A 576,716-nucleotide genomic window follows, 5' to 3' on the forward strand; every position below is an offset into this window, starting at 1 on the left:
CACTTTTATTTTCTCCTACTGTTTTGGTGTCTCTCTAGCCCTGCTGTTCCTCATTGTTTTGGTAGGTGGTATAGGGACGCAATGGTCAAACAAGACACAGTATCATGCTTTCCCCGTTGTCAAATACCTTTTGCTTCAGGGACTACTTAAGCATAAGCTCTACTGTTGCTTCTTATGATGCAACATGGGAGTTTGTTGGGGGCCAAGGAACTTCCTCCTGGCTTGGTTGTTAAGCATTACATAATTTCATCGCCTATATAAACTGTTTTTTTTCAAATTTGATCTTTGATCAAACAGAGCTACTACTTACCTAACGCATACAAATGTTTTGTTCTTTGCAGTGGTTTTCCCTAGGATATCACTTTAAGAGATTAGTGTTATTTTCAAATGCTTGATGTTCTGGGCTTGCATCTGATCCTCTGAAATGAATTTTCCAGGAGGCAGGGGCTGATATAAAAGGAACAATTTCTCACTCCAAGTGCATGGCACACTCACTCCCTTAAATCAATGCTTGTATTTTAAAAAAAAGTCAAACCCATTTAGAGCAATTGCCTGTGCTATTTGTCCTACAGAGAGAGGAGGAGGGTAATTCTCTCAAATGAATGGAATATGACAAATATTAGTCAGGAGCTTATTGCTTATCTCAGAGATGCTTGGATACTACAGTGTTGAGGGGAAATACTATACAAAATAGAAGAGGTTACTCAGAACGTGCAAGGCAGCACTGAAGTATCTGAATTAACTCTTCCAGAGAAGAATGTTTTCCTAGGATCAGGCCTTGGTGCATTAGATTCTGTAACACACAAAGCTAAGGTATTTAGCCCTGTGCCTACTGTTATTAAGTGCAACCACATGACAATACTGAAACGTTGCTTTCCATTGGCACTGATGCATAAGAATGTAAGAACAAGGTGCAAACATGAGGTCTTACAATGGTTTCTTCAAAGTGGTTTCTTACAATGATTTTCTTGTTACAAGACATTTTTTCCCTCTCTGGCAAATCAAAGAATGAGAGAACATGATGGCTGACATCAAGAGGATTTACTGTTTATATTCCAGCCCATGGATATAATTTAGAAACTTGAATAGCTGAAACAGCAAAGCATAACTTACCATGAAAACCATGGTATGAACCCATGGAACACAAACCTCTTCTTTGTGTGGTTTTCTTAGAAGTTTTGTTTGTATTTCTGCAAAACAGTATAATAGAAAGGGTGATATCTCTCTGTGCTCTAAGAAAAATCAAAGATAGAATATAAACAGCAAATGGGCGTAAGATGACAGTTCTCCAGATTTGGAGATGGCAGTTTGCTCCAGATAAAATAATAATTATAGTGGAAGGTGTTGCTATCTTATTATAGGGAGACATATACCATTGGGGCCTCTCAGGAGACATTTATTATACCAGAATTATGCTGTAATGGTATAACAGGGATGTGCCTGATCTTGCTCAGAGCTATTGCTCCCCACTGGATATGGATGTGGTGGTGTACAAACCCAGGGATCGGTACTTTCCTGATATATGTTTCTAGATGTTGTGCTGATGTCTCTTTCCTATAACAAGGAAAACATTTCTCTCTCACTCCTCTACTTTAATTATATAATTTTCTTTCTCTAAAACATTGCTAGATAAATGAGAGATGTGTAGCTGGCCCAGGTTGACTTGCTACCCATGGTGATATCAGGAAACATCAGATGTCTGGACAGCAAGTTTTCTACAAACTGTTCAGGGTCAAGGGAAAAAACCCAGTTTGGATCAGAAAGGAAATCTTCACTTCCTCTCACCTACGCAGGGCCTGATTGGCAAGGAGATGGGGATTTTTACTTTTTTACTGTTCTTGAAAGTCTGAGGTGCATCTCACTTTCTTCAGTCCTGTGAGCAATTTCATTAGTAAACTCTTGCTTTTTTAAAGAAGTAATGCATTGCTGATATCCTCTTGGTCTCTTGGTCTTCCCCCCATCACAGTGCAACGTCCGAAATTCTCATCTTGTACTTAGTCTTGTTTGTTATAATGGGCTTAAGTATGTATACGCAACAGTGTTCTCATGGATGCTCCTGTACTATCGCCTTTATAGCATTCAGTGACAATGGCTTCTGTTACAGGCCTGTGCATCTATATACTTCCAACTTACACTCAATGTGTAATTAAATTACCTGTAACTTAATTTTGCACTCTGAGCCCACTGTATGTTTGGGATGGTATACAAAAATAAATCCCAGGCCATGCTGGGTATCCAGGGCCAGTATCACCGTCCCTGTCACTGTAGCTAGGAGCTCTGTGAAAGCACTGTTGCAGGAACTTCTTGCTGCTACAGTGTGCAGCCCCTGAAACACAGACCTGGCAGATGCGGTGCTACCTGTGGGTAGCTGTTACATTGCCTTTTTGCTAGTTGCCTTGCTTTTCTTTTCCCAGTCATGCACTGAGTTTTGTTTCATTTTAGAAATGGGCAGCAAGCATATGAAGAAGTATTTTTTACTACTAACGTCACCACAGATGGGAGCACAGTCTTCCTTGGGAAATGTACTTGGATGTATTCCACTAAACGTAGTGAGATAGGGCTTTTTCAGGAGTATGTAGTTTGTGTGATTCATATTCTGGTCAAAAAGATGGGATTCATATTTATATATATTTTTTGAAGAAAAATTACTTGTCTATTCTAGACACATGCTCAGTGAGGTCACCCAGTTGCTGGGCCATGGTCTGTGCACATGAATCGATCCTCATATATTCTGTCAGTTGCATAGGAGTCAAAAAATTGTCCACAAATCTTTTGGTTTGTCACATTACAAAAGTCTCACTTTTGCAGCCTTATCATAACAAAGAATAAGAGTTGTAGGAGCAGGCCCTTTGTATGAAAACAAAATTCTAATAAGTATTCTGCAAAATCTTTAGCAATAATATCCTGAATTATGCATGCTTAAAAGAAATTTTGTTTAGCATACTAAGATCTAATAGCAAGAAATTAATAAAGCAAAATCACTGCAGTTTGATAATCAGTTAAAAATTTGCAAGACACATAGTTCTGTGTCATGAAGTAATCTCCTGAAGGAAGCTGATGGATACAAATAAATCTCAGCAAAATAGTAAGGAAGACTGCAACTGGTAATTATACTGGGGTGACTGAAAATCTTTATTATCTCTAGATCTAATCTTTAATGTGTCAAGATTCTGCAGGATCAAGAACAAATCAAGGGTAAATCCAGTTGGACTTTAAACTAGTGCTTTTGTATGCTACAGGGCAACCTGATAATCTAAGAAAACTGAGAAAAATAGACTTTTGTACTTTGAAAAATGCAGTTACTGACTGTTGCAAGGTTTAAGGAAATGACATGGTTATCTCTGCTTGTGCTGAAATCTTTCCTCTAGTACAATGCCAATGATCTGCTTGCTTTTGCCGTGGCTAAGACTGACGTTTTTTCTTTTTAATAATGAAGAAGCAGAATATGTAAACATACTCATTGTGTAAAACAAACCAAAATCTGTGACGATAATTTGATCTTTCTAAAATAATTAAAAACTGGTGAGGTAAATCCATTGTCTTTCCCTTGTTCATTGGTCTTTGGGCCTACAAATGTTGAAATGAAGGGAAGGCACAGATAAGCTCAATATGGAACCTTGCTGTGTGCACTTGCAGCCCAGAAAGTCAACTGTATCCTAGGCTGCATCAAAAGAGGTGTGACCATTGGGTTGACGGAGGTGATTCTCGCCCTCTACTCCGCTCTCATGTGACCCCACCTGGAGTACTGCATCCAGGTCTGGGGTGACCAGTACAAGAAAGACATGGAGCTGTTGGAGAGAGTCCAGAGGAGGGCCATGAAGCCGATCGGAGGGCTGGAGCACCTCTCCTATGAGGACAGGCTGAGAGAGTTGGGGCTGTTCAGCCTGGAGAAAAGAAGGCTCCGGGGAGATCTAATTGTGGCCTTACCAGTACCTGAAGGGGCCTACAGGAAAGATGGGGAGGGACTGTTTGTCAGGGAGTGTAGTGACAAGGGTAATGGCTTTAAGCTGAAGGAGGGTCGATTTAGATTAGATATTCAGAAGAAATTCTTCCCTGTTAGAGTGGTGAGGCACTGGAACGGGTTGCCCAGAGAAGCTGTGGCTGCCCCCTCCCTGGAAGTGTTTAAGGCCAGGTTGGATGAGGCTTTGGGCAACCTGGTCTAGTGGAGGGTGTCCCTGCCCGCAGCAGGGGCGTTGGAACTAGAGGATCTTTAAGGTCCCTTCCAACCCAAACCATGCAATGATTCTGTGAGACTGAGGGACAGTTACCATCTCATCCCAACAGCTGTCCTGTCCAACCCCCACATGGGAGAGACTGACGGGTATTATCATTCCCTGAGTTAAGCTAAATCCATGACACCAAATGAAATGTATATAATGCACAACAGTTGGGTTTCACCATCACCTCCTATCTCATGTGTCCCATTTTCTTTCCTATCCTCCTCTTAGAGGTCTTTTTTTGACCTTTGTGTGTGTGTGTTTTCCTAGGAGGTGTGACTTGGCTGATTAAGGCTGCGGCATGTCCTTGTTTCACTGCTATGAACCCATGACTAAAAGGGCAGCTAAAAGCAGCATTGTAATCATCAGATGCTGCTAGGAGTTTGCCAGGTTTTGGAGGTGGTTGATAAGACCACGTGCTGGGTCTGTCTTTTTCCAGGTGCAAGTGAGCTGAAAGTAAGAGATGCACCAGAATAGAAGATCTTTTTCTTTCTCATTTCTGTTATCTTTTCTCCCCTTTGCTGGTGTGGGCTTGGTTTGCTTTAAAGTAGCAGTATTGATTTCGACTAACTAGCTTTTTTGTTCCTAAAGGGACACTTACTGCCCTCTTTAACACAAAGTAGAAGGGGCTTTCCCTTAAGAAAACTTTCTCTAGAGACTGTAGGTAAAGGCAATGGAAAATGAAAATAGTTTACTGTTCTGCTTAATGTGTTTTATTTTTTCCCCTTTTCTCCTAGTTATGTAAGAAAATAACATTTTGAAACTCTAAATCCAGGTGCTATACACTGTCATACTGAAATAAAACACTTTTGACTCACTTTCTGTACCAAAATTAATACACTTCCCTGGTCATTTGACAAGAAAAAAACATTCTCTTGACTGTTCAGGGAATCACCCAAACACTTGGACCTCTGTCTGATTGGTGTCCTACCCTGGATTCTTCATAAAACTTCCTATGAAGAGCAGCAGTTAACATTGCACCTCTGATTGGCAAGAAGAACTTTCTTGAATACCAGCGAATGTTTACATAATCTCAGACAGAAGTCAAATGTGCTTTTAAGAACTTTCTCCCAGCCCTAACCAAAAGACCAAGATGTCCTCCATCTGCAGCAAGTTCCTCTAATAAGCCTTCTTTAAATGGAGCAAGACATAAAAGCATGATCGAAGACTTTGCTCTCCACTACGTGGTATATGGGCATAAGCATGCTACATAAATTTGAGGGATTCTGCTTTTAGTTTGGCAAAAATTAAAGCTGTACTTCATGGCTCATAGGATGAAACATGATAAGCCTCAGCTCTGTGGATAAAGCTAGTTTTATGTGTCACTTCAAGTGGACGAAATAGTACTTTCCAGCTGCCCTTACACTTAAAATGGGCAGAGCTCAGAGGGGGTGGTTATGCAAGCACCGCAAGGGAAAACAAATGCATGGAAATATCAGTACAAATAGATGCCATCCTTGAAATTCAGTATATATTTAGTTCCTAGGTTGTTTGTTTCTTTCACCAGTAGTGAAGGATAATGAGCTTCAAGGACTGTGGGACCTGCAATTGAAGCAGTACTGAGATATCTTGCAAAAAACAACATTAAAGGGACAATGGGGGATTCACACTTGAGGGGAGAGGAAGTGCAGAACTACCAATGTGACTACTTGAATGACAAAGCTTCATGTCAAGACTCATTAAATGTCCTCCTCTGTGCTTCTTTTCCTTGGCTAGGACTAATGTGTCATTTGAATGTTTTATCTTGCCTGTGAACAATAATATTTATGAATTCTGAGAGCAGATCCAAAGTGCAGGAGCCACTGCATGCAGAAGTCACAGTTGTTTCCCCTGTAACCGAATGACACTGAAATACAGCTGAAAAGCCCAACAACCAACCATTGCTCATACAAGCTAGGGTCGGGGAAGGATAAGGAAACAGCAATATCACTGCAGTGAACGTTATCCTAGAGCTACTATTACCTGATGTGGGCAAAAATTCTTAAACAGTTCACTCCCTCAGTAAACTCAGCTGTCAGTAGAAAAGATCTGCTACGTGGCCTAAACGGGAGCTTGTCTTCTTGACCAGTAATAAAACACATTTCTGCAACAGGAGGAAAAGCAGCCTTAGTTCTGTCATTCTTAAAGTCTAATTCAGAGCGGATATTGCAGTTGGTGCTTCCGTATTTGCACTGACAGTTCCATCCTCAGTTAATGCTAGTATACGTGTAGCTCATCTATGTATATATGCATAGTCTCATTATACCTATTCTGTGTGGTAAGACAGGTTGAAGAATGTTAACATTATGCTTTAGGATCACTAGGCAGGGACTGAAATGGATTAGAAAATTATGTATTCTTGTTAGCAGGATAAGCAATGAAATCACAAACAAATTGTTGCCTTCCTGCTAAATCAGCACAACCCGAATATCCCATTGTTAATTGTTTATGAGCTCCTATTAGTAGTTTCCTGTAGCAGTCAGCTCAAAATCTACTAATATTGTTCCAAAACATAAAATCCTCTTCTCTGCTGCTTTGTAGTGATATACATCTGCGTAATGTGGGTGTAAAATGTTAATTGTTCTGTGGTGGGGGAGCTTTACACCCACTTTTTGCTGGTGTCAATGACTACACATGCTAAGAGGCAAGCATGGAATCAAGCCTTTAAATAAAGTTCAATAAGCAGATTAGGCAGAGTCGTTCAGAGAACATCTGAGCTGTAGAGCTGCTGTTAATGCCAGAAATCATGATGTATTGTTAAAAAAGCAAATGTTAATTGGACAATTAAAATCCCCATTTATGATATGCAGAAAAGCCTGGGGGGTTCTGCTTTAATGTAAAGCTGAGTGTTTCAACTGAAACCATGCCTGCCTTGAAATGGAATGCGGGAATTTGCGTATATACAGTTTGTAAATATACGGATATTTACAAACCTCTGAGTTCTAAGTGACACTGTGGTGACACAGCAGTGCAGTTTCCTTTCCTTCCTTAGGCATATGTTGGCCTGTTAGAAATGTTGAAGCTGGCTAGTCCTTCGGTCTTCCCATAGTTTTAGAACAATTGCTCTACTCAGACTGAAACATCTTTTCACGCTGTGATTACTAGGAGGTTAGCCCTACCGAATCAGAGTAATAAAATCGCCAAAGCTATTGAAATGACCTTGGTAACCTCAAAGAGAAGATGGTCTTCAGTGGCGTAGGTGTGATTCTCTTGCTTTTAATGGAATAAAACCATTCTGCTCAGAGTGACTCACTGACAACACTTTTTCAATAGTTACTCCATATGATACGGTTTTTATGTGCTTATTTTGCCTGTGTCATAAGGCATAAAATGCCGTGTCATAAACACAGTTAACAGGCTGCACAGTGTTTATTCATTAGAGAAAGAGCTGTGCACTCAAAGGAATGAAAAGAAAGACACTGCATATTATGATTGATTTTAAAGATCAAATAAAGAAAAGTAAAATAAAGATGGGAAAATACCTGATATATTAAACTGATATTCACTTACTGTTTCAGTGACTATGAAATTAGTCTCTGCTGTCAGATGAGCCTGGAAAGCAGGAGCACTTTAGTTAAGAATCTTGGATGATGCAAAGAGAAAACAGTTCAGCTTGTCTGCACTGACCACTCGGTGAAATGCCCCTGCATATGAGAAGAATGGATCAGAATGTTAGAACTGGTTTTTTTTTTTTAAATCCCATATTCTGGGAACCCTAAAGGAACTTTGCTGTGGAATCAGTCTGAGCTATGGGAACTAAAGCAGAATCCAGGAACTGAGAGGGAGAACTGAACGGGAAGAATAAGGTCTGGAGGGAACTAGTACTCCTGAAAATTATGTGAACAGTTCTACAAAATACTGAATAGACACATCTAAGATCTTAGTGATGGCACAAACAATCCAATTAAGGCGTAGAAAATATTTTTTGAAACAATGAGTGTATTGTGAATGTAACAAGTGTCATTGGGTTAAGCAAGATTAAAATAGAATTTTGTACATAATAGGAATACCCATTGTTATTACAAATCAACTATAACAAAGATTTTTGAAACAGATATTCAACCAAGATCAAATATTATGACTGGAAAGGAGGGGACAACTAGATAGTTCCTGTTTACATCAGTTCTTTGCTTGCCACAGAAGGTGACCAGAAACTTAGGTCCAGAAATTTAGGTCCAACCTTTAGGTCCAGTTTAGCATAGCAACTGTATGTGTCTCTAAAATAACACAGAACTCCCCCAAACCTTTCTTTGCAGTAAGCAGGTCATAAAAAGATGCAGTTTCCGGTTTCTAGAGGTGAGGTGTTTTATTAGTGTTACAGGATGAGCTACTAAGTGCCGAAACAAAATATTTATGTAATGTAGTTTCCTCATAGAGCTTCAGAAAACAGTTTTTCTTTGTAATTATAGAAGTTAACGGAACCACAGTAAATATAAGCCTTGTACTCAAGCAAGAATATCTTAAGTACTTTAATGTCTTGCTTAATTCTTAGTGGGTGATACAAGACTCCAATTAAAGGAATCTGCTACTCCTTTATATTGTTTTTCACTAAATGAATCTATTTGTTTCTGGTTTACAACTGTGTTAATATTTTCTTAAAATCATATTAGTGACCCGGACAATTGAACGTTGGGTTATTTACTATATATATCATTGTCCAGCTACTGTATCTATAACAGTTAAGTGCTTGTTGTGACTGGAATGTGATCTCAGTGGTTTTGGTTCTGTTACCTCCATGGAGCTTTCGCTTCTTAATGGCTACAGAGACTAATCTTGAGTTAAGAGCCAAACATTTTTTCCTCTGCATTACGCAGTGGTGTTTAGATTTGTGGCTTTTAATGTCAAAGGAAATTATAGCTCATGCATGCCTTTCCAGGCAGAGTAGCTCATGTAGAGGACATTAGAATGACTTAGAGGAAGTCTGGAATCAACTCTTCATAATTACAAAGGAAAACAAATCCTTTACCCTGTGTAATTATCCTATATTTAAGAAATTAATAATTAACTGTGAAATCAGTCTGGGGGCCTGTGTTTTGCTTGTCTGTGAGATAATGGTGGGAAAAAGTAGCTTCATTACAGATTTCTCCTATGAGGGAATGTGTGTTCCCCCCCCCCAGTTATCTGCACTGGCATGTGCACAAGTTTATTTGTGCTTACGTACAGTATTTAGTGCTCATCCTTCTGACTTTTTGTCACCCAGTGAGGAAGCAGAAACAATACTCTGTCACTTACATGACACCACAGACATCACAAAAGCTAGTAAGAAGTATTCTAAGGTAAAAGCCAAGTGTATAACTCTCAAAACTATGGCCTGATTTTTTTTAACAATTATGAATAACAAATTATATTAGTACACACACACAATTTTTGACTCAAAAAAGCTAAATTAATCATTTGTTCAGAGTGAACATTTTGCCTAGTAACAGTTGTAATCTTGCACTTGTGGTGTCATAGCCACAATTCAAATGAGATTTTTGCATTATGACTAGCTATGGATCCACATTCTAAGTTTCAGTTCCTGATGTGTTTTGTGTCTTGTGTGAGTATTGAAGTCGTGGGCTTTATCTTATGATACACTTGAAAAAGTGAACTAGAAGTGGCAAATGAAAGGTAAAATTTAGGATATTAATCTAATGATATTGTGGTTCACAGGTTTAATATTTACAATTGAAAGACCTTAAAGGTTTCCTCCTTCCTTTCCTCCACTTCCTTCTTTTTCTTTCCTTTTATTCTGGCAGCTTTCAGTTTTCCTGGTTTTATGTGTTGTGTAGGGTCTTTACTGGAAAAGTATCCAGCACATTGCTGGATATTAATAATAATAATAAGGGATTTCCCCTTCTTTGTCCCAGGGAGTTATTTAGGTACTAAGGATATTAACTCATTCACAATAAATCAGGAACACTGAATATTTAGATGCTTACTTGAAAAGATTTTGAAACACCTTGAAAACCCGATTGTCTCCAACTATTTGCAACTGCATTGATTTTTGAGATTGACACATGGTTGACAAATTATTAATGCAATTAGAATTACCTTCCTATTGTTTTCATTATCATTGGTTAAACACAGATGGAATTTCAGTTTCAAGGACACAAGCTGAAGAAAGCACCAACACATCTCCATTTGTCAATAAAGCAAGAGAGTTGGATATATCCTTGTATACATCATAACCATATAGTACTAGTATGTAGCTACATAATGACATAACCTGTTACAAGACCTAGGAAACCAGAAAATTCTGGTTTGAGGATGATATTTCATGTGCTCTTTTAACGTATAATCAACAATATTTAGAAACATAATATATTATTGCCCCCTAAACAGACAAGGAAAGGGAAAGGGAAAGGGAAAGGGAAAGGGAAAGGGAAAGGGAAAGGGAAAGGGAAAGAATCCCTTCAGGAACTATTCCTTCTGGGTTTGTGCTTTCCAACAGCTTCCAGTGAATTTATCAGAATGTACATTAGAAAAAGATTAAAAGAGCAATAAAAACTCCAAGACAGGAACAAGAAAATCCAAGCAAACTATTATTCCCCAAAATCTAAACCACAAGATCCGTAGCTCCTTATTAATGTTAATAATCCCACACACAATAATGCAAAGAGAAATTAAAAGCTTTGAGCTTTGCCAGGCAGGGTGCTTCAGACAGTGACAGTTTCTTGGTCTAGGGTGAGAAGTGTAGATTTCCAGACTTTGCCACAGCCACACTCCAAACTACAGCTAGGCATGAGCTCACTGCTGCAGCTGACGACACAAGGCAAAGTAACAGAAAAGGTCTTAGAAAATGACTGCACATGTCCAAATGCAAAATGCAATTTTTTGAAGACTTTTCCTGTAATTAAGCAAGATGTAATGGGTTTGCCTTTGCTTTTGCTTAAAACCAAAGTTCTCATAAAAGAGGAAAAGCTTCAGTGTCTGAATTTCATTGTAACACTGTATTCCAATGTAAATTCTTGCATACATGTTATATAACGAGTACAGAACATATATTTAATTACAGACATGCAATTAACATTTATACCGTATTTTATGTGGTCAGCATAAGCACTAACTAAAGGAAATGCGGTATATTACTGAACTCTGGGGTGATCATGATAAGCATAACTATGTGGTCTTAGGTGTAATCGTGCTTCCTTAAACTCTGCTAATCGGCAATAAAAATCTCATTTAAATTCTATGTGGAATTGGGTCTAACTAATTTTATTCTTGTTTCCATGTCACAGTTGGGACCTAAACTGGCATAGATTTTACACTGCTTCCATTTCATTGACCACAGTGGTGTTGATTTATGACATGTGATGGGAGATCCAATCTCTAGTTTTACACCATTTGAAATAACATGTTTTCGAGACTGGTATCTGGCTGACACGCTGGAAAATAGAACAGTGTGAGGAAGAAAGGACAGTATCTGTCCCATTTCATTCCTATTGGAAATTATCTTATTCTGTGCTTCTAAGAAGAAAAAACCGGTGTGGTTGTATATTCTGCTAGATGAAAACAAAGAAACACCTGGGAGTTCCCTTCATGTTACTGAATGCTGAATGTTCACAATAGTTGTTATTATTATTTTAGACAGCAGACATTGTTTTACGTAGATTATTACTTTGAGTGTGTGCATACAAACATATCTATACATCTTCTCCTAACATCATAATGTTCCTAATTGAGGTGGTTAAAATTTATGAAATTAAAGTGCTAAAATTCTTATAATAGTGTCAATTTATGTTCGGTTCAGAATCTTGCTGGGGTACCTCAGAGGAGCACTGTCGCACTGGTGCTGTACTGTCTCTGCATCACACCAAGAAACCTGTTTTTGGTGAATATCGCTTAGGGCATATTGTGGATCCTCACAGTGCTGCTGCCTTGATAAACTCGGGTTGCCGGAGCAAGAAGCCCTTGCTGTCCACAGGCAAAATGCAGTAAGTAAGGAATCTGTCATAGTGACAATTACAAATGTGCATGGAGACGGGCAGATTTCGAATGGGATTTTAAGAAGAACAGAGCAAGAACAAGGCAACAAAAGGAACTTCAGCCTTGTCCCTAAGATGAAAATCTTTGCTATGAAGTCCAGTTGTGTGATATAAAACAAGAGGAATGGTACACGGTAAGCAGCAGGTCACATAATGTGGGAGAACTTCTGGACTGAAAATTTGACAGGCTGCTGCTAGGTTGGTTGAAAAAGGAGCAGACATGCTACATCTCATAAGACAACTAGTTAGCTAACAAAACATAAATTAGAGCTGCAAGGGAACAATAATTTTCTTAGTAAAACTTTTTGTTAATCTTCAGAGGCTGTGTTAAAAACTCTAATTTCCCAAATCAGTATGGGATAATTTTGGCAGAATGCTGTTTTTTCTGCATTTTTCCGTGGAAAGCACAGTTGTCAGTCGGTGATAAAAGTCTTCAGGCTTCTGGAAAACAGGGGGTGTAATCAGATGTATATGTAGATTGAAAATGAGCAAATAAGAGTGGGGAACACAAAGTTAACTGCTATGAGGTTGAGTGACATCTTGAACTTTGGGACTGTCAGTCCTGTAGCAAAGTGTGCTATTCTTCCATACCCACACAAAAAAATGCAATTCCACTGAATTCCGCCTCCAAATACCAGACATGGAGGATGTTTATTCCTTTAGTTTTCCCACTAGTTCATCTAAGCAACAATTCTGCAAACTTGACATAACTTTCTGTTTTGATAGAAGCTATTATGTTATTCCCACTTAAAAACAATCAGTTGGTTTTAAGTATTCAATGCAATTAAGCGTAACTGCTGATTAAAACCTCACATCAGCCAAAGTGCATTCCTTTTTAAACACAACACCAGTCCAATATTCTGAACATTTTGAAAACGGTCCTGATCTTTTCACATGGATAGACTAAGCCTGCATGTTTTGAGTGGAAAGGGGAGAGGCACATACACAGCAGCTGGTTGGTGTGGGCAGGTGATGTAGAGGAAGTCAAAGCTATGTCCATGGGTCAGGAATTTACTTACCTTGTTCAGGGGTTTTTGTGCATGCGCTAATTTTCTCTTCTAAGTATATTTTATAACTGTATTTACTATGCATTTTGCACATGTGTGCATATAAATTCTATGTGTATGGTGTATGTACATATGAATATTTGTCCTTGATGAATAGCTTAACAAGAAGCTGTGCTTCAGACTGCATTTGATTTTTATCACCCTGTTCAGAAAGTTTCCAGAAGAATCTTTCATCTTTACTACTCTTAACTTTGCTTCCTAAGCAAATTAAATTATGTAAACATGTGTGGGGTGTGTGTGTCTGTTACCACATAGTATCTTTTGAACTAACTGGGAAATTCCAACAATTTAACAGAGGGCTAAAAGTATCATACATGCTCCTAGCCATTTCATGAAGATGGATGCATGGGTAAAGAAGACACCACAGAGTATTATCTGTTGCCTGAAAAACTGCAGTGTACATTTCACTCATATTAGACATGAACAAATCTGCATGTTAGAGAAATATTACTGCCCTAGCATAGAGAAGCTTCAGCTGGAATTTGCATCTTGCTAAACACCAAGGAGTCTAATTATGAGCTCCAAATCTATAGGAAACCAGGTATCATCAGTTCCACAGTTCTTGGAATGACTTTCATTACATCCTAAGGTTGTACCGAAAACTGTACAAAATGTTTCAGCCACTGACGTTATGGTGGACTGTTTATAGTTTTTTTCTTCTTCTTTCTTTTCTTTATAATGTCGCTGCCTCACATGCAGCAATAAAAGCAGGCATCTAATCTACTACTCACCTTCAAAGCGTGATGGAAAGTATCTATCTTGGATGTTCTTTGGTCCTGTAAACCCATGTGACCTGAGCTTTACATCCATATGAAATACATTTGCAAAGTGCTGTGTTGAAACTGACTTGTTTTGTACATGGGATGAAGTGTAATTATATTTGTTCAGTGCGCCTTCATGAAACCTAATTTTTTAAAGTTATCCAAACTCAGGACTTTTCCTCATAATAGGGGTCTGTTTCAAGAAATATCTCTCAATTTAAATAATTTGGAGGAAAGGATATTTAAGAGGTTTGAATATTGCAACAATATGAAAAAATCTCTTTCACTATTTTATCATACTTAGGAAAAATATTTTCAGTCAGGAGTAAGTTTGAGAGGTAAAAAATCTCTTTAAGTCAGTAGTAACTTAAAACTGAAAAAAAAAAAAGGAAATTATAAAGGAAATGCTTAAGCTGTCATAACTCTGGAGTTCATCTATAGAACCTTTGTATTAAATACTCATACATTACTTGTTCTAGAGACCTTATGGGTCTCGGCTGCTCTTTCAATTTCCAATCTGTCAGAAGAACAGGTTTTCTACTGCTGGAAGTAATGATAAAATCTCGGAAGAAGTGTTTAATGTTATTTTTTCACAATGTCCTTGAACAGTGTGAAGTTACAGATTATGGATATGGCTTCTCAAGAAACAGTTACCACGCCTTCTGTTACGCTAGCCATACACTCTGTTTACCAAACTAATTGCAATTTCATTATGGTTCGGTCCTTCAAAAGCCTTCTGCAGTCACACATCCCTCACCCATTTTACTCTGTCAATGATGCAACGACCATTTTAGTATTTTAAAAATATTCTACCGTCTTCACCTGATGACCATTGCATCACATTAGCAGAGCCTCTCGGCTATGTATTTATTGCAGAGTGCTGTTGATGTTAGAAGTCCTGCAGCTCGTGTGGGTTACCAAACCTCTTTCTGTTGGAGGCCTGGCTTCCTCACTGCTAGAGCTAATGCGTCCTTCATAAGGTACAGACTGCAGGCATGCTCACGAAAGATGACCTCATGAAAGATGGTAACCCTCTGCTTTACCCCACGGTAGCTATCCTTCAAGTAAATTAAATCTTAAAGCCTTTCATTCACCCTGGATTAAGCTCACTCACATGATGCTTAGAGGCCAACACCCGGCAACGCCACGTTCTCCCACCTCATCCCCCCAAAAGTACTGTCGGCTGGCAAAAAACTCGTGCAAAGCTGTTTAAATTCTCCTTCTCCGGAGGTATCTCAATGCAGGACATCACGCGTAACTCCGGAGGGACAGACTTGCCCAGGCGGCCCACCCGGTAACGCCCGAAGCAGCTGAGGCAGACCCAGGCCCCGGGCCGTGCGAGGCACGCGTGACACGGCCGCCCCGCCTCGGGCCGGTGCGTCGGGCAGCAGCCGCCTGAGGAGAGCGAGCCCCTGGGGAGAGCCAGCCCCTGAGGACAGAGAGCCCCGGCAGCGGCGGGCGGACGAGCCGTCAGCCGCCTCTCCGCGGAGCAGCCAGTAAGGGGCGCTGGGCGGCGGGTTTGGTGTGCGGCGGGAGCGGGCTGCGGATCACCTGCAGCAGTGGGGGGGCCGAGGAGCTCCGCCTCCCCCTCCTCCCCCGGTTAATCGCATCCCCCTCCCCCTGTGGCAGGCACTGGCAGCGAGGCGGCTGGGCAGAGCTGTCAACCTGCTGCAGGCGCTCGGGCACCCGCACCCCGCTCGCAGCAAGGGCCGGGCTGGGGCTGCCGGCTCCGCCGCCCTCGTACTTGCCCCAGCCCAGCAGAACCCGGTGCGGTGCGGCCGTGAGCCTCCTGCCGCCGCCTCCTCGCGGGGAGCGACCGCCGCCGCCCGCCCGGGCATCGGGAGCAGCGCCCGGGAGAAGGAGAGAGAGGGGGAGCAATGGCCGAGGGGGGCGAGGGCGAGGACGAGATCCAGTTCCTGCGAACTGTAAGCGCCGGGCTTGCCTCCCCCACCTCCGCGCTGGCGCGGGGCAGGGGGCCGGGGCCGTGCGGGCGAAGGGCTGCAGGGGGGCGACGCCCGGACCTTGCCCTGAGGAGAGCGGTGGGGCGGGGGGCGCCCAGACTCCGTGTGCAGGGGAGGGGGGGGGGGGGGCTCCTGCCCGTGCGTGGGTGCGAGACGGGAGGGGGCAGCGGGAGGCGGGTGCGCTCTGCCCCCGCCGCCCCGGGGGAGTCCTGTCAGGCAGGGCTCTGGAGCCCCAGCCGCTGTCCTCTCCGCCTGGCAGCGTGTGGCCCCCTTACCCGCGGGCGGAGGGGCGATATCGCCAGCAGAGCGAGCGCTTAGTTGCCGGGATGAGCGGGAGAAGGGGAGGCGGCGGTGCCTGCCCCGGGCGCGGCGGGGGGACCCCGGGCAGGGTGAGGTGCGGGCAGCCGGCCGGAAGGCGAGCGGCGCGGGCAGGGCGCCCCCGCCGCCTCCCCACAAGTACCTCCCTGCGCTGCCTTCCCACCCGCCGATGTGTTCGCGTACTGCAGATACTAACCGAGCAGCCCTCCCCAGCTTAAAAGCTGCAATCACACTCCTTTTGCAAAAATAGAATTGAAAAAAAAAGATCACCTCTCCCACCCCACCCCCTCCCCACCAAGGTTCCCACTAACTTGCAGACCTTCTCCTCGCTGAGCGCCGACTAATACGTTTTTTGGGTTTTTTTTTTGGTGTGAGCATCATTTCTTTACTTCTGTTTTCTTCAGTCCAAAGCATGTTAAGGTGCTAGTGCATTTCTTCCCTCAGTTTAATTAAGACATCAGGACTGCTGCATTGTATGCTTATGTGGATTATTTTTTCTTCTTTTACTTACCTTCTGGGCCATCTCCCAAGTGCTGTTTATATGCACAATCCTGGCAAGTTTTGCAGATGGGCATATTTGAATGGTGGTGTACACAAACCCCGTCACAGTTTGAGGAAAAATTGCTGAGGTGTTTGATAAGTAGAGCTAAGAACACTGAGACTGTAGGGTAAAGCTTAGCTTCCTCTTTATTTAGTACAGTCTGATTTAGAAAATGTTCATCATTAGTGTCTTGTAAGAAATTACATTTAAAAAAGGAGGGGAAAGCAAGCCATATAATGCATGTGAAGCATATTCATAAGCTGTTTGCAGCATTGTAAATCCTGGATCTCAGTCATCCTATGTTTATTTCAATCAGAAACCGTAAAATAATAGATATACGTGCTATTATTTTTTCTTTTGTTTGTTTGGGAATTCTTAGAAAATCTGTTTTCCCGGGGAATACAGCTGTTATGCAACACTGGCACGAAGATTGTCAACTTTTTTTTCCTCTCCGTGTTATGTGACTTCTTTTGTAGTGTTGTCTAACACCTAAAGACAAACCAGAAAATTACTTCCTTGAAAGATAATTTGTCATGTCAATTTATGAGGGTTTTATTAGCAGTACTTCTCACTGGTAAACATTTTTTGAAGACTTGGGCAATGACGGTCTTACTGCAGGTTTGAACGTTAAGCTTAGCTCATGGAAGGGCTGTTATCTGAATACTTAATAGGGAAAGAGAAGCGGTGAGCATGCTAATACCGCTCTGCACATATACAGTAATGTTAAAGTACAGCACCTGACAGCAGCAGCACGTTACGTAAAACAGTGATCCTGATAACGTGCGTCAGGCTTAATACAGATTTGGCAAACCCAGCCTTAGGCAATACTTAAAAAATTTTTAGAATGTTGTGTGGTAAAATGACCTTGAATATGGTAAACTGAGGCACAGGGGAGGCTTTTTGTGTAGTGAAGTAAAAAAGGCCTGAGAAATATCCTTTTCATGTGAAGTTTTGAATCTCTAATCTGTAGTTGTATGTAAGTAGTGATTTTTAACTCCTCTTTTCCTTCCACTGTGTCAAAGTTATGAACATTACTTGGAAAAGTCAGTTGCTTAAGACATATTCCTGATGTAGTCTTTCTTCCATCTATTCTTAGAAAGTTTGGATTAGTATTCTGTAAAGCTATTAGATGTGTGTAATTTTCTGAATGGCATTGATAGAAATTGGATATTACCTGGTAATTGCTGCACTTTCTCTTTTTAGTAATTTATTTTCAAAACAGTAATTAGGGACAGACAGATTCCTAAGTGGTTTGGTGGGCAAAATAGTACTTTTCAAACAAGACCTTATGCAAGCAAAAAAAGCTTTCTGTGCTTTGAATACATTGATGATGATGTCTGTGGGCCTACCACATGTGAACAGTACTCTTCATACTTTCTTCTTTTGATAGGACTTGATAAACTTTCTAAAATCTTGGGTTCTCTTTCTGATATCTCAAAATTACTGTAGCAACTTTAGAGTTTATCCTAGAATTTAAACACATTATTTTTAATTTTTAAAGAGAAATATGAGATTTTATTCAATAAAAAATATCCTTTCTTTGCATTAAGCTACTAAACTGAATTTGTGTTTGCCATCTACATGTTGATTTGTAATTTCTTTTTCCTTTCCTCTTCACATATTCCTATTAGTCTAATGATTAGTCTTCTTTGTTTGCTGCTTTTATTTTATTCTTATTTTTTGATAAGGAGGCATCATGCATTTCCTCCTGCAAATTTGCTGTTAGGGTGGATTTCTGTTTCTTTTGGAAACAATTTGAGTTTGAGATGTTGCTTCTGAGAAGTGAATGTAACCTGTTAGTGCCCTGGATTTCTGGAAGCATCAGTCATTACGTCGTTTGAGATGATAACTTCGGACAGACTGGAATTCAGCCCTGTGCTGTTCAGTTCTCCTCAAGGAAATCTTCTGTAGTCCTATGAATTACGTGCTTCTCCACAGACAGGGGTCTCCCTCATTACTTTGCTGAATACTCCAGGTGGAGATGACCTTGTATTATGTGTAGCCTTTTTTAGGCTTGGATGTACATTCTCCTGACTTTTCCCACTGAATGCACACATGCTGTGTGAGAGGAGTGAAGAGGAGCAACTATTCTGCTCTTGCTTTTATTAGTTGTGTGTATGAGGAGCACTTCATCCCTGTAGAGGATTTTTTTTTTTTAAGTATTACAAAGGAGAAAGATGTGTACAAAATAGACTTTCATTGTTTAGTCTTTACATTGAAGAATCTAAAACATTTATAGTTAATACAGAAATGACCTGGGTTTTTGTTTTGTGGTTTGGTGTTTTATTTAGGATGTGTAATTGACCAGAGTGAAAATAATTCAGAGTTCCAGGAGAGAACAGAAAATGAAATGTTTATGCCTAAATGTATAGGCTCCTTCCATAATGCAAGCATGCAAGGACTGTTTTTTGTGGTGCAGAACCCCCATAAGGGAAGGCCTTCGTGTGGAATGGGGTGGTAAACTGATGATAAGATTAAAAAAATTGCAGTATTTCAACAATAGCCCTTGAGCATCCCTTACATTGGTGAAAGGTGTCCTGAATTTTGGGAGCAATATGTACCTAAGAGTGATGAGAAATGTGTAATTTACCTATTTGATCTTGGGATGTTCCTGATGCCAGTACCTACGGTTTTTTTGGAGCTGTGGAGTTTCTTAAATTAGAGGCAGGTCTTCTTTTAGATGTTTATGTAGGAGACACCACCAGGACACACTAAAGTAAGGCCGACAGGGTTATGGTCTTTCTCACTGTCCTCAGAGACAGTGAAGACTACCATGCCTGTCAGAAATCAGAAGCATAATCAGTGTGAGCAGCACATTTTCCCCAGGTCTCTTGTAGTTGTGGTCTCCTTTTCATCTCTTCCTTTTTTTTTTTTTAAGGATTGGAATGCTGATGCTCTGCTGTGTGCTCTCTTTTAATGCTTTTTTCATTTGTTTAATTAGCAACTTGCAGTAAAATAGCATCTTTTGCCTGTGTGAACATATATTGTGCTACTGTGCTTTATTTTGTACGTGAACTTAATTTTTCTGACTGTGACTGTCAGAGAAAAGTGTAAGGGTACTTTCCAACACTGGAAAAGTACTTGTAAATAATGTTTAACTTCACTTAAGATTCATGTTTGACATGCAAAAGATCTTATTCACTCAGTGCTGGGATTTAATACTTCAGATAATAAAAGAATGGAATTTATGGCAGAGAATTTGTCTTCATTCTGAAATGAAGACTGTAATGTGGTCACATTTCAAGGACAGGAATTCTGTGATTCTGGAGTCACTTCTGTTTCAGATATTCCTCATTATGGCAGCATTTAAACAATGAATGTCACTTTAAATCTGACGAAAAATCGTATGCTTAGATGCCATCCTGAATTAAGATTCTCTGTAATTAGAGAACACTAAAGGAACCTGGAAAAAGAAGATCTGAAGATTATTGTAAAATAAGTTACTAAACATGAGAAGTTGTTCTATGTGAATCTCTCAGTGAAATAGAATAGACAAAAATTCCCCCCTTTTAAAAAAAAAACACAAACAAACACAAAACCCCCCCAAAACCAAACAAGACAAATGATGCTTTTCATACACTGCTTATCTTTAAAGGGATTTATCAAAATATGTTAGGTTCTGGTAGCTGCAATCATCAAACATGGAAACAGCTGCCAGAATGCACTGAAGAAAATGCTCAAAAGCAATCTTGGATATTAGGAGCAATTTTAGAAGGAAAGAACACTGAAAAACACTTTGGCTAGCCTTCGTTTATTTTAAAACATATTTCTTGTACCTGTCAGTGTGTGACTTCTGAAGATTCACCAGGGACTGGCACAAGAGACCACTGTTTAACAGCTCATGTGAGGGATGGCGTGGCTGAGATTGCAGCATTTGTACCTTCCTCTCTAAGGCACTGCACTGCAGTACAGATACTGAATATGATCTCAAAGTCTATTTTGGAATTGAGCTGGACAGGCTGTTTGTAGTCAACGGGTTTTAGCTAGGACACGTAGTCCATTTCTTATTTGGGAATTATGTGTGAACATTTTATATATAAATTTTTTTTATTCTAAAATTGTTTGACAAACATTTTATACTACCATTAAAATGATATTACTGGATAAAATCAGTTGTCTGATCTGTGTACTATCTTGTCCGGTGTTCTACATCTGGAAGTTGTCTTTATCGGATGTGTGAGAAAGAGGCTGAGTAAGCTCTGTAGCAAATAGTTCAGGGAAGTTTCTTGCTATCCCTGTGAGTTGGTTGACTAATGTTCTGAGAGACGGAGAGCTGCTCTTCCTTTCTGAAGATGTTTTGATGTGTGGTGCTCTTTAGCATCGTGAAGGCCTGAAGAAAATCTATTGCAGCTGTGGACAGACTGTAACGAGAGAATTTCAGTTAATTTCTGACCCAAGATTTACCATGGTCTCAAGAGCTATGTCTGTCTTTGACTTCTCTATTTGAATGCTATATTATTACAGGCATACTGTAAAGGTGGTTTTCCTCTTGTATAGCTGTACAGAAAGTGCATGGGATGATTCTAACTCAAGAAAGTAAATCAGTTTTTCTTGTGCAGGGATAGGGATGTGTTGAAGTATTTCTCTGAATCAAGGTAAAAGACTGGAAACTGACTGTGTGGGGAAATACTGACAGTGGGCTGCATCCAGGAAGTACATGAATTAAACTGAAAATATAAAGTTTTTTTTTTCTCCCTGATTTTTATACTTATGGATGCTTCATGTTAAAACTCTTGAGTTACTTTTGTTTTTGTTTTCTTAATTACACTTAGGCTTTTGCTTAAATTTCCTGAATTAACTGAACGAGTAGACTTGGCTTTATGTGGATGACGAAAAAGTCAGAAACTGCATATGTATTCCTATACTTCCTAATAAAACTTAAGTGACATAAATTTGGTTTTTTTTAGTGTCATGGTGCGAGTACATAAATAACTTTTGTTGAACTGTGAAATGAATGCATTTTATCAGGGTGAATTAAATAATTTTAACTTTCTCTTACTGTGGTTGTTGTGATTTTAATTGTGATTTATTGAAGAAGTTGGCAATGTATTTTCTATATTATGGCTATCTAAACCTTTTTTCTTAATTTGTGCACAAAAGAAGTAATAACTCCTTACTTATTAGCAAATACTTGCAAATGCTATACAGAAGTCTCGTAGAATGGAGCGCTACTTAATTGTCATAAATATATACCATACATTTACTGCTATATAATGTGTTGATAAGAATAACCAAAATAAATAGATTAGTCAAATGAACAAAATATTTCTTTTAACATAACTTTAAAAAAAAATTGTTTTTTGCATATGTCAATTTTAATGGGTCTCATGGTCATTGCCGTGAAGTGCTGTTCTAAGTCTAAAGAGTGAAACTGATCCCTATGAAGGCAGAACTATTGATTTCAGTGTAACCAGGGTTTGATATTGTGATTTAACCCCAGCTGGCAGCTGAGCACCAGTCAGCTGCTTGCTCACTCCTTCCCCCTTAAGGGGATGGGGAGGAGAATGAAAAAAAACCTCATGGGTTGAGATAAAGACAGTCTAATAGGATAACAGAGGAAGACAATAATAATAGTAACAACGGCAATAATATATAACAAATAAGTGATGCACAAATGCAATTGGTCACCACATGCAGAAGGAGAAAAAAACCTGATGCCCAGTCTGTTTCCGAGCAGCGATTCCACCTCCTGGCTAGCTTCCCCAGCTATGTCCGGAGCATGACGTTCTATGGCAGGGAATGTCCCTTTGGCCAGTCTGGACCAGTTGTCCTGGCTGTGCTCTCCCAGCATCTTGTGCACCTGGCAGGGTGTGAGAACCTGAAAAGTCCTCCACTTAGTGTAGGTGATACAGCTACCTAGCAACAACTAAAACCATCAGTGTGTTATCAACATTATTGTCATCCACAGCACTCTACCAGCTACTAGAAAGAAAATTAACTTTATCTCAGCTGAAACCAGGAGCCATATCCAGACTTTGTTTGCAGGCAGAATGGCTAGAAATGTGTGCATAATAGTAATTCCTGTGTAAATGCAGGTTTGTTTCCAAAAAACTCAGTCTTCTGGTTGGAATTGCTCATAGCTGTGATGCTGTTAGGAGATTTTCTTTATGGCTTATGTGATGAATTCTTTAATGTATCACTTCTGGGAAATTAAGCTCTATGAATTTCTGGAGATGGCTATCCCTTTCATGGTACTAATATACAATAAAACTACAACAATTTTATGTTTATATCTTATATTGGTGAAGTGTTTGCTCTTGTATCCATCATCAATAAAAATTTTGCTATTCATTGCAAGTCAATGGTTCCTCAAAAGAATAAATTATCAAGACAAGTAATTCCTAAGGTTACATGAGTAATGTTTTCCTGTTAACAACATTCTAGACTTCATCTCTGAACAAAAGTGGTCTTCTCTTTTGTGAGGAAATTTCTGTATCTTTGAAGTGGGAACTTATTATTGACGTATAAAACTACCAGAAGCTGAGTTCTGCCTTGATTGAGCTACTTGATTTGAATCATCTGCTAGACCATTGAGCGTATGGGAATAGAGGCAGTAGCTAATGAAGTGCATAATTTGAGCACTCTAATTTTTTTATATGTTGTCCAAATTCATGCATATGCATTATACAGATAGCTGTTTCATTTGGTCTAACTTTTCCTTTGTTGGTATGTACTTGCATTCACGACGTGAATTCTTGAAGTAACACTACTGTTGTTAAGAAGTAGGAGGAAGAGGGTATGGATTTCCTGAAAAGAAGCTGTAAAAGACCCCCGGCAAACTAGTAAAATGACTGGAAAATTAAAAGTCAGGGCAGACTTTTAGTCCTAGTATGTTGCCAGTGCTATTTCTTATTTAGGTTAAAAAGCTTTAATAGATGCTTTTATAAAATGTGGCAAATAAAATTATAAAAACTTAAGAGCAATGCATTTTCTTTTAATGAAAGCTGAAATGTGAATCCTGTTACTTTGTCCTTCAGACAGCTTGAAAACACTGATTTTAAACCTTAACTGTGGTCAGGTGGAAGTGAGAACAGAGTATCTTAATTATTGACACAGTTATACCCTGGAATTTCTCCCGATAGCGAAGTAAGAATAGCCTGGCATAATTTTCTGTCTCTAGTCTGTGTTCTGCTAAAGACCTGTACTATGTTTTGCAAGTGAATGGCACTTAAGCCATGTCTCGCTGTGTTGTCTGTGCTGCTCTGGGAATGGAAGGCCTCTTGAAGAGGCTGCCTGTTGCCTGATGCATCTCAGTAAAGGAGAAAAGGCATAAAGGAACTAGTTTAGGTAACAGTTTAAGCCTTTTAAAGGCAACCACAGCGATGCGGAGCTTACTGCAATATTCTGTGCCCATCAGGGGCACAGCAGTGGCATTTCTTTGTTCTTGTTGTAACAAATAGAGCAACTTAAGGGCAGCCGCTGCCTGCAACATCATCTCAGAAAAGGTCACCCCAATTTCCTAACAAAGACTAGCAGGAACTCCCAAGTGCTTTTACTGCAGTGTAGTTTTATGCTGTGCTCCCTTACTAATAAGCGTGAGATTCATCAACTAATTGTGTATTCACATATGAAAGAACTCTTGCTTTTCTTTGTCATTTTTTTATATAATAATGGTAGTGTAACTTGTCAGGTGGAGGGTTTAAACTCTTCAAATATGTTGCTGCGTCTAGAGCCCAGTGATATGTTACTCAGCTATAGATTTGAAGAGATGTATATTTGAGACATGTACTGTAATTTAGTAGCAGCTTTGTTTAGCTTCTCAGAATTGCTTAATAAAAACAAACTAGTATCTATGTGCCTTCTGTTTGGAAAGTGAAACATATGACAGGTAAGGTGTCATAACATGAGCTGTATGAACTTATTTGACATTTGCAATTTCTGTTTAAAAGTAATGCTATAATGGTCAGTTTTACAGTAATATCAATGTGTTTATAGAAGCACTCCTACTAGCAGCTACATTAAATTTTAAATAAAAAGATGGGCTCACTCTTTCAGTGTTGTGGCATACTTTGATGTTTATCATAGTCAGGAATGACTTCCTTATAATTACCATGTACTTGAAGAAAGTTGGAAATATAATGGGTTACTTAGTAATGGAGTAGACTTCCCAGAGGAACTTTGGCAAAAGTTGACAAGGTATCATTCCGTAAGATGCACGAATCAGTTAACTTTTAACATGCAAGACATTTTAGTGCAGGACAGGTTTTTTATTTTGTTTGATTTGGTTTTGTTCATATTCTGAACATCACAGAGAAGGAGTAACAAGATCATTACGTTTTTGTGAGGCAGCTTCCCAGAGGATTTCAGAATGATTAGTGCTGTATAACAACATACTTCTATTTATTACCTGATTGTTTTTTACTTGACTGGGGGAAATAATATCTGATGGGTATTAGCTGGCAGAGCCAAATGCTGAACACTGGCAGGTCCTGTCTGTCTACCTCTGTGAAAACTTCTCTGGAATCCCACTGTGAAAACTGAGTGCACCGAATTTGAAGAATGTCCCTGCTTAAATCCTTTTTTTTCAAAGGAATGATGGAAGGGAGGAACACAAAATTTGCATTGGCTGTCTGTGAGTTTTCCTGAGGATTGCCAGAAAGTGGAGTTGTATTAGTGGAGTCAAGCCAGAAATGACTGCCTCTTACAGCTACATTTCTTCCTTCCAAACCAGGCAAAGCTGAAAAAAAAGACTGCCCGAACTTTGTGTGGGATGCATTCTTTGGTTTCATAAAAAGGGGAAAGAGGAAAGTATCTTCCTTTGCTAAAGATGCCAGATAATTTCCCGTGGTGTATAAGCATCTTCCATTCCTGTGAGGGCCAAGTAGAACTCCTTATATAGGAATTTAGGTGGAGGGATGAAAGGAATTTGAAGAGAGTTCAAAGTAAGCCTAGGTAATTGGATAGATCTGCTTAAGACTCAGTAAACTATTGGATAGATTAATTCATTCACTGATAACTGATTCTCGTACATCAGGAATTTAGCCATGCTGATAAACATTCGAAAATCACGCATGGTGTGTTTATTTTCTAGTTGCAAAGTGGAATAATTGAATTAGAGCTAGCAGAGGCATGCTAAGCACAAGCTAGATGATTAAACCTCTCTGTACGGACACGTGACCTTCATCCTGAAGCAGTCTTTGATAAAGGATTTGGTTCCAATAGGGATAGCAGCCACCTAAATACCTATTCAGATGGATAAGAATCCTTTAGCCCTACAGTGGTCATGAGAAGGCTGTGCGTGGCTCTAACACTGAGGTTTAGACTGAAAATAAGTATCAATCGTGGCTTCATATTTTTGACTATTTTCTGCACATTTATGAATTAGATTTTGCAATACTAATGCATAGACAGTTATGTGCATTTGTGCAGTCTTGTGAGTACCAGGGAGGTGGAATGCATATCTCCTTTTCCATGCAGCAGAAAAGTACATAAATAATTAAAAAAACTCACAATATGTGGTGGAGGGAAATACTCAGTAAGAATGAAATGGAGATGGAGAGGACCTTTCTTCTGGTGCTGCAGGTAATTTAATAGCCCTTCATTGCTTAAGAGTTGGTTTAATCTTCTTTTAAAAGCTTGTATTAAATAAACATGGGGTTTTGGGTTTTTTCTGCCCCAATTGACATTTATGGAAAACAAAGATTTGTCTCTTGATTTGACATGTACTTACCAGTCCAGCAGAAGGAATCGCAGTATTGCATTCATGCAGACATTAAGTGATTAATTCGTGAGAACTATCATAGCAAGTGTGGCTGAAGAGATCTAACTCTTCTAATGAAGGAACCGATAGAGATCAAAGTCTGTGCAAATAACACCATATGAATTTTCAGGGCCAAAAATGTTAGATAACATTGATGAAGTGTGATTTTTTTTTTTTTTTTAAATTTATTTTTTTTTAGGCAAAGAATCCACGAGGCAGTACCATCACAGATCTAAACACGATGCTGGAATAGTAAGGATAACATGGATAAGAGCTGTATGTATTGATGCGTACATAAGAAATCTGCCTAATTTCTTGTAGTCTTGGAATTGTGTAGCAAGTCCTTTAGAAAAGCTTGTGAGCAAAAAAGCACTAGTCTAGTATTTAGTAGTTGCAGGAGGGTGGTAGCTACATAGGTAAATCCAGAAAACTCAAATGCTATAGATGTTCCATCGCTGTTGACAGAGTTTCTCCAGGGTAAGCTTGTGAATTAACAATTCACATACTAAGGTGATTTTTAGTAGATTTTAGCATGATAGTCTGACTGCTTGGTCAGGCATGTCAGCCGTTATTTACTCTTTAATCACTTTTAATATATCTAATGTAGTGAATATGCATTTTAAAAGTTACTACTTTTGATAGTGGTATTTTGATGGAAGAAGAATTTTAAAGCTTACAAAAAGAAAGGATTGCAAACCAACTCATCAGTAAAGGCCTGATCTCCATTTTGAGCTGACCAGGGTTCTTGTAGAAACGTAAAATTTTGTTTTGATATGAGAAGGTTCCTGAAGTCCTGCAAAAGAAATGCTGTTGCACTTTGGATAGTTTCAGAATATTGGTTGCAATGTTATGCCTCCGAGTCCATTTCTGAAATCTGTTAGCAGTATCTCATACAAGAAGAGTACTGGATCTGTTCTGCACGCTATCTGCTGGTTCATTTGAAGTTGCTTTTCTTTTCACTTTCAACCTCCAAGTTCAAAACTTTTTGTTTAATCTCTGTCACTCTTCCTTTTTAGTCTCACAGCCACTGGGATCGCAGTCTTTTGGGATTGGGTTTGATTGCTGTTTCTGATTTCAAGTTTGACAGAGCTTCAACCTAAGTCTGTGGCAGAACTTGCTCTTGTCTTTAATTATGAATTTAAGCACTCATTCAAATTGGTAGAAGGATATTTTCCTGAAGGGGACTCTTAAATTTGGAATGTCTTTCTTTTTATTTTTTTAATTTCTCTGTTCATCTGACAAAGGGCAACATCAAGTTTTTTTTTTTTTTCCTCTCTCAGAACAAAAAAAATAAGTGTATTAAAAATGTCACACCAAGTTTACTAAGTGGGATAAAGGTTATCATAAGAACTTGAGTGATACGTGTTTCTCCACATAGTTTGTACTGATGTATGATTAGTCTGCATTTTCTTTCTCTTTTTCTTTTGCCTGCTTGACCTCTGGAAAGCTTCTGTTGCTCATTGAGCTGAAGGACTCCAAAATCCTTGATTTCAAATGAACAGAATTTGTCTAGAAAGGGAGAGGGGTGGAATGTGAGAGGGAGGGATGCCAAATCTTATAGGTGAGCTTTGTCATCCTCTTGAGAGCTTGTTGCCTGGCTTTTCTCCAAAATAAAATAGATACTTTTGCATAGAAAGTATAATAGAACTCTGAGTTTAGACACGAAAAGAAACACTTTCATTTTCCCTGGAGTGGAAAGAGAAAAATGAGGAATTAGGTAGTGAGAAATAGATTTTCATGTTCCTAAAGGTGAATGGAGGTATCTTTTCCTAGGTGAAATGTGTGCCTTAATTCAATAAAAACTGTACACCTGCATTTTTAAATATTTACACCTATTTATTGACTACAGCCAACTGAGAATGTGTAGCTTTTCCTTCTTTTTACTGATTTAGGAATTTTCATACCTGTTTTAATCTACTGAAAATTAAAGTAAGGTGATTTAAAGGTATAGCAAGCTGCAATGTTGATATATTTTATCGATAATGTTACAGGCATCACTTTATTCTGATTATGTCAGAAATAATCACAGAATCATAGAATGGTAGGGGTTGGAAGGGACCTCTGGCGATATTGCTCTTTTTTATTTTGAGATTTCTAGTTGAAATCTAGTTTATAATTTATGTGTCAGCTGCAATTACAGCTGAAGTCTCTGAACTTCTTCTTTCCTTATTCTGTGAAGCAGAATTAGATACTTTCTGCTTTGTCCCCATTTTTTTTTTCTGCTTTCTGTTCTACAGTGTATTTTTTACTTGACAGCTGCAAAGTTAAAAGAGCATCAGTGACAATATTCTGCCCTTCCAAACAAATTTGTTTTGGGGGTTGCCCGTCAGGCTTGGTAAATCACCTCTCTGCAGAAAGTCCTGTGCCTGGCTTAAGGAATTGTTTACTCTGGCCCTTTGCACAGAGGTACGTTCTGCTGACTCTGAGAAAACCTCTAGGTGAGAGTTACCGTATCAGTTTTCTGAAGCTGTAATCCTGTAAAGTAATCCAATTAATATAGCGTATGAGAAATGCTCAACCTTCCGAACTTGATGGGGGGAGATTTGTTTCCATGCATGGCATTTGCATTTCTGTTTACATAGGAGGGCCTTGCTGCACTTTTTGATCTACTAACAGAATAAACTAATATGGGTTAGAACGCACATTCAATAAAGGAATGAGTTTAAGTAGTGAATTGTGTGGGAGCATTGAATGCTAACAAAATTACTTCTTTATGTACCTATGTGACTTCCTGTTGATGAGTGAGGTTTTTTATGATGATTTATGTCTGTTACAGAATTACAGTTTGGCAATTGGAACCACATCTAGAGCGTGGGAAGCGCACTTTGTTGTAGTAAGTTCTTATTCAAAAGTTACGGTTTTCTATTAGTAGTTGTACCCTGGTAATTTGTTTTATTGGGAGGGGCAGATAAATGAGGAGTTCCGTGGGTGAAATGGGTTTGTAGCCTTGCTGTATACCTTTAAACAGAGTAATCAGCTGAAGAAAATCCTTATATTCCTTTCAAAATTTCTAGCTGGATCTAATTTTCCCTGCCTGAGAAATAAATTGTTTAAATGAAAGAAATAGAATAGAAAAGGCAGGTTGGTATAACAGGTTGTTAAGGGTTATTTTACTAGCAAAAGGCTAGAAGAAAACATTTACAGTAAATTTTTTTTTTTTTTTTTTTGGCCAGAAGCCTAAAAACAAATCCTGTGTTACAAAGGCTGCTTCAAGTAAAAACCCGGCTCCCGTACCTTTTGCTTAAATTGTATTGCAGTCCAAATGTAAATTAATTGATCTTAGTATAATATCTAGCAGAATAATCTACTCTGCATCCGTTAAACATTTTGGGAATCGATTTGCTGGCTATGTATGTTTTTTTATAAGTCTGATTCTGTTCTTACTCGCGTTAATGTCAGACCTCCTCTAGGAAGATTTTAACCAGAGCTGCATCCTACACTAATAGCATTGTGCGCCATTGCATATAACGGCCTAAATGTGTCGAATGCATATCCTTTTCTGTCTGCCATTTTAAGCACAATTAATATATCTTGCTCATCCACCAAAAGTGTGTGACCTGGCTTTTACACAATTAGTTTAAAATGTGTACGCATTGCTAACTGTCCTTCAAAATATTTACATCTGATTATTGGTAAACCGTTCCAGCTTTGTCACACAAATGTACTGTCTTGTCTAATTTGGCAAAGGTAATAATCTATCACATGTTCCTCTTTTCTGAGAAGAAAGCTAAATTTTTTCTTTTTCTACAAGTCTCCTTGAAGTCTTTGTTAAGAAGCTAAATGTCATTCTTGCAGAATAACATTTGTAATTTGTTTGCTGTGTCCAGCATAAATTTTATTATGTCAACCATGGAACTCAAATTCAGCTCTAATTTGGATTTGAGATTACGTATGCTGTTTAATTTGCTCAAGAAGTCATGTATGCTGTGGGGGAGTACTGCTTTTTAGGTGTTTGATACATCCAAACCACTTATTTTTGCTATTTATTTCTTTTACTCTTTTAGCATCGTATTTTTATTTATATCTTTTTAAAAAAAAAAAAAAAAACCCACCCTTTTCTCGTGGTTTATATTACAAGATTGGAGATCTATCTGGTCTTGAAACTTTTAGGTGAGTACGATTGCTTTTGTTTAGCTATTGAAGAAAGTTTCAATTAAACTGCAAGGTAAGAAACTAACTTGTCATAAGGTTTCTGAAACATTTTAAACTCTTCTGTGATTTTTATTTGGTGTCTGCAAGCCTAAGTAAAGCCTATTTTAGGAATATCAGCACTTCATGGAACTGAGCTCTCACTATGCAGTGTTGCTCTTTCAGACTCCTGTATTGACTATGGCAATGATGAAACTGAAAATTATACACACTTTCAGATTCATTGTAGAGAGCAGGTAAATAGTAAAATAGGTCTGCTAGTTTTCTGAGTTTATCAGAACAATTTACCTTGCACTTGGAATGCAGCAGAATATACAATAAGGAAATATATAGGCATAGGAATATTCAGGTCTTCACCTTCTACTCACATTTTCCTAGTCTGCCTAGTCTAGCACTTACAACTCCTGCCCTACAGTAAAACTAAAAGGCTTAAATGGAAAGATCTTCAACCAGTTTTTGGTTACACGAGATTTGCATGACAGTATCTGATAACAGTGCTTTTCCACCTTATTTCCTGCTGAAATAGTCTGCAAGTTTCTCTCCATACTTACTGAATTTTCCATACACAGAACCAAACCTTCTGTGCACCCTTGCATATGTTTTATTCTACAGTAGTCATTGTTTTCCAGTTGTCTTGTCCAGAGATTTGTCTGTTATTGAAAATGAATTATTTCAAATGATGGCACGGTCTCATAACTGTGTTTACTTAAAATGTTGTATAGCACTTTCTTTTTTCCCTTAAACACAGGAGTTAATTTGGATCAGAGTGAAGAAAGAAAATCACAGATATTGATTGATACTTGCTTGAAAATATACATTATTTCCTTTTCTCTCTATTTTTCTTGTTGCTGATTCATGGTTGTTCTTGACCTGGTAGAGATTTATGGGGTGGGGTTTTTTTTTTTTTTTGGTGTGTCTAAACTAACTCATATCTAGAATTGAAACAAATTTTCAAACTTTAAATTCTTTCCAAAACACATCTCTCTCTCCTTATGAAAAGCTGGAGGGGTGAGTCCTAAATGGTAGTCCTTTGTCTTGAAGAAGATGATGTTGAGATAAATGAAAAAATGTATAAACAACTTCTTACCCTCTTTTAAAACTGACTGCTGGTATACATTGTTTTGTTCTCTTGGTCCAACTCTTGCTGATGTACAGGTTAATATATTTCTTGATTTGAATTTAGTATTCTTTCAAAGTGGAATATATTTTCATATTAAAGATTTTATACCTTAAAGAGATAGAGCCTTGTAAAAATCTTAAACTCATTGTAGTTTTATGATTTTCAAAAATATAGATTATCACACTTTTTTCTTTGGCTACAGATAAAGAATTATTTTGAAATATTTTAACATTGTAGTATTTATTATAGGGGAGATGGAAACTGCTTTTATGTATTACTTAATGCTTTCTGTTTTCTAAGATTCTTGTGAGTTTTTGATTTGGTTTTTTTTGCAGTCAACCTTTGCTTTTTTTGATTCAGGCAAGAAGGAGCCATACCTTTTCTTTGTCCTGTGAAATTCTGTTTTGTTTTCTTTTTTTTTTCTCAGGTGGAAAGCAAGCACCAGTCTGTAATTTGTGTTCCTCAGTAAGGACGTACAGTATAGCAAAATCATAAATAAGTACATTTTTTAAGAGTGGACATGTGTTGCTGAAAGCTGTAGTAATGTTTGGGTCAGAGAATAGAAAAGAATTTGGTTGGACTTGGATACATCTGATCTGGAAGGCAGTGCAAAACACCTATTTCTTTTACTCCTTATGAGGTGAGGGAAACCATGTTGCTGAAGAGATTTCCGTCGCTCCACTCAATCTTGCAAGATAGATAGAAAACAGATCAGAATCAGGCTACCCAGGTTTGGTGCTGACTTCCAGGAGAAATTAATTCCCCGTTGACTTTTCATTGCACTGGCTTCAAATTTCTCAGCAGCAAGAGAAAACTTTTCTGGAATGGATTGTTTTTCTCCCATCAAACCTTCTGGTCTATGGAAAGCAGTTCTCTCATTGTACCTGACAATTTCTTGGCAGGTTCAGCTGGAAACATGAACGTTTTACTTCAGTGCTGCCAGAAGACTCTGAGTTCATGCCTCCTGGTGACCAGGGACTATTTCTTCCATTGTATGTGCAAGAGAATTCAAATGAGAAGTGCGGTTAGTCGGCAACCTTAGATTTCACTAGGTTTTGGTTGTGTAACTTATGTTATTTCAACAGTGTTCTTTTAATATCCTAGCTGGAGATGATAGCTAGCTCTCTTAGCTGTTGTTTGCATGTTATATTTTCAGATTCAGTCATTTGTGCCAAGGATTTTTACATGCTGTGTGTTCAGACGGTATTTAACAAGTAGGAGAGGCAAACAGAATACAAAAACCAGCACATCACAATTAGCCCAATGCTGCAGAACATTAACAATTGCTGAGAAGAAGTCTTTGTAGCCAAAATGTGCACAAAGTCCATCATGATCTTTTGAACTTCTGGGATGTGTCAACTGAAACTATTGTAATTGATGCATCACAATGTGATGCTCATGAACTGACTCTGGAGCTTGAGAGAAGCTGCTGTTATGAGATTTGGAGATGATCCAGGGGGCAAAGGGAGTATTATTAAAGATTAGCTGATAGAAGTATTGTTCCCACCTGATTAGTCAACATGACATCCATGGAGCTGTAGTACAGCTTGCAATGTGGATCCCTGCTCTCCAGTATTGTTTTAAACTGAAGACTTTTCTTATGGAGAAGGATTATATTTAGATTGTGTGCGGATTTTTTTGTTTGTTTTGGGAATTTGGGGTTCTTTGGTTTGTTTTTTCTAGCAGCATGTTAGGCTACTAAGATTGCTTAAGGGAACTATCAAACCACTGAGTCTCTTGAAAGGTTTTCATGAACTCTTTTTTTTTTTTTTTTTTTTTTTAAAATTATTTTTTTTCCCCCTCTCCTTTTTTATTTTCTTTTTTTCCATTCTTCAGACTTTGGGCATTAGAAATTCTGTTGCATTGTTCTGGTACATTTCAGTGCATTAGCTGCACAGCTCAGCTGGCATGGTTTTGTTGGCAAACCAGGCTAAACAGAGGAGATGAATCATTCTGGTATTGATTTTTTTCTCTGGTTTAGTTTTTTCTTTGGATTAGGTGGAGGGAAATCTAATGGGAGGGCTTCCAAGATAGTGGACACCAGGCAATTGTAAAAAAATAAATGCCACTTTGTTTAGCTAAACAGAGGTTGTAAAGATCAAGCATAGAACAAGTATTATGGATTCGGGCTACTTGTTACGTAAGGTATTTGGGATCTTTGAAATAGTTAATCAGTTTAATCTTTGATTAACTCTTGCCTCTCTAACTTAACACTCGGTTAAGAATCTCTGTAGAAAGGACCTCCATGAGTATCGGTGATCATGAGTGAAGATAACGAGGGTCGTATCACAAAATATGTTTTTATTACTCGGGAGAGAGTGTTGTCTCGTTGACAGCACATTGGCTAAGGAGATGTGGCTTCTGATTTCTAGAAGTTCATCCTCTGAAGAGGAAGCTTAAGTACAATGTTGTTGGAAAATAAAACAACCTTCAGATCCCTCTTTAGGTATAAAAAGACCTCAGCTAAACTGAAGACACGTAATCACTGTATCTTCTACCTCTGCTGCTAAAACTGGACTTGTTAAAATGTGAATCAGTATGTGTATTCATACTCAGATTTCCATCTATAATTTGAAGATGAAGTTATATTCCTCTTGCTGTAAATTGCCTGGAGACTGATGGATCAAAAATGTAAAGTCCAAATTAATTATAACCATCGTTGTTTTCCTGCTGATTTTGGCTACTCCTGGGCACTGAGCAGGTGTTTTAATTGAACCAGGGTTTTCTTGGTGATTAATGCAGTCTGAATAGTTAAAATTATTATTAATGCAACACTTGGCACATTTTTGGATTTCTCACAGAATCATGGAGATTGGAAGGGACCTTATCTAGTCCATCTAGTGTTTGAACGTGTCCACAGATGCAGAGTCCACAACATCTCAGAGCAATTTATTCCAGTGTTTGTCCACCTAGAGAGGAAAAAAAATAGTGATTTCTTGAGTTCAGCCTGTCTCACCTTAGGGTTTGTCAATAGTTTTAGAACCTATATTGATCCAGGCAAGACAGCATGAGCCGTCTGTGACAGTACGAACTGAACTATATACCATGACTGCAGGATTTTTCCATAATGAATAAAAGTACCCTTTTAGAAGAACTTCATGAAGAAAATTTGTTCACTTTCAGATTTAAAATGGTCAGTGATTAGAGTACTCTTGCAGGATCTGAATTCAAATTCAGTCAGTCAAAGTCTCCCTTACTGCAACTCTGGACATTGGACAGTGAATTACCAGATGTTTTGACACGTGCTTTTTTTATTTCCAGAAACAACATGAGAAAGAAATACAAAAATTTATTTCTCAATAGGAAGCTACCTTCAAATCTCTTTGGGAATTCTAATGTTAAAGGACACTTTTTTCATTAATGTTTCTCTGCCCTTTTTTTTTTTTTTTTTTTGTCTCTTCTAGTTTGGTTGTGCTCGTTCTTCATAGAGAATGTAAAGCTGTATTACGCTCTTTTAAATTTAAAGAAAATAATTTTTTAAGAACAGTACCTAACTGCTATATAAATCACTTCAGAGGAGAGTTCAATGTGAAAGGGAAAATATTACATGAAAGATCCTTTAGATTGTATTGTCTGTAAAATCTTTTATCACTATCAGAGTGATTAAAAAGCACAATTAATCTGATGGCCACAATGAGCAAGCAGAAGAATTTCTGCAGATCTCTGTAAATAAGAAGATATAAAACTTGAAATGTTAGTCAGCTTTGATTTGAGATAAATGTTGAAGAGCTTTTTGCAAAGAAATGTTTGGAGTCTTTAGATAGTTGCACAGAAATATTACATCACTTTGTATTTGCAAAGCTGAACTTTCTTCCACTATGTGAATGATGTAAGTCCAGCTCATGAGCTGTCACAGTCTGACTTTTAACCTGCAGGCAGGAAAGTTTTGCAGTTTGTTCTCTAAACCAAAGCAAATTTCCTACTCAATTCTATCATCAGTGTTTCCTGGTAAAGGATGGGGTCCCTAAACTGTCAGACAAGTTCTGACAAATCTGGCTGTATTTGGCACTGTTTCAGTGCTAGACATGATACTAAGACATTAACATCTTGATGTTTTAATGTTTCTTATGTGGTGCTGCCTTGGTGACAGCAACTAAGTGATAGTGATGTGATGTGCTAGTGTAGATAACCTGTCTGTGGTTTAACCCAAATTTTACTTAGTTTTGCTTGAAGTGTAGTGTCTGCACTTGCTTAAGATGGCACAAGTTGCCTGTGATTTCTCCATGTTCCATAATGGGAGCTCTTAAAAAGTCATGTTAGAGATGGTTACACGGTAAAGACTCGTATTTTCTGTGTAGCAATAGGTGCTGCAGTATTTAAGTGACTGACACAAAGAAACTGTTGATGACTAGCGCTGGCAGAAAACAGTGATTTTGATTTGAGGTCTATCTTGCCAAAAGAGCTCTGGCTTTGTTGGACTCTTGAGTTGTGTGGGGGTGTGTGTGTACGAGTATGGATGAAAGTACATGAATGTTTTTTCTGAGCATTTTGCCGTGTTTAATGTCAATAGGAATCTATTGGAATAATTTAAACTGTTGTCAGAGGCTCCAGTCTGTAGTGAAGGATCTGCACTGTGTACAGCCTGGTACTCCTTGTCACCCTTTCGCTTGATAAGAGATAATATATACATATGGAAAATACAATTCTCCATGTAACGCTTGTATTTTAATTCTGAAACGCTTGTATTTACCTCTTACTTCCTTAACTTATAGGTTTGAAATAGCATAACGTGCCTTTGGTTAGTAATTGAAATATAGCTAAGGAAACAGACTACAAAGGGCTACAAAGATGATTGGGGACTGGAGCATGTCTCTTGTGAGGAAAGGCTGAGAGAGCTGGGGCTGTTTAGTCGGGAGAAGAGAAGTCTGAGAGGGGATCTCATCAACACTTACAAATATCTACAGGGTGGGTATCAAGAAGATGGGGCCAGACTGTTTTCAGTGGTGCCCAGTGACAGTACAAGGGGCAATGGGCACAAATTGGAACACAGGAAGTTCCATCTCAGTATGAGGAAAAACTTCTTCACTTTGAGGGTGACCGAGCCCTGGAACAGGCTGCCCAGAGAGGCTGTGGAGTCTTCTTCTCTGGAGATATTCAAAACCTACCTTGACGCAATCCTGTGCAACCTGCTCTAGGTGATCCTGCTTTAGCAGGGGGATTGGACTAGATGATCTCCAGATCCCCTACCATTCTGTAATTCTGTGTGATTCTGTGAAATAAGTTTTGGGATATAATTTGAAGAAAGAGAACCAATTACTATGTCTTTACTGAAGAACCGTGTAAGATATTCTAGGTAAGCCTGAGGAGAGGGGAAGAATGGATATCTGCTAGTGAGAAAAAACCTGAGGAGCTACAATGTGTATTCATTTATCAGAGGAAAGATCACAGCTGTTGGATACAAGAGGAAACAGGGGACAAAATTAATTATTATTATTGATTGTATTGCATAGTGCCCAGAGGGCTCAGCTGAGGCGAGGGTGCCACTATGCTTCTGTACAAAAGCACAGTGAGTCACAATTCCTGCCTGAAAGAGCATGGCTCCACATAGGTAAGATGGAGAAACACTGAGATGAGATGAAGGGACAGAGAAATGAAGTAGTGTGCCCAGGGACACAGAGGATGGCTTGGGGTCCATTCTGGGCTCATCTGGACTCATGATGGCTTAGGATGTGGAGCCTTGGAGAGCTATGACATTGAAGATGAGGACATATAATACGGACATTATGTGGGAGGATACTGGAAGTCAGTGCATAGATTCAAGGCCTAACGGACAGAAGACTAGACAAAAAAAGGTGACTTTATTTGGAACTTATTTGGTGGTCGTTATCAGAAATATGTGAAAAAGTCTCTGTACAAAATTTGTAGTACTGCTAATAATAGCATAGTTGGAAAAAAACATTGCACTTACTGAATTGGAAGTTATAAATTATGTTGCCTGGTTGATTTGAAATAGTACCTGGTCTGTACTGGTAGTATTTAATTTAAAGTAGTATACATTATAGTTCCCTTGTTGATGGCATATCAGAATAAAAAGACTGAGGAAGAAGTTCTTTTTGGGAAGCCATTCTTAAAGGAGAAAATGGCAGGGGTAGGGGGCTGGGGCACAATTATCTTGAGTAATTGTATAGCCAAGTAACAACTATAAAACATATATCCTGGAGACTTCAAAGTGTTGAATCTTTTAATAAGTGGTGTGGGAGCATACACATCCTCACACAAAACAGTATTTGAGTAGAATGTTTTGTTAAAAGTGAGCACAAACAGCAACTAATTTGTCCATGGAACTGTCCCAAACTTCAAGTGTTAATGAATAAGCCGTAAGTGTGCTCCAGCCATATACTGCAAAACCTGAAGGAAAGTTTGGCATCTGTATAATCTTTATGGATGTATGTGCCATACATTATTTGTTTTGATACCAAATGGTTCTCATTATCAATTAGAAGAAGGAAGCTAGGCTAATAAGGTGTGTGTAGGGTGTGGTGTTTTTTTTTTTTTTTGGTTGATTGCTTTTTTCCCCAGTCTGCTCTGATTAAGGTACTGGTTGGCCTAAGTTAGAATTTCCTGAAGGGCCTAAAAAGAAGTGGAATTACAATTGAATAAATATAGGAATTCTCAGAGAATGGTTCCAAGGAGATACAAGTTGACTTTGGAGGTAATTTTTAACTCTTATATAAGTTTGTTTCTTCTGAGCACCTACAAAATGTGTTTTCTTTCATGTACATTGATTCGTTTTGTCATTCTGTGTTGCATATGTACTAATATTATAGGTGGTCAGTGAGGCTTTTGTTTGTGCTTAAAAGTGGGCTTTTTAAAAATGTTATTTCTTTGCAGCTGTGTTATGTAAATATAAGATACTTTCTGGATGAGGAGTCAAAGCATACTGCAATTTGCTATGTCAGAGTATGACCATCCTTAGTCATGAAGATGTGTGCAATGAGAAAGAAAAGTCCTTAATGCTAGCATAATTTGCACTCTTAATTTGCACTCTAGAATTCTAAATTGTAGTTAGCTATTGGATTCCCTCTCTGAACTTCGGTATATTATCATTATTGTAGGAAATTTTGGATTAAATATTTTGAGTGAGGGTATTCATTCTTAGAATCTGTTTATTCTCTTAGAATCTGTTTATTCTGTTAGAAATGTCTATTCTGTGGAAACAGTGAGAATTCAGGTTTTTTTTTTCTGTGTTTTTTTGTTTTTTATTACATATTGTGATTTTTTTTTGTACAGGCAAAAGTAATGAAAGAACAATGCATTAATAAGACCTTACAAGTTTTTTCTTTGTGTTCTGGTAAAGCAGTGAATTTGTAGTTGGAAACTTGAGTAGCAAAAACATTTGATGGTTTAACACAGTGGCATTTTTTTCTTTGTGAAAGTTAGCTTTGCATAGGTAAGATTTTTCTGGTTTTGTTTCAGTACATTGAAAGAATACTTGTCTAGCTACATCTTCTGTCTTTCTTTTGCTAGTCAAGTTAGTACACAGATGGCTTGTTTCAGGTATTTCTAAGGCTGGAAGAAGAATGAAAGATTATTTTATAGTTGTGGTGAAGTCCCAGTGAGAAACAAGACTGGCATTTTCCCTGGATTTAATGACTCACCTGAAATTTGAATGCTGATCTGTACTGATGAATAAAAAAGGCAAATAAGCAAAGATATGCAACCTATAATACACTGTTTCTAAAACGAGCGGAAATACCATGCGAAGATGGAATCTGAAGATTTAAACAAAACAGGGATGTCACTCAGCATGAAGTACCAACTGTTTTCAGCTTATTTAGTATGCAAGAGCGTACTTACAGATGACTCATGGTTAAAATGCCTTACATAAGATTGCCCAAGTATTTAGTTCACTTCAGGTGATGGAAGGACACTGTAAATATAGTAATAAAAACTGTATCCAGCTGCTCTTACTGATTTATAGATTTATTTTTTTTTGTCAGGCCCTGTATTACATTTGTGGATGTATGCTTTTTTTTTTTCCCCTCTGTGGTCTTAAAATAGGCAAATAATGCCTTAAAAGGAATACCTAAAAGAAACTATGGGAGACTACACTTGAAATTTATGATTTAATGTCAGAGGTTTACCTTACTCAGGAAATGCAAATTCCAGGCTAAAGCTGTGCTTGCTGCCTCAAAAGAAAGGCTATTCTAAGACTTCAGTTCTTGCTAACATGATGTGTTTTAAAAATCTGTATATCTTCTGCTGTGCATCAGTGCCTCCAGTGAAGAAAGCTAGGCTGCTTTTATCCTTAATTGCAATGCTTTTATGTGTTGTGTTTATTTATTTACTGTATATTACATAAGAACACAAAAATAACTGAAGAAATAACTGAAGACCCAGGGGTCCATTTAGCTCAGTATTAGATCTCCAGTAGTGGTCAATAACAGCAAGGGAAGAGGACAAGAATATACCTTCTCTGTCTCTGTGTGCTGTCAGCCTGTAGTGATTTGTGACTTGGGGGAATTAGACTCAGGCCTGGTGACACTGAATCTCGTAGCAAATTGAGTTCCACAGCTGAAGTGGATGTTGCATGGGAAAGTGTCACTTTCTGGTTGTTTAGAAGCCGCTGTGTGCAACTTTTATTTGATGATCCCCAGTTCTGCTACTGCAAAGGCAGTGAATCATAACTGAAAATATTACTGCATGTATTTGCAGCTATTATAATAATTTTTGTTTTGTAGGCTTATACAAAAGGTTCAGTATTTAAAAAAAACCTGAAGTGTTTTTGATTAAAAAACCCCCCAACTTTGCTTTTTTTTTTTTTTTTAAAATCTGTTACCCAGCTTTACAACAGAGACAACTTTTGAAAAAAAGGTTTAAAAGTTTTTTGAGAAGTAACTGGGGTTCTTTGTGTATTTTTTCTACAATTTCACATCCCCCATCCACTTTTCCCTTTTTGTAGTTCTTTGCACTTTTGTGGAAGGATTTGCAATTGCAAGATTTCCTGACTTTTATAATCGTGGGTCTGAACAGTTGTATCTGCATGTAGCCTGCATTCTGGAGGCTTCCTGACCCTTAGTAGCAGCACCAGCAGTCTGTTTACCTCTAGTTGTGACTATTGGGGAAGGCGTTTAGGGAATTAGAAATATTGTCAAACATGCTTATGATTTTCACCTGAAAGGTAATGATTACTACTTGCTTAAAGTGTTTTCATCACTATGTAGAAATCTTTTTCCTCATGGATGTGGTGCTACACAGTTGCATCTCTGCATCCTGACTGGGGTTTGTGTGGCTGGGCTCAGTGTTGGGAAGCCCACAGAAGCGTTTCTGGGGGGTGCACAGAGAGGGTGACGATGGTGCTGCCCAGCTGCCTGCTGCTGTCTGGGCAGAGGAATCCAGAGTCTGCAGTAATGGGATGCACCGGATCCTTCTCAGCTGGAGGGAGCTGACAGGGTGGGGGGTGAGGGTCAGTGTGCCTTAAGGAAAATGACATGGACTAAACACTAACGTGTTTTGTTGGGGCTCTAGTTTCTGACCCTCTCCTTTGCCTCTTCATAATGTTGCCGCTCTCATGTATTTGACAGTTAGGTGTGGTTGAGTTATAGCTGAAGAAACCTTCTGGAGCTGTGGTGTACAACTCTTTTTGGCAGGACAGCCAAAGAATTCAACAGCACCTGTGATCAGATAGTCACAGGCAACACTAGCCTGATGGACGTACAAGGTATGATCTTCTGTGGTTGCACAGGCTGCCAGTTTTTCCAGTGCAGCAGAAGAGATCCATCCCCTGGCATACTTGTGGTGTGAGGACTGGCAGGATGAGAAGTGATTCAAACCTTGTCCTTCATGCACGTGTAGGTGAGCAGAGTAAATACAGGGAACAGCCGGTGGTGGATTGTGCAGTGCTGTGAGGGCACAGGCAGTCTGTGGTGCACCCTTTAATCAGAGTGGAGGACAAACTTACTTACACTCTGAATGTTTTATTGGTAAGGCAGTAAAATCTCTCATACATCCTGTCTGGATTCATTTTGCAGTAATGGTGCTTAGCAATTACAGGCGCCTTGTCTTTGAGAGCTGGAAAGTATTAACAAGTGCCAGTGTTCAAACAGTAAATCTTAAAGGTGGAAAACATTTTTTTTTTTAATTCAGTAGTTGCAATTCGCTTTAAAAACATAAAGGCAGTATGTATATAGATATTTTTAATTTGATTTTTATTGTAGAAAATAAGTTGAACTGTAAAGTGGATTTTTTTAAATATGAAAGGCTGCTGACTTGATTAATATTAAGTGGGCTGCTGTCTTGAATTTAACAATAATAAGAAATAAGAATTGTATTAAAACGAAAAATTAATAGTTGTTGCCACTCCATATGCTTAAAATTAATTATGATAATAAACTAACTGCTTTCCAGTCAAACACTGAAATGCAGGCTCTTCTTGAAGTTCCCAATCTGAGGTTAGAAGGACAATGAGATGAAGGGAATTTCCTCAGGCAGCAGAGAAACCAGTGCTGCACCTGCTACTGCTAACTTTCCAACCAGGCAGCAGACATGGTTTGTAACACCCCCTGTAAAGATTTAGGGAAGAGAGAAAACAACAGCTGCTTTTATTATATTGCTGTGCACTGCAAATGACAATGTCTGGAAGTACGAGGATGCACCATGTGGCAACCAAGCGGTGAGCATCTATGGGCTTCTGGCGTTCCGAAATGGAGGTCGCTAATTCCCACCTTTCAGTGATGGCACTTAATGCTTGGAGATCTTGAGGGAGAGAATTGAAAAATGCAAGGTTGGCTGAAAGTACTGTTAATTTCAGGAAGAAAAATTGTAAGCTTTTAGGTTTCCTTTTAGTTGTGACTTTAAGAAAGGCATATTTTCAAAGTTTGGTAGTAGATCCTTTTTCTTACATAAGATTTAAGATTAAAATTCTTCAGAGCACCTCCATTCCATTTTCAAAAGCAGTATATACTGAAAAGAATATAATATTTCATTGACATTTAGGGGCAAGGAAAAGCATACATTATTTTTAATTAAAATAAAGTATGTGAGCAGAAAAGTCTTCAACTTTGGTCTTGAGAGTGATATTGTCATTTTGAGCTTCTGGGTTAAAAAAAAAGGGGGGGGTAAATACTTCTTCCTGCCTTGACAACAAAATTTGTCATTATTATATGTGGAAGTTCACACTATGAATAGGTCTAGTAAGAACATTTATACACACACATCTGAGAGTCCCCCACTTTTTTTTTTTTTTTTTTTTTTTTTTTTGGCAGTGTATTTGTTTTAAATGGGTTGCATGTGTCCCTGGGGGATCATGAGTGCTCCCCTCGCTAGAATACTTCTCACATCCTTAGGCTAATAGGGAGAATGATGCATTTCCATTACTGCTCCATTTAAACGATAACTGTTGATAAGAAAGAAATACTTCATTCCAAATGGTGTCTGCAGGATTTAAAGGTTTGGCAAGTTTTCAAGAGTATAGGCATGAATTCAACACTAAATTGCTGCTGCTTCTATGGAAAATAACGAGCGATGTCATTTGATCAGGGACAAAGTGACTATTGAGCAGGGGTTATTTTGAGAAAGTAGCTTTTAATAATAAAGAAAAAAAAACACCATTTCTCATGTGAAACCATCCCCATAGCTTGTTTGTAAAGTAAATAATGTAGTTGACATAGTAGGGTGAACCTGTAGAAATATAGGTTGTGACAAACTCAGTCACTGTCTGTTTCCCTAGAAATCCGTTAGTTGGTTTTTTTTGCTCGCTGCTGCTGGTATCCTTGCCTACAGCATCTTGTGGAAACACCTCTCTGTGTTCCCTGGCAGTGCCCCTTGTGTAAGAAGCAGAGAAACAATCTTTCTGATAGGTTCACTGGCTCTTTTCTCTTTTTTTTTTTTTTTTTTTTTTCTTTTTCCTCCTTGAAGAAGCCACAAGTATTCAATGCATTTTGCATATTGGACTGATGGGAAGATTGTACAGAGTAGCAACTGACCCCCATTCATCCATGCAACAAAGTTACAATCTTTAATGATCTGTTTTCCTGAACAGGCTTGTACTATTCAGCACAGTTCAGGTTTACTTTATGCTAGCACAATATAATAGCTCAGGCAGATTTTGATGTACTACTCTGAACTGAGCTAAGTATCTCCAGATTGCTCAACCAGAAGCCTGTGAGACTTGCATTTTGTACCTTTGACAAAAACAGTTTTGCACTGAGAAGGCTTTTGCTGTGGTATCTGCTCCGAGAAGAAGATATTCTCAGAACTGCCTGATAGTTAAGGCTCTCACTGATTTTTACTCGCAGCTGTACCTACCATTTTTTTAAAGTCAAATCCTGAATATGTAAGAGCTGTCTAAAAGTGGTGATGGTAGACACAGTTTGCCATTTCTGCACTCCCTAAGCTGCACATATTGTCTCTTGACGTGAGTATTTCCCATCTTATTTGTCGCTCTTTCTGAAAGTGTCATAGCACCTGACTTTGAACTGAGACACATCAGATTTAGCTGTGGTTGCTGAGGCTCAAAGATTCCACTGCTGCTCTTTGGTCTTACTTCCCATGTTACCACAAATCAAAGTTTTGCCTAGTAATTCCACTCTTCCGTGAGTGATCATCTTACGTGTCTAAAGTCAAATATTCAGTGACTACACAAAGTCCACTAACGTACAGTTAAGCTAAGCCATGACTCTCTGAAAGCAAAGTCAACCCCCCTAAGCAGCTAATATTCTGTTATGAATTAGTTTCTTCCTTTGACAATATATTCCAGTGGCTATTTACCCTCACAGTTAAAACCCATACTTTATTTCCTGTGACTTTTTTCCCTAATTTGTCCTCTAGTGATGTCTAATTACCTAAAGATAAATTTAGAATGCGCTCATAACCTACAGCAGTATACGTGCTTACAGTTCTTCTGTGAGATAGAACTGCACACACCTTTCTCAGGTTTAATTTTGTCTCTGTGTGCAGGTGATTTTTCCTATGCAGTGGCTTCACCATAGATTACATTCAAATAGACACAGTCATTTCCCATATCCTTTATTGTACGTATATCTCAGCTGCTTTCAGTAAATATTTTCTACCTCAGCATTTTATTGTAGAGGTAGTTTCTGCTTTATAACCATCTCTGGTTTTGATCTAGTTATAAATCATGTTTTGAGTTTGGGACATGTTTTTTTTCTGTAATTTCTTATCATAGAATCATAGAATGGTTTGGGTTGGAAGGGACCCCTTAAAGATCATCTAGTTCTAATCCCCTGGCCATGAGCAGGGACACCCTCCACTAGACCATGTTGCCCAAAGCCTCATCTTCTTCTTTTATTGTGTCAGCTAACTTTTTAGTTTCCTCAGATAATTCAGTAATGATTTATTTCTGATTTTACTGTATTTTTCCAATTTCTTTCCTCAAATAAGGATCACTGATGTATTCTTATAATTTTAGATGTTTAATTACTGACAAGTGATTAAATACGAAATCTATTTCAACTAGTAGTCAGTGGGAATACTGTTGTGTTTCTTTTTTTTCCCCGATTTACGTCTCTCAGGTGGCTTACATTTTCTGTTTACCTGGAATGAGTAAGTTATTGTTTCTGTATTTCAGAAGAAATCCAGTATGTGCTTTTATCTTAATAAAGTCATGTGATCTTTAGTGTAGAGTGAGTATTTTTCCAGGTGTCTGAAAGTTTAAAGTTTAACACAGCAGCTTGGGTTATGTAGCATGAATAAAAACCCGCAAACTGTAGATTTTTTAATGATTATTATTTTTGATTGTATGACTAAACAAATTTTATTTCATTCACATGATTTTGCAGTGTACTGGCACAAACAAGTCAACAAGTATTTGTCCTACAAATCAGTGCAACCATAGATATCTACTGTAAAAGCCTGTGGTATTGATCTGGATTTGTAATATCACAAGCAAGCCTGAATGCAGTCTGGTTGTTATGCGATGTGCAGAATGTCCCACAGCAGAGCGTGCTAATGGGGGAAAGCACAGAGGAAGAGTGGAAACTAATTCAATTTTTAGGGGAGCAAATAGAAAGTGAGCGTGCTTATCAGAGTCTGTCTTGCACTGTATATTTGGACTGTTAATAAGTCTTAAGACTTACATGAATGATTTCATAAATTCATTTACATTGGAGATTTGTCTTCTGCTGTTGCTTATTGTAATGGTGATCTCACATATTTCAACTCAATGTGAAGATGCCTGGAGTGCATGAGTAATTCTTGCTTGTGTTAGTTGGGAAGAAAAATATATAGTGTATAGTGGGGTGGGGTGTATATGCAATCTTTCTTTATGGACCAACTTAAAATAAGGTGCCTGCATACGCATTTGTGATTTAAAATATGCACATCGGTACAATCTTTGGGTTTTCATGGGTCAATTAAGCTAAGCTAGGGCTCGAGAAGTGGATGGAAATGACAGTAATGTAAAAGCATCTCTTCTCAGAAATTGTACCCATTGCTGTGGTCATCTTCCTAGGTGTACTATGCTTGATTTATCCTTAGTTTTTCAATTTCTTTCATTTTTCTGTTTTGATCAGAACACACAGCGGGGCTTGAGAGCATAGTGCCAACTGTGTTCCGTAGTTGTAGATAGCACCAATAATGCAGTGATTTATGCTTTGTAAAACCCTAAAAAAGAGAGATTGAAGTAGAGAAATTATTAGTCTGATAGTTATATTTTAAAACCAGCAATACACTCGTAAACAAGCTCAAATTTTAAAAAGTGTTGGTGTTGTCATAGCACCCCTTTGCTGTTTTCCAAGATGCTGTCTTCACCGCACTTGAAGCGATTTGTATCTTTGCTGCCCGTGTTGTCAAAAACAGTTGTACTGAGGCTTCTTGGTTAAACTTAAATCTGCTTCTTCTGTCTGAGGAAACAAAGACATGTCTCTTCATTGAAAGGAGTTTTTTTCTTGCTTAAATGACAAGCCAGTGCTGTCTAGCACTGTTTGCAGAGGGTTTTAGCAAAGGATGTGCTTGGTATGGTGGCTTCTCACCCAGGCTGGATAAAAATCTAGATCTATTTATCTTCTGAATTCAGGCCTTTGTTTTCAGTGCAGTTAGCCATATTATGGTTTGCCAGGCAGTGACATGAGGATGGTGGTTTTTCTCCCCCTGTCAATAAATATTAAACCCAGAACACTGAGATTATTTTTCAAGGGTATGTGTGTGCACCTTGGCCTGCCTTTGCTTTGGTTCCAGGTATTATTGTTGGGTATAATGTTGAAATATACCTTGTTCTGAGACTGAATTTTTCACTGTTGAGTCTCTTAATGACAAGAACGGAGGAGGCAGATAAACCACAGCAAGGGCTGATATTGTTCAGATTTGATTCCAAAGTTGGAGTCATTCTCAGATCTACCGAGTTTCTCAGAAAACCACTTGAGAATATCAAACTGTCAATGTCATTATGGCCCCAAACTGCTAAAATATTCTCTGAAATACTCTGTATGAATTACCATGGGTGCCACTGATAATTTGAGTGGCACTTTAAGAGATTTGTTCTTCTCTTCAGAATGAAAACCATTATCTGTTTAAATAGATGTTAGGCGTTTATTATGGTTTGTCTTGTTAATACCTGAAGAAATTTTTATTAATTCCTGACCAACCATGATTAAAGGTCTTTAGTTGAGCACTTTTAATTGTCTGCCTTCAGTTTGATTTAAAGTCTGACTGATTAATTGAAAAGGAAGATTTTCAAATATTTAATTTCAGGACCCTGAATCTATTTGGAAAGTTTATTGATGCTCTCGGTTGTGACTGCTGTGGGAGCAGTACCAACATGTAGGCTATGTTGTCTGGACTTGGCCTCTTTAATATTTGAGCATGCTGTGTTTGCTAAGACACCACAGAATTCAAAAGCAGCAATATTGATTAGAGTTTTCTCTGCCTTTAAGCTCACAACTTCCAAAGTTGTAAATTTCTATTTATCAGCCTTCAGCTGTCCTAAATCCACAGTGTAAACAAGAAAAATTCAGTGTTCCCATCCTGCACAAAGTTCATGCACAGTGATTTTTTTTCAGTTTAAAAACCATCAGTCAATTCATGAAAAAGGACACTGATAAACTTGGCTTTCTGTATGCATGTCTATGAAGCTTGCCTGGGAGCTCTTATAACTTCTATTTTAAGTCCTGTCAGTGTTAGAATAGATTGATCCATAATTCAGATTTATTTTAAAAATCAAGTAAGTGTGTGTAAAAAAACCAACCAAACAAACCCCACCAAAACAAACAAACAAAAAACCCACCAAAAAATCCCAACCCCCCAAACCTAAAAACTCCAAAAAAAAGATTAAAAAACCCCCACAAAAACCCCAAACAAAACACAAAAACAAACCCCACCAAAACCCCAATGAATTGTAGAAGTCAATGATTTTTAAATTTTTTTTTTCCATCATATATCCAAAATGAAAAGGTGTAGATTTATAACTTAAACTTCACATCCGTGGTAGCAGAAGCTACATTTGCATATGCTCAAAAAATAAAATTACTTACATAGCAAAATCCCATAGTTTGCTTTGCCGTGAGACCGACTTGTGGCTTGCTTGGCAAATTAAATTTATTGTTAGCCTTCTCAAAACCAAAAATTTAGACTAAATCTTTTCAGCTTGGAATTTTAGGTTTTATTATTTGCTTTTAAAAATCAGATTGTACCAGATTGTGTCTTAGATAAGCACTTGGATGTCCTAGAGACAGCTGACTGTTTGCCCTCATTGGAGGGCTGGCCTGGATAGTGGGAATGTCAAAACCGTGCACCCTCAGGGCTTGGTGTCTGTAGCTGCCACTCTTCCACCACTTCTGTGTAACACTGGGCAACTTTGGTCCAACTTTTCATAGATGGTCCTGTTTTCTTGCCTCTCCAATATGGAAGATCTGGACTTGATTTGGAGAAGTGCCGAGTGCTCACAGGTGCAACAGAATCCGGTATTGGATGTGTTTTGAACATGTAAATTGTTATTTAATTGTAAGCATTCCAAAAGTGCTGCTCCCAAGCAATGTGTATTGGGCACTCAAAATTAGTTGGTCCTTTTTTACCTTCAGTTGGTCTTAAGTACTTTTTCCTATTTGTAAATTAAGATGATGATATTTTACCTCGGAGGGCTTCTGCATGGGATTCTTCAATGCCTGTGAAGCTGTGAGGTGGTGGAGTTCTGTGTCCTACAGAGGGAGCACCTGGCAGGGTACGAAATCTGCTGGTGGATGGAATGAAGTGGTGTGCAATAAGCATGACAAGACATCGGGGCATGTACTGAACACCAGAGGTGAAACAAACCATTGAACATCTTTCGTTCTGTGCACTGTTACCAGGCTTCATTCTGGGGGTGGGATGGGGTGTGGAAATAGTTGCTCATAAAATTATTAACAGCTGCTTTGTAATCCATGTCCATATGAGTCAAAGGATGCAGTGACACTAATTGGGGAAAACCCAGAGGGAATAATCTCATGCTATGCTAATTGTGCACATATAGAGAGGTCCGTTGGAGCAATTACAGCTATTATGCACAGCTTGGCCCTCTGAGAAGTCTGTCTCCTGAATAAGATCAGAAGCTATTTGCCCTTTCTCTTTTCCTTCAGTTAATTCAGTGTTAATGCATTCGTCTGCTGCTTTCCTTCTTGCTGTTTTATCTGCAGTCTTTTTCTTCATGCCTTTTTAAGTTGTGTGAAGGTAGGTTCTACATCTTCTTTACAATGGCTAAAATATAAAGTGTACAATAGCTCAATTTAACTTTGAGAAATAACCTTACCGCAATTGCATCTCCTTGCTGCAGGCATTAGCACATGTGTAAAGTGAAGTAAGTGAAGCAAGTAAGTGTAGAATAAGTGTAGTGTATAGTTTCTGCTTATTTTGCACAAGTGTAAAATACATAATACAAGGTGCAAGATATTAGAGATTCAAGATGAATATCTCTTTTTATACAAATAGCCATGCTTTCTTACATCTGGTCAGTAAAGTGTGCCTTGTATTTCATGTTCCCTGTACTAGAAACTCATGGAGTAACTTGTCCAGTATTTTCTGATATTATCAGGTATGCATCCAGCAGCTGGGTTTGTAGCCCACACAGACAGAAAAAAATTCCAATAGGTTATACCTACGCATTCTTAAATTCTGGTGGGTTTTGTACTAACTAAGGCAATTTGTATGTTTGTTGCAAGTAAGTATGCAAACCCTCTGCCATTTTTCGGAAGCAGACTTTGGTCTAATGTTTTCTAAGAAATGGTATAATGGATGAATAAAATGAACATTTCAAAACTTTTTATTAGTTGGCATTACCAACATACATAAAGAAAATGATCAATTTTATTTCTAACATAAATTGGGATTAAAAAGCTACATAAAGGATGTAGAAGAGTATAATACATTTGCTGGTATATGAGGCAACAGAACTCCAGAGATGGATGCAAATCTGTAATATGTGCCAAGTGAGATTTTAAATGTGAAAAAAATAGAACATTAGGTGAACTCTTCAAGCCTTTGGGTAGGGCCCCTCTGCATTGTCTTTTGTAACATTGCTTACTGTCTTTATCTTCAGGATATCCCCAGGTTTGTGTAAGGGAAAGCTGAAAAAACGAGATGGAATTGAAGGCTTTACCTCTTGGATCCATGGTGTACATTTTTCTCTTCTAGGTGACTGCCTAAGAAACAGGTTTTTTTGTTTGTTTGGTTTTGTTTGTTTTTTTTTTTAAAGAATAGTTTCTCTGTTTCCTATTCCCAACATTCTAGCACAGGCAAGTATATTTTTATATTGTAGCAACATTTATGCTGAATGGCAGATCACTAGGTTAAACAGTAAGTCTTGGAGACATTCTTTCGATACAATTACCTTAAGTCTTCCTCCTAGGTGTGTAAAATAAAACTCTAAAATTTAAAAGCTGTTGTTCTATTTACCCTGTAACAGTGGCGGGGGGGAGGGGGTGGAGCGAAAGCCAGGACAATGTAGGAAATCTAAAGGCAGCCTACAAGAAGGCTGGAGAGGGACTTTTTGCAAGGGCATGTAGTGACAGGACAAGGGGTAATGGCTTTAAGCTGGAGGAGGGTAGATTTAGATTAGGTATTAGGAAGAAATTCTTCCCTGTGAGGTGGTGAGACACTGGCACAGGTTGCCTAGAGAGGTTGTGGAGGCCCCCTCCCTGGCAGTGTTCAAGGCCAGGTTGGATGGGGCTGTGGGCAACCTGGTCTAGTGGAGGGTGTCCTTGCCCACGGCAGGGGGGTTGGAACTAGAGGATCTTTAAGGTCCTTTCCAACCCAAACCATTCTGTGATTCTATGATTGTATAGATTCGATTAATATTTTTCCACAGACTCCTGGCTCCTTTCACTGTCTCTTGGAAGAGGTCTTTAGAAATTTTCTGCCTCCAGAGAGCCTGCTTTCATAGCAGCTATAATTCTTCCAAACTGACCCATGGCAAAAAGTTAGTCTTAAAATTTTCTGTCCCATCTGTCAACTTCTCAACATTTATAGGAAATGCTTCCCAAGAGTGTCACTATATTCACCCTCATGTGCTGGTTAAAAGGACTCTGGCTGTCATTGGGACAGTAGCCATCTGGAATGTGGAGACAATTACTGTCTCTAATATGGTAACTGCTGGGAACCCCAGTGGAAGATGTGGACCCCCTTCGTACTAGGTGATTCATTTAAAAGAAAAGAAAAAAAACCCAGCATAGTTATTGGTCTTTAGAGCATGCATTTCACATTTTAGAGTAAAATTGATTAAAAATATTAAAGGTAAGGATGAGATAATAATAAAGCAGAACTACAGTTTACCACAGAGTAAGCTGGTGTTGAGTAGTGAAATGATTTGTGAGATTGACAGCTGAGGTACATGTCTTTGTTCTAGAAATAATGAGAGACCCCTCTAAATTAAGTCGCTTTTGATTTAAGTGTTATTTTACTTGTTCAGATGGTGTTTTTACACTGTAAAAAAATCTCTCAGTTTCTGATCAACCCTGGAGCAATTGTAAAAGAAAAACTCCCTTCCTGTGATGTCTGATAGTGTTTTATGGGGAGAACTGGAACTTTCCACCTGTTCTTTAGCACTGTCAGCTACTAGACAGTAACTCATCCTCCTCTTAAGAGTAGCAAGTCCCTTTATTTACTGCCCATTTCTGTCCTGGGTTTGAGTCCAGCTGGCTACCCAGGCTGCAAGAGAGGACTGAAGGAGAAAAGCGGCTGCTGCTGCTAGCAGTGGAAAGATCTGCAGGACATCTTGTTAGAATGAGTTCTTAAACAAGCTGAGGTTATTTTTCTGGGCAGAGTTTTCAGATAGCTTCTGTTTCACCTTATTTCTGTGCTGCCAATCTCATTAAACTAGAATTTGAATTCTGTCCTATATGTAGCATAGTTAGGATTAATATCAATTCAGATACCATCCCTATCAGAAATTTTTCAGAATATGTAGGAGATTGTTATTTTAGCATGTTTTTCCTAGACAGTATTATATTTGCAGGTTTGGAATGATCGAGCAGATGAACAGACCACTGGGACAATAAGAGAGTCTTCTCATTGTTACTGAACTTCTGTGTTGCCTGGATACTGATTTCAACTAAATACATTTGGTTTGGACTTAAGATTTTTAAAGAGATTTAATCAAAGACACTTGCATAACATTCCTTAGCATTGCATCCAAAAATGGTCACAAACTTTAAATGATAAACTGGATGTTGAATATTTACTGCTTGTTAAAAATAATTATGAGATTTTCACAGGAGAAGGAATTACCTTTTTGCTCTAGGAACAAATATTTTGACAAAATGTAACAAACTTTGAAAATTGTTTCAGAGTGAGAAAGCTGATGTAGCTTGTGTCTGCGGCCCTCTGAAATTATTGTACTTACCATTATTTTGTTTTTGATGTAGAAACATGAGTATGTTTTTCTTCCAGCCATCTGGTGACCTCTCAAAGTATTTATACCATAAATGACGAAATACAGCTGAGTTTATATTTTGATTGCATGACTGGATTGGGACAAATCTTACCATGTATCCATGATACATGGTTTTGTCAGGAGTTTGTTCACTGATACAGCTATTTGGTGGAAAGAATTATCATATGATACCTCTTCCTTTCCATATTTCATTTTCTAGGCCTTGTAGCAAACCAATGTAATCTGTTGTTGGTAAAAATTCTGAAGGATAATACTCCTTACAAAACTTGAGTAACCTCATCATTTGCTTGTATTGATTTCCACCCTTTTTAAAAAGGACAGAAAGGAAGAGAAATGCTGCTGGTTTCAGTACTATGGACAAAATATATAATGTAGCAGGTGATAAATGTGTTTTGACAGCAGAAGCACAGATGTATATTGTAGTGGGTGCTGAGAGGGAAACTGAAGCAGCCCTTATATTCTGGCAGTCAGGTAAGTATATTACTTGCCTGCATTTTATTTCACCTTAAGGACATAAGTTTTCATCCCCACTCCTTCCATATCTTTTCCAAATCTGTGCAGCAAGATTGAATAAAATCATTATCCAGAAAGAGGACTCCATATGAGAACAAGTACAGGGTGGAAACAAGCAAATACTCCTTTGTATTTAAAATCATTTGGAAAGTATAGACGAGAACAAGTACAGATTTAAAATCTGCAAAATGTCAAAATATCAGAATTTCTTAGATGATACTGTTATTATGGGGGTGGGTTAAAGTATTTATTTGCAAAGTGATGTGAAAGGCAATCTTACAACTAGTCATTTACTTTTTAAAAAAATTTATCTTACCCATTGCATCACAGTATTTTTGAAGTATGCTAGTCTAAAATTGCATACCACTTGAAAATAAATAGCAGGAACACGCACAGACTTGAAAACTGGGAATGGAAGCCTAGTATTAATACTGATCATTCTACTATCTGCTATGTCTCCAGAATGAATTGAATAAAAACATACTTTTGCCCCCCACCTTGCTAACTGGTGGGATGATAATTTTGTACAATGTTGCCATTTTTTCCATGCTTTATTTGTCTGATGTCACAGATGAGGTATATAATTAATTACTTTCTCCCTGGTATGTTCCCAAAGAAATGTAACATCACAGGCTCATCAGTAAGTTATATCTGGAATGTGCAGTATTTTGAATTGATGTTTATAACAAGTAACAGTTTATTGGAGAATACTATTAGCAAAAAAAAAATTGTTTTCTTAATGTTTGTTTAATAATGGCAAATGACTTATGAAGACGTGAGGGACAAATGGAATGCCATACCAATTAAATAATTTGGCTGTAATAACTTCAATGTGTCTTTATACATGGAAAGTAAAGCATGCCTTCTAATTTACTAACCCTCTTTATTTAGTAACTTAGATTATGTTGTGCAAAGTAGTGTTCTTGTGAAATACGTATTTCATGAGAAAAATGTAATTAATAAAGTGACACAGTGCATTTATATAGCTTCTGTAGACTGCAGTAATGGACATGAAGACTATACATCATCTCTTCTTAGGGGGCTTTGTGAAAAAGTTTTCCCCATTGTAAGAGTGCATTTCCAATAATGTCACTAACATTCTGAAAGTTACCTGCAAAATAGCATTAGAGACAGTATACACCAACTCATATAAGACTATCTTTAGAGTGATGAACCTGCCCAGGATGAATAAACAGACAATGTATACGTGTGCTCACATGAGAATTTCGTCAGAGGGTTATGTCAAGATGACTGCGGACCAACTAATGCTGTTTCTTAATCACCTGGAAGAATTCATTCCACTATTCAAGGTATTAAGAAAGGCTGTTCTAGCATTTTATTATGCCATACATGCAGCCTCTTGCTTAAAGTACATTTAAATTCTGATAACTGATTTTTTTTTAATAAGCATATATTAAATGAAGAGAATCAAGTGGTTTTTACATTTTAATTGTGTTAATGAATAGAAATCTAATGCATTATTTATTAAGAAATGAGGAGGTGTATTTTATCTAACTCTTCATCCTCTAACTCTTCTAACTGCTCTTCCTTTGTCTAAAGAGCAAATTACTGGTCAGTGTGTTACACTGATAGTATTAAAAGAAATGAGACAGTGTGGCCACAGGTGCATTTCTTTCCAAAGTGCCCTACAAGAAAATGTAGAGAAAAAAAAAATTAAAAAAAGCTCTGGCAGAGCTTTGCTGAAAGCCTATAAAACCAGATAGTCATGAGGCAGACCTGCAGGTAAGACCTTTATCTGGCTTTGGAAGCTTTGCTTTACTGAATATTTGATGAAACAGACTGCAGATCTCTGCAGCACAACCCTGGTGACAGTTAAGAGTTAGTTGTCCTTTCTGGGATTTGCTATGATTGAATCTGCCAGACATCTCTGCTTGATAGAGGGGAGAGAGGGGGAAGCAGAGACAGCAGTGAACATAATGAACAATTAACTTAAGCAGCACTGTTTGGACTTTGCGTGCTTTCAGAATGCTGGTACTCCACCAGCAAAGTAACCCAAGACAAAGTTCTGCCAGTAAACCAAGATATTTTAATCAACCTTCATTCAGGAAGAGTAGCACAGTATATGACAATATGACTCAAACTTTGCATGCAACAAACCCCCCTTTTAAACTACTACTGGAACATAAGGGATTAAGGTCTGAAGTCTAACATCATTACGTCTGTGCCCTTGTTGTTTGGAGGAACTTAATGCCATAATAGATTTGACAATGTCAGCCTCCTCACAGTTCTTACAAGGGATGCAGTTAACCTGTAGATGAGATTTTAACTACCACTGTTATGTGCAGAGAAGAAAATACAAGCATGTATGGCCTAGATTTTGGTAACAATAGAAAACGCTAAGAACTTAAAGGCCACTTGAAAATCTAGAATGTTTACATATTGCTTATAACAGCCAGCTGAGATAGGTGGGAAAAAAGCATGGAAGAAGAATCCACAGTTCCATTTACACACCAAGGATTTTGTACAGGGCTGATGGGTACAGGGTTGGAAGAAATGGAACGGATGGAAGAATAGTGACCAAGAAAGCAGATGGGTGCTGGGGCAGGAAGCGGAATGAGAAATAGTGTAGAGGGGAATAACAGAGTTAAGAGATAGGAGAGGGCAAAAGGAATGAAGAGAGAACTACTGTGTGAAAGGAGCAGGGAAGAGCTAAAGCAACTTTTGGAAAGAAAAATAAAAGAAGATGTGGAGGACAAAGATGTAAGCAGAGACAGGAAAAATAAGAAGGGATGGAGAGGGAAGAACAAAAAGAATAACTATAAAGAGGAAGGTTGAATAAAATCCCTTTTGCCAAAATCAGCAAAATCTAATACTAATTTGTGCTCTTAATTTTTAGTGTGAAGTTTTCAAGTGTTATAGCATACCTTCCAATCCAAACCATTCTGTGATTCTGTGATCTCTAGGTAAAATCAACATATTATCTTGATGACATCATGAGAAATATTGCTGCTATTTTTTCTTTGGTGGTTTTAGAATGTCCACTTTGTATAAGTGCATGAAGAGACCACATGCATGTAAATAATTATTTGCAGTAGAGATGCAAAGATTTCTCTGTTTTGAGAAGTGAATATAGAAACTGGGAAATTCTGTAGCCAATCTTTAGTTGAGAATAAGAGAGGCTGAATATAAAGCATAAATTTTATATAAAATATAAACTTCCAGGAACTTTACAGGATTATCTTTAAGTTCATAGGAATATAGATACATACAAGTTGCCATAATTCTCCTAATTACTTTATTTCAAGCTGCAAATAATCTTTTAAAACATATATATGAGCATACACTTGTGCAAAGTATTAATGTCAATTAATGTCAGAGTTATTAGGCTAATGATAATGATTGGAACAAAAACATGATTTGGTTTGCCTTTTCTGCTTGGTATGTTTCCACTGTACTGGAAAAATTGATACTAAACAGATCTGCACTTCTGCATGGGGATCTGTCCAACAAAAAAAGAAATTATTAGAAGGTTTCTTAATTCTTAATCGTATGTATTTTGATCTTTCAAAGTATTATGCAAGAAGATACATTTGAACTGAAAAAAAGTTTGTTTTTTGTTTTTTTTTAAATACCCTGGGTGTTAAACTGAAAGGCTTAAATATGAAGATTTCCTTCATTCTTTACAAATGTGACAGTATGGGCTGGAAAAGAACTCAAGGGTTTTCTAATACAAATACCTTGAGCAAGAACAAGACCATAGCAAACAGCTGTTACTTCTGGGCATTCTAGCACATATACAAAATATTTCAGATCCTGTATGTTTCTGAGACAAGAAAAATACCTGTGGTTTATCTCCTCTTTCTCTTCTGTTTTGAAAATTTAAGAAAACTAGGTAGCCTTCCATTGATACAATACAATTTAGGTGTTCCTTCAAATATAAAGGTTAGTTACGGGTTGGTGGTGTTTGTGGTTGGGTTTTTTTTGTTTGTGTGTGTGTGGTGTGGTGGGCTTTTTTTTTTTTTTTCCATTTAAAAAAATTGTCCTAGCAGCTGGTCAAATTGACAGAAAAATATGAAAATTATTATACAACATAGCGAGTTCATTTATTTAGATACCTAGTCCCAGGGCATGAGCTTGATTTTTTTTTTTTTAATTTTTTTTAGTAATAATTGATAAGTTGCTATCTAGTACACTGAAAACAATATCAAACAATTGTTGAAATGTTCTTCAAATTAATATGTAATTGTGATATCTAAAAAAAAAGTAAAAATATCTGAATTCATTTATTGTGCAAGGGTATTTTTAGAATCTGAAGCACTCTCTGTTCACTGTTGATATTGATGCACCTTATAATTTAAAACTGTCAACCAAAACTTTTCAAAATGGGGCGGTATTTAGATAAAATTCCTAACTTTGTACTTTGATGTCTGATTTTCAAAAAAACTTGAGTAAGCCAATGGTTTGCTGAAGGATCTACAGAAGATACTATGCTTTTTCTGTCATTCAAATCTGGTGGTTTTTTTTTTTTTACTGTTGTGGGGGTTTTTTTGTTTGTTTGTTTTGTTTTTTTTTTTTAACTGATGCTTTATGAACCTTGGTTCTTGATTCAGAAAAATGCTTAGAATCTTACTCAAGGCCCAGTAGGTTTAAGGTACATGCTTGAAGCCAGGCCGCACTTCAGTGCTTTCCTGAATTGAGGTATCAAGAAAGTGGTGTTTTCCCCTGAAAAACGCCTTTGTAATAGCAAAAGAACATCTTTGTAGAGACTAAAAGACAGCTCTATTCTGAGAGAAAGCTGCTTGCTGATTTGCAAAAGGCAAATGTTAATGGTTTTACACCCTTAATGACTGAAGTACAATAGGGATAAAAAATTGAGAAGAGAAATGCTGAAGTGATTCCAGTGTGATTACATCCAAATTATACTGCTCGTTTCTTTCAGAACAGAAAACAATGGCAGGCTAATGAGAGCTCTACTTTTTCTTAATACAATAAAGCTATTAACCAACTGGATCTGCAAACTTTTGTTTCTGCAGTTTCCATCTGTTCATATGGCATTATAGAGATAAAACAGTTAATTTCTATTAGCTCCTGAAGTCACATAAAAGCCTAGAAAACTACTGTGGATGCAGTTATATTTTCAGTGATGCATTACTTCATCCAGCCTTAAGTCTAAAATAATAGCATAAAGTCACTATCTGGCCATTATCTCCTTTCAGTAATGTGCTGCTTTTTCAAATCCCATCGTAAAATTATTTATGGATTATTTGCAGAATTCATTCCCTTCTTTATATCAGGTTTCAATAAAGATAATGGCAGTCAGGGACAAGACAACACTAAATGTCTTCATGCAACACTGCATTTGTGCAGTAAAATAATCTTATCACTTCTGGGAATGACACTGAGCAGGTTAAATTATGGGCAGGCAAGCAAGCTTGAAGGGTTTTACGTGTGTAAACTTGGTGATTAAAGTATTGCAGTCAGCCAGGGCTGTAATCTGAGACTGGTGTTTTCTGATTAATATTTACTAGGGTTGGGAGTGGGGGGAGGGACAGGGACCAAGAGGTACCTTTTCCCCAAGTTGGAAAATGCCAGCATCTCATTTTGAAATGTTTAATTTTTGTGTTTCTTCTTTTCTATAATAAACTATTTCAAAATTAGAAGATAGCTTTTGACAAAGGCGAAGACTGCATCTTCAGGTGTTTTCCTTTAAATACAGCTCTGCCTGTATGTAGTGCTGTCCTGCAAATCCCAGTGAAACCCAATGCATTACCTCGCTGCTACCGTCCTGCTCTGGTTATCATAAGTGTGGGGGAAAGTAATGGAAATCTTCTGTCAATCTTTATGTATTCATACTGTCCACTTCTAATGTGTCTGTGTCCTGTGTTGATGAGAGATTTAGGAAGCAGACGCAATGCAGTGCTCATGACACTGTTGTGGTGTAGCCAGATCAGTCGGTAAAATTGCTGTGTGTTGGATGAGACTGGCATGCAGATGAGAGCAAATTGGATCAAAGCTCAGGAATTCAGAGAAGACGTTAGTTGGCAGAGGGAACCAACCAAGATCTGTTAGGCGTAGTATCAGATGCTGTGGCCAAGTACTGAGTGTCCTCTGACAACTGTGTTCTGAATCCTGGCTTGTGGTGAGTCCTACCTGCTACTGGATTGCAGCAGTAGGAGCCACCACTGTTTTTATTTCTGTTTGGCTGGCTGGCTTGTGTTCCTGTACTTTGTCAGAGCTGCATCTTTCCAACAGGGTAGAAGGTCTTGCAGTTATTTTTTTATGATGTGGTTTGCTTTTCCATGAGTTTATTTGGTTTAATCTACAATGTCATTACTCTTCTTCAAATGGGCAGGATCTGCAACCTGAGTACTGATGCTATGGGAGCTAAAAGAATATGAATCACTCATTGTTATCTAAATACCTATGAAGTAGCTATAGGTGAGAACAAATGCTGGTTGTTTTTGAATCTCTTCAGGAATTTGATGTTCAAGTTCTCATTAGTTTTTTCTCCTAAGTATACACTGCGTTGGATTTGTTCAGTCATTCTCCCTAGCCTCTAACCAAGAGCTGTATATAACATAGCAATATATGCACTATATTCCACGACCGCGTTGTCACAAAGGAACAATTCACATGTGTTCATGACAGTCAGAATGTGTTAGATAGTGCCTTTCATTAGGGAAAAAATTACAGCATGCCAGTACTTTCCATCTAAAGAATGCGTTTAAAAATAGAAAGTGGTTCCAGAGAATTTCCAGGCTCACAAATAGCAGACATGCTGCAGTTTATCTCCATTTCCTAAAGGAATACCATCTGAGTGGTGAACTGAACTTTGGTCACGATAGTAAGGTGTTAGGATTCAGAATAGCTAATCACGAGCCATGAGAAACACCAGGAAAGGTTATGATTATTTTGTGTTAAGGGTCCTCCCGAATATGTTGGTGGATTTGTTTTGTTTGTTTTTAAAGACCATCATTGCCATCACAGTAAGTTCAAAAGCAGTATTCAAGTATTCCAGAATTTACTCTAAGCCATAAAATATCTCTTAGTGATACAAGCATTGTAAAATAGGAGTAGTTTGTTTTCCAGACTTAGTTACTATTTCAGACCTTGATTATACTTATTTTAGTCTCTATGCAAAAAATTGAGAAGAGGTATATAGATTAAGAATATAATTTTTATCAGTCAATTTTAAACTGTTAGGTAATATTTTGATTTCAAAATTTCACTTATTTCTTCCATTTTTATGGATTATGCAGACTGAAAATGTTAGGTCCTCACAATAAATATTCTGAGTCAATACACATATTAGTACATGTGATATGTCAGAATTTATTGGTTTAGTGATATAAAGGCACTGCATATTTTCTTTTGAATTCCATCCACTGCAATCATGGTGATGACAGATTGATATATTATTAGCTGTTTGGTGGTGGGAAGCACAAGATAATAGAAAAGTGGAAGAAAACGTCAGTCTTCAGAAAGGTATTGGCTGAATAGTTCAGACTCTTGTGCATTGTACTCCCACTGTCTTTTCCAGTCTGGTATAACAGTTTGTTCTCTGGCAGCAGCTAAGACCTGATGCATCTGGTAACACATATGAGAACAGGTATGTGTGATCAGGAGGTCACGTGGTTTGAAGCACTGGGCTACATTGTTAGGCTAGGAAATATATGTTACATGCCTTGGCTTCTGTAAATTCAAGTTCCCTAGCAGCCAGCATACTCTTAGCTGCAGTGCAGCAGCCATTCCATTGCTTTACAATACTCTTGATTGATCTGTATTCCACTTTAACTAGATAAATATAAATTGAACTTAAGGGTAGGACTTATCTGACATTTGTGTCAGCATGCTGCTGTGGCAGTGTCATGTTTTCTGGCCAGACAGGCAGTAGAAATGGAAAGCAGGGCCTATGTGAAACCAGGGGAAGAATAACAATGGCTAGTGGTGACAGAAAGGGAGGTATGTGGCCGTGGTGCAGCTGTGGGACATGCTCAGCCATCGGGATGTTTTGTGAAGCTTTTTGTCATAAAGCTGCACAGCCCCCTAGTAGGTACCTCAAAAAGGAAAAGCTGCCGTGAAGTAACCACTCACTCCTTTTCTGGGCATGGGGAAACTTAAACTATTTCTTCTTTTATCTGTTTCTGTGAATTCAACAATTGTACAAGAGGTTTCTTCTGTGCATATTTCTGTTTATATGGATTATTCTACTATTATTCAAAATTTCCTGAAGCTGGGGTTTTTTTTCCTGTCACTTTTGTGTAAAAATTTTGTATTGCATTAAAAACTTGCTGATGGAAGTGCACAATTGCATATATTAATAATTGTATCTGTTAGCTGTTGTATATAGTCTTAATTTCATCTGCCAGAGTGCCTTGTTCTTTTTTCTTGTTCTCAGATTGAATTTGCATTCAGCTGACTACAGTCAAAGATTTCTAATGGAAAGGAAAGTCCCACAACAGAATCTTCTGTCCTGTTACTTAAACATGAAACTAGTTGTTTCTGCTCCCTCTATGTTGACTTCAGATATACAGGCAAGAAATTGTAACTTGAAGGCCTCACAAGGAACATTTTACTGTGACATTCAGTATACACTGGGTCTCTGAAGCCTAAGAATGTCCAAGAACCAAAATGCTGCTTTTGAAAATGGTAAAGAAATCTCTTGGAGTTAGGTATATGATATTTCTGGGATGAGAAATCTTGACAGAGATGTTTATACTTAGTAGTCAGAGTGTTTGTTCAGTTTAACGTTTTCATATTCTGCACAGTAGGTTCACATATATCTGCCACATAAATATGGCATATATTTACATATTAAATTTCTTAGGCTTAGTTGTTTTAAGTATCTTAATTTGGTGGAGGAATCATTGTTTTGGCCCTCTCCTTTTCTTCACTTCCTGTTTAAAACTTGCCTTCTAGCATGGGTTTTACTTCTTGGTGCTATTGTACCACAGGCACTGTTCTCCTGAGCAGGGAGAATGACTCATTGGTGAAACAGAGATGAGAAGCAGGCATAAGGTTGAGAAGAGCAGGAAAATGTTGAGGAGATTGGAGAAAAAGAAAATTCTTTGGATGAGGTGCAGGTGAAAAAAAGGAAGCAATAGAAGGATAAAGAAAGTGAATATGGACTGGAAAATAAAACTTAGAGGAAGCCCTTCCAGGACAAGAAGTGAGGAAAGCTTTTGAGCATGAAGAGCAGAGCATAGTAGAAAGTAGATAAGGTGGAAGGACTTTCTCTCCTGTGAAGAAATGGATGAAAAGGATAGAGAAACCCCACCCTAAGAAAGAGTGAATGATCATTCAGTGATTTCACAGCCAGTGTTGTGTAGGAGCCACGTGAATGGGAAACTGCATCACCAAATTAGAGGGAAAGCAAGAAGAGAGCCTTATGAAGAAGAGAAGATTGGGAAGAGTTTAGGTTCATGGAAAAAACCCCGAAACACCACAAATCATTTCTTTCATCCCTATCCACACTATAAGGACCCTGAGGGTGCTTGTAGACATTACTGTCCCTGCACAGCCCCTCCAAGGGCTCCCTCCAACCTTCCCATGGCCTAGGACCCATTTCAGCTGCCTAGAGCCATGAGCCCCTGCCCCAGCAACACTGGAGCGGGACTGGTCCCCAGGTCTCCACAGCTCTGCCCAGCCACAGACCATGCTGACCCAGGACCACCTGGTGACCCAGTGACCAACCTACCTTTGTCTTGTCCCCAGAGAGGTGCCTAGTGCCTGGGGGTGGGACGGGCCCTGGATCCCCTTGGGGAGCTCCTGTTGCTCCTGGTGCCTGGCCCCCACAGAGCTGTGCCTTGACACGCACGTGGCTGGCTCTTGATTGCCTAATAATTTTCTCTCCTGCTTTAAAACACTGCGGGGGTCAAGCAATGCTGATGTCAGCTTTCATTGATTATCGGCAAAATGCTGACTGAGTTGCACAGAGCGTGCAAGTTAGGCAAAGTTTGTAGAGCATTGGAACTGCACTTTTATTAGACTAACTAAAATTCCTAAATGTTTGGATATACAGTAGCTTTCCTGGGTCTGACCTTGTCTCTCAATGTCATTAAAACTTTTCTTGTGGTCCCAAACCTGCTGCATATCCTAAAGGAGAATACAGTCTACTAAAGAGCTGAAAGTTTGGTTTTTTTTCCTGGAGGGAGGTTACTGGAAGCATTTTGCTTAGGCCTTTGCTGGTGAATTGGAGGGAGAAAGTAGATTTGCTGATCATGTTGAGTTGCTTTAGTTTGTAGATTAGAAGTGTGAAATTTAAATGCGTGACTGAAATCAGTGGAAAATTGCATAAGAAATATATTTTGGATGAATGTGATGTTATCCAAAACAGCTTAATAATCTTTTCTCAGATTGCAAGCTTTGAAAAAATGAGAGAGGAATATTTATCGTATTAGCGAAAAGCAGGTAGGCTAGTATAGATGCTTGACTAGGGCACAGTGGATGTGCCCTAGAATGTGAAGCCTATTTGTTTAATAGTGGTCTCATTGTGACTGTGTACTCTTTGCTACCTTGCCTTCAGAAGCATAAATCAAAACTTGAAACTGGCTGGAGAAGAACAGTAAAAATAATGAAAAGTAGGAGTGTCAATACCACACTAACAGATACAGATTTTCTTTTTATAGACTTGAAGGAGTCAAAATTCTAAAGATAACAAAGAAAACTGGTTGTTATCTTCTAGTTTGTACAATAATGTGAGAAAAAAGGAATGCTCTTAGAACTGAAGTGCACAAAAAAGACAGTAATGCTTCAGTGAAGTTCCTAGTTTCATTAATACTGATTTCAAGGAGCTGGGTTTGAAATCACTGCACAGATCCTACAAGGGAATTCTCAAGAGTGGCCTGTTCCCCAGGGTCCCATTTGCCTCGCCAAGCATTATAGTTGAGGTAATGATAAAAACAATAATTAAAAAGTCATTTGTTCAATAGGATTGGGAGGATTGAGTTGATCCCTTGCGGGGTCAGGAGGATTGTTTTTCCTCAATATGCAATGTTGCACAATTGATTTAAGCCCATAGTTGTTACTACTTTTTGGTTACATATCATTCTAAAGCTGTTAATCAGAGTGGTTGCTCTAAGGCAATAAAAATCATCTTACATGATAGATGTTAGCTTTCATTTAATTGCTGTTTGTTTTGGTTTTTTTTTTTTTTCCTTTCTACCCTTTTTTCTTTTTTTCCCCTCCAAATAGTTCATTTGTTTGAAACTTTTAGTCTTGAAGTTACTACTTGCTAGTTGATCTGGCAATTTCTTAACTGCACTTCCAGTAATATTCAATTTATCAGTGTATTCAAGATAAGTTCAATTATTTTCCTTTTGCTCCGGATCAGATTGTAAATGGTTTTGCACAGTTAAAAGTTTCATAGTTGGAGAAAACAGAAGTTCTTGTACGAAGTGGGGAAAAATACAATGCTGCATATACAGAGAAAATTGCATCTCTTTTTTAGTAATGATAAAAATAACAAGAATGAATCTTGAACTACATCCACACACTTGCACATGCAGTGTAGATACAGAAGAAATATTTCAAATTGGGTGATATATTTTTTGCAAAACCAGCACAAGGCATCTCGATCACCTATTTAGTAGGGATCAGTATGAACCAGCAATGGGATGTAGCTATGAAGATGGGAAAAGAAAATGTAGGATATATCAGGCAAAGTATTTCCAGTGGACATAAAATTATGAATACCGTTGTATTAAGTCACTGGTGAGAACTGTTCTGTAATTTTGCCTGTAGTTCTTGCCCCTATTGTTCAAGAAGTGTGAATTTAAACTGGCACAGGTAAAAGCAAAGGCTGTGGGAATATTATAGCAAAGGAGAGGCTGTTTTATGAGAGATTTGGAATAGCCTGGCTTGTTTAGTCTAGGACAACGAAAACTTAGATTGTGGCCTTTAAAAATGTCGAGGGGGTAAACATCAGGGAAGGATAAGAATTAGTTAAGCTTAAGGACAATGCTGGTACTAAAACAAAAGGATATAAGCTGACCCTGAATAAACTTAGCCTCGAATTTAGGAGAGGGTTTCTAGTTCTCAGAGGAGTAGGACTTCAGGCTGCTACTGCATACAAAGATGAGGGACAGAAGAGAACTATGGTAAAAGTGGACCTTAGTAGGTTGGTGGATACTCTCAGATGATGTCTGTGATGATAGAAGCAGAGGTGGAAGCAAAGGCCCCAGAGCTTTCCTGCAGTTTTGTTTTTGTTCCTATGCACGTATTCAGATCGTTACTTCACTGGAGACAACCAAAAGAGTTATCTGGAGTACTTTAATTATCATCGTGGAGACAGTTTTCATATAAGATCCCTATTTGTTCTATTTCTATTCCAAGCCATTGAGTAAATAATGAGTTGATAGTTCCTTTTCTGAAACTACTGTGATCAGTATTTTTTCAATTGGTGAGGTATGCCACATTGGTGTGCCAACATTTGAAGTGAATTTTAGCAAGCTGAAATACTCAAGCTAGTGCAGGCTCTTCCAGACAAGTGACTTGTGACTCTGCTCTGGCATTGCCATCAACAGTGGTGACAGTAAAGAGGTAGGGGAAGATGTAAGAAGCAGTAGCAGCCTAGGAGGAGAGGCAAGGACGCAGCCCTAAGAAGGTGATGATGGAGAGGTGAGGAGGCATCCCTAGCCATTCTGTGCAAGGACAGGTGAGGTGGGCAGCATCAGCAGGCAAAGATGCAACTTTATGTGGCCAGGAGGGACAACAGGGAAGGTCAAGGGTGGGAGGTGAGAACAAAGGGAAGAGAAAAGCTGAGAACCCAGGGCTGGTAGGACAGTCCTCTGAGAGGTATAAAGAAGTACACAGGAAGAGGAGAAAGTAATAAAGTGAGTCACACTCCAAAGAGCAAGGTGAATGGTAAAATGCATTTGAAGTTAACTCTGCAGAGAAGCATTTTTGAGAGGATGATATTGCAGATAACAGAAAAGTTGCTCTATGCTGGTGTAGGGATTCGTTCCATCTTTGCTGAAAAGGTGGGAAGTCCATGTGGATTCCTGACTCTTAAAGTATCTTTCTGCAACACTTTCTTCTCTAGATATTTTTTTTTCTAAAGTTTTTTTTCTTACTGGGTTCTACCTCATGTCTTGGTTAGGCTCTCTCATTTAGTAGGGGAATAGTTGACTTAACATGTAAACTTTATAATGAGAAACTCTTTGGTATGAGCCCTGTAGTGGAGGCAGGAAGTTCCCTCTCTGATCTTGGTGTTCTTTAGGAAATCCCTATTTAATCTGTATTTTGTTCTTCTTAGGTTGTATCTCTGTGCCATGGACACAGTGGTCATGCATTCATACTTATTTGAGATGGTTGTGCTGTGGGCAATAAAAACTTCACACGGGTACATGCAGGCCCAGAATAACACAAGTTGCCCCTGGGCAGTTTGGGGCATTCCCCAGCTGCCATGGGCTCCCAACCCTCTATAAAAACTACCAGATATGGCTGGCTCTCACCAGGAAAAAACCAAACCAGACTGACTGGTATATGCAGTCCAAAACAAATCCACAGTTTTAAGTAGTATAGTCGCATCTTTCCTTTTTTTCTGTTCTTGAATGCCTTGCCTGATTTGCCTTAGTATCTCTAGGAAAAAAAAACACTTTTGTGTAAGATAGTGATGGCCACTGAGCAAACAAGAACCATTTAAACCTTTCCTTTTCTTTGGGCTCCCCAGTTGTGTTCTTCCCCTCTCACCCCAATGTGGAGATTTTGAGAAACCAAAAAATAATGCAGAATTCACAGCAACTCTATTTCTTGTCAGGGAATAGTGCAGGAAAAACAACACATTGTGTCATGGCTCCTTATGGATGCTGTAAACTCCTTGAATTTCTCATGTAGATTATAAGGATGTATATGTACAGATATCTATGTATATGGAAAACTTCTGAAAGGGATCTACTGAAAAAGAATGTTGATTTTTTTTAAATTTTTTTTTTCTTTTCAATCTGCCCTTCACTTTTAGCTGTAAGGTCCTGTGCACCTTTAATATAATTTGCTGAATTAATTTTTGGAGGTTCCTGTGTATTAATCGTTCTGCCTCTCACTAATGAGTAATGATCTTCTTTTTAATAATTATAAAAACGTGACAATAGTTGGCAAAAGATTTGCTGTATTTATGAAAGTACTATGCTAGTCATAGTACTTTCCATGACACTGATACATAAACTAGGTTGTGTGCTGATAATTTATTATTGACAAAATGCTGTAAAGATTCAACTGCTTTTAAATGTACAAAAATGAAGAGGAAAGGAGAAAGAGAAACAAAGTGATAGTAAGTACAAATTTCTTTTGAATATATGAGGTTAAATTGAGAGTAAATATTATGTTCTCTGTTCTTTTACAGATCAGCTGAGCAATGTGATGCTTTGTCTGTGGATCTACACAGATTGTATTGTCAGCGTTATGTGTGTGAGCTTTTTATAAGGTTATCTAAGGTTATTACCTCGCATTGTGTGTGTGAGATTTTTATAAGGATGAGGTTATCTAAGGTTATTATTGAAACAGCTAAACTGCCAAGTTTGAAGATAGAAGTATTTTTAATTTTTTTTTTAATTCTATCACACTTTCAAATCACTTTGATAAACTAGTTACTTAAGCTTATATAAGAATGTGAATGAAGTATATAATATGATGTTTTTCCACCTTTACAATGCAGAGGTTATTATTCTTCCTACCAGAACTATTCCTCTGCCATACTGCTCTTCGGGAGTGCCAAAAAATGCTGTATAACTATCTATTGCAGGGTGTACAGTTATGTAACTTGGCACTTAAGGGCTGTGATAGAGGAAAGTGGTGATAACCTAAGGAATTTGTGAAAGGGGAGTTTAGCGTTACCCGAATGTCATTTAAGACTGACACTTCTTCTCTGATGAAGGGTAACATATGATGCCTATCAAGAGTAGATGGAACTCTTTTTTTTTTTTTTTTTTTTTAAATGTTTCATTAAAAAATGACACTGCTAATAAGAACTCGGAAAGTTTATTCTGGGGCATTATGTCAGTGTTGATTCAGGGGGCAAAGTGCCATTTGCAGAATCCTTAGTCTTGCCTATTACAACAGCTCCCTCATTTCTGTCATGCCAGCAGTGCTCAGACGTTGGTCGCAGGCTTTGCTCTTAGCTTGTAAGATTTGATGTGCTCGGCCTTTTCTAAGGAAATCGCCTAAAACCTGCTTCAAAGCAGACTGCTTTTCCATTGTGGTGCTAAGCAAACTTCATCTGTGAGCTCCTTTCCCCAATATTGTCCAGAAAAATTAAGATGCACAACCTTGTCTTTACGTTGCTTTTATAATCTTCTCTAGATTAACTATAAGGGAGTGGGGGAAAAGAGAATAAAAAGGATGTAGCATGGAGATGAGTATTAGGTCAAGCGTTGTAGAGGGAATCGAAAGGCCAGCTGCTGCAAAGCAAAAAAAGCACATGCTTCCACCGAAACAACCAACCAACCAACCAAAAAAATCTCACCAAAAAAAAGGCTGAAGGCTTTTATGTCTTTATGGTTTGGTTTTTGTGTGTGTGTGTGTGGTTTTTTTTTCCCCTGGAGACTGAACTCAGTTACTCTACACTCTGTATACTGACTGCAGCTCTCATCACTGTTTCTTAGGCAGGGAGGGAGATGTTCTTTTTGCTTCCATGAATAATGGATATGGAAAGTCTCCTTTTGAAGATGGTTCGTTTAGCATGCTTTCCTCCATGTGGGACAATCATCTAGATGTGTGGGCAGGTTCTAACAAATTTCTGTAGGCTGGTATTTAATGTCTAAGCTTCAACTGATGAGCTGTGTTTCCAGAATGCAATTAAAAAAAGTTAAATGAATGAATGAAAGAGGTGTTAAATGAAATAGAAGTAGACAACTTTGAACTAGTAAAGCAAAACAGATGCACTGTTTTTCACTAGAAAAACAGACAGAATCAAGATACAGCAAAGGAGAAGGATCAGGGATGCCAGGAAACAAGATTATTTCTGACCACAGTGGCCAGTGACGTAATACAAGATAGCTCTTCATCTAGCATAAGGTCACATTGGCAAGATGCAGAGACCCTGTGCATCTTGCCAATGCTCACATGATGCTCACAGGCACACTGTAGACTGGCAGACAGCAGTGACTATCAGTGGCAGATGCCTGGAACCTGAGGATTAGAGCTCTAGTTCTGTATTTATATACAGAACACTTCTCCTCCAGTGTTTCTGAAGTATGTAAGAAAGAAAAAATGTCTGAACATTGTCTTTGCTTCGTATCTCAGCAAGGGAGACAGAGCCATGTAGGAACTGGGATTTTCCTTCATGAGGAAAAGAGATATTGCTGAAATTTTGTAGCTTTCATTAGGACTTGAAATTTGAGTTCTAGTTGGATTTTGAGGAATCGATGACAGAATCCCAGAGAGTCTGCCTGCCTTGCTGTAAAGCCAGAACAAGGTAGAACAAGCTCACATGGCACCACACTTGGTTGGTGGTCTGGCAAATCTGGCAGCCCAGTAGACAGAAAAAGGCAGAGAATGCCAGGAAGTGGGAAGGCTGCCAGCCTGGCAGCTTAACCAGTAAAGTGGGAGCAGAGGGCTTGGAAAGTTTGGAAGTCCATTAGGTCTGGTGAAGGAGTGGGTCAGTTTGGCTGGCTTGCAGTTGGGAACCAAGTCCCCTGAGTGTCTCTAGGCAGAAAGTGTGGGAAGCATCTTCACCTTTCCCATGGGAAATGGAGAGTTTTTCAAGTAAAATCAAAGTTTTATGTGCTGTGATTATTTTCTTCTTCTGTTGTTGTTATTATTAGGGGACCCCATTTTCCCCAAAACAAAAATAAAATTGGATTTTAGTGGAAAAATCCTGACTGTAGTTGCATGTTTTGATAGTTTGAAAAAGAGTTGTGTGTGTTTATTCTTAAGCTTTGGGAGGGGGTGGATGTGCAATGAAAGTGTTTTTCTTTTATGCCTCCCTTTGATCTGTTCATCTTTCCGGCCCACCTCACCTCCATCTGTATGTTTGTTCCATCTGATATGCAGATTTGAGCCTTCTGGGATTGAGTTGCTTCTCCACTGTGCTTAGCGCAGTGAGATTTTGAGCCTGAATCCCTAATTATTGAACAATATCATCTTTGACAGTATTTCAGGTAATGTCTGAAAAGTAAATATGTGAGAGGATTTTTAATTTTTTAGGGAACATCTCAGAACTTGATCACAGGATGAAATATATTGAGGCTTTTCTTTTTCACCATAGGAAAAACTTGTCAATGATTTCAGGAGATTTCAGTGGTCACGAAAAAAAAACCCTCAAAAGGCAGTTTTCTGAGCTGACCTTTGCTGCTTTATCAGAAGTAGTTTCAGTAGTTCCAGTGATGTATTGGTGAGAACGTGGGGGAGGCAGAAGAGTAATGATGGGACAGGAATTTTTCAGAATATTATTAGAACTATATATGAATTCTGCAGCAAAATCATTTAGGAAAATGATAAGTGAAATCTGCGTGTATAAAGAGATTCTTACTAAAGCATAGAAGATCCAGTTTATATGCTCAGGTATGCATTTGACTTGTGTCAATTTTGTGCCTTTTAAATTCACAATTAAAATAAGGAATACCTTAGGAGGCATGATTCTCCAACAAATAGCTGCCAAATCTTGAGCCTGGAGATTTTTAGTACCTTAGCTCACTTGGATGAGAAGTCTATATCCTTTAGATATTTTGTGTGCTGCACATTGTTCATTAATGATTTTCTTTATGCATCTCTTTTTTAAGTTGGATATACAACACAGTGAATGCATGTGTGTGAGAAGTAGGGCATGTATAAATAAGAATGCGTCTGGTCTAATTGGCAAGACTCTGCCTAATGAGTTTCAATGGTACAAGAGATATTTCCAAATGGTGAAATTAACCTCTAACGATTTTTGAAATAAGGATTGATGGATTCCTGGAAAGAACTTAGTTGCTAGATTATTTTTTAACATAGCTTTTCTTACAGTTATGCAACTTAATTCAGCCATTAGAAGAAGATTTTTCAGTTATTTCTTCCTAAGTGTAATTTTATTTTCTGTGAAAGTATAATTGGAAATGTATGTTTTTTCCAAAGCTGTCGACAAAGTAAATGATGCTTTAGAAAAGTATGCAGAAGATGTACCTGTTCTCACTATTGGGATGCCATTATCTGATAGTGACTTCTTCCAGTATGTGAATCTGGTTCTGTGGCATGAAATTATATTAGTATTACATAATCACAGAACCATAGAATGGTTTGGGTTGGAAGGGACCTCAAAGATCATCTAGTTCCAACCCCCCTGCCATGGGCAGGGACACCCTCCACTAGACCACGTTGCCCAAAGCCCCATCCAACCTGGCCTTAAAGACTTCCAGGGATGGGGCCTCCACAACCTCTCTGGTTCCAGTGCCTCACCACTCTAACAGTAAAGAATTTCTTTCTAATATCTCCTTCAGCGTGAACACATACTTCTCTTATTTTTCTCCCCTTTCCTTTTCTTCTTCCTTTAAATAGACTGCCAACATCGAATTCCTGTTCTAAAATTTGTTGCAGTTCATGGGAAATCTTTCAACTGACTTCTAAGCAAAAAGGTCTTTGGCAAGTAGTATTTGACAGGATCAGGCATCTGTAATATTTAGTAATATTTCCTGGAATAATTTTTAATTGTTCGGAGGAAAAATAATGTCACACAACAGTAATCTGAATGCAAATACAGTGGAAAAACTAGTAATCTTAAATTCTTTATATGTACCAAGTTACTAATTGCATTATTGCTTTTATTTGCTGCTTGCGTCCAGTTTAATTCGTAGAAATTCCTTTTCTTGTCCAAATCTGCAGATAAGCAGCAGAGCTAGTAAGGGTAATGCTTAAATGTTTTTCCTAACTATATCTAATTGCAATAAGGCTGCACTGACATAATTCTTCTGTTCATCAATATTCAGTTATAACATTTTGCAATGAGTATATGAATGTTTTTATCACTGGAAGCTGTCTACCTTTCCTTTATTCTTAAAGTGAACATCTAAGGAAAGCTTGTGTTTTGTCTTGTTTTCTTCCCGTTTTGCCTTGTGGAGGGCATATGAGCGTATCCAAAGCCTGCAGTGAGTGCTCAGCATCTGAATATATTTGTGTCAAACGGCTGCAGTGATAATAGGCTGCGGATGATGCAGTCTGCATTGTTAAGTCTTCAGGGAGCCTTGCTCTGATAAACCAGGCTTCATTCCACTGCCGCATTTCAAAGAATAAAGACTGCAGAAATGAACAATGTTTTAAGTCCCAGATTAAGTTAGAAAGATGCACAATGCATAAAAGAGCTTTTTGGTCCGTGACTAAATACACAGTTTTTCACGTGTCTTGTCTGTGTAAGAAAATAAATGTCAGTATTTTGGAAAGTCTCTTACCTCCCCCAACTCCTTGCAACTTTAATCTGGGTTCAGTAGCAAGGCTGCCAACCAAACTTCTTGCATTTTCACTGTGCTTCCCACCTTTACAAAATATTTGTCGCCATGAAATAATTAACGTTTCTACACTCTTACACTGATCTGGAAAGATGTACCAGGAAGAAATCCAATTAACTAGATTCTTATGTGATGGTTTTCAGCAATGTTTTAATAGCCCAATTATTATTACAAGGCTTGACAAATAGTTTTAACAGTAATTATTTATGAAAACTTAAAAGATAGCCTGCAATCTTTCAAATATGTAAGTGATCTCATACAATTTCAACTTGCACAATATGATACTTAACTCTTTCTTTGCTGCTCTGGAATCAACAATGTTACTGGCATGAGTGTCAGGGCTGAGGGCATTAAAGATATCGTGTTGCTATGGAATTACTTTATTTGTTTATGAAACTGAAATAAGTGAAGCCTTTACCCTGCTTTCCTTTTCGTCTTGTGTTTTGAATGTACTATGAATTCCCATTGCTTTTCTTCATTTTCTACCAAAAAGCTGATATAACTTGTATAATAAAGAAACATAATGAAAATCTCTCTCACTTTAAATAAATAGCTACTAGAAAATGGATAGCATTGGATCTGAAGTTAATTGGTTTGTCTGTTCCTTTGCTTCTCTGCTGAGTAATTGTCTAGAATTTCCTGCAGCAAGGCTTTGGCTTAGCTTCCGGCTGTAGCTGTGTAGGATAGGTAGTCTGTTAGACTACAAGTACAGTTGGTGTGTTAAGCGTTAAGAGATTTTGACCTTTTCTGAATGCTCTGTATTTCAATAAAGTTTGATGGTGTGCAGACAGAGAGATATTTTCTTTCTGCAGTCTTGTTTATAAAAACTGAGTCTCGCTTTCTGAATGAGGATGGGTAACACAAAGTACTGATTTGCACTGCTGCAAACTGTGCCTCAGCACTTCTATCCTTCTCCAAGGAAGTATCTCTTCATTCCTCTTCTAGCTCTCCCAAAAGATGCAGGCAGGATTAGAGCCTCAAACTGCCTCCTTGCAACTTAGTGTAACACATAGCTTGTCGGCAGGAGCTGGGTGCGGGTAGCTTAGTTTGTGCCTTTAACAAATACTGTCTTGCTTCAGCTTTAACTCCTTGACTGAGTGGTTTGTCTCAGAGTACGGAGACATCAGCGTTCTTTTTATGTGGTTCTTGGCAGCATGAAGAAGCTTGGAACTGCATAAGAACTTTTGTAGATTTAACTGGTTATTAGCAGGGTGTTTTGTTGTGTCAGCAGAAAATATGAATTTAAAAGACTTCATTTCTAAACAAGTATTAAGAAAATACAATTTTTCAAAACCTTGCCCCTAGGGCTTTTGTTGAAATAAGGAGAGATGTGAAACTTAGCAAAAAAGAATTTATTTATTTTTTTTTAACCTTCTTCTTCGTCTCATTGTGTTGTAAACATTTGTATTTTGCTAGCAGAATCTGATCAAGCAAACTGTACCTGTGGTAAAAGCTGTAGCAACCACAGACTTTCAGAGCTGTGTTTCAGTTTCAAGAAATAAATCTTGAAACAGTAGCTATTGAACTCCTTGCTGAACATTTGGGTTTTTTACGGTTGCCCTTCAACATTGTCCAATCGCTGTTTTGTTATAAGTCTGAATTTTTTTGCTTGTGATGTTCTTTATATGGAGACTATGAAAATTATGAATAGAATTTATATAAATTAAAAGAGGCTTTTTTTGTGTGTATAATATGCAGAAATTGATTTTGTTTGACGTTATTATGTCCACCAGCTTTTTATCTTGATTTTGCCCAGACTGGTATATCAACTCAGCAAACTAGCAAACTTAGCAAAATCTACTTTTGGGTTGGTTTATATTGTTACAACTAATTGAAATTTATCCCACTGTTACTTAGCAAAAATGTTACACAAGCACATGATGCTATAAAACCGATAGAGGTGCAGAATTCCATTAAATATTTGATAAAGTTCTGCTGTATGATCAAAAATGTAGTACAGATAATGAACAGAGATGACTATTTTGATAGAAATCTCTCAATAACTTCAATAGCTTATGAGATGAAATTTTGTTGCAAACTTCACTCTGTCATCTAATGACAATTCCAAGTGTCAACACGACCAACTATATGCTTATATCACGATCCTTGCATAAGAAACAAGTGAGTTCTGTTCTTGTACTGTTTTTGTGAAATTGCTGAGATGATATAATGGAAATGGAAAGGAGCAGTGGAATCCAAACACGTTTGTATACATATGTATTGGGAAAAAGGAGTATGTATGTGGGCTGTTGGTCATCCAGAGTCTGTGAATACATGTTCGCAATAATCAACACAGCACAGTAACAGTGAGTTAGCTTGAGATCCTGGATGGTCGTTCGCATTGCTAACAGATCACATTTGTTTCATCTAGGTCTATGTTTCTTGAAGAAATAAAGAATGTAGCCTGTAAACTAAAGAAGATTGTGCAAGTTACCTTTAATTTGGACTGTAGTTTTCTACATGGTGTTCTACTTGTTTTGTTTAGTGTGCCAGTGGATGGAGTATGCAAAGTCTATAGGGTTACATTCATTTAGATGAAACTTCAGAAAAATGATAATTAGAACTGGGTAGCTTTCAAAAAAAAAAAAAAAAATCAAGCTTTGAAGGATGTAAGACGCTAAGGATCAGTGCAGAGGGGGAAGAGCTGAGATCTGAATTCCCTGTGGATTGTTGAGTCCTGCCTGTTATGTAGCATGTTTTTCCTGCTGCTTTGTGCTGCCAAATGCTTTTTGCCTTCTCTTTCTAATCCAGAATTCTCTGAAGTAAAGGTCAGGCTTTTTATCAGTGGTGTGTATTCTGCATGTCACTTTTACCCAAACTTTATATTTTTAATTTAATTCATATTTCATATCTAAATGTATCCTATACATCAAGTGAAGAAGAGAGAATTGTATGATGCCTTTCAAATTAGAAGTGGTAGAATCCATATTAGGAACATTTCATTAATAAGCTTTAATAAAAATAAATTCGCTGTCATATGGCTACCACTTCAAAATAAAGGATAAACGCAATCTAAATATAACATTTCTGTTGCTATGAAGTACAAAGATTATTGTCTTATGGCCATCTTCATTTTCTTTTTTCTCATTTTTTTTTTTTCCCTTACCCTTGGAATGAGGTAAATGCATAAACTCTATGGGAAGACAAACTGAATAAGATGCTGTGTATCATGTAAGAATGGCCACATATTCCAGATTTCAGTTTAATTTAGATGAATCAAAACAGAGCTTGTTAAACCAGCCCAAGGGACTTAGTGGTATGATGGCGGATGAAAATTAACATAGACACAAGTGAGAGGCTGTTTAGGATTCAGAGCGTGTACTTTTATCTGTAAGAACTCCTAATTGGGGAGGTTTCATCAGGAAACATTCTTCAGATTTTCCTAGTTTTGTTTAGTAAAGGCAATTATCTAGTACACAGAAACCAATAAAAGAAGAAATAAGAAATATTAGAAAAGGAGTCAAAAACCATACAGAAAACTAGTTATTGTAGTAAGACCAATTTGTTGTTATTACTGCTTTGGTATGGTGTTAATGAAAGAAGTTCATGTAAGGATACAAAACAACTATTGTAATGACAGAACTTCAAATGCAGACAGAGTGCCTGATATACAAAAGGCAATTTGGCAAGGTTTTAAGGACCTTTCTCTCTTGATAACTATAATATTGAAGTTAAAACGATTTGCGTGAACATCCCTCAGCAAGATTGCATTCTAGAAAAGGGCTTGGATGAATTATGCAAAGTAATGAAACATATGGTGAAGGCTGGTCAGATACTACCCTTGATATGTTGCTTAATGTAAGGTGAAGATGCGTGGAATGTTACTGCACTGTAATTTTAAAAATAGTAATCCTTGCTGCAGATGCAATAGAGCTGGAGCTGTCTGGAATGTAAAGAAAAATCAGACAGTTTCACGAACCCTGGGTCTCACTGTGGTGGCTTAGTTGCTGGCCCGCACCACCCCAGTCACTTGCTTGCTCCCTGCCCTGAATGGGATGGGGGAGAGAACTGGAAAAGCAAAACCAAGAAAAACTTGTCAGTTCAAATAAAGCCAGTTTATTGAAATAAAGAGGCCACACCCCCCACCCCCCACCCCCCCATGCCCCAAATGATGCAAAGGCAATCGCACCACCTCACAGAAGCAGACTTATGCCCAGCCAGTCTCCAAGCAATGGCTACTTTGGAAAGACTGTCCCTCGGTTTTTATTGCTGAGCATGGTGTTACGTGCTATGGAATATTCCTTTGGGCAGTTCAGTTCAGCTGTGCCCCCTCCCAACCTCTTGGCCACCCCTAGCCTGCTCGCTGGGGTGTCAGAGTGAGAAAGAGAGACACCTTGATGCTGTGCAAGTGCTGTTCAGCGATAGGTAAACCACCGGTGTGTTGTCCACACAGTTTTAGTCGTAAGTCCAGAACACAGCACCTTATGGGCTACTGTGAAGAGAAGTAACTCTATCCCAGTGAGACCTGCTGTACCCACTGATCCATCTTAGACGTTTCTGAAGCACGCTCTCTGTGGTACATATATGCTGCTGGTGGTGTGTATAGACTTGTTAACTAAAGTCTCAGTTCTTTATCGGTGTTCATGAGGAGTAGCACATTCCTCTCACTTGTGCAGGTTCTGCATAGGTTGGGACTGCTTATAGGAAAAGTGTCAGAATCAGCTTTACACTATAAAATTGGTGATAATCAATATCTCTTGTTTCCTTTTCTGCTTCACTGCTGTCTACAAGATGGTGTAACTGGACAGATGACATTGTTATATAAACTTCGAAGCACTTATTTTACTAAGTATTTTGAAATGGAATTGATTATAGGATGAAAAAAATTTTACAATTAATTTGAGAAACTGTGACTCTTAAGTAAACTATCTGAAATTTTATTTCATATCTGCTCATGTTCTGTTGTGTTTTTAAAATCTACAAGAAGCTGAATTATCTGGGGGAGTAAAATTTTATAGTGAAACCATTACAGTCCAACCTACTGTGAATCTCTGTTAGGAGCTAATTGTCCATTGTTTCGAATTCCATTTCTCAAATGTTTTGATCTTATTCAGAAAAGACATTGTGGAATAATGTCTTGTCTCTTAATACTATTTTCCAATATTTTTACCCTCTTAGGATGGCATTTTTAGCTATCGCATTTTCACCTTCTGAAACTTTGAATAGGTACCTGTAAAATGAACTTGATTTTCCTTTGCATCAAACTAGTTCCAAATGAACATACCTCCAACTGGAGTAACATGATGGTAAATCAAAGTGGATGTCTGCAATGTTCAGGCTAATAAAAGAGCAATTTGGAGTCCTTCCGCTAAATCTGAAATTGCCATTTGATTTCCTCCATAATTCTGCTCCAGAATTAGTGATATCTAATTAAGTTGGGGTTTGTGCTAGAAGAGGATAAAATGAGAATTTTTTAAAAGGTTGCCATTCCTTGCACACTTCAGTTTTACTTTTGAGATGCTTGAGGTTAACTTATACCTAGACGTAAACCTTCCAATGATAAGACTTTCAGAAGTGAAATATTAGTTTGGGTTCAATGTCTTGATTAAGCAAAGCTTCAGACAGGAACTGAGTAACTGAGGCCTGAGTGAGCCTTTGGTTCCGGTGCCGTAAGAAGGTTGCCAGGTGAAGAAACACACTGTGGGGCACAATCTGTGTGCGAGTTTCCTCCTGAGCCTGAGAAAGATCCTCTAGCTAGATAGCATGTCCTGCTAAAGACTTTTTTGACTTTTTAGCAGACATGGCTGTTGAGAGAGGTACTTGCTGACTGTGGAAGGGACATGACCTTGCACAATGAGCAGTTATGCATGCCCAACTGCTTGGAGTAAAATTTAGCTTCCTCTTATTGGACTGTGACTTATCTAGAAATGACTAGAGCAAAGAAAAGAAGCGCTTTTTTTTTTTTTTTAACTGTTTGAGAAGATAGGGTAAATATAGCATAGTAAAATGATACATAGCAGTTGTAACATCACAGAAAATCTCCTTTGGTTAATGGTGTTATCTCTGGAGTTTAAAGGAGTTACAGTCAAGAATGAACTTTAAACCTTTATTTTTCTTTTCCCTCTTTTTTTAAAAAAAACCCCAAACACATTGTTAGACTTTCTTGAACTTCTCTTTCTCATTTTTGTTTGTGGCTTCCAAGCCTGGCTTGGAACCAACATTTTATGCTAGGTTACCCTAGCGTGATGATCTGTGTTTTTAATATCTTTTCTTTATTACCTATTTCTCAAGTAACTATGAGATAAAGTAATCTTTGCAGAAAGACATACTAGTCTGTATTTGAAAAGCTATTATGAGTAGCTGCTAACATAAACATTGACAATGTTTAGGAGAAAAAATTGCTTCCCATATCCTGAATTCTGGCTGCTACCCCCATATCTCTTGTCAGGAGATGTGGTGTCTAATTAAAATAAAAGAGGTTTTCTCTTCTCTTTGGAGATTTACTAAGAGGCACGGATGACATATCCAAAAGAATTTTCCAGAGATAAATTGCTTATTCATGGTTTAAACTTAGTTGTATTAAACTTTAATACTAAAACATTATTATTAAATATGGTTTGATATGCTAAGAATACTTAGATATACTTAGAATATCTGTTAGATATATCCTAAAGGACATCAGAAACAATTTAGTTTGAGAGTGAAATGAGTATGTGGAAGAAATACTGTTTTTTCATTAGCCAGCATATCAGTTTCTAGGCTTGTTCATAATTGTAATAGCTTCCACTTGGAGACTATGATTTGTGGAATTATGCAAATGTGCTGAACACGACCCTCTTAAAAGTCACATTGTTTGTCAAATGATGAGAAATAAAGCATCTGATGTAATTCATACATTAATTTTACAAAGTTTTCACTGAAACAGATTCTTGATTACCCCATTTTCATCCCAGAACTGAAGAGCTAGGAGGCTCTCCAATAACAGCTGAGGATATAGTGTGCGTTTGGCATGCATGGGTATGATTTGATACAGCTACCTAAATAGAAAATATATAATTTTATGAGGGGGAGGACAGGAGGAAACAAAGGATTTTTCCAAAATGATTGGTGGACTTAGGAGCACAAAATCAAGTCATTTAGGTGCTTATGAAAATCCTATTCCTCAGCGCCAATGCCAGACTTTGGTTGAGATTTAGAAAAGGCTGGGAGGATGGGGAGTGGGTAATGCTTTCAACCTTCTGTTCTTGGAAATAATCATCTATTGCAATCATCATAGGGGAAGGGAGAGGCAAGAAGCTGTAAATCCCTTATAACTGTCAATCCTATAATTGTTAAATTTATATTAAATGCCTGTGGGCTCTTAACACAGAGTTCTACTGTGTGCCATTTAGAAGACCAAATGTTAATTCCGATCAGTATTTTTTAGGGAGAGACATATAGATTAATGTTAAGGCAAATGACATTAAATGCATAGCCACTTCTGTTTAGTCAAAATGCTTTGGCATAGTCAGCCTGAGGTCCTAATTGTCTTTGTGCTAGTAAAGAAAAATTGCTTTTGTGGTCTCTTGTATAGATAGGCTCTTGTGCCTGTTTGTGCTGGAGAAAGGAGGCTAAAAGTAAGGGATAGCGAAGATCAATCATCTGCACATATTCTTATTTATTTTAGAGACAAGAAAGATACTCAACAAAATGTATGTTACTGTTATTCCAATATTTACACCAGATAGTACACTAATTCAGCTTTAATTACAGTTGATTAGTTTGTTCAGTTTTGAGCACATGGAATATTAGGAAAATTGTTTGCCTGAAGCACCTTTGTGCTTCAAGCAGAGACATATATCTTGACCATAACCTTGACCTTAACTGAAGGTAATAGCATTTTTCCCTGCTTTGGGGCCAGTTTGTTGTAGCGTTGGAGGATGCAGGCTACAAAGGAATTAAAGATTGTATTTTCCAGGTATTACTCACTTTAATGAGTAATCAAAATTCTTCTTGGCCTGCTAACTACTTCTTAGCTATTTTTATTAAGATTTTCCTTATGCACATGTCAATAGTACCATTAAGTCTTCTAGCTCCCAAAGAGCTTTACAGATTTCTGTTTCTAACATGAGTTACAAATGACAAATGGATTGCTTAAAATTTTAAGAAGTGCACACTATTCTTTAGGGAGAATTTACATGCTAAAATGAAATTTTGTGGTCTATGCACTAAATGTTGGTCTCATTTCCCTGAAAAATTGCCAATCACCCTGGGTGGAATTAATCTTATCTTGATGTAGGCATTGAAAATGGATCAGATAAATTGCATCCTACAAAGGTTTGTTTTTCTTGTTCTGATCAGATGAGCTGCATGTAACTAACTCAGATGTCAGTATCTACATCATGGTTATCTGCAAGATGAATTTCATCCATCGAAGGATGTGATTGTGATTACATTGGGGTAGGGGAGATATCTTTCACAGTTCTTATCCCAATCTTCATTATTTTTTTTTAATTTAAAGCCCTCAGTCTTCTTTTTAGAGGGGACCATTTATGGAAAGCTTTACTGCAAGACTTGTGCCTGCTCTTGTCCTGCCACTTCTTGTATTAAGTCTTTTTTCCTAGCTGCTTTTGATATGAGCCAGGACTATAATGTTTCAAGAGTAATGCATATAGAGAATGTGAAGATGGTCCCTGCTCCAAAAAGTTCTGAGTTTAAAAATAGGAAAAGAAACAATGAAGAAATAAAGATGGAGAAGATCTTATTGAACAATGTTAGCATGATAATGATCTTATTGCTCCAACAGCCTAATATTGTTAAATTTTGTTACAGACTTTTACGTTTTGTGTAGAAAAGAGATTTTGCTGAAAGTTGGGCTGAATGCCTAATTGTAACACAGCAGTTATTATCAAGTGATAAACGAGTTAATTCAGGTCAAAAAACTGTAGCCTTTTTTGGAGTGGAAAGCCTGGGGGTTGAGTGGGTAGTGGTGATGTTGAGCCTTGCTGCAAAGGGCCAGTTTTGGGTGATCTGATGGGTGCCTTGATGAATACGTGCCTGAATGCTGTCTTGTTGCAAGTCAAGCCAAAGGATGTGCTGTTTGATGTGCTGGTTTTTTTTCAGTAATTGTCATGAAGGGGCATGGATAGTAAAGCAAACATGTTACAGATTAGATGATTTTGTAAGGTCATAACATGCTTTCAGGGCTAGTTCAGAGGTCTGTCAAAAGGCTGGTGATAGTCTAATGAAGCAAAAAGTTTTGTTGGAAGATACTTACACCTTTTCAGCATGCTATTTCTTTTTCTTCTTGAGCTTTCACCAGCATTCCTTTATTTCAAGCTGCCATTGCATGAGGAAGTGGATAAGAGTGTGTTTTACAGAAGCCTCTGTATTTCAGAAACAACTGCTTGCCTACAACTTCCACTGACATTAGTTGAACCTGTAGGTGACCAGTACTTCTGAAAACCAGGCCTGATATCTTCCCCCCCACCCCCCCCCAGTTTTTCTTAATCCAATTTAAAAAGTAACCATGTGCCATGAATCTGACTTTCTGTGTTGCTGAAAACAAACATAACTTGAGAGAAAAATACAAAGTTTCTTTTAGGCTGAGGGGGCGAAGTGTTGGTGGACAGTGTTTTTTATGCTGATTTTGTATCTCTGTGGTAGCAGACACTAGAAACTCTGCCTGAAGTGGGGAGACTTGGAAATATGCGTGTGAGTGTCTTGAGGTTCAATGGACTAGCATAAAAAACCCCAGAGAAAACCTGCCACCTGCCTGCAGTAGCGTCCCCTGAATACATGCTTCACTGATGTTGGAGGGCATTAATAGACATTTGTCATTCTGATGTAGGGCAGAAAAGGTGTTCCCTTTGTCTCGCACTCCCTACCTGAATAGAGCACAGCTCAAAAGCCAGCGCAGGCCCTGAAGGCGACTGTCCTGCTGTCCCTTCTGCCTTCCTTCCAGGTGCTGCTGCAAGGATTCAAGTGCCCACACTGATAAGCAGATTAAAGTAACTGCTGTCCCTTAAAACTGTTATTTTCCTTTTGTCATGGGGTTATTTCCACCCTGATGCTCTGCTGCCCCGTGGCTGTGCTGCTTGGAGGGGCAGCATGGGTGGGTGTGAGGAGGAGTGGCTGGGGAGCTGGAGATGCCAAGGGGTGGGATGAAGAGGAGGGAGAACCCAAGGGGAGGAATGGGGCTGCTGGAGGAATTGGTGCCCCTCCTTCTTTTAGTGGCATGAATTTAAGGTGAAATCATGTCTTTTCACGCCTGTTCTAACAGACAGATCTGCTTCTGATATGACCTCTTAATCCTCAATCATACCATCAGTGCTTGAAGAATCACATGAAAGATATTCTGTTATGTTCCAGTAGTTTATTTAGCTATTAAAATTAAGGGGCAAAAGTCAGAGTGTGGCTATGGCCCTGTGCTGCCAGAGAGGCTGGTTACCCTCTGGTGCTAGCATGCTCCCGCAGGTATAGAAGCACTCAGGTCATTGAATGTTGCAGCATTCACTTCCTGAATGTGATTAACTAGATTACAATCTAATTATTTCATTATTTGTTAGTATGATCTGTGCTATTCTATTGCATGATAGCTAGTTTTCATATTAAAAACAGCAACGTCAGCCACAAAATCTTAGAACACTTGTGTAGTTGATAGTTTAGCTAGATAAAAGCCATTTCTTTAATATTTGAAAATTAAAGTTATCTCATGTGTAACCCTATCAAAGTCAATGCAGGATATATTTCAGATAACTTTATCTCAGTTTTGCAACATCCCTATTCCTGGTAGTTTGCAAATGTATAATAATAAAATATTACTACAGCTCAACCTATTGGTAAGTCTATGTGAGGACTCTGATTTCAAGCTTTCAAATTTATTTTTAATTTTTCATCAATTATGAAACATATGAAAATGGAATTCTTGGAATTCAGTAAAACTGTTGGTCTCTTTATTTTTGTATCAGCTACTTCACTTTTATTTTTCTGCTGAGTGTGGCCATGTATTTGCAAAGTAATATACATTTTGCTGTGTCATCCTGTTTTGAAGAGCAAGACTGGCAATATAAAAAGAGGAGATTTTCTGTCTGCCTTAGTGTTTAAAAGAGGAAAAAATCCCAATTCTTGTCCTTCCTGTGCTAGTATGATAAGTTCAAAGAACCGAAGTGTGTACTTGCTGGCACGAGGTGAGTTTAAAATGCACAGCACTGCATATTAGTATCAGAATTTTATAATATATTTTCAGTAGCTCTTCAGTCATGCCCTTTTATGAAAGGTATTTAGGTTTTTTAATTGCATAACTTACATTTCAGCAGTTTGTTGTGGGACCACTGCCGTTTTCAGTTGCATACCAGACTTCTGGCAATTCTAGCAATTTTGTACATGAGAAATTTATATGCAATATATATATTCTTTAATAAGCTTTTAACTCCTTTGAAAGGAGTCCTTGCAGAGACATAAAGTGATTTTCAGGGGTACTAGCTGAGGTTCTCCAGTGGTCCCTTTGTGGTCCCTAGGAACATCTGCTAAGGCTGTTAGTTGGTAAGTATGGAGTGAGAGATTAATAATGCAGTGGTTACGATGCTTGGCAAAAGATCGTGGATTGATTACTGAGTATTTCTAATTTTCTGCTAAACCTGGGCCATTTCTCAGAACGTGGACAATTGACCTTCTTTCTCGGTTTCTCTGTTTTGTAGCTGTACGTAGTGGTATTTCCTTGAACTCTAAAGCCACTTCTAGAATTATATTTTCTTTTTAAAGTGTATGGCAAGTTAGAAAATTTATGCAAGTGCTAGTTATTTAATATTAGAACATTAATTTTAGATAGTTTTTAATGGAGAACACTATGCATATAAATTATCAGTGCCGTTCTTCACTCTACTGTTTGGGGTGAACAGCAAAAAGACAAATTTTAGGTTGGGATGGTGAAATGTATTTGATATAGATGGAGACGTGATGCATTTCTATCCATCATGGCTTTTTCTCTTTTAGTATCTGAATGATATTGAATTTGACTTGATGCTTGTTCACTACCTCTGTCTATTAGCTTCATTGTTTGAGGTCTTGGCACTACTTTTATGCAGGTCTTCGACAGAGGAGAATAGTGACATCCGTCTGTTTTGTTGTTAAAAGAAGTAATTTTGAACAGATATTTTTTCCTGGAATAAACTGCAGCGCATGAATGTTAGGTACTATGGATGGAAAATGTAATAGCTAGTAGTTAATATTTCTGGATCAGTATTCTCTTTTGTCACTATACCCTACAAGCTAGTCTGTCATGCATTTATTGGTACAGATAGAATTTCCATGATCATCTACCTGTTTTGCATTTAAAGTGAATTTAGATTTTATGAAAGGCTTGAGGAAATTATTATCCTCATTGAGAGAAGTCTGTCTGAGTACAGTGTACATGGGGTTTCTTTTTTGTCTGTTTTACGTGCCATAGCTCTTCCACTGAGGAACCATGTGTAAGAATGAGAAATAATTTTCATGGTGGCTGGTGGGTTTTTTTGTTGTTGTAACTTGTTATTTGTTGATTTGGAGTTTGTTTGTTTGCTTTTTTGAGGGGGTTATGGTTTGTGATTATTTTTCCTTCCCTCCCCCCCCTTTTTGTTTGGGTGTTTTTTTGTCTGCTTGAAGATATTGGCATCACAGCTAAGGTTAGGATCAGGACTACTAATTGAATTTAACTATAGTAGTTATTTTTAGGTTGTCCCCAGCATTGAGAAGGAATAAAGGCAAGATTTCATTAGAGTTCTTCCTTGGATGGCAGCCTCCAGAAGGGAGCGGAGGGAGGCAGCAGTGCTGCCCACTGACTGAAGAGCATCTGCCGTCGTCTCTGGGGATGTTGCGTGGCTGTTCCATCAAAGCCTTCCTTGGGGTAGCCAAATGTAGCTGTCACATGTGGAGGTGCTTTTCCTTTACATTTAGTGGCATACACTTAATCTAGTGAGGTAAGTACTATATAAACTGATTCAGTCAATCAGTAACCTAGGGTGAGGCCTATTTAAGATGCCCTGAAGGTAAAAGCTATAGAGACATTTGGATGTTTAGGATTACATTCTCAAAAGTGTGTATTCACCTAGCTCCTCTACATCTCAGGTAGCTGGGTTTGCTCTCCTGTGGAAGCAACCCTAAAGGTTTCCTAGGGAACGAAATGAATTAATGCTTTTCAGCCCACATCAGAGGTCTAATCACCCATTTTGCTACTAAGCAAAAAGGGAATATTTTTAAATTGTACTCTCAAATTTTGCACTCTATTTTGTGTGCTTGATTGCTCTTTACGCTTATCTTCAAAAGTACTGAATGTATGCACCGCCAGTGGGTGTCACTTTGTACCTGGTATCTTGGAAAGCCACCCTCTCTGAAGTTGTTGTTGTGCTCTTCTACCTCCCCACATGGTGTAATAATACATCCATAACTCTACTGGAGTTAGCAATTCGAAAATGCTTTATAAAATACTAGCTTTCATTTCTGACAGATGTTCGCCACATGAAAATAGCTATAATACCTCACCATAGAAATTGAACAACTTCTTACATTTTTATTTGCATGTAACTTTATGCAACAACGTACACTGTTACTTTTTAAAATATCATCTGTTTAAAGTTATTTTATTAATGGCAGTTTTCTAGGTATCTGTTGGAATCTTAGTTATCCCTGTTGTTGTGTTTGCCTTTTTACAAAAAGACGGGAACTTTAATAACTGTGGCTGAGGATATAACGACGTTCATTCATTTTAAAAACAAAACAGCCCTGCCCCCTCTCAGCCCCAACCTGCTGAAACTTATTACAGCATATTTTTATGTGCTGTTGTATGCTACTAGTTATTGTTGGTGTCTATGGAGTTAAATATTTACTATAAACCTTCTTGGAAGACACTGTGAGTTCGTTGCAGTCAACACACATCTTTACCAAATACAGGATCGTGTTTTGATTTGCTAAGTAGAGCCTGGACAGTGTTAGTTTTCTTTGTAAAGTCTAGTGAAAGGAAAGCTTTGCACACTCTCTCACAGTTCAGCGCTGAAATGAAATACATAATTTATGAACTGAGAAACAAGCTTATAATGTCTAATAGAATTTTACTTCTTATTTGTATGCCTTATGCATGTCTGTAGCTATAGAAGATGTAGTATTTGTTGGCATTTTTTGTAGTTGCTGCTTTACCATGAGACTAATAATAATTTTGTACTTCAGTATTCTAGTGTCATCTTTCAAATCTTTTTTTGCATATTAATTAAGTAAAGATTCCTGTGTAGAGTCACAATATTTAGAAAGAAATGGGATATTTTGAATCTAGCTTTTACCCTGCATTTCTTTTTTCAGTGATTTGGTTTTGTTTCTATAGAACCATAACATATGTCATATTTACTGATATTATCTGTTCCCTCCACCGTTTAAAAAAACAACTGTGGGGAACATTAAGCAAATGCTGTTTTGCAGTCACTGCTTTATTTAGATTGGATGTGCAGGATTTATGCATTATGCTCTCAAGGTTTATTTGTATATAATACTGTATGGCTGTCTCTTATGTGGCCTTTGAAAACATGTAATAATATTAGACCCGGGTAGGGAGCCAAAAACTTTAACAATAAGGGTTCATGGAGCCTTTCATGCCAGACAGAAGAGATTCAGGATTTTTCTCCCTAGATAAGGTAAAAAATATCCCTATAATATAGTCAAGTCTGGTTTCCTCTAAAAGCTCATACATCAGTATCATGTTATGTGAGATAACCTTTAGTATAAACTGAGATGATGCCAGGAGACCATTTATTGAAAAATTTACTGCTCAGCGTTGTAACTGATGTTAGAAACTAGAACTTTTTTTTCCCCAGAAATACTGGGAAGAAGGAATTGAAGCAATGAAGCATCCTGTGAACTAAGCTTCTGGATTTTTTTTTTTTTTTTAGATGTGGCAAAGAAATAGACAAAACTAAAATGTTCAAGCTAGTACTCAGGCAGCTTGAAGAAAAGGTTTGATGTGCTGAAAAGTGTTGTTCTTGGGATTTTGATATTCTTAAAAAAAAGTTTTCTCATGTTACTGATATGTGAATAGTGCTGAAAGAACTTTTCCCGATTGCAGTTTGTAGCAGAGGAAAAGCAGCATTTGAAGTTATCCAGTAAACAAATTCAGGTATTCATGAAGAGAAGGAAAAAATGCTATGCTAAATACTTCTACCTCAAAACAGTGGGTGTATTGTTTTGTCACCAATCTTGCCACTGAAGTGCATCTCTTACTTCAGGTTTGCAAACCTGATTACAGATTCAGCCAAGTATCCCAAAGCAGCAAAGTGTTAATTGTGACATTAAAGTTATTCATGCAGCTTTTTAATTGTAGAATATTATTAAATATTAAGACACGGATTTAATTTCTGCATGAAATTAAGAGAGAGAAATCTCAAAGATCATTTGCAATTAAAATTGATTTATTTTGCAGTTTTTAAGTTGTAAATCATGTGTTGTTTATGTTCCATTCAGAGTATTAATCTCCCAATAGAGGAATATTAATGCTGTTGTGCAAATTGCTAGCAAAACTCAATCTGTTCAGGGAAACTGAAAGCAAAATGAAGCAGAGGCAGAGGAAAGTATGATAGAGGGCTAACTTATTTTTTGAGGTAAATGAGAAGATAGTGGCTTCTTAGTGTAGGAAAGTGTAAGGCTAAAAGGAAATTTAATTGCTCTGAGAGGAATAATACATCATGGAGGGGAAAAGTAGATTTATAGAAGCTCAGGAAGTTTTTATCATGTGAACATATACATTGGATAAGAATAAAATGTAGGGTGGAAATCAAAATAAATTTCCTGAACATTGTAATGGCTAGCCTTCCTGTTCAGATCTGTGTAAGAGAAAGCAAGTACGTTTAGGATGGAGGGAATTTAGGGGAATAATATGATGTGGTATCTGTAATAGCAGGGGATGTATTCATTGACCCAGGAAATCCCTTGCAGCATCTCTTCCTATATCATAAACTTCTGCATTTTTATTTTTTTTTTTTAATGTTGCATGGTAGAAAGTATAGTTTAGGCACTAGACATGACTTCTGAAAACCTTTTATTAGATTATTTGCTTTGTTATAGATTTTTCAATGTTTCATGCAGGTCTTTTGATTCCCCATAGTCAATACTACTACTAAGAATAGTTTTGCTTCACAACTGTGTTCTAAAGGTGGTATTTCAAGGTAGTTGTGAGGCACTTGGGTAATTAATCATTTAGGAACTTAATGTCACGCAAGATTTTGCTACCCAGCTGTCTCTTCGAGGCAATGACTTTTGCTTTGACAAAAAGCAGATGAGCGACTTCTGAGCAGCGCTGACCAATGCTTCTCTGCAGGTTCATGAGAAGAAGGGGTTGAGGACTCTATAAAACCCAAGAGGGACGTCTTGGTTCCTCTGCTGTCAGGTGGGCAATCCACGTGGGGACTTTTACAAATCTAGGGCAACTCTACTCTGCACTAGATTGTCACTGAAAGCTTCCGGAATAGCCAAAAAGCCTCTGATAAAAGCATAAAATAACACTAATAAAAACAATGGAACCTGTTAAGAGTTGGCTTGCCAGGTCTGAGCCAAGCAGGGTGCTATGGACAGTCTTAATTCCCAGAATTCACAAATAGACCCAGCATTGATTGGTGACCGAAACCTGAGAGATTTAGATGCTTCTAAACAGACTTAGTAATAGATCTGCAATCAAGTGTCATTATTTTAATGTAATTCCCTGTACAGAATGATTGAGAGCCTTTATTAGCTTGGTATCACAAAGTCTCAAAGCTAAGGATTGTCAGAATGAAGGAAAATAATGAGTTTAATTGTGCGATATCCTTTGTATACCTTATTGTGGTTTCTTCTGTTACTAAGTTGTTGAAGTAAGTTGAGAGATGCAAAACATAATCCTGACTTCTGAGGTTTTGGTAAGTTATGGATAGACTTGTTGGCCCCATTATGGCCTTGTTTACAGTAGTGTCATCTTTTGAAAATGTTTTATGAATTTACACAGACAGCAGTGTTACAGTGTGTGGAAGTACCATATTCTTATCCCCATGTTAGGGATAAGGAACCAAGACAAGAGTATTCGCTGTCATCAGAAAGGAGAAAATATTTAGTCTGTTGCCTTAGACCTAAAGCCATCGCTTCTTTATACGTAATTTCCTGTTTCAGCTAATTGTAGTATTTGAAGAATTGATGGGCATTCACTCCCTTTTCCTGAAACAGCATTTATAAAATAGAACAAATCCCATTTTTCCTGTTACTTTATCTCAGTAGTGAATGAAAACAGCACCAAGCTGATTAAGGATAGCTGTTGCTTCCATATGGATGGCAGCTGTGCTTTTTTGCTGGAGAAGTTGGTTGTTGCTTGGTCAGGACTGAAAGGCAGCTTTTAGCTTGTCCTGGGGCCTTGTGCAGCCAAGGGGCAAGTTCTTGTTCTTCCTTTTGGCTGAAAGATAAGTTTATACTGTGAGCTTATACGGCATGCTTCATTTTGAGGAGTAGAGGGAGTGGAATTGCTATTCTGATTTTCCACTGATTTGCTCACAGAGGGAAGAAAAGTTTGAGTGGCAAAATAGGAAAACCTAGGCTGAATCTCTCTACTGCTTATTTTTGGGTGAATTTAGTCCTAAAAATAAAACTCTTTTTTCTCCATTATCATGAGACATTTCAATTACTATCAGTGCTACAAAAGTTCTTAATGTACATGCATGTGCATTTATATACAGTGGTATAGAGTGGTAGCCCTTAGAGACATTTGTCATACCTCGGATCGCCATTATGTTACACACTGCACTGATGCCTAACAAAAATCCAGCTTCTGCTATGTGTTTATGTCCCAGGCATAAGTCAAGATGGATTCTAGCGACAGATGAGATGTAGATAAGCACACAGCAAAGGGAGACACACATGCACACAAAATTATCTTTGTGATCCTCTCGCTGATTGCTCTGGCTGTCCAAAGAAGGAGCAAACACTACAGTGGGAGATTAATTTTTTTCGTCATGAGTGTCTGTCACCTTTCAAGAGCAGTATGATCAAAGCTGATTTTGAAGCAATGCAGCACTTACAGGAGTCTGTTTTAGTTTAACTGGGCCATCTGATTTTGCATTTGTTACATAAGGATAACATTAACTTTATGCAAATAATTCTAATGCTTGTCACTGAAATAGTTACTTGCTCTCTGAGAGAACTACTTTATGTCTGGGAACACCACTGCCCTTCGAAGAGAAACTGACAATTTTGAAATCTTATATAATACAAGAAAACAAATGTCATTAGTTTTATTACTAATGATGACTTAGCCTTCAAATATGTTCCTAGTGTCAGATCAGTCTTTATTTAGAAGTTGCCTCAAGGACTACTTTTCTTTCCCCAAACACAATTGCATAGCAAATGTCTAGCAAGGACAATTGCTTACTTACAAAAAAAAAAAAAAAAAAAGTTAAGTAATGCATATATTAATTTCTAGTTGTATATAATGTTTTTGAAAATGTAAATTGTATTGCTTTTATTTTTCATGATATCATTTCCCTGTTCAGCCTATTCTGTTCTTCAAATTAAATTTGAGCTGACAGTGATCTCCCACAGTTTGTCTACCACCTTAGAGTAGAAAAGCACGTGCAGCTGATTTTTCTCTTCATTCAGTCATCTAGCCCAAAAAATGCTGGAGTTGAAAAAGGACTCTTGCTGGAGCCATTTCCAAAAGCTAGGTGATAAGGGAAGCCCTTTATACCAGGGATTGGCTTCTGGTTTACATACATCATACTCTGGTTAACATTATACTCTGAAGGTAGTAACTATGTCCTCTTAACTTTCACTCTTCTGTTTTTATAATTTGCTTAGGTTTTTTTGCTTTTTTTTTAATGTGTTCATAGGACTATAATAAGGTCAGAAATGCCCTACTGGATCAGGCCACTGGTCCACCTAGCTCTGTATTCTGACAGTGGCAGTAGAAGGTGCTGTTTTAGGATGATACGTGAGCCTGGACTCCCCCAGCATCCACAGTTGTTGCACTGGGGCTGTTAGAGGGGACATCAGTGGGTGTTTTCTTCAGTTCCTGTCCATGGACAAATTATTGACCACCAGTTTTTCTAATCCTTTTTTGTTCCTGCTGATACTATCTACTTATACAACCTGTGAGAAATTCCAGAAGTTAACTGTAGACTCTGTGTTTAAAAACAAACAATCCCCCCAACAAAAACAATGGAAAAGCTCCACAAACCAAGCAAAACCCCAAAATGGGTGGAGGTGGGAGAATTTCCTTCTGTCTGTTGTAAACTTTGCAAGGATTTCTTCAAATTCTTCCTCCTCTTCCCCTTATTTCCAGTACATTTGATCTGTCATGGTTTATGTGCTTTCCTCTCCCTTTTTTTTTGTTTGTTTGTTTGTTTTTTTGGTTTTTTTAACTGTTGACCTTTCATCTGAGATTTTTCTTCTTTTCTGTTGAGCTAGGAGGGTCTCTATCTGCTTCTTTTGTTTTCATTTAGAACTGTGGTAGGCAGTTTTATTTGGTCATCTACTGCAGTGGATTTTGAACAGCCTGGGGGCTGTTTGCAATCTTACTTGCTTTTTGGACCACTCCTTTTGGGTTTTGTTAATTTATTTTGACTACTTGTACCATTTCTACATCATATCCTTATGTGAAATTGAGTATCATTATGCTGGATTTATTGGCATTCTGCATCTTTCTTTCCCAGTGTTAATTCAAGTTGTGTTGTGATTAAAGACCAGTCCTTCCACTTAAAATTTGATCCAAGTCCTCTGCTCCAGTAAAAGCCTGAAGACCATCTCTTCTTGGAGCTTCTAAGACTAGTTTATTAGGAACCAGTCACTGCATCCAAAAATTGTATTTCTTCATCTTGTCCTGATGTGACATTAGTCCAGACAGCATGTAGGTAGTTTAAATTTGCTGCTTCTGCATGTCTTGAGTTTTTTGTGTCTCAAATAACATCTCCAGTCCCAGTACCGTGTTTTCATTACTTGCGTACAGAATTGACAAGGTTTTGGTTCTCCCCCAGCCCTCCCAAATGGATATTTTTAACCATTTACATTATTGTTATCCTTTATGTACAATCTCATTCCTCACCTGCAGATAGTGTTCTGTCATCCCTGAAAGGTTGGTAGATTGCCAATCTCATATCCCACTTGATTATGTGCCTTTCACCATGTTTCTTTGGCACCTGCTATGTTGGGGTTGTCATTTGATGCTTGGCATCCTATCTAACATATTTTTAGGTTTCTAATAGTGTTGTAGAAGCATTTATAAGTTCTGCCCATGCTTTTGTTGTTCACTATTGCATGCGCTAGTCAGCTGGTATTGCAGGTGTTCCAACTTGCCTTTCCTGTTTATTCCTTATTTCCCCAGATCCTCATCAACATTGTCTCATGGTTGCATTGAGAGTCAGCCCATTTCTTGTGCCTCAGACATAGATTTGGAGGCATTTCAGCTTCCTACCTAAGAAACTGAATGCAGCCTTCAGAACATCTCTCCTACACTCCTCTTCCTAGAGTACCAACAGGGATGGTGACCATGAACACCTCCCCTTCATGTCCAATTATAACTCATCTAACTTTCTGGCAAGTTTTGAAGTCTTTGGATTTGGTGAATGAGTTATGGGCCAGACCCCTTGAACTTTGCAAACTCTTTAACTGAATCTCCCATTGCCACCACTGGCTTTTGCCTATTATGGCAGGTTCCCACAGCTCCAAGAGCCTCCTCAGTACAAGAGGATGCTGCAATACTGGCTTTCAGTCCAGCACGAGCACCGCTACTGCTGCATCATTCTGCTACATCTCATATATGGGCTTCTTTCTGAAGGGTGCTAAAGGATGCTAAAGTAAAATAGACAAGAGACAGGACAGGTATCACTTACTAGTTCAAAATGTGATCGATGTTCCTTTCAATGAACCTATATGAACGCAATTTTTCTGTTTAGCAGCAAACTAAATTGGAACAATGACAAATGAAAGTGATCATGGTGTAAAAGTTGCCTGTGCTTTGAGAATGTTTCTTGCATCATTCTTTTGCATTAACTATTCATACAAAAGATGAGGCAGCTCTGTGATTGTGCTGAAGGATAGGTTTGGCCTAATACTAACCGTTTCTCATAAATCAGAACTTCTGAATATATAAAACTTATTCTTTTTTAATAATTCTTGAAACTTTGATGAATTCAAGTAGTATCTTTTAACCTATGCCAACATAACTTGTTCTGATTCAATATATTTGCATTTTTTAAAAACCCACGTAATTGCTTCTATTTATTGCTGCCATATGCTGGTATCTTTTGATATTGAAATAGCAATTGTTTCTTTTCCGTATCACTAATTCCAGCATTTAATTAATGCTTTGTATTATTAGTGGAAATAGCAAGAGAATATAATTTTTTGGGGGTTTATTCTAAGTTGTATAATGAAATAGGGATGCCATCCAGAGGGACCTTGACAGGCTGGAGAGGTGGGCCCGTGCAAACTGCATGAAGTTTAACAAGGCCAAGTGCAAGGTCCTGCACATAGGTCAGCACAATCCCAAGCACGAATATAGGCTGGGCAGGGAATGGATTGAGAGCAGCCCTGAGGAGAAGGACTTGGGGGTGTTGGTGGATGAGAAGCTCAACATGAGCTGGCAGTGTGCGCTTGCAGCCCAGAAAGCCAGCCATGTCCTGGGCTACATCGAAAGAAGTGTGACCAGCAGGTCGAGGAAGGCGATTCTGCCACTCCGCTCTTGTGAGACCCCACCTGGAGTACTGAGTCCAGCTCTGGGGGCCCCAGTACAGGAGAGACATGGAGCTGTTGGAGAGAGTCCAGAGGAGGGCCACGAAGCTGATCTGAGGGCTGGAGCACCTCTCCTGTGAGGACAGGCTGAGAGAGTTGGGATTGTTCAGCCTGGAGAAGAGAAGGGTCTGGGGAGATCTAATTGCAGTCTTCCAGTACCTGAAGGGGGCTTACAGGAAAGCTGGAGAGGGACTGTTTACAAGGGCATGGAGTGATAGGACAAGGGGTAACAGCTTTAAACTAAAATAGGGTAGGTTTAGATTAGATGTTAGGAAGAAATTCTTCAGTGTGAGGGTGGTGAGGCACTGGAACAGGTTGCCCAGAGCAGCTGTGTCTGCCCCCTCCCTGGCAGTGTTCAAGGCCAGGTTGGATGGGGCTTTGGGCAACTTGGTCTAATGGAGGGTGTCCCTGCCCATGGCAGGGGGGTTGGAACTAGAGGATCTTTAAGGTCCCTTCCAACCCAAATCGTTCTGTGATTCTATGATTCTTGTTCATAAGCAGAAAAATCAGCCAGAAGATGAAGGAAGTATCCTCAGAAAGTACTATTCATTCTGAGCATGCATTAGCATTAAATCTAAAAACCTGAAGTGTGCATATGTAGTAATATAAGTATTAAAATATTTGTCCTTTTTGGATTAGGTAAGGGGTGAGGGAGTTAAATATGTCTTCTATATAGTTATCATTTTACCTCATAATGGTTATGAGATGGTTATGGTTTCTTGAGGAGAATAAAGAAAAAAATAATTTGGGTTGTTATAGGAAAAATAGATTGCTTTTTTTCCCTTCATGTACCTAAAAAAAATAATCTTGTATAATATCAGATATTTGTTTTGTCTGTAGCCAATATTAAAGATAATTGAATCAAGCAGTGTCCTGTTTTACAAGTGAGCTTTAACTGTATTTCAATATATCTGTGTTTCACAGTATTTAAGATACAGCTTTAAATTTTAGTTCAGTGTGTTTATTACTTGGAAATTATACTTAATATAGAGGACTTACAACTGGGCTGTCTTGAAGAGTGAAAATTTTATTTCCAGTATAATAGTGCCTTGGAAATTACATTACGAATCAGAGCATTTTATTATGATGGTTTTGCCAGCTTAAGTAAGAGATTTGTTTTTGCTATGCTTTGTCTGAAATCGCATATGGAAACCACTTAAGGCCTAGATTAACTCTGTTCATAGAACACTCTCATAATAAATCTTTCTTATTTATTCTTTGATCTCCAATTGCTTCACGCAAGAGAGGAAGAACCCTTGTAATGTGAATGGGAAAACAGACATGCAGAGAAGTGGCATGATGTTGTGAGGATATAGTGCATATTTTAATAGAGTTCAAGTTTATGTATTGACTTGTCTATTCATTGCCTCCCATCGGACCTGTTCTGTTTCCATCTGTGGCTAGGCACAGCTCAGACTCAGCAAAACTTTTTGGCTAACTTCCCATTTATTTGAAGTAACGTAAACACTGAAGAGCTAAATGCTTTTTTAAATCCAGGCCTCTGGAGGTAGCTTCTTTTCTTTATTTCAGAGTCCTTCAAAAGAACCCTGTATATTACAAGCAGATTACTCTCTGGTGTGATCGGTTGAATTGCTGAAGACAAATCAGCTGTCTGGGCTACTGGCTGGGCTATTTGGTTGGCATATTGAACTCCTGCAGATTGTTACACATGTATTAAAAGAGAGAAAGTCTTTTTGTATTGTTATTATTGCTCAGTTTGTTGCTTAACTAACACAGATGTTTGCCTAAATGATTATTTTTAATAGATTTTAACTGTGTCCAGTTATTCAAGCATAGTCTATATAATTCCACAGACAGAGCACTGTATTGTAAGGAGCAGGGACCAGGTAAAAGAGTGATTTTAGTCTCCTAACAACTCTTAAATTAAGGAATCTGCTAATTTAATCAAGAGAAAAGAGCTTCCCTCATTTTAATGTTGAAGTCCAGGACCCAACCATCAGCTGTATTCCACCCAGGTGACACATTATGACTTTCTTGTAAGTTGGTATGCTGGATGTCAGGGCTTTCCCCCTTGGACCTGTAGATGAGGAACCACTGTTGTACTGTCTTCTGAAGAACCAGAATTATTTCCTCACCAAGTCTGCCTCAGCTCTTTCATCTGTACTGTTTTAAAAGTCGTGTTTATAACATGCTTCGTTTTTCAGAGATGCTTGCAGTTTTAATCCATACTTGGCCTCTGTGTTTAAATGTTCTCATTTCTCTTTGCCAGTTTTTTGGCTTATGAATACTGTTTTGATTTCTAAGGGTTGTCTGTTGTTTGGCAGTTAAGTATTAACAGTTTAATGTTAAATTTGCATAATAGCAAGAATGACTTAAGCACTTTCATTTCAAGCAGGAGGAGATCTGATTTCTTCTGTGAGTGGAGGGATGGAAAAGAAAATGGTTTATCATGCTTATATTGGTTCAGTGTCTTTTTTTTTTTTTGCCATCAATAGAAGTATATGTATAATTGTGCATTTTCTATAATAGAAAACAGTTTTCCATTAAAATATAACCATGCTTAAAAGCCTGGAGGCATTTCTCTAATCTTCTTTTTGCTGCAAGACTGCAATGATTAAAAAAAAGGAGGGGAAAAAACCCTTTCAAAATTAAAATTTTATCTTATTAACTTGAGGTTTTTTGGCCCTAACAAATCAATAAGCCTTTTCTTGAGTCTCAGCAATTCTCAAGTGCTAAATTTATCAAAAGACTGTTCAGATAATTTCCTGCTTTTGTGGCTTTCTGCTAAGAATGTATAAATTATTTCTGAATAATCTTTTATTATGCTGAGCCTTAGAAGTTGTTACTAAGTACGCTTGAAAGTCTTCCATAACTTGCTTAATTCTGTGTATCCCCTATTTTGTGACTGGATTGGACAAGACAAGAGAGCAAACACAAAAATATTTTCTCCTTTCTGTATTTTCTTGTTCTGCTGCCCTCAATTCAAGTATTCTTAGTATTTCAGTATTTTCCTTCCTTCCTTGCTTTAAAAAGCCTCTTGATAGTGCTATCTTGGATTGTAGGTGGGTCTTAGAGCATCCTTCAGTTATGGGGCTGGGATACATGATGCCCTGAGTTTGCTAATCTGCATTTGTGCCTGATTGCTGTAGTTGTGGGATAGCTGTCACGTGCCCATGTATTGCAAAGTTTCCAGCTATTGTGGTTTTTTTGTGCCACTTGATTATACTATACTTCTGTTTCTTTCTGCTGTACCCTTTGTTTTATAGTCCTCTAGTTTGAAGAATATTTTTCTCAGTTACATCCTCTTTAATCAGCAAGTAGTTTGTTAATCTTGCGTCACTGTTTCCCACGTTACTGAGTGAACAAGGGAAGTTTTTTTGATTTTTCTTTAAACATTTTTTCCTCGTGGACTACTTTATTTTGGTTAAAATATAAAAGGAATTCTTTGAACTAGGGCAGTCTGAAATGTAAGGAAGTCCAAGGAAAGTACTGGGACTGATGAATTGCTGTCATTTTTGTGACCTTTTTGTCTTTCATCTAAGTGGCCGTAGATGCAGATTTGTAAAGGGGTAGTTTTGGAACTTGCAGATACTTTATGAGCTTTAAATAGCACATTCTGTGGGACGCAAGCTGGAAGGATGTGGGAACAATATTTTCTGTATGTCTGGATGTTAGTTACTTTGATCTTAAAAGTCCATCCATTATTCTAGCAGTATACAGCAAAAAAGGAGAATTGGAAAATTAATGTGGAGGAATTGTTCTCAATGTACGTTATTTATTACAGTAATATAGTCGATGTTTGTATTAGAACTAATGTTTAAAATTCTAGAGAGAGACAATTGACTTACCCACAGAACCAGGACTGGAAAACTGGAGATGTTTGAGCCAGCTTTGCCACAGCATTCCTGCCTACCTAGAGCCTCAGCCCTGACTGACAATGCCTGTTCCACAGATACCAGAGGAATTGACTGTCAGTGTGAATACGGTCACTGGCCTCTCTGAGGGACGGTAGGGCCTTGCCAATAACGTAGACAGCTGTAGTGCTGTTGTTTTGAAATGTGAACATTATCTCTGTGGAGAGCAGTTGCCTTGAGTCCATTTTTTTTTGTGGCCCACAAGACAGCTATCAGAAGACAGGTATCAATTACTGTGCCTAATGACTTGTTTAGATAGGACTGAACATCTATGGGTTTTTTCCCCCAAACACTCTGTATTCTTAATGCCTTCTCTTTTAGTCAGGAAGACAGGAGACTTGTCATTGAAGAGTTATTCCCACAAAGCTGGCTGCAAGAATGATTGTTGCCAGGGTGCTCTCTGATGGAAGAGGCATTTGTATCTTAATGGAATGGAAATGAGAATTTGGCTTTGTGCTCTTTGTAAAGAGTGTCTTTGGGATGCGTAGAGATTTTGTTAAAAGAGAGAGGAAGATATATCAGTAGATTAAGCGACCCTTTGGAAGTTGTATCTCACCACTCTTCATTCAGTGTGGAAGGGTCTCCCTGCCTCTGACTTTATCTTAGTTGGTCCATGTGTTTTTTTGAAAAAAAACCAAAAAACACCCCAAAACCAAAAAAACCCAAAACCAAAAGAACCCAACAAGCTCATCTCTACTTGCCTTTCAATGTTTACACCAGTTTATAACACAACATGAAGAACATTTGTAAAGCTGGATTTTGAAGTCCAATGGTATCCATAAGCTTCAAGTTTTTGAAGTAAACACAGGAAGAGGCAGGCAACTGTAAGTTGGGATGTTTGAAGGTGAATAGTGCAAGCATGCTGTGGTACTTGCCCAGAAGATTCTTTCAGCCTCCAGCGGTTTGCAGCTTGTGGAGTCAGAGGTGATGTCCTGCTGTTTAACACAGCATGTATAACAACATAAGCTGTGCAGCTGTCTGCTGGAAGTAGTTGTCAGTGTGTGGAAGGACAAGCCCATTAGCATTTTGCAGTTGGAGCTGCTGATAGCGTTGAAGTCCAATGTCTGTTTGTAGAATTGGCTTGCCACTCACCTAAGTACTACACACAGCAACAGTGAGATTCAATGTCTACCCCTTCTGAAAAAGCTGCACTTCCACTTTTGAAGTGGTCATATGAAGATCATGGTCCACCTTTATCTTACTAATGGACTATTGCTGTGAAAAGTAGTCCATTATTTTTACTAATATCAGCTCAAGTCTTTTTCTTCGGCTTTTTTAATATGTGGTTTCATTACATCCCTGTATAGTTAGAGCACATTGCCAACTCAGATGTAGGATTCTTGGATGGGTTTCCTAACAGTTAGTAAAGTCAGTTCTAGTAATTACCTGATCTCTTTCTATAAAGACTTTTGAAAAGGCACGAGCTATATAACTGCTCATTTATATTATTTCCTCCGTTTATGTACAAGCTTAAAGTATAAACAATTTGCTTCAAACTCATGGACAGACCCAACACAACACTGAGGATCTTGTTACTGTGCAATGATTTAAGAGATTTAATTATAGTTTGCCACATTCTTTATTACTGATGGAAGCAAATTTCTCAGGGGCTGAACTTTGAGAGCTGCATGGTTATGGATCAATAATATTTTTATTTTCTTGAGAGTCTGTGCATCTTTCTTGTTCACCTCATTAATTCCTTTATTCCAGTAATTTTACTAATTGTTTATGTACTGCTTCCGATTTCAGCTGTTGTATTAAAGCATTAACTTCATTAGTATGATAAAGTGCTCTCTTTTATGTCATAGCTCACCACTGATGCGGCTTTTCTCTATATTCTCTGTATTGGGCACATTAGGAAGAGCGTGGCCAGCAGGTCGAGGGAGGCTATCCTCCTCCTCTGCCTCTGCCCTGGTGAGGCCACATCTGGAGTTCTGTGTCCAGGTCTGGGCTACCCAGTACAAGACAGACAGGAAACTACTGGAGAGAGTCCAGCGGAGGGCTATGAGAATGATCAGGGGACTGGAGCATGTCTCGTATGGGGAAAGGCTGAGAGAGCTGGGGCTGTTTAGCCTGGAGAAGAGAAGACTTGAGAGGGGATCTCATCAACACTTATAAATATCTGAAGGGTGAGTGTCAAGAGGAGGGGCCAGACTGTTTTCAGTGGTGCCCAGTGACAGGACAAGGGGCAATGGGCACAAACTGGAACACAGGAAGTTCCATCTCAATATGAGAAAAAGCTTCTTCACTGTGAGGGTGACCGAGCACTGGAACAGGCTGCCCAGAGAGGCTGTGGAGTCTCCTCTGGAGATATTCAAACCTGCCTGGACGCGATCCTGTGCAACCTGCTCTAGGTGATCCTGCTTTAGCAGGGGGGTTGGGCTAGATGATCCCTTCCAACCCCTACCATTCTGTGATTCCCATTTTTTGACTTTGCTAATCTAGAGTAAGCTTATTTGCTTTTATTCAATGTAAGAAATCTGAGATCTCGGCAAATCCTCAATGCCAGTAAGAAAGGACTTTACCCTAAGCTTTACACTTAAACCATTTTATGACATAAAAGTTTGTAGTTGTTTTAGTTAGAGATTCAAATACAAATAGAAGTAGCTATTTGATGTATATGATCATAACATATAGGCCATATTGCCGTTAACATCATCTAGTATGTAGTTTAATTAAGGTGGGGTTTGGTTTTTTTTTTTTGATACACAGTTAAGGGACAAGGTGATTGGCTTGCATTCACCTTCCTGTAGCTCTGCGCAGAGATGCCCACTGCAGCTCCTTGAATTCAGTGTGGTTGTTTCTCCAAGATCTGTCAGGTGCATTTATCTGTGTGCTTGCCATCAGCGCTACTCTGAACTGAAGCGCCCTCGCTGGGCTGGAGAAAGACCTCAGTTTGAATAACTGCTGGCAGAGCTGTCTGTTGTATGCATGGGTATTCATGTGCTCCATCCATGAAGGTTGCAGGAGAGAGGCATTGAATGTACTTGTGTTTACACTTAACCTGGCATGAACTCAAACTGAAGTGGTTTCTTTACAGATTTAACTGTGAATACAGGAAACCTGGTACTCTCTCCAATTATGGTTTGATAATGCTAATATGTAATAGCATGTAGTCTACTAAGGGTGTTTGAATGGGCTGCCTGGTCCTCAGCAAGGAAGAGGTTCCTCCATCCTGGTTCACAGTGTGAATGGTGTGGGATATAGATCTTGAATTTAAACCTGTCCTCATATGGCAATGTGATGGATTCAGTGTCCCCATATGAGTAGAAACATGGAGAACGGAGGTAGAACTGTAGCAGCTTGTCTGACTTCTCTGGTATGTGATGGTTCTTCACTCTGTCACGAATTGCAATAGTTAATAGAGTGCACAGAAATATTTGGGGGAAAAAAAAAAGAAGAAGGAAAAAACAAAGAAAAAGCAACATCTAAAAGGTATATTTGCAGGACAGTCAGCCAACAGACCACAGCAATGGTAAAAATGATGTTCTAGTGTTGTTCATAGCTGTGAATTAAACATTCCAATTCATTATAGACACTTGTACTAAATGGCTGCATTCTACAAGTTAAAAAAACTGAAGCAGGTAAAAATTTGGCAAACCCTGAACACCTAAATGCAATCAGAGTAATTTTCTCTAGCTAGAGATCAGAGAGATTTGCTAAATTTGGCACGTGTATAGGAAAATATGCCAAAAGATAGCAGCAGTGGTGAGGCAAAAATGAGTCATCTCCAGTTCTTGAGAACCAGATGGAAAATTATTTTTTTTTTCCCTTTTAGCTGGAGGTCAATTTTATAGCTGTAATACTATCAGAACTCATTGAAAATATCCGTGAAGATATTTTTTACCAAAAAATGGTTTCTACTAAAAAGATTTTTCTTTTTGTATCAAATGCTTCTATTTTCATTAAACAGTATAACTTTTATGCAAGACAGAAAATGATGTATAGGTTTCTGAAAAGCAATTGTTTTTGTTAATAGATGCAGATTGCAAAAACAAGGAATGATAGAGCATATTTTAGTATCTAGTTTTCTTAATGACCTTCAGGAAATGTTACCCCCAATTAATTCACTTCCATGGAAATTTTAAAAATTTGTTTTAGGGAACTCAAGGATTAAAAATAAGTAAAATAAGCACAACAATGCAGTTACAGAAAAGAACAGAAGGAGAACACTCTCCTTACCCTACAAGGAAGAAATTTGTGGGTTTATGGTTTCTTTTATGTACTTTATAGAGACGATTTTGTGGTAATTACGCTATTGAGAGCTTCTGGCTGTGGGATTCAGCAGTATATAAGACAAGGCTGTCTTCTTTTCAGAATAAAGAGTGAGTCCTGCTTATGTGTATCATTTAAAAAAATAATTATTATTTATAGATGACTAAAGGAATTTTGCATAACAATAGGTGAATCATCTGTGATTTATCCTGGGAAGGTCAACTTGTTAAAAAGGGAAAATATGAGCCTAAGTAAATTCTGTGAAACCAGAGATAGCATTTAGCCAGTTGTCTTAAGAACAAACAAACAAAAAGCCATACAAAACAAACATCCCTTCCCCTCCAAAATATCTTAAGAAAGGGAAAGTAACAAACAATGTTTAAATTCAAATTAAATCTGCTCTTTATCTGTCTGTTTATTTGTCTCCCATTCCAGGAGTACCTGGCTAAAGTGGTTAGTTTGTTTTTTGGCTGAGAAACATTTTGCATTCATAAATCGTAACAAGATTTCAATATCACACTATATTCATTACACTGGGAAAAATTAATGCAGTTCGTTAGCTGGTCTTCCAGCTGACCTTCTCTCACACTCGGTACGGAAGCCAGAAGGCTCTTCCTAAGCTCTGTTGCTGGCGCTTTGCAGTGCAGCACGTCTTCCTTGCTCCTTGTGTACTTGCATATGCTCGCTGCCTTAAAGAGATGAGAGAAGCAACCTGAGACGAAAGGAGGATTTGAAGCAAGAGATGTCTCTGAAGCTGAGAGCTGCAGGCATAGTGCTTGTGTAGCTTCTTCATGCGTCCTTTAGAAATATCTGAAGGCCTGCCCGGGTTTAAATACTAGTAGCACATACTCTTTTATTGGCCCAAGATCTTTAATGACTGTTCAGGAATCATCTTCCAGTTCTGAATACATGTTGCTAAGTTGTGTGCAGGAAGGTGATGACTATGTTCATGTGGAAAGGACTACCAAAATACCTCAGCAAATTAGTTTTAGGTTTTTTCTCCATTTTTGGATGTGTTTCTCCATGTTTGGTTAGAGGTTTATTAAGAATTTCACGTCAGCACAAACCACCCTCTTTTATGTAAATATTTACTTTCACATTCAAATCTCTATTTAAAACTTGCTTGATTCTTAAGGATCTGAATCCCCCAGAAAGGCATCTCACTTCTGTGTGTAATGGTTCTTGGAGAAATAGCTTGTTTTCTGGCTTTGCCAAGGAGGTTGCTTAACTGTTCTTAGAAAATTAATATAAAAGTTCTAAACTGTAAAAGCTTCTTAGGCAGCAGCTAGCAATAACATCAAATAAAATGCTTGTGCTACACGTGCACACAAACTCTTCTTTTTACATAGGAATTAGGCATTTATGTTTGCATTTTAATACAAATGTTCCAATAAATGCTAAGGATGCAAGTAGCAGATAAAGCTTTGCTGCAAGGGATTTTTGAACTGTATGGAGTTTTCCTAAAAATTATATGAAGGCAGTAAAGTGTGAAATTACATAAACTTCCCTTGAATGCGAAAGTGATGTTCTTGTCATTTGCTATTCAGCTGTTCTTAGACACCCCTCTCCCCCAATAATTTTAATTTTTAACCAGATACTACATTTCTTGACCGTCATGAAGTAATAACAGAATTAGGGTATACATACAAATTAGCATTATGTGGAGTCTCCCTCTGGTCCCTCTGTTCCTAAGGTTTCCTGTTGACTGTGGCTGACCACTTTGGGTCACTTGCTCATGTATGGAACAAACAGCTAGACAGTCTGTCTGTCTCTGCTCCAGAGACAAATATCACTTATAATTAAGTGATATTTGCAATGTCCGGGGAAGTATGAGGAAAAGCAAGAAGGCAACGAGGAAGGTGACGGTAGGTTCAAAGCAAAAGTTTAGGGAAATTGTTCTTACACTTGCATTTTAACAAGATAGGAGTTGGAGGAGAATGTATTGGTTAAGGCCAGAGAAGTGAGTGGTTTGGTAATTTAAGATGCAAAGGATGCTTGGAGAAACTGGTGCAGGAAAAAATGCAGTGGCAGAGAGATGTTAGTTAGATGTTAGAGTCAGAACTGAATGTCAGTCAGGATGTCTGAGAAGCAAGTGAGAGATCCAACCCTGACACACAAGTTAGAAGCCCAAGAGAATCATGGCATTGCCTGCTCTGACTGTGCTGGACACATCAAGATTTTGGCATTTTCTTGCATGGATTGTACACATGAGCAGATGTCTTATTTTGGAGAGAGGAACACATCTGATGCAGTGAGATCAATCCAGGTGTTATCTGCCTGAAATGACAATTGAATTGATGCTTATAGATGGTTTTCTAACAATTACAAAAGTGTATCAATGAAATAAAGAGGATGAAACAAAAGCTGGTATGTTCAGCATCATTAAGCTTTACAGCAAGCGCTGTACAGCGCCCGTCCGTTTCAGACAAGGGTGTTCAGCACTAGTTTATTGTGTTATTTCTTAGCATATGCTTTATAGGAACCTTTATTCTGATTGCCCTTCTGCTTCCGAGTGGGTTTGTAAGATCTATTTTCTTTTAGATCAACATACTACAGTTAAATACCCCTCTAATTAAAATTGCAGCTACTTGGCTCTGTTTCTGGGAAATGTTGCTGATCTGGTTATATTTTCCTCTGTCCTAGACTCTAGACCTAGTATATGTCCCATATTGTTTCATGACTTGGGAATAAAAGAGGGAGAAACACGAGAGAGGGGGTTGAAAAAAATTGGTTTAGATCTTTGGAGATAAGGCCAAGAATATTGAATTACACTACTGAATAGCACTATGAAGCCTAAAAAATGTTTTTTGGGTTTTTTTTTCAAAAAAATATTTTGCTTATGGTGAAGCCATATAGGTATACACTTCAGGATTTTTGAAAGCACTCTGTATTTGTGTAAATATTATTAGAAGAATAATATTTTATGAAGCTGCATTCCTATAACAAAGGTCTAGATAGGATATCTAATTGCAAAAATTAAAGGGAGTTGAATGTTGAAGGACAGTCCTCCCCACTAACCCCAGCTTAATTGGAACGTGTCAAAACTCAACCTAGTGAAATCAAAACTCCATCTCCTTTGTAGTAATTAAAAAAGCTGTGTTATTTGTGCATGAGTTTATTTTGTTTTGACAGAACTAGCTTTTAGCTACAAGTAACAAACAGTTCTACATGCACAAACCCCCAACCAATTCCTGCTTCAGATTTGATACCTCCAATGTACATCATCATTTCTTTCAAATGTGCTTGTGTTTCATGTGGCAAACCAAAGTCTACCACTGAAAACCATATTAAATCAGTTTGGCTGTGTACAGGCCATGAGTCACGGAGAGACCCCAGAAACTCTTCAGATTTTGCTTTTATTGTTGACTTTGGTCCCTTTTTTTCAAGCTGCTAAATGGAACTGAACAGATGTGTACGCCCATTTGAGTAAATGAAATAGATGCAGTCGCCAGAAGAGATTTTCTAGGCTGCTAAAATAAACGTATTATTGTAACAGCTTTTTTTGAGTAAGACACACCTTGATTACTTTCAATTTGGTATTGCCTATTTTAGTAATGATTTAAATCTGTTTGGTTTTTTTGTTTGGTTGGTTGGTTTTTTCCCTAGGTTCTGCCTAGCATTACAAATACGGTATAGTGTTATGTGTTTCTGTCAAAATCAACACCTTCCAGAATGTCGTAAAGTGGATATAATCAGTCTTACAATGATACAGAATCATAGAATCACAGAATGATTTGGGTTGGAAGTGACCTTAAAGCTCACCTAGTTCCAACCCCCCTGCCATGGGCAGAGACACCCTTCACTAGACCAGGCTGCCCAAAGCCCCATCCAACCTGGCCTTGAACGCTGCCAGGGAGGGGGCAGCCACAGCTTCACCTTCAGTTTAAAGCCATTACCCTTTGTCCTGTCACTAGCAGCCCTTGTAAACCGTCCCTCTCCAGCTTTCCTGTAGGCCCCTTCAGGTACTGGAAGGCTGCTAGAAGGTCTCCCCAACTCTCTCAGCCTGTCTCCATAACAGAGGTGCTCCAGCCCTCTGATCAGCTTTGTGGCCCTCCTCTGGACTCGCTCCAACAGCTCCATGTCTTTCTTGTACTGGAGACCCCAGAGCTGGATGCAGTACTCCAGGTGGGGTCTTAAAAGAGCGGAGTAGAGGGGCAGGATCACCTCCCTGGACCTGCTAGTCACACCTCTTTTGATGCAGCCCAGGACACGGTTGGCTTTCTGGGCTGCAAGCGCACACTGCCGGCTCATGTTGAGCTTCTCATCAATCAATACCCCCCAAGTCCTTCTCCTCAGGGCTGCTTTCAATCCATTCCTCACCCAGCCTATAGTCATGCTTGGGATTGCGCCGACCGACGTGCAGGACCTTGCACTTGGCCTTGTTGAACTTCATGCAGTTCACACGGGCCCACTTCTCATACCTATAAAGGTCCATCTGGATGGCATATTATTAATGTAAATATTTCATGAGAAAGCCAAAAACGAGAGCTGGAACATCTGTGCACTTTTTATTTTTGCAGCTTGCGATTCTGCCTGTGTTCTTATCACTGCATCTATATTTGCTTTAATTTCCTAGTTAAGTGTGCGTGAAAGATTTCAGGCTTTGGGGTTTTAAAGTCATCTTAAAAACATCCTAACAAATGTGTCTTTGAGCAAAGACTGAGTCTGGAGCATTTCAGCTCAAAATGGACTAATTTCAGAATAATTCAAATGCAAATACTGCAGGTTTGCATCCTCAGCCACAATAATCAATGTGAAAAGCTATACGGATTTTTAATTCAGCTTATTATTGTCGAAATAGTGAAGTGACCAACTAGGAATCTATGATGATATCAGGGAGACAGGTACAGAAGGATTTGCTCTTTCAAATATGGGGAAGTGGAAATAGAGTGGACAACAGCACAATAGGTGTTCAAGTGTTGTGGATCCCTTTTTGTTTAATTTGGTAGTTATTGCTTAGGGACTCCCTCAGGATTGTGTAAGAGACTGTTCTTAGTGGGTAATCTGGTCCTCTGCTGTATACTTCACTGAGAAAGTCTTAAGTGTCTGCTGTGCTGGACACTCTAGTAACGTTTTTACTACCAGGCATTCATACTGATGACAGTGGCTAAACTTCTTTTGACTTCTATAGTGGTGCCCTGGACATAAGTCTTATTGCTTTTCTTTGCTTATTTTAGCAGAGATTTTTATAACAGATAAATGTTTATCTTGTAAGGAAAAAAAAAAAGTGATTCTTGTTAGGTGATGTCAAATTTTCCGTCCATATTTCATGTATTTGTGTTATCCATAGCAGACAAGTATCTTGTCAATTAACTTGTAGTTTCTCGCACAACCATTGCAGCATTTCCTTTCTGAAGTTCTAAAGCCAGTGATTGTTCATTATGGTTGTCTATACTATGATAGTGACCTTCTGCTTTAAAGTGGTTTAATTCCTGCGTGCTTTAGTTTCAAGTGGTGAGGCACAGAGAGGCCTATATCATTTCATTCTGTAGGTTTCGTTCTTTAATTTTCACCATCTTTCTAGTTCAGTAGTAAATACAGGCTTTAGGGTGAACCTAAAATGACATCAGTATTGAAGTAGAGAATATGCTATGTTCATGTAAGCAAAGTTCATGGTTAAAGTTATCTGCCCTTATCTATATATCTTGCTTTCCAAAGAGATTGTTTTCTATTTGGTTTACATCTGCATTATTGAGATCAATGGCCTGCTCAACAAGGGTCATGAAAATCTCTACCTAGCCATAAATATTCTTAAAACTTACGACAGCATGTGAGGAAAAGACAGAATTTTTTTGTCTAATTGCTACTTAAGATGGATTATTGGGGGTGGGAGGCCAAGTAAAACCAGAAACCTTGAATTTTAACTACCAGTAATACTGATTTGATGCTGATACATGTTTATGTCTGTATGTGTGTATGTATGTATGCATAAACCTTGTTCAATAGTCTGTATGCTATAATGCTAACAGTATGCTCTGTCATGCCTCAGGCTTACCAGCTTTTATTATATTACCAGTTTCTTTTATTAAATATCCTCTTCTGCTGTGGTGGTTACTGTAAGAATTACCTGTACTTTGGTTCCTTTATCTCAGGTCTATTGTCTTGTGCCTGCCCGCAAACATTGGACATGAAGACAACTGATAATGCTGACCTAAAATGAGAAGTATAGCATGATTGATGTCAGCTATTATGTCAGTCTGGTTGGTTTTTTTTGTTTGGTTTGGGGTTTGTTTTTTTTTTTTGCTTCTTGGTATTAGTCTGTTGCTTAGGATATGATTCATTTAATTTAGAAGTCTACATCTGAGGTACTCATCTAGTTTTCCTTTTTAGTCAAGAGAGTACCTGAAAACACCCTTCTCCCCCCACCCCGCCTTTTTTCTTAAAAAAAAAAAAATAAAAAAAAAAATCATTAAACAGAGCCCAATGGCACTAGGTTGGACATGGATGCCTGAAGCTTGACTGCAGCAATCCAACTCCCCTTCCTGGGACAGCCAGCCATGTGGAAGCTGGACTGCCAAAGCCTCCCTAAAGTTTACGCTTTCTTCCCAGAATTTTCATTAGCTTTTCCTGCTCCATCTAAATGCTTTGGAGCAGCTGGCAGAGCAGTGGAGAGATGTCTGGCTCGTGCCTCGTGCTAGCTGAGGTCTCTATAAATCCTGGATTGCCTCAGGATTTGTCGGTGTTGTCATCACGATGACTGGCTGCTACTCCTCAGCTGTTTGGGGGCTGAAGGTGCTGCATGCGCACACTTGTAAGTTAATACAGAAACTGGGGAGCAACTGATCTTCTGACTGAGGACTCGGGGGTTGTGAGTAGAGCTGGAATGACCGGTTGACTGTTTTGAATACCGAGCTTTGCATGGGTTGAAATTAATATGCCAAGGTGGTCTCCTTTCGTCAGTTTTTATGTAATTTGACTGAGGCAATGGGCAGTGAAAGAGTGTGAAGCACCAGCCCACAGTGTGCTATTTGTTTGTTGTTATTTAGGACATAGCTGTAATTTCAGTAGTCATGCAAAGCTTGCCTAAATTTCATTAAATTTGATGCCTTGAGCTATTACGAGTTAGTTTTCATACTGCCACTTCACTGAAAACACGAGACTGTTCTGTAGAGGACGAATGTTTCTCTGTTGCCTCTTTACCGTCGGACAAGCTGCTTGTGAGCATGCTGAGGCTGGGATTCATCTCACCTAAACTGGGACACCTAAGTGTTGGTCACCCCAGCCTAAGCTGATTATTGCAGAGTCCAAGGAGAGGAGGAGATACCTGCAGAGGGCAGTTCATTGTGGCTGTCTTGAATTCTGGCTTCACGAGAAGGTGCCTCGCTTTCTGGAAAACTGATCTCCCACCATTGGCTGTAAAGGGAGCTGAGGCTGAGTAGATGTAAATAGCTAAATGACAGATGGTAGCTAAGTACACTTAGGTGACTGAATTTTAGATGCCATAAGTTAGGGGTGATGCATCCTAGTCTAAATGGTTTGCAGGAGCTCAGTGAGCCGAAGGAACTCAGTAGAGCCGAAAGAAACATGTAAGAGCTCATGGTTCTTAGTCTCCGATATACAGAGGGTTATCTGCCTAGCTTTGCTGCAGTACTTAAGTTGTTTAAATTAACACTAAAATTAGTGAAGTTAGAGGGCAAGCACTGAAATATAATTGTGACCCAAATTAAGTTACGTGCGTGTACTGTATTCGAGGTGATGTGAAAGCTTTCATGAGACTGTGAATTACACCTGTGTTTTAACGGTAGATGTTAACCATCAGTTGACATGCATGAAGGAATGAAAAATGGTAATGCAAAGTGATATTCTCTGTAATAAGTAGGCAAGTTAATATATTAAGTTCCATGATTTAGACATATCTTACATTAAGTATTAAATTTAAAGGGTATTGTTAAAATATAGGTCTTTAGTCATGTAACATATGCAGAAAAACAGCGTCCCTCCCCCAGCATTAAAAAATCCAGCCTTGATTTTCTCTGGCTCAGATGAAACCATTATTCTGAATCTACTTTCCTGGTTAAAAAGTTCTTCTCTTTTTCTCAGACTTCTCTGATTTACAATTAATGTCATAGTGCAATTTTCAGTGAGGGTGGCACTTGATAAATAGCAGCCTGTGCAAAACAGGCTATACATATAACTTCATAGTGGAAATAAAAATGTTAATTTTGCTCTCTTCTTTAGTAGCAATTCTGACAGATTTCTAGGAGGACTTCTACTATCAGATGCAGCTTATATGATAATATGATACTTTTTTTACTGTCTCTACTCTCCAAGTACAGTAGAAGCAATGTTAGAATTTCTTACTGTAAATGAGAGGGAAAAATGGAGTTCAGCATGTGATCATGAAATCAGTATTTGAGAGTTTGTATTTTCAGCTGTGATGAAACTTTTGTTTGAGATAATGTACCTTTTTAATATAATACAGAATCATTAATTCCACTGTATAAACAAACATGGCAAGATTTTGTTAGTGCTTGTTTTTTGCCCTTCTTAGTTGGGAGCAGAGTGAAACATATGTTTTATCCTATGTCATGTAAAATATATATATACGCAAAAGAACAAAAAAATAAGTATACAAATATAAATTTGTGGTTTATAATGTTTGAGTGCTTGCTTGTGCATAATTTTGTGTGTTGAAACATTTGCCAGTGAAAGTGAGTAGAAGCGGTTGAAAGATACTCCTGCTGTTTCAATGTTCTTGGTGATAATTTTCCATTTCACTGGCTCATTTGTGATAGCTGGTGAGTTTGTTCAGAGGAAGAAGCAGGAAATAAAAACCGGACTGTCTCTGAACGGTATGTTGCGACATACATAAGCTTGAAAGATATTTTTGCACCTGCTTTAATAACATATTTTTGGGACTCGTAGTTCACTGCAGCCTTCTGTCATTGCACCTGATTAAAATCTCTGAAGAATTACCTGCTGGCATGAGAACCTGGTGATAGAAAGCCATTTTCCTGTGTATTTGAAAATTCCTTATTTTTTCTTGGTTAGCAGTTGCTGCAATATACAGCGTGCTAGTTGAATCTCACAGCTTTTCCACGAACTGTTCAGCTCTGCAGTAAGACTATGAAGGACTAGAGAGAAATTATTTAAAATTAACAGTGCCCTGAAAGCTAGGCTAAAGAGAAATTATTTTAGAAACCCATAATTTTTTATTATTTCAAAAGACAGGCTTAGCACAGAAAGCATCAGGATCTACTTACTGGTCTGTTAATATTGCACGGGGTCTTTAATAACCCAATCTCCTACTGCAGTGCACTTTGATTTCTTATGCAGAATTTGTCGATCCAACATATACTGCTATTGCGGTGAATATTTCAGATGCGTCTGTATTTCAGGATGCCACAGATTCCCCACCCCATCCCCCATTCAACAGTGTTTTAGGAGTTACCAAGAAGTAACCTATTTGTCTCTGAAACAGCAAGCACAGGGGTGACGAGCTAGAGTGCTTGACTCCTGGCAAAATATGTTGGGATTATTGTAGCACCTTGCCTAGATGCATCTACTACATTTGGGAAAGACTTCTGTCACTTCACACCCTCTATACGTGTTGTTTTTTAAATTGTGTGAAGTAAATGGCACATCGTTAGTTTAGGGAATGCTTCCGGGGGGCAGCTGTTGCCAAGTAAGTTCTGTGATCATGGTATATCTTTTGATGTGTCAAATGAAATGAAGATTAATGGCATACTTTTCCTAGGACATATCAGGGCAGTTTTATGGATTACAAAACAGTGGTTTGAAACCTAATTTTAAAAACAAAATAATATTTTTCATGTTTTCTTTTATGATAAAAGTGAAGTAAAAGTAGGGCTGGCAAGTTAAAGTGCACAATTACTATTGTCTGGAACATCTTTCTCATGAAGCAGGATTCACTGAAAAAGGACTCTAATAGTGTGGCTTGTCATGCTATGATTTGATTAAAGTTGTAGAGTAAATATGGCTTAACTACTATGACTCTAAATTTGGGTAAAATTAACAAGAATTGTCAATGCAATCTGTGGATCCTTGCTTAAGGAATGTTTTCCTCATAACACTTCTATTGTAAACCTGAGCACTGTTACTGGGACTGAAAATGTCTGGCAACAAAAAAATGACCCTCTCAACCTCCCCAGGATTGCTGAGGTTTGACTTCCTTGGCTATCCCAGTGCTGCTGCCTTGACTGACGGCTGCTATTATGGACAGAACACTCTGCCCCAAAAAAGAAATTATCTTTATTTTATCACACAATAAGCATATAAACTGCAACATGCTAGGTATAATGATTTATTCTTTAATGTGATCAAGATCAGGCCGCCCTCATCTTCTGTTTGGTATTTTGACTTTCTTGTGATGTTAGTACACCGAAGTCTGGTAGTGTGGCTTAATGGGAAAGGACCCTTGAGCTTCTTTGCTTTCTTTTCTTTCTTGTATGCTGTGGGGTTTTTTTGAAGATAACCTTGCAATACTCATCAAATGTCTGTTTCCCTGACATCCCTGAGTATGTGGAAAGGGCTACCAAGCCTCCCTTCCTTTCTTCCCACTGCTCAGTGTGGCCAAGTATTGGCATCATTAGAACTGAGGTAGAGGAGAGATTAGAGAGCCTTTTTAAACTATAGAAGTGTGTCTGAATTTTTTTCTCAGCCCTTTAAAAGGGTTATTCTGGTGGCCAGGGAGGAGACCTGAGAGGAGGGCAGAGAGGTACTGGACAAGTCTGGGTACGGTGTAACGGTGTCAGGGCTGGAAGGTGGGATGTGAATAAAGGATGGTAGGAGGGGGAATGGAGGGCTGAAAGCAGGAGATATGATCGGTGGAAGAAAGACTGTAAGGGGAAGAAGAATGAAAAGAGTGTCAAGTGTTGCATGAGATAGGAAGAATAGATCATCATGGGAGTGGTAGGATTAGAAAAGTGAGGAAATGACAGAGAATACAGCTGAGAGGATTAATTTCCCAAGAGATGTCTGCAAATCCAGAGGCAAATGCCATGTTTTTGTTGTGTGTGGTTTTTTTTGGTTTTTTTGTTTTTTTTTTTTTTTTTTTTTTTTCCTAAGAGATGAATAGACAAGAAATTAAAAATCAAGCCATAAAAAGTGTTTTGTATTCAGGGGAGAGTGGTGATCTGTGCCTGGTGTTTTCCTGCTGTATGTAGCTCTGTCTTGGATCCCTGGGAGTGGTCAAAATCACTAATCTTTGCTCTCTGAGTATCTCAGTCCTCATTTGTCCTGCTGCTGCTTCTTATCTTCTTTACTTGTTGAAGAGAGAGCAGTAAATTTCCAATATTATGATTTTGCAGAATATGATTACTGTTCAAACTTGATGACATTTCTGCTAATCAGAGGAAAAATGCCTCACCTGTGGGCCACAGGCAGCCTATTGAACCGAGTAGCTGACCTGTTCCCAGGGCCCTGCAGGTAAAGCCATCAAGCAGATGGTTCCAGCTGGATTATTTTATTATACTTTTTTTTTCCTAGCACTGTGCTGATGGAGGCTTTTTTTTGAGTGAAAATTGGGATGTGCAAGTTTTCAGTGCCTTCCTGGGCGGCTGTGTGGCTGCACCACTGGGTAGTTCTCCTGGCATGATCTGTAGTTGCTGCTTAAACTCGCTCTTGATGGAGGGGAAAAAAAAAGAAAAGCCCAACAAAACATTTCATGCTATGTGTAAGTTTTTGTTTCTTTTCTGTTACAGCATGTATGTAATCTTGCACTTATTAATGATGTGGTTTATCTTGAAACTGAATTTGGAATAGTCTTGCCTGGGAGAATTAGTGTCCAAACAAATACATCCACCAGATGTGGAAAAGGGGCTTAAGCACAGGGGAATAACTTGACTAATAAATTATAAAAGTTCAGCCGCAGATCTTGGAACAAAATCCATCTGCCACTTCTCTCTGTTTAGTGCTCTTCCCCTCAACTGCACTGTCCCTATGGTATGCAGTTATTTCCTGATATCTAGGTACTGTAGTTTTTCAGATAGAAAGTCTGCATTTTAGTGTTTTAAAACTGCTGCAGTCTTTATTTTGTACATGAATATTTTGAGAAATAGGTGTGTTGGGGTGGGTTAAGAGGAGACAAATGTAGAACAGCAGCACTGTTTGGAGACAGTGGGCTAGATTGGATATCGGTCCCTATTTTGAAGGGACGACCAGTCTCTAATGGGAGGCTGAAAATCTGCTTTATGCTTGCTTATATAGTGAAAGTGTCTAGGAACTGGACTTTCAGTGTTATGACTGCTTGGGGTTTCATAATATGATACAACTCCAGCTATATGATGGCCCTTCTGTGGCATTTTAAGCTGGGTAGAAATTGAATGTTGGTAATAGCCCTTTTGGAGTTTGTGAGAAGATACCACATCTCATCTTAATAATTTCATTAATGCTCTGCAGGACAGAATAGATCATAAATGAAAGATACTCAGAAGAGAAGTTGTGAACAGCAGTCTGAGAGAAATTTCCAAAATGGAATTAGTCTAAGAAGGAAGAATTCAGAAAGGTGGTAGACTTCTCATGGTCACATGAAAGCATTGCATGGGAAATATGTGAAGTGAAAGGGTGAATCTTGGAAGTTAGAGCAGCTTCAGGATGAAAGCAGGGAGAAATATTGACAGAGTATTACATGGCTGAAACAGGCAAAGATCAGAATGAATCCTTAACCTTGCTCCAAAAATAAAAAAACCACAGTGTCAGGTGAGTCTTTGGGAATTAGAGAGGAAAGGTTGCCTGATCGATTGGGCAGCTGCAAAATATCAGTCTGGCAGAGTGCGGAAGTGGAATGATTCAAGAAATACTGCTGAAAAAAGTTTAAGGGAAGAGAAAGTGATGTAGGATTGAATGTGCAAACTCAAGCAGATGGTCATGTTACTGACTTAGCCTCCTGAGTCTGCTTGCAAGACACAAGACTGAGGGCTGGTGGACTTTTCTCATGTATTCTTGCATGAAAGGGACGATGCAGAGAGGAGGTTTTCACAGTCTGAGTTGGAGTGAGAAGTCCTTGTCCATGAGAGAGGTGTGTTGTCAGAGCCATCTTCCTGTGGAACCTATTAGTAGGGTAGGAGGAACACACAAAAGGGAATGTGTTCAGTTTGTAGTCCAAGTATTGTGTAACCTTGAATGAATTATTTGTTTTAACGTGTGCCTCTGTTCTCCAGCTGAGATTAATGAACTCTTTCTCAGAAAAGTGTTATAAAACTAAAAGCCGTCAGTGATTATTTTCAGATACAGCATTTTCAGGTACTGATGAGAGTCTGGATTTGTTAGCTTTATTGGACTGAGCACTGTGGTGTTATAAGATAGTTGGTGTTCATTTAAAGGCAGCTTGTTAACAGCCTGACTCAGATTATAGATATAATCTTGCGTTTGCCTGCAGAATCTTGTGGACACCTTTTCTAGCATGCTGTCACCTCTGTCTTTACTGGTACTGTTACTCACACCAGTGAGATCAAATATAGCATAGATAATGTCCCATGCTGTAATCACACCTTTGATTGCAGAAGAGACACAGCCTGGAACTAGTGAGTGAGGGTGTAATGCAATAGAATTCTTATCAAATTCCTAAAATAAGTGGAAATACATCAGAGATAAATTTGACATACTGGGGCTGTTAAGAAGCTGAAATCATGTGTTTAGTGAAATAATGTGTTTAATTTGGTATTCGTACTTTATTGCAGATGTTTTCCACCACTCCTCTGTCAACTGTGTCAGATGCGGAGTTAGCCATTACTAACTATGGTTACAGACGGATAAGTTTATTATTAGGCACTGACAGCTGAACTTGGTATTTTTTAGGACTGTAGGACCACAGAAGCTAATTGGTGAGAAATAGTGAGTCATCTCAATTGGAAATATGTTCATCTGCAGATGTATTTTTAGTAGAACTCAATCAAGAGCTTACTAGCACGTGCATACAGAAGGCCATTGCATGCTGAAACCAAATTTGACACCGTTTCATGCTGACTAGGTGGAATAAAGAGCCAGAAGAGGAAGCTTTGAGATTACACGTAGACAGTACATCTGTTTTCAGTGTTGGGTGCACGTTTGATATCACTAGTGAGCAGTATGTTTGAGGAGGTGGTTAGCATGTGCAATTGAAGCGTACAAACACCAACGATGTCACTGCAGCGCCCGGTCAGATCAAACTCAGTAGTACGTTTGTGTTTCCATGAACATGAAGCACTTCCCAGACCACCGAATGTGCTCTTGTTACCTGGGTGTGCTGGAGCCACTCACTTGGATTTGTTTGTGTCCTTCTGATGGCGTCCTTCTTTTCCTTCTTGGAGGCTGTGGAACCTGTGGACTGGGATGTGCATTGTGCCTGAGACACTCTGCTCCGTGTTGATACGCAAGTCCTTGATAAACTCTGCTCTGCCATACAGCATCACTCTAGTCAAGGAGTGTGTAACAAGTTTTCTGCCTTGTACATACTGATTGCTTTCTGACAGACACTTTGCATCATTATTCTTTAGTGAAAACTTTTTCTGACAAGTACTGAATATGAATCTACATGACTCAAGGTGGGTTGGGTTTTTTTATTTCTTTTGTTTTACTGCTGTGTGTCTTTAGTACTGCAGATTGCCATGACTTTGCTGTAATCTTCCAAAATTATTTTTATGACTAAGTTAGAGCTTTTTGGGGAAGGGGGAGGAGATACTTATTGTACTAGCAGCCTGCTTCATAGTACTGTATCGAGAACTACCAGCTAGTCTGATCCTCTGGAATGCCATCTGTTTTGCATGGGGTTTTCTGTCTCAAAGGATAATTCCATTGGAATAATGTTGAATTCTTATGAAATTACTCCTCCTACAGGATAAAACTAAAACATGTACAGTAAAATGTGTCCAGACTATTTAGAATTGTGTGACCAGAAAAATAATCTCTCTTCCTTCTTGTCCTAAGGCAAGTTCAGCTATGCATAAATCCTCCTGATAGAGGCTTTCTTCAGCAGTTGCAGAAAATGAAGGTTCTAAACTGCTCTGTGAAAATGCTCTGCTATCTTCCAAAAACTTTTCCCCAACTGTCCAATACTAATTTTCCTATGAGGAAAATTACTTGACCTCTGTTCTGTGTTTTACTGACAACAGCATCATATATTTGACATTGTTGCCATGTTTCCTCACAGTCTAAGCAGACTGCATCCCATCAGTTTTTCTGGATCTTTTCTGGTTTCTTTTCCTAGGTATCATCAGTCTTGTTGCTCTCTGTCCTTTCTCCCTTTGAAAGGAAGGGTCAAAGTGGCCATTTCACTTCAGCTGAAGCCTTACCAGCTTTGACTGTAAAGTCAAAGGATCACTACCCTTGTAGTCACATGCACTTCTTTCCCAATTAGCCCAGCTTTTTGGCTTCTGTACAGCTGCCTGGTGTTGTGACTCATGATTGGTGTTTGATTCACTGTAACCAGCAGATCCTTCTCTACAGCACCATTGTCTTTTCATTGCTTTTTATCTTGCATCCCTACCTAAGGATGTGCACTGTGCTAAGGTTGTTTTCAGTTCCTCTTGTAAAATAAAAATGTCCATAAAATGTCCACAAAATGTCCATTGAGTGAATTTAGCCCATGACTTTGGGCTCCATCTGTTTTGGTGGCCACTCAGGACAGGAGAGGTGGTGTGTTGCGTGGAGTTACGAGGCACCAAAGCCAGTGCAGGTTGGGTCACTGGGATGTGACAGATCCCATTATTATTTTGCTATTAACTATTATGATGGTCACCTGCTACCAAGAAGGTAGGGGTTCAAGTTCAGAAACAGTAATCAGAAGTTTGGGTCCTTTTCTTACCTCTGTCACAGACTTCCTTTGCATTCAGATGTCAGAAGCTCTAGAGTCATCTCCCTAATAGGGTGATATTTCTAAATAGAGTTTGGTAGTTTGAAGACATTGGTTGATCAGTCAAGGACAGAATTAGCAGCTAAAGTAAGTAATGCTACGCTCCGAGCATTTGTTTTGTTGGTATCTCTCATAGGATTGTTGAAAAGATAGTTAACTGCTTTTGATCAAGGTTCTTGCATGTTGCGTACATGGTGTTTAATAAATGCTATGCATCAAGGCCTCTGTTGTTAACAGGGATTTGGAAAAAGGAAAAACACAGTCTTAATTTGTTACTTGACTTTTGTATTGGTGCTTTTTACCTTCCTCCAAAGCACAGAAAGAAAGAGGCTCTGGGGCAACTATTAGCCTGTGGTTGCCAGTAGTTGTGGAAGTGTGGTACTTGATGGCCCATAGGACTTTAGGACATTCTACACTTTAATCTAGTGCTTATCCCACCAAGGCAAAGGGAAGTTGAAGTAAAGTTTGTAAGTCAAGAAGTATTCTGCAGTTTCCTTAGCCAGAAAACAGTTTGTACAGGCTACGTTTCTATTTGTAAATCTACTTTTAAAGTATGCATGGCACCTATACGCATTGCACAGTTCAGTTGCACAGCTGAACAGTAAATGGGATGCAGTGAAGCAGAACTGTGCATATGTGGAGTCTGAGGAAGCTATTAAAGATCGAGCTATTAAAGTCTGTGCTGAGATCCTGATTTATAGCATATGGAAGTTGATAGAAACGTTCCACTAACTGCAGTATTTGCCATAAAAAACAGCAGTAGAAGTGAGTTCGAATGTTCAAGCATAACTTATCAGTTTTAACCTTTGAATGCTTAATTTTGCAAATGTGACGTTCTCTGTTCCGTATGCAGTTTCAGAATTGGTATACTGTCATGGAGCAGTAGAAACACAGAGTCAGCATTACATCTTTAAGGGAGGTAATTATGTATGATGGGTCAGATTAGGAAGAACACAACAAATTATTTAAACCAGTAATAGTTCATGCTTTCTTTGCAGCATTCTCTGGAGAGGAGTAAAATATAAATTATAAAATATACATTCAAGGAAAATACCCCGAAAAAGTTGCCTTTTTTTTTTTTTCCTGAAATGGAAGCAAAATGCAGATGTCAAGGTCATGACATAATGAGTTGAAGCACCTTGGGCTAAAGCATGTACAGTGTTTCTAAATGAATGTATTACTTGTAGTGTATTGCTACTTTATTTATCATCAACTTTTCCTGTAGAGATTTTTAGCAGTACTAGAAACTCAAATATTGTGCTTTTCTTGCATGGTTGAAATAAAAGGCTTGGAGGTAGTAATGGATAGAGTGTAAAACAGGGCAAGACATACAGTAGGGAATTATGGTTTGCATTCTCAAAGAAGGCAAATAAATAAATTATTCAATCTTGTTCTATCCTTTGACTCCCTACTAAACCAGTATCAGGTGAGAAATCAGAAGTTTTAAAAATACGTGTAACTATTAAAAGTTTAAGTTACTACAATGTGCAGAACAAAAAAACCAAAAAACCAAAAACCCAAACAACCAAAACCCAAACCACCAACCCTAGAAGAATATTAAAAAAAAAAAACCCAAACAAGCCACCAACTAGCAGATTTCCAGAAAAATACCATAATGCAAATATTCCACCCTCAAAAATCACAGCTATGTGGAGAGGGAAGAGGTGCTAATGGCTATAGCACTGTAGATGGTGCCTACCTGTGGCAATTCGGTCAGCCAGTTTTAGTCCTTTAATAGAATTAACATATTGAGAAGGTTAAGGATTAGTCAAAACTGACTCCACACAGGAGGTATCAATTTTCAGGGTTTAATAGGACAAAGTAACACTGTCTTATATGTGTGTGTGTGTGTGTATATGTTTTGTTCAGTCATAACTTGAAATTGCTGATTTTGGAAAAATACACCTAGTCAAAACATTCATGTTGGAACATAACATGCCCACATCTTTACTTTAGAAACTAACATTTTTCTTGTCTAGGTAGTATATATTTTGTGTAATCTTAGGAGATTTGAGTGGATTTCACAGAAAAATCAAATAATCACTGTAGGTGAAAGTAAGTGCTGTTAAGGAGCTTTGAGAACTCACTGTTTTTATATGGTACCTTGACTGCAAACCCGTGCTCTTCCCTCATTATTCTCGTCTGCTGGAATGCAGTTCTGGGCATGCAGTTTGCCTGTGTATGGCTATTGCTGGCAGCATTTTGATTTTAGGAGTAATTTTTACCTGTAGAAAAACTGTTATGGTGCTATTAAAGATGGTTTTCTTAGTTACTGGGTCCTCTGCTAAATCATTCAGTTATTTGTTTGGTTTCTGTGAGTATGAAGATTTCAGGAAAATAATTAAGTAGCCTGTAATTAATAGATATAATTAAGAATCTGCTGTGTGCTGCTGTTTGTTCAATAACTGTCCTTGCTTTTCAAAATTTGATATTTAAAAAGTAAATGGGGCTTTGTGGCATAGAAAATATCTACCTGCTTTTTTCAGAATGCTCCTTGAAGAATCAGAACGATAAATGCTGTAGTGTGCTTATCAAAAGCTCATGCTGTTTGAGTCAGTGCAGTCATCTGACATAACACAAAGCAGAATGTCTTTTTTGCAGGAAGCTATGCTATGTTTAAAACTACGAACTGGTGTATTGGCTGACACGTGAGGCTTTGTTGGGGTTAATGGATTACTCCAAGATGGTACTTGGTCATAATCTTAAAGCACTGTATATGGCTGGTTACATTACCCTTAGCTGCACATTGCCTTCAGCAAGTTCATTTGCAAACTTGGGAGGGAGAATAGCTTTCTGACGCGGGTTATCAGTTTAACAATCTGCGTACCGTTTCTGCTATCCCATAGGCATGCTCTGTTATTGCAGGCAGGCAGGATCATCTTACCTCCCCGCAAATTCCCGAGAGTGTTGTGAAGAAGATCAGGCTGTGAACTGAAGGATGCATGAGAATGGATGGAAGAATCATCCATAGAAGTATCTGAACTGAATGGACAACTTCTCAAGTTGGCTTCACTCTTACTTGCAGTAAATGCAGATCTATCTGAGAGTGTGCTCCGTTGTTGTTATGGTGACTGCTTGCCTCGTGCATTTGATAATAGGCTGCAGCCCCACTGCGTGCACAGAATTTGTGTTGTTATTGGCACCTACTTTCCCTTACTCTCTCGATACCTTTTTTCTATATCCAAAAACTGGAAAAACAGAAGACAAAGCAGCATCTTTGAGCTTACTAATGAATGCTGTTATGGTGATAGCAAAGTGGGATGGAAATAGTAAAATTTTCCAGTTTCCACAGAGGAAACTGGCAGATGTGTATCAAAGTGATGATTATTCAGCAAAACAAGAATAGCAGAAATATATGACAGTGGAAATGTCTGCAGGGATTTTAGGTTTGTGCCCTTTCTTCCAGACTGTGCTGGAGTGTTTTCAAGACTATACTATATTCTGTATAATCTAGGTCTGCTGTGCTTGTTTTGAATATGAAGTTTAAATCAAATACTTTTGTTAGTTACAGCAGAATACAGATAGTGTTTTTTTTAATTAGATCAAGTATATGCTAAACTTTTTTTGTCGAATATGACAGACACACACCATTAACATGCATGTTACCTCGATCAGTTACAGAGACCTGTTGTGGAAGACTAGGTTTTCTTGTTTTGGCTATGCACTTAATATAGGCAACGCATAGACAAGTATTTCTACATGTCTTAAAACACACTTCCCCCAAGAGTTCCAAGTGGATCAAAAGTTCCTACAAGTGATTACATTTTAGCATTAAACATCTGTGCTTGAAGCTGGCTTCTTGCAATCTCTTTAATTTTCATCTCTGTTTAGTTTACCGTGATATTAAGTAACTCAACATTTGACAGAGATGTTTAAAAGACACTAATATTCTTGTCAGCACCTTTGCGTTGCATCCACACCTGAATTTTCAGTCTGATATGAGGAGAGTTAGGAAAGAGGTGGATAGGAGTGTATCTGGATACATAATGATGTATTTGCTTAACTTTTGAAGGCTACAGTTATAGACCTTTGAAACATAAATTACTTTCATCAGTTCTAATCTGACAGTGACTGACAGAAAAATTACGATCATCTAAAACCTCATCTGCATAACGTATGGATGTGAAAATGCTCAGAAGGTAATAGGAGGAAGTGAACCAGTTGGAGACATCTCGTAATTCAAGATTTAAGAATGTTTGAAAAATATTTTTCTTTAATAGGCATTTAAGATGATGCACATTGTAGATTTCTTCATGCAAGAGCAAAGTGACCTTCAGTGAAAGTCTCTTTGGAGGTGTGACTTCAAATAAGGAAATTATGCATTTTTAGCTCTCCTGATACTGAAACTGGGTAGCATTTGCTGATTTGAAAACAGATTTAGAAAGACAGTGCTGAGATGCTTACCCACTTACCAGTCTTCTCTAAAGAAATGGAATGGAATTATGTATCTTAATGTAATTCTGCAACAGTCAAATTGTCTATCTATAGGAACCTTCTGAATATGTAGTCAGTAAATGTTGGAAGGCTGAATCCAGGGTAGAGTTTATATTAGATTCTTCTCTAATGATGTGCACAGAAATGCAAAGTAACTTACAGCTGGGTGTATATAACACATCATTACCTGTAATCACCTTTCACTTAATCTGAAAATGGCATTGCATCTTTCTTAACCTTCTGTGCCAATTTTATCAACCCCACTTTGACTGGAGCAAGAAGTTCACAATGCTATGACTCTGTGGCCTGAATTAAGAGAACATTTATTGTAACCATCTACACAAAAAACAAAGAAAACATAGCAAAACAGAGTTGTAATTTGCTTTGTTGTTTTAATGAGCACATCCTGCCAATCCAGGAATTAACTTTTGAAAAGGGCATGGGAGGGTGATTGATTTTCATTAATTAGTAAGCATTTTGTAAGAAATCAGTCTTTATTTGTGAGATGTGTTCTCTCTACACTGTACAGCAAAAGAGGAGAAAATGTTTGCAAAAGCAATTGAGAAAGTTTGTGTGCCAGGAAATTTAGCAGTTGCTGTATTCCTGTTCTTAATCCTCCATCAGTCAGCATCTACTTTACACATGTACGCTTGGTGATTGTGCATAATTGGCTTGCAGGGAACGATATGATGCATTAGATCATGAACTAAAATTAAGTATGTCAGGGACTTGCTCCAAACCAACTTATATTTTTGCTGCTGTCAGCATAGAGTCACTTTTGTAGATGGGCTATGTAGAACACTTCTTTCTCTAAGAAAGCACAGAGTACTATCTGGAATTGGTACAAACTGGAATTGGTGGTTCTTGTCAGTAGAGAGTAGCTTTACTATATTGTCTGCCTCTGGCTGTGGAGGTGCGATGTTAGCATCTTCTCTACTGCGCCCTTTTTGGAGCCAGCTCTAGCACGCTGTATGGTGGTGACAGGGTTGCTGGAGTTTCCATTCTGCTGGTGTGGTTATTGAGGAATAAGGGCTAGGAAGAGAAAGAGGAAGGAGAATGTGTTTGTTTAGTGTATAGCTGCAATCTAACACCGCTACTATTAACCTCAAAATAAACTTTTATTTGAATCAAGTGTAATTAAGATTAGGAAATACTAATTTTGCGCTTTCAAAAAAATAACCCAAACTGTCCTGTTCCCGCCCCCCCAAAAAATGCTCTGGGTTTTAATCCATGCTACTTTTACAAAGATACACAGCAAAGCTCTTAGCTCTGTATATGTGGTCTTCTAAATCCCTGATTTTGACCTTTAGGGACTTTTCTTTGTTAATTACAATTGTATGTTGTGAACTACACATAAAACATACGCATGTATTACATTTTCTGGATTTAATGCCTGATTTTTTGCCTCTGCAATTGACTGTGGATCATAAGCGATATGCAGCTTGGGCACTGTTGCTGGTATACAAGGAAAATTGGTTTACGTACGCTTAGGGCTAGGGTTTGCTACATGGGGACAATGAAAAAAAGGTAACATGAATTAATTTTTAAAGTGTCTGATTAAACTATTTAATCTCCTATTCTTTTCAGAATTAAATACACCTTAATTTAGTTTAGTTTAATTACTAGGGTGAAGTAAATTAAATCAAAGCAAAGGCCAGCTTAATTCAGGATGGGTGTTTACAAGTGTCTTCAAATTACTCAGTCCGATTTAAATTCAGGCATTTACTTAATTTGATGAACTTTTCTGAATGTCCCTGTGTAAAAAGCTGCCTGTAAGAACAACTTTTTTTGGTAAATGTGCCTGCCTTAATGTCTGCATTTTTGTAGTCTCCTCCTGTTCTGTTTCCAGTCGTAAGCTTCATCCTGTAGTTTTATTGTTGTATTACATTTTATTTACAGTGTTAAATATGATCTCCTCACAATCATGCCTGTGAAATTTATTATTGGAAACTCGCTAATTCTGCTTCAGAAATGAATGGGCAGAATGCACAGGGTGATGCTATCTTTTCTATTCTTAAACAGAAAACCCTTGCTAGAAAATAGACTCATTACAACAAGGTTTTCTTTCTGTTTAACTTAAACCATATTTCTGCAAAGGGATTCTCCAGCTTATGGGTATGTTACTTTGAAGAACTGGGATTTAAATAAAGGCCTGCTTCTGTTCTTTCAGGTTTGTCGACAAGATCTCCTTTGAGTATATTACTACAAGGATTTAGTCCCGTAATGTTTACATTTCAAACATACTGACTTTTGTTATGAGGATAGGCAAACAGGAAAATCACATATGTATTTATTCTAATTATTTGAATTGATTTGCCCACGTCCACATCTCTGAGAATAACAGTTATGCTGAGACTCAATTCTGCTTGTGATTAGGGATAACTGTTCCTGAGTTTAGGAATGACTTTGTAAATGCTTCCCCAGATCTTGTTGGGTCAGAAGCATAACCACTGCTCTGTTTTTGTTTGTGTTTTGGTAGGATGATGAAGTGGTTCTGCAGTGCACTGCAACTGTTCACAAGGAGCAACAGAAATTGTGCCTTGCTGCAGAAGGATTTGGCAACAGGCTTTGCTTTTTGGAATCCACATCAAATTCTAAGGTATTGCTGAGTGTTTTAAGTGTCATGTATGAAGTAAGGATGCAGCTATAATATTGCTTGCTTTGATGTACTATACACAAATCCATCAGAGAATGGACAAATCAAATCTATTAATAACATAAGGAATATTTAATTCCCCTTCAAAGTTTAATTGTTCCTTTGTCATGGCCCTTTGGCTGGACTCTAATGCTGTGCTTTCTGTTTTAGACTCATTTTAAAACTAGTTAGCTGCAGAAGTCCATCTCAGTAATATGCTTGTTATTTTGGTTGTCTGAACTCAGTTGTAGTAAGCCGCAGTGCAATTTTTGTGTACTGCAATTCAAAGACACATTTCATTACTCTTATTTTAACTCCTCAGGAAAGAGAGCGATTATTCTATTTATGATAAGGCTTTATTCTGTGACATTTATGTTGAGATGATTATTACTTTAAGTCCTTCTAAGTCCCTTAGCAGAGTAAGAGTGCAAGTATCAAAATTATCTCGTCTAATGAGTTTATTTATCTAAGCCTGCTATAACTCTGCTATATATGCAGTAGATGCTGTAGTCTGAAAAATTAACTTTGCTATTTGTTGCAAAGGAGGGGTTTTGTTTCCTGATCGCACATGCTCAAATACATGTTTTGAAGACAAAAATGTGCCTTCTGAGGGCAGAACTGATTCTGTGACCAAAGTAATGGGTATACTTGGACATTTTATTTATACAAAGGGAAGAATGTTGCTTAACATATTTATTTTTTCTTCAGCTAAAATAGAAATGTTTGATGAGAAAATAAAATAAAGACATCTAGAAAGATTTAGAAGAAAAAATGATGGTTTTTATCTTGCCAACTTCCATAACATTACTTTGATTCTCTCTGATACATTGCAGAGTAATGCTTCATTTTCTGTCTCATCATTTGGAATGTATTATTCATAATAATAAATTTTTCACTAGGATATTAATGATTCATTATAATAGCAGTGATCTTGATGAATTCATTCATGCCACTCTGTTTTAAGTGAATCTTTTTAACAATAAAAATGTGCTGGGATAGAAGTGGTTGCCGTGCTAGTTGCCTGTGAGGCCAGAAAAATCTATATTTAATGAATTTATTATCATTCAGTAAGTTTGGATATTAAATCTACAGTCTCTCTCTCTCACTATATAAAACTCCTGAACATTCTTGTCTTTAAGGAATACAGTGTAAATTTCATATCGGTTTCCTACGCTTGCTTGTTGATGCTGCTTTTTCTCCATGTTTTGTGAAACAATATTTATTCTGCTCATTCTGCATGAGCTTGGGGAAAAAAAGCAAACAAAGGAAAACCCATGCAGCTCATCTTTGTTTTAATTTTTAAGGGCTGACAGTTTCTAGGATGAGCTCATTTGAAGTCATTTGGAGATATAAATACTGAGGGAGCCATAAAATTATCAAATCCTTAAAGCAAACTTGACGGTAAATAAGAGAATATAAACTCTTCTTTTTTCCCCTAATGTCTGTGTCCATACAATGTTACTATTGCATTATAGAAGGAAGAGCATAGAAAATATTACAAGAGGCATATGATAATTTGAAAAAGGTTCCAGCAGAGTTCTTGAGCCAGTTAAAATATTTCCCTGCATGCCTGTAAGACTATTTCCCAGTTGTAATGGGATTGTGATGCACTTTAAGGCAAACAGTAGTGTGGCATCTGAATTACAGCCAGGTATCAAGGACAAGGTGTGAAACCAAACACCAGTAATAGGCCAAACACAAGTGATAGACCTCAGCTATCATCCTGGAATTGCATTCTTGAGAATGACTGATACAGTCCCCTGCTTTTCTCCAATATCCTTAAAGTTGTGGCTCCTGGTGCTGTAGCTGATGTTTTATTAGCACAGCTTATTCGCATCCACTTTCTTGCCCTAGAATAATTGAATAATCCACACTACAAAAATAACGGTCAAATTGAACGTACATATATTGATAGAATACTTTGGCACCTACTGACTATTAACACTTATCCCGTTACAACGATAACACTGGCAGGCCCATTATAAGAATTGCTTGATGAATTTTATTGTTTTCCGTTCAAGTTTACAACGCAAGTGTTTCTTTGGAGGTTCACGTAGATTCCCTCGGCGAGGGAGAACAGCAGATTTTGAAAACATCATACTAACAAAAGATGGGTGATGGTAGTTGGGCTAAATTAGCAAACAATTTAATAATAAGCATTATCAGTTCACATGTGTTCACATTTCAAAACTTTCCAAATTCAAGTTTCTTCACTTCTTTTGGAAGCAATCCATGCTTGTCAAATCACTTTATTGAGCAAAAATGTCCTCTTTCTTTCTTAGCTTTGTAAATCTATTGTTTTTCTGTATAGCTTGTAAGGTGTTTGAATTTTAAATAAGGAATTCATTGATATTTGGAGCTACATTACATCTTGTTTTTAGGCTTGAGGTTGGTTTCTTTGTAGCAAATGGAGGGGCATCTTTCACTATTAAATTTGATATGGGACTCTGAGAAGAGAGTTATCACAAAGAGGCATTTTATGGAATCAAATTTCGAAGTACAGTTATATTTCTAAGCTTGTGAATGTTTTTGTGCATTGGTTTGATCATTCTTACAGTAAGAGAGTTGAGTTGGGTTTGTTCAGCCTGGAGAAGAGAAGGCTCCAGGGAGACCTTCTAGCAGCCTTCCAGTACCTGAAGGGGCCTACAGGAAAGCTGGAGAGGGACTGTTTACAAGGGCATGGAGTGACAGGACAAGGGGTAATGGCTTTAAGCTGAAGGAGGGTAGGTTAGATTAGATATTAGAAAAAAATTCTTCCCTGTGAGGGTGGTGAGGCACTGGCACAGGTTGCCCAGAGCAGCTGTGGCTGCCCCCTCCCTGGCAGTGTTCAAGGCCAGGTTGGATGGGGCTTTGGGCAACCTGGTCTAGTGGAAGGTGTCCCTGCCCATGGCAGGGGGGTTGGAACTGGATGATCTTTGAGGTCCCTTCCAACCCAAACCATTCTGTGATTCTATATGTTCTAGCAAGTGCTGAGCAAAGGGGATAAACAAGAATTCCAGGCTACACAACTTCCAGTACAGCACGGGAGGCTATTGCCCTTCTTTGCTGCCAGGGCACACTGTGGGCTCACGCCCACCTTGCTGCCCACAGGTCCTTTTCTGCAAAGCTGCCCCCCCAGGCAGTCAGACCCCAGGCTGGGTCAGAGGGTACTGGATCTTCATACAGCAAGGGTATTCTTGATTTAAAATGAGTTATTTGATCCAGTGATTGGATTGCAGTTCTGATGGACACACAGAGAGAGAGACTAGATTCTGTATTAGTGATAGCAATAGCCTTGGATAAATCAGGGATGTGTCTTTGTGACAGTTCTTTTGAGTTCTACCAGGGACTACTCTCTAGCTTTGGCTGATAATGGGATAAAAACTGTTTTGCACTTTATGCTGTCTTCATTTCATTCATTGTTTTAACTTGGGAAGGCAAGTTGCTACACTTACTCTGTAAATGCAGTTTATTTGCTACTTTCAGGAGTATAGCTTCCTAATTTTTGTTCAGAGCATGTTGCCAAATTCCTCAAAATGATCCCATATCTTCAGGAGCAAAATAACAGATAAACAAGATGTCAGGTCTAAATTATGTGTAATTTTATTAATAGGAGGCAGTTCTGAGTATAAAACAACCAGGCTGGTGCAAGATAAACACATGACTACCTCATCTATAGAGATGTAATAATTATATTTCAATCTCTACCATTTTCAAAGCAGATCTATCTCAAAATAGATGTTGTTCTAGGGATAGGTTACACATTCCAAATGTATAAGAATATAAATTTTTTTTTACATTCAAAAAGTTGCAACAAGAATAACAAAACTCAAAAATGACATGCTGAAGACAAAATGTAAATTGGTTAGCTTCTTTATCTCATCCCATTATTTCTCCAGCAGGTCTTGTTAAATCTATAGCATAAATTTTAATTTCTTAAGTAAAAAGAAGAAAATAAGGGATGGATGCCAGAAGAAAAGGCAAAAAAGAACATAAACTTTTTTGACAATGGTCTGTAAGTAATTTTATTTCATCGTTTTGCTGTACTTTTAAATCTATTCCTTGTGTGGCAGACCATCCCTTCTATTAAAAAAAGAATTATGAATAGTTAACTTATCTCAATGACTAGTGAGGTCTATTTCTTTACACTTGAAAATTAGATTGTTGCTTTAAATATGTAAACAGATCGCTAATACGAGGAAGTCCATTCATTAAAAGATTGTGCTCTCTGCTATTGAAGTAATTTTTCTTTACGACCTAAATAATGCATGGAGCGTTGAAAAGCAAACAAGCTGGAGCTGTGTTTTAAGAGCTCCTGGAAACTATACCTGTCCATGGTGCAGAATGAAAAATATTCAGCTCTGGGCCAGTCACAAATGTGGTTTTGATCCCTTGTGAACCACTGCAGAGCACTGAGAGTAAGTTATGCTTTTCTAGTGGCATAAGGTGGTGTTTTTTCTCTCATTTTTATGGCAGGTGGTAACTCACATACTTTAATTCCATGATGCTCTGAGGTATAGAAGAACTACTTTACATCATTAAAAAGGGCCAATAAAACCCATTTTATTTTACTTTTCCTCTTGAGCTCTCAGCAATTTGGACTTGAGAGAGGGAAGGATAATGTAGTGAGGGTTTTTGAAGATCTAAAAAAACCTCCTACATTTTTAAAATTTTTTCCTCTTTCTAAAATTTTTTTTTAAGAAGGCAGTGCAATGTGGGATCCTATGGTTTGAACTTTGCACTGAGCTGTGAATGACATTATATATAATAAGTTACAGTGAGAGAAGAGTCCAAAAGCTTATTATACCCTTAATAATTCTATTTATAAAGTGAGGAAGGACTTCACCTGAAGGTAGGATTTTGATAACATTTTTTCCATTTTTGCTTTGGAAGAGTCACTTTTCTCCTGTGACAGGGCATGGTTGCAACACTGGGAAAGGTTCTGCAGATATCCTGGTGGACTGGTGTAGGGCAGTCGGCCGAGGCTGGCTGCTTCATGACCCAGAGGTATATATATCAATGATGTTCCATTCTTTGCTGGTCCCTAGATGCTACTGTTATGTGAGGGTGTAGAAAACAAAGCCTGATGGTAAGACTGGCACACTATTTCTTGTGCTGCCAAGTACCAGTTATTTGAGGTTTTTCTTTGCCCTTTTTTTGGTCTGCTTTCAACAGGTAGGTGAATCAGCAGGAGCTGGACAGGTGGCTATGCTGGAAGGGAAGAGGAGAATGAGGGGAGGGAGGGTAGAGAAGGATGGTCACCTGGCGCAGACAAGGATACAAGGAAGTATGATTCTTCACGATTTACACAATAACTGTCCATGTCAGCAGTCAAATTCTATACGGATGTGTCTAGAAAAGGGTGTCAGCCTGAACGGTGGGCAGGGACACTGACTGGCCTGAGCTCCTGTACCCTGGTTGCCTCTGGGAGAAGAACACTTTTCTCCATTTGTCTTTCAGAGGATAAGATCTGAAGGCCTTTTTTTTTTTTTCCTCTTGTACATCAAACACTTGAGCATGTTCTCAGTGGCCAAGGCAAAAAATCTTTCTGACTCCAGAGAAACTGAGTCTGGAACTCATTCTGACAGCTGAGAAACAATACCCATGCTGTGTACAGTTTTTGATTGTGTAAATCCAAATGTATAAAAAAGGCACATGGTGTCCATTAATGCATGGATGCAAGTAGATGCTTTTTGAGCAGTTACTGACATAATGAAGTACTAAGTTTTTAAAAACTGAATTGACACTGACAAATGAAATCAGTGTTGTCTGCTTGCATTTATAGTTGATTGTTCTGGGAATTTGCGATACAGTAAGTTGGGGGTTTTTTATTAATTTTTGATAGTTGCTGTGGTTCTTTTCTGTGCTTCTGTTTCCATTGTATCCTTCTAAAAAAGTTAAAAAAGACTGTCAGGGCTTTGGCAAGGCTTTGTAGCTGCACCTCCAAGGCCATTTTAATTGCCTTTGTGTCATGTTGCCAAAATGAATGTTCATATTTAATGGCAAAGATGGCACTTAATCTTACGTAATCTCATATTCAGAGGACTCCATTTAGCAGACATCACTAAAATAATTGATTTTAATAATTTAAATGAAGATTTGGTAATAAATTTATGCATACTTACATATTAGTTGCCCTACTTTACATATATTATTTAGACATAGGTAGAGGAAATCTTCATAGGTGTAGATCAGACAGGATTTTGTTCAATGAAACATTCTTTCCCAGTAAAATACTTCTCTACAGAAGCAATGTAAATAAGAACATAGTGTGTTTCACTACATTTGTATGTAGTGTATGTAATACATAATTTATATAATTGTAAATATTATATTTATTATTTATGCATATCAAATTCAATTTTTATTCCTTTTCAATCATCTCGTCTAAATCCTGAGCCTAAATGCAGGCTTGTAGCCATATACATCAGATCTGATTGTGATCCTTGCACTTAATCCCACAAACCAACGTAATTATTTCTTGACATAGAAAGTGAATAATTTAGAATGAATGTGAAACATTCAGACTATGAAAGACACTGGGTCAGATCTCCATGCATGTAAAGCAGCAAGAGAAATATGGCTTTATATCAGCTGAAAATTCTGTGCAGTCTTAGCAGGCATAATAATACAGCTTAGCATGTTTGTACTGTCATCTGTAATACAGGTAGTTTTTCAAAAGTAAACAAGATGTGTGATATCTTGCAAGGCATCACAGATTAAATAGTGTAATTATAATATATCCAATCTAGGAAATCTTATTATTCTTAGTGTTCAGATTGTATCTCCTGTTGCAGCAGTTATTTGGAATTTGAAATACATACAGGAATGGCTTATTCTGATCTTACAGAAATGTTCATAATCAAATCTAGTCTTGTCAGAGATATACATTGAGTTTTAGCTTAACAAGGCACTATTTACTACTGAAAAGGAATTAAAAGCTCTTCCTATCTACAAAATGTACCATTATAAATGTGAAAGTTTCTTTTTCAATCACACGCACTTATTTGATATTTGAAAGTATGATACTGCTATAGGCCAGTTTTCTGGATACATCTACCTGGTTTATTGGGGATAACTCTGCATGCTTAATATTAGTGATTTAGACTCCACGGGGTTTTATTATAAGACTTAAAATATATTGTGTACTTGGGATTTTTTTTTTGTCAAAATATATTTTAGAAATATGAAAGACTATTATCAATAAAGAGCTTAAAAAGAATGTCCAAAGGAAAGTATATGCTGGTAAAGTGCATGACATATAACCTGAAAATGTAGCAACAAAAGCTGAAAGATAGAATCAAAATAATTTTATAGTTAAGGGGAATCAAACAGGTGATGATAATACTCCAATTGATGGTACTGAAAGAAAAAGTCGTACGTATGATATGCATGCATATGTTATGTCTGTTAGCAGCTAACCAATGCATGACAAATTTTAAAATTCTTGTTTTATTTTTAATGATTTGTTTCATACTGTTAGTAACATAGGCCATCCAATCAAGAAAATTAACCCAAAGCTGTATAATTTGTGTAATTTAACAAACAAAATGTGAATTGTAAGTTCGCCAGTCAAATATGTAGTTTGCAATTTTCTTCATTACCTAAATGTCTGTTAAAAGCAAACAAACAAGCTCTAAAAGTTTACAGAAACACATATGATGGTGGCTGATGTGTTGGGGGTGGTTTTGGTTGTGGGGTTTTTTGTTTGTTTGGTTGGTTTTGGTTTTTTTTTATTGTAGGGGAACAGATGTAGGAATTCAACTACTGGTATGTGAAGACAACCTGAAAAATCCCATTAAATCAGTTTTCCTTTATAACCATATATCCCAGTAACTGTTTAGGCCTCTCATTATTTAAAGATTAAAGATACTATGCTGGAAAATCTTGCCTGAGATACAACTGTGACACGAGCACCATGATGTAAGAAGGTCAGATAAATGGTGTACAATTCTATAATTGGTTTGGTGAGTTTTCTGCAGGCTTCTGAAAACCTGCCAGTTTGCTGTCACTTAGCTTCTGAGTCCTACTCTTTTTAATACTATTCCTGTTAAAAAGGAGAGTTGCTATTGCTCAATGGCTTTATCTATTTGCATTTTGAACATTCTGTTCAAAGCAATGCCCTCACACAATTGTATAGTTGATGGGTTTTGGTGGTTGGTTTTTTTTTTCTCCCCCATTTAGTATAAAAGCTTTGGGACTCTCAATAATCTTGGGACTAGGTATTAAGGACTGGAAACAGATTATTTGCCTTCACCAAATACACTAACTATACTAAAATACCATAAGAAAGTAATTCAAAGATAAATAAAGTGATATATAGAGCAAAGCCAGAATATTTTGAAGTGGGAGTTTGTATTTGCTATACATTCACATCTGATAAAATTTACAACTGATAGCTGCTCAATGCAGGCACAGCCGCGGCAGCTTCAGGCTTGCTGCATTACCCGGGGTAGCTGAACATCACAAGGTTACACAATGGCGTATTCTGGTAAGTCCTCTAGAGCTCAGCATTTTAAATATGTTCTCTGATGGGTTTATAGCAGAATGTACTTCATTAGTAGACACAGAGTAGTTACAAAGCAGTCGTTTGAATTTTAATTAGGCTGATACGTAGCTACAAATCTGAAAACCTAAAAAACCAGACAGATTCATAATCTGTTTCAAGCTAAGAACACATGAAATTGCAAATGCTTATTTTAAGCCCTTTAGACAGACATTATATAAAAGTAGCAGTTTCAAATTGGCTATGCAGCTTTGCTCAACACTTGAAATCATGGTATTGTTACTTTGCACTCGGTGTTTTTAAGCACTGTTGGGCTGAATCTGGTATAGTGCTGTGTTTTGGATTTAGAATGAGAATAACATTGATAACACACTGATGTTTTAGTTGCTGCCAAGCAGTCAAGGACTTCTCAGCTTCTCATACTGCCCTGCCAACAAGAAGGCGGGGGGCACCCAAGAAGCTGGGAGGGGGCACAGCCAGGACAGCTGACCCAAACTGGCCAAAGGGATGTTCCATACCATACGATGTCATGCTCAGTATATAACTGAGGGGTGGGCTGGGGGTGCGTGGCTCAGGAACTAGCTGAGCATCAGGTCCAAGCGGTGAACGATTGTGATGTGCATCACTTGTATTATTATTATTAACATATACAAATACAACCATAACTTTTTCTGGTTTCACAAACAAAAGAACAGTTGCTTTGTTTTGCATTAAAAAACAGAGGCCAGATGGTAAATAAAGCAGTTATGTTTTTGAAGAGTATAAATAAATGCAGAAAGTTGGAGTTCAGGCTGCTTTTACTGGGTGTTTAATTATTTTTCAATAATTGCTGGAAGTTTACTGTTTGGAAAAAAAAACCAACCACCCCATAGACAAGAGTGATGGACCTGCAGTTGATACATGAACCACACCGACACCTTCAGTCTGTTTTTTCTTACCGAACTGACATGTCTGTAATAGCTGGAGGATGGAAATAATTCTGTTTTCCCACAGAGTGATTAGTAGCTTCAGATGTCCTTCCTCTCTGTCTTGTTTTGGCCTGGCCTTTTCAAATACCATTTATAAGCCAAAAGGAGTTCTACGGTTCTCTGTGCCTCAGTGCAAGGATCTTGTAAAGCAGTGATTGTGTGCAGTTTACTTTTGTACTGCGTTCAATCTGCTAGCTGGCGAGTTGTGTGAGCTGGAAGGGGTTGAAGTGAATGTTCCGCTTAATTGAGCGTGAGACGGTTTTTCTTGTCTTATAGAAAGTGATATTCTTGTAAATATAGTGAGTCCTGTGAATAATACTAATTAATGTTTTTGATTCTTCTTCTTCTTTAACTCCTTAGAAGTTCTCTCTTCTCTCCCTAGGGGATATAAAGAATGTATTTAGGAGTTGGAAGCTTGTTCCATCTTCCAGGTGTTTGTACTCTTTTCTTGACATATTTACAAAGATAGCATCCACCAAAAGGTTGCCCTTCCCTGAGAACTGACTTTTTATACGCTGTTAAAAAATGCATAGGCAACTAATGTCACTGGGCTGATTTCAAAAGACTGGATACAGTCTTCCCTTAATAAGCCTGTAAACTCTATCTCTGGCCCACATCTAAATGTCCTTTAACGGTAACAAGGAGTTAGGAATTTCAGGTTTTCTTGGTGTTTCTCTGAGTATTGACCAGCTCTAGTTGCATAGTACAATGTTTACAGCTGGTGATAAGGCAATTATCGAGGGAAATGTCAATCAAAATCAGTAACAGCCATTGTTCAGATGCATTTAGATAATATAGGATGAATTAGTTTAGATAGTTTAGGATGCTTGAAGGTAAAGGTGTGTATTGATCATTAAAAGACAGAACAGGGACAAGTTATTTATTTCTATACGAAGGAAAATGCCTTCATCAAAAAAGCAGGCACAGGACTTGCATGAGAAGGTTGGGCAGAGGTCCTAGAAAGCAAACAAATAGTCTACTCAGTGCAGTGTGAAGTATGAACAGACTTGCCAAGAAACCATTCGAGTGCCCATTATTCAATAAATTGGAAAGTCCAGTAATACAGAATTTCTTTCTCCAGTGTGTATAAATCAATTAAGTATTAGGCAATACAAAAAAGTCCCTAGAAATGAAGTACAATTTCAACAAGGTCTTATTTTAAATAAGAATCATGCCTTGTGTGTTTAGCTTTTGTAAGAGTAAAGCTTAAAGCTTAATGTGCTTTGAGTGCCATATTAGATATGTGATTTGGTCAGTAGTACACTAACAATTAATTTGACCTCTTTTAGCTGATACAGTTGCAAGTATGTGTACAGATTAATTACAATAAAAGTCTCACTTTATAAACTCAAAATGGCAAAAGAATTCTTTCCCATTGTGTACGTTTTCACCTTATTTATCAGGGAGCTTAGCTGTATTTACAGTTTCCATTAAAGCTCTTGTTTTCACATACACATAACTGTTCACATAATTCTTATTAGAATTGTTTTATTTATATAGAAAAGGTGGATTCCTTAGGAGAATTAATTATGATGGGTTCTAGTTATTTTGGAAAATTTGCAAGAATGTGGAATTTTTTTTATTATTTATTTTTTTTTTTAGAAAGGCATTTGAAAGGTTATGTTAAATCCCCAGCATAGACATGCACCTTAGTAGAGGAGTGGAACGTCTTTGTTTGGTAAGGGGAAAGTTGAGATATTGGTAAAATGAAATTAAAAGCATCAAGAAAATAATACGTGGTTGCGCATAATAGATAGCTGCAAAGGTCTTGATACTGTAGTTAACCTCTTAATGTGATGTCAAAATGTAGAATTTTGAAAAGGAAGAACTTGAATACTGTCAAGGGGGAAACTCCAGATTGGTGTGCGTGTCCAGACATGCAAATGGATGTGAGAGTCGCACGTAGGGGTAATATCTGTAAACTTCTTGTTACACTCCCTCCTTGAACGTGTATTTAAGAGTAGCAGGAAAAGAGTAAAAATTCACATAGTTTGGCACCTCCTTGAGACTGTCTTTTCCAATTCTGAATTTTTAAGCCTCTTGCTTTATTACCTCTTGCATAATTCACTTCTGAGGCAGGTGGGCTGTTTGCTGGGAAATGCACGTGGGTATTTCTGTCTAGAGGGTACTTTGCGGCAGCTTTTTGTGCTGGTGTGTTACTGAATGAGAACCTGAGAGTCTTTTAAAGCAGCAGTTGTTTGCTTAATGGCTTAGTAATGATATTTTGGCACCTTAAACAAAAAATGACAAGATTTGAATCTTTAAGAAGCTGAACTAATTAGTCTTCCAAGCTTTTTGATTTTGTAGTTAATAAAGACGCATAGTAAAATAAGTGCTTATTTTTTACATCATGCAGTATATGCTCAAATGCCCAGTCAAGCAGGGCCTTTATACATTTACAGATTTATAGATAAACCACAAGTTCTGAGTATACTTGGTGAGATTTTTTTTTAAATAGATATTTATGTTTGAAACTATTATTGAACTTTTTATGTGTAGTGAAACTCTGACAGTATATGTCCCTAAATCCATGAAGAATTTCCTAGTTTACTCTTAGGACTCCTCAAGTCTTTCTGTCCCTGACCCAAATATCTGCTGGAGTTTCTCTAAGACCAGAAGAATTTCATTATTAAATACGTATTCTTTTGAGTGAGCAACTTTCAATATATCATTCTAATTGATTTACTTTACATTACACAGGTGAATGTGTACACCTTTTAAGATAAATATAGTATAATTTTTGATGCAATTATTATTTTAAATGAGGTAAATTAGACCAAAACAGTCTGGGATGTAAAATAATCTGGGGAATGTTACACCCAGCCTGAATCAGAATGGACCTACTACCCGTAAAAACCATGTAACAAGAGGGACAAAATGAATTAAAGAACTGAGGTATGGTACTCTATTCATCTTAATAAACTGGCTTTATAATTGATAATTTTTTTGCTAGCCAGCAGGGGCTCGCACACCTAAATTTGAAGGAAGCACAGCTAGCTTCTGTAATGCTGGTGGGACATACTGAAAATTCTGTAGGCGGTTGCATTTAATTTGTTTTGAATAATTTCTTTAATTGAATTAAGCACATGAATGACTATTGACTCAAAACAGAATGTATGCATTATTCATTTTAGTTATAAAAACTGATTTATTTTACATATGTGTAAAGAAAATATTGACTGTAAATATGCAATTTAGTACTGTAAGTGCCTAAGTGCATTGTTGCATCTTGCCACAAAGGATTTTGATAGCTGTGTATATTTTGCTACTTCGAAACTGTGCTGCCCAGGGAAGAACTGATGATGCATCTCCTTTCCTTCATTTAAGGACAAGTCAGAGGTCACTCAGAGCATAAATTCCCAGTCCCCCTTTCCAGCAATATTGGATAGGCACCAATTTTCCTAGTTACACAGGTTGACTATTGATTTCAGCAACATAAAATGGAAAGCATAATAGTTGAAAACTTACAATAATATCCTTAGATGTTAGAATTTGGTGTCCATTATTATGTTTTATAGTTGATAGCTTACGACATAAATAAGCAGGTTTGGCTGCTCTTAGACATATTGTTTCATGTTCACTGCAAAGTGAAGGAATTGCTCATTAGAGTTGGTGTAGGGTAGTCTAGAAAGGTTTGTATTTATATTTATTTGGATTTCACTTCTATGTGTTATAATTCCACTGTGAAGATTTCAGCTATGGGATAAATTTAACAATAAGAGAATCTCTGCAAATAATGTTCTATTGGTTATTATGCGGAGGTAAGATTTCTGCTGAGACAGGTCAGGCCGTGTCAGTTATTACCGCCACAAAAGATGTGCACATTTGCCCTCCCTGCTTGATCCTGAAAGATTATAGGATTCCTACTTTGAAATATGAATGTTGTAATGTGCACGATTTATAATAAATCCGGTCAGAGATTAGGAAGATTTTCCTGCTGGGTGTCTGCTATGCTTCCGAGAAAAGGGCAAAATAATGTTTTTTTTAAAGATCATCTTTCTGATGCTGCAAGAATCCAAGGGTAGCCACTTCCTTCCAAGTTTGAAAGCAATAGTACTCTCTCAACTGATAATATCCTGGATTTTTCCATTACTTGTTGCAGTCGCTACAAATACATCATCTCTAAGAATAAAAGGGAACTGTAAAGTTTTGAATATTACACATAAGATTAGCATAATGAAGTAGAATTTGTTGGATCAGCATGAAGTTAAACAAAAAATGTTTTGTTAATTTGGATGTGTGCCTAGAACCTCTGTAGCACTGTTGATCCTATGAGATTTTTCTATTTTATTAATTAGCATGAAATTTTGCTAATTACCTTTAAAATTAACACATTTGCAGTGCATTATGGTGATATACTATTAGCTAATGTTCATCTAAGCTTCTGGCTGCAGCAGCTCATGTTGTAATGACTGTTGAATTGATTGACCTGGTTTGTCCATTGGGGCTGAAGTGAAGTTGTATGGCTCCTTACCCAATATCACTTTTTTCTATTGCTAAGAGTTTTAAATTTTCAGACAATAGATAAAAAGGAGCAACAGCTCTCAGTAATGTAGGTACGTTGGACTTATGTGTAGTTAGAAAGGAGACCAGAGGGAGAAATGGAAGATAAGAGGAAAAAACCTCTTTACTTATCATTTTTAGAGATGGAATGTGTGAGGCCCTAAATCCATAAAGTACACATCATACTGGGAATTACAACTTCCAAGCAGTTAAGACAGTCTGCTCTGTTAATAATAGCCTCATGATCCTTCACAGCTCTCAGGATCAAAGTGGTTTCCAAAGAGCAAAAATTGTAACATAAAACTTTGACACTGTTTGCAAGCATAAAAGAAGAGCATAGTTGTACTTATGGAACAGCAGCCTAAGTAGAAATAGATTTTTAAAAGAGATGGTGAGGGGAGAAAAACCCGAGAAACAGTTTCCTTCCAAAAGTTGTTATACCTTCAGTTTGTACTTTTCTTTGCCAATGAATTGTTCTACTGTGACCAGCAGATGACATTCACTGTCTGGAAATAAGAGTAAGAAAGGATTTTTGTCTTTGCTGTTGTACTAACTCACATGGAGATAAAAGCTAGTAACTCCTGATTAGATGTAGACTGTTGCTACTAAGTGTTTATCTTTGATATATCAACAGAAAGCATGCTCAGTTTATCGAGATTTTTTTTTTTTTTTTTCACTCCTGGATTTGTCAAATCTAACACTTCATTTGTGAGAAAATTCAGCACTCAGAAATGTGGACAAAATAGGAAAACTTGGTATATGTGACCACAAGAAATGAATCTTTTTTAAAAAGAATTAAAACAATCAGTGGTTTAGGTCAGGCTAACAAGATATGTTAAAATACAGGTGATCAGCATCTAGTGGCACAGGCAACCAACATGATTCAAAAGAACCACTGAGGGCTTGGAGCTCCCTCGTGTTCTAGGCTTTGAAAATGAATTGATTGTCCTGTACTTGGGTCTGACCTCAATTCCGCAACAAGCTGTTCTTCCCTTTGTTGGTCTCCTTTTCCCTTGTGGTTTTTTTTGTTTGGTTGTTTGGGATTTTTTAATTTGTTTTTATTATGGGTCTATTCTGGTTTCATCCTCCTGGTATTCCTGTGAGTTTTCCAGTTTTATCCCCTGAAACAGCTGTCCTGTGAACAAGGGATCTTTAGAGCTTTTCATTGTTAACAAGAAACTTCTCAGTATGTGAAAAATGACATTTTTCAGGAAGTAGAACTTGAGTGGATTTTCATAGTTTTTCCTAGAAAAAGTGAAAAGCATACTTGTGACAAAAGGCCACTCCCTTGTTAAACCACACTTCCAAAAACATGAGGACATTGCAATTTTTAGATATAATAACATAAAAAGTTATGAATGTTGAAAACGTTTCTACTTGTGATGGAAACAACTGTTTTGTATGGAACATCCTATAAATGCTCAGTCTTTTGCAGATGGCTTGTATAGAAAGTGATGGTTTCAGACTGAAATAGTCATAAGCAACTGAAAGCAAGTTTTTGTAGGAGGTGGCCAGGCAACCTTCACGGTCTGCTAATGATAAACATGCAGGAGCTTGACACTGTTATTGAAAGGTCCTCTCTTCTAGAACTGAAACTCTAAGACTCATAATTCATTCTCTGTCTTTTCTGTTTTGGGATTTGGTGAATATGATTCATCCTATTTGGCTGACGGGACTTGTTGTCAGAGCCGTATATTTCTGTACAGGGTCCATCTTTTTGATGACGAGCTTGAAAACATGGAAAGCTATGCCTTCCATATAGAGTCCTACAAATAAATGTTTTTACTTGGTAATATTGAGTATGTTTCATCACTGTCACCAGACAGAATCTCATTTCAATAGAAAGGACTGCCAAAAAGACTGAGAGGTACAAATTTAAATGTAACTCAAAAATAGATGATGGGTTCAGTTTCTTTCAGGCTACTCCCACAAATAGGGGTACAGATGTTTTGCTTAAATTCTGTACTGAAATTAATTTTTTGAATCCTCCTACTTGAATTCTCAAAGTTAGACATCTAATAAATGTGCTACTTTTAAAAAAAGTTATGAACACCCACATCTCATTTTTTGATAATGATACAAACTGTGGATGCTTTGTAAATCAGGCTGCTTAGTTAAGTGGTTTTTTAGGCACTGATGTGTGAATATTTAGTATACAGTTCGAGATGAAATACCTACAGGTCCATTTAGAATTTCGTTAGAAGAGAAATAAAAACATCCATGAGCTGAGAAAAACAACTAGGAAGCTTGCAAATAACTAGGAGGAGAGGTAAAGCTGAGGTAAAGCTGCTTATTCTTAGAGACCAAATTGAGTTTGCTGATGCGATTTATTATTCTTCAATCTTGTACTAATATTTATGAGGGACAGAAGTTCAGCTTACATTCACAGCATTATATGCATCATATTATATGAGCAGGTCATATGTTATTGTGGCTTGTTGGCACTGTGCGATCATCAGAGTAATGACAGCAGGACTGAGTTTTGCTTCGTGGCCTCTTGCTTTCATTGTCATCGCATTGGAGTATGGTATGCATGTAAATAATAATTCACTAAAAACTGAAATAGTGCATAATGAATACATCCAGTATTCACGATTCATTTGTGAGCTAGAGTTAGAGGTATTTTTAAAATGCACTTCAAAAGCTTTGCTCAAAACACCTTTTTAATAAAGGGTATGATTAATTTGCAAATCTGCCTCGCACAGAGTAAAGCATAATTTACTATGCAGATATTAGTACAGAAAATTATTATTTACACAATAAATATAGTTTAAAATGACAGGAAGAATAAATAATTCTCAAATTTTCTAAAGAATCCAGCAATACTCCAGTAATATATATGCTTTAATAATTGTAGATGAGAATTACATTATTTTAATTTGTGTCATTTTACTGACTGTAGGTGCTATTACAAATAATGATGAAAGTTCAATAGAAACAGTTAATAGTAATTTATTATTTTTCTCCTAGAAGTACTGAATCTCCTTTTGAAATTGAATATACAATTTTTAGTTGATTTGTGTTATAATCTATTTTTTTAACAAGCTACTTGCATATTAGGTTGTAATTTATGACTGACTAGATTGTCTAGACAAATAATTGACAAAAACCCAAATCTTGTAAACAAGAACTAGCAGAGAAATGAGTAATATTTTAAGCTCTGAGGAATACTGGAGTTTGTACATTTTAAGTCACCACGTATATTTTATGTTAAAAATCATTAAAATATAATTGATCTTGCAAATGTGTAAAAAATAATTGAAAATAAATTGTTTTGAATACTGCCATTGTTTATCAGAATTTTCCACTGATCTTTTGGATCAAAGATAAGTAAGTGATACAGATTCCCTGGACTATCCAAGGACCTCATTACTTATTCTGTCACAAAACAAAAAACCCCTTTTGGAATATGAACTATTTTTCTATGCCTTCATTTAGAAAGTTACTGCAGCAAAGATTAATACAATAAAAATTGGTGGAAATGAAGGTTGAGGATTACCAACATGGCTATGTATGTCTCTGCTTTAGAGTACTGATCATTGTTTGGGCATATAAATTGTGTTCTGCTCTCAAATTAAGAATTTATTATAGCCATAAAACCATTGAAAATTTCCAGCTACTTACCGATTGGTTTTGTATGTATTAAAAGTGCATTGGTGGGTGGTTGTTAGACATGTAGCAAAAGATTTCTTTAACATTCTTTATTATTTAATCATGTATTTGTAGTCTAGAAAAGCGATCACTAAAATACCTGCCCACACATTTGACCCGTCCTCAAATAAGCCTAATACCACAAACCTATTGCTGCAGATTCTCATTGCAGCCCCTAGAATTTGTGGTCACTTTCCAGACTGAGCACTAAAAACTACTATATAATTCCATAGAATGATAGAATCAGTTAGGTTGGAAAAGACCTTTAGATCATCGAGTCCAACCGTAAACCTAGCACTGCCAAGTTCACCACTAAACCATGTCCCTAAGTGCCACATCTACGCGTCTTTTAAATACCTCCAGGGTATTTTAGATATCTTCATTTGTATGAAGATATCTTTTGATAGGGAGTGTTAAGCTGCCATATAACACAAATACCTTTATTTTTCATATTCCTTCCTCTGTCTGTATGTGAGGTAATATGAAAGATAAGGCAGATAGTCAGAGGACTGACAAAGACTCTGTGTTTTTTCATTCCTCATTTTTATTTTGTACTTTGACGTGATGGAAAATGCACTGTGAATGAATTTTTAGTATATTTAAATGAAGGTTTAAAATTACCTGGAATTATTAGTTTTTTGAAGGGGCTATTTGGAATGGAACCTTCAGTCTGTGTCTGTATGCCAGCCTGAAGCCTTGTCCTCTAAATCCAGAGCTCTAAAAGCATCAGTGTTAAAACGGACTGTATAGGGGCAAGCAGAGTTGTAACGGTCTGAGCTGAATACGTTGGCAGTTCTGCATCTGCCTTGTATCCGTCTGTGCCGTGATTTTTGTGCACTGTATGCAGCCATGCCTGATGGATCTTCAGCAGAGCAGGTCTGGGTGAGAAACTGCCAGAGAGGAAGAGTTTGATTCATACGCTCACCGCAAGAATCAGTAGATGGATCTTCCTTCAGCTCTCAGGGGAAACGTATTGCTCTCTGAGGGCCAGAGGCGTTCATGCCACCGAGAAGAGGTGGGATAATGTGCTCTCCCCTTTGTCTTGAGAAAAAGAAACTGGTTCTAACATTTTACTGGACTGTAAGAAGAAGGTCCCTCTTTCACTTAATTTAAGCAAGACCTTCTTGTACAGTTCTCCTCTATTACTCTCTGGCTGCTCAAAGTGTGCCCTACTCACCTGCTGTGAGAGTAGCTGAAAAATGTTCATTGGGACTTCATCCTCAGTTTTTATTGGGTGGGAAGGAAGTGCTCATGGCTGTCTTGACCGTAAAGGAGAATGGAATTGATGAAGGAGGAGGGTTCTAGCTATGTGTCCTTGATCACTGTGAAATGATGCAGGATTTTCCATATTTTAGAGTGTATAACCTGTAGGGTAGCTTTAGCAGTAAAAAAATTGATAGGTCACAAAATCGTATGAGACACATATTCTGCCAGCAAAAATCCTGCTTTAAATAACAGTAATAACAGTAGGAACACTGTTATGGAGACTTTGTTTGCTTATATGTGTCTGCTTATAACCAAACAGATACAGAAAATGTAGCCTTGGCTCAATTCTGAGCACAGTGTAAGAAGCATCTTTTCCTGTTTTGTTCAGACTCTTGTCTGAACACCCAGTCTTCACTGGGGAGAGTTGAAGGTGAGCTGGACTGTCAGGCAATTCATTTCTGTGAAGCTTTTAGAATGGAAACTGTACTCGTGTTTACCGAGCAGAAACAACACTTTGCAACCCATGATTTGAGTGCTCCTTTCCTGCTTTGTAAAATAAGGGCTTATGATAGCACTTAGATTACAAGGATGTTTTGAAAAGACTCTAATTAGTTGTCTGTTGGCCTAATGCTAGCATGAAAAGGACTGTTGTAGTGTCTGAGTAACTACAAAAGAAAAATGGAAATGAGAACACTGACAAGTAAGTAGAGGCTTGCTTCTAAAAGAGCTGGCTTGAAAATATGTCATGCCTAAATATTGTTGCATAAATAAGTAAAATTCCCATGCTAAAGAGGGTGCTATTTAATACTTTTTGATCTGGCTAAAACTTTGTTTTGAAATACCATTTTACATTAATTTTACTGAAATATAAATAGTGGAAGGTAATGAAAGATCTATTAGTTAATAAACAGATTTGAATTACTGTAAGGTTAAGAGTGATGAACAGGAATTTAATAAACCCTTAAGAGAGTGAGGCATTCTGAGTAAATTAACTTTTGAAAAACAGGGAATGAAATGGTTTTGCAGCTACCTTTTAAAATTTAATGTTTGAGGCCTTGGAAGAAGCCTCTTCAGAATGTACACAGTTTCAATAAATGTGCAGTTTTACAGCTTTAGCAGTAGAAGCATTCATGGTATAAAAAAAGATTTCCAGTAGTCAGCAAAAGTATTCCTAAACTAAAATATGCAACTAACATGAGAAGGAAAAGAGAAGGAACATGAAAGAAGTTCTGGAGGCAAGAAAAGGTGTGTAGGAGTTGCATATTCTTAACAGAAGAAAAGATCCCCACATAAAGTCTAATTTTACTTTGTTATTTTGTAACTTAGACATTGCTATTACAAACCTGTTTCAATTTTATTAACAATTTTGTGATAGTCTGGAAAATTAGCTTTTCGATAGCGCAAGGATTTTTTTTTAGTCGCGACAAGTTTTATAAGACTCTAGTTTTATCCCACTTAGAACAGAATACAGTGAAGCATACTACCCTGCAAGGCTGAGAAGCTGATGGCTTGGCCTTGATACTCAGTGCCTTATGTTTCTGCTACAGAAAATTCATCTTGACCTGAAGACCATCATAAAGATGAGGTCTGGCTAGTAACAGTAGCCTAAAGATTGAATTTTGTTACCCCCACAATTTGATCATCATGTCTAAGACATGTGTTCCATATGCCAATGTCCAAGCAGACATTTCACCGCTTTGCTTGGCAGCCTTTGACAGTGTTTTCTACTCCCAGGGTGACTTTTTCTCCCTAATATCTAATTGTAATTTTCTTTGGTACAACTTGTATTGCTGCCCCTGTTCCTTCCAAGGAGCACCTCCAAGAAGAGTCTGGCTCTAGATTCCCTGTAATCACCACTAGATTGACAAAGAGGACCATAAGATCCCCCTCTCTTCTGTCGGAGCTGGTTGAGCTCAGCTCCCCCAGCCACACAGGGGAGTGCACCAGCCCTGACAATCATGGTGATCCTCTCCTGAACTTGAGGCAGTTTACTGGTTTCTTTCTTTTCTTGAGAGAGATGCTCAGTGAATGCTGCGCAGAGGGGAAGAATCGCTTCCCTTCGCTTGCTGGCTAAGCCTTAACTGTTGCAGTCCAGTATTTGGCTGTCTTTCATAGCCTCAGAGATATAGTAGATCTTTCAGATTCATGGAAAGTGATGGAAAATAGAAGCTTTGGAAAGTGCTGTTCAGCAAGTCTGTCACTGATGTGGTCTCGTGCTTTTCTTTCACTTAGAATGTTCCACCTGATTTGTCCATCTGCACCTTTGTGCTGGAGCAGTCTCTCTCAGTACGGGCCCTCCAGGAAATGCTGGCTAACACAGAAGAAAAGGCAGAAGGGGTAAGTTATTAAATATTCACCTTTTTTTTTTTTTTTTTCATCTTGCAAAATACAACAGTGTTTTTCCCACTGTACTACAGATTTCATGACTGGCACAAGCTTATGTAGCATCATGAGTTCCTTATGTTTAGTTTTCCTCCTTTGCTACAGGAATGGTCTGTTTTTTGAGAAGTTCTGAACACTTGCAGCTTTCACTGAAGCTTGACGGATTTGTGAATTATTTCAATAATTTCAATGTGCTAGAGCTACAAGAATGTTTTAATTTGAGATCTCATAATATGAAATATAAAGCTTGATCACTTCTTCAGAACAGCTAAGGTTTCTGAGGATTTCTGACTGCATCAAGTGAGACTGTCAAGCAGTGTTAAAATGACTTGGTTGTGTGCTGTTTTTCTCTGGAAATAATAAAATCGATGTGTGTAGCCTGAGCTAAAATGTCCTATAACTCACTTTTAGAGTTGGAAATAGAATGTTATTGAGTCTCAGTCTCAAGAAACAGGGTAACTAACATATTTTTGCAGTTAGGAAGGTTAGTTTGCACCCTGGAAGAAGAAGGGTGTAGGAATAATGTTGATTGTTTGACTAGCAAATAGATATTTACAGATAAATCATAGTAGTGTAATTTATGTTGTCTGCTGTGTAATTAATTTGATTTGCTATGATGTAGTTGAGTGTTTGTATACACCCTGTAGGATTAACTTGAATGCCATGTTCCAGCTCAAATCCTATAAACTATAAATGAGGAAGAGTAACTGTAGGCCTAGGAGCTATACAGATAAAAGAGAAGTTGGAGTCAACCATAACTCAGTCAATCAACAAAGCTGGCAGGAGAGAAGCATGCCTCTGATATTTCTGGGAATGCTTTGAGAAAGCAAAGTTTAAACTCCCATAGTCAGTCCCATAAAATGCCAGGCACTGAGACTGAAAATGCTCTTTGGGAAATGAAGCCCAGGAGCAGTCCCATGGATGATCCAAAGTGCATGCTGTCAGTGAGAATTTGTTCCAAGGACTAACTCCAACAGCAAGAGAATGAAAAGCACATCTGAGAGGAGAGGTGGTACCAGATTAAGCAAATCCATGCTTGTAAATGGGGACCTCACTTCCCTTAGTTTGTTAATACTGAAACCAAAAGCAAGCAAATCCACAGAAAATAAATAAATAAATTCAAAAGAACAGGCACATGCAGGCATAATGTCAAAAATCACAGTCCAAACCCAAGGATGTGCAGGGATAACTGGGAATGGCCATATGTGTGAAGTAGAGCAACAGTTTTCTTGCTGTTTATTCCCACCAGATGTGGGCAGGACCAAAAACTAAAGAGAGTGTAGGGGGATGCGTGTTAAAAGTAGTGCTATAGGGCAGAATAGAGTGAATGAAAACACGTTCAATTTTTGAATACAAAGTACTCACAATTTTTTTAAAATCATAACATTAATTGGCAAATTTTCTGTTGGGCTGTCCTTAGCAGAGTCTTGAGGCCAACTGTTAGGTGAATATTTACTCTTAATAGAGTGATCACACCCAGGGAACCCGGGATAAAGAACCAAGTTCTCTGCAGAATGGTTAGAAAATGTGAGCTAGGGGATTCTGCTGGGAAGAGGGCAGGCTAAAGAGAGCTTTGTAGAGATCTCAGATGGAACATTTGCACTGGTTCTGGGCTCTTTTCTGCACTACATGTGAGCAGAAAAAGACTTCAGTGAATGATGGGACCTACATGCTCCAAGCTGGAAGAACCATGTTTGATCTGGTATTTCCTGGAAACAATTATTGATGTTTTCTGTGCATAACCGTGAAGGTCAGAGTTCTGGGCATTCATATCCATGCCTAAAGAAAAGTGATGGCAGTTGTACTGATGTACGGTGCTCTGTACTCATGAGTCTTCTGAGACGTGCACAAGAAAGATAAAGCAAAGTGTCTGAGTGTGGTCATTATGTGATTGTTACCTATTTACAGTGTAGTTTACTGGGCTCTCAACACCTATTGAATCCCGACACTAGCAGAAGATACAGAGCTACAGCTATACCAACCCAGTTAGCTTTGTTCACTGAATAACAAATATATTTCTATGGCAAATTTTGGCTGGCTTCTTTGCAAATGCATTAGGAATCTGCCTGTGTCTCTCTTGCAAACTGATATATTGATATTAGAAGAGAATAATCTTGAAAATAGTCTTGTAAATGAACAAGGTCATATTGTTGTCAGTGTCATTTTATAGTAAGTCACTGGAAGCCAAGAATAATGATAATACTAAAATGACTGAATATGTACTGCTGATAAATTAGCAGAACTGACATTTGCTATCTGTATGTAGTTCCTATGAAAAAGTATCTAAAGTTTTCCTTTGCATTTATGGATATTTATCATAGGGTAGGTACTTATGTAGGCAGCTTCATATTTCTTTGAAGTAACTGTTAGAACCTGTGTGTTTTGCATTTAATGACTGATGTGGTTACTTTAAGTTTTATGAGAAGAGGTAATTTTGTGCATTCATCTGAAGCACTATGTCTTCCTGGAGCAGCATCAATTTTTTATTTAGAATAACAGTGTTTGCTTTCATTTAGGAGAAGAAAGTATAGCAGTTTCTTGAGAGAATGTTACTGTAAACTGGATTCAATATGACCTCAGTTTTCTAATGGAAAGAATCCTGCACAGGGGGGTCTTTTCAGTTCTCAATTACTTTTCATTACATTTGAAATCATTAAGGCTGCTGTGTTTAAAAATGGTTTATTTGTGCTTCTTTGCTTTTTGTGGTGCATAATCTCTTGAATGCTGTCTTTATATAATAGGTATTCTTATTATGTAACAGGTAAGTCAGCAGTAATGAAATGGTTGAGTAATATGAACAAAACTCCATGCTGACTTGAGTCAGAACAATAAACAGCTTTCCTTGTGCTTAAGAAAGAATAACTATCTATCTGCACTAATTGGATTTAATTTTAATTCTTAATCAGTATGTATTAAATGGGCAAGATTACCACTGCAATAAATACCTACCTTTTTTGTGCAGGAATCCCAAAATGAGAATTTCCATACTTAATGGAGTGATCCATCTATCTGAATATACCTGCTTCTCTCTCCTGAATTAGCTAAATGCTAGTATCAAAGGCAACAGTGGAAAATGAGCGAAATTTCCTAAGAAGGAAAGTGCGTAGTGCGTTGTTTCTTCTAGCCCCAGGCACTGAGTAGTTACGTTGTGCTCTGAGGTTTTATCATTTCCCTTTAAAATACTATGCTTAGCTCTGGCAGTTTATTAAGACATTGAAATTCATAGCTTGATTATATGTTTTTTGTTTAAAAAATAAACCCACAACCTGTTCAGTTTGCTCAGGCAGCATTATTTGCACCTTTCATTTTAAACTGGTAAATTTTTGATTTTGCTGGGGACTTGAGTGCTATACGCATATACTACTTTTATTGTTAGTTCACCCACAGAAAAGAATCATCTTGTGTGCAGAAAATGGGAGTAATCATGTGGAAACAGAAAAGTATATAATCATATAAATGAAGACTGTCATTACATGTGCGCCCAGAGTCTGGGCTCTGGTCTCTGAGGCAAGAATTACAGCTGCTCTGTGTTAGAAGGGCCTACAGCCTAGGTATTATTCTGTAATTATTTTGACTTGTTTTTTGAGTGCAACTTTTTATTATTAGAACAGGTGAAATATGCAAATGGAAATTCTTAGGTTTTTATAAAGCATTTAAGACCAGAAAAAGCCTTCAGGTCATCTATTCTCAGCCCAGCCATTAAATTTTTCCAGTGAGCCCTCTTCAGAGCACAGTGCCTTGTTTTTCACTAAAGCTTATCAGACTGAATGATCCCGAGAAAGCGAATCCACAGCTTTCTGGATTAATTTAGGAATGATCACCACAAGAGGTTGTAACCGTGTTTTGCTTATGATCCTTTTTACTCTGATTGTTGATTGGTTGGTGGTTGTTGGGTTTTGGTTTTTTTTTTTTTAAATTAAGTCTGTCTTTACCAGATTCAAGAGCTCTTTAACGTTTAGTACTTTCTCCTTGTGAAAGTGGAGAAGTGCCATAGTCAAATCAGTTCCTGGAACTTTTCCCTAATTTTCTTAGGAAATGAAGCCTGACCATCTATCCATTAGTACTCCTGTATTCAGTAACTTCTGAGCTTTCTGGACAATATAAACAATATCCGAAACAAGGGTAGATAGTTATGTTCTTCCAGATGTGATGGTTATTGTGGAGGAGACAGGGACCTAACTTTACATCCGTATAAGAAGAAAGGAAGGCAAAGTTGGCTGTTTTACATTACTGTCAACTGCTCTTGTGCTGGTGTACCTTCTGCGCTGCTCTCTTTGTTCAGAAGAGGTGCCACAGGTACATGGGAAGGAAGTTGCCAGGTGTCAGGTGTGAGGAAGGGATTTATAATTTTGTGGCTTTGTTCAGTTCTGAGTTTTGAACATCTTCTTCATAAAAGTTTGACATAGACATAGAGCTGTACATAGTATGCTATTACCAGTCTCACCTTTTGAGGAAAATGATTTGACGTGCGTCCTCAGACTATCCTGCCTGTATATCCAGGGATTACCCTAATTCTTGTTTTCAATATGTTGTCTCTTGTTTATACTGTTGATTCGTAAAAGATCTTACAATGACTGGTACCTTTAGATCCAGCATGCAGATTTCAACCATGATATATGGCAGGTAAAGTAGATGATGATGCTGGTTATAACCAGTTTCTTGGCCAAAATCAGGGCCAGCATGCATTATCTTGAGCAAGCTTAGCTGCTTTAAGTCTCTATTGATGACATACAGGTGAATTTTCCAGATTCTACAAAATTCTCTAGTAAATCTCTTTGCTGTTGTGTGACAGTTCTAGAGCTCCCAGAAGAAAAGGTATCTGGACATATTTGACATGGAAAAACATCAGGTATTTTCTTAGCCTCAGTTGCCTCAGCAAATGATTTAGACTTTCATCTGAAAGTTTTTTTTTTTTTAAATCTTCCTCAAGCAACCATGCTGCATAAAAAAAAAAAAAGCTATGAAAATAAAAATTTGCCAAGAGGGTATGCAAATTAAAATGAAGTGTAAGGTAGCCTTCAAAAAGGCTATTGCTATTAACTCTTATTTGAAATAAAATATATTTTTTCATAAGCTTCAATATAAATTATATTTTTCAAAAGGGAGAATTTGAGGATTCAAAACACTGCTACTATCTCTATTCATATAACAAGTGGCTAGTTTGAACTTTCATTCTATTCTAATGCATTTATTACTTCAAAGAGATCAAAAAAAGTTTTGGGTACAGTGACTAGGTACAGGAAATTAAATTAGCTTGGCATTAAAGGACATTTTACCGTAAGTGAACAAGCACAAAGTCACATATCTTTTATATTGTCTAGAATAAAAACCGGCTTTTCTTCTGAAAGCAATAAGAGCTTGCGATTCCTCAAGTTACCCTTGCTTTGCTTGGGTTTTCTGAAATATATCCAGCAGTCTCACGATATAAATAACATACTGCTCTTTTGCCTTGTGGTGTCACTTATAGTCCTCCATGATAATTATCATAAATGAGGCCATTGGAATTTGAAGACTCCAGGTTGTGTGTTACATGCCATACCCTCGTGAATAGACAATATATATATGCACGTATAAATACACGTGGTATGTGCCTTGCTTTCACCTGCTAGTATGATGTGTGTCTTCATGTGGATGAGAGATTTTATATCCCATGCAGAGGATTGTTATTAACTACACCTTTTCATTGGAGTGGTTGAGAACTCTTGGTAAACTGCTTTTCACAGCAGCTCTAATTATTTCTGTCAGGAAGGGTAAAGCATTCTTTTCACTCTGGTCTACCAGAAGACGAGTGGGTGCCAATTTTATCGTTGTGTACCATCCATCTAGGGCAAAATCTCATTTCATTGGTATGCTGCAGAGTAAGAGGCACCTATTCTGGTGAGAGCTTCTGGAGCTCCTGTTTGCTGATCTGTGTTTGTTCTGCCAACAGGAGGTGTGTGCATGGGGTTTTTTTTGTTCAGGTGTATATATAGAAGAGCATTAAACTTCTGTGGGGTGGGGTTTTTTACAATTTTATCAGCAAAGTAGGTGGAAAGTTCAATTCCTCTGCCAATGGCTGGGCTTCAGGCTATGTGAATGGCTCGCTAGTAATACCAGCTGCACGTGGAGGGCAATGTGCTTCTATCGCAATTGTTTTAATGACTCTTGCAGGGCAGCTATATCAAACACACTTATCCTGTATGGAACCAGATGGATTTCTCTCAGTGACTTCTGTGGCCTTTCACCTCAAGTGTCAGCTTTTTGATTGCTTACTAGAAAAAAATGTACTACTGAAATAAGTAAGGATTTCTTTGCATGTCATCTATAGCAAGAAAGTGAATGTATATACGGTTACAGTTTTTGTATTTTGAATGACACCATATACTATGCACTAGAATATGTCAGGATAGGGTAGGGCTCTCTAGCATTTATATTGAGATGATTTTAAGAGCTGATTCAGGAAATCACACTGTAGTTATTCTTTACTTTCTGAATGAAAAACTCTGAGTAAACTTGAATTCTTTTTTTATTATTTGTGTTCCTATAGTTCATTACATAGAAAAAAAAAAGGCTTCCGTTTCCCTTAATAGGCTTGAAACTTGTTATTTGTATGCAAAATCAAATGTAGGGTTAACTCCTTTGTTAGTTTCCTGAAACTGATCTTAGTTGCCATATTGTCTACTGAACACTTTGATGTGTAGTTTTCTGCATTTTTTCCCCCAGTATTTGCACAGCAGCTGTGCTTTTCTACCACTCTATGCCATGGAGATTTTCTGTGCTTGGAATCTCTGTCCTGTTCTCCTAGTTGGTAATGAAGATGTGAAACACTGTCAATGACACTATCCACTCCTGAGGAATGGCTGTATGTGGGGTGGGAGGAAAAAAAAAAAAGACAAAGGATCTTATTCCCCATTTTTTGTCTCAGTAAAGGTATTTAAGCACTTGTAACAAATGAAGCATGAAGACTTCATGCTAAATGAATATGCTGGAGTTACTCAGACCTGCTCTTTGAGTGATTACACTTGTGCCACTCTCATGGAGATGGAGTTTCAGAGCTGGAAGTAGACTTCTGTTTGATACTTTCGGGTGTTCTGGAAGCCCTGGTCCTGAAAGCAGAAAACTGATGTACAAGATGATTTATTTGGAACACTCGGGCACTGTTGCAGTGGGTTTGGATACAGGGAGAACCGGAGTCAATTCAGTTCTGCTATTGAAGTGGAATGGAACAGCTATGAATTTGAGGGGGAGATGGTGAAGATGACCTAACCTCTCCCTGCAATTGCAGCTTTGCACTGCTCTGAAGTGGAATAGACACAAGGATTCAAACAAGAACTAGTTCAGATTCCATGTGGTCCTAGGAAAGAAACTGAGAATAGCTGGGCAAAAAGCTACTGACTGAAAATGACTGGTGTGGAAGTCACTGAAACTGGCACTTTGATGTAACGAGCTGCCATGAAGACAGCTGAGATATTGGCAGAGAGATTAGGTTGGGGAACTCAGGGTGTGCTGTGGGGCTTTTATCTTGGATGAGAAAATAAGGAGATTGTTTCTCTGCTCTTTACCAGTCAATTCCATAGGTATTATCCCTTTGCTATCTATAACCTATAGCTAGTTAACATAAAGGATAGCAACATACTGATGCCATTCAGTAAAGGTTCCCTGTTAAGTATTGGAAGAGTTGGGTTTTGATTTTTTTTTTTTTTAGGTTTTTTGTTTGTTTTAAATGAGATTTCAGCATAGAGAAATTGGAAATGGTACAGTCAAATTTGTCTTCAGAACCATACAGCTCATTTGTTGTAGTGGTTGGAACTGGTGTATTAAATGATACTTAGGCAAAATAAAAAAAAAAAATAGATAAAACCCCCGAAATCCTCATGTTCAAATGCAATTCCAGAATGCAGAAGAGTGTCAGTTTTGCTATACAATCCTATGTAAAGCAGAGAGAGTCCCTTAAACCACTTGTTTTCTTAATGCTACTAGATGGTTCTCCAAAGCTATTAACATACCAAGTTTTTAAACCAGGTCAGTCTAGCTAAGCAGTTCTAATCTGTAAGCTAAGCAGTGATTGTTGTATTTTTTCTGGTTTTGTATGCTGTCATACCTCAGAACTGATTTGTGCAGGTATCCAGGACTGTAGCTCATGGAAGCTACACATAAAATGTAAAATAATGTTAGAAATCAGGTCCTACGCATCTTAAACTGAACTCCTTGGTATACTGTGATTTTAATGGATCCATGCTTTAGATTCTTTAGATGTATTGCTATGCCATCTGGGGTATTGTGAAAATGGAACTAATATTTGTGAGATTAGCATTACAGTAGTGAACATAATAAAATTGATGGCATTTAATCATTATGTCTTTAGAAGAGGTTTTTTTATCAATAGTCAGTACAATGATTGCACACTGAGTTGGGATGAAATACAATAGTGACTGCTTTATCTTCTACGTGTTGAATGAGGCAGAGTTGATGTTGAAAAGGTAACGCATGTGTGGAAGGCTGTTGTCATAAGACAGTGACAGGAAGGGACTGAAATTAAGGTTGTATAGGCGACTTTTGTCACTTTCTGTCTTTTTATTGTTTGCTTTAATTTTGTTAACTTTTTTTTGGGGGGGTAAAATTAGCATAATTCTTTTGAAAATGCAAAACATTGATACTATAGCTTAGTGAAATGTGTTCTGAGATATAAATTGTTCATGATTATATATAATTCTTGTCTGTTGCATCTCTCCTTTACTGACCATACAAAGTGCAATTTTACATGAATCTCACAGCTGATGCAAGGCTTGGACAGTGTGATACTCAAACATTGTGTTTTCTTCTTCTTTGGCAATGCACACAGCTGTAATCTGAATTATTTGTAAAGCCCAAGACCTTACATTAAATCAACTATAAATTTCATTTTTGCCAAGGTATACAATTATATTGATAATGGACATAGTAATTATGCAATACTTTAAAACAGATTGTTAATAACATTATGTTAATATCTCATAATATATATGAAAATTATCCAATTTTACATTTGTGTTATAATGGCTTCTTGTAGGGGTAGCTTTCTGCTAGTTGGATGCAAAATATCAAAACCAGAGAGATCCTTTGTCTCATCTTAGTGGCTTATAATAGCAAGTGTAAAGGACATTTAGATGGCTGGTGCAAAATGCTGTCAGGGTAGGAAACGCATAGCTCTACAGGCTGGGAGTGTGGAAAATGTTACCAGTGTCTGCAGCGCTGCTATCAGGCAGCTCCGTAGGACCTCAAAGCAGCTGCCGCTGGAAGATTACACAGGGGATTCTTCCTCTTCAAATGTGTTCAGTGTGCTGATCCCTCAGGAGGTACTGTACCTTCTGTGGTGATTAAAAAACCCCCAAATCTTCACATTCAGTCAAGAGTTTCTTAATGTAGTTTTGTTTCTAACTCTCCTTATCTTGCAGGGTTCAACACCTTGGGGTGCTTTTGATGCTCATGATGCTGTATATACATCATTGACTTCCATATTGTTCAAGTTTGGATGTGAATAGTCCTCCCCAAAGAGATAACGTTTGAATGGCAGCAATGTGGGTAGCATTTGAAAGAACAGAAGAGGTTTTGAGACTGAGCAGGACTGAACAGACTGGATTTCTATCCTGAACAGGAAATGAGGAGAAGTTGAGTTTGGAGTATTGCTTTTGTGATGTGTCAGGGTTGGTGATAAACATGCATGGTCTCCTGATGGTTGTCACTGAACGTTGTCACTGAACAGGTCTGGTTAGGTACTGTAAGCATGAGGATACATCTCCATGTATATAACTGCATCTCCCCATGGCAGTAAGAAATTTGAATCTGTGGGAGTTACATCACAGAGTGAACCTACAATATCTTACCAAAAATGACAGGTCCAATGAGAACAGGTGCTATTTCACACCTAACAACTATTTATGTGCAGAAAAATGATTTCATTTGATGCCCAGCCATTCCTCAGTGACTGCGATGGTGTCGATTCACTGAGAAGGTATGGTTTCTGGCTTTGGAAGGTCGTGCTGGAGAGCCGTCAACCAGTTTGTTTCAATAACAATAGTAAAACCAAAACTTTCCAAGCAGGTGAGTGTGTCAGTCTGTTTTAAGTATTGAAGTACTCCTGTAGTGTGAGAGTCATACTGCTCCAGGTCTAAAGTTAGCAGGCAGATTTGGTTTTTGTTTCTCTTTTATCACATAGAATTACAATTTTTTATTTACTTATAAGGATGGCAGCAACTTTCGAGTTGGGGATGGGGGGGAAGGAAAGTGACAGAAATGAAGAGATTTAGGACCAGGGATGTAAGTGAACAGAGAAAGGCTGAGAAGAGGGAGCAGCCCTGTTTGCAGAGGTGAGATTCCACCTCTGGGCTCCAGATGCCTCATTTACAGCCCAGGCTGGGACCTGAGCGCAGCAGAGGTTATGAACCCCTGTGCTTCACAGGGGCACTGTCTTGCCTTTTTGAATGGCAGGGTTGCATGGCTTGGAATAAGCTCAAAACTTAATGGGAACCATAAACCAAGATCATGCCTCAGCGTGCATCAGGATCACTCAGCCTTTCCTAAACTTGATGCTAGTTTTGAGCATTTGAGGGGCCACTCTGCGGGCAGGGCTGTGTCCCAGCGAGGGGCAGGACTGCAGGCTGCTGGGCAGGGACCTGCTGACCGCAGCAGCCCGTGCTGCCAGCCCGCTGAGCCACGTCTTGTCGCTGCGATGGGTAGTGCGTGCCACGCCAGCAGGCTCCACTTTGGAGCGTCTGCAGGATCTCAGCTGCAGTAGAAGCTCCTGCTGAGTTCCTGCAGGCAAACTCCTTCCCCTTCAAAAGCATGCCTGCTAAATATACATATATGTACCACACATACATACATTTAGGTTAAAAAAAGAGAGCATGCACTTTTTGACTCTTCCTGAGCTCTGTGTAGGTATCTGTCCTGTCGTTTTCAAATTAAAATTGAAACCTGTACTTTTAGAGTACTGTCAACATGGTAAGTGGGAAGGGGAGGTATTATCCCTCCATTTGTTGCTTTTGCAAGGCCTTTGATCTTGATCCATAAATGACTTTTTAATAAATATGTGATAGTTGCTGAGCTCTGAAGATTGTCCTCCCTTTCCCTAGCAGTCTCCTCTTTTTGCCTAGGCTGCAGCCTTTTCCGGCGTCGGCTGGTTATCAGTTAGTTGCCCTTTAGTCCTCCAGATAATTGTCATTCTGTGCATAAAGAGATAAGACTTTGTTTTCCTTTATGATGTGATGGTAGTAAAAGCTCAATCCTTATTTTTCTTTATGAAAGCAGCGTACTTTGAAATAGGCAGAGCAAAGCAAAGAAACTTGAAAAGAACAAGGGGCGCTCAGGCAGGTTGCCAGTAGTGAACCTGACTTCAGTTTGATTGGGGTTTGTCATCTGCTTTAAACCTAATTCATTCGGGCTCTGAAGTCCTGCATATGATTTTTGTGGTTAATGCTTGTTTGTGCAGATACTGCTGATGCTGTGGAATGTGCTTGTAATTATGGCAGCACACGCAGCTTCCACTCCTGAAGCAGCCTTTGGTACCCGACAGTCTTGTTGATAAATATGCAGAACACTTACTTTTCTTGAAAGAAGTTTCTATTTTAAAAATATTGGGATGAGTCACAGAAGATAACGGTACATACAGAGCAGAAGGAAAGGGACAAATTTGGAAATCCTGTTTTATCACAATTTTTTTTAGTGTGATTATTTAATGTGGTAAATTCATGTAACCTAGTGTATATGTAGGTCATTTAGCAGTGGAGTCTTTTAGTTATTTGTGCATTTTTGCTCTTTTCGTAAAATTCCATTTCCAGGTGGTGTGTGTTTGTTAGCTTTATAAGCAGCTTACTGTGTACAGCTCTACTTCTTCAAAAGAACTTGTGCATTTGTCCAAATTGTAATCATGTCAGTAACTAATAAATCCTTTGACTGTTCCAAAGAATTTCAGGTGAGGTTTCTTATTCTCTCTACTCAGCCATGTGTCACTACCTTTTAGGTACATAACTTAGTGAAACACAAAGCCTTCAATTTAAAGAAGGAACTTCATGGAGGATGTGGAGAGTTTCAGAGGAACATACCGGGTATCCAGCATTTGTCTTTGCCTAGAAGGAAGACCACAATTCTTCTGTAATGATCGCACAGGGTGCAAATGCTGAGTTCTTTCCCAGTTCTTCTTGAAACTGGAGTCAACAACTCTTGAGCTGAATATTTAGCAGATCATTTTTCCCTAAGTCCTGGAATTATCTAAAGTATATAGGTGAGAGACTTTACTGTTTGTTATTTTTCTAGGAACGGTGTTTGGTAGACTTTTGACATTCTGCCATTCAAGTTTCCCAGTAAGGTAAATTGACTTAATGTTTAAATGCTTCATCCACAGTGAATTTACTTCCCCCCCCCACTTGTAAATACAGTGTTTTGGATAGTTTAATAAATGATAAAATGTTTTTAGAGCTTTTAACACAGAAATCAAGAATTTAAACACAATAATATGAGTATGTTGGCATTGAGAATCAGTCATTTCAGATCAGAAGTATTCTTGTCTCTGATTACTTTGGTAGTTCACTAAATTTTGTGAAGTATTATGTTGCTGAATATTTTTTTTTCTTCTACAAGTAACTTATTTTGGTTTTGGGGAGTGATGAACATTCTGTAGTTTCATTCAAATTTTTTAAGGTCAAGGAAAAAATTCTCAATGTTTCTGTTAATTTAGGAGGAATATGCCATGAACCAAACTTACAGAACTTGGTGTGAACTCTTTTTATTTGCACTTATGTTCGGATAGCAAAAATAGGCCTGTTGTTTCACAGCTAAGCATGTAAGACCTGTATCGATTATTTCATAATTGCATGTACTGGAAGCTGCTACCACATTTTGGTACATATTTCGGATAGTGAATGCTACAACTAACCCACTCATTTGACTTGATGTGGTAGCCCTACGTTCTCTATATCCGGACTTGACATTGCACAGCCTTTTTATAGACTTTCAACTGAGGAAAATAACCTATAGGAAACATCCTTATATGCCATTACTGCAGAAAGTACGAGACACCTGTGCTTCTTGTGACTCTGAGTATTGCAAGAAGCTGCCAAGTAGGAAATAAAACTTTATTAGGGAACTGAGAGCTTTGTGTGGAATTGACAGTTAAACCATAGACTTACTCCAATTCATTACTGCACACTATTTAGCCTTTTTGTAGCTCAGATGTCTGCACCTACCCAGCTTGCCTAGTCCGTTCTCAACTCGAATACGGTGGCATGGATTGAGAGGAGAAAGAGCGCATGCGATAGGCTTTCTACTGAGGTTTCTTCTGAAATCCCAGTGACTTTTCCTCCTTTTTCCTTTGAAATCCTAAGCATTTTCATAGATGATTTCAGGATTTTTCTGGCTTGATGTAAAACAGTAGAGAAAATAGTATCTTAACACAGAGATCTCTTTAGGAAATTTAAAAGCTCAAGCAAGGGATTAATGGAATAAACTGATTTGTTGATCCTCACAGTAAAAATTGATCATTTCTGCTTGATGCGATTTATCAGTGAAGTACAAAAATTCTCTTGTTATGCTAAAACATTTAGGAAAGCATTTCTGACCTTTCTTTTCTTCTTTTTTTGTTTCTCTTCTTCTTCCCCACCCCCAGCATTGATTGTCTTGTTCAGAATGTCTTTTACCACAGGCCACTCTTTAAAACCTTTTGTGGATAGGATAGTGTTTAGGGGCTTTTGTTGTAACCTGAAATGAAAATCTCACAAGGATTTGAAGGCTACAAATACAGTCAGTGGCTTCAGTGCAATACAGTAGGAAGCACTTTTTAAAATCCTTTCTCTCGTGCTTATTCTGCATGTATTTAAAGCAGTTAGGAATTTTTGGTTCATAGCCATGTCCTTTTTATATTCTAACTGCATTTCACGAAGGGAACTTCTAGCGCTTTTGTTTCTCAATTCTGGGCAGATTTTTCATTTCCATCAGTTTCCTGTTTTTCTTTTGGCATATTGGACCAGTTCAGACTGTGGGCAAGATTAGAATAATCAAGAAGTCAGATTCAGAGAGCCAAGTGTGAAAGAACCCTACTGTACTTGGGATTTGGAAAGAGCTTCCTGAAAAATGAGATCAGGAAGGTGATGATTAAAGGGAGTGATACAAACACATAACATTCACTCGTGTCTAAGGGAAGACTTCAATCTGTGAGGAAATGCTTAGCTAAAAGTTTCATTTGTTTTGCAGCTTGATGTAACCAACTTCTGTTGCCCCTGTGCATAGCTCAGTGCATTTTTAATAATAGGGTGGTATGCTTTGACTTAATTATATTTCTGACGTAAATCTGACACTAATTTTTGCACTGATTTCAGAGTACAGCAATAATAGACAGGCATCTCTTTCTTTTGCATCAGAATAACTCCTCTTTTCTCTTCTCTTCTCTCCTCTTCTCTCCTCTCCTCTCCTCTCCTCTCCTCTCCTCTCCTCTCCTCTCCTCTCCTCTCCTCTCCTCTCCTCTCCTCTCCTCTCCTCTCCTCTCCTCTCCTCTCCTCTCCTCTCCTCTCCTCTCCTCTCCTCTCCTCTCCTCTCCTCTCCTCTCCTCTCCTCTTTCTCTGTTGAAAGCCTTTATTTCCTTCATTTATGCTGTTATCTTTGATCTCCTGCATACTTTCCAGATCTGTGGGATCAATAGTTTTTATACATTGTTGTCTCATTCCTGCTACTGACAGAAGATCTTCACTTTGGAGCAGAACTAATTGATCAGTATACAACCTGATTACTGACACTAATACCTGACTTTTCTTTCCTCCCTTAGTAACATTATTTCCAGAATGTCCTTGTTTTCCTCTAGGTGTCACAGACTTCCTCCCCACCCTCCTGATCCAATTACATTAGAAAAGCACTGAAATACAGATAGAAATAATTACTGGACAACATGAGAAAATAGCCATAGAACAAATATCTCCATTAAGTTTTATTTAAAAGCCTCAGTTGTATCGTGGTAAAGCATTGTAATTAATGCTAGGAGTTTTTCAGATTTGGGCAGTCATAAATCTGTGTCAGACCTTATTAACAGAATGAAAGCATTTGATTGCACACTTTGTGTGTGCATCCTAAACTAAACTGTTTCTGTAATATGAAAAAATTTAATTTCACAACCTCTACTCCAATATTTGACAACTTCATTTTTCAGGAAAATGCTGTCTGCGGATACTCATCAGTTATGCAGAGTTCCAGCTAAATTGCATCATGAGCTTATTAACACCCATCTAATCATCCAGTCATGGCTGATTAATCACTACTTCTGGTGCCTTGTTTTAATAAAATCTGTTTTCTGTTCCACTGACCAGCAAACTGCTATCTAATTTTATGTGTGGGGTAGTCTTTGCTGAAGAGAGCAAAACACAGCCCTTCTCCACTGATCCAAAGGGCCTCAGGTGAAGGAATAATCACATCCAAGTGTCTTGCATGTGTAATTCTCCTTCTGTGGGAAAGGGATGGGGAAAACATGTGTTCCCTCACAGAGCTAAAAAGGTTTCCTGTGCTGCGGGGAAGGGAGGGAGGCATTTTGGGACAGGAACGCAACTGTAGCTGGTAGATTTTGAATGTTCAAATCATTGATCTCCAGCTGTGGAACTCTGAATTCATTATTTACTTTCTATTAGTAAGCAGCAAGATAATATGGAGAGCTGGCAGCTTTATCATTCTCTCAGCATGGGGGGAGGGGGAAAGTAATTTCATCCCCTCATGCAAATGGAAATAGGTAATGCTCCCTATTTCTTTTAATAAGTGTTCTGTATATTAATGAATAAGCCAAGTTATCAAGGTACTTCCTTAAAAAAAAAAAAAAAAATAATTGGTGGTTAAATGCACTTCTGACAACTTCAGCTCTCTGATTTACACTACAGTAGCCTGGTTAATATCATAACTGAAAGGCTGAAAATATTTTCAGGTTTGATAGCAGAACCCCCACATATAAGGAAGAATCAGAAACGAACCAGAGGTCTCTCAATATAATGAACCAGAAATCTCTTAATTTCCTAGCACTGACCAGAAAGTTTTCTCTTTTGACAGGTCATAGACGCAGTAAGGCAAGAATTATTTTTTTAATTAAACTTTTCAGCACAAAGTCCAAACTATAGCTGCTTATTTCTATAGTTTATTTTAGTGTTATCATTAGGCTAAGAGTTTTCTACAGATGCCAGGCATAACTCATTGAAGTAATAAAATACTGCAGCAGTAATTTTCTTCTGAAATTCTTTGCATAAGTCTTTATCAAATAGTGCTGTGTCATGAAGAGAGACAGAGCTGTTACGGCCAGCAGTGTTAGCTTGTACTTATTGCAAGGTTTACCCTTCCAAACTTTCAATTTGCCTATCCTATCTTTGCACTAAGAAGCAGTGCTTCTTACTGCAAAGAACAAAAGTGAGAGAAAGGAGAGAAGGAAATGGAGCTCAAAGCATTTCATGCAATGTAGCCCTTTATATCATGCAGATGGACTCATCGCGTACCAGTGGAAAGCTTTATGATGAGGTTGTTTAGAGACATATTCTACTTAAAATCCTGACTATTCTCAGCTGTTTAGAGAAGCCACGCTGCTAACAGGAGAACAGGAAATACTGCAGGGGAAAAAAAAGTGCAAAACTTTTGCAGATAAAACTAATACTGTCATTTTCTCCTCAGCGCACCTTATTTAGCATCAGAAGTGACTGTTAGCAGGCCATTTCAAGTGAGACACAAAAAGAATAAGACTTGGCTTTGATCAACTGTACTTTGATCAAATGTAAGTACTGGAAAAAATCAAGAAGTGCAGGCACAGTATTTCTGCATTCTGCCTATCCTCAGGAAGAGGCAAGGACAGGAATGAAATCATTATCTATTTCAAATCACAGAATCGTGACAAGCAAATATTTCTAGCCTGGCACATGGGTTCTTCTTTTGAGTGTGCCATATTTGGAATGAAGATGTGTATGACATAAAAGCAAACATTTTTATCATCCCAGACAAGTTTCCTATTTTGGAGGTAGATGGCATGCCTTTTTCCAGCCTTACCATAACCATTGGATCTCTAATGTGCTCAAAGTTTTCTTTCCAGGATGATGGCCAGTAAAAACTGACTTTGGGGGAAAGAGAAATTAATTTATTTCTTCTCAGTTATGTTTTCTGATTGCATGCAGAGAAGGAGCTAAAATAAATAGACATGAAAGCACAGCCCTTCAAGCGTCTTGAAGACAAAAGTCTGCAATAGAAGACTACCCTAGAGAAGACATATCATCAAATAACTTGTTGAATAATAAATTCAGGAAATCAAGGTGTATATGAAGACAATCGAGTGTCGCAACAGAAACAAAACCACAATTTGATTTGGAATCTATCTATCTATCTAGTTCAATTCTAGCTATTCTCATCTTGCTTATCTCTATTACAGAATTTTAGACAAAGGTTTTGCTTTATGTTCTCAGTTTCCTCAACTGAGAAATGGGGAAAAAAAGATAATATTACTGTTCTAATCAGATTTTCCTGCTTCAGTTCAGAAAAATGAGTATAAGCGTAGAGGAAGATATAACATCCACAAGCTGGAATGCATTGCTTCATTGAGATTTCAGGTCACAGTCCCATCTGTGGATCATGGCAATATATCTGTTGCGGTTTTCATACATAGTTGTAAAGAATGTGATTAGCCATAGTCAGCTAAGATTCTCCTGTACTGTGCGGAATAAAGTTCCTTAGTGGTTTTGAATGCTGCTCTGTATAGCTGACATTCCAGCTTCGTGCACTGGTAATGGGCGTTGCTGTATTAGTGGGTGTTCAGCACGTGTTTTCTGAGCTTGCTTTATGTCAAAATTCAAAAAGTGAGCTTGTGAATAACTCCTCATAATGGTAAAAGGCCCCTCTTTATTTCTCTTCATCTAATTCATGACTCCTTATCACAAGAGAAAATAGGGGTACCACAACTACATTCCTGCTATTACAACTGGCTTTTATGTCTGGTTAATGTAGTCCTGGATATCTGCAGTGCTCAGAAAAACATGTTGGAAACTGAACGCTCCAGTCTGGATTAAAAGCATTTAAAATGAAATCTTGGCTGAAAAGACTGGAGCTCTTACATTCCTCTGAAGAGAAGTCAGCAAATGCAGATCACTCTCTGAAGTTTCTGAATTAGCATTGCAGTAAATGATTAAATCACGGCTGTATGTTCTTCGTGGAGGAATTCTTACTGCAGTTATATGAAATTTGAAGGGAAGTATTAAGACTGTAGTATAGTGTTTTCATCTAGTTCAAGAAGAGGAATGATTTTGTAATTCTAAATGCTGTCTTTGATCTTTTGCTTGATTCTTAGAATATAATTTTGTATCCTTGTTTTTTTCCTTATAACGCTACCTGTATTCCTTAGACATATAGATGTATGGGTGCCATACAATTTTAGTATCCATAAAGCACTACTCTTTAGTTTGCAGTGTCATATTTTCTACTCATTACGTTATTTATGTTGATGGCTACTTGCTAGCAGTAGGCAGTGAAATAATTTTTTCAAGCTGAAGTTAGTAGCTTTCTGTAAAATTATTAATTATTGTAGTATAAGTAGCCCACAATCACTAAGTAAATTCTAGAGACATTGTATCCTTCACCCTTTTGGTAACTGGTGTTCTCATGGCAAGATAATAATTTCCCATATTCAGAACTGTCAGATGGCAATGAATCCACTAAATTTTGATATCTAATGTTGGCCAGTGTCACATTCTTTTCTTCTGGGAAAGTTTTCTGAGTACCCAGATACATGTGGAAGGAATATTTTGAAGTAGCATACTGTATTTGAGGTATATATGTTTTAAGATGGATTCTGTTTCCTCTACTGGAGGAAATATTGTAAAGGTAGATAGTTTTTTGGATAAAGAAAAAGAGAGAAATTAGTATATACCTACCTAACCATTTTCATTTTGCAAACAATATGACTTAATGATCAGGAGAGAAGGTGAGCCAGAAGAGGACTAGTTAATGAATTCCATGGATTTGGATTTATTGTGACAAGGCAAAATTTGCTGTGCTTTATAAAATAAATGATTGTACTGTTATTTCAGACCATGGTTAGCATAATGTATGATTGAAATAAAGCAGTTCACAGTGTAAGATATCAGAGTGAGAGGGAACTTACAGAAGTGACTGCCAATCCCTGCCTACCATCCCCCTAACCCTTCCTGAAGTTTAAACCTTCCTAGACCAGGTGGAAGATCTGTACCTCTTAACAGGTCAACAGCTATCCTGGTTTGCAGCTGGGATGGGCTCTTTTTCACGAGAAGCTGGGAGGGAACACAGCCAGGACAGCTGACCCAAACTAGCTAAAGGAGTGTTCTGTACCATATGATGTCATGCTCAGGATATAAGGTGGAAGCTGGCTGGGAAGGAAGGATCACCGCTCAGGGGTGGGCTGGTCATTGGGTTCCAGGCAGTGAGCAAATTGCATTGTGCATCACCCACTCTGCATATTCCTTTATTAGTAGTGCTGTTGTTATTTTCCTCTCTCTTTGTGGTCCCAGTAAACTGTCCTTATCCCAAGCCATGAGTTTTACCTTTTTCTTCCGATTCTCCTCCTCATCCCACTGGAGCAGGGGGAGAAGTGAGCGAGCCAGCAGCTGCACGGTGCTTAGCTGCTGGCTGGGGCTAAACCATAAGGACAGCTCAGGAAAACCTGAGTAATTTATGGTAAGAATAGGTAATTCCAAGTCCAAGGAACGTTAAGTGCTCCAAAGAGGTAGGTGACAAGATGTGGTCTGGTAGAAGGGAATGTTAGACTTTGCTTTTTTTGTTTGTTTGTGGGTTTTTGCTTTGTTCCCCCCCTCCCCGTTTGTTTGGGGGTTTTTTGGTGGTGTGTTTGTGTGTGTGTGTGGTTTGTTTGTTTTTTGTTACCCCCTGGATTAATGACTAATGCGTACATAGCAAAAGAAGCCTTGAATCTTAGTGTTTCCTGAATTTGGATGCATACTGGGAGATCCACAGGAAAAGGGGTTCCTCTGGATAATAGTCTGTCAAGGCAGAAGAAAGATGGAGTTGTCAGTCTGAAGCAGAATCTGTATTTAGATGTGCTGTGAAGCATCTGCTTGCTTGTTATCTGAATCATAGCTTAGATCTTAGATACCAGCACTAGGCTGATATCCATTGTTTCCTTTCACTTCTGTTTATGTGAGCTTTACATCTATTTTGTCTACATTAGGACAATTACTCTTAGATATGAATAATCTTATTTACTTTTAGGTTTACTTAATCTGCATTACTAGGAATTTCCAAGCAAGTAAATATATTATTAGGTCATGCTTATGCCTTTTTTTACCCCAAAATAGAATACTAAAGGTCTTGAAGGTCACAAGTCTTCTGGAATAGGTTCCATAAGGTAAAAGCTAAGAAAATTTTATCTGCATACGTTGCACAGGCAAATTTTAGGACTTGAGACAAAGTGGTCTGTCAGAAAATGTCCTTTTGAGGCTTCAGCCGCTGGAAAAGCTCTCCCATAGATTGCTAGAGAAAAGGGAGCACACTGGATTTGGGACGACTCTGAAGAGGCACACAGCAGACAGCCTATAGAATATGTCTATAAGTAAAAATGCAAGATTTTATTGTGGCATGCACTGTACCATGCTTTCAGAAGCAGATCCCTTTGGATGTGTTCATAGTCTTTCCTGTATGACCATCATGTAGGTGTCTAACTGTAGGGTTTGACAAGTGAACATGCACAGTTCAAGTGGTTGTCCTGAGAGACTGCTGAATAAATGTGCATATGGCATATGCCACAGCTGCTGACAATTCTGTTTAAAGATGGGTGTGCCAATGCAGATTTAGTGTGTACAGTTTATACATACTTGGCAAATACTGCACTTGACTCTTGAAGCTAACTGATGTCCATTAAAGTAAATGGCCAATTCAGCAATTATAAGGCAATTGATTGTGTAACTGATAATGTACGTTGAGCTTTGAGTGAATTCTTTCTGATGTAATTGTGGCTGCCCCGTTCACTTAAATTTTGGGACAGTGAGAACTTCTGAAAGCAAGGCAAAATAGCATGAATCAATTCACCTCTTTCTAGCATTGTCGCACAGTCAAATTGCCTGTAATGCTATGTTCTCAGTGCATATAAAATTTTAACAAAACAAAAGATGTAGCAAAAGCAAGGTAATAAATGAAAGACTTGTGTGTGAATCCAACTTGGCTATTCCTTACTCCTTTTTTAAAGACATCCTAGTTGTATTGTTTGCATTTAGATGTAAATAATTTCTTGCTTTTTTAACTTATCAACATGTTAATATATCTTTTCTTATATTGCATCTATTTTAGATCATTAGATGTTTTTTAGGAGGGATTTCTGCAGCTATGGTTGATAACAAAAGTCACAGTAAAGATGATTAAAAAAATAAAATAGAGGGCAAATCACAGAATTTCTATTATAAATCTAAATGCAGTCTAAATCTCAGAAGAGAGGTAGAAATTGTCAAATTAACAGATGCTTAAAAGTTTATCATGTCAAAATTAGTTGACAAGTCAGATGGTGTTTTCTAACCTTTGTGTCCTAGCAGGACTGAACAATATTGAAAAATATAAAACTCTGTTTTAATTGAAATGTAGATAAATAAAGTGAGAAAATTTACTTTGAATAAAACTGTTTTAATAGACAAGAACTAAATACATTGCCTTTTGTTACAGTCATTTCACAAGTAAGCTGGAATCCAAATACTACTGCTTTTGAAAATTACTCATGGTTTTGCACTATGCTATCTTAAATTATTGTTAAACTTTTATGTGGCATCTGCTAACAAAGGGTCAGTGTATACCTGCAGTAAAACCACAGAAGGCTTGATATGCTCCAGTGTTTTCTGTGCTAAGTCCAGAGACAAATCTACTTCGGATATACTGCTGTTGGTGCCAAATAAGTTTTTAAAAGGTAGTGCTGTACTAACTTCTCTAGTAGATGAAATATGTTCTAGTAGATATTCTCAATCCTTTCTGAGACTGTAAGATGGTCCAAAGACTTTTTAGAGGAAGTAATTTAAAATCTGTTTCCTTAATGAAACTTGAAGCAGTTTTGCGAATACAAAACCTTAAGTTTTCAGAGTGATTCTCTCATTCCCCATAGGAAAAATAAATGACATTTTGGTGTGCTGTTCTCTGTTCTTACGCAAGATACTCTCTTATACTGCAGGCTGTAGGGTCAGGGTTTGACAAGTACCCCCTAATTTTACCTTTCATACTTATGGCATTCATTAAAATGGCAAACCTTGAATAGCAGCCACTAAGCCTTTTCAAGTGAATAATGTTCACTTATGATGGAGTCTTACTCAAGGGAAAATGGAGATATGAGAAACTGTGTTCTGTACTTTTGACTGGTTTGTACTGAATACAATGTGGAATTAATTCAGCATTGGTCTTCGTTTGCTGCCTATTATCTGATATTTAGATCAATGTTTTGGGCTTCCAGAATCTGAAGTGCTTCCCATAAAATAGAAACAAAAAGTGAGGTATTGGCGTTTTAAAGAGGAGATGCCAGGAGAATAGCTTCTACTCATACATTTTCCTTCATACTAGATAAATTTACCAAAATCTGAAATGTTAACTTCAAAATGGACTTTGATGTGGTGTATTTAAGGAAGAAGACTTACTGATTTCTTGCTTTTTCTTTCTACAGCTAGTTGATGTGGAAAAATGGGTATGTGATTCTGTCTTTTATTCACTTGATCCCAAATGTTTCATGTTGCCACTGAGTCTAACCTGTCTGTTTCGATACCCTCTGTGTTCATGACCCTTCAACTTGCATGGCTCAAAAAAAGAGGCAAATACATGGTCATGTAGGATCTGATCATTCCTGAATTGTCATACCAAATTTCGTGCTACCACAATGACCTTTCTATCTTTTAATTTGATCGTAGAATTGTATAGTATAAACATATGATTATTGCCTGTAAGTTTTGAGCCTTGCTGTCTAATGTTATAACTCCATTCTGTAACCCACCCTGTCTTTTCCAGTATAGACACTGTAATCCTAAAATGCATGACAGTAAGATAATGAGTACTGATAAATAATGTGTGATGCCATATCTAGCTGCAAATAGTATATATATGAAATATTTAATGATGGAGAACAGCTGCTACAGAATGAAAAAAAAAAATCTTTCATAGACCTTAGCAAATCAAGTCAAAGCACAGTTCTCTGCTGAATGTGTTGTTAAGGCCTTTCCTAATGTGTCTGTGTATACCATGCATATTTGTTTGGGCATCTGATATAACTCCCCTGTACGGGACATATTTACGTATGTTTTTCTCCAACGTAATCTCTAACATCTGCATATGTATGAATTAGTGGTCATAAAAGTGTGTGTAGAATTGTTTGTTCACGTATTTTAAATGTTAGAAGCTTCTCTGAAATCTTGGACTATAATAGGCCTCCTTCTTTTCTTAAAACTTAATTTGAGCTGCACGTGACTGCAAACAACCTCAGACATGCTTTGGTATATGGCCAATAACATAGCTAGAGCACTGGTCTCACTTTATTTTAGCCAGGCATTATAGAATGTTAATCTGTGATTATTACATGTTTAGAGTAAGTAGCGACTCAAGTTATAGCTTGCTTGAGACTCCTGTAGGTAAGTACATTCTGTAAATGGTGGCTTAGGCTTTTCAACACCCTTTCTACTCATGTATTCCCAAGTATCTATGTCATGTGACATATATGTAGATGCTTGTAATATTAATTAAACAATAAGTGTAGTTAAGTATTAATTTTAGCTAATTGTATCAGTATGACTACATTATCCACATTCTGTGAATCTGGTATCTGTGATAACTAGCAAATTTTTATATGGCTTGATTTGGAATGTTTTTCAGCCACAATGATGGTCAGGTTGTCTTCTCATTTTGTCTGCCTTTTTAATTATGAGTGAGAGGGCTTGGTTCTAAATCTTTAGATTCTATGGTTTTATTCCTATGAAGAATTTTGCTATAAAGAGAAAAACAGCAATAAAAAGGAAGTTCAGTAGTATACAGGCACCTGGCTTCATGCTTCATGATGCATGAAAAAGTTGTAAGCCAGGAGTTTATTGGTTACACTCTGACATGGCTTGGTTTTGACTGAAGTCTTCAAAGAGTGTGGTCCTAGAAAATATAGTATTACCTGCATAAATACAAGTCAGATCTGCCTTTAAAAAAAAAAATAAAAAAATCAGAATTTAGTAACATCAGAATCTTATGCTTTGGAAAGACTGCTTCACATGTGTCCTTAAACCATTTTAAAAAGAAATGGTTCCCATGACAGCAGAGCTAAATGTGTTGTTTTTTTTTTTCTGAGTTGTATCAGCTAGAGAGTTCTCCTAATAGACCAATTCTGTAATCCAGACAACCACCTATCTGATGGGGATGGAGTGGGTGCTGGCTTTACTTCAAAAATGAAATTATTCTATCATCTCAGATGAGCCCTGGTTTGCCCTGCAAAGCAGCTTTTAACCCCCTCTATAATTCCAGAGTGTTACCAGAGGTCTTATGGTGGACTGCAGATGTACTGTCTGAATTAATGCAGCAGAAGGATGGCTGTTGCACAGCTGCGTGGTCACTGAGGCCAGACACCTCCTTCTAATACATGTATTTCTTCCATTTTCCAATGTAGAACACACAAGATTAATGCAAGTGTGTTCAGTTATGTCTATGTACCTGTGGACACCTTGAAGCACAAGCCCAGAGCCTAAGTTAGACAAACTTCATGTCAAATTACTGACCAAATTAGTAACTGAATCTTGCTGCAAGCAGTTTTGTGATGTTCAAAGGATAGGCTAAAGTCATCCACTTCTGAGTTCCAGCCTGTAAAGTGTGCTAACGAAAATTTTGGAAGGAATTACTCCAGTTCTGCTATGCTTCTCTTGTCAAATGACTATCGTTCTTCTAAAATTTTTTTCTACTGCAAGGCATGTGCTGGCAGTTGAAGCAAGGTAAGAATTAAATGGGCTTAAGATATTCCTTGAACCTTGGGTTCTTTCCTTTTGTCTCTCAGCAGAGATGACTGAGGGCTTGTAGGTCTGCTTCGGTGCAGAATCAAACAGATTAAAGACATCTCACCAAATGTAAAACCTAATGGAAGTAAGGCTTATCTTTTCCATCCCCACCCCCATTTCATATTTGAAAATGGCTTTTCTGCTTTTAATTAAACTACCAAGGAGGGAAAACCCCAACATTTGATCTGAGGGATTTACTAAATTTCAAATGAAAGTTAGAAGACACCGAATATATCTTACAGAGAAAATAACAGTAATTAAAGAAGTTGAAATTGAATAATACATAGTGAAAGGAATTCCTTTCAATCTGCCTGTCATTTTTTTTCCCTCTTTTAATATATTTATGAAATAAGGGAAGTAATTTTAAAGTGTCTGTTGCTGTGAATTAGCAGCTAGTGGTGTGGTTTTTTCTTTTTAAATTTGAGATTTCAAGGCAGGTGCTGTATATTATAAGGGTTTGATTTTTTTTAAAGGACTTCTGTTCTCATAAGAACCCTTCAATGTCTGTCTTGACTTTCAGAACGACTGCTCAGCACTGTAACAGAATTCAGTGTAAGGAGTGCGAATTTTCTAGGGCATCTGTGGTTTCCAAAACGTGGCATTTTTTACACATTTGGCTACATATTGTTGGTGAATTATTTTGAAAATTTGGCATTAAGAGCCATCAACAATAGTTGTTTTCAAGACAAATTACTCTGAAGATCTTTTTACCTGAAGGGAAACCAAGTGTATTGGTTCTTAAATTTAGAGTGAAAGGGACAAGGATTTTCATCCTTACACTGCCCAATGGCAAAGCTGTGCCAACTATAACATTGTAGGACTGTCTGCAACTTTTAAATAGAGAAAGGAACCTCTTCTGCTGAAGGTAATGGTAAATATTTTTTCTCTTCCTCTTCTTACTCCCTACTTACTGTGTTAGGTCAGTTTTATGCCACCAGTAAAATTAATTTTCCATTTCTTTGGAGAAGGAAACTTGCAGAGTAAGGAAACGCACTTCAGACACTTTTCAAAAGAATTGCTGTCATTACAGAGACTTCTGAGTTGAGAAGCGAATAAATTCTGGCTTTGAGGATAGTGTGGCCTGGATAAATATACAAGAACAAGTGGATTTTGACTAAAGGAAACAAGCTAGGGTTGTAGAGTTCAGAGTGAACCACAGAACAAAGCTTCATCAAGACAAATGGTTGCAGTGGTTTCTCTTCAATGCCATTAAATTAATTGTACATCCATGCTTTATGATCAGTGTGATTTTAAATCATTAAATGAATTACCTAAGGACTTAATTTTTTTGTTTTGTTTTGTTCACACTAAGTTCCCTTACTTAAATATAGATTTATTTGTCAGATTACTGTGGTGGGAAAGTATGCTAATTTGCACAAATATTTGATCCCTCTGGTTAAAGAATTTGCATCCAAATTTTAGGTATAACATAGACTGCAGAGGTGACTCAATGTAGGGAGTAATAGCAGCAGCATGAACATAGGATCTCTCAGTTCTCATACACATCTTGAGGGGAAAATGGGAGGAGATAGGACTGTATGAGGTTAAAATGAACAGGCATATCGAAATGGAGTGACTAGGGAAGTAGTGCTTAAAATGCCATACCGACAACTATAGTTTCAACAACATCTGCAATTCCATCCTTAGTGTACTGTATATCGTAGCAAATCTGAATTGCAGCCCAAGTCTAATGATGATTGATAATTTGCATCATCAAGAGAAAATAGTACAAACATTTTCTAAGTACGCTTTTCTGGAAGAAATACGTGTGTAAATCTGACTGGAACTTATTGTAATAGCATAGTAGCATTTCCAGGTGCGTACTGGGATTCCTTGGGTATTTCTGCTTCACCCCATATTGTAGATCTTAGAACTTCAAGCTGTGTTCTGTGTATCAATAGTAATTACTGTGAATTGCAGCAAACTGTCTACTTTCGGTTTACTTGTTTTCAATACTTCTTGATGAGGTTAGTGTAAAGATCTGATATTTGTATGTAAGCAAATACAATACTACAAGTACAAAATATATACGAAAGATATAGTCAGGAGATCTCTAAATTAAAGGGATTTTAAAACCAATCTTGGCAACTTTGCTATCAAACATTCCACATAAAATTGCATTACTATATTTCTCTTTTCATCTAGCCAGAGAGTCCAAGAATTAAGGTGAAATTGTGATAAATTAGAGGGTGTTTGAACAATCATAGTAAGTGATACTCTATCCAAAAGCTGTCCAAGGAGCCAAATAATATAATAGCCCCAAACAGCTGTAAATATTTACATTAATAATATATCCTTAGTGTCCTCAGATGAAGCTTCAATCCGTATTACATTTTATTTATTTATTTTGAGAGAGACAACAGTTAGGATAATGGATAGGATGATGGATGTTATTTGCCTCATATCTAATAATTTGAAATCCTGCGGGGGTGGTGGGTATTTTTGGGTGGGTTTTTCCACACCACAACCCTACACCCCCCCCCCCCCCCCCCCCATCATGTTTAAAGCTGTACAGGTAATCTGGCTGCTGAGTACTGAGTTTTGTCCCTCCACAAGGGTGATACCCGTGTGACACTAAGCACTCACCCAGGCATTTGTCCCAAAAAGCTCAGATAGCATATGCAGCTAAAGACTTAAGTCAGTGGAATATGATTATCCAGTTGTTGATTACATCCAATTATCAGTCCTACCTCTCTGGATAACTTTTGAGAAAATTAGATGCTAGAGAAACAGTTGCATGTAAAACTCACAGCACATTCTGATTTCTTGAACAAGTGAATTCTAAAGGTGAAATGGTGTCTTTGGCGCATTTAGTCATCAAATTTGCATTGATTTCAGTAGGACAGTATTTAAGGGAGACACTTATTTGTGGTCCAGAAATATGTCAGAAGTCCAATTATTACCTTGCTTCTGAATGCTAAGTAAAGATCTTCCAGTGGATTCTTGAACGTCAGTGTCTGATACAGTATAGATGTTCTGTACTTAGTTCATAACTGGTCAGCTCTTCAGATATTGAAAGTGCTTTAGGCATTTATGCTGTAGACAGTGTAGGGTTAGCAAGTTATTTAGACTACTAATTCTAGCGTGTAGTTGGTCCCATCCTACAGAAAATAGCAGCTTAATAAATCAGATGACTCACATTCTAGTAGTTACTGTCTCTTCCTTGACTGTAAAGCGAGTCTACACAACTAGCTGAAATCTATATAGTGCAGAGATAAATCTCATCCTTAATAACTCTTAAGACTGAGCATATTTTTAATAGTGTTTCATACTGGACATTGCATACATCTGTATGGTTTGTTAAGGTGTGTAGAATGTCACATTTCAAATGTAAAGTGGAGTGCAGCTCCACTGATGCAATAGGAGACTTTTGTATAACTAAAATAACATGTCATTACAATGTGAGCTCTTCTTTTAGCTGGGTTGGTATTGAAGGGTACAAGAATTATTTGTTGTACTTAGTGATTTTATTGGTCTGTCTTTTTATCACTGCAACACTTTGGTGTTGGTGTTCGGCAAACAATACCTTTCAAGAGTAGTGGATGTTAGAATGACATTAAGAAGTTATAGGTCTGTTCTATCTGTTTAATTTTCAAATGCACATTGTGAATTGCTAATGTTAGTCCAGAAACTCATGTGCACTGTCATGGTGAGGCAGGGAGAGCAAGTGCGAAGGAGCAGAAAGTTCTTCCCTCTGCAGAGGATGAGTTGGAGACATTTCTTGTGTAACAGCCTGTTGCCTACCTGAAGTGTGTAATTTCTGTTGTCTTGCTTCAGGGTATTGTTTTTTTGGTTTGGGTTTTTTGTTGGGTTTTTTTGTGTGTGTTTTTCCCCAGGCTGAGAGAATGTTTTTCAAAGAAAGCATTCTCCTTTAGCGCAGAGGAATTTGGTCTAAAAACCTTGGAGAATGTTCTTGCAGAAGGGTGTGACAGGAGTGCCTGAACCCTCTGCCCCGTTCATTTGCCGTTAGCTGGGCAGCTGAGGCCATCACAGTTCATGGCACGTAACTTCTCAGGCTTAGCCTGAAGTTTCACAGGGGCATTCTCTTCACATTCGTGGACATAACATTCATTTAAGTGTTTGCCATGAAGAGAAAACATTTTTACAGCAATTAAGTTTCAGAGTGTTTCTTCCCCTGGTGATTCTGAAGCAGTAGGTGTATATATGTGTTCAGACTTCCCTCACCCACTGTTGTCTTTCAGGTTTTCTAGCTTACAGAGGACTGTTTAGGGCACTTTCTGTCTCTAAGACAGACATGTAAATCATCTTCAAAATTATTAAGGAACCAGAGTAATTGTAAAGAACACGATATGACAGATGCGAACAGATGACAGTTGTTTCTCTCTCATTTGTTGCAGTTTATTTAATATGTCAGCTGAAGAGAATGAATTGTTAAATCTGGTCTTCCAAAAAATCCAGCACAAGAAGCTGCCGTATCATTTCAGTAATCAAGGGAAAAGATAAACTTACTCATCTTAATTTGAAACTAGTTAAGACGTTACAATCAAGCAGTTAAAATAAATTATCAAGAAGAAAGCCAGAAGGTTTCACAGAAGGACTGTTGTTTAATATACTCATAATACGGAAAAAGCAGTGGGATTGTGTAGTTCTCAGAATAAAATTTCGTAGATGAATGACAGCTGGAAGAAACCGAGATCTATGATGGATCTAATCTCCTTGATAAACTGACAGCATGAAGGCAAATGAAATTCAGTATTGACAAATATAGGAAAGATTATATTAGAATTAATCATGTAATTAACTTGTTTCTATATTAATGAATTTATACACACACCCCACTGTAGACAGCTTGGCAAAGACTTCTGGTTAGTTTCTGGAGCCACCCAGTAAAAGCAAACAAAATATTGGGATGACAAGAAATGGGATGAATAATAATGCTGAAATAATCATACTATATTTTAAATCCTTGCTTTATGGGGATGGCAGACAGGGTGCATGATCTTTTAGTTTTGGTCCATTTGTTTGCAAGTGGCTAACTACCAAAAAAACCTAGAAGACTTTTAAGGAGAGAAGTCTCTGAACATTTTGAGATCATTAGATTATACTTTTTTTTTTTCTTTTTTGGTAGCTAGAACATCTTGTACATCTTTGAGAACAGATACTTCTGTTTTAAAAGCATGTATGAGATGAAAGCACCCAGTCTTGCTTGGAAGCTCTCCAGCTAGACTGTCTTTTCATGTGGAATAGAGATTTGCTGCCAAACTTCAGTCCTCAGCTACAAATTTTGTGATATCAAAACGTGCACTGATGAGGTCAAAAGAGGAAAAGGTGGTCAAAGATCTCTCACAGAGAAAACCAGATCACTGCATGTAACATAACATATCACTCTCCTTTTGTTCTTGAGCACCTCCATGAAAATTAACCTACAAATTTCCATAATCTTCTAATGGCAGTCATTTGGCACTGAATTTTTTTTTAACCACTGCATCAAATATTAGTAACACTTTAATTTTCTTAATTTATTGTGTGTTTACAGAACATATGTTACTACAATAGTGGTGTTACTCTCCAGCACTGCACTTTGAATACAGGACTTTACAACTTGCATTGTACTTAGAAACTCTCTGCAGAGCAAGTTGTTGAAGATGATCAGGCCTGGCTCCTGTTTTACCTGTACTGCGTTTTATCTTTAAACAATAAGTATTTAATGTGCTATATTATTTAAAGTAAAAAAAAAAAATAAAATCTGAGAAAAGTATTGCATAAAAAAATGATGAAACCTTGTTCTGAGCAGCTGTTTTGCTTTCTAGCACGAGCTATAATTATGCTAATTGCAATGATAAATGTTCCTTTTAAATGTGGTTTGTAGTTCTGTGTATCCCACTCTTTTAGGGAAAACAAATCCCATTTTTAAGCACCTGAAAGCAAATATTCATTTCACATTTTCTCTTTTTTTTCCCTTCTCATGGCTCTACAGAAATTTATGATGAAGGTAAGCAAGTTAAACATTAAGTGTTATACTTCCTGTGAATTCCTACGACTAATTTAATTCATTCTTTTTCTTTATTTTTAACATCAGCATCAAACTTGCCTTCACTAAAATAGCACATACTGGATTTTGTAAAAACTTGGTTTTAGAAACCACAGTGACTGTAGTTGGGATTGGGGTTAAGGTTTATGTAGATCATGAAGGACCAAAAGCGGGCACCTTTGTGGAAAGAGGACTCTGAGCTGGCTTCTCTGATTCTCGGTACATCCTTACCCTTTCAGTAAGAATGCAACACTCTCTGGTAAATAAGAAATCTTGAGACGACAAATAAATAACAAAAGTCACAACAAAACATCTGGGCATTTTGGAAAGCAGGGACAGCACAGTGTTTCTTCTGTCGCAAGAATGCTGTTGTGATGCTATGGCGTCTCGGTGTCAGCGGGGTGAGTGAGGAGCCCTTGGGCTGGGGGTCACCGGCCCTTCACTGCCTCAGGTCAGTAAGCATGAGCAGGAGCTCTGCCTCTCAGGGCTTTTTTTTTTTTTCTTTTTTTTTTTTTTTTCTTTATTAAGATGGTGACCGAGGCACTTGGTGAACCTCCAAACATTTTGAATAACTGACTTTTGAATAATTGGCTGTGATTTTAGCCAAGATGTGCTGGTTACCCGTTTTCTACTTTTTCCTGTAATTATCCATGTCTATTCCCAGTTCATGTTCTAAAATGATTTGTTTACTGCTTTTTCATCCCCTAAGAGTTTGCTTTTCTGTGGTATGGTCTTACTTCATTGTCACTCTGCAAAAGGGAGGAATTCTGGGCAAGATAAGCAGTGCTATTTTAAGGGCTGGATTTAATGATGTCAGAGAAATTTTCTTTAGCATGACTCCTCTGCTGATCCATCTTTTCTTCCCACTTGGCTGTCTGTCTTATTCTTTATCTGTGAGTTTCTTTCTCAAGTGACAAGGATGATTCACATTCCTTGTATCATACAGCAACAGAAAAAGCTTAGGCAAAATCCTTAACCTGTGAAAAATGCCTCCCTCCTCCACTTATTTAGCTCTAAAATAACCCAGGAAGATTTTTATTAATTTTTTCTATCTCCTATGCAGTGAAGGAGGAGGAGTACGGGGGAAGAGAAATCTTCACTAAGCTAGGGGAGAAATCGATAAATTTTATCCTCTTGGGCAATTTTTTTTCCAAATGGCTGTAAGTGCTCGAAAGTAGGAGTTTGTAATGGAAGCATTGTCTCAGCCATAAATATAAATGTTTCTTTTACGTAGAAAGCTGGAAACAGATAATCAATGTTATTTATTTTTTATTTATTTTTACTGCTGTATCTGCTTTTCATTGCTGTGAAGTTTCCCATTGCTGGAAAAGTGATAACATAGATGTAGTGTTGGAAATATTAATCATGAGGTATATTTGAAATGTTTCTAATTACGCGGCTGTTTCTTCTGCCTTCTGACTTGTCAATATAAGCAAAATTGGGATCATTTAACATGGTGCTGGCATAATTGTTTATCATCGTTACCAATGATTCCAATCTTTTTAATATCTCTGTTCTTAACTGAGTAAATAAAATCTCTGAGTAAAATATCTCTGTTCTTAACTGAAGAAGACATGCTAATGTTTTTTATTGGCTAGTTGATTTATTCCAATTTTTATGCCATATTTATATAAAGCATAATTACACATCGTAGTACAGCTTTTAAAGCAAGACATCCTTGAGAAACCTATAGTTTAGCTAAACTCTTTTTTCTGTTCTTTGGCTTGGCACGACACATAACATAGGAGGTAACTGCTGATCATGTCAGTGAAAGAAGTTTAGTTTGTTTCTCTCTTTTTTTTTTTTTTTTTTTTTTTTTTTTTGTCACAGTGGCTATCATTATCTAAGGGTGGGTATCAGCAGAGTCATCTGTCATACTAATCCCCATACCTGAATTTTTGCAGCACTTACTCTTTTGTAGTGAATTCCATGAATAAAAGTTGATTGACAAAATAGTGATTTAAAAGTAAGGTGTAAAGACTTGAATATTTATAGCCTATCTAATGTCTTGATAGGTTCAACCTCCTGTTTGTTTTTCCATTGTAACATGGTATACAGGCTACAGTGAGACAAACAAATTGCTTTTAAACTGGTTTGCATTTGCCCTTTAGTGCTGCTGTTATTTGATACGAGCGGAGTGAAGGAATATATTACCATATGTCAATGGATTGATTTACTTTGCATCTTTAAATTCTAAGCAACTAAATGCTGTGGGTTTGGTGCCAGCCATTGGAAATGGCAGGCCACGAGTACAGTAATTTCAGAGGGATCTCATTAGTGTTTTTGGTAGAAGAATTCAAGGCTTCTGGGCCTGGATGCTGTTCCTTTGGAAGGGAAATTCTGTCTTTTTTTGTGGCAAGATTTTTAAAGAAAATAGATACTTCTATGTGAGCAAGAACAACATGTAAAACTCCTTGGCTCACAGTCTGCAGCTTTGTTTGTAGTCTTTACTGCTTGCAGCATTTTCAAGTTTTTCGATGCTGCTGGACATATAATTTCCCAGCATTGCTATTCCAAGTGTGAATTGTTTAGTTTTGCTTAATTGTCGTGGTTTAACCCCAGCTGGTAACTAAGCCCCACATAGCTGCTCGCTCACTCCTCCCTGGTGGGATGGGGGAGAGAATCAGAAGAGTAAAAGTGAGAAAACCTGTGGGTTGAGATAAAGACAGTTTAATAGGTAAAGCAAAAGCCATGCACAACAGCAAAGCAAACCAAGGAATTCATTCCCCACTTGCCATGGGCAGGCAGGGGTTCAGCCATCTCCAGGAAAGCAGGGCTCCATCATGTGTAATGGTGACTTGGGAAGACAAACGCCATCACTCCAAACGTCTCCACCTTCCTTCTTCCCCTGGCTTTGCATGCTGAGCATGACGTCATATGGTATGGGATATCCCTTTGATCAGTTGGGGTCAGCTGTCCTGGCTGTGTCCCCTCCCAACTCCTTGTGCACCCCCAGGCTACTCACTGGTGGGTTGGGGTGAGAAGCAGCAAAGGCCTTGGCTCTGTGTGAGCACCTCTCGGCGGTAACAAAAAACATCCCTGTGTTATCAACACTGTTTTCAGCACAAATCCAAACCAGAGCCCTGTACTAGCTACTGTGAAGAAAATTAACTCTATCCCAGCCAAACCCAGCACACTAGTCTTGTCTCACAAGCCTTCTAGTTCTGTTCAAGGATGACTTCACAAGTTCTGCAGTGACTCAGCCTGTTTCCACACATTCTGTTTTCACCACTGCTTTGGGTTTTCTGGACTCTTTGGCTGGCATTCATCCCAAAAATTTCACGCCATGGGTATCCTAAGCTCCCTAACACAAACAGAAGCGTAGGTATCATCAAAGAGTTACTCAGATTTTAGGTTGGCTGAATTATTATCCAGAAGTGCTCTTTTCTCTCCACTGGCTGTTTAGTTGCCTTAGGCTAAATCAATCTGAGTTTGTGTTTTGTTATCAAGAAATTCTTTCAGCTTTTCATAAGCTGTTACTGATCATACTGGTATTAAGAGAACGAGCCTTTCTGTGTTTTCCAGCTGGTTGTTGCCTAGTATTAGAGAAGGCTGTTGTTAGTCATATACAGTTGTGTTCAGTGTGAAAAAATTTAGACAGTGATATAATTATGGTAAGAGCTCTCATTGAACACTTTCCTGTGGTGGTCTCCAATTCTAGTCAGTTTGCAGGATTGCATCACGATTGCTTTTTTTTTTTTTTAAGATAAATACTGGCCTCTATCAGCATTAGTCTGGAACAGATTAAAAATTGCATATTAATAATGAAATTAATCGATGAGTAGTTTTTGCATTGCTATGGAAACTTAATTTTGAGCATCCTCTCCTCTACAGAGATGGTTGGAGCATCATTCAAATATGTATGTGTAGAACCATAGTAGATGGTTTTAGACTGTGGGAGATCCTCCCAGTTCCTTTTTTTTTTTTTTTTTTTACCCCAGTTTCTTTTGCTTCATTGCTAATTCTGCCATCATGGAGTTTTCCTTCTCCTGAGTAAGGAGTCAAAAACTTTCAAGATCTACATTTATTCCACATCCTTTCAGTACTTTTCTACCTTGCAGATTACTACACGGAGCCTTTAATTTGCTTAAATGCAGGAAGCCCTAAAGAATTTATATATAAACAAAGCACATGTTCCTTATTGCAGCTTGCTTTCTAAAGAGCCAGCTCAGGCTAACTACTTGTATTAGCCTGCTGGTTTAAAAACTTTCATCAGCTTCTTGGAAAAACGCACTGACACCAACAGCCCTACATCTCTGGTCTTGACACGGGTAGTTTCTGACTGGGAACAGCATAGTCCAGGGCCTAAATATACTTTTACTCAGAATGCATGGTAGTTGATGTTTTTCATGCCAATACTTGTGATCAGACCCACATTTCCCATTTGGTTTCTCTTTCTAATGGGTCAAAACACAATTTCAGAATGTAATGAATGGTCCTGAGTAGAAAACTTGACAGCGCCAACATGAGTCCCACTGGTGGGTGCCATTTCCTGCTTGGTTTATTTTTGTGGTGGTGATGGTTTTTAATTTAAAAGGGTTCAAAGCAGGTAACTGGAGGATATTCTGTGTTTAATTATATACTTCTGCTTATACATTTGAACTAAGTGTCTAGATTTAGAGATAGGATTTTTTTTCTGCATTCTGTAGTTTTCTAACAGTATAAATGTTGGAAATAAACTACAGAGCTTCATGAAACTTAGAACGCACCCCTGATGGAGAAGATAATGATTTGCGTTTATATTTGCAAGTGTTTTTTATGGAAGTATAGGTGTCCTCTGTTTGACATGCTGTCTCCAGCATCTATTTTAAATGTAAGATGGCTGTCATTAGTAGAAACAATTAGCTTTTCCCCTCATCCAAATGCATCACATTGAGGTTTAAATATGAAAGTCACCAATGTTTTTATTTTAAATACCAAGTTGGTGTGTTTTGAAATGAGTGTTCATTATTACATGTTGCAGGTTTAAGCTGCTGTTAGCACTTAAGCCTGTGACAACAATAAATTCAGTAAGCATTGATTTCCCCATTGGCTTTGACAATAAAGTGTTAACTTAGGCTTTGTTTCAGAGGCTTGCTCCGTTTTGATGAAGTGTAAGTACTCAGTGCTTTAAAGGACATTGTTTTACTTCAGTGTACATATGAAATAGCCACTAAAAGTCATATTTGAAACTTTTAACATTATCTTGCAGTATTTGCCTTGGAAAACATCTCTGAAGAAAAACAGGGAGCACATTGCTGGTTTTACTGTACAGCTGCTCTCACATGTTAAAAATTTTTGGTGCTATGAAAATAGTTGTGTGGGTTTTTTGGGGTTTTTTTTTTGTTGTTGTTTTAATTTTTTTTTTAGAAACCCATTCAGAGCAATATTGAGCAGTCCTAAGTTCCAGCTAGACCATTTGGGCTAGTGTTTCCTACGGCTGGGTCTGGGGCACAGAGGAAATATCAGCCTGAGCAGCTGGTTGCAATTGGATCATAATTTGCTGTTACTGTAAATTATATGGATTGTATTTTTGAAGGATTTACTACCAATATTATGTAGCTTATTGTTTCACTTGATTTTTTTTTTTTAAGTTTATCAAAAGTATACTTACAATCTAGTCTTTGTGCTGTCATTTTCCTTATTGCACGTGCTGCTAATTCCATTCTGCTGTTATGGATTCATCATGGAATGAGGCAAGAAAAGCCATTACATTGTTCTTAAAAATTCGCTGTGTTATCTCGTATGATTTTTCTAGAGAGTGTGCTTCAGTTCCTGTGTTCTTGTGACACATTGAGTATTTTTAAATTGCTTTCATGGGTGACTAGAATTATCTGAATTGCCATGTGCTAAATGCAATTGCTGTCAGGCTTTCTCAAGCATTAGATTTCTGAATAATGACAATGTTATGAAAGCTTTGTTTACACACACACAACACTGAAATAACTATCCTGTTTAATTACATGCTTTCACATGTTTGTCTTTCTCTGGTACCTCCCTGAAGCTCATGGCTCTTTCCCTTTTCATACATTTGGAGATTGTGTAGACCTGTGAAGAAAAGTCAGCAGAGACATATCAGCATTTGCCTGCAGTAGAGTACTCATTGGTCTAAGAAATGTTTTCTCTAGTAGAAATAAGGCTGTTCTCTTGAAAAGAATGTAAAGGTAATGGTTATTTGACTCAAAAATCTCTTTGGATGCCACAGGGTATTCACTAGTCTCTCAAAATTCTCATAGTAAGTGATGTTCCCAGAAGCACAAATGGCTCCAAAACACTTGTTCAGTGTCACCAGGATTAATTTCCTGCAGATTCTTATGTTTGGCCACGAGTGTAGCAATGCAGCCGTAGTGCTGTAAGTGCTACTGTGTGAATTAACGTCAATGAAATACCTGTTTTAATCTGTCAGGTGATTGCATGTCTGTACATATGGCAGTTGTCTGTATACAAAGTTATACAGATATAAAGGGTTTGTTTTGTTGTGTATAACATATCTCACTGCAGGATTGGTATTCACAGTAAAATACATAAATTTTTGTTAAATCTAATTATAAATATTTCATGTTATGCTGCTTCCATCATTTGCACATTTTACTAGACAGGTTGTAGGTTGTAATTTTTAAGTTCTTTTTGGTATTTTAATTCTATTTCTATTAGGAAAACAAGGAAGAGAAATATTTCCCAATTTTAACTTATTTTCCTTCTTTATTTTTGTTTCAAGGTAACACTCTTTACATCACATTAAGCAACTCAGATCTTACTAGTGTATTCTCATTGCCTGGTCTAACAATGCATTGAACTTGAAAGCTGTTTATATATTTTGAATGCTAATTTCTTCAGCTGTAATTGTTGTTGTTGTATTCTAAATTGCCTTTGCTTCAGCAATGGCTTTTGGATAATGAGATGACTCCAAATTAATCTTGTAGTCCAGCTGCAGAAATATTAAAGTAGAGATGGGCAGTTTATATGAAGTTTTTACAAGCACTGTGAATTTGCCCGATATGCTTTCAATCTCAATTTATTGACTGTAGAGTTTACCAGGCCTGAAGGCTTTCCAAGTCATATTCTAAATCCCAAGTTCTTGAAGGATAAGATGAGGAGAAGAGTTTTGCATTCATATAGTTGATACTCCTGCATGGCATAGTTTGTAGAACTTCAATGGATAAATTGTTTGAACACAAATGTATTTTTCTCCAGCCTGGTTTTGTTCCGGGAGTGTATTGTCCAACTTAGAAATGACTCTGAAAGTTGGAAATTAAAAACATAAAGCAAATAATACTCATGATAAATAATGTGTTTGTCAGAAACTTGTTTGCATTATAATGCCGTTCATATATTTGTGCAAAAGTCTGTGGGCATTAAAGATTGAATTAGTCAGGATTGTGGCTTCCACAGAAGTCTTAATTGCAGTGTCTTCTAAAATATTATTATTTGAATATTACTAGACACTTGGTAAAACTTCAGTGTCACACCTTATCTTGGAATGTTGCATCTTTGCCATAGAAGTCCAGTTGTTAACTGTTAAATTTATATTTATTAACACATGGAAAATAGACAGTTCTCTGCAGCAGCCCAGGAAGGAATGGATTATTTAGAAAATCAAAGATGCTTTCAGTAGACAATCATAGCTCAACAGCTACTTACTATGCAGTTTCTGGCATAAAGATAAATGCTCAGTATTTAGTTATGAAATGAGCCTTTAAAATATGAAATGAACTTATAGGTATGTACATAGCTGGGAAGGCAGGCTCCACAATGGAAAGCAGTTTCATAGTACCAGTGTTCTCTTTCAGTCGCTCCTGTATTTCATCTTTTCACTTTCCCTCCATATGAATGACTTGATTATAACTGCTTCTCAGAAACCTTTGAGTGGAAAATGATTGAAATGTGTTTTGCAATTCTGTTTTCTGTCTAAGAAACAAAACCAGCAAACTTGCTTGTATTTTTTTAATGGGCAAAATAATTTGGTTAAAAAGAATTACTTTAGTTCTCTTGGGAAAAATGACCTGAAAAAACCACTCCTCCATTTTTCACAAAAGTGATTGAATTTTTTTTTGAGCCAACCTTTCTCCTCTTCAGCTACAAATGGGCATTTAACAAAAGACATGCTAGACAGACAAATCAATATGGCGAAAACAAGGCAAGCTAATGTAGCCTTGATTTTTTTTGTTGTTGTTGTTGATCACACTATTCCTCTCATCTTTTGTACAACAGACAATTTAATCTATGTGTCAGAAGTCAAATTTATGGCTAGTAATACAGAATAATTTTGTTAAAAGTATCAGTGGCATTTCAGGCTTATGTTCATATTAGTGACTTGGTTGGTTGGGTAGCTATGCCTGCTGTTGATAAAGCTTCTGGGCAAACCTGAAATGTTGGTAAGGCAGTATGATCACAGCAATTTTACCCCTCTTCCTTAATGTGATGTGTGGCAGCCATTCAGCATTCACCTTTGGTACAGTGGGCCTGACATTATCAAATGTCTCGTTCTTTCCTTGTGCCTTTGGAAAAAGTGGTAGTAGCAATGGTAGTTCAAAGCTAAATCTTCATGTCTTACTGTCAAGACGGTGTCTGTGACAAAGACCGTGACTTTTATTCTTTCTTAATAAAAGTTCTTGTCATTCAGTCTTCCAGAGAGATTATTGAATGTGCCTCCCTGCATTTTGACTGCTACAGTTTGTTGAAAGTCAAAATATACCTTGTGTCCATCAAGATGCTCTCTTCTCAATAAAGATAAAAGCCATCAATTCCTGACAGTTTCTTAAAAGTGCTAAAATTATTATTTTTTGCAGTGCTTCCTTTTTCACTCTCTATTCCTCTTTTTTTTTCTTTCCTTGACCAAGTTACTCAAAGATCAAAAAATATTATGCTAATGGGTAAAAGATAAAGAAGGACAACCAGTAAACGTGGAAGGGAAATAATTGTGTGTTGTCACCATAGCCATTCAGTTAAATTGATCTTCAGCACTGAAATGAAGCTGCCAGAGAGATAACATAGTATGATTGTTTCCAGTTTATTCTGTAATGAATCTGATGCTCCAGTCAAACAGAAGGTCAGTCTACTGTGATAAAAGAAAGGGTATAAATGCTGTATATAAGAAATTAAATTAGGAGTCCTATATGAAAGAATACTGCTACTTATGGAGTTGTCACATTTATAGACTCAAAAAATATGTATTTATCGGTATTGCTTGAAGAGCGTGAAGTGCATAATGTTATGTGAGATGTTCTGTCAGAAGAATATGTACTTACGCTCTTGACAGTGTCTCTGCTCCTTACCAATGTCAGTCAGCTGCATCTCAGTCTAAGGAATTCAGAAATCTTCAGCAGAAGTTGAAAGGTTGCTCATGCTTTAACAAGATTTATTTATTCTTTCACGAGTGGTTAAACATTATAGATAAATAGAAACTGTAATGAAACTATTGTGGAAAAAAAATGGTTGCACTTTCTTGGGATAAAAGTGAATTTTATTACTTTAATTTTCTTTCACTCAAGATTTATGCTGCATTCCTCAAGAGGAACACTTACTTGTGCATGATTTCTGAATCAAAGCCTGTTGAGTTAGCTTGGATGTCTTTGAGCACTTACCTGGCAGATAAAGAATTCTGTCTGCTAGTTTTTTAAACACTGTGGGCCAAGTGGTCTGGAGGTTGATGATCTTCAATGTGGTTGATCTATCATTAATACTTTCTGGTTAAACAGGGATGATACTCCAGAAGCTCCCTCTGCATACCTTCTATATTGAAAAGTATATTGTTTGAAGGGAAAAATGGGTAAACGTGGAGAGATTTCACAATGCATAAGAGTGTAGAGGGTAGTGTGACGCACGTCAAAGCTGCTCCTCTCTAGAGGCCACCTGCTTTCAGCCCAAGGAAGAAGGATTCAAACTTCTGGAATATATTTTATACCAAATTGGTGATGGTACAAAGTACACTCTTTTCCCTTATCAGTGAATTGAGTACTTCTAATAGGAAAAAGTCAGTAGCTTCTAGGTTCGCCTGTTCAAATGCTACCTTAGATCTGCCCTCAGTACTTACAAGGTCAATATATTAAGAGCCAATCAAAACTAAAGAGAACACATTCATAAAACTATCTTCCTGAGCATTTTATCAAGAAATAGACTTCTTTGTTGCAGGGCAAACACAGATTGTCCAGACATTGATGAGGATTTCTTTTTCTATTTTCTTTCTCAAAGGGTGTGATTTTATTACAACATACCAGTATATCACTTCTCTTTATCTTTCAGTCCGCACAGGGTGGCGGTCATCGAACGCTACTCTATGGCCATGCAATCCTGCTGCGCCATTCCTACAGCGGCATGGTATGTAACAGGAGTTGATAACAGCAATGATTTATTTTTTGTATGAAAGTTATGTTTGAAAGTTCCCAGACTACTGCCATTTATTGGTATCTGGAGAATTATTTGCATCAAAGAGGCATTTTACCCATGGTTAATGGAAACCTTTGTGAAGGGTAGATGCTTGGAAATATGAAACCAAGCCAGTCATATCTGGGTAAGTGCTAAAACTAAGTCTGGCTCCATAGTGATGAGTTCTCTGTTTGTCAGTCTGTTTTGAGTTGGTGATTTCTCATTTCTTTTCCCGTGGATATTGCATATTGCATAAGCTGCGACTGAATCCACAGCTGGCATCTGGCTGGCAACCTGAACATATGTTGGAGTCTGAGTGGAAAAGGAAATTCCTTCTTGCACGTATTTTGGACAGAAGCCTCACTCTTCAATTCCCTGATGGATTATACGGGTTCCAAACTCCTTAACTACAAGTGAGGCTTCGTGGAGCTGAACTTCGATGCAACCAGCTCCTTTGTTTCCCCTCTCACTATTCCCGTCTCAGTGGAAAGATAACCTGGATAGACTGAGAGGTTATTTTAGAATGTATACCTTTGTCAAGTCTCTTTGAGTGCCATTCATTTTATCAGGCGTATATGTTCTTGATGATAGTAACTAGTGAGGATAATTTGAGAGTGGTTAGTCCTGTGTTAGTAGGTTGATGGCTTTTTATATTTCAGTGATGTGAGCAGAACTAGCAATGCATGCTTTTTTCTTTTGATAGTATCTATGCTGCCTCTCTACATCTCGATCTTCAATGGATAAGCTGGCATTTGATGTAGGATTGCAAGAGGACACAACAGGTAAACACTAGTTTAAAAGACTACGTAATGAAGAATACTTTCAGTCTAAAAATCAGAACAGAGACCTATAAATACATAAAAATCATAAAAATTAAGACTATTGTAAGGACTGAAGAAACAAAGTTTAATATTTCTGTGTTTTACACATTCAGTATCTTATCTCTATATTTTTCTAATAGATTATGTAGTTTCTTTTCTATGAGATATAACCATGTATATTGATATTTCAATATAAATTTACAATATTGAATATAAGTAAAGGAATATTCCCAAGTTGCTATGCCTGTATAAGTTTTCTGCTGAAAATTTTTAAAACTTGTATTATTTTAAATAAAGATTCCATTAAAGTTTTAGAACTGCTAGTGACTTGAATTGATTTGTATTTTTTAGACTGATACAGCTTCTTACAATGCCATCAGTTTAGTGTAATTGTTTAATTAGAAATAATAACTTTGCTTGTTTTTAATAAAAGCAACAATTGAACAGTTCCAAGATGAAAGAGATTTTTTTCTGAAAAGCATGGTTTTCGTTCAAGAAGTGTATCTGAAGGCAAGGTTTATCATTAGAACAAAATTTGTGACTTTAACACTTACAAATATTCTGGGGAATTAGAGACACTAACAGTCAGTAGAAGTGGAAGAACGTAATTTATTTTGGATTTATGAGATCTTTTAAATATTATTTTAAGCAATATTGTAGATGCTTATTTTTATTACCCTTAGTGATGAGTTGCTCCGCTTCTTTGTCCTAATTCTTGGTGGAATATTCTTCGATGTCTTTCCCAGAATGTGGAACAAAGGTGACAGGGAAGCCGTTTAGCAAAAGGAGCCTGGACCAGGTTGCCTAAAGAGCACAGAGAGCCGTATCCTTACTCAACGCTGGAATGACTGTTTCAGAGTTCTTGCTCACTTCTGCATGTGTATTATTTCCAGCTGAGTTTCTGACAAGGTGGTGCAGGAATGATATTAGTTATTGAAAACACATGGACAATTGGTTTACCCAACTGAAAACTGGGTCAGAACGTTAGGATTGAGATAAATGTGAAAATAATAGCAATAATGTCAGGCATTGTCTTTCTAATTTCTTTCTCTGCTATTTCTCAATAATGACATAGGTGAGGCATGCTGGTGGACTATCCATCCTGCTTCAAAGCAACGATCAGAAGGAGAAAAAGTGCGTGTTGGAGATGATCTTATTTTAGTCAGTGTCTCTTCAGAAAGATATTTGGTAAGTTCTGTAAGAATATCTGCATGGTGCTTCCTCTACAGAAAAAACACTTATTAAAAGTATTATACTAAAGTCTGGTTTACATTTCCACCTCCAAAAAAGTATAGCTTAAGGTGTTTAAATTTATATTTGATACCATTTTGCAAACCAAGACACTGAAAGTCTGGAAAGTGTGACATTGAAATGTGACTGATCCGATTTGTGTTCATTTCAATAATAGAAGTTGGAAAATTTACTAATGAAGAAAAAAAACAAATATAGAAAAAAGAAATCTGTCCAAATTCCATAATTGAGGTGTTTAGAGTCTCTATGAATGTTCAGAGGTTAACAGCACTATCATATATGAATTAAAACTTTATACCAAAATTTTGGAATGTTAATTTAGGTATGTAGCATTTTGTGGGCTTTAAAAGGTCCATATTTTCTTAGGATTAGGTACAGTGTATTGTAGATACAGCTACTGACATGTCATAATGAAATAAAATACTGCATTGGGTTTGCGTGGCAAGGTTTTGGTAGCAGGGGGGGCTACCGGGGTGGCTTCTGTGAGAAGCTGCTAGAAGCTTCCCCTGTGTCTGATAGAGCCAACACCAGCCGGCTCCGAGACGGACCCGCCGCTGGCCAAGGCCAAGCCAATCAGCGCCTCTGTGATGATAACATATTTAAGAAAGAGAAAAACAGTTAGAGAGCGCTTTTGCAGCCGGAGAGAGGAGTGAGAAGATGTAAGAAACTCTGCAGACACCAAGGTCAGTGAAGAAGGAGGGGGAGGAGGTGCTCCAGGTGCCGGAGCAGAGATCCTCCTGCAGCCCGTGGTGAAGACCATGGTGAGGCAGGCTGTCCCCCTGCAGCCCATGGAGGAAGGATGAGGGGGTGTAGAGATTCAACCTGTGGAGGACCCCATGCCGGAGCAGGTGGAGGCACCCGCAGGAAGCTGTGGCCCTGTGGGAAGCCTGTGCTGGAGCAAGCTCCTGGCAGGACCTGTGGATCCGTGGAGAGAGGAGCCCACGCCAGAGCAGGTTTGCTGACAGGACTTGTGACCCTGTGGCGGACCCACGCTGGAGCAGTTTGCTCCTGAAGGTCTGCACCCCGTGGGAGAGACTCACGTTGGAGCAGTTCGTGAAGGACTGTAGCCCGTGGGAGAGACTCACATTGGAGAAGTTAGTGAAGGACTGTCTCCTGTGAGAGGGACTCCATGCTGGAGCAGGGGAACGATGAGAGGAGTCCTCCCCCTGAGGATGAAGAAGTGGCAGAAACAACGTGTGATGACTGACATTCCCCGTCCCCCTGTGCTGCTGGGGGGGGGGCGGAGGTTGAAGCCGGGAGTGAAGTTGAGCCCGGGAAGATGGGAGGGGTGGGGGGAGGTGTTTTAAGATTTGATTTTATTTCTCACTCCTCTACTCTGTTTTGCTTAGTAATAAATTAGATGAATTCCCTCTCTAAGTTCGGTCTGTTTTGCTCATGATGATAATTAGTGAGTGATCTCTCCCTGTCCTTATCTCGACCCACAAGCTTTTCGTTGCACCTTTTCTCCCCTGTCTAGTGAAGGAGGGGAGTGATAGAGTGGCTCTGGTGGGCACCTGGCCCCCAGCCAGGGTCAACCCACCACAAATACTTAACAATTAAATATAAATGAAGTATTTAAAAACTTTCTGTGATAGCTGCTTTTTCTCACTGGTTTAAATAACTTTCTTCCTCATCAAAGTATCTCCCATTTATTCTGAAATGAAAATTTTCAACACTTAAGATGAATTTCTTTTTGTATTCTTGGTGTTGCAAGCACGTGAACTGTTCTGTCTGGAAAAAAAAAAGATGAAAATAATAAGAAAATCCGTCTGCTGGAAGCTTCTGTAAAATCAGCCCCAGTGATTTGGCAAATGTAGCTACAACTAAAAAAGGGATCTTTAAAGAGGAAGTGGTTTTACCTTTGTCACGAGGACTGTCTCAGATCTGCATATAACATTAAACTTTATTCTGTATTATTCACTTTTTTAAATGCTATGAAACATTTATATCTGAAAGTTTTTACAATATTTAGAAAAAGAAGTGAAGAGTTTAGTAAGATTTTAAAAATGTATTCTTTTTCTTTTTGATAAAATCAAAAATGTTCTCCTTTCTTTTGGAAACACATAGAAAAATGAGAATATAATTATTAGAATGTAATTGTAACTTGTAATTAGAAGCTCAGTAACTCTTTTAATGAGTCATTTTTTGTAAGTAGACATTCTGACAACTTTCCGGTAATGTTACATTTTAAAATTATTTTTCATAACTACTTTTAGGAGAATTGTAATTAGACTTACTGAAAAAGCAACTTATTGTGGACAAAATTAATGAGAAATCTAATTCATGAAAAGGTTTTATTTAAAGACATTGAATTTCTTTGAAATTCATTGAATTGCCAAATTGGGTGGCTGAAGTTGCATTTTTCTCCAAATTGTGTCTTTGTGTAGGTATATGCCTGAACTCATTCTTTCTGCCCTCCAATTAGTAAATCAGCTCAGCCTTTTCTGTTATTTAGGATTTGTGCCTCAACTGTTGATTCTCCAGGCTGTCATATGTACTTTTATACAGCAAGAGACATGATGCTGAATGCAGAGACTGATTTCCCTCAACACGTGGTGTTAATGCGGATACTGCATCTTCCATACAAAATATCAGTATACTAAAAATAAATTATATTTTCAGTGTAGAAAGAAATGGCATAAATCTATGTTCTTGATATTTTAATCTCTATATTATAATCTTAAAATGGTTTAGAGCTAGATTTTAATGAATAGTTATTAAACCTATTTCAGTTATTTAGCTCTGGTTTGGTAGTAAGAAAGAACAAGGATTCAGCAAATGAATTTTGCTCTTATATGCACTCCCCCCCACATTTTTGTGAACAGATGTTTTTCTAGACTAAATTAAGAGCTGGTGAACTACGTAGGTTCACAATCATAAAAATATTTGTGGTTTTGCTACCTACTCAATAGTTGTATTAGCCCTGTAAGTAAATCAATGATACTTTTATGAAAATTCAAACAGTTGATAAAGACTGAATTAGCCCGTCAGCGGTAAGTCAATATTTTTCATGAAAGCTGTCTCTCCATCTTAAATTGTTAGTCTTAATCCATTTGGCCATCTACAAAATAACTTCAAAGGATGTACTTTTGAAATTAATCACAGTATTTTCATTTTGAGTGCAGTGTCATGTTATAGCCCCTATTTTCTACAACACTTAAAGGGATATAGCAACCGATACCTTTTACAATAGTTAGGACTCTGGAGAGATGAAGTTATTTTTATGAATCCACTTGGATAGTGAGACCAAAGCTCTACTGAATCCAGTCGAGGAACAGTTTTTCTAAGGGCAAGGAGTTCCTCAGATCCTGTGACAGATAGTGACAGGATGCTAAGAGTTAGGTTTATGTATATTGTGTACTTACTGTTGAAACTTTAGGGAATGGTAAGTTTTCTGTCAGACGTTCTATGCCTATATGCTGTTAGAATAGGGTTGGAACATCACCTTTTTATATTGCAGTATTGTACTATGTTTTCAGGTAACTTGCTAATTGTCTCCAAATTGAGACAAACAGGTTAACAATCCTGGGGCAAAGATGTGTATATAAAAATAACAGATGAACAGAGTTCATTCATAGGGCAGGGCTTTTTCAAAATGTAGTCAGAATTTAGTTTAATTTGTATAATACAAGGGGAGAGCAGAACTACGTCAGTGTCACAGGTTAGCCTTCCATGGTCTGACTGCAGCTTAATTATTTCATTTTTTTTCACATTGACTTTGTGACTTTATGATCTCAGTCAGCAGATTGTTTAGACCTAATTTGTTTGGCAACCACTATTAAAACATTAAGAAAATATTAGGACTTTCCTATAGTTCACCTTCCCTGCTTTCTGTCAAAAAAAGGTTTTGAGACAATTGACCATTTTTTTTGCCCCGAGGAGTCATCTTTTTAATTGCAGTGAACAAGTGCTAAACTGATAGGAAGACTAGTGTTAAAATAGTAGGCTAAAGGTCCAGAGATGTGTATTGTGGCTGTTTGTTGACTCACAGCAATGACCCTGGGCAGGTCATTCAGATGCTCTGACTTTCATTATCCCTACCTATACAGTGGGATTTTGTACGCTTATTTTTCTGTGTAGCATTTCTCAAGAAAAGCCCTTACGTAAGTACTTGTGGCATTGCATAATATGTGAGCTGTGTTATTGCCAGATCCTTCAGAGGGGAAACTTGGCTCTGCTGAACCCTCTTAGCATAGAGCAAAAAGATATTCTGCTATAAATATTGCTGCTGTTTAAGTTCAAGCCAGAGTTGCTCTGTTTCCTTTCTTGAGGCAGTGCAGGCTGATGAACAGACGTAATATTTCCAACATGTTTCCCCATCTCCTGTACATTAGCGTGTACCCCTGTACTGAGGTTTGCCTATGCCTAATGTTAATTATAGACCATGGTTACTTTCAAAATTGCCAATTCTCAATAGTTTAGAAATTCAATTAATTTAAATTTCTTTCAAATTCATGAAGCCTCTGGGTAGCTTAGTCTTTTAAACATAATTCAAGAAAAATTCCTTAGACATGAAGTTGAAATATAAAATACATAATGAAGAGAAAAGTGAAAATTAGTATCAATGAAGTCAGTATTATTTGGGCTAAGCAGTCAGGAAAGAGCAAAAAAAACCCCAAACATCTTTGAATCTACAGTGCAGAGATTTCAGTATAATGCAACAATACGTAGTTGCTGTCCTGACTGTAATGCTAATCTGCAGCTGCATTATGCAAATCTGTGAACAAGCCTTGAGGTTTACCTCTGTGACTTAAATGAGCTTTTTATTTTTTTTTATTTTTTTCCCCTCCAATACTGGAAACTAATATGAAACTAACTGAAACTTTCCTTTGAAGTGTAAGCTTTTCCTGGAAATTTTTTATCATGGTTAATTGATGACAGAGTTCCCTTTCAAAAATAATATCGTCCAAATTAGATCAAATTATTTGAAAGGTTGATCTGATATCTGTCATTTGTCCTGAACAGAAGGACAGGATTCTGAGTATTGGAAAGGCACTCCCTCTGCATCTTCTTGCATCAAATACATTGTTTATTTTCGGCTCTTAGTTTTAATTCTCTTATTTATTATTAAATACTTGGGACAGCTTCTAAATATTGGTAGCATTTATTGGTGCAATAGTACCAGAGAATACAGCAGTGTGTGATTTAATTTTATTTTTAATAGTAAAAAAGTTTTTTCTTAAAAATAATTTGAATCTACATAAACAAGCCTGAAATTAGTGGAACGAAGTAGTGTTGAGCTGCTCTGTTACACTGATCATAATGTGGTTTCCACAGAGTCTTTATACAGTTTGAAATGTTATTGTGGAGGCTGGTAGATCTTCCTGATAATTAGGGTTGTTAAGCTGCTCTGCCTTATAAAATGTTGCTTCCAAGTACTTATAATCAAGTGATTGTAATGTAAAAAATTACTTATTAGAAATAGTAGCATCTATTTCTGGTTTTTGGTTTTTTTATCAGTCTGAGATGATTTTTTTTTTTTTAGTTCATCAACAAGAGGTCAGATGTCACCGAGCTTGAAGACAGGGAATTAAAAAATAATTTCCCATCATTAAGAAAGTTAATCTCATTTTCTTGAAAATGTTGAGCATCCTATGCTTTATAACAAACAAAGGAAATTCAAAGGGGTGGCCTTGGTATCATGCCCAGGGAAGATGTTTTAAATTTTCTTTTAGTAGCTAAAATTCTGATGACTTTGTCTATTTTGTATAAGCTAGACCTCTTACACCTCCTGTGTGTTCGTGAACTCCCTCTACACCGAATAATTAAATACAGCCCAACCCTGGTGGAACCAGGTATTCCTTGTAATGGGTGGCTCAAGGCAGGGATGAAGTCAGGCACTGTATTGACAGCTGATAACTCTGTGTTTTATGTGCTGCCAGTGATCTGCTGTCATTGAAGATATGTGGAGGAGGAAGCTATGAGAAAGTCAAAGGAACAAAAGGCAGGTGATGTAGCAGGGACAGGAGCCTGGGACTGAAGTGAGAAGGAGGGAAACTGAGTGGGACTTGATGACTGGCTGAAAAGATTGGCACCTGAAGGCAGGAAGGCAGTAAGGGACTGACAAATCATCTGGGACAAGAGGCTGGTGACAAGGGGGGGCGTGGGTACCTGCTGGTTAAAGTTGTGTTAGAAATTTGGGGCAGAAAACCTGTGCTGTTTTGGCAGGGAGAATTGATAGAAGAACCAGTAGAGTGAGACTGGGAATGAAGGACAACAAGAGGGATCTGTAGAGGAGAAGTGGGCTGGCTGGGGAGAACCAAACTGCTGGACAAAGATCCAGAGAGGGCAAAGTCTGGGGCCAAGAAATGAGAAAAGAATTGAGGGGGAGGAGTTGTGGTCTTCCAGTGTTCCTGGAAAGAAGTCTAATGCTGGCTCACATGGGAAGGAAGAGGCTGAGCAATAAAAAAAAAGCCAAAAGGCCATGCTGAGGCTTTGTAGGTCTGATGGAGAACATTTTGAAGCAGGAGGAGGTCCTAATTCTGGGTCGTAAGGTAGGCTGTAATTGGGTTGCGAAGCTGGATTGGCTAGGTGAGAGATATGGGATTGGGATAAAGATTTGGAGAGGAAAAGAGAGTGGGAGAGGCCGGGAGCAATTAGGCTAGATAACTGCTATTGGCAACTGTCTATGAAACCCATTGTATTAAGGCACAGCAGTCACCCGTGGTATGCTGGCAGCCTGCTTCTGTTAGTGTTTTTGTGTTAGTTTAGGTGGCAGATATCTAAAAAATGGTTTTAAAGTTTCCTTCTCTACCTGTGGTTTGTGTGGGTGTCAGTGTGATTCTGCCTACTGTAACTGTGGGGTTTTTTTGCCCTTTTATTAATATAGGAAAATTACATATAAATTATACCACAAAAATAATTTTCTTAAATTTGAAAAACCATAGGCATTAGAAAATGCATAAAAATATATCAGTGCCATAATTTCTGAAATCTCTTAAATATATACAGTCACACTGGCTTTTCATGGAATGCTATCTCACTGCTGATAAGTTTGATGGATGTGTCAGGGCCAAGTAGCAGAGATGCTGTGGAATGAAGCAACTTTGAAGATCAAATTTCAAGCTGGGAATTGCAGGTGGAAGATTGGTGGTGTGAAGCTTAGCTAATTTTTTTTCCTGAAGAATTAGATTTTGTACCAGAATCTGCTGTGGAATTTGCTGAGCAAATCTTTTATACCAGGCTTGCTTTCAAGAGGTCACTGACTCGTCATCCCTTTCCAGGAATGTTCCTTACCTGAGTTGTGGCTCTGAGGTCTTCTCCTTCTGCTAGAGGTTGAGATCCCAGAGTTGCTCCGTCTTGATACCTGCAACTGAGGTGAAAGGAAGATGAACATTAAAATTGCATATAATGCAGTCTACAGTGGGGATTAAACAGGTCCTTGTCACCTCACCTTGGGCATCCTAGATTAATGAAAATTTTTTAGTGTAATCTACGTACCTCCACTCCTCATTGGAAAATGGGCTATATTGCTACTCCTCTGGGGTTTTCAGAAAATGAATTCATTAATATTTGTTGTGTTCTGTAAAATGCTGTAATTGTTGGTAGCAAGAGAAAAGCCTATGAGGAAATTAATAATTCTTTTTTCAAAGCTTTGAAGAGTTGGCTATATTGAATAAAGCATGAGGCTGCAGACTGAAGATCGAGGAGAAAACAAAGCACTGAGCAGCAGTTCATGAAGTGAGCTCCTTTATCCTGTATACACAATGAGGCAGCACTTCTGGAAAAAGTTGTACAGGATCATGCGATTGGAGACTGTAATATGATGCATTCACTAGAAGCCATTCTTTTTCCATAGGCTACTTTGTTTGACATTTCCTAACTTTTGATGCTTGCCTCTAAAATTAATATTTTGTTAATGAAAGCACTTGTGTCTAATCATACCAAATGATTATCGTTTGGAAGCATAGTAGCTGATGTGCTTCAGGCTTTTTGTGGTTATAGCACAGAAGGAAAACTAGTATAAAGAGAGGGAATGCAGACTACCCCCATCTACCTTCTGTGGGATCTTTATGCTGTCCTGCCATGCCTCTGCACTTACCTGCTGCCAGCTATGGGATGGTGGACTAGATGATTCTTGATGGCTGAGTAGCAATGGTAATTTCTGTCTATCTGTGAGTTTTAGCTACTGCTCTCCCTTTGCTGATGGTATATTTATCCTGAGTGGAGGGGCTGGAATTGGTTAGTATAGTGCTGGCAATTCTCTTTATCAATAGAAAAAAAATCTCTTTGCTTGTGGATTTGCTGGCCAACTATTTAAGCCGCTTCAGAGAAATGCACCGGAAAATAAACTTTCTTTATTATTTTTCTTTTACTATTCTCGCTATTTGGAATGGCACAAGTTTGAAGGTAGAGACATCGTAACGTAAAGTGCAGATAGAAATAGATACTGCTAGATGAGGTGTCGGCTTCGACACACCTTAGCCAAGAGTAAACCTGAAGCAAAAGTTTTCCTTTCTTTATGTTTTTTCTCTTTGCACACATGCATGTTTTTGAGAACAGAAGCTTTGATGCACACTGACTGTGAAATTTAAAATACATCCTCTAGTTATTTAAGGGTATTGTAAATGCAGCTATGCTGCTGCAATCACTACTGAAGGGTTCTTGTGGAAATTACCATCTGATTCCTAAGCTCTCCAGTGAGCTTGAATACACTGTGTTCTTCTTGAAGACCTAGGAACAGAAATGTGATTGTGTTACTTTTCTGCAGAGCAGTAGAGTTTATAATGTGAAGGTAAGTTCAGTTGGGAAACCTGTAGTATTCTGGGAGATTTCAGTCTTGCAGCTTCTCCTTGAGAAACTGCCTGTAGACTGTAGTGTTAACCTGTATTCATAAAATACCACAATTTAATTCTGAAAAGTGACTAAAAACCCATGGCAGGTTAAATGCTCGTTTAGGAGATTATTAGTCTATTAGTAGGGAAAACAAATGTAGCTTTTTGGTTGAGCCTGGACACCAGTGCAGAAAAGATAATATCTGGCTGAGACAGAAGGCTAAAGGACCTGCCTGTAATGGTGAAGACCCATACCAGGATTGGAATATGCAGCAGGATTCCTGAACCCAACATATTTCTGCTTTGCAAATGTTGTTACTGCATACCTGAAAGACATGTGCTATGCATGTGGTCCTTGTCGATGATGACAACCTGCTACTTCTGCCAGATGCTCTGTTATGCCAGCTGACAAAGATCTGTGTAATAGGTATGGAGGCTGTTCAACATCAGTGTGGGAGTCATGTCTGCATCCTGGACATTGAGTTATGGAATTTGTTTCATTTTGATAGATATATTGTGCTGAAAGTACAAAACCAAGCAGATAAGCTCCAAATAAGTTATAGACAGGTAGCAGATTGCTTTAAAACAACATTGAGATTGTAAAATATAGCACTGCAAAGTTAGGCAATGCCAGGATTAAGACTGGCATCTCTAATCTGTTGGGGATTTTTTCCTATGCATTTTACATAATTGAATCCTTGAATATCCATTGACAGGGTACTTTCCCTACGTGGTCAAAGCTTCATTTTATTGTTTGCTATGGATGGTTCCAGGGGATGAACACCATAGCTTATGGAATTGTAAATGTCAGGACCCCTGCCTTCAATTGTAAATTGAAGGATGCAGGGTGCAGGAAGCAATCTAGGGAAGTGAAGGAAAGAAGAGAATTCCAGATATATACTCTTGATTTCTCTGCTGTGGTAGTCACGTGTTGTATTAGGTCATTTAAACCATCCTTTCAAAGGTATAATTCTCTGGTGACTCAGCTTGAGACATCTGGGTTATAATCAGAGCTGCAACTGGAGTCAAATGAATGGATAAAAATAACAGGTGCTCTGAAGAGAGATGTCAGCAACATATTTTTGTTCACTGTCCTATCTGTAAAATTGAACGCTAATTCAGTTGATACCATTGTGTGTGAAAATAAGTTCATTAACACGTACAAAGCACAGAGTTACAAGAAGCGTTCTGTTGATGGCAGATCTAAACAACAGAGGAGTTATCCTTTTCCTCTTTTGCTTACCCTGAATGACGTATCTTCATCAAAAAGCAGTATTCCTGCTTCAGTGTACTAGTGGAATTGCTCATTGTCCCTAACTGGAATCTGTGTAGCGATCTCAGAGGAAACCTAACAAAATTAAGGCCCACAGGGCAGGAATGGGACTGGAGATGTGCTGGGGATATTAATCTCTCAGCCTGGTCTGCCATTGACTGAGTTTATGTAAGTGCAGTAAGGGGAAAGTAAGAGGCGAAGCGGTGGTTTGTTCATTGAACCTTCTCCATTGCGTGTGCTGAATGACACTGGTGCAGTGGAAACATGGCTTTTGTGAGATCACTTTCTTTGTGTGTCATTAGCTGTTATGGGAGCCTTCTAAATGAGCTGATGCGCTATTTCTTGTACTCCTGTACAGCTAAAAGATGTGCAGGCAGGAAGACTGAGGAGCTCTGCACATGTCGTTGGGAATCTACCCCCTTCTGACCTCCATTGCCATTGTTGTCTTTTGCATGGTTAATAATTTATCCAGAAGGTGTTAATGTGGGTCACAACATACAGAAACAGAGACCAATACTACTGTATAAACATAGTTACTGTCCAGTAGTTTAAAGTATTGATAAACATTTAATAATCACTTCTTCGGAGTGTTTGCTATGGTCTAAGACCCCAGTCAGCTGACCATTCTGTGCCATTTATGTATGTCTCTTTGAGGTAAGTATGCTGTTCTTACTCTAGCTTTATTTTTAATGTCCCTTGAAGAGTACCCAGGTCTGAGTTTGTGTTTACTTATACAGTCATATACAATTTATGTATGAAAGAAAGAAGAGAATGGTTGATACTATTATTGTATACTGCAATGAGAATTTTAATTAACTCCAAATAAAAGCCTCTCTCTTTCCTGGTTTTAGCATCTCTCTTACGGCAACGGTAGCTTACATGTTGATGCAGCCTTCCAGCAAACGCTCTGGAGTGTAGCACCAATCAGTTCAGGAAGTGAAGTTGCCCAAGGTAAGACTTACTCAAGTTTTAATTATTGAAAGACTGATTGTATTCTAAATGAAATGTCTGAAAAATCAAATTACTCTGCCAAGCGTGGGAGTGGGTTTCTCTTACGTAAATGTTCAATCCAATAAATAAATATACAAATGTTCTGAAAACAGAGGGAAAGTTATACTGAAAGTGACACTGATAGTTTTCTACATAATTTTTTCTAAATACTGAACAGCTCATTCAAATCTCATTTTGCTAAAAATAGGATAACATTAATACATTTTTTTTTTAAAGAGTTTTAGTCCAGGTTTAAAATATTTGAGATTATTCTGATGTATGCAGTCATGATTACATGTTCCTGAGACTGAATAAAAAGTGGGCAAGAGGACTGGAAGCAGGATGTGAAATCCTAGGAGTAAAGACTGGGAATGGTTTTGTGGGGAGCATACGGTTGGGAAGAAAAACAAAAGGAGAGGAAAGACAGAAAGAGACAGGCTAGAACAACTCTCAAAAATGTTTTATTTTATTTAGGAATTAGGGAGGTTCGTGGGGTTTTTTTAATGCAACTTCTGACATGAAAGGACAAGGATACCTGAATTTATGCTGTACTGATTCCACAGAGAAGAAAAACCGTTGTCTTTTTCTGAAAAGTCTGCCTAGTGATTTCTAGTTTCCTACAGAGTAATTGTTTTCAGTTGATACTGTAATAGAACCTTAAGGAGGTTAAGGCTGCAGGTCCTGTCTTTCTTACTCCCTGGGATTTTTGGGTACTATTTTTTGAAAAGGCAATACACTGAAATTTCACATCAGTTCTTTTTATCTGGCATAATTTAAAACACAGTTGTGGAATGCTCTTGCAGCTTTGCTCGTTCAGATTTCAGCAACAGCATTGCCAACACCTCCTTTCTATATACCTACTGGTTTTTTAGACTGAGACTCATTCTGTACATTCTGATTTGCTTACATGGTTTCTAGAGCAATCCATTATTAAAGAAAAAAGCTAGTGCATTGCTCAACTACGTCCTAAAGTTTATGAAGAAAACCTTTCTGTTGAGCAGTGAAAACCTTCTCTCCAACCTGTTGCCTTCTCCTATAAACTCCATTCTCCTTGTCCTTGATCAACCCTTTTCTACCTGCTGACTTGGAGTGTTTCTCACTTGGCAATGTTCAGCTGCCTCCCCAGGGTACAAGATATCTTTCCATTCTTCTGACTCTCCTTTTAAAGTAACAAAAAATACCAACAGAAAAAAAAAGAAATAAAACTGATAGTATTTATTACAGTTTGAACTATAATTTTACATGTTGTTGCGTTCAGACAAATGCACTTGATTTTCTTCCTTTATTCAAGGATATCTGATAGGAGGGGATGTTCTGAGGTTATTGCATGGTCACATGGATGAATGTTTGACAGTCCCTTCGGGTGAACATGGAGAAGAACAAAGAAGGTAGGTTTCGAGCTTATAATAGAATGATAATAAATGTTCTGAATCAATATTAAGTGTCACTGATTTTTGAAGTAGATTTTTGAAGGATATTGTGATGAGATGTATTACTCATAAGATGGGATATTGTTGAGATGAACTTTGGACATGAGCCTCTTGCATTTTCTTTTCAGTATTGTTTAAGTCTGATTTCACTTACCGGGTATAAAAGCAATAGTAATTTTTGATAACTTATTGTGTCTTCACTGGCTTAAAAGCACTGGGAATGAAACGTGTTGGTTTCTTTACTGCTGTTTTTTCCTGTAATCACAAAAAATTCCTCAGGACAGCTTATGTTAAAATTACTGCCCAGTCCTTCAAGGCTACTAATCTGGGTATTGATCTCAGGTGTACCTGTCATGGTAGTCTAGAACTTAATTTATGGTTATTTTCTTGACTAAAGGAATCCTAGAATGTAAGTAGAGAAGTGATGACAATGACGGCTCAGTATGTGTCTCTCTGTTAACTAATAAATAAATCCAAATGGTGAGAAGACTGGCACTGAAAGTGACATGTCTCAGTGGAGTGATTACATGGGTGAATCAAAGCCCTGTTTATTTGCTCTAATAAAATATATTCTAAGTTTCTTTTCAGTAGGGTGATGTCATATGATTTATTCCTACCTTCAGTGTGAAGATTGCTAAGTGATAATGTTGATTTTTTGGAATAGTTGTTTAATGCAGCATATTGGATATCTTCATTTCCATGACAAAGAAAGTGCTGTTCATTCATTTCCAAATGACTTTTCTTGGTTTGCAAAGAGAAATGTATTTTTTATTCTATTTTATTCTTATTTGTAATGATAAGAACAAGACACTGGAAGGTCTCATAAAATATAGCAAAAATTATGAATTTTTAAATATTAGTAAGAAAAACTTCAGAGTTTTCTTATAGTTGCTAACCAGCCCTTCCTGGCGATTTCTCAGTTTTAGACAAGGAAGTGGTTTTTGAACACAGAAGATATTTCAAAATGCTGAGAGTTAAAATGTGATCACTTCGTGTTTTAATTTTAGTTACTATGTAATAGATCCGTTACAGTGATGAAAAGATAAGATGATAAATAAATAGGATCCTATAGTTTTCAATTTAAACCCTGCAAAATTCCTTTTAAAAATTGTAGTTGCAGTGTAATTGCAGATTTATACAATGAACAAACACTTCAGTAATGAATTTTAACTCTTAAGAACACAGGAAAACTGTGTCTTTTTACAAGAGTAGCATTATATATAAACCGCAATAAAGGAGAGTGAAGTCGCAAGTTAAGAAAAAATGAATTTGATCTGCTTGTGCATTCACATGATGCATCTTTGTGTCCCATAACATGGGAAGATTAGGGTTCATTTCTTCAGCTGCAGACACCGGATCATTATTCTTCCTTCTGCAACACTTTTCCCCCTATCCGTATAGCACCTGAAAAGAAGCAGAGCTGGCAGACAGCCAATAGTACCTATGTCTTTGTCTTTATATTTCCTGATAGCAATACTGAGAAATGTTGCTTCGCAGCACTTCATAGAAAACAGTTTTGATCTTCTAAAATTTTCCTGTTGTTCAGGAGTTTTCTTTAAGAAACAAACAGAATAAAAATAAGTTCAATTTTTTTCATATTTTCCTTTTCTGAAGTTCTTCTATAGCTTTTCTGAAAATTACATAAAAAGGACATGGAGCTGTTGGAGAGAGTCCAGAGGGGGGTCACAAAGATGATTGGAGGGCTGGAGCACCTCTGTTATGGAGACAGGCTGAGAGAGTTGGGGCTGTTCAGCCTGGAGAAGAGAAGGCTCCGGGGAGACCTTATAGCAGCCTTCCGGTACCTGAAGGGGCCTACAGGAAAGATGGTGAGGGACTGTTTACAAGGGCATGGAGTGATAGGACGAGGGGTAATGGGTTTAAGCTGAAGGAGGGTAGATTTAGATTAGCTATTAGGAAGAAATTCTTCCCTGTGAGGGTGGTGAGGCACTGGAACAGGTTGCCCAGAGAGGTTGTGGATGCCCCCTCCCTGGAAGTGTTTAAGACCAGGTTGGATGGGGCTTTGGGCAACCTGGTCTAGTGGAGGGTGTCCCTGCCCATGGCAGGGGGGTTGGAACTAGAGGATCTTTAAGGTCCCTTCCAACCCAAACCATTCTATGATTTTTACTTACAAACCTAGAATATAATCTCTGATTACTTTTAATTTTATGGAGCTAGGTATAGTTGCTCTGTGCCCTACACTTTCTCCTTTTAAATTATTAATAAATGTAGTTAATGCTTAAACTCTCTATATTTCTATCTCTAAATAGGACTCTTGCCTATTCAAAATAATGTGTGAAAGGATAATTTGCAGCTCCTTTCAGTTTTCAATATGTATGCATACCTTATTTTGATGGGTGGTATTTAACTGCTGGTAGAATTATATTAAAAAATATGGGTATTTTTTGCAGCTATGACATTGTATATTTAATTTGTATTTTTAATTTAAGTTCTGTAACTTTTGCACATGAGGCATGGTAAAGGATGATATATTTTGAGTATAATAATTCCATTTTATCCTTTCATTGCCTTTTGAAATAGTCTGGTGATAGATTGTTGTGCTTCTACTTGGTTTTTTTGCTCCAGCATGTCTGAAGAGCAGCTCAGCTTTGCAGAATGGTAGTGTAAAGGAACACTGAGAAGTTCCATCTCTGTTGTGATTCACTAATTCCTCTATTTCATTTTTATTTTTCTGCAAAGGCCTCCTCTTTATGCCTCTTCAAATAAATAAAAGAACAGACAGTCTTAAAATAACAGTTTTATTCTATAATGTCACCTGGTATCTAATGCTGGAAATGAATAAATTGGTTTGAAGTGAAGGATCCTTGTAGGCAGTTTCTAAAAATAAGTCCTGTTTTTCTCTATTCTTAGAGCGTTGATACAGTTACATAAATTTGAATATAAAAGTGTTTCAATGATTACCAGAAGTCCAAAATAAGCCACATGTTCTCGAGCTGTTTATACTCGTGTGGAACAGCTTTTAGCACAGTGGAGACCTACGATACAGTGACAGTGCAGATACTGTATTCATGATTACTGTACCTAACACAGCTTCCTCCAAGGCAAGGTCATCCAAATCAAGAGCCCTAATACAGTGGCAGAAATAGTCACAGAAAAAGCTGCCCTGGCAGCAGCAGATGCAGGCGTACCGTGGGGGCAAGCACAGAGGCAAAGTGCCTGGGGTACCTACTGCCAAGGCTGCTGCGTCTTGGTGCATTTAAATTCCCGGTGAAGACGGTGCCTGGAAGAATCAGTCTCCTGCTGCTATCCAGCAGAATTTGGCCAAACTTACTGAGAAATTTTGTGTTGTCTGATAATGCTGCCTTTTCTGTAGTGATACTTTGCTCTTGATGTAATGCCAGTGAGATATTATTCAAAGATTACATCTCTGAACTGTAAATAGTTTAAGACTACTTTAAGTATTTGTGTAGTGGGAGACTCAGAGGACTGATTTAAACAGATTCTTGCAGTAGTAACTCCAGAAAAACAGTAAAATAGGATTTCATTGCCTGAACTATTCCCCCCTCCCCCCCCCAAAAAAAATCAGAAAGCTTAAAACAAGTTTTAGTAATTGTAGTGGCTTGTTCATCACACAGAAGTCTCTAGACTGGGGGGCTCCTAGCCACGCAGAAATGTACTTTTCAAGTGGATTGTCCCTGAACTTGCTAGACAGTTTACTTTGTGATTAAAAAACATTCCAGTTGGAAGCAGTGCAAATATAGAGATGTTTGTGATAATATGTTGGTTTACTTGATATTACAGTAGAAAAAAGAGTGGTATTGTTTTTAAATACCACAGGCAGAATAGGCATGACCCTGGTAGTTATCACTTGCTGTGACCCAAATGAAGAACAAAAAAAGCTACAGGCAAAAGGTTAAGTATGCGCAATTTCACTGAATTAAATATAATTTACTGCACATTCTAGTTAGGTATGTTGCTGGTTTAAGGAGAATGTTTAAAGCCTTGTGCATAGAATCCTTAAACTGTGTTTTTATTATATAAAATGCCTTAGTCATCTATAACAAGCTAGACCTAAATTTGCAGTGTTGTTTCTGTAGCTCTTCAATTTTCAGCAGCATTACCAGGTAGATTAAAAAATAAGCGTAGGTATACATATACAGGAGAAAGCGTAGTGTAATCAGCTTGGTGTTCTTCTGGTGGTTAATTTGATTCTATTTATCTTCAAAGCCAGGGGAAACTTCTGCCACAGTACAGTCGCTAGGAGGCTGTGTTTATCTTGACTCCTTTTCCTCCATTCTCTGCCCGCGTGGTTTGTGGCCTGGCTCCCACCACGTGAGCCGACAGAACCGGTCGGTCAGTTCTGCCTATGGGAATGAGGTAGACCCACACAGGTTTCCTTGAGCTATGTATTTTATTTTTTTTTAAATAAAAGATTGTACAGTCTCCTTTCCCACACTTTTCCTCCTGTTTCAAACATGACAAATTTATTAATAATTTTTAATATTTCTATATGTTTTTGGGGGTGTGTGTGTTGTATACAATTATGCAGCAGAATATTTAAATCACTTTTTGTATTACATGTACCTTGAAATGGTCTTTGGTTTCACTTGGCATCTTTTCCTGTGACACTTTTTTTTTTTTTTTTTTAAATCCTTCTTTGGTAATTATAATATTGAGTCTTCACTTTTGACCTTACAATGTCAACAGAATGAATAAATTTATGCTAATTATGGTGGAAGTTGGTATTTAGAGCAGGTATACATTGAAGTGCTTCTGTGAAATTGTTTACTATTGTTTCACTTTTAATTAACAAATTTTGCAAGAAATATTGAGAATAAATTCAGTTTGTGCAGCAAAGATTTTAAAATAAACAAGCTGATTTTTTTCTCCATCACAATTGTATCACTCAACAGCCCCCCCTTTTTTACTGTTCAATTAAGAGGAACTATTTCTTATTTTTATTTTCCTGTAAAAATGTCAGCTAGTTTTTAATACAGTGCTTTGCATGACTGTAGAGTTTTGGATTACTTCGCGGTTTTTTGTTTGTTTGTTTTGCTTTTTGGTTTTGGGTGTGGGGTTTTTTTTTTTTGTTGGTTGTTGTTTATTTTTTATTTTTAACTTAGAAGTCCCCAAAAACTAATGGCAGATAGATGGCAGTGAAAGTATGTAATCAAAATTATTTGGGCTTTTTTTGATTGGATTGTGATGCTTGGTCTTTATTATACCACCATCATTCATATTCTTTTAGAACTTAAAGTCCACACAGGAGTAGAGCTGTAAGTATTCATAGTTACCAGTGTAGGAGGGGGCCACGAATGTTCCGGTTGCAACTAATTTACATTTTGATTTGCAATATGTATTTTAAAGTGATGACTGCAGTGCAATCTGAACCCTTCAGAAATATATCATTACGGAAAGAAATTACCTGTGAGAGAGAGCAAAGTGCTCCTGGCTTTTGCAAAGTATCGCTTGAGGTGGAACAGACTCCAATTTCTCAAAACATCCAGTCAGAATAGGCCTTCAGAAGGGAACGTATGTGTGTAGTTTAATTCCAGAAGCAATTTTGTCATTTCTGCCTTTGAGAGTTTCTTTGTGTTAAATACATTAAGGCTTTTGTAAATTATACTGAACATTTTGTGTTAGTCTCAGAAATGGATAGATAGGGTTGTAAAGTGATGAAAGTCAAAATCAGTGTGACTTGGTCAATTCTAGCTCCTTTTCACATTCCTTTTCATGCCATTCTCTTTAGACAGTTAAAATACACTCTTTGATATGGAATTACAAACTAATGTGAGGTCTGTTGTACCTCAGAAAGGCCAGCATCTGGCATATGTGAAGGATTATTTATGACTGAAACGTGAACTCAGAAAGTTTTCACCCAGCACCAATCAGTAACCTCTCCTCCATGCCCAGAGCAACCCACGAGCCTTGGATAGTAATGGTTTTACTTTTATAAAGTAGTTTGAAAAAAATCTGTAGAGCTCTTTAGTGATTGATTTTTTTCAAATTAAAGCCAGAACAGCCTTGCCTGTCATTGAAGAGAATGGAACAATTTCTTTAGCTTGACCTTTGACATCTTATTTGGATTTAGTCATTTGTGTATAATCCAGGTACAATATTGTTATTTATGCCATACTTATGGCACCCTGATTTATTCCAAGTTACTGAGTTTTACTCCGTTATTTTCTTTCTATGGAATTTAGGATTTACATGTTCTTGAACCAAGACTACTTCTACAGTATCGAAAGGCTGTCATTCAATGTAATTTATTTTAACATCATTTAATGCTCAATTGTAGTTGGTGATCTACACAGAAACGATTGCCCTCTCTCTGCTCAACAATACTTTTAGTAAGAATATGAATTCGATGATGATTCTGCAGGGGGTTTGATATCTGTTAGTCTATATTTAAATCTGTGTAATGGATTCATTGTTGTGATTGGAGGTGAGGGGTTCAGATCTCAAGCTTTGGTTTTAATGTCTACCGTGGCGCGGTGGCTGGCGGGCGCTGTCCATGGTCCTGTCCCTGCCGCCCCCCACCCCAGCCCTGGGGGACACAGCGGGTGGCAGGTTCCAGCTCTAGCGACTGTTTCTGTGAAGGGGAATGAGATGAAAGACATAGCCAGGAAAAGAATGGCGGTGTAAATTTAACTTACAGCCATAGGTCAGACCAAAAATGACTTCATTACACCAACTAATTAACTACATTAAGGTTTGTAGTCAAGATGAACTGAAAGGTCTCAAAGGTTCTGAATTCCTTATAGATATCTTCATTTGAAATAAAAGTGGTTAATATTCTTATTCCATAAATGTAACATATGCAAATAAAGTGCTATTCGGGAAGAATAGAAACAAATGTCAAGAATTAATGTTATGGTTATGGCTCAGAAGGTATAAAGGTATCCTGAGCTTTCTAGGGGAAGACTAACACTCACGGCAGCTTTGGTTGTTCTCTCTTTTTCTTCTGCTGTTTGTGCTTTCCTCATGCATTTACATTACTTTATAATTTCTTAATAAGTTTTTGTAGTTCCCAGGTCTTCTCTACTGTTTGGTAAGTAATGTGTATCTTCTGTGCACTTCACAACTCAAAATTGTGTTTTTTCCATCCTATCAATGTAAATCTGTGGTTATTCACACGTCATTAAAAGCAATGTTTCATTTAACCTAGTAATATCAGTATCTCGTATGGCTTACCAGTGTCAGCTTCAGGAAGGATTAAAATGTTATGAATCATACTTCCTTTTCAGTACTGAACTGTTGTCAAGAGTATAGAAAAAGAAATGAGGTGCATCCTATCAAATAATGTTTTTATATAGAGCAAGTACTAAGGAAGTTGGTTTGAGCAATCTCAGAGCAGTTTACTACATTTCTTGTAATGAAAGGAGTTAAAAATGAACTTTAGATCGCTTAGAATAAAAACATATGAGATGGTCTAGGTTATGAATTTATTCAGCTACTCTGGGGCAACGGTCAGTATGCATGCTGTTATGGGAAAGGCAAAGTGACTTACCCTTCAATGAAGAAGAGATATCTTTTATTCAAAGCCATCTTTTCTTTACCATTTTTTCTGTAGAGAAGACAGTATCTGGCTAAAGACACAAGAGCTTGCACCTTATTCTAGTGCTTTGTGCCAGCTTGGTTTTTTTGTAGCATGCATCTTCTTTCCTGCCCATACAAAGTCTTGCTGCTCCATCCTTGAACCCAATCTCTGGGCTTTTCCTTTTGCCTTCCCTGTAGGCATCCTTGATCCCTAATCCACCAGTCCCCAGCTCTTTCTCAAACTGCTGTCACTTATTCTTTTGCTGAGGCTTTGCTGCTGCCTTCTGACTTTTATCCCTAAAGTGCTATCGCTGTCTTGCTGTCTTCGCTCCCTCTGCTACTGTACCCATTCATTCCTATGGAAATAAGGACAATCCCAGGATCCTTTTTATTTCCTTTGGTAAACAAATTGCATGTTTTTATTTAGGATTTCTTCCCTTCTATCTCTCTCCCATTTTCTCATCTTATGTAACCATCCCAAGACTGATATCTCCCCTTGGAAAGAGCAGAGAAAGGAAATAATGGATGGACAGTCACATAAAAGAACACTACTTCACCCATGAGAAGTCATTCTTTTAAGTTCACAAGGGGAGGTTTTTTACCTGCTTAAAATTACACTGACACAACTGCTATGTATAATCCAAAGCTAGCTTCAAAAGAGTACTCAGACTGAGAACCTGGTGACAGCTTCCGGGTTTCCATTATGAGAAAGAACTCTCTGAAATGTAACAAGGTGCCAACTTAAAAATGAAATATTTGATTAATTTAAGCCTTTGCTTTGACCTGATTTCTCATATAATTAATGACATGAAAACTACTGAATAAAGTTGTTAAATTTTGTATTATGTGAGTGCAAGAATTCCAAATGCTTTTTTGTCAGTTAGGTTCATATTGAAATAAGCCAGGGTGTAACCACAATGTTTCAACTTTAAAAAAAAAAAAAAAAACCAACAAAAAACCCCCTGAAACCCCAAGCAAAAAACCAAACAACACAACAACTCCCTCCAAAGCCCCCAATCAAACAACCCACCCTCTCACCTCCAACCCAAACTAACCAACCAGGGTGACATCTGATCTGTTATTGTTTAGGTGTTACAACATAAACCCAGTCTTCTGGTTGCAGAACAAAAATTTGAACAAACAGCTGAAGAGAGATTGAACTGAGAGGCAGCTGAATGCAAGATTGTTTAGCATTTGCATTTTACTATACTAACGAAGGTCAATTTCAATAAAAAGTAAGGTTGATTTTGAATTTTGTTCCCTTCTATGAGAGAGATAAAAGAGACTTACTAGTACCTGTCAGCTGCTCCTCACACCACAACCATTGCAGCAAATGGCTAAGGTAATATGTGGAGAAAATAGTGGATATAAAGTCAAGGGGAGGACGTTATACATGTTTATATATGCATGTAGAACTTCTTTCTGGTACGTGGAGCATGTGCCAGAGTTTCTATTTATACATTGGTCATGAATATTGAGTGTGAGTGGTTCTGTGATTGTAGCGAGGGATATTTATTTTGTATTTTGACTTTTTTTTTCCCCTGTATAATTTGTCCTCATTCATTTGCAATGTCTGGGAGTGTTTATTTCTTTAATACTTTCTAGTATATTCCAAGATGAGTTTTAGCACATCTGTAGTTTCATGTATTGTTAACAGTACTGAGAAGTATATTCTAACTCATTATTTCCTTTGGTTTCGAACCATCTCTTTCAACCCTGGGATTTTCTCTGTGCTAAGCATTCAGTCCCTCTGTATTATATCCACAGGAGGACTTTGTTCTAGGTACCTGATTCCAAAATTGTGCTCCTCAAAAAAATTGCTTCTAACAAACAATGGGAAATGCCTATGATTGCAATACTAATCTTCTCTAACGTTACGCCTCTGGCTATTTTTGGCAGTGTCTGATCTTGGCTGAAGATCACAACATTTACTCAATCCATAAGCTCTCCCAGGATGCATAAAACTAGACCATTCTTTGGCAGTGTTCCCTGATATGCTTCATGCGATAAGCACAATGACAGCACTCCTTTGCATAAGTGACACCTTTATTCATTTTCCCTAAGGAAAGACCTAGGTTTTTAAATGCTGGCAGTGTCTTAAGGCAGAAATAAAGGTGTAGGCAGGAAACAGTCTAAGGAATGGCTGCCTAAATCTAGAGTGGCAGTGCTTAGTACGCACCACATTCCTCAGTGCTGGCTTTCAAGAGAAGCCAGATTACCTAACTCGGAGCTTTTGTGACCATAAATCTAAACCATTTTGTGTATCCAATATATATCACTTATCTGTGTGTAGAATACTGGAGAAAAAACCCCAACCTTTTTTTTAGGCTCCATAGACTGTTTTTTCAAAGCACTCAGGTTTCTAATATGAGGGAATTGGAGGGGTCATTAAAATTTGGAAATAGGAAGCTATTAACATCTAAGTGGAGTGAAGGTGTTAATATCAGGGTGGTTGTGAAACTTCAGGTGCTGTGGTAATAAAATCCAGTGCCAAACAGGTGAATGTTCACAATTCAATGTAAAAAGTTGCACGGTTATTTTAATAGTATAAGCTCTGAGAAAGCACTATCCTTCTTGTGTTAGTCGTATGCGGTAATTACAGTTCTTTATCATCGTTTCGTATTTGGTTTTTGTTAGAACTTAGAAATACTGTAATTATCAGATTATTGCTTCTTTTTTTTTTTTTTTTCTTCCCTTCTTTCCTGGATTCTCTATCCTTAAAACACTAAGAAAGATGTCTAAGCAAACACTGTATAAATCTCATTGTTATATCACAATACTGGATGCTAAAGAAAATGGAAATGAAATCTGTTTGAGTAACGAGGTCTGAAGTGTTAATTCATAGGAGCTGGTTTTGAATATGACAAGCTTTGAATCTGACAGTTCCAATAATTGTTTTGGCTGCCTTAAAATGAGAGGTGCAGTTAAATGAACAAACAAGTATGATGAATCCTTACAACAGAGCTGAACGTTTAGTCTGTGCCTTTGCTTGATTTTTCAGAACTGTGCATTATGAAGGTGGCGCTGTGTCAATTCATGCCCGTTCCCTTTGGCGACTAGAGACTCTAAGAGTTGCGTAAGTAAAATCTCTCAGAAAAAGAAGTCCGTTTGGGAGGGCGCTTTTTTGTATAGTAAGAGTGTTGCTATAAAATCAGATTGCTAGCTATAAAACCAGACTGATAATACTAAAATCATCTTCAAAAAGTGCAGTATAACACTTTAATGAAAAATTAAACAACATCCCATAGAAAGTGTGTGTTAACACGTATGCTGTGTGTGTTTTGAGTATTTTTTTTGAAGTTGTCGGTGAAGTCACAATTTACATCTTTAACACATACGTGACATAATCAGAACTGTTTTCCTTAAAAATAAGAATTCATGTGTGCCACCCCCTAACTTATTTAAGCCGTTTGGAAGTCTTCAAAGGCAAAAATTTACAGAAAAAATGCTACTTTGCATTGTTGGAAGTGTTGAAATGATAGTAAGGAATTATGCTTTGTTTGTTGACGTAATTACACTGTAAAATTGTACTTAAATTGTATTACAGTATGTGCTTGTGATGATACATTTCGTAGTGACTAATAAATAATTGCTTTTTAAAGATTAAATCAGTGCAGCTTAGAGAAAGGTTACACTCTAATGATGCTATTTTCTGTGTGGGCATTTTATTTAATAGGATGATGTAAAATGTCATCGATAGGGCAGTGAGATTTTTGCTTTGGACTAAACCTGCCCTTCAGGGTGCTTAAGTGACTACGATGAAACTGTAGAAGGATCTCTGGCTTTTTATTTTCCTCATTGCATGTACTTTCCTAATAAGCAGTGGTACTGGAGCAACGTGGGGATTTGAGAAATTACAAGTTTCTGTTACGACTGTCACGTATCTCACTTTGACAGGCATTGTATACAAAAATTTGGAGTGTATACATTTGAACATATATAACTGAGAGAAATTGTGAGAACTGTCAAAACAACTAAGCAAAGGCAACGCTAGTCTTTCTTTTTAAGGAATGTGACTTTCTTACCAGGAAAAAACCCAACAAATGAAGTCCCAAGAATAACACTCCTACAAGTCTCTCAGCTCCCTATCTTGCTCTACGATATTCTAATAGCTTTATACATTCATTGCTGAATTACAGGCACAATCCTATTTGTGCAAATGCTTCAATTTGTAATTTAGTATATGTATGTCTGAAGTCCTCCATCAGTTCTAGTCCTTCCAGAATGACTGCAGATGTAGTATTAATTCTCTTAATTTTATATTATTCTGAAGAAATCGTTGTTTCTGAACTTTCCTCATTAGTGGAGAACTCTCATAAAAATTGCCTGGGCCGTCTGCATGTGCAGCCTGCTTCTTGGCATGCCCTGCCATGGGACGCCAGATACTGTTGCTCAGCGTTGCTTTCTTTCCCAAAAGGTGACAGGGGTCATATTCTCACATTGCAGAAAAGAATTTTTAGTAGTCAGAAATGGCTTCACAAGATATTTTCTGCTCAAAAGGCTTTTCTTTTAAGTGCACATGAATTGTCCTTTTTCCTATCCTGCAGGCATGAACTAGTGGCATGGCTCAATTGCACTACGTTTATTTTCTTTTTCTTGTGGTCCATACCTATTGGGTCCAAGAGAAAATTGAATCAGACTAGAGAAAAGGCAGCTCACCAGCATGGCCCATAATATGAAAGGTGCAGAGCTGATGTGTTTTACCAGATGCAGCGATACAATAGTTGAGATTCATGACCTGACATTTTACTTAATTGAGAAGCAGAAGTTGTGCTAGAACACTGATACTTAGATGTGCTTTTATGGAGTATACTGACTTTGCTGTGTAGAAGAAAGAAAAAAAGGAATGCATTTCAAAGATAATAAGCTTCCATATTTCCTTCCTCCCCAAAGTCCTCATCCCTTGACTTTAACAGAAGAGACTACTTAGTTTACAAAATAAAAGAGCTGAGGGGAAAACCTCTTCATTCTTTTGGCCTCTTTAAAATGAATAACTAAAAAAGTTTAGAAGTTTAATTAGTGAAGTGTAACAAATCCTGTTGTGATACAGAAGCCAGGTATTGCTCTTGCATTTTAAAAACTCCTGCACTTTAAGAATGCCTGCCAAATTGGTTTTGCATACAGTATGGCCAAGTCTTAAGAACACATGCTTAAACAAATGGATATTTGTATTGAATAGGTAAGTGCTTTAATCTGCTACATATATGTGTCAAGGAAAACAAAAGTTACTTAAACCTGTGTAAGTGCCAACTTAAGGGATTTTCAGACTAGGCTCTATGAATGTATACAAACCATATGCATAAGAACTTGTCTTGTTTTAAATGCTGTACCTGGAATTACTTTAAATGCAAGTGAGAAGATGCAGTAATTCAAAATTCTGATATGGGAGTAAGTTCATAGGTTAAGTTCAGAAGGATGTATTTGTATATTTCATTGATGATATGTGAACATTTGTTGATAATTTTAAGCTATTTCAAGCCACAGGAAGCATAGAAAGTTGCTAGTATTTGTGGAAGCACATCAGAACCTCAGCAGTATGTTATAACTCCATTAGGATGGGCATTTTGCAAACACAATATATATATATGATTTCTTCTCCAAAAAGTAGTGTGCACCTACATCTAAAGTGTACACTTTTGAAGATATAAGACTGAAGAAAGTTTCGTGAAGATCCAGGAAAACATCCTAGCTGTGGCAATTTTCCAGTCTGAGGAAGATTCGAGAAGCCTTCTGAAAAGGCTTTGTGAAATGCATCCTCCTTAGTAACCCCTACACAAATTCATCTTCAGGAATTAATCAGGAAGAACAGAAGAGCTGAGTTTTCAGTTTAAGGCAAGAAGTTAGAAACTTGCAACCTATGCTTCAACTTGAGTTCTTGGGGAGCTTAGATAGAAAATCTTTTCCTTTCTTCCTTCATTTCCTCCTATAGAACATGAAGAATCTGTCTTTGCTTAATAATGAAGCGTGCTGACTGCTGACAGGAGAGTGCTCTGGGAGAGTGAACAAACCCGGCTGCTGGTAGATGAAACGTTGGAAAGGGAACTGCCAGATCTAAACTCTTTGTGTACAGCATAAGCCTCCTTTTCCGTAGGCGGTCTGTATCTCCTCTCAAGAGGAATTCAATCTGAACCAAGGCAGGCTGAGCAAAGGAAGAGGTTAAGATTATTTATTAGAATGGTTTTAGAGGAGATAACCACAAAGTAGCCATTTTCTTGCTGATAAACCAACATTTAGAATTTTATCCTTTTACCAACTAGTTGGCAATATAATGTACTTTAAAACGTTTTTGCCAGTAGTTAAAATCTATGTTTTTGTTTTTAAAAACCAAATGTTTCCTATGAACTTTCTTAGGTGGAGTGGCAGCCACATTAGATGGGGACAGCCATTCAGACTAAGACATATAACAACAGGAAAATATTTAAGTCTCCTGGATGACAAGAGTCTTCTTCTTACAGACAAAGAGAACGCGGATGTAAAATCTACGGCATTCTGTTTTCGGTCTTCCAAGGTATGGAATCAGTGCAGCATTAATATAACTAGCAGTAATTCCAGTATCTTTATTAAGCAAGATTTAGTTATTTCCTGTTGCATGAATTATTGAACGTTCTACCTTTTCACTGCTTAAAAAAACAAAGCAAAAAACCCCTTAGTATAATTAGTATCTAGAAAGCTTCTTTTATCATACTTTCTTTGGGTAATGCTATCTGGCTGTTTGTTTGTGGGTTGGTTTCTTTTTTTTTACTGCTTGCCCACTTTCAAGCAGTTTCCTTATTTCTTATTTGTTTTTCTGATGAACTTCCCTGGTACTTAACTGCTTATATCTGTTGGCTGACATAGGAAAAATTTATAATATTGTGGGTTATTTAGATTAAATTGGAAAAATCAGGATTTCTTTCATCAGATACTTTACTGTAGTCTAATTCAAAGTTACGGTAGTTTGAATTCTTGTTTGACACCTTCAATAAGCATTTCAAGTTCAGAACAGTACTGTGTGTAGTGAGTAAACAGTTTAAAATAATACTGTGATAAAGTCTTTAATATCCTTTGATTTCTCCTACTTTTCACCTGCACCGTGATGTTGTTGAAAATTTTCCAGCAATAATGTTGGGTTTTTTTTAAAAAAAAAAAAAATTTCTAAAATATATAGTAATAATAAACAGAATTATTCAATAACTTCTCTGTAGCATTTACTTTATGTATTTTTAGTTTTTTAGGTTTTTTGTCTGCTTGGGAGGATAAGAAATGAATATATACCTGAAAGGAGGTATATAGACTTTTGCACTCTGATAACAAAGACAGGTGATTGTTTGAGACCCTGACAATATGGGGTGCTTTTTAAAACCAATTAGAAAAGCCATATAAATAATTAAATATTTTAGGACGATGCAGTGCAACTATATTGGGGAATTTCTGTTGCAGTTACTATAGATCTCAACAGTTATTCTCCTTTGAAGCAAGAGGGATAAAATAATTCATGCGCTGATTCTCCAGAGGGAGTCTTCAGCAGTGGTTACTCCAAAAAAGAGTGGAACAATATACTGCATTCTGCAGTTACATGGATTATTTAGCCTCAAAAAATACTCAAAGGCAAGAGTTGTTAGCAATACAGAGAGTATCTTTTGTTGTTGTGCAGAAAGTGGTTTGTTCCTGTTTTCTGAGTAGAATATGCACATGTGTTTTGGGGATTGGACAATGTTGTATTTTAAGTTTCTTCATTCAGTTTTTTCAACCTGAATTTGGAAGTGTTATCTGAAAGTATTTTGAGGATTTATATTTTGTCCTACTATGTTCAAAATAAACAGTTAACATCTTTTTGATTTAGTTGTTAAGTGACCAAACCTATTCTATGCTGAGCAGCACATGACAGATATAATCTTACTGATACTTAAATATGGATTTTCAAAGAAATTGGAAGCTTGGAAGATTATATTTGATGTTGATTTTGTGATATCAACATTCATTTTAACCAAAAACTTATTTGGAAGGAATTGTGGAGATGCCACAGGGAGGACGAGGTTATGCTTTGCTCTTTGTTGCTGAGAATTAATCCAGTCTCCTGCTTAGGACTTCTTAAAGTAGAGTCATGTTTCACTTTATTAGGATACAGGTATTGAAAATTTTGAGGTGCCTTCCCTCTCTGGAAAAGAGTGTTAAATATTTCAAAATTATAGCAGTCCTAGAAAGGCTTCTGTAAAGAAGGGAAGCAGCTTCAGGGGCCTCTTTTCCTTCGAGTGTACGGACAAGCCATCCAACCTTTCACTTGTGTTGTTGCATGTAGTTAGTCCAAAGTAATTATTCCTGGATAAGAGGCAACCCCTAATCTTCTCTGTTGAATACGAAGCATTAATAATTGTCAAGTGGCTAGATCTTTCTTATAGTGATTTCAGACCTTTTTACCACTGTCATAATTCTTCCGCTATCTCAAAAGTTGTGGAAGGAAGAATTATGAAGATCCCATTTGTTGTGCTATAAGTAAGCTAGCTCTAAATAGGCAAAACCAGGTATGGGGAAAGAATACCCTTATTTGCAGTGATAGACTCAGTTCCTTCAGACATGTGAGTAGATGATAATTTCAATTTCCAAATTAAAAGCAACTTACATTTTCAATATTTTCTCTGCAAGCATGAATCCCCTTCAAATCTGAAGATTCAGATGCCAACATACATGCTCAACATTTATTGTTGATTTTAACTTCATTATATGCAAGGGCTTTACTCATCATATTAAACACATTAGCTTGCCAGCACTGCATTTAATAAATAAGCAGAAGAGAGCCAGAAAGCTGAAGTTTTATGTAAGATGTCTTATATGAACCAGAATACTTGACTCATATGCTCAAAGTAACACACGCACACAAGTACTCTGGTTTTGTTCAGGGTTTTTTACCAAAACACAACTTTCTGGTACAGAAGCTGAAAAATTAGATCAGAATCTTCTTACATGTTAAAATTCTTTAAATAGCTCAGCAAAATAAAGAAACATGAAAGCTTAAACACATCACAAGCCAAACAGAACTCAGAAGATATGGATATTCTGGAGAGCTAACAGTGTCTTCATTTTTTTTTTTTCTGGGAATTGGGCTTTATGCTCTGGTTATTACATATTACCCTAGTAATTATCATTAAATGAGAATTATATTAGCCTTTCAAGAATCTGAAATTCAGAAAATTCATTTTTCTCTCTTGTAGTTTCGCTTCACTCAGTACGGGATGTCTGCAGATATCTACTATTTATTCCCCAAACATATGGCTTTATTATAGACTTGAGATTTTCTTTTTTCTGTCTTGCATTTGCTAAATATTGATTTATTTTTTTCTATAAAAATCATTACCTTATTATAACTTTTCCACTGAAATAAGGTAATTTTACTAATTTAAAAATGTTTACACATCCCATAAAAAGTCTGCTTTTCCTGTTCACAGTCTTTTCCAGTGGTCAGAAATAAATTTTAATAAAATTTTATGGCCTGTATTTTTGTGTCTTTACTTGTTTCTTAATAAAATTTCATAGAAAATATATTAATGTCAACTTAAAAAGCAGTCATGAGTTGGCTTCTTCCAGTCAGTGAGATCTGCTAGAATGTCAGTCCTGAAAGTGTGCCACAGAAGGTATAGGTTGGGTCAGATGACAAGAGATAAAGCTGAAAGGAAAAGCCTTAATTGTGGGAATCTGGTCTGGAATGTTATAAGGAATTCAACAGAACCATTGGAGTGAAATAACACATTTAAGGCGAGACTTCATAAAATTTAAGATAAAACTGTTTAAAATGCTTTCGCCGTTTAACCCACAAGAAATATGGGAAGATTGGCTTGTATTCTTGTATGCATGGAACAAAAAAATGTTTATAAAGAACACATCCTTCTGGAGACAATCTGGTGTATTGTACAATAAACCTGTTTGTTTCCAATGCATTCTTGTTGCCTCACTTTACTGAAGTGATTTACAGACTATTGCAAAACTCAATTGTTTCTATTTGCTCCAGTGTAATGACTGAAGATTTTTGATGTTTGTTTAGAAAAAATTGGTAGTCTAAGAATGGGCCTAGACTGCAAATAAAACTGAAGCTTTTCTTTGTAAATACGTTGTAGGAAGAATGAGCAGGTGGTTATGTAATGACAGGTCACGGTAAGAGTGTAGTGGGCTGGAAACTTGCATCACGTACTGTCCATAGCAATATGCAATTTTTAAATGGTGACACAGTGATTTCTGATGTGTTTCAGATCCTGATTGTCACTGATGAACTATTTTACAGTAGATAATGAGATTGGTTCCTTATATGTACTTTCTCAACCCTCTGCTGTTTATTGGCAGGAATCCAGCACTCCATTCAAATCTTCCGCTTTATAAAGGGGGAGATTAAACTTTATAAAGTTTGTGGTTCCTGTTTGCTCCCCAGAAAAGCTCCATGTCTTGAAGCTCCCAAATGAATGCTCTAGTGCCTGCTGCCCCCACACCTTCCCCTAGCTTTCCATTGCTCTCCTATACTCAATCCAACTTTTACTGTATGCTTTCCTGACTGTTATGTTTATTTTGCATCAAAGAGTTTAATTAAATGTGATTGAATTCACTCTGGGCTCTAAACCTACAGGCAGAGTTGCCAGTGTAGTTACATAGGTGAGGACAGAGATCTTGTTTGGCAAATTGTTGGCACTTCAGTTTTTATGCGAAGTAAATTTATCGTTAATTCTAATTGGAATGAAGATTTCAATGTCAAACCCCTTCATGTTTCTTTTATAGTCAGTAGATTTTAAAGAAAGTATGGAATAATATTTTAAATTAATAATCCCTCATGTTACTGACAGTGCTTTATGAGAAAATTTGTGAATTCATATATTCATATCTTAAGAAATTAGTTGCGAGGAGGAAGACTTGGAAAAAAAGAAAATCTCACAATGCAGAAGCACAGTATGTTCACACCAGTTCACACTATCTTCTAGTTATGAAGATAATTCAAAAGACTGGAGCTTGAAATCAGGCTGTCATTTCTTCATATGATAGAGCAGGACCTAATTTATTTTTTCCCGTATCATCATTTGTGTGCAATGTCCTATTATAAGTAGCTTTTCAGTTCCCAACCTGTTATTACATTCAGGTTATTTGTGCTAGCTTTCGAAAGAATTGAATACAACATTTAGAGAAATGATATGAACAAAATAATGAATTAATAATGAAGTAGAAGCACACAATAACACGGTAATTGACATCAGATGTATTAATAAATCAGTTATTACCATGTATCAATGGACAAGATTTTAATAAGAATTTCAGCACTTAAGGAATCAGGCATTGACAAGGTAGTGAAATTAACATCTGTATCCAGAAACAGTTTAATAATCTGAATTGATGAATATATTATATCTAGATGCTTAATGTTATGAAAAGTAACAATAAGAATGTCACCTGAGGTTTTTGGGTTTTTTTGTAAATTCTTCAAAATGTGTTCATAATTGTAGGGTGAAAATATAGTTTCATGTCATCTCCCTTTACCTAATAAATGCTTTTAAATATCCTTTAATAAATTAGAGATTGTTTTCTGTTCATTTCAAAAACCCAGTCTTTGTTGTATTTTACTGTGAAGCTGTCTCCCCAAATTTCAAGGCACGTGTGTATGGTGTAATCGTTCTCCCAGTCTTTCTTGGTTATAATAGATTAGAACATTTAGAAGTTTTTGTCTCATTATTAGTAACGTTACTGTGAGGAACTGAAGGAAGTGGCTTGTCCCCTACTGCTGATCAGGAGAAGCAGAGAAGGTTGAAGCTGTGTTTCGTTAAGGGGATCATCTTGCACCCTGACTATGTGGCCTAGAATAGGCCTGCAATTTGCACAGATGATTTTTCTGAACAGTGGTGAAAATTAAGCAGCTTCTTATCTGGGCACGTGCGAGCATCTGTAGAAGCAGAATACAGGAGTCAGTTACTGCACCAGTGAACCTGCCCACACTGCTGAAGCTGTGACAGGGAGAGCAAAACAGCGACTGCGGTGTTATAGTAGTCTCAGCTTCAACTGCAACAATTGTGATGCATTCCCTCTCCTCCCAGAAGAATGATGAATAGTTTCTATGTCAATAACTTGATCTCATGAATCAGAACTAAGGAGTCAAACTGATTTTGGTTACTCTCAGTGGAGGAGATTTTTGTCTAAAATGGAGCTAGTGGCGGCAGCCTCAGGAACAGGCAGATCCAACTTGCCGTGGAGAAGGTCGAAGTCCCCTGAGAAGTTTTGGGCATAATGACGTTAACATTCTTCTTATGATTAACGAGATATATACTTACCTTTGTGACGTGTTTTTCCATACTTTGGATTTAACAACTAGCGCAGACAGACAAGAGGTATATCAGTCGGTTGAACCATATGCTTTTGGAGAGATTAAATGGATGATCTGCCACAAGCCAGGAGGCATAGGCTGTCTGTCTTAAGCTGATGTCTGTGGGGAAGGAGTTCATTCTTAGAAGAGGTAGAGATTGGGGAGCACCTCAAATTACAAACTATAGTATTGTTTGGGATGCTAAATTTCCTCTCCTGAAACAACTGCTGTCTGTATGGGACACTGGCCGGACTTACGCACAGTCATGCCGTTCTTCTTTTACAGCATGTCGGCAGGCCAGGCACAAACGCATAGAAATGGATTTCTTTTCTCAGGGAACACTGAGCCCGTTGTCAGGCAGTAATGGGCAGTGACAGGTTAAAGGCCATCTCTCTCTGTGACGGTCAGAAATAAATTGTAGGGAGATGCTTATCTTTTCCAGGCTGAGGAAAAAAAAAATCTCCAAGAAAAAGCTTCTGAAGTTAATGTCTGGTTCAGCTAGGGGATTCAATGTATTGGGGTTTGTTTTGTAAGCTTTTATGTTTCAATAATGACAATATAATAACACCGTCAATGATCCGAGTTCTTTCCTAGGCAGGTGAAATGAATACGCCTGGCTTTCCTACTATAATAAGCTAGATTTTTGTGTGTACAGGGTCTCTCTTCATCTTTTCCCTAAACGTTTAACTAGAAGTTACACTTTGCCACTTTTTAATCATTTCATTAAAGAAAGATCTCAAATATTCATTTAGGTCCTGTTCTGGACAATTGCCTAGTAGTTAATATTTTATGCAATATTTAATATTTTATGCTTATTGTCCTTGTATATTTTTTTTCTTCTTCAGGAAAAGTTGGACATAGGGACAAGAAAAGAAGTAGATGGAATGGGAGCACCTGAAATAAAATACGGGGATTCAATATGCTTCATACAACACGTAGATACGGGCTTATGGCTCACGTACCAGTCTGCTGATGCAAAGTCTGTAAGAATGGGTTCTGTCCAGCGGAAGGTAAGACTGTAAAGAGGAATGCATTTCATTCAGTCACAGTCTGACAGGGCGAGGAAGGGGGAATGAAAATGAAGGGAACTACAGGAGGCAGCTAATTTCTGGCATTCAAATATTTTAAGCATGTCTTTGTTTCATTGTGAAACTTTTTTTTTTTTGGTCAGCTATTGGAAAGTTGCGTGATGTACTGGATTCTTAAACCAAAAGCCAAACCAAGTGCATGTGCTAGGCTATACACATTAACCCACAGACACTGATAAATCTGGATATACTTGATGTCAAACTAAAATATTAGTAATAGCCTGTAGAATATGCTAAAATTCCTTTCTTTAACGTGCTGTAGTTTGTATTGAGGAGGCTTTTAGTACAGTCTTTTCTTTCCACGTTGTAAGTGTATTACCTTTTGGACTGGAATGTTCAAGTCTTGAGCCCTGAGGGGTTGTTTCTCTTAAAGAATACCCATGGCCAAGCAGAATGCAAGCTCAGCATAATAAAGTAGGAAAAAGATTCTTTGAAAACTTAACACATCTTCTAGTAGCTACATTTGTGTTAGTGTTTATTGTAAATGTATAACTTTGCAGGAAATTATTTCTCTTCAAGGAAAAAATGTTTTAGCCTTCTTTTAAAAATAAAATACATTAGAATAAGATGTTTATCCACACTGTAGTGTTTTCTGTGGCTGTTTTACATGCCAGAACTACAAAGCTAGAGCAACATGTGGTATACTTGGAAGGTCATGCCTTATAGTTATTTTATTTATATGTATATATGCGCACATACACACATATATGTATACATTTTTTCTGTATCATATATGTGTATATATCCACACATACACATATATTCTATAAATATTTCATATAAAATAAGATATATTTAGGAAACAGTGTTTATATACATGTAAAATTGTAATGATTAAAATACTAATATAATTAATAGTTATAATAATTGTAGTAAATAATTCTAAAATATTTCAAAATAAGATACATTATTGAATAATTTAGTAATGTAAGTATAAAAATAGTTTGTGTATGGAAAAAAAAATCTAAAATAGTTTAAAATATTTACGTAGATTGGATTGAATACCTTCAGAGCCATGATAACAAAGCAGGAAAAACTAAGCTATTGGTAGTGACTCAAGGCATAGTCAGAAAAAACTAGTAACATCCTTGGAAATCAGGACCAGTAAAGAATACCTGTTTTGACCTTGTCTGTACTTGAGGGATCTGTTGCTGTGTAAGGGAACTACTTTTAAGGTCTACGAAAAGCAACAACAAACAAAAACCCATAGGCTTTTGAATTTTATTTTTTAAAAATTAAGTATATTGTTTACAGAAGTTGTGGCTTTGAGGTTATTATGGCACTGAACCTGCTGGCTCAGTACAAGTGTGTCCTTGGACATGAGGAAGTAAAACATGGGATTATCTGGTTTTAATTAAATTCTTTTTTTTTTTTTTTATGTGACTTCAGCATTTCCTAGCCTGCCTTACTATGTGAATTTTCAAACTTCTTATATGTGAATAATGTTTCATTTTGCAGTGACTGCTTTTTATTTTTGTATTGCAGGCAATAATGCACCATGAAGGTCACATGGATGATGGTTTAACATTGTCCAGATCTCAGAATGAAGAGTCCCGTACAGCACGTGTCATCCGTAGTACAGTCTTCCTTTTCAATAGATTTATAAGGTGTGCTTTTGAAATGACAAATCCCTTTTTTTTCCTGTTCTATTTTATTCAAAGTGGCCATTAACACAACAGTGAACAATTTAGCCCTCAGAAAAAAAACCAGATTAATACTTTTCAAACCAGACTTTATGCCAATTCTTTGTGTGTTATCAGCAGAGATGTACCTTGAGAGGTATCGGTCAGTTTCTTTCCTCTATCTTCTAATATTACTTTGTTGTTCAACCTTGATTTGAATGCATAAACATACTGAAAATGCAAACCAACTATAAAAGAGAAACTTTTTCCTTGCCAAAATTTGCTGTAAGTCAGTCATGTGGTACATCATTTAGCTCTTTCTTTTCTAAATATGGCTTTTAAAACTGCTTTTCCTTGAAAAACCTGGAAAAAGGAGATAACTGTGTAACTACAAAGTTGTACAAGATGCAAATATACTGGAGAAGTTCATAGTCTCAAGAAAATTTTTTTTCTTAAAAGTGTGAAATTACACCTTCTTTCTGTCCTTCCCTTACACTTTCCTTATTTTTTCCCTTTTAATGCTTCTTCTTTCTTTAATATTTTGCAACATATAAAATGTTTTTTAATAGTATTTAGCCATTTAAAATTACTGGCAGATTTATGCAACTGGCATTTATCTTCCTACTCCAAATGTCCTTCTAAATAACACTGATAAAAGGCTAATTCTCAAATGTTTGTGACTTCAGTAATTGATGAAAGGCCGCTCTCGTCAGTGTAGCTGGCATTAGAAAAAGGAAGATATGCAATAAGACTATATGGAATGATAAGAATTTAATAGGAACTCATTTGTCACAAGAGAAGACAACATGGGACATGGTGACCTGAAGCAACCGTGTCCTAAATCAGTGCACAGCCAAAGACATAGAGATGTCAATTTGTTGAAAAACCTTTACCTAGATACTTAAATAAAGGCAGAGAAATACGCCAGTCAGGAGAATTGCATACTGTATGACATTTAAAATACAAAACAAATGCAAGCCCTAGGTCACTTTGTAAATAATACATTTTCTTAGAAGCTTTTAAGAGGGACCTTAACAGGCTTGAGAGATGGGCCTGTGCAAATCTCATGAAGTTCAGCAAGGCCAAGTGCAAGGTCCTGCACATGGGTCAGAGCAACCCTAAGCACAGATACAGGCTGGGCGGAGAATGCATTGAGAGCAGCCCTGAGGAGAAAGACTTGGGGGTGTTGGTGCACAAGAAGCTCAACATGAGCGAGCAATGTGCGCTTGCAGTCCAAAAAGCCAACTGTATCCTGGGCTGCATCAAAAGAGGTGTGACCAGCAGGTCGAGGGAGGGGATTCTGCCCCTCTGCTCCACTCTTGTGAGACTCCACCTGGGGTACTGTGTCCAACATAAGAAGGACATGAAGCTGTTGGAGCGAGTCCAGAGGAGGGCCAGAAAGATGATTGAAGGGCTGGAGCACCTCTCCTATGAAGACAGGATGAGAGAGTTGGGGCTGTTCAGCCTGGAGAAGAGAAGGCTCCGGGGAGACCTTCTAGCAGCCTTCCAGTACCTGAAGGGGCCTACAGGAAAGCTGGAGAGAAACTGTTTACAAGGGCATGGAGTGACAGGACAAGGGGTAATGGCTTTAAGCTGAAGGAGGGTAGATTTAGATTAGATATTAGGAAGAACTTCTTCCCTGTGAGGGTGGTGAGGCACTGGACCAGGTTGCCCAGAGCAGCTGTGTCTGCCCCCTCCCTGGCAGTGTTCAAGGCCAGGTTGGATGGGGCTTTGGGCAACTTGGTCTAATGGAGGGTGTCCCTGCCCACAGCAGGGTGGTTGGAACTAGATGATCTTTAAGGTCCCTTCCAACCCAAACCATTCTGTGATTCCAAGAATGCCATAAAAGATAAAGACAGAGAAAGGCAATTTAATGATAAGGTTTCACAAATCAAGGTACTGCTAAATTACAGTGGAAATTTTTGCAGAGTGCACAGGGAGTCCAAGGTAGTGTTTAACAATTTAGTTTTGGCATGATGTTACTCCAAGTAGAAAAAGCTGAATTGGAGAGGATCAAAATTATTCTTGTATGTGTCCCAGTTCTTTCCATGAAGTCAGTAGAAAAATTGCACCTCAGAACACATGGTCACAGTAAAAAGTAAGTTTTAAAGACAACTTTTTTAGTTATCTTTTGGAACCATTGTGTTATTTATTCTAAGAGATTGTTATTCAGCAGCAAACATTCCTACTGAATTCATAATGTTTCCTAACTTTATAATTTTTCCAGTCCTAGCTCACCATTTGAGATGAAAGTACAGAGTGACATGCCAGTTAAAAAACAAATACTTATCAGTGTTGTCTTAATCCAGCAAAAAGCACAGCATGGAGCAGAAACCCCATTTCGTGGCCTGGAGAGGAATCTTGGGAGTGAGCAGGGCACTGTGCAGCTTGGGAGAGAGGATTGGCGAGGCCGGTTGTGGCTCAGATTGCCGGGGACCTTTGGTGCCTGTAGTGAAAGGAAAGAGGGAGATGAGCATGGGGCTGGGAGGGTGTCTGTGGGGACATGGTGGGCTCCTCCACCAGCTGCAGCTCGATGGCCTTTAGATCAGCACAAGTAGAGCTCCAGTGAAAACAAAAAGGACCTCTTTGCTACATTAGCTGGGTTTTACTCAAAAATATGGTAGCAAAACCCCCCTTTTTACAATGGCAGAATTGAGAAAAAAGTATTCTCAAAAACAAGTCAAAAAAATTCTCAAAAAATATTCTCTTTGAGTCAAAAGAGAAATAATGAGGGTCAAATAAGCCCCCTCCTCCCACTCTCCCACAGTGCATGCAAAACTGGGTGGGCCTTTCCCTTCCGGGCTGCTCCCCTCCCAGCACTTCGGGGCCCTGGCTGGGTCCTGCAGAGTTTCAAGATCCTCCAGATCTTTCCCTCGTCCCTGAGGATGGGCACTAATGTTTGCAGGCCTTCAGAACCCTGTGTTCGCAGCCCTGCCCACCACCGCCTTCCGGAGGGAGCCAGGGAGGTGCAAGGAAAGCCGTCACCTTCCACTGTGCTGCATGGTGCTGGTGAGGTCTTCGCTGCAACAGCTGCATTTCAAGAAAGATAGGTTTAAATGGAAGAGGAAGGTATATCAGGGGTCTGGAAAGCACAGCGCTGAGGTGCTGGATTATGGGGTTTGTTGGGGATTCAGGTAAGCAAGGGGCAGGTGCAACACAGATGAGAACAGTCTGCCCTTCGCTTCTAGGAGACGATGCTCACAGACTACAGAAAGGCTGAGCTTGAATTGTGTATCAGGGAAACAGAAAGGCTAATGAAGTGCCGGGACAGTGTGTGGAAGACCTGCATCTTCCAGCACTGAAGATGGCTTAAGAACAGGTTAGAAATATGCTCGAGAGCCTGTATGGACTCGCTGGGCCCTCTTCGGCACTTCTTTGACTTCTGTCCATTCCAGCCTCATGATGCTTTGAACGGGTTTACAGTAACTTCTCTTCATGTTTAGTCTGCCTCTGATACTGCTAAATGGGTAGGTAGAATATTAAAAATGTGTTTTCTGGATTTCAAAAAAAATAAAGAGAAACAACATTTTTGATACTTCCAGTTTATGTTTACGAAGGGAGGGATGGATCATTAAGTGGAGAATGGCGCTGACATAAATAATTTTTGAGAAGTTATGTAGCTGTCAGAAAATGAATTCAGCTTTGGCATCTAAACAAACTTTGCTTTTAAAGCAATAAAAGGTTTAAATGATAAAATAAATTAATTTCCAATACTCAGGGAACTTTGCATCTTCTTGTAGGGGCCTTGATGCTCTCAGCAAGAAAGTGAAGTCTTCCACTGTCGATTTGCCTATCGAGTCAGTCAGCCTGAGCCTTCAGGACTTGATTGGCTACTTTCACCCCCCTGATGAACATTTGGAGCATGAAGACAAACAAAACAGGCTCCGAGCACTGAAGAATCGCCAGAACCTCTTCCAGGAAGAGGTACTTCTCTCAGTTTTGCTCCTAATTTTCCACCGTGTTGTTTGCAAGCATTCTTTTGCAGTGTCTGTAGCGTTGATGTCTAATCTGGAGTATGTTTGCAGTGACTTTTTTTTGTCCTGTAAGAGTAACACTATTTGTTATGTTTATAATCTCTTTAGAACTGTTGATTTTCCTGTATATTTAAAGAAATACATTTAAGGCCTCACTTCCTTTTTTAAAAAAAACCCAGATATTAATATGACCTTGTGCCCTGAATTCTAACCATAATTTACTCCTTACCTGTGAATTAGTTTCTTCTGTTACAGTTTAATCGCTTGATGCAGAAGGATTTTTTTTAATAAGCATGCTTTAAATATTTTGTTTAATATTGCCTGTTATTTCTCTGGTAGTGATAGTTGCCTATACTTAGTCAGAGGCCTAAATGCCTTCCAGAATAGAAACTTGCCTAAAATTATGTCTGGAATACGATTTATTTTTTGTATTATTTTGACCATCTTAAGTGGTAAATTTTTATTATCAAAGTCAAAGAAAACTTTTCGATACGGATGGCCTGTTTGACTCCGCTTGTCTGACTTCCATGTATATATTCTTGTGCATTGCATATCCTGCCTTTCATGTTTTGGTTTCTTAAATTTCTGAAAATCTTATGTGTTTGCACCTAAACAATACTTTTTTTTTTCTCTGACAATCTGAGCCTTTCCATTTTTAGGGTATGATCAACCTTGTTCTTGAATGTATTGATCGCTTGAATGTATACAGCAGTGCAGCTCATTTTGCAGACGTAGCTGGGAAGGAAGCTGGAGAGGCATGGAAATCTATTCTGAATTCTTTGTATGAATTATTAGGTAAGACATGTTATGGGTTATTTGGATTGTTTTAGCCCAAAATAATACTCAGATGAAAGGAAACATGTACCTGTTTTAGTATAGAAGAGTTTCCTCTGTGTAGAAATTTAGGATACAAATTAAGCAAGATTTCTGCATTTCCAGGTCCTTTCATGTCCTTAAGAATAAAATACACTGAAAACACTCAAATAATGTGATTTTTCTAATAATATTTATTATGATAAATAATGTTTCTGACTTCAATTAAATGATTGATTGCTTTTTCAAATCATCGTATTGCTGATGTATCTTGTATACTGCCCAAAAATCTGTAAACAAAATATATGTGAATATGTCATTCCTGTGTTAAGGATCCATGACATGATGGTCAGTTTTGTAGAAGTCTATGGTTTTTCGCGCATCTGGCTGCAGAATGTAGCATAAACCTCAAGCTTCTATAACCAAGACCCCTCTTATTAGTCTGTAATGACCAGTGACCCCAGCATTATACTAGGATACAGCGTGCCATGGAAAGGTACACTCTTTGGATACAGTATATCCTGAAGGTCTTGTCCACCTGCAGTCACTGAAAACCTCATAATACCTTCTGTAGGTATCTACGTGTTAGTGGTATCCTGGTCAAACTTCTATTTAGGTGTAGCCTTTAATCACCTGAATTGTTGCTCATCAGTTTGAATTGCATATGTTATTTATGTTTACTATGACTCATTATATAGGGTTATTGATACACTACTATAGCTGCCTGCATATTCACTCCTGCTGAGTTGTTAATTGCCTACAAAAGGAAACTTTACTGTCTAGGAGACCATTTTGTCAGTTCCTCGCACCTCTGTCATCAGGTTTTCTCAGTGCCATAAGTAAGCCTAAATAATAACGTTAACATTCACCTTAAGTGACTGAGGACAGTCCTGTGTCCCTGTCATTAAGCAGTTCTTTGTGCAGGCTGCGCACGTGTGCCTATGCTGCTTTCTTTCAGTAGCACCACACCTGCTTGCCTTTAAACTTGCATGTGTTTTTGCAAAAGCTTGAGTTTAGACGAAGTCCTCCTGCAGGATTATTATTTTACTTTCCAGAAAGACATAAAGCATTTTATGTATCATTCATACTAAATCTCACTCCTGAAAAATCTGGTATTGAAAAGGTATACAAGCAATGGTATGTTATACGTCAATTCCATTCAAAACGCCACAACTGAATATTGAGTTTGTAAAATAAAGTGAGTCAAGCGGTTAGGAAGTGCCAAGATGTATGTAGTGTGTATAGTTTTAATTGGCTCTTTTGTGGGCGTGCATTGTGAAACATGATCACATACTAGTTTTTCTATAGGACCCATTCCTTCTTTAGTGGTCATTCGTTGTTGGTACTTCAAATAGTTTTGTCTTTCTTTGCTACTCAGTGTGTGGCACTGAACCTTATTTATTGTGAGCCTTTTAATTCATGTTTGGAAAACAAAGCTATTATCTTGCAGTTCTTTTGTGCCATTTATGATTAGTAATCTGAATAATTAGAACTACTAATAAGTGTTCTGTTGGAAACTTCTGTAATAAGGCAAACAGAAGGTATTATCTCCCGTTCACTTGGAGGAACAGATACAGAGAGAAATTTAGATAAAAAGACTCTACCAATGCTAGTTCCCAAATTAAGAGCTGTGGGATCTGACCTTTTTTTCCGGAATATTTAGCAGTATTTCATGTGTGAAAGCTTGCATTCCTCCAGTTCCAAAGGCACAGAAAATGAAATTTTAATGGCATGCTTCACTTCACATGAATTGTCTTTACTATGCAACAGCAAAGTGAGGCAACTGCGGCTGGAGTTCCGCATATAGTACTGTTACAAAGCTTTTTCATAGTCAGAGTACGTTCATCATCATGTGCTACTGAAGAAGAAAATGATCTTGGGGGGAAAAAAAGGATATCCAGCATATGGTGCACAGCCTTTGATAAAACCAACGGGGTGCTTCTGTCTGGCCCACTACCTTTTCTGTCACAGGAAATAGAAGATGACACAGTAAACATCATTAAGACAACCAGAAGCCCTCTCCCCTGATCTCTCAGAGCAAAGAAAGAGCTAGCTGAACAGCGGCTGCTGTCACCTAACCACAAGCTGTTAGGGTAAAAGGTGGTTCCTGTGGCTGTGATTCTGGTTGAGGAGTTGCTGAGATCTACCACCTCTATGTGGTTGAAGATTGTAGCATGATGCAAACGCACAGGTTGCAAGAGTGACCGCAAGTGGCATTTCCTAACATTAGATTGGTAGATTTTATGAACACTATAAGGTAATTTAAAAGTTTTTGGTTTTGATTTTGATGGGTTTTGTAGTTGTAAGCTAAACACACCCTCTATTCACCTCTCTCCAGTTCTGTAACTTGCAGCACAGTGACGAGCGAGTGAGTCAGCATGTAGGTCAAAAACAAGACTGAAACTTAGATCAGTCAGACATCAGACTGATTTCAGCTAAGAGTAATTTGTGACGATGATACACTGTTGTCCTTTGTATTGTAATTCTATATGAAGAACTCTTTCAGAGGTAGATGGGAGTTTTTGCCCATTGATTTATGTTATTTGATGATTGAGAAATTTTACGACTTGACAACATGAATTATATTGTAGGTTCTTGAGTGGAGTGTCCAGATCCTTTCACTCTTTTTTTCTCATGTACTATGTTTTTCAAATTGATATAGGCCTTTCTCATGTTTGTTTGCATGTTACAGCTCCATTCTTCGCTTATCTTTGCCAATGTCTTCTTTAAGAACTCTATGGGCTTCTGTAGAAAATGAAGAAAATATTTCTTGCTGTTTTTACTATACTTCAACATAACAAAACAACCCCATGGCTATCTTCATGCTTGCAAGCAACCAGATTGTTTAGTCTGAATTTTTTCAAGGTAGCTCAACCATTGGCAGGCAGAAAGGGTAGCAAGTTTTGTCTTTAACAGTTAAAATTTGGAAAAGATGCATGAAACTAAACTAAGCTTTCGCAGTGAAAATGACACTAAATCTTAGTGTGAGCTTCTATCACAGCAGTACTACTGTTAAGTTTTTACTCCCTCTGCTTCTCTCTTTACTGAATGCCTGTATGAATGCTTGAAAATGTGACATTGTGTAATGTGATTTTGGGGGATGTCTGCTTGTCTGACCCTGAGATAAAAAGATCATCTAGAAGGAACATTAGTAAAAATTTTACATCTTTATCTTTCAGTTGATATGTGCCCACTAAGTAAAGTGAATCAGCTTTAGATTTTTCCTTTTTTTTTTTTTAAAAAAAAGGTGATTATTTCATGTATACTAATGGTAGTTATTTGATTTATTAAGAGTAAATTAAAGAAATTATTGCAGAAATTATGAACTTTTAAACGTATCTAGACTGGGTCCAGAGAGTTAATGTCTTGATGAAATAAACTGACGACCTTTTAGTGTAGATGATGGAGTATAAAAGTCTGTGGCTGGGTTATTCGTAGATGTAAGGGAGGGTTGAAGTTTTTGTGACAGTTTAGTTTGTTTTGTCTCTTGTTACATTAAGCACAGATCAGCCTGGAGTAAGTAGTGGCTTGATTGCTGAATCATTTCTCTTAAGTCTGAAATTTGTGCTTGACAAGGCCAGAAAATTCCTTCTCAATGAGTCTACTTGTCCTGTACCAAGCGTTGTTTCCATGGACTTGTAGTGAGAAGAACGCACAAGCTTTTGTTGACTTCCCAGTCTCCATGCCCCTCCTGTCCCCTTATGTTTCTTTCCTAGCTGCATTATGTTCTGGCAGCTGATGCTTAAGAAGCCTGGCTTTGATCTGGCTATAATGAATTTGTACGTTGCTCTGTTTTGAATAATTCTGGACCTGTACAGTAATTGCATGGATGACAAATGGATGTTGCTTGCTCAGTCTTGCTTCAGCAAACAGTACTTAGTTTTTTGAGTCTACTTTTATTTATGTGCAAACTGTGATGCCAGACTTCATGGCTTTTGTCACATCACTGACATTGTGATATATTTCACTGTGACAAGAATGGAGGCATTTACAGACTTTGAATTGAGACTGGATACTATCGCTTATAAAAATCGTAGCATCAAAGAATGGTTGAGGTCACAAGGAACCTTTAAAGATCATCTAGTCCAACCACCCTTGTCATAAAAAATTCCTTCCTTATATTAATTCTAAATCTACCCTCTTTCAATTTAAAATGTTTGCCTTATGTCTACTAAGGCATCTGTCCTTACTCTATTACAAATACATACAATGAGTCTGAACTTGTATTTGATCATTCTGTATCACCAAAGAGTACGCAGGAGTATATCATAGAATGGTTTGAGTTGGAAGGGATCTTAAAGATCATTGAGTTCCAACTCCCCTGCCATGGGCAAGGACACCCTCCACTAGACCACGTTGCCCAAAGCCCCATCCAACCTGGTCTTGAACACTGCCAGGGAGGGGGCAGCCACAACCTCTCTGGGCAACCTGTTCCAGTACCTCACCACCCTCACAGGGAAGAATTTCTTCCGAATATCTAATTTAAATCTACCCTCCTTCAGCTTAAAGCCATTACCCCTTGTCCTGTCACTCCATGCCCTTGCAAACAGTTCCTCTCGAGCTTTCCTGTAGGCCCCTTCAGGTACTGGAAGGCCGCAATTAGATCTCCCCGGAGCCACCTTTTCTCCAGGCTGAACAACCCCAACTCTCTCAGCCTGTCCTCGTAGGAGAGGTGCTCCAGCCCTCAGATCAGCTTCGTGGCCCTCCTCTGGACTCACTCCAACAGCTCCATGTCTCTCCTGTACTGGGGCCCCCAGAGCTGGACACAGTACTCCAGGTGGGGTCTCACAAGAGTGGAGTAGAGGGGCAGGATCACCTCCCTCGACCTACTGGTCACACTTCTTTAGATGCAGCCCAGGACACGGTTGGCTTTCTGGGCTGCAAGCGCACACTGCCGGCTCATGTTGAGCTTCTCATCAATCAACACCCCCAAGTCCTTCTCCTCAGGGCTGCTTTCAATCCATTCCTCACCCAGCCTATAGTCATGCTTGGGATTGCGCTGACCGACGTGCAGGACGTTGCACTTCGCCTTGTTGAACTTCATGCGGTTCACATGGGCCCACCTCTCCAGCCTATCAGGGTCCCTCTGGATGGCATCCCTTCCCTCTAGCATGTCAATGGCACCACTCAGCTTGGTGTTGTTAGCAAATTTGCTGAGGGTGCACTTGATCCCATTGTCCATGTCACTGACAAAGACATTAAACATGCCGGTCCCAGTACCGACCCCTGAGGAACACCATTTGTCACTGTTCTCCACTTGGACATTGAGCTGTAGACCACAATTCTTTGAGTGTGACCATCCAGCCAATTCCTTACCCACCGAGTGGTCCATCCATCAAATCCATGTCTCTCCAATTTAGAGACAAGGATGTCATGCGGGACAGTGTCAAATGCCTTGCACAAGTCCAGGTAGATGACATCAGTTGCCCTTCCCTTACCCACCAATGCTGTAACCCCATCATAAAAGGTCATCAAGTTTGTCAGGCACAATTTGCCCTTAGCGAAGCTGTGTTGGCTGTCACCAATTACCTCCTTATTTTCCATGTGCCTGAGCATAGTCTCCAGGAGGGTCTGCTCCATAATCTTGCCAGGCACAGAGGTGAGACTGACTGGCCTGTAGATTTCCCTGGGTCTTCCTTTTTTCCCCTTTTAAAAATGGGGGTTATGTTTTCCCTTTTCCAGTCAGTGGGAACTTCGCTGGATTGCCAGGACTTCTCAAATATGATGGCCACTTCATCTGCCAGTTCCCTCAAGACCCGTGGATGCAACTCATCAGGTCCCATGGTCTTGTGCACCTTCAGGTTCCTTAGATATTCTCGAACCTGATCTTCTCCTACAGTGGGCGGTTCTGCATTCTCCCAGTCCCTGTCTTCTGTGACCTGGGCAGTGTGGATCAAGGATTTGCCACTGAAGACTGAGGCAAATAAGTCATTGAGTACCTCAGCCTTCTCCATATCCTGGGTAACCAGGTCACCCATTTCATTGCGGAGGGGAGCCACATTTTCCCTTGTCCTCCTTTTCTCACTAACATATCTATAGAAGCTTTTCTTGTTGTCCTTGACATCCCTGGCCAGACTAATTTCTATCAGGGCTTTGGCTTTCCTAACCTGCTCCCTGGCTGCTTGGACAGTTTCTCTGTATTCCTCCCAGGCTACCTGCCCTTGCTTCCACCCTCTGTAGGCTACCTTTTTTTGTTTGACTTTGCCCAGGAGCTCCTTGTTCATCCACGGGAGCCTCTTGGTGTTTTTGCTTGACTTCCTCTTTGTTGGGATGCATCACTCCTGAGCTTGGAGGAGGTGATCCTTGAACACTAAACAGCTTGCTTGGGCCCTCTTCCTGCCAGGGCTTTGTCCCATGGTATTCTACCAGGCAGATCCCTGAAGAGGCCAAAGTCTGCTCTGCTGAAGTCCAGGGTAGTGAGCTTGCTGCATGCCCTCCTTGCTGCCCTGAGGATCCCGAACTGCACCATTTCATGGTCACTGCAGCCAAGGCTGCCCTTGAGCTTGACATCCCCACTAGGACCTCCTTGTTGATGAGAATAAGGTCCAGCAAGGCACCTCTCCTCGTGGGCTCCTCTGTCACTTGGAGGAGAAAGTTGTCATCGACACATTCCAGGAACTTCCTGGATTGCTTATGCTCAGCTGTGTTGTCCCTCCAGCAGATGTTAGGGTGGCTGAAGTTCCCCATAAGGACCAGGGCTTGTGAGCGTGAGGCTGCTCCTATCTGCCTATAGGGACTTCATCTGCTCCGACCCCCCCGGTCAGGTGGCCTGTAGCAGACCCCCACTATGATGTCCCCTGCCCCAGCCCTCCCTTTAATCCTGACCCATAGGCTCTCGGTGGGCTCCTCACCCATCCCCAGGTGGAGCTTCCATGCACTCCAGCTGGTCATTGACATAGAGGGCGATGCCCCCTCCTCACCTGCCCTGCCTGTCCTTCCTAAAGAGCCTGTACGCTTCCATCCCAACACTCCAGTCACAGGAGCTGTCCCACCACGTCTCTGTAATGCCAATAATGTCATAGCCTTGCAGGCACCCACATGTCTCCAGCTCCTCTTGTTTATTCCCCATGCTCCGTGCATTCGCGCAGAGGCATTTCAGTTGTGCCCCTGATGAGGCTGACTTATTGGCTGGGGTGGCTGGAATGTAATATGTAATGATGTGACTTTAATGTCTGACTGACTACATCCTGGTTTTGTTTTTATTTCTTTAAAACTGGATGCTAGTCTTGTTCAGAGTAGTGGGCAAGAAAAGAAGCAACTGTTGGACATTATTTTTTGTTTTCAGTGTTAAGTGGCTGTGTGCCTCATTTAATGCACAGCTTTAACTGCTGAATATTAGCCTTTCACAAACTTCTGCTGAGCTGCATTTATGAAACCATCTGTGTCTTATTACTGTTAACGAAGTTAAATTTATTGATGTCGTGTTAAGCAATGAAGTATTACTGCCTTCATTTTATATTTGTACCTGAAGCACAGTGAGATTATGTGGCTTGCATATAATCAATAAAAAAAGTCACTTAACAGAAATAAGTGTTCCTTAGTTCTAACCTGTGTCGTTTAACAAGATGCTCCTCCTCTTAGGATTCCCAAGTATTTTCAAATAACTATAGTAATGATTAATTAACTATGTAAGATTTCAGTGTATAGAATTTTTTTATCGTATAATACAGCAAGAGAAAGGTGGCTTTTTTTGTTTGTTTTGCTTGTTAGGGGTTGAGTTTTGTTTGTTTGGTGGTGGGATTTTTTTGGCTATGAAGCAATTGGATTGTGGTCACTTTCCTCGTGATACACAACTGTCAGTGCAGTGACTTGTTTGCAACTAAATCTAAGTTTGCTTTTCACCTTTGGAGATATAGTTTCATATCATGTTGATGTCATAAGTTTGTAAGTTTAACCTTTTATAAATGAAACAGTATAAAACCACACTTGCAATATAATGTAGTGAATTTCTACAGCAATAGAACGTATATTTTAAGAGGTTATTGCCTCTTAGCAGGAGCAATGGTCTCTGCTGCTGAAAATAGCTATAGAATTTTCAGGTTAAAATAATTTATTGGCAGAATTGGAAAACAATCTTAGGAAAAGCGGTCTGCACTGTTCTACACACCAAACTGAAATGTTAGTACCTCACTTTTTTTTTTTTTTTTTTTTTTTTTTTGAGTAGAACAGATGCTTCTCTGAGAGCTCATGTGTATGCACGTCCATGCAAACACATGTATTCCAGGACAGGGCAGGCTTGTGGGTGCCCACAGTGTTCTGAGAGATTTCTAGTCAGTTATACCCACCGAGTCAGTGCATGCATTCCGTCTGCTGCAATCTTCAGCTTGAAGCATGAGGCTCAAACACTTTCAAACCAGTTACTTCCTCCCTACAGCCCTGTCAGTATGACAAACAGTTCCTGACATTTATCTTCTTTTAGTTGCTATTATTCTTCAACAAAGGTATGGTATCTGTGCAAAATAATTTGCGTTCATTGCCTATGTTGTTGGCTTCACATTCTGCTCTTCCAATATTTCCTGTCATTACAAGAATACTATTTTACAGAAATTTTATTTCTACAGTAGGAGCTGACTGCTGTGGTGTCGATACTGGCTACTTCATGTAGAGCATTTTGCAGGGATTATTGAGATGATTATAAAACCAAAATAATTTAAATATCTTAAAGGCCAATTTGATACCAAGAGTAATTTTTATGCTTTAATCTAACCATCACTCACATTATTTCAATTTAAATCAAGAACATCAATAATTAAAGATTAAGGATGTATCTTACTGGATCCTTCCTAGAAGGATAAGACAGGGATTATTTTAGTTTAAATGGACTAATAATTGTAATTTCTTTTTAAAATTTTTTTCCTCTCTCTTTTTCCAATAGCGGCTCTGATTCGAGGGAATCGTAAAAACTGTGCTCAATTTTCTGGATCTCTTGATTGGTTGATCAGCAGATTAGAAAGATTGGAAGCCTCCTCTGGTATGGTTTTCCACATTTTAACTTCATTATTTGACCAATTTTATCTTCTTTAAAATTGGCTATATACTTGTTCAGTTTTATTATCATGAAGTTCTTCCTATGAGAAAGTAAATTATATTAATAAAGTGAGTTTTATATTTGTAACATTTTTGAATTTTGATTTTGGTTGTAGTTCTGCCTTAAGTTCTGGCAGTCTTTCCTTTTTCTTGACCAGTTGGTTGTAATGTAATCTTTTAATTCAGGCAAACAAACCATTTGGTGAAACAGTTGTTCTCCAGTTTCAGTTGTATTAAGTTGCTTTCTCTCTGTAACTAGAAGTGAAGAGAGAAATAGAGAAATATAAGTAATACAAATTGGAGAAGTTGTACATGTAATGCTCAGTAATGTTAACATATGGAATAATAATGTAATAAAACCAGTTTTGGTTTGAGATATTTCAACTGTTTTATATAGGTCATTAATATAATCTAGAAGCATATTTTTTTTGTCATTATACAAATCTTAAGTTGCAATACTAGGAGAAACCACTAAATGTTCATAGGAAATGTATTTGGAATATATGTTCTAGTACAGAAGTTGAAAAAATTCTATGTTATAAGTCAATAATGAGTAAAAAGTAGTCCAGCGGGGAGAAGAATAGTAAGCAACAGAGAAGCTAACCACAGTTTCGTAATGCTTGTGCTACCAGAGACAATCTCAATTACAATAGTTTGTTTCATTTTATTAAATGCATGCTAATGTTAATGGATTTCTAATTTATATTTTTCATTGTAATTTGACTTTAAAAACATTGCGGTATAAATATTTGTGATGCTCAGAATTGTAGTCCAACAAATTTAATAGAAGCTCTTATATTAAATGTAATAACGGTTTTTACTGTAATGTTAGATAGAGACTTCTCTTAACCTGTCTCTTTTATTGCCTGGTTCTAGCTACTGTAATTGATATCCCTTGTCTGATATTATTTGATCTTCTGTTTCTAGTTCATGTTTATCTTTTCATAGTGAGTGTAGGTATCAATTTAGATTTCAAGAGCTAACTATTAATAGCACACAGAAGGTATTTTGAATCCACTGCAGGAAGAGCAACAGATTTGAACAGTATTTAATGTGGAGTGATTTCTGTGTTTTAAAATTTTATTGCCTGTTTTTTCATCTCCCTGTAGTTCATGTGTGCTTTGCTTTGTCATTACTGTTAATACAAAATATTGTCAAATGTCAGCGGTAGGAGTTTTCGCCCTCTTGGAGCCCAGGGTGAACTGCCATGGCCTTATTGGCAAGATCTGCAGTGGGTAACTGCAGTTGCACAGAGCAGTTATACATTGATGCTTCTCCTCTTGGAAGTTTTTTCCTTTGTCAACTCTTGGAGCAAGCAGAGGTTAGAAGTCAGTTATTCTTCTCTTGGGGTGGAGGCTGGTATAGAGACTTTGAGGCATTTGCCCATGTAAGCCCCTCTAAGCCAGCAATGTTTCATAGAAGTATTTTTGCAGCATTTTGTTTCATGTTTTTGCTGCAGAACTATGGCTTTAGGGTGGTGCACTGGTGTCTAGTTAGAGGTTTGCTGATCATCCTGTCACCGTAGCTAGTATATTAGCTGTAGAGATCCTAACCAAATAGATGTCATAACCGAACATTCATGTTGGTTTACATTATTGTTAGGGAAACCTGCTCTGCAGATGCCATGATCTTTTTGCTTTCATGAACATTGGAGTAACAGAGAATTTAAACTGAAACAAGCATTTAAAAATTGGCAAAATCGCAGGCTAGATCTTTCCTCCACTACAGTCCACCTTTGGTGTGAGGGCACTTGTCTAAGGAGAATGTTCTCATGATTATGCAGTTGCAGGGGATTTGACTGAAAGCTTCTTAAGTTCGATGTATTTCCCCAGTTACTCAAGGTTATATTATTTCCTAAAAGACCTGACTTTACATCTAAAACTCTCAGGGCTAGGATTTTCAAAAATAATTGAAAACTTTGCACTCAGCTTTTGGAGATTCAATATGAAATTTGTTACAACAGCTCTGAAAATGCTGTATTACATGGTTTCTGTTCCGTATGTAATTTTAGAAATTAATCTCAAAGTAAAAATAAGGCTTGAAAATCAAAACCTAAATGTTTATGATATTATAGCAAGGTATGAGATGAATTCTGTAGACTGCAAAGTAATCTGATGTTGTAGTTGTACTGCATAATGAACCTCATGACATGCTGCAAAAATTCTGAAGGTACTAGTATTTGCAGTGGTTGTTTGTCCTGAGTTTTCTTCTAGGAACCAGGCCACTTGAACTCCTTCACCATATGTTCTGGTAACATAACTTCCATATTGCCTCCAAAATTGATTGTATAATTAAGACTTTTTCAGTTTTTGAGGGAGTCAGTTATATGAGATGCTAATTATGCTGTGCTTTAGTTATCTTGAGAGGCACAGTAGGTTTAGCTTTTAGTATGTAAATGTGTTTTTGTGATTTTATGTGGTATGCTTGCTTGCCAGATTTTAAGCTTTATATGGCTTGAATGAGGTGAGGATATTCACTGTTTTAATCTACAGTGGTAGATCTACAATAGGGAGAAATACTAGATTATATTACAAGTTTTAAATAAGAATACCTGTCTGTATATATTCACCTAAAATAATTAATTCATTTTCTAAGGTAGAGTGTTTGTGAGGAAGAAACACCACGCTCTGTCAATCACACCAAAATTAAGTTCACCTTCAACATTGAAGCTGTTAGCTAAATCTCCCGTAGGCGTTGCCTTGAATGTGTTGTGATAAAGATTTGATGCTATAAACTATTATTAATAAAATTCCTATTTTTGCTTTTTTCTTATCCTCAAACTAAAAAGGTTATGCAAACAGAATAAATGCATTAAATATATAAACAGCAATTGTGAGTTGATTGTACAAATCAGATTAGAAATTGGTTCAGTTCCTGATCTTCGCTGAAGCAAAAAAGAAAAGGAAGATTTGTTCAAGTATAGATGTAGTATAAAGAGTAGACCATGTTAGAAGTGAGATACCACAGGAGCTGAGTGAATAATGCAATACAAATGCTTCAGATGTCTCTTCAATGCATAAATTAAGATTAGATGAGTTTTTTGCTCTGAAATATATTGCAGATGGGATTAACTAGTCCTCCTAAAATTTTAAAGGCATTAAAACATAGGTAATAAAAAAATAGGATAGAGCAAGTTAGTTGCTTTACTGCCTTGAGCAACCCCAATGAAATTAGAATGGGTCCACTTGTCTTTAATGTAGACAATCTAAAAGTGGATCAGTCCGAGCAGACATTGTGCCTTCATATGAGATTTTTTTCTGAAATAGAAGGAATTTCCCTTAGAAGAAAATGTGTTTGATAATTAGCATTCAGGTGCTGCAGTAATTGAAGAAGTTGCTTTGGCAGCTGGGTTGAATTGATAACATTCATTTATTATTGGATATTTACATCTTCAAAGTATTTTTACTTCTATTATTGAAAACAGAACGTTAAGACTAGAAAATGAACCCTGAATTTTAAGACAAAATTAAGATTATGACACAAATCTGAAAATTCCAAGGTTATGGTTACCACACATTGTGTGGTATCATTTCATATTGGATTACTGTTTGCATTGTTAAAAGTGTGTTTCAGTGCTACAATGAGAGGTGTTAAACTTTAAAGTACCAAGTTTTGAATGTAGTGATTTCCCTGCATTACCAGATCACTGTGGCACACAATAAAGTTGTTGATCTTGTTACAGATTACCCCTCTAGATCAGGGATCTTTTTGTAACACTTTTCTTACCTCCCTAGATACTTTTATCATATACTTCATAAATTTCATATATGATTCATATATCCTATACTTCAAGTGACCCCTGCCTGTCTAGTTGGCAGGCTGGGTGGATTGTGCTCCTGCTGTGTTGCTGCAGGGCATCTACTCCTTTATCTTGCTCTCATGACTTCTAGGTTTTTAACCTTTTTATCAATGTTGTTACTGTCAATATTGGAAGTGTGCATTTATTGCAGTCTAGATCATACCACTGCCAAATCCAGGTTTAATATGTTCTCTTATTTGTAGTTGAGACTTTCTGCTTATACCTTCAGGCTACAGAATCAGTTTGGGCGTTCATGTCTAGCTCATTATATTGTGGTTGTGACTTTTTTTGGAGCCACTGCACAGAATAGGAAGATTGTCTACAATATCTGTACAAGGTCACCTGCATTTTCTGTTTTCATTTGTATGACTCCATCCTCAAACATATTAAAACACACACTTTATTTGAAACCTGTTTACCAGATAAATCAAGTGCCTTCCACCTTTACTACATTTCAGTCCTTGAGTAATCTGTACTCTTTATTAGTGATGAAAGCATACCTTCCTCCAGATCCCTGGATAAAAACATTAAATAGCATCAGGATAAAAGGTGATGGTCCTGTAGGCTGTCTGAGATTAAAATGAGACATCTGAAGTCAGATGACTGCAGCCATGACTGAAGTCACTGGAAATTCCAATCCTTATTTTAATTCTGAAACATAAAACTACCTTTCCAATAGCAAGTAATTTAAAAGTAACCATTGTCTCTTCTGGCAGAGTAACCTGGTCTTAACAAGGATAGGAATCAAAAAATCTGAGTTTAAAGAAAAAAATTTAAAAATCTTTGTTGACATAATATTCATAACATTCTTCATATCCTTTGATCTCCCTGAAAGAAGTCTGCACAGCTCAATTTCTGTCCTTTATAAGAACATTCTTTTGTTGGTTTTTCTTTATGAGGACGTCTACAGTTTCTTTGGTTGTGTTGGTGTTTTTATTTTTAATAGACTTGTACCTTGATCCAAATGCAAATAAGAGTAATACAAGTTGGTCTGAAATTAACAATAAAAAAAGATAAATTCATGTATGAAAGGTATTTTAGTCTTTGCTGGTGCATAACAATGGAACATGCTCTAAGTTTACAAATGCACATCTCTGCATAGATACGTTATTTCTATAATAAGTCGTTCATGGTGTTTAATATTCCTTTCCTCAATAAGATACTTGGGAAATTCTCCAGATGGGATTTTCTGCTGATCCGATAAAAGACAAGACTTGGAACTCCTGGTCATTTATATTCCCCATAAATAATGGTTTAATACCAGTCTGTGATTGTTTCATAGTTATTACTTCATTGCATTTCATTATTCACTGCATAAGTATGCATTTCATACTTAGCAGAAACAGATATATTGGTTCCAACAATTTTTTTATACCCATTACTTTAAATTCTGTTAAGAGTTTCTGTTTTTCAGCTTTTCTTTTAGTTTTTGCTTGGTTGTCTCTAAAATGCTTGCTCCATTAACTTTTGATTTTTGGTTTGTAAGAGGCTGTATGATCAGTTAGTTATAATGTTCCAGATTATATTTGATTGTTATTCAGGAATTATTTAAAAAAAAAAAAAAAAAAAAAGTATGTGTGTGTAAAAAATCCCTCGAGCAATCAAAATATATATTCTTTTTCCTTACATTTGCATTTCTAATTGTTTTTGTTTACAAAATTGAAAAACTTGGTTTTATTATTTAAAAATTCAGAAAACTTCAGATGTGTACTGAGGACAGTTATATGGATGACCCATGGTCTTTAAATTCTTAAATATTAACTGTCATTTATTTATGATACACATTTTTTTCAGTAGTTTATTCAAAATCAGTGGAAATCAAACAGAAAAGCACTTGCTCCCCTTTGTAAGCTTTAGGTCCAATCTGGAATGTTAAGGTGAGAGAGAGGCAGCTGATCAGGATAAAGACCGTTTCAAATCCAATATTTTGGTGTCATCGCGCTGTCTTGGCACTGAGACTGAAAAGCTGTGTTCAGTTAGTAGCAGTTTGCACCGTTTTTTCCTTAGCTGACCCCAGTCTTACTCAGCTATAGAGGCTGATGATCTCTTCCTCACTAGGATCAAAGGCAGACCAGAGTTTTACCGAGACAGCGTTTTTGTCTGATTTTTTTTTTCCCCCACATCGAGGGGAGTTTATAGCGTTAATTTTCTTTCAGTAAAAGAGCACGTAGCAAAGAGCAGAAGACTCGTGCTATGGATCTTGCTTTGCAAGGGTTAAGCTGAGTGTTTGGGGCCATTGCTGGAATGCAGGGATGAAGACAGAATGATGAGAGACGTACAACTCAAATAGGAATTGCATATCTCTAGGTTTAAGTCAGCTTCTCAGATTTCCCTCAGTGCTCTGGCTTTTCTCATTGTGGCCACAACTGTAGCAACTGATAATGCCGCACCACATGCATAATATTTGTCTTTGCCAAATGTGAAAGATCCCAAAGCAAGTGGTGACTCGATCCAGTACACATGGGAGCCTGTTTTATTGCCCCATTGCAGGGAACCATTTTAAGGCTAATGATTCGTGATGGCAATGACTGCTGCTTTATTGCGATTGGAATTGCATGTAATTGAACGGCCACTGGAGATTTAGTGGTTCTTACTTCCATGCGCATCTTAGTTTCATGCTGGTTTCTATTTGTTTGGTCTTTTAAGAACATCACGGTGGCTCCCAGTACAGCTATTATATACAGAAAGAAAATTATACACAGTGGGCCAGTAGCCTTGGAATTCACCTCTGCTCTCTGATTCAGAGGTATATGATTCCATTAGTGGTTCATATGATTTTCTAAGGGAAGAGACAAAACTGTAAATATGGAGACAATATTTTATGTGTATAATATGTATGTAGTACTGTGAAGTTTTCACTTTTTGGAGCCACTGAAAACCAATATTTTACTCAGTTTATTTGAATTTGTGAATGTTGATCATCACATTTATTATTAAAATTTCAAATTAATTTACAGGTTTTTTTCCTATCCTTTCTGATTTTTACTACATTCACTTATTTTGGGAAATCTAGAAGTACAATATAAATCCTATTTTGGTTTTGTTTATCACATACAATGATTTTTGAAACTATTCCATGTTGCTGAGCTATATATTAGGAAGTGTTATGGGCAGTTATGATTTTATATGTACTTTGAATAAATAATTTTTATTTTTCCCCCCCAGGAATTCTAGAGGTTTTACACTGTGTGTTGGTGGAGAGCCCAGAAGCTCTGAACATTATTAAGGAAGGACATATTAAGTCAATCATCTGTCTTTTGGACAAACATGGAAGAAACCATAAGGTAGGCAAAGAAGAGACAAGTATATTTAGGTGAACATTTGTGAGTAAAGCAAGCATGTTGTTCTGTGTAGAAGTTTGATTTCAAATACTTTAATACTGTATTCGTAATTAGGAATGAAACTTTGCCTAAAAACCATATGAGCAGTTTGAAGAAGCAAAGGGTGGCATTATCTTCTTTTTGATGAAAACATTGATACACACTAAATCTCAATGGAAGCAGGAAGACTATCTCTTAATATTGTTCGGAGAATTTCAGAATTGTAAAATAAAACCACTATGTTGAATGAATTACATACCCTTACATGTCTTCCAGTAACAAGGTATATAGCATTATATTGCCTGAAGTAACTCACAGTAATTATGAACTCTTTAGCATGAAAAAAATAGTTAAGATGAAAAGAATCTGTTTTTTTTCAGGTTTTGGATGTTTTGTGTTCTCTCTGTGTTTGTCATGGAGTAGCTGTGCGGTCTAATCAACATCTAATCTGTGATAATCTCCTGCCAGGAAGAGATCTGCTCTTACAGACGCGCCTTGTCAACCATGTGAGCAGGTAAAAAGAAAAAGAAAAAATCTATAGCTATGAATAAAGTGGAATAAAACTTGTGGTTAAAAGAAATAGTCATTACAGAAAAATTGTTTTACTTCCACAACTTCTGTTGAAAGATTTTATTCTTACTAGGATTTTAAATACTCTTTGCAATATTGATTAGAATCAAAAAATGGGTCAGAGAAATCTCCCTCAAGCTAAAGCTGCTCTAAACTGCTTTAAGTCTGTGAAACTGCACAGTCTCTTCTAAAGATTCCTGCCTAGATCTAGCCGTGCTTTCAAAGTATTGTCAGCCAGTCTGAGAGTGCCCTCAGCCTTCCTTCCACTGGCAGAGTTGTAGAAGCTACCTTCCAGCGGACATTAATGACAAGAAGAAGCTAGTAACATCTTAAACTACCAAAGTACTGTTTACAAAGTAAATGTTTATCCAGAGTTTAAATTTATGCTGAGGTGGGAGAATCTGGCTTTAAGTGGAGATTTGTGGGATCTTCCTCCGTCTCAAACTTAAGTCTATTTTAAAAAGTCTCAAGCATTAAGTGAGAATGAAAGTTGAAACATAGAAATAGTACTTTTTTTTTGAACTAGGAGTTCATAGGATTTACTAGATGCTGAAAAACATAAAAATTCCACAACTGTATATTATAAGGAGGCCTTTTCAAGTAAAAGTAAGTTCAAGTCTAAAGGTGAAATGAACTTGAGAATTTTAGAGCTGATACATTCGCTCATATTTTTCATAACCATGTGTGACTTGACTTCCTTCAACACATCCAACACAACAACACGTGGAAAGATGGTGTAATGGGAATACTGCATGTCAGCAATAAATTTGACAAATGATAAGCTAAAATCACTAATGAAAACTTCTGTTACAAATGCATGAGAAGAAATTTTACATGCATGGGTACTGATTGAGCTTCTGAGCTCACTTTCTATCTCATATGGTGAAGGTAGAGCTGTCTTTCCCAAATACGGCTGTAGGAAAAGGAAGTGTAGTTAATACATATTTTTGGTCTGCATTAGAATGTTGTGAATGAGAATATTCATATTCTTGCAGTTATGAGGAAAAAAAGATTTATTTTTTTCAAAAGTCAGAAAGACCAATGAAACATTGAAAACATTTAGTGGTAGAATGAGACTTGCATACCTCGCACCAAAAATAATTGTCAAAGGAACTTTCTAAGGTATTGCTGGTTAACATACTTTTCCAGGGGACGGGCAAATTCTGTTCACAAACCTCAATTAAAGAGTAAGTTGGGTGATCAGATTGACTAAATTGTGGAGTCTGGACAAAGGTAGAATAATGCTGATACTGTGTTCAAGCAGAAAATATTCAATTGGTGATCTGACCAATAACTTACAAATGATTTGATTTTTCTGGAAGATAGCTTTGTCAAACAGGTCTTGTTTATATTTTAAAGGAGATTAAATGTTTGACTTTGTAACAAAGTGAGGAGTATCTATACTTAAACTTTTGGCAAAAGACACCCCATATACTTCTAGAAGGAAAATGTGTTAGTCTTATGTAATAAACCAAGTTATTTTATAAGCAGTCAGATCAGTAAAGTCTGTTTTTACATTGACTTGTATTTAACAACCATTCTTCCTCTGCCTGCATTCCATACACCATAAGGCATACTGTGTGCTGGGGCTGCCTTGGAGCTACATTTGTTCTGGTCAGGCAGCTTCTCTGTAGAAAGAAAATATTTATAGAAGTTGTAACCCAATCCAGTGGAGGGATGTGAAACCCAGATACATTCAGTCTAGAAGTCTGAAAGATTTCTTGCAATACAGGTAACCAACCACTGAGGAAACATACCTAGCATTGATTTTGGATACTTCTGTATTCTACAGCTTTAATTCAAGATCGGATGGCTTTCTTAATAGAAAGCTGAGATAGTAATGATTGTCTGGAGACAGATTTTTTTTTGGGGGGGCATGAGATTCTAGATTCAGTATTACCCAAAAGTCAGATTAGAAAAGCATAATTTTCTTTCCTTTTTTCCCCCTTGTGACCTTTAAATGTATTATCCCACATATTGCTATTTAAGTAGATATTGAATAAGCCAGTAATAGTTTTGCCTTTTCAAGTATGCTTGTGAAGTACTTTAAAATCACCAGCAGTAGGAACATCAAATTGATAGTAAGGATTGGTACAACCACTGCAAATTACTGAGTTATACAAAACTTGGAATAAGGAAGAGGTACAGGAGAATTTTGAAATAGATTGACACTTTACATTTGTATCTTCGCAAATGTTATTCTCTTGAATGGATAATCAATGTTATAGAATGCAATTTGCTATGTAAAATTAAACCTGCAGAGTGTACTTACTATCTTTCTATTGGTAACTGGTGAATAGCTGTTGTTTTTGTTTATAAGATTTAACATCTATTAAATGTTCAAACACATTCAATATTATTATCAGTATCTGAGTGAAGATACTGTTTCAGTTACTGAAAAAAACACTTTTTTACTTTAAGTGTATAGGACATTTTTCACTACTATAAACAAATCAATAAAATTACTTTTATTGTTCTAATTACACAAAACAAGCATGAAAGTTACGTTTATTGAAAAGTCTGCAGTGGTTCATCATGTTCTTTGAGATAAGTTTTTAATAACTACTTTTACTCTTTCTGTTTAAGCATGCGACCCAACATCTTCTTGGGGATTAGTGAAGGCTCTGCCCAATACAGAAAATGGTACTATGAACTTATGGTGGACCATCTAGAGCCCTTTGTGACTGCAGAATCTACTCATCTACGAGTGGGCTGGGCTTCAACAGAGGGCTACTCACCGTATCCAGGGGGAGGAGCAGAATGGGGAGGAAATGGTGTTGGTGATGACTTGTATTCCTATGGCTTTGATGGTCTGCATCTGTGGTCAGGTATTCTCCTTTTATTGTTTGGTTGTGGAGTTTTTTTGGTTTGTTTGTTCGCTTTTAAATACTAGAACATTGTTTACAATTCCAGTGAATTTGTTTTCAACAACAGCAAAGTGAATCAAATGTTTTAGTTGACACTTGGAATATACAGAAACAGTACCCTATATCAGAATATGTTTTAAGTTGACATTGCATATTGAAAAAATCATTTTGTACAAAGTAATGCAGATAGAATAATTATTTATGTTTAAGACTGGGAATTATTTTTGGGTTTGGTTTTTTTTTCATAGTAACTATAAAGAATTTATTTAAAGTTTAAAAGGTACAAAAAATGAAGTCTGACAAACAGTCACCTGCATTTGTAATTCCTGTTTGATAGTGTAAGAGCAGCCTAAGAGATTTAATTCACAGGAGTCTTTCATTTTTTTCTTTTATTTTTTTTAAATAGATTTTTAATATGGATCTTTAGTTTAGAAGTTTTAAAATACTTTAGAAGTGAAGAAGATTTTTTAAGTCTGCTTTTTTGCCATACACCTTAAACCCATATATTTTTCTATAGTGATGTTTTATTTACTTACATTTAGACTGACTATTCCAAGACTTGCAGAATCATATTCCTAGCTTGCATATGGTGTGTTTGATCGGGTATTCATCTTTAAAATGTTATTGGCCCTGCTGGGATCTATTTGTTAATAGTAATTTTTCTATGCCTATTCTAGTGTTAAAGGAAGCTGAACTGAGTATCTAAAGTACTTATATTCACTGTTGATTCTGCAAACATCTTATTCTCTTTTCAAACTGGGTTAGTTCAGCAAAATCAGAATAATAAGAAAGAAAGCTTATTCTCTTTTTCTTAATCTTTTTCACATAATTTAACTTTTGTTAAACTGATATCTTTTGTGAAAAGATTCCCAGATATCATTTGGAATGGGTAGTCCTACACATGGGCAGTCCTAAAGTATTTGAAAAAAGTTTCTACTCTTGTTTCACCTTGTTGAAGAAGAATTTTTTCCTTTGATTTTGAGATGTTTTTGAGCAGTGATGAACTGTAGAACTGGCTGGAAACTGGGTTAGGCTCATTGGATTGGCAATTCTTGCCACTATGAAGATATAAGCAAGTTTTTTAAAGCTCCTTAGCAGACGAGAGACATTTTAGCAAGTCAGCTGTATGTATCATTCAAGGTCTTTGAAGTTTTGAGGCATAGTGCCTTGGTAGTTGGAAAAGAATAGAGTTTTACATTGCAAAGGACTTTTCCAATCAGAATAGCAATAGATTATATTATTAAGTTGAAACATATCGACTGGAGTGCCATCTTAGGAAAGTGGCTGCCACTTTGCCTCTCATGTATAATGAGAATTACTTTGGAACAATGGTGCATAATTAATGGTGTCATTAATGCTGTGTCATAACTGAATTTTTCAGATAAAGTATTATTACAGAAGAAGCAGAAAATAATGAGCCAACCAAAATAACTTTTGTAGTTAGGGTACCTTTTAGGGAGGAAACAAAAGATTACTAAAAATCAAAATTATTTTTCTACCCACTGGAAACTTTTTCATCAGAAATGTCACGAAAGAATAAATGAACAATTATTTGTGGTTCTCAAGTCAATAATCCAGCCCAGTTAAAAAAGTCAGACCACCTTTGTATTTGCGATTTTTGTATAATAATCTCTGTTATGGATGGGACTGGTAGTTTTGAAAAAGATTTCTGTCTTCATTGACATTCTCACATAACACAAACCTCTGAAACCTGGAAGAACTTTAAGTATTTGATCATAGAATCATAGAATGGGTTGGAAGGGTCCTTAAAGACCATCTAGTTCCAACCCGCCTGCCATGGGCAGGGACGCCCTCCACTAGACCACGTTGCCCAAAGCCCCATCCAACCTGGCCTTGAACACTGCCAGGGAGGGGGCATCCACAACCTCTCTGGGGAACCTGTGCCGGTGCCTCACCACCCTCACAGGGAAGAATTTCTTCCTAATATCTAGTCTAAATCTACCCTCCTTCAGCTTAAAGCCATTACCCCTTGACCTGTCACTCTGTGCCCTTGCAAACAGTTCCTCTCCAGCTTTCCTGTAGGCCCCTTCAGGTCCTGGAAGGCTGCTAGAAGGTCTCCCCGGAGCCTTCTCTTCTCCAGGCTGAACAACGCCAACTCTCTCAGCCTGTCTCCATAAGAGAGGTGCTCCAGCCCTCAGGTCATCTTCGTGGCCCTCCTCTGGACTCACTCCAACAGCTCCATGTCCTTGAACTGGGGCCCCAGAGCTGGATGCAGTACTCCAGGTGGGGTCTCACAAGAGTGGAGTAGAGGGGCAGGATCCCCTCCCTTGACCTGCTGGTCACACTTCTTTTGATTGCAGCCCAGGATACAGTTGGCTTTCCTGGCTGCAAGCGCACACTGCCGGCTCACCTTAAGGTTCTCATCCACCAACACCCCCGAGTCCTTCTCCTCAGGGCTGCTCTCAATTCATTTCCTGCCCAGCCCGTAGTTGTCCTTGGGATTGCTCTGACCCATGTGCAGGACCTTGCACTTGGCCTTGTTGAACTTCATGAGGTTTGCATGAGCCCACCTCTCAATCCTGTCGGGGTCCCTCTGGGTGGCATCCCTTCCCTCTAGCATGTCAATGGCACCACTCAGCTTGGTGTTGTTAGCAAACTTGCTGAGGGTGCACTCAATCCCAATGTCCATGTCACTGACAAAGATGTTGAACAGTGCCGGTCCCAGTACCAACCCCTGAGGAACACCATTTGTCACTGATCTCCACTCGGACATTGAGCCATTGACCACAATTCTTTGAGTGCGACCATCCAGCCAATTCCTTACCCACCGAGTGGTCCATCTGTCAAATCCATGTCTCTCCAATTTAGAGGCAAGGATGTCATGTGGGACAGTGTCAAGTGCTTTGGACAAGTCCTCGTAGATGACATTGCTTTCCCTTATCCACCAACATTGTAACCCCATCATGACAGGCGACCAAAGTTTTTCAGCACAATTTGCCCTTAGTGAAGCTGTGCTGGCTGTCACCAATCACCTCCTTATTTTCTATGTGCCTGAGCATAATTTCCAGGAGGATCTCCTCAATGATCTTGCTGGGCAGAGAGGTGAGATTGTAGTTCCCCAGGTCTTCCTTTTTTCTCTTTTTAAAAATGGGGATTATGTTTCCCCTTTTCCAGTCAATGGGAACTTCACTGGACTGCCAGGTCTTCTCAAGTAGGATGGATAGTGTTTTAGCAACTTCATCCACTAGTTCCCTCAGGACCCGTGGATGCATCTCATCAGGTCCCACGGACTTGTGTACTTTCAGGTTCCTTAGATGGTCTCAAACCCTATCTGCTACAGTGGGTGGTTCTTCATTGTCCCAGTCCTTGCCCTTGCTTTCTGTGACTTGAGCGGTGTGCCTAGAGCACTTGCCAGTGACAACTGAGGCAAAGGAGCTGATGAGTCCCTCAGCCTTCTCCATATTCTGGAGAGGGCCCACATTTTTCCTAGTCTTCCTTTTATCGCTGACGTACCTATAGAAGCTTTTCTTGTTCTTGATGTTCCTGGCCAGATTTAATTATATAAGGATTTTAGCTTTCCTAACCTGATCCCTGGCTGCTCGGACAGTTTCTCTGTATTCCTCCCAGGCTACCTGCCCTTGCTTCCACCCTCTGTAGGCTTCCTTTTTGTGTTTGAGATTGCCCAGCAGCTCCCTGTTCATCCATGCAGGCCTCCTGGTGTTTTTGCCTGACTTCCTCTTTGTTGGGATGCATCACTCCTGAGCTTGGAGGAGGTGATCCTTGAATACTAAGCAGCTTTCTTGGGCCCCTCTTCCTGCCAGGGCTTTGTCCCATGGTATTCTACCAAGCAGATCCCTGAAGAGGCCAAAGTCTGCTCTGCTGAAGTCCAGGGTAGTGAGCTTGCTGTTCTCCCTCCTTGCTGCCCTAAGGATCCCGAACTGCACCATTTCATGGTCACTGCAGACAAGGCTGCCCTTGAACTTTGCATTCCCCACCAGCCCTTCCTTGTTGATGAGAATAAGGTCCAGCAAGGCACCTCTCCTCGTGGGCTTCCTTATCACTTAGAGAAGGAAGTTATCATCAGTGCATTCCAGGAACCTCCTGGATTGCTTATGCCCTGCTGTGTTGTCCCTCCAACAGATATCGGGGTGGCTGACGTCCCCCATGAGGACCAGGGCTTGTGAACGCGAGGCTGCTCCTATCTGTCTATAGAGAGCCTCACCCGCTTGGTCTTTCTGGTCGGGTGGTCTCTAGTGATAGCCCCACTGTAATGTCCTGTGTCCCTGCCCTCCATTTAATCCTGACCCATAAGCTCTTGGTCAGCTCCTCATCCATCCCCAGGCAGAGCTCCATACACTCCAGCTGGTCATTGACATAGAGGGCAACACCCCCTCCTCATCTCCCCTGCCTGTCCTTCCTGAAGAGCCTGTATCCTTCTATTCCAACACACCAGTCATAGGAGCCATCCCACCACATCTCTGCGATGCTGATAATATCGTAGCCCTGCAGGTGTACGCACAGTTCCAACTCCTTTTGTTTATTCCGCAAGCGACATGCGTTTGCATGGAGGCGTTTAAGTTGGGCCCCCAATGAAGCTGACTGGCTGGAGTGGCTGGAATTCCTTTGTACTGTACTTCAGGTGTTCTCCTGCTGACCCGGGATCCTTTTCCCATCTCTGGGCATCTGTTGCTGGCACTGGCATCATACTGGTAGGAGTGGGATGGATTGAGGTTCCCCTCTCCTGGCGACTTCAGTTTAAAGCCCTCTTCACCAGCCTGTGACTGAAGATGATCTTCCCTTTCTCTGACAGATGGACCCCATCAGCCCCCAGTAGGCCAAATTTCTCAAAGGGAGTTCCATGGTCTTAAGTAGCCAAACCCCTGGCTGTGGCACCAGTCCTCTGACCATTTGTTGATTTGCCAGATTTTACTGGCTCTTTCGAACCCCTTCCTTTTGACTGGGAGGATTGATGAAAGAACTCCCTGCACTCTAGACTCCTTTACCACCGCTCCCGGAGCTCTGTAATCCTTCTTGATACTCCTCAGATGGCTCCTGGCTGTATCACTGGTGCACATGTGAAACAACAGCAGCGGATAATGGTCAGTGGACTGTACAAGGGTCGGTAGTCTCTCAGTGACATCCCTGATCCGAGCCCCCAGTAAGTAGCACACCTCTCTAGAGAGTGCGTCAGGTTGGCGCATGGGTGAGTCATCTATGACTATCATCTGTCGCCTTTTCTTAGTTGTGCTGGTTGTTACATGGGGAACAGATCGGGCTGCCTTGCTCAGCTCCAGTGTCTCTCCTGATGTGGCGGGTCTTTCCTTTTCAGTCTGCAGAGTGGTGAAGCGGTTCTGCAAGGGCACCTCAGGCTTCAGGGGATGTTTCTTCCTCCTGCTGGTCCTTGCTGTTGCAAGCTTCTATTCTTCAGTATTATTGTCCCCCCACCCCTGCCCCTTATGTGTGTGCTGGTGGGAGTTTTTGGCTGTTTGGCCATGGGATGTGGCTCTACTGCAGACTGCGCTTGGAACCAGCTGTGTAACTCCTACTCAGCCTCCTTGATGTCATGCAGCCTTCGCACCTCCTCCTGCAGCTCAGCCACCTGCTACAGGAGGTCCTCCACCTGGACACATCTTTTGCAGTCAGGTCTGCTGCCTTGTCCCTGCTCTGGGACAGAGGTCTGGGCACTTACTGCAGCCTGAGGTCTGCACTGCAGCCTCTCCCTTCAGCAGCTCCCTCTGGGTGGAGGCACTGGCCATCACTGGGGTAGATGGTGCAGACCACCCCACCAGAGCTGCAGCTTTTGCTCTCAGATGAGTGCCCACTACTCTGCCTTGAGGGTCAGGTAGGATGAGTGCCCTTGACCTGTGCAGATGGTCACAGGGTAGTGCCCGGTTGCTGGGTTATGTGCACTTCAGGTCTCCCACTCAGGCAGTGGAATGCCCCTCCTTTGAAGAGGCGCTGTCCTGCGCCCTGCGCTGGCTGAATGTTGAAAATCATGGCCTTTCTTCTTCCACAGTCCCAGGCTGTATCTTGGTAAGTCTCTGCAATGACATTTTAGAAGTAATCCTCTGAGCATGAAGCTTTTACTGAATAGCAATAATAATTTCTACCCCTGAGTTTCTGTTCTAGACCAAGCCTTTACCAGAATCACATTTAATTTACATTTGTTTCCTCAGCCCTGCAATTATTTCTCTAATATGGAGCAGTGGAACTCATAGATTTTTAAAGCCTAAGGCCAGAAAAGGCACTTAGATCGTTTACTCTGTGTGTTCATCAAAGACCAGTACATATTTATGTTAACAGTCAGCCCTGCATTGATCCCAATAACCTACAGTGGACTAAATTTTAACATCTAAAAGCATCTAATCTCACTCAGTATGCCTTGAGGAGATGAAGTATCCACTCTTCATTGAAAGCTCTTTTAGAGTTTAGTTATTCCTGCAATTAAATAATTGCACCTTTCTGTGATTTATTTGAAACAGTCTCAGCTGTGGTGATGTTTTTCTCTGCTATTCTTTACCGTGGTCTGTGAGTTTTGGGATGTAGAGCTGGTAGAAAGTAGTTTCCTTGCAGGCCATTCCTTAGGCTATGACTGCTACTTTGTTTCTCAGCAGTGCTTCCTATAGTTTTCTGGATTTGTGAGGGGCCCTAAATCCTGCATGTCATTTCCCTCTCTTTGCTCGTGGAACTGAATATTCTTACAGCAACTGAGCTAAGAACGTAGTGTCTTGAAAGTGTGTAGGAGAGCAGCAAAGGCATCTGAAAACTTCCCCCCCCCCCAACTATACTGCTGACTGCCCTGTTAAGAGGGGCAGATTGCACAAGAGCGTCTGTCCTACAGCCTGCAGATCATGTGGCAGTATCAGAATGTCATTTTGCATACATAGAATATCGGAAGTGTCGGTTTTTATTTTTCCTTGGGGGGTGGTGTGTTTATAAAAATTTATCTGCAGAAGAATTATTGAGATTTTTATTTTTGTTGTTGCTGCTGTTAAAAACATATGCCATCTTAATCATCTTCTTGGAAATACAGTGCTTTTAGTTAAGTCCTTAATGTTTACAGAAGTTAGTGCTCTGTTCTTAATATGCGTTATGGTTTATCTCTTGCAGACATTGCATATCTAATTTTTGGAAAACATGTCTAGAGATATTTTCATACAACTGTCATACTTTTCCATAAATTTTCTGTTGTAGACGGCAATAAATTTCAGAAGCAGTCATTTCCTATTTCTGTATTCTATAGGTTATTTCTACTGGGAAACAGGTGTGCTTGTGTAAATGTAATTTGATGCAAGAGAGAATGATCCTTTAGAATTCGTTAAAGAAAAATACCTATATTACTGAATAGATATGCTTCAAAATTGCTGCTGTCTTTATATATGCCAGAAAAATGCTGGTTTGCAGTTTGATTATGAAATTGAGTAGTATCATCTTAAGTTTGCAAGCGTACCATGATGTGGCCCTTAATAACAGGAAGTACCTTTTCCTAAATAATTTGAAGTATGATACTTGTCTTTATAATGAATAATGAAGCATTCTTTAATAAAGTATGCTAGGTTTCATATTAGATACTAATGGTTATTTTTCAATTTGCGCTTCTACTACTGTGAGGAATAAATTTTGTTTTCTTGGTTTTAACTGTTTATATGGGTATCAGTAATTATTTTCAGTTACATTGAAAGTAATTTCATTATATTATTTATGATAGAAGTAGCTTTGTAGATACAATTGTATGCTTCTATTCACTATATTGCAAGCTTAAAATCAGGTCTTGGATGTTATAGGTTAAATATTTTCGTATTAATATGTTTGTGCTCTATTGCTATGTTTTCTTTCTCTTTATTTAGGCTGCTGTGAAAACCTGTACGATTTTCAGAAGTTTTGCTAAATACGTTTCCTTTACTTCCATAGGTTGTATAGCACGAACAGTAAATTCTCCCAACCAACATCTGTTAAGAACTGATGATGTTATTAGCTGCTGTTTGGACCTCAGTGCTCCCAGCATCTCTTTCCGGATAAATGGTCAGCCCGTTCAAGGAATGTTTGAGAATTTCAACATAGATGGCCTCTTCTTCCCGGTTGTCAGCTTCTCTGCAGGAATAAAGTTAGCATCCTGTGTAGTTGTTTTTTGTTTTGTTTTGTTTTTTCTTCCCAGTCTGGTGTTTTGGGGTTTTTTGTGGGTTTTTTTTTTTTTTAGTGTATGTGAATATGCTGCATATTTCCCTGGCTGTCTTTGCTCTCATTTCTCTTTCTAACATCTGCTTCTTTGGCACAGTTCCAGTTCTTGGATAGTGAGACCTACAAAGGAGTCCTGAGGAAATGGTGCATCTGTTGTTTTTCAGCACACCTGTGTATACAGGTGGTTTGCAGATAGACCTTAGAAACAGCTTCTTCATTTCTTAGCTGACACATTGCTATACATTCACTCCAGGACAGCATTTATACTTATATGGGAAGAAAAACATCGGTCTTTGATATTAAAATATATATTTGCCCTAACTTCTTACGAGGTGGTAACTATTATTTGAAGATGCATTATCTGCACTTACCTTAAGAAATGGTGGTGGTATGCTTTCTTTTCAGCAGCATGAGTTAATATGAATTCAGTCAATCTGTATTCTGGTTGCTGTACTGGTTTTCTATAAAATTTCAAATCACACTTGAGGTGCTAGACTTCTGCTTCATGTATTGAATAGTTTGAGACTATAATATTAAAAAAGATTGTGTGATGCTGCAGCTGGGGGACCAACTTTAGCAGGACTGGCAAAGGTAAAGGCTGAAAGCTGATTTCTGTTGGAGACAGAGCAATGCTCTGTGAGGGATCATTTAAGGACTGTGGTGAATACTACAGAAGCTAAGAGCTATCACACAGTGGGCACGCCAGCCTCTCATTCCAGATGCGAAATGCACTTCTTTAGACTTTGCCTTGGATAATAAAGGAGATACAATGTTGTAAAACTATAGACATGCATGCTATGAGATGCAAAATTATAAACCTGCATGCTTTATGTCTGTCGTGAGAGAAATATTTGACTGATATTATTCATGTGCTGAGTGTGTTTTTGGAGAGCGTTCGGGTATAGCATTGACAAAAATCTTGTAAGATACTCAGTAAATAGAAAAGAGACAACATGATTCTATTGTAAGGCTAGTTTTTTGGGTGTGTTTTGATTCCTTCTGCATGACATTGTTCTGGGAAGATTTTTTCAGTCATTGTTACTTCATGATCACCTCACTCATTGAATTTTTCAGTAACAAAAACCCATGGCAAATTCACCAGTTTGTAATGAATAAAAGATTGCTTTCCCCTAGGTTTCTACTAACATGACAAGTGTATGTTTTAGGGAAGAAAATATGGGAACTTTTTAGATTGTGTCCTAAGCCTGTAGTGTTCTGTGAGAGAAAAGAAAGAACCATATTCTGTGGAGTTTTCAGGCTCATTTCTCAAATGAGAGAGAAAGGAGAACTCCTCAATGGAGAGAATTTAGAGGTGGTAGATTGATTACTCTGGGTTATAATCTCTGCTTTCTGAGACTTGAAAAGCTGCTGCTTACTTCATAGATGTGCTAAGTAAACTGATTACTCCATGTCTTCTCTTTTGATTTTGTGATTTAGAATACTTTTATGGAAGTGGAAATTAACTAAAAGAAAGAATTATTTACTTTCCCCCATGGTTTTTGCACCTCCTACCTCATAAACTCCAGCACTAGTTAGCGAAAATGAACTGTAAACAATGCAAATAAGCTGCAACATTGAATTTTTTTTTTATTTTTTTTTTTTTTAAATAGCATTCATTAGTTATTAGGCTTACAAAGTGATTAGGTTTGACACCAGAGGTGTCTCTATTATCTAAAGTAACTCCGATGTTTACAGGGTACGTTTCTTGCTTGGAGGTCGCCATGGAGAGTTCAAGTTCCTTCCTCCACCTGGATATGCCCCTTGCTTCGAAGCTGTGCTACCGAAAGAGAAGCTGAAAGTGGAGCATAGCCGAGAGTACAAGCAGGATCGTAGCTATACAAGAGACCTGCTGGGTCCCACTATCTCTCTGTCACAAGCAGCTTTCACTCCAGTTCCTGTAGATACTAGCCAGGTATGGAAACCAAGAGATTGCATTTTCATTTTTAAACACACATACTATAGGCCCATGTTATTTCACATTTGATTGAATTTGCAGCTTGTCTCAAACTTGGTTTTGCTTGGGATTTGGTTGGTACGTTCCATTGCGAGAAGTTGAAAAATGGTGTGTAATGTCCTTATAGTGCTTGCCAGAAATTTCATATATTTCAGTTCACAAACACTATAATAAAGAAAGTTTTACCCTTAATATTAGAATAGGCAAAAAAAAAAAAAGAATATTTGAACGTCTTGTTCTGTTACTAGGCATTCTTCTTTCGGTGTGATTAAAATTACTGAAGACTTTGCCTTGTGATAAGACCTTTAGACAAGCTTCAGCTCTAATTCTTTACTGCACTTGCAGGTTACTGAGACTGGCATTTGACTCACTGTGGGCAGTAAATGGCAGGCACTGCAGTTATAGTTTTCATTTTTTTAAAATAGTGGCAAAGAGCAGTAATTCTTTGATGCCAAAGAGCTCCATCTCTGATCACAGATAACAAGAGTTCATTTTACACTTGACCAGAGTTTGAGACTATACAAATTTTTGTACACTATGTGCTCAGATATTACCACATTTAGGAAATGACTCCTGAAAAAAAAAAACCCTAAAAAAGAACAAACTTTTTTTTTTACAGCATTCTACATGTGTCATGTAATTATTGTTTTGTAATACCAACAATTAGGGTAACATTATGATTCACAGCACTGTATATTTGAGGTCTCTGTTTTTTGAGGTAAAGCAGCCTTGATTTCATCTTTTTGGAGGTAGAGTGACATGCTGGCCTGATTTCACTTGTCACCTGTCATCATTATATAATTCTTTCTTTCTTTTTGCTTCTTTCTCTCTTTCTCTCTTTCTCTCGAGTTCAGTTCTCAAATGTTAATATTTGTCTGAAGTGTTTTTCACAACATTACATTGGTTATTGCGATATTTAACATTTTTTAAGCTCAGAAATAGTATTGGTTTGAGTAGTTTCTAGCCAGCTGCCAGGAATGTATTCTCTGCCTTTGGAAGTGTTGGGTGTAAAACTGTTTTCCCTTGCTGGTCAAACTCTGGAACTTGTAAGTGCATAGATTAAAGTATTTCTGTTGATCTAAGATTCTCGCTAATTTAGGTTGAGTTGAGAGATCTGGTTTGTACAAAGTTGGTCTGTTCTGAAAGTTTGGGTGGCACTGTCAAGCAACTTATTTGTAACAGCCTCTTTCTCTCTTCTCTTTTTAGATTGTTTTGCCTCCTCACCTGGAAAGGATTAGAGAAAAATTAGCAGAGAACATCCATGAACTTTGGGTTATGAATAAGATTGAACTTGGCTGGCAATATGGACCAGTACGTACCTTCCAACTTAATTTTCTGTTAATTACATAGTAGTATTCAGCACATTGGTTTTCAGTGTGCTAATGGGACCGCGTATTTTTCCATCTTTCTGAAATTAGTAAGGTTTTAGACCCTTTCCACCAAAAGCAGGTGGAAACCAACAGTGCTTGTGCATTTCTGAACCAAAATTCTGGTATTAAAGCTGTTTGGTGCTGAAATTTTCAGCCAATCTAACTCCTGGCACAGAAAGCACATAGTGGGATTTTCACCTTCTGTTTGTTCTTGGGGCAAGAAGTTTAGTTGCCTGGTGAAGTAAGCCAACAAAAGCAGTTATCCTTGGTTCTCTTCACATGTGCTGATGGACATAAGTCTTTCAGAAGTCCTGAACTTATTTTTCATGAAAAAATGACTATTGCTTATAGGAAATTCCATTGAACCTGCTTTTCTTCTTCTTTCTTTCCACTTCTTCAGGCTCATGTCTGTGGTGTTCCACATAGCTATTTTCTTATCTCTTTCCTACTTTTCATGGAGTATGGCAGTAAAAAAACCTTGTAGCTTCTGGCTTTGATACAAAATGCAGTCTATTTTGTTGATTAGATTTTTTTTTTTTAAATCAATCATTAAAAAAGTATACAAGCTAGTTATTTGGGTTCCAAATGGTGGTGTTTATGATGAACTGTTGCTGTGAAGAGTATATAGAAACATACAGTAGATACTAGATGTAACTGTAAAAATATGTATGCGCACATAGAAACATATGTATTCTATTTTTGTTAATAAAAATATTTTGGTCTTCTGAGGTGTTCAGATTACAGACTTAATGTAACTGCGCATAGGTATTATATTTGGTGTAGCATACGGCAGTACTTAAAAAGATTTGATTAGTAGAGAAGATCTCTAGATGTTTTTTGTTGTTATTGCTTTCCCCACCAAATCAAACACAAAACCCGAGTTAAATTAATGTGTCAAAACATTTTAATTGTGGTATAATCATACCAGCTGTGAAGCAGTCTGCAGGAACTTTTAGTGTACCATTACTTACCATCGAGAATCTAATTGTACAGTCGAACACTATTTTAGTTTAAACAATACGTAGTAAGTATCAAGTTACGCAACGATAAATGTTGTAGTTATATTCAGGATGAAACCAGGTGCTAAATCTTTTAAGTTATTCAGCTTTCTCTCTCTAGCTTTAGTGTTCTTTGGTTAGATGTGCTCGCTTTGGGAATGCGGCAAAGTATATGCTGTATATCTTCTGGAGATTGACTGCTTTATCACATTGCTTTCTCACAGATGATTTCATCAGTTTAAGCCACTGTTGCCATTTCTAGTTACCTGAATTTATGCACTGCCATTACTGAGTACTGAGGGAAGGCGTGAAACAGAAATTAGCTGTTTTAGATGCACACATAAATCTTAGATTTTCTTTTTAATTCAGAGCAAGATGCATTATATATAGTACCTAGCTTTTCTGAAGCGGTGATGTTTTTTCACCAAGTTAAAAAGTTTAAAGGCTAAAAGACAGAGAATCTGTAGATTTAAATGTATCTCCAGATTATTCAAAAAATCTGCTGTAGACTGCATTTTATATTCCCTCCCACATACCTGTTTCATCAGATCTGTGCGTACTATCACCAAAGCAATACCCAGTATTGCACGTGTATTACTACTGCATTTTATACATGTAACAAAGTAAAATAACAAGCTAATGTAGCAAAATTAAGGACTTTTGTTAATTGGCTTTCTTTTATGTCTGAATATGAGTGGTATTTAGGTGTCCAGCTTGAAATAATCAGATGCATCTGCATATGTTTGTTTCTATTAAGCTTTGCTGTACACTTAAAACCAGCCACAAAAATTAAGAATTGATAGTTGCCATGAGTTCGGCCACTTCTGTAGTGTACTTACAAGGCAGTAATTTTTTACTTTGCTCAGGAAAAAAAAAAAGGAGGCAGGAAGGCAACCTACAAAATATACTATTATATACATTATAGCTGTAGAATGAAGAGTGTCACTAGGGGCAATTCCATTAACATTGGAATTCTGAAGAAAACAGCTGACATCCAAGATGTAAATTAGCTGTACGCAGACCTAAAGTAGTCCTCCTTATTGGAGACTATACTGAATCTTTATTAAAGCAGATTATCATAGGTCTTAGAATTTTGCAAATAAACATTTTCAGTGTCCGCTAAAAGATATTTCTCATTTTAGCTGCTAATGATTTTGATCAAGTAGCTTGACAGTTGAATTGCTTCTACTGCCCTTCCAAAGAACATTAATCCCATCAAATGAAGATAAATATCCCCTGGAGACTGTAAATATTTTTCAATCCAAAACATAAACAAATGACTGCTGTTCAATTTAATAATTATTATGTGCTTAGATCAAAATGCAAAAATATGTTACTCAGAAATTTTATAGAGAAATGTGAGGTTTTTTCATGAGATTAAATGAACTAGATTGAGTAGTAGTGTACAGTTTAGTTATTACAGACAAACATAGAACTTGCAAAAATGGAAGATGATGATAAATAAAAAAAATTAGCTATCAGTGATCTGTGTTCATATCCATTCTGTGGGTACTCATGTATAATTAACATTCAGGAATTGAAATTAGAGAAACTTTATACATAGGTTACAGTTTGAAGATGACTGTTTTTCCTTCCCCTGCTCTAACACACAATGTTTATGTCCCAATGCTATGATTTTATTCAACTGTAGTCTTAGATACTGCATATGGATTTATTGCCATAATGCTAGAGCTTTTTCATTTTAGGACATTTACATTAAAATATCCAAAGAAAAGCTCTTTTATTTGATGCAATATGCAGGGCAAGCAATCAGTTTAAGTGTAATAGATTAGTTTTCTGAAAGTCAGAAATTTCATACTAGTTTATATGCATGCTACTGACTTATCCTTTTTAAACATCAAATCTGATTCTGTATATGAACAATGGATCAAGCTGCTGAGAACAGATTATACCCAGTTCAATGGTACCACTTCACTGAGAATTCCTGCCTTGGTCTTTTTTTGGCTAAAATAATTTTAAAACCATCCTGTATTCACCAAGTGAGTAAAGATAAATTTGGAAACAGTATAACAATTAGGCTTCTTAACTTCAACTGTTAACATTCCATTTTCCAATAGAATTATCTGATTGATCAAAAGTTGTCAATAATGTTATTTTTCAGTAACTTTCACTTTGCAGCTCTAAAGATTAATATAAATGGTGAGCTTATGGTCCATGAAAGATGGACACAAAAGTGTTTCAATATATGGGTAAAAATGTAGTCTCAACTGAGCAAATGTTAACACTTTCATTGGGATCTTTTAGCTAATATTTGCAAACTAACGGGGTTTTTTGATCAAGCTTTCTAGCAATACATAAGCTTTGTAGATTTTGTAGACTGAGCTCTAGCACGATAAAGATGGAAAGCTGAGAGCAGTAGAATGCTCAGTTATCCCAGCCTCTCAGGTTGCCCTTCCTAGTTATGGCCAGTATGAGACTAAAACTGTATAGAAGTATTGCAGGTTACAAGTGTTCTTGATCAAATTTTTAAGTTTATAAAATGTAGGATTTTGTAAATCATAGTCTTCATGACTGCTGTCACTACAGAGAAAGTAAATTAATGTTCCAGTCATTTGTGACTGCTGAACAGTTGCATTCTGCTTGTATACTACTACACATAATTAAGAAACAAACATTTTCTGAATTAAGAGATGAGGTAGATTTATCCTTTATATCATTACTTTTGTAGGGTAAGGACTTGGGTACTATTCATGTCAACATATTTATACAAACTGGATGCATAATTTTTCAAACATGGTGCTGAAGATGACTTGTTATTTTATGGCTGTCTGTCAAAACATAACATAGATTGCACTATTCTTGAACTTTGTATATTTGTTGTGAACATCTGTATAATGAAATGTACAAATTAGCATTTATTCTACTTGAGATCTGCAAATCTGAAGTTTATTTGTAAATGCAGATTCTGCCTTGAACAGAATGATCATGCTCTGAGAATACAGAATTCTTTGTTTTGAAGTGTTCACTTTGAGTAATTCTGACAGGATCAGCTTTAAGTACTTCGTTTTGGACTGTTTTTAAATTTCTTCTAGTTTTTAAGACACATTAAACATTTCTTTACTGTCTTTTCAGGTTAGAGATGACAACAAAAGACAACACCCATGCTTAGTGGAGTTCTCAAAATTACCGGAACAGGAAAGAAATTATAACTTGCAAATGTCACTTGAGACACTGAAGTAAGTTGTTAGAATATTTGAAGCTTATAGTGAGAATTTCCTAAGGAATTGCAGTTTCCAGAATTATAATTTGACATGTAAATTACAATTTGACGTGTAGGTGAGTATAATAATATGAAAATGAGAGAGTGAGACACATTAATGAATGATGTATTTGGCATTGAAAATGGCTTTGATTAGTCTTTTTAATATCTGTGGAATTTTAGAATTATTGTGGTAATGCTGATCATTAAATGGCAGCTCAAGCAGTTTTCATCTAGTTTGGAGGAAAGAAATAGATCCAAGCTCTGAAAAAACCCTCTTCACTCCCTATTTGGTTTAATTCAATTTAGTTTAATTGCTCTTAATTTTCTTTATTGATAAAGCACACTTTGACAATCATTAGTTATTTTTTGGACGTGACTGATGACAAGCTTTGCTTCAGGACCCCTTGCTGCTATTTCTGTGTCATCTGTGCATATTGTCACAGAACAGTAGTAGGCATTCCCTCCTTTTGTGGATGAGCAGTTAGATGTGTGCATGTCATGAAAGCTCTCCAGTTGGAATGTTAGTAAACTTCAATGGAATGTTAGTGGGTTTGTTCAAGTAATGTAGCTATCTGGCTCACAAAGGTACAATTCCTCATCTCAGCTTTGTCAGTCAAGCAGATGCGAGCTCTTACTTTGCTGCAAATCCATTGAAAATCTATTAGCGTAAGTCATTTATTCCATATGTAGCATTGCATGTAGCCAACATGTTAAAATATTTCTCAAACTGATAAATGCCCAGTGATATATGTGGTTCTCCAGTCACTCCTATTTGCAATCCATTGGAACCTATTTTTTTTTCTTGTTAAAATATAGTTGCTTTTTCCTGTTCAGATCGTTAACAAAGGAGGACTATTTGCATGGGATATTACTTTTCTTGGAATATTTGTACTATACTATTAAAAAAATTGCCATGTAAACTGATAGTGCAATATAGTGTTTACACTCGTAATATAAAGACTTTATGTCCTTATAGTAGAAAGCTAGGTGGAACACTCCTCCTAGAATTTCTTGTAGTATCCTTCTCTGGTCAGGTTCTATGTGCTACTTACTGATCCACCATTCCCAAAGGAAATAAATTAGTGAAAAACATATTTATGACCCTAAGTGTTAAATAGTTTCTGTGGGGATATTTTGGTATAATTTAGAGACAAATGGAACTCCTTTGGAGGCAAGTTCATATTTGTCTTCAGCTAGATAGAATTTCAAGGAAAGCTTTTGAGACCCCTATCAATACAATAATGTGCTAAGAATCCAGAATAGCTTTTTCCTTTCCATTTTATGAAACTACAAAAGATGATGTCATTAACTTTCCCTACAGTTGGATCTTTCGCTAGAATAATCTATATAATATGACTCGGGCATCATAAAAATCATGCTCTCAGAATTAAACACACACGCTAATGTTTCACTAAATATTAAACAAAATTTAGTAGTCCTTACATGATTACTGGTTCAGGACCCAATGCTTTTCTAAATCTAACCCTGACAAAACAAACATAATTTGGTTTTATAAACATATAAATTATGGATTACTTTTATTTTAGTAATTTCACTTTAGAGAGAGCCTTTTCATTCAATGGATAGTATCCAAAACATAAATCATTCAGTCTTTCTATGGACTTCAAAATTTGTATGCTTACTGAGCTCAGGTCTTCATTTCATTCTTGTATTAGTCCTTGTTTTCTGAAGTATACAGAAATATTCTAATTTTGCAGTATCAGGTTGTATTTATCACGTAGACATTTATTGTTTAGGGACTAGAACAGGAGTGTCTTGCTCGGTTCGTTTCTGCAAGCTTGCAAAGGTGGAAAAATTAGTGCACTAATCCATTCTAGATGATCCATATTGGGATGACTTCAATTGTAAGCTGCTTTGACTATTTCTTTACTAGGCGTTTCTAGTCTACTAGCAGTCAACCTCAGTGGCGGAGAATGGGGGAGGGGGAAAGAAAATGTTCTTTGAAAACTTCCTGTAGTCAGCTATATGCTATATTCTTTACAATTTGCATCAAACTGTGTACTGCATACTTGAAGTAGTTGCAAGACATCAAGAATAACTCTTACTGTAATAGGGGTTTTTTTTTGTTGGTTTGTTGCCAGTTTTGCTGCCAGCTCTACTAGATGAGAGAGGCAGAAAACAAGGAAGTTCTGAGTCATGTTATCTGACACAACATTTCTTTTCAATATATGGGGATCTCTGTATATTTTTCAGTATGATTGAGTACTTTTATGAACTATAAAAATGATACACTATATGAAATTTCAAGATTCAGGAATGAGTTACCTCTGAAAATGTCATGGGATTAAAATATGCTTGCTCATACTGTTTCTGCACATTCTTATATATGTTTTATAGTTTGATCTTGTGGGGTTTTTGATGCTTACTATTTTGTGCCTGACTTTCCTGTTTCTACCTATTTACTCAGTTGTGTGTGATAATTACATGTATCAATATTATGCTGAGGGCTGCATTCAGCCACTTCTAGTTTTCTTGTTTAGCTTTGAAGTGCTTTAGGGGTCTTTCAGGTTCTACCAGTATGGTATGCCTTGTTATCCTGCTGTGACTCTCTGATTTGGATTTGCTGTGGCTGGTTGGAGATAATGTAGAATTCAAATTCCTGTCTTACATTACAAGAAAATTAGGGTTACCAGGGATGAGCTCCTCTTTACTGCTTTCCACTGTTAGATATGTTCTCTTACTTATGCTGGTGATAGCTGCATAGGAATCATGTATGATTTATGCCAATTGGAATTTTGCTGCATGGAGTATGCTTAGGAGATAGTGTGTTTTGCAGGAGCTGGCCTTTGCATGTTGATTTCCTCGTATCTGATTTTACTGTCTAATTTTAAATCAGGGTTCACAGACCGTAACAGTAGGATTTATTTCATGCAGCTAGCACTAAAAATATGCTGTAAGAATCTTCTTGAAACATATGATTCATCTGCCAAGAGAAATACTGCTAGAGCAATATTAATGCTCTTTTTTTTGCCCAGTCAGTTCAAGAGCTGTAAATATAGTTGAAGCAGGACCAGAAAATATTGTTTTAACTAGCGGCAAGAACAAATGAAAACCTTGTTTTCCAGCTTTCTTCCACATTGGGAAAAATTGGGAATGGAGTCCAAGGTTTACAGTTGCGATTTCTTCTGCATATCAGTTTCAAAGATACGGGTGTTACCCTCAGATTTTGAGAAACTTCTGATCTGACTCCAAAGTCAGTTCTGACTTCTGTCAAGGATTTCTTTTCATTTCAATGTCAATATTTTAGTAATACACCTCGGCTAAAGAAACTAAGACTTGATAACCTAGTATTGAACATAAATGCATGAAAAAAAAATTGATGTTACAGATCAAGTCCTGGAGATGAATGGGACTTAAGATTTACACTGCTGGATACTATGACTGTAAGGAAAGGAAGAGGTCTGAAGTAATTAGAAACCTGATAAATACTGTCACCTCTGTTGTAAGGTTATGTAGAGATTGTTTGTTCTCCGAGATGAGCTACATCTTGCAGAATCAGGCCAGAATTGGCTGCCTGGGTCAGTGGCTTCTTCAGTAGAAGCCTTGTGGTATCTGACGCACTGTGGCTAGCTTGGAGCCTTTTCTCTGAGGTGGAGTAACGTGCAACATGCATCCTGAGAATTAAGATGGCAGTTTTGGCCTAATGCTTGTCATGCATTCTGCTGTCAGTCCTCTCTTCAATAGCATGTCCTAACAAAATCCAGATCCAATTAAAATCTCTGAATAACAGCCTCTCTTTGTAAAGAAGACACATTCTAAGGATAACAAATGACATTTCCTGCCTTTTCTCCTTTCATAGGCTTTGAAGTAAATAACATAACATAAAAAGATTTTGATATAAAGCAGTATGAATGAGTATATACGCAGTGTGAATAAGTATATGAAGAAGAAATATTTATTTCAAGGGCAGGGAATCTTTCAACTAATGCCTCATATAGATGAAATAGACTGCATGAATGTTCCATTTTGAAGTAGTCCACTCATATTTTTACTAAAATTTTTAGGAACATCTTGTGGCATTTTCTTAACACTATCAAAAGCCTATTACATATACAAAAAGGCTAGTGTTGATCTTTCCATATTATATTGTTATTCCATAGGTCTCATTTGTTGTACAGTGCCCTTTATATACACAACAGCAACTCTGAATATAGAAACATTGGCAGTAATTTATCTCTGATTTCTGTGTCCTAGAACCCTGCTGGCGTTAGGCTGCCATGTTGGAATTGCTGATGAACATGCTGAAGAAAAAGTGAAAAAAATGAAACTTCCAAAGAAGTAAGTTGAAATTCAAATGCATCTTTTTGTTGAGCAGTTAAGTGAACTGTATTTAACAATTTGATATTTACATTGCTAGTTTTATTGGTACTTGGGTATGCATGTATGCATATAAATTTTCAGAAATTTACACACACCTTCATCCACATCTTTTCTTTTAGATGTTTATGATCTGATGTGTAAAAAAAGTTTAGATTTTCTGTGATTCATTTCAATGTCTGGCATTCATTGTTACGTATTTTTTTTATATATGGAACGTACTGCAGAAACTTGATATAGAATTTTTACAGCAAACTTATCAATATGTTTTGCTGTGCTACAGATACTTAAAGGCAACCCTTTTGAAAGTCCTAGACTGGCCATCTAGTGACTTGAAGCAGAGAGAACTGGTATAGCCACCTGACCTTTTCCTGAGTGACTGATTGGCAACAGCATTGGTAGGGCTGGGCTCAGGCTGGTATGGTATAATGGCTTTGATTGCTGCAGCTCTGAAACCAGCTCTCATGGCCCAGCCGAGGTGCCCTGGCTTCTTCCTCAGCACCCCGGTTTGGGAATGAAGAATTTGGGAACTTTAACACAATTGAAAGTGATGGAACTGTACTTTGTGATAAGCATATGACAGCCCTACAACCCAAAACACTTTTGAGCCCCTGGTTTATAAGTTTGACTAGAGTGGTATAAAATTCAGTGGGACAAAGGAGGATTATAACGTGTATAAAACCAGAAAGGTAAAGATCACAGTTTCTGTATAAGACAACTTCCACGTCTTCTGTTATTCCTGAATTTAAATTAGCAATTTAGTTTCCTTGGTTATGACTAAGAGCAATGGTAAGTGCTAGTTGCTAAGTTGCTGCCACCAGTAGCAACTCAGAGCTCTTTGCAGGGATGTGCTCTGTGTAGAAATAGATGTTCCTCTGCTATTGCCTATCTCCATTATTCGCAGTGGGCTTTCATTGACCCATACCTTCAGATTCCGCACACTGCATCCCTAAGGCCAGTATAATAACCCCAAGCCCATGTTTAACTCAAGCATGCCTTCCCTTTTCCTTTTGTGAGCTTAAAGCACATGCCCCATTCTGGCATGGTTCCTGCAGGCTTCTGGGTAATACTTTACTACAAGGTAGCTATAAGAATCTGGTCCCTGAGGTCTTTGATATATACCACACTGCACTGATTTACATACCATTGATATTACAGTTTCAGAATCCCTGATGTGGTCACTTCAGAAGAATGAATGAATATAAAAGGGAGGGATTAGTTTAAATTCCCCGAAACTGTTCTTCAGTTTTGGTATCCCAAATATCTGCATATAAAACTAAAAAGAAGAGATATCTAGGGCCTTCTGTATTTTTGTTCTGAATTTCCTGGGCGGAAATGTATTTGCATTTGCAAGATTGTTGAAGTGAATTAGATTTGATGCTTTTGAAAAACTGCAGCTAAATCTCAAGTCTGAAGAAATTATACTTCCTGATTGAAGACAAGCAATAATACTGAGTCTTCTTAATGTCATTAACAGTCATAACTTTAGAAACCTGAGGTCCTACCATACATACCAAGTCAGAATTTTGATACCTCACATAAAATAGATGGAAAAAATGAGTAAAAAGGAAAGAAAAAAAATTGTGGCTACACTTTCAATAGCATCGGATGTTTGTTGAGCAAAAATGGAGCAAAGATTTCATGATCTAGATACAGTTGTGCAGCTATAAGGCTGAATCACATTTTTTGTGGGATACAGTCCTGGAGAGAGGGAGGGTTGCCGTTTCACAGTTAGACTACACTTAATCATAACAAAAGGTTACAGGAGATGGTGTGTGAAAGGCTAAGTTTTTCAGGAGAGAATGTATGTCATTTCCTGTGTTTGCTAGTTACTTCTGTTCAAGTAGATGATGCAAATGAGTTATCCCAACACTTTGACAATTTTCCTGTGATAATTTATGAAGTTCTCATATCTGCTGAACACAAAAACTTGATACTATTATGAAAAACAAAAGCAACAGACATCACTTGAATGTAATTAGCTCATTGGCTCTACTTGCTAAGAAATTTGTCAACCTTACTTTGTATATTCTTGTCTGTCTTCTAAACGCTTGTTTTTTTTTTTTCTTTTCTGCTATCGTGTTGTAACAATGAAGACTGTAAAATGCTAAGAAAAGGTTTATATTTGTGTCAGTCCTAAAGAATTTTTGCGTCACAGCCACACTGGTTACAAGTTGGGGAAAATCACATTTTTAACTGAGAGTTGTGCCAGAAATTTGCCTTTTCTAATACAGCGTCACTCCACAAAAGAGCTTTTTTGACCATTTTGAACAGCTAGCTAAAGTGTCCTGCAAACATAACTTTCTCTGATGGAAATTCTCTTTCTATTAGGAAGTTTTTTCCTGTTACAACTTTAGTTTTTTTAATCAAACATCCTTCAATAACCTTTTATTTTAAAATACCTCCCTGAAATATTCAAAGTCTTTATTTTAATAAATTCTAAATATTTAGTGTTTCTATAGGTTAAAAAAAAGTCTAAATGAAATGGAAAATGAAAAAGAACTGTTAGAATGAAAAGAAAAAAGTGTGGGGTTTTTTTTTTCCAAATTTCTCTGTGTTTCATTTTTTCTTGTAAAACAACTTTAGTAGACTGCTGAAAATCTTTAATCAAGAGAGCAGAGTATGAACTAAGATCACTTCAAAACGTATCTACCACTCTTTCTGTAACTTTAGGTGGTGGCACAAATAAAAATTCCAAAATGCTTATTATAAATCAATAGCAGATCAATATGGTAATGATAATGTGCTGTTGAAGCAGTTAAATTTACCTACTTCTTAAAAAAAAAAAAAAAAAAGTCAATATAAGGCCAGCAGAGATACTGACCAAGGTAAAACCAGTAAGATACTGAAGAGCAGATGACCAGGTGGAAGCTGGGATTTTTAGCTACCTGTTTCAACTAGTAACATCAGTCTGCAACTAAAGACAATTGTCCAACATGAATTTGTGTACATAATATGTTTTCCTTATTTTCCTTAGTATCCATTGATACTTATCCTTGATGAGTATTTATTTACATCCTGAAATAAGATATACATATCCTCTGTGACAAAATTATGAGCATCTTTTGACCCCTGGTTCTTAGACCCTGGTCTTATATTGAAATAGCTGTGGATATCATACCTTTCATATGCACAACGTAAAACTTGTACAGGGGAGTGTGACAGGAAAGAACGTGGTAATTGCCAGCCTGACAAACATGTTAATTCTGTATGATTTGCTATTTCCATTACTGCCTGGTTTTACTCATCTCACTGAAGCGACTTCACAGCTACGTGAGGAGAGGTAACCGCGAGGGCAGTTAGCTAGCGTGTGGGAGATAGCACAACTGCCAACTGCTTGCGTAATTCTGTCATTGAAATTTGCTGATTGGTAACTATGTGAATGGTTGATTTTGGATTGACGTTCCTGAATTGTTGTTTTCAGACTTAAACTTCTTTTTTTTTTTTTTAATGTGGTAATTTTGAAGGAAGGTCCAACCTCGTGTTTGTAGAGGATAATCCCCCTTAAATACTTGCTTGTTTTCAATTATTGTTTTCAACCAGTAATTTGTTTAAATGGGTTTTAGAATAGTTATCACAGAAGAGAATTAATTAAGATTTGTAAACTATTTGAATATTTTAGAATATAAATGGGGATAAATACTGTTTCTTTTTCTGGATTTCTTTCTGTCAGTCCAAATAAAGAAAATACAAGAAAGTGCCAAAGTTATTTAGAAAATAATTAGACAATTATTTAAACTAGCCATTCTTTAAACACCCCACCGTGTATCATTTCAGCGAGAGAATGTTGTTGTGTATTTTCCACAGACGCCTTTTGTTATGACCAAAGTAGTGCTTTGCTCTGTCAGTGTGCTGGAGGAGAAATACCTGGGGATATTCAGGGCACATCCACCAGCCCCGGCCTGGTTGCTCCCGGGGCCGCAGGGAAGCACCAGCTCTGGCACCTGCAGCATGTCCCCCAGCCTTGGTGTCTGCCAGGCTGTTTTTCCACACTTTTTTTCCTCATTCCTCTTGCTTGTGCAGTGTTTTGCCCCTTCTTAAAAATGTTTTCCCAGAGGAGCCACCAGCATGGCTGCAGGGCTCAGCTTAGGCCAGCAGTGGGTACCTTTTGGAGCCGGCTGGGTCCGGCTGTGCCTGGCACGGGACAGCGCCCGTCTCTCCTCACAGAGGCAGCGCTGGAGCTCCCCGACTGGCACCTGGGCATGGACACCCAGTACAGCCCCTGTCTGCCCACCCCCCCCCCCCGGCTTTTCTCTTCCTGCTCCCCTTCTTCTGCACGTTCCCTCCTCACCTGAGGGAGGGAGGCAAAGTCCACAACCATGGTGGTGCTGCATAGTGTCGTAGGTTTTCCTTTTAAATTTAGTAAGTCCTCATGTGCTGCATCCATCACCATACGCATCATGTCTTTTATTGAAGAAGGTTTGGTCATAAGTAAAGTGGGAAATGACTATAATTAATTTTATGGGAACAAATTCATAAAAGTAAACAACACTTTGTTCTTAGGAGTGCTAAAAATAGTGAGGAAGCTGTCTCTCTGTTCTGAAGGCGTGCTTAAATTTTAAACAATTGCTCCTATGATTTGAAGAATAGTTAAGCTATGAAGTATTACAAAGACAAACTTTTATTAGTTGGAATTCATATGGGATCTTGAGTTCATCATTTGACCTGCTCTGTCTCTCACATCCCCATATGTAATAGGAAGAATATATTTTCTTGCATCAATAGGAGATAGATAGAATTTAATAAGTGTTGTGAAGTGCTCAGAGGTAACAATAATAGTGTTCATATAAGTATTTAGATAAGCAACATCTTAATCTACAACTTTAAATATTTGAAAGTACTAAAATACTTTAAAACCATTTTTAGTTCAGAATATTTTGGGTAGCTTTCGTTACCAGCATCTTCATCCCATCGAGATGCAATTAGCTTGAAACAAAATCAAATGTCAGGGCATTATTATTTTTTATGCTCAAAGACAGATTATTTATATAGATACCTTGCATACATGTCCCTTCTTTCCTTTGTGGTTTCTATTAATTTTTTCTTACTGAAAAGTAACTGCAGGTTCTGTGTTTTTTGACAGCTACCAGTTGTTGAGTGGATATAAGCCTGCTCCCATGGATCTGAGTTTTATCAAACTGACCCCCTCTCAAGAAGCTATGGTGGATAAACTAGCAGAGAATGCTCACAATGTGTGGGCAAGGGACCGTATAAGGCAAGGCTGGACATACGGTATCCAGCAGGTAAGTGCTAACTTCAGTCACTTGAAAAAGCACTTATCTATGGAGATATTTCACAGTTAAATGGGAATAATGGGGATACAAAAGCAGGAAGAAGCAGCTAATGAATGCGAGTCTGTCAGTCAAAGAAATAAAAAATACATAATTAAAGCAATCCTGCAAATCTTCTAGCAGTATGAGACTCTTCTTCTACAAGCAGGATTAAAAAATTGGTGGTATATTCTTGTATGCTATCTAGATCTCAGGGTGAGAAAATTGCATGCAGGAAGCTAATATGCTCTAGTATTTTAGGAAATGTAAACATTGACTTTCAGTAGGGGAATCATTTAAATGTTTGCAGTCCTGGGAATTGAATAATTTTGTTTATCTAAGAACATCAGAATGTAAACTTCTAGTAATCACTTTGTTAATATGTTGTATTTCTGGCAGAGGCCATATTTAACTGACAATAGTTAAGTCAGTCTCCAAGTTCCAGTCTTACTTTAGTGGTTTTGTTTCAGTGAATAGAAATGCTATGTGGTAGGTATCACAATGTGTTACAAGGGAGGGAAGTAAAAAATTGAGCATGGTGGATTGTTAACAGCAAAACTCAAGGTCTTTGTTTTCTTTAAAAAAAGAAAAAAAACCCCCACAATTGGATATTCAATGAGCCTAATTTAGTATTTTTCAAGACAGCTACTATATCAATTTTCCCTTAGGGGTCATATTTTCTATTCTTTTTGTGATTATTTGTGAATTTTATGTAGACAAAGGTTTCTTTACTTCTGTTAATAAATGTGTGGTAGCATATCACAGTGAAATTTTAGGTAATGTCACAGTTGGGGAAAAAAATGAGTTTTCATGGTTTTGCACTGGGCATAAAAGATCATTATTTTTGCAAAAATGAGAAACAGCTGTTTTGTAGGTACATATTCTTTTCTGCCTACAAACAGTGTTTTTATTTTTTACAAAAATTCAAGTTATACATTTCAGTTCAGCACATCTCAAATTTTGTTTTTCTACAAATTTTGTTTTTCTGTTTGCAAAGCTTTAGTATAAAAAAAAAAAATGAAAAAAAATCTGGTTTTATATATATGATTTTAGGCACTTAAATTCACCTCATCATATACTGACAAAGTACGTTTATGTGACAAAATATAGGCCGCATAGTATTTCAGCATTGCCCATTATGGTATCTTACTATAAAGCTCTCATTTTCATACTTTGTAAACTGTTTAGGAAATCTATGTTCTGTATTTGGGTCTAGGCAGACAATGAGCCAATTCTTGTGTTGCAGACTAGAATGTATGTAATATCCCCTACTAGACAGACACTGAAGATAATTCAGTGTTGATGCAATTTCCCTGCTTACAACAGGATTAAATTTGCCCCTATTACTGCATCTTTGAGTAAGGGAATGTGGCCCTTTGAAGTACTGTTAACATTTCTTATAGAATATTAATCATGAGAAGTGTTGGAAGTGATGATTCTCTGTTGACAGGTAGGGGGAGCAGATTAATTCATTTTGAACCCACTATTTTAATCCTGTATTTATGGAGGCAGTGCACAATTAATTTCTAGAATGAGAGTCTGTATGTCTCTAGATGCTCAGAAAAATATTTCTGATATATTAAAGAATGCACTCAATAATTTACCCTATACTTCTCATATTTTTTATTCTCCCAGAAGCCAAACATTTTCAATACAAGGCCTTGCCACTCAGGAGATTTGAAATGAAGTGGGGAAAGAGTTACAGCTTTGATAGAACTCTGACATATCCCAAAATTTAATTTAGTCTTGTAACAGAATGTATTGGTTGATATGAAGTTAAGAAATTTCTAGAATCAAATGCGTCTGTTAGCTAATTATGTTTCTAACTTGCATGGGGAAAATTTAAACCCAAAACTCGTATGTAGTGAATAAAGTTTATTAGGTCTTGAAGACAATTTACCCTACCCTGTGTATCTGTATATCTTTGAAAAAAACACAAATAATTTTGCCATGTTTATTGGAGTGAATTTCCAGTTAAATTATGTGTTTTCTGAATTAGTGAGGTATTAAGTAAGAAAGGCAGTTAAATGATGTTGTCAAAGACTATTCCAGTGTTACTGGGTTGGGAATGATAGGCAAAAGATGTAGTGGGACTGGATGGCAATGAAAAAAAGTTTGTCCTTTACATCTACATAATGTGTTTATATATTATCTTTATGTATATTTTGTTATGCCTGTTTATATAGAAGGTTCTGCTTTCGAAGAGGCGTGATGTGATAGTAATAAATTATTAGTTTTATTACGGTTCCCAAAAGGCAGTGGAGTTGCCCCAGGCCACAACTTTGGTTTAAAAAAACACCAACCCCAAAAACATTAATTAGACAAATCTAGTACAGGATGTAACCTAAAATTAAATACTTCAACTTAATGTCAGAAAGATCACGAAGTCTGTCTTATGTTCTCAGCGCTGTGCCTGGGGAAAGCGTCTGACCTTACTCTTGAATCTAAAACATTGTGCCCCTGTGAAGAGACATTTTTGAGGCTCACTGGGAGAGAGCAGAGGGAAAGAGGAGGACTCTGTGATCTACTCACTGAACAGCTCTCTCTATTTTATCTACAGACTCTTAAAATACTGTCCTGAGGGCCAGCCTTGGACTCAGGCCTCCCCTAGACTGCCTTCCTAATAAATGTCTTGCTGGCTGGATGACAAAGCTCAACATGCAGATTAAATCTGCACTCACTTACTAGAATTTATAGTCTGGTGTGAGAAAGCTCACAAAAGATAGAGGTACAGTTTTGAACCCCTTAGTCTTGTAATTACTGAATTGTGCATTACTCATTTTCCACAAGCGTTTTAAAAATTCACTTGTATATCCTCAAAGATATCTAACTGGACAAATAGGAATTAGGTATCTAAATCCATTTTGATTGCCAAGGACAAGTTGTTAAGAGGTTATCATGTCACTTAGACCTGGTAAGTTTAAAAATAAAATAATAGCCCCTAGTTAGATTTTTGGAGATGTTTTAAGCGGTCAGTGTGAATCAGGCTCTGATTTTGACTACCAAGTTGTGCTCTGAAAGACACTTAGGCAAATGCTTCTGCTCTAAGTCTTGACTGTGCTTAGGTATATGATGAGTATTGAACTGTTCTTCCTTACCAAGACAAAGACAAGTACAGGCATGCAAAGAAGAACCTGGAGAATTTAAAAGTAAAAAGCTTAAGTGCCTATGAAACTGATCAGATTCGGAATTGGAAAGCCACTTAATTAGGATTTTGCAGTCTTGGGTGCTTCTGCTTTAAACATCCAAATATTTTGTTGGGTCTGATTCATTCAAAATGACTGAAGACTTTTGTGTGCTGAGTGGGACACTGTTGTTGAGAATGTAACACAATGGTGCAGTGAATAGTGTCATCATTATGCTTTCAACAGAGAATGCTTGTTAAAGATCATCAAGAACTCAGAAATATTTGTGACCTTCAGGAAACAGATCAACAAGATCAGCAGTATACTTGACTCCCTTATTCTTGGCAGACAAATTACAGTAGTCTCATGTACAGTTAAACAGGTAGATGATGTCCTTGAAAACTTTCCCACCAATGGCATGTCCTGTAGAAGCCGCCATGCTTGGGGTGTTGATGTTGATTTCATCTTAATTAAATTATTTTTCTCTTTTCAAATAATTAAGTTTATTGTCTTCTGGAGTGAAGACAGACAACTGGGTTCCAAGAGTGCTTACAAAGTGCATATAACAAATACCATTCATTAAAAGTCGAAAGAAGAGAGCAGAATAGCAAGGTGCTCCTTTCTGGGTGCAGTCCAAAGATGCTTCTCATTTAGCTGACATATATATGCCATGGCAAGCTGCCAGCTGTTGTCCACACTGATACATGCTTCTGCTTGACTCCAACAATGGGTTTGTTTCATGGGCTGCATTTTGTCATCCCATCATATTACTGTGACATGTTACAGTACTGTAATAATGTGACATGATGCTATGCTGTATAACACTATCAACAGATCTTGCAGAGCTATGCAGTAGTTTCCTACGGGAAAGAAGCTTACAGATTTTTAAAAGTAGATGAGCTAATCACTGTGAAATATGTTATAAACAGCAATCGTGCTGTGGCTGTAGGATGAATTAGATGATCTAGTACGTCTGTTCCATCATGAGCGCCTCATCATTTTTGGATTATATAATATGAAAAATTAAAGGGATACTGTCAAGTAGTTCATGTATAAACCATTTCTATCCTGTTATAAACTGGTGGGGAAAATGCCTTCAAGTTCTGGATTTTTTTTTTTTTTTTCTTTTAAATCCACCACTGCTTGTCAGAATTTTTTTCTTAGCAAGAGGCAGCTGCTCTTCGTGCATGACTATACCCAGTATTTTTGTTCTGCTGCTGCAGAGCCACCCAGCCAGCCAGCAGAGGGAGCACAAGTTAACTAATAAATCCTGTTCCCAGAACTGTGCTGACAGCTGTGATGACACTGATCACAAACAAGTAAGTATTTTTTAGTAGGACAGACTCACAGTAGCTTATTGCTCCATGAAAGGAGCAGAAGGAACAAAACAGGTAGGAAAAATACGTATTTCTGCTTAAAAGAACGTATTAAATAGCAAGGGTAAGTGGAAAAACAAGCACAAGATCAGTATGAAAATACTTGACAGTGCCCCTTTAAGGGAGAACGTGGTTGCCTACAGGTTGGTCTTCTCTGAATTGGTAAATGGTCAAAGACTGATAAGGGAGACAGATCCAGGCAAAGGAGCAATATAGCTGTGGTGTAAGTCAATTAAAATAATCACACTTGTGCCATGAGACAGGGTGCTTTTTTTTTTTAAAACATGTATGGATTTTGACATTATGCCTTATCATAATTACCTGAGGGGGTTTTGGGGGTATTTTTAAGGATTTTTTCCTAACAAGCTGATGGAAAAATAGCATTTAAGTTTAAAAGGATGCATTTGTGACTAAATCTTCACAATCAGATGGAAAATATTCAGAACTCACGTAAGTTTATCCATGAACTTACAGTATCGGTTGATGTTCATAAAACTGTGATGTCATGTATACAGGAGAATCCCAACTTTTATATAAGAAAGGAAAAGACAGAAAGCGGGGGAAAAAGAGTCAAGCTTAGAGACCAGAAAGCAAATAAACATAATTTCAGTTACATTAGCTATACCTCCCTCTTCCTGAATACATGACTTTTAGGTCTCCCACTGATTGTGGGAGCCACAGCCAAAGATTTTGACTTTCAGATTCTGCTTATATGCATTGTCACATGTGCAGATAGCTTAGTCAAAAGGTGTCTTGCTTTTTCTTCACGTTGTATTGTGTTGTGGCTGAAGAACCTAACAATCAGAAACTTCACTTATATTGAGAAAAAAAAAATATTTTAAAAACCCCACAGCTTTAACAATTAGTTATAAAAATCAGCAACCTAAAAAGTTCCTTCCACTTTGTGAAGAGCATCTTAAAAAGGTTGCTGTGTGCTTCCTGTCCTAGGATAATTAGTAAGGACTGTGAAACAATTATCAAGTCTGATTAGTCTTTGGCCCAAAATGCAAGACAGTTTGGTCTTTTAAAATTAGGATCTTATTTTTTTTTTAGATTTTTTTGTAGACAGCATATGACTTCGCTATTTGATCAGGAGTTGGTCTTCTCAGACTGCCTAGTGCTGCAATGCAAGAGAGGCACTGTTCTGGAAATTCAGACTGAGGAAACGTGGACTTACGGGAAAAAATCACGAGTTGAAAGCTTGTCACTTATTTTGTCATTAAATATATATGAAAAGGCGTCTTGTCCTTGTGAAAACTACTTATGTTACTTCACTTTCATGTTTTACATTATTAATACTGATATATTAATTCCTTCCATTTATAGTCAGGGCACATTCTGCCAGCCGTTCCATATGGGTACAGGTCTCAGTGAAGATGGCAGAAGCTGTACGCATATTTCTAAGAATACGCATACTTCTAAGGACAGAACTCAGCTGCTAGTATGCCCGGTTAGAAACACAACTTCTGCTTTGGATAGATACGTTTAGCATTTTTGTTAACATTGCCAAGAATATGGCTTTGTGGGGACTTTATTGTGCTTTCCAGCTTGAATGACTCTGGAATCTTGAGATTACTTACTTAATAAATACCAATTTAGAATTATATTTTTCCTTTTTCCCGTATAAAATAATTTTTAATTTTAATGGTTTATGGTTAAACATGAGCTGCCATGATATATACAGAAAAGCTAGACCTCTGGATAACAAGATACGAAATGTTTGGTGTAGGTAAGTGATCCTGTTCACAGGGTATATGCTGCACACTCACACGGTGGCTCATGAGCTGGGTTTTTCGACAGCATTGCTGGCAAGCTCACCAGTAGCATTTGTTGTGGCAATTGCTCAGAAATCTTAGTGGAAGTGCAAGATCCACAGATATGGCATCAAGCAGAATCAATTCACAGCTGTGGAATGAGTGTTTTCTAATGGTGCAGATGAAGCTAGGAAAACAGCAGCACGTCTGCCTCACTGAATATGTGCTGAAATACAGTTGCTTTGCGCTTGTCATTTAACAGCCTTGCTGTTAAATCAAGCAAAATCTTTTCAGTACCACACAGAATATGTATCTGTACAGCTCTAACATTTTCAGTCACAAAACTTATGATCCCATTAAATTATTATCATGTATTTCCTGCACTCCTCCTAGTCTATGTTTTCATTTTTCAGTCTTTTCCTGTCTTTCTTTTTGATAGACACTTATTTATGTATGTTTCTGGTGTCTTTTTGTTCCTTTTAGTCTAGTGATCTGTGCTGTTCCTGAACTTCTCAGAGCTTTGGGAAGGCCCAGGAGTGCACAGGTTTGCAGTATCACATTTATAGCTCTGAAAACTATATTATTCTTTATAATTTCAGATGTCTTTTAGAGTTTTATACGAGGCTTTGTTTTTTGTTACTGATTTACTTCTGAAGAGTAAACTTTATTACACACACTGTATTTCTTAACAGGTTCTTCTCTTAGAGCTGCTCATAGAATTTGACTATGGTTTCCTATGCTGCTGTAGACAGTATGGACACTCCTCTTGTTTCATTTTTACTCTTACGTGACATCTGCCTACGCAAACTGCAAGACTAGTTGCTAGATCCAGTGCACTAGATCATTTATCTACATGTCAGATACTCACTGAATGAATGAATGCAGTTCTGCACGCCTTAGCTCCCAGTGTGTTTCCTCTGTGAATTATTTTGCAGCAGTGTTCATTACCTTAATGGAAGTTTTAAAAGGCTTTTTGATATTTGTTAGTGTGTGTGTTTAGGTATTTTTTTCTGTAGATCTGTTCTATTAGTTTTGAGATCTATATTCAGTTAGTTCCATTGTTGACCAATTATCACCTATTTCAAATCCATTTATACCCTACAAATAAGTATATATGTGTTGATTCAAATAATTCTTTGTCTATCATTTGCTGTATATGGCAAAATCTGTAGCGTACACTGTAAGTGTATAGTAATACTGACTTTTAATAGTCAATGTTACATCACTCAAGTTTAACATTATTTATTACTATTAGTTCCTTCCATTTATAGTCAGGGCACGTTCTGCCAGGCATTCCAACTTTTCATGGTTGCAATACTTTCTTTTACTTAAGTAACTCCAAATTAAATTCTAAATGACTAATGCACTGTTTGTGTTATGTTAAGTGAATACAAAGTTGTGTAATAAAATGTATAGATGTTTTTCTTTTTCCTTTTTTTTCTTTTCTTTTTTTTTTTTTTTCTCGGCGATATGATAGGTTCTGTATTGAAAACTAAATAATTTTATAAACTTAATGTCTGCTACCCAGCTCAAACCATTTGAACCAGAATCTTGTCAACAAACTTAAGTTTGTTTTGGTGTTTTCTGTCTTGTGGAGGAGACCTGCTTTTCTTTTTCTTTCAAATGACTAGGTGAACAAGTAGTTGCCAGACAAACTCTGTACAAAACACAGTCTTTTGATGAAGCATTAGACTGTCAAACCTGGAAAATTCTGGGAAAAAATTTAAAAACTTAGGCTGACTTTTCCCTCTTTTAACACTCTACACTACAAAACAGTAACTTTTCTTTAGTGAATAGGAGGACTATGTAGGAATTGCAAATGTACTCAATAAAAATTACCACTCTAAGCTAATCAGTTTTCTTGTTGAATTGACTGAACTGTGCTAAGCTCAATCACTGTATAGGATCATTCTCTTGATTAGTTACGCTTAAACCACAGAGGTGTAGAACAAAAACTTACAAAGAGTATAACAGTAACAGTTCTTAATTCAGCAATAAGGAAAACATTCAAAATTTAGATAGACATATCATAGGAAAAAAAGGAACAAAATTATTAAAAGAAAAATCCCTTCTCATATTCATATTTAAAGAAATAGCCCATGTCTTGAATGGGTGAAAAAGGTCACAATATTAAATAAAATTAGACCCAAGGAAAAAAGAAAATCTGTAAAATAGACTTTGTTTAATACTTATGATTTCTTTACGCCTCCCCCCCCCCCCCCCCCCCCCCCAATTTTGTGCTTAGGCATTTTTAAAAGCACTTATACTATATTTCATTATCATACATTGTTATCAGCTGATTGCCTGAATGTTAATGGGTGTAAATGGTTGCTATGGCAATTACCAGTGCATTAGTTTAACTGTATATCATGCATAAGAAGTCATTGTTCCAAAGTTCTGTTTCATATTTTTAAAGACCATATTTCATAATATCTTTTGGACATACAGTGTTTCAGAGGAAACTTTTCTCTTTATGTCCTTTCCAAGACAAATAATTAAACCCATGGTGTGTCATCTCTGATGTTAATGTGAATATTCTTATGTCAAATAATAATCCCTTATAACATTTACTTCAACATTTGTTTGGTCCAGTCTGTTCTGGAAGCAGTCCTTTTCCACATCTACCAGGTTAAATATTGGAAAAAGGAGGATGTCAAATTAAGTGTTTGGAATAAATATGGAAAGTAGTCCCCTCAAATGGTCCTTGTGTTGGCCCTTTTACTGTCCTTCCCACTGAATATAACTAGAGCTGATACAGTGTAGTAATTTGTGTCCCCAGAAATGCATTATCTTTCTCTTTCTGTTAGTCCTTTTAGCATATAGGTAATGCCTGTCCCATAATATTTCTTCTCCTAGAAGGATCATGGGTAGAACCAGATTTTATCAAGCACTGGTTAATAACTGCACTTTAAAATTTACGAACCATAAGGCAAGAGGCAGGTAGCCTTGTATCTGAGCATTTAGAAGGCAACAAAATATGCCTGCAGGTATTTGTCAGAATGGATGTGCCATTGCTTTTCTGCCTGCAAAGGCAGAATGAAAACCATACACTCTTAAAATGTATGAAAATGTATGTTTTAATGAAAAACATAAATTCTTAAAAGTAGAACTCTAACGGTAAAAAAGAAGATACTTTCACCATAGGCACTGTTTTCTAAAATAATAGGCACTATTTTTGCACTTCTTAGTAAGTCTGACCAATCATTAAGGCCTCTCAATATCTTTGATGTTTGTACCCAAGAGAACAAACAGCAAATATTTTTATTTTTTTTATATGTCCAATCTTTAACTCTATTTTTCTAAATAAGATGTTGGAAGAACAGGGGGAGTTATTTGTATGGTTTCTCTCACTGCCAACAAATTCTGATAGGATGCGAGAAGAAAATGTAGACAAGAAAACAATTCTATTGGTCACTAAAAATTATGTTAGCCATATAAATAACCCAGTTAAACAATGCTTTCAAATAAGATAATTCTGCACTAGAGGAAAACCTAATCGGTGTTGTGTTAATAAACCTAAAATACCAAGATTAAACGTTACCAATATCTTCATTTCCGTTTTTGACATAGCAAGGCACAGGTTTATTATCTATTGTATTATTTATTAATTAGTGTTTCACATATTTATAATTTTTTTATTAGTAGTGTTTTTTTCTTTTGTTTATATCTTGTTTATTCCTTGAGGGTTTTATGTGTCTTGTTTAGTGCTATAATTAAAAAAAGCCCTATGTATTTGTGGTACAGTAATGTCTCTGAGCTTTAGTTATGTACTAGCTTCTTGTTATGGTAGCTGCTTCATAAGCAGTGTACAAAATATAATCCCTTTGACTTTTCAGTCAAACTCTGCATTTATCCTTGTTCTTGTTGTTTGTATTGTTATCCTATTAAGTAAATTTGATTGAAAATTAAAGCAGGTATAAGCCACACAGTTTCATTTATTTGTGTATTACTTGCTTTTTTAGTAAATTCAGTGTTGTTTCTGGACTATTACAACTTCTTTGAATCCTCGTTGTATTTGTAGTTCCATGATTTCAGTTGGTATACACAGTAAGTTTTATACTGCTGCTATTGCACAATTTTGTCTTTAAGACAAAGCACAGTTTCTGAAATCAAATTGATTTTTCATACTTATGCAGGATGTGAAAAATCGACGAAATCCTCGCCTTGTACCTTATGCTCTTTTGGATGATCGGACGAAGAAGTCAAACAAAGACAGTCTTCGGGAAGCAGTCCGCACCCTTCTAGGCTATGGTTACAACCTGGAAGCTCCTGATCAAGATCATGGTAATAATAATTTTTCCTTTTGTTCTTCTTTTTCTCAAAACCCAGAGAATATTCCACTCTGCTACTGGGTTTGTTGGTCCAATAAAACAATCTGAACAGATACGGTGTCTCCAAAGCTAATACGTGCTTTTCTCCATCTTCTGTTGTTTATATTTGCCTTTGATCTTACTTTCCTTACTGTTCCCTTTTCTTGTCCTATGGCCTCAAATGAAGAATTACAAAATGAAACATTTTTTTACATTTTAAATCAGTGATACAATTTCTCTGTATTTCATACACTTCCTTTCACTTATCTTTTTGTAAATTTGATAGTTCAAATGAATCAAAATTAAAAGCTTAAGCAATTTAAGTCAGGATTACAATCCACAACTCTAAAACACAAAAAATCAGGAAAACATGTTTATCATCTTACTCAATATATGATCTTATGCCAGGGAATAAAATGTATGGTTACATTTTAAATATATGCATAAATACCTGAAGTTCCCCAATCTAAAAGTAAGTTTTTAATTTAAAACTTTTAAATTAGTACTATATTTGTTATTTCAAGACAGAATAGCAAAATTGCTAAGATCATACGTAAATGCAGCAGATGCGAATTTTATGTTCCTGCAATTTTAACTCCAAATAATGAAGATTTCTATAGTTCATGTAAAATCTTGTATTGAAACACTTAAACTGCTATATGAAATTTTTGAAGACAAATGCCTACAAGCCAAATTTCTGTGAATGTCAAACTGCAAGTCTAGAATTAGATAGTCTGTTAGAGCATTTAAGCTTCCTGGACTTTCTCAGGCCTTTGAAGTTGAATAGGCTATAAGTAAATTTTAACTCACTTCTTACAAATGTTTCCTTTGAATTTGCATCATTGCCAGATTGACTATTTTATTGATACTGTGGGCAATATTTTTAGCTACAGTATATTTTTATATAGTTTAAGACATACTAAACAGGAAAAAAAATGGAAAACTATATAAACTTTTAATAAAGAAGTTTTAAAGAAATGGTATACAACATTTACCTCAGTAACTGCAGAATATAAAATGTTAAGAAAGTAAAAGAAATCAGGAGACATAATGTAGAAATAAAATACATTATCTTATAGATTTTGGCTTTTAAAACACTAGTTTTCTGTCATGTTGAGATCAAATTGTAAGATGGAACACGAGAGAGGGATATTCTTGGAACACCAACTGCACATTCAGAAAGGAAAGGGTAACATAATAGATATAAGCCGTCAGCAACCGTATTCGAGAAGGTCATGTGGAAGTATGGAATAATCAAATCAAAATTGAAACTTACATCCTTATCTCACCAAAGTGTGGAAAATTTGACAAATGTGTCTAAACCTTATCCTATCAATATATTGATTAATAAATGATTTTTTTTCCTGCTTTATATAGTGAGTGATAGTATTGGTAAATCTGGACCTATTTAGGCCATAGACCTTCAGTAAAGCATTTCTGCAGAATACCTAACTCATACCCAAAATGTACACAGGGAACCTGCCATTTTCAATTTCTTTCCTAAGGCACATACATGCTCTGATTCTCAGCTTTTATGAGAGGCTACTATTAAATGACACTTTTAAATATGAGGCATAACTAATACCATGAGTGTGTAACAAGGCTGGATTGCTGAATGGGCAAAACTGTGTTTCTTACTGGAGTAGATTATGTGGGTGGCAAAATGCCATGGTATCACTGTTAAAACTGCCTATGCCTAGTCTGGAGAGTTTAAGGCTGCTGCATAATCTAGTAATTTCTTCTCCTCCCACTGTGGGAAGGAGGTGCTGCATAGAGAGAGTGAGCATGGCTTCTGCTTGGTTCTGAGAAGGTGGGTTGGCTGGTATAGGAAGCTTTTGCCTCTTGTGAAGATAAAGAGGCTGTCTAGTGGTGTAGTGTGAGAGGGAGAGCGAGCACGCTCATTTTCCACAATCTCCTCCCAACCCCACTGAACTCTATTAATCCCCCTTCCAGATTTACAGCTCTGAGAACCATGTTCCCCTGCCTTTCCTTGGGAATGAACTGCTGGAAATTTTTATTTGTTTCCTTATGATGCAGAGATCCTTGAGCTAGTTCCATGCATGGAGTTACTAATGAAATGTAAAGAACACAATTGCAATCCTTGCCTCTCAAAGGTGTCGTGAATCCTGTTGCAAAATTCCCAGAGGAAAGGACCTGCAGAACAATGTCCTACAAACTGATCTTTCTTAAGCAAAGACTGGAATTGCATTCAGCAAAAGATTTTGATACTCATTTTGGGGATTTAGATTTTACAGTTTATGAGCCTCTCAAGTTTTGAGATGCATGAAACATATCATAGAGATCCTCTCATCAGCCAAAGTCCATACTGTTATTAAAAGGATTTAGAGCCCTCTAGTGGTGTTCTGCATCTCCATTCATTAATTTTATTTTAAACATTAATTTACAAAGCTCTGCAGCATAATTTTTATGCATTATTATTAATATTATTAATATTATTTATTTATTTACTGGTTTCCCACAGCAGCTGTATTTTTTGGGGGTTGCAAAGAATCTAGAAATTATTAGGTTACTTAGAATCTAAAAAGACAATAGATTCTCAGTTCCCATGCTTTGTGGTGGTTCATCTCCTGTATAGGTGAGGTACTGAGGGTCTTCAAAAGTGTTTTTAAAGCATTAATTGTGTAGACGATCAAAGAGAAAATTTTACTGATAAAGAATTATGTAGCAGAGAGTTCAGAGCTGCTTACAGGAAACTTAATGATCCTGACCTAACTGAGGTCAGGCATTTGGTGGCATGTGATACATGGAATTGATAGGAAGTTCTGAGGGACATGATTTTATAAGCCATTCAAGATAGTATTGGAAATGTGGACCTTGCTGTGGCTGAGAAAACAGAATCGAAAGGGAGAGGTTCTAACAAGCATGGTCTAACAAACAGACAGGTAGGTACAAACATATTTGAGCTTTTAACAAACTCAGGAAGAGGAGGAATTGCAGTGATCAGACTAGAATAGTGAATTTTCAAGGGCTGCACAGGCTTTAATACCTTGCAAACTTGTGGAAAAAGATCCAGAATGCTTTAGGCATTCTTTTTCCTAATCTGAGAAAAAGAGTCAGAGTCATTTCTTAGTCGTGTAATTTGATTAATGGCAAGAAAACTAACTGTATAAAATACCAGAGAAATACGGTAGTTGAGAAAAATTAAGGAAGAAAGATCAAGGGTTTGATTCAGCATTACTTGTGCTTTCTGAAATTGTTTTCATCTTTTTAAAGTGTGATTCTTTTCATTTCAAGCTTCCTTATGGTTTGAATTGATAATAAGGTCTTGGAAAGAAGTGTCAGACTGTAGGACTGTGTAACGAGTAGGGAACAGTGAGGGAGGTTTGTATATACTCACCATACAAGGTTGTACTTGAAGCTATTTTAGCAGAAGATAGTACATAAAGAAGATGTGTAGAGTAGTGAAAGGCAGCTCAGTGAGGGAAAACTCACTGTATACTGATGTAAAATATTGAAGGAAATCAGAAAGAAGATAGGATTAAAGTGTTTAAGAGGGTGTTAGGAATGGCCATCTCCAAGGCACCAAGTAGCCTCATGAGTAGCAGTATTCAAGTAATATTAATGAGTAAATGTTCTTGGCAATTTTTTAGAGCATTTTCCATAGGTAGTAGGTGGATGCCACATACCTGTAGATGAATCAATAAAGGCATTTTTTTCAAGACAGTGTGTTCCGCAGTGAGGGAAAGAAGAAAACTGGAGAAGTAGGTGAGTCTAAGATTGGTGGTTTTGTGAATGGCAGAAAGAAAAGTACATTTCTATTTGAACAGATTGATCTGGAATGGATGGTGGGATAGCACAGGAAAAGAGTGGAAGTGGGAGCAAAGGAGCAGGATAACCCAGGAGACAGCTGGGGTCATAGATGTAGAGTTGGACCAGAGTTTAGAGATCCGAGTCCAAAACTTTATTGTTTGTTAATCATCAGGAAAAAATGAGAAAATGGATTTATTTGTATGTTTCGAAGAAGTACATGTACCAGCATACTTTTTCTCCCTTTAAAAATCTTTGCTTCTACATTCCACAAATGTTATAAAGCAGAAATGTGAGGTATAAACTAAGCTTGTTTCTACTGCTGTTATGGAGCAGACAGAATAACATGTTTACATTTTTAACCCTTCCTTTGAGGCTTCTTTTCTCCTCTTTCTCTGAAGCAGCCCAATAACAAACCAGCTTACATTTTTTTTTCAGTATTTTTTATGCCATCATTCTTTCATGGAGTAAGAGAATCAGTGAATACATTTAGAAGGAGTAAGTTGACTGTGTCAAATTTTATCTTTAGCCTCCTTTGAAACTCTTCATGTAGCCATTTGGTCTTTGAGAAAACCTACTTATAAGTACCTGACAAAGAGAGAATTTCAACTTAAACACTCTTAAACTAGCTTGTTATGAATCCCTTGCAGTTAAGAGAATTTTGGAATGAAGCATAGTAAGCTATGGTAAGATAAGCGTGTGTGATCATGGTACAGATACGTAACCAAATGAATTAGTGTTTGTGAAAGCTTTTATTTTCACACAGCTGTTAATGATAATTTATTTTACACTCTGTTGCACTAGAGAAGAAATGTGAACAAGCTCTTGCTCTTCATCTCAGCTTGACAGTTAACAAAGTAACTTTGAAGTGAGAAGTGGCAGTTTTTAAGGCACTCTGTGAAATCTCGTAGTTATCTGACTATCTCTTCAACAGTTTGAAACAGAATAAAGGAGAATGGTCAACACAATTCAAACTTGGTGTCTTATTACTTCTATTATTTCACTAGCTAAATAATACTTTCTAAATAGTACCTCGGCTGTGACTAGGTTTTCTGTTGTTCTTGAACAGGAGTTGCCTTTAACACTACTTTTATGCCTTTCTTAAGGGCATCCTTATTCTTTCCAGACTTGCTGCCCTTTATCTTGACAGAAGTTAATATATTTTTTCCTGAAGCAGGAGTATAATTACTTTGGGATTTTTGTTGTTGTTAAACCTTCATGCAAGACTTTTTAATGATTCCTATCCTCCATTTTCCATTGCTTCTGCAAAAACATCTAAATTGCAACCTTCCTTCTAATATTTATTATAACAACTAAGAAATATAGCAATAATTTTTTATAACAATGACACACTTAAAAAATCTGACTTTTAGAATGAGGAGATTAGGTGAATCAATCACAGTCTCTAAGTAAAGAAGATATCTCAGCTGAGGAATCTTGTCTTAAAAAAAGTTTGTCTTTTATGTTAGTTGGAAGATTAATTTAGTCTGTGTTTTGTTGGGGTTTGTATGTTTGGTGGTTTTGTTTTATTTAAAATAACAGTTCACAATCACAGAATTGTTAAGGTTGGTAGGGTACCTCTGGAGATCATCTGGTCAAGCAAGGTCAGCTAAAGCAGGTTGTCCAGGACCATGTCCAGATGGGTTTTGATTATCTTAGGGAACTACTGGAGAGAGTCCAGCAGAGGGCCACAAAGATGTTCAGGGGACTGGAGCATGTCTCTTATGAGGAAAGGCTGAGAGAGCTGGGGCTGTTTAGTCTGGAGAAGGGAAGACGGAGAAGGGAAGACTGAAAAGGGATCTTACCAACGCTTATAAATATCTAAAGGGTGGATGTCTAGAGGATGGGGCCAGACTCTTTTCAGTGGTGCCCAGTGACAGGACGAGGGCGACAGGCACAAATTGGAACACAGGAAGTTCCATCTCAATATGAGAAAAAGCTTCTTCACTTTGAGGGTGACCAAGCACTGGAACAGGCTGCCAAGAAAGGTTGTGGAGTCTCCTTCTCTGGAGATATTCAAAACCCACCTGGATGCAATCCTGTGCAACCTGCTTTAGGTGATCCTGCTGTAGCAGGGGGGTTGGACTAGATGATCTCTAGAGGACCCTTCCAACCCCTACCAATCTGTGAATCTGTGAATCTTCAAGGATGTTGTCTCCACAACTTTTCTGGCAACCTGTTCCAGTGTTTTACCACCCTCACAGTAAAAAGTGTTTTCTTGTGTTCAGATGGAATTTCATGGTTTTTAAACTTGTGTCCATTGCCTCTTATTCTGTCACTGGACACCACTGGGAAGTCTGGCTCCCTCTTCTTCATTCCATTCCACCAGGTATTTATGCTCATATATGAGATTACCCTCTGAGCCTTCTCTTCTCCAGGCTGAAGAGTCTCAGCTCTCTTTGCATCTCCTCATGAAAAAGATACTCTAGCCCCTTACTCATCTTGATGGCCCTGTGCTGTACTTGTTCCAGTAAATTGGTGTCTGTCTTGTACTGGAGAGCCCAGAACGGGACCCAGCACCCCAGATGTGTCCTCACTAGTACCAAGTAGAGTGAAAGGATCACGTCCCTGGACCTGCTGCCAGGGGTGTTCCAGAATACTTCTGTCATTATTTGACCTGAGGCTACATTACTGGCTTATATTATTATAAGCCAGTATTATTATATTACTGGCACAGATAACTATGAGATTTCACTGGCTTATATTGCACTTGTCTACCAGGACCCTCAGGTCCTTCTCTGCTGAGCTGGTTTCCAGCTGCTCAGCCCCCAGTATATTCTTTTGCCTGGGGTTATTCCTCCTCTTCAGCCTGTTGCGGTCTGTCTGAATGGCAGCACAACTGTCTGGTGTATCAGCTGCTCTTTCCAGTTTTGTATCATCTACAGACTTGCTGTGGATGTATTCTACATATTCACATATAGGGCAACTCTTCCTCACAACTTCCCAGTCTGTCCTTCCTAAAAAATGTGTATCCATCCAGTCGTGTGAGTTATCCCACCGTATTTCTGTGATCCCAATGAGGATTGTAGCCCTGTAACTGCATTCAGATTTCTAAGTTCTTCTTTTTTCTTGGTGTTTTGTTGTTTTTTTTCTTCCCCCCCATGCTGGATGAATTAGCATAGAGTCATTTCAGAGAGGTACCCAAGTGTGCTCCAGAATGGTCAAGGGTGCTTTCCCCATACGGCTGTTCCGCAGGCGCTTTCTTCTTTTCATGCGTATGCTTAAGGGGATTCCTTTGGCTTTTATTTTCACTGCCTTTGTCTTGTCAGTAGCTGAATACAGTGCTTTCTGCATTGGGTTTTACTTTTTTTACTTTTTAAACCTTACAGCCATGAGACTTGACCTGTGCAGTGGCATAATGGAAAAATTCAGGATCTTCCGCACGGAAAAGACTTACGCAGTAAAGGCTGGCAAGTGGTACTTTGAGTTTGAGGCAGTTACTGCGGGAGACATGAGAGTTGGCTGGACCAGGCCGGGTTGTCTGCCAGATCAGGAACTTGGCTCAGATGAAGAAGCTTTTGTTTTTGATGGCTTTAAGGTTTGTATATGTTTATCTGTAATAATATGAGTGACTACAAAACTTTTAATTTTGCATCTTATTCCATGTGTCATTGCCTCAACTTAATTGCCTTCTCTTCTTTTATTTGTGTTTTGTGAAATCATTTCTCTCTTTCTTAGGGCCTAGGTGGAATAATGAGGATCAATGTCACCTGAAAAATTAATTAGCAGGATTTGACATTTCTGTAATTTTTTTCACAGCTTCACAGTATTTGTACCGTATATATAAAGCATGGAAAATCTAAGTGACTTACTCAAGTTCAAAATACTGGCAGAGCTGTAATTAACTATGAATAATTTATTGAAATTTTTACTCTGTTGTTCTCTCTGTAAGAAATGCCATTGGGGAATAAATATGGTTAAGATTATTAGCAGTAAGTATTTGAGGCAAGCTTTGATACAAGTTTTTTATAGGAATGTAAAAGGTACAAAGAGTAAAAGAGTATACCTAAGTTTTTCTGGAAATCCTTACAGTTTAAATTAAGTGTGACAGAACCAGTAATTTTTGCTCAAATTTAACTCTGCATAAGACAACGACAGATTGAAATCTAGTAGTAAAAATGTATAAGAGAACAAACTAGTGTATATGAATAGATTATCATCAGAATTAGATTAAATGACTCATTAAAAAAATTATTTCAGTATGAAGGCAAGTGCAACCATTACCCAAACCATAACTGCGATTGAGGCTACTGATGACTCATGTCAAAATGTTTCTTATATCTGTTGTTTATTACTATTACAATATGTAACAGAAATCAACAGTCTTTCTGGCTGTTCCTAGTTAAATCAGTCTCTCAAGCTGTATTTTATTCATGTTGTTAGAATTTATTTGTTTCCCAGTGTTGTTTTACATGAGAAGATGCCTTAAAAAGAGAACTGAAAATTTGTTTTTGTAAAATATCTGATTGGCTTAAGTAAACTATTCAGGTCCTGTGTCTTTACTAGAATAGCTGTGTAGTAGTTTGCCTTCTGAATCTTAGGGTTTGACCCTTAGGTCTCAATCCACAAAGCTATTTTGTTGTCTTTGATTTTGATGGATTGTCTCCTTGGTTGGAGAAAAGCCCTTGACTTTCAGGATACACAGAAACGCTCATTTCTTTTGAAGCACTTTGAGGATGGATACAGAGGATTAAAATCTACTTGTGATGGAATATATAAATAAGGAACCTGTTTGTTATTAACACTGCTTTTTTTGTGTGTGTGTTACAGTAGTTCTTAATAGATGTTAATTTATTTGAATTCCAATCCAAGACCCCATCCAAAGCCTTTGCAGTCTTTGACTTGAAGGTCAGTCATACAAATAATTAATCATGTCCTCAGCTACTCTGGAATCTATCAGAAGCTGAGAGTGCTTGTCCCATCCACAGACTATTCTGTTCCTTCCAAAATGTGGTATGACAGGAAGTTTAATTTATTTTGTGCGCAACATTGTTAGAGTTATACTTAAGGAAACAGTAAAGTTTGGAAGCAATTACTTTATAGGATAATAGACTAAATAAAAGCAATTGCTTAAAAAAGTTTGTGAAGCAGTTATTTAACATTGTAATTGATAGCCTTTCAGGGAGCTTCTTCAGAAAAATAAGCCATACTTTTGTTACTAAAATGTTGAAATAGGAATTTTCCCTGTCAGCTCACTTAACAACATTTTACAATACTGATGTGAGGGCTGCTTGCAGGAAGTTAATTATTGGATTTCCATTTTCAAAGTCAACTTGGAGTACTCACAGGCATTGTTTTGTAATGATATGCTGTGAAAGTGTTAATTTTAGTGCTGTCTTAATTGAGGGGGCTAATTATTAGTTCTACCACTAAGGGAGAGAGGAACATATACATTGTCACTATTACTCTTTGAAATGCTTTTAAATCCTTTTCAGGCACAGCGGTGGCATCAAGGTAATGAGCATTTTGGCCGCTCTTGGTTGGCAGGAGATGTTGTTGGATGTATGGTTGACATGAATGAGCACACTATGATGTTCACCTTAAATGGTGAAATCCTGCTTGATGACTCAGGTTCAGAACTTGCATTCAAGGACTTTGAGGTTGGTGATGGTAAGTACTGTAATACATTGTGCTGTTAACTTGCTGTTGTTGCCCATTTTTTTCCTCCAGCTTCCCTATAATGCAGTGTGCTTTGGTGTGGTTTGTTGTTGGTGTGGGTTTTTTTTTTTTTGGGGGGGGGGGTGTGTGGTGTTTTTTTGTTTGTTTTTTGTTTTTTTTTTCTTTTTCCCTCTCTCTAGGGAACTACCCCTAGTCCTTGTCTCTGATTAGTATCAAGCCTTTGGAAAGGAGGTGTGCTAGGTGTGAGGATGAGGCTTGATTGTGGTGGGTTGACCCTGGCTGAGGGCCAGGTGCCCACCAGAGCCGCTCTATCACTCCCCTCTTTCATTAGACAGGGGAGAAAAGGTACAATGAAAGAAAACTTACGGGTCGAGATAAGGACAGGGAGAGATCATTCTCTAATTATCATCACGAGCAAAACAGACCGAACTTAGAGAGGGAATTCATCTTATTTATTACTAAGCAAAACAGAGTAGAGGAATGAGAAATAAAACCAAATCTTACAACAACCTCCCCCCACCCCTCCCATCTTCCCGGGCTCAACTTCACTCCCGGCTTCAACCTGCGCCCCCCCCCAGCAGCACAGGGGGACAGGGAGTGGGGGTTATCGTCAGTTCATCACGCGGTGTTTCTGCCGCTTCTTCATCCTCAGGGGGAGGACTCCTCTCATCGTTCCCCTGCTCCAGCGTGGGGTCCTTCTCACGGGAGACAGTCCTTCATGACCTTCTCCAACGTGAGTCTCCTCCACGGGGTGCAGACCTTCAGGAGCAAACTGCTCCCGCGTGGGGTCCCCCACGGGGTCACAAGTCCTGTCAGCAAACCTGCTCTGGCGTGGGCTCCTCTCTCCACGGATCCACAGGTCCTGCAGGAGCTTGCTCCAGCGCAGGCTTCCCACGGGGTCACAGCCTCCTTCAGGTGCCTCCACCTGCTCCGGCGTGGGGTCCTCCACGGGCTGCAGGTGGAATCTCTACACCCCCTCATCCTCCCTCCATGGGCTGCAGGGGGACAGTCTGCTTCACCATGGTCTTCACCACGGGCTGCAGGGGGATCTCTGCTCGGGCGCCTGGAGCACCTCCTCCCCCTCCTTCTGCACTGACCTTGGTGTCTGCAGATGTTCTTACATCTTCTCACTCCTCTCTCTGGCTGCAAAAGCGCTCTCTAACTGTTTTTTCTCTTTCTTAAATATGTTATCACAGAGGCGCTGATTGGCTTGGCCTTGGCCAGCGGCGGGTCCGTCTTTGAGCCGGCTGGCATTGGCTCTGTCAGACACAGGGGAAGCTTCTAGCAGCTTCTCACAGAAGCCACCCCTGTAGCCCCCCCTGCTACCAAAACCTTGCCACGCAAAACCAACACAATGATGAACTTTGTAGCCATCTACTGTGATCAGACCTTTTGACTATTTTGCAGGCATGTGTCTGGAGTTGCAAATTCATGACCTTTAACATTTCATCTGCACTGCAGAGGGTCATCATAGGATATAAGAGAATCATAGAATGAATCATAGAATGGGTTGGTTTGGAAGGGATCTTTGAAGTTCATCTAGTTCGACCCCCCGCCATGGGCAGCGACATCAAATTTTATCTAGATTAGTTACTAAAATGCTACCAAATTTCTGTCAGATTAGTGAGAACATATGGCAGGGAGTTTAAGCCAGCTTTAAGGTTTTGTGTTAGCTTGGGGAGGAGAAATGACACCTGATCCAGGATAAAGCCAGCTGGTACAAAGTTAGCCTCCAAAATTTTTTACTTAATTCTAAACCAGAAGATTGAATTTTGTGCCTGTTGTTGTAGTGTTCTTGGTGCAGCGTTCAGAGTCCACAAGCGAGTTTTAGTTTACCATGAAGCCATAGCTTACGAGATTGCAAAAGATGGTAAAGATTGTGAGGTTGTGTCAGGTGCCAGATTGATTCTATAACACAAAAGTGGTTTTGTTTATAAATTTAATTACATACTTGCATGCAAATAGGTACATAAAAGGGTAAGAAATTGCATTAATGTAGATAACTGCCTAAAATTTCTGAACTATGGTAACGTAAAAAAAAAAAAAGTATTTCAAGCTTTAATCTTTCCCTTTCATTTGTTGTAGGTACATATATTCTTTCATATATATTATACATCTGTTAAATAATACCTCTATGTCTGAGAGAGAAAGTTATTTTTTTTTTTAACAGTAAAAGCTGCAAATGATACTTTTGGGTTACTGATCCCTATTCCTAGGGGAAGTATGAATCTTATACCTCTTAAGTAGGCAGTTCCCTGCTTGAATTTTAACCACTTTACTTTCATCTGGACTTCAGAGTGTTTTACTTTCAGGAGTGCTTTGAGACAAGAATTTTTTAATTTTTTTTTTCCCCCCATTCTTATACCATACCGTACAAATTAGGAATAATTTGATTTCATTTAAAATGACATAATTGCCACCAATTTTCTAGACTCAGGCCTGTTACTTTACTGCCTTCAGATTTCCTTAAATACTGTGAGGCATACATAATGAGGGAAAGGGAAGGGTGAATTGTCTTACTGTTAGTGGTATAGGCATAAAATTATCCTGGTGTCATTAAGTTATAATGATTTTCCAGTTACTAGGCAGTATAATCCCTTTGAGGAGTGGGGGTTCTGACAGAAACTGGAATTCCATGAAATTCTAAGGGTAGCCTGTTTGATCACTGTTTTGATTTCAAAGTTGATGAAATCACAGTGGTGTAGTTTTCGTGGTACTTGTTTCTAGCTGCAGCTTCAGATTTAAAGAGGTAGCTATTGAGTCTGAAACTGCTAAAGTAGTTGCCAGGTTGTCATGGAGACTGAAGGCCTTGGAACCATGTCACAGACTTAATGTCAGTGTCAGGCCTGTCAGATTTTTCACAATATCTTTTTAATTCACATTAAGTTCTTCTAGTGTTGTGTTTGTAGAAAAGAGCTTGCCTTTGAAGTAAGATCTCCTATTGTGATTTCAAAGGAATGTGCTGATTGATCTCAAATTTAATAACAGTATTTGTAAATAATATGGATATTTAATATACAGTTCGGGGGGGTAGGGGAGCATCTATATGTATGTGTGTGTATATACAAACACACATATGAAATGCCCAAATTAAATATGACTTTTATAGAGTTTTTGGGTTTTTGTAGGCTGACTTTAGTTCAGTTTTGTTAACAGCTCTCACTTAAGAGCATTGAGGCTTTTCTGCAGGTCACTTCTATCAGTGAACTGTGTGCATGCCATGTGCTGCTGCAGAAAGAGGGCTTTTGCTTTAGAGAAGAGATAGAATTTCTGGTCAGAACCCACTGTCCTGCTTTGAGGGATGCAATCTGACTATAAATCAGTCCTGTAGTTTTAATTTACTTGGGAACAGTGAAAAGGGAATATGGCGCTCTGCCAGTTTACTAATAAAGGTCATGTGCTGCATCTTTGGTTGTACTGCCAACAAGAGGAGCTCCTTGTGATTATGGCGGACTAATTTATTTGTGATACTGTCTCACCAGTAAAATTGTTTAACATAATTGCATATTATTATGCATTTGTGTAAGAGGAAATTTCACACTGTAGATATGAACAAATATATTATGCAAACCAAATTTTGTTTTGTCAACTCATGGTCTCTGTGAGCATGAACTATTTATAGTAAGTGTTTGACAAATTAGGTCAGGAGGTTCATCTTGTATTCTCGAAAGTAGGGAACATTATAAAAAGTGTTGCTGTCCTATGCTTTTGCCATGTGTGCCAGACAATGCTAGAAGGTTACTTTTCTGGTGGTAGTGTTAAAGTCTTTCTACTTGTTTTGCTATTTCATGAAGTAAAATAAAAGTTTTGCTCCATAGCCCAGTTATGCACCTGGAGATTAAGAGCTAGGTCATAGGTAAATCATCTTTTCATGTAGCCTCCAGCATGCAAGAGCTACACAGGATCTGTGAAGTATCGCATCTAAGATGGCTGGATACCCATTTAGAGAAGGGTACTGAAAGTTTTTATTCCATAGTAAGTCATGTAACTGCCTCACCAGCACACTCCCTCCATATAAGATGAGATGCCATATCTTTATCAGATATAGAAGAGCTCTGAAACACCTTAATGACAATAAACCATTGGCAAATCAGTGCAGAATTTCACCGGAGATGGAAGTAGTACTTCCATGATTAGGACTTCCATGATGGTATTTATATTCCATTCATACAGAGCAACAGTTACTGTATAGTTATGAGTACTTGTGGGAGTTAGCTACATGTACAGTACTTCTCTGACACCAATGAAATTTGTATGAGTGAGAGAAATTGTTGTCTGTATTCCATATTGGCTGTAGTTACAGGGTTGACAGAAAATACTAAATTGAGTAAAACATGAATGAGAGTTTTACCTGTGTTCTGAGTTTCTTTGTTTTCTTTCAGGGATCTTGCAAATACTCATTTGCATTTTATATATGTGTGTGTATGTGTGTGTGTAAAATATTTGCTTCACATCTAAGAATGAATCTATCTGTGATATCTTTTTTTCTGAGTCCACAGGAAAATGCATAGATAGAAAAATTAACAGTTTATGTGCATTCTATTCAGGAAGAGTAAATATTAGTAACATTTAAAATATTTTTTCATATTTTAAATATTCCTGTTTTGATTTAATTTTGTGTCATGTATACATTTCAGCCTTCATGAATAGAGTCAATAGTGTTTTCTTGGATTTTGGTCCACATCTAATCATCTAAACAGCTTTTTCTGTAATGTATGCTTACTGATAACATCAGCTGCTATTGCTTTTTTTGTTTTGTAAAACAATTATTTCCCATTTGATTTGAGGGCTGTAATAAAGAGGAACTGCCTGTGTGTTAATTCTCAAGGTGCTGGAGATAGACCTTGCTGCTTCCTTTCATGAAATATTCGACCTGTGCAGAAACATAAAAAAATGTTCATATATAAATAAATACATAAATATAGACATATATTTATAGATAGATATGATAAGTTCAAAACTGATCAGTTTACAGCCCCTTGTCTTTGAACACTTTTTTTTGAAGCTTTTGTTCCTCTGTGTTTTCTATGAAAATATGACAGTGTTTGTGCCAAAAGTCTAGTTAGGTCATTATTTTGTTTTCAAGAGCAGTGGGTAGCAAATGCCTGTGAATACATGTCAGAACAAGATAAGCAGATAGTGATACAGTCACCCAGCCTCCAGTGATTTCTGGCTCAGGAGCTTTCTGAGGCAAACATGATGTTTGTGTTGAATAGTCCGGGTGGTTTGTTTGTTGGTTATTGGTTTTGGTTTTGTTTTTGTTTTTTTCTTTCTCACATGAAAGTCTCTAAACTTTTTTTGAATCAATGGGAGCTTTTATCATCCATGATGCTATGTGAAAGAGAATTCCACAGCATTACTGTGAACTGTATAAGGAAGTTCCTTCCTTTGTTTTGAAGCTTGCTACCAAACAGTTTTGATCATAATTTTTGTTATGAAAGACATTGAAAAATCATGTACTGGTCATCTTCTCTCTGCCACTCATAATGAGGTTATGTATCATACTCTGTAATAATTTTTTTTTAGGCTGAAGTGTCCTAATTTTGCTAATTGTTGTGATAAGAAAGCAGTTTCATTCGTGTTGGCCATTTTCAGATCTATTATATCCTTTCTGAGATGTGGAAAGCAAAACTCTTCACAAGATTCTGAATGTGGGTTCCATACATCCTGGAAACATCTGAAAATGTTTTACATCAATAAGAATTGGAAATTAAATGGTGAGGTGATTCAGACAGACAAAGCATATGCTTTAGGCTGCATATATCTATGTGGTTTATAGCCAATCTTATGTCATTTTTGGTTAATATTGTGAGGATTCATGCTGTCACAACTGTTTCTGTGAAAACCCATTTCAAACAACTTGATGTCTGTAGAAGGTTGTTACTCTTCGTGAGTGATGAGCTGAGATTTATAAAGTTGATTTGAAAATAAAATTTTTATATTTGGCTTTGCTTAAAACCTTTTGCAACAGCTTATGGATTCCTTTAACTCAACAGGGAGCATAGTAAGTTCTCCCTACTAAAGCGGCTAGGCTTTACCACAGCATATATCTATATATGCAAATACAATTTTCCTAGTTATGTGTTGTAATAATGCTTTTTTGTCTCATTTAGTTCTGGAAAATACTCATTATTATTGTCTGTCAATTCTAGCAGAATGGACATAAATCCTGGTGTCTAAATTTTCTATGTTATCTGAGAAGTTGATGACTTGTGATTTGAGAGCCTTGATGTGAAGATAAAAATCTGGACTTGAACTTATGATTAGTAGTGTATGTCCTTAAATTTATTGTGCCTAATACACATACACAGGATTTGTTATCATATGTATCTGTAATAAAATCTTCAAAAGGTAGTAGTGAAGGCTGCTCTTTTATCTGATGAGCAGTTGTTCCTGTAGATAGTGCTCTGCAGTTTGCTTTTGTCTCTAAAGAACGTATCATGAACAAATAGTCTGCCCTTTTTTTTATCTGGGCAGCCTAAAGAAAAGTGAGGAATGAGTTGTATTTTATGCTTAGACCCTTCAATACCTGGTACATTCACTTGAATCAGAATCATTGAACAGAGCTTCATGTTTCTTGTTGATATAAAAGAAAACATTTTGTTAACAGATAAGTCAAATGAATCTACAAAGCAATTTATAGCTGTGGAAATCTAAAATCAGGATGAAAAGGAACAGAAGAAATAAGAGATTTTCTTAAGTTTTTAGACTGTGATGCTAAGCCTGAGGAAAAAAAACAGAACAAAACATTTTTTTTTATAAAAAATGCAAAGGAGTCACAAGTGAGTTCTCTGTGCTATTGAAAGAGTAAGAGAGCAGATGCATACAAATGTGAAGTTAATTCAAAAACAAAAACAAAAAACCCAGCCCAAACCTGAACTATTGTAAGTTTCATGAAGCTACAATATCATATTACCAGTTTTCATTATCCAAAGCAACAAATTGTTATGAATTTTTAGAAGTAATTAATTTTAAATTTTATTTTAATCTACAGTGTGCATTTGGTGCATATTTGTAATTTTTTTCACTACTATAGCTGCATGGACAAGCACTACATTACTTTTATAGTAGTTTTAGAGGTTCTCTCATAATACCATGTCTAATGGAATTTTAGGAGGAATAACAAAGGTAGTAAGACTTGGAGTAAAATTGGCAACACTCTACCAGTTTAGCAGAGAGATTAACCAAGAGCTGTTTGTCAGACTCCTTCAAGTACTCTTAGATTTCTGTGAAGTAAATTGAGTGTTGTATGAAGATATCCATGGCTATTAGAGAGCTTTTTATTTCAGAATGATAGTTGATATACAGTACTCAGTGATACGCAAGAGGTGATGTGCTGTTGATGACTGCTTGCATTTATACCATTTGGGTTTTGGATTTTTTTTTATTGTTATTTTTTTTCCAAATAATTTTTAATTTGGTTATGGAAGAGAGCAGTTCTCTGATGTTCATGATGTACAACCTATGTGTTCTTTCATCTTGTTTTAAGGATTTCTACCTGTGTGCAGCCTGGGCCCATCTCAAGTGGGAAGAATGAACTTTGGAAAGGATGTCAGCACTCTAAAATATTTCACTATCTGTGGCTTACAGGAAGGGTATGAACCCTTTGCTGTTAATACAAACAGAGACATAACCATTTGGCTGAGTAAAAGACTCCCTCAGTTTCTACCAGTGCCACAAAATCATGAGCATATTGAGGTTTGTGATCCTATTAAAATATTTCTACATGCTTCTTCCATGAATATGTTTGAATTATGTCTCTACTTTTGCACTTCTAGACAAGATTTTTAATGTGATATGTTGACCCAATTCTGGATGAACCCTGCACCTGTTAAAAATGTCCTACATTCAATGGAGTTGCAAATAAAGTAGTTATTTGGTTGACAGTATTTCTTTATCCATGAAATCTGTCATGTGTGTAAACATGAGATTCTCAAAGACAAATTCTACAAGATGTCCTCATTAATAACTCACTCGCAGTGAGACATGTTTGTAAACAACTTCCAGAAATTGGGCATTTCTACATAACAGATACCATGTGTTCTGGTGCACACACTTTTTGAAGTAATTTTTCCATAACTAATTGGTTTTCATTTTAATAAATATTTATTAGCCAGTTGTGCCAACACTTATGTTCCAATCAGTTGTGCATCTTGATGGAACTGAATTCATGCCTTGTAAATCTACCATGAAATCCTTCTGAAATTGATGAAATAAGAACTCTTTTTTCAGCTTATGTATATCATCCTGTAGTATTTAAGCAATAATATGTGTTCTTGCATATGTACATGTATGATTTATATTGGTTGGTTTGTGTTGTTCTGGGCAGGGTTGGATTTATGTTGTCAAGAGTTATGAGGAAGGTTGTTCCTCATGAGTGGTTTTTTTATTTAACAATGGAACAACAAAAATCTCCACTCCTGATAGTATTTATTTCCCCTTAAAATGGCAGCACATGATTACAATACATTTGACCGTTGACAGCGTACTGTTGCAAGTTTTGCAAGTCATGGATGCCTATTCTGGAAATAGAAATTGAATATTTACAAGGAGGGGAAAAGCATCAGCTTCAAAACAACTACATCTTTACATTTGATAGGTGATGAGAATTGATGGCACCATAGACAGCTGCCCCTGCCTGAAGGTCACACAGAAGTCCTTTGGTTCACAGAACAGTAAAACAGACGTCATGTTTTTTCGATTAAGCATGCCCATTGAATGTGCTGAGGTGTTCTCCAGATCAGCTGCTGGAGGGTTACCAGGCTCTGGTGTTTTTGGCCCGAAGAATGACTTGGAGGATTATGATGCTGATTCTGATTTTGAGGTCCTAATGAAAACTGCTCATGGTCATCTAGTTCCCGACCGGACAGAAAGAGAAAAAGAGGCCACAAAACCAGAGTTAAACAACCATAAAGATTATGTTCAAGAAAAGCCTTCACGTCTTAAACAAAGGTTAGTAGCACATTTGGCTTGCCTTTTTCCCCCCACCCCCCCCCCCCACCCCGTTTCTTGAATAGTAGAAGAAAATGCCAGTCAGGTCTGCAGAGATTTTTCCCTAATTCTGCCCTAGATTTGGATATAACACAGTAGGCAGGACAGTTAGCCTTCATGTGATTAAATTACATCACATGCAATATATAGATTACAATTAAACAGAAAACTGAAAACATTTTTCAAGCTATTAGAAACCTGTAATTTGGTTTATTGTGAAGCCTTTTGTGATCATCATGTGAAGTGCACTCTAAAACTAGGGACATCCATTCTGAGATAACTAGGAAGTCTTCAAAGTGACGTGGAATGTTTTTTCACATGGCTTCCAAAAAGCTGAAGGTGTTAGATAATCTTTATCTAGAAATGTATACTAGCTTCTTATCTCCCTCAGTGAACCAAACAATCATAAGAATATTCTCTACTTGACGCATTCACTCTCCCTAATTTTTCTTATGGAATCAGGAGCAGAACACCTAACCTGATGCTGCTGTGGAGATGCAAACACTGAGCCATTACCCAGACAATATTACTCAACTTTCCATTCCTTTTCCGCTCTTCTTTACCAAACTTGGTTTGTTAAATATTTCAATTGCAGAATAAATCAGGGCATATGGATGGTATTTTTAAATGCATGAAGGTCATTTAAGGTTCCATGTTCTTCCAAAGTGACATAGGTGTTTAACAGCCTGAGAATTTTTTTACGTTATGTGAGTGTAGTTTCCAAGTAACTTTTGAATACATAGTTTAAGCTCAGAATTCATTTAAGTGCTTTTAAAAATAAGCTTGTCTCTTTCTCTTTTCTGAAGAATTTATTTTGTTTTAATATACATGGACATAATAAACTGGTGTTATGTATTAATAATGTAATAAATACTATGTATTTAGGGCTAGTGTAATAAATAACATGTATTTAGGGATAATGTATCAATGTAAAATTCCTTTGTGTATATTTTGATATATTGAGGTTTTCATATAGATTTTGATTTTACTTATTTTATTACAGATTTATGCTCAGAAGGACAAAGCCAGATTATAGCATGAGTCACTCTGCACGGCTTACTGAGGATGTGCTAGCAGATGATAGGGATGACTATGACTATTTGATGCAAACTTCCACGGTATTGTAACATAGGACTGATATTTTAGCTGTTTGCCTTTTTTTTTTTTTTTTTTAAATAACTGCATGTTTTTGCTTGTAAGAGTTTCAGAAACAGTGTAATTTTCACGCAAAAATTTTAATTTAAATGTCTATGGTCATCTTGTACTACTGAAGTTGAGACCACTATGTTCCTTTTGTTTTGACTTGACTGTCAGTCTCAACCAATTTCCACATGGAAAGCCATAAACTAATTGAATCCATTTTTGAAACTACTATTGATAACACTGAACATAAAAGAGGAAGAATAAATAAATCTAGATTAACAAAATAAATAGGGAAAAGTTCATTAAACTAATAGGTCAATGTTCAGGACCGTTTGAAAACATCTATACTAATTTTACTCAGCATTTATTTCACGGAATTCCCAGTGAAAGTTTTATGCATCTTTCTCTGAAAAGATCAGCTCCATAAACACTCATTCTTCAATGTTCAATGGAAAAAATACTCTTTTGGATGTATTCTCCTCTTTCCAAAAGATAGTAAATATCAGAAACTGAGTCACCTACAGTATAAAAATTGTAGCTGCAGTACAAAAATAGCCTACAATGCTATGATGCAGATGTCTACAATACAAGCGTATATGGCGCATTGTTAATATTTTCCATTTTTTGTTTTAACATACATATTTTGTTGGCCGTATTTTGATCTGTGTTTATATTCTTTTGTTGCTTTGCTTATGAATTGCACTTGAACAAGCTACTTTTGAAGAGATGACACATTTTCAGATTTTAGAGCAACAAATTAATTCTGAATCAAACTGATGCACTGGAAACCAAATACTAACATTTACTGACACTATTTTTTTAATTGACAGTACTATTATTCAGTGAGAATATTTCCTGGTCAAGAACCTGCTAATGTCTGGGTGGGCTGGATTACATCTGACTTTCACCAGTATGATACAAGCTTTGACTTGGACAGAGTTCGTACTGTCACAGTTACACTGGGAGATGAAAAAGGGAAGGTTCATGAAAGGTTGGTTACAATTTTCTTAAAAAGATGCATATTTTATACCCATAAAAGCAACTAACAGTTTATAAACTTTAAATCCACATGATGTAATATAATTGGGTTGATGGGGGGAAAAAAAGTAATAGACAAAAGTGTAACTTTACTTATTCTCTCCTCTTGCTTGTGAAGAAACAGTGGAGTAATGATCTAATCAGATCAATAGGCACTGAAAAGTAAAATAGCACAGCATTTCTATATAGTTTCAGATCATGATCCTGTAAATAATGACTTCTGATCTGGTACAAAGTTGAGCAAAATACCTTGTAGTATTTTTGGAACTAATTTTTGAGCAGGCCAAAATTAGTACAACAGCTTAACATTAAATGATTTAAAACATTAACTTGTAAAGTCAGAATTTTACCAAGGATTTGAGCTTGTTCATATTTTATGATCTTCAGTTTTTATTTTTTCAACTATAAAGTCTATGTTTCATTGAATTTTGGTATTGGTTGTGGTGAGATCCGCAGTTTTCAGCCACAAGACCTTGTTGGTTGCAGCCATACAAAGTTGTTCTTAGTCCACTACAGAAAATTTACACACCATCCATAAATAAATTTGTCTTTTGACATTCAGTATAAAACGCAGCAACTGCTATATGGTGTGCGCAGGAGAGAGTATGAGCCCTGGACAAGGACGTAATAATAATGGTCTGGAGATTGGTTGCTTGGTTGATGCTGCCAGTGGCCTGCTGACCTTCACAGCTAATGGCAAGGAACTAGGCACGTACTATCAGGTGAGTATTTTTTTATGATAACTTCCAGTGGGAAGGGGGAAAACCAAATCCTCAGACTGCATCTTATTAGAAACTTTTGTACAAGACTGGAAAAAAAAGTAATTGTCGCTGTGATGACTGATTTTTTTTTTTCCCTCCCTCCTATTTGGATTTTCTGGGGTTTTATTCAAAGGCTTATTGACTGTCAATACAGATATTAGGGTTGGTGTTTTTTTTAATGTGTAAGAGTGTTTTGCTGTCTTCAATGGTTATATATTTGTGCATCTTTGATTTAGGTTGAACCGAGTACAAAGTTATTTCCTGCTGTATTTGCTCAAGCTACAAGCCCCAATGTTTTCCAGTTTGAGTTGGGAAGAATAAAGGTAAATAATGTTTGGGTTTGTGCAGGTTTAGGACTAATGTATCAAATAAATTATTTTTCTTTGTCATTTGTTGCCTGCAATTGTATTGGGCACGTTTTTATGATTCCAAGGGCTTGCACTATTGCCATTTTTTTTTCTTAAATCAGTTTTAAATACTTTGTATTTACTGTATTTACTGTATTTAAAATACAGTACATTGGATGTAAAGGATCATAACTGATTAGAATTGGCAGAGGATATTGCAAAATCCCATTGAATTTTCTGAATCTCATCCTTCATGATGAAATGAAATCACTGGGGTCAGTAAGACAAATCTCTTATTCTACGAACAGAACATGGAAAACCAGTGTATCTGCAAATTAGGTTAGGGTTTTAAAATAATTTTAAAGTACGTTCAAACAGTACACTCAAGAAAACTGAGCTGAATTTGCTTCCTTGCTTTGGATATGTGGATGTCTAAGAAATCAGATGATATAAAAGACGAGTGGAGTTCAGATCTCTGGTCCAAGGAAGTGACCACACATTCAATTCAATTTTCTATTTCAAATTTAGCTATTTTAAAACATCTGTTATGGACAATGCTGTCTTGCTGCTAATCTATCAGCAGTTCCCAGCTGATTTTACAAATTACTGAAAATGCTAATTTCCTGTTGCACTGTACTTCACTATACGTTGAATATATTTCTTGAAAAATACCATATATTCATTGTTTGGCAAAAATGATGAGACTGACTGTCTCTTCTGTTGGAATTTTCCAGAATGTAATGCCATTATCTGCTGGCTTATTTAAAAGCGAACACAAAAACCCAGTCTCTCAATGTCCTCCACGTCTCCATGTCCAATTTCTGACTCATGTGCTTTGGAGCAGAGTGCCAAACCACTTCTTGAAGGTTGATGTCTCTCGGATCAGTGAACGTCAAGGCTGGATGATACAGTGCCTGAATCCCTTGCAGTTCATGGCCCTTCATATTCCTGAAGAAAACAGGTTGATGTTTGTGTGTTGAAGTATATCAGAGCTAAGCTGGGATTATGAAGTTAGACATGTAATAAAGTTTCTATAATAAAAGCCCAAGGTCTTCTCTGTATTTATAATACATGTAAATAAAGACAGTGTGTTTTGATTTAGCTAATGTTAAAAATTGATCTTATTTTTCAATGTTTTAAAAATCTGCTTCCTTTTGTTGTGTTTCCAACCTCTCCTAGTTTCTCTCAAAGCTCTTTATATATATAATATATAATATAATATAATTAGTATATATAATAGTATATATAGGTTTTGAATGAAAATGAAAGGAACTCTGTGTATAAATTATTAAAGATAATCTGTAAGATAGACAAAGATCTGGTTTTGTAGGGATTTTTTAAGATTTGTGACCAATTTAATTATTCCATTACTTTAATTTTCCTAAATTTAGTTTAAACAATTGAAGAAATGTAACTGTGATTTCCTGGTTACCCAAATGTCTCAGCATTTTGCCAGTGCCAAAACTGAAAATAAAATCACTGAAAAATTAGGTAAGAATTCTAAACAACCAACCCTGCCCCTGAACCCTCTGCAAATTAACTGGTTAGTCTGTTGCCATTTTGCAACCCCAGATCTATAAACTATAAATGTTATAAATATCTCAACCTATACTAGTTTTTAAACCTTAATTTTCAGTTATCCAAATTCTTGTTTGTAGTGTGAAGGAGTATTCTGTGTTAAGTAAATAATTTTGGTCTTTCCTCACTGAAAGTAACTGAAGTTGTACTTTGGGAGCAACTTGAATAAGTTCCTGATTGAACTTTGTTATTAGTCCTTGATTCTTAGGTTGACAGTGTTTCTGACATCAAAGCTGAAATGTGGAAAAAGTCCATTCATAGAACTGATATTGTGGCAATGTTACCCTTAGGGAGAATTTTGAATTCTTTCACTTAAGTAAGTTTTTGCAGTGATACGGAATTTACTGTATTGTGGTTTTGTTTTTTTTTTTCTCTGCAGAACAATTGATATTTTAGAGCTGACAGAACAAGAAGAATTGCTGAAATTTCACTACCATACCCTCCGATTATATTCAGCTGTTTGTGCTTTAGGCAACAACCGAGTGGCCCATGCTATGTGTAGCCATGTGGATGAATCTCAGCTCCTGTATGCTATTGAGAATAAATATATGCCAGGATTATTACGTGCAGGATATTATGACTTACTCATTGACATCCATCTCAATACCTATGCAACTGCCAGGTTAATGATGAATAATGAATTTATAGTTCCAATGACTGATGAGACCAAGAGTATTACTTTGTTTCCTGATGAAAACAAAAAACATGGCCTCCCTGGTATAGGACTTAGCACTTCATTAAGGCCAAGAATGCAGTTCTCCTCTCCAAGTTTTGTAAGCATTAGCAGTGAATGCTTTCAGTTCAGTCCTGAATTCCCTCTGGAAATCTTAAAGGCCAAAACCATAGAGATGCTGACTGAAGCTGTTCAAGAAGGCAGCCTCCATGTCAGAGACCCAGTTGGAGGTTCTACAGAATTTCTGTTTGTGCCTCTCATCAAGCTCTTTTATACACTCCTAATTATGGGAATCTTCCACAACGCGGATCTGAAACACATCTTGCAGTTGATTGAGCCCCGGGTTTTCAAAGAAGCAATGAGCCAGGAGGATGAAATTGATTTTTCAGAGAAGGAGCTGAGTTCAGACGAGCTCAAGTCAGAAGGAGAGGAAGAAACCAGAGGGGAGCAAGTGCCAAAGGAAGGACTCCTTCAGATGAAACTTCCAGAACCTGTTAAATTACAGGTAACGATACTGCTGTGATAGTGGTTGTTCCCATTTCTTCACAGATCAGTTTTTCTTCACTTGGTAATTTCTCTTTCAAGGGATACAGTATTTTGATGTTAGTTAAATAGAGAAGTAATTTCCTTACAGGAAACAAGAAGATTTAGTATCTTCCTGATACTATCTTCTTTGATAGATCGAACAACTGTTGTTTCATTAAGTAGAATTACTTTCTCAATGACATTAACAGGGAATTCTTAATTTTTATGGATCCGAACAGAAATTCCCTAGAAGCAAGGACTAAATCCAATCTCTTATAACTTTAATAAACGTCATATATTTTATATGTCTGAGGCACGTAAGTCTATTACAGATGCCAGATATTCCTGGTGCAGGATTACTTCATATGTAGTAAATGACAGCATTAAAGGTTTCGCTCACTTTATTTGATAGTAACTGCTGCTATAAGGAATGCATCCTTATTTGCCTAGTTTGCCAACTCTTCTTTCTCTTACAATGTTGTTTCTCAGATGTGTCATCTACTCCAGTACCTGTGTGACTGTCAAGTACGACATCGAATAGAAGCCATTGTTGCATTTTCGGATGATTTTGTGGCCAAGCTTCAAGATAATCAACGCTTCCGGTACAATGAAGTGATGCAGGCCTTGAACATGTCTGCTGCCCTGACAGCTAGAAAAACAAAAGAATTTCGATCCCCACCTCAGGAGCAGGTACAACTTACAATGGACAATTTATTTTTTGTTGTGGTCTATATATGACAGAGTTCTGTTTGATTTCAAAGTTTTAGATTTTGGAGATCAGTGTCATTTGCCTTTCCTTTGTATTCTTTAAGATTAACATGCTGCTGAACTTCAAGGATGATAAAAATGATTGTCCTTGCCCAGAAGAAATTCGGGATCAACTCTTGGATTTCCATGAAGACTTAATGACACACTGTGGTAAGTCTTGTTACTGAATATTTTTATGTTGTAGTTTAGCCCCAGCCAGCAACTAAGCAACATAAGCAACATGCAGCCACTCAGTCACCCCTCCACCTCCCCCACTTTTATAAGCAACAGTACTTACAAAAGAATATACAAAGCAGGTGATATACAATGTAATTTGCTCACCCAACCCGATGCTCAGCCTGTCCCCTTCTCTCCGGCCAGTCCCCTTTATATCCAAAGCATGATGTCATGGTATCAAATATCCCTTTGGCTAGTTTGGGTCAGCTATCCTGGTTGTGTCCCCTCCCAGTTTCACAGATTTATTAAGGTATCAAATACCGCAGAAGGTCTTTAATGCAGCCTCTTACTCAAAGGAGAGTCAATGCTGAACTCAGACCAGGTTGCTCAGCGATTTTTGCACTTGGGTCTTGAAAGCTTCTAAGCACAGAGATTCCCCAGTGTCTTTGGGCAACATGTTGCAGGGCTTGGGTGTCCTAATGGTGATTTTTTTTCTTTTTCTTTTTTCCTTGGGAAGAATGATGTAATATCGTGAAGAAACATCCTATGAAATTCAAGGCTGCTAAAGAACTCCCCAAAAAACCCTTAACTTTCGAACTTATATTGGAAACTAAAAAACCCAGAAAATATAGTTGAATGACCTTTTTACTTTGAGCTTATTTTAGTGTGACTAATAGATATAGGTCAAGATTTTTAATTCCTTTAAAATGTATGCATGAATGAATAAAGTTAAAAACATGAGAGAAATGAGCTGATGGGAATCCCATGAAGCTCAGCAATAGAAAGTGCAGTCCTGCACCTGAAAAGGAATAACCCCATGCAGCGAGGACAGGCTAGGGACGAAACTGGAAAGTAGCTTTGCAGAAAAGGACCTGGGGATCCTGGTCAACAACAAGGTGAGCATAAGCAGCAACGGGCCTTGGTGGCAAAGAAAGCTAACAGCTGGGCTCCCCAGTACAAGAGATACATGGACACACTGGAGTGAGTCCAGGGAGGGGCCATCAAAGATAATTAAATTCTTGGAGCATCTTTTGAACAAGGAGAGACTGAGAGGGCTGCGGTTGTTTAACTTAAAGAGAAAGCTCATGGGGGGAGTTTTTCCTGTTTTTTTTTTACTGTAGGGGTGATGGAACTCAGGAATAGGCTGCCCAAAAAGGTTGTGGATTCTCCACCTTTGGAGATATTCGAAACCTGACTGAAGCTGGTCCTGAGCAACCTGCTCTAGTTGAACCTGCTTTAAGCAGAGAGACTGGACTACATGATCTCTAAAGGCTCAGTCCAACCTCAGCTGCTCTGTGATTCTGTAAAGGCTTGCATGCAATTTTTTACATTTTTATAGCTTGATATAAGAATATCATGAAAGAACCACTGTATTGTGAAGGTTACTACTTACTTTCTAGTGACCAGCCAGAAAAATATTTACTGTAACTTTAGTTCTTTCACTTCTATGCTATGTTCTGCCTAAAAATCTCCTAGTCTTTAGTAGTATCAGTTGAACCATACTGTGTCAGTAGGGACCATATCTACACTTCTGAGCTACATAGGTCCAAAACGCAGGCATCAGTGTTAAGCATGGAAACATGCATACTGGGGGAGTTGACCACAGAAATATATTGACTATATATTTTATGTATAATAACACACAATTTATGCAATAAATTCATAAGATTACATGATCCTTATCTGCAGTTTCCTGCCTTGCACATATACCTGATCTATACTTGTTCCAAACTGCTGGTTCAGCATATCCCATATCAAACTCTTCTGTAGAAGCAGAACAACATAGTTCAGTTTGATTATGTTTACATACAAGATACAAAACATGTCAGTAATTTGTTTAATTTTATTCTTTAACTATTTAGTGTATATTTTTTATTTCAGGAATTGAACTAGATGAAGATGGAACCTTGGATGGAAACAGTGATTTAACCATTAGGGGTCGCCTCCTATACCTCATGGAAAAAGTTACATATCTGAAGAAGAAACAAGCTGAGAAGCCAGTCGATGATGATGCTAAGACATCCTGTAAGCAAAATTAAATCAGCTTATTGTATCCTAATTCTGAAAGGCAAAAGAACCAGGGGAGGAAGTTCTTCACATATTTTCAATCAAAACAAGCTGGATTTTTAGTTAAACATCTGTGCACCTTGAAGTTTGTAGCTCTGACTCAAAACAAGCTCAGATGGAATTTTTATGCTAGGCGGATTTGTTTCCCAATGGGACGTAGTGGAAAATTTTAACAATTGTAGCAACGTCCTGATTATGAGAACTTGCTCACAAATTCAGCTGCAGCAGCTTCAAATCACTATTTGCATGAAGATTACCGAAATAAAGAAGAATGTGCAATTAGACTGTAATTTGCAAAGCTGTGCTTAGGAGAAGCCTCCCCACCCAACCTAAAATTCAAGATTTGCTGACTGTGATTATTGCTATGTCATTTTTCTGACACTTTCTGCCTTTCCATCTTGATAAGGACCGTTGCCAGTGGCATCCAAGTTCTGCACTTGGTGCCAGCTGATTATGGATCTTTATTTATATTTTACTTGGCAGTGCTAATTTTATTTTATTTTAATTTTTTTGCCTTTATTATGGTGGGTGGCACTTTCAAATGTCCTCATTTTTATGCTGCCACCCTACCAGCAGGAATGAATTTCTGGGCACACAGTTTAGGTGTTATGACTTTGGTAAAAAACTTGATTTCCATCATTGACTACACAGAATTCATAGGGAGATGGGCCTTTTAGCTTGGTTGCATAATGTAAGTGCCTGAAGTTATGGGATGAGAAGATTTCCCCAGGGTACTTATAATAACGTGGCTTCCTGGCTGCCAGTTATTAGTGTTAGATTAGTGAAATATTTTTGTCCTCCTAAAAGTGTGCCTTCTAGCTTAGCAGTTAATAACTGTCATTTCAGTTATCAAGTAGTGATAATTAGATGCTAGGTCTATGCAGAATGTGGTGATGAATCCTATGGTTTCGTAAATTTTTTTTGTAGTAAGCTTAAAGCTCTACAAAATCTAATTTTCTCTCTCTCTTATGTTAGTAGGAAGACAGTATTATATTAAACTGATTAGCTAGTATTGTGGTAGCTAGGCTGCTTGAGTTCTTCATTACAAGCAAGATAACAGCAAGACCCACAGATTGGGATGCAGTATTGCAGTTATCAAAACAGGACCCAAATGACAGCATGCTCATGTGATTCTTCACAAAAAACCAAAGGAAACTTACTGTTGTGTCCCTTGTTGTTATTATTTATTTCAGTCCTGAAATATGACCCCAAACACATTTCATCTTTTTACTTATTTTTAAAGTGGCTCTTATTCTAAAAAATATTATGGTGTGTGACAGTCAAAACACTTATGGTACAGTGTTTGGACAGTAACAATAAAATACAATACCAGTCTTTTTTTCCCTTACCCTGTGTTAGCACATCTTAGCACAAATTCTCTTCTTTGTTAAACATTCTCTTCTCTGTAAACTCCTGTCTGTTCAATATCTTTCTTTAAGTACTTTTACTTTTTTTTGTTGTTGTTGTTGTTTGAGTTTTGCTTGAAATTGCATCTGGTTTACTCCAAAATCATGTTGCTGTCTCAACACATAGATTTCTAATTTGAAATTTTTTTTTGTTTGGTCTGAATCAACCAGCTTCTTCAACATTAAGATATTTATAGAATAGAATCATAGAATCATTAAGGTTGGAAAAGACCTCTAAGATCATCAAGTCCAACCGTCAACCCAGTTGGCAGTTAAGCAGTTTACTGAACTTCAGGAGAGATTATAAAATTTCCCTTGTCAAACTTTCACTGTTATCCGCTTGACATGGAAATAAATTGATTAGTTAGGTAAGTTGAAGTTCTGTAGTGTATAACTATCAGAACGTCTCAAGAGGATCCTGAATTGATCTGATAAAGTCTTGCAAACCTGAATGGAAGTTCCCTGAGATGGGAAAAAGAACATTATTCAATTATCTTTATCAAATACTTTGTCTTGACTGGTAGTTTGCGAGTGATTTTTCTAAACACTAGTCTCAAATCTTAACTGACGTTATACAGCTTGTATATTTTAATAGGACTTTCCCAAATATATACATATATCCCGACTAATAAAGACTGTCAGTGAGACTACCAGATATGGCTTTCTTGCTTCATTAGAGACTGAATTCAAAATATGCAAATGATGATTTGCCATTTATTTGATTGGAGTCTCTTAATTTCTATTCCTTTTGAAGAGCCTTTGATTTTGGCAAAGGACTAAGTTAAATTATTCTGTTTTGTACACTATAAAATTTTGCATGGATACAGAGCTTAAACATATAAATAAATAATATAGCATTTACATGTGCTACCAGTATATTTTTCCAGTCTTCATAATATGTAAGAAAAATCCTCAGAGCTGCATTCCTGGAAAACTCTTAAAAGCAATGCATAGAAATAAATCTGAACGCTTTGTGTGCATCTTGTATGTCTTCATAATTTTTTATGTTACCAGATTTATTTCCTGTATTTTAATTTTAAATATACAGGCTTTTGGTTTTTGACCTGCTTGTCTTGTGTGGTTTTATTTTTCTTCAACAGTCTGCTAAAGAAATACCAAGACAAAGGTGCTTGTTAAGAATTGAATTCATTCCAATTCATGTTACATAATGGTAGTTCTGAGGGACTACCAGCAGGTAGATGAGCCATTAATATTGTGATTTATGTATTTTCTTCACAGCTACTCTTCAACAGTTGATTTCAGACACAATGGTACGCTGGGCCCAGGAATCAGTGATAGAAGACCCGGAATTAGTGAGGGCCATGTTTGTATTGCTACATCGCCAATATGATGGTATTGGTGGCCTGGTTCGAGCCCTACCAAAGACCTACACCATAAATAGTGTGTCTGTGGAAGACACAATCAATCTTCTGGCATCCCTCGGCCAAATCCGTTCCTTGCTTAGTGTCAGAATGGGGAAGGAGGAAGAGAAACTTATGATTCGTGGATTAGGGTAAATAACTGGAGTGTAACATCTCTTTATTTACAGATATTTGTTGTTATTTGCTCTATGGTTATGGCCAAGGTTATACATGAAGTTTGACTGTTATTAGTCTATATGGGTGTAAATGCAGGCACTGGTATCAGTTTAGTATCTTCAGTTGTAAGATACAGCCTTTGCAGCATTATACGTATAATTTTTGGAGAGAAGTAAATGTCATCTGTAAGACTTCTATGAGAAAAGTTGAAAACATGTATGTAGTGTTTTATGATATTAAAAAATATATCTTGTTACCATATCTTAAAAGTATGGCTGTGAAAAATCCTATCAGGAATATCGTCCATTTTATATGAACGCGGTGACTGTTAGCTGTTGGCACGTACAATCCCCCCCCCACACACCCCCAGTCAGCTAATGGAGTTATGTCTCCATGTGTCTGTACATATGCCATCTTTTTATTGCACTGAATGTAGTTGGTACTATTTGAACTGTGAAGTAGTTCACCCAGTCTTATTTTTCCTAATTATATGATTAAAAGTAGATGTATTTTCTGAAGTAGTGTAATATTGCTGGCCAGCCCCTGAGGTGACCTTTTGACTTTCTGTACTGTATTTCTGTAAAAGGAAGCTGCTGTAGACAAATAAGAGTTTAGAATGACTAAGCAGATTGATACCATCGAGGTCTTTTTCCACAACATCAAGCATTAATGCAGAAAGGAGATGTGGTATGGATAGCTTCTGGAGGCAGGGCCTATCCTCTGTCATCACTGATACAAAGTCCGGTTGTAGGCTTTGGGGGAAAAAGATCAGCTATTCTTTCCGGGAGTTACTGGGAGTCAGAAACTCTGATAGTGCCACCTACATCAGACATGCTGCGTGCATTCTGTTGCATGACTGAGAGTTGTGAATTTGTAGCTTTTAGAGTGATGGAACAGTTCTCTTCACATCTCATCTTTTATAAGGCTGAAATTTTCCTTGCCTGATTGCAGGAGTTTTAGGTCAGAAAAAAAAAGACTGCTATAAAACATACAATGAAATTTGAACAGTTGTCAACAGTATTTTCTATAGTGACTTGCTCATCCTTTTTTTGCATGACCTGATTGCTTTATGGGTTGTGTGTGATTTCAAGACTAATTACTGTTTTTAGAAATTGAATTAATTTTTAAACCAGACATTTTTGTTGGACACAACATGTCTGCATAAAATATTGACATTATAATCTTCAGGACTGATTTTAAAATATGTAAATCTGTTCTACTGAAATATGTAGAAGAGTTCTTCTGAGCAGTAACTCATGAACTAAGGTTAATATTTATGCACCTTCTGTTTCTGATGCCTAGAGGATAGCTGGATATACATTCTCTTTCCTCTACAATTGTTTCTTCTTGGTTTTGATGGCAGATGTCAAATGTCTCAAGGTTGAAATATTCTGAAAAAAAAATGGTTTGTCAAAATATGGAATAGTTGAATTTAAAATTTAAGCTAATATAGCAGTTTTAATCATACTCTTGTCAGAAAATAATTTTAGATCTGGAATCGAATTTCTAATGAAAATAGAAAAGCATCCTACTCTGGTGTAATCAAGTGGTGATTAGGGCAATAACTAAAATATGGGAAAAGAAAGGTCAGGTTCTTCCACAATGTGCATAAAAAAAAAATAGACTATCAGGAGAGATGAGACTCAACCTGAAAAAGTCCCTGAGGTAATTTTTCACCTCAGATGGTGAAGAATTGCACAGTAAATCAGCTTTGCAAATAGCATAATAGGTAAACTATTGGTCCACAACATTTTAATCCATTTTTTAATTTTGTTTTCCTGTAGAGACATCATGAATAATAAGGTATTTTACCAACATCCAAATCTCATGAGAGCTTTAGGCATGCATGAAACTGTCATGGAAGTGATGGTAAATGTGCTTGGTGGAGGAGAATCCAAGGTAAAGCAATTCACTGTTAGAAGACAGAGAGTTTACTATATAGCTGTTCAAAGCTTTATCCTGTAAGGCACTGAGCAGTCACTGGAAGTACTGAGACCACAACCTCTTACTAATTTCCATTAGCACAATAATTGACTAAGTTTTTAGAAGAATCTGTCCTTCCATTCTGGAGGAAGATATAATTAGCATTGTATTTTCAGATGCTTTAAAGAAAAACTGTAAATCGCACTTTATATGCTTAGTGGGTTTTAAAGGGGAGATCTTTTTAGAAACTAATAAAAAATCAATGCAGTATTACTCTGTGAATCTGTGCATTCACATTCTTTCATGTTTGAATCTAGAATTTATGGGTGATCCCAGTGCTTGTTTTTCAGGCTTATACCTTGATCTTTGGGGGTTAAGGAGTTATTTACTTGCTTAGAAAGCCCTGTTGATTCCATGGTGAAACCCAAATAGTTAATTTCACTGAGATGCGGTGAATACAATGCATAAATATTAGTGTCTTAAAAGGCTGTTACATAAACAATCTTTTGCAAGTTTTATGCCTGTCTTAGAGTTTGAGCTTCAGTTTGTTTTTTATTTGCTTCTTAGGAAATCACTTTCCCAAAGATGGTGGCAAACTGTTGCCGCTTTCTGTGTTATTTTTGCCGCATCAGCAGGCAGAATCAAAAAGCTATGTTTGATCATCTTAGCTATTTATTGGAAAACAGCAGTGTTGGCCTTGGTAAGTGTGTGGCTCTTGAGAATCTAAACCAAAATCTTAACACTTTCTGCTTTTATAAAATCTCTATAATATATATATAAAACCACCTGTGTTTTTCCCTCTGTTTGTGTTCAAGTTTCTCCTTTACCTAGTGCAAAAATATTTTGATTAACTGTATTGCTAACTCCAAACAAACTCTTGACAGTAGCATTAAGTTGAGGTAATTTAGTATATGCTTTTATGTATGTGCCTGGACATTAAGAGAGAGTCAGTGTTTAGTTGCACATTTTAAGAAATGGGATAAAATCCTGATTTTGATGAAGAGAATCATAAATAAGTTTGGCAGCGTTTCATTAGGGCTTACTTCTCGCTGCTCAAGCTTGCTCCCCTGCACTTTCCTCTGTAGACTGTTCAGTATACACCTATGACAGTGGGAGAAATACAGAGTTCATTTGCTTGGGTATGCGTGTATAGATGCCCAGAAATGAACCATGAAGTTTTCTTAAAATGTTAGCCTTTCTTTTCTAGGCTGAAGTGCTATAGAGGTGATAAATTTATCCTTTATCTAATTTAGTACTTGTAATTGAGAATATATAAGCATTTAGAATAATCACAGGAATTTTTTTAAATGATCACAATTTCCTTATTAATGTATAGGTACAGGACAGAAGCATAAACTAAAATTCTTTTTGGAGAGAAAGTCCTCAAATGAAATGCATTTGGAGTGTTAATATGAAAACCTTAGCTTTTTCTAATGCTATAATGACTGCCATTTTTTAAAGATATAGATAACATAAATCTTATATTTTAAGCCTTAAAGATAATTTCTATTTCAATACATTTGATAAAATGTCAGTGGTTTAGATAGAAAATCCCCACTACTTTTTCCTCAAAATGAAGGTGTGTCAGTTAGAAAAATTAGAAAGAAAGAGATCTTAAAACAAAGTATATGATAAGAATAGAAATGTGTAAGAAAAGTTATTTCTAGCTTGAACATCTACATTGTATTTTGATTTAATGTCAATGTCAAATTTCATGCGAATGCATGATGCTTTATAATAAACTGAATGGCATAAATGATATGTTTATAATCATGTGCTAACTAATGACAAAATGTTGTCTTTTATTAAAAAAAATGTTAATGTATTTCCTGTGACTTTGTTGGGTTTTATTAATTTGGTGTTGAAATGTTATTTTAACAGCCTCTCCTTCTATGCGAGGATCAACTCCTTTAGATGTTGCAGCAGCCTCTGTGATGGATAACAATGAACTTGCACTAGCTTTAAGGGAACCTGATCTGGAGAAGGTTGGTAGCTTCTTTATCACGCATTTTTTTTCCCTGTAGAGAGGGGAAGATTCCTGTTTCCTGGAGTAATCAAAACTCAAGATTATAAGAATTATATGGGAATTTTGTGTACCTTTCAGAGGAAGACTAACAGGATCTGATTGTTTGTTCTTCCTGTTGGTTGTCCAGATAGTTGAACTGAGTTTATGGTTATTACATACACAGGTGTAACCAAAAGGAATTGCCTCGAGGGCAGCTCTTACTTTGGGAATAGTGGAGTCCATACCCAACAAAACTGTATTGCTAAAAGCTTTCTTTGTTTTTCTGTCTTGACGGTGACCTACAGTGGTGGAATAATTCAATAGGGATTAGTAGAAGCCTTGTGACAACTTGTTACAATATATGACAAATTTTGTAGAGATATCTATCTATATCTATCTGTATTTTTCCCTAACATTTAAATCTGCTTCAGAAAAGGTGGAAGGAATTGGGATTAATTAAACTAGAGAATAAAAACCTCAAGAGAGCATGTGAGAATTGTGTAGAATATGTAAATTGCTGCTGGAATAGAAGGAATAGAATAATGGTTACTACGTCAGTAGTGGATAAGAAAAGCGGCTTAAATAATGGAAGGACAGATTCAAGGTAGACATTAAAAACCACTTTCTAATGGAAAGTAAGACAGTAGAATACATTGTTCAATTTGTTCTTGAAGACCTCCAATTCTGGAGATGCTATAACCTTCGTAGCAAAGCATGTCAGGAATAATATAAGTGTAGAACCTTTATTGGAATAGGAAGATGGACCATGTGTGTTTAAAAGGACATTTTCAGACTTATCATTCTTATAGTCAGCAAAAGAAAGCTATCTGAACTGATTAAAGACTATGCTTACAATTCTTACAATTCAGATAGGAGAGGGCCAACTTAAAACTACTACCGAGACTATAGGTCTGAATTGCAGAGAGTGTTACTGCTGTGCGTTTAAAAAGAAAGGAAGAAAAAAACACAAGTGAAAAGGAAAGGTTAAAATAAAAAAGTAGTCCTGTGAGTTATATTAGAAGGTATGTTTTGAAATATGGATAGTGTGTGGTCCGCCAATATTACAAAATTGACTAATTTGTAACGCTCAGGGTTGCAAGAGAAATGAAATATAGACAGCAAAGAAGTGGTTTAGAGGAAAAATGGAATTGAGATAAGTAAGCTTGTGTAGTTCATGGTAGAAGTAGTATAAGACTGGGAAAGTGAACTAAGAAAGAGGCTGCTTTTCTGATTTGCCCAAAGTATGATATGGTTTTGTTGGGGATAACAGAATGTGGACACCATGTCCGAGACAACGTATGAGGGTGCTTCCCTTTGAAACTGCACTTCTTTTTCACAATTAATTTCTTTTTCATCTTACGTTGCTTTTAGGTAGTTCGCTACTTAGCTGGATGTGGATTGCAGAGTTGTCCATTGTTGATTTCTAAAGGCTACCCCGACATTGGATGGAATCCAGTTGAAGGAGAGCGATATTTAGATTTCCTTCGTTTTGCCGTATTTTGCAATGGTAGAGTATAAGCCTATAAATTTTATACCTTCGTCTAATGTTCAAATAAATTTGTCATTTAAAATAGCAATACAAACCAATTGATATGGTACTGTAAATTTAAAGGACAATTTGCAGAAAGAATAGAATTATGCAAGACACACAGTAACTTAGATGCCTATTTCACAAGTCATATAGAGTACAATGAGCCTATCCCCCATTTATTAGATCCATCTTTAGTCTTTGAAATGCCCACATCTCCTTTGGAAGTAGAGCAGAGTGTCCTAAATCTCTTTACGATAAAACTTATGCTAGACATAAAGCCAAACCCCTGTCCTTTCATGAAGATATCAATAGTCCACATTTAATGTTTAGCAGCTATACTTGTCCCCTCATTAACTGTCTTACTTGAATGTGAGTCTTTACTACAAATGAGTAGCTTCAGTGATGCTTTAAACATCCTTTATTACATAGTTACTTCTCTGGCTGTATTTAATTTTGAATTAAAATAAATGTTTTATTTTGTAGCTTTTATTACAATAATAGAGGAGTATGTTTGTGTATTTATGTAACTTTGTCATGATATTTAAACTGTTTTGTAGTTAAAACTATCTACTGATGCATATGTTCCGCACTTTTGTGTACCTTTTTCTGATTGTATTTCAAAAGTTTTTTTGATATAATCTTAAGTCTTGATATTTGTTCTGTGTGGTAGGAGAGAGTGTGGAGGAGAATGCTAATGTTGTAGTCAGATTGCTTATCCGTCGACCTGAATGCTTTGGTCCAGCTCTAAGAGGAGAAGGAGGCAATGGGTTACTTGCGGCCATGGAGGAAGCAATACAAATATCAGAAGATCCAACAAGGGATGGACCTTCCCCAAGTAATGGATCTAGTAAAACCCTGTAGGTGCAGTGGAATTGCTTACGTTGCCATCATTTTTGTTTATTTGTTTTATAATCTCAGTGGTGAAATGACTTGTTTGTTTTAATGTGAATTATCACCTGCATTGTTCCTTGGATTGTATGAAGGGTAGAGATTTGTCTTCTACGAAATAGTGCTTCCTCTGCACTGTTAATTTAAGTAACACTCTCTAAATATTAAATCTTCTTTAGAATTCTGGGGTTTTTTGTTCTTTGTCAGTTGGTTAAGAATCAATCCCCTGATGCAAAATGAGACACATAAATGGTAGCAATGCAGATGTCACTACAATCTTTCAGGTACAAATTCCATTCTGTGTTATTCTGCTAAAAGTCCATAGTTAACAGGAAGCCACTATGTGTAAGCTGTTATACCTATGAGCAGATTTTCTTTCTTTATTGGTGATGTAACAGCTTTCCTGTATTATTTTCATCTTTTAATTGTTTTAACATTTAACTAATTACAGTGAAATGGAAGAACAAGAAGATGACACTATTCACATGGGAAATGCAATCATGACCTTTTATGCTGCTTTGATTGATCTCTTAGGACGTTGTGCCCCTGAAATGCATGTAAGTTTTATGTCTTCATGCATTGGAAAGTAAAGGCATAGTTGGTTTACTGATTGTTTAGTGATTTCCTGTTTGGCTTTTTCACAGTAGCACATTATCAAGTATTAAAGCAGTGGTATAGCTACATAGTATCTTAATTTACATAACATGGTCATCTACTAATTTGCAAGGAATTTCAGTAAACTATTCAGAAGCTGTTCTTTTTAAAGGAATTATTCCATTGCTTTTCTTATTACTGTTCTCTGGTCAGTCTTCAACAATATTCTGTCATTAATATTGTTTGATTGTTCATTGTGACAATCGGAGTCCTCAAATTTCCCTATTTACTGGGATGATGTAGAGTGATTTTTTTTATGGTTTTTTTTTTTTTTAATTTTAAACCATAGTTTTACTCTCTTCATATACTTATTTAAACAGACTGTTTAAATTGCGTATAAAAGAGTAAATGTTATAGGGCATTCTTTTAAAATGTATGAATAAGTATTGTCCCTGGATATACATATTGATATTTCATAATCTTCATTCACAGTGAAAAACTTTTTAAAAGGTAAGATGTCACTATTTCAGGCATTAGATACAAAGAATTAGACACTCGCACTATAAAACCCAGTCCCTTACCAGTTAGTTCCTAAAAGCTTGAAAATATTTGAAAATATTTGTGGTTTACAATTCAAAATACCTTCCTGTTCTTCAGAAATTCTACTTAGTTATGCATAGTTTCTTATTTCACCCCGAAATGTGCCCTAATTCAGGTAGATCAGTATCAGATTTGTGCAGAGATCAATAACTTGAGAGAGGTATCTGCTAAGGTCAGTGTATAAATATCTTGTTTGAATAAGAAAATTGTCTTGTTTTCTCCCTGTCTTGCTGACTTTTTAAAAACAAAACTAAAACAATTGGAATACCTGAAAGTGTTATTATTTGGCAGGAAATAAAAAATGGCATTTTTCATCTGAAAATCTGCTTTTGCTCCCCCCCCCCCCCCGCCATGTGCTACATTTAATGCTTTGCTCACGTATTTTGCCTAACATTCCATTCTGAAAATGGGCTTAGTCTTATTTAATAACAACACATCTAGATTTCTAGACTTTGCATGTTTGCAGCCAAAACATAGCAAATAAATACAGATTGTGTGAAATTTACATTATTAATTATAATGCAATTTTGAGATCAGTCATTCTTGTGTATCTATGGTTTAGGAAGTTTCCAGAACATGAACACATATAGAAGGTAAAAACATGACCTTGTTAATTTCTTATTTGTCTTTTCATTAGTTAATCCATGCTGGTAAAGGGGAAGCCATTAGAATCAGATCAATTCTACGGTCTTTGATTCCACTGGAAGATTTGGTGGGAGTAATTAGTATTCCTTTTCACATGCCAACCATAGCTAAAGGTAAGATGATTATTCTACTTTTTTCTCCCATCCCATTCTTATGTTTTGTAATTTAACAACATACTGATACTCATGCTTCTCTCAGTATTTAAAAATGTTATAGAAATTAAACTATTTATTATGTGAATTAGAAGAGAAATCATGTATATTTCAAACATGTTTCAAAAAATTTTCTGCATGCTATAGGCAATAATTCTGTGTACACTTAAATCACTGATGTAAATCCCATTCATTTAAATTGAATCTTGAAAATCTATTACAACTCTAAAAAGAAATTTTAAAATGCATACTTTCTATTTTTCTAAAATATTTTAAAAAACAACAGTCTTTTTTCTTGATCACATAATCCTTAGCTTTTGCTGTTCTAACCCTATCAATTGTTTCTAGCAGATCTTACTAAGACACCAGAGTTGTTCTTCAGCAACTATGGTGAAGTTGTAGGTGTGACATACATATGCAAATGCATTTCTTTGTGTTTTTTGCCTACATAAAATTGATTGCAATAGTGGGAGCTATGTGAGCATCAATATAAAAGGCAAAGGAATCTGCTTTTTTGGGTATCTGGAGAGATAACATTATAATTGCAACATGGATTTTCTAGGGACTTACAGCTCAAGAATGTCCGATAGGTTACAGTAGAAGAGAGAAAAAGTTCAATCATTTTATAACACCATTATTTATTGATATTCCAAATAGTGATAGATCTCTAAGTGATATCTCGGTAGCATAGAGTACAGCTCATAGATACAGAATTGTTTGTTTGGTTTTGAAAACGAAAGTATCAAAATTTAAAAATATTGCAATGAATTCCTTTCAGATACTTCAGAGGTTTTCAGATACAGAGGAATTTTTAGCACAATCTTAGTTCATTGTCATACATTACAGATATGCTCGCCAGTGCTGCATTCCTGGAGTGTTTGATGTAGAATTGTATTTTTTACTTTCTGTCTGCTGCTTCTAAGAACTAGGTAGTTCTGTAGATGAATTGGTATGTTTTGGGTACTTATCAGAATATCAACTGATAAGAATCCCTTAATACACAAAGCATGAACAGAACAGACTTTGAGGTCTGTCTGGGTAGAACTTGCCTTATGCATTCTTCTTCAGTTAACTGCAAATATGTTGCCTTTGTGGAACAAAACCATGGGAAGATGCTTAGCTGTTGTCAGAGACTCAAAACCTATGATGAGTAGTAACATGACTGCCTAGTCTGCTGGTGAAGAATGATCCTTGTCACTGAAGTCTTATTTCTTCCTTTTAGATGGTACTGTGGTGGAACCTGACATGTCTGCGGGGTTTTGCCCAGATCACAAGGCAGCCATGGTTTTGTTCCTTGACAGGGTCTATGGAATTGAGGACCAGGATTTTCTTCTACACCTTCTCGAAGTTGGCTTTCTGCCAGATCTTCGTGCTGCTGCTTCTTTAGATACGGTGAGGGTTTAAGTCTGTTGGTATTTCAGTTCTGTTATCTTACTGAACACTGCAGCATTTTTCATCCCTCAAAACCCCTATGTTTTATTTCTTCATGTTGTCTTCTGCACTTCTTAAATGCTGGATGAGCTGTGTGTTTCTGCTGAGCTTTGAGAATACTTGAAGAACAGTGAAGAAGAATTCTCCAGAATGATGTTCACTTTATAAGAGCCCCCACTGATACCCATATGCATAAGACATGCAATGCCTTTCCCCAGGAGACGTTCTGAGCTTGTGCTATGGAATCAAAATCAGATAAGCTGCAAATGAAGCGTGTAACCGAGACCCTCTTTCCAGAGATATACAGAGTGTTCTATATGCAGAACACTGTCTTCATGCACTTGTTAGGGACACCTACATTGTTATTTAGGACACCTACATTGTTATTTAGGAAGTGTCTAAATTTTTGTTTAGTTCCTCCTTGAAATTGCTGTCTTTTTTTCTGAGTCTTATTTCTATCTAATTTTTATTAGCTGGCTTGGTCCAGAAACATCAGATTTAGAGAACTTATATGAGGCCTAAGACAGGGACTTTGATTTCCCTATTTGACCTTTTATGTCAACATTTTGCTGAAAGTAATTAGGTGGTTGTTTAAGAAAGAGCAGGTGAGGATTTTTTCCTCACTTGGAACTTGGGCTTGATCGTAACACAGAAACATACTGAGTTTTGTAAATGCAGACTTGACTGGTGTTACCTGATTTTGGAGTGTTCTGTTAAGCAACTATGACATTCTTTAATATAGTCTTAAAAATACTTTTGGTTTTGAATGGCTACCTTTAGTGTTTATGTTTTCGTTCATTAAAAACAAAACCAAACCAAACCATCTGTGAGACTTCAGAAGCAGGAAAAGAAGCTAGGCATCCAGCTTCCAGTAGGTATCAAATCCTTATTTGTGTGTTTTGGAAATTTCCCTCTTTATAACTACTACAGAAGAAAAACAGGCAAGTTCTTTTAATTTGTAACAACATTCATGAGACAAATCTAATTTCTGTCCCATTTAATTCATAGGCTGCTTTAAGTGCTACGGATATGGCTTTGGCTCTGAATCGATACCTTTGCACAGCAGTCTTGCCTCTGTTGACCAGATGTGCTCCTCTTTTTGCTGGCACAGAGCACCATGCTTCCCTCATCGATTCCTTATTACATACTGTGTACAGACTCTCAAAGGGATGCTCTCTTACCAAAGCTCAGCGAGATTCTATTGAAGAGTGTTTACTGTCTATCTGTGGGTAAGAAAATATTCCTGGCTGTACAGAGATGCTAATTGATAAAGTAACTTCTGATATTTATAATACAGGAATGCAGAACTGTGCCACCAGTAGCATAATTAATTTTTTTTTTCTTCCTGGCAGATGACTGTGATAATTTTAAGTATGCTGTATTCAGTTTGCAACGTTATTGCTCACTCATATGCAGCCCTCAGTTATTTTGCTTTTACTAAGATTTTAAAATTAAAATCTTTGCGATTAACTAAGAGGATGTACTGCAAAAAGATAAAGCTCTGGAAATGTGGAATTGTGCACACACTGAAGTGCAATTTACATACTTTTAGCCATACAGATTCAATTTCTAATTAAAGTTAGCAACATTTAGGCTTTCAAATCACCAGAGCTTTTTTGAATATTTCACCATAATTTTTTTTGCGTAATGTGCAAGTGTGTTCAGAAATGACAGACTTTTATATTATATTTTATTATAGTGTAGCATTTCTTTATAAAATATATCACATTGACCATTTTATATATATATATTACCTTGATAAGAACCAATAGAATTGACCACTGTTTGCTATTTATCTGAAAAAGTTTAATGTCCATGCCATTCTAACATACATGCTATGCCTATTTCATCTATCCTTCCAGTTGGTGTCCACTGCTACATATCTTGTTTAGTAAATCTAAAGAGTTAGTGCTCTTATGCCTTTATTAGTTTCTAGGGTATTTTTAAGAGCCATTGAGATCTATTACAAGAAATTAATGTTATAGCCTTTTCTCATGGGCATGGTGGTCATAATACACGGTATCAAAATTCAGTATTTCTTTTCCTGATTTTCTCTGTCTATAGATCAGATAATTACTCTGCTTCTTTAAAGCAATTGATTTGCAGCTGGTTCAGGTTTTCTTTGGTATGCAGTTGTTTGCTTTCTTTTGGACACTTTTTTTTTGGACCCAGAAGCAAAATCCGATTACTTTATGAGAATTTTAATGGGATAGAACTGACAGGTTGCTTTAATGAATTTATTAATTATTTACATGAAACTATGCTGGTACACCCTTTTGAAATGGTTTGTCTGCTTTCAGGCAGTTGCGGCCTTCCATGATGCAGCATTTGCTGAGAAGATTAGTATTTGATGTTCCTCTATTAAATGAACATGCAAAGATGCCTCTCAAGGTAAAAGTATATTTTAATATTCAACAGCTTTCCTCATAACAAAGCATGACAGAAAATACTTGCATGGAGAATGTTCTCTATCATCTTCTTTGTTACCTTATCTCCACTCTGCAATAATGTAAGACAATAGTTCTTAAATTGCTGCTTCAGCAGGAATTCAGTCTAATTTACATCCATTCAAATGGAATTATGAAGTCTATGTCTAATGTTTGCTTCTCTTTTATTATCATTTTTTTTTAAGCCCTTGTGGAAACAGAATAGAAAACCCCTTGGGGGCAGGGGGCAGAATCCAGTGCCCAAAGGAAGATGGCAACTGATAGTCTGTATGTACCCCTACTTCTGCCCTCTGTGTTGGTTTTCCCTGCTTTTGGAAAAACGGACTCTTTTTCGGTGGTTTGTGCTTGGAAATCTAAGCAATACATGTTTTTTAATAATCTTCCATTTTGTTTTCAGTTACCAAAGGCTTCTCCATATCTTTTGATTCCCATTCCTAATGCACAAGAAGAAATGTGTTTTTTCCTTTCTGAGGTGACGCATTCCTTAAAGATTCCTCAGATTTCATCGACAAGAAACATATAATTTCCCACCTTACCTACTGCTGTTTTTCAGCAATCCTTTTTAATGCTTTCCTACCACAACTTTGAACAAGATATTTAATCTTTTCCTATTTAGTATTTCTTTATACTTTACAAGTGATGACATATCATGACTAATGGCATTTTACATCTGATTTCTATGCCAAAATACTCCTCAGAATTATGCAGGCTTCTACTAGCCAGATTATGGTCTCTGACCTCAGATGAGAAGTTTAGATTGTTAGTCTCAAAGCTGGGACCTGCTGCATGGTCTTTTCCCTGCCAAGGACTTCATCATTGGTTTGTATCCCCCAGGAAGTGCTCAATCAAACTAAAGATGCCAGAGCAGCCATTCTTTAGTACCTATGTGTGAGGAAAGCAATTGATAATTTAGTATACTGCCCTGAAGGGGACCTTTCTAGTGCATTATGACATTCTATGTGCTGCAAAAAGCAAATACTAACTTAGTGTTCCCTGCGTGGCTATAGTCCTTCAGGTTTTTTGAGGGAAAGAACAACCCCAGCTCCCTGAGATCTGTTCATCTAGGACAGCAGATTTTTTGATCCTGACGGTCACAACTGCAGTGACTTTCCCATACTGCTGAACTGAACAGGAAGGAAATAACATTTTGATCCTTTTGGCAAGTTGGGCTTTGGGTGACTATTGATACGAAGAGAACCACAGCGTTCACATGGGCAAATTATTTCATCCATTGACACCTAAACAAGTAATAGGAGTTTCTGAGGGAAGTGAGCTCTTTATCTGAAGATAGAACTAGAACTTCCTAAAGGTTTCACTGACAGTAAACTGATTTTCAGTGATTTAACAAGGGACTCCTACTTATATCTACTAATGTGTTTCTGAGTTGAAAGTACCATGCCTATTCCTTATGGGCTTGTGCTAGCAAACAGGTAGTACAAATAGTACATAGTAGTACAAATACATTATAGGGATTGTTGTTTTTTTTCTGATGCATGAAAAGTATAACAGAACGTTATATTTTTGGGTATCAAAATCCTCAATTCTACACATCAGGACTTTTTTTTTTTTAAGTCTGTCTGTATTTGTGTACATTAACATTATGAATATCTGCATTTTTCCATCTTTGCATTTGTTCTGACTGGAAAAACAAGAGAATCCTGTCAACTCTTTACTGACTGTGACTTGTAATACTTTGCCAACACTCTTTGCAAAGTGGTGTTGAAACAATTCTCTTTTTCTCTGAGGAACTGTTAAAATAAACTCTGAATTAAAATTCCAGCTCATTTTTTTAGAAAGATCATTCTGTGCCTTAGGAAAATTTCCCCATGAGTAGGACTAGGTTTTCATACTTTTGCCATTTTTTGTTTGGGACTGCCTTTACTGACAGATGTACAACTAATTTTTTCTCTTCTTGTCTGTGACTCAGGGACATAGAGGACACATTAAGCAAAAACCTTGTGATGTTTTAGTTTGGAGAATACCCAGTAGCAGGTCCTTGCACCATTTGAGTCCCTGATAATGTGGAATCTTGCAACCACTTAAGAAGAAAGTATCCCTGAAATATGTGTTTAATGAGAGAGGGAGAGATGATAAAGCTCCATGGGTTCTTGATAAAAGTTAGAAATTTTTCTGGCAGTGTCTGTGTAATGGTCGAGTGCCAGAATGGCAGAACATCAACAGTTATATTTTATTTGCTTTCAAAATATGTTCTGTTTTAGTTGCTGACAAATCATTACGAAAGATGCTGGAAGTATTATTGTTTGCCAGGTGGATGGGGTAACTTTGGTGCTGCATCAGAAGAAGAACTTCATTTATCCAGAAAGTTGTTCTGGGGTATTTTTGATGCTTTGTCTCAAAAGGTAATTCATTGTAATATCCATCTACTCATGTAAAAGCCTTACTGTGTAACTTTTTTAATGTAATCTGTTGTTTTTACTGAGCTTTTATCAACACCGTATTATCCACTTAAAGGGGAAAATATAGGCTTTAGTAAATTTAAATCTTCCTCTTATAGCTTCTGCTTTAATCTAGCATTTTGTCTGCTCATTAAAAAAATTATATAGCTAATGAAGTAATAGTGAGGTGTATCTGTACAAGTCAACTACACTTCAGAGCCCTAAAAGCATCTAAATACAAGCATCTGCAGGGGACTGAAAGCTGCACTTTTCTACCTCACACGCTATCCTTCCTTAAACCAAGAGCATAATCCTTTGCCTTAGCAGTTGTATTTTCATCACCCTTGAATCAATCTGTGTTGGACAAAAGTTTAATAATACACCTTGGCATGCATTTATTGTTCATTCTGTGAATTTTTTTAACGAACTTGCTTAAATTGTCATGAGTTTCTTTTCAAATTTAGATTTTTAGCTATGGATATTCCTGTGCTATGTTCTGTTCCCAGACATCTGAAAAATGCCTGATGTTGATCCCAGTGAAGGCAATACTTTTCCCATTTACTTCAGCAAGAGCAAGACTTGATCCCAACTTTATCTATAGTGTATGATATGCTTTGGGCAGTCAGTTTCCTTTATTTTCAGAACAAAAGTTCAATTTCACTCTAAGAAAGCCATTCTGTGGCTGCTTGGTTTCACATATAGCTATATCAGTTTCAGCAGTGATGTTGATAGCTTCCATTCACTACTCACTTTCTATCCCCTGTGTGTTCCCCAGAAGTATGAACAAGAACTGTTCAAATTGGCTTTGCCTTGTTTGAGCGCAGTTGCAGGGGCCTTACCTCCAGACTATATGGAATCAAATTATGTGAATATGATGGAAAAACAATCTTCAATGGATTCAGATGGGAACTTTAATCCTCAACCTGTTGATACATCAAAGTAAGGAATTATTTTGTTACAACTAGTTTGTTGGGTTTTTTAATCATGAATGTGTAAAAGTGGGATGGTCTGTTGTTGGGTATGATGTGAACTTGCAGCTTTTATTCTCATCTGAATATTTATCTTCTAGATAAAATGGACACCTTAATTTATATTTTTAATTTTTATTTACGAATTTATTTTAAATAATATAAACCAATAAATATCCAATTATGTAACTAATTTCTTGGTCAACCTAGAACATTGTTAATGCATTTTCAGCCTGAAGGTAGAACTGCCCAGTTACCTTTGTATGTCTGCTGCAAACAAACTAGCATGTTTTCAGGAGCAAAAAGAAGATGAGTCTACATCATCCCTGTCGTTATTAACATGTGCTAAGATGCTAATTCTGGTGCGTGCGAATGACAGCGTACCTACAGAAAATGATGACAATCATCATTCATATAATCTCTTTTTAGTATGACTAATGGGGAATAGAGCATAAAGATTTTCATTCTCTCTAGGCAGTCAGACTTTGACCATGCTTTTTTTGAGTACATTAGCCAGACAAGACACATATCTGAATGGGATTTTTTTGACTAGAGCCAGAGCCCCATTCTCCTTTGTATGGAATAGTCTTATGGCAGTGTGATTATGCAGTATATCTTGAAAAACGCCACTTGTAAGACATTAGTTTCAATTGCCTTTGTGAGCTTTCTATCTGTATTAACATTCAGAACACAGAATGGCACCAGTAGATTGATACCTTTGTTACAGCGTGCTTGTACATGTATGCACATCAAAATATGGTAGTAGAAGCTGTAATCTAGGCTGGAATATAGAAATCACATCAGTGACCATTAAAATTCATTTGTCTAAGATGTATTTAAGATATATGAAGGTTTAACAAAATTTAGTAAGGTTTTATACTATCATTTGTATAATCGAAGATAACTTTATCTGGTGTCATTGCAGAGGAAAACTGTAGATAGCCAGAATATATTTGAAAAATTCACAAAATTTTACTTATTATTACCTAAATCATCGGTCACCCCATTGCTATAGGAGTCAACAGTTCTGTGATGATTCACGACAAGGAAAGCACTACTACTGTCAGTGTCACTTCCAACCTATCCTATATTCTTTCAACATGCAAATCCTGCATCACATTGCTTACTAGTCCTAGGCCTATTTATATAAAGCTATAGGTAATATGACCTTATTGTACTTGTCAATTTATTGCATTTCTGAAATTATTCAAAGTATTATACCGTTACTAGATTTCTCCTTGAAATACACACTTCCAAACAATTAAAGAACTGATTACCATGCTGGATGAACATTTTCTGACCTTTGTGTGTGGTTAGGCTTCTGCAAACTGTTTCTCTGACATAATTTTGTTTTACATTTCTGCTTTTTCCCAACTTGTGACTGAAGATTAAAAACCAGAGTCTTCTACTTTGCAGTAGATGGCACTGTGACACTTCTGCTGCCAAAATTCTTTGTCCTAGGACAGAATATTTTGCTATTTCATAAGTAACCAAGAAGCAATTATTCCCTTTCATTTATAGGAATACAGATGCAGAAAAATACTGATATTTGATAAATTATATTTGGAAGAGGATTCAGTCTCTAGTGCTTGTTTGACAGTTAAGCATAGCTGCTTTTCCTTTACTACCTAAGAAACCTGAACTTCTGCACTGTCTTGTACACCTGTTGAAGGTCTAGTGTATTTATTTGTCGATTTTTTTTCTATTTTTAATGAGGATTTTAATATTTTTAATATTCACTGGGGTGTTGGAAAATAAAAGATTGAGCATATAACTTTTGAGTTGTCGTAAGTCATAGTGCTTCAAGCATATGTAAAATTGATGATGTGCTTCAAAAAGGACTGCTAGCACACTTAGTTTATAATGGGCATATGCGATAAGTTACCACTGCATTTCTGAAACTATGGGTCATAGTTATATCTTTAATCTTAAGAAAATGAATGTTAGTAATGAAATATGTGACAAAAAGCACAAGTGCTCGGTGTCATTATAGATTTTTCCCTGCACATGGGTGTTGAAGAAGTAAAATTCCTACAACAGCTGTGGTTCTCATCCAGTGCTCATTAAATAACTCAGATTTTTTCTTGATTTAATTGGAGCTTAGAGCAAACTGTATGTGAGGAAACAGCGCACAGAAAGATGCTTTGAATGGATGTATGCACTACTAATTATTTATTTGAAAGTTTTCTTCAAAACAAAAGCATTCACAATTCAGCATGTGTGATATAATGGCTATTTTTCTCTTCACTTTCAGCATTACGATCCCTGAAAAGCTGGAATATTTCATTAACAAATATGCAGAACACTCTCATGACAAATGGTCAATGGAAAAGGTAAAATCTATATTCCTGTTAAAGTAAAATCAGAATTTTTATTTGCATCCATTTCATCTTTAGAATATTTTACACTGAATATTATTATTTTGATTGGTACGTAGGTAAGATATAAACCTGTATTTTCTTGAAATGCATTTGGGGGGAAAGTTCTGTAAGTGTACATGAGTATTTCACAATAGTGTTTCTTCATTTCGTTATTTTTATTGTTGACTCTCAAGTAAATATACTTGCTAATTGTTTAAGAGTTTAATTGACTTGAAATTTCAATTTTTTAACCACTAAACCTCTTTAGGGATTTTTATTCCTTTGTGCCATTTTTGTGTCCAGTATTAAAAACAGTTCCTCAACTGTAGCACAGTATTTTGCTCTATATAAATATTTAAAAGAAAAATATATTGAAATATTGTCTTTGTGTAACCATTGATTTTCAAAAAGATGGCATACTGCATAATTCATTTCATTATGTGTAGCTAATATAAATGTTGGTTGATAAAATGTTGAGAAAATAGTAGAAAGGAAATTTTAAGAGAACAGCTCTGCAGAAGCATCGTTTAGTTCCTTTGTAACAAAAAAATAGGATTTTTCATAATTTTTTGGTTTTCCCCATTTTTTCCTCTCTTATTATTACTGTTTTCAGTTTGCCAATGGATGGACATATGGTGAAACATATTCTGAATCTGCGAAAGTGCAACCATTAATGAAACAATATAAGTTACTATCTGAAAAGGTAAGGAATTTGTTCATTCTTGATCCAGGGTGATTGAAAGATTGCTTCAATCACTATGAAAATATCACCTTGTGTTTCCATCACTTCTAAAAAAAATATTTAGAGTACGTCAGCTAATGTGTGTTTGTTGCCTTCCTCAAAATCTCAAAGAGAGATAGAAGGGATTTATTGTGCAATAAATAGATCACTCAGCCTATTTTCTCTCGTGGCTAAATTTACATGGCATAACTTATGGTGAACCTGAAGTGTCATACTGCCAGTGTATTTTTACAGTAAGCTCATACAGGGATGCCTGCTTGCTTAGTGAAGACTTAGGTTTAGGCTTTGTCTGGCGTCCAGTAGAGGGCATGAAGGCAATTAGAAGGCTGGAGAACTTGATAAATGAAGCAAGGCTGAAGGAACTGGGTTTGTTCAGCTTACAGAAGAGAAAGCTGACGGGGATGTAATCTTGCTCTCTCAGTACCTAAATGCAATTTATAGAGAAGATGGATGTATTCTCTTCAAAGGGATGTACAGTGACAGGACAAGAGGCAATGGGTGTAAGCTGCTTCAGCATAAACGCTGTCTGAAAATCCGTCTTATCTTGACAACTTAAACATTGGAATAGGTTGTCCAGAGAAGTGGTGAAAACACCTGCACTGCAAATATTCGATAGCCTAATTAGGTTAGCTTATCTGACCCCAAGAGAAGATTGAGCTAGATGGTGTCCAGAGGTCCATTCCAACATAGACTTTTTTATGATTCTATGTTTATAGCTTTTTTGTTTCATGTAGCAGGCAAAACACTGCATTACTCTGACAATTACTGCTCCACCTTTGAGTTAATATATGAGCATGCCATTAACATGGTTATCCCTGTGAACATTGGCTTCTTGCAGGGCCAGAATTCTTCTACCTGCCTCTGAAATGATTAATGAACTTTTTAATATCTTATATGATTTATTTGCTTCTTTGCAGTATCCTTGGGCCATAAGGGCTGATATCAGTACATTTCTTTGCATCTCAGTATAACCAGACAAAAGTTATTTTTTGCTCTGTACAGCTACATAATTAACAAGGCAATTATTGCATGTGCATCCTTCTAGGAGAAAGAAATTTACCGATGGCCAATCAAAGAATCACTAAAAACTATGCTGGCATGGGGATGGCGAATTGAAAGAACACGGGAGGGAGATTCCATGGCACTGTATAATCGGACGCGTCGCATATCTCAAACCAGTCAAGTGAGCCATTTTAGTAAAAACTTTTTTTTTTTTAAAGGCATGCAAAATCTGCTCTCCAATCTTTGGTTTTAAAAGTGATGAAATAAACCCGTAGCATTAAAATATGTGAAAGCATTTTTCACAAGCAGTTGTACAGCTCTGAAGATTGGTTTGGATTTCTATTCACTGAAGCTGAAATTTTCTTTCCCTGTTCCAAAGTAATATATTAATAAACATGTTCCAAAAAAAAAAAAAAACAAACCCACAACAAAACTGAAATAGGAATGTATTTGTTCACTTGCTTTAAAGTTAACTACATTATTTAGTGGAATTATTTACATCAGTAGGTGATCATGCATTAATAGTGAGTATTTATATGATTTTAGTCTGCTATTTTTTAGAATTTGATGGCTATGGATGCTGTTAAGTGTGTAAAGAAATAAATAAACTGTTTTGCATGTGTGCGATTCAGATCTCTGTAGATACAGCCCATGGTTACACTCCTCGAGCAATTGACATGAGCAATGTCACCCTCTCCAGGGACTTACACGTAAGTCAGAAACACTTAATATGCCTTCTTTTTTTTTACAATTTATTTTTTTCTTTTCTGCTAGTTTATTTTAAACAAATTGGACGCCTTATGTTACTTTCTTTGACATGCTTTGATTTTAATTTGGGTTGGTTCATTTGTTTTTTTCATCATTGCTCTTTCATCCTGTGTTGCAAGCATCCGTCATTTTGAAGAAAATCCTCTTTAGAAGAGCTTGCAGCATCAGCTTTTTTCTTTCATTTGTCATTCCTTTCCTCACCATCTTCCCAAAACATTTTGTCATTGGTCTTTTTTCTAAACTGAAGAAATAAGAATCAGGAACCATGGCTACAACAAATACTATGAGAATAGAGAAAGAAGTTGTTGAGGGTAGATTTTGATGGATCAGTAGATTGCTGTTATTAGGAACAATAATTTTTTAGTTGATAAACAAATGATGTTTCTGTCTTTAGGAAGTTAGGATTTTTTTCGTGGTGTTTGATGGAGTATAGTGCTAGTTTTTACAGTCTACTAATTTACTGTGAATATGGTTACAATATTATGTAGAAATACACTAGATGATAGTTTTAAATTAGTTAGCATGACTGTTTGTACCAGTCTACTTCTACCCTGAAACACAGGGTTAAGTTAGCCCATACTGAACTCTGTCATAGTGCAGTGAAACAAACAGCAGTAGTAAAGTAATTGGCTAACTGTGCCTCTGATTAAATTCTCACACTGTATTTCCCCTCCTTGATTCCTATCTCATAGTTTCAAGTTTTAAATTTCTAACCATTGTAGATTGCTGACTAGCTTTACAATAAGAATTTGCTGCCAATTAACTATTATACTTGAGTTAAAACATTCAGTAGATTGCTGATCATTCCAAAGAGTTAATAAAATTGATAATTACATAATACTACTTGTATCTTAAACTGATGGAACAGCTTCATTATAATTACATCATTTAACATTTGTATAGACTCAGCATAGTCAAAAGATTGTGCCGACTTTGTTTTAATGCTCGTGAAACAACTTTTGATGTGAACACCATCATAGTATTATGATGCAGTAAACTAAACCCAGTGAAAAGTAACTATCCTGTCACAAACCGCAAAAGAAATGGTCTTCAAACTTCTATTACTCCCTTGTTTACTCTTTTATGTTATACTATCTAACATTTGTCATTCATTTTATTTCCTTTGTAGCCCTCAGATATAAAGCAGAGCTGGTTGGCTTTATGATTCATTTGTCCTTAATTACAAAGAGAAGTCTTCTTTGAAACCAGCTTCAAAATCTGTTATTGAAAAGCTAAGCAATTTTAATTAAAATGCAATTTCAGGTATTAATTGTCCTGATACTGGCAGTCAGGAAATATCTAAACATGTTAGGTGTTAATGACCTCAGTTTTAAAAATTAAATGTATGTTATTTTGAACTTTGTTTTAATGTTTAATATCTTTAAAGTCAGAGTTCAGGGTTAGTCTTCAACCTTGTTTTAAATTGCTGGGAAAAGTTAGTTGTTTTGAACCAAGTTGGTTGTTTGGGTTTGTTTTGTTTGTTTGTTTGTTTGTTTGTTTTAACTAGTATATAAGAATTGGTGCTATTCAATGCTTATATCATCCTGTGCATATACTGTGCTAGCAGGGATCATGACCATGTTCAAAACTGTAAGTCTGGGAAATACTTCTCATTTTGGTCTTAAGCGGTCACATCCTGGGTCCGTGAGTAGCTAGATCTTGCACTGAGACCATCTTCATAGCACCCTGCTTTCCAAGGAAAGAGAATCCAGACTACACTGCATTATTCCAAGATCTTAATCTGGATTATCAAAACACCAGGACCGAGTATTCAGAAATAGTTGTTACTCAAAACCCTTACTGAAGATGAGAAGGATGTTTCTGTAGGTCCATGAAAGAAATTAAAAGTGAAATCTACAGAAAATTCCACCACTGTGTACAACTAGAGAGTATACAATCAGGAGGACAGGAGACGTGGGTTTAAAAGATGTTTGATGTTGAAATAGTAGCTGCTACTAGTTCCTACTAGAGATTGGCGAGCTTGTCTGTGTTTTGCTTAGTTTGAGTTCTAGCTTACCAGTCTGAAAGAGTTTGGTTTATAGAATTTGCTTCTCTGGAGGAGAATTTCATGCTGAATATAAAAATGTGGCTGCATCTATGAAGTCCCTGGTAAAATGGTTGGTGCTTTTAACAGAGTGCTCACACAAATGAGTGTCCACCTCGATCAGGTTGTATCTGTGGGTTTACACAGTCTGCTGCAGCCAGCAGGAACAATCTTGATTCAGTCCTCTGGCTTGCTGTTCCTTGTTTCCCTTACCAGGGCCTTCAGGGGGTTCTTCCTGGCATTGTTTTGAGAATCAAGTCCCCATCTGACACCCCAGGTCTCTTTCCAGACTACACTCCTGTTTGTGGTTCCTCCTTTTTCATATTAACAGTTTTCAGCACCAGGTTCCTAATTCCTATACATATACCTATCCTGTCCATATTCTATATCATAATTTTTCAATAAAAACTCTTGTGTTCAGTGAACCATTACAGTGTAATTATACTGAGCCTCCCAGAGAGCAACATTTGTTATTTAGTAGCAACCAGAAAATTGCTATCTGTGGATTAACCATTGCAACACATACCACTAAGTTCTCCATTTTCCTTAGGCTATGGCTGAGATGATGGCTGAAAACTACCATAACATATGGGCAAAGAAAAAGAAAATGGAGCTTGAAGCAAAAGGTAATATTAACTATAGGTATTTACAGTATTTTAAGTTCTCTATGATTAGCTTAGGTCATGTATTTGAGAAAACAGAAAAAAAAAAAAAGAAAAGCAAATTTAAATTGACAAAGAAACAACAGCAATCTATTCTAAATTAAGTATTTTGTCATTTTTAGTGCCTGGAGGTTTTTATAGTACTGAGTGTAACAGTTCCTGTTAAAATAATTTACCAATTCAAATATATCAAAGGAAGAGAAGTCAAAGCTTGTAAATAAATTTAATACATTTTCCTTCTAGCATTAGTCTTTCAGACTGTTGCCCAGTGGCCTCTGATTTCATTTGAATTACTTCTTTTGTTGCAGGTAGATCTAAAAGTGTGTTTACTAAGAACTGCACATAATGTTATATTTGCATATGGAGGAAACAATATTTGGAGAAACAGCAAGTTCTCATTTGCAAATGACTGAAGCTAGGGTTTTGTCTTACCAGAAGGTGTCAAGTCTAATTGTATACACCAAACTTGGCCTTTTTTTTTTTTTAATTTTTTTTTTATTTTTTTTTTTTATTGCATGCTTGCTTTTTTATTAGTTGTAAGCTTCCAGCAAAGGTACAGTAGTTAAGGTTTTATGAAAAAGTAAAGTTCCACCTGGAAATGCCTTTGATAAAACACTATGAATTTCCATGCCTTTAATTATATTTCCCCTTAATACAGCTTTTATTTTAGTTTTTATAGCCTTTTTAAAAAAAACTTTCTTCGGGATAAGTAGCCACACGATGGGCTAAGTCTGGGAAATCGTAGGCTACAGGAAGACTAGATATTTAAATGGATCTACTGTATTTGGCAATTGTGAAAACAGATTTTCGCCTCAGAGCAGCACTTCAGTGAGAACCCTGCATAGTATTTGTAGTGTTGTGCAAGGCAGCATAGTACTGCGGAGGCTAGAGGTGGCTGTAGTGAGTGAAGGAGAGGCTTCTGATGGAGAGTTTCTTTGTGTGAAAAGTGGATGTATTTGTCAGCTGAGCAAAACCTGGCCCTCAAGAGTGTGGGGTTTCTCCTCCAGAATATACATATGCTAGTCCTGAAATATTTTTTAATACATGTGTAAAGAACAGAACAGTAATGCAGACTTCAGATACAGAATACTCCTATTTTTCCTTTACGGCTTTTAACACACAAGTACGTTAGCCACCTGAAAATTGAAAGTGTCATTCCCGTTCACTGAACATTTCATGTGTATTAATTGTAATTAAATGATCTATTATAGTATTAATGATATCCATAGATAGGGTATGTACGCTTACTATCCTTGTATGCTTTTTTGCGTGTCTGTCTGCAGCTGTAATAAGATAGAATTAGATCACATTTGTGATAACAGAATAAAACCCAATCATCCAATGTTAAAGGCAGTACTTCCTAAAAAAACCCCAAAACCTCAGACTTGCCCACTAGATTACTATTTTGCATGTATTTAAATGGATTCAGGCAGGACTAATGGAAAATTTTAGAATATGTGGCTTACAAAATCACTTAAGGGTATGTCTCCAATACTTGCTAGAGGGAATTTATTCCTTTTTTTTTTAGTATTATTACTAGAGACTTTCTGCAGTATTTTTTCTGAGATAAATCTGATTATTACCCTTAAATTTCCTGGGATTTCATATCAATTATCTTAGGAATTTATGGTATTCCGCTATATGATGGTGATTTCAGAAGACGAAATCCTGACAGCGTTACTTTTTATGCAGATATTTATATTAGCAATAGCAATTTTATTTTTCTGCCAAATTAACTATCTACATTCAGAGAGGTATCGATACATCAGCTATTTGTAAACAATACAAATGCAGTTTATTCTGTTTACCTCTCTGTTTTGGCAGTATTCTTTTTATCAGATTGGACAGTTGTCTGACGAACATTTGAATAATGTACTTTAATAGTCTGTCTTTAATTTATTACTATAAAGTAGAGCTGTATCACTTTCATATGTTTTTAGAAATGTGTATATCTTGCTAAGCTTCGTGAACCCTTTTTACTGTCATCAGAATGTTTAAAAGCAGGACTGTATATGCTTATATATGTGTTTCTATCTTTCTAATGAAATTATGTGTTATTTATTGAAATATTTTCAGTTTCATTAAATGAAGTTGTAAATATAATATATGTTCATAACAGTCAAGCACATTTTTTCTTCTTTAAGAGTTTTTGCGGTAGGTTCAACATATTTACCTGGTACTTGCAGCAACTGATTATGTTACAACTACATTTGCAGCCACATGTTAAGTTTCTATCTGAATATTTTTTTTAGGTTTGTGTAAAGAAACAGAAATGTATATTGTTGTTATTTCAGACTGGTTTTTACTGTAATTTGCTATGTATTATTATGATAGTGCTTTTATGTACAGGGACTTATGTCAACAGATAACTCTTTAACTGCTTTTTAAATCTCTTGATGTCCCTTAGTAGGAGGAGGCAACCATCCTCTTCTTGTTCCTTATGATACCCTCACAGCCAAAGAAAAAGCCAAGGACAGAGAAAAAGCACAGGATATTCTGAAATTTCTACAGATTAATGGATATGTTGTCTCCAGGTAATTCTCTGTTCAGTATTAGTGTCATAGAAGGTTTCTAATACTCCTCAGTAGCTTATTATTATTATTATAAGAAAAATCTATGGTCATTTTTAGGTTTCGGTACCTGAGAGTAAGGATGAGCTCCTTCATATAGAACACTATAAGGAAGAAATGGATTACAGAGTTAGTAGCAGGGTTTTTGGAAGGCACAAGCAGAGTTCTCCAGAATCTCTGTGTGTCTTCTGGCTCTCCTCTAAACATTGCAACATGCTTTTTCTTTCTGATGTGTCTCCATACATCCAACTGTTAGTAAACTTCATAATTTTCTACAAGTGATAGAATTATTGAGTCTTCATTACAGGTCAGGCACATGCACCTCTCTATAAGAATTTCCAGGCAATTGCTTTGATAAGACAATTTTATTTCTAAGATCTACTACTCGTTTCTTTCAACTGAGTTAATTTGTAGCATTATTAAAATATTTTAAACCTGAAAAGTGATGTTTTTTAAAAGTTTTTTTTAAGCAATCCCCAGTTTAAATGTAATAATAGTGAATAAATATAGTAATCAACAGAGCATTAATTATTCAGTATGTATGCATGCTATTCTCTGCAGAATAACATGCATAATTCCTATTGGTTTAATATGACATATTTTCCTATTGAATTGTTGTGGTTTAACCCCAGCTGGTAACTAAGTACCAGGCAGCTGCTTGCTCACCCCTTGTGGGTTGTGATAAAGACAGTTTAACAGGATAACAAAGGAAGAGAATAATAATAATAATAACAGTAATAGTAACAGTAACAACTGATGCACAAATGCAATTGCTTACCACATGCAGAAGGGAAAAAAACAAACCTGTGCAATGCCTAGGCTGTTTCTGAGCAGTGATCCCACCTCCCGGCTAGCTTCCCCAGTTATATCCAGAGCATGATGCTCCATGGCAGGGAATGTCCCTTTGGCCAGCCTGGGCCAGCTGTCCTGGCTGTGCTCTCCCAGCTTCTGGTGCACCTGGCAGGGTGTGAGAAGATGAAAAATCCTTGACTTAGTGTAGATGATACAACTACCTAGCAACAACTAAAACCATCAGTGTGTTATCAACATTATTCTCATCCTAAATCCAAACCACAGCACTATACCAGCTATTAGGAAGAAAATTAACTCTATTTCGGCTGGAACCGGGACATAAATGCAGCGTGAATAAAATTTTAATTAAATTGGAGGCTTGTCTGCCTCATCAGTGTGGCTTATGAAATGTGAGTCACTGGGAAAGGCTGAAAGCATATCTGAGGTTTGCATGTCTTGAACATTACTAAGTGAATGAAGCAATCACAGAGATGGATTTAAGTAATCATTGTGAATTAATTAGCCTAGCATTTCTACTTAAAATCTGCCTACTTCCTTTCTTTTATATCGCATAGGTAAAATCTTTCAGGGTAGCTGGAATAATTCAATTTACTTCCCTTCAATGGAGTAGGGTGTACAAAGAAGAACATCAGTCAGCAAAGGTTTCTTTTCTCATCCCCTGTCAAAATGACAAAAGATTCCTCAGCTGTATTCAAGGTTATGCATTCCTTTTTGACTAATCCTTTTTATTTGCCTAACCTAAACACAAGTGAAAAGTGGCTTTTGGAGGAGTGGAAGGCTAAGATGGATGGTAAGAGAATTGTTAACCTGGCCACACCCACCATCTAGTAAATAGTTCCTGCTGCATCTACATCCTCCCGTGCTAGTCAAATGCAGGTCTTTCTATCAAGTCAAACGCAATGTACTTGCTGCTCCAATGACCACTGCGCTGTCTAAACAAACAAGCATCTGATTCATGTTTTTCTTTGGTCTGCTCGCCACTTGACTTTCTGCCACATTTTTTCCAGTCTTTTATTTGACAGTGACCATTCTAGTCTAGCGTACCCTCAGGCAGACTGGGTTTAGGGAAGATACAAACACTTGCCCCCTGCCAAGCACATGGCACTCAGGCACATGGCCCACTCCAGCTGCTGGCACTGAGCCCCTCACTTGCCTTACCGACACTGTCCCCCTCCCACTAGCTGTTTTTGGGACCTGCAGCATTCCCACTGCAGTGGGTGGCAGCTGGGACTCCCACTTGCTCCAGTGGCAGGCACCACAGACCGGGGTGCCTTACCTCCCCCCACTGTCTGACTCCAATTGCTAGCACCAAATCCACTCATGCCAGCCCCCTGCAGTAGTTGGCACTCTGGGCTCAAAGTCTGTAGGACCCGTAGAGACAGTCCCAAAACCTATGGCCTCTCCATCTACTGATGCTGAGACCCCCTCATTCACTCCAGTTGCTGGCACCACAGGCCTGGGAGTACCTTCACCCCAAGTCTGACTCCTGTTACTACTGGAAAAGGTAAACTGGAATTCCATCACTTTGTTTTGTTCCCCTGATTTTTCACAAATGCTACATAGCTCTTCAAAGTTTTTCCATTACAAATAGACTTTTGGGGAAAAGTCATGATGAAGGAGACTAGATTTATTTCTGGTTTGATTGTTTAACGCAAAGTATTTTGGCAGTTTCAAAACTCCCTCACCCAAGAATCAATCCCTGGAGGGAAATGTAAGACAGTAATGCCTTACGAGTATGGGAAAGAAATTACAGTGATACTGGATTAATCTGATTGACTAGTCTCATTTTTCTGTAGCCTTCTACTTGGGAAATCTGAACTGTATCTTAAAAAATTGCTCAGAACCTAAAGAGGTTTTGTTTACTTCAAACACAGAACAATTTTTATGTTAATAAGCGGTTAATCATTACTAGAGAAAATGGCATTGGACTACATGGAGTGGTAAGACTGCTTTGAGTCCTTCTGCATGTGTGAAAATTGATTTGATTCTTTTTACAGAGGACTTAAGGACCTGGAATTAGACACACCTTCCATTGAGAAACGCTTTGCCTACAGTTTCCTTCAGCAACTTATAAGATATGTGGATGAAGCCCATCAGTATATTCTGGAGTTTGGTATAGTACTCCTTGTGCATTTTCTTAAGAATTATTGACTAACATGTTTGATATTACAAAACCAACTAGAAATTTTTTAAAAAATGACACATTCTTGGACTAGGAGTTTTCCCTCTAGTTTCCTATAGTTGATGAAGATGATGAATTTTGGAAAGTTATGTAGTTCACATATTCGTTCCAGTTTCCCATATTCATTTCAGTGTTCAGCCAAAATTTATAATGACTTTCATTCTTTGAAAAAGAATACTAGCTGCCCCCTTGTATTTATGCACAAATTGATAATCTCTCACATATGCACATTAATATTTATTATTCACATGTATTCCCTTTTTCACAGAGCAACCAGTCATTTGTATCATACTGAAATTTTCTTTTGAGGAGGAAGTTGAGTAGAGAAACCTCTTTAACCAGTTCTTTCACAAACACCCAGCATGTGTTTCGTCAACAGTGCTATGAAGGAAAGGATTTAACTTGATCTACGTTTGTTAAAGATGATAAAATAAAAGTTTGGTGACCATGAGCAGTAAAAGGCAAAAAACCTGGCCAGTTGGAGCTTCTGTGTGACCATGAGAATTGCAATGCCACATGACATGTACCGTGCCTCATGTCTAGGCATAGATGCTGTAATTGACGGTACTAATGGCAGGACCAGCAGGGAGATTGACTAAATCAGCGTTCATCCAAAAGCCTATCTAGTTCTAAAGTGGAAACTATAAAATTTATGAATTATTATATGCCATGGTTATTTACAGTAGCAAAATTCTGGCCTTGGTAACTCATTGGGTTACTTCTGCTGCTAATGCCTAATTATCATGGCTTCATTCTATTTAATTATATAGATTTGGCATAACTGCAAGAATGATAATGAATAGATACTAAAACACTAGAAACACTGGTGGCACAAATAATAAATTTTATAATAAATAAAGGATAAATAGTCTGGGAGCTGTACCAGATTATGTCTGTAATGATTTTCATAGTAATGGGGGAAGTGAAGCAATTTTAATTTCAGTTGGGTAGTTCTAACCATTAATTTTGTTCTTTAGACAAAGTCCACAAATAAATAGTGAAAATTTGGTAATTCTGTTTCTCCAGGGAATGACTGGAGAGAGGTGTTCCATTAGAATCTGAGTTCAGGCTTCCATATTGTCACCAATAACTAGAAAAATACAAACATAGGACCAGACTTCCATCTCACAAAAAAGTCCGTATCTCTTTGGACTATGAGATGTTTACACTTTTATGAAGATTTGGACAATTATTCTTTACACATTTTATTTGCTATAACTTTTCTTCTCATGAGGTAGTCATAAAATGCCACTTTAACTAGTGTGTATACTGTTTGCGGTATCTTAAATCTCCACCTAAAGACAACCAGTATAGTGTACACTTTCTAAGACAAATGCAGAGTAGACTGTAATTAGGATATATGACAGGGAGCTTAATTTTCTTCTCTCTGCAGATGGTGGCAGCAGAGGCAAAGGAGAGCACTTCCCATATGAACAAGAAATCAAGTTTTTTGCCAAAGTACAGTATATCTTTGCTTATTCTTTGTCAACATAGTAAGTAGTTGAAGTGACAAAGTATTTGTTAATGAATGTGATTATTGTTACTATAGTTGCACTTTTCTGTGTTAAATTCATTATTTTATTAATTAAAAACAGTACGAATAAAAATACCTGGAAAATACTGTAGGATGAAGTATAGATGTGAAAAAATTACAGGACCATATTCTTATTCTCATTATTTCCTTGCTCCATGATATGCAACTACTCATATGATGTTTTTTATAACCTCCCTACATTTTCTGTCTACTGGCTTAGTCTAATTCTGAAGATTTTTCTTTTACAATCTTCAGGCAGATAAATGTCAACAATAGTTATTGGAATTAACGCAGCTATGTGTCTGTCAGTGTCACCTTCCTTATTTCTTTCCTTGTTTTAAAACCACGCTGATGTCTCCATCATGGAATTACAGGATGGCTGAGGCTGGAAGGGCCTTCTGGAGTTCATCTAGTCCAACTTCACTGCTCAAGCAGTGTCACCTATAGCAGATATTGCTCAGGACCATGCCCAGATGGCTTTTGAATATCTCCAAGGGTGGAGACTCTGCAATCTCTCTGGGCAACCTGTGCCCAGTGTTCGGTTATCCTCACAGTAAAAAAATGTTTCCTGATGGTCGAGGGAACCTACTGTGTTTCGGTTTGTGCCTATTGCCTCTGGTCCTGTCACAGTGCAGAACTGAAAAGATCCTGGATCCATCTTTACACCTTCCCTTCAGATATTTATACACATTGATGACATCCTCCTTGAGCCTTCTTTTCTCCAGGCTAAAGAGTCCCATCTCAATCACTCCTCATTTAAAAGATCCTCTAGTTCCTTTGTCATCCTTGTGGCTCTTCCTTGGACTCTCTCTCCATTACATCCATGTTTCTTTTGTACTGGGGTGCCCAGAACCAGACACAGCACTTCAGATGTGGCTTCACCAGTGACGCGTAGAGAGGAAGAATCATCTCCCTGGACAGTGCTGACAGCACTGTGTCTAATGCAACCCAGGATGCTGTTTGCAGTGAGGGTGCGTTGTTGGCTCATGGTCAGTTTGCTGTCCACTGAGACCCCCGGTCCTTCTCTGCAAAGCCACTTTTCATCTGGTCAGCCCTCAGTGTGTACTTGTACCTGGGTTGTTCCTCCCCAGGTGCAGGACTTTGCACTTCCCCTTGCTGAAAGTTATGAGATTCCTACAGCCCAAATCTCCTTTCTGTGTCAAGAAGGTTTTGCACCTTATAAATTAAGCAAATCTGCTTACACCTTTCAGATATAAAAGCTGGTATGGCATTTGCATATTCAAAGTGAACAAGCAAAGGCAGCTGTTTGCAGCATTTTCTAACCCTGATATCCTTGCAGTAAATTGTAATCTTGGTACCTTAAAGTACTACCATAGGGTACAATTTGCCAAGTTCATTGACTCAGAAGCGAGCATTCCACCTTCTTTTAAAACATGCTCCACAAAGGAAGCAATTTCAGATTTTCTTATTGGCTGTTTATTTTGGATCTCCTCCTGGCTGATACCTGCAGTGGGCACTGAGTAATGGTCACCACAAGAAGTGAACAGGAAAACATCTGTGGACAAGCCATTAATGAGTGAGGATGTTCTGGGAGTTTTATTTGATAGCATCTAGAATTAAGTGCCATTAGTGCGCTGACAGTTGTAGGTGAATTTTTCTTAAATGTACATTAAAAGACATGAACAGCAATAGTTGTGTCTGGGTATGTGGTACTGGAAAAATACTAAATCGTGAGATAAAATGAAATCATACTTTCTGATTTGTACTCCACCTAAAAAAACCACAGATCAAGTCCCAGAGATAATGTAAATTTTTTTCTGCTGCTTTCCTGATGATGTTTTAAGGTCCTTAAATACTAAATAAATTCAAAGAGGAATAGACATTAAAGAAAATACATAGAAACTTTAAAACAGAAAACACATTTGAAATCTCCTGTCTTTAGTTGTGACTTAAAGAGTAATACAGAACATGGTGAAGAAGGCCCTGAGATAACCACTTCTTTCTGATGTACTTTCAGGTTGTGCTCCCTTTGATTGATCAGTATTTTAAAAATCATCGCCTGTATTTCTTATCTGCAGCAAGTAGGCCTCTCAGCAGTGGAGGTCATGCCTCTAATAAAGAGAAAGAAATGGTGACAAGGTAAGACTTAAAATAATATTAATGTGTATGCATATGTGTGTTTGTCTTTAAACAGCAGCAGCTGATTGTGGGGAAGTGAGAAGTGGGAGGCAGAAAAGTATTTTTATGAACACACAAATTAGACTTTTTTCACTTTCTTTTCCTGTTAGGAAAATTCATTGTATAAAATGAGGAGACTGGTACAGACTTATGATTATATGCTGTTTTAAAGGTAGTGGAGATGATTTTAGCATCCAGGGAACTTAAATTTTGCATTACATGCAACAATACATCAGTGGCACAGCCTGTGGCATGGGCTATACAATTGTGTATCAATTTTCACTGTTGGGACTAGGTATACACTGAAATCATTGTTCCTGAAAAATTTTGTGGTAGATTTGAAAGCCAAACTTATTTACAACTGTGTTTCAGTAAATATCATTATTACTGTCCATCATACAAAGTAAAAATGAGAGAGTTGCATTCCTTCTACTCTTTGGTTTTCTAAAAAGCAATAATGGTAGTAATATTACAGAAATGTCCACTTGATCCTTTCTCTGAAGTAATCCATTATTTAGACCATCTCTCTAAGATAAGTTGTCATTTAATTTCTCTTCTGATTGAGTTGAAACCCATATTTCCCATTTAGTATGGTGGACAACAAGCTTCACGCAGGACCCACTGCATACCTGTAACGTACAGGTATCATGGTTGCCGCCTTGACTGTTATTGGGTAATATGAACCATGTAAAACTGAATTGCTGTTCTTTGAGGCTGACAGCCAGTTGATGGTCATACAGACATGCAGGGTTTGCAAGATTATGTGACTATTGAGTGAAGTTTCTAGCAACAATACTAAACATAAGTAATGGCTGTCTTGACCCTGTGTCATCTCATGGACTAATTTGATCGGGCAGCTTGGCTGAATGGCATTCTTCAAAGAATTAAAAAACTCTTATCAAAATGCATGCATCTAGATAATTTTCCACTCTGTGAGCTGCTGTTTTTCTATCTGTAATGTCCTGGATAACAATATTTTTAGAGTTGTTAAGTCATGCCAATAAACCCCATACTTCTGGAATATGTCAAACATGAATATATCAGCGTACGTGCTGCATAGATTCGGGACTTCTGCACATAAGCTGTGTGAGATTCCTGAACACGTAGCCCAGCAAAAGGATCAGAGCTGCTGCCATACTTAATTGAGTCACCTGCCATCCAGAAGTGTCAGCCAAAGAGAAGAAAACACATGCAAGAAAACCTTGGATGAAGCTATAACCACTGCTATTGAGCAGTTTATTTCTTAATTATCAAGATGCAAAGATTATAGAAACTAAATTATACGACCCATTTCCAGAAGGGTTGTTTTGGGCCATTTTAATAGATTCCCAACATTTTTTGTGGGTTTTTTGTTTTGTTTTTATTTTGGTTGTTTTTCCTCCACCGTATTGTGTGGAGTTTGCCAAAGCTGAATTTTGGATTTTCTGTTGAGTTTCCCTTTAGGTTTGTTTGAGTGCAACTCGTACATAGGATTTTCTTCAAGCTAAGGATAGTTACTGGTTGCTTTCTTTTTTCACTGAAGACAAGCTTGCATTCATTAGGCTATGGAAGAGTATAATTTTAGGTATCGATAATGCAGTGGCAGTATTAACAAGTGCAATAACCATTCTGTGTCCAGAAAATACATTAAATCCAGATCTGTTTTGTGGGCAAATATGGGTCAGACCTCTTCCTGAAATATGGTGGCATGATATTCCATCTTATTTGTAACCAGTCTCTTCAGTATTGGGCTTTTTGCATTTCTCATCCATTAGACCATCTTACAAGTCCTTGTACTACTGCAGTTGTATAAAATTAGTTCTGGACATCAATCTTAAGTACTGGCCGTTTGGACATTTTAATTTATTTATTAATTTAACCTAAACTAATTACACTGGGGATAATAGGTTCAGTTTGACTTTGTGAAAATACAGCATCTGCTGAATGCTACAGTCCGAGTAACATTTCTGTGTTAGAAAATAAGACAGGTTGTGAGCTATTTAATGTCTTTGTTAGAATGGAGACAAGATTTATATGATGCTAACATGCTTCTGTACAGCTTTTCCTGTTGGAGTGGGTGAACCAGGATCCTCATAATAGTCTGTACAGTATATGTCTGCCTCGTGGAATAAAAAGTGAACAGAGATCCCTGAACACGCACCAAGCAGACCCATTTCTAAGACAGAGCAGTTGCTGTTGCTATAGTGGATCACTGTGCACTGGCTAATTAGCTCGATTCAACACCACATTAACCTGGCTGTTCTGATTCTGGACATAAATGTTTCCATTTGGCACCATGCTCTTGTCTGTCAATGGAACAACATGTTCAGATCTCATCCATAGACTGTGCAGACATGCTTATGGTGTCTTTTGCTTTTAAATCAGAGGTTGATAACTAGCCTGTGTGCCTAGTAATTAAATAGCTTAATAAAATGACATGATATTGTTCAGGTCATTTATAGCAGATGAGGGTTTTTTCAGCATAAAAAACACCACCAAAATTGATGTTGCTCTCAGAGAAAATTCTCAGGCTGAACTGGATCATGAAGATTGAGCTAACCCCTCCTAAATCTGGAGGCCAGGTCAGTTTGGGTAGGGCAGTGTGCTCCTGCTTCTACAAATTAATACAAAACTTCATTCTTCATTGTTCTGAATGGGGCACTGCTCATCAGCACAGGTTGTAATTCAAACATGTGAAATGAAATCATTGATCATAGCCATTTTTGTTGCATTTTAACCATGTAAGAGGCTATTTCTCATGTTAAGTGTGTTTAAAAAGCAATGTATATGAAAAGACATTCTCACTGTGTTTAAGATGACAAGATCCAAATTGGACTAGTTAAATATTTGCCATCAAACACTTCAATTAATCTGATTTCCTTACCTTTTGTTTTCAAACTGTCAGTGGTATCCTGAATAGCACACTGACTGCATTTCACTTCTTAAAGCTTTAATGGTTATTTCCTTGTGGGTTATCATATAGGACGCTTTTATATTAATTAGCTTTGCTTTTAATTTTTTTTTTGTTTCTTTAATTACAATATGTGCTTATTTAACCATGTTTGTTAAGGATATGCACTTAAAAACTCTTTCTTTAGTACTCTGTCCCACATTCTGCTCAGATAATTGATTCTTTCTGCGTGACATCATGTTGCTTTTCCTGCTCATATATCAGCTGTTATTTTTTCTTTCTCCCCCTCCCCCCCCCCCATTTTTTTCCTTTTCCCTTCTCTTCTCTTTTATTTTTCTTTTGTCTTCAGCCTGTTCTGCAAACTTGGAGTTCTTGTCAGGCATAGGATTTCACTGTTTGGTAAGGAGACCCTTGACAAATACTAGCATGGCCATCACTTGGTTTTCTTTGCCATTTTTGCATTGTGTTACGTGCTGCTTTGTTGCATGCTGCATGGCTGCATGGCTGAAATGCATGGTCTTCACAGACCACTAATCATTTAGGCTTGTAGCTCACAGAATTTATTAGATGGAATAAAAAGCTTTTGTAGTTACCAGTTTGGGGGTTTTTATTTAGTTTTCCATGTGTCTTAACTAATATCTGGATTTCATTATCCTACCAAAGAATTTTACTGAGTTAATTATGATTCCTAATTTGTTATTTTTTCTCAATTATTTGGGAAAAACAGAACATCAGAACTGTATATTTGTATTGGAAAGTCATTAAGGAAAATTTGTAGTGGGCTGAAATGCTTAGTTATGTTCTGTGGAATTCTTAAACATTCCCAGATGTGCTTGACTCCACATACGCATGTGTACTATCTTTCTGATATTATGTGAATCTAGCAGGAGCTCGGTGTTTGTCTTATGCCATGTGAAAATCACTTAATTGAAGTCAATTTGACATCTGTATCGAGTGTATATATTATATGCAATGTGTGGCACAGTCATTTACTCTGCAATTTTTTCTTACGCCACAATGATAGGATAGTTGAAATAGTACATCCTATGCATATATAGTTTCTGTGATGGATGCATTGCAAACTTCAGCATCCATGAACTTACCTAACTGGGTGATTAGCTACTGAATTAAAATTTCATTAAGATAAGATGCATCTAACTCAATTCCTACATATTTCATTCAATTTGAAGGGAAGGAACTCACTTGCTGCAGCAGTGTGGTGTTTAAAAAGCTTACAGACCATTATGAAAACCATTAAACTGAGAAGAAAGATCGGAAGTTATTTTGGGATATCGCTTTTAAATATGTTTTGAGATGAGCTGAGTGGATTTGCCTATAAAGCCAAAAGATCATAGGAGGAATGGAGTTATTTCTACAGCTGTGTGGCATTGTTGCAGCTTTTTCTGAAGGGTGGACTGTGTCACAAGCATACACATAAGCTCTGGTTTAAACCCTAGGTTGTTTCTTCAAACAATGAACTAGCTCAGGTATAATTTTGCAATCTTTTTCATTATTGTGTGAATTTGTTTTTCTGACTTTTTTTCTAAAATGAGTAACAATTGAAGTTGAAAACCTAAGTCAGGGTAACTTTTTTCGGTACTAAAGGAAAGATATTTTCCATTCGACATCTCAGCTTGCTTATTTCCTGTTGTTTGGCTGGGTTCAAGTGGTAGAAGGAAATAAGTCAGATGGGTATTCACTATGGCTACAGTTTGTTTTTTAACTCTTTTCCTAGTGTGCGGTAACTAACAGAATACAAAATCTTTATGCCAACGCAGAAGTGTACTGTAGTTTTTCCATGAGTTATGACAAGGTCACCATTAAGACTCTGGAGCACGGTCATTTACTGTGGACCTACTAATTCAAGTCAAAGGCACCTTACAGTTTGCCTTACCTTGACAGTGAATTACAATATGTTAGAAAACCTGATCAAAAGAATTGCATTTACTCCAGCAAAGACAAGTCCTGTGTAGAAGAGGGGAAAATGCTCATGAGGACAGCCTCAGAGTACAGCTGGAGCCTAGAAATCTATCTGTGCGTTTTGAAGTCGTCTTGAATGAGCAAGAGTTGCTCAATAATAATCTTTATGGGTAGTGGGGAGTTTGCTATAATAGCAAAATGCTATATGGTTTTGCTATACAGATGTTTTCTATTATTGTGAATTTGAATGGTACTTCTGAAGATACAGCTACATGTATGAAAGTCATTGGTAAAAGTCCTGTAGCTTAAGCTGTATATATAAGTCTTGATAAAATGGGAAATTAAGCATGCAAGTCTTCCAGAGTGAACTTAAACAACTGGTTGCATTTGATATCTAAGAGTGTCACTGAGATTATGGAATTGTAATTCAGCATGAAATTATTATTTCTTTGCACTGTGAAAGTAGATTTTGACCGCAATAATTTACTGTTTGAAAGCTGTAGCTGTGCATCAGTAAGACACTATTGATTTACTTTCATTATTGTTAGTGGGCTGAATTTGAAAGGTTTTCAGTGTATAATTTTGGTGAATTTATATTTTCTCAATTTAAAAAAACAAATTTATATGACTAGTTTGATTCACTTTTTATATTGTTTAAATCTTCAGTAAGGCATTCTTTCTATGTAAGTATGTAAGGAATTTTTTTAAAAAATCTTCATATCGGTAATACAGACCCATGTAATCTGAAACACAAATTAGTTGGGTAAGACATCAGATAAGAAAGGCCTGGTTTTGCTCATTCTTTTTGGTAACTTAGAGAAATTATGCAGAGGAGTTCCTAAAAAGAAACAGAAGGCTTTCTCTGCCTAATCACATCCTGAATTCATAAGTGTCCTTCCAGTGAGGCATCCGGAATCAATATCCATAGCACTTTTGCAATACAGCAACAGTTCTTCCCTCCTGATATAATGATACAGCTTTCTAAAATATGTAGGACTAGGGCTGCACCTCAGATTATTAAAGAAACTCAGTTGTGCAGTTCATGGGATCAACTGCATTTGTAATACATGCTGAACGGTGATCCAACCATGAACCTAATATTTTTACTAGCTCCTGGGATACTTGTAGCCTTAAAATCTCTTGAACTCATGTGGGTTAGTAGTTGCATATGTCCAGCCTCCGTCATTTTGAGTTGTGTGAAGAGTTCCTTTAAGGAATAGCTCTTATTTCAGTTTTTATCCTATTGAATTGTATTTATGACCTTCTCCTCTTTCATGAGGTAATGCAATTTTATACATTGCACAATCATTTCTACATCAGAGTGCTTTGTATCGAGTTTTCAGGCTTCTGAAAATCAAGAACATTTTTAATTAATAGAAAAGGAATATTTTTTAGTTTAATGAAGGTACATATATACATTGCGAAACATTGGCAATAGTAATAAAACTAGTTTCATAACTCAGTTTAAAAAAAAAAAACAACAGATGGCCTTCTGAAGTTGACTTCTGATCTCATGTTGGAAGCAATCTGATTCTTGAAACCTTCAATTTAAAAGTGGGGTTTTTTGGGTTTTTTGTTTGTTTGGTTTGGGGTTTTTTGGTTGGGTTTTTTGTGGTGTTTTTTTGGTTTGGTTTTTGGTTTGTTTTTTTTTTTTTAGTTTTAACTGTGCCATTTTAAGGTAGAATATTAAAAAATACTCTGTGGATTTTTGTTTTAGAAACACAGTAAAAGCGACTAAATTCATGACATATTGAACAAAAGCAAGACACAGAATTTCCACTGAGCCTAAACCTGTCTTTCATAGCGAATTGCATTTTTCTAAGATTCTGTAACAAATCCTGCTTGAAGGACACATTGCAGAAAACAAGTTTCGTGATAACTTTGAAAGTTTGGTTTTAGTGTTAGATGGATAAAACTGGCCAAACTCTGGTATGTCAATCAGTTTAGATTGAAGGGGGCTCCATTTCTCATGGTGATTGAATTCTGCTCTGATATCCCATTCTGGAACCAACCACACTGCAGTATCTGCTACAGGAATATGCCTAAAGCTTGTCTGGTTTTCAGAATAACCAGATGAATTTCTGACCCTTCCATCTGGTTGCAGCATATGAAGTACCTGATTCCTGATAAATACATGGCTCTTGAAATGTGTCTACACGGTATAAATAGAGTGCCAATGTAAATTTTCAGGGAACTGGAGTGAGCATCTCTATACTGCAATGTAGCATGCAGCATATATGCACCTGCACAAAGAATGTTAAGATACTATTTCATGACAGTCTAATCCACAGTCTAAGTCCAGGTTGCCTCCATCTCTGCTGCCATTAGCACAGTCCTGCACTCCCTTCTTCATCAGCACTGGCATTCATATCAGCAGAGTAAAATAGTAAGAAAAAAAATAGGGGCTGACAAAAACCTTAGTCTTTTGGGGTGGGTTTTTTGGTAGGTTTTTTTGGGGCCACCTCAGCTTTCTCATCTGCTCGCTGTGTCATTGCATGACCACCAGTGCCAGTGCAAAGGGGGTGAGGCTGCCTGGCTAGGGGCAGCCATGGAAGCCGTGGTTCAGGTTTGTTTAATCTATTGTGGATGAAGGCCACAAGAATACCTTCTAATTTGATAGCATAGAACAACATTCTCTGTGCTGCAATAAATCTCCCGCTCCTCCTTAGCAATTTATCTTTTAAAATCTCTATTTCACTGAAACAGTTACTAATTTTAGTTGTATGTTTGCCTATATTTTCAAGTGAAATAACCAATGAGAAAGTATAGTACACTTGTGGTGGGTTGACCCTGGCTGAGGGCCAGGTGCCCACCAGAGCCGCTCTATCACTCCCCTCTTTCATTAGACAGGGGAGAAAAGGTACAATGAAAAAAAAAACTTACGGGTCGAGATAAGGACAGGGAGAGATCATTCTCTAATTATCATCACGAGCAAACCAGACCGAACTTAGAGAGGGAATTCATCTTATTTATTACTAAGCAAAACAGAGTAGAGGAATGAGAAATAAAGCCAAATCTTAAAAACACCTCCCCCCCACCCCTCCCATCTTCCTGGGCTCAACTTCACTCCCGGCTTCAACCTCCGCCCCCCCCCAGCGGCACAGGGGGACGGGGAGTGGGGGTTACGGTCAGTTCCTCACGCGGTGTTTCTGCCGCTTCTTCATCCTCGGGGGAGGACTCATTGTTCCCCTGCTCCAGCGTGGGGTCCCTCTCACGGGAGACAGTCCTTCACGGCCTTCTCCAACGTGAGTCTCCTCCACGGGGTGCAGACCTTCAGGAGCAAACTGCTCCAGCGTGGGTCCCCCACGGGGTCACAAGTCCTGTCAGCAAACCTGCTCTGGCGTGGGCTCCTCTCTCCACGGATCCACAGGTCCTGCCAGGAGCTTGCTCCAGCGCGGGCTTCCCACGGGGCCACAGCCTCCTTCAGGTGTCTCCACCTGCTCCGGCGTGGGGTCCTCCACGGGCTGCAGGTGGAATCTCTACACCCCCTCATCCTCCCTCCATGGGCTGCAGGGGGACAGCCTGCTTCACCATGGTCTTCACCACGGGCTGCAGGGGAATCTTGCTCCGGCGCCTGGAGCACCTCCTCCCCCTCCTTCTTCACTGACCTTGGTGTCTGCAGATGTTCTTACATCTTCTCCCTCCTCTCTCTGGCTGCAAAAGCTCTCTCTAACTGTTTTTGTCTTTCTTAAATATGTTATCACAGAGGCGCTGATTGGCTTGGCCTTGGCCAGCGGCGGGTCCGTCTTGGAGCCAGCTGGCATTGGCTCTATCAGACACAGGGGTAGCTTCTAGCAGCTTCTCACAGAAGCCACCCCTGTAGCCCCCCCGCTACCAAAACCTTGCCACGCAAAACCAACACATTCCACCCCTCGCCTCTGTGAATCACATATTTAAGAATTACCATTAAAATATACATTCAACACAAAACTTCACAAACACTAATCACATCAACAAAGAAAAAGAAAAAAAAAAGAATTCCCCACACCAACATCAAAACAACACTATCACAACACCAAACAAGAGTGGACAATCTACACACAAAATCTATCTCTAGTCCCTTCACAAATATATCACTCTCAAGTTACGTTCAGTCAATGTTTTGCCCGTTACCTCTTCCAATTACTATCCTTATCTCGAGTCTCTCGTGCCCCACGTTGGGCGCCAAAAAGAACTGTGGTGGGTTGACCCTGGCTGAGGGCCAGGTGCCCACCAGAGCCGCTCTATCACTCCCCTCTTTCATTAGACAGGGGAGAAAAGGTACAATGAAAAAAAAAACTTACGGGTCGAGATAAGGACAGGGAGAGATCATTCTCTAATTATCATCACGAGCAAACCAGACCGAACTTAGAGAGGGAATTCATCTTATTTATTACTAAGCAAAACAGAGTAGAGGAATGAGAAATAAAGCCAAATCTTAAAAACACCTCCCCCCCACCCCTCCCATCTTCCTGGGCTCAACTTCACTCCCGGCTTCAACCTCCGCCCCCCCCCAGCGGCACAGGGGGACGGGGAGTGGGGGTTACGGTCAGTTCCTCACGCGGTGTTTCTGCCGCTTCTTCATCCTCGGGGGAGGACTCATTGTTCCCCTGCTCCAGCGTGGGGTCCCTCTCACGGGAGACAGTCCTTCACGGCCTTCTCCAACGTGAGTCTCCTCCACGGGGTGCAGACCTTCAGGAGCAAACTGCTCCAGCGTGGGTCCCCCACGGGGTCACAAGTCCTGTCAGCAAACCTGCTCTGGCGTGGGCTCCTCTCTCCACGGATCCACAGGTCCTGCCAGGAGCTTGCTCCAGCGCGGGCTTCCCACGGGGCCACAGCCTCCTTCAGGTGTCTCCACCTGCTCCGGCGTGGGGTCCTCCACGGGCTGCAGGTGGAATCTCTACACCCCCTCATCCTCCCTCCATGGGCTGCAGGGGGACAGCCTGCTTCACCATGGTCTTCACCACGGGCTGCAGGGGAATCTTGCTCCGGCGCCTGGAGCACCTCCTCCCCCTCCTTCTTCACTGACCTTGGTGTCTGCAGATGTTCTTACATCTTCTCCCTCCTCTCTCTGGCTGCAAAAGCTCTCTCTAACTGTTTTTGTCTTTCTTAAATATGTTATCACAGAGGCGCTGATTGGCTTGGCCTTGGCCAGCGGCGGGTCCGTCTTGGAGCCAGCTGGCATTGGCTCTATCAGACACAGGGGTAGCTTCTAGCAGCTTCTCACAGAAGCCACCCCTGTAGCCCCCCCGCTACCAAAACCTTGCCACGCAAAACCAACACAACACTGTATGCAGATGACGGTATTTTCAGAAATCTATCTTATCTTAAGCATTCCATTTGTTTCTTCTTCTTTTTTTTTTTTTTTTGAGAAACTTTAAACATATAGAGAAGCAAGAAAACATATTTTTGTTTTTTCAGAGATTTAGATGTAAAAAAAAAATAATTAAATAAGCTATAGGTCAAATTTGTGTAGCCTAAATCTGTCCTGGATTTAAAAAGTGAACTTAGAGCTCGCTTGTACTTGGCAACATCTTGGGATGTACATATGCATACAAAGCATGTTGTGTGTAAGTTCTCCTTTTACAAACATAAGTGTGAAGAAAATAATCGATTATGGGAAATGCATATTATGTCAGAGACTGTTACTCATGTGGGCCACACCTGATCCTGCTATAAATGGCTGCAGCCTATTGGTAACACCAGGGAGCTAACCTTTTTGGTGACATTTTATGTGAATGTTCTCTTCCTGCAATAGCAGCTTGCGAAAGTTAACAGCTTTTATGTTACTGAGACGGGGAAGATAAATGTTATGGGGAAGATAAATGTTCAGATAAACTTGAATCAATTAAAGCAAAATTTATAGAACTTAAATGAAAACCAGACAATACACTGCAGCTCTAATTAACCCCACATTTAAGTGCTTCCATCTTGACTGCCTCAGCTATTTGATGAGAGATGCTTTACTGCCTTTAGTTACTGCATTTGTGTAAACAAGGCTAAAACAACAAACTGCATGTTTTTTAACTTGAATGTCAAAATTATGCAGAAGGTCAATTGCTCTTCTGCTGTCATTTACTCTTTCATTAAAACCAGAGATACAGTTAGCAGTGTGTAGGTATGCTATACAGTATGCTCAGCTTAATTGGTGGATAATTTTCCTCCCTGTTTAGGAAATGATGCAACATCAATAGTCAACTGTCTTCACATACTGGGCCAGACCTTGGATGCGAGGTAATACCAAATGTATTTTCTAAAGTACAAAGAAAATCACTTAAGAAAATAATGTGCAGTCAGATTTGGACTACCTGTGTAAGGCTACAGAATTTCAAAACTCAAGAAGTTATAGTACTGAAAAGAATTCCCATTGCAAAGTAGGTTAGTTACTTGTTAATTACTAGGGGTTGGCAGGAAAATATTTGTAGATTACACTTTCAACTTCAGTTTGGATCAATGACATCCAGGAACTGCTGTCTGTTAGTTCATCTGGTTTTAATCATTTGACCATCCCAAAACCACAGTAACATTAGAAATATTTTATTATTTTGCTTACACTTTTTGTTTAATAAAAATATCCAGGAGTTAAATGCACATGAAATGCAGTAAATCTGTGTCATAGAGTGCCTTCGTTGCAAAGTTAATTCATGCTCTAATTTGACAAAAACCACCCTTTACATTGAATTTAGTGGTACTTTTAAGTTAAATTGAGCTGCTTTTGAACCATTGTGAGGTTTATGGATGAGACAGTCTTGAAATATTGTAGGATAATATGTTGCTTTTCATTAACTGTACAGTCAACTATCTGTGCTGATAGTTGACTTTTAGATCTTTGCAGTTGTGAAACAACACATGATGGTTTAAACTACCTCCATGGTAATTTTTTCACTTTGCATTTACTCTCAAATGATTGACTGGATTACATGCAGGTAGCTCTTTCTCAGTATCTTCACAGTGGCTTAAATGAACAAATTTTACTTTCCATTTGCTATGGGGTAGAGTCATGATCATGGTTGATTGATATGACTCAGCTGTTGCATGATAATCCTTTAGGTTGCGATATCTTGGGTTTTTTTTGTCATAAATTGTCCATGCTCTATGCAATCATACAGATTGAAACAGATACAGGTGGAGGTCACCAATTCAGCTCTTGGTAGAGAAGTAAAAATAGCTCTAGACGAGGATTAAGGGATTCATGGAGGTTATTTGAAAGTTTGAAAATATTGCCATTGAAACTGTATGTATTCATTCTGTTAAACAAGCGAAGAAACAAAAAACCTGGACTATTATTCAATTTACAAAAGAATTTCACCCAGTTTTATTTCACACATGCCTAAATGGATACTTGCCTTAAACAAAGGTTCTCTGAAATTGAGCTAGTTAAAACAAATAAAGTAATAATTCTCCTGGATTATAACATTACATAACTGATTATGGTGTTATAGTTAGGTAATAAGTGCCTTTAATTAATTTTAAACAGGTTTGGTTGGTTTTACTCATTCCTTTCTGGTGCCCTTATTCTGGAGGCAGAAATATGACTGTCATAGTTGGGAAGACTTTCTGAGTTGTAGCTTGAGATAGTTCTTCTCTTCCTAGAGTCATAAATTGCAGACTTACTCATTCTTCTTTTTTGTTAAGTGGGTTTTTTTCCCTCTGAAGGCAAATGAATCACTTAATTTATAAATTTAAAAAGACTTTATTTTCTCAATGGGACACCAGATAAAATGTCCTTGTGTTCTGCAGGATACCTATCAAACACTTTTTCAGTAGGTGGTTGTGCTGTGAGAAGATTTTACAGTATCAAAAGATGAAAGATTTTTCTTCAGATCTTTATTATCTATTTCATATAAGCCAAGATTAGGCTTTATTCCATGCTTGTCTGTTAGAATATTCTTTTTCGTTCTTTTTGCATGCTATATACAGGACTGTGATGAAAACTGGTCTGGAATCTGTTAAGATGGCATTGAGAGCATTTTTGGACAATGCTGCTGAGGATCTGGAGAAAACAATGGAAAATCTTAAGCAAGGCCAATTTACACACAGCAGAAACCAGCCAAAGGGAGTTACACAAATCATTAATTATACCACAGTTGCTCTCCTGCCAGTGCTATCTTCATTATTTGAGCACATTGGACAGCACCAGTTTGGGGAAGACTTGATATGTATGTATTATTTACAAGTGCCATGCCACTAAACATATCTGTAGTGTCACGTAGTAAGCATTCCTAGAATCTCAGTTCTATTAGAGAAGGACAAATCCTCTGTCATTTTGACAAAATTGTCATTGATTTAATCAAACGTTGCTGTAATCGACCTAGAACAGTCTGCAGGTTATAGTGCACTTCGTGTAAATATTAAAGCAGATGTGGCTGTGATTAGACAGTCAGAAGGCTTCATTTACCATAGATTTACTGTGACTTTCTTCTTGTGTGGAAAGGTTACTTGTATGAGTTAATTTGTCTTTGCTCTGTCTATAAATGAGGTTATACTACGAGAATGATGTTATTCTGTCCTATGTGCACCTTGACTCACTTTCAGCCAGTGGGGAATTTGGGTGGATGCACCTTAGATCCTTAAGAAAATTGGGAGGAGCTCCTGAGGAATTCAGGCACTGGAGAAGGGAATGCGTATAAGACTCTGTATATGAGATTTCTCTTGAGATTCTCATTATGGCAGATTCAGTGTCCTTTATTTCCCCAAACCCAGTCTCTGCAAGACAAAATTTTACAGTCTGTAACGCGTAACTAATTTTATATATTTTAGTAATTCTGTGTCCAGACTGCACTAAAGGAGGCAATTCTGCTCTGTATTGCTAACTCAGTTATGGAAATAACTGAGAGAAGGACCTAGAAGAAAAGAATGTCAAATTACAGCTTTTCTCTTTTTAGAATCTGGAAAACTATTATTTACAATAGCAGTAAGAGAACTGGTTTTGAAAATCTGGAGATGTGTTGATGGATTTGAATGTGGTGAGATGTAAACATCCACTTTTCTCATTAAATTATTCCTGTAAAATTCAAGAGTGTGTGACAGTATGCAGAAAAAGTCACCTGTGGGGTTGACATACATCACTTGTTCATCATAAACCACTTTTTCAGGCATCAACGTGTTCATACCTTGTATAATTTTTGATCTCTGGTATTCCATTTGGAACTTAGTAGTTAGCCTTTGATACTTTACTACTTAAGTTGGTATTCTTAATCAGCTATTGTACATACATCACACGGGTGTCAAACCCCCGATTTAGAATTCATGAACTGAGAAATAATAGTTAATTTGAATTTTGCCTACTCATTTTGACTAGAGCATAGTTGGAAAGGCTAATTTTTCTTGCACACAACTTCTCTTTACATCTTGTTAATAAGATTACCTATTTTGTACTATGATGACAAGCATCTTGACCTGGTGCTTGTGCCTGAAAGTATTGCTGTGTGTACAGAGTACTCCATGGCGTGATCATGTACAAAGGTGTGTCAGTGTACCTGAGGTTACTGTTATTACATAAACATATTCAACCCCAAGATGATCCGAACTAAAATCATGGTATAGTAAAGAGCCAGGCTATGTAGCTTTGATGCACTTGTAGGCTCTCCCAGACCATTAAGTCTTAGTTCTGTTTTACTCCCAACTTTTCACTGCATATTGGGGGAAGATATTAGTGCTGTGGGAGAGACTGGAAAAAAATATATATGGAAAGAATGGGAGTGTTGTCCTTGATGGTACTGACACTATTATTACACTGTCACTGCAGATTACATTGGAAAAGCATTTTTTCAAATAGATATTAAGATTATTCTTACATTTTTGTGAATGAAACATTTGATAATTTCAAAACATGCTTTGGTGAAATATTCGTAAGGACTAAAGGATTATTTTTTTTTTAAATCCTTTGTTAGTCTGAAGTGTAAATTAAATACATGTTATTAACTGGTACCTGTGTCTAAATTTTAAAAAATATAAACTGTGATTAAAAGAATTAAATATCTATTTAAAAGAATTGACTTTCTTTTGTAATGTGAATTGACTTTCTTTTGTAACAGTGTTGTTACATTTGTAAATAAATTTTTATTTTTTTTTTTACTTTCAGCACTTTGTTTGATTTGCCATGAAACTTTCTTAAGTGCTACAGACAAACTAGAAAAGATTCACTGACACATTTTTTATAGCTGTTAAATAGCTATTAAATAAATTCTCAGATTAAGGAATTAGATATTATCTGTAAAGAGTTGGTATGCCATTAATTTCAGAAAGTCAGTGCACTAATGAAATATGTTTACTGTCTTAGCTGGTAACTTGGTATTGAAGTAAGTGGAAGTTTTGAGTAAAAGCTATGGCACTCAGTGGTCAGAAGACTTTTTGTATTTAGAGAGTGATGTCCGTGTGTTGCCTTTGATGGCTTAATACTATTAATTCAGTTATTGTCAAAAGAAATGTATTTTAATTCTACAGAAATGTATTGCAAAGAAAAAAATCTCTTTATACCTATTATTTTCTTCTCTTTAGTGGAAGATGTTCAGGTTTCCTGTTACAGAATATTGGCCAGTTTATATGCTCTGGGAACCAGCAAGAGTATCTATGTAGAGCGGTAAGAAGAAAAAGTGCTCCTTTATTTTTGATATTTGTGTTTATATTTAGCTTCATGAATATGCAGAAATTAATAGAGGAAGAGATTGTTGGAAAGATATCTTGAGAGAAAAAAGGTGCTCAGATGTTAGGTTGAATGCAGCTGCATTTATTATAATAGACCTAAAATGTTGCATTATATGTTTGTCAAAATATATTTCTTAATTTAAAAAAATACAAATAAAATTATCTGACTTTACAAAAAATATTCCTTGATTTGAGGTTCAACTGGGAAATTGTAAGAATACGTCATTCAGCTCAGCTATTGTTATAATTCTTCCTTATATATTGTTTAGTTGTGACGTGTATTTCTTTCTTATTACCCTAAATTTAGTTTAATTTGCCCCTCATACCACACTACTTCTAGCTCAATTACCCAGGGAAGTGAGGCTTTATAATTAATTTTTTTTGTGCATCCGTGTATCTGCTAACCTTCCTGCAAGTTACGTTTGGTCTGTGTAAACCATATGGGGCCAAAAAATAGAGGTATCTAGATAATTCAGTTCTTAAAACTAAATAGTTACCCTATAGTGACTACCACTGTTCTGAGGGAAGGCTACACAGAGCTCATACATTTCAGATACTGGCAGCAGTAATCTAGGAAGTTCATACACCTGTACACTGTCTAGCAAATCAACCTGTGCATAACTCCAGACCATCCCTATGACATATCCTTGCTTACTTGGTAGCAATATCATAGGAAACATTATGAAGAAAGGTGGGGGACCAATGCTTTTAAGTACCAAAATACACATCTGTGGAAAACCAAGTCTCATTAGTTTCATAAGTGATATAAAATTAATTTGGTTTGGTATTTGGCAAATAAATGATGTAGGATTTGTAGTTAAGATGAAATACATCAGCATAAGTGATAATTTTTGTGCATGGTTGTCTACAACCATTATCACAAGTGAAAAGCATGCAGCATGCTCTTTGTAGCTGTATGGGATGGATGTATGCTTTGCTTATGAAGGCCTAATGAAAAGGGAAAAAAAGGAAGAAGGAGCAAACAGGATAAATAATGGGGATGAAGTTGATTTAAAAAAATCAAGTTTAATGAGTTAGATCTAGAAAGGATAGAAGTTCCTAAAATGAGATAAACTGTGGGCTGAAAATGAATCTTGTGAAACGCAAGATCAGTTTGGAGGCCCCCCCCCCCCCTTTTTTTTTTTTTTTCTTTTTAGAAGTTCATAGGACTCCTGGATTTCTGTCATCTCTGTGGCTCAGCTTCAGCAGCTAAGGATTTCTCACATATCTAAAATCTGCTCCTATCAACTGAATTGGAAATTAGAATAGTTTTAAATGTTCCCTGAAGGACCCAAGTGAAGTGACAGGGGATCACTTACTTCTTCCTAGAGACAGGCTTTTTACAATTTTGACACACTTAAGGAATTTTGATTATCAAATAAATGTTGTCATATATTTGAAGATATTAGAACAATGTTTTTGTGCAAAACTTTCAAAGTTATTGATCAGTAGAAGCAATTTTCCACTCCCTGAAAAAACTGGGCTTTCATGCTACAATAACATCTGATTATTGCTGTCTCTCAGAAAAAGGAAATTATATCACTCAAATAAAATTATAGTTGTATTTAGTCTCTTGGTCTATTCAGTAGCTTTTTCTTAACGGTAGAGATTATAAACTCAGTAAAGCTGAGAGGAAAGTAATAGAGCAGAAGGCATTGTTAGGATGACTTTGGGTTGTCCCTGCATGTTCCTCATTTGCTCTCAGCTAAGTAGGCCACCTTTGACATTGTATGTCTGAACATTTCTTTCATATATTAGGAGACGATTGATGGATTTCAATTTCTATTACCTGTTCTTGTGTTGATGATCCTAATAATGTAGTCTCTTTGAGATGAGCTCATCTTAGAATAAAAATAAGGCTTGTATACAACTCCCCTGAGGTGTAACCAGTCATCAAAGATGTGTATACTTAATGATGTTTGTTAATTTACAGGCAACGATCAGCACTAGGAGAATGCTTGGCCGCTTTCTCAGGTGCCTTTCCAGTGGCTTTTTTGGAAACTCATTTGAACAAACATAATACCTACTCAATTTACAATACCAAGAACGTGAGAGACAGAGCAGGTATTTCAAGAAACTCACCTAATGATTTCACTATAAATGCTGCTTGCCTTAATACGTGTATTTTTGCATACATTTTATAGTGCAAGAATTTTCTTCTAATCTCTTGGTTGTATTTCTTTCCTAAATCAATGGGCTAAGTCTGGTGAAACCGATTATTTTAGATTTCTAAAGATACCAATGTTTTCATTTTGAGATACCATTCTCAAAATACCACTTTGGAATCAATTTATTGAAGGGACTTGGCACATTTTTAGTATCTCAGATATTACATATATCATGATTAACTTATGTATTCTAATCAGTAACTTTAGTTCCTCAGTTTTCATATGCAATATTGAGTCCCTAAAACATACATACTTGCAATTGAAGCAAATACCTTTGCCTGTATTAAGTACATAATATACCCTTAGAAACAAAATACACTGCAAAGTAGCATGTAAATTATTTTTTCTTTGTTTGAATTATAAGATACTACAGATAATTTCCAGTAACATTATGTATGTTTATTTTGCATATACCTTTTTGTTCCATTCTGAAACTCTTGATGTTTCTTATACTAAAACATAGTTGTTGAATAAGGTCATACGCACTATTGTTCCTACGGTAAATAGAAGTTACAGTAGAACTGTACAAACTCTGCATATATGCTAGTGTGAGTTATATCACAGATATGTATAGGTGACAGTGTATAAGATGCCAGTTTATAGTGGCATCCATTTTATAACTTCACCTTTATATTTAAAAAAGGGAGCATACCAGGTTTATTCTTCAAAGAGCTCTAGTATCTTATCTTGAGTATATCAACATTCATCTTAACATATACATTCTAGCTATTTTAATACATCTTGAAAGACAATCAGCTGTATTTTCATTGATTTTTAACAGAAATTCCATTTTATTTTCCAAAATTGCATTAAGCTTTAAGGAAACTGCGATGGCTGTATACAATGTATTTGGGTCTAAATAGGAGAAAAGACTGTTTTTGGAGAAAGACTAACCTTAAGCTGTGTTGGTAAAAACATTTCGATTCACAAATTGCAGGCTAAATTTTTAATATATAGATATCTGTATATCTCATTGTATGTGTACATTAGGATGTTAGACATTCAAGAGCTAGTAGTTTTGCTTACAGATATTTACTTGTAGATTAAAGAAACTGCCTCCAAAAAGAAAGGCAACTGCAGTGCCTTTTCAGAGGAAGGAACTGATAATTCAAATAACTTGAAAAGTAAACATTTACATTCAGAAATTCACCTCCAGAAGTCAGTTTCTCAGAGTCTGCTCTACTCATTATGTCAGGCAATGATCTTTTTTCTTCTATTAACAGTCCAGGTTTGATCTGAGGTGTTGTGGAGAGGTGTTTCATTGTATCAATTTGTCTCCTCAACTGCAAAGCTTATGTTGGAAGAAATTCTGAAATTTAAGCTTTATTGTGAATATAGCAAACTGCATCTGATTTCTCTGAATTCATTCCATAATAATTACATTGTTGAAACTTCCATATAGGAATTATTTTTCTTATAGAAAGTTTTATTATTGAAGCTTAAATATACAAAGTTTATTACTCAATGGCATGAAAGTACTTGTTTTTTAGTATTGTGTTTAGAGTTTTTCCCCTTGGATCAGAAGGGCATAAATGTAAATAGAAAACAAAAGTTGTATGGAATAGCAATTGAAAATAATTTTTCCCCCTCTATGACTTAGTTTATTGATTTTTGAATATTTTTTTTTTTCCAATAGTTCTCAATTTACCTACTAGTGTAGAAGAGGTTTGCCCAAATATTCCTTCCTTAGTGAAGCTAATGGAAGAAATTGTGGAACTGGCAGAGTCTGGTATTCGTTACACACAAATGCCACATATCATGGAAGTCATACTGCCTATGCTGTGTAGTTACATGTCACACTGGTGGGAGCATGGGCCAGAAAACAACCCTGACAAGGCTGAAATGTGTTGCACAGCCTTGACGTCAGAGCACATGAACACTCTGTTGGGTAACATATTGAAAATCATCTATAACAACCTTGGTATTGATGAAGGAGCATGGATGAAGAGATTAGCAGGTAAGATGTAAAAATAAATAAATAAATAAGTAAACAAACAAGCATATGTGTGTGTATTCAGAATATGTGTGTGTATATATATTCACTGAATTACTCTGTATTTACCTGTTAAAGCTGGAGTAGGACAACACTCATATTTTTATATTTTTAAACAATACAGATCTTGATGAACCAGAAATATTAAGTATAAAGAAAGAGCAGAGTAAGCAGTATGTTTTAATCTCTTAATAAATAATATAAGAAGTATATTAGACTATTTCTTTTTTCCCAGCACATGCACATACGTGTTTTGCAGTATATTGAATTAGAGGACTATAGTTATTTAGCCCGTTTTCATTATATAGCAAGTTTCCATTGGCAGGCATTACACAGTTCCTTGTCATTCTGTATGAGTGCTGGATCCTTAAAATATTGTTTTGAAGCTGTATACATAACATATCTATTACAACGAAATGTGGAAATGCATGTGTTTGTTATTTTAGTAATTCTTACATTAAGTTCATTGTGATAACACCTTAAAATTTATTTAAGACCAGTTTATGTCTCGACGTTACAATCTGTAAGGAAAAGTCACTTCAGTGTGGTGAATTCAGTTTTTCAATTAGGCTTTTCTATGACTTTTCACTACTTACTGTAGCAGTAATTTCATTCATGGTAGCAGACTGGATTCCTACTCTTTTGAGGGTTAGTAATGTGATGCACTCTAAGGATAAGTGGTAACTGCCTAAAATTCTTTGTAATCTGATGGATATGTTACAAATGGTTTTGCACTAATGGGCCTAGATGCTAATTTACTTATTCATTTTTATGAATAGAGTTGCAAAAAGCTTGTACTAACAAGTCTCAAATGGCTGGTTGATGGATGGTTGAATCAGTCTCATTTCTGTCTACTCACAAGCCTTCCAGTGTCCTAATGGACATAAGAAATACAGGCAGGCTGTTTCAGTAGATTTGCAAATATCTCGAGCGTGCTTTCCAGTTCTACTTCACTCAAGCTAAAAAGCAAGGTTCAAAAGAGGAGCCAGTGGCTGAGAAAACTTGTGTGCGCACTATGTAGCTATATACATGTCCACCCATACACACCATTACATAACTTCTGCATTACTGAATAAAATTCTGCAGGCAAATACCAATAGGCTGATGGAATACCGATAAAGAGGCATTTCAAGTTTTATTATCTTGCAAGCTTAGTCTGTGAAGGTGTAACTTCTGCCCTCATAAGTGAGAAAGTGAATTGACTGTGTGAAATCCTGACCACATTTAATTCTTGGCAAAACTTCTGCTGATTTCAATGGGGGCAGGATTTTACTCCATAGCCTAGAAACAAGATCCAGGAAAGGTAAAAGTTTTTATTTATATCTTGTGGTCAGGTATATATTATAACATTCATTGCCTTAAATAGTGTTTTCCCAGCCCATCATAAGCAAAGCGAAGCCACAGCTCTTAAAGACACACTTCCTGCCACTGATGGATAAGCTAAAGAAAAAAGCAGCAGTGGTTGTATCGGATGAAGAACATCTAAGAGCAGAAGGCAGAGGTGACATGTCGGAGGCTGAACTGCTCATCCTAGATGAGTTCACCACTTTGGCACGGGACCTCTATGCCTTCTACCCTTTGTTGATTAGATTTGTGGACTATAACAGGTATGTGGAGAGGAACAGGTCAACGAATCTCATAAAATCTTCCTGCTTATTGCTACCGTCTCTTATCCCTTGATATGCCTAGCTCTCATAGGCTGCTATCAGCCTGCTAATCTTGAAGCTGACGCTTTATGACTTTTAGGAGGAGCTGGGGTCTGTTTCAGAAAAAAACAAAAAAAAAAAAAAAAGGTGCAATCCAAATCTGTTGGATTAAACCTAGGATTAATGTAAAAAGATTTTAAGAGTTTTGAAATAGGATATGAAAAAGCCACTGCTACCCAAAAGGATTAAAAGCATGCGTGCTTGGTTTTGTTGGCTTGTAAAATGCTGAAAACTGATTTCAAAGCATAAAGCCAGTGAGGATCATCCACATTTCCACCCTTTTACCAAATTTTAGGGCAAAATGGCTGAAAGAGCCCAACCCTGAAGCGGAAGAATTGTTCCGCATGGTGGCTGAGGTCTTCATTTACTGGTCAAAGTCTCATGTAAGTAATTCCTTGGTACATACTTGTTTTAATTAGGTTTCTTAGTAGGCTGATCAATTATTAAGTGGTTGCATTTGGGAAAACACCATTTAATGACAGACATGAAACTGCAGATCGGAAGCTATTAAAAACTTTCAGTTTTCTGACACTTTTGAAATGCCTGAGTTGATCGATGTTTTGTAGCATAGTAACACTGTAGATATTTTTCATTGTTTGTCATGGGGTTTTTTGTTTGTTTCTTTTTATATATATTAAGTTCCTTGAGGTCTGTGTCCTTACCTTTTTTTTTTTTCCCCAATTAGTTATTTTCACCCCCAAAGCCTTTTTATAACCAGGATGTATGGCTGCTAAATTAGTGGTGGTTGTCTCATTGAATTCCATTTTCCTAAATTGTACAGTCTGTCTGCTTGAACCTCTTGACAGATTTACAATAAAAATCATGTGGAGAGGTCCTCAACACGACTAGTGGAAGAAGATTTTCCTGAAGGAAATGTGCAGCTCTATTTACAGTCACTTAATTTGTGTTGCAGTGTAGATTTGTATTTCTATAATAAAAGTTAACGGTATATAATTCAGTTATTAAGCCTAAGTCTGTATCTGGATTGAATGAAGGAAAGTCAGTAAGTGTTCTAAGAGCAAGGAAGTAGCAAATCTATCTTACAAGTAATTCTCCGAATAAAATATGTTTTCCTAGATGATACTATTTCGTATATCGTAAATTTTACCATTTAAGGTTTTCTTCTTAATTCCACTTCTTCAAAATTTATCCTTGGTTCTCAAGTTTGATTCCTCTGGTTCATATGCAAGAACCAAGGGGTCTGCATTACAACCTAATCTGGCACCATCACTGATAGTGCTTAAATAAAAATCAAACATGATTCGTGTGAATACTGGAACAAAAAGAAAAAAGAACCCAAAAGAGACTAAATACTTGCAGGCATTGGATCTCTGTGTGGACTGTTGTCTATACTGAATTTCTTTTCTGCCATAACTGCAATTCTCTCAAGTTTGAGAAACAAGATGCCTTATTATTTGTGTACTCGTGTCTGAATTTGACTGTAAGATTTTTTATAAACATTGCTGTGCACAGAAACAAGATCATCAAATAACTAGTGTATTCATAAGTTCAGTCTATTATTTAAAGTTTCTTATGTATCTGAATATAGTGGGATTTTCAATGGGGAAAAAAATGAAATGGATTATTTACTAGTAATGGAAAACCCAGACAATATATTTATACCAAATTAGAGGAGGAGTGAGATTTTTATCATAGCCATTTCATAGCCAGAGAAACATGAGACTTTCTCTCTAACATAGGGAAAAAAAAAAAAAAAAAAAGAAATAAACCCCCCCAAAAACACACAACCCCCTGTGCTATGTTATGTAAATAAAACTAGAATTCAAGACCATTATTGGTCATCCATTAATCTTTTCTGTCCTTGTCTTATGTTGTGGATTTTAGAAATTTCCAGTTAATTTATATTTTTATTTAAGACGTGTTTAGATAGATTCCTCATATATTATAAGTGCTTCTAACTGACATCTTCTATATATTTCCAGAATTTCAAAAGGGAAGAGCAGAACTTTGTGGTACAAAATGAAATCAACAACATGTCTTTCCTTATCAGTGACACCAAATCTAAGATGTCCAAGGTAGTGTAAAATTTTTCCTATTTTTCTCTCTGCAGAGGGAAAGGAGACAGGACTCCTCCAGAAAAGCACTTTTTTTTTCTTTTTTTTAACAATATCTGTTGCAAACACTGGGTTGAGAATCTAAACGTGATCGTTTGAGAAACACAGTGGACTTTCAAGATAATGGTGCAAAATATTGAAAATGATATAATGGCAGTTCTGTTGGATGGGGTTGCAGCTGTATAGGTAGTAAGGAAATTGTCTAACCAGAGACAATTCAAAGTTGCTAGTACACTTCTTTTATTTAATATTGGATTCTTTTTCATCTTTGCTTTATGCTGCAGGCAGCAGTTTCTGACCAGGAGAGGAAGAAGATGAAGCGAAAAGGTGACCGGTACTCTATGCAGACCTCTCTCATTGTGGCAGCCTTGAAGAGATTACTTCCTATTGGCCTAAACATTTGTGCCCCTGGAGACCAAGAGCTAATTGCACTGGCCAAAAATCGATTCAGTATGGTAGGTGCTCTTTTTGCACTTCTAAAAGGTGGAAATATTTTACTAATGAAGTTCTTTGAATATTTTCCCCCATGCTCATTCTTACAGCATGAGACAAATAATCAAGACTATATAAAGGCAAAATGGATCACTATGGTAAATAATAATCTACATATTGTTCTCATTCTCAGGACATAAAACATTTCAGTTTGTACATAATTATTTTCTAAATGATCAGTATATGAATAGAGGTGGCATTCTTAAATTAAAAGTTATTTCTGTCTCTTAATTTTTAATGCTAAATTATGTTTGTTATATTTTATGAATGCAAATAAGAACTGGATGTTTCCTAACTTCTATGCCCAATATAATAACTAATTTCTTTTGATCACTCTCATGTGAATGCAAGAATTTCTGTAGGGATAGACTGATTTAAAAGTGATTCTTCTAGGAGTAAACTCACAGTGCAATAATGTGTTGTAAATTGGAATATACTCCTTTCTCAGTGATACTTTATACACCCTAGTGGGTTATATGACCTTCAGACAGCTAAACTGAATGTTTATAAGGGATAAATGATCTCCAAAATAAACAGAAATCAAATCGGAGAAGGCTGTGTTCATGATACTGGTTTCATTTGGTCAAACTTTGGTTAAAGTTTGGTATAAAGTATATATACATATATACTAGTAATTTTTATCCAGAATTGCTTTTAGTGTGTTGCTGTGAACAAATATGCCGTCCAGACCTTGTTCCTGTGAGCTTGGACATGGCTAGCTTTGGCCTGATACAAAAAAGACGTATTGCCACTGAGGTTGAGGAAAATGTTTTATTCATCATCTGAGCTAAGCCCAAGGTTGACATTTATATGAACAATATCTTTTCTTCATTACCTTCTATTCCTAATTTATATGATTTTTAATTTATTCATAGAAAGATACTGAAGATGAAGTACGAGATATCATTCGCAGTAATCTTCATCTCCAGGGCAAGGTAATCTATACGCAGTTTTTAAACCTTATTTTTCTTCCTTTGAATTCATTGGTTGGTGCCATATAATGACAACCTTCCTTGGTTTGTTAGGATAACTTGTTATTCTTTTTTTCTCTTCTGTCAAGTAACTTGTTCATGTCAATTGTTAAATGTTAAGTTTTTAATGTGTTTATATGTGCATTATATACAGTAACACATGGCCCTTCAAATCTCTGCCTATGCACACCATTAATATGAAACTGGAGATAGAAGCAAGGTTTGTCACTGTTTAAACTGTCTGTTATTCAGGATAAAATTTGCAAAATGCTCAAAGTTACTTTGTATCAGTTTGAAGTGTAAAGGAAAAGGAAACTGCTGTTTTGGCATACTCTGTGAAGTGAAAAATCTCCACTTTGCTCAGTTTTGTTCCTGTTTTTCAGCCTAGGGAAAAGAAAGTACTTTGGAAAAAGCGTAGATTTTTGTTACTGAATACCAATTAGTGCCAGATGAATAGCCCTAGGGAAAAAGTTCTGAACTGGCCAAGTGCAGTTGAACTGTTTTATTAATGCTTCAAATAATGACAAAGAAGAAGCCATAATACAGAAGTGTAATAAAATGATGGACACTTCTTCTCTGTTGAAGGAAGGTGGAGTTGGACCTATGGATGGTGCTTTATTTAGGAATGTCCTTTACCTCCTCCCCCTGCCCTAGGGTTTATTCACCTTAAGTAAAAAACTAGCTAGTATTTTCTGTGCTCATTAAGTGGTTACAAGAGAATAAACATGAGAGTTGGAAATCTGGCTTTTTTTTTTTTTTTCTGAATGAGTATTTAAGAATCATCCAGAAGTCTAGATTCCACTGCAATTCAGTGCATGGCAATAAACGTTTTTGGTTTTGTTTTGTTTTTTTTTTTTTTAAATGACTTGGTAATGGGATGGTTCTTCCTGAATAATATATGAAGATTAATTTTCTCCCATCTTATGTTTTCTGTATATCACTGCAATGTCAAGCAAGATTATGAGGAGGTTGGAGTTTCTGGGAGCTCACAGGAAGATACATCATTTTGCAAAGCTAACAATTAGTGTTTTTCATAAAATACTATCAATAATAGTCCAATAGTTTTAAATTATAGGGATTGTACATAGAAAAGTTTATGACTGAAAACAAAAGATTTGGTTAAATTCTAAATGAAGCTTGAGATACTTATCCTTACATAGCAAATACTGTTATGTACTGAGAAGCAGAAGAGACCACACAGGCACAGTACTAGGAAGAAAAGAGCGTTTATGAAGATCTTAATGAGCAACAGTACTTAAGCAACATGCACACCATGAACATACAAACCTTAAATGTGTTGTGATTTTGTATGTGAACATCAGTAATGTTTTCTTAATGATGAAGATAGGTATTTCTGTTCTGATATTTTCAGTATGTGTATATTATCATTTTGTGAGCCATGCAGTTGTAAGCCTTGCCTGGCATTTCATGCTGCTTCTTAGCACTTGTCCTCCTGTTTTAAATACTTCAGTTTCTGTTTTGTTTCTTTGGGGTTACATTCTGCATACTGCTATTAAGAAATTTCTGTCTGTTACTGCTTTGTTGCCTTGGAGTAATGATACTTCTTAATACTTTGACGTGTACTTTCTCTTCAGAAACTTCCTTTGCTTCAGTTAAAAGTTTGCTATTGTACAGCAACATATCACCTCCTCTGTTTCTAACACATGAGAATAAAAGTATTTTTACATTTCTTATATTGATGAAATTTCACAGTGTGTTGATAATTAAGAAGGAAGTAATCTTAGCTAATCCAAAGCACACTTTGACAGGTTTTCTAGTTGTCAGCTTTTCAGCAGTGGCTTTGGATTTTCCTAATTCCCAGTGGAAGATGACATTCTGAAAGGGAGCGACATAAAACATAGCTAACAAAGCTAAATAGCTATTGTATCTAGCTTTATTTTACAGCTACCTACATATTGCTTTATTAGCTTTGAAAAGCTCTGGTTTTGACCTGTATGTGAAAAGTAGTCAACTCAACTATGGACAAAATACGGCATTTCTAGGATTTCAAAACTTCAATTTATTATGTATTTATTATCTTTGTTATGATTTGTTATCTATTGCTAAATAGTTTGTTCTCAGTGGCTCGAAAGATATCTTTTCATGAATCATTTAGCACTGACACATTCTAGAGTCCACATTAAACCTAAATGTATAACTTAGTTATTTAAAAGTATAGCGTATAAGGTTAAATTTGGTAGTTATTTCCAAAGTACAATATAATTTATTCCGTAATTCTCTGGTGTCATTAATATTCCGTCACTGTTATGAGTGAATCAAGTACACGTCATAAACAGTTGAGTATGTTGTTTCTTGTTAAGAAAAATGATGGCATTATGCTATATGCATGCACTACCTTTTTGTTGCCTGATTGAGTCAGACATAAAAGGAATGTAGTAGGCCAAATGGTCTTATAAATTTAAATTATTATTTAATGTTATGAATTAATATGTAACTTAGTTATAATGGTGTTTGTGTATGTGGCTTTCAAAACAGAGGAAAAATACTACTTTTCGGAAAGGCTGGTTTTCTTCCAGCTATTGCTATTTCATAGCAATATTCTTCCTTCAAATGGTGTTTTCTGTTGACCACTTTTGCTTCTCACAGACACCATACTTTGTCATTTATGTTAGAGCTAAAATGTAATTTATCTGGATTTCTTTTTGGGAAACTGCACTGTTTGAGAATCATCCTTCTGGATCTTTAGCTATTAATGTTGTGGTGTCTATTTCATGCATTTGTCTACCTTTGTCTACATTTGTCTTCACCCTGTTTCTGTCTTTCCTTTCCTTGCATGCCTGCATGTTGTTACTCAGTACCGAGCCTTTTATTTCAAGAAATTGATGACGAAACTTGCATTCATTTTGACATGGATGAAGCTCAAGTCACCAAAATCTTCTTCCAGCCATGCTAATTCACACCTTGAATTGTCAACTACTCATACCCTTAGAAAACTACCTATACAAAAAAGCTGTACCTTGATAGAATGTGAGGAGACCTCAGATCAAAAGACATCTCCACCTGTGATTAAAAAGTCTTTTGTGGACTATCCATTCATGATGATCCAGTCAAATGCTCACACAAAGACTGTGGATGTGACAGTTGTTAAGAAATGGAAAAGCCGAAAGGTGGAAGAAATGCCTGCCAATTGTGGCTTTCTAGGTTGTAATAAGCTATTATTGAGCGACTGTGTAAGTTTATAATCATTCCTGGAACTTTGGTAAACTGTGTATCATAAGATGTTTTGTGGAGGTGAATTAGCATTATTGTCTCAGGCACAAATTGAAATCTGGATCCACAAAGATGTTTTAGAAAAGTAAGTGTTGAGTTTAATCCCTGTTTGATTCTGTAGAGTTTAGGCTCCTAAATGTTCTAGGAATCCAGGCCAGTGTGACTTAAACCTAAATTGCACAATCAGGAATGATCACTGGCCACAGCTCTCAGTAAAATGGGTTGCACCTTGCATTTGTCTTCAGTGTCATGGCACAAAAAATGGTTGCAAAGTGTGTTATGTCAGTGTTGATTAGCAGGAGCACTGGGGACACAAAATGAACCAAAAAAGAGATTGCTAATGGTAAAACAGAGAATCACAGAGCACTGAAATGGAAAATATGAAATGTCAAGAGAAAAATAAGAGGAAACATTTGGCTTCATACAGTTCTTTATAATTTGTAGGCTAATAAGAAAATGCATCTTGAATTCATTTTTCATAAATTAACTTTTCATTTTTTTAGCAAGTAATCAGTAAAATTAGGATTTTTCTAACAATTAAAAAAACCTAAAATGAAAAAAATTAGACATAAATAAGACTAATATTACTAATTTCCATGACTGAAAACCAAGTAATCCCAACAAGTAGAGCAGCAATTTCATTGTTGTTTGGTTTAATAAGTGGAAAGTCAGTGTACAAAGTTATGTCTGCCTACCTCGTATTCATTACTTTTCCTCAAATAATATATTTATTGCTGGTGCCAGTGTTATTTGTTGGCCCATGAACATTTGCTCTTTGTATGATTATTAGACTTTTAGTCCTCTGGAAGGTCTCAAGAAACATTGCACAAATCAGTCTTTAGTTTTGTTCTCCCAGTCAGCGCAGTGGACACTCTATGGGTTAGCCAAGTAAATGTGTGGGTTAGCCATATAAAGTGCTTCTGTTCTCCTTTGAAGCAGTTTCTGTACTAATTCAACTCTTTGACCCTATGTTTGGAACATTTTGCCTTAGTGACATGTGAAATCTTTCTCCTGCAGCTTGAGGATCCCGCCATTAGGTGGCAGATGGCACTTTACAAAGATTTACCAAACAGGACTGAAGATTCCTCAGATCCAGAGAAGACTGTGGAAAGGGTCCTTGATATCGCTAATGTGCTGTTTCACCTGGAACAGGTTAGACACATTTTCCCAATTCCATTGCTTCTTAATCTAAAAAAAAAAGCATTCAGCCTTTAATTTATACTTTTACCTGCTGTATTTATATTCTTTTTTCTTTCTTTTGATGGCTGCTGTTTACATGCTTTGCCTTGTGTTTTGTAATCCAATATCGTGGTCATATTGATCATACAGTGTATTTGCAGCAGTGTGTTTGGTTGTTTGTGATTTTGGTTTCTTCCTCCCCAAGAGGAGGAAGAAAGAGTCCATTACTTTCAGTTTTTAATTCTTTAAATTTTGAAATTAAAAAAAAATCCCCTATGTTGGTACATTTTACAAGTCAAGGACTACTTGAAAAATTTAGTTTTCCCATTTTACTTTCTGAATTATTAGATATTTTGTACTTTAGATTTGTTCTGTGTTTTCTAGGCTTCCTTTTTTAAAATGTACTGAAGCAATAGTATATTAGCTTCAAGGGTATTCCTAGTGGCAGAGATGAATGCTTCTGGTTACACCATAGACTATAAACCGACTGTATATAAAATTTGTTCAGGGTTTTTTTTTTTTTTTCCTTTTCAAAGAACATTTGGGAATTGAAGGCTCTCTTACTCTGTCATTAGATTAATTGGTTTCACTCAGAAGCTTGGCACAGTTTTTCAGACCCTGTGTCAGGAAGTTTCCATATTGTGATGAGGTCACTGGTTCAGTCAAGTAGGAATCAGAGAGAGATATGAAAGTGCTCGTATATACACTGTGCAGTGCTTGATTGCTAAAAGTGAGTTTCAGAGATCTTCAAATGCACAATGTTGATATGAATACCTGTGTCCAGGCTGTTGCATCGCACAACTCTTCTTCATATAGTTTGCCAGCCTTAATATGGACTTGCTTCAAGTTCAGCAGCCTTACACAGTTTGATAGAAGAGGATGGAGAGGAGTCACTAAATTTTACCTGTTTTTGAATATGTGGGGAGCAAGCAAAAAGTTATAGAATATGGAAGTAAATCCATGGCACCCACGGTTAGTCTACTAGAGAGACAGACAGAACAATGGGTGTTGATTTGAAAAGATATATGGTGGCTGTGAGGAAGAAGGAAGAGTAGAGGAGAGAGAGAAAAAGAGCTAGAAACTCTGTCATAGGATCAAGCTCACAGGTACAGAATTCAGTAGTTGTACAGAACAGGACGGATTCCCCTTGTGATACCAGATCGACATTTCAGATCAGTCCTTCTGATCAGACTTAAACAATGACTTGTAGTGAAGTAAATGCTGGCTGCTTTTATTTTGGGTACTTTGCACCTGTGTGTTTAAAGATTTGGCTCCCCAGCTTTACTTATCATCTGTAGACAAGTGCTCAGGTCCTTTTGTTACTGAATGGATAATTCAATGTCTTTAAAAAAAATGAATATGTGAGCACTGGGTTTGTTTTTATGATAGTCTTGAGTAGTTTTTTGCTCTCCGTATGCAAATACTCTGTTCTCCATATATACATACTCTGAACGCTTTCCTTATTGAACTGGCAAAGATCAGTTCATTCTTTGCATTTTCTTTCCATGCACAGCTAACTTCTTTGTTTTTATTATTTTCAGAGAACTGCTTGCGTAGGCCGAGGCTATTTCTTTTGGGAAAGTATAGAGAGTTTTATAGTTGTTTCTGGAGATATTACTAATTATCTAATTTCACATTTGGGTTTGTCTGACTTCTAAATTATTAATATTGACTTTGTGACTGTAAATATATTTGCAGTGAACACTTTTCTATCCTTTCTCTTAACAAACATTTTTCATTTGTATTTTATCTTTTGGAAAGAACTTGTTTTAGAATGTCACCATTTAATCTTACAAGTGTAATTATCCATTTCACTGAATGCCTGAGAATATTTTAGTCTGTTTAATTAAATGTTTATTGTTTAACTAAGAATATTTTTTTTTTTTATTATTTCACTAAACTATAGAAATTCCCTTGGATAACTATGTTTGGATTGAATATTGAGTCTACATAAACATCATCACTACATGTTTTAACTAAAATGCTCTATTTTATTTCAAGGGAGAAACACCAAGTCTTTCAGGTTAGAGATAGTAGCTTCAATTGACTCCCTTGATCATGTTGGGAGACAGAGGAGCTATTATTACAGTAGTGCAGTTGTCTATAAAAGAAACAAACAAAACCCTCACAAACAAACAACCCACACAAAAGACATCATCCCCTTAACTCTACAAGAGTTGTGTCAGTTAAATCAAATGATATAAACTTTATGGAGCAGTTGTGAAGTAAATCGTAAAAACTGTGACGAGGCTGTGGGAAAGGTGTGATCTGTAGCACAGCCTGCATAGTTCCCAGTTATCCAGTCAGGCTATATACTGTTGCATGCAGTTACTCTTCTGGACCACAACAGTAATTTTCTTCTGATGGAAACAAGGGTGGAAGGTGGAACAAAAGAAACTGAAAGAGCAAAAGATGAGGATGGAGCACAGCTAATTTCATCTCATGCTACTGTAGAGCCAGGATGCAGAAAGAGAATATATGTGAAGACAGAGCTGTAATATTATGAAGTGTTGCTGAAGTGTTTTAGAATATCTTATGTTCATTCCAGTTATACAGATTCATGGAAGGGCTTTAGTCCTAGCTAAGTCTTCGTGCCGGTCTCTCTTTTTTAAAGTTAATTCCTTTCCATTGTAGCTGTTCATGGTAAATATTACAAATAAAAGAGTAATTGTATTTAAGACAATTCCTTTAAAAGTATTGTCTGAGGCACTGTGAAGGTGTACAATTTACTTGTACATATGTAAAAGGTTACATATAAAAGATAGAAAGACTGAAGATTCTTTGTATTAAAAGTTAAGATTCCCTGAGACATGGCCTCAATGATGATAATAATCTATCTAAAAGTTATAAGAAGTAGGATGAAGTAAAAAAAGGAGAATATCTACAGCATACAAGGAAAGGGAAATTTTTGCTTTTAAGTTTCTTTTCTAAATTCTGGTTCTACAATTTGGCAGATCACTTGAACTCTGTCTAGAACACTTTTTTCCATTTATTATTCTTCTGTTGTCTTTCCACTTGATTTATCTATTACCTCACATTTTTATTATTATTATTACTATGCCTAGACAGTAGGGACATTGCCACATTGTTTATTTTTCCACGTGTGTTTTATGTAACAGGTTGAGCATCCCCAGCGGTCCAAAAAAGCAGTGTGGCATAAGCTGTTGTCTAAACAGAGGAAAAGAGCAGTAGTTGCCTGCTTTAGAATGGCACCATTGTATAATCTGCCAAGGTAGGAGTTATATTTGTTCGATCTTTCACATTTATGTTCATACAGTGCTATTTGGCACGATTGAAAGGAAGAAAAACATGTAAACCAGTAATTGATAAACTGCATGGTAATGTACTTTGTATATTACTTTCTTTTAATAGTTCTAATTACTTTCTTCTAATATATCTTCTGAAAAGAATAACAAAAAGTATAATTTTAAATTACTGGTTCTCTCCTCCTGCTGTTATTCCACCTGTTCCTCCTGATATGTTTTCTTTTCTGAAAAGTAGAGACCTTTCATAGGAGTTAAATGCAGAAAGACACATTGGTGTCACTGTAATATCACCTTGGGAGATGTTTCCTCCTAAGCCATGCTGTACCTCTGGAAATACAGAGTTACCTTCATTATTAGATGCTAAATATTCTATTTGCAGGAAATAAACTGATACTATTTATATGAAAACTTGTCTATTTATTGTGCACTTTTGGGAAGAGCATTCTATTAGATAAGAAATATATGCACATACTCTAGATGTTTCACACCTTTTCCTGTGACTCATTTCCCGCTTTCTTGTTCAATAGAGAATGAGATCTATAGTCAAGCAAGTTTCAGAATCCTGAGATTCTGGAAGGAATGAACATTCAGAATAAGTAAAGACATCTGTTTTTTCATGCAATTGCTAGAAATAATTTTCAGAACACTTGTGTCTGATTGTTTCAACACCATAATATTCTCCCACCCCCCGCCCCAGTATGCATATTATTACTATTACTATAGATAGTAGAATGAATCATAAAGTATGTCCCAGGAAGCACAAAGGCATGAGAATCATACTAGCTTGAAATGAGGCTGCCATGACGGTGGAAAATAGAACAAAGATATTTCCATCTGTAGTTGTTCTTACTTTAACAAGTAGTTCAGCTGCACATAACTAACATTCCTGTATATTTTCTTCCATTTTAGTATATGAGACTGGCAGTTGTTTAAAAAAATTAAGATGATTGATAAAATTCTTTATGGAGAAATGGTTGTCACACAGTCCATTTTGCATTGAATCCTCAAGAAAAAAACCCCAAACAACAGTAAACATCACCATTGGCTTACCCTCTTTCCCTTAGACTCATCATCCATTTAATGTCATGGAGTTTGGAAAAAATGGGTTTTTTTTTTCTTTCCTTTTAAATGGTAGTGGTAATGACTGGACAGTTCTTCAAGATAAATGAAATTCATATTGACCAAATCTTCTCTTTAAGTTTACAGCTTTTGTTTTAAATGTCCCTTTTTAGGCACCGAGCCGTCAATCTCTTTCTTCAAGGCTATGATAAATCTTGGATTGAAACAGAAGAACACTATTTTGAAGACAAACTGATAGAAGACTTAGCAGTACGTCTGGGTGCAAAGGGTCGTGGGAATGTATTATGGATTAACATTCACCTTGTATAATGATAATTATAAGTCTGTGAGGTACATAAGATATACCATCTAACCTACCTCTGCCCAAAGGTAGAGCTATAACCAAGTCACTCTGACAGGTGTTAAAAATTATAAGTGGTGGAGATTCCAGAATCCCCTCAAGCAATCTGCTTCAGGGCTTCAGTAACCTTTTATAAAGCTTTTTAAACTTTTGTCTAAATTACGTGCCAGTTGCTGTCATTCCCCTATCTCTTATCTTCTTCCCAGTGGAGAAGGGGAACAGCCTATTCCCTTTTTTTCTTTTCAGTTAACCTTTATGTATTTGAAGACTTCACAACCCACATTAAAGCCATTTAAGTCAAAAGGTTAGAATATGAAACCAGAGGAATTCTAGTCTTAGTTTGATCAGTCCCTCAGAAGCAGAGTCTGCTGCTTCTTCGCAGAAGAATCCTCTTGTCAAGGAGGTGAGGATTTTTCCCAACAGTAAAGTGTTAGAGCCATGTCTTCAGCCTGGTAAATCCCTGGGGGGATTTTCAGTAGTCTTGTCTTCTCACCCCTTACAATTGTCTCTCAGAAAGGTAGTTCTTTCGAAAGTTGGGCAAGAACTAGTTCTAGGAATTGATTCAGTCCCTGGGGAGGTCCAACAGAACACAGTCTGGCATCAATCTTTATTGCAGAGAGCAGGCTTTCCCCACAATGAAGAGAGAGGAAGCTAACTGGAAAATTGCTATTAGAAAAAAACCCAACTCACAATAATTTGCTTTTACTGTTTAAAGCTTATGCTTAAAACCAGCTACCCAAGTTGTGAACACTTTTGAAAATAAGGATCAAAATAATGAAAGGAATGTCAGTAACAATGAGGTCAACACAAGCAAACTATGGAAGTTCATTTTTCCCCGCACTCATGCAGAATTCCTTTCTTGTGGCATCCTTATTGTATGATCAAGCATTGTGAAAAAGCAAAAGACTTCTGCAAATACTTACTTTGTATGCAACCTTTTAAACTGATATCTTCATGTGTCCCAACACACTGCAAATGTTTTAAATAATGCAGGTTCATTGCCAAAAATACAATGTTTTAGCAGTTGAGAGCATGTGTGTGTAAATATGGAAAGTGGAACAACATGGCTCTTTGCATGTGTGTTATTATGTGCAGGTATGTGTGTAAAGAAATTACCCAGCATAATCATTTGGTTACACTCTGACATAAAGGGTTGTCTCCTTACCTTCTCTATGAAACCATATCTTTGCTAAGTTTATGAAGAACTTCTTGCCAGCAGGTAGCTTATGTGAAAAACTGTCTTAGAGAAGATGTAAACACAGCTATATCATCCTTTAGTAAAGGACTACAGGTGTAGTCAAGCATACAGCTAAATGTGTCTCCAGCACTCTCTTAAGGAGAGATGTATGACACCTTCCATTCAAAAAAAGAGCAAACAAAACTGTTTTTTAAATAAATCTGTTTTTTAAATAAATTTCTATGACATTCTTGCTGCTTTAGAGCACGCTCCTGGAGGGTGAGAGTTTGAGGTTCTACTGTTCAGTTCTGTGGAGCTTGCCCAGACTGTTGTGTGGACTTCATGAAAGATGTGGGTGTGATGCTGGTCCTCTGTCCTTCTTAGAGAAACTGTACCCTGGTGTAGCAAAGAATTAAAGATTTATTGGACTGTCAAGATGGAGTCACAGCCCAGGTTGTGGTGGCAGAACTCCTCTGGAAGGGGAGAAAGGAGGAGCCTTGGGTTCTCTAGTGTAAGCTTGAAGGGTTGTCTGAAGTATCTGAACTGTTCACAGATTAGGTAGAAAACTGGAACAATCCAGGGCCCAAAAACTATAGCCAAGACTTCCTGTCCTTTAACTCTTGTAGTCAGAAAGCTACAATGTTGTATGGCATAGTATGTTCTTTCTCTGACAATCTTGAACTCTCTTTTCTGCTAAGTAAAGATAATTTAAAGGGAGAAATGCAGTAAAAACTACCTCCTTCCTGACTTTGCCAGATCCAGGCAATTTATAGACCTGTGGTAAGGGCTTTTTCTGGGAGATGGGGGATGAGTGTTTACGTCCCCTAAAGCAGAGCACTAGACTAAACTTTGTTCTCTCAATCTTCTGTCCTTAAATCTATTATACAAAAGTGGAAATACTTCTTCTGCCTCTGTATATTAAAGCAAAAATGTATGCACAAGTCCTCTATTTGATTAGCTTAATTCTCCTGATTCTTAATTCTGATTCAATAGATCAAGTCTCACAGGGAACTAGATTTTTAAGTTTTGCTATTAAAATCATAGGATGTTTAATACTATCTTTATTAATAATTGAAAAGCTTCTGCTTTAATTAAATAGGTTATATGAACACTTAAGCTTTTGTGATAAAATTATTGGTTAGTTTTGTTGGTAGGCATTATTGGACATAATAATTTAAAAGAACAGTATATTTAATAAACATTTAATAATTAGATTATATAAAACATAAGTCTTTTAAATCTTCAACATTTAGAAATAGCAACTAAAACTTACCCAACTTATTTTTTTATTCTTTTATGTTACATTCAGTTAAAGCTTTTTATTTTTCACTTAAATAACTGTAGGGCAAATGTCTCAAAATATTGAAAATTAAGACTACTTATTTCCCAGAAATGTCAGAAAATCATTTGGTTCTAGTGTTCATGCTATGCTTAATAACGAGTTCTTCTTAACTCGGTCATTGGTGAATTTGATCCTCCATTTAATTTGAATTAAATCTATGAAAACTAATAACTTGTATTAAACATTAACGCAAATTCTACCCTTTTGCATCATCAATTTTGACAACATTAGAGAGGTATTCTGTTTGATAACATTGCCAAATAGAGAATGCTGCCATTTAAAGAGAAAGGTCAGCATCCTAAATGCGATTGAAATAAAGAGCAGGGGAAGACCTCCATAATGGTGAGTTATAACTAGAGTTATAATTTGTGTTGTTCAGATCTTATTATTGATACTGAAAATATTGTCACATATTGCAAAATGTGAAATGAACCTTGTAAGGCCATCATAGACTAGCATATGAAACAATCATTCTGCATATACGTCAACTAAAGTGTATTCTTAGCTGCAACCAGTCATGTTTGGTACAGATGAGTGGAAAAGGTGACTTCACAGGCACACATGAAACATAGTACACATACAGATCTATAAGCATTCCCACAGAAATGTATTTGACACTAGCACATAGAATTTTTTTCTTAATAGGCAAAAAAATCTCTTTTCCTTATCTGTCGTGTGGCTAACCCTTCCTTATTGCTAACAGATAACATCGAACATCATAATAATTTCTTACTTGTGCGGTCTTACCAATGCATGGAATTCTTTTTATCTGTATTTTATTGTATACAGCTAGATGAAAACAAGGAAGAAGACTGGGCATAATTTATGCAACCAATTTTCTTCAGGCTACTAGATGCTTTGTAGAAAAATATGTCTGGATGAAGCAATTTTGTTAATAACTTGATATGCAAAACTTACTTTCTGAAATGTCTTTTGGCAAAAGACAAGAAATCAGAGGACAGATTTTGTATAGATTCTTTTCAAAACACTGCTTCAGTGGTTGCCATTATAGTATTTAGGATTACTTTTCTCTTTTAGAGTGAACTAACTAGAGCTGTCTAAACCTGAAAGCAAAATAACCACATGAAAAAAAGAAGTGTGTGTATATATATTACTGAATGATATGTAATTTTTTTTATACATTATTGATTTGTTATCTTCTAAAGTTCTACATCTGCCAGCATTACTGTTGTTGGTAGATATGGCTCCTTCTGTCTAAAATTATTGGTGAGCTTCAAGTTTGGTTTTCTTCTCCCTCAAAGCCTCTCAGTTCCTCAGCAAACATTATACCTAGCATAAGACTTGGATTCTAGAGGATTCCAATTTTTAGCTGATGAAGCTTGTTAACATAGAGAGGAACATATAATATAATATCAAATGATGGCTTCTGGTTACTACTTGTTCTGGATAACAGCAGTAAAAGATTTTCAGAATCTAGGGAAGGGGGTTAATTTTTATGAGGAGAGGAAATCCAGAGCTTTGCAAATGGTGTCATTGTAAGTCTTCATGGTTGTAAACACAGTCAGGATTCAGGCTTTTCATACTTTGCTTCAAACTTGTTTCTTCCTAGTTGTCCAAACCAAAATTACATATGCAAGTATTTAATGTTTAATAAATTGCACAGAGTGAAACATTTTTCTCTATAGATAATTGAATATACTTTTAAAATCTCTTTTTCCCTAAAGAAACCTGGGGAGGAACCACCGGAAGAAGATGAAAGCCTTAAAAGAGTTGATCCTTTACATCAACTTATTCTGCTATTCAGTCGAACAGCCTTGACTGAGAAATGGTAGGGGTGGTGTGAGAGACTGCAGAGTGTATGCAGATTTTCAGATTGCGCTTGTATTTGAAGTTATACATGCCTCTGTTCAAGTGAGATTGAATAGGCTAGGCCAAAACACATGTGTATGCACATATGATGAGTTTGAGTTACACGCAAACCTCTCTAGCCTGTGGTATGTAAAGAGATTTTAATATGACTGATAATGAGATGTAAGGAGTTTTTTAGAGATTAATAGATGCCCTTACACACTTTTTTCACAGTTATGGGTGCTGTGTTCAGGACTTACTACACCTCTCTCTTCTGTCTGTGTTCCCTAGACCAGATGAGGCTTTGGGCAACGTGGTCTAGTGGAGGGTGTCCCTGCCCGCAGCAGGGGGGTTGGAACTAGATGATCTTTAAGGTCTCTTCCAACCCAAACCATTCTGTGATTCTATGATTCTATTGACAGTTATGTTCTGAATGTGAAATGTAAGTATGTTCTAGGTATAATTCAAAAATTACCTATGTTCTCTTCATTGGAAGGCATTTATGAAATTCTGAGCATTGTGTTTGTAGCTGGCTTTACTTTTCAGTTTGTATTAGTTAATGAAGTCCTCATTTTCCGAAAAGACTTTTGTAATTAATTATGAGCATAGAAATCCTTTAAAAAGATTTTTAAGGTGCTTAAAAATATTTACTGCTCCGGTTCTACTATAACAGTTCTAATCTTCCTCATTTTCCCTTTTGTCTCTCTATTAACCAGCAAATTGGAAGAAGATTTCCTGTATATGGCTTATGCTGACATTATGGCAAAGGTAATTTTTTAAATTGCTATCTTTTGCATCTTTTCTGTTTTAATAAAACTAATAAGGAAGATCAAGAGGAATTGTGTGTAAAGTGAAGGAAGGCTTAGCCTCCCTTCCTCCCCACCCCCACTAACTTACCAGTAAATGCTTTCTTTCTACCTGGTATCAGAGCTGCCATGATGAAGATGATGATGATGGTGAAGAAGAAGTGAAGAGTTTTGAAGTAAGATTATATTTCTGTTTTGTTTTTTCTTGTCATGTTAGACATTATTTCATAGCTTCCAACTGACATTTATGTTTCTTGGTTCATGCTTACTGCAGCTTGTTATGCCAGTGAACTGCATGTCAGAAGCTGGATTGGCAGATATGTTGCCATTAGTAATAAAACAAAAACATGTAGTATCACATAATACTAGGTTATATAGAGAGTGATTTAACAGATCTTCCATGTTTTTCTGTTTGACTTTAATTTTTTAGTTGAAGAGAAATCTTATAGGTAGTAACTTATTCTGCAAGTCTGATAATAACAGACTGTATCTTGTAAAGTATCATGTCCTACCTTTAGTTTGAGTAGTTAAAATACTGAAATAGTACTGCTTTTTGCAGTAGTCATTTACATTCAGTACCAGTTATTTAGACAGTGGTTTTATGTTCACATACATATTAGTACTTCTTAGTAAAAGGTGAGCTTTTATTCATCGATGCTGCCAAGCTTTTTCCTATGTTGAGAATAGGGAATCTGTATTTATTGTTGTTTAATGTTGAGTGTTTAGTGATCACCACTCTATAAGGAAACACACTTACATGAGTTGATTATAAGAGTAAGAAATTAATCCTTGTCATGTGTTTGCTCTGGGATCTGTCTCTCTTTTTCCATTAATAAAATGGAGTTTACAAGAAATTTGTCTGTTCTGAGGGGCACTAAGGGAATTAGCTTGTTAATATTTTAATGTATTTTAGCATATTGTAATTCTGACGTTAAAAGTTGTCTTATATCTTTCAAATCTTATATTTAATATCTTTACTAAAACACAGAAACATGAAATACATGCTTTTATTTTTACTTTAAAGTATTTCTGAATATAGTGATTGATTTGACATAGAACTACCTGTGCTGCTTTGATTTTTGAGGAGTGGTTTGGGGCACGTTTGCTTTTACTCCCATTGTTTTGTACATGTCAGATGTTCTGTATGTTTTCTACATGATGCTGCGTGAGACAGCACTGAATTATTTAAGTACACATTCCCTATTTGGCTGTATACAGAAATCAGAAAGAATACCAATACAAAATTCTTTTAAATCACTCAGAACTTCTAAGTCCATTTGAGTACAACTGACACACCCAACATATAAATTTCTGTTTATTGATAAATATCTAAGTATTATTCCAAATTTCAGTGCTTTTTAGTTTGTTTGATTTGTTTTTTTCCCTGGAAATGCAATGTATGAAGTATTACTGACTACACAAAGATTATTTATTTCTATAAGCTTTTCAGTTAGCCCATGCATGCTTGTTAGATATCAAAAAATCTTGTGCTTATAAATGTGAACAATTATAAATAGGAAGCCATTGAGGTGAATGAATAAATTTATCAGTAAGGGATTTATTAGTGCTCCTTATCTAAATTATAATGGGTTTCTTGTTCAGCATTCAATTTTATCTTTCGAGAGAAGATCCTATTCATTTGTTTCTCATTATTTTTTCTGTAGCTATGAAACTTATGTTCAATTAATGTATTAATCTGTTCAAAAGACAATTCTGTGTGTGTATTTGGTCAGTCACCTGCAGAAAAAAAATTTTGGACTTCTTTTTCTTATTACTATTTCGCTTCTTGTCCTTGCCCTTCCTTAAGGTGACAGGATCACAACGCAGCAAGGTAAAACAAAAAAATATGTGTGTATTTGTCTGGGTCTAATTTTGTGATTTTTTTAGGCCCAACATCTTGGATAAGTTCAACTAAGGGGTCTTGAAAATGTTTTTAACATCTCAGTTCCAGCATGACATCTCTACCAAACCCTTCTTGTGCACAAACTCTTTTTAAAGACTCCAATAATTATTTATGCAAAATATGTCATATAAAATTATGTTGCCATTTTGGGGAAAACAGAGTGTCATTTGGCTTATTCATATTGTTTTGCTGTTCTTGCCTTTTGTGCATCAGTTACCTTCTTTCTGGTTATAATTTAATTTGAATGATTAAAATCATTTATTTGGCTCTTAAGAGAAAGCAGTTGGACTTTTCTTCTGTATCTTAGCAAACATGCATTTCTGATACAGTAGTGGAATTCTGTTTCCAAGGTTTGTCACAGAGAGAGCATCAATTATATTATAGTTTATCTGTGATTCAGATCCTTTGGTATAGACTGTGTCTTTAGCTTTCATTGTGGTAGTATTTGATAGAAACTCCATAGCTACTCCATACCTGAAGTGATTCCTAGTTGTTCCATGTTTTCTCTAAAAACATAGAGGCAATAGCTCTGAAATGTCAGTGTTGGTTTTTTTTATTGACTGAATTTCTTACACAGTCTTTCGTGTCTCATCATGAAAGTCTCACCATTTGTTTCTAAAAGTCGCCCATGGCTTAAGCACCAGCCTACTTGCCCTCTTGCAAGTAGAAGTCTCAGTTGCCGTTGTTGACTCAGGCTGCTTGTGGAAAGTGCTGCAAGGTTGATGTTCTGAGAGGAGGTATGGTGTGTGAGGTAGCTAATTTTTGGTTCTGAGGTGTTTAAATATAGTTATTTGTGCTGTGGCTAATGGCAGCTGGACTAAGTAGAGATGATTTGCTTGAGATGGGGAATGTACAGATTTAGCTGATGGTCATACTCCAGTCAGTAGCTTCAAAGTTCATTGCCTATGGCAATATGGGGAACAATTATAACCTTCTCCATTGAAAAGAGCATGAATTTAGCGTTTTGTTTGCAAGCACTTCTATTAGCATTTAATTCACAAACGAAAGAGGTTCCCATACAGCTGCGGAAAGAGAAGATGTATCCTAGGATCAACTTTACTCTTACTCCTTCAAAAGCTTGCACAGATCTGTTCCACCTTCGTATGATAAAGGCATTATCCTGGAAGATGAATGCACTCACACAGACTACATAAAGTTGGTCAAAAGGTATTGTAATTGCCACAAACACAAAGTACATATTATGAAACCCTAAAGGAAGTATGTAAGCAGTCTATATAGTATAATTTCTTCTTTGTTTCTTCCATCAACTCAGCTATTCAAATACAACATGTCTATCACTCTACATACCTGGTTACTGTACACTAAATGCTGTATGGTCCATAGAAAATTTTCTGTCTTGCTGATGGAGAAGTGTTTTAAAAGGGAAAAAAAACACAACAAAGAATCATCCTTGCTTCCTTCATACATGTCAGGAAACAGTTATAAATATACAAGTCCATATATACCAGCTGTGTGTCTGCATGTGTGCATTTGTGTGTTTGTTTCTGTCTGTCTATCTATCAAGTTCAATGTTGAAGGCAGTTCTTTTATTCCATGTTCTGTGTGCAGGTGAAAAGACTGACTGTTCAATTTGTATGGGGATAAAACTCTACTGCTCCTCTAGACTTTAAAAAGATCTGATGTTTAGAGTCCCGAATCTTTTTGCAGTCAGCGTGACAGAGACTTTTGGCAAGCTTAGAATGTGATAAAAACAACTGTATTTTATCAGCAATTTTCATGCCCATATCTCATGCAGTGTAGTCTCGTTTTTGTACAAATAATCTGTACTGGGATCACTGTGTGAGCAGTAGAGAGGTCACAACATAAACCCACAATAAAGTTGTCTGTGCATTACTTTGTGCCTGTCTGCATTTGCCTGCTAGCATTTGCTTTGAATTATTATGATTATCTTTGCTCCTTGCCCTTTGACTCATAAGTTAACTTTCTATCATATTGAACAGACGCTCAACTGACTCCCTGTAGAGTTAGTGTCACTGTCCCCCTTGACTCCGATAGGAAATTCTTTCCAAAGTGTTCCACTAGCTGAATGCAAATAGGTTTCTTCATTGGAGTCACTGACTCCTCTATGGGTTTGCTACATATTGATGTGCTTTAAATGTGTGTAGCACGAATTCAAAAAAAGGAATCAAAAGCTAGCTCATCTTTTTAAAATCAATTGGTTTAAATTGGTTTAAATTGGCTCTTCACAGGAAGAAAAGAACTAGAGGAGATAAAGCTTCCTGTGTCAGTTTTATTCATCCCTGTTACTGGCAACAACTTTGTTGATAGACTTTTGTATTCACTGGATTTTTGTCACAATGATACATTGTGCTGTCACTTACCTCAGGCACAGAAAGACTTGCAAGTTTCAGTACACACAAATAGTGCAAGCTCTTAATGTTAGCCTATGCAAGCTCCGATGTTAGCCCATCAGAGATGGTCACTGTTATCTCTCACTGTCACAAAGCATGCATAAATGGACTGACCATATACCATATATTTACAATAAATAATTATTTTTGTTAGCGAAAGACACGAATTAAGGTCAGACTCAATGATCAATACTTTGGAATGAAACATTCCAATTAGTATGCAAAAATGTGGTTTTCCTACCCATAATGGAATGGATGCAACCTAATACATGGTTTCACTCTCCACAACTACAGGATAAGTTATTTATACATAGAATAGTTTGCATTAAAAGAGACTTCTAAAGGTCATCTAGTCCAATCCCCTTGCAATAAGCAGGGACATCGTCAACTAGGTCAGGTTTCTCAGAGCCCCATCCAACCTGGCCTTGAATATTTCCAGGGAGGGGGCATCTACTACCTCTCTGGGCAACCTGTTCCAGTGCCTCACCATCCTCATTGTAAAAAACTAACTTCCTTGCCAGAGGGGAAGATATAAATGAATGACGGTATACACACGATGACATCAGAAAAGATATTGCTGCAAGCTGAAGTGGAGGCATTTTAACCAAAACAAAATAAAATGTGTAGTGAAGGTTTTATTTCAGGATATCTTTATTCCTGTGCATTTGTAGTTCAAATTTAATGTTATTTTAATAGAGAGTAGTATTTTGTTTAGCTTAGTATATGAGGTTTGTTTGGTTTATAACCATATGTTGTACGAACAAGGTATATTTGTAATATAACGTTAAAGTTTTTAATACAGATTATCCAAATGCTAGGAAATGTGAAATATAATGTTGATAAAACAATCCTTACTTTGTGCCCATGTGGATTATCATGCCAACTATTGATATTGAGTAACATAGTTATGTCGTAAAATCTAATGATATGACATGATAAATTTTTTTCCTCCCAGGCATTTATTACTGGGGAGAGTCAGCAGAACACCAGTACTTCTTTCTCTCAATATTGGTGTGAATACAAGAAATAATTTTGACGAACAATTGCTATAATTCTTTTGTCTTTTCAGCTGTTATATTGTGAAGCATATAATAGCTTTTTGCTATCTTGTCTGAATTTTGTTAAAAATTCATTAATAAGATGGTTTGTTCCTCTTCAATTCTCTTTTTTTCCCAGATACTTTTCAGATCAATGTTGCTTCCTTTACTTTCCTCTCACCATATTACAAAATAGTTACTGCTAATGGCCAAGAAAGCCAAATGTTTTTTTACAGCCAATAAAATCAAAACAATCTTTTTTGCATACATGTTTTTCCTAGCTACATTTTATTTTTATTGTTGTTATTTTCTTATCACCAACAGTGATAAGATGAATGCAGGGAGTACTTTCAAATTTTATGAACTCATTGGGTTAAGTTAGAGTAGATAAAAGCCTATGTTTACTTAATAACATTTAATATATCCTCTACTACAGGAAGTCTACCACTGTTCTAAAGTCTTGTTAAGAATTATTACATTCAAAATAAATAGCTGTAGTTTTGAGGAAATTAAAAAATTACAAGCAGACTGCCACTGACTGCATATATCTAAGAACATGGTAGTTAATTTATGAACCTATTTATAATTTTTAGTAATGATACTTAGACACTACTTTCAAGCATTTTCAGAAGTATTTACTTGTATCATGGAACTAATATCAAATGATAGAAGGCTTATAGATGCCTGGCATTGAGACACATCAGTATTCCTAAACTACAGAAGAGTACCTAGAACAAGAAAGCACAGCAGGTGGCAGAGAAATGGCCTTAGACTGGCCGTTCATTTATTTTGAAATTCACTTTTGAGATTAATTGTATTTTAATTATTTTTTGTGCTAGCAGTTTAGTAGTCTCATCTTAGAGAACTGGGGATACTTCAACCAGCTAGCAGCTCTATTAATTTAGTATACTTTGTATGGAATGGGTGGCCCACTTCATATCAGCGCTACCATCACGTATAGATATATTGATATGTATTAACATTGCATGGAGAAAGCAACAGTAAAAAAGCATTGTCAAGCTGAAGAAGGAACCATGATCTTTGGGAGTTATCATCAAAGGAATGGTTGCTTTTAGAAGAAATGTTTATGGTGAATTTTTGTTGGTGGATTTTATTTATTTATTTATTTATTTATTTTTATTTTTGGTCTGCTTTGTTACTAGTTACCTAGACAGCTTGATTTCCATCAGGAATGCCACTCTTCTCTGTTTAAGCTGTTTGGCAATGCCTGTTTCTACTGTTCTTCTATAGTGCCATTGCAAGAAGTGTGCATACCCGTTCTTTTAGTCCGTAGATTATGCAGATGCATCCTCACTATAAGCATTCTTACAAACTTATCCAAAAAATATTGTGTCATGAAAGTAGTATAGCTGATGTTAGGCTTGTGAACAAAATGAATAATAAATCTTGCAATGGTAGAAAAATGAAAGATTGTTGGGTCTAAAACTAAAAGAACTAGAAATAGGAAATAGTTTTTTTAAAAAAGAAACACTGATCAGTTTTCAGTGGCATCTGAAGCAAATGAAATTATTTTATTGTAGCTATATTGAACCTGTGATGTCATGATTTTCTGGTGGTTTGTGCGTGTGGGGTGTGTGTGTGCGTGTGTGTATGTTTCTGTTTTGTTTTTGTTGAACTCCCAGGAAGAGGTTTAAACATGAAGGCAAAACTTTCAAACCTTAGCATGGCTAAATATGAAGCAAAGCTGCCATTTTTTTTTTTCCTTTTTGTGCCTCCATCTAGATCTGTCACATAATTTAAAGAAAAAAGAAAGATACAATTTAACCACAGGAGAGCTAATAGTGTGAAAAAAAAAAAACCCTGATGAATTTTGTTTCCGCAGCACGATATTATCAAAGATTTAAGAAACAAATTTGCCAGCCTCGGCGAGAACTCTCTGGTAACAGCATAAATGTCTGTGTTGGTTTGCTTTTGAGTTGAAGGTTTCTTTTTCATTCATTTGAACATATTTCTATTTTTTACCTCTTCTTTTTTTAATTTATTATTCATACCCTCTATTTAGCAAGCCTTCATTTTTTAAACCTCTTCCATCTTCCAATGTCTTTTTTCCGTAACTTGGATGGAAAGTTTATGGCAGCAAAGCTGTCATTCTGGCTACTTCTGCTGCAGCTGTTCCTGCTTTTAGGTCATACATGTTTTGGGCGTTGTGTTTTTGGACATGATACTAACTGATTGTGTCATGTTCCTTTTGAGTAAGCTTTTTACCACGCCATCTGATGGACTCACTGTCATAGGGCTCTATGCAACTTCCATTTTGCAACTTATACTGCTTAGTCATCCTCAATTCTCCAGCAAACTTCAATTTACTTGGTGAAAGTTCAAACTCATCTGGAATTAACTGTGCCTTTATGTTTGCTCTTTATGTTCTTCTTTATGTTTTCGGTAGTAGTTTAAATTATAAAGAACAAACTTCACCATTGCTCAAGCAACGCCATGCAGTATTGTTTGTTGCCGCTAGAGAATGCAAAATATAAAAGCACAGTGTATTCTATCAAATATTCTGTTGGTAGGGTGGGCAATCTATATTGTAATATAATGATATGTTTTGAAAAAAATTCTGAGATGCTTCTGTTACTCTGGTATTCAGCAACAACTTGCAACTCAAGAGCCACATACTGAGCAGTATGAAGTTATGGTCACACTATAGAAGATTATTAAGAGTATGAACTGTTGCACAAAAACACAGCACAAAAGTGCAAGTTTGATATATGCAGTATATATGTAATGAACATGGGCTTTGAACTAACCTAATGATTTACAATTGAGATGACTCTTTTCAGATAAACTGCTAAAAGCATATTAAAGAAAAATACCAAGGGGAGAATATTACTTGAACATGTTAAATATCTGTTCAGTAGCATAGTATGTATTAAAATGGTCCATGATGTTGCCATAGAGCCCATATACTAAGAGCAAACCAGAAACCTTTGGAGAACTGATAGTAACTGAAGTCCTCATCTTAAATGACTGGAATTTTTATTCAGGAAAAAGAAATGGAAAAGCAAAAACTTCTGTATCAACAAGCCAGACTGCATGACCGAGGTGCTGCTGAGATGGTTCTGCAGACAATCAGTGCTAGTAAAGGTAAGGTTTTGTTGTGTAGATTACATATTTAACCTTATTTCTAATGATCTTTGAAATTATTGTAATTTTTATTGGGCAAAACCTACAGATGTTTGGCACTAAAGTTTACTTTCAAAATGCACCCAAAGTTTCAAAAATTTTTGACAGCAAATCCAGAAAAATATAATGAATAATTCTCAAGAATTTGTGGTTGTAGTTGTTTTTGATACTATTATTATTCATTTTTCTAGTGATGGTTGAGAGGAAGCTTAGCATATAGCTTTAGCAGTATGCAATGACAAAAAGGCCCCCAAATTCTGGGATAAATGTGTACAGTTCTGAAGTAGGTGTAGACTTTGGTCTTTTTTTTTTTTTTTTTCTTTTCACTGCCCAAATATCTACTTTATTGGTGTACTTTGATAAAACATTTTGGAAGTGTAAATGATACTTTTGTCCCTTAGACACCATCTTACTCTAAGGTTTGATGTTTTCATTGTTCTGTGATTTGTTTCTACAGTAGTGATGTTTTAAAAATTCTTGTTTACAAATTTCATTAACTGTAACTAAATGCTTTGGATCACTGTCATTTTCTGAAGAAACAGGAAAAAATATCTAGGCTGGCATGCAGAGAAGACACATTGTTAAACTTGAAAGCTAGCTTAAAAAATTGTGCACCCATCTTAAAGCAGCTGCTGGATGTTCTAGCAAATGAAATGTGATTTATGTTCATTGCGCTCAGTTCTTCCTATCTTCTATCTTGCTTCTGTGTACTGTGTATACATTACAATATGTCTGTAGGCACTCAGGAAGATATTAAGTCACATTAGAGATCATGAAAGAAAAATAGGTCTGTTTTACAAGAGAAACAAAAAGGCCTCTCCAGATGAACTACCATTTAAGTCATTGTATGGATAAGTTAATAGAACATTCTTATTTTTATATAAGATCTAAAAGTATATTTTAAAATAATTTTAAGGTGAGATGGGGCCAATGGTTGCAGCTACCCTAAAGCTGGGGATTGCCATCTTAAATGGAGGAAATTCTACTGTTCAACAGGTAAGTTTCTAATTTATTTTCACCCATTCTAGTCAATATACATCTTCATACCATGGTCATTACTATTATAGTAGTGCATTATGTAATGTGACTATTTGTCAGATGCTGTTTATCCTTTTACTTTCATTCCCAGAGGAAAATACTGTACAAAAGCACCTTGTTTGCTAGGTATATAGTTCTTACACATATAATTAATCTACAGAATACAAGGCTAAAAAGAAATGTTTTGCACTTCAGCTGGAAGGGGGAAGTTTTATGCGAAATCAATAACTTCTAGAGGAATTCTGTGGGAGGGAAGGATTTCCTGGGAGATTGCCATTGTTCTGTGGCCAGTGGAGCAAAATTGCTGATCCCAGTCTTCATCAAAAAGAATTTATGCAACTTTAGAAGTCCTTTGCTTATGCCATGGAGAGTCTTGGTGATACAAGCAGAGAACTCAAACCTGACTTACTAATCTATAGTAAGATAATGTGGTGAGCAGTGGACAAGTCTGATATATTAACAGTATTCTGCACTGTTGAAGAGAGGTGACTGATACAGAGTACATTCAGTATTCTGTACTATTTGAAGATTCCTGAGTCTAGAAAAATTCATGGGTGCCATTATTACAGTGCTGTAGCATTGTTTGAAGAATATGGACAACTGGAAACAGTTAAGGTCCCAAGTTAAGCAACTGCTGAAGCAGCTGAATGCAGCCAAAAAGAATGCTCTTTTCAGGGGCTATCATTACCAGGAATTGACCAGGAAGACCATCAGAAAAGTATCTCCTTGAGCCATTGCCAGTTACTTCTTTGTGACGTCATGATGTTAAATCACTTCAGAAAATCATGACATTTGTACGTAGTTATTTAATCTGAATTTGTAATGCTACAATCTTTTTAAAATTATTTGATAAAGTCTTAATTAATCAGGGAACAGTTATTAGTACAGTTACAATAATATTAATACTACTAGTCTAAATTACATACCTATAACATAAAAGCATCAGTAATACAGTTAGAACTGCTGCTTTTTCAGTTGCCTCTTTTCTACCCATTTTCTCTGGTGTTATGCTCCATTTTCTCTGGTGTTATGCTCCATTTTCTCTGGTGTTATGCTCACCTTTCCGATTTTCCTTTAGGTCCTAAGATTGAATCTTCAGTCTTCCTTGGGAAGAATGCTGTGGGTGGGGGGACAGGTACAGAAGTGGTTTTGAAAAGTCGTCGTCATCATCCTCCAGAGTTCTTTGCTTTGATTAGTACGGTGTTGTTGATGGGGGTATTCTTTTTTCTGTGATCTTGGGTCTACTTGGAGTTATGCTGATACGTTTTGTTAACAATGTCTGCTTATGTGGTCTTTCCTTTTGGAGGTTACTTATTATCCATTTTTACTATTATTCTTTTTATTTGCAAAATGACTTTTACCTCACTCACAACATGAATCCTTGTAGCATTCCTGCTAAGATTAATCTTTGAGCATTGTGACTTTTGCTCACAACAGAGACCTCTGGGATCATCCTATACCTTTACTCAATAACACATTGCATTCTAAAATCAGAGTTCACTCCACTGTGTAACTTCTTGTTATTGCGATCTATTAACAGATAGATATTACACATTACAATAAAGCTGAAACAAATTTAAAACGTACTTTCATGACTACTAATGTGCTGTTGCAGCTGAAATAATTTAAAACAAACAAGCCCAGTCTAATGCTATAAACAGTAGTGTCAATACAAATTTGTGGCCTACTAATGGCGAAATTGTATTTATATTAAACACTAAATTCTGCTGGCTGTGTTGAATTTAGTTACTATCTTTATTTTCCGTGTTTTTGGAAGGAATATCCAAAATGGATGACCTTTTCTGTAAGGGATGTGAGCATTAAATATTCTTTTTATTTTTGATACCTGAATTTTTCTCTGCAAGACTCTTTTATCTAATTTGTAAATATTAGAGATATTTCAAAAAAACAGCATCACTAGTAATCTAGAATCTATATAGTATTAACTAGATTAGTACATAGTATAAATATTAATTTTTTGTGTAAATTATTTGTTTTTACTGTAGAAAATGCTTGACTACCTCAAAGATAAAAAGGATGTGGGATTCTTTCAGAGCCTTGCTGGTCTTATGCAGTCCTGCAGGTAAGAAAATACTTTAAAAATTTATTATTTTGCATTTAGGTTTTATTCCACAGGATTTATATTTTTTGAAAGATCCTTTATATATTTTTTGCAAACAGCACCTGGGGACTTTAATGTGCTAGATTTGGGGTAAAGGACAAGGTGGTGCTCATGGTATGAAAATCTTCATATGATATGGATCCACCTTGGTAAAAGAGGTCTTTTCACGAATGTTACTGTCATTTGTGTCTACCTGAGATATGCCAGAAAACAACTCCAGAGTTAAGAGCATTCCTCAGGGGCTAATTCTTAACTCTGGAGGTATCCTGTAAATCCTGCAGAGACCAGGTTAATGATCAATGTTAAGTAATCATAAAGATTTTGGGAAAACCCATCTTTGTTAGACGTATAAATAGGACTTTTTAGAAGGCAGAAAAAAGGAATGGAATATTGTGTTTTAATAAACTGTACTGTGGTACTTCTTCTCTGTCTTTCACAAAATGAAATATTACATATATTTAAGTAATCACAGGACAAATGTAATTTTTCTCATTGCAGTGTTCTTGACCTAAATGCATTTGAACGTCAGAACAAAGCAGAAGGCCTTGGCATGGTGACTGAAGAGGGATCAGGTACTATCAATTTAACAGAAATGATCTGTGAACTTTTCTTTTTACATTTTGTAGAAGCAAGCTGAATTTGAAAGAACCCTGTAAATATATATCTAGAGGCCGAAGCTAAAATATGACTCCTAAGAGTGTTTATATTTAACTAGCCTACCTAAGCCCATGCTTGTCAATACTAAATCACCAGCAATGCGTTGAGTTTCAAAACGATCTCAGAGGACTCTTACCCATCATTCTGAAGAAGTGAAGACATTACATGTAAAATTGAAAACAGATTCTAGTTACAAACAGCAGTGTTTATGCATGTAAAACATTTCAGAAGTCCCTAACCAGTTTCAGCATGAAATGAAATTAAGAGTTCCCACCTGATTTCTTAAACTGTCTTGGCTGGAATGAAAAACAGACAATTTAGTTAAGCCATAAGTTAAATATTAGAGGTCGAGGGAACTGTATCTGCTGTTTGGAAAAAAGTCTGCTGGGAAAGCTTTTTCTTTGAAATAATTCTTTTCTGTTTGTCTTTGGGGAAATATTACAAAATTTGTGCTTTACTTTTGACTTTGAACCAATTTGGCTTTCTACTCTCTGTGTTGTCAGTTCACTGTCAATTTCTTTCTGTCTGACAGTAAGTTCTACTATTCCCTTACTGTGATTGTCTGGAAACATTAGGTTCATTCTTATGTGACTTAATAGAGCTACCAAAGCACATTTTCTCCCCTTATCTTCAGAATTTTTTACGGTGCATTTTTATGTTTAAATCCTACAGTGGCCTAATCTTTTAACATGTTTTTATCTTAAAAATAAGGTAAAAAAGCTTGAGTGTGTAATCATTATTGCATTTGAGAGCTCATAATTCATACCTGCAACATGGCATATCTCATTGGCTATTGTGCCTGTAGCTCTTTTTTCTGGCATATTTCCTGAATATTCAACTGCTTGTCTCAAATCAAAATCATGAAGTATTAAATTTGACTGAATGACCTCAAGACCAATCATAAATGCTGCTCCTCCAAAAGTGCTCCCGCACTTTAAATTATAGATCAAATCCTGCTAGACTTATATGAGTAAACACAATAAAGTGAACCCATGTGGATAAAATTTGGTCACAATATTGTGGATTGAGCACTGATGCAGCTATCATCTGCACTGATGCAGCTATAAGGTTTTCGCCGTTACTTTCATGTTTTACTGAAGATTATTCTGCACAATGTTTTGCTCTTTTGGACAACATTTCTACTACTAAATAATTACATTTATAATGTTGGATTTTGAAATGGACTGTCAAGATATCGGCTCATTTTTCTTTTGATCGCTGCCTCTATTTCTACAAATGACTAATTTTGCATGCAAATATAATAAATCTTTAATACGCATAACTGACTCTACTTATGTTAGAGTATTTTTGTTCTTCCTCATTTGAGGGATTTTTCTGTTTTATTTTCTGTTTATTTGATCTTTCTCTTTTAGTACAGAACTAATTTTGCCAAAGCCTATACTAACTATATTTTGTATCTGCTAAAAACAATTTCTCAACCTTTTTTTTCTTTTTTTCCCTGTTTCTTTTTCTTTGAACTAATTGTCCTGTCCTCCCTTCCTCAGTCATCACTCATGAGCGTGGTAATTATTAAAAACAACTGCCTATTCTTTATTTTTCCTGCTCTTAGCTTTGTGTCAGCACTGTACAGCTCCTGAACAGCATTAGATTTTTTGTTCCTGTAAGACTCTTAAACTAGTGGGTTCTTTTCTATTATTATTATTATGATTGCATATTACCAAATTCTTGGTTTTTGTGTCAACTCTCCCCACTTTGTTCTTCCTCCCTTTCTCAGGATTTGCACAGTAACTGGCACACTAGATGTAAGAGCAGCAAGCTTTTTTTAAACTTTTTTATTTTCTGTTCTTTTTTATTTATTTTCATTTTAGTGAGCCCAGTATTTGCAATGGATGGATGTTTAAAAAAAAAAAAAAAGTTTACCTATATATACACAAAGCCTTGTGCTATAGTCCTCCTGTAGTATTTATGTTGTGTATTGAATGTGGCTTTATCGCTGCATTGATTTGTGCAAGCACAGGAAATCAGTGGTGGATCCAGTGAGGATTTGAGGGTGGTTAGTAAGGAGAGGACTTGCCACTGGCTAGGTTTATCTAATGCGGTCAGGAGTTGATACAAGAAAGAGGTGGTGCATCGCTGATTTAGAGGAATCAATAATGTTTACAGGTAGTTCTTCCTTGCTCTGAAAGCTGCTTGATGTGTTAAGGTTCCTATAACTCAAAGGTTCCTTACTTCAAGTAAAGGAAGAGCTGTGTAGGAGCAGCTGCCATGAGGTGTTCCTGTTGCCATGAGAAATGAGAATTTAAAATACAAAATGTGCATACCATTCAGCAGAAAAAAATAAGATCAAACACAGCAAATATCTTTTCGTTAGCCAAATGTTGGGGAGGGGAATGATCTGGATTTTTTATTTGTTTTCTCAGTGAAAATTTTTTATTTAGCAGATTAACAAAATTCTACACTTAGGATCATGTGTTTTCGTTTTCTTTGATACTGAGCAGCAGCAATGTCAAGATACAGTAATCACACTATGTCAAAGATTTCTTGGCACAAAGGGATAATATTTGCTAACAGCACCTTTTTTTGTGCATTAATATTCAGCTATTGAAAATTCAAAACAGCACAAAGCAAAACCAAACAAAAAAAGACTTACTTTTCCTTTTCAGGGTTACATTATCCTTGATATTATGCCAACTTCAAATAACAATAATTTTTTGTATTATGAAGCACACCTTTTTCAATTCATTGAAAAGTAGTTTACATAGGAGCTGTACAGGTACTGGTATTAATACCTGATAGCATTATGAAAGCCCAGCCAGTGTATCTGTGGAGAAACTCCTGTAGTGAACAGTTTTGAAGTATCCAAGATTTTATGGGATACCTGACATCATATGTCTGTTTGCAATCCTATGAATAACCATCTGTAAATACTACAAAGGAAGTACCAAAGATCTTGAAATGTTTTCTCCCATTCCTTTTTTCGAGGGAGATACCTCCTCTATGAGTGATTAATTATTCCTCAATTAAAGTTCATTTTATTGATTCCCAAGGGAACAATGGGATATAAAACGTGCACTGTAGCCTGTTTCTCATGTCATCTGAATCTGATGCAGAAGAGTAATGAGTATTAATGAGTAATCGTCATTGAGTTTACAACCTATAAGCCTGAAACTGTTCTTGCTAAGGCCAAAGAAAAACTACTGGTGACGCTTAACGGGAGTCGAGTCAAGTTTTCTTCAAGGGCAGTGCTTGTTTCTGGTCCCATGTCAACCTTGGCAATAGGTAGAAAGCCCTGTACTGAGTCAACATGGATGTGAGATTTATTGCTCTATTCCAACTGTTTCTTTGTGCTGTCCGCATCGTAAGCTCCTTGTCCTGATATTCCTCTGACTGGTACTACCTTCCCTTTCCAAACCCTGGAACCCCCACTGGTAACAACATTGATGGTTCTTTAGCAAATGTGTTTCTTACTTGTTTTTGTGATGTACTCAATGTTGTTTCTTCTGTATGTATTTTGTTTTGATTGTTCTGTTTCCTTTTCAAAAAAGGGGGGCTAAAAATCAAGGATATGTAGAAATGCTTATTATCTTGCAGTGGTTTTTCATTTTTCATTTAACACTCATACTCTATGCTATTTCACTGTGAGTCACAAAAATCTTGAAAGTGCAATGCTTTTCTCCTTTGGGGAGACTTGTTTTACTTATCAAGTAAAAAATTTAGGATGTTAAGTTTACATGTAGATTATTTTACCTTTCCCCCCCCTTTTTGTCAGGAAAGTTCTATTTTTATTTTTAATCTTTTAATATTGAATCATGGCATTGTTTTGTTTCTCCAGAAGTTCACAGAAGGCTTATTTGAATAAAATATAATTTTAGAATGGAATTTGATTTGTTAGTAGGTCTTAAAGGACTTTCTATTAAACTGTGGTACACATGCCATTTAATAAAAAGCTATAATGAGGGTACACATCAGGGCTATTTTCAGCCATTAATATTGTGAAATCAATAAATATGCTTTTGTCCTTCACCAACCTAGTCACTTAAAGTGAGTGTTTAAATTCTGGGTATTCCACTGTAGCCTACATTGGAGGAGTGTTTTCCACCTTTATATCACTGTATTTGAATCAGTGTTTGCATTTGAAAGGAAACAAGTAGCTTCAGTTCAGAGAAATTGTTATGCATCACTTGGTAAGAAAGTACTTTTCTTATTTGAATCAGATTATTGAGAGTCAAAGGCATGCAGCATTCACAATCCAATCCATTATTGCCCAGGTCTTGTGATAAAATAAATTCACTTGGATTATCATGGGAGAGCTTTACTCTTGCTTAAAAGCCATCAAAAAGGAGCCCTTTTCCTTTCTGAAAGCTGAAAGTATTTGTATATTTCTGTAACAGGTAGCATCAGACCAATGTTTGAGAGTAGTAATAGATGTTAGATCTCTTCCATTGAGGAGATATTAAAAAAAAAACAAAAAAAACCACCCCAAAAACCAGAGAGAATTATTAAACTTGGACACATGCACTTTCAAGGAAATAACCCATGTATTTCATTTTTCATTCAGTCTTACTTTCATTACTTACATGATACCTTTGTTCCTATACATCAGAAACACAAGCTACCAGTTTTGCAAAAACCACAGGCTTAAAGCCTTCATGTGTGTAGCCACATCATTTACATACAGCATGAGCAACGGCAGCATTTTAACATCTAAGCAAATATATATGCCAGAATATACATCATATCAACAGAAATTAAAGAACATGGTTTCGTGACAACCTAAGTCATGCTATATACAGTGTGTATGCTTGTAAGTACATTATCTATGCAAATCTTTGTGTGTACCGGCATGAATTTGTGTGCACAGCAGCAAAGGTTGTTCTCTTAGATTTTATAGAAAGCAACAGATCTGCACTTCAGTTCTGTGGTTACCAGACACCTCTTGCAGTCAATAAGTAACATCTGAAAATTACAATTCTTGTCAATACCAGCATTGGTTTTGATCAGCTATAGAATTGAAAACCAGGATTATTTTCAATCTTAGTGTGGCCAAGCTGTTTGAAACAGGGGTGTTTTACTTCATTTTGAAATATGTAAAAATATTTCCAAAAGGAACGGACCTCTCAGCCTGTGTGAAACGATGTACCTAAACACCTTCTGATTTTGCAGAATTTTGCAAGAACTTGTATTCATTTTGTTATTTCTTTACAGTAGAGCTAAATAAAAGACTCTTCCAGACCCTTCCAATATTACAATTAGAATTTATTTTATCAAAATTCCTAAATTCCATTGTGTGTACTAAAAGCCAGAAGATTACTTCATAAAGTAATCTGTATAATCATTTTAACTTGAGACTTGTTTTCCTTCTTGTTCTGAAAAAATTTTCCTTGATAAGAGGGCAAGAAAAATAGAGGTGGAAAAATATTAAACTGTAACTTATTCTGTAGTCTTATTCCTCCAAATGGGTCAGATTCAGTGATATCTTGATATGTAAGAAATACATGGTTGGGCCCTTTATGGGCTTGATTTTTCCAACCATAATACATTAGCAATTTTCCGTGTGAGTTATTTTAAAATATCATTGCCATCTCAGCAGTCAAGCTACACACAGTGTGAAGGTACAGGCTCCACCAACTCTTTGTCTTTCTATAATACTTATTTTTGCAAAATATAAAAATTCATCTAGATCAACTGGTGGGTTGACCTTGACTGGATGCCAGGTGCCCCCCAAGCTGCTCTATCATTCCCCTCCTCAGCAGGACAGGGAGGGGAGAAAAATAAGATGGAAAAAACCTCATGGGTCAAGATAAAGGTAGTTTAATAAAGCAAAAGCAAAAGATTGTGCACAGAAGCAAAGGTAAAACAAAAGATTTGTTCTCTACTTCGAATCAGCAGGCGATGTCCAGCCGCTTCCTGGGAAGCAGGGCTTCAGTATGTGTAGCAGTTGCTCCAGAAGACAAAAGTTATAAATAACAAATACCCCCCTCCCTCCTCCTCTCTCTTAGCTTTTATTGCTGAGCAGATGTCATACGGTATGGAATATCCCTTTGGTCAGTTTGGGCCAGCTGTCCTGGCTGTGTCCCCTCCCAAGATCTCGCCCACCCCCAGCCTCCTGGTGAGGGGGATGCTGGAGGGACAGCCGTGGTGCTGTGCCAGCGCTGCTCAGCAGTAGCCAAAGCACCGGTGTGTTATCGGCACCTCTCTGGCTACCAGTACCCAGCACAGCACAGGGGAAAATTAACTCCAGCTCAGCCAGACCCAATATAATATACAAAGTATGTGACTCCCAGTGTAACTTTAAGCATGACAGGAGTTCAGTTAAATAAATAAAATTAAAAAAAGTGACTAATCCTGCAGGCATACTCTGGCCTTTGGCCAGCAATGTATTAAAATATCTTGCAGGGCTGAACTTGCCTATAATGTTGAACAATATACTTTTAAGTGCACGGGCACCTCTTGATTTTGCCTTCTTGCCTTCTTGGGCATATATTGTATGTATACATTAGTCAGCACTGACTGAAGCAGTCATTTATTTTTCATAGTTTAATTAGCAGAAAGGACTTTTAGTCTTCTGTGACTGAAAAACTATATATCTGGTATTTATATCTGGGTTGGAGAAAAATGTCATGGAATGTCATTTATAGTATTTGGCTCATTCTTCAAAGAATTGTATGTTGTTTGACACTACCATAAGCAGATGTCTGGAATTAGGAGGAAGAGCATTTTGTCTTTCCCTATGTTAGAAGAAACTGTGTTGGCATATACTTTGGTGCTATGTGGTCTTAATACCAAACATTATCTCTTGATAGCAACAGGAAAGAGTGAAATTCTGTACTTCAAAAATATTCATATTAGTTTTCAAAATGCTTTTGCTTCCTAACCCTACCATTTTAATGAAGCTTCTCACTTTAAAATTCACAGGCTGTGGACTGATAAGTCCATTAGCTCGACCTGGAAATCGTTCATGACTTTATGTAAAGTTAAACTTCTAATAATTTTCACATTTATATAGATTCCAAATTGTACTAAATATTACATTTCAGCTGTAATAGTGTAATTATAATAATATAATAATTTATAAATGTAGACATTATAATTAGTTGCCCACCAATAAAACAGTATGTCAGTAATTGTTAATGTAAGTATTATTGTCTATAACCTTTTTGAAAAAAGCTTTTTTTTTTTTCTTTTAAGTTTTAATTCATTTACTCACTCTTCTGGTTTCCTTTTGTTCACACTCTAAAACTATTGTCTTTGTAGACATGGGATTTTGAAGCTCAGATAAAAGCCGAAAATATCTCCCCATTAAAAAAAAAAGATCTTCCAAATTCTTTTGGAGTTTGCTTACATTGTTATCTCCTTTCCTTTTGTTGTCTACAAATAGCACCTAGCCACATATTCAAATGATGTATATTCTTAAAAAGTAGTTTTTATGGCTTCCATTTTTGTTGCCATATACATTCCAAATACTTTTCCAAAGTTCTAGATAGGAATATCCTTACTTTCTGTAGGTGGTCTTTATTGTTTTGAACACCTATGTTGTTGTTCTCCTGTGTCATTTTATTAGCTGTTCTACATTCTCCTCAGTCGTGATTGTTTTCCTGGGTGAATGGTTGTTTCTCCTCTTCACACATCAGTGTACAACGTTAACTGTATGTATTCATGTAATTGAAATAATGGTGTGTTAATTGAGGGCTTTTTACTATGCTGTTTCCTGTGAAGAATCCAGAAAATATTTTGAAGCTTTATACATTTGGATATTAGCTATTTACCAAAAAATGAACTGAAGGGCCTAATTCAGTAAAGCACATTGGCATTTGTTTTAGATCATCATAAGTTTATTGCTTTATTTTGTCAAGGGAGACAAATGCCCAACATCCAATTTGTGTCAGCAGCAGGCAGGTACTAAATCTTCAACTATTTCAGCCTAAATGATTCTTGAGAATGTACACGGCTGTACATTGCGTGGGTTATTTTAGAGTATTTTAAAACCTAATAGTTTATTTGAGGAATTATTTTCATTACTGTTTGATTAAATCTCTTCCTGTATTTTTAAGTACAGTCCTAACCTTTGTATGTAATGCAGCATTCATGCCCAGCAAAGTCAAACAAGAACGTAAATCATGGATTATTTGTAAAATGTTGCCAAGCTCATGCTGCCATATTTATAAATCAAAAGTTAAGTTCCATAATTTTTTTTTTTTTTTTAACCAAATAGCTATCTGCAAAGCACAAGTCATATGTGCTTCAGATAAATTGGTGGTTATAAATTTTCTCTCCTCTTCAAATTAAATATGGAGATTTTCTTCAGGGGCTGTGGGGTGTTACTTGGCAGCATGTGATGATCTGCTTCCATCTGGCCTTTCTACAGGAGAAAAGGTGATGCAAGATGATGAGTTCACCTGTGACCTCTTCCGCTTCCTTCAGTTGCTTTGTGAAGGACATAATTCAGGTTTGTGGCAGGCTGCCAGTCAGCTAAACCAAGGCGATGGTAACTAAAGATAAAAGCTCTTCATTGCTGAAGGTTTGGCAGCCTTCATAAAAGATTATGAAAGGTGGAGTTGCTGCTAGACCCTACATGAATGGAAAATATTTATGTGGAATAAAATTGCTGTTTTTTAAAATCAGCTTTAACTTTGTAGAAAAGATATTAGTTTCCAAAATGATGGGTTTTGGATCTTCACCTACTAGGAAAGGTAAATTTATATAGGAAAATGTACATGGTTTATAGTCTGTGAAGATTCAGGGGAAAAATATGACAGGAAGGTGTATTTATTGTTCTTTTGGCATTTGTATGCTTTCTGACGTGTGCTATTTGGTACTAATGTCAGTTAGAATTGTATGTGAAATTACAACAACATGCACAATACCATTCTTGAAGAAGTAAAATCTTTTTTAAAATACAAACCAAAATTATACAAATACATTGTATTAAGTGTATTTTTATTATTAAGTATTATTAAGTTCCTTGTGTTCTCTGTGTCATTATCAGGGAAGAAAAAGAAGAAGAAAAATGAAAAAAAAAAATTCTTTTAGTCATTGGACATATTTGTGATTTTGTAATCAGGAATTGTATAATTACATGATTTAATTTTGCTTTTGCTTAACAATATATACTAGATGTAATTATGTTGATATTGATGGAGTTCTAGAGTTGTAAAATTAGTCATAAATGAGATGAAAATAAGACCAAGTTAAAGTTCTACAGACAAAACAGATAATCAAGGTTCTGTCTTCAGAAGTTCACTGGTATATGATCTCTGCAATAAAATACTGAAACTCTCAAAACGATTTGTTAAAAAAAAAAAAAAAAAGGAGTTAAAAAAATCCATTCCTCTAAGCTATACTTTCCTAGATCATGTTAAATCAGAATTAATTTGCAGGAGTAGTTTTGTAAGTCTTTAACACTTAAGTAAATTTAAATTTAACTTTTATTTGAATTTTTAGATTTTCAGAATTACCTGAGAACCCAGACTGGTAACAACACAACTGTTAATATTATAATTTCCACTGTGGATTACTTATTAAGAGTTCAGGTATGTTAACTTATATATTAATTAAGGAGATGACAATAATGACTTGCAGCTATATAATATTTACCTTAGTTTTTTAATTTATTTCATTTAATTTGATCATGAGGCAGAAGTTTGTATGTGGAGACTCCAAAGTTCTTAATTTCTCTGGAATTTCCTTCAGCAACACATGTTTTGCTGCCACAAAATCAAACTTCATCCATATCTGTTTTATTAGAGGAGCACATTTTTTTGTCATGACACTTATTCTGGTCACTGTAGCCCATGTTGATGTGAGAGGCTGTAATTCTCTACTGGTTGCAGTTCTTTAAGAGTTGTTATTTTGTACTGTGAGAGTCAAAGGTGACAAAAGTGTGCAAGACTGATTTCAGTGCAAGAATGTGATGGAGTCTGTTAACCAAGGAGAGCAGGCAGAAGGTAGATACATGCTAAGTGTACCAGTGAATACCGTTAGCAGGTTGTTGATTGAGGCTACCCTGTGACTGAAGCATGTTTTGTATTGTTCAAGTGAAGCTTCAGCCAGCTGCTTCCTCATCCACGTTCTCATTTAGTCTGAACACTGGGCTGCTGTATCGATAGTCATGGGATGGCATGGAGTGAAGCATAAGAACAGCGTATCATTTTCTGAGGAAAAAAAAAGGCAAAAAGAAAAAAAACAAGGCAGAAGGGTAGATTAAAAACCCTTCAACCATCGAATTATGTCCCTAATCTTTAAATATGAAAACATTACATTGTCACCACTCGGTAGAAAATAATGAAAAAAGTCTAATTTGTTTCCACATTGGAGCATGTGGAAGACATGAAAACACATTTTGTGATAAATGTTAATCATTTTTACCTATTACTCTCATCTTTCTGAAAATCACTGTGCATGCAAATATATATTGGTGGGGGTTTTTTGTGGTTTGTTTTTTTTTTATTATTTATCTAGTTAAGTTTTCCCTTTAACCTTTTATTTATTTGGTCTGAGAATTCCAGACTTTTAAAATTGTTGGGTTTTAACTTGCTGCAGTTATCAACATTGCTTTTTATCCTTGTGCATTCTGTAGAAGTTGTAGGGACAATACAATGTTTTTAATTCCATTGCTTGCTTTGTTGAAACTTTAATAAGCTCGCCTTTGGGGAAAACGGAAAGAGGAATCACGCTTACAAAGCAATATTTGCTCCCACTATTGACTAGGTGTCAAGCACGCAGTATAAAGACAAATTGTTTAATGAACAGCATGCAGCATGGTAGTACTATTGACTACTCCTTTTCAGAATGCAGGTGGTTGTATTTCTAACAGCAGATACCAAGAGATCTAATTTTCTTTTTTTTAATTTTATTTTGAGGTTTGCTGTGGGTTTTTTTAATTATTTATTTCACTTTATTTGTTTTCCTATTGAATCCCTTGAGACGAAACTACAATTCTTGAAGTAATACCTGAGAATCGTTTGGGGGGGGGGTCATTTAAAACCTTTATAAACTATATACTGTTTAGAACTAGGATGCTAGCTAATGTTATCTTTCTTATCATGATTAATAACCAGATAGAGGCAATTTGATTACATTATCTTTTTCTGCTTCTCACAACTGCTTTTTAGGAATCCATTAGTGATTTCTATTGGTATTATTCTGGGAAGGATGTTATTGATGAGCAAGGACAACGAAATTTTTCCAAAGCCATCCAGGTTGCAAAACAAGTTTTCAATACTCTTACGGAGTATATCCAGGTAAATTAGTTTCATTGGAATTTTATGGATTTGAAAGAAAATTAATCATGCTTTTGACATGAAGACATAATGTAGGTAGATATAATGTAGATAGAAATATAAAATAGATGCATTTATTTTTGTATTCCTGCTTGTCAGAAGTTGGAATTTTTGAAAGAATATTCTTTAGCACTGTGTTCTACAACAGCTAGAATATTCTGCGGAAAAAAAAAAAATCAAGAGTCTGATTCTCTAATCCCTTACGCCAATTTTGCATTAACATTTTATAAAGTTATTTCTGATTTACAGAACTACATAGGGAAGAATCAGCTTGAAGATATGTACCCCTTTAGCATTTGCAGTTTAAAATTGCAAGCAGATATACGTTATGTGGTTCGGAATTAGTAAATTGGGACTTGGCTTAAACAGAGGCAGAATGGTTATTAGGAATAGGCATTGCTTACAGTCAGTGCTGTTATTAAATGGATAATTCTATATATGTTTAATTTTTCATAGCAGTTTCTAAAGGACAGCCCCGAGCTATGCACTTCCTATATATCTTCCTTCCTGTTTTTGTTGAGTTCCTTGCAAATCAACTCTGCTTTTCTTTTTCTCCCCCCCCGCCGAACAATAGGGGCCATGTACAGGGAATCAGCAAAGTCTGGCACACAGCAGGCTATGGGATGCAGTAGTTGGTTTTCTTCATGTGTTTGCCCACATGCAGATGAAGCTGTCTCAGGTATCTTTGTTTTACTTTTTCCTTTTTAAGTTACTAACTTTTTGTAAAATATAACCATGGTGTCTTTCTCCTGCATGAAGCTCAAGCTCTTGACTTTTGGGAGGTCCTTTAGGGGGCCAGCAGAGCCTTGGGAAAGACCAGAATAGACGTGGGCTCTTTTGTTCGTTTATATTTATTGCAAGAATATATTAATAAGCCTTTCAGATTCTATTAGAATACCAGTTTTCAAAGGTGTAGTGTGGCTGAATGGATTCATAAGGAATTGCCATATGGCTTTTGTCTGTAAGAGGGGCCTGCCTGGGCTAGGTATTTGCTTTTTGTTTTAAATCAGGAGTTTCCAGAGCAGTTTTGAAGAATATTTGAAACAAGAACTAAATAGGAACAAATCTAAATCACTGTTGTGTTTGTTTGGTTTTTGCACCTTCCTTCTCTAGTCTTATACTAGGAAGCAACAAGGTGATATTGGTAATACTTCCTAAGAAATCTCTTTAGGCAGAAAATGAAAGTAAAATTTTAAGTCTAAATGAACAAAGATCATCCAAGTTGTAAGCAACTTTTGAAGTAAGAAGATTTATAATGAAAACTTACAAGACAAATCAATTAGAAATCTTCATTATTTCCAACTTGTGCTGTTTTCAATCCAAGATCCAAATTGCCATAATGTACCTGGAGTTTGTTGTACTAATTATTGAAGTCCAGCAATGCTTAAGTTTACCTTATGAACAGCATGACATAACAATGTGTCATTGAGGAAGAAATTAAATAATTGAATAAATCTATCCAGATAGACTCCAGATTGAAATCATTGGCAAGCAAAATAGTAAACTTGATAAGCCAAATGAGATAAAAGATGGCTAAAAGAATCAATATCATGTCTATTTAAGGATATACTAATGCAACTTTATCAATAAATATTTTGAAATTTTATTTCATTTTTCTTTCTCCCAAAAAAACTTTAGTGGCCTATAGTGGAATCACTCAATTTGAATCATGTTACATTTTGAAGTCTATGTGCTGCTGCCATTGTTGTTTTTCAAGTCTTCATAGCTATAAACTAGATTACACCAACAGCAACAATATTTTAGCTGACATGAAACATTACAGAGTCATCATTTATGAGCTTGACATACCAAGTTATTGCTTAAAATTTTTTCATCACCTTCAGTTTTCACTTTGTCTTTCTTAAATTACTGTCTTTAAAACAGATGATCACGTAAATGTTTGATCCCATAAATGTACAGTGAGGAATCAAGCAATGAAATATTTTTTCACTGTATTCTCAACTTTCACACTACTAGCTTCTTAATTTCTAAGTCTCATTGTTACAGAGTGAAATATGCATGCACAAATGTCAAAGAAGTCAATAGATATCTTATATATATTGTGTTCATTATTTAGGATTCCAGTCAAATTGAATTATTGAAAGAATTAATGGATCTTCAGAAGGATATGGTGGTCATGTTGCTGTCAATGCTGGAAGGTAGTAAAAATTTAATTTAAAATCCTCTTTCACAGTTGTTCTAGCAAAGCTTTTACCTTTGTGATTTTCTTCATGTGAGATACAATGCTCCAATTTCCTCCATGTTTTTAATTTTCATGTCTCAATTGTGAGAGGAGTTGTTAGGTCTTAAAGTGAATGGGAGATTTATATAGTGTAGTTGATATAGTTTATATTAATTCTGAATGTCAGAATTTTATAAAATCCAACTCTAGTAAAAGTTTTACGTTGTTTCCATGAACTTGGCTTCTCTTTTGGCTTAGGTGAAAAGGTTTTTTCACTATTGAAGTTGGAAACCTGAGTTCTAGAAACTGAACCACTTATCAGTCATTTTATTAACACCTTTACTATATTGCATTTATTTTGGTAGTGATCTTAGCCATAAGGAACAGATTTTGATTCATCTAGTGACTAGATTCAATGTTCTTTATAGCTAGTACCTGAAATTATGATTCCCCAGATAACGTAATCATTGTCGAGAAATACTATTTCTTTAGCTCCTTTATAGTATTGTATTAGTGCTTCCAATACTGGACTAACCAAGCATAGATGATCCAAAGATCTGGTTTTCCTTTTTGCTTCTTACATGTATCCTATCACATTTATTTTCTTGAGAAAACTGGGACGGCAGTAAATGTAGCATAGATTGCAGTGTAGCATGCTTTGCTTATAGAAGGTCACTGAGAAGGAAAGTAAATTCTTAGTATTGTAGGCTGTTCTTCATGAGTAACTGTGGTGGGTTGACCCTGGCTGGGGGCCAGGTGCCCACCAGAGCCGCTCTATCACTCCCCTCTTCAGTAAGGCAGGGAGGGGAGAAAGGAAGATGGAAAAACAACCTCAAACTCATGGGTCAAGATAAAGGCAGTTTAACGTAGCTAAAGCAAAAAGCCGCATGCAGAAGCAAAGCAAAAAGCAAAAGATTATTCTCTGCTTCCCATCAGCAGGCAATGTCTGGCCACTTCCTGGGAAGTAGGGCTTCAGTATGCGTACCCCTTACTCTGGAAGACAAACATTGAAAAAAAAAAACCACCAAAAAACAATGAATGCCCCCGCCCTGTTCCTCTCCCTATTCTCAGTTTCTTATTGCTGAGCAGATGTCATATGGTATGGAATATCCCTTTGGTCAGTTTGGGTCAGCTGTCCTAGCTGTGTCGCCTCCCAACTGTTGGAAAGACAGCCTTGATATGTGCTGGCACTGCTCAGTAGTAGCCAAAACACTGGTGTGTTATCAACAGTTTGCTAGCTACCAATACACAGCACAGCACCATGAGGGCTGCTGTGGGGAGAATTAACTCCATCTCAGCCAGACCCAATACTAAGCTACTCATCCTAACTCATGTGACACTAGTTCTGTCTATATTGCACTATAGTAAAATTCATAGTATGCAATCTCATGTATTGTAACAGATGTCTCTCTGTAGAGCTTGTTAGTTCTTCCTTTCTTTAATGGCAAATACTTAGTCACTTATGTTTTTTCCAAGTCTTAGGGTAGTGTTATTAGTAAAAGATTCCTGATTTTACAGCTAGCTATCTTACGTGAGTGTGTTAGCCAATAGTATATCATTCTTACTGTTTGATTATTTCGCTAGTCATTATTAGACACTTTTCTTTGCCATAACATTTGCTGCCATCAATATCTCTAACTTCATGTCATCACATCTAGGTAATGTTGTGAATGGAACTATTGGCAAGCAGATGGTCGATATGCTTGTGGAATCGTCCAACAATGTGGAGATGATTCTGAAGTTTTTTGATATGTTCTTAAAATTGAAGGATTTGACTTCCTCTGATGCATTTAAAGAATATGACCCTGATGGTAAAGGGATAATTTCAAAGAGGGATTTTCACAAGGCAATGGAAAGCCATAAGCATTACACCCAGTCCGAAACTGAGTTTCTGCTGTCATGTGCTGAAACCGATGAGAATGAGACTCTGGACTACGAGGAGTTTGTGAAACGATTCCATGAACCTGCCAAAGACATTGGTTTCAATGTTGCTGTTCTCCTGACCAACCTGTCAGAACACATGCCCCATGATACCCGCTTGCAAACTTTTCTTGAACTGTCGGAGAGTGTCCTGAATTACTTTCAGCCTTTCCTTGGACGCATAGAAATCATGGGCAGTGCGAAGCGCATTGAACGAGTTTATTTTGAAATAAGTGAGTCAAGTCGGACTCAGTGGGAGAAACCTCAGGTAAAAGAGTCAAAGAGACAATTTATATTTGATGTTGTAAATGAAGGAGGGGAGAAAGAAAAGATGGAGCTTTTTGTTAATTTCTGTGAGGATACCATCTTTGAAATGCAACTGGCTGCCCAGATCTCTGAGTCAGATCTGAATGAAAGGTCAGCAAATAAAGAGGAGAATGAGAAAGATAAGCCTGAGGAACAGGATCCTAGAATGGGTTTCTTCTCTCTTGTGACCATGAAGTCAGCATTAGTAGCTCTCAAGTATAATTTAATGACTCTTATGAAAATGCTCAGCGTGAAGAGCCTAAAGAAACAGATGAAAAAAGTGAAGAAAATGACCATGAAGGACATGGTCATGGCTTTGTTTTCTTCCTATTGGAGCATTTTGATGGGCTTACTACATTTTGCTTGTAGTGTCATCCGGGGCTTCTTTCGCATCATATGTAGTTTGCTGCTTGGAGGAAGCCTAGTAGAAGGAGCAAAGAAAATCAAGGTGGCTGAACTATTAGCTAATATGCCAGATCCCACTCAGGATGAAGTGCGTGGGGAGGGAGAAGAGGGGGAAAGGAAGCCAACAGAAGCTGCATTGCCTACAGAAGACCTGACAGATCTGAGAACTTTATCTGATGAGAGTGATCTACTCTCAGATATATTTGGTTTGGATTTGAAACGAGAAGGTGGACAGTATAAATTGATCCCTCACAATCCAAATGCTGGTTTGAGTGATTTACTGAGCACTCCCTCCTTAGCTCCGATGCCTGAGGTGCAGGAAAAAATCCAGGTAATTGTCTTTTATTTCTGCTGTATGTTTCCCTCTTTTGTATGTTAAATACAGTCTTGAAACAAAACTTGCATCTATGTTTTTCTGGGTTTTGTGAAATGTTTTTTAAGGAATCACGTATAGTCACTGGTGTTTACCCTCTCTGATGTCATAAACTTGAATTACCACAGAGTTGTCTAAGTACAAGGTGGTTTGATTTTCTTTTAATTCAGTGTTAAAATGTCTCTTCATTAATGTAAATTGAAAGATCATCTCTCAGGGTTTCAATTGTTTAAAAAAAAAGTCTAACATTCTGCACTATCATTTTAATTCTGTACTGTATCATAGTGTTTAGACACTTTTTTAATGTGACTTTCTGTAGGAGCAGGTGAAAGAAGATGAAAAGGAAGAGAAGGAGGAAACAAAATCTGAACCTGAAAAAGCAGAGTATGTATTACTTTAACTTCTCATCCTGTGAAATGTGGTTTGTTTCACTAAAAAATCAGCTTCATATGTACTTACTACTTTGCCTTTAATTTTGTGTCCATTCATGTTCCACAGTTAGGATTTTTTTTTAACCATTCTCCACATCCATGCATGTTTGCAAGGAAAAGCCATGTAAATTGCATCACTCAGAGATTTTTATGATTTTTCCTCTTCTATCAGCATCCTTTGTAATGTGAATTTAGTTTCTTATACAATGTGTTTGATTAAGTTGGTTTTGGCAAGTCTGAAAGCTCAAAGAAAATCTGTTTGAAAAATTGTAAGAGCACTTGGGTTCCAGAGGCTTATTATCCATCAGTGGTAGAGACTGAATCTGTTTTGCCCCTGCCATTTGCTATGACCTGTTTTGAGTTATTTGGATTTTGCAAAACCTTAATATTCCAATGTAATTTTAATCGATTACTGAGTACTTTCACATCTTTATGGAGAACAAGTGTTGGCATTTGATAAATGATCATTTTAATCTTTTTAAGATAGGTTAAAATCTAGTGTTAATGAGACGAGCTCAGAATAAAAATAGTGGAAAGCAAAACGTAGTGCTTGGTTTTAACCAGTAAAAAGTATGACACTCCATCCCTGTATTTTATGGTTCCTGATACATGTACAATTCTGATACGTGTACAGTTCCTGTAGTCAACATGTCACTGTCAAAATTGTAAGTTGGTCCCTTAGTTCAAAGTTCTATCCTTATTGCTCTCCTGGGATGACAAACACTTGCCAGTAAAAAACTCCTCTTCCAAATCAGTAAAGCAAATTTCTAACTCAGTATAACTTTCTGAAGGAGAGTCTTGCTGACTTTTGAAGGTCACTTCACTGTTGATTCTTCCACTTGACTGCGTGAGTTGCAGTTCCTCTGTGAGCAGTGCAGTGCCTGGCACTGTTAGCTGCTGTGAAGTCACACCTAACATAAGACAAACTTTCAAGTGAACTTTCAAGTGAAAGTTTGTTGAGTATATTCTAGTAAGAGAAACAGCTTAGGACATCAGTTATTCTATCTGTAGATAGGTACAGAGAAATTAATAATGTAATTTATAAGTTGCCTCTAACTCTGTTTTGGCTTCAAATTGACTTCTGTGATCCTTTCATCTATCATGCTGTCGGGTCAAATTAACTTCTAAGATAATTCACAGTTCTTTAGATCATGTGTTTGGAGAAGGCAGCCCAGTAACTATGGCTTTCTGTAATTAGGGGTATTGTGATAATCACACATCAAATGCTGCCAAGCTTTCTTATTCCTGTGTCCTCCTGGAGTGGGTACTTATGAATTCCTCAGGTGAACAGAAATGCAGAATTTTAAACTTGGTTTGGCTTGTAAATGCAAGAAGAACCAAAGATTTTTGCAACCTTGTTGGGAACCAGATAGTTCAAGTGCACGAGGTTGGAGGGGAGCACTTAGACATATAGGCACTCATACAGATAAGCTCTCAACTTCCAGACTTTTGTCAGTGCAAGTATTAGCTGCACAATTATGAAGCAGACCCTCAGGTAATAAGGTTGGCAGATTCTTCATTACCTGCCTCTACCAGTTAGCATCCTCACTTCAAGGTGCCAAACCAGTAAGTTTAATTATCTGTAGACTTAACCAGACTGTCACCCTCACCAACGCTTTGTGCTGAAGAGGGATATGTGTGTGAACTGCATGAGTCATGACTACTTGAGCCTCACGAAGAGACGCAATGGTTTCTTTCAGGGTGTGATTTTAATTTTTGGTTTAGCAATTTTATTAACTTGACATAATATTTTGGCTTCGTTTGTGTCCTAAGAGGAGAAGATGGAGAAAAAGAGGAGAAAGCTAAAGAAGACAAAGGGAAACAGAAATTAAGACAACTTCATGCTCACAGATATGGAGAACCAGAAGTTCAGGAATCAGCTTTCTGGAAGAAAATCATTGCATACCAGCAGAAGCTTCTTGTAAGCTGTTCTCTAGACTGTTTAGCTGTTGGCAGGGATGTGTACCACCATATTATTCTACCAATGTAAAGACAAATTTGCATCTGATGAACCTCAATTTTGTATCCACCGTCATCCATAAAAAGGACATAAAGGCAAAGGTTTAACTGGAATGTTAGAGAAAAGAAACACACAAATAACTTAGCAGACAAGATATTAATTCTTAGAAAAACAATGATTGTCCAAAACCCAGATCTTCAGAGATGCCTGTCCATCATTGGAAAACAGCCATGCATTTATATGTGAATAAAATGATCTGAATTTTCACAGCAGCTTGTGAGCCTGTAGGATTTTTCTTTCCCTGAGAGACAACTTTGGGAAATTAGGAGCTCTCCTATGAAAATAATTTATTAAGATACAACATGCAGCCTAAAACTCATAAGAAAAGATGTTACAGATCTTTTATGTGAAATAGCAAGTTATTATTTGAGAAACTTCTCAAAACCTGTGGAAAATAAGAGTAATTAAAATAATATAACTGTATCTGAGAGTGTCTCAGTAAAATATGATATCGCTGAGTTTGCTGTAGAACTATTTAAAATCCATGCTTTTATTCGCTAGGAGATTCCACACATATTTTTTAAGGCTAATGTGAAATGCAAAGCAAAAAGAAATTCCCTTTCAGTAGATACAATTGTGTAGGGACAACCTACTTCTAAGATGACTACCATAGCAAACCTACAAAACTGCAGTCACAATCTTAATAAGGAGTTACGTGTTTAAGTTTTGCTTTTGAACCGAGATTCATTTTTTGGGCTAATGATGTAGCAGTCACGCAAATTTAATTTAATTTTTCTTCTAATAGTCTCATTTAATAATTCCCTAATAGTCATCTATGGTTAGGGCTGAAAAATGGAGGAATTCCATTGAGAGTTAAAGCATTCCAAATATGTGCTAAAAAGGTTTGTGAATTGTCAGGAAAGGAAAAGGTACATTTCTACAATCCTTTTGATAGCATCATATTGTGAGAGAAGCTTTCTACTCATGGTACTTAGGTAACAGATGAACTTTTTGCTGATCTGGTAAAAACACAATTGATTTTGGAATAGAAAAAGATTTAAAATAAAAAAAATGTGCAAACATTTTTTTTCTTGGTAAGAGTAATGATTTGCCATATGCAAGAATATTGAGTTACAGGGAAGATAGAGATTTCTGTATTACTGTCACATTACTATTACATTGTGATATCTCTGTGTTGTCTCTAAGTGTATTGAGAGGATAATGGAAAAGATGTAAGAGAGAATTAGAAATCCTTCATCCCTTTCTGCATGGAGTTAAACGAACGGTCCTTTATCCATTATTGCACATACGGAGTAGGAGAGAATTTGTACAATACATCGCTCAAAATGTTTGATTTTTTTCTTTTTTTTTTTCTTCTTCTATTTATAATTCTATAAAAAGCTCCATAGAGGAAACAAACACCCCCCCCCCATGCAACAACCTAATAATGATTGCAGTATCATTATTAGGCAAAGTATATTTTCTGTTTCTATTTTCAGAATTATTTTGCGAGAAACTTTTACAACATGAGGATGTTGGCGTTGTTTGTTGCTTTTGCCATCAACTTCATTCTGCTTTTCTATAAGGTAAACTTGACAAAATATTACTTTCCAAGTTGTACACTGAAAAACATTCAGGTTTTGTAGACGGTATACTATGGTAAAACTGCCTAACCTAACAGATGAAATATCTGCTTCATACTGCCGCTTCAGCAATCTAACATGATGAAAGCTAAAGTGTGTGTGTGTGAAGTAATAATAGACTTCCAGTACACAAATAGCTATTTGCAAAGTTCTGTGCTGTGACAGAAATGAATGGCATACCCATGCCTCAGATGCTCCGTTTCACAGTACAGTGAGTCAGCCAAGTCCAGCCTTCACTGGCAACTTAAACTAACACACGTCAGCTGAGATGTTTTCTTGTGCCATTATGCTCCCCTGAGAGGGTGTGTACAGCAAGGAGAAGTTACATCATCTTAAGCTGCCTGGGATATCACTGATCTTCCTTGTCAAGATTTTTAGTATTGTTATTACAGCTCTAGAGTCTTCAGACTCGAATCAGTTTCTGGCAGAGCCCTGCTGATAAAGACTACATGTGGGAATGTCAGGAGTTGACTGGATTTCTTCAGAGAGGGCTATGCCATTTCTTGAATTTGATGTGATAAAATTCAGTATGACCCAAATTTGCTACCGTGGTCAGAGTGGGGAAAAAAAGAAAGAAAATGCACGCTATCACAGATTGGTGTAACAAGATGAAAGGGTCTCCGTATGGTATTCTCTGTGGACATGTTTATGCAAAAAATTCTTTCCTCATGATTATATTGTCCTTGGTATCATTGTTATACTACTTGGTATCACAGTTATACTACTTAGCTTGTAGTAGTGTAAAGCTCCTGTCAAAGGAATACAGCTGCAATATTAAGATTCACTGATTTAAACAGGTCTCCACCTCTGCTGTGACAGAAGAAAAGGAAGTTCCTGTGGTATCTGCTGGTGAAAGTACCAAGATGAACAGCCTGGAAAGCGACAACCAGAGGGTCATTGCAGTGCATTATGTCCTGGAAGAAAGCAGTGGCTACATGGAGCCCACGCTGCGGATTTTGGCCATCTTACACACAGTCATCTCATTCTTCTGCATCATAGGGTATTACTGTTTGAAAGTAAGAAAAAATGATCATTATTTTTTCTTCTTGCTCCCAACTTTTCTACCCATTGAGTGGTATAAATTGGAACAAAGTCATAGCAACTTTGCTTACAGCAGGTTGAGGGACCATGTAAAGAAACGCTATTCTGTTAGTGTAACCTACACAGAAATTGTGTTACATGATGTGTGAATTCAGGAATTTACAGGCCGGAGCCTGCTTTGCTGGGCTAACAGTGGATCATTGGATCAGCATTTGCACCGTTACTATGTCAGCCAGACAATTACAGCAATAACCTGTATCAGAAACTGCTTGTGACTATCAAAGACAAGCTGTGCATGCACATGGCCAGAGGAAGCTAGATGACAGTGTCTGCGTTACTAGTCTGTCATCTGGGTCTTTTGAAAACTATGCGACATTTTGGGCTACTGCATATTGTGGCTGTAGACAATGCCTGCTTTTCATACACAATCTGGTGGCAGTGTTTTGGCAGGAGCTTAAGCATCTTTTAAAGGAATATCTTGCAGAAGATCTCTGTTAGGGATGTAAGAAATAAACATGGCACCTTTATGGGCAAAATGCTGCTTCTGGTTTAGGAAGACCAAATGCCATAAAACTCCGGAGCTGGAAGGAGTATACTTGGGATGTACTTCCCCCATTTTTACACTCTTCCCAAGGCAAAAACTATAGGCCAAAGTCCAAGATAGTACTAAATTAAATGCACCTGTGCTATGACCCAGTATGGCTGCTCATTTGTCCTTACAATTGTAAGTTCTTAATTTCTTTTTTAAGCTTTTATGTGGTCCTTGATATTTTTCTTTTCCTCTTTCAATGGATAATAGTTTTCCTATGCTAAAAAGACACAATCTGCATTTGTAGTTGAGGCAAATAGTCATCATATGACTGCATTAAGTGGTTGATTTTCATTTCTACCTTAAGTGTCTCTGCAGGCTTAATGTCCTCTTCTCCCACCTCATAGGTTTTTTGGTTTTTTTCCACTATGACTTTTTAGGCTACTTTCCCACATTGTTTTTTTCAAACTACATTTATTCTCTGACTAGAAGGGAAAGACATTATTGTCATTATTTGCCATAACGAATTGCCTTCTTTCTGATTCTGAAACCCTGAAGAAAAGAGTAAATATTATTTCAGTCTCTGTCTTTGGAGATTTACTGCTTTCAAAATTAAAAATCTTCATAACTGCAGGTCTGTGTATGATGTGTTTACTTCTGGAGACTGCTCTGCATGAAGTCCACTAAATTTTTCTCAATTAGCTGTCTGAAAATGAGATTGGAACTGCTGTTATTGTATCTAATGCAATCACCATGTTGCTTGAGTAGTCTGATTTTTATTACTACTATTTCAGTATACTCATGTCCAGTCTTCACTAGTAATACAGTCAAGGTGGGTAATGCAGTGTGGGTGAATTTTGGGAACCTGTGAAATAGTTCCAGAGAAGGGTAGGGTTTATTTTTTGTCAATAACAGATTTCTAAGAAAAATCCACTCCACTGGGACCACTATTTATTTACATCTGCCTTCTTGGAATGTAATTTTGAATGTCATCCAGCTGATGAAAGACTGTTTTTGTAGGTTAAGCCTGATCCTTACTGCTCAGGTGTCTCAGCTGCTGGCAAAGAACTACAGAGCACAAATTAAGTATATGGAATGTGAATGTGATTTAAGGATTTTTCTTTTAACTGCTTCCAGTCTTTCTTTGCTCTCTGCTGTGAAACCACTTTGCTTCCCACTGTGAAACCTCAGGAATTCTTTAACAAATGAAAGGCGACCTCTAACACCTCTGGGTATCAAAATGCAATCCAAAAGTGTGATCCCAAATGCATATTTTGGCACTAAAAATTATTTTTATTTTAGCTCTCTTTCACTTGACTAGCTCTACTAGCTCTGTAGCACTGAAGAACTATTTTTATTTGAAGGATCCTTTTTCAGGGTTTTTGCCGATCTTTTTTACAGCTGTGTGGTACACTGTAGTTACATGATTCTGAATGATCTGGTCCTTGCGTATCTATACTTTTGCAGTGTTATGGGCAATTGTCAAGTCTTTTAATTTTTTTAAATACTGTTTTTTCTTTGTTCAGTTTTCATACTTAATTTTTCATAACAACCAGCTTTTCTTAAAAATTTGCAGACATATCAGTTCATTTTAAATAATTCCTGATATTTCTTTTTTTTCAACTGCAGGTTCCATTGGTTATTTTTAAGAGAGAAAAGGAAGTGGCAAGGAAATTGGAATTTGATGGGCTGTATATAACTGAGCAGCCATCAGAAGATGATATTAAAGGACAGTGGGATAGACTTGTAATCAACACACAGTGAGTTTTTACCTACTCTGTCTCTTTATAGCTTTGCAAGGAATTGTTCTTCAATCTCCACAGTTATATAGTTGATCATCCAGCTTGTCTGAAATAAACAATTGTGAGGGATATATTTCTAAGAAAGATATACAAAATATTTCAAGTGTCTGTTATGCTAATGTTTACTATTAATTTCTAATCTTATTCATTCCCCGTTTTTTTGCTTTAAAATTATTTCCGTTCCATAAAAGAAAAAAAAAAAATATTTTCTTTTGTTAAACATGATGATCATTGTGTATTGCTGTCAGTTCAAGAGTGAACTGTGCTTTGCGTCCTTTTAGTGTCTCTTGAAGGCTCTCCTTTAGGAACATCTTTAAAGTCCCGACTCTCTGCCTTGTGGCACTGTGTGACCCAGCTGCTTTAGAGCCCGCTCTGCAGGCATCGGCCCCGCCGCTCTTTCCCAGCCACATTAACATGGTAGGCTGAACGCCATTTGGCAACTTTCATACCAGTGACTTCACAAATGACTAGCTGGTGATAGCAACAACAAAGAGCCTCTTAGAAACAAAATCAGTATGTAATTTTTACGACGTCTTAGTAACTGCTGCGTCTTCTCATGATTGTCTAAAATGTCATCTTGTTTATCTGTGTTTTTCAGGTCTTTTCCAAATAACTACTGGGACAAATTTGTGAAAAGAAAGGTAAGGTTTATTTTTAAATATATATAAGAAGTTAAAATAAACCATGTACATGCATCTGGCCCATTTTGTCACTTATCACTCTATTTTCCCACACTTGTTCCTCCTCAAATCACCTAAATCCACACCTTTTCCCACCTGTACTTCCTCCCTATAACATCCAATAATAAATTCCGTGCAATCCTGAAATGCTGTTCCTTTGCCATCCCATAATGTGTCCCACATCCCTTGGCAGTAACCCTCTTATTCTGAAAGGTGATCTGGAGAGCTACTCCCAGTGACTCATCTTGATGGGTTTCACACCTGGATGCTGAGGCTGAGGCTCTCCAGGGACAGCCCTGGGAGGGACCAGGCAGGGTGCCAGTTCACTGAGAGTCTGTAGCTTGGGTTCCTGCCTGCTGTTGTGCCCCTGGGCTCCTCCAGGCTTGAGGAGATGGACCTTTAATGGGCTGATGGGTCCTGTGATGGGCCTGGGAGTAGCTGGGCAGGGTATTCTTTGGACTCTTTCCCCAGCCATTGTCTCTCTGTGGTCCTTTGTGGGTGTGCAGATGAGCTTTTATCACATAACCTAACAATCTCTCTCTGTGTCTCTCAAAAATAGTCTTCCCTAAGCAGAGATGAAGTTAATTTCTTACGAATGTTATGTCAAATGTTTTCTCAGCTTGGTCTTACAAAATAAATGTATGCACCGTAGCTTACAACAAGACTAATCTTCCTAGTGCGTTTGGTCACAATTGAAAAAGAGAGTGTTGATGATGTTGGATCAGATTTACCCCTCCTTTACACCATTTAATGCCAATCTTGAATCACACTTTTGGAAATATGTCTTTTTAAATACTAGAGGCTCTTCCGCTTCATAAGTTTTAGGTCAACCTGTCTAAAAATGCTTTGAATTGTGTATTCATTTTGCTGTTGAAAGTAAATTTTTTGCATATTTCAAGTGGTTAGATACCTGTTTCTGTCTGTCTGTCTAAGCAAAGAGGAGGGAGTAAATTACACAGAGCACTCAAGAAAGAAATAAAATTCTACATTGCTTCTGTCAATGTAGTAGGTCAAGGAAGGTTCCTATTAGAAGTAAAGGAGCATTGTTCTAAATTGTGTGGAAGGTTTGGTACTTTCTTTGGCTGAGAAACTGCTCTACATAGATTTAAGTGCCTTCAAATACAGTATTTTGCAAAGAATGTTTTATTTATATTTATATATAAATATACTTAAATCCCCAGCCTAGTGAATGATCTACAGTCATGAAGCACTGTTTTCAGTTGTGTGACAAAGAAGACTTGTCTCTAAAAATCTGCAAAAATATCAATAAAGATTTAAAGCATTGCTTATTAGAAAGCTGGTAAAATACCACTGCACCTGCAGGAGTCATTTAGTTATGATCTGGTTATCCAAAATCTTGTATTTCTTTGAGTATTCTTTTGAAAATGAGAAGAGAGAGATAATATTTAGGAAGGAGCTGTTTGTTCAGTGAGAATGAGTGCAAGTAAATGTTCATTTCCATTAAAATTTCTTATGAAACGTGTTAAATGTTGTAAGAAAGAGATGGAGGATAGTTTGAATTCACTGAAAATAATTTTTAGCTGTACCTCTTTGTTCAAGATCTTTTGATTCCTACATTTTCTATGTGTATTATAGTTTCATTGCATTGTTAACTAACAAAAATATGATCATAAAATTATGCAATGGAGCTAGTTAATAAGTGAGGGCATTTTTCACAACTATTTCAAAGTGAAATACTTCCCCTTAAAAGAAAAAAAAAAAATCCAAAATTCCCAATCAAGGCATTTAGGTTATTTTAAAAACCTTTTTAAACAGAATAAATATGTTGGTTTTTTTTTTTTTTTCTTCTTAGAAGGAATAACTAATAAGGATCAAATACTGTCTTTGAGAAATTATTTTATTTTAATCAGAACTTTTCATGTAGCTAGAATATTCAAAACATCTCTTTCCTGTGTGAGTCACAGTATTTTTTTTTTCCTGTCAGTGATGATATTGATTTATTTATTCTCCTTCTGCTGTGTTGCTTTCCACTTTCTGTTTTCATTAAATGAGTAGGTACATCTTATCTTTGATACCCACCTCTTCCTCTCTTGAAAAAAATAATTACTGACTAATATGATAGTCAGATGGAAAAAGACAGATGAAAATGATTGTGTATGTTAAACTTTTTGTCTTCAGAAACCAGACTACAAAACAGCTGATCTACCCAACTGATTGCATATTCCTCCTAACTTTAGGTCATGGATAAATATGGTGAGTTCTATGGCCGTGACAGGATCAGTGAGTTACTAGGAATGGACAAAGCTGCTCTCGATTTTAGTGATGCTCGAGAAAAGAAGAAACCAAAGAAGGATAGCTCCTTATCTGCTGTGTAAGCATTTGCTTCTGGTTTGTTTGTGTGATTACTTTTTTTGTTTAGGGTTTTTCTTTTTGTTTTCTTTCGGGGTTTTTTGTAAGTTAAAATCAAGCATTCAAGGTTGTCATTCAGCTTTGAATTTTCTTGTTGCTCTTTTTTGTATAGCTAGATGAGAAAAATCAATTCTTAAGTTGAATGATATAGTGAATTTATTTCATTATAGACAACATATATGCAGGACTCCACTGTTTTTTATGTATGAAGATTTAGTTTAGTGCACAGCAGCTTGAATGCATCATATTCCTACTGTTTTGATGGTGTCTTTACAACTGGACTGGGAACTCTTTTTCGTAGTTCTCTCAGTTTGGCTCAACTGGAAAGAATGGGCAAAATTGGCACTATGTGTTCTAATTATAGAGAAGTGATGGAATAAATTTAAGTGATAGTGACCGGTACAACCTATGAAGCTGGATGATTAGTCTTCACATTATTTTATGAGTTGTTTTCCCTAAACTGTGTATTTGCCTATCATCTGAGAGACAGACTTGAAAAAAAGCCCCTAGACGTTTCAGAGTAATTGCATTAATTTTCCTTCTTAGGGAAGGGACATCCTCAGTTTTTATAAAGCACTGCAAAAAAAGTTTTTCTCAGTTCTGCCTTATAAAAAAAGATATTCAAATAGATAAAATATATTTTAACAGATGGGCTTTTAATGGTACAGAGATTTTCGTGTAAGGGTTTATTTATAACTTGCTTTGAAAGCAACATTTTATCAATGGGTTCACAAAGATTATATGAGGCAGACAGTGGGACCACTAGTAGATTTGAATTGCATTGAAACAAGGGCTGATTTTGTAAAGATGGATCTTTAATATCCATCTTTTGTAAAGATGGATAAATAAACCTGGAGTCCATCTAAACAATCAGTCAGGAGCGGTGTTAAGGTCTAAGGACTTTGTAGCATTGCAATACTAAATAAAATTTAATACTGTGACAGAAGTACTTTCCAGAAAACTTTCTTACCTGCTGTTTTGCTGCTGGATTATAGTAGGACCCATGCTTGAGTTTAGAATTTTTAGGGTTTTATGTTTATTACTTTTATTATTGGTATAAAAAAAAAATGAACCTACTTTCCCTTCCCTGTGTGCTCATGACTCATATTTGGGAAGAACTTTGAAATAATGTTGCTGTGAATACTCTTGAAAAAACAGACCAGAATGAAGCAGTTGAAGAAGGCTGATAAAATACTTAATTTCTGAATCAGGCCTGAAGGATTACAGTTTTGTGTTACATCTTTAACATCTACTCCATGCTATTTACATTTAAAAAATAAATTATGACCTCATTCATCTTGCATGTTACCCCTGGAGAAATCATTCCATACTTGTAACAGATGAATATGCTGTGGGAAAATGAATAACTATGACAGAAATTTACAGAACCATTCACATAAAATTCATATGCTTCAGGAAGGTACATGTATCCACTTTTTACCAGTTTCAAAAATGAACAATAATGAAGGTACTAAAACTTAGGCATATTCCAGATTCAACATTTGAAATATATTTACAGTGCAATGAAGAAAGAGGTGGGAAAAGCACTGGAACTGAACCCTTACTGCACCACTTCAGGGGAGGGGGGAAAAAAAAAAAAAAGGAGAATCGTATCCGAGCTCTAGTGCCTCTGCTTCTGCCTGTGCCAGCAGGAGGTGGCCCAGGCTGAGGCCAGACCAGATACCTATGTGTCTCTCAACACAGAAGGGAAATGCAGCATGTAGCATTTCCATTCCCAATAGAAATGAATCAGTTTTTTCTTCTGTCTCCTTGACCCCTAGGTCCTACTGTTTCTTCCTCTTTCCTGTGGGCAAATAACGTGGGATTCCCTTCCATCTGTCTTTTTGCAAGGGGCTCGGAGCACTCTAACTGCAAGTGACCATGCTTATTCAGATGTTCCTGCCTGTCCCACTGATATACTGCATTAAAAAATCCTCAGTGTACTGATATATTTTAACTCTGGAAGAGCCATTCAGCTTATGGATGCAGTCTTGAGTATTTTTTTAATATATAAATTTATGAATATGAATTTAAATATTTAAATACTTATTTAGATATATTGCAGTATTATTTAAAGATAACCAACTAAGGAGAATAGAGCAGTTGGAGCTTTACTGTATATTAGACAGTAAAGACAGCTAAAATTTGCACACTGGGATTGAGGCAGTGCACTGTTTTTCCATTGAATGAGTTTCCCTTCTGGGGTGGATGTTGTTAAACTAGCTGCAGCATGGATGAAGTATATTTGAGAGAAGACTATGAAAGACACAACGATGAAAGTTAATTATCAATCAATCATCAGAGGTGTCATAGTGAGGATTACCTCTCAGTCCCTTTACCTTCCTAACTGCTGTTGGTTCTGCAGTCATTAGTCTAGTCAGAGACAATAGAAGAGGCAGTTGAGGCTCAAGCATCTTCAGCAATCAGTGAAATAAGGCTAATTTGGGGGAAAATAAGCAGAGCTTCTGTTGAATGCTCACATAGTAGGAGTATTCTTCCCCTTTCAAGAAGAGAAAAATGAAATTAATTTTCTCGTGGAAGATGTGAGGTTTCCATCATTTGACGAGAAGGTAAACCATATAATAAACGTGAAGTGTACAAAGAATGAGTGTGGTTGGCCTCAGAATGTGAAAGAGGTTAAAAGGTCTTATTCTTCCTTGTCATGAGAAACATAACCTAGGTTTTGAAAAGATTCCGGAGCGGGTAAGCCCCTTGTTAGTAATGTAGGACCTTGGAGAACAGTATTGTCTCTGGTAAACTAGTAGACTTGTCCCTCAGGTGACAGCCTGCCTCTTGCCCATAATGGCAAAAGTAAGGAATTTTATTTGAGGTAGTTTCTACACTTGAAGTCCCAAGATTTATACCTGATGTGATGTTAGCACCACGGGATTTACAAATGTAGCACAGAATCAGCACTATTTCGACACATGCAATAAAAATGATAATATTCCTACCCAGTTGACTAATAAATAAATAAATAAAGTTTCTAATCTGATGGGATGATTTCTACTGTACAAATAGTAACATTAATAGAAGGTTAACAACCTACACTGAAACTCATGAATTGGTAAGAATGATCATATTTTCATTCATTATTTTTCTTATAGCTTTAGAAAGATCTTTCTGAACTGTTTTCTCTTTTAGATTAGCCTCCTGAAACAACCTGAAAGAACCTTTAACAGAAAATTTCAGTGTCTGCTAAGAAAGTTAATGTGAAGAGCTAACTAATTAAAACTGACTCTTCCCGGTTTTAGTTTGTCATTTTGGAAAAAAGGTTAAATGCTGCTGCAAGGCTATTTTTTCAGTTTGAACTTAAAGTAATGATAGTTGTTCCTCAGCTGGCAATGCCCTATAGCCACTCTGAACAGCTCTGATGTACAACCATTTAAATGAATCAGGCTGAAAAATTCAGAATTTTCTGATTCCAGTTAACGTTAGTATCACTTGATCGCCTAAGGATTTTTTTTTTAAAGGAAGAATAACTTTTGAAAACCTACTGTGTTATTCTTGGAACAGCTGAATGCAGTAGGCCTCAAGAGAGCTTTATAAAGTCTGGGTGTTGTTGAAGGTGATGAAATACTAGTGCAGGTTGCAGCCAAATGTAATACAGGCAATTTCGGACAATTTTCCCATTGTTTATTCACGTTGTGTGTTCCCACACTGTGCCATTGTTCATCATCACTAAACTCAGCTACTACAAGTACAGTACTACAGTGTATGATAACCTATTCAATGGTGCAGAAAGAAGTCAAATAAAAATTTATTCAGACTAGGAAATTCATCTAATATAATATGATATTCCAAGGGAAACTTGAAACCTGTTACTTTTTGATTCATAGCTGTAGAGCTTAATTTTTATATGACTTCTTATTCTTTTAAGTCTTTGAGCTACTTGATCAAGGTAGTGAGCAGAAATAGACAGGAGAATGCAGTATTCTGCATGTTATTATTACTTTGCTATCCATATCAGACAATTTAAAAAATGAAGATACGGAAAAATAAACAGTTCCTTTTTTTATATAGGTCAATATTCACATTATTTTTAGGAGATCTATAGCTATTACTGTTCATAAAATAAAAAATCATCAAATTAAATCAACTAGAGATGAGTTCCCCTGGTGCTAGTTTATTTTGCCATTTCATGAGAGAGTATCCTGCCTATCCATAAGCATTCCTGTCCATGGTGGTTCATATGTAAGAGTAGTATAGTTATGAATAGGTGGAACATAGTCACAAGAATATGCCTGACACTAGAATTGAGTGGTATTGGGTCAGAATAAAGAAAGAAGTTAACTTGCTACAGTAATATTTTCAGAAATAAATTTCAAGAGGTTTTTGGTTCATCTTACCACCTGAATATGTTATTGAACATATATGATTATGTTATATGATTCTTAACTTTTTTTACCTCCCCCCCCCCCCCCCCCCCCCTTCTAGGACAGTTTTCTATAAATTTAGATTTCTTTAATAACTTAAATTTGGGGCTAGAAAATTTTCTTATAACTCAGGCTTGATGAAAATGGTATCAGCAGCTCTAGCTAGCTAGCTCTATCTATCTAGCTGTGCTAGACCGTTGTTGGAGAAGCCATTTGATTGTTTAAGAAGCATTCCTAGCTTTGGTGAAATGACAGCATGCTAGATTTATCTTTGAGTACTCTATAGTACGTGGAGCATAGAACAGTTTGGGGACCTTTGAGACTAGCATGAGTCTAATAATTTCTTTCAAGATATGAATGGGAATTTTGTTATGGATGCATCTTTCCATCCTTGTAAACTTGAAAGCCTGTTAGAAAAAAAAACCAAAACAAACCAACAAAACCCAACAACCTGCAGCTTTTATTTCTCTAGTGTATGTATATAGTTTGTTTGTTATACAAATATCATCCCTGCGATCCTAATCAGACAATAAATGTCACCCAGTGACTATGGCCTGAGTCACCATGGAAGAAACTCAGGTGAAACCTTAGGCTTTGTTTTCTACAGAGTTGTGTCTGCCATGAAGCAAAACCAATTGCTGACCGTGCCATCAATGTGCCTAATAAACTGTGATCAACTCTCATTCTTTAAAAAAGTGTCATGCCACCTTATGAGAAGTTTTAGATTTGTTAACCAAATAATTTGTTGCCTTTGCATAGGTAAAAAAAAACAACAAATGAAATGGTGTATATATATCTATATATAAAATATAACAAAGCAACAAAACCTTTGTAAGAAACTGGGAGCCCAGACCTGGACCCAGCACTCCAGGTGTGGCCTTACCCATGCTGGGTTAGAGGGGAAGGATCATCTCCCTCGACCTGCTGGCAGCGCTCCACCTCATGGAGCAAGGGGTGCCATTTGCTGCCTTTGCAGTGAGGCTGCATTGCTGGCTTATGCTCAACTTGCAGTCCACCAAGAACTGCAGGTCCTTTTCTGCAAAAGCTTTTAATACACATTTCTCTTTCATTCACATTTATTCCTGATATCTGTGGGAAAAACAAAGGACACAAACTGAGATTCATTTCACTTCACTTTGTCTTTAATGTCATCTAATTGTATCACCCAAGGTATGCTATCATAACTAATAGTCATTTTGGGGTGCAAATTTTCTGACCTTAGACGGGTTGATTAAAAAAAAAAAAAAAGAAAAAAAAAAGAAAAAGGAAAATCTCTTCTCCATGGATTATAAAGACAGTTCATTTCACTTGAATGTATGTGATAACATTGTAGACATTGATCAGCATTAGGTCTGATGAATCCAAACCAGTATTTATTAATTTTTTTCTACTTTTTTTTTTTTTTGGACAGGTCCATTCCAGAGTAAAAGTGTGAATTAGAACAAGGTTCTGATGTATTTCAGCTTTTGGAGAAATGGATCAGCTGTTGCCTCCTGTGTTTATGTGACAATATACTTCCTACAGATTGTGTTGCATATTTTCCTATTGTGTTTTGATGTAAAATGCAATTTATTTATTTATTTTTACAGGCTAAATTCCATTGATGTGAAGTATCAGATGTGGAAATTAGGAGTTGTTTTCACTGATAATGTAAGTTTCTCTCTCTCTCTCTCTCTCTCTCTCTCTTTCTCTGTATATATTCACCTTCTAAAAAACAATATACACTTGTTAACCCAAAGTGCTTCAAAGGGAGATATGAAATACTCTAGATTATCTTTAATTTACTACATAGTTGAAGAAAATCTTGGAAGCTTAAAAAGACGTTGCTGAAATCTTTTCCCAGTTACATAGGTATTAGTCTACAGAAACTCAGTCAATTCCCGCCCCCCTTCTGATGTGCTCTATTCAGGAGCAATAAGCAAGCACTGCGCTCTAGAATTAGAAAACTGACTATATAAATTCTAATTGCCATTTTTCATATTGTTCATAAACTTTATGAACACTTGAATATTCCTGGAGCACAGTCAGATGGGTATAGTTAATGTATGTGGAATTGCTAAAATTTGTATTACTGAAACTCGTAATAGGATGTGACACAGAATGAGACTGATGATTTTAATAATTTGAAAAAATGAATCTTTAAATTCGCAAAAAAAAAGAATGATAAATAAGATTGTCTGTTAAAATACCTTGCAGTTTAAGAAGTCCCTCATCATATGATTATTAAGAGCCTTATGATTATCGCTTGCCTAACTCAGCTTATTTTACTGGTGGAAAAAAATTATTGGGGAACAAACAATTCTGGAACTAGAACTGCCAGAGAGTGAAAGTGTAATCTGCCTTTATTCAAGAGGAATGGAACAATAAGTCTCCAGATCTACAGAGAGCATGATCTATAAAGAGTAAAAATTTGTTCAGGATTAGGTTTTTTGTAAGGGAGCAGACTGTAATTTCTCTTATAAATATCTACTTGTCTCTAAGTCCGATAAAAAGTAAATGATAGGGGAAAATATGAAATTAACATTTGTTGTAATAGTTAGTAAACTACTTAAATAATACTTGTATGTTAAAATAGTAGTTTTAGTTGTTTGAATTAATTGTAAAAGTAATTTTGTTGCCTGCAGAGTCCTTTAATTTGTCATTAACAATGTTACAACTTTAATATTTTAATGTAATTATTCAGAAAGTAATAAACAAAAAAATCATTTAAAACAAAAAAACTTTTAACATTAGAAACATTAACAAATAAGGGTTCAGGAATTTCAAAATTAATTTTTATAAATTAAAATTTAGAATATGTCAATTTTGACAATGTCTTGTGAACTCTGTATTTGCTCATTTAATATTTTTGCACAAAGAGAAAATTCTCAAAGATCTCTAGTAAAATTCTACGTAAAAAAAAAATAGTTTTCTATTTAAAGAAAAGCACATTCAAGCAATTTCTACCTTTCCTTAGTATTGGATTAAATTAAAGATAATAGCCAGGAGATTTATTTTGTGATGTACTTGTTTTTTCTGTTAGTCTTTTCTTTACCTAGCGTGGTACATGACCATGTCAGTCCTTGGCCATTACAACAATTTTTTCTTTGCTGCTCATCTCCTTGACATTGCAATGGGATTCAAGACATTGCGAACTATCCTGTCATCAGTGACCCACAATGGCAAACAGGTATCTCTTTTCACCTTTTTTACTTAAGAGTTCATAGGAAAGATCACGTCATGACTTAATTCAGCTGCTCTGCAAATTGGCAACAGAATTGTTCTTTCATCATGAAGTTTAGAACTTGGATGAATGGGGAAACTAGCCAATGGGATTTATAAGCATGAGAAAATGGGACTAGGTTGTATGGCAGTCTCTGTTAAGAGCAACTATGTCATACAGTTGCTGTTTAAATTTTTTTCAAGATTCATCTAAAGAAAGATCCAGTTGAGTCATAGTTACTCTGTTAGAGGACTGTTTGAGAACCTCAGCTCTTTTTAAAGATTTTAAGAAATCTTTTCTTAAAGAAGCTATAAAGTCTGAAATTGCATTTCTGATTTAAGTAAAGAAAATAACAGGCTTTTCATCTACTGAGATCTGTTGTAGGAATGCCATTTAATGTAACCTGAGACTTAGTGTTCCTCAAGACTGATGGCCTTCCTACTTCAAAAAGCCATCCTTGGTTTGCTTAGATCTTCCAGCAAGGCAGCTAATATAAATCTTATTCAAGTGGGCTGGGACTGGTAACATAAAAGTCTTCTCTGTTGTGTATACTTACGTGCTGTTGTAGTACGATGGAACTTCAGTTCTGACTTTGTACAATATAGATGCTTTAGAAGTCAGGTGGCAAGGGCCATTTCGAAATTTATCAGTAGCAAGTTATTTTTCAGGTTTGTTTTTCTTTGTTTGTTTGGGTTTTTTTCTCTTTTGTTTTAAGCAGTTTGATACTAGAGAAATATAAAATTATTAGCAATGATTTTTCATAAATGCAAAGGGTGATTGATTTAATTTAATTCTGCCTTCAAATGTACTGTCCTTGTCAACATATTTTAAGAAGTAATACACATTTAAATGCACACAGTTTATATTTCAAAATAGCTAGTGAAGTGCATGACACATAGAAGACTCTTAAGTATGAACTCACCTTGTCAAACTGTTATTTGTTCTAATGTATGTGGTAAACTTAAGTATAATTTGTGGAACAAAAATTGTGTCTTGAAAAGTTACAGAAATCAACATACTGCATTCTTTGCCCTTTGAAGTACAGAATTTCTTAAATTCTTAATTCTGATTTCTTAAAAGAAAAAAAAATGAGTCTGCACTTAAAAAAAAGTGAAGTATCCTGCCTTTTAAAAATAGTCCTGAAGTTTTAGCAAATTACTTATGATAAGGAAATTTTTAGGTCTGGCAGCTATGCAAGTGAAATATCAATTTGCAGGACATTGCAGTTCTCTTCCAGCTGCTTTCCATAAAGCTCAAGGCAAAATTTTAGTGATGCTACGGTTGAGCAGTGGCATATTTGTTCCTGCTTCTCTGAGGTAGATATTAAAATATTAGGAACAGTTTGTTTTATGTGTGATTTCATAGATGTAAACAAAACTGTTTTGGTATTAGTAGAAATACTGTGTTGCAATTATATAATAGGTGATATTAGTAGTACTTTTACTATCAGGTAGTAAACTTTCAGATATTTTTGATCGTGTGGGGTTTATATGATTCTAATGGATTGTTTGCTTGTGTATGTATCCACTAGATTTTCTAAGATTTGTCTCTGTGTTTCTGAAGCATAGTTTTCCTTCAAAATAAAACAGGTGAAATGCACAATCTTTGCATGAAAATATGCAGTTATATTACCAAATATTACAAAGATATGCAAAGAGACAGAAAAAGTAAAGAAAGTTTTCCTTCTGCTAGTACATATAGATTATTGTTACTTTCCTTCTCTTTTTGCAAAGAAAATTATATAGCATAATTCTATGGTGGTGTTATATCCACTCAATAATTTTGTCTTCCAGCTTGTCTTAACAGTGGGATTACTGGCAGTAGTAGTATACTTGTATACAGTAGTGGCATTCAATTTTTTCCGCAAGTTCTACAACAAGAGTGAAGATGGTGATATGCCGGACATGAAATGTGATGATATGTTAACAGTGAGTCTTATTTTGCTTTCTGAATTCTTTCTTAAACTTCTTGTAATTCCTGTTCATACAGTTGTATCATTAGCCAGCAACAGGAAGGACTATAAATTGAAGGCAAAGGAATAAATATAATGAACATGTATGTCTAACAACTATATATACCCTGTGTATGTTAAACACATCTATAAATGAATAGAAAAAATATGATGGTATTCTTTGCTATAGTGTCTCAAAAATGAAAAACAACTACAAGCTGTGAAGCTGAGCCAAGTCAGTTCAAGGGCAGTACTTCTGAATCTTGATGGCTCTACAGGCCATTCAGGAGGAGAGTCAGTTATAGGCAAGGACTTTCCTAAGTAATTTAGGTACTGAAATGCTTGTTTAAGCTTGGAAATCCATCAGTTTCTTTTAGCATGAATTGCCATGATTATCTTCAACTGGCAAATCTGTTGCTGAAATCTCTCCTGTGCTCAGAACCACTGAAAATTATTTTGCTCTTACTGAGACAGTGTCAGGCTTTGCGGTTGTGAACGGTAGGTAGAGCTTAAATCACAAAGAATTTCTAAGATGCGTTGCTGTTAATATCCTTCTAAAAGTAATCATGTACAACAAAGTTAAATATATTTCAGTATGTTATGCAATATGAATAACTTCTAGGGAACTGACACCATTTAAAAGCCCAATTATTAGATCTACTGTGGAGGCAGACTAGTATGTCTGTATTTTTGTCCAGTTTGGGACATTCAGTACAAGAAAGATGTTGATAAACTGGAGCATAAATCAGTGAAGGGCTGTTAAATTGTCAGGTGCTTAAGCACTTGCCCTGGGAGGAGAGGCTCAGAGAATTGGACTTGTTGGGCCTGCAGAAGAGAAAGCTTCAGGGTGCAGTGGAGTGTAAAGGCAGCTCCCCAGTGCCTGCAGAGAAGTTATTGGGAAGACAAATCCAGGCTCTTTACAGCAATGCGTGGCAGGAGACCATGAACATAAAGTGGAAAAAGGTGTTCTGACTGAGGAGAGCCAAGCAGTGGATCAGGTTGCGCAGAGAGGTTGTGCAGTCTCCATCCTTAGGAGGTTGTAATGGCCTGACTGGGTAAAGCCCAGAGCAACTTTGAGCTTACAGTGAACCCTGCTTGGAGCAGGATTTCAACCAGAGACCTCCCAAAGTCCCTTCTGATCTGACCTGCTCTGTAATTCTCTGAAAATACACTTACAAAAAGGCTATAATATTGTACAGGAACGAGTTAGAATAACATGTGACATGCTATAAAATCAGGATTGTCTTTTGTAAAAGCTGTAAGACTTGCAATGTGATGTTAAAAAGAAAAAATAAAGAAAAAAGAAAAGTACAGAGAATATATTTTTATTTTTAGAAATAGAAAAATAACTTAAAACTTTTTAGATAATTAACACTACATTCACTTATTAAATTAATGATTGACTTTCAATGGTGAAATAAAAGCTATCTCTAAAAATCGTTACGTTTTTCAGCCATTGGTCACTCCATTGTGTGTTACTGTATCAATTTCTTACATAAAGGATTTTGGGGGTAAGTGTGGCATAGAAATACAAGAATGGCTGTTTTGTATGGTTAGGTTTTAGGAGTTAGTTATTGTTATTGTCATCACTACATTTTGATAGAGAGTGAGAAATCTGGACCTGTAGCTTGAAAAGCTCCTTAAAGAAAAAGAACCAGTCCCCCACTCCAGACCTCTGAGAGTGATATCAGAATTTTCTATTAAATTATAGCATGATAAACTGGAAATTTTTCATTGTCAGTATCCCACATAACTATACCGGGAGACCTATTATACTACTTTTCAGATCATAGTTTCACGGTATTAGTCTCAGTTTTTTTCCATCATTAGCCTGTCCTCTGCACAAACATTCTCAAAAGGTGTTGGTTGGTTGGTTGGTTGAGGTTTTCTTTTAATTTGTGTTTAAAACACCAAAGATGGGGAGTCATTCAATTTTGAGCTAGGAAAATGGAAGAGGAGGTGGCTGCGGTGGTAATGGTATTTCCTATTTGCACATTACTGAAACTATTGTCATATGCTGCTGGACTTAAGGTAGTTGAATCTTTGATCTTTTTGAACTGCTACATAATGACAGAACATGAAATACTGCAGCTTCAGCTGCACAGCAGCATTTCACCTCCCTCAAAAGTGTACATAACCTCAAAGGGGAGAAAAAAATAACTTGACATAGTGTAGTTGCTTGACCATAGACCAGTTCTGACAGTTACTGAATTTACAACATTAGATATTTTTACTTTTAGCTGCAGACAAACTTTGTTTCACTTTGTTTTGTGTTTTCTAGTGCTACATGTTTCACATGTATGTTGGAGTACGGGCAGGTGGAGGCATTGGTGACGAAATAGAGGATCCAGCAGGAGATGAATATGAAATCTACCGGATTATCTTTGACATCACTTTCTTCTTCTTTGTGATTGTTATCCTGCTTGCAATTATTCAAGGTATATGCTTGTAACCCATGGTGAGACTGAAAGCCTTATTTAGCAGTACAAAGATCTTAGTGCTATGGTAGTCACACACCTAAGATTCAACCAGGACACCAGGACAGATCATGAAGCACAGATTTATATAGTAAATCACACCCAGCTGGCTTTTATCCTAGTGTCTGTAAAATCAACAGCCTCTAACTGCATCAGTGGAAACTAAAAAACCCTCTTTGCTGTGAGAATACTGGTGTCACTACAGTTTCTATCTTCTCATTGCCCTTTCTAAAAGCCTCCTGTAAATGATCAGTAAGAGAAGTAATTAGAAATCTTGTGGCATACCTTAAAACTGTCTTTCAGTATAACTCACCCTTTGTGAGCTTATGTAGACAAAATCAGTAGCGGATGCTGTCAGTATTCCCCCTGCCAGAATCTAATGTTCTTGACTGTCTGGCAATTCTTCAGATTGGTGGTAGTGGTGTGAAAATTGGAACATAGCTTTAAGAGATTTAATCTTTTCTTACATAAAAACCTCTTTTTGATGTGATGCCTCCTCACTTGAACAATGTCAGAGTAAACGAAAGTGCTTGGTATGAAATAGCTTTAGTATATCCTGGTTACTGACAATGGAAAATCAGCTGCCATCAGGTTAGCTTCTGAATTTGAGTGAAACTATTTGACTGATAGTGTGGCTGACTGTTGTAATCTGGATAGTGGATACTGAAATTTGGGAAGTCAGTCTTTTTTCTATTATGTTTGTATTAATGATATTGAATGTTATTACATAAAGTACTTAAAACCCCCATCTGTTTACATATCATACCTTCAAAAGATTTTCAAGAATGCCCTGAAGATCATCTGTTATTAAAGTCTGCACAAATTAACAGAAGTATATTCTTGATTTTGGAAAAAACACGTAATGATTTTTGCTAGGTCCGGTTGCTGCTACAAATAGTGATACCTTATTGCTTTCTGTCAGCTCACAGTTAGCTAACTTATGATGATTTTGGCGGCAGTAAGGATGCTTTCTAACTTCCTACAAGGAAGTTTAGAAGGTGACTCTGAGCTTGTGGAAAATTGTTTATACCTCTGACTCAAGCAGCAAGTTTTCTGAAGGGCTTGGGGAGGGTGCAAAATCTCATATGAGGTAGCATATCTCACACTGTTTGTTTCTTCGTTTTTTGAGTGGCTGAAGAGGTATTGGTCAATAGTCAGCTGAATATGAGCCAGCAGTGTGCTCAGGTGGCCAAGAACGCCAACAGCATCCTGGCTTGTATCAGAAATAGTGTGGCCATCAGGACTAGGGAAGTGATTGTTCCCCTGTACACAGCACTGGTGAGGCCGCACCTTGAATACTGTGTTCAGTTTTGGACCCCTCACTGCAAGAAAGACATTGAGGTCCTGGAGCATGTTGAAAGAAGAACAACAAAACTGACGAAGGGTCTAGAGCCCAAGTCTTATAAGGAACGACTGAGGGAACTGGGGTTGTTTAGCCTGGAGAAAAGCAAGCTGAGAGGGAGACCTTATCTCTGTCTACAACTACCTGAAAGGAGGGTGTAACAAGGTGGGTGTTGGTCTCTTCTCCCAAGTAACAAGCAATAAGACAAGAGGTAGTGGCCTCAAGTTGCACCAGGGGAGGTTTAGATTGGATATTAGGAAAAATTTCTTCACTGAAAGGGTTGTCAAGCGTTGAATGAATGTCAAGCACAATCACATGAACAGGCTGCCCAGGGAAGTGGTGGAGTCACCATTCCTGGAGGTATTTAAAAGATGCATATATGTGGTGCTTAGAGACACGGTTTAGTGGTTGGACTTGGCAGTGCTAGGTTACGGTTGGACTTGATGATCTTAAAGGTCTTTTCCAACCTAAACAATTCTATGATTCTCATCTGTTATTCATCAGTTTTACAGCCCAGTAGTGTCAATAATGATTGTGGAGTTAGTCCTTATTTGTATTGGTGTAAGCAAAGGGAAAATCATAAAGAATTTATAATCTGAGCCATAGAGCCTGTGTGTTTTTTCTTCTTCTTTCTGTATCTCCCTGAAATGACCTCTTCTGTAGAGCTCTGACAGTAGAACCTTGTACTACATGACAACCATAATGAGAGAGGATGCACAGAGCTCTGGGCCTCTCGGCATTTTCTGTGCAATAAATCCCTGAACTCTGTTAAACATACAGTAGTATTCTTTCTGTAGTAAAGCCTCCATCACTGTAAAACCACATGCTTCTTCATGTACTGAGTCAGGATTAGAACACTGTGAATAAAACCAAAGTCTGCTTGTCCCATTTTATAATTCCAAATGGTACTGCCAGCTGTGTTACTGGTAGCCATTTTCTTTGACTTGCTTATTTTTCTTCGTGTATTGAGTTGTTTTTGTGGTCTTTGGAATATATATTGGCTTGTATTATTTATGCACAAGATTCTCGTTTAATATTCTTTGTCAGAGTTATCCTTGGATTTCCAAATATTTGTTGTCACAGTTCTGTTCTTGAACATTAACTATCATTTTAACTTAAACCCTAGGTTTAATTATTGATGCTTTTGGTGAGTTGAGAGATCAGCAAGAGCAAGTTAAGGAAGACATGGAGGTAAGAACATCCATTTGCTGAACCATACCCTATTTTCAGGTTTCATGAATATCTGTTTTCAATCAAAATGTGATCTAGCTAGTGGATAGTTTTTTAAACTAAGAGGAAAATACAGTTTTGTACACGGTCCAATATCATACAATGTCTTGGATGAGATTCTACTCTCGCATCTCAGTTCATTAGGTGGAAATAATAACTGAGATTATTTTTTTATTGACTTTCTTTGTATCTATTAAAATATAAGAATTTACTTAAGTAGTTCTGTTAGTACCCAATAAAATTATTTTTAGTCAATTTTATGAAGAGAAGACTGCTACCATCCAGATTCTGAATAACATTTACCAGTCTTTGCCGCCTCCTGTGAAAGAGTTATGCTATGTTTGACAGGTGCTAGATGCTTCCTTGCATATGTCTCTGCATGAGGGACAAACCCAGGCTGTCTAAACTGATATTCTGCTCTAAGCATATTTTACATTTGTTCACCAATTCCTATTATGGATTTTTTTTAATACCTACAGATCAATTGTGGCCAATTTTTTTTCTGTCAGTGATAAGTTAACAAAAATTCAGACAAAATTTTCTCATGACTTTTCAAAGTTCACACTACTCCCTGTATCTTCAGTTTTGTAAGCAAGAAAAATCTTTGCACATTGCTGTATATTATAATGAATTACATGCCTGTGGCTATTTAAGTCTGTTGGATCTTCAGATTAGAGGTTTCTAACACAAGATGTTAATACAGTTATGTTACAGTTCATCTCAGCTGTAATTTCTACTACCTGTACTTGGCTTTCTGTTCTTTCATTTAAGTATGACTATGAGCACTCAGAAAAGTGTTGCAAATCTACTGTGTTTTGTAATCTAAATTTCAAGCATATTCAGTTTCGGCAGAACAAGCACAACAGGCATTGAGGTAAATATTGCCATATGTTACAGTGAGTGCTATTTACAGTGTTAAAAGGAAAAAAAATCAGCTTTGACCATTGTATGCCATTCTTCCTCCTGATACCTGTTCACTTACAGCTGTCAAAGATTTATGGGTTTTTTTAAACAGTAAGAAGCTGTTCTGATGGCAGTGAAATAGCTATTCAGTGGTTTTGGCTGAGGTATCCAGTCGCAATCATTAAAAGAAAAGCCTTTCTGTTCAGCATATATTATACATGATGCATTGCCATTTTCAAGAAAATTGTTACATTTTTATTGGCCTGTTCTTAAAGGGGAGCAGAGTTATATATAGTGTTGAAGTGCTCTGTATTCTTTCTTTTAGACAAAGTGCTTTATCTGTGGAATAGGAAATGACTACTTTGATACAGTGCCCCATGGCTTTGAAACACACACGCTACAGGAGCACAACTTGGCCAATTATTTGTGAGTACAGTAAAAATGAACTCCTTACTAACTCATGACCCTTGCAGCCTCTGCAAGTACCTGATTAGCTCTCTTACATAAGTAAGAGTCAGTACTGTTTGGCTTTGATGTGCACTCACACTGGCTGAATATATCATTCTGTGGCAATGGGAGCAAGGAATGACCAAACTTCATTACCTTGTTTCCAGCTTGGTTGTGACACACAAAGTTTGTATGAGCTCGGAGATGGAAACCAGAAACTTAGTATGTGGTTGTGGAGGCATTGTAAAATTGAATGTGTTGTATAAGGTACAGAGGAACAGTATGACATGGCCTGGAGACTAATGGAGAGAGAGGACAAGCAAAGGAGTGAGGCAAAAGAGGGAAAACTTACATTGGACAAAATATTTTGAGCGTAGTGCTGAGGCTGACTAAAAGAACCTGGGACAAAGGGAGGTAGGGGAACTGGAACGAGGAGCTAGAGCAGGGAGGGATCAGACCAAGGGCATCAGGTCCACCTGTGGAAAATCCAAGCAGAGCATCAGTGACCACTAAACTCAGTCTTTTTAAATCTGGAAAGAAAACCATTTATCAGGTCCACAATCACTGTATCATACTGTTCCTCTCCTGTCAAATACCTATGAAAATCTAGTGCCAAAGTGTATTTTATACTCATGCTGTCAGTATGAAGCAATGGATGGATTGTGACTTTGTGTCTGTAAACTAGCACTGTCTGTGCACAAAATGATGAGACTGTAAGGTCAAACATCCCTACGAAGAACTTTCACCTGAAAAACAGCTGGTACAAACAAAATACATTAAAAGCACCATCATGTGGGATTTTGTTCCTGCCTACAAAGTACTACACAAATAATATACTATAGCATGCTTACTCTAAGTGCATCATCCTAAGGAAATGTTTTTTGATATTTTTGTGCATGATAATATTTTATATTTTTACATATGTTTGGAGAGAATGTCTATTATGAGTGAAATTTTGAAATCATCACCTAATGTCTGTCAAATATCTCAAACCCCAAAGACTAATGTATTTTTAAAATTACAAGTTCTTTTCTGCTCATGTTGATCTCGACTTACATACACTAGTAAAATATTCCTGACCTATATTATCAATAAGAGAAATCTTTTAATCATCTTCAACATTTCTTATTCATTGCAGGCAGGGGAAAAATAGAGTTCCAATGACTATTCTTTGTCTGCTTCCCATTTGGTGTTCGTTGGCAAGAAAATGTCAATTATAATTTTCAGATTAGAAAGCTTTGAAAAAAATCTTCATTTGAACTGAGTTGCTATTTACTGTAAATCAAACTGAATCTCTTGCAATTTAGCATACTGTTCATTGAACAATGAGTGTCAGCAGTGTCAGGAAAGTATATTTAATGTGTCTGGGAATATTATCATAAACAGAACTCTGGAACTTGTAAATCCATGAACAGCTTTATCACTGTACATGCTGAAAAATATCCATCCCTCTGTGGGTTGCCTAATGTTTCCAAATATTGTATTCATAATACCTGTTTCTTTGCTTGTAGGTTTTTTCTGATGTATCTTATTAACAAAGATGAAACAGAGCATACAGGACAGGTAGGTCAAACAACTCTGAATGTGAACAGTTACTAAATAAGACTGATTCAAAAATACAAATAATTCAAGCTTGGCAAAACTAAGAGTATTCTAACGAATAGCTCCCTATATGGTATGTAACTTAATTCTCATTCTTCTAAACAATTCTTAGAACTTTGGTTGCTTAATGTTAGATTGAGTATCAATTCTGTAGTACTTCCTATTCCTATGTTGCTATCTGACCTATTATTCTTAAATTTCTACTTCTGCAAAATAAAAATACAGGCTATAAACAGAAATAACGAGAAACAGAACATTTAAGCATCTTGTGAAATCAGCACTCTTCATTTCTTCCTGTTGAATATTTTTTAATAGTCTTTGTCATTTATCATTATCTATATATAATCTTTTATGTCTACATTCCTGGGTAAGTCCATACAAAAGAACTTGAGCGTATATTTAAAATGAAGCCTGTGAGAGCAGGTGTTGTGTGTAGGCATGTTTTGAAATGACCGATGCAGAAATTCAGTCAAATTTCTATGACAGAAAATATTCTGCTTACCTTGGTATTTGTCTCATGATCAGCTTTAACTGAGCTTTACAGTGCTCCTGGATGTGCAATAAGAACTAAACTACCTGATACTCTTCTGTGTGTTTCTCTAATGCTTTTTGACTAGGTGACAGAAAAATCTAAAAGCTACTCTAAAGTGATCAAAATCGTTAACATGATTTTGTAGATTGATATACAACAACCTGATATGCACAGAATCAAAAAGTGAAGCAGTATATAAATAAAAGAGAAAAAAAAAAAAGTCATGGTAGGTGCTTTCTCATTGAATCAAGTTAAATTATTTAAATTGTGTTTCAGGAATCCTATGTATGGAAAATGTATCAAGAACGATGCTGGGAGTTTTTCCCTGCTGGTGACTGCTTCCGAAAACAATATGAAGACCAGCTCAACTAAGCAGAGATGAGCATTTCCGGATGAAAATATGTCCATGTGTTTCCCAACTCTTTTGGGAATGTCCAAGAGATTTCTTAAATCCCCAAAGCTGTGTGCTTTTTGGAGCACCGAAGCTCTGTTTTTAATGACCCAACTGCGCTTTTATTTTCTTGTGTATTTGCTTTGAGAACACTGGAGTAAAGAACAATGAAAAGCAAGAGTAACTCTGGAAAACAAACCAACCACTTGCACACACAAAAGATATCCCTATACATAACATGCACACATAAGAAGAGACTTGAGACAGCTTATTTCTGAAACTGCCAGATGATGCCCTTGTCTATAAGATCACACATGGGGTGACATGGTAGCAACACTCATTCGATCTGTTTATTTCATCATCCTGGAAGGAACTATATGTAGTTCGCAGAGCACTGTAAAAGATTGTTGTGGACACTAAGTTGTGGGGAAATAGTGCCTTACTATATGTGGGTTGAGCTATGCAGAAGATGAGTGCATGATGACATCTTTTTTTTTTTTTCTTTATGTCTTCTCTTTCTTCCAAGTTAATATTTATTTTGTGGTTTTGGTGGGTTTGGGAGGAAGGGATTTGATTGTGCACATCTTTTTAATAAGACTGGAGTGTCTCAGGACAAGATTAGGTTATTCTCATCGAGTTCATTTCACATTTACCTTCCTCTTTGGCTTTTGCTCTTATTTTGGTAATGCTCTGATACAACACTGCAACTTTATGAAATCTTTGTATGAAAACAAGACGACTGCAAAAAACACTTTAACAAGAAATGTTTCATTGCATGTTTATTATGCAAGTTTAAAACAATCAAAAAAACAACCTTCAGAAGCAAGTTGATCAACATGAAAAAACATTCACAATAATTATATCCATAGTAATAAAGTGTTGTGGGCTTTATTGTACATCTGGAACAAGTGTCATCAGCCAACAATGTATATGTTATGAATTTGACAATAGTTTTGGTTTCTTTTCTTTTTTTTTTTTTTCCTTTCATTTCTGCCACCTGTGATCAATAGTGAAGTTGAAGATTTTCTTGTTAAATTATTTTTTAAAAGCAAAGCTGAAGCAATATTCATTCAGGGACTCCATCAGTTGCATCATGAAACACCAATGATGTGTACATCACTCCATTTTGAGTCCTTTTCAATTGTAATGCCAGTCTTTACAAATAAAAAGAGAGATTCAGAATGGAAACACGCTGGTTTTGGTAGCATTTGAGGTCTTTGTTATGGAGTCTTTTTATTAATCCCTGAATTAATTACACCCACTTCAAAACAGGATTAAGCCATTGTTTCCTTTTAATGAAATTTTTTGGTTTAGTTTTTGTTTTTTCTCCCAGACTTCTTGCTATTCTGTTCCTCTACCTCATTTCTTTACAGGCCACAGTTTTGTCATAAAATAAATTGACCATATCAATATTCAGTTATAACTAAGAAAAATTATAACCTAAGAAATAATCCTTTAAAAATACTAATTCTGTATTCTTACAAAACAGGTTTTCCAGTTCAGCAGATTGTGAATATTGCTACTCTGCAATTGGGATCTTGATGAGGGTTCTGGTAAAGTTCTCTCAAATGCCACAATAATTGAGGCCAGAGGCTGAGCAGGCTGGTGATGGTGGGAGGGGCAGGTACAGCAGCTACAATGCGTATTCAGGTTTTCAACCACCCCTATCCAGTTTGGAGTATTAATACCAGCTTTGTTTCCTCCCTATTTTCCACATAAACGCCACAAAACACTTTTAACCAGTCTTTCTGGGGATTTGCATATAAGATTTAGAAATGAGGCATTGCAATGGTGTTCCTTTTTGGGTATACAACATGAGAATAATTGTTGTTTGACACACAGGCACACACATTATTTTGATTTTTCACATTTTGTTGAGAAATATGTAGCTAATGATTCTGACTGATATTTCAAGATCCCTTTGTCTTGAAAACAAATTCAAATGAACTTTGTAGGCAAATACCAGAATAAAAGTGACTTGTTTCATTAACATCAACTTCCATGTCACAAAGCTTCTGGGGCATCCTTGCTGTTGAATCCAGTATGCTGTTTAACAAAAATACGTGAAGCCACAATTAAACACTGGAGTCTTTCAGGATGAGACCTACTGATTATATGGTGATGCAAAAAGTTTGTTTTTAAATGTGAAAAAAATCTTCATTTATTAAATTAATTATAGCTTTCACAGAAACAAATTCCTACCGCTAAGAACTGGTCCATGAGAGTCTGCAAGATTAGAGTTCACTCCTGAAAAAGGATGGGAACTGGCTTTGGCCGACCTTCAGAGCCTGGTCCTGCTTCCTCTCTGCAATGGCTGTAGACTTTGAGTCCCTGAAACCTGGCATTTCCCGTTTCGTTCAGTGCATGACACTTGCCACTGAGAGGCTTTTTCTTAACACTTGACACATCTAATTCAAGAAAAGAAGCTCACTTTGAAATTAAAAATAAGAGTACATGTCATAGGAGATTGATTTATTTTAAAAGCATGCGTTTCCTGTGGCTCGTACGATTTCTGAGACTAATGACTTTTAACAGGATAATATTATTCAGGCAGGCCACAAACTACATGATACAGACTGTGGTGTCCAATTTAATACCATTTAATTTGTTTTAGGCTTAGACAAAGTTGAAGCGAATTCTTAATTTTATTAAAAATTACTGAACTTACTGTGACAAACACTTCTTTGAATTTTTGTGTTGTAAAAGAGTCAGTAAGTTAAGCAATGTGATCATAGGAATACAGCAAACCAATGCAGACAATTCACTGCTTTAACAGTTGTATCAAAAGAAATTAACATTGACATGTGGCCTACATACTAGCACAACACACCAGAGCAAGTAAGAATATGTCACTTGAAACCTGCAGTTTTAAATCCAAGAAATTCAATTATAGTGCTTAGGCATGTGGTATTTAAGATAAGGTTATGCTTACACACAGATTTGTGTATGCTGTTTTTTTCCCCAGCTGTTGGCTGAATTTACTGGTTGCATCAATAAAACTAATTTTCAGGAGGAACTCTTGCCCTTTATTGAAGATAGCAGAGAAAGAATTGTTGCTGTTTACCTCTGAATGCCAAGAGAATTCAGAAGAGCTCTATAACTGATCCTAATGCATGCATGTTGATTTCAGCAAAGAAGCAGAGGAATGAATGAAAGCAAAGTAAGACGGAAGAGTAGTTGAGGTGTGATTCATTTGCGGAAGTTGTTACTCGTTTATATATTTTTCCACTTAGAATTGAGTTACCTAACATTTGTTACACCTTCTTCTGCTACTCTGTTCCTATGTGTTTCCCTTCCCTAAAACTTGGAAGCTTAAGCCTGTGTTTCTTACTGAGACAGTCACAGAAAACAAAAGACAAGAAAAGGACACTGTAATATCCTTGGCCCGTGCATTACTCCAAGACTAATCCCCTCATCTTGGCTACAAGTGTGCTATTTAAGTTGTTGTTGAATATTTTCATTTGTAGTATCTTACTGTTACAGGACTCAAACTAATGAATACGCATTTTGTAATGAATTCCATTGAAGTTTATAACTCCTTTGATAACACCCCTACTACCCTCAGAGGCACTGAATAATTCCCTTTACTTTCACAATCACCTGTAAAGCATTCATAGGATGTAGTATTTTCCAGGTTTTTCAGTCTTCTAGAGTGTGTATTAATTTTTTTTCATTAGCCAAAAAAAAATATAACTGTGGTGTCCAGAACAGTCTCTGTCAAAGTATAAGACATCTGTCACAGAGAGCGTGCGTGGGTACGTTCTTTGATTAAATCTGTCTAATATTTATGCTTATAAATGTAGATCCTTCAATCTCTCTTAAGCTATAGCCACTTTTGTTTGTATATTTATTTGCTTCTTTTTCAGTTTTCTTTAGCTTTTTTAAAGCCATGCAAAACCATAGATGGTTGCGAATATAATTTCAAATTATATCATCTTACAGTCACTTCTTACTCAAGTAAGAATATCTTATTTGTAAGATATTTAAGTACAAATACCCATTTATAGGCGCTATTTTTTTTGCAGCTGCCTCTTTTCTTTCCTTTCCCTTTCCTTTTCCCTTCCCCCCTTCCCCCCTTCCCCCCTTCCCCCTTCCCCCTTTCCCCCCTTCCCCCCCTTTTCCCTTCCCCCCCTTCCCCCCCTTCCCCCCCTTTCCTCCCTTTCCCCCCCTTCTCCCCCCTTTTTTCCCCTCCTTTCCCCCCCCCCCCCTTCCTTTTTTTTTCCTTTTCCTTCTCTCTAGTTTTCTTCACAGTTATCTTTTTGCTTGTTTGGATATCCATTTAGGCAAAAGGATGTGTCTCTCTCAGGTGGTAAAGACAACCCTTCTCAGCAGTTGTTGAAGATCTCTGGCAGCCAAACAGCGTCATTCTGCCGTGCTAATGGCGGTCAAGAGTTGAGTCAATTTTTGACATCAACAGCTTGCTTTTGTAATACCGTAGCCACGGGCTGATCCGCAGGTGCAGATGTCTGACCTATACATTTTGGTGATCGGTGGGAAGATCTGAGCTAAATTTCTCATGAAAAAAAGTTTTGAAATTTCTGAAATGTAAGGGAAACAAGCTCAAAAATCCACAGTTACAACAAATGGAATGACTATCAATCCATTGTGTAAATGCTTCAAGTTTGCGTGCAAGATGTAGTTGCTGTGTTGCTTCATAGAAATTGCAGTTATATAGACTAAATAGGTCTCTTAGATGTATGTTAAATAAGGACCTTTGGAAAACAGAAAGGTGGCCAAATAACGCTGGATCATGCAATTTGAGATCTGAAATAAATCAAAAGGTTTTGATTAATTGTTCTTTATGTAGCGCTAGTAGGATAGAAGGAAACTGCATGAGTTGAATGCATTGAAAAAAATAGAACCACCCAGGGAGAATTAAAGCATGACAAGTCCTGCAGTATTAGAAAAAATCACTAGATGAAAATAAATAGCATGAAATATAGAGAATATGAAAGAAAGATGTTTCTTTCATCTGTTGAGAAGTGGGATTTCATCATGAAACCTTCAATGAGCTCTGCTTCTGCACTAAATGTTGTGATGGAACTTCTATATTTCCTTTTAAAATCTTAAGAACTATAAATATTTTTCTGCAATACTAGATAATGTCTAGACAATACACAGATAGAAAAACTTTTCTAAAAATAGCTTTATAAATGAAAAAGATTAAAACCCAGAATTTTTTTTTTTTTAAGTGAGGGGATTTTTTTTATTGTTGTTGTTCTAGGTAGATACAGAGATTCATTTTTAAGGTTTTCATTATTTATTTAAAAAAAAAAAAAAAGAATTTTACTATAAGTGAGCTTCAGGATCCAAACCAAGAATTAAGGTCTTATGCTGTCAGCTGCCATACTTATTCATAACAAAACTATAGTCTCTAGCCTTAAAGAGCTGAAAGCCTGAGCAGAGGATGAGAGACAATACACAGATTCAGTATGTGGACAGGAAAGTTCAAGTTTACAGTAGGATAATATCAGGATCAGAATAGGTAATGGTGAAAAATTCATCAGCTGCCTACTTAGTAGGTTATCTGTAAGCAACATAACTGAGAAGAAAAAGCAATTTGTAGGAGAAGTCAGTTGGCCTTATGCATAGTGAGGTTTTTTGAAGTTTTTTTTTTTTTTTCTGTTTTCTTTCCCCTCCAATAAATTATTGCTGCACAAAATCCCTCAAGCTCCATTTCATTACAAATGTATTTTTTTCATTTTTAATCAATATTCACTTAGTGTCTGAGATTTAGAAAATATGCTTGCTTTTAATCTTTGGAAAACATTAACATTTTTGTAGCTTGCTGTGTTTGAATTTCAGACAAAGATGCATCTTTTAACTGTTTCTCCTCTCTGTGCCTTTGAAGGAAGAATATCCTGCTATTTAACCACTCTGCATTCATGAGCGAAAGAAGTACCTGATTAGTGCTCGCATCTTTTCTCCTTCCTGCTCAGCTTTTGAGATATGTTAGAACAATGCTATGAATTGCTTTAAAATTAGGTATTGGGCATTAACCCAGATCTGTCACACTCCCTTCTCTCTCAAAAATTACTATGCTAAAGTCTTGTGACTCCTGCAGCTTCATCTTCTGTAATACATGGTGGCAGCAGGTAGAATTCAGCAAAGTATGAGGGTTTTTTTTACTTTAGCGTGGGATAATTATGTCAATAGGCCTGAAGGTTTGGTAAAGGAAAGGCAGCAATGTGAAAGCAATTTGAATGACTAGGAAAAGCCACTGAGAACTGACTTCACTGTGATACTCTTATGTATGCATCATAATAAAAGGTGGATAATTTGATTTTTGAGTGTTTATGAAATGTTACTGTGATAAAGCAGACAGTGAAATTAGGTAATATCCAGGAATACCAGACTCCTTAAGGAGCTCCTAGTAGGCAGGCACCCTGAATCCTACGAGGACTTCACAGTTGTTTTGCTTCCTGCAGTTTAAGGAATGGAAAAATAAAATGAAAAGGCTTGAAATGATTTTAAGTCTTGCAAAACCTACTAGTGAATAAAACATAATGGCAGCGAAATGTAAGAAGTAAAGGTTCACGAACTGTTGTTGTATTTCTTTGGAGATTAATAAATTGCAGTAATTGTGAAGAAAGTGTTATTCTCAGCTTTGAGCCTTACGGTGCCTGCTGAGAAGATCAGCAGGGAGGGAGCAGAATGGATGACATCTGGCTTAAACAGTGGCATCCAGTGAGGCTGCCGTTCCGCCCTGTGCTAGCCTGCCCAAGCCAGGCTGGCCGCGTCCAATTCCGGAGGAGTCCCCTCCCCGTCTCCCTCAGTGCCAGGGACAGGACGACAGCTGACCATCTGCCTTATCTCAGCGTCCCCCGGCAGCAGACTGCGTGCTGCTCTAACGGCCGGTACGCAGACACTTGCAGACACTCATAAGAAGAAATTAAAGTTAAATTAATTAGGCAGCTGCTGAGTGCTGACAGCAAGGCATATCCTTTTGTCATGTGGTCCATCCTAATGGAAGGAAAGAAGTATGTCCACTGACTAGGAAATAAACTAGTATGTGACTGGGCCAGATAGCAGGCAGTTGCATTTTGGCTCTGTCCAAAGAAGATAAAAATTCAAGCACTAGGTACAATGTTGTGGGCATTTTAGATATCTACAATCTGTATTAGAATAAGTGGTCTCATACATTTGATGTAACTACTGAGCTGGTTTTAAGTGCTTCACAATGTTACCCGTAGGTGTTAATAAACCAAGTTGTTGCTATTGAATATTAATGTAATGTTAACACACAAACCTCAGTATAGTTCCTAGCTATTTAAAAGGATTATTATCCTTGGTGCTCATCTACGTGCCCTGCTTTAAGCTGATTCAAGTGATAGGTAAAATGATTTTTTATCTTTCTCTGGAGCACAATGTTTTAGAAAATAGTGGTTTATAATGTTCTGTGCACATCTGGAAAACTGTTCAGTGTTTCAATAGATGTGGCAGAATGGAATGAGCTTGGGACAGGAAATGTAGACACAATTTCTTTTCTTCCCTGGTTCTTTATACTTGGACAAGTGCAGAATTAATAACAGTTTAAATATAAGTATGTAAAGATAGACCCATCATCTCAGAACTTGCCTGTCCCTGGCTCAGCTTTCATTATTCTTGACTGTAATGAGCACTATTATACCTATCGTAGTAATTTTAAAGTAATGTACTTATGTATCCCATGTGGATCATTCTACAAAGGCAGCTCTTGTGCTGCAGGCCGGAAAATGAACGCTACCTAAAGCTCGCTGGAGGAAGGCAGCATTAATCTCAATAGGTATGAAACCATTACGACATATGGCTGTGTTGTCTAAGCAGCTACACAATACTTACTTTATTCTTTGACTAATAACTCTTTCCCACTGTTTACAAGATCTGTAAAGAGATTCTGATTTTTTTTTCCTGTTTACTGATTTTCAAAGCATAAAAACTGCTGTAAGAATTTTGCTAAATAACTTCTTGACTACCAAAAGGGGGAAAAGGGTTTCTATTCAGAACTACCTCTCTTTTCTTGAAACTCCATAGCAAATTTCTGTGAATTTGCTTCAAATGCTTTCTTTTCCCATCCTTTTTCATTGTTTCAAATACTAACTCTTTTTCCTTTATCATATGTTTTTTGCTTGGATAGTGGTTAACCTTTTCCCCCTGAGGATTCTGCCAGTAACAAGGCTGTTCGGCTGTGTTTTGAAACCATGGAATTCCAACTTTTTCACCTGAAAAATTGTTGGGGTTTTTTCTCATTTCTGTATTGTATTTTTTGTATTTCTGTTAAATTTTGATTATTTGATAATCTCTCAAGTCTCTGTGGATACTAAAGTTTTCTAACAAAAATCACAGAATAACATACACACAGCTTTAATGAATGTAATGTGTATCAGACATGAAGGAAGCGAATGCAATCAAAAATAAATAATCCAACTCCATTCCCAATTCTTTATTACCTCCAGCAACCACTAAAGTTTGAATGTTATCACATACTAACAGCTGCAATAAAAACTTGTCTTCAGTAGAGTAGGGTATAGTGTTCCTGCCCTGTTAATGTCAACTCGGTGTAGGGTTATTTATACAATATTTTTGCTTAAAACTTCAAATATAAACCAATTAAACATTTTTACCCTATAAGATTACTTTTATGCTTAAGAAAAAGCAATAGAGATGAACAAAGGTGTCAGAAGTTTGCTTAATTTGTTTAGTATCATTTTATGGTTAAACTCATTCATTAACTAATATTGACTTTTATGTAGTATAAAAGCAATGAAAGCTTATTTAATGTTCATTTAATATTCTTGGGAAAAATCCAGATGCGTTGATGTGGAGTGGGTTTTCACTTATGCATGGAACTGAGATCTCAGTTCTTGATATTAAAAAAGCCTTTGGAAATCATAAATCTCGATCATGAAAATAATGAAATTCAGATTTGGGGCTTCATATACTGTCTTTATCAAATATGTTTAAATATATTTTAAAAAATATTTTTAAATATTTAAAGAAACATATTTAAATGAAAAATATTTTTAAATATTTAAATAATATTTTTAAATATCCTTAAACATCATGACCATTTCATGCATTCACAGTAGCTGGCTCCTGCAATTGCTTGTTTTGGTTCAAGCAAAGCAAGGTCTGCAGGTATACATAAATCTTCTGTAGCCCCTTATAGCTAGGGAGGCCAGTGACAGCTTTAAAGGAGGACAGGTTTTGAGACAGCGTGGCCTTGGAAATTTGTGTGATTACTCTGGATTCAGTCCCTGAGAGCAAGGGCTTCCTGATAATGTTGAATTCACTTTCATTCCTATATTTTTAAAATCAGAAGAGAGCACAAATCCAATATTTTTGTCTAGTTTCTGTCTGGCGTGGACTGTTACATTTTATACAATCATGCATAAAAAATTGTATTTGAAGAAAGCATACCTCTCGGAAACCCTGCTTTTCTGATCTGACGGTAGCAGACTACACAGAAACAGACTTTGTCCTATTTATTCCAATGCTTGATCAGCTTCAGTTCTAGAAATTAAAACCTTATTTATAATGTTACTTCGTCAAGTACAGCAAAAAGTATTTTTTTCTTTGCTTAACTAAAGTACTTTTTCATACCCTATTTTTCATGCCCACAAAGATGCTTATTCTCTATTGAGTCATCTCTCAATTGTTTTTTGATAAACTAAATGCACCAAATGCTTTACATCTTTCTCTGTTAGATGATTTCTTCAGACTTCATTAACTGTGTGTTTTGAAAAGCATATTTTTTCAAGCGTGGGCAGCAGAATCATATGTGTTGTAGAAGCACTGTGGTATGTCTCTGTCTAGTATCATATACAGAGAGAATAAAGTGAGCACTCATATGACTTATTTATGCTGCTAGGGTGTGTTTAAATCCTTTTTAATGAAGCATCATGCTGAAAACATGAATATATTTGCTTGAACAATATGACATTTGCATCTTTTCCAAACCCACTGCTTTCCAGAATAAGGTAAGACTGTATTCCTTATTCGTGAATCTGTGACTTAAAACCATTCAAAATGACCAAAAAGTGAAAATCTAAAGCCTTATATGACTGTCCCATCCTCATTACTGTCCTGCTCCCATCATGCAAGAGTTATTGAGCTGTGTGGCTTTTGCATTGATAAAAATTTTTAAATTAATTTCCAGTAAAAGTACTGCTGGCTAACAAACATTGAATCCTGTGGAATCCCTTACAGAAGCTTTCACTTGTGGGTCTTCTAAAATGTTGCAAGACAATGTTCTATGTCAGTTTATGAAAGGAAAATCATTCGTGATTTATGCTCTCTCTTTAGTCAAGTAATCAGTCTTTTACAGAGATCTGAAAAACCTTTGGATGTCAACATTCAGTCCAACAGGTCCCCACCTCGCCTGGCCCAACTATCCCAGGACCTTTAGGCATCGTGATCCTGCCCACTGGCCCCTCGATGCTCCATCCCAGCCATGGGTGTCCTTGGAAACCCACATTACCTTTCTTTTCCCTTTGCTAGCCGATTATCTTTTTTTTTTTTTTTTTTTTTTTTTTAAAAATGGCTAAAGAGCAGGGTGAAGGACCACCAGTGACCTTTCTGGGTTGCTTGAGGCTCTACCTCTGTGAAGAGAGAGCACTTGCAAGGGAGTGTGTCTCAGACAAAGAAAACTTTCTGTTCCTTACTGTATGGGCTCTGTATGGTTCCTGTAACTTTGGAGAACATTTTGGTAATGACTTCTAGATGTTGGGAGCCCTAGGAACTTCATTAGCATGGAAAGGGTTCTTCACTTAGCATTAGTCAAGTTTCCACAAAGGGACTGACTATAAATTTTCAAACAGTATCCTATGAACAGGAGCTATACTTCACCTCTTTTGATGACACTTTCTCTTCAAAGGATCTAATCTTTCCATTGACATCTGTTAGTGTACCCTTCTGAATTCCTCTTACAATGTTTAGGAGGCCCAGAGGAAAAGACATTTCAGCTGACATTTGGAAGACAGGCTGTTTTACTTATTTAATTTCTTCTTTGGTTTTGGATGCCCATCATTCTTATTTCCATTCAAATAAATTCCTGCGTATTTAGCTGCACTGGCATTTTGTGGCACTGGACAACTTCCCCGTTGAAGCGTGGCAGCCGCAGCAGCCTGCTCAGGAAAGGCAGTACTGTCTGCGGGATAAAGCACAAGGCCAAGCGCCAAGGCCTGCCTGCCTCCTCCAGGCTCTCTCACCGGTAGTGCGTGTAAGTTATAATGTCCGTGTGTAAGTTATAACAGAACCATCTTCTGCCAAATTTCCCCTGTGGTGGAGCACAGCAGGAAGACACAGAGGTCAACATCTGCAGTACCCTGTTCAGGACTGCAGAGGTGCCATCCATATCCTTGCCAGCAGCAGCCCCTCCTCCATACTCTGTCCTTACTCTCCCTCTCCTCAAATACCTATTTACTCTGCAGAGTAAAACTGCCTCAGCAGGTTGGAGTGAGAGTAGCCCTTGCCCCTGCTTCCCTTCACAGTGGTTTATGGTTGCTGTGGGAAGCGTGAGATGGTGCACGTCCTTGGCAGATGGCCACAGGCACACCAACCCTCTGGCCAGGGGAAAACCAGGTCACACCACCTTGGGCTGATTTCAGAAGGACCAACCTACTCTTGCATTTCAGAATGAGGATCTTCACTCCCTTGTGCCAAAGGAAAATTCGAGATGTGAACCTTGACTAAAGGGAGGTTAACATCCCCCCCAGTATTAATGAGATTACTATTTAACTACATTAGAATGAAAACTGCTTATGGAGAGAGATGTTTTGCTGTAATTTAAAAAATTATGTGAGGATAGAAGTTTGTGAGCGTAGTTGGTATGAGTATTTATACTCTTAGTCACTGACTGAAATAAATGTATAAAACAAAACACTGGTGTGTTGCATATAGCAGAAAATGAAAGTGCTCTCCTAAAGGCCTGTATACTTTTGTCATTTCAAACAGTAAGATATATGCTATCTCTCTTACTGTCCTTACTTTGTCCTACTTTTTCACAGTTGTTACCAAATGTAGCCATATTACTACCTCTGGTTTCTTGTTCACAACACTGAGAAGTCAACATCATTGGCAAAGTAATTTTTAAAGACATAAAAGTGGAGCGCTGTTAGTTTTTCTGACCATTTGCTAATTAGAGTAAATCAGAAAAAAAAAAAATCTAATGAAGTTGAAAAGTGTGCACAGGGAATGGAAATGGAGTGATGAACATCAGATTTCCCTTGGAGACTGTTGTTGCCAGAATATTAATCTGTGAACCCATGCAATTAACCATCCACCAGCCTGATTGGTACAAAGTGGCATCTTTATCATCCCAACAGAAACAGTGTGTTGCTCCAGCATGAAAAAGAGACTGTTTTCAGAGAATATACTGGGTTTGGAGGAAACCTCTGCAATGGCTGCTCTAGGTGTCCTGCCTATGTGAAGTGCCTGCTTTGGTCTTTTTTACGCAAGACCAAATAGCTGATAGAGTGCTGGTGGAAATGAAAACCTGATGGAAATGAAATCATGATGGAAATTAAAATGTTTTTTGTGGGGGTCTGGCTGAAGTACATTGATGAAGTGACTGCAAGTGTTTGTTGGGGCCACTCCTTCCCTAATCATCTGGTTCTTCAGCTTGGTTGCTTGCCCATCTTGGGTTTCAATTAACCCAGACCTCCAAAACCAATAACAAAAATCAGCATATTGTTTTTAAATTTTTGTTTATATTGTCATGAATTTCAGATGCAGACAGCTGTAAAAAAATCACTAGAAGATTTTTAGGTAAAAAAACCCTTCAGGTTTCTCCTTAGACATATTCATATGGAAGAAATTTTCCTCAGCATTTTTCACATTTCTTAGCATTTTAAAACATGAATATCTACCAGAAAGTATTCTAATATTTTTATTACTAGGAAAATTTTGTCATTAAAAGGCAATTTAAAAAGAAGTGTAAGAACTAATATTTAGACCGCACCATCAATACACACCTCCTAGAGCATATGCTTATGAACAGTTGTATTTTGCATCAGCAACATTAACAACTGAACTCGTGCTAGTTGTTACACTAAAAAGGAGATGTCTGCTTTTGACCTGCACTTGGAAATAATGAGTGGCAAAGTTCATTCCTGAGAAGATATTGCAGTGATTATTCAGATTTTATAGTGGACAGCTGGGAAGAAACCCAACCAAACAGAAAGATGGTTGGCTTTCTTTATGTTTTAATATTGTTATTTATGATCTCTTGAAAAAGTTTGTCTTTTAAAAGTTGCTATGAATATTATTTTTTGCCAAAACCCTCCAGATTTTTAAACTTTTTTTTTATTCCTTATTGAAAATATATCATGGATTTATTTGCCATATTTTGGATCTTTCTGTCTTTGTTCAGTTCCTTTGCTGTACTGTATTGTTCAATTAGGTTCTAAGGTAATGCATATATTTTGTTTGCAGATCTGTAATTCAAAAGAAATTGTCATTTCTCACTGAACATCTTTTTATTTATGCGAACTAAGAGCTGACCTACAGTATTTAAGAGGGGACAAGAAATTTTATGAGTGTATAATTTGCTGTAGGGACCCAGGATTCATTTAAGGGAATCCTTAATGAATGGAAAGGTTAAATGTTATCTAACTGGTGATATCATTAATCCAAGTGAAAACTGTGCTTATTCTGGCTTCCTTTGTAAGTACCATGCAGAAGTGACAATAGCCACTAAAAGTATTCTAGCCAATATTTTGGGGATATTTTACTGGACATTTTATACATATCTGTTCTGCGAACTTTGGCTACCAATGTTAAATGTTACTTGTTTGATTTCTGTTACTTCTATTTGTGTTAGAAATGTGGTGTCCCTCTCCTGACCTCTTGACATGAATACTTCACTGTAATTCTAAAACCGGCATGTCATGGTCATATGGTGTGTTCACTACAGATTCAGAAACCATTTAAAAAAGGTACTTTATATTTATAAGGTGAACCTGATTCTAAGGGTCATCCAGAACTTGAAACAGAGCAATTTCAGATGTGAAAATAATTCAGTAACACATTGGTTTTTAAAAATAAAAAACCTGCATAATAATTACAGAGCTTAGGCCTAACATTATTTAACGGTTCTGACAGAGCTGCTTGATTAAAGACGCCCAGAGAAGATTAATGACTGCAGTAGGCATACGACCTTATGGCATCTCATAAAATTGTTCTCTAAAAAATTTAATGTAGACTTAATAAACAGTAATTATTCCTTCCTACCATATGGTTGATAACAGGTAGGTGAGGGCAGAACCCACTTGAAATACTATTCACCAGCTCGGGTAAGTTGAATAAAAACATTAATTACTTGTATCATGAAACATAAGAGGTGATTGCTCCTAGGGGATATGTCATGCTAATAAAAATACTTGCTTTCAATGGCAAGAGTTGAGAAATGTTAAGAATTTTTATTTCCACAGAGGTTTCTTTGTGAGAATATCAAGCATTTGATAGATGGGTAATTGTTACTCCAATTTCAAACTAATTAATATGAGAAATTGAGAAAATAAGGGCCAGAATTTGAAAGTTATTTTTGTATGTAAAGATAAACATAAGCATGTGAAAGATGCTGATGTCCCTAAAGTGTGCCTTAAGATTTTGGGTGTTTATTCTTCTGGGCATCCATTGAATTCATTGGAAGATGATCAAAATCGAACTCAGTGTCAAGCTAAAGACCAGAACATCAGATCAATAATTTCAGTATTTCCAGCTCTTCTGGAATCAGGTTACAGTATTACACATCAAAACTGGGAGTCCAAGCCCTGGGAATTAACTAAATTTTTCTGAAATTCTACATTATTCAGGTTGAAAGTAGCATTTCAAATTGCTTAACTTTTAGTCGTTAGCTGAGGTAATAGGAACCAAGTGGTCTCTGTAGGCTGCATCTGTGGAGCTTCCTTTAGATTATCTGGTCTGTCCTCTGGAGAAGGCTATTTTTCTCAGGTTGTGGTTTTACAGTCACTTCAGTCCATATAGTTGTCCATGAATTGCTTGTACTTTCAGCACAGGTTTTTAACTCAGTGGAAAATAATAGTTCAAAACAGAAAAAAAAATTACAAGAAATATAGTACCTTACTTTACTTTATTATACCTTATTGTATGTGTGCAGTAATGGTATATTTTGAGTCAATAGCACAGTACTATAATAGCAGCACTCAAATAATGCTCATTTTTTTCTATGCTTTTTTGTTATGTTACACTATCTTAAAATGCTCGTGTGTTTTCCATTTCCTGTGGTTTACTTACTTATTCAGAACCTCAAAAAGGTGAATGTTTGTCAAATCATACTCATCAATGTCTGTCAAATTTATTTATCTTCATCTTCTCTCTTCAACCAGAAGCTTGTTTTTGTTTTCTTTCTTCTATGAAAGTGTGTCAGGTTTCTCCTGTAACAAAATGGGTCAACAAATAATTTAAAATGAGGGTTTGACATAGTGCCCTTTAGATAAATGTTCTTTCAGTGAGTATATAAATATACCAATAGGGTTCTAGTTTTGTTGTCAGAGGTAATATATCATGGGCTGGTACTAACTGAAGACAAATTGGATCCCACTGTTTAATTCAGTAGGAGCCAAGTTAGTCTGCATGTGTTTAGAGACTTTTATTGCCCTTAAACAGGGCTGGATCTAGCTAGATTAGCTGCTCATCTTCAGGTATTTCAGAGTACTTTTTCCCACATGTAAAATTTGTTTGCTGTTATCTCAGTTTTACAGATCAGATGTGCTCATTTTAGTGGAGTCCTGGGCAAACTTGTCGCTATTTCTGTTATGCTAAAGTTGGAAATTTATTTGTTGTAAAAGTTAATCTTACTGTAGTAGTTTCTCACTGGGAATCAGATAGATAAAGTGAGCTATCTTGCAAGTCTTGCTGGCTTCTGTACCAGCTGAGGTCTCACTGAGGTCAGTCTGTCTGCTCTCCGTTCTGTGCGGCTGGGGTGGAGGGGGGACACGCAGTGCTGCCAGACTTCAAGGCAGGCCAGAAAGGAAAAGCCACGGTGGTGGTGAACAACCTGCCGAAGGGCTTTTCCCCTCTCAGTCAAATAGCCTTCCAGTTGTAACCGATTTACTCCAGCTCAGTGAGAAGATTGTTACTCACAATACTAATCCCAAACCTATTTGTCACTTCAATTTCACATAATCATCAATCTTAAAGTGTCTTTTAAGTAGTCTTTGTCCTGTTATTCTGCACTACAGGAAATCACACTGCCCCGTAACTGAGTTACCAACCAAGAAATTAACATCCGTGAAAATATTCACTGAAAGTATTGCCACTTTGTTAACAGCAGGAGAAGTAAGGTTAAGGTGAAAGTTTAATAACCATGGTTATTAAAGCCCTGTTTAATAAATAGTTATTTTTGCATTTACACAGACACATGGATCCTACAGTGAAGGACAGAGCATGGGAACCTGGACAAGAAAGAAAAGATTGTTAATAACAACATGAGAAACTGAAAAATGTTGCAAGTGAAATCTTTTGAAAAACACGCAAGAAGAGATATTCAAATGAGAGGAGGAAGGAGCATGATGCCTGCTGTGCTCCTTCAGATATGCAGATTTCTTCAAGACATTTTTGCATCTGCTTTTTCCAAGTGGTGCTGTGTTATTCAATTCCGTATGTCAGTAATGTCAGAGAGATGTAGCGGACAGTTCATTAGCCTCATTAGACAAGGCAGCTGCAGCCCAGGATAATAGTGAATGAATGACTCACACTGGCAAAACAGAAGACAGGCGGCATTGCTTCACTGGCTCCATTATGCTTTTCTGTCACTTGCGGGGGGGGGGGGGGGGGGGGGGGGGGGGGTGCTAAAATCGACACTTGGTTGGAAATTGCTCATGTTAGGAAAGACAACTATTTGCCTTTTCCTTCTTCACCTCCTAACAAATGTTCTGCTTTGTAATGGTCTAAAATCTGAGGGCGGCAGAAAGCCATGGACCATGTTCCAGGTGCCTGCTACTGACAGCTACACAGGCCTCATAATAAAACTCTCGTTAGAATGCAAATCAATTTATAAACTAACAGCTCCTCTCTGTAAATTCCTCATTGGCTCTATAATTATCTTTGCTACTTAATTATTGATTATTAGCATGCCAAATCCTGGCTTAATTTGGGTGTGGAGTATAGCCACTGGCAAGATAAGGATATAATTTGGAGATATAAATGCACATTCCTTTTTAAAAAGCAATTTTTGCTTAAATGGACCAAAAGGAGATATTTATGTTGTCTCTCTCTTCAGTTGTACATTTTGCAGTAGCTGGTGACAGACATGCGTTGGCTTGCAACAACCAGATGAGAGAGGTTCAGGCTGCAGAAGGTATGGTTCAGTTGTATGGAGCTTTATATTGCTTCTGTGAGATCGAGATTACTTTTTACTCAAACTTCCTGCTTGACATTCATAAAAATCTTTTAAATAATCCTTCCAAGAGTCCTTCTAAATTTAAGTATAACCATAATTGTCTTCAACCTGTACCTGAGAAACTATAGTGTGCTTGGAACAACTCTGGAACTCTTGGGGTTTGTCCCTGGCTTAGAGATACATGGGCTCCCGTACCTTAAACCGGAGTCGGTCTGCTTTCCAGTTTTGAGGAAGCCTGTGCCTGTTCTGTCACTACCAGCTCATACTATTGCCGCTCTTCTTCTGACAGAAAAAAGAGATTATTTTTGTTTTGGTGCAGGGTAAATGCATGCTTTATGTTTGGCATTTCTGAATCTGATCTTGATATATAGTCTCTTGAGTTTTAATTCTTTGCTTGTAAGCATATTTAACGTAAGCCTAAATGAAAAGGGTTCGTTGACTCTGATATGTGAGAACACAAACCAGAAGCACCTGGGGAGACAACTGACAAGGAACGAAGGAGGAAGAGCACACAACTGAAAATGCCATCTACCGAGCTAAGAGCACTAAATGTACCTCCAAACCTCCTGTCTTTCTTACAAAACACATAACAACGTTAGGAAGGGCCAGGGAGGGCCTACAGAAATGGTCAGGAGGAGCAACAGGATTGGGGCACCTCCGTTGGGAAGAAAGGTAAATGGGCAGTGATATTGCAGTATTTCTCAAACCATGAATCATTCTGAGATAATGAAGAAGGTTTATTCTCTTTCCTCCCCCTACCCCGCTCCAAACAAGAACCAATGATTACCCACTTTAATTATCTGACTATTTTTAAAACCCACAAAATCACACAATTCAGAATCACATGATGATATCCTTTAATGATTTCCATAGCGTAACATAGGGACCAGAAGCATAAAGAGTCTGGGAAGGGCAAGGGCTGGGGAAATTTCATTTTTACATTGTTAAACTGTAAAGGGGCTACGATAGAACAGTTAAATATCATCTCAGTTGCATATACTTAAATAGGGATTTGATTTGTTCCTTGAGTTTGGTCTAAACTTCTCTAAAGCATGCATTTCTTCATGGTCAAATTAGCTATTTTTCTTTTTCCTTTATGATGACTATTTTGCTCAGAGCTTTTGATGGTTTTGCAATAACATTTAAATATAAGCAAAAAGAAACTTAACGTCTGCTTACAGAAAGAGAAAGATAAAAGCAGGATGAGATCTTGTGGAGTGAAATAAACCTAAATTTGGCCAGAGTAGTGTTTTGGAAAATGTCAACAAAACTATTATTTTTATTCCAGAAGAAACCAAATAAATTAATTCCCCTGAAAACTGATTTTTTTAAAAAAAGAGCAGTCTCAGGTTGTTTTTTTTTTAATTTTTAACAGATACAAGAAATTTGAGAAGTTATTTGGACCCAAGGAAAAACTCTATTTTAGTCTACTCAAACATACATGGCAGGATAAGAGGGCCTACAAATTATCTTTTCAAAGGCAGAGCATTGAAAAGTGGCTTTTTGCAAACAAGAATCAGACTTTCTGTGCCTTTCTCACCAGAGGAAGTTATATAATTACTAAGGTGTGTAGCTCTTGTTGTTCTTGGTCATTAGCACTAAGAAAATGTATTACCATGGCAGGAGGTTTTCCATCTTCTTGAAGTATTTTGGAAGTGAAAAATAGGCACTTCCCCCCCCCCCCCCCCCCCCCCCCCATTTAACAGTTCTCATTTAACGATTTAATGTATATGTGCGTGAAAGTCAATTGCTATGTATTTTCTTGGTGTGGAGAATGACTGTTCAGCCTTAGTAGCGTTATTTGCACTGCAGGTAAATCTCATTTGTTTCACAGCAAAAAGTGGGTTTCTAGTGTCTCTAAAATTATCATACCTGTCTGTAACAATCATTTATTACCAGTACTTTCCTGCAAATAAAATAGTTGTCCAATAAAGTCAAGCTTATCTCCAGGATTTGTTCAGCAGGTAATTGTATTCTTGGTGTGATTCATGATGTTAGTCTGTTATTTACTACTTTGTTTCATTTAAAATAAATTATGATAGTAGTTGTATAAAGTACTCCGATAAGGGAAAGAGCTATCTTATTCTGTGCTGGTTGATGTCAATTACTTTTTATTTGATAAGTAATGGTAATTTTGCAATATTTTTCTGCATGAGTAAAGCATTACCTTCCTTCTAAGTCTCGAACAAACAATAACTTGGTGTTAAAGATTGCACTCGGGAAAAAAAATCCACGCTGCACGTTGGATGCACCCTTTTTAAACCTGCCAGACAGCACCAGCTCCCCTCTCCCAGGCTTGCATTCGTTGCTGCAGAGACTGGTTTCTGCATGGCAAGGATGCAGCCTGTGCTCTGTGCCTGGAGAGCTGCTGTGATGCTCAGAAGCTGACAGGGGAGCAGAACCGCCTGTGCTGGAGCTGTGCAAGGAGAGAAAGGCACGTGTGTGCGTTAATACCATGGTTTGCATTCATGTCAGACACCAGAAAGAACACGCAGAAACCAGACTGGCTGCTTGACTGATCTACGGGCTGTGCCCAACTCCACTGAGGTCATCCTCCAACTCTGTCCTCTGCTGTTGACGCTTCTGCAACGTTTCATTTGTCACCTTTTAGCCTCAGGGGACTTTGGTCACTGTCCTCCTCACTGATGACTCGGTGATCTCTCTCCAGCACTGGTTCATCTACCTCTGCTCAGTCCTGCAGTCCAGCCTGTCTCTTGGGTGTCTGTCCTTGATCATGTTTTGTGAACTTCACTGTAACTTGAGCAAACCAGACTATCCTCAGCTTCACTGAGGACAATGCAAACAGTTTTCCAGATCCTCCACTGCTTGTTACCTTTGCATCTTTCCTCTCCTTTATCCATATTAGCTACCATCCATGGTAACTATAAACCCATGTTCTACCTGCATGCAACTTAACCTTTTCACTTTGTTCTTTTTTGGTCTTTACAATGCTTTGTGTAGATTTCACCTCCGTTTCTGTTGTTCTATCAACATTCTCCCCCCAGAGAATTTATTGTATTTTGTTTGCATGACGCAAAATTACTTTTTCATAACTGCCTTAGTTGTGCTGCTTTATGTGAATCAGGTTGACATATATGAATTACATATTATTTTCCCCTTTTCTCACATCTGTCTACTTGTCTTTTTGCCCTTGCTTTATTTTGTGCATCCATCAATGTAAGGATAATGATTTTCTGAATGTTCAAAATGTGCTTAGCACATAAATCTCTGTTCCTGATGATGCCTCTGGAATGAGGATGCTGATTAGGTGGCACAGTGCTAAGCAGTAGCACCTACTGGATTGGCTTTCACATATATAGTCATAAATGAGGGAAGAGAGCTTATTGATCTATTTGTTGAACAAGAGCTCACTTAATCTGGCAGTAGCACAGATTTGCAAAAGTTACCCAAGAGACTTAGAGGTTTTGTCCATTAATTTTTTTTATTTTTTTTTTTAATTTTTCTTTTGACATACAGCCTTTTGTACTATATATATTTCATCATGTGAACTCAGTCTGTGAAACTTCAGGTCATTAATTTACCTGTTTTCTTATTCTTGCTAGTACAAGTGATCCAGTTCATTAACCAGCTCCATGCTTCTGGTTTGTGGTGTCACCTCCCCAGAACAGTTAAGTCTCTCTGTTTGGGTTTTTTATTATCTTTTCTATTTCTGTCTTGTGGATCTTTAACATTATTCTGTCATGCTCAGAAGTTTTGTTGCTGTCAGCAGCAGTAAAATTAGAGCTCAAAATTTTCTCATATGTATTAGTAAAATCACAGTATCTAGACAGATAGAAGTAAACAAACTAGCCATATCTTGCAGGGACCTGGGTAGAATGAGGTTCAGACATGGTAATGTGTAACAACGGTGTGTTGTAAAACCATGGGATTTGGGAATAACGTAAGATTTTCTGGGGTTTGATTTCTGATAATTGTGCTCATTGTTCCATGCTGTCCTTCACCACTGTATATCTGATACATGTTGACCACTTTCCTCCTGTCTAATACTTGCTAGTCAAATTCAATCTAGTTCTTGCAAGGTAACTAGCAGGTATTTAAAAAAACAAAGCAAGCTAACCGTAAAGGGGAACTCACTCTTATAGAAGTAATATTCTTACAGACGTATTTTCTTTTTTATGGATCCAGAGGATTCTGCTAACTTGGTTGTATTTTCAAGATTATTTTGACTAAGAAATGGACTTCGGTTCTCTTTATAATAAGTTTTAAGAGATTTTTCTAAATTTCATATAACTTTATCCTGAAATTAGTCTTGAAGAATTCCACTACATCCACCTGCCCAGTATAGAATTCTGCTTAGGAGGCCTTGGCGAGCGTGGAAGGTCACATTCGTGTTCCTCATGTCTGACTAAACCCCAAAGAAACAGGAGTACATGTTTCATTTCTCCAGCTGAGGATATGACTAATTGTACAGAGTGCTTTCTTACTGATCTTGAGGTACACAAGTACCAGAATGAGATAGAAATCTCAGCTTTTCTGAAATTACGCTTTAGCCAAGTATAAAAATCCACAGCATTTCAAGGAATTTGGAAGTAAATAGAATGCACTATCTCTTCTTAATAGCGAACCAAAATCTCATTAGATTTTTATTCCTTACTAGTTCGATAATGAGTTGCAGTGATTGTAACAAAAACTGTCTGAATGCAGAAAGGTGCCCAGTGGGCTCTGGGATTTATTCTAACTTTACTATAACTGAAAAGATTTCTGATGCTGCTAATTTCAGAAAATAATAGCCCTGCCAGTTAAAGGAAACACTTAGGCAAAAGGAGAAATACTAAAATATCCTAACAGTTTCCTTTTAAAGATTCTTTATGTGATGGGTTGTAATGTTTAAGATTACATTAAGAAACTATCAAAGACAAAAGGATATATGATTCTTACAGTAAGAAGCAATTAAACACAGAAGGATATATGGAAATCATTGCTTTATTTCCTTTCTCTGCCTACACGGAAAGGCTTCTTTTCTCTCAGCAGTGATGGCCCTCTGGCTGGGTGATGCTTTCCTCCACCCATGTCAGAGGTTTCTTAGTAAAGCTCTTATCTCTTACTGGCCCTTAGCTTGCTCTCCAGTCAAGCATACTTCAGCAACTTTCCTCCAAAGGTCGCCCAAAGGGCCACGTGCAGGTAATTCCACAAAAATCAGTCTCGTAGTAGAAACTGAGTTGGGAAAAAATATTTTATGGGAAAAAATGACACTACAGGAATCACTAGTTGTAAATGGGGGGGAAAAAAAAAAGCACCATTATTTGGAGTTAGAAACAACATGTGAATTATAGCTTGAGCTAACAGAGCTGTGAAGACAAGCCATCTTACCGACTAATGATCTGCAAAGGATGTTTTTCAGTATGCCCGGGCTATTCTGAGACAATCAATGCAGTGTTGCTCTTCTCCAGATGTACCTATTCATCTGCAAAACTTTTAGCACAGATTGTTCTCCTATTTGTAAACAAATTATTCAACAATCCCAGTGTATCACCAGAACGACAGACAAACAGATGTGATGTGCTATCAGAAGCGGCTAATTTGAGATTCAATAATTCTTCTGTGAACACTGTCAATTAGCCTTAAAGAGTAGAGGAATGCCTCATGGAAAAAAAGCTTCATTTTAAAACCAGCTGCTCTGTTACTGGGCCTTGGGAATCTTGTACATCTTGATAAAATCAGAGAAGCAGTTTTAATATATTTTCTTTCTTTTTCTTCCATTCCTGTTAATGTAATTTTAAAGAGCTTAAGTGATTTATGCTGGGGCTTCTGGTCTTACTGCAAATTTGCCTCAGTTACCTTGTTAAGGGAAAAACTGGAAAAGAAATTAATGACAAAACCTTCTTTGCCACTTGCTGTTGCTTATAAACTGTTATTTTCTTTTAGAAAAAACAGCTAAAATCTGTATTTATTTCATGATCTATTCTTAGGCATCTTTTACTGTATGTCAAAAAAATTAGTGTTACAGCTGAACTAGGTTTCTCCCTAGAAGATAGCAAAAAGCTAGATTTTATGAAATACATATTCATGTGTATGTTTATGGAAAATATTGTATTTCTACATTTTACTTCTGAACATGCCTCTTTCTCTGATTCTGAAGAGATTTAAAGTAATATGCTTTAGATCTTGTTTGTTGTCTTTCATTTTGCCTGGATAATAGATGTCCATATATTATCCAATAGCTTAAAATGTATTATTCTCAATTTTAATGAATTTTAACCTTGTTCCAGATGGTTAGATAGTACTTTGAGCAGAGAAAAGCTAGGGCTGTCCAGCTTAAAGGTTAAAGTCCATGGCTGAGAGCAGAGAAGGAAGAGTCTGGGAGGCTTTGTTTCCTATGCTTCTAACATATTACACGTTGCATTAAAAACTCATCTGGAAGCAGGTTTCACCACCACTTGCTCTCTCTCTGGCTATTTACTGTTGTATTCTTGGCTGCACATCCCAGTGGAACCCCCTTGGGTTGAGAAAGGGCCTTGAAGGTGGTCTCTCTGTGGCTGGGGACAGTGGGATTTCATGCAAAAGGTGAGCAGCATTTTTTAATAAAAGTGGCTAAACAACCTCTCTTCCAGTTCCTATCAGTATGTGGTGTAACTCCAAATTTCAGTGACTAAAAGTGCAGTACCTGCTCGGGTCTGAGCTGACTGGCAGATGGCTCTGACCAGGAACCAGACACCACACCTCACCACCTCACTATTCAGCCTGTGTCATTTGCTTGTTTGCAAAGAAGCCTCATGTCAAGGAAAATATCATAATCTGACATGTAAATGCCAAATCTATACAAGCCCCTTAAGGTTTCTGGCTCCTGAAGCCTGGAATTTGAAGATCATAATCTTACATTTAGGATATGAATTCCACAAAGTCCTGTGTTAGCAGCTTGTAAAGCCTTTCTGGGTTATTATCGGTTTAAAAACTGTATGTATTAAGAACACTTAGGCTTTGCTTTGTAATGTTTAACTTGAGGCATTCAGAGTCCAGATTCCTAAAATAAATACCTAAGACCTCTGTGTAACAGCTGAGTTGGGCTACTAAACACAGATATATAAAAGCCATTAAGAGATTTGAACAGAGCAGAGATTGGGAGCTGGTTGGAACCCAACCACTAAGTGCGGTGAAGGGGTATATATAGCTCTTTAAAGCTGTTTATTTTGCGTAGGAAACATTTAATGGAACTGGAGCCAATGACGTTTTTTGTGCATGGGAGTACTAGTCATGAGGCTGAGCCCCTTGCTTAGCTCTGACCTTGCAGATAATTGCTCATACATAATACGATAGCTTCATAAAGGGAAATGCCTCTCCCCTATGTTTAGTTGGTTTCCTGAGATGTGCTTTCATGCTCAATCACTTTGTAGACCAGAACCCCTTTTCCTCTAATACTAGACTATGGCTTGGGCGAGACAGAGACCAGGAAAATGCCTTGCCTGAATTTTTTTCTGTGAGGAAAGAGGTAGGCATTAAGTTGTTTAGTATTGTCGTATGATAGTGTTTACCAGCAGGCACATAAGTAACTCCAGGATTAAGCAGCCAAAGAGTGGCTGTTTTGGGCATATAAACATCAGGCTTAGGCTTTGTGCCCATCACTTTAGATACTTAAATCTCTCTAGCTCTCAAAGAACTATGTTGTTCTATCAAGTGAGAAAAACAAACATGAAAAATTGTTCGTATAGACCCAGTTTTGTTTCATTTAACTTAAAAAGCTCTAAATGAACAACTGAAGTGGATGAAGTTATAAATCTAGATTCCTAGTTGAAATAAGCTGATATAACTTAGTTGTAAGCAATGTTTTTTCACCACATTATATTGGATGAGATTTTATTTTAGCATTGCAAACCAATGTGAGTCACAATCAGTCCTACAGTGCTTGAGAAAATAAAGGCAGCAGTGCAATACTGAAGATAACAAATGCAACCTTAAAATGCAAAGTAGGCATAAAATAGTAATAAGTTCTTGATTCTCTTTTCAGCTAGACTTCAACTTGTCTTGTTTCTGATATGTACTTTTTGTCAATGGCCAGAAATATATAGAGCTTCTGACTAATACTTTCTACCTTTTTTGTACTTAAGCAAAGAGTTAAAACCAAAATAAGGCTGATTCTGTCCCCAGTGAGACCCAGGTAACTCAAGCATAACTTAGAGGAGGAAGCAGAGATATACTGTTATAAATTCCTTGCCTAGGAATGAACCTGGACATTGATCTGTGGGTGCACCCGGCCTTGATTCCTGCTGTTTATTCTCTCAAAAAAGCAAAACAAATTCCATGTGACTTGCTGGCTGCTAAATATAGTTGTAACAGTCCAACAGACAATGAATGAGTAAAGAGGGAGGGATGTGGATCTGTTCCAAACACTTGCTTTTGGGTTTTACCTTTAGTGGACTTCTGGAGGTTTCCTGAGAGATTGTTGGAAGTATAGTTAGTCATGATCCATGCACTTGAGATGTACTTGAGAAACTGCTTCACCAGAAGGGATTTTTCCTGAATGGAATTTCTGCAAGCTCCAAAACCCCAGGAATCTGTCTAGATGTTACACTGCCTGTGGCTTTTATTTTCTGCATAATTTTCCTTGACATTTAAATGACCGAGAAATAAGATTTTGAAAGTTTATTTCCTTAACCAGCAATTAGCAGAGAAAGGAAAAAAATAAGAGTCTCTGGTGACCATGTATTGTTTATTACGTGTTTATCATAATTCATAAAAACAACACCTATCCCTTTGCTCTAGGTGCCCTTTACATTATTTTTAAGAGTCATCAAAGCATCGTTCACCAGTTCCATCTAATCCCGGGAAAAATGCAGGACAATGAAAGAAAGAGACATTTGTTGCCGTGTCCATCACTCCTTTCATAAGACTCTTGCCTCTTTTAAAACTTTTGGGATGGGAGAAAGAGGACTCTGTACTATGTCCTGGACTATTCTGAAGCTGATGGAAATAAACCCTTTCAAGAGATGGAGTCACAGTCACCGCATGGCAGGGGCAAGGTGTGAGCGGTGGCCCCACAGGAGTGGGAACACAAGTGATGCACTTCTGAGCAGTGGGGCGATCATCATTTTACCAGGCTGTCTCCCCAAACCAAGAGAGAAAGTTAATAAGGATTTACGATGGCCCTCCTTGTGTTCAGGTTTGCCAGGTTTAATTTAGCCACTCCTAAAGGTTTATCATATTGATATCGTATCATCTGGTGGAATAACCCCAGGGGAACATTACACTTTTTTCTGCTTGTTAAGGGTGCAACAGCTCTCCGGTGCCAGTATTGTCTGTCGTAGGCAGCCTGCACTGATCTGTAGGACTGATGATATTCCACCTTCTAGAAAGGTTGTCACCGCAAAGGTGGGTAGGAGAGTTGGAGGCTGTCTTGCATGTCACACCATCCATGCTACTAATAGACGTGCACTGAAGGTTACTCTAAGCACTGAATACACCTGAGATTTTTCCTCTGCAGATACTAGTCAGTCCTGAGGGCACGTCAACATGGAAGCAATTGACTCAGGCACTTATTTTGGCCTGGGACTGGCTTTATACAACCGTGTGGATGGAGCCACAGGGGTCCAACATTGTTCTTGTCCTCATACTATTTACATCCTGGTGGTTGTACATTAATCAATGGTTTTACTTGTGGACTGTATTTTGTCTTTAATTGAGCCCAGGACATTCTGAATTAATTGGTGATGTGTGAATAGATGCAGCCTAGATCCAAATTTCTATTTCACACTCATAACTCTTAATAACCTTAATGGGAGAAAGATGTGTGTCCCTGTTTCTGGTGTAATAAGATCGTTAGCCTGTTACTTGAAGAGTAGTCCTGAATCTAGCAGTTAGTTTCCTCACAAGCTAACAGTGTATAGCTTTAATGTGCAAAAAGACTTTCACATGAAGCATCTCAGTGTTAGAAATCCATGTTATTTCCTTTTGGATGATAGAAAGTTAGAGGCATGATTGAATTTAATGGTTGTAGTCTGGGACAAAAGGAAATTCAGTCATTAAAGTCTTAAAAGTGTCACCATGCAAGCATAGTAGTTATACAAGTGACAAAACTGCATTGCAGGGGAAGCACGCCATAAAGACCCTATAAAACAATTTAGCTTGTTGGGTTTTGTGTTGTGGGTGTTTTTTGGTTTGGTTTTTGGTTTTTTTTTTTTGTTTTTTTTTTTTTTTTTTTTTTTCATACATAGTTGTATTGCACTAAGGGCTTTTGGGTAACACTTTTTGTTTTCCAGATACTTTGCTGTAAGTTTTAGCATACTGAGAAATTTTTCTTTAATCTTTCTTTAAATAGCATTGCTATAATACTCTAATCTGAAGTCCTTAATGTGCCAACACAAGTGGGGTCACCAAAACTTGTTAACCACCTTTAATGTTCTATTTTGCTAAAAGAGGCTATGTTTGCTAAAAGATTAAACTCATTTTGGTTCATTTTTTTACTATGCAAACTTCTTAGAATTAATGTTACAAGACAGATCTGGTAAACAGATAGCTGGACATCTGATTTCCCTTTTGTATCTCTTCTGTTTTGAATCCTTATGTTATATACATGTAGTACATTTGGTAACGTAACGTAATGTAGCCATTATCTACTATGTTTGGTAATAACACAACTTCTGAGCTTTCTTTGGTGAAATGTTGTGCTCTCGATTAACCTCTTTTCTGAGTGATGGAACTAATTATTCTTATTCCATTTTCATTAGTTCTAGTGTGAAAAAATCTCTCATTCTGGTTTTGACTTTCTGTCTGCAGCCTTATAATAATTATGGACAACTGCCCTGTTATGCTTTGGATAACTTTCATTTCTTCATTCTAGTTCTTTATTGAATGAAATTTTTCTTTCATCTTCCATTTCTTCAGTGGATGGGTAGCATAGATGCTGGTGCTCACATTTGCCATCTGCCTTTTCTCTTTTAATAGCAGATTAATTCGCTGTTAGTTTTAAAGCCCACGACTTGTGATAATGTAGTGCCATTTACTCTGAAACCTGTTCCAACTGCACGTTTTGTGCCTTTCAGGGACCCCTTTCTCAGGCATCTTATCACTTATGAAAAGGCAACGAACGTGTGTTCTGCTGCTTTGGTTGCAGATAGCTCTTGGTCTGCACCAGCTCCAAATGTTCCCTTTCCATAATGGAGATAATTTAGTAATATTGCATACACCTCATTATGGACATACAATCACTAGGAAGGGTAGAAACGTTTTCCTGTGGAACATTGTAATACCTTAAAGAATTTGGAATATAAATATTTACATCTATATACATATATCTCAAGATACTACCTTTTGTTGCCACATCCAGTCTCATTAATGATATTTTCAGTCTGATATCGGGGGAAAAACAACCCAGTACATTTGTTTTCATTTTTCAGGATAGTTGTTTATTCTTCAGAATTAGAGCTACTGTAATTCATATCTGTCTGGCTGATTTTGGTAACAAGTTATGTTTACGGTACTCAAACTTACATGTAGGAATCCCACTGAGGATAAAGAAATCTAAAATGTGAATTTAGGATTGATATTTCAAACTTTGTCCAAAGCAAACAAGCAAACAAACATCTGAAAGAAAAGCAGTATTCAGGCTGCAAGGGACTCCTTTCTACTCTCTGTTTTAGTCCAAAGTTTCTGTGTACTCCATTTGATCTTACAGCGTATGACAGCTGCTCTACTGCAATTATTGTATTTCTTTCCCACAAGCAGGATACTTCACCCTGAATGCAGAAAATCAATATACTCTTACTGCAAGGCTGCCTTCAAATTGTCACGAGACAGCTCATCCCTAAGCCTCAATACTAACTTCTCAGTTGTTTTCTCTTCACCCTGGTCCATTTATCGCAGCCTGCACTTCTGCTAGCAGTGAATCACCTTTTTCCTTCAAATTCACCCTGTGTATGCTTTCTTTCTGCATAGCTCACTATCCTCAGTCTGTCTGTCTGTCTCTGTCTTTCTTAAAGGAATTAGTGACTTTTAAAGGCATCAGTCTATCAAAGCCTGGGTATCTGCAGGGCTCTAAATCTCATCCCTCATTCTGTGCGCTTCTCCTGCCGCCTCTCCAGTTCTTATTTGAAACTGAGTTTCTATTACGTGCCTTAGAAAATCTAGTCCATACACTGATCACCTTTTTGGTAGGTAAGGTTCTTATCCATTTTCCTAGGAACTCAATCTATCTTAATGTCAGTTCATGATTTCTACATTTCCTGAACCTATCCAATTTTGTTATTTACTTTCCTCATAGCCTTCACTCATGTCTCAAATTCCTCTTGACTAGTGAAATTGGTTAGAGGCATATCTCAGATTCAAAATTTCCCACTGTTTTTCTGACAGAAGGATATGAGAAGGCAGGTCTGAACTGGAGACAGTTTGGTCTGGCTCAGCAGAACGGGCTTTTAAAAACTACCTCTTGCTCATCTCTTTGAAGTGATGCTGACTGCAACCATCAGTCCCTGATTTCTCGCCTGTGATAGAACATGGTATAGGCATTTCCACTCTTGTATATCCACTCTGATGTTTTATATGAGGTGGGATTTACTCAGTACATATCTGTGAGCCTATTTACATGAGACCATCCAGGAAAATTAAGCGTAATTGGTTTTCTAAGTGGATTAGCTAAGCAATGTCGAATGCCTGTATAGATGCTCCAAGTCAGAATAGAAATGGCTGCAATGCTAGTCACTTGAATTTACTTTGGAAATAATAAAGCTAAATTTAATTAAGGCCACTTTAAATCTGAATTAGTCTTTAACATGGTACGTAGAAAACACTATGAAAGAACACCTTTAGATAATTTGCATTAATTTTCCTCAGCAACCCCATGTTGGCAAGTCTTTGTTTACAAGATTCCATCAAGAAAAAGGTTCTTGACGGTTAAGTTTGTTAAATCACTCTCAGGTTTTAGCAGCCCTCTTTTTTTTTTTTTTTTTTTTTTTTTTTTTTGTTATGATAATATAAAACTTCTACACTTTTGTGAAGCACTGTCTTGGAAGATATTGTAAATTCTTGTTTTTCAGATAGATTTTAAAGCTAATGAATTTCAATAGATCAAATGTGATGTAAAACTGCTTTATCCTAGAGTTGTGAAAAAAGGCCACACGAAATTTGTTTTCTGGATTCCCCAAATTGGACTACCTGCACCTACTCGTGGGGCAACCTCCTTCTGTGCCATTATGTTTCCATACAAAAGGAAGAAGAAAATACCTACTGAAAGTTATGACACCTGCTGGAAGTTCCAGGTGAGGTTAAGGATAAATATATTTAGTCAACAACAACTGAATTAGTTGTCCTTTTGATTTCAATTAATTTAGCTCATTCTCCATCTAATCCTGCAGAATTTAGTGCAATTAAATTAAGAGCAACTTTGGCCCTGTATGTTTGGAAATAGCGGTAAGTTCATGCTAAAATATAACAAAAACTTGTTATAATTTATATGTGATGGTTTGTGAGGTTAGAGGCTGATTATTTCTGCTGGGCTTTTGTTAATCAATATTCTACTGCTGTCAATGACCAAAGACAAAACATACAATTTTGTTACAAACCTTTCTTTGTATGTAAACTGTTTTGGATCTGTATTTTTCCAGGATTATTACAATTCCATTATTAAGTAAATCCTAGTTCAGCGGCTCTACATGTCTTTCATTTGATGCTATGACCTTTTGCAGTGCTTGCTGTCATGACAGAACTCAGGTTCAATGCGACCTTTTATGATTTTAGGACTGGCAAAGAATCCATGACAGGTCTTTGATAATTGTACCCAGGTGATAACTGCCCGAAAGGTAGTTATTCTGTAGTGATTTGTGAAATAAACTCCCTTATTATTCAGGGGTACAATAGTGAGCTGTCAAATAGGAATATGATAAAACAAAGTTGCTTGCAAAAGTTAATAGATGCTACTTGCCTTTGGCTGTTATTTTAGAATGGGTAGAAATTTTTTAGGTAAGTAGAATGGCAGAAAAAAAAATCAAATTTATATAGTTTTTGGACTTATTTTGAACAAATAAGCCCAAAGATTGAAAATGCAATTTGAAGAAAAACACCACTGAAAAAGAAAATGTAAACATTTATCCAATTAATAAAAGTCAGAAAAAGAACTGGGAAACTTGTGTGCCTCAGACTTATCAATAAGGTATATGAGATCTGAAAGCAAGTTTTGAAATGACATGAAGTCAATGGGGAAGTAATACTAATAGAAATTCTGAAAATGTAAGTTATAGATCTGACTTCCTGCCTCTCGTGCACAAGAGCATCAGCCCAGATTTACTGCAGATTGTTCTGTTATTCTAGGAGAACGGTTTCGTATACATAGCGGAGGAAAACCAGAAATGTTTATGTGTCTTTACGTGTCTGCCAGTGTGTATGTGCCCCACTCATGGCTGAATATTTACAACAGAAGATTCACCAGGAAAAATATCTCATAACGCTTACTTTGCTGAACTGCAGAAATTATTTGCAAAAAGAAGGGGCTTTGCAATTCAGTGAGTTGTAGGGTGGTGGGGGGCAGAGGGGAGAGAGATTTGTATCGAGGAGTTACAGATGGAGCTTTTCCATCTGTTTCAATTTTCTCTTGGCATACAGAGAAATAATGGCCCTATTTCAGTGACCAGCAAAAAAATTTCTATATGCAAGATATAGAAAGATAAGATAGAAACCTGCAATAACAGGGACGGATCAACCCAAAATAGAATAGGTAATGGTTATGACATTTATTCTGCAGGTAGGTTCGAGGCCTCTCTTGATTCTTTGGTGAAGAATAGCTGCTGACCTGCAAAGGGGACAGAAGCAATTGTAACCTCTCTTCCTTAAACCGTGTATTGTGCAGGACCTCACCCTGTAGTTTTAGAGTATTTTAGAGAAATACTGACATGCTAGGCAGTGTCAAGGCTCATGCAGGTCTTTGGCATTAAATACATAAAGAAAAACAATAAAACCCACAGCTTTTAATAAGTCCTATTTAATAAGGGACTACTGGCTTCAGGTAGCTCTAGGATGAAGTAGTAAATTCTGAGGATATAAAATCTCAATTTGTATGCCAAAAGGATAGTTACGTTGTCTAACCCAAAGAACACAAATGATTTAGAAAACTTTGTTTGGCTCCTCTGTACTAGAATAAACGTAATCTGCAGAAAAAATCAATACAATGAAGTGGTGTTTACAGAAAAGTAGGAGGAGTCTGAAATTGGTTTAGGGCATTGAAATGATGGAAATGACTATTCTGGTTACACTCTCTTTCTGCTTATAATGAGATTGTTTTGTGAAAATACCTGCTAGGGGAGTTAACCTTATGAGTGTGCTGCCACTAATACAAAGACTTTGCTGCTTTGGAAAGTAAATCTCTAAGATGACACCCCCCCCCCCCCCATCCCACCTCCCAAAAGAATCTGTAGCAGAAGTTAAGGTAATCTACTTTTCTCAATTCACAGAAATTTGTTTCAGTCCCACTACACCTGCTCTCACAGCACGATTTGCCTGTTGGCTGACGTCACGTTGGGTCCCAGCAGAACATCGCTGCCCGTCCCCACGGTACTGCCGCTTGCTGCTGGCGTGGCACCCACCGGGGAAACCACTGCGAGGCATGCAATGGCAGAACACACTTCTGCTGACATGTTCATACAACAGACCGATGCTTTGTTTAAAAAAAAAAAAAAACAAAACAACAATCTAAACCAGGTCCCTACAGGTAAGGCAATACCATTCATAACTACTAGACATATACACATGGATGGGCGTGAGGAGAAATGGTGCTGAGAGCTGCCAGACAGGTGGAAGCACAGATTTTGGCTCTAAAGCAGAGAGCAGTAGTCGCTCTGTGGCTAAAATTTGATTTTATCTTTATAACAGGTGACTTTGTAAATGTTAAACATCATTGAGACTCAATAAACTAATCAACTTAGTTATACACTTTAAAAAAAATCCTCAAACATTTTGCAGAACCCACAGAAATACCTGCTGTTACTGTAATTTTACCCCTTGTTTGCACCCTTCTATTTTCAGCATCTTTTCAGCTTGCACCTGCTGGTGTAGGACTTGATGCCTTTGAAATTTTATATCTGTTGTACTGGGAGCAGTAAACTGGTTTGACTTATGGTCTTGGGAGGTGAAAAGAGAAAATAATTCTGACTGCAAATCTGGGACAAAGAAATTTTAAGGGGAAAGCCTGTCCCAGAAGAATCGAAATATAGGTGTGTCAGGGTATGATTTGAGAGAACAGACTGATAGGGACTCTATGCAATGGTTCTTTAAGCACCTACATCAGTTTAGCTTACAAAACCCACTAAATTAGATAAATTAAGTACATATAGACCATTTGTTGTGTTAAACCTATTTTCTCTTCTATGTTTAGTTTCTCTCATGAAGATTAAACACGTCATTTTGTGGAAATTGTTCTGAGTCTTTGTGGAGCTACAGGTCATATATCCTGACTGGAAGGTTTTGTGGATGACCTAAATTCCATTTGGTCTGTTGATTTATTGTGTTGTATAACCAGGGCTGTAATAACCCAGTGGCTAAGTCCAGTTTTAGCCTCTTTAAAACCAGTTCATGCTGTGGTCTAAGGGTACAAAGGAGGGGGCAGTGAAGAGTTTCTTCTGGTAATAATAATTCCAGCTGCTTCTGTGTTCAACTCCTCTTTGAGAGTGGGACAAGCACAGATATTCTCCTTCCTCCCCTGCCATCCTTTCTGCTGGTTTTGGCTGAGATAGAGTTACTTTTTTTTTTTTTTTTTTTTTTTTTCCTAGTAGATGGTATAGTGCTGTGTTTTTTATTTACTATGAGAATAACATTGGTAACCCACTGATGTTTTTAGTTGTTACTGGGTAGTTGTAGTGCTCACACTGTCAAGGACTTTTCAGCTTCTCACACCCTACCAGGTGCACCAGAAGCTGGGAGAGCACAGCCAGGACAGCTGGCCCAGGCTGGCCAAAGGGACATTCCCTGCCATGGAGCATCATGCTCTGGATATAACTGGGGAGGCTAGCCGGGAGGTGGGATCGCTGCTTGGAAAGACTGGACATCGGGTTGTTTTTATTTGTCTTCTGCATGCGGTGAGCAATTGCATTTGTGCATCACTTGTTGTTGTTGTTATTACTATTATTATTATTATTACTATTATCTTCATTTGTTATCCTATTAAACTCTATTTATCTTGACCCACGAGTTCTATTTTCATTCTCCTCCCCATCCTCTTGAGGGGGAGGGATGAGCGAGAGGCTGCCTGGTGCTCAGCTCCTGGCTGGGATTAAACCACAAAACTGCTTCAGACCAGAAATGTCTCCTATGAAGGCTTCATTTAGAGAAACACGAGAGAGGGAACAAAGATGGAGCTAAATCAGTAACTACATTCAAATTTGTTTGTTATATGTGGTTCTGATTTAAATATAGAAAATAAAATGATGGATAAATAGCTTACCTGGCATTCATTACCTGTGAAATTGCCTTTGGATATACAAGCACTCATACCTCTGTGTGAGTGTGTATACATAAATATATACATACATTTACATATGAAAAAAAATCAGGAACATAGATTTGGCTAAACAGCTCTTTCTGTTGTCAGATTAGACTCTGTTTTATCTTTTTGTTTTAACTTTAGCAGTAGGGGAAAAACACAGATGAAGGGGGAAAAAGCAACTTGATGGATGTCAGTTTGCAACATTCAATTTCAAAACTTGTAAACTTTTAGCTTATCAAGGGGTTTTAAAAATGTAAGAAGTTTGGTAATAGAACCTATTACCTATTGCCATATATTATTATTGTAGAGGTTTTTTGAAACCTGAGTTCTTTACTACTTTGAACGAATAATTAAGTTCATTAAAGAACAAAGTGAAATGCAGCTTACTGTAGAAAACATAAGGGAAATTATATTTAATTCATAACTGCAATTTTTATAGCCACTACAATTTTGTGCAATAAGTATAACACTGAGTATAAAAATTAGTGTTGGCATGTGACAAATGAAAATGAAGATATGTTATTAGTTACACTGTAATAAATCTATATGTAAGCATATAGTACTCTCTAGGCATAACAGTGAGACTAGTTTGAATATTTTTATGGGAAAAAGATATCTGAAAATACTTTTCAAAAATTAAATTGTTTCTTCTATGTCATGATTGTACATGTCTAAAAATGCACTATTTCAAAGTTTTTAATTCTTTATTCCCCATCATTTCATGGGTAGTTCATTGCCAAATGCAGTTTTGGTCAAGTAGGAAACACATTAATGTATTCCCAGGTGGAGTACTGCTGTACACTAAGATGGAATCGGCTTGGAAAGTTAAGCTAAACGACAACTGGAGAAATACACTAAAGTAAAACATACAGTACTTTCTGGCACTATTAGGGTAGGATTCCTGTCCCATGCAGGAATTAAGCAGCTAACATCTCCTTTCTTAAGTTGTGTCAGTCCCTCCACCCTCAGCTCTGGCACCTGTCTCACATCTCAAAGCGCAGGCAGCCACATTCATGTTCTAGAAGTTGCCTTCCTGTCCAAAGTGCCCGTCTTACACATGCACAGGGGTCTCACCTTCTCTTCTCCCCTTGCCTCCGATAACTTTGTCATCTAGGTCCTGTGGTCATTCATGTCCCCATGCCAATCATCTAATGCCAGCCTGTGCTTGCTACGATGCCCTTCATCCCAGCAGGGCTGGACCATGAAGTGCCTGTGCAGACTGCTCAGGAACCAAGTTCATCAAGCAGGTCTGAGGATCACAGGTGAGTTTGTGCTAGTTTGAGTCTTTGTGTTAGTGGAGAATGGGCATAGAGGCAGACAGGTTAGCAATCAGAGTTTAGATGACAACAGCATATTAATCAGCAGAGATTAAGCAGTGATGGGATTTGGGGGAAACATTAATGAGAGGTTATAGAGTAGGCAAGTGACAGTGTTGCATCCAAGTTTACTCTTTAGTGCTGCAGTCTCCACTACCGTGCTGTGTCTGAAGGTTGAAGCAGAAAGCACAAATATGCATACACTCCGTAAAATTCTGACTTAACCTCGTTATAAAGTGAAAGGTGTTACTTTTATACACGATTGCTGAGTCTAGAGTGGTAAAATGTGATAAGTGGAAAATCAAAACAACAGTTCTCTTCTTCCTCTCAAAGGTGAGTTAAGGACTGCTGGCATGTATATAGTAGTGCTGATCAGCATGGTGTCCTCCACTGAGGGAAAAATTAGCTATCTCTTTTTCTTTTGGCCTCATTCTCGGAGGTGCTATAGTTTTTATCTCCTTTGTACTTTTATCACATACAGGCTGTTTCCGACTCTTTGGATATTTGTTCTTAGGTCTCTTTGTTACGCCCTAAAACTAGTTCTGCTCAACTCTCAATGCTACACTCCCACTGTGGCTTGTAATGTTTCTGCTTATAGCTTTGGGGACCTGGCTGTCATCCTGTGCTGGCAATCTGGGGGTTCCTGTACTATAACATGCTGGACAGATGGACCAGGTCAGAACCTGAATTCAGACAGGCCGAGAAGTGTGAAGAAGTGGAAGGTGAATGAAGAGAGGAAAAATGTGGAACTGGTGGAAATAGGCTGGAGGAATGTTCAGGCAAGAACACATGAGGTTTGGTCCAACTCCTGCTATGGCATGCCAAGCCTTGAACAGGTGGTAAGGGCAAAGGAGGCTGAAAAGGCGTATGCTGTGTCTTCTCATACTCAGCTTCCCTCAGATTACAGCTAAAAGCTGTGCTGTTCTCTGCTGCTTCAACACTGGTAATATGAACGTCTATGTGATTGTACCTGTGTCTGGCTGATTCAGAGCAAGGTTACTAGCCCTATCGCCCTCCCCTCGTAAGCCGTTCATGAGCCCATCTCCTTTCAACAGGTGCTTGCTCTATGTACTCCGAGGTCAGTCCAAGTCTGCTTCCATTTTGCTGACATCTGTACCAAGTTCTTCTGCTCTGTATGTGATGCTTAGATTGACACCCTGCTAGTTTGGCCTCAGTGGAAGATACAAGTAACGTGCCAGTGCTGCAAAGTACAGAAAGAGAGGTCTTATGGTCACCTGAAAAGTTCCAGTCTTTTACTCTCTGTGTAGTTCTTTGGTTGTTCCCAGGGGGGTGAAAGTTGTGTGACCTTTTTGCGTGCTGTGTTTCTCCAGCTGGTGGAGGAATACCCGTCTTTTGAGGTGTGAGGGAGACTTGAGCAGCCGTGTCTGTGGAAGACCAGGCAGTGCCCCTTGCTATGAACACCCCAAAGAGAAACTCATCTGCTGTGGCAAAGTGCAGTTCCCTTCCCAGCTGAAAGAGGCTTCAGCCCTTTGCCTAAACTGGTGAGGATTCCCTCTGAAATGTCACGTTCTTGGAGGAGGCCGCTTGAAAAAGCATTTTGCTCTGCAGCCTCATCTGTACCTTCAAGAGTAAGAGTGAAATGATTTGTCTTCCTCTCAGATGAAGAGAGCACAGGATTTGGAGAGGGAGGGAGCTTGAACTGGCAACAGGGAACAGATCTTTTTGTTGAGTCTGAGCTCGTTTTGTTTGTGCAAAATGAGCGGAGCAAGGGCCGTGTGCGGGAAAACCATCTGTGCTCGAAACACAGCCTCTGCTGTTGGCATTCCCCGGAGCTAAGACCGCACAAAGCAGGGGCAAGACAGCCCGTGCTGCTTCTTCCACTTCTTCCTCACACGCTGCACAAAAGCAGAACCCAGTAGGAACACTTGGCCGTGCGATGTGGTGGCTGCCCCAGACATGAGGGCAGCACCTTGGTTCGCTTGCAGTGTATATCCTTCTTCATCTTGCACTCTGCCGGTGCCTCGCAATACCCGTGCTGCTTCTGTCTAGCCGTCTTGAAATTTTCTAGCCTATACCGATTTCTTGTTATGTTAGGGACCTTCCTCAGCTTGCTGGCTGTTGGCTGTTGAACAAATATCTAGTCAGATATTTAATTTGTTGGTACTATTTGTCTGATATTTAAGAAATTAACCCAATAATTTATCTTCTTAATGCTGATAAGCATGTATTATGAGCTCCTGACCATCTGATAGTGCTGCAGATGATTGTGAGATTTTAGAAACACACCAACTTGAAATAGTATTATTCATACTCTAGAAATAAAATTGCACACATCAATTTCAGAAGCAAAAATCTGTTGTCTAAATACTGACTCTAAAGCTACTTTAATGGGGATTCTATGGAAATTAAGGAATTGAAAAGGACTGCAGGAGGATAAAAAGTATATTTAGGTTGTTAATATTGCTCTAATATACACGTTGTGAGAAAGAAGAAAAAGGAATCTGTATGAATCAATCACCACACAAAACCAGGTAATTATCCTGAGAGGATGATATCGTTTGCTTTTGTGAGGCTTTTGCTAGGGGAATTTTTTCCCCTGTAAGGGTCACGATATCAATTTCCTACCCATGCACTCTGGAGTGTTCTCTACAACTAAACAGAGGGCTCAAAGAAATCATTGTCACAAAAGAAAATTTCTGAAAGTTACTTAAATATAGTTTTCTAAGCATGAATGCCAAGTCATTTGCTTATTGCAACCTGGCAATACAATGCAATATCAACTTTTCTCAGATAGGAGGAAATGGCACACGTTCAACAGCTGGAAGTGACTATATGTTGTGAAGTTCAGAATTGATAAAAACAATGGAAATAGAGGAGAACGGTTGTGTATATCATACCCTACTTATCTGGTTAGGAATGCAGATGAAGTTGGTCACTGAGATTTGTTCAAAATCAAATGCTAATTAACCATGGACTGTAAAAACAAAATGTTTTGGTTTTTTTTCTTAGTTTCTTTGGTAGGCTGGCACCTGTGTCTATGAATTTTTATAATTTTTTTTCACCTGAGGGTCCAAAGTCTCTACTTAATATTTACAGAGGTCAGAAAGTCTGTTTTTTCTATCTAAGTAATCCTCATACTTTATATATTTTCTTTTTACCACTGACTTTTCTCACTCTAGCTACCTCCAACTAAATCTAGTTTCTTTTTCAATTATTATTGATATTTTATTTCTTTAGGAAGGAACTAGCTGACATATTGTCATTAATTAAATGACAAGACACTAAAGGACTGATTTTCCTCCCTGTATGTAAATACATTATTTTTGTGCATGCACTCTGGCTATCAGAGGTCCGTGAAATAGCAAGACATTGAATCCTATTTAATAAGAATCTTTTGATGATTGTACTAACACAAATAAGTACCTTGTTTCCCATACACACACATTCGTGATATTCATGCTCATATTCAGACTGTTGAAATGCTGTCTTAGTTCAGTTAAGTGTAAAGGAACCAGCAGTTATTCCACAGACATCCAGAAAACCTGAATTTTGCTAACTGCCTGATTACACATATTCACTGGTTCCAAGCATGGACCATTTGCAAGCAAGGCAGGGCTTTGGCATTGATTTTAATAAGAAAAGATTTATAGCCTTTGCTGGAAAGCAGTAAACTGCTTGATGGTAATTAACTACCATAGAGATGTGTTTAGATATAGAGACAAAAAAATTGTCTCCTACCTTCTCATTAATTGCTCAGAATATCTGACCCATGGGATTGTTGTTAAGAACGTATGTATTTAAGGAAAAGTATTTATCTCCTTTTTAGAAATGTTGAATGTTTAAGCAGTAGTCCTCTGAATATATTGTTCTATTTAAAGCACCAGATCACAAATCTGGTTTTAATTACATATATAACTGCTAAAGGCTTTGTAGGTGTTACAGTGAATTTACTGAAGGCAGAAGTGCCTGTTTAGCCACAGCAATTAAGAGGCCCAGTCTTTCACCAGTGGATTTCTGACATAATTTCTTTTTCAGTATTCTATTTTTCACCAGGGACATTGGACTGTGTTGAAAGAACAAAGTGTTTTCTTTTTCTAGTGCCTTCATCATGGCCACAGAATGCAGAAGTGCAAGAAAGGCATCACTGCATTAACTTATCTCAGATGATACAACAGACCAAAAAAAAAGGGATTTAATTCTGCAAGATTTTAGCTGTTTGATCTGAAACTTTCCAGCTAGGTGACCGTCCAAGGCAACCTATGAAAATATTTTTTAAGTATTCAGCTACTTCAGAGAAGAATGATACAGAGAAATGCCTTTCCATCCAAAACGAAATCCCTGAGATATAGTGATTTGGAGAAGGTTTGTGTAATTTGACTGAAAAAGGTCTTGCAAAGCCAATCCAGATCACAAAAGCCTAAGAGATGGAGTTGATATATGCCAACAAGACAATTATTAGACCTTTGCAGCTGAAATCTCAAAAAATAATGATATATGGGATTACCCCTGGAAAACTCATGGTGAATACTTCTATATAAGGAGCAGGGCTGGAGTACAATGCTTGGAGAGAGGCACGTCCACCCAGCGGGACTAAACAAGGTCCTTAATAGCTACTCACTGTGTGAATATCAGTGCACTAAGGAATGCAAAGAAGCCCCAAGGGAAAATGTAGTGTGATAATGTAAATAAGGATACAACACAACATAAATAAAAAGGAGCAGATCTGCACAGCACAGTCACCCTTAAAATTGACTTTTCTGAGTATGCTTTTTTTTTTTCAGTTTTAATACTCTTGTTCAATGGTCTTTTTCCATCACCCTTTACTCTTGCCAGTATTGTCAGTGAGCTCAGCTTGATTAATAGTTACATAGATTGGTCTTTCCTTCGGTGGAGATAGGGGAATTCTTCTTCTCAGCAAGAGAAATCCATGCTGTGAGCTATCTTTTCACATGCAGTTTTTGTCCCTTTACCCTTCCTCCAAAAGTGCAAAACCAACACTTTTGTTACCTGCAAAACATGACCTCACTGGGTCAGTATGTGATATAAAGGATGGAGGAGATGATAGCCAGCTGCAATCAGCGTGTATTTGCAATTAGTAAATTCCATTATAAAGGAAATTGTCAGCCTTAATTTAATTTTAACTTTTTGTATGTTCCCCCTTTAACACATATGAATTAAAAGGAGAGCCTAGATTTGCTTGTAATAAAGAGTAATCAGCTTCTTAAGTAAATCATGTAGATAGGAGGTCCTCTTTGCTGTTTATCAGAGTTAAAGGGGAATATATGTTATGAAAGGTTCAGTTTGGTAGGACAGCAACCACAGAGGTACTGTCAAAAAATATTCGTTCAAAATGGACTGGAAATTATGTACCGTCTTTGAAATTTGTCTACTTTCTCCTGAGATTGGCCTAAGAAGAAGTTTTCATGGAGCCCTTCAACTTCTTATGCCCACATCTGGTTCAAAACAACACCAAAATATTAAAAACCTAGGAATTTTATTGCATCAGTGAGTACTGCCCCATGGCTTGCAAGACATGGGTGAAGTTCTTGATGGGAATAAAGGAAATGACCATACAGGAAATGTTCCAAGTTTCAGTTTACTCAGTTCATGTTAAAATGCATGCATATAAAAAAAAGGCAGAGATGCAATCCTTCATAGCAAAGAAAGCCATCTTCACAAGGGATGGGTAGACAAAGTCATTACCCTACTGGAATTATTAACATGCAGCCCTTAATCCTGCACTTGAAGATGACTGTTGGAATTATCTGTGTTTCATGGGGATAAAAAAGAGACTATTTTGATATTTTGGCTGCCATGGCTTCAATTTAATAAAATGGAAAGTCGTAGCCAGGAGTATTTAGTTTAACATTTACTTTACGAAAATGCAGAAGTACTACAGTCCTGATTCAGGTAAATCACTGGGGCATATGATTAAAACAAGTTGTGTTTTGAAAAATATTTCAGCAATTATTAACTGCAAGGAGCTTTTAAAGTCCTACTGAAGTCACTGGAATTTGAGCATGTGCTTACAATTAAAGATACGGATACGTGCATGAGGACTTTGCTACGGAAAGGCCTAATTTATGTGTGCTACAAATATGCCTTTTTCTCTTGTCCTCATCATGTCTATCGTTATGGTACAACACTATTTTTTCATTTATTTTTCACAATTTTTCAGGATTCATTAAAACATTTTACAAGGACAAATTTGGATAACAGCTGGAGGCAGATTGTTTTGGGAACTGAGACTCAAATTGGCTGAGGTACTAGATAACAAATGGATGTAATCTGAGATACTAAAAGTTTGCCTTATTAAAATCCCCCACATTGGCACTGATTTGATAAACACCTTTGTTGGGATACATCACACAGTATATTAAAAAAGCTGTTAATGAAAAATGAATATTGCAGTGTCTTTTTGGCAGGCTGAATCAATATGCTCTTTTTAATAATTCAGTTTATTCCTCAAAATATCATTTTCCCCCTAGAACAGAAAATAAGAACATGACATAATTACTAAATCTCACCTTTTTCCTTTCCTAGCAACACACTTCTTTTTACTGCTGGCTACCCTCCCCCATTTTTTTCTGAAGCTGTGTTAATCTATAATGATTCAAGAAAAGCTTGGTTTTTGACATGAAGAAAGGTCTATTGTTTTCTGAAGAATGGGAGATCTGAAAGATTGACCTTCATTTTTTAGACCTTCTGTGTTTTATATTCTCTGTGGAAGATCAGAACTGATAAATTTATGAAGCTTCCTATGTCCCCTGCATTTAGGGGAAAATGAACATCTGATTTTACTTGCAGCCCATTTCTCTCTTTCTAAGAGGTCAGATAAAGTGTGAACACCGTGGATAGCATATCACCCCCTGACAGGTTGTCGCTTAGTGAATAATTCTATTTCACCACCCCCCACCCACCCCCCGTTATCTCTGTCCAGACTGCCTATTGCAGTGTGAAATTTCCTGCATATTTGGTTATTTTGCTTTACTATATGTGATGTGGATATCCTCCCAGGAGAAGCAGCTCTCTGGAAACTGGAGAAAGGTAAAAGAATTGTACTCTCTGGGATATCCCATTTGTTGGTTTGCATCTTATTTTTCTAACTAACTGAGCAGCTATCACATTAGATTTATATTTAGCTTGGTTTCTGAAGGAGGGAATTTGCTGGCTCTTGCTCCCAAAACTCTGGAGACCTGAGAAGAAACTGGAGATGTTGTTGCATGGAGTAAGTTACTGTATAGGATGGAGACCTGTGCAGTATGGGGAGAAGCTGCATTATTGTGATAGCGGAGACAATTTGGGTGACATAAGACTAAACTTGCAGGAAACAGAGTGTACCAGCTGACAGGAGAAGGCTCTTCTCCTCCCCTCTTCCTGCTGCTCCAGCTTTAGCTCTGAAGTGATACTGCAAGTTTCTATACATAGGATACAGAAATAATAGTGTATCAAGTTATCCCTGTTATTTATGCATAAAATATTGAAACTGTTTTCTTAGTGAGTGCATGTATTATACTTCAAGACATCTCAGACTGTATAAGAAAATTACAGAGCATGAGCCTGAGATTCTCTGCTTACTCACTACCTCTGAACGTGCGTTTAGATTAGTTATCTAATGCTAGATAGCCAAAGTATCTAAAATTGAGCCGGTCATAAGAGGTGCTGAACTCCCTTTGCATTCAGTATGAGCCTCCTGCTGATAGTTCTGAAGACTGGGCCATGCATGTATTTCAGATGTCAAGCTGTAGGCATTCAGCTCCAAAACCTGTGGCTTCGGCGTCTTAGCTTTTAAACCTAAAACATGGTAGGAGTGCTTTTCCCAGGTGATACAAAGCACAAGGTGTGCTTAGTCTATATTCAGGTGCATTCAGAGGAAAGCTGTTGAAGAAATGTTGTTGTTTGTTTGTACCAAAGAACAGAAATCAGAGTTTTGCAGATTTTTTTTTTTTTCCTTTGAGGTAAGAGAATGATACTGGAAATCACATGCTTTACCAGGACGTTCTTTGTCTTTCAGCTGGAAGGAGTACCTCACAAAAAATAAAAGGTGATGTTTTTATTTTAAAATTTTCTCATTAAAACAACTTGTGGGATTCCTAACTGTAAGAAGTGATGTGTCCTTAAATGTTACCAGCAAAGAATTGTTCAGGAAATTTTCCATTTTTAGTTTTAGTTAGTCCAGTTCCTATTTCCTCGTCTTCCCTCTGGAGAGCTTGATTTGGACAAAATGGAAGAGATGTTGCTTCTGTCCTTTGTTGTTTTCATTGCCAGGTTTGGCAAATCTCTAAATCAAAGGACGCTTTCAGTAACTTGTAACCAGACAAACATCTGCCGGTTGGGACTCCCTTCAATAACTGCGAAGCGCGAGTCGCTGGGTATGCGCGTGCTGGGTGTGGAGCTTTCTCAGGCGGTGCGAGGAGCTGGACCGGTGAGCCTCGCTGCTCGTGGCGAAGGGTCGCTCTGTCTGTCAGAAGCAAGTGGAGCGCTTTGGGTTTGCAGCTTGTGCTCGGGGTGCCGACAGGGCATTCCCCGTCCGATACGTCTGCTGTCCCGCTGGGCAAGCCGAGGAATACAACTGCCTTTCTCGAATGGGGAAATATGGGTTGAACCTCTAGAGGCCACCGGCAACTTCAGGAACAGCTGCTGCCCTTAATTTTCTGTGGAGGTTTGTTGCAGATTCTGACATTTCGCTCAGGTGACAGAGCTGACTTTCTGTCGTGCTGAAGGAGAGGAGTTGCGGCCTCTGAAAGCCTCAGACTGTCAGCATTTAAGGGCTGCTTCGCTTTGGGGTAAATGGGAAGAACATGCACGCAGTGTTAAAACAATTTTATCGGGTGATAGATGCGCTTTCAACAGATTGGAATAGAAGTGCTAGAGAGTGCCTCCAGATACGGCTGTCTGCTTAAAAATTACATCGAGCATAAAAACCATTAATAGTCCATTCCTCCTGACCTATTCAAGCCCATAATCATCATCCATTTTATTATATACCCCTCTCCCTAACACAAAGGCACTAGTATTCTTCCAAGTGGAAATAACATCTTGTTTACATCTTCTTAGTTCAGACATTAGAAACGCCAGCCTACTTTTCCGCAGTTTAACAGCTTCAGGAAAGGAGAGGCGTATAGAAAGCTGTGAAGATTCAATTTGTCTCTCCCAAAATGTGCAAGAAACGTTGATAGTCAGCGGCAATTTTGTTTCCTTGTTTCTAGAAACAAAGTTTTGTAAACAATAAAGCATGCAAGAGATAAAGGGGGCAAGCTTTGCCCTACTGTGTAAGGCAGGACGGGGGAGAGACTGCTTTCTCCCTGGTTAGTGAGGATGACACCTGCCATGGGAACTCACAAATGCAAGAGAATTTCAAGCTTTTTTCAGCTAGCAACCTGAAGCCCTATGCCTAATTTGCATAGAAATTACAGAATGCTAGGGACTATAATTACCATTGCATTTTTCTTTAATGCAGATGTGCCTGACAGAGGCAAATAGGGATCATTTAGCAGGCTTTTACAAAGCTCCATGAAGAGTCTCTCAGCCTTATTTGGGACCTTGGGCAGGAAGAGAGGTGATTTTTTGCAGGGCTGTCACCCTACATTCCTTGTAGGCCATAAACACCCTATATTTTCACATGTCTCAAGGTATATCAGTGGAAGTGTGTAATCTTTGGACCAACAAAGAACGCAAAAAAGGTATAAAGCCTGAATAGCATTTTTCTTAGCAACCACAAACTCAAGAGAAAAATCTGGTTTTAAGTACCTTTTAAGTACCTTGCATTTACTGATAGCTCTTTTAAGTTAGTTTATTAACAGCAATATACCAGTGTTTTTACCAGTTATCAACATCACCTTTTGATGGGTGAAACTGAAGATAGTAAGGTAGGCATGAAGCTTTACTAATTGATGTATGTGAACTACATGTATTATCTTCCCTTTTCTCTTTACATATATGTAGTATTATGCATGTATAGTGAGGGAGGGAGAAAATCCGTATCAGAGAGGCATTTTTTAAGGATGGCTCTCTGAATCTGTCCAAAATTTGAATATAAAAAGCATCTTCTAAAGCTTTGACTTCAGGCACAGGAGGTGAGAGGATAGAAGAGGTATAATGCACATAATTTAACTATGTCTGTGAAATGTATCCTCAGGATACATTTTGAAGTTGTGAATATATATGTAAAAAATACACCATCTTACAAAGCACCATCTTTTTCACACAGTGCATGGTATGAATCTGGAATATGTTTTCACTGGAGATCATCAAAATAATACTTGTACTGGATTTGGGAAAATGGCAGATTTCTATTACCAGCCATATTATTCAGAATAAAATAAAGGAAATCAAACCTCACACTTCAGGGCATAAACTGAGGCCTCACAAAATGTCTCACTCTGGCAATCTATAATGCTGGCTAGATGAGTAGTGTGGTCAGGAGGTGTTATCTTCCTCCCCAGTATGAAGTTCCTTTGCTAGAGACAGCTAACATACTGATCTGATTGCCATGCAAGATCCTATGGTGCAGTTGTATACGCCATCCAAAAGTGCCTCTGACTCTCACTTCTGTGCTGTACTTTTTCATTTTGAATGATTTGCACTTGAAACCATACTTTGTTTATTGATCTTCCTGTTTTGGCATTGTTGAGCTGTAAAAGATATTGATCTCTTAAGGTTTCTGAAATCCGTGGAATGATGTTACACCAAGGCTGAGTCTAACTTCTGTGCAATTTGTGTTCCTGTCATGCAGAACTGTCTCCTATCAGATTATTGTATACCTGTTAGCAGGAGAAATGAAAAAGAATGAAATGGAGCAGAAGAAAAATGAAGGGGAATAAAAAGGTGAGAAATGTATGAAACAATCATGGGTTACTCAAAGTTCACAAAACCACGAGGACATTACAGCAGTACAGCTTTCCTGATGAGTGTGCTCCATGCGTCTTCTATTTTCTTTCATTTCCATAACGCTGAAGTAGTGACCAGTTCCTAAATAAGCAAAGTCAAGCTCAATCAGTGTCTGGGTAAAAGACCTCTGAGGGGCTGTACATGTATTACAGTAATGGAGTAGATTTATTCTCAGGAGACCTTGACCTAGTATTAACATAACTCATATTGCTTATGTCGAGTGTTTTGATTTTAGATGCATTATTGAGGACTCACCATGGTCTACTGCATTTATTTTTCCACTTCAGAACAGGGGTTAGTCCTGCTCTTCTGACAAAATTTATGCAGTTCTTGGCTTCATTTTTGTGGGCTGAACTGATTCGTGTTGGTATCCATTATCTGTCCTGAGCAGTTATGGAATCCCTATACATTATTTAAGCACCACTCTGTTTCCATGCAGTAATAGATGAGTGTACAGCAGAGACCAATTTAGTTCAGACACGTGTGAACTTACGTTACTCAAATCTTTGCTACAAATCCTTGTAGAAAAGCACAGTGAATTTTAATGTGGCTTTTACCTTCCATTATGGCTGTATGATTTACAACATTCTCTATTTGCCAGCAGCTCCTTCATTGCAATATTGAAATGAAGTATATTTGAGAAGCGGGATATGAAAAATTAGAGCGAGAAAGTTGCTTGTAATCAAATCAAAAGCTGATCTTCCAAAATTTTCCAGGGTTGTCACATCTAGCTTGTGCAAGCATCGTTTTTAATCTGAGAGATTGGCTTCAGTGTTGTGATCCGTCCTGGGGTCTGAACATGAAAAACTTGGAGGGATTTGACTTATGCTCACTCCGGTTAAAAGACTTTGTAAGGAAAAATGACATAAGGACTTAATTTAAATATTACTTCCCGGCGTACCACAGCTCCAGATGAAAATGTGTGAATACATTAGCCTAGTGGAGGTGATAACAAGGAGTGATGTAGGGAGAAGGGATGACCTGTATAGTAATGAGAGTTAGAATATTTGCGTTTAACTATTTAAATTTGAGGATCATTCTAAATGCAAAAGAGAAACCTTATATAAACCCAATCCTTTATAACTCAAATCCCTCTGAAGAAATATTTTTTTACTGTAACTATGAATACGCTGTTCATAATAGAAGTAATTTACCTAAGACAAAAGAAAACAATCATAAAGACACATATATCTGTGGTGGGTTGACCCTGGCTGAGGGCCAGGTGCCCACCAGAGCCGCTCTATCACTCCCCTCTTTCATTAGACAGGGGAGAAAAGGTACAATGAAAAAAAAACTTACAGGTCGAGATAAGGACAGGGAGAGATCATTCTCTAATTATCATCGCGAGCAAAACAGACCGAACTTAGAGAGGGAATTCATCTTATTTATTACTAAGCAAAACAGAGTAGAGGAATGAGAAATAAAACCAAATCTTAAAAACACCTCCCCCCACCCCTCCCATCTTCCCGGGCTCAACTTCACTCCCGGCTTCAACCTCCGCCCCCCTCAGTGGCACAGGGGGACGGTGGATGGGGGTTACGGTCAGTTCCTCACGCGGTGTTTCTGCCGCTTCTTCATCCTCAGGGGGAGGACTCATTGTTCCCCCGCTCCAGCGTGGGGTCCCTCTCACGGGAGACAGTCCTTCACGGCCTTCTCCAACGTGAGTCTCCTCCACGGGGTGCAGACCTTCAGGAGCAAACTGCTCCAGTGTGGGTCCCCCACTGGGTCACAAGTCCTGTCAGCAAACCTGCTCTGGCGTGGGCTCCTCTCTCCACGGATCCACAGGTCCTGCCAGGAGCTTGCTCCAGCGCGGGCTTCCCACGGGGTCACAGCCTCCTTCAGGTGTCTCCACCTGCTCCGGCGTGGGGTCCTCCACGGGCTGCAGGTGGAATCGCTACACCCCCTCATCCTCCCTCCATGGGCTGCAGGGGGACAGCCTGCTTCACCATGGTCTTCACCACGGGCTGCAGGGGAATCTTGCTCCGGCGCCTGGAGCACCTCCTCCCCCTCCTTCTTCACTGACCTTGGTGTCTGCAGATGTTCTTACATCTTCTCACTCCTCTCTCTGGCTGCAGAAGCGCTCTCTAACTGTTTTTTCTCTTTCTTAAATATGTTATCACAGAGGCGCTGATTGGCTTGGCCTTGGCCAGCGGCGGGTCCGTCTTGGAGCCGGCTGGCATTGGCTCTATCAGACACAGGGGAAGCTTCTAGCAGCTTCTCACAGAAGCCACCCCTGTAGCCCCCCCGCTACCAAAACCTTGCCACACAAAACCAACACAATACCATACATGGTCTCCCTTTTTCTCCCATTGTACTTTGCTTGTGGCTGAGATGTGTTCTCCAAAACAGGGGTGTTCTTTATCTTTGTATTTGCCTTACCCCTGGCATACTGGTGGTGCTACTAAAGCAAGTGTGCGTGCTTAACAGTATGTGAAGGCACACCATTCACACTTCCAGTATCATATGAATTAAGAGATAGATTCTACGTCTTTTTGTCATTAGCTGAAAAATCTAACGAGAGTGTGTTTCCGTAATGCTGTAGTTTGTCACCTCCTTCACAAGCTCCGATAGGAAGGAATAAGGATCACATTAAGGTTAAGTACATGGACACGTTGTGGCATATGTGTACTCTGTGCAGAGCACCTACTAGAAGCTTACTTCACCCTTAGTTTCACTAAGGTGAAGTTACCGCTTTACACTATAGGTGATTTTTGTATAGAATTTTGGAAGAAATTGGTCTGATTACAGTCACAAAACAGCTTTGCCAAGCAACAGAAACATAGGTGTAGAACAGAGAGTGAAACATGTAAGGAATTGTTTCATTTCAGGAATCATTTGAGTGCCCTATTTTAACCATAATTAAGGCTACTGAAAATTTTGGTTGTTGTAGAGCACCAGAGTACAAAACCAGACATGCTTGTGGATGTTGCTGAGGGGAATGGTAGTGTTTCCTTCTGTAGCTGTAAAAGTTTTTAATTCAGCTTGCTATTGCTGAGAGAAGACCAAATGCATTATTTACTGAAGAGCAGACACACCAGCAGGAGGGCAACTGATGTGTCACTGTTAAGGTTTTGAAAAGAGGCTTCCTCTCTTTTTACATATTGCTTCCTTAAGGCACATCATCTTATACTTACTCTTAGAATGTGTTTGCTCTCTATGTGGTTATGCCAATTTGTGTTTGCAAATACTGCTTTTTCAGTGTGAATGCAACATTTTTGTTGTAGGACAACTATGATGTTGAGATAAGAGCCTTCTGAAGAGGAGACAGATTTCTGTGTGCCACTGCAGAAGATTTTACTGTTTCATTTACTCTTTTGGTGTTCTCAGTATAAAATGAAGCTTGCTTTGGGTGTGCATATCTCCTTTTTGAGCTGTAGAAATTTCAAGAAAAGGGAAAAATCAAACTCCTCAAATATCCATCTAGGTTTTACAATCTTTAAATAAACTATGTTCCTGGAAGAGGACAAGTCATACCAGATGTGATATATGTCTTCACACAGAAGATAAGGAGCAGAATATCTTAAATTTGGGAATTCTGTGACATTATCTCTCTGAAATTGTTTTTGTTCTTTTGAACAGATGTTCATCAGCTTTTCTGGCAAGAGAACTTAGGAATGTCAGAAATGTTAACTCTGTGGTATCACATGGGACCTCTTACTAAATTATACTCTGGACACTTCTCTTATAAGAACCTTTAGTAAAGAATTGACATGGTGAATGAAACCTACACAAAACCAGCTTTGTCATTCATCTGGGCATGCCTACTTTGATATACACAAATGGATGTAGAAGCATGACTGAGCTCTGTACAGCTGTAAATGACTGCATGGGGTCCAAATTTTGAAGAATTTAATCATGTAACAGAGTAGAGGTATGTGAAACTCAAAAAACATTTTTGAGCTATTAAGTTTGGAATATACTTTTTCTCAGATCTGCCTTTCAGGTTTTCTGAACCTCAGTGAAAATGAAGAGAACAACTCCAAGGTAATAAAAACTTACAGGGAGAAATGTAATAAAACTTCCAGACAAGAACCTTTTCAACTGAAGCTTGAGAAAAGTTCAAATAATAGGCAGAGTCCTCAACAGTAGTAGGATTGCATTCAGAGCAGGCCAATAACATTTAAATCTTTTCAGAAATGTGAAGGCTAAGAAACTTCACAGGCTAAAAGTATTACTTTGGTAATCTTGGTGAAATGAAGACATTCTGTAAAAAATAAAATCCAGGACACGAGAAAGATGAAAGGTTATTACTGTGAAAAAAGTGAGGTTTTTTTTTTTTTTTTTTTTTGTCTACAGATTATGTTTTATTCAGATAGCACTTGTTTTTCCTCATTTTTGCTAAAATACAAACATAATTTCTGGATGGTGTCACCTGGGAGACTTGGCTATGCTCTGGCTATATAAAAAGAACCAAACAAAACAAAACACCACAAGAGCAAAAAGGTTCAATAAAAAAATATTTCCTCCTTTAGCTGAAATGTCTTCACGTCCTCCTACACCTCCAAAGAGAAGAAATGCTCCAATCTGGTACGGCTGGCTTTGGTATAAATATTTTGGATTTTTCCATCATTGTTAATAGCCAACCTCACCCTTGATTATTGAACAATATTGACTTGTTTATCCTCTGTTGCTTTAGGTGAAATGGCAGAGATCACTGTTATGGTATGTGTTGCCAAATACGGCATCTGGCCTAGCTATGATCTTAATGGTCAGGCTGTGCCTATGGCTTCTACCATAGGTATTCCAGCTGTCTTCCCTCCTGCCTTATTATTCAAAAGTAACAGCTAAGGAAAAATGTAATTTGGAGGCTGTATGATAATACTTAAAGTATAATAAAGTCATGCCTTGTCACTGAGATAATTATTTCTGCCAGGTAAATACCCTCTCTCACAGTCAGTTAGAAATCCTTATATTAGTTTCAGCTCCTTGCCCACTCCTCCTTCGCTGAACAGGCCCCCTCAAACATCTGCTGAAAGTATTTCTTCAAAGGGGAATGCAAGCGCTCAGCCACACTACAGTTTCGAAAAGCCTTAGATGCGTTAATGCGCTACCAAACTAAGGAAGAATTTGATCCTCCACTGTTCATCCGTTACCTCAGCTCCTCTATCCCAGCAAACATTTTGACTCTGGAAAGCTACATCAGAAGGGGTTCTGCCATGGTGGCTTGAGTCAGTGTGTGGGAAGATGGATTACTGTAGGGTTTAGAGAGAGTATATAGATTCTACCCTGCAAAGTCAAAGCAAAAAACAAAACAAAACAAAGACAAAAAAACCCCCGACTGTGGACTATGCCCAGCTTCTTGAAAAGGAAACTTTCATGGTACAGTAATCTTAAAATGAGAAAATATGATTACAGAAAGCCATTTCCTTGGAGCAATTATTGTTTGTATTATTGCAATGTTAGACAGTCAAGCTTCTCTTAATAACATTCTCCTTCACAGCTCAGCTGCTGCTTTTGCCTGCTCCTTCCATCATCGTTCTGCATTTGTGGGAGCATCTATTCCTCTAGATACTAATATGTTGTGACAAAATTCATGGTTAGAGCAGTGGGTTATTCAGTAATTTACTGATTGCATTTTAAGGGACAAAAATGTCTCCTAGACACCTCCCACTCAACTGATTGCCTAAGTAACTGTGCCTCCTCACACTTATGATTACATAGTGTTCCCTCCAAATTTCAAAACAAAATTGTAACATTGTTGTATGAAAATATACAGTGAATAATAATTTAAAAAAAAAAAGTTTTATTTTATTCAGTGATTTAGTCACAGAGCACTAAAGGCAAAACATTTCTCTGTGAGCCCTTGACAGAGGCACTACAGATAGACAGTGTGCGGCTGCTCTGTTAAAGCAGTGTGACACTCATGGCGTGAGTGACCTGCCTACTCATGAGAAGGTAGTTCACTGTGGCCTTAAGGTATTGTAAGTACTAGAGAACAGTCTGTTATATCTTTAAGCTTAAAAATTAAGCAAATCCAGGACAAAGTTTATATCTTTCCAGATATGGTGCTTCTTTGGGGACATGGCAGGCCAGCTCTATCTGCTGAAAACACGTGCAGCGACCCAGTGCCCTGCCTGGGTACTACAGTGACTGCCTCCTGAGCTGTGGGAGGTAAAAATAACAAGCATATTAAGCATGTAAAAGCTGCTTCATTTCACCTCACTTTCTAAGACTAATAGAAGTTAAACCATTTTAATGTACTTATATATTGTTACTTCACCAAAGAAATACTACAATAAGCTAGAATAAAGCTGGAGTTGTATGATTTTCTTTTTTTTTAATGTTCAAACTTCTTATGCATTATTTTTAAGCACCACATTTTCTTCCTGTAGTACCTTGTTGGAGAAAAAGGCCGGTGGCTGTGATTAGCTCTTACATGGCAAGAAAGGTGGTTGTTCTTTTGGACTTGTTTTGTGAACTTGTATGATTATGAATACAAACTGGCTCTGAGGAAGGAGGCAATCATTATGCTTATAGATTTCCACTCTTAGTCATTTGCTGTGGAAAATCAAACCAGTTTTCAAATAATAAACCTCTGTATAAGCAGTAAGACATTGTGGATATTTTCATAATGTGATTTATTCCTGGTTTGTGAATAGAATGAACAACAGAGTTTCTTTTGAGCTTATACTAGTAGAAAAGAGTAACCACACTGCAGGGAGAGGGGTGACTCTGCTGTAAAACTTGTGTAGGACTACACCCCAGAGATTAATGAGGAGAAATACAACATAACATAAAGTCTGACTTGGATCTGATGAAAAGCATCTTTTTACTTGTATGTGTAGCAGATCACAAGTGCTCCTTTTTTATTTGTCTCTTATAACCTAACATTATAAAGTAATTTTTTTAAACTTTAACTACAGCAAATTTAAACATTTACCATTCTTTCTAGAGAGGGGGAAGAATTGTGTTTCTGTTTTCTTCTCCCTTCTGTTAATCGAAGATTTGCCAGTAGTCAGTCTGCTAAGACTATGTAAGTTAACAACTTGGTGTCTTTTTAGGACATTTTTTGACAACAAATTGTCTTATCTGGAAGAAACCAGATAAAAACAAATGAACAAGTCCAAGACTATGGTTAGTGCGCAAACAATATTTTAGGAGTTCGGGTGATTGTGGCTTGGCTGCTTCACACTAGACCCTTTTGAAGTTGCATGTTTGGCTGTAAACCGTGTATGGCCTAACTCTTGTATCATCAAAGTCATGTTAATTAATGTATGGTACCCACCCTGCTTAACATTTCCCATAACTTCCAGGACTTCCACAGGATGTATATTCACCTTATCCATACTTTAAAGAATAGAATAAATTGTTCTTTTACTTCATCAAGTCCTCACAAGGTATAATTAAAAGTTCCAAAATTTTGTTCGTCAGTCTCTCGGAGGGAGGAGTTGTCACTGTACCTGTGGAATTTAAGCAGCCTGAAATTGTTTACGACAATTTCAAAACTAAATTCTTGCTAACTGGAGGAAATTGAAGGGGATGGCTTCACAGAACCTCCAGCAGGAAGCTGATCAAGAAGGATTTGCTTTATCGGTGAGGTGAATTAACTGATGGTATTGGATAGCATTTGAAGTACAGTTGGCTGCTTATGGATTGGATACTTTAACAGGTTTGCTTTAAATAAATCTCCATTTGAGTGCAATTTAATGAATGGAAGCCTCAGTTTGGGGAACCTGTGCTTCAGAAAGAGAGCTGGGATCTTACCAGGTGCATCTACATTAGTGACTCTGTGAGCTGGAGGAGTACTCTTTAGGTGTGGATTTGCCTCATGTCTGTTGTTGGAGTCTCGATGCACGTACAGCATATCGCTGCTGTTCCCAGTGTACTTTCTCTTCTGGTGGAAGCAAGGTTGAACTCGCACCTGAGGGCATTGCCTAGAGCACTTCACTTGCAATCTGGACACAAGGTCCTGAAGCATTTAACTCTGCACGCGTGCAGCACATACCTCAGGTTGGCAAATCAGTTTTACTTCATTGCTTGTAAAAATGCCATGCGGACATGCAGACCTGTAACCATGACAAAATGTGTGAAATCAAACCTCCGTGTGTTTGATTTCCCTCTTCATACTGCACCAATGGGACTGCAGATACCTCTGAAATGCTGAGGGTCAGTGTGATGTGCAGAGCAGAGAGCTCTGGTGCCCTTGTATTTTGTTAACTTATGAAACCCTGTGCTTAGCTCTGGTTTTCCCATTTCAAGAAAAATTTGAGAGGTTTCAAAGAGAAGCTCATGAATGATCAGTATGCTAACTGATATAGACAGTATACCTTAAAGTGACAAACTACATGACCTCAATAAATAAAGTTTTTCAGAGGGAAATTTCAGTGGTAATTTGGCCACAGTATGCACAGGTTGTTCTGGAAACAGAAATATGGTTAAGAGAAGTCTCTTTGGTGTGTATACAGACACATATATAATAAAATCCAGCATGTGGAAGCTGAAACAAGACAAATTTGGACAATAGGTTTAGCTGAGAAGTTAATTAACCATTGGAACAGCTCACATAGGTTTTTGATGGATTTTTTTGTCACTGGAAATTTAAAAAATTAAGATCAAAGCACATCGATTAGATTTGACACCAGGATGAGTTCAGGGGAAGGCCAAGTGTTAGGTGGAAGACCAGAGTACATAACATAGTTCCCTTCTGGTTTTATCTGTTAACCTTAATGACGAATAGATGTCCAATAGGAACTGCAGCCTGTGCATACTTGTCTGGTGAGCTCTGTTTATGCCTACCTGGGGAGGACATGATGCGTTTCTGTGTCTATATCCTGGACTCCTATGGAAACATGGAAGTTTTAAGTAACTGAGGCAGGTCTTGTGACTGTCTGACTACCCTGGCAGGTGCCAGGATGGGGAGCAAAGTGTGGTTCCGTGTTATCTTTTCATAGACTGGAAATGAACAGATCCAAGGCACGGTATAAAGCTGCCCAGTTTACAATGGCTAGAGTTATTCCTCAGACACCGTTCTTCGGTTGAGTGCTCCAGTTCCATTTGTAGCTCCCGTTGGAGTAGTTCCCACTTCTATCGTATGGAGGGTACAGGGTCAGTGTTAGACCATCAGCAACAAGGCACATATCTAGGTGCATGTTGTGGGTAGACCAGAGGCCAAGCTCTGTTCCTGTATCTCCTACTGTAGCTGTCCAAAACAAAATAAAAGCCATATATAACTTTCTCTCAGACCTGGGCAGGATGGCAAGCACAGGAGGCAGCTAGATCTCCCTGTTTTCAAAACGTATTTAGAGTTAGGTGAACTGGTGGCTGGAGGAAGCCAAAATAGAAATTCAACGTGTATGCAGTGCAGTGACACGTAGTGCTCTAGTCAGCAAAGGTTATTCCAACTTTAAATACAGAGTAAAATAAATTATCTGTTCAGCAGTGTTCTGCGGTGATCCTGCAACAATACCAGAATTATGATGAATGAATTCCTGCTCCTAAGTGGTCTAAGATGGAAAAGCTGGCATTAGTAGTCACTATCTTATTAGGCTGGAGAAGAAAAACAATATGTGCAGATGAAATTTAGCTCTTTGACCTGAGAGTGAGATCAGCTGGGAGGGGGATTAATTGAGGAAGGTGCCCTAGAAATCAATAGGACATTGAAAAGAAAGTATCTTTGGCAACATATGGCAAAAATAGCCCTTATGAACTAACTGTTCATTCCCGTTAACCCCAGGCTGAAGCCTGGATGTGGAGATTCAGAGTCTGTAAGCATATGAATTAGAGGAATCCAGAGGGCATGTTAGAAAATGAAAATTTAGGATTTTCCAACAGAGAGAGGTTCAAATTGGCAGCTTAGCTGGCAAGTAAAGTTGGGGACTGAATGTATACGGAAAATTAAAGATTTTCTCATTATCTTAGTTCAAAGACAAAGTCATGAATCTGAGAAATGAGGAGTTATGTGTCATTCTTGTTGGCACTGGGTGAACGAAAGGTTTCATTATTTTGAAAGTTACAGAATTGTCCAAATATGAGTTTACCAAAAATGGGATTTTTAGAACAAAATTATAAGCAATGACGTAAATGAAAATTTACAAGGGGATGGCCAATGAAAATATGCCCATGCATAAGCAGAATATACTGTAAATATAGTTTGTTGAACTGCAGGAAAGAAAAACCTGTTGCTTATTCCTTGCTGAACTGGGAATCAAGTAGTACACTTGAGAGCAGGATAGTTTAACCAGAAGAAAAACAATGTTGCCTTCAATTTGATAAGAAAGCTAGTTAGTTTATTACGGCTCAAAGGCCAGTTTTCAAAAAAGAGTGTCTATAATTTTTTTGCAATCTCTAGTGAACACTATTGATCTGAGACACATTTCTGAAGGCACATACACAGTATTATACTTTAAAACACTGAGATTTTTTCCCCTGATTAAGAAATAAGTCTTAAAGTCAGAACATTTGCCATCTCTTCCTGCCTCTGCCATGTCACATGTGATCACAACCAAGCCATCTAATTAGTTTGTACCTCAGTTTTCCCCTGTATGAAAGACACCATCTTACTTCATTCTCCCTGCATGCAGCGTACTTTATTTTCACCAAACACTATTCTCATCCCTGATGTTGGTAGTTACCATCATAGCTAGTCTCTGCTGAGAACAAGCAGTGAGCTAAATTCATAGTTCTGTGTGATATTTATAAACTACAAATACAAATCATGCTTTCTCAAATAAGTTGTTAATACAAAACAGTAGTTTTGTATGATGTACTGAAGTAAAATTCTTCCTCTCCCCAAGGGAATCATTAAGTCAATGATTTAATTCATGTAGAAGAAAGCAGTTTCTTCTCTGTCAGAATTAAGTAGCAAGAGCTCATGCCTTGGCTTTCAGGAAGGGATTTTGCTTACTGCCTGGACGTGTGATGAATTATGTGAATGTCTTCAGGCGTTTCAAGTGCTGAAAAGATACAAGGCAGTTAAACAAAAGCAACAGTGTCCTCAGATCAAGGTCCTGTGCAGTGAATAAATACACCAGACAACAGTCCTGCCTGTCTTGGTAGGTATTAGTATTTTAGCAACATGAAACAACTTCTTGGACTAAATCAGATGTATAGGTAGCTGTAAAGTACACCTTTTTTTTTTTTTTTTTTTTTTTTTTAGAGCTGCATTCTGGTCTCTATCAAGTATTTTCGAAAAGAGTTATTTCAAGGAGTTTAGTGAATGAAAGATGACAGTGGGGAGGGTAAGCTTAGAAACAATCCATATAAGTAAAAAGTAGAAGTCCTGTACCAGATCAGGGATGTTGCAAAGTGCACTTCTTTAGTCTACCAAAGCTGCTTCAGAGTTTGAATTCTGGTTATATGAGGTGCATCCCCAATAGCAGATGTGAACCAGAATATTACTTTCAATAAGATAGTGGGGAAGATGTTTGAACTTGTGAGCAAGCTCATTGATATGATAACTCACAGATGTTTGATGATCCCACTTGAAAAATTCCCACAAATTGCAGTGATGGCTACTACAGAAATATGTATAAGTAAAATGCTACCGTCTCTGTTTTGATAAAGCCCAATGATATAAGCCTATTAAGCAGATCTCATTGCTGAGGTGTTAGCCTATTAATATCCATTGGTCATTGTAAATGCTTATTCAAACATATAAAATGTAGTTTCAGCAAGTTCTTAATGAATTTCTATATTAAACATCATATGCATGTTACAGATTAAATTTTCTGCTCTGGGATTTATAATAATCTCTGGTTTAGCACATCAGCAAATATAAAAAGCTAATTATTTTTAAAACAATTAAGAGACTGATGATCCTTCTTTAGTAAGTAAACAGAGCAGTTGGCCTAAAACAGGCTTAAGAAGGATACAGAGGGCTGTCAGCAACCTGAGATTTCAGAAGCATCGTTAATGAATCTGATCAATTATGTGCCAATGCTAGCCATTAGGCCTGTTCCTGTCCATTATTCTTTCTCCCCATGGTTTGAAAGGCAGGACAGAGCTACGTTTTATTGTTTTAGCTCTTCTAGGATAGATTATTTCAGCCTTTCCTGCCAATTCAGGTTCAACAGAATCAGTACTTCTCACTGAGGGATGTCTCCTGGTACGAGCATGTATTTGAGCAGGGGACATACTTTTTGACATCACCGCCTAGCTGCCAGAAATCTGCAGTTTAGAACTGGCTAGTGTCATCCCATGCAATGATCCTTATTTTCATAGCTCATATTCTCTTATTTGTGGAGAAACCTGTTAGATCTCCTTGGAGGAGGCAGGTTCACATTGCAGTCTGTTAAGGCACCGTTCCTCCTTTCCATCAGCAACTGGCCAGACTTCCTAAAGAGGTGAAATCAAGAGACTATCATCTTCAACACCTCATCTTTATGAAGTTGGTATTGTAGTAAGTAGAACCTCACCTGGAATAGATCAGAATATTTAATCTCTATAGCTACAGGTATCTCACTGTAATTTTTGTTATCATCTCCCTTGCCCCATTGCTAGGTTGACCTTCCTACATCAGAAAATAAGCCATAGTCATGTGAAAGCTTGGATGATTTCTGATGTTTTTCTTAGGTAACTTAGATCCAGATCAATAGTAGGTAAAATAAGAGATTTCCTACAATGGTAGGGTGCATGTAGCATTGCAAAATAGATATTTTTTTTTCTGTCTGTTTAACCTCTAGTAGCTGTCTGGAGGGCTAGTAAAGGAGAAATCAGGTTGGTTGTGACATTGTTTCTTCCCGTATCAGCTACAGGAGCAAGCCCTGCTCTTTGGGATGCGCTCCCCAGTTTTGATATCAGTTCTACTCCCTTCCAAGGCACAGGCAGCTTGGTCTTTGCACAACCTGCCCTTTAGCCTTCAGACAGCAAAATTTCATTTTGCTTTCACTACTGAGAAACTTGAAATGTTTCTAAGCTGCAGTTTTCCATTTTGGACTCTAGATAAGTAAAACTTGCAAAGGCATGAAAATACCAACATTTGGCCTTTCTGAACAGCTCGACTTCCATATGTTTTATATTCTATGTGAATTCTTTGCAACATACAAAAGAAGTGAACTACTCACTCATACCTATTAGACAATCATGCAAGCTGCAAACCTTAAAATAACTTCAATAATTGCAATAAAATAGCTGACAGTTTTAACCTCACAATCTGCTATAGGAAAGCAAGCCAAAGCAACCTGTTTAGAATAATTTGTAATGTATATGAATCTTGATTTTGTAACTCAATCCTACAAAGTTTTTCTACATAATATATTACTGTAGTATTTCTGGAAACATACCATTAGGCAATCCAAGTTTGGGGAAGAATTAAATGTGTATGACAATAACAGAAACAAAATAAATGGTGAATCAGATTTCTGCTATGGTCAATAGGACATTTTCCATTGATTTGAGTCTCTGGATCAGAAAAGTCTCTAAGAAAGATTACTTCATCCTTTGCTTAAGAGCTGTTTATACCCTATTATATGTTGCTCACTGTTCAGATTCCTGAGCAGATTTTAAAAATCATTTCAAACATGAGTTACGTGGTATTCACGAACCATTAAATAAATATGTATCTGACTGGGCATCCTTTGTTATCAAATTGTAAATAAAGCAAAGTCACATAGACAGAAAAGCACTTCACAAATCAAAAAATAGTCATTGAGCTCTGCAATCACCTTGCTTTCTTGTTTTTTAATGAAATAGAAGTGGGGGATTTTTTCAGTACATTAAAACTCTATAATTTAGCATAAAAAGGTAAGCTTTTTCAAGCTCAAGTTGAAAATGCTTCTTGAACATATGGATGTTTTCAATTTTAAAATATGGTAGAATATGTGAGTAAGCAGTGAAAAATTAATATACTCTGCCTTTAGGGTGACTGCCACTGTGCTATTGCAGCACCCCCAGAACAGGCAATTTTTAACTCCAAGACAGATAGGATCCCAAATGTTTTCTGAGCCATGCTGTGGTCAAAATGTAAGTTGTCTTCCAAAACCCATAGGAAAGATCAACCTTCCCTCAGCCTTTACTCCTTCCGACATCCCTTTTCCCCCTCTCCCCTTTAACATTTGTGATGACAGGATAGCAACTCCATAGAAAGACAATGGGGAAGTGTATTGAAAGTAGGGACTGAAACATAGCTCTTTCTTGTTTGGTTATTGTAAGACTAATACTCTCATATATATAAATTTAGACCTTTTTTTAATCTTTTGTAATAGATCTCTCACTGCAGGGTAGAGGACAATAAGCAGAATCTAAACTAGCTGTTGTTACCAAAAATGGAGCAAACCCAGAAACTAGCACATGCCGGCATTCATTTGTCTATTTAGTTTGAAGACAAGATTTGTTGAACTGTGGCTGGATTACATTTTTTTTAAACATGGGACATACAACAGAAGTTGCCAGTCACCCTGTATTCTCGGCTTTTGTGAGTATGGGATTAAGAGCTAGCTCTTTGTCTTGAATTATTTACTGTATCATAAGTAAGATCAATATACAGATTATTACTATGCAGACATGAACTTTGCTGTACTTTGTTTCTGAATCTGATTTGTAAAGCACTGGACTCTGGAATCATATGGTTATCTGGAGATCTTAATTTCAAATTCAACCTCTTGTGTAATGAAAGGAATTTTTACCTGGCCCCTCAGGACCTCCATCACTGCTGCTTTGTTCCCCAGCCAGAAATGGCAATGCCTTGACTTTTTGTTGCCCAAGTGTGACTTTGCAGGGTTGACAGTTAAGAAATGCATAATTCTATTAATAATTGAGTAAAGCTGACATAGAGGTTGCTGAGACGAAATATTTATGGACTTTTCAGTCTAATTATTTATGGGCATTGTAGTTATAATCAAGTGTGCAAAAATGACACTTTGAATGTGAACTCAGAGCCTGGTATGACTCAGATTAGCCTTTGATTCTGAGAGTTAACAGAATAGTGTTGATAACACACTGATGTTTTTAGTTGTTGCTAGGTAGTTGTAGCGCTCACACTAAGTCAAGGACTTTTCAGTTTCTCACACCCTGCCAGGTGCACCAGAAGCTGGGAGAGCACAGCCAGGACAGCTGGCCCAGGCTGGCCAAAGGGACATTCCCTGCCATGGAGCATCATGCTCTGGATATAATTGGGGATGCTAGCCGGCAGGTGGGATCGCTGCTCGGAAACAGACTGGGCATCGGGTTGTTTTGCATGTGGTGAGCAAATGCATTTGTGCAACACTTGTTTTATATATATTATTGTTGTTGTTGTTATATCGTCATCATCATCAGCAGCATTATTATTCTCTTCCTTTGTTATCCTGTTAAACTGTCTTTATCTCAACCCATGAGGATTTTTTCCCATTCTTCTCCACATTCCCTTGCTGGGGGAGGAGCGAGCAAGCAGCTGGGTGGTGCTTAGTTACTGGCTGGGGCTAAACCAGGGCAATCTTTTTTGGCAACCACTGTGGGGCACGAAAGTTTGAAATAATGACAGATCTGACCAGACCATGTTAAAACAAATTTGTTATAAACATTTATTATTTTAGTTTAATTGTCGCTGGCTGGGTTAAACCACGACAGAAGTACATGCTGGAGTTTTCTTTTGGCATCGCTGAAATTGCACTGGGGTAGATGAAGAAAAATTTGCTCCTTTTGCTCTATTTGTGCTGACTTCATTATCTGACTTAATATGCCACTGCTTTGACCTAAAAGAACAATAAATAAATTAAAACTTCTATTGTCATATAAATGCTATCTTCATAGGCAGAATTTCTGGTTTACCTATCTGTTATGCTACCACCTGCTCTACCAGATAGCATGTTTTGGAATTGCAATCAAAAAAGAATTTGGGTCACATTCAACAAATTCAATAATTCTCTGCTCTTTATATGCTATGCATTCTTACAAGACAATACCTGTAGATATTTTGGGAAGTTTTGCAAGGCTTCTTCTGAATGTTTGTTACATTTCTGAGTAAAGTCCTACGGAGTGTAACTGAAACTGTTCCTTGGACTTTAATTTTAGGGGGCCAGGATTTCAGCCTCCAGTTATTACAGGAGAAATCCATAGCGTGTAAATCAGAAACAATGAAAGAAAATTCTACTGTGGTTAAAAATCATGATATAGAGACTAAAAAATTTCACTGCCAAATCACCTTATATATGTATGCTTGAACATAAAGGACATGGCTCTTAGTTCACATTGATGTAAATCATCAGTGACCTCTCCACCAGTGACATCATTGTCATGCATATTTGTGTGGCTTTCTTATTCAAGGTAGTTGCAAACCCTGCTAAAGTAGTTACTGAAACAGGGTTAAAAGCTTTTTTGCATTGCAGAAATAGAGCAAACCAGCTGCAAGGTGGCAGTAAATGCGGGTCTGTGAGGTTACACTGACATAAGACCAGCATGAAATCAGTTCAGGTTCAACACATTTACATCGATGTCAAGGGTAAATCAGATGACAGAATACCAAAATAAAATATTTTTTAAAAGCCCTCTCATGACATAGGATCTTTTATCTACAGTAAGGTATTTTAGTATTCTAGAGAACTCATAGAGGCTTTACCATCATCTAATGTTTATGTCTGATCAGAGTGTCTTAAAGCATAAATTAGACTGTGCCAGATAATCACAAACTGCTGCAGCAGAACAAAGATCTTTCTCTTGGTTAGAAGGATTACAAGTTCATGGAACTGTATGCTTTAGGAGTGTTTGATTCAAACAGAAGACTATTCACTAACTGCAGTGAATCACTGTAGATGGTTTGTTGTAATTTTTGAATTGGAAATCATTAGGCAAATATAATGGTAGTGAAAAGGCCTAGCAGAGGCTTGAAAATAATTGAGTGCTTTACTGAAATACTCTCTTTTAATTTGATCCTTTTATATCTTTTGTTTGAAATGAGGTTTTAACTTTAGTACACAAAATAATGTCACAATATACTCCTAAGCAACTGGTAAACCATCTGATGAACCTAGTCTTTTGTCCCCTTGACTTTCTAAACTTCCATGGGTGTAAGTGAAGCTAAAGCTTATTCAGTTGAGGCATAAAGAAAAGCAAACTACAAAGCTTTGAATTTGTTATATCAGAACAGTATTTAAGAGTCTTGTAACACAGTGGAAATCAGCCATATGAAATAACAATAAGGGGGTAGTCAATAGACATCTATCTTTTATAAACCATCTCACCAGGTATAGAAGGTGACTGATGAATGGCCTCAAGGCTTAAGACTGGGTGAATGACAAAGAATTTCATTCCTAGTGAAGTGGAGATAAAATCCCATCACATACTTTCTACTAAGAGAAAGGAAAGAAAGAACAAGAGAGAAGAAAAGAGATCCAGTCACAAAAAATTAGCTTTTTATCCACAAAAAATTAGCTTGCTGGAAAAAATAGAGAAGGAACCTGATGAAGGTATTGTAGATTTTCCAAAGCAGAGGATCTATAAAAATTTTGATTTGTGAAAGACCATGAATCAGACCTCACTGACACACTCCTGACTATCTATGTGGAAAATGGTTTAGAAGTGGCAAAGGCCAGATATCTGGGAGAGCACATGAAATTTTGAAAGGTTATGTGTACTTTAATATTTCACCTTTTACAAAGTTTTTCCTTGTTAGTGTTTCATTTAATTTGAAGACTTATTTCATTATGTACAAGAATTCTAGCAGCTAGGAAATAACAATGGCATTGTTCCCAATTAGCATTTGTTAATGCTTCTTAGCAGAGTAAGACTGTATGTGCTCCATGGATTAAGCCATTTAATATTTCACCTGTATTTCTTTCCTCTTGTCTTGATTTTTCAAATAATTTCATTTCCTGCAGCAAAATGTTTTCTTTGAACTGGATGTATGAAGTTGTGAGTGACAATGGCATAGAAGCCTTTACAATTAAAATGCTTTTAAGTGGAAAATGTTTTCCCAGTGGTACATGGACAGATGACTGCTTGCATGCACGCAGGCACCCAGGTGTTGCAGAAGGCAAGACTGGAGAAAATACCAACTCTTCTGCTAAGGAAAGTAGTGAACAGTCAGTACAGCACAGCCCTGGTCCTCCACCAGTTTAGGGAACCTTTTAAGACTCCTAGATTAAAAATCCAGGAGCCGTCTTTTGAAAATATGCCAATTTCTTTGAAAGGATTTGCTTTTTGAAAGCCATGGGTTTAAGCCCAAGGTAAATTACAGGTGCTAGGTTCAGCAAAAGGTTCAGGACAGCCGCATGAATCGATAAAATGAACGAATGAGACTTGCTGATAGAAACAGATGCCCTGTCAGGTCATCCAGTGCAATCTCCTGTGGAAACAGGTTTATTCTCTGATGTATATCTTCCAGTTTTTCTCCTAGTACATGGAGTAGACAGCTCATTTGGCAGTGGCATGTAACTCTAAATCCTGACCCCACAGTACTTTTTCTGTAGAAAAGATTTTATAAACACTTCTCATCCCCTGAGTGTTAGCTGTTTGGGCTTATGTGATGAAGGCACTCCAGTTTGACAGATGTCAGCTATTATTCTTATAATTTCTGTGTGTACTGCAGTTTGTATTGCTGGAGTACCACAGATGCCAGCCAGAACTGAAACCAGAACTGAAGCGTGGCTAGAGGGTAGCAAAGGACATACCAAATCTATGTAGTTTTCTGTTATTGTTCCCCCACAAAGGTGACCGTAAAGAAGATGATGCATTTAATTCAGGTAGATGATCTAAGAAAAAGCACATATTGTATGTGATTCTTCAGGAAGACTTTATATTTTCTTTCCTCATATTTTGTATTCCTTTTAACTAAAAGGGTTAGTCAGACTGATGAGAAACTTCGTGCTTTCAAGTCTGCAGGAAAAGAAGTATCACTGATGACTCTTACGTCCATCAGACTTAATCACCTATTTTCTGTAAGTATGTAAATAGCCCCCTTGTAGATTACCCATAGACTTAAGTTCAGCACTCTTTTGGGTGCTTTACTGGGTTGCAGCCAGGCTGCTCAGCAGTATGTAGGATCCGGTCCTTTCCATGAGAGGAAGAAGGGGTTGTAGGCATGATATTTGTCGTTATTGGAACCTGTAGTTCTTTGGATTGCACTCATGTGAGAATGTTTTACTAATGTGGAAGCTTGCAAACAGGATCACACCCAAAATATAAGAGCACATAGTGTTGGTTTTGAGCTTTTTTTCTCTTGGCTAACACACATAGTGAGTGGCTGAGATGGAGACACTACTGTGCGGACAACCCCAGCGCAAGCTCCTGCTGGGAAGGCAGTCATCGGCCAGGTGGGGAAGTGTCAGCCTTGGCTGCTCCCTGGCACAGTCTGATGCTTGAAGTTGATGATGTGCTGTCTCCTGATTTCCCTCTTTTTTTTCTAAGGGCTTTTTACCTTGGCATGTTGGTATATTACCCTTGAGTTTCTACTGCCTATTCGGAAATTTTGCTATTGTGACATTAAGATAAGATTTCATTCTCTGAACATATTAATTGGCACTCTATCAAGATCCTAAATACCTTCTAGAAATTCCATAGGTGTATGGCAGGTTTCACCTGAAACCAGAAGGTTTCACCTTCTTCATTATTTGTTTGCATTCTTTGCTGGATGTGAGAAGAGCCATTTTAAAGCTGACTGAAAGACAAGTTAACTTCACAGCTTCGGAACAAGTTTTAGAGCCTTTTACCACTGGAATGCTTGTTTAGATTCATTCTGCATGAGTAGTCAACAAAATTCACTGTGAGGTGATTATCCTTTGGCGACTTCTATGAAATGAGTCTGGGTTTTGTGCCTAGTCCCTTGGGTAATTATTCCTGATGAAACTCCTGCTGTGGCTGACAGAACCCAGAGCTGTTGTACTACATGGTTGTGATGAACTACTTTTTTAATGATGCAGATCAAGTCTTACCATTATGGAATGAAAGTCATTGATGAATCATTTTGTAGATACTTTCTTTGCAGATACTTTCAGTCAATACATATTGGGTATAATCTCTGTTCCTTTCTCTTGCACTTCTTAAAACAGTGTAAAAATCACAGTGAAGTATTTGGGGAAAAAAAAAAAAATCTCTGTAAAATAGCAGAGGTGTAGATGAGGCTTATTACCATTAAATCCGTAAGGGCCAGAGCACATACAGTCAAACATGTGTGTAAATAAGAGCACAAAGAAAATTGCTACTGATGTGTACTCTATGAATCAGATAGGTCAGTTTTCCAATGTATATTATCATGTGGGTCGAATAGTACTTTGCCCTTTTCACTCCTTTTGGAAATACTTTGATGTGTGTATTTTGACATACTAGACTGCAGTCTCAAGAGAGGAAGCATTAAGGTCATATTTGACACTCCAGTGTGTATGTTCAAGGACCCCATTTATGTTTCTGGTTGACCATTTCAAACTGTGTTTCTGACAGCTTGGCACTAGTGCAGACTATGTGTCACGAATAGCTGAGGAAGCTCTGTGAAGTGACAACCATCTGGAGCTTTCTGCTTTTTTTTCAAAGTGGCAGCCTTGTTGTCCTCCTTCTTTGAGTATTTCATTCAGTTTTCCTTCCCTATTGTCAATTAAGATGAGTAACAACAGCAGCATTTCGTTTTCCACCCTCCTTGCCATGATTTCTCTGGATAATCATCAAACGTTGCTGTGTTCATGTGAGGTTTTGATGCCAATTGGGCAGAGACTGCTCAAGAGAAAAGCTGTTGTTCTTCTTTCTGCAATTAGCCAGCAGAGACAGAACAAACAATTGATTTGGCACAGTCATGTCAGAAGTGAAGTGGTGGCAGGCTTCTTGGGTCAGATTTTTGATCATCTTTTATAACTGAAAAATGCCACCAAGTCACAAGAGCTTTGTGTCACGCTTCCCTTGTGCTGGCGATAGCAGCACTGTGAACCACAAAGCAGTTGAGAAGCAGACCCTTGAATCTCATCGCTGAGGCAACTCCATTGACGCCCCATAAATGGCTTAAGCAACAACCATCTGACATCATTTAGCAGGACATGATTCCCTTGATGTTGCTTGTTACTTTTATTGTAATTCATTTGTACCATTGGCTTCCCTTGCTAGGCATTTCATTTCATGTTCACACACACATCTGTTATTGGGCAGAAATCTCCACTGGGAGCTAGTCTGGGTGCCATTATTCTGCTGTGCTCATATTTTGGCAGAAGTAACAATCATTTACTACTCGGGCAAAAACTTAGGCATACTTTTTCTCTTTTGTCAAAGCTGGGGTTCAAAATTGTACCAGAAATTCCTCTTTGCTTTAAAAAATACAGGAATGAAAATAATTAGCTTTTTCATGGGGATTTAAACATTCTTATGCTGTTCCATTGTGCCTTAGAACCAGATGGGTAGAGACATTGGCAAAGTTCACCTTTGACTGATGGGTGTGCTGTAGCACTGAACGCAGAGCAGCCCAGGAGGGTCATGTTGTATCCCTCCATGTAACGTCCTGAATCGCAGGAGCACTGTGCAGGAGCAGAGGGTTTTCCAGTGTGGCTGGGAGGACTGAGTCTCCCCGGCCAACATGGGCAATGTGACAGGGAGACAGGCCACACAAGCCCAGATGTGGCAGGTGCATTTCCAATAACCATTTGAGCCCTGGTACGAGCCAGGTTGTCTGTCCTGGTTATTGTATTCATTGCTCACTTCTTGTAAGTATGAGTCACAAGTCCCTTCATTAAGATCAGAAGTAAGATCAGCCCTTCTACTCTGTCCGGGGAACTGCCGACCAGAAACTGGAGCAGGAATTTTCCTGGAAGAACTCCCTTTTTAAATTGTTTTTACTTGCAACTCATGTACCCATGCCTCTAGGGTCGAGGCAGATTTCCCATCCCACTTCCTCATGTCCTCTCTGTGGTCACCAGGTAAAACCACAGGGTGGCCTGTGGTGTGTACCCTCTATATCCTCTCTCTTGAGCAGAGGAATGTTTGCTCCTAATAGCTGAGATACTGGTCTATACGAGTGGGAAATAGGACATATCCTCTTCAAGCTGCAAGACAAGGGAGGAAGAGAGACTTTCTTTGTATTGCTGGAGTCAGCCAGCCAATTCTTCGACCACTGGTCTCTCTCTATCTTTCCAGGTCAGTATTGCCAAAGAGTAGGCATATGATGATGATAGACTCCATACAAACTTCCACCACATGGGTTGTGTGCATTGGACTTTATCCGGATCTTTGAATAACTACTTGTGTCCAGGTCATCATAAATCACTTCCAACATGGCTAATTCCCTCAAGTACTAGATACCTCCCTCCATGGTGGTCCACTTGCCTGGGTGATATAGAACATCTTCCTTGAAGGAATAGTTCAAGGGCAATTGCTGCGCCCTGGCCAACTGTCCCCAGTTTATATTCTGAGCATGATGTTGTATGGTATGGAATATCCCTTTGGCCAGTTTGGGTCAACTGTCCTGGCTGTTCTTCCTCCCAGCTTCTTGTGCACCACCAGCCTTCTTGCTGCCAGGGCATGAGAATCTGTTGTGATTTAACCCAGCTGGAAGCTAAAGCAACCACACAGTCATTCACTCACTCCCCACCTTTAGTGGGATGGGGGAGAGAATTGGAGAAAAAAGGTAAAACTCATGGGTTGAGATAAAGACAGTTTAATAGGACAGAAAAGGAGGATGATGATGATGATAATAATAATAATAATAATAAAAAAGAATATACAAAAGAAGTGGTGCACAGCACAATTTCTCACCACCCGATGACTGATACCGAGCTAGTTCCCCAGCTGCGGTCTCCCGGCCAGCTTCCCCCAAGTTATATGTTGAGCAGACGTCATATGGTATGGAATATCCCTTTGGCCAGTTTGGGTCAGCTATCCCTTGGCATGTCCCCTTCCAGCTTCTTGTGGATTCTCAGCCTCCTCACTGAGAAGCTGAAAAGTCTTTGACTTGGTGTAAACATTGCCTAGCAACAACCAAAGCATCAGTGTGTTATCAACATTATTCTCATCCTAAATCCAAAACACAGCATTATATCAGCTACTAGGAGGAAAATTAACTCTATCCCAGGCAAAACCAGGACACTGCCCTATCTACATAGTACTGGACTGTGCTAGTAAGGCCTTATTTAGAGGCCCCATAGCCAATGGTCTTGGTTATGAAGAGAGATTTAGTCCCTGTCCTCCTTCTCTTTAAATCTTGTTGTTTTGCTCCCCTTGAGCAGGGCTGTTCCTGTTCAAGAGGCTGCAAGGTTTTGCTGCATGCATAGGTGCTGACCACCTGTGTTAGAAGAAAAGGAGCTGTGAGATAATGGGTAAAGCGCAATCCCCCTCCCTCACCTCCCAGCCCAGTGAATCTGTGCCTAGAGTGCCCACTTAGCAAGGGGACAGCAGGCTGTCTGGACTCGGCTGAACTCCCTCCAGCCTCAGCCCAAGGCATGTGGGCATTCACAGAGTGAGCTGATGTCCCTGTGGTGTTCCTCACCTCTCCACGGTGTATTCGTGCCCAGTACTGTGCACAGCACACTATAAGGTCAGAGTCAATTCAAGTCTAAAGCAGCCTAGAAAACTGAATTTTGGTTCAGTGCAGCTGTGCCTGTGCTGTGGAGACTGGGGATGTTCTCTAGTTCCTGGGTTTGGTTGCATGCCCTGGACTTGTCCCATTTGCAGCCAGATCTGAGTGCTCAGCTTTGCTTGTTGCACCCTGTTTTCTGTAAGAATTAAAACTGTGTTCACAGGCTAGAAGGAAAACATGTCAGTACTTTAACACCTCTGCAGTTTTTAAGACTCAGTGACCAATACAACAAGCTAATACATGGGCAGCACTTACCCTACAGTCTTAGTAAAACCTCGGTTACTTTACTGTTATGCAAATCCCAAACACAACTATAGCCCTAACTATAGGGTTATAACTATAACTATGCACTATAACTATGTGCACTGTACAAACATACTCTAAGACAGCAGGATTTGCCCTCAGAGATTCAAATGCAAATCCTATGTGGAGATAAAAGATGAGAAGAAAAATTTACCAGCAACCCATTTGAAGCATAGAGAAGATGAAAGGCGCAGAAAGTGGACCTTTCATTTGCCAGAAATGCTAACACCCCGAAACTCCTGTTCGATGCTTAAGGGTTGATGAGCTGCAGGCCATTTGCATGGGACTTCTGTGGGAGAGCTGAAAGCTAACTTGTGCCTCTTTTGTTTGTCTGAAGAATTTTAGCTATTTGTCTTAAATAACCTTATGGAGGTTTGTGGGTATCAATGTCTAGTGATCAAAATTTACCATTGAAGAAATCTGATGATTTTAAATGTCACTTGGTAACAGGTAATAGATAACTTGCTCCTAGGCATGTAACTTGGTAGCCATAAAGTAGAGAATGATTCAGGTCATCTGCTTTTTGTTCCATCAATTCCTTTGTCTCTTCACTTCTTTTACTCCAGTCCCAACCATCTGTTTTCTCATCTTTTATCCTCACTTGGTTTTTAATGTGGAGAGGGGAGAACAAGGATGTTTAAAAGTCATTCTTTCAGGTTTTTGGGATTTTTACTAGGAGAAGATAGGCAAGAGTAACCAGTCAGTTCTCAAGGTGAGCATGCCTTCCTTTTCTCTTCTGTCTGTCTTCCTTTTTTTCCCCTGTGGAAATAATGAAGAAGTAAAGTAAGAACATTTGCACAGTTCTTGGGATATGTGTGCAAAAACTATGTTTCTATGTTTCTCTTTCTGCATCCTTTCAAATGAGGTTATGTCTGCATTGTCAGCTGGTAACTGAAGTTTTCTGTGTTGGAGCTGTTGGTGTTATCAACGACCTTACGAAGAACCCAAAATCTGAAAGCTGTTCAGTTTTCAGTGCATGGGAAAGCATTTCTTTAATCTTTGGCTCTGCTTCTCCTGTTTCTGTTATTCAGGCAGCCATGCTAGCATAGCCATAGATCTTGGTCTGTGGGGAGTATTGAAAGCATTAGAGACTTTAAAGCAGTGACAGCTCTGTGGGTTGGCTATGCATGAGCCACACGTAAGGCTGGCTTCCCTGGTAGGACCTGAACTGAGACCTTAAGTTCAAAGAGAATAACCCTTGCTCACAGCATGAAAGAAATGATAGTTAGACATTCACTTTTGTGCCTCTAGCTAGTACTGAGTCAGTCTCTCTGCTAACGTCTGGCAGGTTTTTGTGTGGTGATAGACCTGAAGTGTTAGTTTTAAGACATTTTGCAGAAAATAAAGGTTAAGCAATGCTTCTGAGGAAAAAACAGTAGTCACATTTGAGCAGATAACCTTCTTCTGGCATCCCAGTGGAGGTGTGATAGCTGGGTACATTGCTGAGGGAGGGTGGGGGGAAGCATGCTGAGAAATGAGGCTTCTTTTCTTTTCTCCTGTCAAGTTTTTGCAGTCTTCAGAGGAAAGTGCAGTCTGAGAGGAGGCTGCTATAGTGGGATTTTCCTTTATGTCACAATATAAAGCTGCTGCTTTTGGCTACGAATCCTTCTTAAGTCCCAACTCCCCATTCAGTTGAGGTGCCTCTCAGCTGTTACAGAGTTTGTCTGAAGCATCAAGTATCCTCAGACAGATATGTTAATGTTTCCTGCAAAAAACTGCATAAAAAATTTATTTTCTGATGTCTTTTGATATCAGCTATAGACATTTTTATTTGAGAGACAGATTAAAAGTGTGTTCTTTCTTGATATATATCCAGATCACGGAAGAAGAGACATGCAAGACAGCTGCAGGATAAGACTGTAGTCAAAGCAATACCATAGCCATGTTGACACAATGCAGAGTGACTGAGACACAGCTCTCCAGCTTTCAGACCTCATCTAATATATCTACATGGCACTGCGTGCTCACAGGCTTTTGCTCAATTACAACCTGGGAAATCTCTCACAGAAACTTCATTGGCATTGATATGTCCATGATTACTTATAGGGCATACCTTATAAGCTTTCTGGGCAAAGGGACAGGTTTCAGGGGTTTTCAAACAAGATGATAGTAGGTCTTCACTTAGGTGAAGAAGGGTACCCTAGCTGGGAAACAGAGAGTGTGATTAGAAGCAGGGCCAGGCAAGGCAGAATAAAGCTTGGCCAAGCTGGTATTTCTGCATTGGATACCACTAATTTAGAGAGACATATCTTGAGTTTCACCAGAGATCAGTGGGACCAAGATGCCTAACTGTCTTTTAAGTATGTGACTCAGACTTCTAAGTTACTCATGCACTTTTGAAAATGTTTAGCATTTGCAAATTAACTGGAGTCTATGGCTGTGCTTATTGCCTAGGATAATTTATCTGTGGTAGGAGCCTACTGGATGAATCTTCCTTTATGTTTGCTTCTCGAGACTTATTTTTGCTTGAACAGATCTCATAGAATCATAGAATCATAGAATGGTTTGGGTTGGAAGTGACCTCAAAGATCATCTAGTTCCAACCCCCCTGCCATGGGCAGGGACACCCTCCACTAGACCAGGTTGCCCAAAGCCCCATCCAACCTGGCCTTGAACACTGCCAGGGATGGGGCAGCCACAGCTGCTCTGGGCAACCTCTTCCAGTGCCTCACCACACTCACAGTAAATAATTTTTTCCTAATATCTAATCTAAATTTACTCTCCTTCAGGTTAAGGCCATTACCCCTTGTCTTATCACTCCATGCCCTTGTAATTTGGGAAAAAGATTTTTTATTTCACATCACCCAGCAAGCAAGTAATTCTGCTCAAATTGGAAGTTCAAAATGAACCTCAACACCCAAAGGTTTCTTTTTCCCATGAAGTGATACAGGCTGCTGTAACAATAAAAACTACAGAAAACTAAAGTCCAGTCTAACTCCCTTGGCTGTGACATGTTTTATAGATACTGCTCGATTAAAAGGCTTAAGGAAATTCAGAGCACTGGTGGATGTGGCTGGTTAAAACAGAAACAAAATAAACACCACTGTGCTACAGTTATCAGAGGCATTTCTAGTACTTCTTGGCTGTGTAGTCTCACAGCATAAAGTCTGTGCAAATAGCTTTCAGTATAGAGAACAATCACACTTTCCTTCTTAACCCTTTAATTACAAAAAGAAAATGAAACTAACACTGAAGGGGAAAAAAAAAACAACAAACAACAATCAAAACAAACCCAAACAAAAAAAACCCCACAAACAAAACAACCAAATAAAAATCCACTGAATTTATTGAGTAAGTCATGGAAAAGTGAATGGAAAAATGCATGCAGTATGCAGGTCCCTTGAGATGTGCTTGCAGACAGTTTTTGCTTGCTAGGATAAAACAGTAAGATAAAGCCTATCTAGATCGCTGTAGCACCTCAAGAGCAGAGAAGTATGGCCTTTACCATTTACAAGATTACCATTTCTTGCTTTACAGGAGTTTCATGACAGTTGGGGTTTGAACCCTGGAAGGATGAGATTTTTGTGGGAATCTGAATAATTTCTTCTTTTTTTAAAAAAAAAACAAAACAACCCAACATTTCTAATTGTAGAAAGTAATTGGAAAGCTTGACTTCTAAAAGCTCAGAAGAAAAAAAAAAAAGAACCCCCCAACTTTTCTGGTTGTAAGAATGATGGGATTTCAACAGATATGGCTTGATCTATTTCAAGAAGATCTGATTCAAATTTCTAAATTCAGTAGGTCCCCATTCCTCTACACCAAAGTGCATCTTTCAAATGTTTAAAAGAGCTGTTGGAATGATAGCTCTCTAGACCTCATGTAGAAATGTTTGGCTGACAAAACTGGCTGGAAAGGGACACCAACTCCAGCTTAGATGACTGCAATAATTTGAAAACACCATCCTGTAGCTTCACTTTTGTGTGGTTATTTCCACTCTAGAAGCTTTGACTGCTGTAACAATGTAAGTGACATGTAAATTAGCCATCATTTCCTATATTGTGATTCAAGTATTTTTTCTTGAGATAGTGGATTTTCCTTACTTGATTAATATAAGCCATTGCCAGCAAAAGTACTTTTTGATCAGGATTAATTCCATCTATGCTATATGGGTTTGCTCACATGGCTGTTCTGGCAGACCTTAACTAGAGTACACCAAACCCATAGTCCTTGGTGATAGGTGAAGCTAACACTGAAGCAGTTAGCTCAGGAGCAAAGTGAGCTCTAGAAACATGCTTTTCATTCTGCAGCCTGGTTTAAAGTTGATCTTTTATGAATTCTCCTGCTGTTGCCAGAGAAGGGTCATCGCACTTCAACAATTTCTGCAGTGCCACTAGTAGTGAGATTACTTGAGTAGACTGAGATCAGTTATATTGGTACAGTTTTAGGTCTGCATTGTAACTCCTGTTCAGTGTTTCAGTGAGGTCAAGTATTGTTGAGGAAGAGAGCTGTTTCATTCTTTTCTCTTCTTTCATCTTCTTTTCAAACCACTTTCTGAAATTTCTACATGTTGTTCAGAAGAATCATGTACTTCCAGTAATATGAAGTGGTGCAGTTTCTTTTTGCGGTAATAAAAGGCCAGATATATATATATAGCCACAGGAACAGTGTAATTTTCAAAGTACTGCAGAGATAGCCAAATTATTAATAGTGAAAAGTGGAAGGATTCAAACTTTATTTTCAGGTGTTTTGTATTTTTACCTTTTCCATGTCCTCTGAAATAGCATCTCCTTTCTGGGGCAAACACAGGAGACATTTGGAAGCCATTATTGTGAGTTAAACTGCTTCTGAGTGAAAGTGAATGTGCTTTTGCATGCAAATGAATATGTATTGGGGGAATTATACAGCATGATCTCTTCCACCATCATGCATTCCATAAAATTATAGCAGAAGGATAGGGCTACATTAATTAGGAATTTCTGGTTTTGAAGGTTTCTGTCAAGTTCGCCATAATTTTGAGAAGCTGTTTTTTGTTTTTTCTTGTGTGAAATTTTAAAGTATACTATGACCAGTTGTCTGAGTTAGACTATGCTAGGGAAGTTGGTGCCCATTACAGTCTTTGAAAGGCACTGATAGAATGATTGTGCTGCTGCCGTCAGTTTGAATCTGGTTTGTCATTCCCACTGGAAGTGTAGTAGTTTCTCCCATAACCCATGGATGACTGACATTATGGGCAATACCTGCTATATTCTCTCACATTGGAGTCTATTAAACAAGTGTTTAATCCACAGATTTTGGATACAGGATGCTGTAACAGCTCCAACGAGGCCCTTAGGGTGTATCCTGACAATGCCTGCTTGGGGAGCCATTAGACTGCTGAATATTAATGTGATACACTGGAATGGTTCCTTGGGTGCAGTTAGTGTGTGTTATGTTAATGTGAACTTAGGGATTCTGTAATTGACTGATGCAAGAGAATTATTATTTAGCACACTAAATATCTAGATGCAGTTGTTGATTATGCAGCCAGTCTATGCACAGCATCATCATTTATAGTGGGTTAAATCATTCAGCCTGTTTTTTTCCAGTGTTCTGAAAGCAATTTTGTTGAGTTCGGGTTATAATACACATATATTTCGAGCTGAAAGATGAGCCAGTGACTGGGTTTATTACTTGAAGACTTGTGACTGTTTACATCCCCTGTGGCCTGCAGCTGGGCTGTACCCCTGGGTACAGTTGAACTGGTGCAGGAGCTTCTTGCTTGCCCAACGGGGCTACGCCTGCGGCGGCGCATCCCCTCTCCTGCCGCGGGGTCCTGCTGCCGCTCTCGTCCGACTCCTCAGTGGCACCTACAGCCCTGTTTGCCCGAGCGCCTGGAAAGAGCGGGCTACTCGGCGCTACTCGTCGGACTCCTTGGGTCTGTCACTTTTTCTGTTCTTTGGTTTCATTTTCCTTTTTTCTTTTCTGCTAGAAAAAACATGGAATAAATTTGTGATTTCCCTGGTGATCTTCTTTCCCTAGCTAGCAAGCATCTCACATCCCTGATCCATTTGCTTCTTTTCCTGATTCAGTCTAATTTCTTTCTGCCCTTCTCTGACTTTGGTCTTCCTTAATTCCTCCCTACTATCTTTCTAGCTGCTTATCTGAGGCCCCAGGGAAAGACATCATCTCCTTTCCTGGGTCACAGTACTGTCTGCTTTCTTGAAGCGTGTTGAAGTTCCTCCCCTGATGATCTAGATCCATGAAGTATCTGATTATGAGTATGCATTTGTCCTGACCTACTCTCCATTTCTTTTATTTCCCACACTGATGACTGTCCTCCCAGCCCTTGACAAAACAAGCTGCGCAGCTGTATGAGGAAGTTTTTTTTTTCTTTTCACACCTTTAGTAATAAGAACAAAAGAACAGTATGCTGTGCTTTTGCAACAAAACATGAAAATGAAACACATTTCATCCCAGTTTTCATTTTTTCTCCTCCCTTGTTCCCTTTTAAATCAGCAAGGAAATAAACTAAAAAAAAAAAAAAAAAAAAAAAGGTAGGGAAAAAGAAAGAGAAAGGGAAAAATTAACCAAAAAGATTTCACAAGACTTTTAAACCTCACCCTTCTTGAAAGCTTTGCAATGAAAACATTTTAAAACAGTGCTTGTTATTGTTTGTAATAACTGAGCCATTTTCCTCCTTTCTTCCTTCTTTCTTCATATATACATCTCATGCTCTTTCTTCTCCAAGTCTGGCTGCTCTGCCTGATCCTCACTACCCGTGGCTTTAGGCGGTGGCTGCTGGAGCTCGGAGGGTCTCTGTGGCAGATCCAGCTCTCAGAGCCCTACCTGCAGAGAGGAAAGGATCTGTCATTTTTATTCTTCAAAAGCCAGACGTTTAGTGTCTCGTCTGGCTTAGTATCTTCTGTTTAGTACCTTACCTGGCTTGCCTAGTCACAGGCACATTTAGGGAAATTTCTGCAGCTTGATCTTCAAGTTTTTGCTACTGTTGCTGGGACCTTTTATGTAAGCCCAATGATAAATCATTTCCCAATATGTTCTTGGTTACCCTTGTGATGCTTCCTCACCCCATCCTCAGATAGTCACGGTGAAAACTCCTCCTCTCTTTTGCCCTTTGGCTTCCTGGCTGACTCATAATAGGTGTACCACAAACCTGAGTCTGCCCTGGGTTTAAATATTATTTTACATTCCTCTGTTACAATTCTATTATATTTTTATTACTTTTTTATTTTAAAATATTAAAATATTGAATTTACCTCTTTTTCAGTTTCCGCAAGTGGCTATATTTTTAAATTCTTTCACTGTACTTTAGGAAAGCAAGTGTTAACATTGTGGTTATTTTAGGGCCACTGAGGCACAGTACATTTTTACTGTGCATCAGTGAAAGTTAAGGACAGCTTGTGGTGTTTTGCCTGATCAAGACAAATGTTTTAGCCAATATCAGATAGCATTTCAGTCTAACAAGAACTGACTGTTAATCTGCCATCAAATAGTTTTCCAATGTAAACTTTTCCTTTCTGTGCAGGACAGAAGCAAATTTGAAAGATCAGAATTTCTCCCAGGACTGAAATCTCAGTTTTAGCTTTACTAAAGTTCAAATCTTTTGGCTCCCAATCTAGTGATCTGCCTGTGAGTAGATTCCATAAAATGCCCGGTCACCTTCAAGACAATGTTTCCCCTCAAGCATATCCCCTGGATAATGAGAGTCAAGAGACCTTCACTTCACTTTTACTTGTGATCAAATATCTTTTCCCCTCTGCCCTTCTGGCTTTATACCTTCTTACTCTATCTTATTATTTTCATATGAGATTCATGCAGAACTCCTAGTGAAATCAGGGCAGAAGTCACAGGTAAGTGAAACCGCTTTATAGTATCAGAGAAAATATTTTTGGTGAGAAATCCACCATATGTTGAAAATAATGATTAGTTTTCATTGTTCGGGCTGCTCACTGCTTCTTGAGCTTTTGCTTTATGCATTAAAAAAAATAATCTTGCTTTACTCATCTGTGTGTAAGACTTTAGAGGCAGAATAAACCTCATCAGCTGGTGATAAGGAGGAAAGGTTGTGCAGTGAATGGAACATTGTGTCAGTTTCATAGCAAGTAAATGTATTTAATTTCTGGTCTTTGTTCAGGTATCAGTTGCTTGTGAAAATTAGTAGCTGAAAAGCTACTAGAAAGTACAGGTGTCTTTTTAAAAATAATAATAAAAAAATCATCCTGGTTCCTTTTGCAAGCAAAAGCAATAAATTGCCAGTAGCCCTACTGACAAAAGATGAGTTACAGGTCTGTGGGAAAAAACGGTCAGTGTTAGCCTTCCTCCTTGGGGCTAGGAAATGAGAATTAGTTCATGTGTCAGGAAGAACATGGCAGTAGGAAACAGCTTATGTAGGAGTGTAAGTCATGCTGCTTTCCCTCTTGTCTCTAATGTGTGTGCCCTGAGGTTATGGCCACTTGGGGGATGCTTATTGCAAATATCAACCAGCCCAGACTCTTCCAAAACAGTGAGCAGTCAAAAAGACTGTAATTTTCTCTCATTGAAAACAACCTCCTCTTCCAAAACCGAGTTTCTTCATTTTTTTGAAAACAAAAGAAAATTAGAAGCTTGAACCTTAGCTGATGTGAATTAGCAGGTAACTGGTGATACTGGCACCTGGGAGCTGACCTTAGGTCTGTATGCAACGCTGTAAATAAAGGATGGGAAGGTGTGTTCCTGTATGAATGGCTTGGCAGATCTGCAAAGGAATCCATGCATACCAGAATAAATGTAGATAAACAGATTTTTACTAGTCAGGTAATGTAAATAATTTAGAAAGGAAAAGATTTGTTGTGATTATGTCTATTAGAGTGCTGACTCCTTCATGGTCTATGGGGCCATGCACACAAAACCCACAAAGGTAAAGAGTTTTGATACACACAAGTTCTTTTTTGCGGCTCAAAAGATATCCTGAGTTGTTTCTAAATGCTTAAATAAGGTTTATGGCTAGCTTGAAGCACAGAGAGGTGTAAATGAAATCATGAATCTGCCTTTAGTTTAATGAAAATCTGCATTTGCTACCCACCTTAAAAGCTATTCAAGTTGCTGAGAAAAGCTAAAATACATGTCATTGGGAAAAGTCTGTGCTTTATTCTTCACAGCAAACCTTTTTTTTCTAAGGATTTCAGTGCATTTTCTTCTCTCTAGTTCACTATGCAACAACTTCTGATGTCAATTGTTGAGGGAACCTTACTGAAAATACATTACCTAGAATCAAATTTATAGTGAAAGTGCAGAGTACAAAAGGACTCCAAGACTTAAAGACCAAGGCTAACGGTTTTTAAATGCTTAGAGTTCGTTAGTGCACAATAATCCAAGGTAGAGCAAGGACACACTATGAATAAAACTTACATGGCCAAGGAAGAACACTTTACCTCTCTTCGTGTACCAGATTTTTGAGTTTTATACACATTCACGTGAATTCAGATTCACAAATGTCTACAAATTTTGGGAGTAATTTTGAGTATAATGAAATCCATATACAGCTGAGGCCTGCAGGTATTAAAGTAATGGTAATGCATAAGAAAATCCCAAAGAAACAGTTTCTGGAAATATATACAAATATCTGAAATACGAAAAATATTTCCTTTTCTAAGTACTGTTTAACATTTGTTTGCAGTAACTAATTTTAAATTGTCAGTTTCTTCTTTACTCCCCAAAGCAATGTATTTTATTTGGCTTTGTGTATTTATAGAGGTAATTATCAACACAGCAATTTAGGAACTGTAAATAAATTCGTACCTTATAAATGTTAGGATAAAACTGAGTCTTTTTAAAGGCAGAGCTGTTTCAAAGACAGATATGAAAGATTTAACAGTGTGTGATGCTGACAGTTGTGATAGGAAAGAAATCTCTAGGGACGTAGACCAGAAATGAGTGAGATCCCTGACATATGCCTTAATTCCCCAAAAAAGGATACCTAACTTTAAAAACTACATGGCTTTAAGTGATGAAGAGCATCAGTTTGTAGTATTTACAGTATAAAATAGAAAGTTAATAAGACATATGTTTCTCTTGGGTCTGGTAAAGTTTATGTAGATTTAAATCTTGATATTTCAGATACAAAAAAGTAAGATTGTTTCCAAACTTCCTAACCACTCTTTTTTTCTGATAACACCTTTTCTGTGACACCTCAGCTTTAACAGTTACATTTATAATGTTTCCTCTCTCTTCCCTCACACACACAAACAGACAGAGGACATTGTGTGTGGAAGAAGTGATTGAAGGTCATCCAGTGATATAAAAAACCTAATTCACAGGGAAACTGAGGAAGGGATTGGAGAATTATTTAAGGTAAGGTCTTGAAAGATTTTTTTCATCACTTTCCTCAGAAATGGATAAGTGATCTCACTTGAAACTTTTCATAAATTTTTAATCTAAAAGAAGCATCCAGCTTGAATACTAAAATGTGACAAAGATAAACACCTGAAAGCAAAGTTCAACAATGGGAATTGTCAGGCAACCTAATTGAAATTGTTGCGAATGACAAAGACTAGAGTAATTAAACTGTGAATCCTTCATTTTGCTAAGAATAAGCCACCTGGCAAAATTATTCTGTGTAAAATTCTTAATCTCAAATTGAATAAACTATATCAATTCTCCCATAAAGAAACAGCTGAGGTATTACTAAGCCCATTGTCCTTATAGCACCACTCAGGAATATTTTGTATGCTGACATCTGCATGGTGTTGGACACATTTTTAATTGCAGTCATAAAGAGATTAATTCCTATCCTACAGATAGGAATATTTTTAAAGTGCTGAAAAGAAATCCCGTATTTGCCTACAATACTAGTTCCTGCTAGTGGTGATAGCTAGGAAAGAAAAATTCAATTTTACAATAGCATTTTCTCATGATGGATGAAAACACAAAAAGAAAGTGAAGTGATGGTGTTTTGAAGTGACTCATATTAAAAGACAACAAACCCTTCTTGTCCTACCATTCAAGTGTGTTGCCTGTGCTTCATGAAAAAGTCTAGTTAGTGTCTACTTCATGTTGTGGGAGTTACAGTTTTCAGGCTGGCTTAATCTACAGTGAGGGTCTCTCCCAAAAGAACAAAAACTTCAGGTAACTGTCATGGTGGTGCAGGTCTGCCAGCGTGCTCCTGCATTGGCAGTGTGAGCAGGGGGACTACAGTGAAAAATCTTCTCTGCTTTGGTCTGGCAGGATCTTCGAGGATCTGAGATATGCTGAGATTACGGGAGGGAGGGGAGCTGATCTACAGCAATCTGTATGTTATTCCCAGAAGATATGCTGGCAGCTACTTTACTCTACTGGGGCATCTATTCCAGTAGTTATAACCCAAATCCCATTTCAGAGCACTGTTAATCTTAGCAGCAGAAACAGCAGGGTGTACAGGGACCAAAAAGTTAAAAGGGCACCAAATCCACAGAACTACAAGGTGGCTGGAAATGTAGGTTGCATTTCTTCCAGCAAGGATGACACAACCATGCAATTTTTGCATCAGCCGGTCATGTAGCAGCCCAGAGGAACTCTTCAAGCTGAGAGAGCAAAGGCTTACAGAGCCTGTCAAGAAATTAAATACTGCTACAGGAAAAAAATATTTCTTCAAGAATTGAAATTCAAGTCCTCTGAAAGCAATTCCTTTGCTTTGGTTCAGGGATTTGACCCAGATGCATAAACATCACTGACAATAAAGAGGGAACATTGAATATTTTGCTATCAAGTGTTACCTGGCTTTTTGAAAGCAAGAACTTGAGACAAAATGTTATGGGGGTTACTGTGGAAATGAAACAAAAGAAAAAAAAATCCCCTTAAATTAAGTAATGAGGCACAGTGGTAGCTTGGGTCTGCTCGGAGTTGTATAACGTGAGGAAGAAGAACGAGCAAGTGGTATACTGAACATCTTCTTAACATAGCTCCTCCAAGGTTTAGAGATAAGGGGCCTCCATTCACTCCGTCTTCAGATTTAAATGGAGGCCATGCTGCTGCTGCATTTTTGGCTGCTCAGTTTTCCCCCCAAAAAAGAATAAACCTGTGATTATTTTAAAGAAAGGCCAACCTGTCGATGTCACAAATAATATTCAGCAGACAAACTGGGAGTATGGGATGCAAGTGCTATGCTGTTTGTGAGCTATAGAACAAGGAGGCCAGGAGTTCTCGGGTTTTTTGAGGGAATTACCCTCTTCCAGCATTTCTGTTTTCCTGCAGTCCTGAATCAGAAAAAAAATCATTTTGTATGTAGGAGAGGGATGAGAACAGGCTGTAATTTACAGTTGAGGTATTAATATTTACCCTTTCAGCTCTGAGCCAATTACAGTGTTTTGACTTTTTTTCATTAGAAATTGCATCTTTCATGTAAAATTTGATTGAAGTCAGCTCCCTTAAAAGGTGAGGGTGGGGAAATATGTTACATAACAGAGAAATGAAAGCAACCTTTTTCTTTCATGTTTAAATGAAATATTTTGAGTTGATCCAAAATATAATTTTATAGCTTTTTTTCCTTACCTTCCTTCCTCCCTTTACAGAGTTGGTTTTACTTGAGCCATTTCTCTCTCATCAACCATTTAAAATTCTTATTTAACCTCAAAACTGAACCATATTGTGGTATAACAGCCTTAAAATAAAAGTTTCTTTTATCTTTCTTAGTCCACTGTCCAAGCTCATCACTTCTCCGTTGTGATACATTGCAAATGCTGCAATGCAGAACAGAGAAGGATCCGAACAGAGAAGGATTCAGCTGCACAGTTTCATGTATAGATCTGAATGAAGACGAGCTCTATTTCAAATAGCATACAAATTGTTGTTTACATTGTACTGAAAGAGAGTTGAGTTAAAGGAGAACAGTTGTTGGCCACCCTGAAAGATTTAGTTTAACCTGAAGTGTATTTTTTGTTCTGACCCTTACAAACTTCCATTGGAACGACAAGAGTGTTTTGAAATGCTGAAATTCAGCATGTCATTTTCAGCATGCTGAAACAAAATATTTTGACGTTGTCAAAATGTCTTCCCCTCATTATTTTTTCTCAAAAACATTTGTGGAATTTGACCTTACCTGTAACGAGTATTAATGTTCTCACATTCATATGTGAGGCGTAATTATGCTAGTTATTGAACTGTTACCCCAGTCCAGTTCACGACATCAGCAATAACATTATAAGAATTGATAATTAAGGGAAAAATGAGAGCTGAACAGAGCAGAGACATGGAGATGTACGTTCATGGATACCCTTGAGGCTGAAGTTGTCCTCCAATGTCTTACTGCAGGTTGGAGAGCTGGCAGGTGTTACCAACAGCCTCTGCAGGATGTTTCTGCGCCTCCTGACCCCGGTACTGCTCTCTGCCTGGCCTGGGTGGTTCAGATGGAGATGCCATCCGTCACTGTCAGTGCACCTTGGTTGTGCTGGGGACATCAGGTCCCAGTTGCCTGTTTGTAGTTTTGCTATACCCTTGTGTGAGGAATGCCTTGTTTTTATTCAGTTAATGTACACATAGGTCAAGGTAAGGAAAACAGACGAATAAAGATTTGTTCAGAATATCCAGAATAAAGTTTTTTAGTACCTGTTTTCTTTCACGCTTTCAGTTAAGTTTTTTTATATATATCTATGCCGGTGCTACACTAGATAATATGAATAACCAAAAATGTGTAAGATGATATCAGATTTTTCTCTCTCTCTCACTAACTGCCATGCTGTCTCCCTCCTGAAAAGGCAGTAGTCAGAGTACAGCTGTGCTCACACGTTCCTCTGCTCTTGCTGGATCATGTCAGCTCTCATAGCCAGTCTCCTCTTTGACGTCTTCTAGAGGGATGAGGCCTGAAAACTCATTTCTGTTCCTTCCTTAACCTGGAGACAATCTGGTCACGCTGGTAACGTGGATAAACATTGCATACCTTCTGCATACTAATGGAGAATAGATGTGGCAGTAATTAGCTGCTTTGGGATGGTAGGGGGTAGTGGAGGCAGCCACCTCCTCTTAGACATACCATAAGGTATAGGATAATAGCACAAGGTAAAATGCAGCTGGTCATTGTAGCACTACAGCTATGTATCAGGAGTCCCTCAGTGTTATTGATTACCCGCTGGAGACCTTATAGGAGATTTGACTCAGATATTTATCTAATGAAATTGGCTTTGCACCACTGTCATGTTTTTCAAGGCTGACATGACTGATCTGCAATATCTGAAAAAATTCAGAGATCTCAATACACCAAGGTTAAACTGCATCTCCAGAAATCTATGGGATAGACTCAAACCTGTTATAATTCCACTGAAATTAATAGAAATACACCAGAAGGTAATTTGATCTATAGGTATAGAGCGATTCTGAATAACATCCTCCTGAACTTACAAGTAATGCATTTAATTATCTTCATTACAATAGATAAAAATTACTTCTATCTATAATGAGCAGTGTGTTTGAAAGCCTTTCTTTCTCATCTGAAAAGTGGCAGCAATATGGACGTCTTCAAAACTTTTCAAATCCAAGTAAGTACATTTGGTACATACGTGGGTGAGCTTCAGTAACCAGATGTCCTCAAGAGAGAGATTTTTTTCTTGGGGATATTCTTGCTCTGTAGCTACCAGTATAGCTCCCATAGCTGACTCAAGAGCAATTACTTTGGCTGCATCCCCTGTAGTAGCTGTGATAAAACCCCAGCCTTTGATTCATTGTGCAATCTCTGGTTATTCATCGGAAGGTCAAGTTCACTTGTCTCTTGTAGAATATGATGGTGGTTAGAGAAAAGTATGTTGTTAAGGCTTGGAATAGAATGAAATTGGTCCATTTTTCCTCTTTTTGGGTTATTAATGAAAGGGAGACAAGTAATCTCATCTAGTTAATGTATTCATTTGGCTTAATCCTAGTTTTTTGATGATGGTCATGTAGAAAGAGACTGTGGTCGATGCTTACAAAAAATGCAGCAGTTGGCTATTCAGAGCTAAGAACAACTTTTTCACAGGTGTTTTTTTGTTCTCTAGATTTTGAAAATACAAGCTCAGCAGGGAGATAGTGGAGCATGAATAGAGGAATATAAAGCATAGAAAAAGCTTTACAGTTCTACTGGTCTTTTTTTTTTACTAGTGTGTTTTTGTGCAGAGGTGCTTGACATCTAGAATCACTGGGTGACCTAGGATAGTTACACCTCTGGAAAAATTAGGATTGCAACTGAAAATAAGAACTAAATAATGATGGTGGTTTCTAACCATAGATGATCATTCTGTTTTAATAATATTGAAAATATTTTAACTAAACCACTTGATTTTGTTTTAGCATTTATGTTATAATAGTGAATTAGTATGTATTATAAATACATGCATACACACTCTTAAATATAAACACTATGGGTCCAAACAAAAGAATCTGAAATATTAAAAATTTTAGGTTTGTGACAAAAAGTTAAACTTTATTACATGTTTTTGAAATTAATCTTTCTAGGGAAAAAAACTTTGAAAAAATAATTGGTTTTTGAAAGACTTGTTTGCTCAATCTTTTGGGCTGAGCTGCATTCCTACATACACGTGGCTGAGAAGGGAGGAAACGGAGGAAAATTCACAGCCATGCTATTGAATGGGAACATAGTATTTTCCATTTTTCCAGTATTTTGAAACTAGATTGGTGAGGACCTTGTGAACCATAAGGAGAGTCTGAGACAATGCTGCAAGTGTTTTCTTGTTCCATCTTCTGATCGAAGACTAATAGCCACTGAATGGCAGAAACTTTCTGCTCAGCTGCTACACTTGGCCACAAGTGTCTTGCTGGCAAGGGACAGCGCTCCAGTGCATTTCTAATGGCAGTCAGTGGCCCCTAGCCAAAGGCAGGAACTCTACTGAGTAATGCTCTCCAATGTGTCGCTTACCCAGTTATTCCTCCTCTGGTTTTCCACATCTTTTGCAAAACACTTCTTTATTGTGCCAGAAATCTGTGCAATGTTTTCCTGTTATGAACACGGCTGTCATGAGCTTAATAGTCCAGAAAGATCAGTGTGAATGCAGAATAAATCTTCAGTGCCTACCGAACAGGAAATTTTCCTGAAAGTAATGCTACAGGGAAACACAGAAGTCAGTGGGGACAGCATATACTAGAGAAGTTGGGTGACAGTAAAATGTAAGAAAAAAGTTAGGGAGAGGAGACCCTTTCTCTCTCTCCAGTAATCATTCAATCAATCAATCAATCAGTCAGGCAATCACCAAACCCTCCAAATTAAAAAAAAAAAAAAGTGCTAACTAATTTCAAAATCAAGTAGTCAGTTTGGACTGAACATTGACGAACAGTAACCTACCAATGCTGTCTTTGAATTTAATAAGGCCATTATTATATGCCAATTAAATAATCACTGAAAGAAGGCAAACTGACTTTAACTGCATGGCATAAATCCTTTTGCCACTTGCTATGTCCTTAGCTTAAAATTCCAAAAGAGTACTAAATGCAGAAAGAAATTATATTCTTTATACCTTGCTGCACAATTGATGGAGGTTAGATAGGGTTCCAGTTGTTTAAAAGTCTGGTAGTAAATTAGATGGTAACTTGTCAAACTAGTGATTAACAATCAAAAATCTATCTTAATGCCTTTCTTGTTCTAGCTGTCTTTTTATGTAGCAACTTAAATGTGTTGAAGTGTCATTTTTAGTAGTAGTGAAAGTAAAGATACAGTATGGGAACTGATATACAGGAGGGATGGGTTTTTCTGTGTTCTGACATACAGGTCTGGCCCTACCACCCATTTGTGCAGACAGGTCTGCATTTTTATTGATATGCAGAATTATTAAAATGAAACCTTTCATAGGGTGCATTTAGAGTAATTGCATTGGAATTGGAGCTTTCTAAAATGAGATTGTGTTATTAGGGAAAGCCTGATAAGGCACTGAATTAGTTCTGGACTTCTTTGTCTGCTTGTAAGCCATAACTCCATCTTCTGTTACTGATTTCATAGAGGGAGCTCTCCAGGTGTGAGAATAAACTCCGATTCATTTTGCATAACAAGGATGATTAAAGGGGGAGGAGCTTATTAGGAAATCTTCCAGCCAGCTTCCAAGTTCTCTTTTCCTTAGTGCAAGAGTTTATAGCACAATGTCAATTTTTGACCATGTCTGGTTTTGCTCTCACTCCTTTTAGGGCCATCAGGATTCCTGCAGTGCCCCTAGACTCTGCTCTCTAGTGTGTACAGAAAGATGCAACTGAGTTGTGCATACTCACAGCACCTTCTTTTTGCTTTAGTAGTCCAGCTAATCAGTGTTGCAAAGATGGTCAAATAGAAAGGGTAGATCTTTATCAAAAGGGAGCCTAAGCAGGGGCCAAATTTATGTCCTTGGAATTGCTCTCTGGCGGTAATTATTTCTTTTTTCTACTGACTAAATAGAGATATTAGCAGAAAATTTAACCAAGATGGTGACCAAAAGATGGGTGGTGTTAATATGCACAGACCTACTCTATGTGTGTGTGTAGATAAACTATCATTTCCATTGAAGACTCAGCATGGAATTCTATTGCTACTGTTTCCCACAAAGAAGTTCATTCAGTCCTGCTTGTTATGTCTGTGTCACGTACACTGATGTGAAGTCCCTTGTGATCTACCCAAGTGCTTTTTCACCTAAACAGGACATAACGCCTAATAAACAGGTTGCCAGGGATTTTTAGATTATGCAGAGCCCAGCTGCAGCTGAGAAAAGGACTCTGCAAGGCAAAAGGCAGTTAAAGTGCTTACAAAGCCCACAGTGTGTGTCTGTGATGTTATACATGGTTAACTTTCTCATGAACCTATTAAGCTATAGCTTTCACCCCAGTTGAGCATTGTAGGAAACAAGTCATCCCCAGGGCATCATGCTGTGAGACGCCGGAGTCAGGAGGAACAGTTTTGTTAGCAGTGGTGCACTCTGCAAAGCGTTGTTTTTTTCTGTAGAAGTACGTAATGGTGCTCATTGGAGCTTTTGTGAAGAACACTTCAAGGTGTGTTAACTGAAAACTGAAATTAAAGAGGGAGCACCTTGAGCTCATGTCAAAGGGTTTCTGAGGACAAAGCTGAGGAATGAAAACAAGGCTTCTCCTGGGTAAGGAAGGCAATAGGCTGGCACTCTGGAGACCTGTGCTTTTTTGCATGCAGCAATTGAAACAGATATTTGGTAGAAATTCAGTTTTCATCTCCCATTAGAGAAATGAAGCAAAGATCTGTCACCTGGAAAGCTTCTTATTGCCATGTAGTGATTTTTTAAATGTACCTATTAAGCCACTGTGCCCCGTATCAACAAGCTTCTGCCAATCTGTACCTTAATAATGCATACTATTTCACAATTTATTTATTGCATTGTGAGGTAAGTGGGCTCAATTGTAGAGTAATAAGCTCTTCTGATTTAGAGGGATTAATGTTAACATGCATAGCCAGGGAGATTTGGCAGGGTAAAACACTATTTATTTTTCCTTTGCTCAATTAAAAATGCTGATGCTTATTACACTTTAAAGAATTTTGTAGTATGAAGGGCCTCATTTGTGTGGATATAAAATTTTGGAGACAAATTAAAATCTTCCAGGCATTATTTTGTCATATATTCATTGCAGCAACAAATTTTCTTCTATAGTTTATGAGAAACATTGTGTTGGGCAGAGAATAAGGCAGCTTGTATAGAATTAATGAACTAGAAATACTAATGGAAAGGATGTTCACCTCATACTTTGTAAAAATGAACAAGAATAACCTTTGTTAGGAAAATAATCTATTACAAATGTATTTAATATTACCTAATCTTAATAACTTGGTATTGCTATAGTGTTCTTTCATGACATTGTGGGACATAGAATCATGTTCCAAAAATTAATTTTGAAATATTTAGAAATACTTTCTAGCATTTTCATTTGACTTTGTCCCACTTTGTGGTTGAATTTTAGATATCGGCCTAGCAATAGACATGAAACTTATTTTTTTTTTACTTCATTAAAGCTTCAACTTCCTTTCAGACCAATCACATGAGCCATTTACTACATTGCTTGCTTTAAAACCATACAGATTAGCACTTAATTCCAAAGCTGACTGTGATATGACACACTCCTTTTGAAATACACATCATCACAGCAGTATTGAAACCAGGACAACCTTAGCATTGCTTCAAGGAAGAAATTTTTTACAGTGAGGATGGTGAGGCACTGGAACAGGTTGCCCAGAGCAGCTGTGGCTGCCCCCTCCCTGGCAGTGTTCAAGGCCAGGTTGGATGGGCCTTTGGGCAACCTGGTCTAGTGGAGGGTGTCCCTTCCCATGGCAGGGGGGGTTGGAACTAGAGGATCTTTAAGGTCGCTTCCAATCCAAACCATTCTGTGATGCTATGATTATATGAGTAGCATATTTAACTTTTTGGCTAACCTTCCCCTCACCTCCCCACCCCACCCCACCCCCTCAAATCTGATTTAAGTCACCTTATACTACAATGGTAGTGTCTAGTCATGGTCGATGAAGCACTGCATATAAAATGGGAAAGAATCATGCCTTAATTTCATGGGAGCAAGGCTCTTTAATTGTTTCTTAGCTCCCTTGGAGAAACATGGACTATTACCTTCTCTTGTCTTCACGTTTTCTATTTTAGCTAACTGCTGCCTTTGTTGAAGAGGTTCTACAGCATTGTTTAAGAAGCTGTCAAACTGTGGCACTAGATTTTTGAAAAGAAACATGCTGACTATGTGGAAACAAAGCTGGAGTGAAAATAACAGCAGAGATAAAAGAATTAGCACAAATGACAGGGACTTTGGTGGGGCTGTCTGGTAAAAAGTAGCCAATTCATAGAGTGCCTTCCTCTTGTGTAAAAATGTGAGGGAGAGACCTCTCATTTTCCATAATTATTTTTATGTTTGAATGAAAGTAATCCCTGATGCTACAGGAGCTCTCAGATCAAAATTTCCTTAGCCAATGTTATTCCTATAAAATATGCTCACTTAAAGATGGTCTTAGTCTTCTGCAAAAAGAGGAGTTTAATTAACGCCTGGTGGGGTGAGGTATAAACCTAAACTATACAAAAAATGGCATTGCAGAGATACCAGGCTGGATGCTGGGGGTCAGGGAAAGAATAACACTGTGGGATCTGGACCACCAACAGAAATGTTTGTGCCTGCTCTGCTGATGTGGAAGTAGGTGGATTGATTAGCTAGTCCTTGTCCTCAAGCTGCAACTCTAAGCAAGCAAGCAAGCCGCTTCTGTTTTCCTGAGTGTGCCTAGTTTCCCCATGTTTCCTCTCTCATCCATTACCCTGTAACTGTCTCAGAATTTGTATTTTACCAAAATCCAGGAGATTGGAATTTGGTAAATTTGGAATTTTAACGAAAAGGAGAAATTCTGCCCCTCACCCCTCCCTAGGATATTCTATGTTGGATTTTCAATTTGATGATTCAGTAAAATATTGAGGAGAGGAGAGGAGAGGAGAGGAGAGGAGAGGAGAGGAGAGGAGAGGAGAGGAGAGGAGAGGAGAGGAGAGGAGAGGAGAGAGGAGAGAGGAGAGAGGAGAGAGGAGAGAGGGAGAGGAGAGAGGAGAGAGGAGAGAGGAGGGAGGAGAGAGGAGAGAGGAGAGAGGAGAGGAGGCAAATTCCTTCTTGCTAGAGTTCCTGTGCTCCCTGAGAGTACAATGAAGAAATCACAGCTTATGCATCACAGGAGAACTGAATATCAAAGGGCTGGTTCTGTTTGCAGAAGTTTCTACCTGATGCTTCTCAGCCATGTGGTCAGTAGCACTTAGAGTCACTGCAGGGACAACACACAGGGAAAGATCAGCTCAGCCCTGCAGGTCAAAACTCTGTGACACAGAACAACATGAGATTGCTAGAGTAATTGCTTAATTTCCACTGAGTTCTATATATTGTCCTTTTCATGTCAGAAAAAAAGAACAAAATAATCTTTGCGGGAGATGAAAAAAGAGCGTGTTATTTTGAATAAATAATTCATTCTATTCTTGAAAAAGAAATGCTTAATGAGGCAAAGAGGAGAGAAAAATCCCCAGATAACTGGTTATAGTGAGCAAAAGGAGTGAAAAAAAGAAGGTAATCATCTGGTAGTGATAAGTTTTCAGGCTGGCAGTACTGGCAATATTGGAAAGTAACTGGTTTTCCCAGAAAATATAGAATGAAGCAAAACCAGACCAGTGAAAATACTTTTATAACATGAGTAACTAGCCTGTTTAATTGCTTTTCCCTACAAATATAATTTAGCCCACATATCTAATAAGTTTCAAAAAAAAAAAAAAAAAGAAAAAAAAGAAATGGGCATTCATAGATTGGCTGTAATTAAATCTCATAGCTTTAAACATAAGAACAAAGTAAGTTCATATATTTAGAAGAGATATTCCTCAGTTATCGCAACACAAACAATTCCAGATATTTTATTTGGCTAGAGTGAAAGAAGATTAAAATTAATTTTTTCTTGCAGAGAAATTACTCCATATTTCTTCAGGGTTGCATCTCCCTCGTTTTCTTCTCAAACATCTGCTATTGTCTCTGTCGAGTGTATCACTGTGAAAACTTACTCTCAGTCAATACAATATTCCTGCAGTCCTAAAGACACAGAAGACTAACAGTGAACAAGGTGTTATAGTTTTCCTGGTGGCTTTGTGATTTGTTTTCATTAACATTAAACCACTCAGGTGATGTTTTTCTTTTCACTGTCCTCTCTTAAAGGCATTGTATTTAAGATATTTTCAGGAATGTGCATGAAGTGGCTTGCAAATCTTCTATGATTCTGAGCTGAGATTATGAAATATCATAAAATGAAACTCATTTGTCAAATCAATGACTTCAAAATTAAATCAAGAAGTAATCTATTCCTAATAAAGTATGAGATGAATTATGAGGCTCCTTGCTCAATATATATGTTTTCAACTTTTAAGAATAAATAATATTTGCAGATAATTGCAGCAGGAGTAAAACTTTTGAAAGATTATCACATGTATTTTTCATAGCCTGGCTTTTACCAGGTTTCTGTGTGTGTGTGAAAGAAATGCTTTTCAGTTTTTTTGGTCATTTATAGATTATGGTTTTATTTTTTTATTATTATTTTATATGGGGAGCGTTTAATGATTTTTCCTATGTAACAAATGCAAAGTAATATAATGAGGTAAGTCAGAGAGTTGGAGAAAGGCCTCTGTCAAATCAACCTGGCTTTTTACTTTTCTTATTATCCATGTGAATGATGAAAGTTGACAAGGTGAACTAGCTGCTCTTTCCAGCCTTGATTCAAACAGAGATTCTTACACAGAAAGAGGTGTGAAAATACTTACCCAAATTCGGCCAATTTGTTTTGTTCATTAATCTGAGTAAACTGAAAATTGATCATCTAATCTGGTAGCCATGGGGGATTTTTAACCTTTTACTCTCATGTCTGCAAGCCTCTTGTACAAAAAGCTGTTCATCTGTTAACCAGCTGAAAAAATGGTTCCTTCCAACATAGACAAATGGCTGCCAAGGAATCTAAGCAGCAACATCAGAATACAGCAAATATGGCCCAGCACCGACTTTTACGAGTGCCTTGATGCCTCTTCAGGTCAATAGAAAGTCACGGATTCATTTGTATCTGCTTTTAATATCCTTTATTATTCATTGCAAACCACAGAGAAGATACCATATTTTAAGCAGCTCTTCCCACTGAAGTGGACGCTCTAAGTGGCGTGGTGGGACTCAGGTGCTTTAACACCGTGTTTGACGCCACTGCAGTAGGTTGAAGGCATCCTGCTTGTCCTCCAGCCTCCACTCTGGCAGGCCACGTGTCTCCCTCAGATCTTCTGTCAGGCCTGTGCTCAACTCAAATGGTTCCAGTTATTTCCAAATGGATCTTATGCTTTAGGAGTTGAATTATGCTTTCACTGTCTGAACTATTATTATTATTACTGATACAGAAGGATGCATTTTATTTATTAAAAGCAAACAAACAAACAAAACCCCTAAACAAACAAAATGAAATCAAATAAGGACTGTTCTAGCTTTCCATCTGCATCTAGCTTAAATTCAGATTATCATCCTGCGGAAATACCTTTCTGTAACCTGAAGACATGTTTGCAATAATTTGCAATTATAGTAGAGTGTATGGTCCTGCAAATATATACAACATGCCAGTTTATTGGACTTACTTAGATAGCTCTTATTCTGATTTTGCTCAAGCCTCTTTTAAATAAAACCCCATGAATAACAATTATTTTCAATCAGAATGTTAAAATTTGTATTCTAATAACTTTTCACTCTCCTTGCCTGTAAATAAGAATATGATTACCTTCAAGGAGTAAAGTTTAGATATATCTTCTGATCTAACTGGGTAGAGGTATCAACGTTTGAATATAAAAAAGTGTGATGAGTTGGGGCTGATTCTTTGACATGCTGGTGGTTGTCCACCCTTGCAGTCAATGCAAACAGAAGGCTTTAGAGCCTGACGGAAAATGGTCTGCGCTTTTCAGCATGGAGCCCTGGGTTGCATGTGTTGCCTGTGTGCCTGTGACCTGTTTGTAGGGAAGGAAACTCACATTTGTTCCTTTCTGCCAAGAGGAAATAGTGAATCCAAATTCCAAATCAATTACAAACTCTTAGGTATGAAATAAACACCTTAAAAATACCTACATATGTTTTGGTAGCTCTTTATGCTGACTCAGCCTTCAACTGGGGAGACTTCCCTGAATTCAGTGCAACAATGAAGGATTAAAATTGGTATTTGTAGTGAAGAAGTGCAATCAACAGGAATGAGGGAAAACCTTGAAGTTAGACAAGTGTTTATTTTTATTTTAACTATGAGCTTTGAACTTGTCTACCTCCTTTCTAGTCTTTCTGCTCTAATCCTGAGCTATTAGGTCATTTAAGTGCATTTGAAAATGGAGGTCTGAGAGTACAATTTATGACACGTGGTGCATCAGGCATGATTAACTTGCTGAGCTGTAGCTCTTTCTCTTCTTCCCCAGTGTTATCCACTCCCCTTATTTCTTGTCTTTTAAAGGAAAAGGATCACAAGCTGAGGTGCAGTAACAAGAGAGAGGATTTTTCTTTTTTGCTTTTGGTTTTTAATCCCTTTTGCCTTACAGGCAAGGAGACAGCTGCCTTCATTTTCTGCAAGAAAATAAAACTTCTGCATGAACCTAAGAGACCAGAAGATTCATCTGGGTTACAAAATAAGAAATGTACTGGATAAAATAGCTGTCAGGGCAGAGTGAAAAATCTGTTTTTATTTTCCTGCCATATTTGTGCAGAACTGTAGGGTTTGGTAGTGTTTTTGGGTCTTTACTTAGGGTTTTTTTTGGCAACCAAACTTAATGGAAAAAATTCACATGTCCTCTTCTGTACAGTTCTTTCTTGTTTGTGATCTGGACAAATTCCAACTGAAATCTGGAAGGAGGTGCACAAGACTTCTTCTAATAAGGTACTATGGCTGTATTCCCAGAAATTTGGCTCTGAATAGAAAACAGCAGCCAAAAAAAGATATTTTTGACTCTTCTTCCCTTGAATATCTGCACAGTATCAGGTAAGAAGCAAAAAACTTTAGCAATTCTATTTTATGTCATACTGAGTTATAGTGGGTCAAACCAAGGGATGAGGCTGAGTTGTTTAAACCTAATGTGTAGAGTCACTTGAGATATTATCCATTATCCAAGATCTTTGGCTAACGCTCAGGCATCCAGATGCAGACATCCAGGACTTGTAATATCTGTGCATCTGCCTGGGATGGCAACTAGAGTCCAAGCAAAATATGCCATGCCTAATACACGCCTAATACAACACTAGATGTTTACCTCAGAAACCCAAGAAACAATGTGCAGGTTGTGGATTTGCTCCACGTTTGCTTGGACTTCAAAGCATACAAATGCTATGTAAAATAGTTAATTTTTTCTGAATTTCACATTTGAACATCTTGCAGTAGGGCTATAAAAAAACTGCATTCCTGTTGCTAGTTGAAAGTACTAAGCCATATATATTAATCCAATATGTAAAGGAAGCAATTCATGGTTTCTATAGAATATATGTAAATGTCCACTCTTTTGACGTTTAAGTCCTAATGTGCTACTAAAAAGTACAAGACAGACTGTGCTACGAATTTAAGTACTTATTTTTCTTTGTTCTATTTTTGAGTCCCTTAGAAGCTAGGGAAATATTGTAAAAGGCAAAACCTAGAAGTAGTATAAAAGGAGCATAAAATAAGGAATAACTGTATTCTTAAGTGCCAGTCACTGGTTTCCTATTCTGTAACTTGCCTAAAGCAAGTATGATTTGGTTTTAAACCTATAAGAAATCTGAGATAAGACAGCAGTGAGGGACAGCTCGTAGTACTAACACCCAGATCACCAGGAGTCTCTCTTCTGTGGGTCCATAATCAATCAGCTTCAGGATGTATGGAGGGGAAATAGTCTTTCATTCCAGATGAACAAATACCATTCTGACAGGCAAGACTTATTGCTCCAGCAGCTGGTAGATATTTGGCAAACCTGCTTGTTTAAGGGGAAACTCACCATGTCTACTACCGGTCTTTTTATAACCTTTTAAAATATAAGTGGGAACAATGACCAACCTGTTATGGTTTTAAATGGAAGAATCAAATTCAGTTCTTAAAGTTCCCTTTAGAATACGTACATAGAAGACATGGTCAAAAAGATAGCGTGACAGGACATGGGATTATTTTTTTCTTGAATGGCATTTTCTATATTTTGACATAAAAATGTAAGCTGATGTCAGCCTGTTGGATGATATTGAGCATGGTGTCACTGACAAGCCTGACTGAAAGCCACTGAAGGAGTCTCTCTCTACTTCAACTGATTTGAGTGATAAGGTTTCAAGGTGATAAAAGACTCAGAAGTCTATCTTTAGTTATACATAACTCTCATTATTGGCTGTGACCAGTGAGACTAACTCACTTGTTTTTAATGGCTTGATTGAGTTTAAGGACTCATTTAGAAAAACAGAATGAATTTATTTAGTGTTTTGTCTCTTTCTGCTTTCAAGGTAAGAGCAGTCCCTTTGGTAGTGAGACTCTACCTTGTGAGCTGCCAGTTCTGCTGCTCTTATTTGTCCCTTGCAAGACCCGACTCTGTTAGTGAAACAACAAAACCACTGGGAGCAATAGCACACAAGGAGCCAGGAAACAAAGTCTCATTCTAGTCCCTTGGCTGACTCTTTTATATTTTCTTGATGGCACAGAGGAGCCAGACAATTGTTAAATGACACACCACGTGAGTTTCTCTCTCACCCAAGTGAGTTCCCCAAGTGCCATAAAACTACCAGAGTTAGCACCTTCCTGGAAATGAAGCAGGTAAGTGTAGCTCTGAGCATCATCGGCTGCTAAAAGCCCCGGGGCAGGGGAGGCAGGCAGAGGGCAGGAGGCTGCTTATCGCCAGGAGCACAGAGCTTTGCCTTAAGGCGGAGACTGAGGACCAGTTAAAGCTTTATAGGCCTAATTGGGATGGTGGCCAGCAATCCAGGTGGGCCAGAAATATTCCATAAAGCTCTTCTCTTTTCACTTCTGACCAAAAGAAACGGTGGTGAACAATAAAGATATTTTGCATTTCAGCAAACACACCTTGAAGCCCGGGAGAATGATTAATGGCATTACTGTATTTTTGTAACTGTTTTGTACATCCTTAATTAGCAGCAAGATAGATTTGTGGAGAGTACAAAATAAATAATTTCCTGTAATATAAATATTTATGTGACTGAAGTGCAGTGGTAAGTATCTTGGTAAAAAGTATAATTTGAAATTCTAAGTGCTGCTGCCTCAATGTCGACCGATACTTGAATTCTACTAATGAGAGCATATTCAATCGATATATTGTTAGCTTTCTATATTATCCAACAGGCAGTAGAGATTTATTGGTAGCGTTCTATATTATCCACAGGCAGCAAAGATTAATTGTTACTATTTAAATTTCAGTATTGACAGTATTTTCAACCATCTCTTGGGTTGTACTCATGCAGACTTCAAAGCAATCAAAACCAACTATGAGATGGTATAAAACAATCACTCAACACTTCCTTATTCTATGTGCTTAACCTCTCAAAGCTGTCTTGCCTTAAGAAATCACTCCACAGACAATAAATATGACTAAGTACATGCCAGAGCAACTCAGCAGCTGCATCACTGGATATATCCTGAGAAATTTTAATTTTTTTTTAATGTGTACTGAACTAACAGAAAGGGCTTTCTTTAGGACTTTTGTTTTTTAAGTGGGAGAAATTGCTTGAAGAAATCAGGAAAATGGAGAGGACTTGACTATACAAACAAATTGGCACATAGCTATCTCTTAAGAATAGGCCTAAATTCATGTGTAGTTAACAACTAGAAAATACAGCAGCCAGCTGATGGACTTTAACCGCTGTGATACCCACTGGAAGGGCAATGTAGCAGGGCACAAGTAATCCAGGAGGTTTCTGCAGTGCATTGAGGACAACTTACTAACATAAATGGAGAAGTTGACAAGAGGAGATGCTCTGCTGGACCTCACACTTGCAAACAAGGAAGAACTGGTCAGGAATGTGAAGGTTGGGGGCAGCCTTGACTGTACTGACCGTGAGATGGTGGCATTCAGGATCCTGGCACAAGGATAACTTACTCATGGTGGAAGAGGACCAGGTTAAGTAGCATTTAAACAAACTGAACATGCACAACTCTGTGCAACATTCAAAAAATGATGAAGTATGGACTAGAGAAATGGATAGTGAGGTGGATTGAAAACTGTCTGAACTGCAGAGCTCAAAGGTTTGTGATCAGCCCCACAAAGACAAGCTGGAGGCCAGTCCCTAGCAGTGCTCCCCAAGTGTCAATACTGGGGCAATACTGTTCAACATCTCCATTATTGATGTGGACAATGGGACAAAGTGCACCCTCAGCAAGTTCACAGATGATACAAAATGGGGAGTGGCTGATAGACCAAGTTGTTTTTCAGAGGGACCTCAATAGGCTGGAGAATTGGGCTGGGACAAACCTCACTCAACTAAGCAAAGTTCTGCATCTGGGGAGGAGTAACCCCCATGCAACAGTACACACTGATTCGATGGAAAACAGCTCTGCAGAAAAGGACGAGGGATCTGACCTGGTGGACAGCAAGGTGAACATGAGCAGCAATATGCCCTTGAAGAAAAGGTGGCCAGCTGTATCCTGGGCTGTATTAGGCACAGTGCTGCCAGCAGGTTGAGGGAGGTCATCTCTGGTGAGTCACATCTGGAGTGCTGGGTCCAGTTCTGGGCTTCTCAGTACAAGACAGATATGGACTCAGGGGAGCGAGTCCAGTGAAAGGCCATGAAGATGATTAAGAGACTGGAGCATCTGACATAGGAGGAAAGGCTAAGAGACCTGGGACTGAAACCTGTGTGTCTTTGCTCTTCCGCTCCTCAGGAAGCTGCAGCCTGCTTCATGCTGCACCACGCTGCTCATTACCCCCTCTATTTGCTTCAGAGTCCTGAATCGCACACGTAAGTGAAATCTGAGTCCTTGCCTTTGTTTGTCCTTTCACCTGTCATTCGATCTGTCCACGTCCTTATTGCTCACCTTGACCTAAATCTCACTGCAGTCTTAATAAAGGTCTGGCTCTGGCACTCAGGGGAGTTGAAACTTTTCTAACGCCTCTTTGAACCTGTGGCCAGAAAAGGAGCTAAAAGTAAACAACTAAATGATCTTAAACAGCACCAGAGTGGCCCAGAGGAGGTCAGGTCAGGTATTGGTGGCTGATAAAACTGTGCTGGGTCAATGTTTTTCTAAGAACTCTGTTGAAAATATCACAGTTTAAGAGGCAGTAATTGCTTTATCATCTTTGGCATTGCTTTCTCTACACCTGTTTCCTAAAGGAAACAGGATTTGACATCAGTAACAATAATAAGCGGAGCACCACAGCAAATATCAAACATTTAATTTCCTCACCCAAGGTATCATCTATAGCACCGCAGAACAATGAGCAGGAAAGTCCTGTTCTCCTGTCAGCTCTTAGCTTCAACATTTATAGGGAATCACAATGTACAGTTCAAATGCAAAGCAGCTGTAGTACTTTAATGAAATATTTATCTTTTTTCTTTCATTGCAGCTTAGTGTAGGAATAATAGATGCTGTAGACTATTTTCCCAGTGACAAAGGAGATCAAGGTTTCCGTATCACAATCTTAACCAGTACTTTACTACCTAGACCTGTTGCATGAGAATACAACCTAAGAATGTAAGAGGAGCCGCAATTTGATACCTAGCAAAGATTAAGAGTAAGTGTATTTGTCTCCTGGTATTCACCTAGCTTGATGATGTTTCTATGTATTTCTATATATCACACTCTTCCATTAACTTGTCTAGTGTCACGGTCAGGCTGTAAAGATTTTTATTGTCCACCACATATTTGACAAGGAATTCCACATTTATGCCTATTTTTTTATGCCTATTATTAATAATTTATTTAGTATGACCTCTTCTGTTTTGGGACACCACATCTTTTAAAAACAGAGCTTTTAAAAAAAAAAAAAAATTACTGTCTTATGTGAGACTGCAAATAACAAAGGCAGGTGTGGGTTTTCGGGCAGGTGAGTACCAGTCAGTGCAGCACATCCTCCTGTTAGGTGAGGTGATCGTGTAGCTCCACAGTCTGGTCAGATTCCTGGCCAGGAGATGTCTGGTTTGAAACGTACTGGATCAAATCTACCTTGATATCTCTGTCATGAGAAAGGAGGGACTAGGGAAATCTTCTGAGCAGAATATACAAGGTATGCTTCAACATTTTAGCTCGTAACAGAAGTTTGCTTTCAATGTTGATCTTCCATAAAAAAGATGTTGCTTGAGAGATTATTTCTCATTTTTAAAAAAGCTTGAAAGTAGTTAAAAAATTATTCATTGGAGTGTTTGGTCTAACTTAAGGATTTCAGGCACTTGAGGCTGTCATCCTTAATTTCTGGTAAGCAAGAGAGTTATCAAACATTTTTATCAAGAGCCTTCTGTCAAAGTGACCATTATATCACTGGAAGGCCAGGGCAGAGGCAAGAAAAGGTTAGTTACTCCATGAAAATTGAAATCTACATAGGAAGCATTATAATTGGTACTGAGGTCATGCTCTAGACATCAAATAATATTTTTGGCCTCAGTGTTCAGCTGTTCATCAAATTCTTTAATTAGCATTTCCGAGACAGCTACTGTCTCAACATTTATATAACTGCAAGAGTAATATGTTTGATTTGTTAATATTACTTTGATTTTATATTGGTTTGAAAGTAGAATTGCTTTGCATTTATCTGAATTTTATATCTGTATAAAAAGTTAAAAGTAGCCTAACTTTTAAACAAAGGTAAAACCAAAGAATTGGTCAGGGAACTGCCCCAGGTTTGAAAAATAAGCTGAATCAGTTCCCTCATGGCTCTCAATGTAGTCCCACAAACAGTGGTTGTCGACATGGCTGAAGAATAGTTAAATAAAGGGAAGGAGATGAAGGAGAGGGGAAAGTCTTTAAAATCTGCTCCAAATCATGGCTGAACGAACACAGAGCTCTTCTCGCCCTAGCCAGCGCTGCGCATTAGCTGGGGCAGAGCTCTGAATGAGGGTCCTCACTCTGCTTCCAGTGCTCACGCTGCTCAAACATGCAAGCTCTCTGACTGGGGCCAGGCAGATATTCACTTCAAAAACCCCAATCCAGGCTTTTCTAGTAGTAGTTGGGATGCTCTGTTTTGTAGCTGCCTCCTTCCCTTGATAAGATGCTGACATCCATACATGTAGGCAGCTGGGGCTGTTTAGCAGTCTACCGTCTTAAAAGTATCAGTTTAGCAATATGTAGCCAGAAAAATAAGAGTGCTGGATAAGCATGCCTGCTAGAAGTGCTTTGCCCTGTTAAAGCAGACCTGGTCAGGAGCCACCTGCCCTCCTGACTGTGGTGCTGCAGGAGCTGGCTGCACTCACCTGCCACCAAAGGAGAAAGCTCTCTCCTGGCAAAATCAAAGACAAAGAAGAGAGCTTCGTTTACTTTTTCTTGTCCAAAGGAGGACTGCCTTGGCCTAGATCTCATAAGAGGACTTAAGTTCATAGCTTGTTTGGTTAAAATGGGACTCAGTCAAGATTTATGTGAAAATTCATTCTGGAAGCACCTAGCAGACCTCAGGCTCTACTGCACTATGTCCACAAGTGTCTTAGTTTTTGACAGGACTGACCAGCTGGCAGAGCTGGAAATTAAGTGTTTCTCTGCCTATCTCCTCTTACCTGTCTCAAGTGCAGTAATTGCTCCCCTTCCTTGACTGGACAAGTTGCAGTGGTGGCATGGCACCAAGGCGAAGACGTCTTTCAGAAGCTGGTTTTGACCCTCTAGTTGATCTTGCCACTCCCTCATTTACTGTCATATTTGAATCTCTTGCCTTCTCAGTGCACTGCTGAATGCACCAAAGCATCATTTTTTTTTTAACAAGAAAAGGCAGGACAGGGTTTCAAAAAGTAATTCATAGGTATGCAGAGGTTGAAGTGTGGCAAAAAATGGAGCTAATCTGTGTTGGCCAGATATTTAACATACAGGACGGTACTGGTCTTTTACAGAGTTCACAGATGTGTCTTACAGAACTTGGTTTGTAAGCTATAACAGAACCTTTCCCCTAACAAATAATTTTGGTACCACTTCAAGCCATTTGTCCAGTGGGAGGGAAGAGGAACGAGGCTGTTAAAACAACAGACCAGGACGAGGGCTCTGTTTTCAAACCAGAACTGGATATCATTTTTAAAGTATGTTGTGGCCCAGAGGGAACATCACACACTCGTCCCTGCATTTGATTCCCACCCCATAAAAGCTGACTAAGAACAACACCTACCTGAGGAAAATCCCCTGGGATTCTCAGTCAGATGAATGGTGATAGCCAGTCTAACTAGTTTGTGCTAGATTTACATTGAGGACACCATCTCAGTACTTTCCAAACCATATAGCAAGGCTGAAAGGACTTACTGCGGCATTACCTTGGCTAGAGATACTCCCTGCTAAAAACATATATTGCACTTCAGGCAATTTTTCTTTCATTGCTATCAAAGCACCACAGAAACAGCACCAAGGGTGAGGATCTGGACCCCAAATTTCTCTAATGCTATTACTTGCTATACATTACGCTGTCATTTTTTGGCCAAATGTATTCATGACACTTGAGAGATTTACTAAAACCACTTCTCCTAAGCCTGTTCTTTCCTATTGCATTGTGTTAAAGCAATCAGCAGCAGCTTGACAGCTAGTTGGCTACCAGTCCTTGCTGGAGAGTGAATCACTCACAGTGACATCAGGGAGATTCCTAGCTATCATCTCTGAGATTTATTGATGTCATTACCGGAGATGATACATGACCACTTGGGAGAAGCAGTTTGAAAAGGTGTATGCACAGGTAGGTAGATGGAGGGAGACAAAACATTAGAATTAATTTTAAAGCTGAACTAGGTTTATTCTGCATGAATTTGTGCATGATGAATTGATCCTTCATGGGGGGCGTGAGCGGAGCTCTGTGCTGCTCAAAATACTTCTACTTTTGATTTCTGTGCCTTATATCTTTAAATATCTGAAAAAATGTGCCTGATTGCAGTAATGACAGCCATATCTTTTTCTATTCACAGCCTGTCAAAGGCTTACTGACTTTGGGGCTTGGGTGTGCAGTCTACCTAAAGATCCTGTGATTAATTTAAATACCCCTGCATAAACCCAAAAGTACAGTGCAGATAAAGTTCCAACAAACCCATGAATCTGCTGTGACTTTTTCTGAAGGCAGTCTATATCCTAAAAATACAGTGAAAATATGGCTCCCATAGCCATACAGCTTACTGTCTCTCCACAGGATATCATGGATTACATTCATGAGCTTAGTTTTCTTGAGCAAACAAGAAAAAATCTTGTCCTTCCTTCTTTCTTTCTTTTACACCACAAGTCTGATCCTCACAATTGCTGAATAATTTGGTTCCTTTATAATATGCCACTCATTCTAGTAGCTATAATGAATATTTAATAGAAATAGCAACAAGGATTGGATGCTTGCTAGAAATATCTTTTTTTTACACTGGAGGATATGGTAATGCATTTAAATGGCCTTCCAAAAGCTATTGTCAAGCTTATTTTAATAAGTCCCTGTTATTTAGTTCCTGATTTGTTACAAATATACAGTGCACTGAAAAAAATCTTTCCAGCCATGAGTGACTTTTTTCAAACAACAAAAGAGAAAAAAAGCCTCAAGTCACAGGTTTTTTTAATAAACAGACTTTGCCTTTTTAGAAATAGGCTTTTCAGCAACTACATTCTCTCCCATTTCAAACAAGCTCCATGCTGGAAAGCCTCATATCTCATTCCCCAAATACTTGCAACAATTCCAGTGTTTACTGATCACAGCAGGGATCCTTAATTGGACTCAATCACTTAGGCTGCAGGAAAAGGCCAATACCAGTGTATGCAAATTGAGAAAAACCACCCACAGAAGCAGACTGTGTCAAACCCCCAACCTCCCAAAGTCAGGATATGCAGATGCTCTGTAGTTCACACAGAGAAAGCACATGATTACATGGAGAGAAAAGAAATAAGACTGGTTGGTACTACAAATCAGAAACCATCGTCATAAAATAATATTACTTCATAGCACTTTTGGTCTCCTGAGCACAGAAATGCTTTGCAGAATAAAGTAATCATCACCCACTGGAGTAGTAGCCTTGTGCTGGGTTTAGATTAAATTCCCTGTTAGGTGTCTTTATAGGTGACGATGTATATTTACATAAACTGAAAGGCTACCTCCTTTGTGCTACAAAAGGGAAATGAACTGTGAGGTGCCTCTGGATAATTGTCATCTGATATTATGTTTCTAGAATATAAAAAAATAACTTTACATCAATACATTTATCTTTATTGGTATACAAATTCAAGAATTCTTTTCATGTATTAATGAAGGGACAGCATATTTTCTGTAATAATCTATGGCATTTCATAGGTATTCTTAGATATTGATGTGTTTTAATTTACCATTGTAAAGCGTATGCCAATCATTTTCTTTCTCTTTACGCGTCTCCTAAACTGAGGCACCTATATCCATACTAAGCTTCCAATATTACCGATCCTAACAGTAAGCCTGAAGAGTACTTGCCCTTGCATTGATTTAATTACTACAGCAAGTTTGACATGTCCAGCTTGGATCTAATTGTAAAGACTCTACACTAGGGAAAAATAAGTTATGACACTACAAGGAGATCTGTAGTCCCTTTCTGCCTCCTCCCATGGCTTGATAGGAATGCCCTGCCACAGGACAGACTGCAGATGTATCCTGGAGATGTTTTGCTCCTGTCCAAAGCTGACAGACTTCAGGAGGGCAGGATCTTGGCAGAGGAGAGTACCATCAGTCATCACCAGAACAAGGGTAAGTTACTTGTCTTACTTTGCTTTCAGGGCTGCAAAAAAACCCCAAAACAAACAAACAAACAAACAAAAAGAAAATTATTTACTAGGCACCTCTGCCTGCCTTCTCGTTCCTCATCCTCTCCGTCTTCTTCAGGGAAGTGGAGAACTGACATTTCTGCCAATATGAAACTCAAACTGCAAGAAAGCAGAGTGTCCAGCTTGCCTCATACTCAAAGATACTGGTGTGGTAGTACATGCGTGCCCTGCCCAGTCCTCACTTTGTCTTTCACGTCACAAAGTGAGGTCAAATTAATGCGATGAGGAACACTTGCTTTCATTTGGAGACTCACTGTTAAGGCAGCAGAGTTGGAACACGCTCTCTGCCAGACTATTTAAAGCATTGTAAGAACACCACAGCCCATGGTGACCTCTTTTCCTGCGCAGCCTGCATGTTTTCCTTACCTCAGCAATGCTCACTGAAAAATACCAATCTGACAAAACTAAAGTGCTTCACGAGAATTTATTGATTCTGTCCAAACCTTCCAATAAAACCAGATGGGAAGATGGGCCAACTGGCCCCGTCCCCTGCCTCATGTGTTTCAAATCCTCCCTGCTTTCCTGGAGTTTCTCCTCTCCTCCGCCCAGCTGGGGAAGTTTTGGTGCTTCCCTGCCCCGTTGCTCCCAGCCAGGTGGCTGCCACGGAGGCAGGAGGCACCGGCGTGGCTGGTGCCCGAGCTCCCATGCCCTGCTGACCACCTGCACGAGCGGCCAGGGAACAGCTACGTGCGTGGTCTGGCTTAGCTGTCCCCTGGGCTGCTTGGCTTTCTGGTCTTTTCCCCAGCAAGCTGGATAAATAAGGGGAAAGATGTTGGCTCGCTGTGCTGGACACCTTGCTGGCTCTAAAGCAGCTCAATGCAGTGAAATTCTGAAATCTTTCTCGTTAATATTATTTTGTTGTTTTTAAATTCTGATGCAAGATGACATTGCTCTCTAAGATTCTGTTCCTTGGAGAATTTTAGTTTTGATTCCCATTCTGCTAGGAATAGGTCAAGAAAATTACATTTCAATTATTTCTTGATAAAGAAGGATGTATCTTAAGCTTTCTCTCTACTGCTTCAAGAGATTCAAAAGAAGTAGATTCTTAGCAGGAATAATCAGACTTGGGAAAGCTAGTTGTGAAAATTAGAGATGATCTTTGTCTTTGATGTGCATCTTCTTCACCTTGAAATCGCAAAAAGATTTAGAAAATACCGTGGGTTGTTTTGTTTTGTTTTGTTTTGCTTGTTTCACAAGGCTTAGAAAAGACCTTTAGATTGGGTTGAATTGAAAGACTGATTATTTATTTTATTCATCTATTTATTTTTATTATTTGACAGTTTCCCAATGTACTCCTTCCTCCAGGATTTTGCCTGTTAAGTTACAATAAGTGCTTTTATAGTTAAAAAAATCTAAAGCAAAATCAAGCAATTAAATCTTCCTCAGACAAAATGTATTTTTAGTTATTTGGTTCTATGTTTTGCAGAGTGAAAGTAAGGACATCATTTCTTTCTAATTGAGTTCAATGGCTAAGCTTTTATTCTAATAGAGGAGTACTTATCTAAGCATCTGTCATTTATCAGCCCATTTGTGCTATGTACTGCTAGAACCATTAGCAAAATGGCAGGAGTGAAAGCCACTATCAGAGCCATTACAATCAGCAAATGAGTTTTCTTTTGGTTTGCATGTGATAATTCATTCGTCTGATCAAATGAGTTTGACCTTAGAAGTTCTTTGTATAAATTGTGTGGTACATGTAGGTTTTAAAAATTGTATTAAAGAAAATGCACAAACAAAAGTCTTGTTTAATCTTCAGAGTGGGTAAGTCTATGTTACAAATTGCTTCAATTTTCTGATAAAGTAATCAACTGTTTTCTTGGGGAACACATGAAAAATAATTTTGTTTTAGTAATAAATATGGATGCTCTTTGCACATTCTTTTCCTTGATATAATCCTATCTTGAAATATTATTTTATTTATTTATTATGTAGCACAGACACTGTCTGAAAATAATTTCTTTCTTGTCTGAGCACATCAAGAAATCCAGCATCCTTTCTTTTTTCAGTGTTTGTTCTTTCCAGCTTTGTTACTTCGGTTCAACAAAATGTGATGTTAACTGCCCTAGAGAAAGAAAAAAAATCTAAGTCTCTGTTTATCACAAGGCTGGCATGAAGTCAGCACAAAACAGAGAAGAAACCTTGCGTGAAGCTTGGCACAGGCCTGAGTCGCAAGGAGTGTAGAGAGACGCATGTCTCTATTCGAATAGGGCTGGAGGGGCTGGGGCAGGGATCCAGCCCCGTATGTCCCAGCAGTCAGCTCTAAGCCGTCACTGTCAGAGCTGGGTCTTGTCTTCATTCGCTCTCGGTTTTCCATTGTTGAACCTGAAAAAAGCTCCTTTCATCAAAACTGGGACATTCTCCCACAAGAACCTTTCAGTTTTGCCAAATAAATAATTTTCTATAATAATTTTCTCACAAGTTGTAAGTAGGAGAAAGGTTTAACCCAGCATGCGAAGCAGCAATTTTTCAACATTTTGATATTCAGCCTCCACCACGAGCATCTCCTCCGCATTCAGGGCCCCATCTGGCCAAACTCAGCAGGAATCAGGGGAAATCAGGAAGTGAACTCTAAATTCCCACCAGCTGGGCGGATGACCCAAGTCCTTCCACACAGCTCTAGGACCTGAGGAGTGCCATCACTTTCTGCTCCTCCGCGGTCAATGGACTGGGCAAGGCAGCCAGGCATTTCCAAAGGACGCTTTCCCCGGCAGGCAGGCCTGCTAGGTGTTCTGTAGTGGGATTTTATATACATAGTTTCTGTGCTCATTCCTCTTAACTCCCACATGAAGGGCACAGTAGGCATTTTTCTAATGAGCAGCTTTTATGTTCTCTTACTCTGAATTTAACTTCCTACAAATGGTCACTGTGATTAGAGAATATAACCCAACAGTGTAACAATCTGCACAATCACTCCCCTTATGCCAAATCCTGAAAAAAGTAATTCCCAAAAGAAAAAGGATACTGCCTTCTCCTCTGTGTTCAGTTTGCCTCATTAAAATTGTCGCAGCTCTTGGGATAATTAGGATTTTGTCACTTTTGCACCTCATTAGTTTGTTAATTCACAGTAGGAGATGTGTTCTGTAATGGCTTAAAGTATAATTCATTAATTGAGGTCAAACTCCCCTTATAAGCATGGAGATTGCTCCATCACTAGCCTAGCTAGCTGTCTAAATAGTGATACATTGCTCATTTCTTTGTTTGTCATAAAACATTGGTTATAGCAGATAAGAAAGAAGTGCCTTGTATTTGCCTTACAGTCCATTGTGGCATATTTCCCAACGGAGAAAAGAAGGATGACTAATCCTTACGTGCTCATGCGGAATTCAAAGCCCAGACAGTGCAATGCTCTGCTTAATGCATATGGTAAATTAGACCATTCAGAGAGGTGACCTAAAGGTGTATGCTCAAGGAGGAGCTGGTCTCAAGCTAGTAGCCATCGGGGTAATCACACAAACAGATGTGACAAATCTGATTCCCTCTCCGGAAGCGTTTTCATCCTTGTAGGATGTGCATGGGGACACTTAGGTGCCCAGTGATGATATGAAAACTGCACAAGCTAATCAGCAAGTTTCTTGAAGTATCCAGTTGGAAATAAGCTAACGATCTTAATGGCTAGACAGCTCTGAGCACGGGGACTGCAGTGGTTCAGGTACTCCAGCCCTGAGAGGCTTAAACTTCTTCTTTGTTAAAAGTACCCTAACCTCCGGGCAATAAAGTGGGAGATAAGGCAGCAGGGTACCTTCATGCTGTCTAATTGATGCTAGAACATAGTCCATCCAAAATTGCTAAATAAGGAGACCAGTTGGAGAATGAACAAAATGGAGTCTGACTCTGTTGCCAAGCGATTAGCCTAGTCTCTGGCAGGCTTGGTTTTTGGCCTCTGCTGAGAGGAAAAGAAAGCAGCCTGACTTATCCCAGAGTTAAAAGGAAAAATTAAATATGAATGAAAGAGAAAAAAACCAGCATGATGCACTGACTCTTATCATCCACTGTTTTGCTTATACTTACCTTCCCACATGCAGGGAAATATTTAAAGGGTTCACTCCTGCTATTATAGAGCTCTTTGCTTTCTAAAGGTGAGATGATTGTGTTTCAGCAAGAACAACATACAGATAATGACTCAACCTTTTTCTTGGAATTTCATGTCCATTATATGTCTTTTCAGATACCGTTGCCAGCAATGTTATATAATTTGATGGCACTCTTGATAGGGAGTAGTATTTTGGCTGTAATGAAGTGTATTATTCATTAGTATTTTATTGCTGATAGCTTGTTTGGTACTGAGAACCAAGTTCCCACTGTGTATCGTTTTCCTTTATTGCTGTGATTATCACTAGATAATCCAGTGTGATTCATGGATTAAATTTGATTTTATTGTTGTAGGTATTAAAGTGATAAATAACTGCAAAAGACATGGAGATTGCACTAATTTAAACTTTAATTAGGTGAACTGCTTTTACCAGTTTTACTTGGTCGTTTTCTTATTTCCCAGCTCTAGTGAGTATAATTGCAGAGGAAAACTAGCAATTAAAAATAATACAGAAGTATTGCAGCGATCGATAAATATTCACCTTAAACTTTATCTGTAACAGGCTCTATGCCTTGGTGAAGCATGCGTTACATCAATGGTCTAAGCCAACACTCCTGAGCTTGAGACTCCACACCATTAATCCCTTCAGTTATTTACAGCAACAGCTTCTTACCAGGATGGGCACGGCCAGGGGCTGACTCCTGCGTACTCTGCGGTGAGGGCACTTGCAGGGCTCCTCTGCGCCCCCAGAGCCCCACCTGGCAGATCTGCAGCGCAAAGGGACCAAGGGGCAGAGCAGGGAAGGACTTTGGACTGATTTACACAAGTGTGGAACTGAGTCATTCCCACCCGCTTTACAGGTGCTTTGGGGAAAAAAAAAATCTTCTGTTAACACACAGCTTTGTGATTACGAACCTTAGGCATCCAGACAGAACTGCCTCAATCCAAACTAAGAGGCTCACTTTTGTAAATTGGTCAATACCATATTACAAAATGCTTATTTTATTTCATTTTTGTTTTCACAAATGCCACTGAAAAGTTATTCCAAAATGTCAGTGATTGGGAAATATTTCCAGTTTTCAGTGCGATTTAAAGCCACTATCCATCTCTTTATTCTACATATACTACTTGTCTTCTAGTTGGGGTTCCTCTTTCCTGTATGCGTTGGAAATGTCTTCTGGAACCGAGCTTTCCAAGACTGTATCACACCGAAGCCTTATGGTTTTCCCTACCTGCCACTACACGCACAGATCCTTTTCCTCTTTCATCGCTCCCGATTGCTAAGGCTGCAGCTCACAGCAGAAGTTCTCACTGTGTGTTTCTAACGCTTACACGTTTTGTTCTAATGCAGTTTATGCCAGCCCTCTGGAATAGCTAGTTCCCTCTGTACACAGCAGTGCTCTTCTGCACTTTTAATGTTGGTGCACTGCAGTTTTGCTGCACCATTGTGAGTATTTTGGTTCTTACAAGAAGAAATGGTTGCATTGTTGTATGTCCTTTTCACCTGTCCGGGAAAGAATGAAGAAGGTGAAGGGGATTTAATTTGCTGTTGAGTTTACAACATTTCCAATTGACCTACGCTATTGTCTTTATCCCTGTAATTGCTGATCACTTTTTGATCCTTCCACAGTGCTGCATTTGTTATAAAAGCAGAATTTCACTTTTTGGAAGCGGGAGTGTTTTGTTGATCCAGAAGGCTTTGCTGGTGCAGCAGGATTGCATTCACAGTTACAGCTTTTAGCAGAGCATGATAAACATTCACACTGACTAATGGGAGGACATGAGAGACAACTGCTGCTCTGGGTGTATGGTTGTACAGTATGGGAGGAGGTAACACATGCTTTTTAAAGACGTACAGGTACAGCAAAGACAGGTATGGGATCCTCAATGGTTCTGCCTTGATCTGGAGTAGGAGAGAATCTGATGTATATTTTTTTTATAAGAATACCCATGATTTTCTTAAGGAATAATGTCTTAAATTTTAAAAGGTTGAGCACGTTTTTGTGTTTACAAGTCACTGGGCTCCATGGAATATAATTTGTTTAAATCAGTCCCCATTGCAGTTCTACCCCTTCCTCTTCTTAGGTTTTAATATTTTTGTAATGATTTTATTTTCAACATCTAAGCCTTACTCGGTGCTGAGGCAACTAGCTCACAGTTGCCCAGATGGGAATCCTTCTGGACATTCTTTAAGCGGCCTAAGGAGGCAGCTTGAGAGGCTTGCTGAGAAGAAGTGTTTGCGAGGACTTACACGTGGTCTCCTTGCAAAGCTGGGAGCAGACATAGCGCTGCTAGAAACAGAGGTCAACCTCTGCCCACAGGCCAAACCCAGTCTGCACAAACAGTTCAGCTGTCTGATGGCTGACTCCTTTCTGCCCTCTTCCCTCAGTGGTCCACGGCAGCATGACCCAATAGGCCTCCCCCTGATCACACTGCAGCTATACCGTCCAGAAATGAATACTCAGCTCATTAGATAATAGCACGTCACACGAAGGCTGGATGAGTGGCTATCAGGAGTGCCTATCAGCTCTGGGGCAAGTACACATCTGGTCACAACTTCAAAATCTGCAGTGCTGTGTGATCCTTGAATGGCTCTGTGAAAGAGTATGAGGACAAAAGTTTGTGCACCTCAATGCTGCTACGTAATAAGTAGGAAGAAAAGAAGACTGAAGGGGAAAAAAAAGGTCTCCTCACTCTTTTTCAATATTATTAAATTAGAAGGAGAAGCATCCCTGCTATCTGAATTATAGCAACCTGGATTTGCTGTTTTATTGGATTGCTGTTAAGACAAGCAAGACACAGCAAATCTCGTTGAATAATGTTTCTTTACAGCGTGGGTTTGTAATGAATGAACTTGCTGGCAGCAGGCTGACAAACAAGACAAATATTGATTGCAAATGCCAAAAAGCACAAGAATAGAATGGGAATAGGTGTCGAGTTCTGCTGGGGATGCTATGACAAGTATTAAGCCCTTGCGTTCAGTTCAATGCTATCCAAATGAAAATACCATGATGTAGGCAGCCATACAAACATTAACAGCCCACGAGGGGGAACAGGCGATTCCTGTGCATTCACTACAGGCAGGCAAATTATTTGTGTGAAGAGGGCTTGCTAATTTAGTCCACAGAAAGGGAAAATAAACCATATCCCAAAGTAATGGGGTCCCAAGATCTCCTATGGACATACTCTGCTGGATTCCGATTTCATTTGCACCAGCAGAAGTTGCTCAGTTGTAGTCAGCAGAGATGAGCATCAGACCCTCAGAGGTCCTAATGATGATTTCACATGCATTTTGTTCTTTAAAATATTGTTTTACCTTGTTGTGCAATATTTTACTCTCACAGAGTCTGAAGCTGGAGCTCCAGGACTGTGGGGAGAATGAACAAGAAGTACAACTGAAGAAAGCAGCAGGTAAAAGATCAAGATCCGAGGGCAAATATGTTCTGTACTGAGAATGCAGACTGTATGATTCCCTCTTCTTCAGCATGAGGTTAGAGTTGCACCATTAGGAGTGGCGTTTAGAGATTTTATATGGAAAATAGCTGAATTTTAATGTGAATTACAGGTAGCTGTACATGCTGTATTTCTTTGCCCATTAGATACTTGTCTGTATGCCCCTGTGGCAGATAGCAAGGCACACAGCACCACCTTAGAGATTATTTTTGAACCAACTAATTGGAATACACAGGAGGAAGGTGTCCATGGAATTAGAGCCATGAAATTAAAACAAAAGTAAAGAAAAATATTTTACTTGAAGTGACATTTAGTGTGAAGAGATTTTTTTCCTCTCAAAGTAAATATTTTTACTATCCTCAAAATACACAATTATCAGAAACCTAGTTTATTATTCGAAGTGGCACTTACCAGTTTTGCTTCATTTCAGTGCATTTTTGGTTTGATTTCTAAACAAACAACAATGCTTTGACATGAAAAAAAATGCTGATATTATTTTGAAGCTGGACCTGAAGAAAACCAATACTGCACAATTGTCTGCATCCTGCACAGGTGTTTTTACCTCGTGAAAAAGACTCTTTCCACAGTTGCACGACATAACCATGAGCACAAAAAGTCGGAGCATGAAACTGGAGCAGGACTCCTGTGCCACACAGAGCTTGTGGGAAGCTGAGGTGTAGCTCCTGTGCTGGAAGCAGGTCGGGAGGTGATGCTCATGTGAGGACAGGAGGCTGCCTGTGATCCCCCTGAGTGCTCCTCACCTGAGGACCGAGCTGAGGCTCACGCTGGGGGTCACAGGCTGGGGAAGGTTGGCCTCTGCAGAGGCAACTTTCCCGATGAGGACATCTTGTGCAGCCACACAGCCTCTGCTGATCTCTGAGTGCCGCCTCGCTCTCCCGCACATCACCTGCACCCAGCTTTTAGATTCATTCCTCCTATGAAGTTTGCATTTGCTTAAAAGTCAAAATTGGTTTTGGGGTTTGTTTGTTTTGGGGGTTTTTGTTTATTTGTTTTTTCCTCTCCAGAGAAAAAAAAACAGCTGTGGATTATTCCATTCAGAAATACAGCTGTGCAGTCAGATACTAAGAGTTAATGTATGTCTTTGCATGAAACCTCTTTCTGTCTCTCTTGCTTTTCCATGGCATGTTTTCAGATAAGAGCTTTTATTCTGTAACAGTGCTCTTCAGTGGATGCTTCACATCCTAAACTTCAGCACATGCAAGACTGATCATTTTAAGCCTCTAAATTAAAAAATATCTTTTCCTTTCTTTTTGTTATTCTTTGCTGTGTCTGGCTTCTACACTCACAGAGCTCTCCATATAGAATCTGAGGGAGTCTCAATTCTGCTTTTTAAGGGTATCTCTGAAACCCTGTCCTCTTCCAGAGGTCAAATAGACGTTGTTTCTTATTCTTGTCCAGTTGCATGGCTGGATGCTGAGGCCCTCCCTCTCCCCCCCCTGCAGTTTGGAGCAGCCAGCGGAGCAGTGCGGTGAAGCCCTGCATGTCTGGTGTCCCCATGGGTCCTGGGAGATGGCTTCCTCAGTGCCCAGAGAGGACCAGACTTAAAAAGTCTCAGTGTCTGCTAGAAAGAGCTGTTTTGTCACTGTGTTTGAAAGCCCTAACTGGCATATAATGGTCACGCCTGTAAACGGGAGTCTTTGCTGTTTGCATAGATATTAAACATTCTTTTTAGATTTTATTTTTCCCCTGGAATATGGTTGCCTTACTTAGAATACACATGTAAAAGCAGAGGTCTGGATTAAAGTGTGAAACACGTGGCTACATGCAGCTATATTCACTCTGCATTTCAGAAGTGCAACTCAATGCGATTTTAGGGGTCACAGAAGGAAATCCCACCTCCGCACCACTTTTTTCCCAACATCTGTGGCTAGATTTTGTTGAAGAACTGAGAAAACAGGGAAACAAAATGTAATCAATGATTACTCAGCTGGGTCTGCAAAGATTTGATTATTTGGGAGTTCCTGTTACATGCTAAATGAATAGAAAGAGAGGTGTCTCTTAAAATGAGTGTTCCTCAAGATAAGAGACTAGCAGTAATTTAAGAGTGAAGCATTGTGGCAGGGTTTGGTCATATATTGCCCAAAGATGAAAATCAGGATTTCTGTATGCTGCTCTGTCCTGGTTTCAGCTGGAATAAAATTAATTTTCTTCCTAGTAGCCGGTATAGTGCTGTGTTTTTTGATTTACTATGAGAATAATGTTGATAACGCACTGATGTTTTCAGTTGTTGCTAGGTAGTTGTAGTGCTTACATTAAGTCAAGGACTTTTCAGCTTCTCACACCCTGTGAGGTAAGTACAGGAAGCTGGGAGAGCACAGCCAGGACAGCTGGCCCAGGCTGGCCAAAGGGACATTCCCTGCCATGGAGCATCATGCCACAGATATAACTGGGGAAGCTAGCCAGGAGGTGGGATCGCTGCTTGGAAACAGACTGGGCATTGGGTATTTTTTAATTTTCCTTCTGCATGTAGTGAGCAAATTGCATTTGTACATAATATTAATTATTATTATAATTATGATTATTATAATAATATTTTATTTTCCTTTGTTATCCTATTAACTGTCTTTATGTCAACCTGTGAGGGTTTTTTTTCATCCTCCTCCCCATTCCACTAGGAGGGAGAGGTGAGCAAGCAGCTGCATGGTGCTTAGGTACTGGCTGGGGTTAAACCACAACATGCTCTAAAAATTATTAAGTGAGAATAAGCAAGTCAAAATCCACCATCTCTTAAATCACAAGATTAATCAAAGTCTTGAAATGTAATTGACAGTGCATGATAGTCATTAAAGCCAAACAAAAGCTTTATAGCTTTGTCTCATATTCACCTTTCCAAAAGAAATATATATAATTTAAGCTCTAGCTTAATTAATTGCAAATATGTGGTGGATTTCAGGTCATCCGACTGGTGGAAAATGTGCCCTGGTATTCATCACTGGGCTAGTACCATTCACCCCAGAAACACACGAGGAACTGTTGATACCTGGAAACTCAAAGGAAAGGCTGCTTTACAGTGGAGTCACTCTATTGACACTCCTGGCACTTAAAAATATTTCTTCTGATGCAAATGAAAGTAAACCCAAAACATCAGCTTTAAGCTACAGACAGATTTTCCCCATTGCTTATTTTTTTTTGTCCCCAGCTCTTGTATGCTTTTCTGCAAGAACTGCTGGGCTGCCAGTGGCTCTCGAGCAGCTTGACATAAATGCGATGAAATCCCACGCTGGAGCACTGAAGTTGAGGCACTGGATTTCTGGAGCAGGTACTATCACTGCACTATCTATGCTGCAAGCAAAAAGTGCCAGGAAATTTACCATGTACTGAGGTAAAATGAAAATATTCCTCTTCTAAGCCAGCTGCAGGTCTCTTATCTGCAGGGAAGATTTCCTCTACCTGTTTTAAGTCACTCTACAGGGAAGAATCATAGTGTTGACGTGCAATTTCAGTGCTCAACTACAAAGCAGAATTCATGAGAAGCTTGCTGTGCAGACAGAAAATGTAGCCTTGGAAAAGGTCAATATTACTTCTGGGATATGAGACACTTGCTGTTCTGGTAAGCACTGAACAAAATGTATCTTTTTTTTTTTTAATTTTGATCTTAGGTAGAAATACTCTGGTTACCTGAGGAAAAAGAAAACAGATCCCTATTATGAAGCGAATGTTGAAAAGAGTTTAAATTCTAGACCTACATGGGGATAGTAAGCCAGATTTTCAGAAGGCAGGTTGGCTGTGTTGTAAACATCCAATGCTTGATTAATAATCAGCCCTTGAAATCTTTTTGAAAAGTGCAGGTCAAAATGTTTGGCCTAAAATCCATTGCAATTACTAGAAAGACTCCTGAACTCCTTAAGTTCAGTCCTGTGAGCGCCCTTTAACACTGAAAATCCCTTTAATGACAGCGACAGGGAGACAGCAAAATGTGCAGGCAGACATTCCCCATCAAGTGATGTATCCCACACTAGGGACTGGGAACCCAGCCTTATACCAGTTTCCTCACAGCCCTCTGAACATGCTGCATGAAGCAGCTGCATGAAACTTGGGAAGAATATTCAGGAGACCAAATGTATTGCTCTGCATTGACTTGAAAATTTTGCTGGGATTAACTTTCTGTCAATTTTTTTTTTTCCCCAATTTATTTTAAGTAAGCTGTCAACTCATTTATTTGTTCTTCTAGCAAGCTGGAAGCATGGGCTGAATGAATCGACCATCTTCCTGAGTATGTCTGCACTGAGATTTAATTACCATGATACACTATGTATTTTGACCCATCTGAGATCTGTACTTCTTCCTAAAACATAGTCATGGACTAAGCCTCAGGAATAAGATGATTTAATACTTTTGGATAAGTATATCAGGAAATAATTTCAACTTTTTTTTTTTTTTTTTTTTTTTTTTAAATAAATTATCACTGGAAGCAATGGACAGTTTCCTGGAGATTGCTCTCTTCCACCTGGTGATGGGCTGACAGCTCCCACTGTTATGCATGCACTGTAAGCTGGCCCTTTCCACCAGACTCTGAGAGCAAGAGTGGTCTCATTGTAAGTGTGTGCTGTCATGCCTTTAGTTTCTGAATATTCAAATCTACACTGACCTCCTCACCCTCCCCCCCCCCCCCCCAATTAACTGGGCCATAATTCTGCATGTGTAGAGATCTCTATTCAGCATCTGAAGTTGTCAAGAAGCCACTTACTGATTCTCATGCTGCTGCTACTGAAGTTTCTCTGTGACCTGCTGTAATTTATGCTGGTGTCTGTAATTCCCAGGTATGGGATGCTATGTCATTGTCCTAAGATGTATGGCAGGGGCGATAAAACTGGCTGAAGGGGTCACCTCAGTTGACCTTTGAGAGATCCATCCTCCCTTTGGAAATCCTGTTGGGCACCTCTAGCTCTGATGTGGCTCTGCTATGGACAGCTTTTGATTTAAATGTGGCTTACAGGATGGTAAATTTAAATTGAGACCATTATTTAAGTCAAGTCAAAATCCTTGTGCATATTATGGAAATGCTTTGTTCTCTAGTTCCTGACTATTGTAAATTATGAAGGTAAAGGTTTGGTATCAAATGAGATGTGCACACATTTCCCAGAATTGTTAGCAGTCGGTGTGTTGGAAGAAAGAGTATATAGCCTTTAAATTCAGAAGTGCAGCCTACTTATTATACAGCTGTTGAATTATTTTTAGATAGCTCTTCTATTCCCTGTTTACTAATTAAATATTTTTAACTTGATGTACAGGATAAATGCTACTGTGTAGAATGTGAATTCAGGGCAAATAAGGTATAATTTAACATCTTAAGAAAAAAAAACCAAAACAATTCCACAGCTATATGAACCGCAGAAAATCAGTGTCTGCTTGGCACTGGCTTTGGAAAGCTCACGAGGCATCCACCTCCCAACGGGTGAGCTGCCAGCCTCTCAGTCCTGCGCCCAACATGCACAGGCACTTCTGAAGAGAGCTTCCACTCCAGCATGGACCTTTCTGAACAGCATGAGAAGTCACTAGCAAAATTGCTGAACAAGAAAAGATAATATGTCACAATTTATTCTACTAATTAGCTCTTCTACATAATATATGCCAGAAAATTTTGGTAACCTTTCCAGAGTGCAATCTTCCTAAAGAAGCAATTCATCTATGTATAATGCCTTGTGTTATGGCTAGTGGGCACCAAGGTCAGCTTGAAGCAAAAGCAGTATCTTCACACCTTTGTGATGCCAGAATTAATTACAATTAGTTTCAACACAGATTTATTAGGGTAACTTTTATTATTAGCCCTAAAAAATATTTCAAAATAGTGTTAACATGTTGTGAGAAACAGGTTATAACCCTTTGGTCTGGGAAATGACAGCTAATGGTACTGACATGATTGACAAACCTATAAACAGTGTAATTGCAAACCTTATCAGCTATTCATGTACTTAACATGCATTCATTAAGCTGATCTCATCTGGCATGGGACAGGCTGGGTGCCAGATAGACACTGCCCAGAGGGGATTAATTTTTTTCTCTGCCAAAGTACCAACTTCACAATGTGCTTTTGTACTTTCTTGCTCTCAGTGCCCCTGTTGCACGTGTTTTCCTTTACCATTTTTTGTTGTATCACTCTATATGTTGGATATGATTTGGCTGTTTATTTGTAATATTCATCCAAATGCCAGTACTTATATTTCTAGGACATACATTCGTACAATTTTGTAGCTTTGTTATTATTGCAAGTGTCATTTGATCCATTCAGTAGTCTCATAACAAAAATTTATAACATATCTATGTTCCCGTAACTTACCAATCAGGTTTGAAAGCACCAAAACCCTGTGTGATTTAAGTCTTTGTGTATACTTACAGCAGTGCAGGACTCGTAGCTATACCATGAGCGCGGCTTATGACACCTCTGTCAGAAAATGGGATCGTCTAGCGGTGACTTGGATCAGAGTTGCTATGACAAGAGAGCAGGATCAAATTTGTCTCCAGTAACTCTTATGATTCGTATGGCCCCAAGCTTGGGGATCATCTCCCTTTCAACCTCTTTTCAACCGAGCTCTTTGTCTTGATTAGCAGCAGCAATGATTTTGTCTGCACACTTTTCCTACACTTTTATTGGAGCGTAAGACTGGAGTTAGCAGGATCAAATGACTGAGTTTAGGTTGCTTAAATAAACAAAATCAGTTAAATCAAACTTCCATGTTGATGATTTTATCCAAGTCAGTCTGGCTATTCTAGCCTGAAGCTGGGAATCCCAAAAAATCAGTTTGCAAAAGTATTAACGCTTTTTTACTTGAAATATTCTTCAATGCCCTATGTCACTGCAAAGTATGCATGATGTGTTTTATGGAGAAAAGCAATTGTTTTTTTCTGCCATAATGTACTGTCAGAGAGGTAATCCAATCATCTATTAGCAATGTAAGTTAATTAAAAAACGTAACAGGTCAAAGGATAATTCATCCTCTTTCATTACTTAGTGTCTTTGTTCTGTAACTTGGATTTTATCTGTTTATTTCACTGTTTGGGCAGGGAAGTAGTGGAATTCATGCATGGAAGCACAGGTGGCACCTATTCAAGGCTGGTGCAATTTGCAAAATCCCCTGTTAATAGCCAGATCTTGTTATGCATGTAAGGTTTTGCAGTCACTATTAGAGGTGCCTGCTGGTACACCATCCAATTTTCTCTCGGGAAAAGTACGTCTGCATTCCTGCCCACAGGATTTAATCACAAAGGCCTGTGGCTTGGGAATTTACTTCAGGACTTCACATGCCTTACAGATGGCTGCTGCTAGCAAAAACACTCCTTTTGTGGTGATATCACTGCCACCAAACAAGTTATTTTACAATAAACTGGCAAAAGTGCCAGCACAAATCAAGCCTGCTGCAAGAGGCAACAGTTACCATGTAGTCTTCTCCTCTTCATCTATTTTTTGGGCCTAGTCCTGGGTCAATTAATACATGAGTTTTATTGTGAGTGGTATAGGTCAGTTGTCAGCAATTCTCAAACAAAACAATTGTAAATAAAGACTAGTAATGTGTGCTGGCATTTGTCAGAGTGCATCAGGTTTAGATAGCAGCTATTAATGTCCTGCAAGAGGGCTACAATAAATCGACACTTCCTAGATCTATGAAATAATTCCCCACTTGATTGCCAGTCATTTAAACCAGACATTATTTAAATGTTTAATGGTATTTGATACCACACTGGGGAGTAGGTGGACTCCTTGAACAGCAGCCTCTGGCAGCATTGGACAAGCTTTTTATCTGGCCTTAATTCAGTGAAGCAATGCCAGTTTTAGAGCTGCTGACCTGCCAATACCTTTAAAAAGCAAAAGTTTTATGAGAAAGTGATTGAAGTCCTATGACGAAATAGCTACCAGGTTGAAAGAGGTCTAATCAGATACTGCTATCCCAGTGACACCGTTACAGTTTTGAAAGACTCTTTTACCAGCAAAGTAGGTAAAGACTGAAGGTTGATAATGATTTTCTTTCATAAGGCAAGATAACAGCCTTATAACATAACCAGAGACTTAAACTGGTTGTATGTTTGGTAATTCACATCCATTTTTATTTAGTAGCAAAACTCAGAATAGTTTCAGTGGTGCTACATAAGCATTTTAGTTTGGATTAAAAATGCATTTTGGACAAAATTCTACATTTACACACACCACACCCCCCATTTATGGTATTTTGACTCACATCAAGGAATGGTTTCAAAACCTGCAAATGAGTTTTCTTTTCGTTAAACTAAACTAGAAGTGCCTTATTAATGGGATTTCAGCCAACAGGGGTGGACTAAATCTAATCTGAAGTAACCCCCTTGACCCAGAGGTATGTGAAGAACGGACAACAGGATCTTGGAAATTTGGCACCATCTTCTGTCTGCCTTTAGATCTGCTCTTACTGGGCTGTAAGACTTGTTAGTTTTAACATAGCTTTGTCATCCTCATGCTTATTAAGCCATCTTCAGTTGCTCCATTCTTTCAAATCTGCCAATATTTTAAAACTTTCAGACAAGTTACGCATGATTTTTTTATGTGGCAGCCGCAACCATTTGCGTCTAACTGGAAGAAAGGAGGTATGGAAATACCAGACATAAAAACACACAGCGGGGTGGTTTTAAAGTTAAATCAATTCATTCCACCTGTCTAGCTCTCAGTTACTGAGAAATGTCTAACTGGATGCAGGCACTTAGTTGAGCAGCAATGGCCTCCAAACCTCGTCACCACAGGGTGCAGGCGGCGAGGCGTGCAGAGCCCGGCTCCCCCCACCACTAGTGGCACTCGCCACTGGCGCTGCGTGACAGCACTTGCTCCTCTGCGGAGCACCCACTTCACAAAGCGTATTTCCCAATTTTCACAGGTGGCCACTTCCTTGGGTAATTAAAACCTGATGGTAATCTTATGTCCTTCATGTGACTTATAGAAATCCTTTAGATCTGGGAAGGAATCATCAGGGGTGACTTTTGGTATGGAAATGTGCTTGCATGACATCCAACTTTCATCACTAAAGTGTTAGAAGGATAGCTGTGAAAAATGAAGCCACTTATTTATCCACAGAAAACTTAACACATGCGTATAAACTTTCCTCTGCTGTTCTACCTAAATGGCTAGATGCTGTTTTGAATAACTACTGACAAAAAGAAACTTTGCCAATTCTGTTGGTTTTTTTCTCCTCTCAGTTAAGTTTTCTCCCTTAGTTGCTGAAATCAAACTAGTTGTTTTCCACATTATTCTCTTAGAGTCTGCCCCACTGTTTTTAACAATAAATGTAAAGCAGACAGTCAACTATTTTTGCCTACTTTTAAGCTCCTTCAAGCACGATGGATTTGAATATTCAAATCAGCCCAGAAGTTCTTAGTGTTGCCTCCTTTTTTTGACAGGCTGAATGAGGAAAAAAAACCCATGTGCAGCAACTTGGCTGGCAGGTAATGCTGAAGCTGATCTAAAAGTTCTGCTAATAAGGCTCAAGAGAGGAAGAGGCAGGGAACCAGGAGGCTTGGATGAAAACAGGCATATGATACAGACACCTCTGAGTGCGCGGGGGAAGATTCTCAGCTGCTCAGCCCACACCGTGGAGCTCAGCATTCAGCAGCTCCTTACGTGACATTTAAAACCAGATTTCCAAGGAAATTGGCAGTGGCACTGAGTGAAGGTGGCACTCTCCTAATAAAGAAACACCTGTTTGGATTTAGTGAGCTGGGGTTCACTTCACCAAGTTTTTGGGGGCAGGCAGAGGCGAAAAAACCTGGATGAAATGTTCTAATTTTGAAGCTAAATAAGGTTTCAAATGTTTGATTTGAAATGGACTTTTTACATTAGTGAATTAATTTAATTCTTTTTAAAGGTTAAAACAAAACCACTGAATTTGTTTCTTTTACAGGTAACTGAAAAACATTCAAATTTGGGTTGATTAAAACCATAGTTATGCTCACAATGCTCTTTGATATCCAGCACTGTGCTCTTTGGAAAGCCTGATAAAAGCAACACAACTTGTCCTTGACTGCCTATTTCAGAGTATTCTTCTGTCTTTCATAGAGTGTAGAGAAACCTTTTTGTAAGCTAAAAAACCAAGGCAACGAAAATAGCATTGCATTGGGAAGCAAGCCTGGGATGCAGTGTGACCTTACGCTAAATGCCTCCACTGCTCACTAGGACTTGTGCAGGCTGAGAGAGGGGGAAACGGCAGCGATGGGAACTGAGTGCGGGTCTGTATGCCAAAAGGAGAGCACTTTTCCCGGTAAACTCTGTTCTATTTGGAACCAAAACCATTACTTTCCTTCCCTTTGCATGGTGGGCTAGGAGAGCTTGGCTGGGTCTCCGCTGGTTCCCGTCAGAGGCACGGGTCCTTTTAAACCTGTGTTTCTGAGAACAGTCGTGTGCCAGAATCTGCAATCTCTTAGTCACCAGTATGTTTCTCTGTTGGTGTGCGCTGTGTTCCCATTTTATAATCCCCAAGGTTCACTTTGTGCTGGGGAAACCAGAAACAAGTTAAGATGCCTGTTTTGTTAAAATAACACAAAATGCTGGGTGAATGCCAGAACTGCAAGGTACTGATCATAATCAGCATTTGTGCATGTGGCATTTGGATTTCCAATTTTTGCAATTTTGTACTTTGGAGAAACCTCTCTTTTATTTAAGCTTGTGATCTTATTTATAGATAATCTGTCATTAAAAACTCTCTGCTCAGAAAATTAATTCTAGCTAGTCCAGAGCCTGTGCTCTGGAAATCTTCAGAGTGTTTGGGTTTATTAACTCATCATTTGATTTGTTCACATGTTAATCAGCTCTTGAGGATCAATAAATTCTCGTTCAGTATAAATAAATTGGATTGGGGAAACAGTTAATACTGTAATAATAGCGGTGCCCGTTAGGGCTGGTTTGTGTACGTATTTCACTTGTTAATCACCAGTCAGATTGAAATGAAATGTACTGCAGGGTCTGACCCATTTTATTCTCTTTCCACTGGCTGAAAAACAGAAAGATCTGGTGTGGAAGGCTTGGGACGCTTCCTGGCAAAAAAACTTCAGCCTGGTTTCCCACAGAACCTTTTATTTTTACCTTAAAATGCAGACTACAGATCAGGTTATTCCCATCTTTCACTCCTCACAGCATTGAATTGTCTGTCATTTAATCTTTTCAAATTAATTCCAATGGTTTGCACTGAGCATATTTAATCCTCATCATGAGTGCCCTTTGTACATTTTCTTTCTCATCAAGATTTTTAAGGCATGCTTTATTTGGTAATGAAGACTAGCAGGACACAGAAGACATTTTAATAAGCTGTTACAAATCTTTGAGGAAATATGTCTCCTATGGGTTTCATATTTCTCTTTAGAAATACTCATTATTTGAGTGCAGTTGAAATCTGCCACAATGATAGTTTTATAGATCAAGGGATTATCAAATGACATCTTGTGTTTGTGGCCACTCTCACATAGACAGAATCCCCATCTGTAAGGAATGTCTTGGGAATCTCCTCACAGGATAAATATAACATAGGATTGTTTATATTGCAATGATCCTAGATATAAGAAGAAAAATGAATCATAAAATTATAAAAGAATGATAAAACCTATATACAATAAACCCTCTTGTCCAGAATTTTCTAAATTTTTTAAGCTGTGGACTATAGGATTAGTGTTATAGAGATAATTAAAAGGTACTGAAAATCATCTGGAGTCACACATCTGAGTCAGCTGCTTTTTTAGATGTGAAGATGCTTAACTGTCTTTGTAAATCTTAATAGTCAGACTGTCCAGTAAGCATTTATCATCCTATTGATAACATTATAGGCCTTCCTTTTTTTCCATGTACTTTACACAGCTCCATCAATCTACAGTCCTCGGGCTCTAAAAGTGTTGCTGCTTCACGGCTTTTCTCTTCAAAAAACTAGGTACAATGACATTAACACAAAATCATCAGTCTACCCATAATGAGTGGGTATTTTTTATCATATACTGCTGTGACTACTATCATCTCTGGTGTTAGGATTGACGGGTTTTCAGATGGAGGCATTGTGTAGTGATCTTTAATACAATAAGGCCTGAAAACCGATCTAAGGTCAGACACCACAATGAGAAGCTTTGGCTTCTGTAGTGCTCAGTACCTACAAACTGCATGAAAGTCAATCAGCCTTTAAGAAATTAAGAGGTGTTAATCACATTGACAGCTTCTCAGGCAGATGTAAATGGCTGTAGCTAAACAAAAGAAATTACAGAAATCAATACAACTGTGCTCTTTTTTTGCTAGTGAAAGATCTGAAGCACTGGGTTTTTTGCCCCGTGTTTGTTATCCTGTTACCCACTTTTGGGGGGGGGGGGGTATCATTGCCCTTTACAAAGTAATTATTACTTCTGCAAGCTTTGCAGCAAGCAACTATTACTTCTGCAAGCTCATAACCAGAGCCCACAGCTAAACAGGCCCCACAGACTGAACATTTGCCCTCACGTTCAAACCAAAGTGCTGTCGGTGGAGTAAAAGCATAAACTTTGTGCCAGTCCAGCGTGAGGGAGGGGCGAGGGGGGTCTCCTGTCATGCCTGCGGGGGAGCAGAGGTGCAGGCGTGGGTGCGGGGCCCCCCGCGAGGTCTCTGGGTGTGCGTGGGACGTGCACAGGATGTCCAGGGTCTCCAGGAGTGAATTTCTGAGGCTTGATTTTGGGCCAGGCCAACATTTTAATGTCATGTTGTCTGGCTTAAGTTCAGGCCAGCAAGACAAACCCTGGCTGCCGTTGCTTGAATGGCGAGCGAGCGTGACCTTTGCTGGAAGACGAGACCTTGAGGTTTTCCTTTGCAATAAGAGGATTTGTATTTTAAGGCTTCCCTGCTGAAAGATTTGTTTTCCTAAAGATTATTGTTAAGAAAGAATGCAACTGCATCCTGCCTGCTGTTTTACTAACCAATTTCTATGGGAATCCGTCCTTGCTAGGCACTCTTGGGAATTACGGGGAGAGGAAGAGGAAAGATTGTATTGATCTCGAGTGCTGTGTGTCGGTCAATGGGTTTGTGTAAGGAGTCATGTCATGTAAACAGATGAACTAACACTAATCTTTGTAACTGATTGCTCATTGATTGCTCCCAGGAGATATGTGTTTTAATATGAGAAAGGGACTTGTCTTCAATTCAATTATGGTATGTAAACAAAACTCAGAATTTATCTGAAGGAGATTGAAGAGGTGATGGGGAAAGTTCATAGTTTATGTTCACTTTAGAGCAGGGTTGGTCTGCTAGAGAAAGTTGATTTTATTTGAGATTACCTAATGCCTATCAATGCAAACTTTACGTTTTCTAATATTCTGTAAGATTAAGACCATTGTGCTTTTTAATGCCAACACACTGCCTAACTATAATAATAAATTTTCCAATTCATCAAGTGGTTCAGTTGGGTTTTTTTTAAGCACAATATAGCCATACTCGCTATGCTTGGTGTTGATATCCAGAAGCTCATATAGGATGACTTTAAATAGCTGGAGTGAAGGTTTGAGCTGTGAAGTTTGGGGCTGGCTGAGTCACAAAACGCATCTGCATTTCTTTGAGCCAGTTTATTCGGATACATATTTCAGTTTGAGATTTTCGAAATACCAGGTTGGAATAATCTGGAAGTAAATTTGTTCTTCAGACTGATCTCTGTGTTGAAAACAGTTGTTTAATACAATCCTGCTTTACAGATCACAACAGGTTACCCAAGTCAATAGATGTAACAAAGTGCGTGTTGCTAATTTTAGTTAATGTCTGATTGAGTTGGAATGTCTCTTTTGCCCGCTTTTACACTCAAAGTCTTGCTTGGGTCAAAAAAAGGAAAACATCTTACACATAAAGCTAAGAATTTGTATAACTGAAACCTTAACTTTCTAATAAAATAACTATTTTTAATGCAGATCTAAGAGAAAGAGAGAGAAAAAAAGGAATGAATGTTACTGCACAGAAAAGGTATCAGCAATAAAAATTAAGTTAAAATTTTTATGTATATTTCCTGGTATCTAACCCTTTTCCTGGTGTTATGTTCCTCTTTCCACTGTCCCTCTGTGTTCTAAGGCTGATGGTGGGACTCTGTTTGCGGGACTATAGTGAGTCATCAGCACCCTGAGCCCTTTGCTGGGAGGAAGATGTTGTTATAGTTGATGGTTTCCTTGTCTTCACTCTAGGATGTGCTTGGGGTAATCTTTATGTGTTTTCTAACATGTTTTTACATTTTAATGTTTTACATTTTATATTTAACATGTAAAATGTACATGTATACTTGTAACGTAAATGTACATGTAAATGTTTTACATTTTACATTTCTTTCTTCATTGTTCTGGAAGCCCAGACCATTCAATTGTACTGTATACGGTGAGTTTTCTAGATGTTATTATCTTATGAAGAGTGACTTTTAGGGCTAAGCCAAGCAGCAGCCAAGCTGCAGGCAGACCTCGGCAGGCGCAGACCGAGCCAGCCAGCAAGCGTTGGGACTGAGCCCCGGCAAAGCCATGCCGAGCCGGAGGCACCAGCCCTGGCCCTGCAGCGTTACCAGGCTGCCGTGCCTCCCGGCGGGAAACCGGCACACCTAAGGGTGTTCTGGGCCAATTGATAGATCAGCTGGAAAACCAGCAATAGCACCCACATTTATAAATGGAATCAATGACTGATCGTGGATGAATATCCCAGATTGGAATTTATCTTTCTGTTCTCAACTATGGAATAGACGTTTTTCTTTAATAATTCTGGCTCTGATTCAGTCAACATTTCATGTAAACAATTATCACAGCATATTTTGTTCTCCAAGAGTGGGACAAACTGGGGTTGACAGAATGATACGTCTTCCCTCATAAGGACAGCTTGCACGATATTTCTGCTAGAGTACTAAAATCTAACCATTAGCCAGAAGGTTTGCAAAATTGCTAAATCCTCCTATGGTCAAGAAATAATTCACCAAAGATTGAAAAGGAAGTCAAAGGTACTGCACAGATGAATCAGTTTAGGAGATTTGGGGTCTGTGAGAATAATACAGGTAATTTAAACACTCAGAACGGTAGAACTTCCTTTTTTAAACTCAGCTCGTTTTCAAAGAATTGGGTGGGAGCAGACTGCAATGCACTTACGCTGGTGTACCCACAGTGATGGTGACAGGGAAGTAACACCTGACTTATTTCATATGGTGCCGTACCATAATTCCCACCGAAGCACTTAGGAGCAGCCACCCACTGGAGCAGCTCATCTGATCTTGAAGTCACAGAGGGCTGGTGAGGGGCGGGTTGAGATATTACTTAGGTGGTACTGACAACTTCAGCCTTTCCAAGTTCTAGCGATATTCTGTTTAGCTCCTTTGGTTTTCTTCTGCCCTGTACTTTTGTCATTGCCCTTGAAGAAGCTGTCGTTTATCTTGTTCCCTGTGTTGGTAAATGTATGTACACATCACAAGATCCTTTTTCATTCTTGTTTAGTGAAGTTTGGTTAGTTTATAGATACTTTACATATTGCATCACAGATGGTTGTTTTTGAAGGGATATCAGAAAGAGAAAAGTTTGACATTAACCAGATGTGTCAAGTAGCAGTGACATTGCAAATGTAAACCATATGCCAGCAGGAATTTTTCTGCCATTTAAGCAGCCTGGCAGCTGTTAGACTATGGGGAATCCTTGGGGTGAATGGTAGGTGTCCCATAGTTCCTTAGAGAAAAGGAAAGAGAAAAGTGTAAATACTGGTTTTGACATGGTTATAAAGATAAATTTTCCTAAAATATTGTGGGTTTGGTTTCTGTTCCCCAAATAAACATCTTTATATTAAAAAAAAATCAGAATTTCCTGCATGACCAACTGGAAATACAATTTACATTACTGTATCGATCTCTGCTCAAACTGAGTATTGTTTGGGAAAGGATGCTGGTAATTGGGCTTCTCTTTAAATTGCTAATAGATTTTTTTTTCTTCCCCCTGCTGGAAGCTCTCATTTGCAATTACTTCTTTGAATTTTCACTCTTTTCCTCAAGATAGTTTTCATAGATGTGTCAGGTTTTTTTCATATTCCACATATTTCCTGAAGGAAAAAGATGAGAATGTTATGGACATAGTATAATTTGGCATGCTGATAAAATAAGGGTAGGCACTGAGGTCAAATGCCACAGACTTGTCAAAGGCAGTAGATAATTTGCCTGAGGAATAAGACTTTTTTTATAAGTAATAAGGATTTCTTTGCTTAAGGAATATTTGCAAGAATAGCTCCGTTATTTACAGCATCACTTAGTAGGTGTACAATACTGTCTACTTATTGCAATAGATGTTCTTAACTACATGGATTAATTGTGGATTTAGTTGGTTTGATTTCCAGTGAAAAAAGACCAGGTAGAAAATGCTGCTCATAACTGTCAGGAACATGACAGAGGACTGAATGAGAAGAAAGAATAGGTTATCTGGGAAACATCATGACTAATCAGATACATCATACTGTTTTGTTTGGGTTTTTTTTTTTTTTTTTGACTGAAACATAGAAAGCATTCCTCCCGCATGCAGGCCCGGATCCCTCCTTTACCCACTAGCATTTGCCCTGTTTTATGTGAATTGGTCAAGCAAATTGTGTGACAGACTGTGACAAGTTACTAGTATTTGTTAGCAGGAAGGTTTTCCTTTATATACTGCACAGCTCAGATTAGTTAACTTTCTATCTTCATTTATAATAATACTCCTTGTAGTACATTAAACTCTCTCACTAGGGCCATATAAAGACATTAGTTTGTAATTTGGTTTTCCTGCAAAAATCTCACTACTTTAAAGTAGATACAGTCCAGCCTCGTCATTCATGTTTAAGCTTTTTAGGTATTTGTAAGCTTTCTTTCAAATAAACATGAATCTATTACCCTGAACAAAATAAGTAATTTTTTTTTTGCTTTCATTTAAATTAACTAATTTAGTTTTGATTTGACCGTACTAAGCAAAATAACCGTTATGTGGACAAGAAGATTAACCTTAGCAAAAATGCTACCACTAAATTTATTTATGAATTGTGAATAAAATCTTTGTCAAAAAATCTGGTTCGGTTCAATTTATAGGTTTATTACATGTGGGAATAAAAATATTAACTAAAAGCAAGGGGTCTCTGGACCTCAGAAAATCTGCAGAGGACATGAAGAAAAGAGAGCATGATATTGGAGACAAAAAGAATGGGCCTGTGAAAAGTAACATCCACTTTAAAATTCTTTCTTCCTCTCTTTTTGAGCCTAGTTCCTAAGTCACGATAAATAAAATTTTATTTCCCAGATAGCCAAAATAAAATTGAAAATTTAACATAATAAATCAGGTTGTTAGCAATATGAAGCTTGAGTGCAATGGTCAATAACATAAAGAAAACAAAATATCTATGTTCTTTCACAGAATTTTACCTGGATTTACTTGCATTCGTGTGTATTCTAATGCATTTTTATCCTGCTGTCAGATTTTGACTGTGCTGAAATAACTAATGCTACACTGATCTCACTGCTGGGAGATTCTGAGAACTGTTCTCTTTGACTTAAAAACTGAAAGGCTCAGCCATGTATTTCATAAAATGTATTCTCCCTTCTGGGCATTTTTTACAACATAAGATGTAATAGCTTTTTAAGTACGAGTTTCTCACCAAAACTTAGGTGCCGTTTATTTGAAAATACTGCAGAAAATTTAGACCCTTATACAAGAGATATAAATAGATTTTTCTAGATGCCGTTCTTTTTCACTGCTGACAATTGCCTCTCTTCATTTTGTACCTTCTTTCCTTTCTCTCTTCTTTCTGCTTTTCTTTTAAAGGCAGCATCTCTTCAATCATTTCTCATCTTCAGTATGCACCATGCAAAACAGGAAAAAAAATCTAATTAAACAAGTTTAGAAACATATTGCTCAAGGGAGAAATAACTAACCCATAACCACTAAGAAGAAATTATCAAGTCCAAAAAGCTTTGTAAAGGAAAAGCAAATATTGCAAAGAAGGCATCCAAACAATGCAAAGAAAAATTGTGATGGATTTGTCCCCTAGTGTCTTCCTAATGCCAATCACCTGCCTGCAACTGCCTTCACTGCCAGGAGCACTCCTTCACTGCCTGCTGGCTCCTGCCCTGCCTGGTCTCTGCCTGTTCTCATCCTCTGTATCCAATCACTGCAGCCCTCTGTAGCTACTTGAACACATACTCTGGGCTTGTTATGGTCTAATTCACCATGATATTTTGAACATGCAGCCAGTCGGGTATATTTTACATGAATCTGTCCATATAAGTTCCTCCTAATCTTACATCTTCTGTTACAGCATCTATTCCACCTATGATGACTTTTCACACACAAGCCACCTTTTCCCCACCACATTTCTCTTTCTAGTAGTATTTATTTTTATTTTTCATCAAGGGTAATTTTCTTCTATAAATACTATTACTTTAGATCTTCTTTTATCTTCTACAAAAGTGATATACATATATATATTTTTTTTTCTTTTTGTAGTCTCATTTTTATGAATTTAAAGGCCAAAGTGTGTGAGTCTGATGTCTGGCCTAGCTGCACTTCAGATTAGATCTCTTGGAGCATGACCTACATCTTATGCTCTTAGTTCTTGTGATCTACATGCACCAACTTAGCTGGTGAAGGCTTAGTAACATTTTACCATAAGGAAACAAGAAAGGTAGTTGGGTTTGGGGTTTTTTTTTTTCGTATCTACAGCACCAACAAAGATGGCAGAACTGTTACAACTTGTTCTAGTTTCTTCGAAATAAATTTTCATAGGTTGGATCAGCAGAAGATTTTGGCTTTTTTTTTTTTTTTTTTTTAATTTTATTTCAGGTCTTAGTTCAGATCTTTCTTAAAAAACAGCTTCCAGAAGAGGCTTTTTGGGAACCAAGCAGCTCTGTATTTTTCAAACTTATTTTCTGTTTTGGCTGTCGTCATATAGGATTTTTATAACAAGGTAGAAGCCATGTTATTTGTGTGAAAGCAAAGGATTGTATAGAATGTCATTGGTAAGGGAGAGAGATCTGTACAGTGATAGAGCCTCTTACCTGTCATTGACACAAGCAGATGTCACATGGACCAGTGCTAAAGTCTCTCCAAGTCCAAAATGAGCTCAAGAGTCTGGAATAAACATCCTCAGGCAGGTCCGAAGTGTACAAACTGCTTCCTTGTGCAATTCTTCATATGGCAAGGGTTCATTTTAAAACATGGTGCTTAAGCATTTGGACATTCAAGGTCATTGCAAAAGTTTGCAGAAAGTGCAAGGCTATATCATGCTGCTGGTATTATGGTATGTCTTTGGCAAAGTGAGGCATTTGCAAAGACTGAGTGATCAAATAAGACTAGATATCAGTAAAATAGGTCAAGAAATACTAAAAAACCTGAAATAACTTCTATAGCGTGCCCTGACTTCTTTTATATATGTGTTTATATATGTGTCTTTTCTAAGTGTGTGTGTATATAACACTAAACTGACCTAGTGGCAAAAGTCCTTGGGAAGCGTGTCATAAAATCCATGGTTGAAAGGTTTCTTTCTGCCAAGTGTTAGAGGCTTTGCGTGTGGATATTTTCAGGACCTGGGAAGGAAAATGGCAATTAAGCTTTACTTAGCCTCCTTACTAGCACTGCCTGCTACCCTTATCCTCTGTTTTTGCCTGGATTGCTGCCTGGATGGAAGAAAGGGAAGTTGGTTATTTGGGAATGATTCAGCTCCTTTTACCTGTTTGACTGGCTGCTGATGGCAGAGGTGCTGGCAAATGCCTACCGTGAGCAGGTGAGTTGGCAGCGCAGACACAGGCTCAACCACGCTGGCGCAGGCAGAGCAAGTCCAGTGCTTTCTGGGAATCTGGCGCTCACTGACAGTACTTTTCCAGGGTGTACGTGTTTTTATTTCTACTCAGATCACACCAAAATGGGAGCCTGGACACAGTTCATCACTTAGTCCTGCAACAAATAATACAGTTTGAGTCTCCTGGTTGTGTGTGCCCTCTGCTTGACCTTGGGTTGGGTCTGTCCCTGAAGCATCCCCAATTTCAG

At 37.5% G+C, this 576,716-nt stretch overlaps 1 protein-coding gene and 1 long non-coding RNA gene across 8 annotated transcripts; both read left to right on the forward strand.

Moving 5' to 3' along the window:
• Nucleotides 1-15,618: 15,618 nt before the first annotated feature.
• On the forward strand, nucleotides 15,619-445,536 carry RYR2 (ryanodine receptor 2). 7 transcript variants are annotated; one of them, XM_075748765.1, is made up of 107 exons: nucleotides 15,619-15,916; nucleotides 29,288-29,344; nucleotides 124,953-125,072; nucleotides 146,154-146,258; nucleotides 168,928-168,948; nucleotides 177,219-177,233; nucleotides 187,494-187,568; nucleotides 188,320-188,398; nucleotides 189,513-189,625; nucleotides 200,587-200,686; nucleotides 202,017-202,113; nucleotides 212,654-212,728; nucleotides 216,004-216,160; nucleotides 222,802-222,966; nucleotides 224,530-224,651; nucleotides 228,407-228,590; nucleotides 229,300-229,435; nucleotides 238,329-238,424; nucleotides 245,445-245,563; nucleotides 245,980-246,113; nucleotides 248,756-248,997; nucleotides 256,909-257,101; nucleotides 258,871-259,087; nucleotides 260,336-260,440; nucleotides 264,591-264,694; nucleotides 268,936-269,019; nucleotides 274,142-274,301; nucleotides 284,720-284,867; nucleotides 291,991-292,199; nucleotides 294,097-294,271; nucleotides 301,770-301,978; nucleotides 302,880-303,232; nucleotides 304,275-304,389; nucleotides 305,245-305,405; nucleotides 306,015-306,174; nucleotides 306,450-306,536; nucleotides 307,295-307,521; nucleotides 308,518-309,316; nucleotides 309,826-310,026; nucleotides 310,149-310,254; nucleotides 312,142-312,285; nucleotides 314,973-315,246; nucleotides 317,056-317,170; nucleotides 317,762-317,894; nucleotides 319,076-319,179; nucleotides 320,571-320,706; nucleotides 321,401-321,587; nucleotides 322,070-322,175; nucleotides 323,450-323,570; nucleotides 324,832-325,001; nucleotides 326,049-326,269; nucleotides 327,341-327,431; nucleotides 329,707-329,847; nucleotides 330,659-330,822; nucleotides 333,106-333,184; nucleotides 333,825-333,914; nucleotides 334,999-335,136; nucleotides 335,588-335,665; nucleotides 338,318-338,393; nucleotides 340,837-340,963; nucleotides 343,810-343,925; nucleotides 345,388-345,452; nucleotides 347,507-347,628; nucleotides 350,907-350,956; nucleotides 358,630-358,690; nucleotides 360,377-360,615; nucleotides 362,957-363,038; nucleotides 365,037-365,167; nucleotides 366,908-367,228; nucleotides 368,631-368,871; nucleotides 369,266-369,353; nucleotides 370,914-371,006; nucleotides 371,330-371,500; nucleotides 372,413-372,472; nucleotides 376,757-376,891; nucleotides 378,460-378,494; nucleotides 380,037-380,150; nucleotides 381,417-381,513; nucleotides 385,809-385,912; nucleotides 386,649-386,700; nucleotides 386,861-386,914; nucleotides 388,546-388,569; nucleotides 395,056-395,155; nucleotides 396,111-396,190; nucleotides 398,239-398,315; nucleotides 398,853-398,926; nucleotides 407,338-407,418; nucleotides 408,414-408,502; nucleotides 410,084-410,212; nucleotides 410,826-410,930; nucleotides 412,329-412,410; nucleotides 414,092-415,395; nucleotides 415,757-415,821; nucleotides 417,642-417,789; nucleotides 419,328-419,414; nucleotides 420,269-420,487; nucleotides 422,671-422,801; nucleotides 423,442-423,484; nucleotides 425,722-425,855; nucleotides 431,859-431,919; nucleotides 433,292-433,438; nucleotides 435,265-435,399; nucleotides 437,704-437,860; nucleotides 440,368-440,432; nucleotides 441,700-441,800; nucleotides 443,333-443,384; nucleotides 444,232-445,536. In XM_075748765.1, exons 1-107 carry the CDS (start codon nucleotides 15,869-15,871, stop codon nucleotides 444,325-444,327), a joined length of 14,985 nt encoding a protein of 4,994 aa, XP_075604880.1. In that variant the 5' UTR covers nucleotides 15,619-15,868; the 3' UTR covers nucleotides 444,328-445,536. The 7 variants fall into 7 exon arrangements, with proteins under 7 accessions (XP_075604880.1, XP_075604882.1, XP_075604883.1 ...); XM_075748767.1 differs by having other exon boundaries at nucleotides 340,840-340,963; XM_075748768.1 differs by lacking the exon at nucleotides 388,546-388,569.
• A 111,104-nt stretch (nucleotides 445,537-556,640) lies between these two features.
• LOC142601295 (uncharacterized) lies at nucleotides 556,641-560,316 on the forward strand. Its single transcript, XR_012834896.1, has 3 exons — nucleotides 556,641-556,709; nucleotides 559,912-560,031; nucleotides 560,122-560,316. It is a non-coding gene; the product is annotated as an uncharacterized LOC142601295 (long non-coding RNA).
• The last annotated feature ends 16,400 nt before the right edge of the window (nucleotides 560,317-576,716 follow it).

This window comes from Balearica regulorum, chromosome 3, assembly GCF_011004875.1.
Source record: "Balearica regulorum gibbericeps isolate bBalReg1 chromosome 3, bBalReg1.pri, whole genome shotgun sequence".
Taxonomy (NCBI): domain Eukaryota; kingdom Metazoa; phylum Chordata; class Aves; order Gruiformes; family Gruidae; genus Balearica; species Balearica regulorum.

What these genes read in the sequence shown, in the direction of transcription:
- RYR2 (XM_075748765.1), top strand. Translation starts at nt 15,869, where the DNA reads ATGGCCGAGGGGGGCGAGGGCGAGGACGAGATCCAGTTCCTGCGAACT. An exon ending in AGGAAGTGAAGTTGCCCAAG is followed by an intron (nt 200,687 to 202,016) that starts GTAAGACTTACT and finishes CCTTTATTCAAG; the next exon opens with GATATCTGATAGGAGGGGAT. An exon ending in AAACAGAGCATACAGGACAG is followed by an intron (nt 443,385 to 444,231) that starts GTAGGTCAAACA and finishes ATTGTGTTTCAG; the next exon opens with GAATCCTATGTATGGAAAAT.